The sequence below is a fragment of the Doryrhamphus excisus genome, chromosome 6, assembly GCF_030265055.1.
Source record: "Doryrhamphus excisus isolate RoL2022-K1 chromosome 6, RoL_Dexc_1.0, whole genome shotgun sequence".
Lineage (NCBI taxonomy): Eukaryota > Metazoa > Chordata > Actinopteri > Syngnathiformes > Syngnathidae > Doryrhamphus > Doryrhamphus excisus.
In genome coordinates, this window is record NC_080471.1 from 13163359 (window position 1) to 13735890 (window position 572532).

The 572532-nt window shown below is 41.4% G+C and overlaps 34 protein-coding genes, 1 long non-coding RNA gene, 1 other non-coding gene and 1 pseudogene across 78 annotated transcripts in view; 13 read left to right on the forward strand and 24 right to left on the reverse strand.

Annotated features, from left to right (window-relative positions):
* Positions 1-18902: 18902 nt before the first annotated feature.
* hbp1 (HMG-box transcription factor 1) lies at positions 18903-27681 on the reverse strand. The gene is made up of 11 exons (XM_058076415.1): positions 27605-27681; positions 25209-25355; positions 24972-25143; positions 24406-24526; positions 23964-24078; positions 23069-23193; positions 22794-22950; positions 22570-22714; positions 21467-21754; positions 19784-19925; positions 18903-19709 (listed from the first exon to the last, which is right to left on the reverse strand). The coding sequence occupies exons 2-11, from the start codon at positions 25279-25281 to the stop codon at positions 19692-19694; spliced, it is 1356 nt and encodes a 451-aa protein (XP_057932398.1). The 5' UTR covers positions 25282-25355; positions 27605-27681; the 3' UTR covers positions 18903-19691.
* A 2607-nt stretch (positions 27682-30288) lies between these two features.
* On the reverse strand, positions 30289-40156 carry LOC131131162 (cAMP-dependent protein kinase type II-beta regulatory subunit). Of its 2 annotated transcripts, XM_058075596.1 has the most exons (11): positions 39627-40156; positions 36734-36769; positions 36400-36452; positions 34900-34983; positions 34693-34799; positions 34448-34601; positions 33277-33378; positions 33126-33200; positions 32984-33052; positions 32754-32889; positions 30289-31759 (listed from the first exon to the last, which is right to left on the reverse strand). In XM_058075596.1, exons 1-11 carry the CDS (start codon positions 39895-39897, stop codon positions 31626-31628), a joined length of 1221 nt encoding a protein of 406 aa, XP_057931579.1. In that variant the 5' UTR covers positions 39898-40156; the 3' UTR covers positions 30289-31625. The 2 variants fall into 2 exon arrangements, with proteins under 2 accessions (XP_057931579.1, XP_057931581.1); XM_058075598.1 differs by lacking the exon at positions 36734-36769.
* Positions 40157-40580: 424 nt separating this feature from the next.
* Positions 40581-46466, reverse strand: hsp90b1 (heat shock protein 90, beta (grp94), member 1). The gene is made up of 18 exons (XM_058075595.1): positions 46297-46466; positions 45780-45882; positions 45443-45584; positions 45256-45372; positions 44851-45182; positions 44669-44780; positions 44093-44224; positions 43873-43989; positions 43625-43762; positions 43481-43558; positions 43338-43403; positions 42629-42898; positions 42303-42548; positions 42103-42239; positions 41942-42020; positions 41112-41267; positions 40914-41018; positions 40581-40828 (listed from the first exon to the last, which is right to left on the reverse strand). Exons 1-18 carry the CDS (start codon positions 46343-46345, stop codon positions 40802-40804), a joined length of 2406 nt encoding a protein of 801 aa, XP_057931578.1. The 5' UTR covers positions 46346-46466; the 3' UTR covers positions 40581-40801.
* A 954-nt stretch (positions 46467-47420) lies between these two features.
* Positions 47421-63041, forward strand: nt5dc3 (5'-nucleotidase domain containing 3). Of its 4 annotated transcripts, none has more exons than XM_058076098.1 (15): positions 47421-47779; positions 49381-49433; positions 50038-50222; positions 50398-50472; positions 50593-50648; positions 52374-52464; positions 52547-52684; positions 55533-55593; positions 55739-55841; positions 57160-57261; positions 57352-57433; positions 57500-57586; positions 59689-59829; positions 59917-59981; positions 61200-63038. In XM_058076098.1, exons 3-15 carry the CDS (start codon positions 50100-50102, stop codon positions 61438-61440), a joined length of 1365 nt encoding a protein of 454 aa, XP_057932081.1. In that variant the 5' UTR covers positions 47421-47779; positions 49381-49433; positions 50038-50099; the 3' UTR covers positions 61441-63038. The 4 variants fall into 4 exon arrangements, with proteins under 4 accessions (XP_057932081.1, XP_057932079.1, XP_057932080.1 ...); XM_058076096.1 differs by having other exon boundaries at positions 49201-49433; positions 61200-63037; XM_058076097.1 differs by lacking the exon at positions 49381-49433 and having other exon boundaries at positions 61200-63037.
* Positions 63042-63321: 280 nt separating this feature from the next.
* parietopsin lies at positions 63322-66574 on the forward strand. Its single transcript, XM_058076099.1, has 4 exons — positions 63322-64056; positions 64187-64515; positions 64596-64841; positions 65448-66574. Exons 1-4 carry the CDS (start codon positions 63741-63743, stop codon positions 65604-65606), a joined length of 1050 nt encoding a protein of 349 aa, XP_057932082.1. The 5' UTR covers positions 63322-63740; the 3' UTR covers positions 65607-66574.
* A 1766-nt stretch (positions 66575-68340) lies between these two features.
* Positions 68341-71680, forward strand: LOC131131437 (alpha-1A adrenergic receptor-like; annotated as a pseudogene).
* Positions 71681-75259: 3579 nt separating this feature from the next.
* LOC131130811 (potassium voltage-gated channel subfamily D member 2-like) lies at positions 75260-130616 on the reverse strand. Of its 4 annotated transcripts, none has more exons than XM_058074830.1 (6): positions 130237-130616; positions 128887-130004; positions 88123-88285; positions 86748-86846; positions 80904-81124; positions 75260-76089 (listed from the first exon to the last, which is right to left on the reverse strand). In XM_058074830.1, the coding sequence occupies exons 2-6, from the start codon at positions 129996-129998 to the stop codon at positions 75909-75911; spliced, it is 1776 nt and encodes a 591-aa protein (XP_057930813.1). In that variant the 5' UTR covers positions 129999-130004; positions 130237-130616; the 3' UTR covers positions 75260-75908. The 4 variants fall into 4 exon arrangements, with proteins under 4 accessions (XP_057930813.1, XP_057930811.1, XP_057930812.1 ...); XM_058074828.1 differs by having other exon boundaries at positions 128887-130063; XM_058074829.1 differs by having other exon boundaries at positions 128887-130126.
* On the forward strand, positions 77943-174670 carry LOC131130812 (uncharacterized). Its single transcript, XR_009130089.1, has 4 exons — positions 77943-78136; positions 122043-122130; positions 153833-153948; positions 174322-174670. It is a non-coding gene; the product is annotated as an uncharacterized LOC131130812 (long non-coding RNA).
* Positions 170841-204520, reverse strand: LOC131130810 (filamin-C-like). The gene is made up of 46 exons (XM_058074827.1): positions 203858-204520; positions 199903-200151; positions 197227-197324; positions 195745-195895; positions 195503-195621; positions 195356-195433; positions 195106-195268; positions 194387-194587; positions 193486-193623; positions 193206-193332; positions 192998-193134; positions 192742-192935; positions 192544-192657; positions 192082-192225; positions 191808-191931; positions 191456-191616; positions 191282-191372; positions 191030-191199; positions 190839-190956; positions 190377-190639; positions 189697-190294; positions 189290-189463; positions 186628-186790; positions 186234-186562; positions 186024-186147; positions 184756-184912; positions 184492-184681; positions 184190-184213; positions 183863-184104; positions 183696-183795; positions 183490-183630; positions 182986-183114; positions 182739-182912; positions 181997-182161; positions 181722-181925; positions 181493-181645; positions 181287-181409; positions 180049-180297; positions 179705-179974; positions 179501-179638; positions 179258-179373; positions 177033-177165; positions 175849-176025; positions 175512-175730; positions 174274-174498; positions 170841-171428 (listed from the first exon to the last, which is right to left on the reverse strand). Exons 1-46 carry the CDS (start codon positions 204225-204227, stop codon positions 171241-171243), a joined length of 8115 nt encoding a protein of 2704 aa, XP_057930810.1. The 5' UTR covers positions 204228-204520; the 3' UTR covers positions 170841-171240.
* Positions 204521-216165: 11645 nt separating this feature from the next.
* Positions 216166-262789, reverse strand: LOC131130995 (coiled-coil domain-containing protein 136-like). 6 transcript variants are annotated; one of them, XM_058075234.1, is made up of 11 exons: positions 262720-262789; positions 253719-253879; positions 251961-252092; positions 240139-240432; positions 229580-229654; positions 227892-228194; positions 226136-226253; positions 225362-225623; positions 225150-225281; positions 221432-221544; positions 216169-219678 (listed from the first exon to the last, which is right to left on the reverse strand). In XM_058075234.1, exons 3-11 carry the CDS (start codon positions 252010-252012, stop codon positions 219666-219668), a joined length of 1362 nt encoding a protein of 453 aa, XP_057931217.1. In that variant the 5' UTR covers positions 252013-252092; positions 253719-253879; positions 262720-262789; the 3' UTR covers positions 216169-219665. The 6 variants fall into 6 exon arrangements, 5 of the variants coding, with proteins under 5 accessions (XP_057931220.1, XP_057931218.1, XP_057931217.1 ...); XM_058075237.1 differs by lacking the exons at positions 251961-252092; positions 253719-253879; positions 262720-262789 and adding an exon at positions 251791-251843 and having other exon boundaries at positions 216166-219678; XM_058075235.1 differs by lacking the exons at positions 251961-252092; positions 253719-253879; positions 262720-262789 and adding an exon at positions 251690-251838 and having other exon boundaries at positions 216167-219678.
* A 985-nt stretch (positions 262790-263774) lies between these two features.
* LOC131131494 (transmembrane and coiled-coil domain protein 3-like) lies at positions 263775-282008 on the reverse strand. Its single transcript, XM_058076240.1, has 4 exons — positions 281766-282008; positions 267359-268305; positions 267083-267218; positions 263775-267008 (listed from the first exon to the last, which is right to left on the reverse strand). Exons 1-4 carry the CDS (start codon positions 281832-281834, stop codon positions 266706-266708), a joined length of 1455 nt encoding a protein of 484 aa, XP_057932223.1. The 5' UTR covers positions 281835-282008; the 3' UTR covers positions 263775-266705.
* Positions 282009-284685: 2677 nt separating this feature from the next.
* On the reverse strand, positions 284686-293548 carry nr2c1 (nuclear receptor subfamily 2, group C, member 1). Of its 2 annotated transcripts, none has more exons than XM_058075919.1 (14): positions 293405-293548; positions 292152-292288; positions 290540-290734; positions 290335-290413; positions 290063-290242; positions 289828-289978; positions 289639-289735; positions 289025-289212; positions 287575-287728; positions 287369-287490; positions 287138-287283; positions 286481-286618; positions 286302-286407; positions 284686-285570 (listed from the first exon to the last, which is right to left on the reverse strand). In XM_058075919.1, the coding sequence occupies exons 2-14, from the start codon at positions 292224-292226 to the stop codon at positions 285399-285401; spliced, it is 1803 nt and encodes a 600-aa protein (XP_057931902.1). In that variant the 5' UTR covers positions 292227-292288; positions 293405-293548; the 3' UTR covers positions 284686-285398. The 2 variants fall into 2 exon arrangements, with proteins under 2 accessions (XP_057931902.1, XP_057931903.1); XM_058075920.1 differs by lacking the exon at positions 293405-293548 and adding an exon at positions 293244-293398.
* A 539-nt stretch (positions 293549-294087) lies between these two features.
* LOC131131314 (FYVE, RhoGEF and PH domain-containing protein 6-like) lies at positions 294088-311025 on the reverse strand. The gene is made up of 21 exons (XM_058075918.1): positions 310787-311025; positions 307675-309289; positions 303873-304005; positions 303587-303648; positions 303468-303498; positions 300489-300640; positions 299854-300010; positions 299653-299740; positions 298925-298975; positions 298801-298859; positions 297730-297801; positions 297527-297595; positions 297187-297270; positions 297035-297114; positions 296848-296950; positions 296628-296774; positions 295881-295986; positions 295716-295810; positions 295510-295638; positions 295292-295431; positions 294088-294573 (listed from the first exon to the last, which is right to left on the reverse strand). The coding sequence occupies exons 1-21, from the start codon at positions 310794-310796 to the stop codon at positions 294537-294539; spliced, it is 3420 nt and encodes a 1139-aa protein (XP_057931901.1). The 5' UTR covers positions 310797-311025; the 3' UTR covers positions 294088-294536.
* Positions 311026-312517: 1492 nt separating this feature from the next.
* LOC131131282 (uncharacterized protein C3orf20-like) lies at positions 312518-323594 on the reverse strand. 4 transcript variants are annotated; one of them, XM_058075860.1, is made up of 17 exons: positions 323560-323594; positions 323213-323405; positions 323070-323146; positions 322068-322426; positions 320329-320484; positions 320157-320247; positions 319733-319945; positions 319483-319632; positions 319287-319407; positions 318198-318317; positions 316832-316976; positions 316444-316678; positions 315495-315569; positions 315042-315402; positions 314799-314915; positions 313216-313358; positions 312518-313132 (listed from the first exon to the last, which is right to left on the reverse strand). In XM_058075860.1, exons 2-17 carry the CDS (start codon positions 323261-323263, stop codon positions 312994-312996), a joined length of 2553 nt encoding a protein of 850 aa, XP_057931843.1. In that variant the 5' UTR covers positions 323264-323405; positions 323560-323594; the 3' UTR covers positions 312518-312993. The 4 variants fall into 4 exon arrangements, with proteins under 4 accessions (XP_057931843.1, XP_057931844.1, XP_057931845.1 ...); XM_058075861.1 differs by lacking the exon at positions 323560-323594 and having other exon boundaries at positions 313216-313283; positions 323213-323465; XM_058075862.1 differs by lacking the exons at positions 312518-313132; positions 323560-323594 and having other exon boundaries at positions 313244-313314; positions 323213-323465.
* A 1289-nt stretch (positions 323595-324883) lies between these two features.
* On the forward strand, positions 324884-333005 carry LOC131131106 (methionine aminopeptidase 2-like). 2 transcript variants are annotated; one of them, XM_058075482.1, is made up of 11 exons: positions 324884-325210; positions 325915-326037; positions 326119-326184; positions 327746-327848; positions 329498-329659; positions 329736-329917; positions 330422-330516; positions 331167-331263; positions 331337-331440; positions 332435-332550; positions 332637-333005. In XM_058075482.1, the coding sequence occupies exons 1-11, from the start codon at positions 324964-324966 to the stop codon at positions 332887-332889; spliced, it is 1548 nt and encodes a 515-aa protein (XP_057931465.1). In that variant the 5' UTR covers positions 324884-324963; the 3' UTR covers positions 332890-333005. The 2 variants fall into 2 exon arrangements, with proteins under 2 accessions (XP_057931465.1, XP_057931466.1); XM_058075483.1 differs by having other exon boundaries at positions 325918-326037.
* A 1122-nt stretch (positions 333006-334127) lies between these two features.
* On the forward strand, positions 334128-334215 carry trnay-gua (transfer RNA tyrosine (anticodon GUA)). Its single transcript is given in 2 exon segments — positions 334128-334164; positions 334180-334215. It is a non-coding gene; the product is annotated as a tRNA-Tyr (tRNA).
* Positions 334216-334859: 644 nt separating this feature from the next.
* Positions 334860-341272, reverse strand: hal (histidine ammonia-lyase). Its single transcript, XM_058074912.1, has 20 exons — positions 340942-341272; positions 340774-340834; positions 340290-340317; positions 340149-340223; positions 339991-340063; positions 339846-339912; positions 339739-339776; positions 339491-339616; positions 339283-339422; positions 339105-339152; positions 338098-338245; positions 337922-338017; positions 337739-337797; positions 337320-337400; positions 337164-337229; positions 336926-337091; positions 336722-336856; positions 335270-335378; positions 335091-335160; positions 334860-335019 (listed from the first exon to the last, which is right to left on the reverse strand). Exons 1-20 carry the CDS (start codon positions 341186-341188, stop codon positions 334888-334890), a joined length of 1965 nt encoding a protein of 654 aa, XP_057930895.1. The 5' UTR covers positions 341189-341272; the 3' UTR covers positions 334860-334887.
* Positions 341273-344517: 3245 nt separating this feature from the next.
* On the forward strand, positions 344518-355876 carry LOC131130852 (ETS domain-containing protein Elk-3-like). 3 transcript variants are annotated; one of them, XM_058074918.1, is made up of 5 exons: positions 344518-344824; positions 348532-348740; positions 350440-351240; positions 353251-353373; positions 355585-355876. In XM_058074918.1, exons 2-5 carry the CDS (start codon positions 348534-348536, stop codon positions 355630-355632), a joined length of 1179 nt encoding a protein of 392 aa, XP_057930901.1. In that variant the 5' UTR covers positions 344518-344824; positions 348532-348533; the 3' UTR covers positions 355633-355876. The 3 variants fall into 3 exon arrangements, with proteins under 3 accessions (XP_057930901.1, XP_057930902.1, XP_057930900.1); XM_058074919.1 differs by lacking the exon at positions 355585-355876 and adding an exon at positions 354861-355255; XM_058074917.1 differs by having other exon boundaries at positions 344519-344824; positions 355267-355876.
* Positions 355877-355886: 10 nt separating this feature from the next.
* On the reverse strand, positions 355887-383518 carry LOC131130851 (cyclin-dependent kinase 17-like). 3 transcript variants are annotated; one of them, XM_058074915.1, is made up of 17 exons: positions 383189-383517; positions 371619-371767; positions 368362-368526; positions 367858-367991; positions 363769-363894; positions 362919-362975; positions 362634-362748; positions 361687-361781; positions 361457-361519; positions 360154-360277; positions 358752-358872; positions 358523-358620; positions 358236-358341; positions 357167-357209; positions 356988-357078; positions 356796-356873; positions 355887-356723 (listed from the first exon to the last, which is right to left on the reverse strand). In XM_058074915.1, the coding sequence occupies exons 2-17, from the start codon at positions 371743-371745 to the stop codon at positions 356686-356688; spliced, it is 1581 nt and encodes a 526-aa protein (XP_057930898.1). In that variant the 5' UTR covers positions 371746-371767; positions 383189-383517; the 3' UTR covers positions 355887-356685. The 3 variants fall into 3 exon arrangements, with proteins under 3 accessions (XP_057930898.1, XP_057930897.1, XP_057930899.1); XM_058074914.1 differs by having other exon boundaries at positions 368362-368529; XM_058074916.1 differs by lacking the exon at positions 368362-368526 and having other exon boundaries at positions 383189-383518.
* Positions 383519-386390: 2872 nt separating this feature from the next.
* Positions 386391-390907, forward strand: ucmab (upper zone of growth plate and cartilage matrix associated b). The gene is made up of 5 exons (XM_058076475.1): positions 386391-386534; positions 386607-386669; positions 386740-386835; positions 388908-389006; positions 389088-390907. The coding sequence occupies exons 1-5, from the start codon at positions 386477-386479 to the stop codon at positions 389183-389185; spliced, it is 414 nt and encodes a 137-aa protein (XP_057932458.1). The 5' UTR covers positions 386391-386476; the 3' UTR covers positions 389186-390907.
* camk1db (calcium/calmodulin-dependent protein kinase 1Db) lies at positions 389266-413691 on the reverse strand. Its single transcript, XM_058076474.1, has 11 exons — positions 410000-413691; positions 400651-400782; positions 399547-399621; positions 397716-397854; positions 396288-396414; positions 396002-396077; positions 395426-395538; positions 395057-395135; positions 394567-394654; positions 394301-394469; positions 389266-391416 (listed from the first exon to the last, which is right to left on the reverse strand). Exons 1-11 carry the CDS (start codon positions 410092-410094, stop codon positions 391271-391273), a joined length of 1239 nt encoding a protein of 412 aa, XP_057932457.1. The 5' UTR covers positions 410095-413691; the 3' UTR covers positions 389266-391270.
* Positions 413692-413849: 158 nt separating this feature from the next.
* Positions 413850-423040, reverse strand: dhtkd1 (dehydrogenase E1 and transketolase domain containing 1). The gene is made up of 17 exons (XM_058076466.1): positions 422741-423040; positions 422404-422556; positions 420584-420795; positions 420314-420508; positions 419517-419786; positions 419272-419443; positions 418698-418896; positions 417939-418251; positions 417739-417823; positions 417535-417674; positions 417295-417445; positions 417115-417221; positions 415890-416054; positions 415739-415821; positions 415508-415671; positions 414582-414667; positions 413850-414449 (listed from the first exon to the last, which is right to left on the reverse strand). The coding sequence occupies exons 1-17, from the start codon at positions 422910-422912 to the stop codon at positions 414348-414350; spliced, it is 2769 nt and encodes a 922-aa protein (XP_057932449.1). The 5' UTR covers positions 422913-423040; the 3' UTR covers positions 413850-414347.
* An 880-nt stretch (positions 423041-423920) lies between these two features.
* On the reverse strand, positions 423921-460858 carry LOC131131618 (CUGBP Elav-like family member 2). Of its 8 annotated transcripts, XR_009130219.1 has the most exons (14): positions 460656-460858; positions 446381-446571; positions 440480-440562; positions 437801-437849; positions 437257-437391; positions 436304-436383; positions 435134-435295; positions 432820-432883; positions 431597-431731; positions 430658-430789; positions 430395-430571; positions 430152-430298; positions 428376-428571; positions 423921-427222 (listed from the first exon to the last, which is right to left on the reverse strand). XR_009130219.1 is itself a non-coding variant. In XM_058076470.1 (13 exons), the coding sequence occupies exons 1-13, from the start codon at positions 460751-460753 to the stop codon at positions 428444-428446; spliced, it is 1575 nt and encodes a 524-aa protein (XP_057932453.1). In that variant the 5' UTR covers positions 460754-460858; the 3' UTR covers positions 423921-428443. The 8 variants fall into 8 exon arrangements, 7 of the variants coding, with proteins under 7 accessions (XP_057932453.1, XP_057932452.1, XP_057932451.1 ...); XM_058076470.1 differs by having other exon boundaries at positions 423921-428571; positions 430152-430295; positions 430658-430786; XM_058076469.1 differs by having other exon boundaries at positions 423921-428571; positions 430658-430786.
* Positions 460859-463989: 3131 nt separating this feature from the next.
* Positions 463990-474501, reverse strand: taf3 (TAF3 RNA polymerase II, TATA box binding protein (TBP)-associated facto). Of its 2 annotated transcripts, none has more exons than XM_058076337.1 (7): positions 474352-474501; positions 472980-473222; positions 469556-471360; positions 469408-469490; positions 468426-468693; positions 468244-468350; positions 463990-465751 (listed from the first exon to the last, which is right to left on the reverse strand). In XM_058076337.1, the coding sequence occupies exons 2-7, from the start codon at positions 473005-473007 to the stop codon at positions 465637-465639; spliced, it is 2406 nt and encodes an 801-aa protein (XP_057932320.1). In that variant the 5' UTR covers positions 473008-473222; positions 474352-474501; the 3' UTR covers positions 463990-465636. The 2 variants fall into 2 exon arrangements, with proteins under 2 accessions (XP_057932320.1, XP_057932319.1); XM_058076336.1 differs by lacking the exon at positions 474352-474501 and adding an exon at positions 473448-474327 and having other exon boundaries at positions 463991-465751.
* An 892-nt stretch (positions 474502-475393) lies between these two features.
* tasor2 (transcription activation suppressor family member 2) lies at positions 475394-483819 on the reverse strand. The gene is made up of 18 exons (XM_058075228.1): positions 483499-483819; positions 483229-483373; positions 482881-483029; positions 482545-482640; positions 482395-482467; positions 481790-481881; positions 481580-481717; positions 481356-481492; positions 480736-480752; positions 479093-480658; positions 478372-479005; positions 477952-478297; positions 476862-477869; positions 476669-476791; positions 476441-476594; positions 476255-476360; positions 476008-476189; positions 475394-475926 (listed from the first exon to the last, which is right to left on the reverse strand). Exons 2-18 carry the CDS (start codon positions 483254-483256, stop codon positions 475832-475834), a joined length of 4944 nt encoding a protein of 1647 aa, XP_057931211.1. The 5' UTR covers positions 483257-483373; positions 483499-483819; the 3' UTR covers positions 475394-475831.
* A 329-nt stretch (positions 483820-484148) lies between these two features.
* Positions 484149-489115, forward strand: asb13b (ankyrin repeat and SOCS box containing 13b). The gene is made up of 6 exons (XM_058075230.1): positions 484149-484389; positions 485835-486034; positions 486102-486252; positions 486359-486493; positions 487361-487552; positions 488578-489115. Exons 1-6 carry the CDS (start codon positions 484347-484349, stop codon positions 488724-488726), a joined length of 870 nt encoding a protein of 289 aa, XP_057931213.1. The 5' UTR covers positions 484149-484346; the 3' UTR covers positions 488727-489115.
* On the reverse strand, positions 488215-495523 carry zgc:77752 (uncharacterized protein LOC393862 homolog). The gene is made up of 13 exons (XM_058075229.1): positions 494312-495523; positions 494010-494198; positions 493860-493940; positions 493673-493791; positions 492538-492675; positions 492188-492459; positions 491829-492125; positions 490645-490881; positions 490360-490476; positions 490193-490294; positions 490041-490124; positions 489786-489896; positions 488215-489703 (listed from the first exon to the last, which is right to left on the reverse strand). The coding sequence occupies exons 2-13, from the start codon at positions 494195-494197 to the stop codon at positions 489605-489607; spliced, it is 1845 nt and encodes a 614-aa protein (XP_057931212.1). The 5' UTR covers position 494198; positions 494312-495523; the 3' UTR covers positions 488215-489604.
* A 138-nt stretch (positions 495524-495661) lies between these two features.
* Positions 495662-501167, reverse strand: LOC131130993 (ADP-ribosylation factor 4-like). Its single transcript, XM_058075231.1, has 6 exons — positions 500964-501167; positions 500157-500237; positions 499926-500035; positions 498522-498593; positions 496562-496687; positions 495662-496484 (listed from the first exon to the last, which is right to left on the reverse strand). The coding sequence occupies exons 1-6, from the start codon at positions 501028-501030 to the stop codon at positions 496401-496403; spliced, it is 540 nt and encodes a 179-aa protein (XP_057931214.1). The 5' UTR covers positions 501031-501167; the 3' UTR covers positions 495662-496400.
* A 1930-nt stretch (positions 501168-503097) lies between these two features.
* On the forward strand, positions 503098-509012 carry si:dkey-30c15.2 (uncharacterized protein LOC558938 homolog). The gene is made up of 12 exons (XM_058076328.1): positions 503098-503239; positions 503320-503363; positions 503647-503710; positions 503779-503910; positions 505476-505580; positions 505654-505703; positions 505785-505910; positions 506026-506071; positions 506541-506612; positions 506693-506846; positions 506973-507055; positions 507122-509012. The coding sequence occupies exons 1-12, from the start codon at positions 503207-503209 to the stop codon at positions 507272-507274; spliced, it is 1062 nt and encodes a 353-aa protein (XP_057932311.1). The 5' UTR covers positions 503098-503206; the 3' UTR covers positions 507275-509012.
* On the reverse strand, positions 508246-516047 carry neto2b (neuropilin (NRP) and tolloid (TLL)-like 2b). 2 transcript variants are annotated; one of them, XM_058076327.1, is made up of 12 exons: positions 515652-516047; positions 514296-514352; positions 513894-514058; positions 512845-513093; positions 512727-512774; positions 512523-512650; positions 510645-510746; positions 510443-510569; positions 510205-510318; positions 509991-510121; positions 509819-509911; positions 508246-508915 (listed from the first exon to the last, which is right to left on the reverse strand). In XM_058076327.1, exons 1-12 carry the CDS (start codon positions 515659-515661, stop codon positions 508469-508471), a joined length of 1671 nt encoding a protein of 556 aa, XP_057932310.1. In that variant the 5' UTR covers positions 515662-516047; the 3' UTR covers positions 508246-508468. The 2 variants fall into 2 exon arrangements, with proteins under 2 accessions (XP_057932310.1, XP_057932309.1); XM_058076326.1 differs by having other exon boundaries at positions 508246-508918; positions 515652-516036.
* Positions 516048-523437: 7390 nt separating this feature from the next.
* LOC131131293 (magnetosome-associated protein MamJ-like) lies at positions 523438-528392 on the forward strand. Its single transcript, XM_058075887.1, has 4 exons — positions 523438-523731; positions 523801-523894; positions 524260-525246; positions 527333-528392. The coding sequence occupies exon 4, from the start codon at positions 527340-527342 to the stop codon at positions 527955-527957; it is 618 nt and encodes a 205-aa protein (XP_057931870.1). The 5' UTR covers positions 523438-523731; positions 523801-523894; positions 524260-525246; positions 527333-527339; the 3' UTR covers positions 527958-528392.
* terb1 (telomere repeat binding bouquet formation protein 1) lies at positions 525361-538779 on the reverse strand. 8 transcript variants are annotated; one of them, XR_009130169.1, is made up of 20 exons: positions 538056-538145; positions 537465-537521; positions 537020-537130; positions 536760-536891; positions 536391-536522; positions 536255-536315; positions 536057-536175; positions 534116-534244; positions 533892-534044; positions 533685-533816; positions 533031-533156; positions 532576-532936; positions 532385-532455; positions 532237-532311; positions 531903-532169; positions 531675-531746; positions 531508-531549; positions 529893-529935; positions 526878-526977; positions 525414-526587 (listed from the first exon to the last, which is right to left on the reverse strand). XR_009130169.1 is itself a non-coding variant. In XM_058075880.1 (18 exons), the coding sequence occupies exons 1-18, from the start codon at positions 538105-538107 to the stop codon at positions 530264-530266; spliced, it is 2100 nt and encodes a 699-aa protein (XP_057931863.1). In that variant the 5' UTR covers positions 538108-538145; the 3' UTR covers positions 529948-530263. The 8 variants fall into 8 exon arrangements, 1 of the variants encoding a protein (XP_057931863.1); XR_009130170.1 differs by having other exon boundaries at positions 525416-526587; positions 526878-526915; XR_009130173.1 differs by lacking the exon at positions 538056-538145 and adding an exon at positions 537780-537803 and having other exon boundaries at positions 525417-526587.
* On the forward strand, positions 538013-541942 carry pdp2 (putative pyruvate dehydrogenase phosphatase isoenzyme 2). 3 transcript variants are annotated; one of them, XM_058075882.1, is made up of 9 exons: positions 538013-538276; positions 538570-538692; positions 538763-538930; positions 539103-539222; positions 539295-539578; positions 539822-539927; positions 540326-540562; positions 540642-540941; positions 541213-541942. In XM_058075882.1, exons 2-9 carry the CDS (start codon positions 538621-538623, stop codon positions 541468-541470), a joined length of 1545 nt encoding a protein of 514 aa, XP_057931865.1. In that variant the 5' UTR covers positions 538013-538276; positions 538570-538620; the 3' UTR covers positions 541471-541942. The 3 variants fall into 3 exon arrangements, with proteins under 3 accessions (XP_057931865.1, XP_057931866.1, XP_057931864.1); XM_058075883.1 differs by lacking the exon at positions 538013-538276 and adding an exon at positions 538283-538460; XM_058075881.1 differs by lacking the exon at positions 538013-538276 and having other exon boundaries at positions 538469-538692.
* Positions 541943-542467: 525 nt separating this feature from the next.
* kti12 (KTI12 chromatin associated homolog) lies at positions 542468-546879 on the reverse strand. Of its 2 annotated transcripts, none has more exons than XM_058075885.1 (9): positions 546649-546879; positions 546308-546359; positions 546188-546240; positions 545725-545780; positions 545574-545653; positions 545333-545492; positions 545182-545244; positions 543223-543293; positions 542468-542705 (listed from the first exon to the last, which is right to left on the reverse strand). In XM_058075885.1, exons 1-9 carry the CDS (start codon positions 546797-546799, stop codon positions 542564-542566), a joined length of 828 nt encoding a protein of 275 aa, XP_057931868.1. In that variant the 5' UTR covers positions 546800-546879; the 3' UTR covers positions 542468-542563. The 2 variants fall into 2 exon arrangements, with proteins under 2 accessions (XP_057931868.1, XP_057931869.1); XM_058075886.1 differs by having other exon boundaries at positions 542557-542708; positions 543224-543293.
* Positions 546880-547926: 1047 nt separating this feature from the next.
* znf592 (zinc finger protein 592) lies at positions 547927-557876 on the reverse strand. Its single transcript, XM_058075760.1, has 9 exons — positions 557734-557876; positions 555317-557349; positions 554203-554381; positions 553961-554134; positions 553728-553887; positions 553194-553439; positions 551947-552059; positions 550298-550436; positions 547927-550225 (listed from the first exon to the last, which is right to left on the reverse strand). The coding sequence occupies exons 2-9, from the start codon at positions 557327-557329 to the stop codon at positions 549857-549859; spliced, it is 3393 nt and encodes a 1130-aa protein (XP_057931743.1). The 5' UTR covers positions 557330-557349; positions 557734-557876; the 3' UTR covers positions 547927-549856.
* An 886-nt stretch (positions 557877-558762) lies between these two features.
* On the forward strand, positions 558763-565927 carry slc28a1 (solute carrier family 28 member 1). Of its 2 annotated transcripts, XM_058075761.1 has the most exons (18): positions 558763-558894; positions 559016-559095; positions 559184-559260; positions 559441-559532; positions 559614-559803; positions 559875-560016; positions 560250-560363; positions 561634-561708; positions 561794-561874; positions 561948-562028; positions 562139-562264; positions 562632-562762; positions 562844-563012; positions 563082-563279; positions 563732-563813; positions 563902-564000; positions 564070-564175; positions 564630-565927. In XM_058075761.1, exons 1-18 carry the CDS (start codon positions 558891-558893, stop codon positions 564748-564750), a joined length of 1968 nt encoding a protein of 655 aa, XP_057931744.1. In that variant the 5' UTR covers positions 558763-558890; the 3' UTR covers positions 564751-565927. The 2 variants fall into 2 exon arrangements, 1 of the variants encoding a protein (XP_057931744.1); XR_009130164.1 differs by lacking the exon at positions 564630-565927 and having other exon boundaries at positions 563921-564000; positions 564070-564133.
* Positions 565305-572532, reverse strand: part of alpk3a (alpha-kinase 3a) — a 14612-nt gene continuing 7384 nt past the window's right edge. For both annotated transcript variants that reach the window (XM_058075759.1, XM_058075758.1), the window contains 9 exons: positions 570382-572532; positions 569410-569557; positions 568857-568984; positions 568750-568785; positions 568391-568665; positions 568214-568302; positions 567927-568144; positions 567004-567052; positions 565305-566920 (listed from right to left, as the gene is read on the reverse strand). The exon at positions 570382-572532 is cut by the window's right edge and continues 277 nt beyond it. In XM_058075759.1, the coding sequence (XP_057931742.1) occupies positions 566587-566920; positions 567004-567052; positions 567927-568144; positions 568214-568302; positions 568391-568665; positions 568750-568785; positions 568857-568984; positions 569410-569557; positions 570382-572532 (3428 nt within the window). In that variant the 3' untranslated portion in view covers positions 565305-566586. The remainder of the gene's footprint in view (positions 566921-567003; positions 567053-567926; positions 568145-568213; positions 568303-568390; positions 568666-568749; positions 568786-568856; positions 568985-569409; positions 569558-570381) is intronic.

Genomic DNA, 572532 nt, shown 5'->3' on the forward strand with positions numbered 1-572532 from the left:
GCTTATCCTCACAAGGGTCGCAGGGCACATATAGACAAACAACCATTCACACTCACATTCATACCTATGGACAATTTGGAGTCACCAATTAACCTAGCATGTTTTTAGAATGTGGGAGGAAACCGGAGTACCCGGAGAAAACCCACGCATGCACGGGGAGAACATGCAAACTCCACACAGAGATGGCCGAGGGTGGAATTGAACCCAAGTCCCCTAGCTGTGAGGTCTGCGCGCTAACCACACGACCGCCGTGCCGCCGCAGCAAGGAGATTATATATCTAAAATCTCCAATATTGGCACTCCAAGTAGCAGTCAATTCCAGACTCCGCCCCAGCACGTTTATACAGCGGTGAACAACTACATGTGCTAACGTGTTAAGCATGAATTGGGTGTCATGTGAGATGTGTGTATTTTTTGTTAAAGTCTGAAAAAGATCTTACAGTTGAGTACAAGTGGAAGTTTAATATGACAAAACTCATTGCGCATTTGAAGAAGGAATTTCGCAAAATCGTAGCTCCTTGAGACATCCACCACTAGCAATAACATGTCAGCCTCGTTGACTGTATTTTTAAAGCACCGCCTTCAGTATTACAAGCAGTTTTCCAACTAATTGTATATCACCAGCCAAACCACCCAAACCAAGCAGACGAAAAAAAAACACTCAGTGACTGATGCCCAATCGTGCCCGCTGTCTTGAAAAATTAGCTCAGTGGAGTTTAAGATTGCAAGGTGTATACTGGGAGTAATATTTTATGTATGGATCATGTGCTCCTCTGCAAGTGTATCTAATGTTGTGGCCAGTCGATGCAGGTTATATGTATTGAGTTGTTGTGTGTCTGCGGTTACGGAACGTTACGTTACGCACGTTACGGAACAAGTTTACCAAGTAGCTTTAGATACAAACCAAAATAGTGGCGAGTAAAAATGCTGAATGCAAACAGCATGTGACATTTGCAGGTACACTAAGTAGATAACATCGCTTATTAACTTTTTGGACTAAAGCGTAAGGTGGAAATGCAACAATGAATGAACATCATAAAAAGCTCAAAGGAGAGGAGGACAAACACCCACCAAAAATTGTCCGACCTTGTGTTCTTAACCATTCGCATGCCACAACAATTAAGGCTAAAAATCATATCCCTGAGCTCCTATGAAAGCCGCAGCAATAACTAAGCAGCGTAGTGCTCTTATTATCTTATTATTGAGATGCAAAGATTGCTTGTGCTTTGGCTGGAAGACCAAAATCAATATCCCAGTGAGCCTTATGTTGATTCAGGAGAAGGCTAAAATATTATTTTATTAGTTCTCCGGCCTTTTTTTTTTCTTACTTCTTCCTCCCAATAAGTCACAGAGATAAAAGTAAGGAATTCTTGTCCTGTTTTTAATACTGTTTTATTACTCTTATTTAATTTTGGTTTTATTATTGTATTTTACATGTCCTTCATATGTTGTGTGTACAGTGAGTGACTTATTTTTGTTATTGTTGTTGGATTTTTTTCAACTGTTTGTAAAATACCAGGATCAGACATCATACACACATAATATGAAGCACAGTGCAGACATCATACACACATAGTATGAAGCACAGTGGAGACATCATACACATATAGTATGAATGAAGCACAGGTCAGACATCATACACACATAGTATGAAGCACAGTGGAGACATCATACACACATAGTATGAAGCACAGTGGAGACATCATACACACATAGTATGAAGCACAGTGGAGGGTCCACACGCAGTCACTCACAGCCTGACATGGTTTTATAACTTCATTCTGACCTGAACACACACAGCAGTACAATTCCAACCATGTATACTGTATCTTTCTTCAACCAACACACATTTCTAGTAACTAATCCTTCTCATTCTTATTGCAAGAACACAAGATGCATTCAGCGACACCTCGAAAATCACAAAAATGTCTTAAAGGGGACCTATTATGCTCATTTGTATTGAATTGTTGACTCCTGTAGAGAAGCTACTCACAATAACCAGTACAGAAAGTGTTGTAGATCTTCCAGAATCTACACCTATTCAGCTGTATTTCTTTGGATTTTGTGGTTCCCGCGAAAACGCTCTGTTTTAATTTATTCCACCCACGGCCCACTTCCAGGCATGTCTATGCACACTGCTGTGGTTGGTCACACTCCTGAGTGCATAGAAAGTTTCTCAAGAAAAGAAGACGTCTCTTAGTAGTAAATAGCTTCAGTATTTTAACGTTAGGTTTTCAACAGCATCTCTCTGGTCCTTAATGGGTGAATTCAGATGTACAATTTGCTACGTTTAACTCTGCTGGAAATTACACTGACAAAAATTAAATATACCTTAAATTACGTGATGTCTGTGAACACAATCCTTCATCGCTCATAGTAAACACAGTTTAAAGTGTGATTCAAATGTTCTACTACTATTAAAGAGACTAGTGTTAGACAAATACACTTGTGTTTGATATACAGTATATATCATCATTTATCTTTCTATTCATTAAATACATAGTTGCAAACAGTGATTAATCATAATTAATTCGTTAAAGATTTGTGATTGATCTGTACTTAAAATGTTTAATTACATTTTTTTTAATTAGTAAAAGTACAGGACAGTCACAGGAAAGTCACACAGTAAAGTGTGGTGTCCAGTTTAACCGCACCTCCAATGTTAAAGAGCACCAAAATAATTTATCGGAGTGTTCATAAGTGTTCATAAGAATGGGCACACACCCATTCTTATGAACACTCCCATTTACCTTATTGTTGTAAGGTACCAAAAGGGAAGGCGATGCGACTATTAACATACCAAAACATAAAAATTAGCTTGTGAACTACTACAAGCTCAGCATTTTATGTGAATAGTCATGCTATGAAAAGCTGCCATGTCATTGCTGACACTCTTATGGGTTTTAAGTTTCTCTTCCACCTCCAGAGACAACACGTCTGACCTTTCTGCAGAGGCCAAAAGTGGCTACTTCCCAAAATACCAGCATCGGTGTGTTTTTGAATGTGATAATAGCAGCAAAGAGCGAATCAGATAACAAGGCGAGGTTCGCGTACAGTCTCCTCATCTGTCCCGTAGCCCTCGACGTTTTCCCGACACACTCCTCCCCAGAGGACCGCTATTATAGTTGGCCTGAGCTCACTTTATCTCTCTGCTGGGAAGATCTTCTTTCATGATCCTTTCTCCTCCTCCTCCTGAAGCTCTCAGTTTAATGTTGAAAGAGCTCTTATTAGTTCCGTTCTGGGACCCTGATGGTTTGTTTTAGTGTCAAAAGTTAGTTTGAAAACTTCCAATGTGACACAAATCCCAAGCTTGTCAAAACAATGACACTGCAGAAATAGGAAGAGCACAGGAGAATAAACACATTGATGCTGACATCATCACACATACCTTTTGTTTTCAGAAATATGTAGTCATTTTAGAGAGACAAAATGTTAAATATTGTGTCCATAGGTATGAATGTGAGTGTGAATGGTTGTTTGTCTATATGTGCCCTGTGATTGGCTGGCGACCAGTCCAGGGTGTACCCCGCCTCTTGCCTGAAGACAGCTGGGATAGGTTCCAGCACCCCCACAACCCTCGTGAGGAAAAAGCGGTAGAAAATGAATGAATGAATGATGCAAAAGGCTGCACGGCTGAGGAGTGGTTAGTGCGCATGCCACACAGCGAGGAGACTCGAGTTCAATTCCACGCTAGGCTATCTCTGTGTGGAGTTTGCATGTTCTCCCCGTGCATGCGTGGGTTTTCTCCGGGTACTCCGGTTTCCTCCCACATTCCAAAAACATGCTAGGTTAATTGGTGACTCCAAATTGTCCATAGGTATGAATGTGAGTGTGAATGGTTGTTTGTCTATATGTGCCCTGTGATTGGCTGGCAACCAGTCCAGGGTGTACCCTGCTTGTCGCCCGAAGACAGCTGGTATAGGCTCCAGCACCCCCGCGACCCTCTTGAGGATAAGCGGTAGAAAGCGAATAAATGATGCAATCAATAAAACTGGGAATTTACAAATATCAGACCTCAAATTGTTCAAATCAATAAAAAAAATCACTGTTGTAACCAGCTGAAAATCAACTCATGTAAGAACTTAATATTAAAGAAACATGCCCCCCAAATAGGTCTACACCTTTTAGTCCATGTTCATTTTGTGTGAGGATGAACGGCTTTCCCAGGTTTGCATGCATATTATGTGAAAATATCGCCAAAAAGTTAACACCAAACTGAAGGGATCCCAATAAAACACTTAAAAATAGCAAAAGGAGAAAATAAACATGCAAAATAGCAATCACAATGAGCATCTAAACATGGTGGGGTAGCCGTTAATTACCACCTCCACCCACAGGTACGATGCATACATAATGGCCAAGGGGAGAAGATGCCTGTCACACCAGCTCGTGCTGCGAGTTATCACCTGCAAATATTTCTGGAACGCAGCATGCAGCTTGCATTTTGCTGCACAGAGTGTGAGTGTGAAGGGAAACAAACATATGGAGGTCTCACCTTAGGCTACATTTTTGCAATATCTCACCTAAAATGAGGTTGTCTCACTACTGTGACTGGGGGATGGTACGATGGTTTAGTTTATTTAAAGCAGCAGTGTGTGTTCATTTCAACTTGAAGCTTCAAACATAAACATATAGATTGGGGTTGCTCACACTTTTTCTATTACTTTTAAAATGACAGATCTACCTTCTATTATTCATTCATTAATTTTCTATCGCTTATCCTCACGAGGATCGCGGGGATGCTGGAGTCTATCCCAGCTGTCTTCCGGCGAGAGGCGGGGTACACCCTGGACTGGTCGCCAGCCAATCACAGGGCACATATAGACAAACAACCATTCACACTCACATTCATACCTATGGACAATTTGGAAACCGGAGTACCCGGAGAAAACCCACGCATGCACATGCAAACACTACACAGAGATGGCCGAGCGTGGAATCGAACTCGGGTCTCCTAGCTGTGTGGCCTGCGCACTAACCACTTGTTCGCCATGCAGCCCTACTTTCTATTATAAATGTAGAAAATATATATTTACTATTTTTATAAATATGAGTAGCGCAGACCTCACAGCTTGGAGACCAGGGTTCAATTCCACCCTCGGCCATCTCTGTGTTGGAGTTTGCATGTTCTCCCCGTGCATGCGTGGGTTTTCTCTGGGTACTCCGGTTTCCTCCCACATTCCAAAAACATGCTAGGTTAATTGGTGACTCCAAATTGTCCATAGGTATGAATGTGAGTGTGAATGGTTGTTTGTCTATATGTGCCCTGTGATTGGCTGGCGACCAATCCACGGTGTACCCCGCCTCTCGCCCGAAGACAGCTGGGACAGGCTCCAGCACCCCCCGCGACCCTCGTGAGGAAAAGCGGTAGAAAATGAATGAATGAATGAATGAACATTATACATATATATCATCGCAGCACACTTTCTCAGCATGCAAGTTTCTTGTCAAAGTGATCTACCTCTTTCTATAAAACGCACATATAAAATCAAAACTGTAAACTTTGAAACACTATTCTCAATCAACGATTAGTATTTCACATTCAAAGTAATTAAAAATGTCATTGGATGTCATATTCAAAATGGCAATAAATATAATTACACATAATACACAATAATTGTGTACATAACGTGAGTATTGGCAATAGCGCTCATTAGTCGTCACAGTTCATGTATTACATCTAGAAAGCATTTGCTATCAAACATTATTGATGGAATTTAATGTCAGCTGACTGATATCATATGATATCAACAATGTAACTTTTACATGATCGACCCAAACTACCTTGGTAGCTCACAATCGATGTAATGGGTACCCCTGATATCATCTATGATGACTTGTCATGATCATGTTGTGCTTGTGCATGTCTGTGGTTGCAGCACGCCTCTGAGTGGCAGGGGAGGAGCTACCCGAGCACACCTGTAGCCAATTATCCCAGGACTACTTATGGTGTGCTGTTTGGATTACTCTTTGACAGACTGTCCTTTGTACCTCACCTGACTCCTGTTCCTCCCTGCCTTGTGGTTTAAACTATTGTGCTTTCTGGTCCACTCTAGTATTGTGTAGCAGCACTATTGTTGTGTTTTTTCCCTTTTAGGTCAGCAGGAGTTTTTGTTCTTGTGTATGTTTTTTGTCCTGCTGTTTATGTGTATAGCAGCGCATGTTTTTTTTACCATGGCTAGATCCCCGATTATTTCTTTATTTTTGCATCCTTGTGATAATAAAGTTTTACTCCACTGAACTCTTGCCTCTGCACCTTGGTATTGCATATCATCCTTGACAATATTAGATGCTATTGCCTTGCAATTTTGCATCTCTCCACTTGTGTGTTTTGTCTGATAGGTGAAAAAAAAGCTTGTTTGGCGTCACCTGTTGTTTGCAGCGCTCTTGACCTCAAATTAAAGACAACATTTTCAGACTTCTCTTGAAGGAAAAATTACAGTCTTGGGGCGTCACAATGAAAACGTGGCAATATGTCCCGTTTAGAAAGAACCTTTCTTGTTGAAACAGGTCAACCAGAGATCTATCAGACTGTATCTGTGGCATTACTACTACCCATGATAATATTTTATATGGATTAGGACTTGAACCACACATTAGGTATGCTACGCACACTATAAACCTTGCAATCTTCGGTGTTCCCAGCATCAAAGCAAATGGAGGCCATACACAGTATTGACTGTTATGACTTTGTGTTTGGCAGGTGCCATTTTTCTTAAGTTTTTTGTTTTGAAATTATTCTTGAAATGTTAGTCAGCTGGGATAGGCTCCAGCACCCCCCGCGACCCTCGTAAGGAAAAAGCACTAGAAAATGAATGAATGAATGAATGAATGAATGTTAGTCAGCTGGGATAGTAGCGGGGGTATGCTGGACTCCCAGCATACCCCCGCTACCCTAATGAGGATAAGCGGTATATAAAATGGATAGATGGATATAACATAAATATAAAACAGCCTCATAACTAAACAAAACCTACATTTTCCTGACACAAATTGAGTGAGATCCTGGTATGAGCACATATCAAGGATGTGTGAGGATTAGAGCTGCAGTCCGGAAGCTTTTCAGCAACGTCTCCTTGATTCAATAAAAGATAACACTCTCTCAGATCTGAATCTGTGTCTTGCTTCCTCTTTCGCTGTGTCCTTGGGAGCCAAATGATAGGATATGGCACTAGAATTAGGTCAGGCTTTTAGGAAAGGGGCCAATGTGTCTGTGTGCTCACAAAGTGTCAGTGCTCTTTCTATAGCCTTGGTTCCCAAAGTGGGGTATGTGTACCCCGAGGGATACGGATATTGTGATAGGGTGTATGTGAAGTCTTAAACCATAGCCATCGTGAGCAGACAAAAAAAAGTGAAGCTGAAATTGATTGCATTCATACGGAAATATGCCAACATCAGACAAAATATACAGGATATGTAGGATTAAAAAAAAGTTTTTTATTTCAAGTTGATTTACATAAATAAAAGATACACAAGTGTTACGTAAGTCAATTATGCATCAGGAATTGCATGAGCGCTGTTTTCCTTGGAATGTATTTTTGTCTTATTCCATGACGTCATCATAAAACAGGAGTACCACCGCTCTTGTCTAATTTGGCTGGTGAGCGAATGTAACTTGGAATACTTCAAGTACTGAACTTTTGATGGGCATGCCACCTGTGCTGTGAACCTCGGGCCCGGTGTCTGCTGTGCCACGCCGCCGAGCAATGCCGTGCGTACATTACATGAGAAATTTAGCAAAAAAAAGCAAACATGCTAACTGTTAGCATGCTAGCATCTAGCGAGATGTCACTCTATAGCAAAAGCGTCAAGGCGGTCCTACAATATCCCTGCATCACGCCATGTCTGTATTAGCCTTTTAGATGTGAGGAATACAGCTAAAATGTTAACATGCTAACAGATATCATGCTAGCACCAAAAGTGCAGAGAAAGCTTTCCCATATCATGCCATGTATATGTGGCCCTTTTAAACAGGAGTAAAATAGCCAAAATTCCAACATGCTAACAGTTAGCATGGTGACACCTAGCAAGATAGCGCTAAGTGGCGAAAGTGCCAAGGCAGTTCCATAGTGTCCCTACATAATGCCATGTGTGTATTTGCCTTTAGACATGAGTAAATTACCTTAAATGCTGACATGCTAGCAATTAGCATGATATTGACACCACAAGACGACAAGTGAGTGGCCCGAGGGTTGGGGCTGCTCATTTTGCAAATTGGTTGAGAAATGACCGCAAGAGGACGAGTCGAAAACATAGACAATTGAAGAGTTGGAGAAAAAAAAGATGGCGTCTTTAACATGGGAGTCAATGGGAGAATTGTTAAGCTTTTGTTGCTTCTAGGGGCCACAGAAGGCAATCCGTACATCTCTCAGCCATAAGTGGGACATTTTTGGAAAGGGGACAAATATCCCTATGTTTCCACCAAAAGAAATCAAGCTAGCTAAAACGGTGTGGCCAGGAGGAGGAGTTGTTTGCAAAAAAAAATGTTTCAGCCTCCTATGCTCTAGCGTTAGAGTGAGAGCCAAGGTGACTTTCGGCCCTGCGCACACCTCCTTATGGGCATGCTCTGCTATGCATGGCACCCATTGTGGGGGCCTGCATTGCAGTGCATGCCCATAATAATCCTGAATGACACATGGATAGTACTTTACTCACACAAATTGATGAATCAATAAATAAAATAAAGCGTCTTCTGATAAATACACACACAGTTGCATCCATCCATCCATTTTCTATGCCACTTGTGATCGCCAGCTGACTTGGGGCGAGAGGCGGGGCTACACCCTGGACTGGTTGCTAGCCAATCGCAAGCCATTTTCAAGCCCCACAGTTGCATTTCTCTCATAATACAAAAGCAATATCATCCTATTTAGAATGTGATGTGTCACGGTCCTAGTCCACTCCAAACACAACAGGGTCAGTGAAGTAGCACGATAATGTCTCTCACCGACAAGTGCTCGCACAGCATGAAGTGATCATAGCAGCACGACACACAACATGCTGCTGCCGTTGATGTGACAACCGCTGTTTCTTCTTCTTCTTCTCTCTAGTCATCAACCAGATCAGCCTCATAATGGCTTCTTTCGTTTACTGCAGCTCACTGTGGACAAACACTGGAGCTCCCGGGCAAACGAGGCAATAACCTTATACGAGAAAGCCGCAACGACCTAATTAACTTTTAATTCACGCTACACCGTCTCCCCATTCCCTGTGGATATCACACACAAACTATTGTTGAATTGTATAGAGAGTAGAATATGAACATATTATGGATTCATCTGTCCATCGCTTGTCTGTCTTGACGTCTCATTAGCTGCCAGCTTTGGGCTCATTAATCGCTCTTAATGATGTTATCAAAGCTTGAGTCCAGCAATGTGATAGTGTAAACACAGAAAATGAAGAGCTACGCTTGTTTGCTTTGCTAATTCCACATGATTTTGCTCCAAAAATCTTCATAAACTACAAACTAGGGATGAGCTAGTACACCACTATCTGTATTTGTATTGCTATTTGTATCCGTACTTGGAATGGGTGGAGCATGAACCAGAAGTGGGTGTGGTTAACTGGAAATGTGTGTGGCTTAAATGGGTACAATAGTCTGAAACTAACATGGATTTTTGAGAAGTTTATATTATTTTTCCGCTACATGTGTAAGTGATCTGTCAGACTCATGTTTTAGCACCAACTCTTCTACAACTTTCAGTTTTTTCTGAGTTACGAAAGACTTAAAGCTGGTTTTATTTGCGGATGATCCACAAACACAATACTGATTTAATAAATAGAACTAACATCTACAGAACCGTATACAAACACAATGAGGTTTTCTTTTATGGATACAGATAACTTACAGCTAGACTCATAATCAGCAAAAATGTATTATCTGTAATGGATACTCATTTAGAACGAATATACGGTTTATATGTACTATGAATCGGGAAACTGGAAAGGGCCAATCATATTATAAACTTAGCTACACAATGTCAATTTAAAGCAACAATATGTCACAATTTTGCCTCTGTGATGGTACACTGCCTGGCTCCGTGGTTTCCATAGCTACGTACCAAAAATCAGGCCGGTTTAGTTAAAACTATTTTTTCTTAGTATAGCTTTAAGTGTGCTTAGTTATATGTCAACATAAAATTCACATACAAGCGTAACTGTAGCAGACGATTCAACCATGAATGTGTTTTATTATTGTATTTTACGCTAGTGTAGAACTGCCCGTCATCATGCATAGAGCTGTTTTTTGTATTTTCTGGTACCATTATTAGCCAAACAAGATGGGGAAATAAATCAGAACTTGGAATCATTGCATTCATGCAGAAACTCTTACAACTCTTACAATGCCAGTCCTCAAATCCCACTTCTGGCACTAAATGTGAAAGCAATGTTTTCAATAAACTAATTTAAATCTGGAAAACATCAAAATGATTTGTTATTTGACTGATTTATTTTTTTAATTTAATTAAAGAAGCGTTGTGTTGTACTCTAGGGTACGTAAGCCAGGTTCCAGGTTTCTCTCACAAACATAAATTCTCTATTTATGCACAAATGGTTGCCTCAGACCATGTTAAAAACAAACAACATATAATCATGATAGCACTATTTCGCTTGTACTTCTGTATAAGTGACAAGAATAAAGGGCTACATCATTATCAGGACTGTCAATCAAATGGGAGCATAATTTGAAAGGCAACATGTTCAACGTCGCTCTTCTACTGTATATTGGATGTCATTAGCTCATTCAGGAGTACCAAATGTTGTGGCCGGTGAGTGTATATAATGTATTTTGTCTACAGTCGAAGAGATCTGATACTCTTAATGAGATCAGTGCATCTAACAGCCTCCTCACAAGGTTATTTTTGTCATTCCAAAACCAAACCGGGCCCATTTTTTTTGTCATGCACACTCGAAAGCAACATAATGCAAAATGACAAAATGTTGTTACCCGTCTTTAACTGCTTAATCAAGCGTCTCAGTAAGCAGTTGATTATAAAGGTCTCATGCTTTGATATAAAATCAGCCACCTGGGATGTGAGTCAACCAGGACCCAGGTGGTCTGTCTTCTGTCTCTGTCTTCATCCATGCACATTTTATGCGATGCAATGCAGGCCAGCATCTTTTATTCCACTCTCGTTTTCTTGCGTTGTCGAGCTGCCACACCAAAAATCCAAATTCAATCAGCAAGGGGATTTACTTCATTCGTTTTGCCGACGGCTCAAACCTTGGAAAAAAAAAAAAAAAAAACCTACAGAGAATTGGAAAGATTCTACCATGTTTTCTCCATTTTCACACCATCTAATTAAAGCTGATACGCACAGAGAAGAGGTTGTTTGCAGCATCACAATACACACAAATGCAATCACTTCATTATAATCATACTAGTCTGTACAGTAGAACCTACATTAACTATTAATATAGTGGAATTTCTATTCCACTATACTAGTGGTCAGCAACCCATGGCTACAGAGCCGCATGTGGCTCCATTGCAATGCTTGAATATTTTTTTTTAACACCCGAGTGGGGAAAGTGCACGTCTTTGTAATGAGTTTTAAAAAATCCAACTTTGTGTGAGACCATGAATGCATCCTGGCTGAGTTCTGACAGTGATTGGATGAGCATGATAACCCTACTAATTGGCATCCGTTACACATCTTTGAGTCTATAAGATGTTGTTTTAAATGTATGTTTAGCAGCTCCAGGCTATTTTTCTTTAGTGGGCAAGATGGGCAAAATGGCTAAAGGTTGCCGAGACCAATATACATGTACTAGACTCAGTATAGTTACTCTAGACTCCATTCACTGTGCAATATCTGATCAACCTCCACGTGCAATATTAAGGCTCTAAATGCAATATATTAAGTTCTATGTGAAGTATTTCTATAATGCCTCATATTAACTCACTAGCAAGATCTCAGTGTATAGACTGGTCATATACTGGTCGTATTTTGTTAATACTTGGGTTGTTCATTCATTCATTCATTCATTTTCTACTGCTTATCCTCACTAGCCTATCCCAGCTGTCTTTGGGCGAGAGGCGGGGTACACCCTGGACTGGTCGCCAGCCAATCACAGGGCACATATAGACAAACAACCATTCACACTCACATTCATACCTATGGACAATTTGGAGTCACCAATTAACCTAGCATGTTTTTGGAATGTGGGAGGAAACCGGAGTACCCGGAGTAAACCCTCGCTTGCACGGGGAGAACATGCAAACTCCACACAGACATGGCGGGTGGGGTCTGCACGCTAACCACTCGACCGCCGTGCCGCCCTGGGTTGTTTATATTGTTTATTTTTCTATATTGTGTATTTTGTACTGCTTAACTGATTCTGTACTCTTGCTGCTGTGCAATGCAAATTTCCCCACTGAGGGACGAATAAAGGCACATCTTATATTATCTTATACTCACTCACCATAAAGCATAATACTGATGCACATACTGATGAGGTGAAATACAAGAGCTGTATTCAAAAATATCCGTTTTAGGTCGGGTTTTTTGGAAAACGCCCCTGATTAAAATTTTAAGAACAGTTGAAAAAATGCAAGAATTTACATTTAGCATTGTTGGATTTTAAGGAGGTTCTAAGTAGAGCTTCAAAATACAAAAAGAAGAAATGGGAGTGACACAATAAAAAGTTTTGAGGAAGCAATTTATTGACCACAGCCTATAAAAGCCAAAATTGTAGCAAAAATGCGGATTTGTTGTAATGATCTCTTGATGGCAATGGCAAAAAAGCTTTCTCTCTTTGAACGCGGTTGGATTGCTGAACTGCATAACCAAGACCTTTCCCAGTGCGCCATTGTTGCTGAGGTTGGACAGTTGGTAGAAAGACAGCCATTCTTCAAATATCCTGAAGGTTATAGAGAAAAAAGACAAGTGGTAGATCCCACCCAAAAAAAATGTCACAGGCCCTCAGCTGGAGAATCCAATCAACCGTCTGTCAAGACACCGGACGATCATCGGCCCAAATGATGGTTGTTACCGGTGTAGAGTGCAGTCCAATAACCATCAGGTGGCATCTGCAAGAGAAGGTTTTTTTTTTTTAGCCATCCATTGTCTAAACCGCTTATCCTCATCAGGGGGTATGTTGGAGCCTACTCCAGCTGACTTCGGGCAAGAGGCGGGGTACCTCCTGTTCCTGTGTTGTTTAGTTTCCCCACTTTGACTTCAGGAGAAGGACCATCTATGCCAATCAGTTTCTTGTGGTGCTTTAAAGAGGCAGCAGCATAGTGTTTCCTGTTCATGAGTTCACCTTCGGCTATGATAACTTGTGAGCTCAATTCCAGACTCTTTATCCGAAAACCACCTTTGTCTCTGCATCTTGGGGTCCAACTTTTTAACTGATTGTGACACAAGCAAAAATTATCGTAATCCGCCCATTTTCTATACCGCTTGTCCTCATTAGGGTCACGGATGAGCTGGAGCCTATCCTTCTTACTCATTATGTAATCTGTACTTTTTAGTTGTGTTCTCATCCATCCATCTATTTCTATGCCGCTTACCCTCATTAGGGTCGTGAATGTGTCTTAATATAATAATAATAATAATAATCATTATTTTTCGAGCTAGTGCTACAAACCGGAGTACCCACAGAAAAGTCACCCACGTACGGGTAGAACTCCACACAGAGATGTCCAAGTGTAGAATCGATCTATTTTCTATGGACTGGTCGCCAGCCAATCACAGGGCACATATAGACAAACAACCATTCACACTCACATTCATACCTATGGACAATTTGGAGTCACCAATTAACCTAGCATGTTTTTGGAATGTGGGAGGAAACCGGAGTACCCGGATAAAACCCACCCATGCACGGGGAGAACATGCAAACTCCACACAGAGATGGCCGAGCAGGGAATCGAACCCAGATCTCCTGCACGCTAACCACTTGTCCACAGTGTGGCCAAAACAGATGAATTTCTACAGAAATTAACATATACAGGAACATTCATTCATTCATTTTCTACAGCTTTTTCCTCACGAGGGTCGCGGGGGTTGCTGGAGCCTATCCCAGCTGTCTTCGGGCGAGAGGCGAGGCACACCCCGAACTGGTGGCCAGCCAATCACAGGGCACATATAGACAAACAACCATTCACACTCGCATTCATACCTATGGACAATTTGGAGTCGCCAATTAACCTAGCATGTTTTTGGAATGTGGGAGGAAACCGGAGTACCGACATGCACGGGGAGAACTTGCAAACGCCACACACTGGAGGCTGGAACTGAACCCTGGTCTCCTAGCTGTGAGGTCTGCGCGCTAACCACTCAATCGCCATGCTGCCCTATACAGGAACATATAGATTCAGCTCGACTGTGTTTTTCTCAAGCCATCTGCAAACCTTGAGTGATTATTCCATTAATTTTAAATAACATTTAATACAAGACAGCCAAAATGTCATTTGGCCTCCAGACTGCCACAAAACATTGTGCACTGACCAAAGCGTACACACACACACACACACACACACATGTAGACACATTCTGAGGAAGAGCTGCTGTCTGCTGTCTCTTCTCCCTCATTGGCTTGCTCAATTACTGCTTAATTGGCCCTAATTAGGAAGCCTTGATTGAGGTTGCAGCATGTGATTTAGGAGGCAACCAACAGCTATGATCTCTCTGTGCTTTTGGTAGTCACATCTTCACTGATAATTGGCCTGGAGCTCCAACGCTAATGATGAGGAATTGTTCAAAAATATCCTCATTCAAATGACATTCTACAAACACATAGGATACACAATAACCCCACTAGTCTTTAAAAGTAATACCTGCCGCAAGATAGTTGAGGTTGCTTAGGTTGATGGTGAAATTACTGCTTTGCTTCATCAATTTTCAACCAACATTTTTCAAGTATTTATATTATTTCAGGTAGTCAGAGCAGCTTCTTCTTCTTTCCCTTCAGGGGTCGCCACAGCAAATCAATCTCCTCCATCCAACCCTGTCTTCTGCATCTGTCTCTCTCAAACCAACTACCCTCATGTCCTCCTTCATTACATCCATAAACCTCCTCTTTGGTCTTCCTCTATGCCTCCTACCTGGCAGCATCCTTCTACAAATAAATTCACTATCTCTTCTCTGGACATGTCCCAACCATCTCAGTCGGTTTCTCTGACTTTATTTCCAAGGTCTCACGTGTAATGGTCTCTGATGTACTTGTTCCTGATCCTATCCATCCTGGTCACTCCCAATGAGAACCATAATTATGAGTGAACTAAAGCCTTGTTTACACTTGCCTGCATTTTGGTGTGAAATTTTGCTTGCATGTGTAAATTGGTCATAAACAAGTGTGAAGTATGTATGTGTGCCAGGCTGTGTACAAGTGCATAAGAACATTTTGAAGTTCAGACGTACCTACAGTGTGCCTACATAATGCAGGTGGTGCGTAAAACGTGTGTCAATGTGTCACATTCACATGAGTGGAACTTTTCCACCACCACTTGGAGCAAGTCGGAGGGGGGGGGGGGTTCAATCATTTCTGCAGCCTCTTGATCTTCCTTGCGTTAGTAAGTGATCATAATATTTGAAGCCATGTCTTCTAGTCAGCAATTCCTTCTCCCACACTGTTTGTGACACCTTTTTTTGCCTCCATTCTGCTATTTGCCCATTTTCCTTTTGCAGCTGTGAAATAATATAAACTAGGGCTGGGTGATATATCAATATTGTTAAAATATCTATATTTTTTAAGCACAAAATCAAAAACTAACATAAGCCCAAGGATAGAAAAGAAGACCAAATGTGGTAGTCCCATGTGTGCAAAGAGACTCAGAACGATTTTCTCCGAACACAACATTTTATTTAAAATAACTAAATTAAAGGTGAAGCATTTTCAACAAACAAGAACAATCCGCTTGCCTCAACGCAACATCCTCCATGTTAATCAGTGCATGGACCACACAGAGTGTGCTCTGCCTTATTTTCCAGTTGAATGTTTAATTTTGATGATTGAACACAAAGGTCAAGTCAGTTTTACACAGTGGCGTGCACACAGTTCAATAAATGAAATTAGCAAAATGCCAGCATCATTTATTTGCCATGGGGGCTGAAAGAGTCTCATTACTGCATGGCTAATGAGAAGGGCAGCACAAATGCTAAATATAGTTTGCAGCATATTTACACACAGTCCAGTTAAGCAGGGACCCAAAATCAACAATCGTATCATGTAACTTTCATTCATTCATTTTCTACCGCTTTTTCCTCACAAGGGTTGCGGGGGTGCTGGAGCCTATCCCACCTGTCTTTGGGCGAGAGGCGGGGTACACCCTGGACTGGTCGCTAGCCAATCACAGGGCACATATAGACAAACAACCATTCACACTCACATTCATACTTATGGACAATTTGGAGTCGCCAATTAACCTAGCATGTTTTTGGAATGTGGGAGGAAACCGGAGTACCCGGAGAAAACCCACGCATGCACATGCAAACACCACACAGAGATGGCCGAGCGTGGAATCGAACTCGGGTCTCCTAGCTGTGTGGCCTGCGCGCTAACCACTTGTTCGCCGTTCAGCCCTACCTTCTATTATAAATGTAGAAAATATGTATTTACTATTTTTAGAAATATGAGTAGCGCAGACCTCACAGCTAGGAGACCAGGGTTCAATTCCACCCTTGGCCATCTCTGTGTTGAAGTTTGCATGTTCTCCCCGTGCATGCGTGGGTTTTCTCCTGGTACTCTGGTTTCCTCCCACATTCCAAAAACATGCTAGGTTAATTGGTGACTCCAAATTGTCCATAGGTATGAATGTGAGTGTGAATGGTTGTTTGTCTATATGTGCCCTGTGATTGGCTGGCGACCAATCCAGGGTGTAAACCGCCTCTCGCCCAAAGACAGCTGGGATAGGCTCCAGATTTGGAGTCGCCAATTAACCTAGCATGTTTTTGGAATGGAATGGAACCGGAGTACCCGGAGAAAACCCACGCATGCACGGGGAGAACATGCAAACTCCACACAGAGATGACCAAGGTTGGAATTGAACCCTGGTCTCCTAGCTGTGAGGTCTGCACGCTAACCACTTGACCACCATGTAACTTTCAAAGACATGTAAAATGTTGACAGTAAAAAAGAAGGTTGTTTCTTCCTGTTTCGTTACTGTTACTACGTGTACCGCAGTACCAGTACACGTTATTGCACCAGTTTTATCGCCAGGCCTCAATAGACATGTTGCTATTGCTTTTTCAGGCCCGGTGATTCGCTAAACAAATGTGTTTTCTTGGGTATGTACAGTATTGAATATGATTAGGTATTAATGACTTGGGAAATAGTTTGGCTTCCCAATGGTAATGACCAGGTTATCAGTTAAATTCCGCCAGCCTCAAATATGTACAGTACTGCCATAAAGTATTAAAGTGGGGTATAATTCGATATAGTGTTGTGTTTCAAATATGGGGGGCTATAATTAGATTTGTGTACTTGCTTACAGGGTGTTGATCATTATTTCATGAGGCAACATAAATCACACCCTGGCAGACAGTCGGCATCATGTTTCTATTTTCAGACAAGCAGGGAAAAGAAGGTGTGACAATAATAAGTTGATTTTTCAACTCAGAGGGGAAATCGGGAGGGAAACTGACGTTGTGGAGGTCACATGGAAACGAAGAAGAGTTCAGTGTACTGACATTGAGCGGGGACCTTTGTGGTCTGAGCCATCAGCTGGTACGCAGAAAAAGTATGAGGGGATTTCTGCACCTCTGTTTCACTTGGCAAGGAGGAAAGGAGTGGCTTCACCTTTCTCAATGAAGCCCTTACTGGAGCCAGCCGTGACATGCATCGGCATTGTGGGTCCTGGGTACACCCACGCCATGTCAGAGAGAACATCATGATCTCCTCTGCACCTGCCAGGTGCAGAAACCGTTCTCTGTGAGGTCATCTGCATCAGTTCCGAGCATTCAGTTACATTTTGGCTTTGTGGTGTCGTGGTTCGACTCCAGGATGCCGAGAGAAGGACCCAAAATACAAGTAAAATGCTAATTTTATTAGTAATGGCTGCTGGGCAGGCGCAGGATTCCAACAACGAGCTGTCATAGACAACGTAAGGAGCGTGCACCTGAACTAAATAGAAGCATTAACAGAAATTATGGAGAAAAAACTGAAGTACTATCAAAATAAGAGCATGAAACAGGCACATAGACATAATCGTGGAAAATCAACTGACACACACACACACTGAAACACAAGAGCATGACATAAAAATAACTAATAAACTATTCAAATCAGCTTACATGAATCACTTATTTGTTTTTATATTGCTGACAGCAATATAATAATACGTGCAATTAGTTTGTTTTTTTTATCGATAATTCAACAAAAATATTACAATTTCTACAAAGTTTAAAAAATGTGGAGATACAGGCTTTTTGTTGGACAGCAATGATGGTATTTTGTACATAACATTTATATTATATATTTGTAATGTATTATATACATATATGTATACACAATATATATAGATATACTATCTATAGCTTTAGTATATATACTGCAAATATTTTTTAAATGAATGACTAAAGATTTAAAAGTCCACACAATTATCATGAAAATACCTCATGTTAATTGTGATCATGTTAATTATGGGAATTATTTTGTTTGCAATTATGTTAATATTTTCTCTCATGTTCCCTCCCTTTTCATCTCCTCATGTAGAGGTCGTCTAAGGTGGATGCTGCTCGCACCTTTTTAGCATCCACTTTGTTTTTTAATGTCGCAGACAGCGGAGAATACAAAAAAAGACACTTTAAATGTGTAATTAGGTTGGATGCATTAGCCTTTAGTGGATTGCTCTTTTCGAAGCAATTTGCCCCAAACGGCATGTCCTCAAGGCCAAATTGTGGCTAACAATCATTAAACCGAGCGAATGAGAATGACATTAAAAAAAAGCACCATACACATAAGAAAAGATACAAGTTTTAAAAAATTATTTATAATATGATACAAGAATATTCTGTGCAATTATGGGCTGTGAAACCTGTACATTATGAACATTATTGCGACCTGAAAGCAGAACGTGGCAGTTTGAAGCAGCCACGACAAAAAACTTGACACACCAGCTGCGCTATAACACAAATGGTTTTCCACTAGAAATACAAAGGCTGTATAGTTAAAAGACTACATATTTATATCATAATATAAAGTGCAAGAGGAATGAGCACTACAGTGAAAAGGCCCGAAGTGCTCTGTGACTTGAGTGTAAACCACCACTGATCATTGTATGGCAAAATTGGCTACAGACCCCAGGGAGATTTTATATACTGAACATTATGCTAACTCATGAAAGTGTTACCAATCTGTGCAATAATATGAAAAATATCATCCACTTATGAGAAATGTCTGTGTAAAATCCCCTTTGATACAATTATAAATAGACATGTGTCTCTATAATGAAGCATAGCACCACAGGCAAATTTCATAGGAAATAAAAATGAGGAATACAAGGTTTTTTTTTTTTTGCATTGAAGAATATAGTAAGAAAATATATGCACTGTTAGTGACTACATGGCATGCTCTGTTTATAGTTCACCATTATCTCCTTCCCGGTGCATACAGTATCTATAAAAGGTCGGAGGTTACAAAAAAGCAAGGTGAAGTCAGCATCACAGTTGAGTGTCAAGAATACAGGAGAGCAGAAAGAGGCATCAAGCGGCACATATCCATGCCAAACAGCCTGGCATGAATTATTTTTAAGGCTGCTGGGAACCCTGTTGGAACATGACGTGACATTAGTATACACGCACTTGAACAATGATGCGTTGGGAGTCCATGGGCTGCTTACCGAGTTTGTTCTTTTACGTTTCCAGCAGTCTGGATTGAGGCGCTTCTGCTCCTCAGCCAGAGCCTTGGCCTCCATGGTGTATATCCTTCTCTCCTCGCTCTTCATCTTCTTCCACTTGTCACCCAGGATGACACTAATGGCTCTTCAGAGAAAAAAAAAGGTCAGTGAGACTTGAGAGGTGTGTTATGAAGCGTAACCGGGGATCGCTGGTGCTTGGAATGTGCACTCAGGCAAACACAACGAGCGTAAATAGAAAATGCTTGGTGAGTCTGAACATCTACGTGTTTTCATCTGACAAATATTAAGTAGCTTTGATCAAATGTAGAATCACTACAGTGTTTGCTTGGCGACTCAGAATGGAAAAACAGCCACACGCCACTTGCGGACGCTCGGAGCACAGAGGTAGGTTGGATGGCAAGATCTATAGTGTGCGTTAAACACTTATTGTGCACTTCCAATACTGCCTTACACACCGCCACTTCCTAAATTACATGTAATTTCACTCCTAGTAGCGATACTATAGTTTGTAATCTGGCTGCCCTTTTCTCCGGGTACTCCGGTTTCCTCCCACATTCCAAAAACATGCTAGGTTAATTGGCGACTCCAAATTTTCCATAGGTATGAATGTGAGTGTGAATGGTTGTTTGTCTATATGTGCCCTGTGATTGGCTGGCGCCCAGTCCAGGGTGTACCCTGCCTCTTGCCCGGAGACAGCTGGGATAGGCTCCAGCACCCCCCGCGACCCTCGTGAGGAAAAAGCGGTAGAAAATGAATGAATGAATATAAAATCCATCCATCCATTTTGTATGCCGCTTATCCTCACTAGGGTCGTAGCTAAGAAAAATCCTGTCTCCAAATATTGTGACTTTTTTTCTCAGTTTTATCCCAGAAAATGTCAAACATATTTGTGTGTTTTGGATGAAAATTAAATAATAAAAATGAGTGGGGATGCAGACTTCTTGTTTGATGCGTGATATAACTGTAATATTAATATTATATGTAGAGTTGTCCAATATTTACTTTTTTGCTCAAAACCGATCTGCCGATATTGTACAACTCTCAATTTCCGATGCCGATATGTGTAACATAACACATGTCCTGTGTTGGAATGAACACATATGTGTTGTATACAGCATTTTCTAAATATCGATTTTCATGACTGGGGAAAAATCCGATACCGATATCAAATCTTTATACCGATATCGGGCCAAACTTCCCTGATTATGTGTTCATACATTTTCTATAAATATCCCAGTTGAGGTTGGCTGAGAGGTACACCCTGGACTGGTCGCCAGTCAATTGCAGGGCACATATAGACAAAAAAATATTCCCACTATGGATAATTTAGAGTCCCCAATTAACCTAACATGTTTTTGGAATGTGGGAGGAAGCCGGAGTACCCGGAGAAAACCCACTCACAACATTCTACATGATGTTAAATTATTATACTGGTATGTTCTGATAATTTCCAGGACATGAGCCAGAATGAATAAATCAAGATTTAAAGGTCGATTCCTTCATAGATGACATTAAATTGTGTATTGCCTAAAAACCTCAACCAAAAAAGCATTTAGAAAAAAAATGTCTGTCCAATCAAAAGCCTCAAAAAAATTAGCACCCTAGCAATTAAAGCAATGCATCAAGTGGAGAATGTGAATACAAATTAATTAGTAGTAGAAGTACCTGTTGTCTTTCCCAGGATACATCTGCGTGTACTCCACTCGGTATTTCTTGGCAAAAAGCATGAAGGCATTCATTGGACGCTTGCATTTTGTAGGTGTGGCACCGCCGGCGCTCCCTGAGGCATGGCTCCTGCCCGACTTCCCACCTGACGACTGCAAGGAGCTGTAGCGCTCCAGTTTGTCGCAGTCCGGGCTGATGGCACCCCCGCTGGACAGGGAAGTCCTGCGCTGACGGGCCATGCTGCTGAGGACGTACACGGCAGAGGAATCCAGCGGGGTAAAGTCGTAACTGCAATGGAAAAGACACAAATTCTCACAATTCTCGTTTATGTAAGATTCAATACAGGCGTCACGGTTCAATATGCATGTGTTACAAGATTACAGTGTATAGACCAGAGGTAGGGAACCTATGGCTCAGGAGCCAGGTTGGGCTCTTTTGATGACTGTATCTGGCTCTCAAGCATTTCTTACCACAATAAAAATGTATTTTTGCTAACATTTTAAAGTAAACATCACAGAAATCACTGTTAAAAATAATATTAAAAATCAAAACTTTCTTATGCATTTTAATTCGTCCATCTATTTTCTACTGCAATATGGCCGACCATATCCATCTTTCCTGATGATATTTTCCAGGTCAAACACCAAAACTTGATTATTACTGGATAATGCGGTAGTCTACCTCGGTCATTGAGATGTCAACATGTAAATGTAAACTTTCCTCCTTTTAGTCAAATAGCTAAAGCTGCAGAAGCAAGCCTTCTGACGAAGATGGCCAAAAGAATAAAATATACGGAGTACGGTGCAAAACCATGCAGCAGCAGAAGTTGTATTAATGGCAACAAGTATTTGATTTATTATTAGACACTGCGCTGCTCACGAAAGTGTGCTGGCCACACCCCATTGGCGTGGGGTAGTGTGCCTGGTCTACGTAATTAGAGCCCATTATATCTAAAACTGTTGGTCTTACATAAACATGCACACATTTTATTGCATTCAATGTTTAAAAAAATGTATATGGCTCTCAGAGATACACATTTTAAAATATCTGGCCTTCATGGCTCTCGTAGCCAAAAAGGTTCCCGACCCCTGGTATAGACGTACCTTCTAAATGTATCAAAAACGACCGAATCGTCACATTTAATTGCATCTGGGTGGTTTGGTGGCAGGCATGTGTCGCCTAGCTGCATCTCATAGCAAGGGATACCATGATGCACCACGGTAAGGCTCGGATAAAAGGAGGACCATCCTGAGAACACACACGGCAAGCAAAATAAGGAAGGTTTGTGCATGACGCCATTTTGTCATTGAAGGAGTTATGTCCAAACCTTTATTTCTGACAAAAAAGGGGTGATCCAGTCTGCATTCAGCTGTTAACAGGCCATCATAGGGGGAGCCGGGGTCAAAGGTCAGTTTCAGAACCGCCTGCCCGAATGACAGAGTCTCTTCATGGCTTATCAACTTCAACCCCTCTGAACCAAATCTCTAAAAATTTGGAAAAAAATAAAACAGAAATGCAACTCAAACATCATAGTCTGTAGACTGCTGCCATCTTGTGGCCGTCCACTAATACAAAAACATCTAAACTAAAGTCGTCAACTACCTTGAGTGAGGAGGAGGTGGAGGACGGCATCATACTCTCATCATCTGAATCTTCATCGGAATCCCCCAGTTCGTCAGCCTCCTGCCACTCAACATTTGGACCACGATGGAAGCGAAGACGAGTTCCTATATTGGGCAACATTCACCATCATTTAAGTCACGGGACAGTTGAACGGCAAATGGCTAAAACATTGACATAATTCTCAGGGTCCCACAGTCAAGTATTGGAAGTGTGTTGTCCAAAATTTAGCCTTGATGCTGGATTTAGACCGTTTAAAAGTACTTTTCACAAGCCCTACTGCAATAGTGCTTACACTTTTTCAGCCTGCAAGCTACTTTTAAATTGATCAAGTATTTACCAGGGTGTGAAAAAGTGCTCAGATCATCAAATACATTTAAATATTAGTCAATGACAATACAAATGAACACAAAATGCATGTTTAAAATATATTTTTTTTTATTAAGGAACAAAAAATCCATACCTACACGGCCCTGTGTGAAAAAGGGCTTGCCCACTAAACCTAATGACTGGTTGGGCCGCTGTGGAGGAATTTTGGCCACTCATCTTTGCTGAATGTTTATGATTCATCCACAGTGCAGGGTTTTTAAGGTCATGCCACAGCATCTCATATGATACAGGTCAGACCCGACATCCACCAGGTTACGTTTATACGTAACAGCACTATCATAACTATGGACTAACAATGCAGTCGCATTTCAACTGCAACATCATGCTATGCTATTTACTTACATTTCCCACGACACACATAAACACGCTCATAGGCCATATTACTCCTAAAACATGACTACAAAGTTGATTTTAAATAATATGGGACTTTTTTAGACTGCTAATAAAACATATTGAACATTTTAGTTGAAGACATCCTTGTACCAACCTTTGAGGAAGCAGTGCCAGGCTGTGGAGGGCCACGAGTGAGACCAGGCCATGTCTTCATCGTCGGAAAAGGACGAGGACATGGAGAATACTCCAGACTCTGACTCGCTACTGGCCTGTTGGTACATACCAAAAGTAAAGACAAATGAAAGCTTTCGGCGACATGATGGATTTTGAGCGGGGTGTCCAAAAGTGTAGTACATAACCGCTTTTTCTGTTTGCCTATGCTAATCAAGCTGATATTAACTACTAAGAAACAAACAAAAAGTGTCATACATTAACACAATGGCTGTTTATAGTATATAGCTTGATATAGCTATGATGATTTTGACCTACAATGGATTGGCTTTAATGTGTTGAATACTCCGTCTGTCTATTCTGTATGTAGCCTTGTACAACCCCGAGTTAGATAAACATAAGCACATGAGTGGATGAAGCTTTACCCTGACACGTCTGCGCTCCCTGAGGTGACCTCTAGAGGGGTTGGGCGCGCTGCTGGCTAAAGGAGGACGGGCATAGGAATGTAAACTGTTGCTGTTGCCAAAAATGTGGACTGGAGATGATCTGGAAATAAAAAGAAAAACAGGCATGAAATTGAACATGGTATGGTAAATGAAATGATATATATTGGTTAATATACAGGTCAGTTATGTAAATAGAACATTGTTGCCGTTTTTTGAGGGTTTTTTTTCAAGGCTTTATAGTCGAAATAGGTGTGTACCATTACATAATTAGGGGTGTGATACTGCTATTTTGTGTGTATGCTACCGGACTTGCCTCCACCCACTGACAAAGAGACTGAAATTTATGCAGTGATGTGCAGCTATAGCTGCGGCTGCAGTGATTTATGCATTTTTATTTATCGTGTGACTAATTAATTTCTTATTGTCGTAGTGCCCAGAAATCATGAACATTGGTCTGTAATCCGTAAGTTCTTGTAGCTTATCGGATCATGCAGGTACCATCATACATAAAGTTGTGAGTGTGTCTTAATATGACGAACATGAACCTCTTATGTGGGGCGTCTTTCAGCAGTGGGCTCTGAGGACTGGTGGCAATGTTTGCCAGCTCGGCAAGCCAGTTGGTGTTGGTCTCCTGGTGAGACACTCCGGCTCCAACCTGGAGCAACAACCCCGGGGACCTCTGATCCTCTTCCACAGCCTGAAGCTCTGGCATGTCATCTGCGGAGACGGCAACAGTAATTGAGTGGCATGGAAATGTTCGCTTTTTATGTGACTTATTTTACCATAATCCATGTGGCAGCCGGGTGAGGAGGGCAGGTCTTCATTACACTTGAGGGGGTCGTACATCTCATCCATATTCTTTGTGACTTGTGTGGTGATTACTCTATACTTGGTTACGCACACTCCATTGTCATCGCCTGCCAAGTTAGCTGGTTGTAGTCAAAACAAACACACAAAATTAGAGACCATGTGACAACGTTTCCCGCATGACTGTATTTATTTGTTTGTGAAATCTAACTCTTCTATTCTTGACCCACTGCACACAAAACAGTGAAAATGTGTTAAAACTTGAACCCCTAAACCACAGTATGGAAAGCAGGAAGTGAACAAATGTAAGATTACTGATTGTAAAAGTACCAGATGGAGGGGTAGGATTTAATAAGCTTTGCTTCTTCCTACTCCTTTTGAACATGTGGAACTGTGAACTGATTATGTGATGCATTCAATTGTAATCCAATGCATGTTCAAATGAAATAAAATCATTACCATTACCATTAATGGCGCTGTAATTAAACACCCAATTTTGATCCCCTAAGTCAGATAACTTGAAATTTCTCACACAACTCTACCAAACATCCACTGTAATGTTTGGGTGTTTAGCCAAATCACCACACAATTTGGTACACACTGGGGAGGGATGGCTACTATTTGCCTTTAAATCATTGACCATCTGTCCAATGTTTATGCAACATTGAGGCTATCTGTATTACATGAGGGGGTCAAAACTAATGTGATTTTAGTGTAATACAAGGCTCGCTACACTTTTACAGCAATAATGACCACTTTTTATGGATACTAACAGAGAAATTGTGGCACGATTGTAGTTTACAGTACAGTAAAACTAATCATCATAATGGGAGCTGTTTCTGTTATTTTGGTTAACTTTGCGACAACATGAGGGGGGGGGGGGATATGACCAGTGCCATTTGACGCCACTGAAAACATCAATAACAACTCGTGTTCTTTTAATACTTAGAAAAGTGCTAAATGTCAGGGCTGTCCTTCCGGGGCCATTTGCAGCCCATCATTTTTTATTGACCTGCAGTACATTGTAGAATAAAAAAAAAACTCTTAAAAATTTGGGAGATCGGGAAGACCTGCGTTCGAATCTCCGTTTGGCATCTCTGTGTGGAGCGTCCACCCCCTCCTCAGGTTAGGACAAGTGTGATGCATTATGTTTCATGTGAATACAAATATGTATTCATATTTATGCATCTCTGACAGAGTTAATATTATCTTTGCAAAGGCAAGAAAATTTGATTCATTTTTTGTATTGACATTCTGTTGTGTAAGTGTATCTACAAAGGTATCTACAACATCTGTAGATTAAAGTGATACGTGATATATTTAACAAATATTTTATTAAGTTGCAGTAATCCAATAGAAACACCATGCAACACCTTTTTTTCGAGCCACTCAAACGCAAGTCTGTGGGTTTCTTCATTGTCTTGGTTTTAATTCCATTACTTATTTAGTGTTTAGACATCTACAGATTAAAATTACATTCAACGCGTTAAACAAATATTTTATTCAGTTACAGTGTCTCAGTAAATATGCAATCCTTTGTCTTCTCCATTAACGCTACAACGCCCACCCTTGGCTCTGGTCACGTGACCATCTGCGTGTAGGCCTTGTTTATAAACTTCGACGGACTCCGCGCATGCGCATGTGAGCTCATTCATTCTCAACTGCGCAGCTTTTAAGCAAAAGTGGCGTTGAAAATACATTGTTGTGCAAATTTTCGATATTACATAACCATGAATAAAATGGTTCGCTTTTAGAACAACGGTTTGTCACGTTCCGGGATAAAAATTTAATTGGACTTGAATGCTGTCGACCGTCAACTCTATCCACCTTGTTGTGTTCTAACGCGCGATTAACTGCACCAGGACGACGCTAATTCACCCAAAACATACATTTATCGTTTATCGTTAAAGTAATGCTGTGTAAATGTAATATTTGTCGCCCCTCGTCGAACATCAGCAATGTCCTCGGCTCAATCTTTTCCAGGCTTTCACTGTAAACAAAAGAATGTCAACAAGTTGAGGCATGACGCAACCTCTCCGTCCTGTTCGAAATGAATGACATCGATCACCGTGGTCATCTTCAAAGCACACTGACACACACATTAAACACGGTGGGAAGAGAATTATAATCGATTGGACGACTTTTATTGCCAAATTGAACTGGTGTCAGATTATGTTTAGCAGCAAAACAACAGGCGCCACAAACGAAAAAAAACATAACCGAACCATTCGACGGTAAATAACCGCTTGACAACCCCATCAAAACATCTCAATGGGTGTACAAACACGACGTCTACACATTTCCCACGCTAAAAATCACTTTCAAAATGTATCTCTTCTGGGGAAAAAAGTATTACAAAACACTCACTTACCAGACCTGTCGCCATCGAGAAACTCTCTGGCATTCACTCGAGGGGCTGGGAGGGAAGGTTCTCAATGGACGCTTTCTATTGGATAGTGAGAATGTCAATAAGACCAATGAAGACATTATATTGGCTATTGCTTTTGAGAAAAACATGAAGGGCGGGGCAGAGTTTGTTGATCGTCGTCTCATTGGATAAAAGTCCACGCCTGTTACCACCCAGGAACAGCTGATTGGCAATAACATGAACAATGCATTGTTATTTTCTTTATCTGTGCAATATGGGAACTACATGTTACTGCTGACACAGGTAGTGCATAATACTGTAATACATAGAGTACAATATATAATTCGTAATTTCCTTATTAACTCCTCATAATAAGTATTAGTATGGTATTATTAACTACACATACTGACATGCTACAACCTCCATCAGTATGTGGTGTAAAATTATGGAACTGATTGAACAGTCTAAGAAAAAGTACAAGCGAGGTTTGTTTTTTGTGTGTTTACCAGGTATATGGAAGAGAGCTAAATGCTGAGAACCACGGCATATAATTTAACAAAAAACACATTGTCTGATCCTAAATCCTTTCATTTACTGTTATTCAATAAAAATCAGGGATGTACTGTGTAGGTGCTGTGTACTGTGTTAGTTTTGCTTGCTTTGCTCGTTAGCTAGCGGCCTTACTAGTTCAACTACATTTCTCGGTTGAGTGATCGTAACATTGCTGCTTCCCACATCAAATATCTTGTCAGTAGTGAAGGGATTTTACTGATCAATCATTGCCTACACAGAAGCTACAATTCTCCAGGCATTTCTATATTATTATTATTATACATACTACATTAATATATGCAGCAGAGTTTCTGCTGGTGGAGTGGTAACCATGGTGATGACAGACGCTCCTTCACATGACATTCCGTACCAGTCCAGAAGAGAGAGAAGTGTAGAGCGACTTCATGTTGTCAATCTTGACAATGCCTGAATGAAAGTTGGAGGTGCAACAACTGAAGATTAAAGGAGACCTATTATGATTTTACCACTTTTATGACCTGTAAATGTATTTAGAATGTTGTATTCTTGTGTTAAACAATATCAACGTTTCAGAAGTCAGCCCTAAAAGACGTTTGGGATGGCTCAAAATGGAGTGGTAAAACTGTTCATTTGTGATGTCACAGAGGGACAGACTTCCTTATATGGTTCATAGTTAGCATGTGACCAATCACAGCAGTGTAGGCCTGGAAGGGGGTCATGGGTGGATACATTAAAACGGACAGTTTGGGCAGGAAGTACAAATCAAAGGAAATGCAGTTAGATTAGTGCAGAGTCTGCCAAAGATAAAAAAGTTTTTAATCAAAATTGAGTGGAAGCTGCCTTGCTAGGTTGTGCTTAAACATAACAGGAATGAACTACTGTGTCATTGTGGCATAAATAGTTAAATACACAGCTGCAAGTTTATCACAGTAAAAGTATCACAATGTATTTGTAATACAGGCACGTCAAATTACCCAGACAAAAAAAAAAGTTAATGATTCAACAAATAAATAAACAGGCAAAGATTTCAACCACCCCAGTGGTACACCCAAAGTTACCCCCCGGGCCCCAGGGTTCAGTACTGGGACAAAAGCTGTTCAATCCATGCACAAACAACATCTGCATAGCCACGGAAGACCTGAAGTTAATATTATTTGAAAATAATAATGAAAAAAAAAATATATCAGAAAAGCAGGAAGTGAACAAATGTAACAGTTACTGATTGTAAAAGTACCAGATGGAGGGATATGATTTATGTCATCATACTGTGCTTTGTGCAAATGAATTTCGCACATTTTGCAGCATTACCTGCAGACCTCTTCCTCATCCTTTTCCCTCCTGCAGCAACCTAGAAACAAGAGGACTGTGATGACTTTACTATGGTGTCTTTTTGCAGATCCCAAGACCTAGGTGCAGTCCTCTCCTGGATTTCATTCACTGTGGCTGCAGCGGCTGGGGTCCTGGGCTGGAGTTGGCTCCACTGGATGTGCGGTGTCACAAGCACCCATTTATGACACACTGCAGTCAGGAAAGATCTCAATCCAGATGACAAATGCATTGTAAGGTGATCGATCATGTTATGAAAGATGACCAGTGTCCAGCGACGTCATTCGCTTGGTGCTATAGGACCCTGTTACTTTGTCAAAACTGATTACATTAATTAAGGCAAGCAGAATGTGTTAAAATGGGTAAATTTGACCATTGACATAAAAGGAGGCATATGCATATACAATGTAAAGTGACAAGAAATATCCCAATATTGACTAAGGCAACACTCTCTATCCTCTTCACTGTTCTCTGGTTATCATACCACCATATCTGACTTCCCTCTGCACGATAAGGGAAAACCACTGATTGTTGCTCCAAAAAAAGATAAGATAATCCATAATGTGGATTATAGAGAACACACAAATCCCTTCTTCATAAAATGTAAAATATTAAAATTCACAAATTTGGTACAATTCAAACCTGTCAAAACAAATAGGCTATCCAATAACTTATGCATGTTGAATTGTGGTAGTGTAAACGTGATATTCTTGAACGTAGCCTTGTTAAATTTAACTGACCAAAATGTTACGATTTATTTATTTTTTCTTGATATATGTTATACTTTATTTAATAACATGAATATGAACAGGAATGAATTTGACTGCATGTTAAATACAAAAGTGTTTATTGACATGAAAAATGAAACATACAGTAACTTACTATGGACTAGTATAATGATTTTGCCAAAAAAAATAAAAATAAAAAATACCAGCGCTACCTACACAAGGGAGTGTAAAATCATGATTTTCAAATTGGATTGAAGATTGTTTTTTGTTGTAGCATTAAACCACAAAGACCTATTATTCGTTCATTGTATTTCATGGTGTAGTTTCCTCTTGAAAATCAACATTATTCCCAAAAAACAGTTGGCAGAGGTAGATTTCCATAATCATTAAATAAGCTTCAGTGACACAAGATGCTTTTATTTTGCACATAAATTCATGAAATATCAGCATATGTGTCAGAAAATGTCCAAGACTGTTGTGTTGATGCCATTTTTCAATGTGTAGGGGCCTCGTGCACTGTGAGTGCTCGCCCCAGGGGCCAAACAATCAAATCCTGTTTTGCTCAGAGCACAAGCGGAGACATTTTCTGCAGAGAATGACAACACAAATGCTCACAATGCGCTTTGCTTATGACCGTTTCGAGCTGAGAAGAACATCGCTGAGCTGCAGCAACCTCCCAACATCCGACCTGCCTCTTTTCAAACCTGTTTTGAAGGCATCAAGCTTGCCGTGTGGTAGATCCCGGAAGAACCCTTCCAGTAGTGCATGAAAAGTGGCACAAAAAAAAGTCTGACCAAGTGTGTTAGACTCCAGAGGGATAACTTTCGAATAGGAAAAGTTTGTAGTGTTGATGTTTTGTGACACCAGTCCTGGAACTTTTCTGACACATGTGGTACATTGCTTATAATGACCATAGTGGGGCAACTTAATGACTTGGAGCTGATCCTAAATACTGACTTCAAATTGTACAACACTGTGTTTGTATGGTCTTAAAAAACGATCCGCTATCTGGCTGAAGTTTTTTTTGCAAAAAGCATAGTAGTAGGCAAACAGCCACACGCACGTTTAACACAGAAATGTATGATGTAAAAAAATGTTGCGGTACCTGCATGTCTACATTCTCTGTGACAACGACAGTGTGAGGGACGTTCTTCAAACACAGAAATTGAGAAATAGTCCCCCCACGTCCAGTATTTTACCTCATGTTTTTATCGAGTGCCGGGGCGTGTGTTCAATACACAAACAAATGTCTACACGTAGGGACACGCAAGTGGGAGGATGCTAATGGAAAACGAGCTTCAAGCAACTTTGGCGTATGTTACTTTACTTCAAACACTCTGCGGCAAACTGTTAAGTCTCATCATGATCATCTTGTAAGAAAAGCTGTGTTAAATGGCTATGTTTTGGGGAGGGGGGGGACAACAAGTGGTGGTCCTTCTTCATGCACATTGCTGCTCAATCTCAGTGCTACTTCCAAACAGGGTCAGCAGTTGCTCCTCATAGTTTGCAATGTTCCTTTTCATGATATCCATGCATGGGCCCAGCAGCCGCTCAAAGGCTTGAACATCCATCACTGGAAAACACAACAATCCAAGACAAGACATGTACAAGAAAGTCATACAACTGCCATTATTCATCATAAAGGCAAATACAAAGTGTTTTCATCTCATATAAAACACTCAGAATGTCAATAATATACAATTATAATGGAAACACTTCACTTTAACACCCTGCATTGAGGTTGTTTAATGCACAAAGCTTCATTTTGTGCCACACGCCAACTCAACAAACATTAAAAAGTACTGCATGTTTTTTTTTTATTACTATATTTAGTCATTAACCAGGGTTAACTTTCTTTTTTACACTTGCGTGACAAGTAACAATATTAAAAGCAAGATTTTCAGGAGTGGTTAACAAATTTTTACACTGCATTGTGGATATTAGCCTCTTAGGATATTAGCCTTTTGAAATTCAGGATAAATGATATCAGACTATATAGTTTTCATTAAATAATAATAAATGAATTCAGGATAAATTATATCAGACATTGGTTTTAATTAATTAATAATGAATGAATGATAAAGGATATTAGACACTGCTTTTCATGAAATAATACATAGATTAATTCTAATTAAATGACAGCATTCTGCCTCTTCCATATACCAAAAATAAAATTTCTGTACATAAGTCACATATATATGATACTCAATTAATATCAGGGTTGAAAATTCAGGAATTTCACAGTATTTTTTTAATTCCATGTTATGAACACCCAGAATTTACCCCAGAAAACATTTATTTGTATATTATAGTACTTTAACATTAGTTGTTAGTTTTTTAAAATGGTTGTTGTGATTTTATCAGTATAGTGAGGCTTGTTGCATCCATTTCCACGGAAAAGCGACAGTATTTGTATCGGTATACTTATACAGTAGATCTAATAACATTAATGCCATTATACAGTATATACATTTTACATTTTAATGGAATGAAGTGTGCTACAACATTACAGTGAAGCCATTTCAAGCTAAAACAATTAACGCTCACGAATATGGTCCAACACTTACCCAAGCATTTGACACTTCCCACAGCGTAGGCGGAAGCAGCTCTGGGCTTGTTCGTGACAAGCGCCAGTTCCCCGAAATACTGGCCTCTGGAGCATGTAGCGATTTCCACTTCCTCTTCATCCGGCTCATTTTTCATCTGTAAAAAAGGAAACAAACACACACACACACACACACTATTGTATAAGACACCAACCAAGTCACTGTGTGAGTAAAACGTCAGTAACTCTTACCCTGCTCCTCTTTATGGTGATCCTAACATGGCCAGATTCCACAATGTAGAAACAATCTGCCAATTCTCCCTGTTATTTAAGCCAAGTCATATTTTAAAATCTACTCTATAGTATACATTTCTTTAAGTATACTGTATGTCACCTGTGCAATAATCTGCTGTGAGTCATAGTAGACTTTGGTGGATATGACATCCACGACCTTCATCCTCTCTGAGAGCTGTAGATGAAGAAAAAGACAAGATTGACAATAGCTTGATGTGTCATTGCATACCGCGGGCTCAAACAATACTGACCTCCAGTGATGTAAGCAAGGGTAGTGTTTCAATGAACGCCTCGTACAGCTTCCTCTTCTTGGCGTTGTTTTTGACGATGATCCTCCTGAACGTCAAACGATCCTGTGAGAGGGAAAACATGCTTCAGTCATATTTATAACTTTGATTTTTCTACTGCTTATCCTCACGAGGGTCGGTGGGTGCTGGAGCCTATCCCAGCTTTCTCTGGGCAAGAGGCGAGGTACACCCTGGACTGGTCGCCAGCCAATCACAGGTCACATACAGACAAACAACCATTCACACTCACATTCATATCTATGGACAATTTGGAGTCACCAATTAACCTAGCATGTTTTTGGAATGTGGGAGGAAACCGGAGTACCCGGAGAAAACCCACACATGCACGGGGAGAAAATACAAACTCCACATAGAGATGGCCGAAGGGGAATCGAACTCGGGTCTCCGAGCTGTGAAGCCTGCGTGCTAAACACTCCTCAACAGTACAGCCCATATTTATAACTTCATTCATTCATTCATTTTCTACTGCTTTTTCCTCACGAGGGTCGCGGGGGTGCTGGAGCCTATCCCAGCTGTCTTCGGGCGAGAGGCGGGGTACACCCTGGACTGGTCGCAAGCCAATCACAGGGCACATATAAACAAATTGGTGACAATTTGAAGTCACCAATTAGCCTAGCATGTTTTTGGAATGTGGGAGGAAACTGGAGTACCCGGAGAAAACCCACACATGCACAGGGAGAACACGCAAACTCCACACAGAGATGCCCGAGGGTGGAATTGAACCCTGGTTATTTATAACTTTCTCCATATAATATTTTTGTGTTTGTATGTTTGCATACAACTTCCTGTCTGGAGTTTATATACAATGTATGATGATAAACAACTACAATGTATCCCACAAGGCATAATTAAATCACATATCATCATTACATTTACATGTACTCCGGTTTCCTCCCACATTCCAAAAACATGCTAGGTTAATTGGCGACTCCAAATTGTCCATAGGTATGAATGTGAGTGTGAATGGTTGTTTGTCTATATGTGCCCTGTGATTGGCTGGCGACCAGTCCAGGGTATACCCCGCCTCTTGCCCTAAGACAGCTGGGATAGGTCGCACACCCGAGTGAGGATAAGCAGCATAATGGATGGATCTTTTTCTTGATGGTGGACTTACGAGGCACCACAGGGCTCCAGGCAAGGTGGCGATGATGGTGGCAGCCCTCGGAGTGTTGTACATCAGCGCCAATTCCCCAAAGCTGCCTCGGTTGTCGTAGCAGCCCACCAGCTTCTCTGCTCCGTCCACGTTGACAAAAATGCTGAAGGTCCCACTGAGACGAGTACAGAAAGGTGATAAATTGATTAGTGGAGTGTAGATGTAGTTGATGATATTTTTAAATGCAATACCGTGAATAAGATCACCTTTCAATAACATAGAAGTTGTCCCCATCATCATCTTGGTCAATTATGTGTTCTCCATCTGTGCAGAACTTCTCAAACATGGCATCCAACACCTGAGACATCTCTTCCTGTGTGGATCAACACAACATTAAAGAGTTAGGCTGTTGTTTTAGATTGTAGTATCATTAACAATAACTCATACATGATTCATTGTAATTGCTTACGCACAGGATCCAAATTCTTGAATAGAAGAATGTCCCTGCACGCTTCCTGTAGTCTCTGCCTCTGCTCATCTGTTTTGGGGTAGGTGACCTGCACATTTACGTTGTATTATTTTAATGCAGCAGTGTCAAACTGAAAGCCTGAGAAAGCCTAGCAATCATGCATGTCAAAATGTTTTACGTTGTGCAATTGTAGATTTTATTTTTTGGGTACTGTGAGTGGAATTCGGACAAATGACTGTTGTTGCCAGGCAGAGGTTTCACTCCACTGCATCTTAATGACTGTCGTTTGCACCACCAAAAAGTGAAACCAGTCTTGGTTGGGGATGAACCTCAACCTCAGTTTAGAGCTGTCCTATCTAATGTTTGAGCATGAACTATAAAGCCTGCTTGGATGAGAGGCAAAATGTCTTCTCACAGTCCAGTTGTGCCACACATTTAAGGTAAAGTTGCAGCACTCTGAGGAAAAACACAACTGTGATGTGGCCCACAGTTTGATCTCCCTGCTTCAATAGGGCCAAAAAAACAAAAAACAAAGAAAAAAACAGCAATTCATATGCAAAAATGTAAACAAAATATGTGTTGTTACACATGTGGATGAACAGGAAAAAAACCCCAGAATGTATATAGGTATTAACAAATAAACACAGTAAAATAAATACTAAAGTAGAATTTTTTAAACAGCAAAGAAAACAGAAAAAATAATTAAATGAAATGAAACAATAAAATAAAAAAAATGTTTGATGACAGCACATGACATTATATATATATATATATATATATATATATATATATATATATATATATATATATATATATATATATATATATATATATATATTTTTTTTTTTTTCTCTCTGAAAAGAGATTTTGGCTTAGAATTTACACCGGATGCCCTTCCTGATGCAACCCTGGATGGGAATCAAAGCTGTGACCTCTGTCATGCAAAGCAGACGCCACCACCAGGGATATCGTACAATTCATTCATTCATTCATTTTCTACCGCTTTTTCTTCACGAGGGTCGCGGGGGGTATTAGAGCCCATCCCAGCTGTCTTCGGGCGAGAGGCGGGGTACACCCTGGACTGGTCGCCAGCCAATCACAGGGCACATATAGACAAACAACCATTCACACTCACATTCATACCTATGGACAATTTGGAGTCGCCAATTAACCTAGCATGTTTTTGGAATGTGGGAGGAAACCGGAGTACCCGGAGAAAACCCACGCATGCACGGGGAGAACATGCAAACTCCACACACAGTGTGGAATTGAACCCTGGTCTCCTAGCTGTGAGGTCTGCGCGCTAACCACTCGACCGCCATGCCACCCAATTCAACTTTAATTAATTAAAAATAAAAATAAATACAAAAGGCCATATTTTGAGTGAGGTAGGTTACTACTGCAGTCAAATGTCATCACATTAATAAGACTAAAATAAAATATAAAAATATAAAATATTCCTATTTATAGCCTAGAAAAGCATTGCATATTGAAGCATGCTTACCCTTGGCTCTTTATCCTCCTCGTCTTCATCAGGGTTGAAGGCTTCAGCACACACTGTAACACAAAGAGCAGCATGTCAGTCACCGACATGACAAGACTCCAAGTTCAGCCAAAACACTTTCACTTTCATCCATCCTGAAGACAAATTCTTGGCCTAACTTTTCCACCAATTCATTGTCTAAACAACGAGACAGAGACAAAGTAGAAATACACTAGGTCATGTGCTTTGGACAGTGAGCAAAGACAGACGGAAAAAGACTGATATAATGATGTCAAACATCATTTATATATAATAATAATGCTGACACAGTCCAGGCAGCAACACTGAAACTCACCTGATGCTCGCCTGATGAATCTATTTATTACCGGCGCTAGAAAAAAAAACATAAAAGCACATTAAAGTCCATCTTTATGTAGGTTATCAAGACTGAGCATGCGTTTAAAGCAACAGAAAAAGCATGTTGACCTCATTTGGAATATTCAGTCTGAATGAGGACATCTTCTTTGAAGTGTCTCCTACTTGAATTACATTTAAATAACAATAAAATAAAAGTGTGCATCGAAAATTCATTAGGGACACCTGCGTAAGCCAAAGACATCCTGTGCAGGAAACCTGCCTTTAGAATGATAACACTCTGATAATTGTGGTTTGCAGTGGTGTACAACTGCAGTGCATCATACTGAGATGTGTTTTTAATATTTTGACACTTTTATTGATGTGACCAAAGCATGAGGAGCAGCTTTTAGCTATATGTAGTGCATCTGCATAGGAAAAATGTTGTAGAGGGCCCTGTTAAGCTTTTCCCACTTGCCTGACCTATAAATGTTGTATTCTCATGTTAAATGATGCCAGACCTTCAGATAATGAGGTTTGCGCATTTGGAAGTGAGCCCTGGAAATAGTTAGGGATGGCTCTGAATGCTCAGTTTCAGAGAGTTGTTGCTAACATCCCTTATAAGGAAGCCGGGCTTCCTTATATGACATTGTATTATATGACATTCATTGTTTTGTGAATATGGAAGAACATGGCTTTCCAACGTTACTTGGTCATGTTTTCTTTTTACTTCTTTATTTTTCTCTTTCTTTTCCTCTTTTCTTTCTCTTTTACCCTCTTTTTCTCTCTCTCTCTCTTTTCCTTCTTTTCTTTTTCTTTTTTTATCAAAATGCCAATATTTAAAGAAATGCTCCAAATGTTTGATAGACACAAAATATTGTGAGAAAATACATGTCACATACGCCAATTATGCAACTTTACAGAGTGACAGATGTAATTTTAAAGGACTTTTTTTTTTCATATAAAAATGCCAATATTTAAAGAAATGCTCCAAATGTTTGACAGACAGAACATATTACCTGTGGAAATTTTTTTTATATGCCAACTTTATGCTGCGGGCTGCATGGTGTATGAGTGGTTTGCGCGCAGGCCACACAGCTAGGAGACCCGAGTTCGATCCCACCCTCGGCCATCTCTGTGTGGAGTTTGCAATGCGTCCGGTTTCTCCCACATTCCAAAAACATGCTAGGTTAATTAGCGACTCCAAATTGTCCATAGGTATGAATGTGAGTGTGAATGGTTGTTTGTCTATATGTCCCCTGTGATTGGCTGGTTCGCCCGAGGACCGCTGGGATAGGCTCCAGCACCCCTCGCGAAGATAAGTGGCAGAAAATGAATGAATGAATGAATATACCGAATCAAGTCTGTCATCTACGTACTTCAAATAGCTTCTGTTTACTATGCTTCAACAGAGAGGTGCCACCCTGATGATGTCATCATTCCACATGAATCACGCCTGAGGTACTTTTAGCCCTCATAGACTCAATCTTTACAGTGCGCAAGCTCTAAGTAACATTTTATCAGTGTCCTAACTGTGTTTATTCTGTGTAAATAAGCGGCTGTCTGTGTAGCAATATAGAGTGTGCATACAAAGAGCGGGGCGCAAATTACATCGATGTCTGGAGTTACTAATAGCATTTTTTTGGTCTACTCATGTTTTTCTAAACACAGGTAGTCCTGTAAAAAAACATATGAAGAACACAGTTCTACTACCGATGTTTTAGAAAACCTACATTGCCACTCTTTGAGATCATACACAGTAAGTCAGGGGTCTCCAGCCAGTAGCTCCTAACCACTTTTCAATTAGCTCTCCAAAGGGTTATTCATTTATTATCAACTCCTATTCTGACAAAATAAAAAATTGGGGTTCGGCAGTAGTCTGGAACCCAGTAGTCATATTCCAGCTGCAATAGGTGCAGATTCTGGAAGATCTAGAAAGCTTTCTGTGCAGGTCAGTGTGTATAGCTGCTCTATAGGAATCCACAACTCAATACAAAGGGCCGGAAAATGAACATATTAGGACCCAATTGAAACTGATTTGTAATGCATCACTTGCACAGTACAGTTCATTAGCTCAAACACTAACATCCAAAGGCTAAAAAAACACAAACATCAAGATTATTTAAATGCAAAAGAATAAAATAGTAATGAGTGACACATGCACATTGTTAGGTGATCCACTGAATGAAAGCTGCCTTTACAATGAGAAGCGTTTTGACTATTTTGACTGTCTCATCTTAGATAACCAACACATTAGGAACAGCTATATACTCTAAGAAAGGTACCTTGAAACAAATATCTCCTGACAGCTCTAATAATGGACCTCATTGGATTGTGCAAGTGTACATATTGCTACTGCCAGTGTGCATTACATGGCAGATCTTAACCACTAACACTAAAAATCTGAAAAACACAAACATTGGTGGTATTTTAATGCAAAATAATAGCATAGTTAGCTTCATTATTGCATGCAGTATGCCCTTTTCCTGCAAGCCACCACTGGGGTGCATTGTCAGCTATCGTTGCTATATGCTACTACTCATCTAAATGACACAAATATGATTTAAATACACAACATTTGTATATTTCACGTTCGTTTGCATTTGTTTTGCAGCGTTGTTGTTAAATATTACGAAAGAAAATGCATGCAATGGAGGCCCTCACATGCCGCAGGCCTTGCTGCAGGATGATAGGCCATCTCTGATCAAATATGAGGTCATTCTGAGGATTTGTTGGGTTTTATTTTAATGCCTCCATTATAGTGCACCCGTGGATGTGAATGCGAAGTACAGCATCCACATCTGCCTCATTGCTACATGCATTACATCCACATCGCTCGTCCCCCCCCCCCCCCCCCCCCCCCCCAACATTCATTGAGAACGTTGGTCTTTTACCTTCAAAATCCTCGTCGTCGTCATCATCGTCGTCCTCCTCGCCGTTCTCCGAGTCAATCTGCATGGCCTCGTCGAGGAAATTGACGGCTTTTCCGGCTCTGGCGTTGGAGTGTGGCTCATTGCCGAACGAGGCCCCGGTGCTCTCCCTGTCCTTGAGTCGGGTGAAGTACTGCAGGGCGAACTCGAGCAGGTCTCCGGGCTGGTTCCTCAGCACTTCCACGGTAAAGCTCTGCAACAGCTCCGTCAGTCCCTCGGGGATTTCTATACTCATTCCTGTGATCAAGTTGCTCTACGGGGCGGAGGTACCAAAGCGGCAGCGAAATTTGTGCAGAAAAGAGGCGGGGGGGATGGGAGGTTGGATGGTGGCTCAACAATTATTAAAATCACAACATGGAAATATGGAGGAAAAAGGAAAAGCGTTCGATGTGGTGTCAGCAAGCCATCAAAGGATGCTCTTGAAAATGGCTCTTTGGTCCAAGCATCTTCTCTTGCTGCTGCTGCTGATGGCTATAGAGGAAAACCCACGCATGTGACCCAGGTTTCCATGGCAACCACCCATCCAATGATTGCGTAGGAACGGCAGCAGCAGCAAAAAACGGCACTCCTGTCACCTAACGCAAATGTATAGCTTTAGAAAACATACAATTTATGGTAATGCGTTATAGTGTAGCCTACAAAGGGTACACTTTAAGTGGTTTTTAAATCTGTTGCGACATACTTAAGTAGAAGGCCCTCCCCCCAATAAAATCCAATACCAAGTGTGTCCACTAGAGGGAAAAATACCAGCTGCAGGATTGTTCCACACGACAGGAAGCACACTATGATGTAAATTTTATATATTGTCAGACAAATGCCAACGTCTCGACATTTAAAAAAAGTATTAAATGCATTTAAGTCGTTTTTGTGGGTGTCAATGATATGAAAATTAAAAAAAAAGCACAACACCAGCGATCCTTTTTCAAGGAAACACATTTATTCAATCAAGAGACAGGATCCATCAATAGGTCACTTAAATATTAACAAATTTACAGTCGTGAGGAATGTAATAAAAAAAAATACAAAAAAAACAAAAGCTCTCCTTATAAAAACCCCGCCCAGACAACACCAACCACAGAGGGGAGCTAGAACAACTTCTCGTCTTCGTTATTGTTCCACGCGCTCTTCAATTGGACATTTCACAGTTCGTCTTTTTCTGTGTTCGCCTATGAGGAGAAAGAAGACTCATGAAGCCACAAAAGTATAAAATTCAACGTATTAATAGCGAGTGTGCCAGAATAGGATTCTCACCGTTTCATCCTCATCTTCATCAGCATCATCAATTTCATCAACTTCATCTCCCTCAGCATCGTCATCTGCTGACTCTTCGGGTTCCTCCTCTGGTTCTTCTTCAACCTGCACAAAATACAGCCACAAAATTAAATGCCGTCCCAATGCCTTTGCCCAGACAGCGGTGCCTATTACAACAAAAATTGTCACATCACTTGCCTCCTCATCCAGAGGGATGTTCATGCTGAGTCGCAGCATGCGTTCTATCCTGTCTCCATATGCTTTGGTGTCAGCTAGCTGGTAGCCTGAACGTAGGGTGGCCGTCTCAAAGAGGACAGTGGCCAGGTCAGTGGCTGTCTGGTCCTCAGGGTCATCCTTAAGACACCAAAAACAAAAAAATAAAGTTGGAAATTCATTTCATATTGACAAATTTTAAGTGAAGCCATATTATGTCATTCAAGTCGCCTTTACATGTCTCTAGGCACCAAACATGACAAAAATCCATCACCCTCAGTCCACTTTCAAAAAAAGGCACTCAAATGGTTGCCATTTTTTTGGCTTTTTACAAAAGGTAATGAAGGAAAAACCATCTTGAAATGATCTTGAATATGATCTGTACCAAGCCTGACGAATCCAGACCCTACTTCTAAGACATCTTCACCACATAGATATAAATGCATACCATACAATTCCTAGAGAGTTTCATGCAAGAACAATATCATGCGCCTCCAACTTTGAGAAGAGACGCTCAAAAGGGTTGTTTTATATTTGGGGTAGGCTTTGCTACACATTTTAAAACAAGTCTGGAACTCAACCATCAGTCATATACCAGCATGGGAGCTGTAGATTTGATCTTGTTTTTCCTTCAGCAAATGTGTTAGCCTCACATGTTAAAATGAGTGTAATGTTAGCATTGTAGCTCACATAGCTATTTGAGCATTGGTGTATGTTGTTTTTAAAAACAGACACTGGCATCAAGGGTGTGCAACACGTTTTTGGAGAACACTTTCAATACACTATTGTGGAACTTAAGATTCCTTGTTACTCACATTGATTCGTTTGAGCATCTGCTTGATGAGTGGGTGTTTGGGATTGATTTCTAACGTTTTCTTCTGGCTGGCGTAGTAGCTGAAAGAGGTGTGGCATTGTTAGTTGCTGTCTGACCACTTTTTAGGGTCTGAAAAGATACCAAAAAAAAAAAAACCCTCACTTTGTGGAAATATCTTTTCCGGTCTGGTAAGCCTGTGCCTTCATGATCCGCTCCATGTTGCCTGACCAACCGTACTGACTGGCTACCAAAGCGCATGGAGAGTTTGTGAGCCTCTGGGAGAGCACGGCCTTTTCAACCTGCCCCAAAGAAAGTTGAAATCAACAATCAAAGCTCTCGTGCTGGATAATAAATTTATTTACCTTGTCCTTGAGCGCCTTGTCCTTGAGCCATGTGGTCAGAGGCTCGTATTCTTTCTCCTGAGCCTCACGCTTCTCTTTGGCTTTGTCACTCTCGTCAAATTTGACGCCCTCCTTGGCCACGTTCTGGAAGCGCTTGCCATCGAACTCCGGTAGAGCCTGGATGCAGTACTCATCCACTGGCTCCGTCAGGTAGATCACTTCATAGCCTTTCTTCAGCAGCCTCTCAACAAAGGGAGATGCCTCAGCCTGCATGGACAAACTCAGATGATCATTCCTTGCTTGTTTGTTGCCAAATTACTGTATTTTATGTAGGAGCATCCCCTCACCTCCTTCCTGTTGGTGCCGGCCATGAAGTAGATCTTGTCCTGCTTCTCCTTCATGCGCTCTACATATTGCTCCAGACTGGCCAGCACTGTGTCACTGTTGGAGGTCTGGAAACGGAGCAGCTTGGCCAGGCGGGTCCTGTTGGAGTGGTCCTCAATGACGCCGAGCTTGATGTTTGTGCCAAACTCCTTCCAGAACTTGTCATTGTACTGCTCCTCAGCGATCTTCTTGATCATGTCTAATGTCTTGCGCACCAGCTTCTTACGGATAACCTGATCAAAGATGAAGACTATTAGCTGCCTGTACCCTTATTAGATGGCACAATATTCTGCACATTTTAGGAGTCACTGTCCACAGCTCATGTTTCATGTTCATATCCCCTCAATTTAGTGAGATCTAAGGTTTAGAACAGGGATATAATACCATATATATATATATATATACACACACACACACATATATACATATACATACATATATATATATATAGGGTATTATATATTATTTTGACAAAACAAGCCCCCCAGTTTATTTACAAATAATTGCTGCTGTGATAGCCACTTTTGTGGATGAAATGCCCCAGAATCTATATTTAATATGCTCAACGACTGCATAATCTGTTGTCACCATGGCCAATGATAAGAGAGACTATCCCCTACTGAAGTCAGTCTACTAACAGTTTAATTATTAGTAAATATATGGCAACTTCACCTTCAGTAGTTTGTGCTGCTGTAGAGTCTCTCGGGACACATTTAGGGGAAGATCATCAGAATCGACCTGATAATTAAAAGAGTCATTGGTGAAATGAAAAGGCCAACTCCACTCAGCAGCATTAAGCATTAATGATGACTCACCACTCCCTTGACAAAGTTGAGGTACTTGGGCATCATGTCGTTAAAGTCATCGGTGATGAAAACTCTCCTGACAAAGAGCTGGAACAAGAAGACATTTTAGATGCAGAACTAAATAATAATGTTCTAATTGTTTCAGGCGCTGACCTTGATGTAGTCGTTCTTCTTGGAGCCGTACTCGTCAAAGAGTCCGCGGGGAGCAGACGTGGGCACGAACAGAATGGACTTGAACGTGACCTCGCCCTCAGCAGTGAAGTGGATGTGTGCCAGAGGGTCGTCACTATCCTGTCAGAGCACATTTTTTTTAAAACCACTGAGCCCACAACATTAGGAAAGCACTGAATACGTGTGTATTGGATCTCAGTAGATTGCTTAAGTCTTGTTCGGTGTCTCACCTTTGAGAATGTCTTATAGAAAGCCTTGTACTCATCCTCCTCAACCTCCTTAGCTGGTCTCTGCCAGATGGGCTTGATATCGTTCATCAGCTCCCAGTCCCACACAGTCTTCTCAACCTTAGTATTACAAAAAAACAAACAAACACCAGATTACAGCCAATAGTGGCAAGTACTATAATTTCACAAAATTGTGGATAATTACATGTATTAATTTCCACACCTTTTTGGTCTTGGGCTTATCTTTGTCCTCTTCTTCCTCCTCTTCTACCTCAGCCTCATCTTCTGCAGCCTCCTTCTCCGGTTCCTCTGTTGCCTCTGCATCCTCCTCAATGGGCTCCTCTACAGTCTCAGTCTGTCATGTATAAAACGGAACAGAATTTAATGTGCATACAAATACACTTACATGTGATATAAAGATGTAATTTACACTTGGTCCAAGTTACTTATGATTTGTCAGAGCGGTTCAGACTTGTCTGCACCCTTAAATCACTGAACGTGTTCTATTTACATGCATTTTGCTGAGTGCACTTTACAAGAACCAGCAACTACCGTAACTTCATGAACACCACATTTAGAGAGGGCAAATTCGCATTATTTGTTAATAAAAAAAGTTTGTCCAGTTATTTTATTTCCATTGTACTTAAAATTATAAAACTCTTGTCTTGTTCTCATGGACCCAATCATGTTTCTTCTCCCAAGTCACTGTGTGCAACAGCATATACATTGGAAAGCTAATTCATTACGATATTGATTTTTAGTTCCACTCCTAGTATGTATAGAGTAAGTCTGTCATTACCTTGCTGGCCCAAACATAGATGGGGAAGTTGATGAACTGTGAATACTTCTTGACCAGGTTCTTGATGGTCTCCAGCTCCAAGTAGTCTGAAGCCTCCTCTTTCATTACCAGTCTGCAAGATTAATAAAAAAAGACAGTTATTAAACAGCAATGGGTGAAGGGAAAGCAGTGTTACAACATACGTGATGGTGGTGCCCCTGCCCAGCGTATCCCCACGGGGGTCCTCGATGACTGAGAACTGGTTGGAGTCTGACTCCCAGATGTGCTGGGTACCGTTGTTGTGTTTGGATGTCACGATGACCTTGTCTGCCACTAAGAAAGCCGAGTAGAAGCCCACACCAAACTGTCCGATCAGCTCTGAGGTGGACTGATCCTCCGACTGCATCTCAGTCATCTTGTTCAGGAACTCGCTGGTGCCCGACTTGGCGATGGTGCCCAAGTTCCTCACTAGCTCGTCTTTGGTCATGCCAATGCCTGTGTCCGTAATGTGGAGCATATTTTTCTCCTTGTCGGACTTGGGGAGAACAAAATGGGTTTAAAAATGAACACCAGTGGAAAGTCAGAACAAGTATCAACATTGTGCATACTTTGATTTTGATGGTCAGCTCTTCGTTGGAAGCCATTGCATCTTCATTGGTGAGTGACAACAGGCGGATCTTATCCAGGGCATCAGATGCGTTGGAAATCAGCTCCCTGAGGAATATCTGAAGCGAAAAGTGAGCATTTAGTGAGTGACTAGCATTGACCCCCCCACCATCTAACAACCCCACTTACCTCCTTATTCTTATACAGGGAGTTAATAATCAGCTTCATCATGCGGTTGACTTCAGCTTGAAATACATGCTTCTCTGACTTCTCCCTGAGTTCCTTAATCTGGGCTGCATTCAATCCATCCAGCTGGATAGCTTCCTCCTCTCTGAGAGTAATAAACAAATTATTCACAGGTGAGACAACACACACAACCAACCAATCATGTGAATGCAAATGAAGACGCTAAGATCCCGCAGAGTTGACCGTGTGCGCACAAGCTGAACACAGTTTCATAAACATGACAGTCTCAGCACAAGCTTGGTCATCTTAACCTTGTTTAAAGGACCAAAGTGACACTAACCTTTGAACCACCTCATCATCTGTCTTTGAGCCATCCCTGCTTTTACCCAGGTCCTCGTCCACTGTGCCGTCCACGTCAAGCTCATCCTCAGCTTTCACTGCAGCTACAATTCATTAAAGTGTTTAATTGTACAAGTGAATGCTTTAGCCTTAGTTTTGTCAACTTTATGGCTACAGTTACACTGACAATGACATGTATGTAACAAACCTGGACTTGACACTTAATTCAAATTCATGCCTTTAGGAGATTTCCAGATAGATAATGGAGTATATCACATCAGAAACTTCCAGAAAGCCAAATGGGTATAATTATTTACATCGTAAACGCTCCACTAAGATCCATAATAGCGGAAAAGAGACAAGACAATCTATCCTAATGTTAAATCAAGCAAGTTTTAAGCAAATTAGCAGACAAATGAGCAGATAACGACACATCAATGCAGTCAAATCTAGCATAGCGGCTAACCACACCAAGTTCCTGTATGTGAAGCCTACATTGACAAGGCAAAGCCACTCACCGAAGGTCAACAGTGCGACTAACAGACCGACAACCCACGCCCGCTTCATTTTGAGATTTTTAGCTGGATTGTGAGTGCGAAGCACCTCAGAGCCCCAAAACGTGAATCGGTGCACGTTTGCACTGTCTTTGGCGAAAGAGAGACTACAATGAACCGCCCTCAGCGAGGCAACCCCACTCTAATAAATCTACATTCAGCGACCAATGGCGGCGCACCACGCACTAACTTGGACCAATCAGACCAGATATTACGCTACACTGTTGACCAATCAGCGTCGTCTACATATGTCGATACCCTAAAATCGTGGCTTGCCACCATTGGTCAAGAAGGAATATTCAGCGCATCACTTCCCTAAAATTACACATCAATTTAAAACAGTAGAAAAAATGCTATCAAGTTGTAGCTTTGATTTTATGACGCAACAGGTGGTTCAAAGACATGTAATACACTTTATTACTAATGCGATTGTTTTTTTCTGTGTAAATATATTTGAAATTATATTGAAAGCTCAACTAGCTACCTAAAATTCTCCAATATTCATTCACAAAATACAGTCTCGAGTTGAGCACATCTGCTCTGCATTACATGCATTTCACCACAAGATGTCACTATTGTCTCAAGAGGTTGTTATGTGTTGTATTCGTTACATAAACCTATATATTATGTTATACACGTATATTTGTTATTTACAGAACTGTACTACTTTGTTATCAGGTGACAGGGAAGGGATGTTGCGATACTGTACTCCAGTGGCTGAATGAATTACAAAATGTTAATGTGAATATGATCACTATCAAGATTCTTAATAATACATGAAAAACACATACATTATTATTTCCACATAAAGTGCATAATGCAAACACACCTCCAAACAGTGAATACTGGGTTTTCAGTCCATAACTAATACATAGACCATAGTGCCATAAAGGTAATGGTAATGGTTTAATTTTATTTGAACATGCATCAAAGGAGTACATCACATAATTGAGTTCACAGTTCCACATGTAAGCTTTGCATGGACTACCCCCATCCGTTTCACATGTATTGCAGTACATTTATCCACTTCCTCGATTCATTCATTCATCTGTGATTTTTAATACATAAGGAATTCATAAGACAGTGTTTTCAGAGGGTGTTGCAAAACTGTTCCTTTGTGATGTCACAGAGGAGCGGGCTTCCTTATGAGCGTGGCTATGAACTTCTGTGTTTACTTTGCTGGCAATGGCTCGTAAAAAGTGTTTCTTTGGGGGTAAGGGATAGCCACATTTGTTTACAATTCCTAAAGACGCCATCATCAGGCACAAGTGGTTGGAGTTCCTGATGCCCTACCAACAAAATTTAATACCAACAAAATTTTAATATGTCACACTGGACTGTTTCATGAATATGGGCCAGTATACAGCTGGACGAGCCGACACACTTGCTGAAGCCTGACGCCTTTCCAACGTTACTTGGTTGTGTGGAAGAGTCAGAAGAGCAGGCAGTAAGTAACAGTTTGCCAGTGTCCTAACTGTTTATTTTGTGTATTTTGTGTTAATACTGTGCCTCTCGCCCGAAGTCATTTGGGATAGGCTCCAGCATACCTCGTGACCCTTATGAGGATTAGTTGCATAGAATGGATGAATGGATGGAATATGCACCATCAGTGCACACACCCACATGCTCATTTGAAATTGCTAACATGGCAGGACATACCCGGATAATCCAGGCTGAAAATAAATAGTAGTTTGTAAGGTCAGGTTTTGAGAAAATGCCTCATTAGCACTGATAACTAGATATGTAAGTAACCTATGCACCCTTTATGTTGGCTTTATGCCGGGATTGGAACATACAATATATTGTGGTTACCTTTTCAGGACAAAATGCAGACAACAGCTGGTGAATGTCTCTCTATATGGACATACATTTTTGAAAACTTCACTTGTGTGGATGTCGTTGGAGTCGGTGTAAATTTTTTGTGTGTGTCTGTTGTGTCTTGAAATGTCTACATTCCGATAATCTGCCTGTCAAAAGATTCACTATTTTACATCAACACAAAAACATCACAGTCTGTGAGATGTGTAACCTGGAAGAGTTTGCAGCTGTGGAATGGGCAGATTACACATTTTCCAACATAATTGGTGTAGTTAAAATGAAGATGTTTGACCATCTTATGCCTTCTTAATGTATTATTTTGTAAAGACATTTGTTCATATTTCTTTTCACTTGTAGAAAGGTATTGTATTACATTTTGGAGTAATAGGTAATTGTTAGTTTAATGCATTATTTTAGCTGCTGTTATTTTAGCAGCTGTTTAGCTGTATAAAATTGCTCTTATACTGTAGTTATTACCCCATATTGCTACACATTAAGTTATTGTAAAACCAGAGAACAATAAAGAGTGTGGAGTGATTTTGGTCAAGAACAAATTTAGCTTTATTCAATATTGAAGTATTTCTCGCCACCTTATGTTGTCTATTTTTGATATGAGTTTTCCAACAGAAATTTATTTTCAGTCTCCCGTTCAATGTCAAAACGTATACAAGTGGTTATATGTTCAGTGAGTAGCATTGAATATATTATTCACTGCAGTGTTCTAATCTTGACATACTGTAAATGTCACGTGAAACGCCTTCTCCATTTTTCTCTAATTTAATGTGTAATATTCTTGTATTTTAGTATTCTATACTAAAATAATTATCTTTAAAAACACACAAAATTATTATTTTTTTGTAAATACTGCCGGTATGCTCGTAACCGGAAGCGAGTCGCTGATTGGCTGTGGGCTTCCCACACGGAAGTGACGTCAAAGCAACGTTGATGGTATTGACAGTGGGAGATTGTCATCTTCGTCTGTCAACTAGCTTGAGTTTCAGCAATCATGGCGGCCTTGTCAGCGCATTTGACGTGTCTCCTTACCTATAGGGTCTCTCTTCAGAAAACCACGCGGCTTTGTTGTCACGTCCTCAAAGCTTCCAACCACAGGGCTTGTGTGTGGAAACGGAATTTTGGCGCGGTGTACGGTGGACTTTGTGAACTGTTATCACGACAAGCTAGCTCTCAGCTGAGGACCACCTACTCATCTTCATCAACTGTGTCCAACAGCTCTTCAGAGAGCTTGTGGTCTCTTTATAATGAGACCAAAAAGCACACTGAAGGTATGACGATTTGAAAGTTCTCTATTTGTGTTTGTGACATTCATTATTTTTAAACTCTTGTTTCCAACTGCACTGAATCACAGAGCTGTTGGTAATGTTTTGGTTACCTTATTTAGCTACACGGCAAAGGTAAACACACATGATAGGTAAAGCCTATAGTCACGACTGCATTATGTATGTTATTAACTTATTTCTCTTTTCTCATTTGTATTGTATTCATAACTCATTAACCATACAGTGTTGCAGCAGTTGACAACTCATACAATTATTTTTATATACCATATTGACCCAAACATTAGCCCCCCCACAAAAAATAGGCAGGTCAAGTTTGAGTCATTTTTTTAACATCCCTCTATTCTAACTATTCTCTTTATCTATCCTCTATCCTACTGTCTACTACCATTAATCTGATCGGTTGAGGCAGAAGGCCGCCCCACAGACCTCGGTTTCTTTCCTTTTTCTTTCCTTTTTGTGCTGGTTCATGTCAGGGTTCACTTGGTTTCCTGCAAAGTGCCCTGAGATAACTTGTATTGACTTGACTCAATTGCCTTGACAACCACAATAAAAAAAAACAACAACATTATTGATATTTCTCTCCTCTCAGATGCCATCCCGTCCATCACAAGCACCTCTGTCGACCCCAACACCATCTTCGCCAACAATGAGATGAGCCTCAGGGACATTGAGATCTATGGCTTCGACTATGACTACACTTTGGCTTTCTACTCCAGTCACCTCCACACCCTCATCTTCAACATAGCACGGGACATCCTCATCACTAAGCACAGGGTGTGTGTGTCCCTTCTAAAACTATTGCTTCTTTGTTTTTAAATCATGCATTATCCATTTTCTGTATGGTTTTAATTATTTCACCTAACATCAGCATCTAACATTAACATTGCATCATGCAGTTTGACTACATTTTGCTAAATTTGTAATTTCCGATTGATTTTCTTCAATCAAGTATCCAGAAGGCATAAAGAATTATGAGTATATCCCCGACTTTGCTGTGAGAGGACTTCACTATGATGTCCAGAAAGTAAGAACTCTTATTTTTTACACTTAATATTTAGCCAGAAAAGACTAATTGAGATGAATAACCTCAATCTTTTCCAACGGAGCACCATCCCTTTAGTGAACACTGACATTGTTGTGATAGGCACTGCTGATGAAGATTGATGCATTCCACTACATCCAGCTGGGAACCGTGTACAGGTATCAGCAATATGCACGCTCAGGTTAAGCTTGCTTCTGAAAAATTGTTAAAAGGCCCTAAATTTAATTTACATTCCCAACTGACTCTTTCAATGATTATCACTGTTGGAAAGTTAAATGTCTCATATTTTAAGTCAAGGTTTTATGAAAAAGAAATGTATATAATAATTTAAATATTAATTAAATGGAAAAATTGCCCCGATTGGCTGGCGACCGGTCCAGGGTGTACCCCGCCTCTCGCCCCAAGACAGCTGGGATAGGCTCCAGCACCCCGTGACCCTCGTGAGGAAAAAGCGGTAGAAAATGAATGAATGAATGAATGGCTGGCGACCAGTCCAGGGTGTACTCCACCCCTTGCCAAAGTCAGCTGGGATAGGCTCCAGCATACCCTCACTACCATAATGAGGATAAGCAGCATAAAAAATGGATGAGATGGAGAAATTGGATGCAATATAATACAAAATTATTTTTTTCCTTATCCTATGTTATTATGAAACAGAATTTATTTATTTATTAAAATGGGACCTATTATGCTTTTTCCACTTTTTTGACCTAAGAATGTAGTTAGAATGTTGAACAACAATGTTCTCATCTTCTCTGGAAAACAAACTCCAGGCCCCTTACCAAATGCGAGTCTGTATTTTGTGCTTTTAATGTGACGTTGTTGGAAGCTACTTTTCTGAGACCTTCGTTTGGTGTAGTCAGACAGAGCGTAACCTGCAGACCTTTTATTGTGAAGGCCAAATGTGTTATGAGTAGTCGTCATTTTTTCATGTTAGTATTTATAGTCTGGATTTTTTTGACTTAGCCTGTAAGCCCAGTTCTGATTGGATTTTGGTGAAGAGGAATATTGTGGAATATAGTGTTAGTTGCTGGGGCCACTTGAGTAAAGAGTTTGGCTCCTCAACACAATGCATTTTCAAAAGAGTAATACATTTGTATCACAAAAATGCCTCCTCAAAAATAATCAGACCTCACAAGTGGCTCGGCTACTTTCATTACTTTCTCTGCGTTTTTATCAATGTGCGCTATTGCCTGACCTTTTGTTGTGTGTTTGTGTGTGTGTGTCATAAAGAATGCTGCGCCTCTCGTATCTTCATCCCGCTGGGGAACATGTACAGAAATAAGATCTTCATCACAGACGCAAAATGGACAGGTGAAAGTGCATTGATAGGAACAGAGAGAACGCTGAGGGATTTGTGAGGTTTGATTTTTTTGAGGAGGCATTTTTGTGCTGCAAATATATTGCTCTTTTGAATGTGTATTGTTTTGAAAAGCCAAACTCTTGACTTAAAAGGGGACCTATTATGCTCAGTTTCCGACCCTTTGAATTGAGTTGTGGACTGCTATAGAGCAGCTACACTCAATAAACTGCACAAAAAACTTCCTATATCTTCCAGAATCTACACCTATTCCAGCCAAAACGGCTAATAATGATATACTATAATCTATTTAATAATAATAATAATTTATTCCACACCCAGTTGTGATTGGTCACACTCCCAAACTACTACTGCAAACAACACTTTCTATTTCAGTGGGTATAGGAAGTGATGATAAATGAAGTATTTGGAGAGCTGATTGAAAAGTGTTGAGGAGCTACTGCCAGTAACCATTCGTCCACCATGCAGCCTTGGCTCACAAAATATTTTTTTTAAGTGGATTTCGCAAGTGGATTACATTTCGCATTGTGTAATTAATACTCACGTTCTGCAAAATCCTAAGGGGTCTTCATGCAGTTCCCGACGAGGAAGTCATTGCCATGTATGAAGGCTGCCATGTCCCCCTTGAAATTATGAGTGACTTTTATGGCAAGGTGAGATCACTCCCACATCGATTGCATAGCTTGTGCAGACATAAAACGTTTGAATCAGCAGGTATTCTTTTCTCTACTGCAGAGTTCTCACGGCCACACCATGAAACAGTTCATGGACATCTTCTCCATGCCTGAGATGACCCTCTTGTCATGCGTCAACGACTTCTTCATGAAGCACAACATCGACTATGAGCCGGTGCACCTCTACAAAGATGTGAAGGTGAACTATCTTGATCACTTTGGTCAAATGTGCTGACATGATTGAGCCAGCGTGTGTTGACGCATACCAAACAAACTCATTCACACAACACTTGTTCCAGCTGTCTCCCTAATTTTAGCTGTTTGAGACCAATGTCTAATTATAACTCGGCATGCATTCCTTTGGACATCTGTGACTGTGCCCTCATGGCTGTCAGAAACCAACACTGTGTTCATCCATCGAGGAGGGCTGCTCTTTTTTCTGTGTGACACTAAATCATCTTTGATGGATCGCTGTCATTAAAAGCCCTCACACATACGCATACACACAAAACTAAAAAAAACAGACAGTGCTTCAATAGCACCGCTCATGACTTTTCAAGGACACATTTTTGATAGTTTCTTTATCCTAACTTATCCCTAACCAAATTGTTATTAAGCACCTACCATGCTAAGTATTGGGACGCGCTTCTTCATCAATCAAGTCGTGTCGTTCTTAATTATTCATGTTTGAGTAGTTGTATGCTTCCATCTTTGCTTGGATTAGTTTGGTGTGGACTGACTTGAGAGCCCTGGTCTCTGGCCCTGTCTCAGTGACCTCTGACCCAGTAGAGTAGCCACACCATATTTTCACTGTTGGTGTGAATTTCAACTGTCTAATACTTTTGTCGGGCGGTCGAGTGGTTAGTGCGCAGACCTCACAGCTAGGAGACCAGGGTTCAATTCCACCCTCGGCCATCTCTGTGTGGAGTTTGCATGTTCTCCCCGTGCATGCATGGGTTTTCTCCGGGTACTCCGGTTTCCTCCCACATTCCAAAAACATGCTAGGTTAATTGGTGACTCCAAATTGTCCATAGGTATGAATGTGAGTGTGAATGGTTGTTTGTCTATATGTGCCCTGTGATTGGCTGGCGACCAGTCCAGGGTGTACCCCGCCTCTCGCCCGAAGACAGCTCCAGCACCCCCGCGACCCTCGTGAGGAAAAGCGGTAGAAAATGAATGAATGAATGAAGATAATATTTATATTAGTATTAAAATTATTGCCAGATTAATCAGAAATTAACTCATTCAATTCCAGCCATTTTTCAAAAAAACATCCCCCTTGTTACCGTCCATTTTTGATGATCAATAGACTATTGTGTTCTTGGGCCATATAGACATGATATTCACCAAAACAAAGATTAGACTCTCATCTTCAGAAAAAGTTTCCACCCTTTTTCGTTCTTATGTACTTAGCAGTAGAACATAGGTAAGTTTCAGCAAAATACCAGTTCTCAACAAAAAAATATTTTTTTTTTGTGAAAAGATACATTTCAAGCATAACTTTAACTTGGACACATATTTAGCCATATATTGAGCCAAAATGTCTGAACAACTCTGCCACAACACAAACACCAAAAAATTGTTGTTTTACATGAAAATACATATTTTTGCAAATATAACGCCATGAACATGACAATTTTTACATTTGCAACTAAAATGTGAAAATTATGGGTGTGCGCACTAGAGGGGCTCCGATCGATCGGCCACAGATTGGTATCGGCTGATATGAGTGAAAAAGGACGGTATTGATATCAGCCAATACTTGCTTTAAAACGGCGATCCCCTCATATACATGTGTTCAAATTTCCCTTCAATGCAGAACCTCCTTCACGCAACAGGGGTCCAAGTCTTTTCACTTCACGGTTGCTGCATAGCACTCTTTTACAAGGCAAAGATGTAGGCAAGACAGGACGGGATTATATAGGTCAGTAATAATTTATAAATATGTGATAATAAAGTAATAACTACAATAATGAAAAAATAACTTGCTGCTAGGTGAACACAAACTAAGATATGATCATAAATTGTTACTGCACTTACAGAGCAGGCAAGCAGTGTGGATTATGTAGACGTGGCTTAGCGTACCACCTTTTCCAACAGCTAACTGCCACGATCCAGCGGACTGCAGAGCAGCGGAGCCATGTACCACCGCTAACCACTTTAGAAGGAGATGGGGCGGCCCCACAGCAGACATAAGCGCGTTTGTAGCGCTAGCATGATGACCAAGCTAAAGGCTAGGCCGTGAATCCGATTCCACCCATGACATTATCATTCATTAGTGGTGAGTACCTATACACTTTATAATTTAAAATGCGTTTAGTAAATGTGTGAGGCATATTGTGCTTTTATGCATTTAGCTTATTAAAACTTTCTCTAAAACGAGGTTCTAGAGCTGAATCGAATCTAATAATAAAGTCACTTTCATTGCAAATGTTGATAAGAAATTGGACGAGAACATCAGTGTCAAGCAAGTGGATCATATAGGGGCGAGTGAGCCTGCGTAGCATACTGTGGTGCAATCCAGGCTTCATTAGTCTCAAAAATAAATATTTTTATTGCCATCTTTATTACTCGCATTTATTTGCCTAGCGGGGCTCTACTGTCTACAGTATCTCCCATAACTTAGTAAACCCCTTATGTTTCAGTGACCGCTTTATTATTATCTTGTCAATACTACAATACCATAGAAATAAAACTTGGATATACTTTAGAGTAGTTGATAGTCACTTTACTATCTACTGAGCATGTTTTTATTTTCTAAATATCCTCATTTACTGCAATTAAAATGCTTAAAAGTGAAGGGTGTAATGCTTTTGCAAGATACTGTGTCTGTTATGGTTGCTCCTAAATGAGCAATGCTGGTGAAGAAAATCTCTTCATACCTTTTGGGATTATATTACAATAACTTTCAAGGAGCTGTCTTTCAAAGTCAGCTTTTTTCATTTGTAATTTGTATTCACACATGTACTTTCGAGTGTCGCTTATGCAGCTGAATGCTAAACACAACACCACCTTTGTTATGATGTCTCTGTAATTTTTCCTCACAGGAAGCCATCAGAGATGTTCACGTCAAGGGTATCATGTACCGAGCAGTGGAGGCCGATATTGGTAATTTTTCTCTTATTTTTTTTTAAACAAAACATTGCATACTAAAGAGATTCAGGCACATCTGAGCCCAGACATTGGTATAAAAAAACATACCTTGTTGTTATTATTACTTGAGTTAATACAGTATCTGTTTATTGTGTTCCAGGCAAATACATTTGCTACGGTGAGCAGAGCCAAGCTGTTCTGAAGAAGTTGTCGGAGCATGGGAAGAAGATGTTCCTCATCACAAACAGCCCCTTTGACTTTGTGTAAGTCAACAAAGTAACATACTTAAGGCTGTAATTAACACAATTAACCTAATCAGGATAGCTTGTTTTCATGACAGTGTAAACCAGTGTTGAACACAACACAGAGCAGGACTGTAGCTTGAAACTTGCATGTCAAAGGATGGTGCCAATAAAGGTGTCTCCACAGTCTACAGTAACCTGAATGAGATGAGAATACGCCAGACTTGACTTGAACAGCTTTAATATCAGCAGGTAGGGCTGATATTAGTGGTTTTAGTTGGCTTTTTGAATACAAAAAGCTCAAGAGCCTGCATACTATTTTCTGGCCCCCTCATACTTATCTGTCTTATTGACTGTTTATGTTCCTACCAGCTCACAGCTCCTTTTAACTGCGCCTCGGTCTAAACGTTAATCTCAGAATGATAGGGCCGTAGCTATTTGTTTGTTATTGTTTTTATTGATTTATTCATTTTTGTTGTATTGTTTTTATTGTTTATTATTAGTGTCATTACTCTACTACTCCGTTTTACTTTTAGCTGTACAACATTATTATGCATGTGTGCTTTTGTGTTTTATTGGCTGCTGTACAGCACTTTGGGCAGTTAACTGTTGGAAATGTGCTATGTAAATAAATTTGACCTTGACCTTGGCTCTCGGGATTGTCAAAAGACCGCCGTGTTTGGAGTGTAGGTTTCTAGACGGCGCATAGGGTACAACTAGGTCAACCAAATAGGAAGATGCCAATCCATGTAATATTTTGTAGGCAAGTAACAGAATCTTAAATGAACTGGGAGCCAGTGTAAGTTGGCTAGTACTGGAGAAATATGGTCAAATTTACACGTGCTGGTGAGTCGGGTGGAATAAGTCGTGCTGCGGCATTTTGTACTGACTGCGGGCTTTTCAAACTTGACTTTGGAAGACCGGAACGCAGCACATTACAGTAATCAAGGCGTGGCGTGACAAATGCAAGTGGATAGAATAGGCCATATCTCAGCGATGTTGAGAATATGAAAACATGCTGTTTTGGTAACATTCTTAATGTGCTTATGAAAGGATAGAGTCGAATCGAATATCACACCAAGACTCAGTGGTGTCCTTAAACAGGCAACTCTGTTTAGCTGGGCCAATCGGCATCTCAGTTTTGTCAGGGTTTAAGAGTAAAAAGTGACAAGACATCCATTGTTTGATATCAGTGAGACATGCCTCAAGATCTACATCCCATATCCGCCACTGACCCAGGCCTGTTGAACTTCATCAGTTTGCATGTCCCATTGGGATTATGTATAAAGGACATTATGCAGCCATAACAAGTAACAAACTTATTATTTGCCCCCCTCAGGGATCGAGGAATGAACTACATTGTAGGGAGGGACTGGAGGGACCTGTTTGATGTTGTGATAGTTCAGGCTGACAAGCCCAGTTTCTTCAATGACAGGAGAAAGTAAGTCTCTCTCTGTTTGTACAAGCCGTGGCCTAAATATGGAGTGCTTCATTCCTAAAAGTGAATAACGGTTCTTTCTATGTGTCGCAGGCCTTTCAGGCGTGTGACTGACAAAGATGCGTTGCTGTGGGATCGAATACACAGGTTGGAAAAAGGACAGATCTACAAACAGGTGCTACTAACACATATGAATGACATCTGGATGTGTGATTTAAAGAAGTGTATTTAATCTTCACAGGGAAACCTTTATGAGTTCCTAAGACTGACTGGATGGAGTGGCTCCAAAGTACTGTACTTTGGTGATCATATCTACAGCGACTTAGCAGTAAGCAGCACTCCAACACACAACCCAACACATTTTAGAACCGTGCATCATTGGATTAGAATAATGTAGCATTTCACAATCTATGACACATCTGGCTGAATGTACTTATCTTAAATAGGTATTTTCTAACTGTGAATGACATATGAAATGGGTAGAAGTTGTGCTGCAGATATTAATTAAACAAAAATTGACTTTTTCTGCCATTCTCAAGTATCCTGAGAATATACCTTACACTTAGGGTGTCACAAGATCTATCGCAATTAAAACCTGACAAGATTTCTCATTAAGAAAACAAAACCTTCTCGTGGGCATTAGGCCTGGGACGATAATGAATTAATCACACAATAAATGAAAATGAACTTGATCATTTTAAGCAAAAAATGTTTTTGTGCTGGCATCACTTTGTGATAGCTGCTTCCAATTCAATGAAATATGATCAATAGAGGCTGTACGGTGGATGTGTGGTTAGAATGTCGGTCACACAGTCAGGAGTTTGGGAACGACTGGATTCAAATGACTGGCATCTCTGTGTGGAGTTTGCATGTTTTTACCATGTGTGTGTGGGTTTTCCTCCCACAATCCGAGAACATGCATGATAGGTTAGTTAGCGACTCCAAACAAATTGTCCATAGGAATGATTGAATGATTGTCTGAAATGATTGTTTGCTTGCGACTAGTCCAGGGTGTACCCGTCTCTCACCCAAAGTCAGCTCTAGCATACATCTGCACGACCCTGGTGAGGTTAAGTGGCATAGAAAATTGATTGACAAATATATTCACTACATGATCAATGACAGTCCCATCAGTGTGACTTAAAAAACGAGCTTTCTGCTTCAGTGGAGCTTAGAGCCACTAGGGGGTGTACTATATCTGTGGATTGTTATAATATGCTATAGTCTTAACATCATATTTTATGTTTGGCAACCGCGTTTTTTTATATTCAAAGACATACTGTAGAGTAGTGGAGTGTTATGAGAGAGAATAGGAAGACCTGTGAAGTAGTGCTGCATTGGTTTGTTTGATGCCAGGCGCTTTAATGGGGGTCCCCTGGCATATATACAGTATGTACATGTAATTTACAGCCACTTTAATGAGAATCCCCAGGCATATAAGAAGCATACACAGCAAACACGTTCAAATTTACAGCCATTATTGTCATTGCGGCTTATCTAAACCTGCAGCCTGGCAAGAGGCCATCAGTTGTCTTTGAGCCTAAAGTGGCCATCATTAGTTTTGCAGCAACAACAGCATCATTAATATGCGAATGAGCGTCTGATCAGCTGTAAGTGATGTTAATGAAAGGCAGAGTTAACATCTCTGGCACAATGCCTCGCCTGGTGGCTGGTGGCCAGCTGTCAAACATGTCGCCTGGCTTATTTAGGAAGATGGAGCATCGTGTGTGTCTGCTTTTTTGCTGTGTGTAGTGTACACTGACGACAGGTCTCTGTTCTGAATGTATAGAGTGTTTTTGTGCCGAGGTCATTACTGCAAGTTTCTTCACATCACAAACTTCCTGGAGACAGATGCAAAAATGTTCCATTCCACCTTTTTTTGCAGGTTTATCAGTTCTTGTGATCCTTTTTTTCCCAGTACTTTTCCCTTTTGCACGGTGCTGGTGCTGTAGCTTTACTGCAGTTTGTATTGTTCTTATATTATTAAAACATGGACATTCCATTATTAATTTAGACAAGCTCTTTTGTCTTGTAATTTGTGACAGTGCCATAAGAAGTCATGGTAGCATGCCACTGCATCGCCAAAATTCCAAATAAAAACATCACAATATATCATAGCAATGCAGATAAACCCACTAGTGACTGTGAGCTGAAATGACTCGTTTTTTTTTGGTTCTGAATCACCCTCTTATTGGTCAGTGGTGGGCGCAAGAATGCAGGAAGAAGGTTTGCTCTTGGAGTTGTAAGTGAAACTATGTTAATAAACATGCAGCAAAGTGTGCTGTAGTTGTGAATAATAACATGGGCAATATAGAAGGGTACATTACACTGTGCATACACTTATTAGTATTTTTCACCACACACAGATATTGCTACACTATTATAGATAAACCCTCATGCATTCTTTAAGGCTTGTCTCGTCCTCATCAGGATCTAACCCTGAAGCATGGCTGGAGGACAGGAGCCATCATCCCCGAGCTGAGGAAAGAAATCAAGATCATGAACACAGAGCAGTATGCGCACATGATGAGCTGGATGCAGGCGTTGACTGGCCTCATTGAAGAGATGCAGGTCAGCAGATGTCACTTTCAGTCTGTTTGCCATATTTATATCTGCCATTTACATACAGTACATTTTCTACACTCTGCTGACACACAGGTATACAGAGATGCTGCCTCTCAGTCTGTGGTGGAGGAGTGGATACGAGAGCGAGAAGCCATGAGGTAACTACATTATTGCCTACATGCACTTGGGTTTGTTTGTGTATACAGGTGCATTTTAGTAAATTTGAAAAAAGAAGAATTTGTTTTCAGTTCAGACTAAGAGACCAGTAAAAGGTCCAGGAAGCCTTTGCAGTTTACATAGAACATAGAAAACCCGTTTGACATTCTAATAACAGTTTTTAATGTCCTGTAGCCATTACAAAACACCTGAGTAGTCACCTGTATACTAGTATTACATAAAATTGTAGATATGATAAGCAATAATAAGATGTAACTCAAGCACCTTGGAAGTTCCTTGCTGTAGTATCAGCCTATTATCCATCCTGAGTATGACAGTCGTCACTTGATTGATTTACAGGCCAGTCTAACAATCTACCATACATAGACATACACTTCAACGATACTGCTAGCTTTTTTTACTCCACATTGCACACTGCACAGCCTACGGAATCTATGAAGTGACACAAGAGGCAGCTGCCCCTTCAACTCTTAACTATCTACCAAGCTAACTACTTCACCTCCACTTTGTTTTTTTCTAAATTTAAGAATAGGTTTGAAACTAAGTGGGGAAGAAGGACAAAGTAGGAAGCTAAAAATATACCACTTCCACATCGAATGGGAGGATGACTTTTTTCACTATGTCAGGCCGGACTCATCCATAGCTGACTTTATGGCTAGTAGTGGCCAGAATACTACTTGATGACTTTCAATATTTTTGACTAATAAAATTTTAATCACGATGTAGCGATGGCCGACAGTACAGACTTAAATAAATTAATACATTACCGCTGCTGTGTGGGTTACTACGCCCAATTATTGGCCTTAACTAGGACTGTGCCTGTGGTTTTCCATATCCTCAGTATACTCCTCCGAGTGAAATCTCTGACCTAGCTTTTGTACCCAGCCTCTAAACCATGATGTTGAACAAGGGTCTCAAACTTATTAACCACAATAAATGAGGGACTGCTGTACTGCACAATAATACATGTTTGTAGTGGTGATATTTATAGACCTGGAAGCAAGAGCACCTATTACAGGAAGAGAGTATTAATCCACGTAAAACGGTTTCACCGTGCCTCAAATAGCAAGTGTCTTCACATCATTGATTTGTGTAATTTTGGGGTACTAAGAACCCAACCAAAAGATGTTGTTCATTGTTGAATTTTTTTGTATCCGAGCCAATACCCTTCCCTTGACCAGATGTGTTTGTCCTGCCAGGCCACACACCAAAGACATGTTCAATCCTCAGTTTGGGAGTCTCTTCCGCACCTACCATAACCCCACGTACTTCTCACGCCGCCTGTCACGCTTTGCCGACATCTATATGGCATCCATCAGCTGCCTGCTCAACTACGACTTCCAGCACACTTTTTTCCCCAGACGCACTCCCCTGCAGCACGAGTCTTCCATCTGTCCCGGACGAGCTCCATCTGGGCCGGACCGCTCCTCTAGCAGCTAAGAAGTTTCAAGTAAGAAACTTTAAGTACAGGCACAGGTTCCATGATGTCCATGCAAATGTAGTGCATGATCTTGTAGTTACTTTGCAACCATGTCATGACAGTGAATTTAGTGCATTTATTGCTTTTAGGTGCAAGACAATCAATGAGTGCATTGTAAATTGACAGAATGTAAGAACTGCACTGATTGTTGTTACTGACTGTTGTGTGTGTGTGTGTGTGTGTGTGTGTGTGTGTGTGTGTGTGCGTGTGCTTATAAAAGAGGACCTATTATGCCTTTTCCACTTATCTGACCTATAAATATTGTATTCTTGTGTTAAATGATGCCAACGTTTCAGTAATGAAGACGATAGGGATGGCTCTGTATACTTGGTTTCAGATAGTTTTTTCTAAAACTGGCTCGCTGTGACGTCACAAGGAGCCATGCTACCTTATATGGACATGTGCTCTAGGGCAGATACGCTCTCCCCACAGCTCAGCGTTGTTTATGGTTGTTGGCTATGGTTCCCAGTTAATCTTTCTATGAGGCAAGTTCAGGCAGAATCACACAAGACTGTTTTTGTGAGCATGAACATGAAATATCCTCCAAACTGTTACTGAAGCCAGAAGCAGCACCGGGAAACGTGAGTAAATGCGGACCTACCTTACCACTCTTTGAGTTCATACACCAGGGGTGTCAAACTCATGCCATGGGGGGCCGAGACACTACAGGTTTTTTTTTTCCAGCCGTTCACCAAAGCAGGTGATTTTAATGATTATCCTTACTTTGGTTAGAGGGACGGAGGTCAATTAAATCACCTGCTGGAGAAACTGGTTGGAAAGAAAACCTGCAGTGCTTATAGGCCCTCTGTCGACACGTGTGTCGTACTAAGTCAGACATTTCCAGCAAGTAGCTCATGAGCTACCAGTTGCTCCTTGCCATTTTTAATGTACGTAGCTCTCCAAAAGGTTTTAAAATGAGAAAGTGGGGATTGTAAGCAGTCAGGAAGTACAGTACTTAGGAGCACTTGGGAGTGGGACCAATCACAGCGGAGTGGGTGTGCTCGGAGGCGGAATAAATGAAAACAGACCGTTTTGGAAATCCAAGTAAATACAGTTGTCATAGGTGCAGATTCTGGAAGATCTAGAAACTTTTCTGTATGGGTATGATGTAGCTGCTCTAGGAGTCCACAACTCAATACAAAGGGCATAGAAATGGGCAAAATAGGTCCTCTTTTAAGGAAAGCTGTAGTTTCACAGTCTTAACAATAGGCGGTGCAACACATCTGGTGTCAACTCATGCTAGTGTTTTTATTTTCTGCCGCAAAGGGCATTCTTTTCTGTTCATATGTGACATTTACATTACAAAACAGCCTTAATCATCATTGTCAATAGCGTAATGATACGATATTTATTAGTAAGTCAGTGTAATGTGGTCCATATTTTGTAATTAAACGATGTACCATGCTGTGTTACTGACTACATTTCATGTAGCTGAATAACTGAACACCAACACTATGATGACTTGCGGAGGCAGCATAAATGAGGTTTGTCTTCATGAAAGTTAACTTTTGCATAAAGTATTTTAATGATATGTCATGTAAACATGCTGGAATTCGTTTTATTTTATTATTTGGGGGGGGAGGCAGAGTGGGTTTCTCAAGGCTTTTGTTTGTGCTACTGTAACTTTACTGTAGTTTTTAGTTTTTACTTCTTATGTGATTAAAACCTTGACATTTCAATGTTACTTTTCGGCAAGCTCCATGTGTCTTCTTTATAATCTGAACTGTTCCATCAGAAATTATGTTTAGAATGACGTTGCATAGCCAAAATGCCAGAGCAATGCTATGAATGACGATAATACTCACAGGATATCGTACCAGTGCCTACATCCTGTGCAGACAAGCCCCCGAATAGGTGTGAGTAGAAATTACACAAGTGCAATTCAATTGGATGCTTACGTGAATTTGTAAATTGAAGTATTTTCCATTTTTTCCAAAGGTGTGAAAGCATCCTGATTAGTCAACAGTGGTGACCCTGAACACAATAGCATGTTTTATGGATGGCATTCAGTTTCCACTCAGTGAACTACCATAATTACATTTATGCTTGTCAAAGATACGCACCCCACTTTCCAATTTTCATTTCAGCTGCAGGTTTATTTTTTTTAATCCCCCTTCAAATCCGGTTAGGATCCAATTTATTGTAATGCATCTATCAGGCAGATGCACTGTGGAGAAAAGCTTGGCTCACAAATGATAAGATCAAGCAGGCACACAGTATGTTCCCACTTCGGGCTCAGTAGTCACTGCATTCAGGCACCATGGACAGCAACAGCACGCTGTGGAGCTCCGAGAGACCACTTGCCATCTTCCCCCGTGTAGGCTACAGCATCATCTCTTTCCTCATGTTCATCAACACCATCCTGACGGTGTTCAACAACGGCCTGGTGATCACTGTGTCCCTGAAGAACCCATCTCTGCTGCACCCCATGAATGTGTTCATCCTGAGCTTGGCCGTGTCTGACATCATGATCGGCTTGTGTGGTTCACTGGTGGTCACCATAACAAACTATCACGGCTCCTTCTTCCTGGGACATGCCACCTGTGTCTTCCAAGGGTTTGCTGTAAACTACTTTGGTGAGTGGTGCTGCACACAACCACACTGGACATCTTATTGGACATCAGTGATGAATCCATGTGTCATTTCCAGCTAAACCTATACATATTGTTAAATGAATGTGAAAAATTATGTTGTTATTCTGGGCAGGTTTGGTGTCATTGTGCACATTGACCCTGCTGGCGTACGAGCGCTACAACGTGGTGTGCAAGCCTCAAGCCGGCTTCAAGCTGAAGATGAGGAGAAGCATAACGGGCCTTCTCTTTGTATGGGTATTCTGCTTGTTCTGGGCCGTGGGCCCCTTGTTAGGGTGGAGCGGCTACGGGCCAGAGGGGGTGCAGACGTCCTGTTCTCTGTCCTGGGAGGAGAGGTCTTGGAGCAACTACAGTTACCTCATTATGTATACACTCATGTGCTTCCTGCTCCCAGTGGCTGTCATCATCTACTGCTACGTCAGAGTGCTCACATCCATGAGAAAGGTTATCTCTCACATCACAAACTATGCAAACCTCTAATGACCATCTCATGGAAGGTAACGTTAAATGTGTGTTCTTCGCAGTTGAACAGGAGCGTGGAGGTGGAGTTGGGCTGTTCTTTGCAGAAAGAGAGCGATCATGCTACCATCATGGTCCTGGCTATGGTTGTGGCCTTCTTTGTGTGCTGGCTACCTTACACCGTGTTGTCTGTGGTGGTGGTTCTGAATCCACAACTCTACATCCCTCCGCTGGTGGCCACCATGCCCATGTACTTTGCTAAGACCAGCCCTGTGTACAACCCCATCATCTACTTCCTGTCCAACAAGCAGGTACCATCAAGACTCACAATAAAATTTTGCATTAATGTATGATATTACAGGGGTTTACGGCAGTTCTGGGGCCCATTTTTTGGAGGTTTAATGCTCACCACAGACAAACCATATAAAGTGAAGAAGTTAATTTAGCAGGATTACAAATATGTTTTCTTATTGTTATGTAAATCTGCCCTCCCTGTGAAGTCTTCATTTACAAAAATAATTATTTTAGTATACGGTATTTAGATATAAGGGGTGCTTCAATCGATCAGCCACTTGATTTATAACATTGATTGCCTGTGCTGATCAGTTCCAATCCCACAGCTCCATTCAGAACAAGCATGTCTGTCGTGTGTGGGACTTCCTGTCTTTGTGCGCGTGATGTAAGTTTTGCACCACGAGCACGAGGCAGGGTGTGGTCAGTTTTCCAATCTCGCAATGTGATCATCCGTTGGTCAGATCAGAAGTCTTAACCGGCTGACTAGCCTGGGGAACCTCACTCAATTCACTTGCGCTTGAACTCTCTCACTGCAGCCCGTTTAGTCATGCATATTACGGCATTTTGAGTCATATTTGGAAGATTGTTTAGTAACTTTTCTTCTATTGATCCTGTGCTGACAGTTTCGGGATGCAACACTGGAGATGTTGTCCTGCGGTCGCTACATTCCCCATGGTTCCTCCAGCGGTGTCAGCATCAGCATGACGCCCGTGACCCGGAGGAGCCAGATGGTCTCCTGTAGCAACAGGATCAACAGGAAAAGCAAGGTGTTGCCTCTGTGATATATTCACAAATGGTCGTGTGATGGCTTGTTAAGGACACAATGACAAGTCTGTGCAAGTTTTTTTTTTTTTCTTGTCCAAGTGGTACGGTGTGGTTGACAGCTGATGGACAGAAGGAGGACAAAGGAACCAATCGGAGGCCTTCTGGTACACACTCATGCTATCCAAGACAAACTGAGTGTTATTTTCCTCACTCTTTTCTCTGTGCCTGTTAGAATAGTGAAGATAAGTCCATTGCATTATACCCAATGGCCACTCTGTTAGGTGCACCTGTACGTTTAATCCAGGGCGCAATTTTCTTTATTTTTTAAAATCAGTTGAGTACCAAGTACTTTTTTGTTTTTACATATGCATGGCGTTTTAGAAGAATTACTTTAATCATACAACGTTTAGTACAAATCAAAAGTTTAGACACACTTGCTTTAGACATACTATTGAATGGGTGGATGTGTCAAAACCTTTGACTGTTACTATACACTATTTCTGTTCATGTCACTATTATATAGTAATTGCAATAGAATACTTGTTAAAAGTTTGGACACACTTTCCCATGTTCAATGCGAAGATGTGTTTAATCCTTTGACTTACAGTATAATGTATTTAGTCTAATATGTGGAGTGAGGGGAAAGAGGAGCTAAATAATACATATTGTGTTAATCTAATCCCAGATTTGGCATATGGTTCATCTTAATCTTACATTTGAAGCAAAGAGCATTTCACACTTTTATCACCAAACAGGATTACAAAATGTCACGCTGTAATCCGTCAGCATGGCTCCTTTTAGTACCTCAGTCCATTCTACCAGTCATCCTTCCATCTGTCGGCTTCATTTTATTTTGTTAACGTGAGTGCAGTTCGTATGGTATTACTCAAATAAGGCCCAGGCCGGAGCCTAGCCCAGTTGTCTGGGCAAGAGGCGGGGTACACCCTGGACTGGTCGCCAGCCAATCACAGGGCACATATAGACAAACAACCATTCACACTCATATTCATACCTATGGATAATTCGGAGTTGCCAATTAACCTAGCATGTTTTTGGAATGTGGGAGGAAACCGGAGAACCCGGAGAAAACCCACACATGCACGGGGAAAACATGCAAAGGCCACACAGAGTTGGCCGAGGGTGGAATTGAACCCTGGTCTCCTAGCTATGAGGTCTGCGCGCTAACCACTAGACCTCTGTGCAGTACTCCCAATTGTATACAATTTCATCATTCAGTCACTCAATACCATTCACTCCAATTACAATGCATTGGACCAGTGTTGTGCAAGATCATAGTTCAAAGTTCAGTTCGCACAGTTTAAATATAAATAGTTCACTTTCAAAGTTCACCATTTCAATTTTGAACTACAGATAGTTCAAAGTTCAGGTCATTTCAATTTTTGGGGGTGAAAAATGAGAAAAGTTGTGGTTCACTGTTTACAACTATGTATTGTCCTAGTGGAATTGTAGAACAGTATTGAATATAAAGTGGTTTTCTTTATTTGTGCTCTTTATCCTATGCATGTTTATTCCTTCACGCCCTGCAAACAAAAGCCACAACAAATGATGGTGTTGTTTCATGCAATGAAATCAATTCGTAAATGCAGAGCTCTGTATCTGTAAGTCCTTGGGAGTGCTTGGAAGTGTGACCAATCACAGCGGAGTGGGCGGACTTAGAGGAGGGCCAGGGATGAAGTAAACGAAACCAGTGTTTTTCAACCTTTTTTGAGCCATGGCATGTTTTTTACGTTGGAAAAAATTTGCGGCACACCAATAACCAACATTATTTGCTTCTTTCAGCTTTTTCCTGATTACGGACTCGCCACAGCAGATCCTTTTGATTTGCATACTAATTTAACCAACAATGTTACAAAATGTCACCACTACCTCTCACGTGCATCACTAAGTCTATTAGAGGAACGAGGCAATCAGCTGCGTGTTGCCACACGGACGAATATTACATTGCTCTGCTAGTCTTTACACCAATGACACGCAACAATGACATATTTGCAGAAAATTATTAATACATGTTATTGTAATTTAAATGTAATTTACATGTAATTTAAAAAGTGATATTGAACAATTCCTCACGGCACACGTTGTTGAAAATCACTGAACTAAACAGACCGTTTGGGTCAGAAGCAGGCAGCAGGCCCATCGCCCGCTGGTAAAATGTGGGCATGCAATACAATAATTTACTACGTTATGATGCACTCTGATAATATTACAATATGATTCACTACAATCACAATTCAATATGAGTCTACAATTTATTGTAGCTGTTGTAATGTAATGACTCATACATCACTAGAAAGCTCTGAGTCTGACTTCAGAAACCACTTGCATCATTTTCATCATTGTTCAAAATTCACATTGCAAAACCTATTGATGGCTATAGAAAAGGTTTAAAAATAATGATTTGGAAACATTAGGGATTAAAAGGCTTAATGGACTATTCCTGTATGTGACTCACAGGCCATAGTTTTCCCATCCCTGCAGTAGGGATGCAACTGCTTTACAATTAGCAACTTATTTTTTGCCTGTCTGTGAAATGTAATTAATGTGAACATAACTAGAGGTCCCGTGTGGCCTAGTGAAGCTGTAGGGGTGATAATGAAAAAAAAAAGGGGCGGACACATTGAGGTGAGCATCCTCCCCTCCTTGCTTTATTTATCTTCACATCGCAAAGAAAGAATGAATGTCATCGACGATGGATCATGCCATTAACATGCTGAAGCTTTGAATCCAGAAATGTGGATCCCTGAATTGAACCATGGGAACTGCACTGCGAGCGAAGACCACATCAAGACTGCCTTTCAGGTGGCAAATTGCTTGATCCTGTCCACTACTTCCGTTGTGGGTGTGGCGGCCAACGTCTTTGTCATCCTGGCCGTGTACAACCAGAAATCCCTACAGACGTGGAACAATGCCTTGGTGGTCAACCTGGCGGCCATTGATATTCTAAGATGTGCATCCGATTGTCCTGTGCTCTTGACCATAGTGCTGCACGCTCACGGACGAGGCGGCACTCACCTCTGTGATGCTCAGGTGGTCTCCTTTTCCTTCTGCTGCTGCGTCCAGCTCTTGACACTGGCTTGCATCAGTGCCGAGAGGTATCAGGCCATTGCTCAACCCTTCAAAACCACTGAGAGAAAGAAACGGATAGTGGTCTTGATCCCACTCACGTGGACTTTGGCCGTGCTGGTGGCTGCTATTTGCTTGAACTTTGTGAAGGACTCACCCGTGCATGTGAGGTGCAAAGGGTCAGCACATGGAGAAGCATCTTCTTATGACACCTTTGGGATTTACATCTTGTTCCCACTGTGGGCAGCTTGCTTTGGCGTCATCATTGGGTTCTATACTCGCATATTTGTCCTGGTTAGGGCGCATAATCGTAAAATATTCGACAAAGGCGTCTTTCCTGTTCGGAAAAATGAGGAGAAAGAACATGGAGAGACAACCCAGCACCAAAACAAGTCAGATTCCACTCCAACAAAAGCTCCAATGCATGTCTCAATCAGTCAGGGAAACAACGGAGGGTTAAAATCCGCAGAGTCGGGAGCAGAACCTCATCCTCCCGAGGTGCCGCCTCACAAAGCTGTTAAAGCCAAAGGCTTAAAGGCGGGTGTTGTGGAGGCTGCAGGAGCAGAACCACCTAATGGAGACGTGACGGCCAGTGTTAAGAGCTCAATCACAAAGCCGAATAAGCCGCCAGGCAATTGCAGCACTGAGCAGCAATCCTGCCAGAGGATGACAGTTGACAGAGCACCTTGGGAAGTGAAAGCAACAACCCTTCATGTCTGCTCCTCGCCCAAAGCTCCTCCATCCAAAGCTCCTCTCGGCCTGATTGAGAGCAGCGGTGTTGTCTGTGGAGAATCACTAGTTGCAGTGGAGCAAGCCTCCGTTCCACCTATGGACTTGAACAACAGCCCAGAAGAAGCCAGAATAGAAGGAGCCGTTTGCATGATGCCATCCAAGGCCAACAAGGAGAGAGCGAACAAGAGGAAGGAAAGCAAGATGGCCAAACGAGCAGGTTACATCATTCTGACCTTCCTCTTGTTCTGGCTGCCTTTAATCACCACCATCCTCATCAACTTTATGGTTCACAACAACTACAACACACAGGTATCCAAATGTTTTTTTCTTTCATCCCTCCATCCGTCCATCCATACGACTATACTATACAACTTCTATTCATCCATCCATCTGTCTATCTATACAACTATACTATACAACTTCTATTCATCCATCCATCTGGCCGTCCTTCCATCATCTGTTTATCCACCTCATTGTCATTTTGTTCATCTGTCAACATGTCAGTCCGTCTATCTTATCTATTCATCCATGCATGCCCATCATGCATCAATTGACACATTCATACATCCTTCAACCTGGCTATCCACACTGCAGTCTGCCTGTCCATCTATCATCCATCCATCCATCCATTGACACATTCATACATCCTTCAACCTGGCTATCCACACTCTGGTCTGTCTGTCCATCTATCATCCATCCATCCATCGACACATTCATACGTCCTTCAACCTGGCTATCCGCACTCCGATCTGCCTGTCTATCTATCTATCATCCATCCATCCATTGACACATTCTTACATCCTTCAACCTGGCTATCCACACTCTGGTCTGCCTGTCCATCTATCATCCATCCATCCATCCATCCATTGACACATTCATACATCCTTCAACCTGGCTATCCACACTGCGGTCTGTCTGTCCATCTATCATCCATCCATCCATCCATCTATCCATCGACACATTCATTCGTCCTTCAGTCTGGCCATCCGCACTCCGGTCTGCCTGTCCATCTATCATCCATCCATCCACCAGTTGTTTCTTCCATCCTGTAACATACATGTTCTCATGCATCCATCCATCCATTTGCCCATCCATACTTGTGTACATCCATCTATTCTTCCATCCACCCATCTATCTATCCATGCATTTCTTCCAACATCCATCCATCTTTCTATCTATCTTTCCATTATTCATTTATCCACCCATCCGTTGGTCCCTCAACATGTGTCCATCCATGTATTCTTCTGTTCATAAATCCAGTTGTCTAATTGTCCATCTGTTCATCCATCCAGCTTTGTTTCTATCCATCATCCTGTTTCCACTATCCATGTAATCCAGATTAGTGTCTACATATCATTATGTTGTTAATGTGTACCCACAAATATGAAATTAGATGTTTAAGCATTCATTCATTCATTTTCTACCGCTTATCCTCACGAGTTTTGCTGGAGCCTATCCCAGCTGACTTTGGGCAAGAGGCCTGGAATGGTCGCCAGCCAATCACAGGGCACATATAGACAAACAACCATTCACACTCACATTCATACCTATGGACAATTTGGAGTCACCAATTAACCTAGCATGTTTTTGGAATGTGGGAGGAAACCGGAGAAAACCCACACATGCACGAGGCATGCAAACTCCACACAGAAATGTCTGAGGGTGGAATTGATCTCGGGTCTCCTAGCTGTGAGGCCTGCATGCTAACCACTTGTTTGCCATGCAGCTATGTTTACGCATAAACAAAGATATACTGTAATTCAGCCATTTCTTTGCTTACACGCTGCCCCTATAGAAAAGGCTGCAACACATGAATAATGCAAATGTTTCATCTGAAATGAGTGTAAGCCAAACTATTGAGCTGTAACACTTTCATGCCCTCCTCCTTCTCCTCCTCCTCCTCCTCCTCCTTTCTCCAGGATGCAACAATGCAGGAAGTGGAGCTCCTGTCAGTGTCATTCGCCTGCGTCACATCACTCAGCAACCCAATAACCTACGCTGCAGTCAACCCTCACTTCAGCACAGAGTTTTATCGCCTCAAAAACAAGCTCAGATCCACGCTAGTCCGCCATTGACATCCCCCGTTTGTCCTCGCCGTCCATCAAATACAGGCTCAATTAGCCCCATGGCATTGTGAGTGGGAGGCTGTTTAATGTGATTTAATATGATGCTGCTGTGTTGTTAGACTGCGGAGAGGGAGAGGAGGTGTTCCATTGTGAGGGGAAAACATCACAATGCAACTCTGCAGGAGATGAAATCCCTGCAGACTCTGTAGCCAGGACCACCTGCTGGGATGCTCTGGTCCAAACTTGTCCGACAGCAGAACCTATTTATTAGAATCTCTTGTGTGCATTGTCTCATAAGCATTATGTAAGCTGCCTGGTTAAGTACAGCAAAGGAAAAAAAAAAGACATGGGTCATTTCATAGAGTTTCAGTAGAGCTACAGTATTTATTCTAGCCAAATGTGTCATTCTGTCCTCACTTCCCTTTAGCATATTTAGTCCATGACAGGGTTTGCTGAATTTTACATCAGAACACACACACACACACACGCACACGCACGTCTCCTTTTACAGACAAGCTGCCGACAGGAAGCAGAGACAAACTTTAATAGAACAGAATATTTTTTTTCAATGACAGCATGCAAATCCTTAATTCAACCAGTAAACAGACAGAAATAGAATGCCGAACGACAAATTGTCAAACTAAATCTAGAAATAAGAGGATCCCACTTCAAAATGCGCTCAATCAGTCAGCTTTGGGGAGATATTTACAGTATGAAAAAATGTACAAAATGTGGCCTTAAACACAGTGAAGCTCAATCTTTTTGTAAGTGTGGCCTTTTAGAACTCTGTCCAGGTCAATACAATGGAACCACATTTTATTATTACTATTAAAGGTTGCTTAGCACATTCACTTAATATTCTACCTTACGGCATACAGTATGTACAGCGGAACCTCCAAAGTCCAACCAAACACAGCAAATTTGGAGTTAAACCACAATTTGATGGGAAATAAAACCCTCCAAAAGCAGGAAGTACCACCTCAACATTTCTTTTACTGTGGAACTTCAGCATACCATCACAATTTAACTATAAATATGTGCCTTGTACTAGCAGGGGAGGTGAGTTACACCTTTTTTGTAATTTTGCCCATTATCCACAATCCTTATGTGAGATGTCATTCTCCTTTCTGTGCGTTCTAAAGATATCAAATCATAACAAAAGATACAGCTTTAATGCACGTAATGGTACAAACCTATACCGCGTACAAAGACTGCTATTAAAACACCTCCATCAACACCTCACAAGGTTTTATGATTTTATATCTATGCTGTCATTGTGTAGTAACGTGCATTCATTATAACATGTAATACTTCCCGTATTTTGCCGTATTTTGGTCATACTAACAAGCATTACTTCCTTACTGGGTGAAGAAAAAAAACTAGCATTAACTTTTCCAAACTCCAAAAACACAGCAGCGGGGGTGTGGTGAAGCTAGTTGCAGGCCAGCTAGTCGTAGTAGAAGTTCGATCTGCGTGACAATGTTAATAACAGCAATATAACTTAATATGCACCTCACATTATATGTAAATGAAGTATTGTTTTTGGAGTTCTTTTCAGAAGGCTTTATAGGCGGAATAAGTGTTTCCCATTATGTGCATTTTTCGCTAAGTCTTTTTTTTTTTTTTTAGCTGTTTTTATATCTCTAAAATGCACAGAAAAGAGAAAAATATGTGTTCACAATGGGCAATATTAAAAAAAAAAGTGCTGTTTTCTTTTAACTTTCACATTCAATTTCAGCAAATCTTCAGCTAATACATTTGTATTTGTATGATACATAAATATGTACTGTATATAGCATCCGACATACAGTGGAACCTGGGTTATGACTTCATTAATCCGTTCCTGAACGTCTGACTCTAACCTAAACATACAGTAATTCAATCAAATTTCCCTATGAGAAATAATGTCAATCCAATTATTCCATTCCAGAGAGCCAAAAATGAGAGATGTCCGGGACCAGGACAATATTTTACAACTTTTTTTATTGATCGAAGAATAGAGAATGAGCCTTCCTTTATGGCACAGTTAATTAACATCGTATTACTCACCTAAAGTCACTGCTTTTCTTTTGATCACGGCTGCAAAATAACCCAAAATGGAGTCAAAGAAAGTTACAAGTGCCAGTATTTTTTCTAAAGAAGATGGGAAATATTACTGAATTCAATAAATAAATCATAGCAAAATACAAAGGTCTCGTTGTGTTTACATTTCAATGTCAATCATGTTTTCAATGAAGGTAAAAGTAACCATAATTAACCATTCAATGTTCATTGCTTTAATTTAGTATCTCTCTGCATTTAGAATAGTTTTCTGTATGCAAAACTATAATTGTAAAACTATAAAAATGTATTCAGTGTTTTTGAGACTTGTGGAGTAATTGTGCTAGCTAGCAAAGACCTTGGGCTCTAATTTTTGTAGTGCAGGCACGGCGTTCCAATGGGATGTGGACAGTTCAGTGCAGCACAGCGCACCCACGCCTCATACTTTCAGCTGCCGTCTTTGATTTGATCTTGATCAGATGTGATGGGATAATTAATACAAAAATGTACATGTTATTCATTAAATAGTGGTTGCTGTGATTGTTCATTACAGTGAAATTTGCAGACAATCTGAAAAACCTGCCTGTGAGGTTTTGGTGACGTGTGTACACTGTGCGCCTGTCAGCCAATTTACCACTGCACTGGGTGCGCTTCACCTGCGCATGGTAAACCAGGTCGGCGCTAGCGAGCTTTCGGCGCACCTTTGGCGCGCTTGTTTGTCACAAAATTGTCACTGCACCCTTGGTGCGCCGCCACTCCCATCTCGGTGCATACCAGTTATCCAAATTACCAAATTGGCTGCACACAGTGGTGCGCTGGATGAAATTACCATTGCGTGGGCTGCGCCACATTCCAAAACCCTGCACCACTTTGCGCTTCACCACGAAATTACAACTCAGAGTGAATGACTAATGACATCATATACGGGCGACAAAGCTGACTTCCGGTTCCTGTTTTTATGTATTAGCAGCTTGGTAATCGGCTGCTAACAAGAACATTTTGTCATTAAAAACACTAACACTTGCATTCACGCAGTATATTAATAACGTGACAAGATACGCTACTCACATTTGTACTGTAATTATATTTTTTACTTATGTGTACCACTGCATGGAGCCTGCATACCACTGGTGGTACTTGTCCCACATTTAAGACTCTATGAGCTCTTTTTTTTGTTTGGCAGTGCACTTTTTAGCAGTACCTATAAAACGCTAATAAATGACATCATTGTTCTCCCATGGCTGCCAATAAAGAGTGAGGGTTTTTTTTGTATTGTTGTTGTATTTTACAGTGGTCTGCTTCGTCATGAATGTTGAACGGTCAATGACAATGACATTAGCGACACTACGGGTTGTGGTCAAAATCATTTGAAATACATGCTATCATGTAATACCCTGAAAGTTTATAATCATTAGAGAAATGGTCAGTGAGCTTTGGAACATTAGTTCAAAATTTTAGTACTCTAAAATGACATAATTTTGTGGTGATTCAGATTAACACTCTAAAGATAGAGTGGGTATTTTGTAGTGCTGTGTGACAAGTTCCTTGACATTGCATCACAGTCCCACCATGACTTTGTATTTGTCTAACAGTACGTGTAGCATGTTTTCCGAAAGTCCACAATTTTTAAAACAGCTTGAAAGACGGTGAAAGTTTAACCTTTCACTTTCCACGCAAAAAAAACAACCTGACAGAGTGTGTTTGACTTTGGAGGTTCCACCGCATGTTCTTATGTTGAACCATACATGTCAAATATGTAAGCTTTTTATTCTTTTTAGGACTTTTCACTTACTTGCACATTTCACAAAAAATGTCACGATGCGTCGCGTATTCATCAACAAGCGCAGTTCGTGGCTCACATCATGAATGTTCACAACAGTTCTGTCCATTCCAGGATGCACGTTTTGTGGATTTACATGAGTACGGCAAGGGGAGGAGGGGTTGTAAAACATAACAACAAACGAGGTGTTCTAATGTGGAAGCAGAGCGGATGGAATATTCACAGCAATGGTGTCTGTGGGAATGAACACGTGTGCTTTTGTCATCACAGGCCATCCAGGAAAAGAACAACGAACACTCCTTTGACTTTGACAGCTATATTGAAAAATAAAGTGTTTCTCAGTATGTTTAGGCAACGATGATTCCCTCCCAACACTTGCTCGCTGTGCTGTGCTTAATGGAACAAGATGTGCTGGTCGCTATCCTCTCCTTCCCCCCCAGACCCAAGGAGGCCTCCACTGTCCCCTCTTAAAAAACCATGCAGAGTTTGACATCAGATGAGATCACTGCTCGGGAGGAAGAAAAAAACACCCTCAATCATGTCATAATCCCCTCCAGGTTATGGCAGGTTCATGCTCAGCGTGGCCTCCCCATCTCTCCTCAGGGGTGTCTAGGCGTCTACAAGGCAGATACTCGCACAATGTTGCTCTGAGAGTACGCCGAGGCGGTGCTGGACGAGCCGTCGCCGTCCGATGAAGTCACCACCGGAGCGGAGAGGCTGACCATCGATGGGCTGATGTAAGCTTTGTCGCATTTCAACGGCACCGTCTCATCCAGTTTGGCATTCAGACTGGAGCGACTGGGAAAGCAGAAAAAAGCAGGACAAAAGATGGTGACAGTCCTTTGGTGTGTGAAATTCATCAACAGCAAATCACATGAGACTTCAGCTCCCCCAATTTTATTTTTTCACTTTTGCCAAAAAGGGTGGGAAAAAGGAGCAATTGTGATGATAACCGGAGAATTAAAAATGGAACTTACTGCGACATATAAAAAGAAACTCAACTCAACAATTCTAATTAATTTCAGCAAGCAGATGCTAATGTTGATAGACTCATTATACACACAATCCCAGCAATACCTATAAAAGACCACTAGGTGACACTAAAGTTAACTATAGTTACAACTAGGGGTGTCACACTACACTTGGTTTACAAGACAAGACAGGATTTTAACAGTAATTTTAAGAAAAGTACAATGAAAAATATATTGCAGTCTACTAATTTAATTTCCATTACGTTACACTCTTCTGCACTCTGTGTGTATGCTAGCGGCCCCGCCTGCACCCACTGAAAATAAGAGACTGTATAACTGACAAAAGAACTCACTCCATTCATTATTATTGTTATTCTATGGAACAAACATGACAAGGTCCTGAAACCAATTCCTGCCTGTTTTAGGAGCGAGACACACGTGCACATGGCAATATACGCATTGAGGCAGACAAAATTATGTATTTTTCCTTCATTGTGTGATGATTAATTCATTCATTTTCTACCGCTTATCCTCACGAGGGTTGTGGAGGATGCTGGAGCCTATCCCAGCTGTCTTCAGGTGAGAGAGAGGCGGGGTACACTCTGGACTGGTGGCCAGCCAATCACAGGGCACATAGTAGAGACAAACAACCATTCACACTCACATTCATACCTATGGACAAATTGTGGAGTCATTCCACAATTTGGAATGTGGGAGGAAACCGGAGTACCTGGAGAAAACCCATGCATGCACGGGGAGAACATGCAAACTCCACACAGAGATGGCCGAGGGTGGAATTGAACTCAGGTCTCCTAGCTGTGAGGCCTGTGCATTAACCACTCGTCAACCGTGCAGCCCCTTATTGTGTGATTAAATTTTTTTTTCTTTTCATGGGAAATCTTGTGACACATATAGTAACAAAGTCAAAAGTCAAATCCCCTCTGGTTGCACCTCATATTAAAGGCATTGTCGTGGGCTTTCCAGATATGCAAATGCCTCATATGATGACACAATGACACCAAAACATGTTTTTGTTGCTTGAAACTAGCATTAAAAGACCAAGTAAGTTCTTTGACATTGAACAAATCAAAACATCCAGGTTCATTTGTATGTATTGAAGATAGCTAAGAAGATGAATAAGTATTTCTCCTTGTAATTTTTTTTAACCGCATGCGGATTCAAGTTTGTCAAATTCAACTTGCTATCTTCACACGTTGGCATGAATGAGCGACTTCACACTGCAACTAATGGATCAGTTCAGACGGTCTGTGAAGGCAATTATCTCACTCACCCTTGAGTGTGCTATCAGGACATGCCTCACGTCTGCATGGAACATCATGGCAGCTCAATTACATTACACGTACAGTATACTTGATTTATTGGCTTATCATTCCGTATGGCGTTATGTTTTATCAATATTTATCTAGGAGAAAACGTAGTATGTTAGAATGAAAAAGTTTGTAAATTAAAGTAAAAAAATAGCCAGGGAAATTCAACTAGCTAACTAGAATCAAGTATAACGTGATATTATAATCCCCAAAACAGCAACAAAAAAGTAACAACAGTACCAAAATATGAAAAATATAATGAACCCCTTATTGAGCACTCCCGGAAATACTTGAAAAGACCTGGGTTCAATTCAGTGACCCTTAGCTCACACCGTAGTTTGAAGCACAGTGACTTTGTAGCCACAGGCTGGAACAAATATTGATGGGAAATTGAGAAAGAAAGGAGTATTTAGATTGGTAAAGTTAGCTTCAAAGCCTTGGCAGATAGCTCTTGCAGTAAGACCAAAGTTATTTGTATCTTCTGTCGCTGTGTTTGACTCACGGATTACTTCACGGATTTATTGCCAAGAGACTGGAGAAGTGCAGGTATGTTTTTATTGTCATATACAGTGCTAAGTGTGTAAGAGTGTCATATTTTTTACACCTCTCTGCTGATTTTTGCTTTGAACGGCCAGCTAAAATTGGAATTAGAGCTGCTATTGACGGGCTGTCAATGTGATGACCGTGGCTGAAGTCCAGTGTTAGCGATTTAGCATCGAACTACCACAATGATGCACATTAGCACTCAAAGTCATCAAATCTTACCTTTATGCATTCCCACATAGTATCAGCATTTGGGATTAATATGTGGTGAAAGAAAAAGGGTGGAAAAACATCCAAATACATCCCTCTGTGTATCGAAGAACGGTGCATCGGTGCGTTCAATGACCGTCAAAAGTGGGAGAAATCAAAAACTGGGGGGTTTCTAATTAATAGTTCCAGTATTGTAATAAAATCATATTTATTGTAATATAATGATGAATTTCTCTTAATGCGTTTTAAAAGAGAAATGAAATGACATTGGGTTTGCAATTTGGATGAAATGTTTTATGACTATTGCCCTGTGTTTTAGGTATTTGTACATTTCATGAAGGGAAAGTGCATTGAGGCAAATCTTTAATAATAATCCTCTCTAAATGTTCCTACATAGGCTTTTTTTTACTCACAAACATTTAGAATTTCAATCCAGTATCATAAATAAATAAATCTTATTTTGAGCTGACAATGTAATAAAAAAATCTAATTTTTTGTATGCTGAACGCTGGGTTTCAGAGTTATATGGCTCACTGTGAATTCCTTATATGGGCGTGCCTGGTTTGAAGATTCCCTGTGTAAGCACAGAGCTTCCAGGAAATAATTGTTCTGGTTTGAACTTGCCTAAAGAGGCAAACATTAGGCAGAAGTGGTTGAAGTTGCAGATTCCTGACAAGCGAGAGAAAAATATGGGACTGTTTTGTGAACTTGGGTGAGGCTTGACTATCTGCCCAACTGTTGCCGAAGCCCGATGCCTTTCCAACGTTACTTGGTCATGTTGAAGAGTCAGAAGTGCAAGCTGTAAGTAACAATTTCTTAGTGTTTATTTTGTGGAAGTCAGCGGTTGTCTGTGTAGCATTATAGAGTGTGCATACAGAAAGCGTTTTACCTGCATTACAAGCTAACCAATGTCTGGAAGTGCCTTTTACACAACAATTGGTGGGTTTACCCGCGTAATGGCCACATTTCCATGACCAATGTCATGCTAAGATTGCCTGCACTTAATAAACTTAGACCTACATTACCACTCTTTGAGTTCATAAACAGTACAGTAAGTCAGGGGTCTCCAACCAGTAGCTCATGAGCTACCAGTAGCTCCTAACCACTTTAATTTATTATCAACTCCTATATTGACAAAATTAGAAAGTGGGGTTCGGCAGTAGTCTGGAAGTCCTTGGGAGTTTGACAAATCACATCCGGAAGCAGGCCGTGGGTGGAATACATTAAAACAGTTTTGGAAAGCAAAGGAAATACATCTGGAATAGTTGCAAATTCTAGACGATGTACAAAGCTTTCTGTGTAGGTTATTGTGTGTGGCTGCTCTATAGGTCGGCTCTGTCGATCTCCTTATAGAACTGGCATGTTCATTCAAAATTAGGGAAGCTCAAATTAAGTTAACTTGTAAAGGTTATACAGTTGTACATTTTAGACTCACCCTGAAATGTATACCGATGTTCATCCTGAAATAGCATGCCTGTGCAGGCTATGAACAGGCTCTCATTAAGACTAAAACAAAACACATGCAATAAAACCTAACATTAAAAAGAAAATTACTCATATTCCCTATTTATAGCACATAGACTTCTGTAAATGTCTCACTGAACCTTTGGTAAGATTATCATATCAAAAGTTTTGTTGTTTTACTGTCCATAAAATATATTAGTAGGGAATAGAATGCCAGAAATGGACATTACGACACTAACAGTGAATCGGGCATACCACCAGATATGGCCAATTAATTTTTCATTTTGCAGGTTTACTCATTTTAATAAGTTCATCGCAAACAACACTTGCATCACTTGAGCTGAACTATTCAACCATAAAAGATTTAAGCTTGTCAGCTTACCAAGGTTATTTTGGAAGCTACAAACATAAATGTGGGCGTAAATGCTGCAGAAGGTCTGCTTTGTTGGGCTTTCAAAGGATGTTTCCAGAACTCCACTGATCTGATCAAATTCTGCAATGACACACTGATGTAAATGTAGATTGATCCTCACTGATTGGCTGGTTGACAATCACATGGTTGCCCTATAAAGGGTTAATATTGGTAAAGTATTGTTTCAACCTTTGTCTTAAAAAAGAAGATACGATATTAATAGCTTTATTTATATACATTTCTATCCATCCATCCATCCATCCATCCATCCGCTTATCCTCATTAGGTTCACGGGTATGCTGGAGCCTATTTCTGCCGACTGCCAATTTGTTGTGTGAGGCAGCGGACTCCTTTGCTCTGAGGAAACAGCATCGTAGCTTCCCTGACAATTTCTGCTAAGCAACAAGAACATGTGACATGAGTCTTGATAAAATGTTTCACCACTGGTTGTGTTTTTTGGCTTGGTAAGGGTAATTTTATTTCTTTCCACACTGAGAAACATCACATATTGACATTTCAGCGTGTCTGAAAAAAGTCAGAAGAAGCAGAACTTACTGTATTGCTGTTAAAGAAGAAAAGATGATGTAGTTTTCCTGCTCAGTAGTCCAGCAGAGTAGTTGTATACCCATTTTGTCCTATCAACCTCGGTAATGGCAGCCATAACACAAAAAGTGTGAATCGTACCTGTTGGCCATGGGCCTTTCTGGGATCTGTATGGTGCTCAGCTCCTGGTTGTTTGTGCTCGGCATGCTGAAGCTGTTCTTCTTCCTGTGGCGCCGAGAGCAGCACGAGCTGAATCCGTGCGGCGAGGAAGACAGCGAGGAAGCGCGGGAGCTGGACTTTTTTATCACAGAGATCTCCATACAGTTAGACTGGAACGTCTGCTCGTCCACAAACTCGTGATTCTGTGAGGGGGAAGATGGTGTTTATTTGGTGTATAAATTTGGTGTATGATTGCCGATAATGATATTAGTGCATGAGTGATGATGTTGTACTCCACACAGCAACAAGCTTGCTAGTTCAGTATGTCTGCCGTCTTTTTGCCTTCAAAGTTTTGCCTTAATTTGTAAATATGCAATGATTGTTAATGATGTGGGGATCCACACTGATATCAATACCTCCCTTACCCGATCTTTACACTTTAAAATTCATTAATTAATTCATTTTCTGCCACTTATCCTCACGAGAGTCGTGGGCGTGCTGGAGCCTATCCCAGCTGTCTTTGGGCAAGAGGCGGGGTACACCCTGGACTGGTCGCCAGCCAATCACAGGGCACATATAGACAAACAACCATTCACACATGCAACATGCAAACTCCACACAGAGATGGCCGAGGGTCAAATTGAACTCGGGTCTCCTAGCTGTGAGGCCTGTGCATTAACCACTCGTCAAACGTGCAGCCCCTTATTGTGTGATTAACTCCACACAGAGATGGCCGAGGGTGGAATCACTTTAAAATTAATTCTCCAAAATGTTGATACTGCAATGGTTTAAGGTAATGTTTATTATAAACAGGAGCATAGTGGAAAGTAACTGAATTATTAAGATCGGAAATTCTAAACTTCTGGCTAAGTAAGTGCCTAAGGCGTAAGTTCAGTGGCACAATGCTCAGTTGAAACAATGGTTGATGGTGATGAATTGTGGATTATGTGAATTGTGGATTTCTCTATTTGGGAATCACACACAGTTAGCATATCTGCAGCAAAATAAGTACAGAGATATCTGCTTAATAATATAATTTCACTGATTGTTTTCCCATGTTGCATACTTTGCACTTAACTTTGTTCTTATATGGATGCTTGTGCCACATAGAAATGTGCAGCTTTCCAAATTGTTATTTAAATAGTTTCTTATTTGTGAATTGAAGAGTGCCTTGCTTGCTGATATGAGGAAAATATATTAGTTGACTATTTTGTTGAGGCTAAATGTTTAAAATAAATATGCCACTTTGTCCATAACTCATATTGCAGTATTTGTCTTATTTGTTTATTTGTGAAATGCATCCAGTGGCATCACGTCAAAGAAGTATAATGCGTTCATTCATGACACAACAGACATACAACGTACCCGGTCATTAGCATAATACAAATGTGCAATATTTCCATCACTGCCTCTGTTACTACCTCAATCATATTTATTTATTTAACAACCCAATACAATACACTCATATGTGACTTTACTCATCTGTATACACCAGTCATTATTTGCACTATGACCCATTGATCATTGCACTAAAATTAATATATCTGCTCCTGCATATGCTCCTGTGCAATACTATGTGTATATTTTGGATATCTTCTATATATCTTGTATATATCTTGTTAAATTGTCTTTTTTACTCTACTTTATATACTTTTTTTAAACTTGACTACTTTACTGAAAGGAGAAGCTCTCCAATTTCGTTGTACATCTTGTATAATGACAATAAAGGCCATTCCATTCCACATGTGACCTGATATTAATTTGAGGTAGAAGCTGCTGCCTATACTGGAATCAGGAATTACGTACTGGTACATTAAATCAATATTGTCATGTGCAATATAAAATTTGGGTCGTGCCTTCGTCTGTATAGCGTTCCTATTTAAGCTCAAGTGAACCGCACCGCACCCAACCAGGGTTTGGAAAATCGTATTCACTCTTGACCAAACGATCCGTACTAACAGATCAAACGCACCCAAGTGGCTTTTAACGGAAGAAAACACAACAAGTGTGAACGCACCCTTAATGCTGAGAGTGAATCACTCTTTTATTACATCTAACTAAACGGTGAGTAAAGCTGTTTCCCAGCGAACGCTAAACAGCATTTGCAACCATATAGTTTAATAATTGGAAAATGAATCATCACGGGAGCAGAATTGTATTGGGCCAGATGTCCACATTAAATGCCATCTGTGCAAACATTCGCCACTGTTATCCCTGTGACAAATGAGCACGACTTGAAGGTCACGCTCGCAAATAAGCTTTCCAGCAGGGGGCAGCACAGCGCCATGAAGACCGGACAGGCTTCACACCTGCTCTGAACCATGGCGCACTTTCACACCAACTGACAGTTGTGCATTACATGTGCATTACAATGGTCTTATGGGAGCGTCCCCCCACGTAGAGGAGTGGGGTCATTAATAAGGAAGAACCGTGATTTACCTCCCCGGCCGGCTTTGTCGAGCAGGGCAAGTGTAAAACTCGTGTCACAGCCTCGCATTTTAAAGGCTTTTAGGCCTCTAAATTATACATTACGTAAAATCAAGTGTGCAGGTTTGTTTGGCGGGAGTAATGTTTCTGGCTGGCTGGAGCCATGTTATCTTAGCGTGGCGCTAAGGGGAGGTAGTGGAGGAGCGGAGGAGGGGAGGGAAAGATGCATGAATATTCCCCAGCCCCCCATTTGCTGGCTATTTTTAACTCCTGTCGCATATGAATAGATTCTACATTTAGCACACGGATGAAAAAACTCACTTTAGTTCTATTTGTGTGACGGGCAGCGGGTGCTACTGTTAATCCTTGCTGCATGATGGGATGCAACTTTGCATGGAAGGAACATTTTTTTTCTTTACAGTGAGCAGTTTGAAAGTCTGTGAAGTCTCTAACCTAGATAATACAAACAAAAGAGGAAAGAGGGATATTGGTTCACTGTCAGAAATCGGGTTGAGTCAATTTCTGTTCTTTAATGTACAGTGTTTGATATTCTTCACATTTTGTTCATTAAACAATCCAATTGATGTCAAGGCTAATAAGCTGATCAAGACAAAAGCATATTTTGTAATATTAGGCTTTTTCTTGTAAGTGGTACCCCGTTTTTTTTTTTATCGCAAATCCTTTCCAAAATATCTTGAGTCTTGAACCAGTCATGATGTGCTATACATATCACTATATTGACAGTTACTATTGTACCGATTATGTCATTGTATGGTCATATCACCTTGTATTTCAGTACGTGACAAAAATGAAATAAAAAATAAAAAAATAAAATATTTTTAATTTTATTTTTTTATTTTAATTAAATTTTAAAACAAAAAAATACAAAAACTTAAACTATATTAGGAAAGCAGGAAGTGAACAAATGTAACAGTTACTGATTGTAAACGTACCAGATGGAGGGGTAGGATTTAATAAGCTTTGCTTCTTCCTACTATGTGGAACTGTGAACTGATTATGGGATGCACTCAATTGTAATCTGATGCATGTTCAAATGAAATAAAACCATTACCATTACCAAAATGAAATAAAAAGAAGCCATTTTTTTTAACCCGTGCCAGACACCCAAGACTATTAACAAAAATAAATGTTATAAGTAAAATATACATTTTTACATGCAGAAAACAATGCACAATAATGATAAATGACGAACAGATGCACAATACCTATACATCCTGGTGAGATCAAATTCAACACTCTTGATTTTAATCTCACCTTGTTTATCAAATTGCTGGCAATGGCAACTGTCATAGGTCCCATGGTGGGTTATATAGAAGTCATACTCAATAGAGAATGCAAGGAAAGTGACTCAAGCAACGCTTAGGATGCATTATTTGGACACTGGAGTCCATGGAATCATACAGTCCAAAGTGCAAACTCGACCAAAAGAAATATTGTTGGAAAACTCAGGCAAAATTGTATGTAAACTGAATCATATGAAAACTAGGGTGTACAAAAACATATTTTTGACTGTATTTCCCTGATCAAAATGTTCGACAAAAGGCCCCTGAGATAGATTTTGGATAACACTTATCTAGATTAATGTAATACTAATAATGATGGGACTACTGTATGAACCTTGCAGTGTGAAAAATGTACTATTATTTTTCCAAACAGTACTTTGTACATTGCATTTGCATTTATAGAGTTCTATTCTACTATTAAGGTCAGTATTGTTACAAAACAGTCTTCTTTGCCGTGGGGGCCACAGCCTAAGCACAAAAGCTTCCATCTCTCCGGTGGACCCCAAGGCCCAGTCAGTTGAAAGACTTCTCCAACATGTGTTGAGGTAAGGGAGGTAGCGGCCCCCAATGCGCCTGGACTTGAGCTTCTCTAATTCGCTTGAGAATGCAGCCCAAAGCGGGTGGAAAGTTGAAAACAAGTTTGTCCAGAGCCACCTCATCTGGCTCCTCTCTATGCAGAGGAGCAGCCGTTCTACTCCGAATTACAATGCCTCCCACCTTCTCTCTATTCTCTTCTCAATGACGCTTTCCCCACTTTTCTGATCTATAGATGTAGTTAGAATGTTGTATTCTCATGTAAAACGATGCCTAAGTTTCATATAATGAGGTTTGTGCATTTGTGTGCCCTGAAAGAAGTTTGGGATGTCTCTGAGTGCTGGTTTTTTTCTAACACAACTGGCCTACATGCTAACCATTCGTCCACCTCGCGGCTGCGTGTAACACTTGTCGTATAACTCATCTGCGGTATTAATGCTGGCTCAGCACTTTGCTCCTTACCACTATTATAACATTGGTTCTGTTCCCGCAGTGTTGTGATATTCATTCATTCATTCATTCATTTTCCTCACGAGGGTCGCGGGCGTGCTGGAGCCTATCCAAGCTGTCTTCGGGCGAGAGGCGTGGTACACCCTGCACTGGTGGCCAGCCAATCACAGGGCACATATAGACAAACAACCATTCACACTCACATTCATACCTATGGACAATTTGGAGTCACCAATTAACCTAGCATGTTTTTGGAATGTGGGAGGAAACCGGAGTACCCGGAGAAAACCCACACATGCACGGGGAGAACATGCAAACTCCACACAGAGATGGCAGAGGGTGGGTTTTGTGATATATACGTATACTTGCTAATTTTAACTTTTTAACTTTCTCATGCACTCCAAGTAATTGTTCGAGTTAAAAACAATTAAGTATTATATATACATTTGGTGGCGGTTAGCACGCAGACCTCACAGCTAGGAGACCAGGGTTCAATTCCACCCTAGCCCTTCTCTGTGTGGAGTTTGCATGTTCTTCCCGTGCATGCGTGGGTTTTCTCCGGGTACTCCGGTTTCCTCCCACATTCCAAAAACATGCTAGGTTAATTGGTGACTCCAAATTGTCCATAGGTATGAATGTGAGTGTGAATGGTTGTTTGTCTATATGTGCCCTGTGATTGGCTGGCGACCAGTCCAGAGTGTACCCCGCCTCTCGCCCGAAGACAGCTAAGATAGGCTCCAGCACCTTTGCGACCCTCGTGAGGAAAAAGCGGTAGAAAATGAATGAATGAATGAATGAATGAATATACATTTGGGAAGGTCCCTCTCCAATTAGTACCTTGTTTTCTTTGCACAATAGCATCTCAGCTGTAATTTCAGCATTTATGGTACTTGAGCATCGAGAGCTAAGGAACCGCATTGGGTTAAGCTTACATTAGCCGGTCATTTCTAGCCATATATCCTCAAATGCTGTAATGGCACAAAAAGCTCAACCAATGAGCAACCAGCTCCAGTATATAGATCTAGTACAACCTTTATGGTATTAGCTCAGCATGTTTCCAGACAGTAAAACTATCACAAGTGCAAGAGCAGTAAAAAAGACAGGATTTTACCGTGGTCTTCTCGAGGCAGTGCAGCAGATGATGATGCTGGCTCTCGAACGGCGGGCTGGCAGACTTCCCCACCAGGGCTTGTCCTGCCTCCTTGGAGGCCTTGGAACACAAAAGTGGAAAAAAAGGACAGATGAGCGGGATGGGACTATGCAGTTGTAAGAGTTGATGCAATGATTGTCAGGCAACAGCTAGCTCAGTGATGTAGTGGAGAATACACAAAAGCATTGAGGCTCAAATGCTGATCTGTAGCACGGCAGCCAAATCTACTGCAACCCGGTGATGATGAGGATGCTCTGGAGATGCATGAAGACATTTTGTGGCCATTCTGATTTTCGGCGAGAGAGGACCGAGGGAAAGTCCAATAGCAAAACAGCAGAGGCGCACCTTAGACACAGATCGAACACACTGCACCAAACATAGCACAGAACCGCAACCACAACAACACCACACACACACTTTGGATGAAGCTCTGCGCAGCTTTGGGATGGAAGGTGTTAGTCTGCATTACAGCCTGGGAATGTTCTGGAAATAACATACAGCAGATCAGAAACAGAGTTTAGAGGAGATGCAGGCTGAGCAGACAGCCTCCAGAGGCCACCTACTATCCAGGAAGCCTTTCATTCCCTCCTTCCCCTCCAAACCCTGTTGGATAGACATGCAGAGCTGGGTCATGAGTCAGTGTGACTGGAATGGTTGTTCTCCGCCAGAAGGCGAGTGTGCCTGCCTGGCCCCGCCTGCTACATGGACAGAGAGAGACTGAAGCATGTCAATGCTGAGAGAGGTGTGATGCAAGAGAGGAGAGGACAATCACACGGAAGCACTGAAGATGAGTGTGGCGGCATGGCCCAAACCAACCCTGCCCCAACCCACGGCCCACCCTTTGTCCCAACCCCCGAGCCGAGTGGCATGCAAGCGTCAGCAAGGCCCCCCGAGCCGCCGCTTGGCCCCCCGTTACCTCCTCCAGCGAGTTGATCAGGAGCCCATTTTGTTTGTAGCGCATATAGGCATTAGTGCCCCGAATCTTCGCTGCACGGATTCTAGCAAGCCGAGTTTTCTGTTTGAACAAACAGACCTCGGTTTTAGCCTTTTTGCTGCCTCGCTAATTGGCTCTGTCTCTCAATGGCAGCCCCCCCAGTATTTAGCGAGGAGGAGCCATGCTTGAAGAAATTGTGCCTTAGCAAACACTTTCAGCAAGGGGAAACACACACTGACATTACTGCTCTTAAGATCATGCCCACTGAAATAAGATTCATACTCTTGGAAGATAGCTTTTGGTCTGTCACTGCTCTGTGTGGATAAGACAGCAACAGAGGGAGGAAAAAGGCAGATAGAAGCTAAATAAAAAGAGATAAGACAGCAGAGGGGGATTTAGTACCCTCTGGGCTCGTCGCTTCTCCGCCCTCTGGCTTTGATGGTAAATGCGGCTGAAGTTTGACACGATGACGGGCACGGGCAGGGCGATGACCAACACTCCGCTCAGGGAACATATGGAGCCGAACACCTTCCCTACGATGGTTTTGGGCACCATGTCACCATACCTGAAAGGCAGGGGAAAACGACAATGGGTTAAAACATGGAGTGTTAGCGCATTGGTCTCACACTCCAGAGATGTGGATTTGGCATCTCTGTGGAGTTACTCGGTGTAGGTTTACTCTGGCAGGGCTCGACAATAACGATGTACCGATGGCCCGGGGCAAGTTAAAACAAAATTCGGGCAAGTAAATCCAATCAGTGATATTCCCGTCGGGCAAGTGCACTTTGGCATTCCATACTGCCAAGAGTTTTTTTTTTTAAGCGGTTCTTGTTGGGTGTTGGTAAAACACGGACTGCGTAATTCCGGTGGTAATTTGCAAACCAATCCTTGCAAATCTTGAAATGGACCAATCAGAATCGTTTATTTAGACCGCGGTCCGCAGTCCGTGTTTTACCCACACCCATTCTTGTTCGCGATCAACCAATCAATGATTGTTTGACTACGAAAACACCTATCATGGCGTCCCTGCTAACAATGAAACACCACCCATTAGATCCAATACCAAGTGCTGATTTTGCACAAGCTACAAAATCTAGCGCTTCCATTTCTCTGTGTATTTTTCTCACCTTTGCTTCACAAATTATTGTTTAACCATTGAGCATTTTTTTGTGGATTAAAACACTTTACTAGTACACAAATGTGTCTATTCAATAATGTTTCATTGTGGTGCACAATTTATAAATATCACTGCTTACTACGACTACGATGTGTAAGGTAGTATTGGCATGCCATGTTAACATACATCTCCACAATTTTTCAGACATTCCTCCAAATACAATGCGTCAGTACTATTATCTGATGAATTATCAGCATATATTGATGCTAAATATATTAACCGCAAGAAATGATAATCATTTAATCTTTGAGATTCTCATGTGATGCCACAAAAATTAGATTATATCATTATGGCAGTCTTTTCATTTTACATGGGGCAAGTTTGGGCAAGTAGTTCTCACCTTAAGGATTCCCCATGGGCAAGTCATTTTTGTTTTTAATGTAGAGCCCTGTCTGGGTATTCTAGCATTCAAAAAATAAATAATGCCCCAAAATCTTCGAATATGGGGTGTTGAAGGTTCAAGAATGTCTGTTAACTTCCTCCTTGGTGATCATAATTGTATCTGGTAGTTTCTGTCCTGGTATTTCGGCTTCCTCCCACACCCCAAAATCAAAGCTACTACACATACATTATGGTACTGATGGTTACAGAATGCTTTTTAACTAACTAACCTTTAACTTTTTAACCTCTTCTTAGTGATCATGATTAACTGCAACTGGTAGTTTCTCTTCAGGTATTCTGGCTTCCTCTCATACTGAAAACAAAGCCTGACATATGTTCACGCAAAAATTTTAATAAGGCTACATGTACCAGGGGTGACCTCTTGGCAAAACCTCAGCTGGGGTAGGCTCCAGCTCACCAGCGACCCTAATGAGGACATGCTGTATAGAAAATGGATGGAAAGATGGTGCGAAAACTTTTTAAATATTCCAAACTGGTTGCTTGATCATACCAAGTTGTTGCATTCATTTCATGTTATTTTTTGATAGTCTTGAAATAGTTGCAGTGACCTCAGATTGCTTCAAAAAAGTTAGACATTTGAAGTAGCAGAGGAATAAATAGGACTTTTCTGAAGTGCTCTCTTCGCTGGCCTACTTTCCACGTGCCATTGTGATGTTCCACTTAAATCTCGTTTCATATATAATTACGTACCTGCTGGCTCGGGCTAATTCGTTCATGTCGTGACCAAACGTGCAGAGCAGCCCCTCGCGATCTCCGTAAGCCAAACACCATGCGAAAGGATACAGCGAGTCAGGGAGGTAAAAGCAAATGGGAGCGGCGGGCATGCTGAACCCTAGAGACATCTTTTGAGTTTGTAGAATCTTTTTGTGTTCTGCTTTTTTTTTGTTCTCTTTCATACTTTCAAGCAGATCTTGCATATTCAGTGGTGGCGTGTAGTGATACAAGAGAAAATATTCCTTCTCCTTGCATTATCAGTCAGAATATGGTACTGCACATACTGTAGTGCTTCATGTATATATTATCTCACAATAAATCAAATACTTTCACAATAAGAGCACAGAAAACCTCTTTACGACTTTCTAAAAATTAAAAAAACATTTTTAGAGCCCTCTAGACATGAAATAACACCCCTATAGTGACCTTTACACTTAGTTTGGAGCGAATTATGGCCAATTGTGAATATTATGTTAGTATTATTGTGCCTGTTGTGAGATAATTCAAACCTGCAAGAAAAGCCTCTTCTTTCTGCGATCAAGTCTGATGCTTGTGTGCCTCACTCAACATTACAAGAACATGAATGACACTACAGGACTACATATGCATTGAAGGGAAATTTTAACGCGTGCACACGCACACCCAGTTCAACCCCAAATGTAAACATTGTAAACAGTTGATGGTGTTATATTTGTAAATCATTTTCATGCAAAACAACCATTTTTTGTGTGTTAGTTAAGTTCTGGCATATTTGTTTAGATATTTTGGCTAAATATATAGAGCAAAATTTTGTGTCAAAGTAAAGGTTATGCTTGAAATGTACCTTTTCACAAATTGTTGTTTTTCTCTGTTGAGAACTATTTTCTTGAAACGTGCTGATTACTAAAGAACTGAAAAGAGATACAAACTTTTTTCCTGATGACTGATGAGAGTCTCATCTTTCTTTTGGTATGTACCACATTTATACAGCCATAGAACAAAATACTCTTAGTCAAAGTCATGAAAAATGGCCAGTACGGAGAGGGACGGCTTTTGATAAATGGCTGGGATTGAATGAGTTAACATGTGTTTGAAAAAACTCAATATTCAAACCACAATGTGGTGAGGATAAAAAAAGCTTTGCTTCTTCCTACTCCTTTTTGGACATGCAGACCTGTGATTTGTTTGTGAAGTGTTTAAGTGTAAATTGTGTGCATATTCAAAATGAATTATAACCAGACCAAGTATTTCCCTCCCAAATGTAGTCTTTTTATCTTATATATGGCCTGCCTTCTTTTTTGCAGTGCACTTGTGAAATACTGTACTATCAACAGGCTGATAAACATTACACAAATGTGGCTACAAGCAATCTAGAGCGCTCAATTACGCAAACAGACACTTTATTGGCATGTAGGAGGATCCTGCTATCACTGACATCAGCTACTTTGCCACCATATATGTCAGCGCTTGCATTCTCCTGACTTAATGAGACATTCTCATTGGAAAGGACTGTGTTTTACACCACTAGAGTCAACACGAAAAGATGCGCTATAAAGCTATTCACAGCAGCTAGCTAGGTTGGCAATGTTTCCCGGAATGACTGATGGAGGAAGGTAAGAATATATTTGGAAAATCACAGAAATATACATGTAAACGTGGAATAATGTTTGTTCTTCTGCAGTTGTTTTTGTTTTGCTAGCTTTGCATACCAGGATGCTAACAATGCAATTGTCAATTGTCCACTTGGTCAGGAACTTCATGATTAAACCATTTGAACTATTGAATAAAGCTATGTTCTGCCATCACAAGACAAGCCTACCTCGCATCAAATCAGCCATAAGTCATTCTAGGCTTTTTCTTTGATTTTTAAAAATGTTTCTTTTTAAAAAAATGTTTTTCTTTGACAACACAACGGTGATAAGAGAGAAAAGAAGGTACACAGGAAGTCATGTATTGAATTGTGGAATCCTATAGAGCAGCTACACACAATAGCCCGCACAGAATCTGCACCTATTCCAGCTGTATTTCCTTAGATTTATGCTTCCCGCCAAAATGGTCCATTTTAATTTATTGCACCCACGGCCCAACTCCAGGCACGGCCACTCCGTTGTGATTGGTCACTTTCCCCAAATATTTCCTAACTATGAATGAACCCCACTTTCTAATATATTGGTTATAGGAGTTGATAATAAATGAATAACGTCTTTGGAGAGCTAATTGAAAAGTGTTTAGGACCAACTGGCAGCTCATGAGCTACTGGTTGGAGACCCCCGAGTTACCGTGTATGAACTCAGAGTGGTAACGTAGGCGCCGCTGGTGGACGTATGGTGCTGCCTCCAACCTAGCCTGTCCGAGGAGGAGCACTCATTGTCGGACACACGTAGTCAGAGGAACCATTGTTGCCGTTGAACTCAGAAGCCAGAGGTGAGGGTGCCGTGTTGACTAACCGAAGACAATCGTGACATAACATCGCTAGTGGAAATGTGATCATGTTTTTTGCGGGACTACCAGATATCGGTGAGCACTGTGGTTCTCTCCACCTCCGTGGACGCACAGTGTGTCTGACATTAATGCAATTTTCCCGGCGAGAGTGCGCTGCTTCCGGCTTCAGCAACAGTTTGGCGGATATTTCACATTCATGCTCACAAAAACAGTCCCGTGTGACATGCCGTTGACAGATGAAAATATTGAACAAACCTCATTATCTGAAACTTTGGTATCGATGACAACATTCTAACTACATTTATACATTTATCGGTCAGAAAGTGGAAAAAGCACAATAAGTCCCCTTTAAGTTAAGAAGTGGCTAAATGTATTTTTACACTTTTCTTTGTTTTATAGCAAAATCTTCACCCCAGACTGAATTATTTCTATTCCCGTTATTTGCTATGGAAACAAACATGTGTTCCAATCAAAATCCCATCAAAACAAAACATACAAGGGAGTCCTTAATGTTTTCATATGCCTAAATAACTCCGTAGCACCCCCTATGGGTTGAAGTCAAAATGGAAAATATGCAAGCATTCTTGTTCTTCTTATTCGCATAGTTTTAGAATCATTAGACAAATGGCACAAGACAGAACACTACGATCACCGTGCCAACACAAAAATGACAGCACTACACCCACAGGGCAACTACAGGGTATAATTCATAATTAAGCCTAAAAATATAACTTTAGGACGTCATGCTGGTCGAGTTTGAGACCCTTGGCTAAAACAGGTCCATTTCAAGGATCATGGAGGTTCAACTGTATGGCAATTTCCTGTTCTGTAATGATCATTCCATGATCTGGAAATACAAAAGCGGTTCTTTTCAAAGAATGGTTCAAAATAAGTTTTGACTGCACCCCCACACCATGGTCTGTTTACAGTCCAAGGTAAGGTTCCAATTAAATTTATCTTTCTAATCTCTCTCCTCACATCTCCAGTGCCTCTTTTCCACCAATGAAACACACGCCGAACAAAGCAAAGCAAACACTGTGGCCTTCCTCTATTGCTGCACAGAGAGGTGATTATCATTCGCTATCATGACGCAATTAGAGAGCAAGCCTTGACTTCTCGGATGCAATTGACAAGTGCCAGGCCCGACCTTGCAGGTAATGACTACAAATCATTGGAACATAAGATGCATGTTGCTGAAAAGCCATCTGCAGAATGGCAACACTGGAGCTGAATGAATGATTCAGAGGTTTTTTTTCCCCACATCTAAACAAGCCCCTGAGATGAATGGTGGAAACCCAAATGTGTAAATGACCTAAGAAGACCATTACCTCCTGAGAGGAATACGTAAAGGTCATCAGCCTTGCTCAACGGCTGTGACAGGTGAATGTCTCTGAAGTGAAGCGGGCAAATATGAACGTATGGCTACACGGGAGGTTGACTATTTCATAAATGAACATGTCTAATGCCCACAGCCCGTCTGCTGCTTGAGCCATTAGCCCTCAGGTTTGCGGAGCTCGGGAGGGGAAAGACGTGGACATTTTAATATCACGCTTGACGGGCCTTCATGTCCGACAGTTTGCTTTCAAGATGAGTAATCTTGAAGATGTCATTAGTTTTACAGTTCATTACAGGTCAAGTCATTTTCTTATGTCATCACAAGCGTGAAAGCAGGTGTCAATTATGGATTGCAGAGAGGACAGTACAGAGAAATGTGACTTCACACGTGTTCAATTCCATATGCAAAAAACAAGCAGTCAACTGTAGAATACAATGTATTGCAGCTCTCCGGAAAAAAAGAGAGCACTCGCAGTGATGGATTGTTCATAGAAGGGGAAGAGAGCTGAGATCCACCAAGCCCTGCCTCCTCTCTTCACCGTGACGGGAGCAGGAATTAACAGCAGAGAGAGATTAAAACCATGTTCCAGCTCTGTTCTTGTTGTCTCCGGCTAGCAGGTACCAGCGTTTGCTACCCCCTCCGCTGACATGGAGGTTAGGCACCAAAAGATGGATGGCCAGATCGTTATCTGCCCCCGCAGCGGAAGGGGAGGCGTGTCGGGATGACGGAGTATCCATTTCCCCCCAATTCCACCCACCTAAAGTTGTGCCCCATTCTGCCTTTTTGAAAGTATGATAAAAAGATCTGTAGTATAGTCAGATGACAGTATTGCAGATTGAATCTCTGCACAGTTATTGAGAGTAAATGCATAGCGGGAGACTTTGTTTTTGAAGAATATGGAAAAAAAAATTACCTCCACCAGGGGCAAAAATGTGAGAGGTATTGTTAGCTTTGATTGGTAACAGATTTATTTTTTTTCACAAGAATATGAAAAGATGCTTTATGAGGTGATTTTTTACACTGATTGACGCATTGAGTTGTGGATTCCTATAGAGCAGCTACACATGATAACCAGCACAGAAAGCTCAATAGATCTTCCAGAATCTGCACCTATTTCAGCACTATTTCCTTGGCTTTCCAAAACGGTCTGTTTTAATTTATTCCACCAATGTCCTAACTCTGGGCATGCCCACTTCGCTGTGATTGGTCACACTCCTGAGGAAATGAACCGAAAATGCCGCCCACACAACAGTATTTCAGGGATTACATCACATGCAGCAGAGTTCACTAATGCTGGTCAATTTAATGGCCCACAATTTAACACTTTATAAAAAATTCCCATGACCTGGGAAAACAGGCAGTTGGTCTTTCTACAAATCTACTCTTTTTGCAGTTTTGGTGAATTAAAACATGAAATCTCCCCCTATGTCCAGAATACAAAATGGTACAGTTCTATAATCTTTGGTAATCTTCCCGGAAACCCAATTAATGATTTTTGCATTTGAATAGTGAGTTATTTATTTTAAATATAATTGAATATTAAATATAATAGATTGTTCTTTCAATTTTGCTTGAGGAATTTATCTCTTTCGCGATAAAATTGAATTAAAATACCAGTTCTGTCCACATAATAATACCATTTCACATTTACAAACCAAGAAGTCGACTGCTAATTTACAAATGGACAGTAAAGCAGAACAAACCAAAATACAGCGCTATATCTTAATGCAATTTATTTACCAAAACTGCAAAAAGGATTTTTAATTTTTTAATAATGACTTGGAATGCATGAGGAAGTGGAAAGGAAAACATAACCCTCATTAAGTATATTGCACACCACAGCGGCAACAGCACCAATGTTGAAATAGCAGTAAAGAGAAAAATACCACAGCTCATTGTAAACAACAGTATGTCAAGTGTAACCCATGAGTTTTAAAGCGCATGCAGAGGCGGCAAAAGCTGCTGGACCACTCATGATACTTCAAATGCAGCTATTGCCATCTTGTAATATAAAATACAAATATAATATAATAAAATATTGTGTTATTTATGTTGTTCAGTGTGTTGCAAGCTATGTAAAGCGTAGTGTTTATTTTGACAATGTTATGGTTTAATGCAGGGGTGGGCAAACTTTTTGACTCGCGGGCCGCATTGATTTAACAAAATTGATGAGGGCGCCATATTACATATTTTATATTATTATTACATTATTATATATTTGTGTCGTGCAATCTGCTATATGTGCTTGTGTCCCTTTTTTTCAGGAGCACTTTGTAAACAACAGAACACATCAAATAACCAAATTGATAAAACACCTACTTAAACCATCAAAAGGTCGTACCATGATGCCAGGTTGTATGTTAAGTTTCAATTAAATAATTTTGAAAGACCGGATGGGCCGTATTCAATCATTTGGCCGGCCGGATGTGGTCCCCGGGCCGCAGTTTGCCCACCCCTGGTTTCATGCCAAGATTTAAGCAGGACAACAGATATCCTGGTCTTGTGTGTGTTTGTGTGTGAAGTGTGGTTTCACAATAAATGCCATTCATTGCCATCACAAAGTATTCAAACAACACACAACACAAAACTATGGATTGTAATGTTAGCACTGACGCAAACCACTAACACAACACAAAAGGTGTCCGGCCTGGCGCATCAATACTATTGACCACTTAAGTAGATGCTGCGGGGTTACCATGACTATGTAAATTATGCTATTCTCCCTATTACAAGCCAGTGTGCAGTTGAAAATGATTTAATTTTAGACTCTAAAATGTAATGGAAATGTGCCACATATTATTGCTTCAATAGCAGTATGCAACGTATGCAATCAGAGTTTGCCCTATGAGGCACATTTATGTCACATGTGTGAGCATGTGTGTGTGTCTGTGTGTGTAAAAAGGCCTGTAATTTGACATCTAGTTAAACCAATCCCCCTTCCTAAAAAAGCAATCTTGTTGCTTGATTGTCTTCCAGAAGCCTGTGTCTGAAATCTGACTGCCATCTGGTTAGTGGGAAGCAAAAGGAAAGCGGGAAAAAAGGCAAATACGACTGTAGAGATACGTCATGTGTTTACTTCGCCTTTGAAAGACAGGGCCCCATCTTTATGTTGAAAATTAAATTCCTCAGATGGGATCAACGCCAATTGCAAAAGCATGACCTTTTCTGGTCTATTTGCTCTGTAACGCATGCATCAGACAAATACCCTCTTTAGATGTTTGGGGGTTTGGCAAAGCGAACGGGAGCGCTTATGTCCAAAGGCGTCTCAAGTGCACCCGGGCTTAAGGTTCTGGTGTAATCCAAATTCCTGGTATCCCATCAACTCGTACGCCAATCGAGATCATAGCCAAACAGCTTAGCAGTGTTGACAGTTCGGATGTGGATGGTGGCAGATCTTTCACAAATTGCTTTTTTTTCAACAGTATTAAAATCCAATCTATCATTTTCTCTTCTCTTTTTTTTTACTGAGATGCTCGAGAATATGCAGAAATAGTAAAAGTAAAAGGGAATGACAATAGTGTTCTCTCTCGTCTGATTAGTAAATCTATCAAGATATTGAAGTCGCTCGACTGTAAGGTGCCATCCTATTAAATGAGATAAAGACGTTAAAACTCCATTTGATCCACAGCGCTTTGAAATCACAATGAGTCGCAGCGCAATGCAGCTAATTTGATTAGTAAATTAGGCATTTTGATTCATCAAGTGATTATAATCAAGAAGTAAGCACATACAGTAAGTTCTATCAGAAGCGGCATCTATCCCAGTTGTTTCATGTGAATAATTACTGAGATGAACCTCTAATTAATTTCAATGTCACTTTTTTTTCCATGAGATTAGTTCAACTGGGGGTTTTGTCTCTTATCATCTGCAAGCGACGAAATCTCATCTTGAAAAGTCCATTGTCATTTGCTGTGCATGTTGAGTGACCGTAGCTGTGTGAAAAATAATAATAAGAAAAATATACTTTTTTTGTAGGTCACATATCACAACCTAATTTTGCATGAACATATAGCGTTTTTTTAAATGGTCATAGTAGACATGCTCTTCGAGATGCCATCTCAGAATGAGTTAGACAGTGAAACAGTGGCACTTTTATAGTATCAGGTTATTATCTAAGCCTAATTTACTATGATGATCTAGCTACATTAAAAGAGTACCTTTGTAGTACAAGCCTGTATTTAGACTCAACAGACTCTAGACCAGCTATGTTGTTTGGTCTAGAGACAGTGCAACTGGTAGGTAGCAGAGATGATGCTGAAATTCTCATTGGGAGTGACCAGGATGGATAGGATCAGGAACGAGTACATCAGAGGGACATTACATGTTAGAGGCCTTGGCGATAAAGTCAGAGAGGCCAGACTGAGATGGTTCGGACATGTCAAGAGGAGAGATAGTGAATATATTGGTAGAATGATGCTGCGTTTAGAGCTGCCAGGTAGGAGGTGTAAAGGAAGACCAAAGAGGAGGTTTATGGATGTAGTGAAGGAGGACATGAGGGTAGTTGGTGTGAGACAGACAGATGCAGAAGATGGTTGGATGGAGGAGATAGATGTGCTGTGGCGACCCCTGAAGGGAAAAGCCCAAAGAGAAAGAAGAAGAAGACTCAACTTGAGCAAATAGTTTAGTACAAATCAATGTGTTGCTTGATATTTGAGTTTATGAGAACCCAGGTGAAGAGGGACCAGGGACACATTGGCTGTTCATCTTCAAGTTATCATAGGGCAGCAGGGACAGGAGAGGCTGGCTGAGGTGTGTGGAGCCCCCGCCAAATGCAAGCAAGTGAAACCCAGCATTATGCCGTTTGTCCAACCAACTACAAACTTCAGTGTTCTTTTACTCAACACAAAACTGACCAGAAGTGCACAGTTTTGCTCTTGACTATCTTCAAACACATGCTGAGCTCCCTGTCAGGCCATTCACTCGCTCACTTACACCGTTTTTTTATAGCCACCATTCAACGTACACACACCCAATGAAACCAACACCAAAACACATCATTCATTCATTCATTTTCTACCGCTTTTTCCTCACGAGGGTCGCGGGGGGTGCTGGAGCCTATCCCAGCTGTTTTCAGGCGAGAGGCGGGGTACACCCTGGACTGGTCGCCAGCCAATCACAGGGCACATATAGACAAACAACCATTCACACTCACATTCATACAATTTGACAATTTGGAGTTAACCTAGCATGTTTTTGGAATGTGGGAGGAAACCGGAGTACCCGGAGAAAACCCACGCATGCACGGGGAGAACATGCACACTCCACACAGAGATGGCAGAGGGTGGGATTGAACTCGGGTCTCCTAGCTGTGAGGTCTGCGCGCTAACCACTAGATCGCCGTGCCGCCCTCAAAACACATCAATGACCTTGAATATGGATGAAGTTAAGAGTCAAGAAGACACGATACTAGCAAGGTCGGAGTCGGAGTATCTCCATCTCCCGTGGGCTTGACGTGTAATGTGAAATGGAGTAAGAGTCAACAAAACATTCAAAAATCTCAGACATGACATCGGTGTGATGAAGCTGCACACTGATCGACCGAGAGAGGCTGTTTTATTTCATACAAGTCATGACAAGGAGCAAATGGAGGAATGTGGTTCTCCCCCCAAGTGGAAGGAGCACAGTATTCATCCTTGCTGACAGCTAAATAATAGATGTACCAAAAAAACGCAATTTTCCTGCTCAACTCCATCATACTCGTGCGGCTATGAATTCGGAATCTCAAGAAAATGGATTATACTGCCTATGTGTCAGAAAGGCGCGATAACATGAGTGAAATGAGATATTCAGTTTGCAGGATAGATTTATGGAGTACTGCAGAAAAGGTCTTAAAGAAGGTTACGGCACATTAAGAGCACTCATAAAACATTTATTTTAAAGAGAGAAATGACCACACATGTGATTGTGCTTGGCTATGCCTCTGTTTAACTAAAAAAATAACGCAGCACACAGACGGTGCTGCATTTGCTGATAAACAAAGCGAGTGCTTGCTGAACAAAAGCAGCCGCTCTCTGGTGTATGATACATTTAGATTATTGATGAAACAAATGTAAATCTAATGTTTTTTTTTTGGTGAGTGATGAAATATTAAGCACAATCTGTATTTATGCATCCCCCACAAGGATCATACTGTTAAAGATTACCAAAACAATAATACTAGTATAAACACTCGTCATGCATCATACAGTGCGGTGTCACAACCACAGTGAAATACAACACAATGTTCCCTCAAACACAAGCACAACAAATGAACATGATCCCGGACATGATCCCTAAACACCACACATCATTTCTGGCGTTATGCACTACTGCACAGGCCACAGCCCAGGATCACGCCATCCAAAAAAAAAGCTCCCTCGTGTTTGGATACCAAAAGACAGATGGGATTAGGAGTGTGTGGGCTGATAGGACTCTGCTCTGATGCTATCCCTCAGATATACATCATTATTGAGGATGGGGAATCCCATGGGCATCGGGATTAGCCCGCTAGATTTTCACCACAGGTGATAAGGGAGGGAAGGGAAGGCTGGGAGTCGCTACACAACATAATGGGAGATAGCAGAGCACAGATAGTAGGGGAAGGCAGAAAACCGCACTGTTGGTGTGGCAGCAACAACATAGCAAGGCTGCAAACAATGGGGGTGGGGGGGTAGTTTAAGTGTTCTGTACTGATGTTGATGTTAATCATAGACCCAAAGACCATAGACGCAGAAATGAATCTTACTGCAATGTAGGAAGGGTCAGGCTTTTACAGACACGGTTAAAATGAGCCAAATTTGGCAGTACACTAAGGGAGCAAAATGCTGCTTGGCTTTTGTATTACGGGCTTTATTGATTTTTTTTAAATGAAACATAGAAAACTGCAAACGGATGGCAGGTAATTTTCCAATAAATACAATACCCAAAAAAGGAAAGTGTAACAATGCGGACAAGGGCACCAGTTTCGTTAATTCATTCATTTTCTACCGCTTATCCTCACGAGGGTCGCGGGGGGTGCTGGAGCCTATCCCAGCTGTCTTCTGCAAAAGGCGGCGTACACCCTGGACTGGTCGCCAGCCAATCACAGGGCACATATAGACAAACAACCATTCACACTCACATTCATACCTATGGACAATTTGGAGTCACCGATTAACCTAGCATGTTTTTGGAATGTGGGAGGAAACCCACACATGCACGGTGAGACCATGCAAACTCCACATAGAGATGGAATTGAACTTGGGTCTCCTAGCTGTGTGACCTGTGCGCTAACCACTTGAACGCCGTGCAGCCCCTGTTATTATTTTCATTCATTCATTTTCTACCGCTTTTCCTCGCGAGGGTCGCGGGGGTTGCTGGAGTCTATCCTAGCTGTCTTCGGGCGAGAGGCGGGGTTCACCCTGGACTTGTCGCCAGCCAATCACAGGGCACATATAGACAAACAACCATTCACACTCACATTCATACCTATGGACAATTTGGAGTGGCCAATTAACCTAGCATGTTTTTTGGAATGTGGGAGGAAACCGGAGTACCCGGAGAAAACCCACGCATGCACGGGGAGAACATGCAAACTCCACACAGAGATGGCCGAGGGTGGAATTGAACCCTGGTCTCCTAGCTGTGAGGTCTGCGCGCTAACCACTTGACCGCCCTACTTTAAACATCTGATGTGTAAATAAAGGCTTCATGATGTTAACAGTTTGAACCTGTATTGCCTTGTACTTCAAAACAACATTGTGTAAGCAACCACTTAGCGTGTAAACAAGTTTTTTTTTCATGCCTTCCACAATCCAGCTGAGCGAGGAAGCGAAAGGTTAGCATGTAAAGTTCAAGAAGACAAGGTAATACAAGCATACATCGCTGCACAACAGTCGTGATTGTACATGAAGCGTTGCGCTGGTGTCAATGTGGCCTTGATCCTCCAGTTCAACATCCACCATGGAGTCACAGCAACTACAAAAAGTCAATATAGGCCTGGACTATTCTTCTCTTTTGTCCATGCAGACACAGATAAATCAAATGGATTAATCCCTCACATACAGTTCCAAAGGCAAAGGCACCTCAACACTCCCCTCGCTCACATATCAAACATGTATTCCCCTAGCCCTCCAAATCCCAGCTTAACCCTCACCCCGCTAAACCAGGCGGCTAGTTATCATGGGCGGCTTTGACATTAGCATGCACGCTCTTCTCATTTGCGAGATCTTCTTAAGCGAAGGTGATAAAAAGCTTTCTTTCTTCCATTCCTGACTTTGACTCACCCTTCTTCTTGCGGGACCTGCCTCATCCGCTTTCTCTTCCTTCTCCTTTCTCCATTATCATGCAGTGTTAGAACAGGCCAGCTTGACATTTTTCTTTTCTTCCAAGCTCCTCCACCCTTTCAGTCGACACCTGCTGACACTTGAGAAACAACTGCTGTCCTATGCGAAAAATAAACGTCTCCGTTTTGCAGCCATTATATGCCCCGTCACCTCTAAAGGCAGCAGTGATGATGACCTATTCCTGATGGCTGTTTTTTTTTAATTACTAGACAACTAACTGCTAACTGCTCTGTATTAATACAAGTTTTACTGCGGTTAAGTGTCCACACAAAGCCATAAAATAGCAAACATGCAAATGTGACAATAACAATTTGTAGCCGTCAGAGGGAGGTCTTATTCCTCCATCAGTCTTGCCCTGATGAAACCTTATTTGAGCGACTCAAAGACCCATTTGTCATGTCTTCCCATCCTCCAATTCGGCTTCCAGCATTTATTTGGAAAGCCAGAGGCTATAAATAAATTTGCATCACGTCAGTGTAATACTTGCATAATGCAATTACACTGCTTTGTGGTTGAACAGAGATGTGTTGGGAGGAAATAAGGGGTGCTCTCGATTATACAAGAGCGTGATGATAAAGTTAAATCATCAGGCACTCAAGTGATTGTGCTAATGAGGTCATTCCGTATCCGACATTATTTGAAAAGTCGTGATATTTTTTTTTTTGGAATGCTTTGATTCGCCATTAAAGAAGTTACCACCAGCTGAGGCCTTCATGGGTAGGAGGTCAACACCAAGGATGGGGATGACAAATTAAAATGTTAAATTGATAGTGTTAGTAATTGCAGCATTAATTGCACGTAATGAGAATATCGAGGACAAACTGACCTCCAATGGAAAAACACTTACACGTGTCCCCTGCGACCTCTGATGTGCATTCAGGTGAAGGAGGGGGGGAAAAAACCCCCGAAAGGTCCCATAGATTAGTGCCTTCATGTCGTAAAAAAAGGGAGCCTCATCACAGTGACAGCAGATTAGTGCTCTGCAGCGACAGAGCAGACGGTGCAAGATTAACTTTGATCTGCAATTTCTCTCTGAGCAGCCACTGGAAATCAGCTTCCTCCAACAAATGGCCCGAAACGCCTAGTTTGCAGGCATGAGCACAAGACAGTTACTAAAGAGTGTAACCTGTGTTTTGGGGCCCCTGGATTCATGCTCCCGGTAATACGATGATTTAATCTTTTAAATAACCACCGTGCGCTAAATTATTCATTTGCTGCAGCCAGTCATTAGTTTTATTGCTGGCTTTATAATTGCAAGACGTTCAGATATTAGATGTGAAAAATTATTCACAAAGACTTTCACGGTCCAATGAGCTGAAAATAAATATTCAGACCAAACATTTAAATTATTCCAATTATTTAAAATAACAAAAATCCTGAATATTTTAGAGCTATATCACATTTTATAATTGAGGAATACATTCAATGCCAGAGAATAAATTACAGTTGGTCTTTGGGTTAGAAGTCGACTTTTGATGCAAGTCAGACCGTATACTTAAATGAACTCCTAAGTCACTCACATATACGCAGAACACGCAAGGGCACAAAATATAGCAATAAAACACTAAATACAGCAATAAATATTAGTGGACGAGTGCTTAGCGTGCAGGCCACACAGCTAAAAGCCCTGGGTTCGAGGATGCTAACCATCGCACCAAAGGCTTGGACTTCTGGACATGCAGAAAGAATACAGACGTTATGCGGCTGTAGGTCGCCATTACAGAATAAATTATTCTTTGGTTCGAGAAGGACTGCAACAGGAGGAATACTGTTTTAACAAGGATACAAAAACGCTACAGCACAGCTAGGATGAAAATAATTACATACAAAGCTGTATAAAGTATATATACTGTATACAACTACAGCATTTGCAAAACTATGAACAACAATGATGAGACTTTTGTTATAATTTCTGGTAATAATCTGTGTTAATATGAGTTAACAGTAATAACTACTTTTAATATAAATGTATTGATGGTAAAATGTTTGGGCAACCTCTGGAGGCCATGCCGCAGCCAATATCGAGGAGATATTGTATTTTATTTTTTGCAAAATAAATCAAAATAAAGTTTTTAATTACACTGTAAACAATTACAGTTAATTTACGGCCAATTTCTAACAGTAATATACTGTATTCACGGAATACAGTTTTTTACTGTAGTTTGCAATGCATTGTGGGTTGTTCAAGGTGAAGCAACAGCACATGGGCTGTCAACAGTATCCTACTGTTAGAAATTACAGTAAACTACAGTATTTTTTTTAATTTGGTGTGTCCCAAACTCGCGAGGTTTTAGTTTTTTAATTATTCTTATTATATTTTACAGTAACCGTATTTATGTTGACACTGCCCGTTTAAATAAACATTGATTTATATGTAATTATATGTAAATTATCTGTAATTTAACAGGAAAATTGTTAGTGTAATTTTACAGTAGTAAGTTGTTAACTGAGAATAATGTAGGAGCTGTAAAAAACAGTATATTACTGTAATGTTTATATTCTCTACAGCACAGTACTGTAATACTTTTACAGTAATATACTGTTGTTGTCGATCATAGTAGCACACTGTAAAATCCGTTTGAAGCTGGCAATTCGAGCAGCCATTATTGTACTGTAATTTAACAGCAAAATTTGTTACAGTTTAATTTATGAGAGGACATACATTACTTAAAAATGAAATAATGTTACAGGAGGACCACCGGGATATTTCTTACTTTACTGTAAATACAGAATAAATGAGTGTTTCAACCTTTTTGGAGCCACGGCACGTTTTTTTTACATTGGAAAAATAATGAGGCACACCACTAACCAAAAATGTTACAAAATGACACTCTGTACAGTATATTTAATTACAATATAATTTGTCAATTTATTTATAATCACTCAGTGTGAACCCTGGGCTTGCAGATATTCTGGCAGGAATAGAAGAAAGTGATATTGGATAATTCCTCACGGCATATCTGACGATTTCTAGTGTGCCGCGGCACAGTGGTTGAAAATCACTGGAATAAATAAATGCAGTGGAATGGAAAATGTATGTAAAGCACAGGTTCCCAATTTGGATCAGCAACAATACCTCTTCATTAATACCTGACTTTGGACTTTTGGACTTTGGAACATGTCTCTGTCCTGCTATTTAAACAAGAACAGAAAAACTTTTCCAAACTTTTTCCACACCCTGATCGAGATCCGCACCAATGTTGAAAAGTCTGATAGAAATGCTTTTGTCTAATTCACCTAACTGACAAGAAAAATTCAACAGTCTCTTTAATGTAAAAATACACAGCACATTTAGTTGTCTGTGCATTTCACAAAGCACAGCGAGACATTGCCATAAAGGTTTGTGCGATAATTAGACGTATGACAAGATCCAGCCTTTTATTCTTCCGTCTTGAAAATAAACATGAAGGTAGAAAAAAGAGCTGCGACTTCAAAGGGACATTTCAACATCTCTAATAGAGGATGCCACACAAGTGGCAAAAGAAATGGCAAAGCATAAAAATGTACTTAGAAACCGGGGACGGTAGCCAGGTCGATGCCAGCAGGCAGACAACGTCAGGATACCCTGGCGAGAGTTCTCCATCAGGGGGATGGAGAACTGGGGAGGAAATGAAACCCTTCCAGCAGCTGCAGAACAGATCACTGGGGAAAGAGAAGAGCTGCTGCCATATTCTGGCTGATATTTCCCTGTCTTCTTACTCCACACGCATTAGGGAACATCATTACTTTTTCCATTTCATTCCACGAGAGTTCTCTTGTCAAATCAAAACATGACATGAGGAATAATAACTCAGGGTTGTGGGCGGAACGTCAACATGGCTGAAAGGTCATTTTGCTGATAAAAAATTGTTCACGCAGCCACACAATATATCAGTCGTCAGTGGCTTTACTGTCTTTGCTTTCACAACCACGATACTTGAAGCCTGAATCGAGCTGACCCGGGCCACAAGGAGAACGTATGTGTAATTAATGACACAACTCCCGATTATTTATAACTCAGGCATCTTCTCAGCTGCAGAGGACAGGACTCCTGATGAATAATAATGTAAATGCTGCCTAAAGAATGGCAGAGTAAAGGCACTGCTTTGGCTTCGGATTTGAATCCAGCGTTAACAATCGTGACTGAATGAAGGTTATTCATTTTAATCACACTACAGCACCTCCCTCCCTCACACTATCCCTGGGGGCTTGCTATATTTAAGCACTTTTTTCATTTCTTGTCCTTTTTTTGGTCTTGGCTGATAGCAAGGCAATTGCTTTGTGGGACGTCTGCCCTTGAAGAATCAGACAACAGAAGGAGATATTTATACATACTGTAGATGTGAAGTTGGAGGGAGCTGAATCAAATTCAACGCCTACTTCTTTGACTGTGTCGCGTTAACAAATCAAATCATAGGCTTCCCTCCCTTACACCCGCTCGTGAGCTTTTACTTCTCTTTTGTCGTTAATGTTTCTCTTCTGACAGAAAGGCGATGTTGGTTTTGTACCTTCTCTCCAAGACTAGATGTCTCTCCACGGGGGGAAAAGCAGACTAGATTATTCGCCTCCAATTTGTTCATTCTAATTTGGGGTCTACTAATTGTCTTTTGGGAATGCTGTGGCTAAAACATTCAATGAAACACTCATAGATCAGGGACGGTCTACTTGGAGCGCTGCCATGGCGCTGAACCAGAGGTCGTTGTGCTGTGAATAAGTCACATTCACAGTGCATGCTGAACCCTGGCATGAAGCAACCTCCATTGACTATGTTATGGAAAAAAATTCTATCATCCTAAGTAGGATAGAGAATGCCTGAAATAAATACATAACTCTGGCAGTTTTTTATTACCTTTGCAAAACAAAGGGGTCAGACAACACACAGTATGCATGGCGGTCTGTAAGTGTCTGGCCAAGAGTGGTCTCTTGGCGGGAACTTTTATAACTCCATAGCATGCAAATGAATTACATTACAAGAGAAAGGAGACATTCTTGTCACTCCCCCGATGGGGGTTAGCCTACACACCCCTTCTTCTGGCACGGTTTGTCGCACCCATGCGAGGTAACCTCCTAAGGGTCAACCATTTGGTGGAACCTCTTGATATCCCCTGTCCCTTGTTGAGCTTTGATCAAAGAATGACCTCCTCCGACACTGCCCCTAACCCCAGGTTACAGATAGCCTCCTGCTGTGCCACCATCCTTGAAGGGACAGCAGGATGTTACAAATTTCCCCACTGAGGGACGAATAAAGGCATATCTAAATGTGCTCGCATGCAAATGTTGAAGCTCTACAAAAGGCCGTAAAGTAATTCACACAATGTGTAACCTATGTTATCAGAATCAGAAAAGGTTTATTGCCAGGTATGATCAAACACATACTAGGAATTTGTTTTGGTATAGTAGGTGCAGACACATCTATTAAAAAAGAATGAAAAATACAAAATATACAGAATAACAGTATAAATATATGTACACAGTCTGTTTTTTGTTGTTATTCCGGATTTGCAGTCTGATTGTTTTTCCTAAAAGTCCAAACTGGGCGTTAATGTAACGCATATAATGAAAGTGTCAAAGTGGCAGAATGAGGCAGACGTGGGGTGTGAAGAGTATCAGGTGGGGTTCCGGGCCTTGTTGATGAGGCTGACAGCAGACGGGAAGAAACTGTTCTTGTGGCGTGAGGTTTTGGTCCTGATGGACCGCAGCCTCCTGCCAGAAATATAAATACAGTAAACCTCGGATATATCGGACTCTGATATATTGGAAATTCGCTCACAACGGACAGATAAAAAAGAACCGATTTTTCTGTAATGCATTTCCAATAAAAATTCATTGCATATATCGGATTTTTTATAACGGATTTCGCCTATTTCGGACAAAATCTTCAGTCCTGTTCCAATGCATTTCCATTAAATTTCCCTCGCATATATCGGATGGCCGCATCGTGGCGCTCCGATTCGCCGAATCGTGACAGGCCGCTATACGACGTCATTTGCAGCATTTGCAGCGTTGCCTGCGCGTCCAGGTACATTGGAAACATAGTCAAGGAAGTGCCTTTTTATAACCGATAAAATCGGATTTACGCATATACCGGATATAAATCCGATATATGCGTAAAACGGACATTTTCCGGTATACGTATATAACGGATTTCGCTTATATCGGACAAAACCAGTGGGAACAATTGAATCCGATATATCCGAGGTTTACTGTATAAATATAAATTTTTCCAGGCACGGTGGTCGAGTGGTTAGCGCGCAGACCTCACAGCTAGAAGACCAGGGTTCAATTCCACCCTCGGCCAACTCTGTGTGGAGTTTGCATGTTCTTCCCGTGCATGCGTGGGTTTTCTCCGGGTACTCCGGTTTCCTCCCACATTCCAAAAACATGCTAGGTTAATTGGCGACTCCAAATTGTCCATAGGTATGAATGTGAGTGTGAATGGTTGTTTGTCTATATGTCCCCTGTGATTGGCTGGCGACCAGTCCAGGGTGTACCCCGCCTCTCGCCCCAAGACAGCTGGGATAGGCTCCAGCACCTCCGCGACCCTCGTGAGGAAAAAGTGGTACAAAATGAATGAATGAATGAATACATTTTTCCATCACAACTATTAGAACAATGAATGGACCCTGTAGCAGATTTCACAGGATGACATTGGTGACAGGTGCCTGAGTCTAAATATCCTCAGTATTGACTGATTGTTGCGAGGGGCTTTAATAAATATCTCTGCGGTCCCCAAAGACGTGGGGGAAAAAACAGATGCCATTTTCCAACTGTCAGGATCTCATCCAATTTTTGCTCCGAGCTGTTAATGATATGGGAAATTGTGTTCTTTGTGCTTGTCACTCTTTACATCCCATTGACTGGGAGTTGAACACTCGGGAGCGAGCAGTGGAATGTGCGACAGTGTATTTGTGGTGATGATTACAGCCCATTAACTTTGATGGATGCAGTTTCTTAGAAAAGGCGACGTGTGCTGCGACAACGACGCCGCAGCTTGTTTACTCACAAGCAGATGTCGTCACAAAATTACAACGAGACTAAACTTGGGGCGTAAGTCCATAGGAGATTGATTTTGCATCTAGACATGGGCACTTTTGGAGGTAATTGCATGTGGCGTTAAGGAGGAAATGTCGGCCACCATTCCTCCAGGATCTCCAGAGAACGGCAATGACCAAAAGATCAAATGCCACGCTGAATGTGACCAGCAGATCCACCAGCAATTTAAATGATGTCACGTGCACTTCCACGCATACAAGAACACGTCTGTACGTGCAAGTGAATGAGACAAAGCCGGCTGTGAAATTGATTGCCACGTCCACTTTTATTAATGCTAATGTCTCGCTGGCTTTTCTCCTCGGCTCGACTCCCTTTCTTCTCTTTTAGCTCCAATGTGAGATTTGCTCCAAACGAGACACATTCCATTTGTCTGTGTCCGCGGAAAAAAAGGCCACACAAGGTAGAAATATAACTCTTTAAGCTCATCCGCAGGGATTAGGGACAATTGGCTGAGGGGAAAAATCCAAATAATAATCATCTGTTTATGGTTTTCCACTAATACCTTAAAAAATCCCCACATAGAAAATAGTCCTTAAGCCGCTGCGGCACACTGGAGATGAACAGAAGTGGGAAAATCACAGTGGAAACTGAACGCTTGCTTCAATGACACCTATTGACAAAGAGTCTAAATAGTTACCGTACTATCTTTCTAAATATAGATGATGAATTATTGTCTGTTTAAGTAAAGTACTGTTCTTTAAATCAGTGAACTCCATTGAAAGATCCCCAACCTATTTTGAAAGGTATCTGATTTACTGCACCATCCTCGGCCATCTCTGTGTGGAGTTTGCATGTTCTCCCCGTGCATGCGTGGGTTTTCCTGGTACTCCGGTTTCCTCCCACATTCCAAAAACATGCTAGGTTAATTGGTGACTCCAAATTGTCCATAGGTATGAATGTGAGTGTGAATGGTTTTTGTCTCCGTATATGTGCCTTGTGATTGGCTGGCGACCAGTCCAGGGTGTACCCCGCCTCTCGCCCGAAGACAGCTGGGATAGGCTCCAGCACCCCCGTGACCCTCGTGAGGATAAGCGGTAGAAAAAGAGTGAATGAATGATTTACTGCACTGCAAAATGCACACTATAAGTTCACATGTAGCCCAATATACCGATATTGTCTCACATTTCATTTCCGATACTGATATCAACAGATATAGGCAGCAGCTCTTCCCTCAAACTAATGTCAGGTCACATAAAACACTGTTTGAGAGAAATAAGACAAATACTGTAACGTGCATTCATTTGAAACATTTTGTCTCAACTAAAATAACATGTTCTCCTACTATAAACCACTAAGACTGGTTAGTCTTAAAGTGGACCTTTTCTGACCTATAAGGGTTGTTTCAATATTGTATTTGTTTGAATGTTTCAGATAATGAAGGATGACTCTGACCGCTTGGTTTCAGTGTTTTTTCTAACACCGGCTCTTTGTGACATCACAGTGTGCTGACAATGAGCACAAACTGTAGGCCTCGTCCCCCACCAAAACACAGGTTGTCCCGCAAAAAACATGTAATGACCACATTTCTACTAGCAGTGTTGTCTACTAGCAAGGTTGTCTGTAGTACATTACCACTCTTTTGAGTCATACGTGATACGTCAGGGGACTGCCACCAGTAGCTCCTTACCACTTTTCAAGTAGCTCTACAAAGGGTTTATTCATTTATTATCAACTCCTATACCGACAAAATTAGAAAATGGGTTTCGGCAGTAGTCCAGAAGTCCTTGTGTTCTTCAGGAGTCCACAACTGATGGCTAGAAAATGAGCATTGTAAATCTCCTTTAATACTAAATAGTACTGGCACCCTCCAATTTGGAAAGTTGCACATTTCTATGTGGCACAAACATCTGTATAAGAAATGGCTCGGGAGGTAGAGCAGGTCATCCAGAAACTGGAAACCAGTCACTGTTGGTGGGTAAGACACTTCACCCACCGTGACTCCAGTGATGCTCCCATTGGTGTAGGAATGTGAATGCATGTTTGGAGGTGGTCAAAGAGGCAGCCGCCATGTTTCCGTTAGACGACTGACTACAGATGTAGATTGCCATCACTTTGTGTGACTGAGGAGTGAATGAATTATGGGTTGAACTCATTGTGAAGCGCTTTGCGTGCCTTGAAAAGCATTAAATAAAGTCAAATCCATTATTTTGTTTACATGCAAAATATGAAACTCTGGACTAATTAATATAATTATTAAATCATTAATTCATTTTCTACCACTTATCCCCACAAGGGTCGCGGGGGTGCTGGAGCCTATCCCAGCTGTCTTCAGGCGAGAGGCGTGGTACACCCTGGACTGGTCGCCAGCCAATCACAAGGCACATATAGACAAACAACCATTCACACTCACATTCATACCTATGGACAATTTGGAGTCACCAATTAACCTTTTTGGAATGTGGGGGGGAAACTACCCAGAGAAAACCCACGCATGCACGGGGAGAACATGCAAACTCCACACAGAGATGGCCGAGGGTGGAATTGAACTCTGGTCTCCTAGCTGTGTGGCCTGTGTACTAACCACTCGATTGCCGTGCAGCCCTTAATATAATCAGTGACATTGAAAACTGGGCTCATTTAGCATTTCACACATGAACGCAGCATTAGATTACAAGAGAAAAAGAAAGATGCCTTACTCTCCCCCCTTGCATAACCAGCGCTTTCATTACAAACTGCATATTCACAAGCCAAAGATTAATTCCAAACATACTGAGATAGGAAACTTGTTGCTGTGTGCATCATGTCGCCACTTGCATGCCGATATAATTATCAACATAAAAAACTGATACCGATATGAGCCGACATCTCATTTCTATGCCATCTCTATTTACGTGTCTGTTTTTTGTCAACATGCTACCCTATTTGTCTTGCAATTTTCCAACTGATTTTCCCCACTGCGTAGAAATAATAACTTTCCCAAAGATGAAACATCGTCCTCTGCAGTAGTCATCTAGTTTTTCAGCCTCAATCCGACTGACATGTTTGTTGTAATTGCTCCTATCAAGGCGATCTATTGAAATGTTGGTATCGCACATCGAGAAGGAGCAATCGATATGCACAAAATGGATAAAAGTAGGTGGAACTGAAGATAGAAAACTCCTTTTATTGTGGAATGCTGAGTTTCTCTCCGCTCATATTCTTCCAATCTCCTCCAAGCATGCCTTTATAGACTTTTATAGACGGTTCCCACAAAAGCATAGGTGGTCCAGAGTGTTGAGAATTCCGTTTTCAAGGGCATTTAATTTCTCCACAATTTCTCCAAAAAGTACATAAAATACTCTTAAAACAATAACTATTGTACTCTATAATGACTTTGTAAATAAATCAAATCTACCTTGTCCCCAATGGAAACAATGTCGATATTTATTGACCTAAGTATTTGGAGTTGTTGCAGCGAAAACCCAACTAACGCATGGTTTTGTGATTACTCTTCACAGAAGCTAATGTATTGTCAGGCCTATTCCGCAGACGAAGCAAAAGTGTGGCATTTTTTAAAAACAGATTATTCAGGAGGGATGAATAATTAGTTTCCAGGGTGCATACTGAGACGGACTACTTGTGAACTGATCGAAACTTCATGACTTATTCAACCGGGAAGCCATCAAGGGAGTCAGCGTAGAACTTTCCTTGATTATCAACCATAAAGTTGGGAATTAGCTTGGACGCACAGAAGAGTGTTTATGCAGAAATCTTAAAGCATCGCTGCCTGCTTAAGCCGTGGTGGTGGCTATAATTCATGCTGACAAACAGAAGAACGAAAAGACACATGCTGATATCTACTTTCCTGGCGCCTGTCATGTGACTCATGTGAATTTACAAGGTTTTAGGTGCAATAAACGCATCATCACCATTTTTGCTGCTGCAAAGATTTATCGCTCAATCCGCTAAGAGAGCGGCGGTAAAGTGTTGATTTACAGCTGTGCTAATGTTTTAAGGCCGGAGGTCGTTGATTTTTGTTGGATTTGATTTCCTCATTGTCTTTGCATGTGATTGGATAGTTTGACTCCAAGAGTTACATTCATTAGCTCTATTGTGTTTAATGCAAGGACATCAAGTGGCATCTTTGTGTTGACCGTTGGCATATTAAAGGGTCTGGTGCTTCTCTTTATCGCATGATAGATAGCATAATATTAACACAATATTTATCATCTTCATTTATAAAATAACTTGCATTACATCAGTTGAGGTTGTCTGAAGGGCTGCCGTTGACAGGAAATAATGGTAACTATACGATCGCTATTACTGCGCCATCAATCCACCGCGGGCATACGGACACGGTCAAAGGAGGCGGACATTGAGACTGTGACGGTGACACTGACACACCTGTTCAAAAGATATCAGTCAGAGGTGGAGAGGGAATAGCATACCCCCGAGCTGTGCAGACACCCTTTTTTTGTGTCTGTTTGACCAAATGGCCTACATTAGGTGATGTATTTCGCTATTTATAGCAGCTGGGGCACACAGGAAACAGCTGCCATGCGTCAGGGTGACAAGCTGACATCCTTCATCACAGCAGGACCTTCCTGCCAGGCAGACAGGAGTAAGCTCTTTAAAGGCAAACTAAAATGAGGACAGAGGTTCTTATCATTCTGCCGTTGCGCACAGAAACAAATAATCTATGGGAGCCTGCGGTAAACACTTAACAATGACCGTGGCCAGCACGGGCAAGTCTGATCTTCCTTTACAGTCCCATTCAAGCGGGATATTTATCACAAAGTGCTTTTATTGTGGTCTGCTGGCGCCGCAAACTGGCACATGATCCCACATAGGATCTGGGAAAAGTGAAACAGTGGGTGAAGAGCGAGCCTTTAAGCCGTCAAAGAGGCCGCGATGTTACCCGCGTCTGCGCCACAAAGCGACTCCTTTAGGTGTTGTGAATGGGGCCGTAAACCAAAAAGAAGAGTCGGCTAATGTGTTACCATCAAAGTTTTAGCGCGCTCTCTGAAGGTGATGGCAAGCCGAGGCTTCTGTTAATCTGTTACATAAAAGTCTACATTGATTGCGATGCGCTCTGAGCATGAAAGATAGTTAGTGATGAGGAACATTACACGCTATGCTCTGCAGCATTTGCATGCAGGTGCAGTAATAGGTCTCATGTCTTGCCTTTTAATATATGAACCAATTTGAATGGCTTTCAAATGCAATCTTCAAAAGTGAAACCTCTTTCACGTATTTTTGCAGGATCAATTGCGACCATGATGCAACCTGTTTTGGTGAGTAATTTGCCCCAAAAAGGTCAGAAAACCGAGGCAGTTTTCCATTGGAAAACACATAAATCAAAATAATCTGTTCCACCCAAAAATTCATTCATTCATTTTCTACCGCTTTTCCTCATGAGGGTCGCGGGGGGTGCTGGAGCCTATCCCAGCTGTCTTCGGGCGAGAGGCGGGGTACACCCTGGACTGGTCGCCAGCCAATCACAGGGCACATATAGACAAACAACCATTCACACTCACATTCATACCTATGGACAATTTGGAGTGGCCAATTAACCTAGCATGTTTTTGGAATGTGGGAGGAAACCGGAGTACCCGGAGAAAACCCACGCATGCACGGGGAGAACATGCAAACTCCACACAGAGATAGCCGAGGGTGGGATTGAACTCGGGTCTCCTAGCTGTGAGGTCTGCGCGCTAACCACTCGACCGCCATGCAGCCCCTACCCAAAAATTCATTAATTCATTCATTCATTTTCTACCGCTTATCCTCACGAGGGTCACAGAGGGGTGCTGGAGCCTATCCCAGCTGTCTTCGGGCGAGAGGCAGGGTACACCCTGGACTGGTCGCCAGCCAATCACAGGGCACATATAGACAAACAACCATTCACACTCACATTCATACCTATGGACAATTTGGAGTCACCAATTAACCTAGCACGGAGAGAACATGCAAACTCCACACAGAGATGGCCGAGGGTGGGATTGAACTCGGGTCTCCTAGCTGTGAGGTCTGTGCGCTAACCACTCGACCACCGTGCAGCCCCCACCCAAAAATTATTAAGAAAAAAAAAAATTTCAATAAGAGTTTTGAATTTAAATGCTGTAATCATGATCAACACCATTAGCAACTATGTATGAAATATGCCCATGTTTATTGTGTTGAATTGACTGCTGAATGAGGAGCAGTAGTCAATGTACACAATGTACTTGCAAACTTGAACTTCGCACACACACACCTCCCCTGCCTTGCCCTTGCGACCAGGCTGCGTGGAAGTTTGAATGCACGCAGAAAATAATTTGTGTTCCAATTTTGTTTTGACCCCGCCTCTCGCCCAAAGACAGCTGGGATAGGCTCCAGCACCCCACGACTCTTGTGAGGAAAAAGCGGTTGAAAAGCCGCATGGGCCACGTATGTACGTGTCTCTTGTGATTTTCCCTAATTTTGCACATAGCCAGTACATAGGAGCATGGACGTCAGGATGGAACTCCCCCTTTAGGGGTCAGGCTAAGGAACGGAAATATTCAATAGGCCGTTCCATTCAACAAAGGCCTCCCCTCTGTAGTTTGTGTCCTCCAAACGGGGTACTTCTTTGTTTTTTAATAGTTCGCTGGCTATGTCCTGGTTCATGGAGAATGCCCAACAAATAACTGCTGTTATTGTTATTCTGGAATGTATATAATTTATGGAAATCTGCATTGCGTTTTTTGTTACGTCTTTGTAACTGTAATGTGTCCTCCCATTTACTGTTTTACTGTCTGTGAAAAAGGTCATGAAGACAACAAAGTAAGTGGTGTTAGACGTTTACACAGTGTTGTAAATTCTGTTCTGGCTTTGTATAGCACTGTTTGTTGAAGATTGTACCAATAATCCAGTCCCCCCCCACCTCAAATGAGGCCAAAGTAGCCTATTTTCTTGTTTACTGCACACATCACACCAACCTTTACTGACCACAGACATTTGCCTGTTAGCTGAGAGGCTTTTTTTTTGTGATAAAGAGGCGACTGTCAGGGGGGAGGAATGCTCACGCTCTGGCATTATAAAGGCTGGAAATGTTTCAACATATTGTGTTTGCTATGCTATCCCATGCGCCTGAGAAAAGTAATCGCCACAAAGACCGGACCCCCTCCCGGTGATGACTTTGGGACTGTCATCACCTTCGGCTGGATTCTTGCTCCGGCGTCTGTGCTGCAAATCGCTCTTCAAAGGCTTCAGGAGGCGCAATCTAATGAATGCTAGTTCAATGTTTGCCACAGTGACTTCTAAAATAAAAAACTCCCCCCTAGCAGCCATTATTGCATGCCACGGCAGGGAGCGGTTGTAATGATCAGACAGGCCTTGAGGTACATTAAAAATGTTGCGAGTGCATACGCCACAGCTAGCACATTGTATGCTCATTAGCGGCACAATTACACAAAAGTAACAAGTGCAAGGCCGGTGACTTTCCACATGTTTAATGCCACAATTTATTACTCGGACTATTTTCCATTGTGATTATGTGACCACGAGGGGCGTTTCTCACACATTCATTTCTCAGTTATTTCAATAATTTAGTCCCGCTCATTGCATGCTAATTAGTTTTCTGACCTTGCGGTGAAGTCCTCCGCGGAAGTGTAACACACTTCTTAAACAATGACTGGAATCCACACAATTTGCACCAAGTGCAAAAATACTTCAAGAAACAATATACTGCAACCGCTAAGCTCTCAACAACTTCTTGATATGTTCCTCAAATATCTTGCTGTCATACATACATTGGTTAGACATATATTAGTCAGCTTTATTACCAGAAATATAAATCTTTAAGTGTTGTACGACACTTTACTGTATTTAAAATGTTTAAATGTTCCCTATTATGAAAATTGTTAGTATTTAATCTGAATAATCACTGCTTTCAAATCAATGAGTCATGATTAATGTCTGATATGTGACCATTTTTACTGCATTTTATTCACAGAAGCATAAGTGCCAGGACATACTACATGTCTGAAAATCTATTTACTTATAATCTCTTTAATAGTAGCAGAACTTTTGAATCATACTTTAACTGTGTTATAAGTAATTTTGAGTGTATTTTGTGGGATTTTTTTAGCATACTCAAAAGGAGCAAATTGTACCTACTCATTAGGAGTTACAAGCGAGTGATAACAATATCAACCTATTGTTTTTCTTTCAATTTATTTGGACCACACATAGACACATAATCATGATCAGTGTGTAATTGAAATTCTCCTGTTGAGGAATGAATGATTCATTGAGCATGAAGTAACTTTTTTAAATCTAGACATGTTTTCCATCTACAGTACATTTCCATATCTTGTATAGTTTTGTCACATATTTGCCACAATGGAAACATAATGACTGCACAGATCCAATACTGATTGTTGCTGCTTGGAATCGACGTGCCATTCCGTTGCGCGTTCCAACAAAGTGATGAGGAGGCATTATGTGCGTCTGCATACTAATCTCCGTGACCACACCAGCCATTTTCATCTCTGTGTAAATGCTGAGTATGTAGATACGCCATGCGGCACTAGAAGAGGAGAATATGTGATTTTTACACTGGGATTTATCATTTGGGTATTATTTGATCCACTGATCACTTGCCGCATGCTTTCAGTCTAGTATCTTTTACATCAACGGCGAAGATAGGAGGCAGCCACTCACAGAGGCAATACCTGTATATCTATCTGGCTTGCATCCATTCATTCAGGCTGGGTCAGGCTTTTTGGAGCTGTTAGATTGGATGGAAGTGAAGCCCCGGATGAGAAAATGCTTTCTAACAACAGCGAAATTGAGGTGACGTGTTTTCTCACACAGCGCCTTATTTCCTAATGCAGTAATGCCACCTTCATTCCAGGTTACTTTAATCTTGTTCCAGAAAATTCCATTAATCTTTGACGTTGCTTGCCATCGTGAAGAAGTGGATGAAAATGCTGAGCAGGGGCAAAAAAAAAACCAACAAAAAAAAAACACTGATTTGTATATTTTACATACTCACACTACGTTAGACTTAACCACCCCCACCCCCCCCCCCCCCAACCCAAGTGTCACTGGCAGTGCCCCCGAAGATGAGTTGTGAAAGAAATCGAATCAAATGGAAGGACAACCATTCTGTCCTTGCCATATAGATTATTTATCAATCTGGTCATCCGCAGTGACGCATGGCTGCTTTTACAGTCCCTACACACACATTCTCACACACACACACACACACACATAGTGTCCCACATCAGTCTAGCTTGCCATAATCTAGTTTTCACTTCAGGGGTGAGTGACCACAAACACATTGTATTATTCAATAGAAAATGAGTATATGTAATATTAATGTGCCAAAGACCTTGCTACGTCTCACTATGGTATAATAGTCACTCATTTCAATCCAACTCAGAATATTACAAATTACACCCTAAATATATATTCAAATTCCTCTTTGCACTTATAAATATGTTGAATGGTATATTCAACGACTAACAGAGTGAAACCTCAAGTTGGTCACGTAGTCGCTTTGTCGTGGGGGAAGGTGGTGTTGATAGCATGCACACAAAGCAAAAGAGTGGTGTTACAAGGTAACGTGAGGGAATAAGATACGTGCTAACACAGCCCCCGTGGGGGAATATTAATAATGATCATATTATTAATGCGCAAGATGAGGCCATCAACACGAATGAGCCAGTATGCTGAATTTAGTATTTAAAAGTGCTACAAAACCAACATTCATTCATTTTCTACCGCTTTTCCTCACAAGGGTCGCAGGGGGTGCTGGAGCCTATCTCAGCTGTCTTTGTGCGAGAGGCGGGGTACACCCTGGACTGGTCGCCAGCCAATCACAGGGCACATATAGACAAACAACCATTCACACTCACATTCATACCTATGGACAATTTGGAGTCACCAATTAACCTAGCATGTTTTTGGAATGTGGGAGGAAACCGGAGTACCCGGAGAAAACCCACGCATGCACAGGGAGAACATGCAAACTCCACACAGAGATGACCGAGGGTGCAGCCCACAAAACCAACTAGCCCACCTCAAACATATCCACCCGATCCAGTTTTCTCATCTGGGAAAAAAAAACTACACATGAGCCTCTCCGTCCATCTAGTATTTTCTATACCGCTTATCCTCAGGAGGGTCGCGGGTATGCTGGAGTTTAACCCAGCTGTCTTCGGCCAAGAGGCGGGGTGCATTCTGTAGTGGTCGCCAGCCAATCACAGGGCACATATAGACAAACAACCATTCACACTCACATTCATACCTATGGACAATTTGGAGTGGCCAATTAACCTAGCATGTTTTTGGAATGTACCTGGAGAAAACCCACACATGCACGGGGAGAACATGCAAACTCCACACAGAGATGCCCGAGGGTGGAATTGAACCCTGGTCTCCTAGCTGTGAGGTCTGTGTGCTAACCACTAGACCACCGTGCCACCCTTAAAGTGCCTATTGTTTTGTTATTCTTACTTTCACTTTGTCTGTTGCAGCAAATTGGAAGACAAATCAGCCTTGCATATATTCAGTTCAGCAAAACATGGACTTAAACCTCTTCTTTTTTTTTTAATAATCTTCATCTCGGATGGCTTCTCTCAACTCTACTCCCCCTCCACCATTTCACGATGATTTGCAGAACCAAGCTCTTGCCGAGCACATTTCACCACTAGGCTCGTCTCATTAAGTCACCTGTCACTTTAGGTCCATTATACCCGCCTGATATTAGCGTCACCTCTCGTGCCCAATAAAGCACCTGCTGGGAGGCTGGGAGCTAATGGCGGCCTACGCGGCTCACACTAGCTACTTGTGCTTCACGCAGTCGTACACGGGATTGCCCGTAATGGCTCGCTCATTTTCATAATGCGCATAACATATACAATGCCAAGTGGTTTAATGTATTCTACTGAAGACTAAAATGACACCCATTGGAGTGTATAATCAAAACCACTAAATATCTCACTGGAGAAGGAAAAAAAAGTAAAAATTTTCATCATAACCTGCAACTCATGATTGCCATCACATCAAAAATACATTTGTTATCTCCTGGGTGCAGATAGTGTAAGAGTCCCCCCAAGAAAATTTCATGTACATTTCATTTTATATCTCGCTCTCGGTACAGCGAGCCGTGACGTTTGCATGTAGGCCGTGATTACAGCAAGGGTCGTGGTGTCAAACGAGCGTGCATGATAATGGTAAGACTTTATGGGCCCTACAGTGACCCTCTTGTCTGTTGACCTTGCCTTTGCCGTCATATAAATCCTGCTCCAAGAGCTTTATATGGCACACTCATCAAGCCTTTCCAGTCATATTTGGTGGGTGGAGCTGCAGCGCAGACAAACCGGAGGGCGATAAATTGCGTGGAGTGACTGTGCAACATACAGTGTAGTGTGTCTTTGCTGCATATTGTAAATGCAACAACCAAAGGGACTATGATCATACATCTCTATAGCCATGTATACATGAACCCAAATATTCCAACTCCATTGGGTTATTTGCTCAATGCCAATCCGAATGAATATATAATCGGATTTACAGGGGTAGAATATTCCTTTCCCCAATCCAATTGAGGTATCTTGCACCCGCTCAAACGGAAAGTTGTAAGACTGTGTTCTTCTTTGTGGTGTTTTTCTTCTTCTGTTGTTTATTGGCGGTTGGCAAGCAGCTTTCGTGTGCCATCTGTGGAACCGAATCTAAACCAGGGGTCTCAAACTCAATTTACCTGGGGGCCACTGGAGCTAGGGTGTGGGTGAGGCTGGGCCGCATCAGGTTTTCCAAAAAAACACAAAAAAACGCATTTATTAAAAACAGAAAAATGAATAAACTTTGCTGTGGTTCCGATTTTCTACAAGAAAAGCTCTGATAAAACATTCCACTGTTCTCTAATATCTTCATTTTTATTTTTCTACACAAAATAACATCAAAAATAAAGAAAATCAATCAATCAGTAATACATATAGTAATAATAAAATGGCAAATAATAAAAACTTAAGAAACCACATATAGTTGGTGGGTAGACAAATTATTTTTTTCAGATTAAAATTAACAAAGCATTATTAGAGCCCCGTAGACATGACAAAACACGACTATAGTCACATTTATACTCTTTTTTTATTTACAACATATTGCGCAACTGCAGGGTCTTGAGACACATGCTAACTCGCAAACTAGAGCGCTAGCGACCTAAACGGTAGCCTTCAAGTTATTGCCTTTAAACTTAAATAGCCAAAAACTTACCACTTCCACACGGATAGGGAGGATAACTATTAACAGTTATTTAACCTTTAACATGAACATTAATCAAATGTAATAATTTTTTCTGGGTACATGATACCATACAGCATCCATATTAAACTTGCGCGGGCCGCACTAACATTAAACTTTCATATCAAGGCGGGGGCCTCAAACTAGTGTCCTCTGGGTCCGCATGTTTGAGACCCCTGATCTAAACCCTTCTATACGCCATTCACAAGTCCAGTTTTATTTAAAAAGAAAATATATATGTGCCGAGCTTAATTATAAAATATTAGCAAGATTGAACTTTATCTTTTCCTGTTCCCGGGTGCGTTCTTTCAGCGAATGCTGAGATATGATATGAGATATGTAACACACAGCTCGAGACGTTCTTCGATTTTAAAAAAAATGGAGGCGAGCAATCGGCACTGGACTGCTGCGGAAAGTTTGTTGTTGATTCAAACTACATTTCAAGACTGGACAAACGAAAAACTGGCAATACGGAGTTATTCCAACAAAGAAAGAAAAACTCAAGGAAGTCGGTATCACATGATGTTGGTGTTTACGCTTTACTGCGCATGCACCATTGACTATTCTGGTTGATTATAGCGGCGCATGTAGACACGCGATTGGAATATTCCCTTCCATGTACACATTCGAAAAGGTCATTCGGAAAGAGAAAAACTCCTCATGTAAACGTGACTTATGATATTGGTGTTGGGCATGTGAAGACTTTTCCCAGTTTTATTGATTTACAATATCCATCCATCCACAGGATCGCAGGAAACTGGCCACCTCTTCCAGTTCCATCAGGCAGACACCAAGGTGTTCACAGGCCAGCTGAGAGACCTAATCCATCCAGGGTAGGTGTTGGCAACCTTTACCATCAAAACTTCCATTTTGCCTCCTCTTCCAGTAAACAAAAATAGCCTGGAGCTCCATAAACATTACACAGCTTATAAACTTCTAAATGCTACCTGTTACAACAACAATATTTAAACAGAAGTGCCCCATGCATTTGTAGGCACTACTCTGAAATAATTCTATACTGTATACCAGGGGTGCTCATTAAGTCGATCGCGAGCTACCGGTCGATCGCGGAGGTGGTACTGGTCGATCGCTGGTCGATCGCGGCGTGACATTAAAAAAATATCCCAGCATCAATGCCGTCACTTGATTGATATACAGGGCAGCCATTCAGATGACAACTGAATGTTGCCCTTCGGGCGACCAATCAAATCAAACGACGTCTCTAAGTGCAGCAGAACTTACGATGTCAGCCTATCATCCATCCTCGTTACTTGATTGACATACAGGACAACCAGTCAGATGACAACTGAATTTTGACCTTTAGGTCACCGCTCATGCGTAAACAACGATGCAAAGTGCTAAGCTAGTCGGCGAATTGCGAGATTTTAAGCCCTCGCTAAAGTTTATGGTCACTAAAATGAGTGAAGGAGCTGGACCAAGTAAAAAGGCAAAAACTGGACCAAGTAAAAAGGCAAAAAACATATCACTTCCATACGGATATGGAATATTATACGGATATTATGATACGGATATTATCCATGACTGATAAACATTTGGAAGTGTGCTTGAGGCTGGCTATCAGCAGCTACTGTCCGGACTATGCATCCCTGGCTGGTTCAATTCAGTGCAAGTCATCAAAGTAAACTCAGGTAATTACAAAAAATTTTAATAGTTAATTATGTGTGTTTTGCAATATTGGCTCATTTTGTTATGTAAGGTACATCAACATACATTGTACGTACAAATAATCCTCAATACATTTGAAAATAAATAGATGTTTTGCATTTTTGTAGTGGGTAGATCATTTTGACTCGGTCATTTTAAAAGTAGCTTGCATGCTGAAAAAGTGTGAGCACCCCTGCTGTATACACTATATATTTTAATTATGAACAAGACTATTTCTTTATTACTTCAAATGTCGCATGCTACACGATGCAATTTCAATTCCTTACCGTCTACTGCAACTTCCGGAGGGAGCAGCTGATAAAGTTGTATTGAGAACGAGAGCAAAGTGTACATGTCGACTTTTAAAAGTACTTGTGTGTGTGTGTCCGTGAGTGTTTCCACGCCAGACTACAGCCAGTTCTCCCCGCTCCTCCTCCCTGGTGGGTTGCGCTTGATTTCCGCTGTTTTCACAGCTGCTCTCAGCAGTGCACTCCATTACACCTTAAATCACTTAAAAGATCCGAGGCACCAAAAACTCCCTCTGCAGCTAATTCACCGAGACTGTGTGGACCATGAAGAGAAAAACAAGCAAACACTGCAACATCTGATTCCACTGTCATATATAAAAGCCCACCATGAATTTTATATATCGGGATCTTTTTCTGCCTCTGAAGCCGTAAAAGCTCACAGTTCAAAGGTCTTTGCCGAAGCACAGGCGGAAAGACTTGAATTGATATATTCAAATTGACAAAAAAAAAGCTAGGATTCCTCTTTGCCCCACATTATGCTCAGTAAATAAGGAGGATAAGAGGGTGTTGTCCGGTGTTTGGTGGCTCGGAGCGGTAGACACGGAGGCGTGACACGCAGCTGCACAGCGCTATTGATTCTCCGCTGGTCCTTTTCATCTAGGCTGCCTGCCAAGTGCCTCCGAACAGAAACCCCTGCTCTCCCAACGTCTGCACGTCTGCTTAAGCACAATCAATGGGCCATCAGCAGGGGGAAGAGAATGCATGCCACTGTCTTAACTTCCACGGGGTGTGAGTCAGGGAAATTGAAAGTATATGTAGTGGAAAGGCATCATGATAGCGGGCGGCTACAAAGCATCATTGACTATCAGACTTACGGTGAAAAGGTTTCAAAAAGTTCCGACTGGCGAACTCCTGCCAAATAGGACACCCCCCCCACACGCTACATTATATACCACTATTGATTCATTGAATAAATAGTATCCATTTGACCAAAGAATCCATTTTCTATACCACTTATCCTCACAAGGTATGCTGGAGCCTATCCCAGCTGTCTTTGGGCGAGAGGCAGGGTACACCCTGGACTGGTCGCCAGCCAATCACAGGGCACATATAGACAAACAACCATTCACACTCACATTCATACCTATGTTGCCAAATAGACATAGAATTCCTTTATTGTCATTGCACAATAACACAGCAGTGAAATTGCCAACGAAATGTTGTTGCCTGGCTCCCGTATAATAATAAATAATAATTATTTAATAATAATGTGGATAATAAATAGATGACATCAAATATGAACAACAATGTGCAGCGTAAAAAGTAAATTGCACAAATAATTTAAATAATTTTGAATGAATAATAATAACATGCAGGGGCGGCACGGCGGTCGAGTGGTTAGTGCGCAGACCTCACAGCTAGGAGACCAGGGTTCAATTCCACCCTCGGCCATCTCTGTGTGGAGTTTGCATGTTCTCCCCGTGCATGTGTGGGTTTTCTCCGGGTACTCCGGTTTCCTCCCACATTCCAAAAACATGCTAGGTTAATTGGCAACTCCAAATTGTCCATAGGTATGAATGTGAGTGTGAATGGTTGTTTGTCTATATGTGCCCTGTGATTGGCTGGCGACCAGTCCAGGGTGTACCCCGCCTCTTGCCCGAAGACAGCTGGGATAGGCTCCAGCACCCCCGTGACCCTTGTGAGGAAAAAGCGGTAGAAAATGAATGAATGAATAATAACATGCATGTTTTTGGAATGTGAAATGTGAAACCCACGCACGGGGAAAACGGAGAATCGAACCCTTGTCACCTGACAATTTGGAGTCACTAATTAACATACAAAACCCCACACAGAGTCTCCTAGCTTTTGCGCTAACCACTCGTTCACCGTGCAGCCTATAACCCATCAATCCACAATCAAATTAGTTACCACTATCATAAAATATTCAGGGTGTAATGGTACATGTATTCGTTATCAGATTTTTAATTCATTTTACGCTACAGAGGTTTTCGGAGTTCCAACACATTAAGTGAGGGACAGGAAATGTAACTTGATCGAAAATGTCTCTTTTGTCGTTATCGTTTCCTGTTTGGGAATACTTGGCATTCCTGTTGAAATATGTAAACTGGCAAAGACAAGTGCATAAGACAAAAGCATTGTGGTACAACTAATAATGCTGAACTTTATGCAATAAGGACATTTAACCACCTAAAAATAAATGTAAAATGTTCGGAGTGTTACTGTCTGCATCATTGTACTTTCCTAAAAGGAAATGTGGTGAACTACTAGTTCCTCCTTAGTACCTTAGTACCTCCTATAGCCTTTACAGCAGCTTGCTTGGCAAGTCCGTATAGCTCACAGCGCAGTGACACAAACATCCCCATTACGTTTTAGTTTAGGAGGAATATATTTGTCAAACGCCTCTTCCGAAACACAAAGAGGTGAGCGTGGCAATATCTACTTTACACCCCATCGATAAGTACTCCCTTAGACACAATTCATCTTTTTTTATCTGTGCACTGACTCGTGGTGCTGAGCTGAGCTGAACAGTGTTGAGCTGGAGGTGGCAGTCCCTGGATCCGAGCCCTGGATCGAGCATATCACTAATTATGCTCCAGATGTCATTTTTGAGCCGGGAGAGTAGGAAGTTTGACTGGTGTTGAGTTCAACGGTAGCTTTACACGGCAGTAAGAACTCTAAATAATCTCACATTTTATTTTGAGATTGCCAGATCTTGTGTCAACGGTGACAAGATTTCTCCTTCAATAAGAAAAAAAAAACTGTCTTGCGATAATAAATAAATAAGTGACTCTTCATAGAAAAACAGTGTTCCATAGAACAACGTCTTGACGCCTTGTCAGTCGTGCAGTCACAGTCACTTTGTCTGGCGGATGTGGGTGGGGTGGGGATGGATTAGGGGGGGAAAAAAGATGATTGCAAAGCCAATTCGACTGCTCCTGTGTCGGAATGAGCAAGAAGCTCACCGACATGAACGAGCCAGTATAAAAGGCAACACCTCAAACATATCAACCCAACCCAGTTTACCCATGTGGGGAAAAAAAAACTACACACTGAGATGTCTGATCGGCAATGTACATATACAAAAACAGCACACAAACAATGTTGATCATGATATTTTTTGGCAGAAAATCTATGGAAGAATATTTCAAAATGCACCTGCATTGTTTTGTAGATAAAACAGTTTGTCCATTCAGTTCTGTTCTTAAATTGAACGTTAAAAGTAGGCTGTCGAGTGGTTAGCGTGCAGACCTCACAGCTAGGAGACCTGAGTTCAATCCCACCCTCGGCCATCTCTGTGTGGAGTTTGCATGTTCTCCGGTTTTCCTCCCACATTTCCTCCCACATTCCAAAAACATGCTAGGTTAATGGGTGACTTTCAGGTGCTGTCCTTGGTGCTGAATCCACACAAAGGGTTGCTGAAAGACGGGTGACTCCAAATTGTCCATAGGTATGAATGTGAGTGTGAATGGTTGTTTGTCTATATGTGCCCTGTGATTGGCTGGTCACCAGTCCAGTCCAGGGTGTACCCCGCCTCTCGCCCGAAGACAGCTGGGATAGGCTCCAGCACCCTTGTTAGGATAAGCGGTAGAAAATGAATGAATGAACATTAAAAGTCTCTTTCTCGTGAACACCCCTAATATTTAGCTACATTGAAGATATGAGTTATTAGAAATGGATGTGATTAGATTATGTGGGGTACCTAATGATGTGTCCAGTGAATATGTTTTTTAAATAGAAAGACTCAAACAAAACCTATGTCATTTAAACTAATCATAGAGACTGCACAATGTCTCTAGATGTGTTTGATCTGGTATAAAATGCGAGTCAACATACACAAGTCATTTTGCATTGTTCATCATGTGACCACACTCACACTTTTTCATCAAACCTAGATGAGCACTGGATGCAGTTATTCAACCAAACCAACTGAGATATTTTAAAACATTTATTTTTCAAACAACGGCCTGATTATTATTATTCCCCCACTGCATAACTAGCAAATCCCGCCCGAGGCAGCCAAACCCCACGTTCTGGTTTATCGTTCCCAGAAGGTAAAAACAAAGAAAAAAAAGCAGATGGCAGCCTGTCGGATCACTGACGCAACTTTTCAGCACTTCACACCGCACCCAGAAGGCTTGAGCAGTGCTGAATGATGGCAATGTAACACACACCAGTATAATCATCATGTGAATAATAATAACAATATTAGAAACCCACACAGGGCCACTGCCTGAGTACACGCGTCAATACATACACTAATTAATTTTTAACCGACTACGATGTAATCATCTTCGTGTACTTTAATTATTTTGCGCCACAATAGAGGAGCTGACACTGTACCTGTGAGTCGAACTTTTTTTTGTCTATAATGTAATGCAGCGGAATGTGTTGATTGTCCATGCAGTACAGTATTGTGCAGTGCTTATCAACAGGCAGAGCATGATCCTCACCAAGCCTTCTAATTGGCTGAGGAACACAAAAGACAATTAAAAAAATCCCTCCACCATGCTCACCTGTATGTGCATCAAAACCAATGCTCAACTCTACATATGTATGATTATATTATTATTACACGTGACGATATGATTGCAGTAATCGTAAAAAAAACCAGACTGGTTTAATTTTTAAACTCGTACTATACATGACATCGACAACATAAATAATGTACATTTTGTAACTCATTTCACTGCTGACTTTTTTTTCAGCTGCAACAGCATTGCACTCTTTTTTCCTGCTCATCACACTTGTTGCTAGGCAGAGTTCATACAGGTGCATCGCAATAAATTTTGTTATAGAGTTTGAGGACTTGAGTTTAACTTTTTGAATTGAACTACTGAAATAAATCAACTTTTGAAAGATATAGTAATTTATTGAGATGCCCTGCATGAACTAGTCATAATACTTGCATGGGCCAGTTAAAATCAGTCATGCCCACTATGAACTATACCTGACACCACTACAAGGATTGTATTTATACTTATATTAAACTTTTATTAAACTTATATTAAACGGGTCCTACCATATCTACACATTTTTTGTGCAAAATACCACTCAGAATTAAGGAAGTTAAGGTACTACTTAAGGTACTACCTCAACGAGTTACTACTTTAGTGGGATAGGTTCCGACCTTAGGTATTTAATACAAAGAGGAATCTCTGCTACTCTGTATTACATATAAACAATATTTCCTTAGTTGCTCCAGCTAATAACTTCCATTGGACTCACACCCAGTGAAAATCAGTCATGCCCACTATGAACTACCTGACACCACTACAAGGATTGTATTTACACTTATGGATATCTACACACTTTTTGTGCAAAATACCACTCAGATTTAAGGAAGTTAAGGTACTACTTAAGGTACTACCTCAAAGAGTTACTACCTTAATGGGATAGGTTCCGATCTTAAGTATTTAATACAAAGAGGAATCTCTGCTGCTCTGTATTACATATAAACTATATTTACTGAGTCGCTTCGGCTAATAACATCCATTGGACTCACACCTGTTGCTCTGTATTAAATAGAAACGGCCTCAAGGAAAGAGGAAATCTGCGCCATCTGCTGGATATGACGAGGCACAGCCCCTCATAATGAGTGACCACTAATTGGTAGACTTTATCATCATTATGATTTCAAGGGCGTGGTTGACCTACCCCAGCGTTGTCATGGTGACGATGGTGTACCAAAAGGCTGCAGGGATGCTGGTGAACTTGCTGGCAGTGGAGCCCTTCTCCGCATAGAACATGACCGTGGCGAAGATGATGATGGCCATGGTGAGCGAGAAGAGCAGGAAGCCCAGCTCGGAGGCGCAGCTCTTGAGCGTGTAGCCCAGGATACGCAGGCCCGCCGAGTGCCGGGAGAACTTGAAAATCCTGAAGACCCGGAAGACGCGCAGCGTGACGAAGGCGCCGCTCACCTGGTCGTTGTCGGTCATGACCAGGCCGATGTAGTAAGGCATGATGGCCACCACGTCGATGACGCTCATGACGCTCTTCATGAACTTGTACCTGCTCGGTGCCGCGATGAGGCGCAGGAGGTACTCGACCGTGAAGATCATAACGCACGCCGTGTCCAAGCAGAAGAAGGCCAGCGCGTAGCGGTCCCCGCAGGAGACCTCCTTGGACCTGTTGGGCAGCGTCCCGCACGGCACCGTCTCCACCACGTTGGCCATGACCGAGATAGCAATGAAGAAGCCGGTGACGTAGTAGAAGACCAACGCCAGGGTGCTGGTGTGCGGGTTCTCGAACGCTCGCCACAGGTACTCCCGAGCTGTCAGGTTGACAGGCGTGACGTCGTTGGTCATGTCCATCTCCTCGTCGTCCTGGAGGCGCTCGGCGTTCTCGCGCCTCCTGTCCTTGTACTCCTCGTAGCAGCAGTCCCCGATAATCTCTGGGATGATCCCGAAAAAGGCCAACTCCTCATCGTAGGCCGAGATGCACTCTTGACGCGGGTAGTGTAGTTTCCCGGTTCGGTAGAAATTGAGAATGTGCCGAAATATGTCCGGGTCGCGATCGAAAAAGTACTCGTTGCTCTCCTCGTGGAAGAAGAAGTCCTTCTCGGTGCTGCCCAGCAGAGTGTCCGGGTAGCGTTCCAGCGTGGTCCGCCACGTCTGGAACTTGGTGCCGCTCACGTTGAGAATAATGAGACCGTCCTGAGCTTTGCGCTTGTCCTGCGGCGGGACGGGCATCGGCGTGCTCGCCACGGGCATCCACCCGATGGCTGCCGCCCGGGCGAAGGGGAGCCACGCCGCCACACCTGCTGCCATGCTGACCTGGAAGAAGTGTTGCGCTCCGGTTATCACAGTGTAAAGGCGCCGGGGGTGAAGAGCATCTGCGGGGTTGAATAGGACAGGGACGGTCGGGCTTATGAATCACCCTTCTGGCTCAAGAGAACCTGGAGAACAATTTAGACGCATTCCAATTCCTGCGCATAGGGAATCACTTTGCGGCAAACTGATTTTGTCTATCTTTTGTTTCCTCAAAGCCAAAGAAAATAGCACCCACCTTGGGGAAGGCTGCTCCTTAAACTGCCTCTACGGGGAGTTTAATCAAATCCTCGCAGGAGACTACTTTCCATATCGCTTCCCATCTATCTGTACTGCAGACACACACATACACACACACGCGCGCACACCCACACACACACACACACAGCAAAATAAAACAGCACAATAACGTCGCATCAACAAGTTAAACAAAGCAGCCGGCAGCCTCTCAGCAGCACAAAGTGGCTATTTGCTTCAGCGCGCTATTTTGCTCCCCCTCCTTCCTCTTTGCAACAACCATCCGCAACGCAAGGCGATGGGTTTTTTTCTCCCCCTACCATTGCAGCTCCTCCTCAATAAAGTCCTGTTCCTTTCCGTCGACTGCAAGACCACCCTCCCCCTTCTTTCTCACCAGCAAGCCCAAAGAGGACTGGAGTAGAGAGAGACACAGAGAGAGAGGGAGAGAGAGAGGGAGAGAGAGAGAGAGGAGTGGTCCAATCTGCACCCAGAAATTCCTTTGCTGCTTCACAGCCAAGGGAAGTCATCATTGTGTTGTCATAGCAGAGGCGGCATCTCCAAAATCCCCCAGGGATGTTGCACAATAACAACCCTCGCAGCGGTGAACCAATCCCAATATTATTTATTTACTATAACTGCTAAAATGATGGAAATTGAGGTGGGGATTGTTGTCTCCCCTGTGAGTATTTGCTTTATATGCCATGAAGTGCTATTCATTTATATTTAATATGTTGACTTAATGTGACTGTGGAACTGCGTCTAATATTTTGATGTTATTGAATTACATTAGAGGCCCAAAATATTCAACCTCTCTTAACCTAATGCATAGCAGAGTGCATGTGTTTCTAATATTTTGACCCTGTGCATTCCATTCATTTACTATGCTGCTTAATTCCCAATAGGGTCGTGGGGGTATGCTGGAGCCTATCCCAGCTGACTTTGGGCGAGAGGCAGGGAACACCCTGGACCGGTCACCAGCCAATCACAGGGCACATATAGACAAACAACCATTCACACTCACATTCATAGCTATGGAAAATATGAAGACAATTGATTGACAATAGGCGGCACGGCGGACGAGTGGTTAGCGCGCAGACCTCACAGCTAGGAGACCAGGGTTCAATTTCACCCTCGGTCATCTCTGTGTGGAGTTTGCATGTTCTCCCCGTGCATGCGTGGGTTTTCTCCGGGTACTCCGGTTTCCTCCCACATTCCAAAAACATATAGGCTCCCCACGACCATCGTGAGGAAAAACGGTAGAAAATGAATGAATGAATGAATGATTGACAATAAAAACTAAACTTTGTTGTCATCCTAAAGTGAATTTTCGCCAACGCAAGTCAAGACTTTGCTATACATATTATTTCCCCCCGACTTTTGTTCCGCATTTTGAATTTCCGAGCCACAGCGATGAACACCGATCAATACCATCTCTGAGCTGCATCGTTCTGATGCAGCTCAACAGATTTACACGGTTCACAAAGGTCAACATCGTCGCGGGGGCAAGCGCCGCTCACTACGCTGACATTTTCCCCAAATAAGCATAATCGATGAAATGTCTCTTGTATTCCATAACACTGCGCAGACATCTCCAGGGGGGATTTCAAGACAGCTGCGTCCACTGTGAAGCAAGTGTTGCACCGACAAACTCTATTTCACTTCATGTCCGAGCTGTTGGGACATGAGGGATACTAAAGAGCGAGCTTTTATGGGACTCTTGTCTTTCAAACCCCGTCTTTCAGCACCCCTTTGTGTGGATTCAGCACCAAGGACAGCACCTGAGCTTGCAGAAGCTTGTCCGGCATCCACTGCAGTCACTTTGCTGTGGATGTTTTCCCGTCTGAGCTGAGCTCACAGGGCTTCAGTCATGCTTAAGTACACACACATCTGCTGAGCTTCCAGAAAACTGATGGTCTTGCTGACCATGAGCTCCAAACAGAAATGAGGTGCATGTGTCTTTCTTTCTCCGTCTCTGTAAAATGCACTGCAGCTCTCAGTCCAAACACTGTCAGTTTGCAACAAGTGTGCAAGCTGGCTGAGTGTCTTGCTCAAGGGCAGTTCAACAAAGGGGGTGGGGGTGGGAGGTGTTGGGGGGATAAGTGCGTGCCGACAGACACATTAGATGATGCGTCAGTCAGACCTGTGGCCTCTTGCTTTTTGTAGTTCTCATAGCCCAGCATTCAAACCACACAGTCTCTGGTCCCCTCTGGCACTGAGCCACGTTTCTTTCTTCCTTTTTTTTGTAGGATGAATGCACAGGAGTGTCAGTAGTCCCATTAGTGTATGCCGAGCACACTCAGCGTTCAGTGGGAGCAGTCAGGCCCGGGGGCGATGTATTCATCAGGGCATTTAAATATTCTAGCAGTTGCCAAATGGCACCAAATACAGGCACCCCGGTGGAGCAGCAAGCCAGACGAGCTGCAAGCCTGTCAGATAGCCACAGTGTTCTCATGTAAATTATAACAAAGTGCTTGTTTAGCATTTACATCAGCTCGAAGCAATGCAAAGCAATCTTAGTAAAAGAATGAAATAAAGCTATTTGCTTTTGATGTTTTTACTTGAATTGGAAAAAGAGCGTGAGGCAGTGGGAATACGATGGCTTTCGGTCCCCATTGCATTGTCATAGCAGCTTCTATTGCTCTGTGAAAAGTTACTTTTGCAGTATATCGTCTTTAGACAACATTTTGAAAATTAAAGTTTGTTATACTTTAGAGTAGTCAGTGTACAGCTCTATAGATGTAGCACTCAAAATGACTCAACACATAGCCGCTATTGCTGATGTAAATCTCATGGCGCCAAACGTGCATGAGTGCTGTCAGCACTGGGAAGATACGGTTCATTGAGGGCAAACGTGAATTCCCACACGTACAGCAGTATAGTGAAGCAAACAACCATTCACACTCACATTCATACATACCTATGGACAATTTGGAGTCACCCGTCTTTCAGCACTCCTTTGTGTGGATTCAGCACCAAGGACAGCTCCTGAGAGCATGATTGCCTACCTTAGGGAACTGGTTTTGCAACATGACGAGAAAGCCAAACACACTTCTGAAGGACAGGGTTGGTGTCTACAGACCTGAACTGTTTGAATTCCATGTACAAGAGGCAGTGCTAGATAACAATGGTGATCATACTAAATACACACTTTGGACATGTTCACTATGAGGGGATATAATGTGGTCACTTATTTGCAGAAGACAGTAACCAATCTGATTTCTATGGATTGTATTCTATAGATTTCTATATGATTTCTATATTGTCTCTTGGGAAGATGATCAGCAAAAATAATGCGAACTATAACATTTTCCTGGTCAGGTTTGTAAACTAGGGCGGCACGGTGGTCGAGTGGTTAGCGCGTAGACCTCACAGCTAGGAGACCAGGGTTCAATTCTACCCTCGGCCATTTCTGTGTGGAGTTTGCATGTTCTCCCCGTGCATGGGTGGGTTTTCTCCGGGTACTCCGGTTTCCTCCCACATTCCAAAAACATGCTAGGTTAATTGGTGACTCCAAATTGTCCATCGGTATGAATGTGAGTGTGAATGGTTGTTTGTCAATATGTGCCCTGTGATTGGCTGGCGACCAGTCTAGGTTGTACCCCGCCTCTTGCCCGCAGTCAGCTGGGATAGGCTCCAGCACCCCCGCGACCTTCGTGAGGAAAAAGCGGTAGAAAATGAATGAATGAAAAGTTTGTAAACATTTTGCACTGCACTCCTTCAACTGTTCCCACAAAGATGGAAGCAATTAATTTTCCAAAAATGTTATGATTAAGACTAAGCGGTCCAACAATACCTGCAATTGAGCAATTAACAGATTGAGTTTCTATGTCCTGGTACTCCTAATACTCCTATGCCCTGATGTCGATACTGAAAAATGGAAAGTAATATAATCCAGTATGCGGTACACTTTTATGTACGCGTTCTATTTAAAGAAGTTCCAAGGTCATTTGAGATTATTAGTGTTGACTCAGACCTGTGCAGCCTATTTAATTAATTGCCTCTACGTTTATGGATTTACACATGGATCAAGTAATTACACCAAAGTGTCCTTAACAAGGTTGAACAATTCATCTTGGCATTTTTGCTGGTATTTTCCATGAAGAAATCATTCAAGGATATCAGGGTATTAAACACAGTACGGTTGTTTCTGTAGCAACATTTTTGACACAATGAGGGGTTCAAAGCATGCCAATACCATGGTTTGGGAAATATTAGAAATATCAGAAATGTCAGTTTTTTATCAGAAATGTCAGTTTTAAGGTTGATTTCGGTACAGACAAGCAACAAATGCAAAACATGAATCTGCTTTGCTTTTGTGTAATTCTCCATTAAATCCATCCATCTATTTTCTATGCCACTTATCCTCACGAGGGTCACAGGTATGCTGGAGCCTATCCCAGTTGTCTTTGGGCGAGAGGCGGGGTACACCCTGGACTGGTGGCCAGCCAATCACAGGGCACATATAGACAAACAACCATTCACACTCACATTCATACCTATGGACAATTTGGAGTCACCAATTAACCTAGCATGTTTTTGGAATGTGGGAGGAAATGAAAAACAAATACTTCCTGTTGAGTGGAGGTGCTTTGATTTCGCCTGTCTGTTTTGTCTTGCGGTGCACTGCTGGTCTTGCAGGGGCGGAGCCACCTACACACGCCTGAAAGCAATCATAATCAGTCTTAAACCATGCTGGGAGATTCACTTGTTGCCAGATTGTTACATGGCTTTCACTCCTTGTTCAACCATTACATTGTATTGTGCCATTACATTTCTGGTCGCTTACTCTTCTCGCATTCGCTTTTTCCAGCATCTCTTTTTAGTACTTGCTACAGTATTAGCTTTTCTTATCCGCTTGTCTGTACATATTTCACTGGGAACGCCGGTTATGCTGTAGCCTATCCCATCCGACTTTAGGCAAGAGGCAGTGTACACTCCGGACGACTTGCCAGCCAATTGCAGTATTAGAGTTTTCAAAGCCAGGCTAAAATTAACTGGTGTGATCTTTTCTACCAAATACAGCGCTTAACGATTTATGGGATAAACATCTTCTGAGAACAGGTTTAGGGACAAGGGGTTTCCAGTAATTACATAATCTGGTTCCCCCTGTCCTGCCAAATTGTGTTTGCTGACATTTTGAACCGCTATGTAAGTAAAATGATGCTGGAGTCTTTGGGATTAAATTGTGCAATGGGATGAATTTTGTAAACAGGGTCCTTAAGGGGGCTTACTGCGGTTAATCAGTCCCTCCAGGATTTCACAGGCTTTTTTTATGATTATAGTTGTCTAAAATGCTTGATTTTGTGGCATCTTTTTTGAAAAGTAGAAGCAGAAGTTTTGACATTTTGAGGCTTTTATTTGGTCACATTTTGTCAATGTTTTAGGTGTTCTTTGTAACCGTAACCCAAAAGGTACATTATTCCAACCAAATGTTTTATTTACACATTAAACTCAAGTTTAGATCATACTTTTGAACAGCCATAACAAAATACATCTGTATTTCTGTAAGGAAAATAATAAGAAAGGTAGCTCAGCCTTCACATACTGTAAGAAACACAATGCAAATACTCTCAAGGGACATTACTATAAAAATGACACTTTCCATAATGCTCAAAAGTATAGCCAAGCTTCATTGCTAGTTCCCTTGAAATTGGAATCCCTTGAAACATTTTCTTGAAAAGATGCACTGTAGTAAAAATGGTTGAGAGGAAAACTCACTGTTGTGAGATACCATATATACTATATATGCACACACTCCTCTATATATTCTTTATTCATAACCTATGTATCTTCAGGCTTTGTGTATTTACCTACATCTCTTAACCTACATACCTACAATGTGTTTTGTCTGGGGTGGGTGCATGAACTGTCTTGGGGGGAGGGAGGGGGCTGTGTGAGGCAAGGAGTACTTTCAATGTTAGTGCAGACTTGCCAACATTTTATAAAATTTTTTGCAATTTGACTCTTGAATAGGCTTGTCTGCTTCAAAGCTCTCCATTGCATTTTTCTGGTTTCAGTTTTAATTTCAGTCTGTACAGTACAGATAAATAGATGTCAATTTCTCAATAATATCTCTAATTGGGGGAGGGGGCATGAGAACCACTTGTGTAATCACCTGACCACCACACACAGACTTTGAATACAGAACACATAATTTTTGTAATTCAGTTTTATTTGCGGGCCGCACAGTAGATAAGTGGTTAGCATTTTGGCCCCACAGTCAGGAGATCAGGAAGACCAGGGTTTGATTCTCCGCTTTGTGTGGAGTTTGCATGTTCTCCCCGTGCATGCGTGGGTTTTCTCCGGGTACTCCGGTTTCCTCCCACATTCCAAAAACATGCTAGGTTAATTGGTGACTCCAAATTGTCCATAGGTATGAATGTGAGTGTGAATGGTTGTTTGTCTATATGTGCCCTGTGATTGGCTGGCGACCAGTCCAGGGTGTACTCCGCCTCTCGCCTGGAGACAGCTGGGATAGGCTCCAGCACCCGCCGCGACCCTCGTGAGGAAAAAGCGGTAGAAAATGAATGAATGAATGAATGAGTTTTATTTGCGAGCCGCACAGTGGTTGAGTGATTAGCATTTTGGCCACACAGTCAGGAGATCAGGAAGACCAGGGTTTGATTCTCCGCTTTGTGTGGAGTTTGCATGTTCTCCCCGTGCATTCGTGGGTTTTTTCTGGGTACTCCGGTTTCCTCCCACATTCCAAAAACATGCTAGGTTAATTGGTGACTCCAAATTGTCCATAGGTATGAATGTGAGTGTGAATGGATGTTTGTCTATATGTGCCCTGTGATTGGCTGGCGACCAGTCCAGGGTGTACCCCGCCTCTCGTTCGCAGTCAGCTGGGATAGGCTCCAGCATGTCCCTGCGACATAGAAAATGGATAGCTTGATTCCATTCTGGTTTCAACAGAAAAAAGAAGACCAAAATTAATAATATTTTGCAGTTCAAATGTGGAGTATATATTTGTTTCATTGAAGATGTGGTAGTAAAACCTATACATTCATGTCGTCAATGATTTTTTTTTGCCTGCTTTGCATTTAGCACAATACAGGCCCCTGGTTAATGCCCAGGCAATCAACCAAAACAAACACACACTTGAGACAGTCATCCAAGCATAAACACTAAAGCATCTTTTTCATCTGATCTGTCATCACTAAAGCCTATCAGTGTTGGTCACGTTCTGCCTTCTGTGTTCTATTTTTAGTCCCACTGAGTGATAGAGATGATGAAACAGATGTTTCCCCTTCACTGGAGAAGTGCTGGAGCTTGTTAACGGCAAAGGGTTCAACCGCTATTACATTCGGGTCATACATAATGAAATTTTAAACATTTTAAAGCCTGAAATGAGTGAACAATGATAAATATTTGCTTCAACCCTTCCACCTTTGCAAAGCAATAATACGCGTTGCACTGGCCCACTAGACGGTGGACTTGTTTAACCTTATAATAAACATTTTTTTATGAGGCGTTTCAGCAAAATGCATGGGAAATGATAAAAGGATAATAAATAAAAAGCCAATAGGATGAACAGTAAAGAAAAGAGGCGGCTAAAGCAGGCATATTCCACAGGACCGTAGGGCCTGGAAACACCTGGGTATGTTTTATGACATGGCGCTAATGAAGTCATGAATCGTCTTCATGACCTCCGGGCACCACGACATGCTGATATCCTCAGGTGAAGATACTGCAGTCGACCGGCCCCCCTTTGCACGCCGCGTCATCGCTCAGCTGCCTCCGCCCTCCCCCGGCTCTAATGAGTTATTGACCCCCTGCGGATGTGTAAAAAAAGAGGAGATCTCCTTGGTTCTTTATTGCATGTGGCAGCTGGTGTGTTTGTGTGAGTCGCTCTCTCTCTCTCTCGAACTGTGTGTATATTGACCTGCAATAATGTGTGAAGCTATTTCACATGTTCATGTTTTAGTCATGCTGAGGATAAGCGGTATAGAAAATGATGGATGTTTTAGCGATGCTGCGGGAAAGGAGTCAGACCGGTATATTTGGATTACTATGTTAATCTGTAATCAACAGTTTTTTTTGTGTGTTAAAAATACTACAAATATTACTGGGCGACATTCGCAGCACTCAAGATGCTTCTTGGGCTTCTCATTGCATTTAAATTAGATTTATGTAGCGTCGCTCCCGGCGATGGAGACAAAACCTCTCTTGTGCCATTAGAGACTGAACAAAAACACCAAACTGCTATTTCGATGTAAAAAAATATGGAAAAAAGAAAAACGCTGTAGCGTATGTTTAATTGATTTTCACTGAGCTCATTCTGACTCGGTCCATAGGGAAAATATCTGTTGTCATCTATCTTGTGGAGCGCTGCACAAGAAAGGATTAAATCAGAGGGGAGGGGATGTATCAGTGAATGGTTTCTCACCGATAGCTGTGGCTGCACAACACTCTGAGAACACCTTGAGTACAGTACATCACTGCACAGTCAGCCACATGCCCCCGCAACAACCGCTGCAGAAGGACACATGACCGGCAAAAATATAAAAAACGGCCGTGAAACAAAGCCCAGCCACACTTTCCCTCACCTTACCTTGTCAGTTTCAAACTTGCAGTATTTCATCTGGCCTTCAGTAGAGCACACTGAAGTACTTTATGTGTGTGTGTGTATCTCACGCGGGCAATTAAAACCCGACTCTGTTGCAATTTCTTTCTCCGTGAAATAGGGATTCCTCTTCAAGGTCGTGGCATCCATAGAGCACTTTGCCCATTGCAGAAGGCATTGAGCTGCTCCTGTGTAAAAGATTTTGAAAAACAATCATTTATCGTGTCGGTACTGCAAACAACCTTCACTGCAGCTGCGCCTGATGCATTCATGTCATAAAGCTAAGAAAGGACAGAGATTAGACACAGTCTTTTCACTTTGGCTATGGAAAAATAAACATTTTGTCCCGCACTGCTGCTGAGAAAATTAAGAAAAAGCAAACACACCACGGTAATGGGTTTTTTTTTTTAAATCTCAGAAGCAAGCAGGCAATCAGAGGTACTTTTAGAAAAGGTCATTCAAGGTCAAGTTTGTACATGCAGACACAGGTAGAGTTACTACACACTTTTTGCTACACTAACAAAAGCATAAATAAAAGAAGGTACATCAAAACATAGCAAATAAGGCATGCATCTATAAAGAAGTCATTTTAGCCAATGGATTTTGTCCAGAAAATAATCAGTACAGAGAATGCTGCTGCATAATTTAATGGCTAATTAAGCCACCCAATTTCGACTTGTGCGGATCAATTCATTGGGCTAAGTGGCGCTAACCAAGTAATGATAGGTGATTGGCTCTTGAAAAAGACATACTTGATAGCGGCCAATGAAGATATTCCATCCAAAACCACAATATAATACAACATGATTTCATTCAGAGAGACCATTGAAAAGTCAAAATGGTTCTCGGGTGGATTTATAGAGCTGTCAATAGACAGCACCATAGCTGTTTTGGTAATAGCTGATGGGGCCATGTTGGTGTTCCAGAGTCGGAAGGGTTTTAGACACTATGACAAAGCTCAAATGACATACCACAAAGTCACTGCAGTTATAGGTTTATGTCGTTTTATCATTGCTACGGGTATAACAGTACATTTTTAATCTGATTTTTCAGTAGGGACATTCCGTGCGGTACTGAGGCATACCGAACAAACTCCAGAAACAAATCGTGTGTAAAGTCGGCATCATAGTACGTTAAAAAGCCATAGCATTTCAGTATGTGGAATCAAACTATGGAATGGATTGAGTAAGGACCTCAAACAATGCACAACGATGAGCCAATTCAAGAAACAATACAAGCAGTTGATGTTTGCTAAATACAAGATGAAGAGTCTTGAACCAGTCATGATGTGCTATATATATCACTATATTGACAGTTACTATGGTACCCATTATGTCATTGTATGGTCATATCACCTCGTACTTCGGTACGAGGTGCATTATTTAAAAACAAAAAAAACACCTTAAACTGTATTATGGAAAGCAGGAAGTGAACAAATGTTGCTGATTGTAAAAGTACCAGATTTGGGGGCAGGATTTAATAAGCTTTGCTTCTTCCTACTCCTTTTGGGCATGTGGAACTGTGAACTGATTATGTGATGCATTCAATTGCAATCTGATGCATGTTCAAATGAAATAAAACCATTACCATTACTTTCAGCTTCCATCAGGTTGAGTTCCCATGTTTCAGATGTGATGGGACAATTAATACAAAATGTCCCTGCTAGTTCAGATACTTACATTAAATAATGTTTTTTTTTTTATAATTGTTTTTTCCACTGAAATGTGCGCGTGCACTGTGCACCTGTCAGCCAATTTACCGCTGCGCTTTGCCTGCGCTTCACCTGCACTTCGCCTGCGCCCCCAAATAGACAAGGTCGGAGCTGGTGAGCTTCCTCCACACCTTTGGCACACTCTTTTGTCACAAAATTGTCACTGCACTTAGCTGAAATTGTAGAAGTGTTTATAGTAGTGTAGTGTTGTCAGTAGTGTTTCACACATCAATAACCCAAAATTGAGCCAAAAAAGATTGCAAGTGCCAGCATTTTGACAAAGAAAGTAAGAAACTTTAATTAAAAAACACTAACTCCTGGGAAAACAGAAAGTTGGTGGTTGTATATCCGTCTGCCACATGGTGCTTTTGAAAAGTCACATTTTCAATGAGGTAAAAGCAACCTTATATTTTGATTCATCCCTCACATCCGTCATTTATATGGATTTAGACTTTTTTATGCATGTGAAAATACCTTTGTCAACTGGTGCGATGCAAACCATCTGCACCTCAACACCACCGAGACCAGGGAAATGGTGGTGGACTTTAGCAGAAACAGGACACACCCAGAGCCTGTTCTCATTAAAGGTGACCAAGTAGAAGTAGTTAACACTTATAAATACCTGGGAGTGCATCTGGATGATAAACTGGATTGGACGGCCAACATAGATGTTCTGTACAGGAAAGGGCAGAGCCATCTGTACTTCCTCAGAAGGTTGGCGTCCTTCAACGTATGCAAGAAGCTGCTACAGCACTTCTACCAGACCGTGGTAGATAGTGCCCTCCTGTATGGGGTGGTGTGCTAGGGGAACAACTTCAAAAACAAGGAAGCTACACGCTTGGAAAAACTGGTGAGGAAGGCAAGCTCTGCCATTGGCATTGAGCCTGACATCTGTGGCAGAGCAAAGACACTGAGGAGGCTGCTTTCCGTTGTAGACAACCAGCATCATTCAATGCAGTTTCAGTGGCAGATTACTATCACTGCCCTGCTCCACTGAAAGACACACAGCCCACAGTGTGACTGATCTTTCTGTGTGGAGATTGCATGTTCTCCCCCTGCTTCCGTGGGGACTCCAGTTTCCTCCCACATTTCAAAAACATGCATGTTCAGTTAAATGGTGACTCTTAAATGTGAGTGTGAATGGTTGTTTGTCTATATGTGCCCTGTCTCTCTCGTCATATAGCAAGCTGTGATAGGCTCCAGCATACCCATGACCCTAGTGAGGATAAGCAGAATAGATAATGGAAGGATAAATCTGAAGTGATCCGTTCCATATTTATTCATTGGTATTCAATTTTCTTTATCTGATTAAGAACTAAATTAAGTTAATGTTAAATTAACTTAATTATGCCACTGCTAGAAATATAAATTCTTTATTAATCTCTTGGTGATTAATAAAGTATTTCTCTGTCAATGAAAATGTATTTTTTGAGAGCCCATAACTGATGATCATAGACGGCCGATTTAACGTAGCTGACGTCCGGCTCCATTTTATTAGCAAGCTAACAGGATGCTACAAAAAAATACATTAAAAAACATGCATTAGAAAGACATCTGGAGTCACACAGTTTATTAATAATATGAGAAGACACGCTAACCAAATAATGCTCACAAACAAGCCAAAATTGTGGCGTAAATATACATTAACTAAAAAAGAAGCTAACCAGGGCGAATGTATATATTTTCACGTCATTTTTATTTTTTTACACGACAATTCCTAGAAGTTCCAAGAAATGTCCAACACCAGGAGCTTTCTCGGTGAGCCGATCAATAATGGGCTGATTGATTATCATTAATTACGGTAATTAAAATCCTGGGTTGGCATAGGAACGTACCACTGCAAAGACAACACAACATAGTTGGGACAGGCCACATCTCCCAACTCACGAAACAACCGTTGTGCATAAGAACCTACAGTACGATCCATCGGGCGGTGGGGGGAAAGGCATTTTTGTCACATGTGCATGCAGCTTCAAGTCAGTCTGAGGCTCTGTCACCAATTAGGGAAAAGAATTCGCAAAATTCACCCACTCTGCTGTCAATCTTTTTTTTACTGTAATGGAACATGCTGCCCCCTGTCAAGACAGAAGGTGCAGGTTTGATCCCAACTCTGGGCATGGTGTTTTATATAAACAAGAGGATACTCATAATGGGCAGTTGGGTAGATCCAGTTGAAACCAAAAAGTCCAGGGCTGACTTTCTGTCCCAGTGCACTAACCCATGAAGTTGGTGACCGTACTGCCTCAGAATGAAATCATACCGGTGCATCCAGAGGTCATCATCGAGTGATGATTACATCTAGGTTCGCTTGCATCCAAGAATGAAAAAAAATATATATAATCTCATCTCTTTCACTATTGAAATCACATTTATTTGGCAGATGTCAGGTTCATTTTCAGTGGATTCTGTTCAAAATGTCATTGGCATTGCCAATGATTGATCTTCATTCAGGCTGGCTTAATATAGTTGGCATGGGTGGAGACATTTGATCTTTTCTTTTGGATGTGCTCCCTGTGTATTGTCGTGGATGACCCTGAGGACTTAGAGACATAAATGTACACAAATTTAGCCCCTCGGTGCTGCGTCAGCAATCTTACTCTTGTTTTTAGACATTCAGCTCATCTCCAGAGGGAAAGTCACTGAATGCTATATAAGGACAAAGATTAATACCTTGATTTATTTATAACAAGCAGTGGAAAGAAAGCAAGTGTCATGAGCTTCTGGATCTTATGGAACGTGGTTGTTTATCCGGGCATTGCCTGACGTCATTTGTTAGGCCTTGGCACTGGTTGGCTTGACCGCTGACATTTGCTCTCTCACCATGTGGCTTCTGTACTTTGGGACCAGATGGCAGATGGTGCCTCCAAAACAGACAATACACAAACACTATAGCACATCCGCATGTACACTTTTTGTGATTTTTTTTTTTTTTTTTAGCACACCGTCACAACAACTTTCCCTTCCCTCAGCACAAAAGGGGTACAAAGCAACAGATCGATTTATCACCCAAAAATAATTCATGAAGTGCTGATCGAATGCCAGAAAGTGAACTTGGGACGGAAAAAGTGGATGCATTACAGTTGGAGCCGAGGAGATTGATGCTTCACCCTCTCTGTGGGGCCCCGTGTGGTTGCTCAGGGTGAAACGTTTCCATGAAGACATGCGGTGCTTCTCTTTCACCTCACCTTAGTCTGGCTAAATCTGTCTCTGTCTCATGGCCCTCAGTGTTTTTCCGTTTTATCCATGTTCTTATCTCATCTGTGAACTTGAATTTGTCATTGAACTACATCTGTGTGTGTGTGTGTGTGTGTGTGTGTCAGGGGGGTTGGTAGGGGCTGCACAGTGACTTAGTGGTTAGTGCTGCTGCGTCACTGTAATACGGTTCTGCCTTTGAATCTGTGCCTACTTAGAAAACTGTAAATTACAGTACCAGACAAAATGAATCAATGCACCATTTGTTGATATGTGTCTTGTTATTGACTGATCAGTCCAGTGTGTACAAAAACCTCCACTGAAAGTCAGTCCATGTGACAATATGTACAAAATGCGGTATAGAAAATAGATGAATGGATGGAGAATGAGAGACCCGAGAGACTTGAAGAGATTGAAAAAGTGGGAAGACGCTTGGGATTACAAATGTAGCATTTCCAGCCTTGTAATGCCACTAACACAACAGACTGGAGGGAAGGATCAGGTATTGGTTTCTGTAATTGTCCCCCTTGACAATTTTCTTAGCCCTTACCCCAAGGTAAACAATTGGTGCTCCAATTCTCCTTAAAGGGGACATTGTGTTTTTTCCACTTGTCTGACCTATAAATGTAGTTAGAATGTTGTATTCTCCTGTTAAACGATCCCAAACTTTCAGATAATGAGGTTTGCTTATTTGGAAGTGAGCCGTGGAAGAATTTAGGTGATGGCTCTGAACGCTGGGTTTCAGAGAGTTTTTTTTCGAACCAGCTCTATAAGGTTACAGCGTGCCAATAGTAAGCACAAGCTGTGGGCCCTGCCCCCACCGAAACACCCACTGTTACCCTGCTCCCATCTACACAGCGTTGTTGATTTCCCAGTCTTAGCAAGGAGCATTGGCATTGGAAAACCTGAACATGTGTGTTCAGGTTTGAGGGACAGATAAATTGCCCAAAGCGTCAAGTATCAGGCAGAAGTAGTTGGAGTTGATTATTCTGAGCCAGCAAGAGAAAAATATGGGACTGTTTTGTGGACATGGGCAAAGCTGGACTATCCACTAAACTAAAAGTCTGATGGCTTTCCAATATTATTTTGTCGTGTGGAAGAGTCAGAAGTGCAAGCTGGAAGTCTAATTTAGTCTTAATTTAGACAATTTAGTCTCTTCTGTAAGTAATCATTGAGCGGGGTGGGATGTCCGGAGTTGCTAATATGTAGGGATGAGCCGGGATTCGGACCAGTCAGATACGGAAAATGCTTTTATGCTAATTTACATTTATGAAACGAGTACAGCTATCAATTATCCATATCCATGAAGAATTCACATTATGTTTGTATACTGTTCTGTAGTTGTTTGCAGTAAAGTTTATAAAAAAACAAAACAAAACATTGGTTAATGTATTCACTGTTTACTCTCCACGCTCTGTGATTGACCAGTCACACACAGGATGCGACATCACACTTTTAGTGAAGGAGGAACTTTTGTTGCATGCGGGCAGGCGGTCATTTGTGGAGACTATGTTCTCAGATGAATACACTATACTGGATCGTTGCCGGAAAGACACTACCGGAAAGACTCTGACCTAAGCACACTCATTTGCTAAAAATACTTGTTTTCATTTGTATGCATCGTAACTTTGCTCCGGATTACTCCGGACGCTTGGGAGCGTGACCATTCACGGCGGAGTGGGCATACCTGGAGGGAATAAACAGACCGTTTGGAAATCCAAGAAAATACAGCTGGAATAGATGCAGATTCTGGAAGTTCGAGAAAGCTTTCTTCATAACTCAATACAAAGGGATGAAAACTTAGCATAATAGGACCACTTTAAAGCAAGGGGTAAGAATTAAGTGCTCAGGGGAACACAGCCCTTGAAAACTACGTGAAGCGACAACACTTGATGAGAAGACGGAAGTGCGGAGACAGAAAGAAACATATAAATGTAAGGAATTACACATAATTATTGAGTTCCACAGCAACGTCACTCATGTTTTATTATATATTCAATCATTTGCTACTCCACGTAAATATTCTCCATGTTTTGAATTGTTGGTTGTCACGAGTCACACCACTGTAATCTACTGCATTGATGAGAAAATCACTAGATGGACATAGTGGCCACATTAGCTTGTATATTAAAGTCACTAGCTAGCAAGGGGAATCAACATTACTAAACTATCCGAGAGAGTGCCATGTTTGTGTCCGACTGAAACACTCCCTTTGTTGCCATGACAGGTGGCTATCGCTGCTCTATGCTCTGGTTCTGCAGAGTTCCATGGCAGGGCGGACGCGGACAACAAACATAACTAAAGCTTGTGTCTGGCTTATGGTGTTGGACCTGGAGGATGGCGGGATTTAATGCTCGCAACATATTTGCGACCTCAAGGCAGCCGTGTAACCAGACACAGACTTGGTGCTAATCATTCATTCATTCATTTTCAACCGCTTTTTACTTACGAGGGTCGCAGGGGTGCTGGAGCCTATCCCAGCTGTCTTTGGGCGAGAGGCGGGGTACACCCTGGACTGGTCGCCAGCCAATCACAGGGCACATATAGACAAACAACCATTCACACTCACATTCATACCTATGGACAATTTGGAGTCGCCAATTAACCTAGCATGTTTTTGAAAAAACCCATGCATGCACGGGGAGAACATGCAAACTCCACACAGAGATGGCCGAGGGTGGAATCGAACCCTGTGAGGTGAGGTGAGCTGTGAGGTCTGCACGCTAACCACTCGACCACCGCGCCGCCCAGTAGGGAAGCAAATCAAATAAAAGTCAAAATAACGGGGAAACCGGGCAGCACGGCGGTCTAGTGGTTAGTGCGCAGACCTCACAGCTAGGAGACCAGGGTTCAAGTCCACCCTCGGCCATCTCTGTGTGGAGTTTGCATGTTCTCCCTATGCATGCGTGGTTTCCTCCCACATTCCCAAAACATGCTAGGTTAATTGGCGACTCCAAATAGGTATGAATGTGAGTGTGAATGGTTGTTTGTCTATATGTGCCCTGTGATTGGCTGGCAACCAGTCCAGAGTGTACCCCGCCTCTCGCCCGAAGACAGCTGGGATAGGCTCCAGCACCCCCGCGACCCTCGTGAGGAAAAAGCGGTAGAAAATGAATGAATGAATAACAGGGAACACACTTTCTTATACAATCTCAGTTGACTTTGCTAAAAACCAGAAAGCATTTTAACGCAAATCAGTTTTGCTAGATGACTTCACCCATCAAGAGTACCTAAGATTAAAGGAAAACAGAGTAGGACTTTCTCTAAATACATCATACCTTTGATAACGCTAAAGCTCCTTCAAACTGCTTCTTAAGAAGACTTTCTGGATAGCAAAGCATGATGGACCCTGAAGAAATCTCACATAAGCTTCTTCACTTATTCATGACTTTCATTTTCGGTTCCAACGAGTAACTAAGTCATCATAGCTGAGCAATTGTCTTTATGGAAAGTCAAGCCCAATAAATCCTCACATGCAGGAAAGCCGTCGGATACTACCGGATTGGTTTAGTCAGGAATAGTCCGGCAATTTAGCAAATACAGTCTTTTTGCTTTCTGGCACCGATTTTCAATCAGAAGATTAAGACACATCTGTCCATTAAATGTAGGCCAGTTAGCTCAACATAAGGAGAACGAACACACTAGCGCACATGTAACACTCGCTAATCAACTCACTGTGTGTTATTTGCTTAATTGGTGTGAAAAGCAACGTGTTGAAAATGTGAAATCACAGCTGCACCATGGCTTATGTCTGGGAGCAACAACTTCCTGTAGTCTTCACTGGTTGCCTGGCAACAGCTCAGAGCCAATAAATGACCCGCTACATACAGTAAAAAAAAAAAAAAATGAAATATCATCTTATGATTCAGTGTAATTGCATATAACCTTAATTAGCTAGCTTTTGAAGTGCCGCTTTTGAGATGATTTTATTGCAGTTTCAGAGATACTCCACATTAGCTTCGTGCTAAGCTAAAAGAAGTGGATTTTTATCATTGATATTTTCATTTCAAATGTATTTCTCAAAACTTCAGTAGTCTCTATTACACTTTATTCTGCCATGTAAAAGGAACTTGGAATGGATTTCATAAAGAATGTGAACGCACAGAAAGGGCATATGTCATAAACTCAATTGTCTTAACCTTTTAAGAAAATCTTTGCATGGTAGAGCTTTATATGAAGATAATGATGTATTCCGGTCTTGCAGAAAGAGCAATATAGCAAATGAATGAGTGAGCTGCGAGGAATTAAGCGATAACCTGCCTATTAAAGATAACGGTAAGGTGTTGAGGTCATCAGCTCAGCGGCGACGGCTTCTGCCGTTAACGGCACTTCGATTGGAGAGGGAGGGGGTGGGGGTGGAGCATCCTTTGAGAGTTTTGTAATTAATCAAAGTCTCTCTTTAAAGCTAACTATTTCACGTTCAATTTTATCTGATGGTCTCCCTCATGCAAAGCCCCCCCCGTGTGATGTGAGCCCATATCTTAATTACTCTCAGATCACTGATACCCCTGCACACACACTCCTGCTATTTCTTGAAGAGACAGAAAATCATTTTACAGCTGAGCAGATAAGTCCCCGTGCTCCTTTTAACAGCTCCACCACCACCCGCACCTCCCCACAAGCCAAGGCTCATCTGACGCTGTTCTAATGACAGACAGGCAGCGTAGGTCCTTGTTCCTCTAAATCCGCAGCCATAGGGCGGGAGGAATTAGGCACCCCTCCCCACCCATCTGTCTCCCCCGCAATACATCCATGATGGATACTAAATTGAGCTTCTGCAGCAATATTACCCTTAAAGTGGACATGCATGGATCATTTTCTGTCATTGCATTGATTTCATATAGAAAAATGCTGGAAGACCCTTTTTCAAAGCTGTGAGGCCACTTTTCAGGGATTATGGTAAATTATTATTAAGTAATTCATTCATTCATTTTTTGAGTCACCAATTAACCTAGCATGTTTTTGGAATGTGGGAGGAAACCGGAGTACCCGGAGAAAACCCACGCATGCACGGGGAGAACATGCAAACTCCACACAGAGATGTGCGAGGGTGGAATTGAACTCTGGTCTCCTAGCTGTGACGTCTGCGCGCTAACCATTATTATTAAACTATTTTAAGTCTGAAATTGACATAGATTGATCAGAAGTTGCTATATTTGTTGTTTTTTATTCAGCTATATGTGTGCTGTGTATGTATGTAAGTGGTCTGTAAGAATTAGCTTTTAGTATCAACTCTTCTACAAATTTCAGTTTTTTCTTATTTACTTGCTACTTTTCTTTTAATGTTTCCAGTTTTATTCATTCATTTTATACCGCTTATCGGGTCGCGGGTGTGCTGGAGCCTATCCCAGCGGTCTTCAATGTACTGTTCACAGACCCATAAATATGTGCTCCATAAATGGCCCACGGGCCGGACGTTGGACAGACATGGTTTACATATTTCACAGGGAGTGGGGAGAGTTAAAACATGAGTATGTCCATGCTGTGTTTTTGCAGCACAATCACTAAATTACCCCGCTATAAGCAAAGGTTGGATACAGGCTTCCACAGCAGTGCACACACACAGGGTTGAGACGGTGCGCTTCGGCGGCAAATCTCTCGTGAGGATTACACAGTAAATTCATGACGAAGAAACACTTTGATGAGCACGGTGTGGGAATTCTGAGCATCTTTTAGCGTATAAGTGGGACAGAGAGTAGTCATCTTTCCTGCAAGACTCCAGTATCCATTTGGTAACATATGTGTGGGTTTTCTCCAGGTACTCCGGTTTCCTCCCACATTCCAAAAAGGTTAATTGCCGACTCCAAATTGTCAATATTGTGAGTGTGAAGGGTTGTTTGTCTATATGTGCCCTGTGATTGGCTGGCGACCAGTCCAGGGTGTACCCCGCCTCTCGCCTGAAGACAGCTGGGATAGGCTCCAGCACATAAGTGAGGATAAGCGGTAGAAAATGAAGGAATGAACTACATTTATAGGTCAGAAAAGTGGAAAGAAAGCCTTTTGGGTGCTGATATCAGAAACAAAGAGGGCCAGGTATTTGTTTCTGTGTTGTACACGAAAAAGCTTGTGTATGCAACCTAGCGTTTCCTCAGAATGTTGATGAAGCAACCACACAAAACATGTAAAAAATAAAAACGTGGATACAGTAACAACACATCCAGCAAGAAAAAAAAAACATCTTGCAAGCAAGAAAGTAAACAATGCTCCAGGTTGGAAGACTGAGAATGTATTTTTATGTACTTTTTTTTTTTTTTTGCTTGTTACTGTTGAAACAAACAAAGACTAATGTTGCAATTTCAGGAAATTTAGATTGGGTAAAAGTTATATTAAAGTCAAAATGTAATATTTTATATATAATATAGACAAAACGAAAACAGAGATAGTACTGCCCTTCCCCAGTTAGAGGTTGGAAGACTGAGAATGTATTTTTATGTACTTTTTTTTTTGCTTGTTACTGTTGAAACAAACAAAGACTAATTTTGCAATTTCAGGAAATTTAGATAGGGTAAAAGTTATAATGAAGTCAAAATATAATATTTTATATATAATATGGACAAAACGAAAGCAGAGATAGTACTGCCTTCCCCAGTTAGACTGAATGGGCTTATTATTTGGGTGGTTTGGTGGTATAAATGAAAACCTTGCGTTCCTATTGATCATTGCTCTAGGAACTTTCAGAACGTATTTTCTACTAATTAAGGTAAAACTAATTTTGAAGGATATTATCTAACACACGCTGTATCGTAAATACAGTAAATATTAATATATGTAATGAATATATATAAATGTAAATATACCTGATGTAGCTGAGGTCTAATTTGGACTGACGATCCAAGATGGCTGTATTCAGTAACTCCAAGACAATACAATCATGCAGAGAAAATATTTACAATATACAGTACATATGTGTTCATCCGCACTACATTGACAACGCACTGACAACTGCAATGGTTTCGTAGTTTTCTAAGTGCTTTTGATCACAGCTGTGCACAGTTTTGTGCTTGTGCAAGCGTTTACTGATAATGTGTCATGCTTTATTACCGATGCATCAGTTGATGGCTGGCTGGAAACAGCACAGTGTGGCACTCTGCAGTATAAAACCAAGTATCCTAGATGTCATATTGAGCTTTTTCTTGGCTTGTGCTGCTGTGAGGCATCAACCTCCCTTTAAAATGAATCTCCTATGTAAGTTTTATGAGTGATTAAATATTCGTGTACCTACAGGAGGAAAAACTGCAGTCGATGCCAAAAGTGAAGGCGTAGGTATACAGTATGTACATAGAATAACTTTTGACGGCCAAGATTACTGTAAAATCACATCATAGTCAACATTGCGCTCTTTACCTGAAAGCTGTCACCGTACGTATATGATGCATGTTAGCAAGCATGTTAAGCTTCACAGTGAATTGCTGTGTCTTTTGATGTGAAAGTACTTTTCTAGAAATACTTTCTATAAATAAAGCTGCCACATTAAATAGCAATCTTTTCATGCACTAAGTTCCGTGTTTTGTCGGGCGCTAAGGAATAAAATGCCAGAGGGCCACGTGGCGGCTTTGAGTGTAGCTCAGGGGTGACGCTGTCAAATAAGCCGGGGCAAGTGACCTGATCTGAACTGCTGATATTTAGCAGGTTGTGACTACAATGCCGCCATGTTTATAGTAAAACCACCCCACTGCCTTAATTCGCTCATTAAGATAACCATTGTCAGACCGTGCAATGCAACATGTATTCACCTGTGGCGTTTTGTTTCTCCCGCTAGCAGATGACTCAGCAAGGCGTCTAATCAGCCTCTTTTACTCTTTCAGCTTGTTACCGCCTAATCATGCTCATTTAAAAATGACTCACATGAGTAATTACTGCCGTCAAGCGGTCCCGAGCCGAACAGGTCAGCTTGCTTCGAGGGGCCTGGGCCCATTACGGAGAAGTTATGATCATAGCTGTGGGCCTGCTGTGGTGATACAACCCGCGGGAACACGCGTCAGCCCTCCACAATGGGGAAATGAAGTGTTTGTTTAACATGAAAGAGGCGGGCATAAAGACGCTCCCATTAGCATAAGTAGTGACCGTTAGTCATTTGCGGCTTGTCGGTGGCAGCTGTTTTGCAGCCTGACCGCTTCAGCCACACGGCGGTGTTGACTTTGTTCTTCTGTTCTTCTTCTTCTTCCATTCATTTTCCAGACCACTGTTCCTCACCAGGGTGAACATGTGTGCTAGCACCTATCTTCAAACATTTTGCCTCATCCAGCATCACACATTAACACATATAGACCGTTTGGAGCAGGGGTCTCCAACTTGTATCATATTTTTTAGCTCCCTACTTAACAAATGAATGAATAGCCTATCACTAGTGATGAGCATGTACACCACTATCAGTATCTGTTCACCCATCTAAATGATCTGTATCCGTACTCCGAGTGGGCGGGGCATAAATCAGACGTGGGCGTGACTTAAACAAAAATGTGTGGGGCTTACATCTGTACATTTTTTTAAGTCTGAAATAGACATGGATTCATGAAATGTTGCTATAGTCATAATTATTCTGCTATATGTGTACTGTGTATGTACAGTATACTTATTAAGTTATTGTTTTAATGCTGGAGCCTATCCCAGCTGTCTTCGGGGCGAGAGGCGGGGTACACCCTGAACTGGTCGCCAGCCAATCACAGGGCACATATAGACAAACAACCATTCACACTCACATTCATACCTATGGACAATTTGGAGTCACCAATTAACCTAGCATGTTTTTGGAATGTGGGAGGAAACCACATTATTCTGCTATAAGTGTACTGTGTATGTACAGTATACTTATTAAGTTATTGTTTTAATGATCTGTGTGGGGTTGCTGATTCATGCAGATGTAAAACTGTAAACAATATTGTGTATATCACAAAATTCACAACCATTCATTAAAAATGGTGGCACTTTAATCATTAATAATCATAACCCTGTCTGTTTAAAATAACACCTTAAAGAGGCATAAGACAGTTAAAAGTCATCATTTTAACTACTGCAAAGCATGCTGGGATATATGTAATTTGCCCATTCCACAGCTGCAAACCTTTACAGGTTACACATATCATGGATGGTGAAGTTTTTGTGTTGACATAAAATACATTCAGAGAACAGGGACATTAAACATTCAGAGAATGTCCTCCAAAAATCACAAAATCACAACCAAGCCAAATGTCAAGTTCGGCTCACAACCTAAAGTAGGCTTTGGGTTTGACACCCCTGCCTTAAATAATCATTCACAATCCTCTGTGCGTTATAACAACAGAAAACGAATTAGCATGACCAAGCTAACAATGGACATAGCGGGACCTACTTATTTTGATGCTGAAGCCCGAACTAAAAAAAACCTCCACAAAACTAGCAGGGGGGTTCCGTTTGTACAAGTGACTTATATATTAACCAAGCGACAGTGATATTGTTATTGTAGCTGCTAACGTGAAAAACTTTAAAATTTATCTGGTGGAGTAATGCCTCAGTAGCTAGTCTCAGCGTCACTCACAGAGTGGCTACCTAGCTGTCAATTTCACTATGAATACTCAACAAGGTGCTAGTTTGGTGTCAGCATGGTAAATGTCATTCATGTTTCTATGCTGTTGTTGTTGACAACCCATTCACCCGTTTTCTATGCCGCTTATCCTCATTAAGGTTTGGGTGAGAGGCGGGGTACACCGCCAGCTAATCACAGGTCACATATAGACATCAACACTCATGTTCATACCTATGGACAATTTGGAGTTGTTAATATGTTTGTCTTTCTAAGTACGTTTTGGTTTGTGTCGGTGGTACCGACTGACACTAACCAAGGTTCTATTGTTCCTTTCTTTTCCTTTCCTCCATACATAAGCTGTCCATGTTGAAAGCTAATGATGGCAGGAAGCTCATGCATTTTTCTTTTTTTTTTTAACTAGTGGGTTGGGGGGGGGGGGGGGGGGGGGTACTGCTTAAGGGTTGGACTTTGGAAGTCTCTCGGCGTACCTTTACAAAGACACTTCCTACTTGGGATGCAGAGAGCGCGGTGACACTTTAGGGGATTAGCAGCACCATTTTTCCATAGAGCAAAAGCCCTCTCAGGATACCTTTAAGTCTCACTTTCTTTCTTCCTCTCCCTTGTAGTTCACTTCATTGCCACACTCCCAGCAGCAGAGAACAAAAAGAAGAAGCGCCTCATTGATGAAAGACATGAAGGACGAGAGTTGAGGAAAAAAGGTGCGGATACACAAATATATAAGGTATGATTGGAACCTATGAAGTTGAATATTTTTTGTCTGTAGTTTATTTGTATATTTATATATATTATTGTATGTTATTTACACATATTATACTATTATGTCAGTACACATATTGTACTGACAAGCCAGGCCCCAGTTGCATGCAGTAAGTCTCGTTTCTAGTTCTATGGTCATCATCACACTTTTACTTTTTGCAATCAGTGGTAAAGGGGTCGAGGAGTGGTTAGTGCGCAGGCCTCACAGCAAGGAGACCCGAGTTCAATTCCGCCCTCAGCCATCTTTGTGTGGTTTGCATTTTCTCCCCATGCATGTGTGGATTTTCTCTGGGTACTCCGGTTTCCACCCACATTCCAAAAACATGCTAGGTTAATTGGTGACTCCAAATTGTCCATAGGTATGAATGTGAGTGTGAATGGTTGTTTGTCTATATGTGCCCTGTGATTGGCTGGCGACCGGTCCAGAGTGTACCCCGTCTCTCGTCCTGAAGACAGCTGGGATAGGCTCCAGCACGCCTGTGACCCTCGTGAGAATAAGCGGTAGAAAATGAATGAATGAATGAATGGTAAAGGGGTACAAAACACACCCTCAAAAAACGAAGAAAAAGCAAAATCCACTTGTGGAAGCATACTTAGCTTTAGTTTCACATGATGGTTTGAAATCCAAGATTTTGGTGTGTGTGTGTGTGTGTGTGTGTGAGACAACAGCAAGATTCCTTCAGGCTTTAAAGTGTTAGAGAAGCGAGGATACACCTGCAACTGGATATAAGCCGTATTATGTCTGCTTTATGGGCTGTGACCATCCAATCAAAGCTCTAATTAAAAAAAAAAAGGGGGGCTGCATGAGTATGTTTGAGAGAGTTGTGAGTGCAGCGCCTCATATCCCCCCCTGCCGATCTATTGTTGTTTACAAGAGTGGAAAATAAATAAATAAATAAACGACGACCACGCAATGCGGCTGCCTCTGCGTCGTGTTGACACGGCTGCGCTGTTGTTGTTATGAGCAAATACGCTTTCTCCTCGGCTTAAAAAAAGAGGCTCGGCGAGGTAGACCCAGGAGGCTGTGCTTTCTATTTCACTTCCATTTGAGGAACAGTGTGGCGGAAATGACAAATGTGGAAGGCCTGATGAGGAGCCTTCGGGGCAGCAATGGAAATAACAGATATTAATCCTCCTTTTCCCAAGCACGTGCATAGTGTGTGCGCAGTTCAGACATTGTCCTTTGAGCGTGAAGAGGTGCTTGAAAATCTGCAATGGAGTAGGCACGCATATGTGCGTGTGTTTGTGTGTGTTTGTGGGTGTTTTTTTTTTTTCCTCTGGCGCCACCAGCTACTCTTAGCTGACAGCAAATAGTTAAAGCAGAAGCAATTTGAGCTTGTTTTGCAGCCCAGGTTGATATACACGCCAACATAAGCCAGTAGTAACCCAGTGGAAGCAGCGGCGACAGCTGTGCCGCACACAAACAAAGGGAAAGATGATAATTACAATGTGTCAATTCAAACTTTATCAGCATCATGGGAAGAAGTGTGGAGGCCAGGCACATCTCGTTGCCGGTCTAATCGCATCCAGGGAAACTAATTTGCAGATTGGAAAAATACGACCTGACAATCGATCCGCCATTTGTAGGCACAATTAATGGACAATTCCCTCTGATGGGAACAACACACAAAATAAAAGACAGATATTGCTCTTCCACATCTCATAAATGCCACAATTAAAAGCAACGAGAAATATCTCCCAGGGGGCAGCTTGACATTTGGACAAACATGACGAGCTTTCTCTCCGTGAAAAAACAAAGATAAGATGTATCATTGGCAGCGCTCGGAGCTTGCGCATTGCAGCTCCTATTTGTTCGCTTACAATAATAAAGCGAGGCTGCACACGCATTCATAGCAGTCACAGCCACCAATGCAGGCTTTGTCATTGACAGCAATCTATACATAGAGCTGATCTGGGCTGAAGTGATGCTGGTGGAGGAGCACACACCAGCTGTCAGTGCCAGGAACGAGGAGAAAATAGCTTTCATGGCAGAAGGGAGGCGACTGTCAGGCCACGGGGAGGCTGAAGCTGAATCAGTCATACGGTTTCAAATAAATTCACATGGGTAAACTGGAATGCGAATGGATGCGGCAAGTACGTACTCATACTTGCAGAAAATCCGATGCAGGTGAGAGGAAAACAAAAAAAAATTCTGATTTTCAGCTCACGCAATTTCAGGTCTGAGCCTGATTAACTGGAGCATGGCGAGTCATAGTGGGGACTCCTGGTAATGTTATACAGTGGAACCCTATGAAGTTGGTCCCTCTTATGTTGACAAGTCATATATGTTGAACAACTCATCAAGTCCCGATCCAACTGGTTGTTCTTATTACGAAAAACTGCAAGCTTCAGTGTCATTATACATTGTTGAGACTCCACAGCATCATTTCCATTTCTAATTGTTTATGTTGCCATGTGTTGTTCATTCATTCATTCATTTTATACTCGCTGGGGTGCTGGAGCCTATCCCAGCTGTCTTCGGGCGAGAGACGGGGTACATCCTGGACTGGTCGCCAGCCGATCACAGGGCACATATAGACAAACAACCATTCACACTCACATTCATACCTATGGGCAATTTAGAGTCACCAATTAGCCTAGCATGTTTTTGGAATGTGGGAGGAAACCGGAGTACCCGGAGAAAACCCACGCATGCACAGGGAGAACATGCAAACTCCACACAGAGATGGCCGAGGGTGGAATTGAACCCTGGTCTCCTAGCTGTGAGGTCTGCGCGCTAACCACTCGCCCGCCATGTGTTGTAATATCGTCAATTTCATTAAATTTGGGCTCAAAATGCTTTGTTTCAGAAGCCGTGGTAAAATTGCTCCCTTTGTGATGTCACAAGAAGCGGACTTCCTTATATGGGTGTGGCAGTAAGCCTGATAAGTTCTCTGCCCTCCCCCAATGTCTGCTACTTTGTTTACAAAACAAACTCAGGCAGAAATTATGATATTTGGTGATTCCCAGCAAGAGAAAACAGCATTTCACACGGGACTGTTTTTGTGAACGTGACATATCTGCCAAACTGTTGCTGTCGCCAGAAGCAATAATTTGGACATGTTGTGTGTCGACCAGCATAACCTCATAACCGGCTTCTGTCGTGTGACCAATCACATCGGACTGGGCGTACTCGGAGGAGTGCCATGGCTGTTTTGGCGGGAAGCACAAATCCAAAGAAATACAGCTGAATAGGTGCAGATTCTGGAAGATTGAGAAAGTTTTCTTTGGGGGTTATTGTGTGTAGCTGCTCAGTTCACAACTCAATACCCTTTAATGTAGTCAAAACATACAAGCAAATTAGCACAGCAGTGTGTCAAAAGAATCAAAATAAAAATATGCACAAATGAGAAAAACGTAGTCAACAAGCTAGTGATAAAAAATCCTTATTGGCCATTCTCCTTATGTCTCTGGTGAAAGTTGTAAGTAAATGTGCAAGCAATGGTGTGTTTCGGTTTCAATTTCGGTTATGTCAACAACCAACAGCCCCCCTTGGCCTGTCTCACAAACGTCCACAAAGATGGTTAGTGGAATTGGAAGTGACTGAATCACTGCCTCATCCTGAATCACCGCAAGTGCGTTAGCATAAGCACCGCCTTGTCGCTTAACTTATTGTTGATGGACAAAATTACAGGATTTGACTAAGAGGATTAAAATGACAGCGGTTAATGAGACACAGCTGGGACTGGATCACAGCAAACAACAGTGTAATAACCCCCCCACCCCCCACCCCCATATCCCTTGGAGTTATAAATCCATAAACTCATAAACAGACATGCACACACGGGCATCCACATGTGCTCTATTTCCCACCCCCACCCAGTCCCCGCTTTAAGGTGAGCCTTGAGGCCAGGCGGCAAGCTGCCACTCACTTGTATGCTATTAAATGCACTTTATCAAGCTATTCAAATGAACCTAATTCATTCACGTCTTTTCATCTGGATTTGAAGTATTTAGCCCCAACAAGACACGGCGGGAATAATAGTATAATTGTAATCTCCCCCTCTCGTGTCAAGTGGGGAAACTGTGCCTTTAAATGCGGGTTAAGGTGGCTATGGGTGTTATAGTCGCTAATGAGGCTTCTGATGGAGTAAATTAATTTCAGGGTTCCTGTCACATTACTGCGTTGAGGATGTGGATTTTTACCTTTTGGTTACAAGATGAATAGGCGTATGTTTCACTGCAAAAAAAAAAAAAGCAAAGAAATGACAGCATCTTATCTGTAGTCTGACATTGATTTATCGCAGATGCTTCAAGCAGTTTTTATCGACTGCGTTGGCCATTGGAATAACCTGTATGCATTATGTATAATTTATCAGGCAAACAGATAGCGATTTACACATCCAGTAAACAGAGGAAAAATGTTGGCAATCATGTGTTTTAGACTTCCCGTTGAATCCAATAGTTACTTTAAACTTGATTACCTCGGACTGCAGGACATCCTCTTTGTTCTCCATCACCGATTATGTTGCTAACTTGCTTTATGTCCACCCTATGCCACAAATATATGGATAGGATATGCTCATAAGTGAATATAAAATGAATATAATGAATATAAAATACAGGGGTGTGCAGTCAGCACTAACCACTACCAGAGGCATGCACTGACCTGCAGTTACAGCATCCGTCCATCCAGTTTCTATGTATGTCGCTTGTCCTCAGTTTGGTCGTGAAGGTATGCTGGAGCTTATCCCAGCTGACTTTGGCCAAAAGGCAGGACCTGTCGTCAGTCAATGGCAGCATTTACAACATAATTTCCAGTTTTGTTTAATGACATTGCATTCATTTATTCCCAAAAGTATTATCTTTTTTGTCTCTTGCTACATATGTATCTACTATATTGGTGTAATATGGGGCCACACAGTGGACCAGTGGTTAGCATGTAGGCCACACAGTCAGGAGATTGGGAAGACCTGTGTGGAGTTTGAGTATGTTCCTCCCATGCATGGGTTTTCTCCGGGTTCTCCGGTTTCCTCCCGCATTCCAAAAACATGCTAGGTTAATTGGTGACTCCAAATTGTCCATAGGTATGAATGTGAGTGTGAATGGTTGTTTGTCTATATATTGGCCAGAGACCAGTCCAGATTGTACCACACTTCTCCCTGGGATAGGCTCCAGCATACTCCCTCACAAGGATAAGCAGTATAGGAAACAGATGGGTGGATGGTTCAGTTTGGTTCACTATGGCAGTTTAATGGGGGTTCCATCATCAAAAGTTCATTAATTCATTCATTCACTGGAGCCTATCCCAGCTGTCTATCCCACATCTCACTCAAAGACAGCTGGGATAGGCTCCAGCATACCCCTGCAACCCTAGGTCGCAGCATAGGATAAGTGGCATAGAAAATGAATGGGTGGGTATTCATTCATTCATTTCCTACCGCTTATCCTCACGAGGGTCGCAGGGGTGCTGGAGCCTATCCCAGCTGTCTTCGGGCGAGAGGCGGGATACACCCTGGACTGGTCGCCAGCCAATCACAAGGCACATATAGACAAACAACCATTCACACTCACATTCATACCTATGGACAATTTGGAGTTGCCAATTAACCTAGCATGTTTTTGGAATGTGGGAGGAAACCGGAGTACCCGGAGAAAACCCACGCATGCACAGGGAGAACATGCAAACTCCACACAGAGATGGCCGAGGGTGGAATTGAACCCTGGTCTCCCTTGTTATTGTATGTCTAAAGGACTCTAATAATATTTGAAAACATAAACATGATTTCTATGCTCTAACTACTAACATATTTGATTTATAAATAAGGAATCCTACTTTGAGGTATTGCTGTATGTACTGTATTTTATATACTGTATGTCAGCCTGGGAAAATGTTTATTCTCCACTTCCACTGGAATCTTCCAGACCAGTGCTTACAAGTGAGTGGTGAAGATGATGCATTTTAGTTCATTTTTTACTTTTGTGCCATATTATTAGATATATATTCATTCTGAACTGCTCCAGATGATGTAGTATAGAGTTTGGCGTTGTTTAGATATGATGTATTGGAAGATAAAGGGTTGGCTGGGTTTGTTACTTTGGTTGTGTTTTTTTTTGTTGCATTTTTATGTTGGGATTCTTCTCCCCTGCCTGGCCCTACTTCTGCATGCGCTGCCCCCCCCCCCCCCCATTTTGTGAACTCTGAGCATCAGTAAGCTCCCTGATCTCAGGGAGATTCTGAGATATGATTTTGAAATATGATTGCGGTCAAAGAAGTTGTGTTCTTCCTTCTCCTTCTCATGCTCTCCAAATTATTATTAATTATTATTATTTTATATTTTACTTATGCTGACAAATAACAGCCCACTCTTATTACCCACTACTTATTGTAGGCTTAAATTAAGCACACTATCTTCTTTACAATTTTGGTAAATAAAGGCCTCAGGTAAAATGTACAGCATTTACAGTTTATTAATATGGAAAGCAAATATAGTGTAGGTTTAATGCTAAGGCTACATGTACATTTCCAGAGGCGTAATGTGTCGTGTTCTCTTTGTAAATGTTATTTTCAGCACAGCCTATAGACAACCACTGGCTTTCATTAACTGTTCTTGAAATAGTATCCTGCAGTAATGAAAACAATGATTATTTCTGTCAGCAAATAGACTCTGCCCTCCAGTTTTTCCCAATAAGCCAGTCCTTCCGTCTTTTCCCTCTACTGTATATTTATATTTATATATTACCATTTATATGTATACTCTATATATATATATATTTGCAGCCCCCAGTAATGATGCACTGTTTGCATACACCAATGCAAGATATCTAATGCATATTTCACGTTAATGACACGCCTGGATGGGACATCCTCGTGCAATGCCTGCAGTAAAATGCATACCTCCGCACACACAGACAACATGCTAGATGAAAGTCCCAGCGCGTGTGATGCAAGCCCATGTGCTGCTAATGTGGCATCGATGTACAATGTGAATGCAATATGAATGTTAATAAAGAGGCAACCTGTTGCAAGTCTAAATAATATAAGCAACACATTATTAATGGCAAGGGGTGTATAGAGAGAATCAAATCAACTTTATTTGTATAGCACTTTTCCTGCAAAGACATGCAACACAAAGTGCTTTACAGAATTAAAAACAATTACCACAATTAAAAGGAAAAACAATTACTAAGAAAGCCCCTCCCTCCCACCCTCCATACTAGACACACACACACACATGCAATCACACAATCACACACAGTAGGGAGACTCCTCATGGCACTGAGGATCAAGGAAACGCCACCTTTGGGGCCGTCCACACTGGGAGGAGCCGCAGGCCGTGCCATCGGGGGACCAGCACCCGGGCCCCCCGACTCCGATAGACGGGCGGACCCCCATATTAAAGGGAGGAACCCCCAGCCGGCCGGGTCAAAGGGACCCAAAGATGGCACCCCCTCAGCAGACCTGACACAGCGCCCAGTGTGGAGGACCCCCCTGGAGTTAAAAGCTAAAAACTAAAAGCAAAAAAATAGTACTAAAAAGATCTTTTTCATCTTTTTCTTTCTTTCTTTCTTTTCTTAATTTATTTCAGACATGCATACTATGTTACATTATTCTTTCTCACATATACACTTACAATACAATACACTTACAATATCTATTTATATATATATATATATACACATATACATACACACATATATACATACACACATATATACATATATGTATATAGATATATATATATATATACACACATACATACACATACATGCACACACAACACCACATTACTACACATGTCTGAAAAGGAGCAGGAAGAAGCAAAGCTTATTAAATCCTACCCCTTCTCCATGCCATAGCAGTTACCAATTCAATATGTGATTTTTTTCCCCACACGTATAATCACAGAATCTTACATAAGACAAAACAACAAAAGAAGAGTTTAAAAATATGAGTTAAAAGCCTGATTTAAAAGGTGTGTCTTTAATTATTATATTAATATTTTTTTTAAAAGAGAAGGCCAAGTGGCGGCAAGGTGTGCGGCACAATGCTACAGTATCTCAAAACATCTGGATGTATTGCATCGGTGTGGGGGGTGTGTGATGTCCGTGTCCGGTGTTAATCAATGCACACCTCAATAATACAATGATACATTGCATTAAAGTGACATTGCAGGTGTCATTCTGCACTGATGCATTGATTGACTACACTGGCATCTCTAAACACAAGTCGTAGCGGGCAATGCTAAACCTCTAATGAGTTGTGTTGGACTTGCATGAAAATATTCATACTACATTCATTCATCTCCAGGGTGGTTGGATGCTGTGAGCTTTGGCTACTTGGTGCAATGCAGCTTGGAGCTATAAGCTGTCAAAATCAGGAGGATAAAGCATCTGTGTGTGTGTGTGTGTGTGTTTGCATGTTTTCCGATGGTCAGGCCTTCAAATCCCCACCATGGCACTCCGTGCCTGCTGGTGGAAACCCAACAGTTGAGTGGAGTACTTGTTTTGACTGTAAATGATCGATCTGCTCAAATATTTGGAAACACTTTGGTCCCTTCCCAGCTCAAGGGACATGTATTTAGCATAGCCTGCTGCTGAGATGAATTAGTGAATTTTTTTCGGGTGTGCTCTGAATTCCATTCCAGAAATATCAACAGACGGCCCATCTGCAGCGAGAATCAAATGAGATGTATTCCTGTCCAGCTAGTAGTACCAGGTGGTGCACAGATACAACCACCTGTGCACGATAATTAAGATATATTTCTTCCTAAGAACTCACTGAGATGTTAAAAAGAAACAAAAAAAAAGATAAAAAACAATGGATAATCTCTTTTGTCAAAGCGGATGCAGTGACATTGAATCCCAACAGGGATCAAAATAAGTTATGCTTCCATTTCAAAACAGCCAAGAGTCTCAGCTCCCACACAGGACACGCTTCAGTGGTCTGAGAAATTACAGGATACCACCCTTTCCAATTTCCCCATCAGTGGACCAGGCTGTTGCAGCCCTTTTTGAAACGATTAGCCCAAGGGGACCATGGTAACCTTGTTTATAGCTCATTGAGCAGCCACAGCTCCTGATAAACACAGGTAATTACAACCGTCTTATTTCCACCTAAATCTTCCACCAAAATTGGTGTCTTAGCATGACCACATCAGCCAATCACGGCGTCAGCATGCCATGACATCTCCCGGATGAACTGTACATATGTCAGTCATACAGTCGGTATATTTAAATAAATGAAATAGTTTGTTGTCTCTATTTTAGTGAAGTCCCAGTTTACATGCACAGTAAACTTATCAGACTTAGCATGACGACGTCAGCCAATCACGGCGTCAGCATGCCACGACATCTCCCGGATGAACTGTACATATGTCAGTCATATAGTCGGTATATTTAAATAAACAAAATAGTTTGTTGTCTCTATTTTAGTGGAGTCCCAGTTTACATGCACAGTAAACTTAGCAGACTTTTAAAACAACCTCTAAGAAGGAAATTAGAAAAGTTGTGTTATATTCTACTTTGGAGGTCAGAAAGAGGCCTGCCTTTTGTTGTCCAATACTCTCAGCTCATATTTAAAACAACACAATTCACAACTCATTATAAAACAACTCAAGAGTCAACTACAGTGTGTGTGTGTGTGTGTATTTTGGGTGGGGAGGGCATTTTTGTGTATAAGCGTCCAGAATTTATTGCTTCACCCCAGCTTATTAATTACTAATGAAATACAAATGTGTGATTTTCATCTTTGGAAGTCAATCCCGAATACAAATGAAAGTTTTAGTGTTAAAATTCAACTGTTTGATACATTTCTACCCAAAAGGGATGTGCTTACACATCATATCACGTATTAAAATTGGCTTCCCTCGGCCGCTTATTAAAGAGGTAGGTTTTTATGATATCCATATAAAGTCAAAGGTCGGTTTTGTGTCTCGGTTTTTGTTCACTGTCGCTGTTTTCATATGATATTACACTTAATGAACTAATCCATTTGAACTGTACTGTATTGTTCTGGGAAATCGAATGCCCAAACCAAGCACCGAACATGTTTTTATTGAATGTGCCTGATAAAGAACCTAACGTGATGCCAAAGAAAGTTGAAAGGGCTATTAATATGATTTTATGTCCACAACAATAAGTTCTGTTTGTTATTTATAATTATTTTTGCATTGTTTTCTGCATGTAAAATTAGAATTGTTCTCTATAATGTTAATTTTTGTGAATATTTTTGTATGTCTTGAATTGATTAATTAGATTTACATTATTTCTTATGGGGAGAAATTGTCTCAATGTCTCAAATTGTCTCAATGTTTTGGTGTGTCTAACACTGTACCACTGTACTTAAAAAAAATACTGACTTATTTCAGCTTCTGCAGCTTTAATTCGTCTCTTTGATGGTGTAAACATTGCCTTCCTCCCTCTGGCTTCTTCCTGTTAATAAATGTTAAGAGCGGTGCCATGATCCTCCACAGAGACTGTCACATGTGCAGAACGCTCACTCAGTCAAAGTGTATAGATGCATGAAGGAACTGGTTTCCAATTACATAATTTTCTTACATAATATTCTGATCGTTCATAAGTTGAACACGATCTGATTAAGGTGTTTACAAGCGTTTTAAAAAGCCGGTTTCAACTGAATATTTTTTTTTTATGTAAACTAACTGATTGACCCATCATGGCCCCCTCGCCTGGAACACATCAGTCACAATATTGCCCAACTGTCACCCAGGTCCAACCCTCTACTTCAAACCACTACTGGTGACTCTCCTTGAAAAGTCCCCCCCCCCCCCCCCCCCCCACATGAAGAGGACAAACAAGCCCTCTGATTTGCCTCTAATCTGCAGTCCACCCTCAGCGTGGGCCAACGCTACATCAAGGACGAGCTCTCAGCAGGGGGGGGGGGCCCCATCCATTAGCACAGCAACCTGCCTTCGCCGTAGTGTGATGGGTGCCGGGGCAGAGCGATATGCTCTAATTAGAGACAACGACACTGAGACTTTGGCCCCAGACACGTCCCCGCTGCTCCGCGTACGGGATCAGGAGCAAAGGCTCCTTCGGTCACAAGGAAAAATCCTGGCTTGTCATTCCTGCTCCCTCAGGCTGTCCTATTCATTGCTACTCATGGAGCCAAGCCATTTCCATCATGCTGCTCTTCATGAATGTGAGCCTAGGAGCGTGAATGACTGGTCAAGATTATGTGGCTGCGTCTTTGGGGAAATATGTTTGTGAGCTTCTGTATGTGTGTGTTTGCTTGCTTTCACCTTTGCCTCCGAGAGAAAACGTTTTCTCGACCTTTTGATATGCACTTCTCACCCGAGCCACACAAATCCATCTATCTTGAAAGCAGATACACTGCACAGACAAAAGTAAGACATGTATTCATACCAATTGGTGTAGTAGTACTCTTTTCAGAGACCTGTTTGGCAATTTATTAATGAAACATTATTACTCCCTGCGCTGGGTTTCGAAAACAGTGTTTGACATGCTCTGTTCCGCTCTAAAGCTGGCCGTCATGGGCTATTTTGGTAGGCTACAATTTATTCTGACCCCAAAAAAAGCAGATTGTCCTTTGTTCCTTTTGTTGTTTACTATGAAATGCTTTGATGATGCTGGATAGTTGAGAGATGTTCCATGAGATTAGGATAAGGATTGAACACATACTGTAACTTGCACTTCTCTAACAAATTTTCCCGAGAGTGAGTAACCACAGTTCTTGTTGACTAATTAGTTTCCTGTGTACTATTAGTGGCGCATAATTAATTATTTTTTTAAATGTTACATCGTTGCCGTTACCAATGAAATGTGGTACCTAGTTATGCACTGGTTTGTGATCTGGATGTTGTTTCTGTCACCTTTGTTCACTACTACTACTACTACTATGCAACAAGCTAAATAGCTCTAAAAACGACCCCCTTGGGTTTTGGTAGAGAACTGCAAGTCATGAGCTCGGCCCTCAGCCATAATCTCTCCACGGTCAAATCCAAATATTTTTTCATATTTGAATGTTTTTCAAAAAACTCATGACACTTATGAAGGAGTCATTAAATTACCTTTTGGAAAAGTACCAAGTAACTATGAATAATTACTTTTTTAAACTTATTTGCCCAAAATTGGTCAAAGATCCTCTGAATGACAGAATCGCCTACTGTAAAAAAAACACAAGTCAAAGAATCTCTGCATGCCAGAAGAGTTTTAAAAAAATGTCTGTACATTTAGATCAATCAAAAACCTGAAAAGCAACCACATATCTTGCATATGTTCATCATTGTAGTGGTATAATAAATGTACAATGACATGTACATTATGTTTAAAATTAACACAAACATACTCAGAGTTAACAGCAATGCGATAAGGTGCATGAAAACCAACACCGGTAAATCGCGCGTCTACCGCTGCTCAAAATGAAACTAAAACCCTCAAGTCAGTAACTTAACAACCAATTATATAACAAATTAATAACCAATTACCAATATATAACCAATAACAATTACCTAAAAATGTAATCCAATACTTCTCTAAAAGAGAGGAGAAATATGATCTCAGGGAAGAACTACATTTGAAACACTTATATGTGGAATCAAACTATGGAATGAATTGTGTAAGACCCTCAAACAATGCACAACGATGAGCCAATTCAAGAAACAATACAAGCAGTTGATGTTTGCTAAGTACAAGGATGAAGAGTCTTGAACCAGTCATGATATGCTTTATATATCACTATATTGACACTTACTATGGTACCCATTATGTCATTGGATTGTCATATCGCCTCGTACTTTGGTATGTGAGAAAAATAAAATTAACACACAAAACAACAACCAAAAAAAACTTAAACTACATTAGGAAAGCAGGAAGTGAACAAATGTAACAGTTACCGATTGTAAAAGTACCAGACGGAGGGGTAGGATTTAATAAGCTTTGCTTCTTCCTACTCCTTTTGGACATGTGGAACTGTGAACTGATTATGTGATGCATTCAATTGTAATCTGATGCATGTTCAAATGAAATAAAACCATTACCATAACAAAATGACACAAACCTGAAAGCTCATTTTTACTCATCCACACACAAACATTGAAACCGGAGTTTATGGAAATCTTAACCCTGGCCGATTTTTTAAAAAAGTTCAGTTTTTCAGTCCAAAAAAACTTGTTTGTGTGTAGACACAAGCCCAAAACGCATTAAAATATGTATTTGTACAATATCCATACTTGTGTGGAAAGCCCCAAGCATGTCTTTATGGACCTTGCTTGCATGTCTAAGATGCAGAATTAAGATTCAAAGTGTGATCTAAGGCCTAGTCAAGCCCTGATAGATTTGCAAATTGATTAGGAGGTGTGTCCCATGACATTTTTCCATAGTGTAGGTTGGACCAGCTTCATGCTTCAAGTGTCCGCATGCAATCTGCTGACTCCCACTGGGAACTCCGTCTATCCATTTGCATTGTTTTCTTTACGCTCCTGTGCGAAGGTAACCAATTTGCAGCCGTCACCGCTGTTTGCTTGATTCTTAATCAGGATTTGTGCGCATACAAGAGAGCTGAGCTGTGCTGAGCTACACAACCACGAAAAAAAAAATCATTCACAACTCCACTCTGTTATGAATATTTAATCGTTGTTCTATATGAATAAAACACAACATGACCCTGATTCCGCCACAGGACAGCATACCTTTCCCTGCGTCCCATGTGTATGAGGACGGATGAGGGCTCAGTGTGCTCGTCTATTAAAAGATGCCACACTGCACCATTGGCCTGTAAATGTAAGTGCATTGATCTACATAAACACTGAGAAAATCTAGCGTATTTGCTTGATTATAGGCTGTATCAAGTATGCATGAAGCAATTACATAGCAGGCCCGAGGGCGGCAAATGAATGAATTCCTACAACAATCCCCTCTCTCCGCTCTTTCAACACGTCCATTCATTAATCCAGTCAGGCAGCCATTTGTTTTAGCTGTTTGTTTGCCCACGCACTCAGGCATGGAAGTTTTGCCTACTCAGAGAGAGGTCGGCGTCTTGTAAAACTCTCTTTAGGGATTTCCATTTGTGCTGAAGAGAGTGGCTGCATTGACGAATAAAGGTCAGTAGCAGATGCTACCGCTGCTGCTGGGATGGAGAAGGGAAGGTGCTTAGGAGTGAGACAATGGAAATAAAGCAGTGATCGGCATTTAGAGAGGGTGTGTGTGTGTGTGTGTGTGTGTGTGTGAGTGCGAATGACAAAGATGTTAGAGAGAGCAAGGCAGCCAACCCCCACCCCGACATCGATCCCCCGTAGTGCAGCATTAATAACGCCATCACCCGTTGCACCAACATGTGTGATTGCTTTGAAGGTTAAATTGCACACTGCGTTAGCATGCTTTCATTGCATGCCGAGCTGTAATGACTTCATACAGTATGCACTGGCGGTTTTTTACGCATTCTTCCATCTGAATTCTTTTAATTCGAGTCCCTCTCAAGTTCACCTTTCTCCCTCTCGTCCTCCTCCTTTTGCCCTTGTTTTTACCTTAACATTTTTACTTCTCCAAATGGCTCATTTTGAGGTGAATGGAAACACAAACAATGGGTTTGTACTGGTCAAAGATCCTCTATGTGATCAGAGTGCACTCTTGTTTACAGAGACTTTTCATTCATTCATTCATTCATTTTCTTCTGCTTATCCTCACGAGGGTCGCGGGGGTGCTGGAGCCTATCCCAGCTGTCTTCAGCTGTCTTCAGCTGTCGCCATCCAATCACAGGGCACATATAGACAAACAACCATTCACACTCACATTCATACCTATGGACAATTTGGAGTCACCAATTAACCTAGCATGTTTTTGGAATGTGGGAGGAAACCGGAGTACCCGGAGAAAACCCACACATACACATGAAGAACATGCAAACTCCACACAGAGACGGCCGAGGGTGGAACTGAACACAGGTCTCCTATAGCTGTCCTGCGCGCTAACCACTCGACCGCCGTGCAGCATTTACAGAAACCGATTACAACAAAATAAATAAAACTCTAATCAAAGATCCTGTATTTGACAAAAGTGCTTTACGATGTTTTAGAATCTCTTGCAAAAGCGCTTGTCAAAGATCCTCTATATGACAGGAGCACTCTGTTGTTTTTAAGAACCTACTGCAAAAAATCGAGGCAAAGATCTTCTATTCTTAAGGACCTAAAAAACTGTAGTCAAAAGGTCATATATGACAATGCTCCTGTTGTTTTTGCTGCTGACACAATGTTCCCAAGTTTTGAAGTGAAATCAAGGTCAGTCTAATGTCATCTCTGGTCCAGATTTGGCCCGCAGGCCCATTCTTGAAGAACACAATCTTTGTTGTAGTTAATCAGCACCAACATTACAGCAGTAATGTATTGTTTTTAACCCATTTGTCCACCAGGATTCTTTTAAGACTAATTGACCTTTCTGTTCCTCCCACACTGTCTTCCCTCTGGTTGCCCCCATTTTTAGACCCCCACCCCACAGCCACGCACACGTCATGCCAGAAACTGCATCCTTCCACACTGTTTTTTAATTCACTTGGCAACATTTTGGGATAAACATGTTGTGGTGGACAGACGCCCGAGTCCCCGGACTGCAGGAGCAGGACGGTCGAGGACAGACTGACGTGGGCGGGTTGTGCTCTGGCCCAAACGTCATCAGTGGGTCTGCGCCAGCCCATTTAGCCAGATGGTCCTAAGAGTGGAACTCTCGCCACTGCTCATCTTGCCTCGTAATGGCCCCCAGCATCATATCACAGTGGAACCGGGGAAAATTAGCACCTAATTATAGGCTCCTCTCCATGAAGAATGGGGCTGGGTGCTCGATGCTGTGTGTCAGCATGGCTAAGGCTGGACTCCTCGGCCAGAAGACCGGGCAAAGGATGTTCATAGAGCAGCGACACATGTGAGCAATGCTGCAGATATACGCAAAGGACCACACAGTCAAAGGCTGAATCGTCCTTCTTTGTGGTGCAGCACCTTGAGGATGCAACAATGGAGGAACAACCACCCCCTTCCATTACACACCCAACAGGATTAATTATACACACAATAGAAGGTGACTCCTCCTGTTTTCTCTGGTCTGCAGGTTCCTTTTCATGAAAGGTGGTGTACTTCATCTTCATTGGGGAACAATGGACACTTGCCTCTTGTATGTAGATATGGAAGACAGCTTGACTATGCTGCCATCTTGTGATTGCATTTAGACAAGTACAAGATGTAAATGAGACACTGCAGTAGTCACGCTCCGTTCCTGTCACGTTCCTCTGAGGACCCTCTCCTCATGAACACTGAGTCGGAGTCTATTTGGAAAACTGCTCTAGGCATCTCTTATTAAAAGAAAACTGCATTGGGAGAAAAACCCCGCAATGGTTATAAATCACTGCACAGCTTCATTCATACATCCATTTTTCTATAACACTTGTCCTCATTAGAGTCTCAGGTGAGCTGAGGCCTATCCCAGCTGACTTCTGGGCGAAGTGGAGTACACCCTGGACTGGTGATCAGTCACCTTTAGACAAACAACCACTCACATTCATGCTTATGAACAATTTAGGATATACAGTTATCCTATGATGCATGTTTTGGGGATGTGGGAGGAAGCCGGAGTACTCTGAGAGAAGATGCTGTCAGCCTATAAAAACATAAGTTTGTGGGAAGTTATCATTCATTTTCCACCGCTTTTTCCTCATGAGGGTCGCGGGGGTTGCTGGAGCCTATCCCAGCTGTCTTCGGGCGAGAGGCGGGGTACACCCTGGACTGGTCGCCAGCCAATCACAGGGCACATATAGACAAACAACCATTCACACTCACATTCATACCTATGGACAATTTGGAGTCGCCAATTAACCTAGCATGTTTTTTGGAATGTGGGAGGAAACCGGAGTACCCGGAGAAAAACCCACGCGTGCACGGGGACAACAGGAAGTTATCATTTTAATCTTTATTAGGTCTGCAAAAATAGGTTAATATAACAAAAAAAAGGCAATCGTTCCTTCTTAAATCATACAAAAACCACTTTGTGCCACACACACACTTCAATACTGTCGATTACATGAATTATTATCTATAAACATTCACAGATGACACCTACATGACAGGAGGAGAACAAGGCAGGAACAAACATATTCAATCATAAACCACGCTGTTGCCTTCACATCCCTATGCTATGTTATGCTTACAGAATTTGGCACACATAAACTTTAGTGCAGTAATTTGTAATCAGTCAAAAGTAGAGGAGCAGTGCCTTTAACATGGCGGTGGGAAGGAGGTAAGGGGGTAAGGAGGGAGTGGTTGGTGGAGGTGAGTGAATGGGCGGAGCACTGCTTTCAGGGTGCAGCCACTTTGTAGGGGCTCCCAGGGACGTTGTCATCACCCCATTTGACGATGAGGGTGTAGCTGCCCTTGTCCTTGACGGTGTAGGTGACGTTGTAGAGCTTGTTGCCCATGTGCTTGACGTACACCTCCTCACATGGAGCTTGAGGGCCGTGCACGCCCACCATCAGCATGTTGCTACCTGTGCAAAACAAGCAGGATTGAGGGGAGTTAAGATAATGCTTTGCCATGGTGGATCAGGCTTAGTGTATGTTTACATGACATTTTGCTTGGAAAGTACTGTGATCAGCTATTGTTGTTATTGGCTGTCACATACTCATAGTACATGCTCATACTGAACACTAATATTGCATTTCCAATTCCCTCTTTTGGAATGGTAGTATCCCTCCTTGTCTCCAAATGACAGAAGACACCATAAGTTGGCTTATGCTACCAATACTGGTTTCAGAGAACCGATGTCTATATTCTTCACAATTATGCGTTAAGAGAGTTGTCGTTTGGCCCGAAAAGGGAGCGTGGCCTTCAAGGAAAATGCTATTTATTATTATTGACATAAATAATGTTACGCCGAAGAAGTAAGTGGCTAGCTATTAGCCAGCTAACATAGCTGCTAGCTAACCCACTTGCCTGCATACACTGGAGATGCCACCACTGCTGCTTTGTTTTTTTCAGTTTGGAAAAATTAACATTCATTCATTTTCTACCGCTTTTCCTCACGAGGGTCGCGGTGGGTGCTGGAGCCTATCCCAGCTGTCTTCGGGCGTGAGGCGGGGTACACCCTGGACTGGTCGCCAGCCAATCACAGGGCACATATAGACAAACAACCATTCACACTCACATTCATACCTTTGGACAATTTGGAGTCACCAATTAACCTAGCATGTTTTTGGAATGTGGGAGGAAACCGGAGTACCCGGAGAAAACCCACGCGGGGAGAACCCAGAGATGGCCGAGGGTGGAATTGAACCCTGGTCTCCTAGCTATGAGGTCTGCGCACTAACCACTAGACCGCCGAAAAGAGATATAAGCCAAAACAGATTTTTCCAGAAATGCTTAAAATGACCATATATATACTGTAAGTATTATATGCTATCATAAATATGGCTGTTACTACATGGTTACAGCATGTATATAAAATATGCATATCGTTGGATATGTTTTAATAGCAGGCTTTGTAGGTGAAATAGGTGTGTCCCCTTATGTGCATTAATTGTCTGCTCTTTTTAGCTGTTTTTATAGCTTTAAAATTCCAGTGCAGTTTTCCTTTAATGGCTGTCACTCTTGTAGCATGTGCTCATCACATGCCGCCCGTATTGTACATGCACACACAAATACATACATACATGCAGTCTCAGAAAAGCTATCGACAATTAGTCATGACTGAGCAAGAAGAAGGGGGGTAGTACGTTCCAACAGCAGCACCGCCATTGCAGTAACTAACCATGACAGATAGCACCTTTAAGTAAAAAAAATACAGTTTGTTTTACTGACTTATGTCGTGTGTAAAAGTATCAGGCAACACTTGGGATTCTACTCACAAATGGGCCTCATTCACCATCAGTTATAGATACAACTTAAATTTTTACTGTATTGTTATTTGTAATTTTATATAACGTTGTTCTTATTTTCAGCACTCCCCTCTCCCATCAAAGTGCTTTTGCTCTTTGTTCAGGCTGCATTTGTAAATAAGAATTTGTTCTTAAATTGCTTGCCTGGGTAAATAAAGGTAAAATAAAAAATAAATCAATCAATCAACAACTTTTAAATCATTTCTACATGTTTTTTTTCAAGAAAACGTTTGTGGTATTCAATAATATTTGCATATTTGCATATATTCGCACATTTAAATTGCAGATTTTGATGACTGTAATAGTACTGTAATAGTACTGTCATTCACCAATATAATAACCGAAATAATCTCAACTTTTCACGACAAAGACTGTGGTATTGACTGTTTCCAGTCATAGCTAAGAAGAAATCCTATAAACAATCAAATATAAAGTGTCAACGTTTCTTACATTCAGACAAATATTTAATGTAATGTATATAATGTATATTAGATGGATTTTTTTGGTTTCAACTGTCAAGGTAAAAAAAAAAAATCCTCCATCTGATATACTGTAGAACAAACCGAACCTACATTCAATAAGAATACAAACAAGCCTATTTGAGCTGCCAACTTTGAACACTAAGAGGCAACATTCATACTAATGCTAATGTGCATCAAAAACATTTTCGGCTTCAAACTCAGTTGGCAGAACAAAAAAGTGTGTTTCCTCCAGGACAAATGTTCTTATTTCCTCCAGCAATATGTGTACCAAAAAAAAAATTGGGAACTTATAAACAAGCCTTAAAACAAGTCCCAAGTCCGCAGCTCCTTTTCTCGTGGAACACAACAACAAATCATAAATTGTTAAAAGATAATCCTGAGTTTTTTCTTTTTCCAGCTTTGGATTATTTTAAACAGGTAAAGAATATCAATGTAGGCCCTGTAGCCTTCATTTTTTCAGGTCAAGCACTATGGGGAATTTCCTGATTGATTTCTTCTATCCGTGGATTGCTATAATAGACTGTTAATGTTCAAACATTCCCAAGGAGGGAAAGGTCATTTCCAGTTTGTTAAATTATGAATCCTCACCCCACAGCAAAACGTTTTTTCAATACCACCAAGATTTTGGGTAATGTTTACCTGGACTAATTACTAACAGCTTGCAAGAAGAATCATTTTCAAACAAATTGTGGTGCCGACTTCTCTTACGAACAAATTCAGTAGATTAATGATGCTCGATGAGCTCATCTTTGCTCATCTGCTTCCTCGCTTTGTTTGCGTTCAAGGACCTGAACGTGCTGTTCACTAACAATGCCCGTCATAAACTTGCTTCCATCTGTAGCAGACAGCTGTTTTCATAAAAAAAAAAAACACACACACACACTGGAGCAAATGAGCCAAACGTAAGTGCCTTCTGAAATTTTGACTTCTTGATGTGTGAGTACAAGATCCGCGCCTGTGTAGGTGATGACCTCACCTGCTTTGCTGCAGTCGACTGTGAAATTGTTTTTCTGTCCCACTGCAGCCTTGCTCAGACCCATTCCGCGACAAACCACCTTGCTGGCGTCTGATGTCAGCTTGGACGTAGAAGAGGATGTGGAGGTGGTGCTGTAGGCTCCGCCCACTTTGGAGGATTTGGTAACGGTTTCAACCAGGACAGATGATGTCTCGTGGAGGCTGTGCCCACCTGAGAGTCGGGCGCCTGCAAGACAGAGAGAACAAGGTCACCAAATCAAATGTCATTACGGGTCGGCGCAGATGTTACGTAACCATGAGACAGGCAAGGTGCAGCTGATCCTGGAAAGTGTTTCCCTAATTCCTTTTGCCAGGAACTATTGAAACTTAAAACTAACTCTAATTTCTAACCCCCTAACCTTTACCTTTATTCTATGATGTATGAATAAAAAAGTATAGTACAAATTGCTGTTCAACAAATAATTTTTTGACTTAGCAACATTGAAACACTTCATCCTCAGGACTGCGGAGACTGTTGATATTTAAAAAAAAAAAAAAGATTAAAGATGCACCTTTTTAATCAGGCTTTTAACTAATATTTTTAAACTTTTCTTATGTTTTTATCTTTTTTGTCCTATTTTATGCTCTTAGTCTTCAGCTTTTAACTCCAGTGTTTTGTTTTTATCTTTTTAGTCATATTTTTTGCTCTTAGTCTTCAGCTTTCAACTCCAGTGTTATGTTTTTATCTTGTTAGTCCTATTTTATGCTCTTAGCTTTCAGCTTCTAACTCCAGTGTTTCCTCAGGGGGGGTCCTCCACACTGGGGGCTGTTCGGGTCTGCTGAGGGGGTGCCATCCTTAGGTCCCTTCGACCCGGCCGGCTGGGGGTTCCTCCCTTTAATGTGGGGGTCCGCCCGTCTGTCGGAGTCGGGGGGCCCGGGTTGCTGGTCCTCCGATGGCACGGCCTGCAGCTCCTCCCAGTGTGGACGGCCCCAAAGGTGGCGTTTCCTTGTTCCTCAGTGCCATGCCATGTCTCCCTACTGTGTGTGATTGTGTGATTGCGTGTGTGTGTGCGTGTGTGGGTCTAGTATGGAGGGTGGGAAGGAGGGGCTTTCTTTTGTTTCTTTGTTTTTTCCTTTTAATTGTGGTAATTGTTTTTAATTCTGTAAAGCACTTTGTGTTGCATTTCTTTGCAGGAAAAGTGCTATACAAATAAAGTTGATTTGATTTGATTTGATCCGCAGACGAGCTGCTAAACGAACCTGAGACTTTAGCTTTGAAAGGGCTGCCGACAATGTGCTGCGGTCCGCCATATTTGATGGTGATGAGATAGTTGCCGGGTGCCATGGGGATGTAGGTGATTTTGTAGCCTTCCGGACACTCGCAGCAGTCCATCTTCACCTTGGACGGGCCGTCGATGTTGACCGATAAGGTGCCAGGGCCGGCGTTGCAGGTGTTCACTATAAACTCGGAGGGTACGCCTAGATAAACAACACAGAGATTATTGCCTACCTGCTCAAAAGCCGTGAATTTCTCTTGGATAAAGTATCGATCTATCACTGAACATCTTGGTCACATTCTGTGGCTGGTTGTACCCACCTGTAGTTCCGCCCAGCAGGCCGGGGCCGTGTGCAGTTACCATGCCTGGATCTCCAATCAGCCCCGGGTCTCCCACGCGCACATTGAACGGACTACCGGGAATGTGGCATCCGTTGAACTTCACGTCTATTGAGTGAACGCCGTTCTCCCGTGGAATGAAGCGGATTGAGGTTTTATCTGGAAGAACCAACGAACAAAAATGTCAGATTGCTGATTGTGTGATTAGCACTTGGCTTGTAGTGCTTGGCTACAGCCAGCAGAGGCACTGTTATTTCCTATGATGAAGAACATGACGTAAACGATGGGAAGATGAGCTATGTTCACGCTATGGAACAATTCACACGACAGCAATCTTACTTGTCAAAACCCAAGTTGTCTAAACGTTGTATATCCTAAATGTTGTACAATCATTAGATGAATGGTCAATGACTTATGGCCAATTAGTTGCAAAGTCTTGTCCATGTTGGTTTATGTCGGCCATGTTTTTCCACCAATCTATCTCATATTTTGCAGACATGTGCTTGTGAATCCTCTATAAGAGTGTACCAAATTTTGTGGTTGTTTGGCTAAACACTTGAAAGTTACAGTGTGTTTTGTAGAGTACATTGAGCTGTATGAGAAACTTCAAGGAAACTTCAAGGTTTAACAACAGCACTACCAGTCAGAAAAGTAATAGCGCAGGCAACACTGCAGAGATGCATGACAAGTTTTCCACCCTTTGAGTTGCACCATGCAACCAGCAAAGCTTCAGCTAGACCAAATGGGGAAAACGATGACCTGCAGTGTCTCTTGTTGTGACTTCCATTTCTGGTGCTCAATAAATGTAAGCAAGAATATACATGTAAATCTGATGCAGGTGCTAATTTGGCATTGGGAAGTTGACCACACAGCTTGGAGACCCTAAGTTTAATTCCACCCTCGGCCATCTCTGTGTGGAGTTTGCATGTTCTACTCGTGCATGCGTGGGTTTTCTCCGGGGACTCCGGTTTCCTCCCACATTCCATTGGCAATTCAAAATTGTCCATATGTGAGTGTGGAATGAATGGTTGTGTGTCTATATGTGCCCTGTGATTGGCTGGCGACCAGTCCAGGGTGTACCCCGCAACCCTTGAGAGGACAAGCGGTAGAAAATGAATGAATGAAAGTTGAAAAAGCTGGAATTGTGCTTTGCTTGTTGTTCTTACCACCATCAAGCTCAGTGACATAACACTCCTCGGAGCAGCCGGAGGGGGTGTGCACTTTGGCGTCCACCACGCCGCGAGCCCCATTGCGTTGCACCATAAAGGACGCTTCTTGGTTTACCTTCAAATCCTTCTCCTAAAAAAAGACAGGTAAAAATGTGATCATATTATATGTGTGTATGAGTGCGTGGCCCTCGGGGACACACCGAGTGTGTGATTCATCACAACCGGACGAGAATAGATCAAGCAGTTGGGCGTGAGAGGCAGAAAAGGTCAGAGTTTATAGTGAGGCGTTTAGTGTTTGTGCCCTGCGGGCGGACGAGCGGCCGTAGCAGACATGAGAGGTTGCCTGACATTTGAAATGCTAGTCTGATATTGCGCTTCACCCGGCATGTATTGGCTGCAGTGGCGTTTTCTTTCGAGTTGCAAAAAAAAAAAGAGTATTTTAATATTGCTGGCAGTGGGAAAGTGTGAAAGCAAAAATAAAATGACCATCTGTGAAGTGAGTGGAGCAATATGGTGAGTCACAGGGACCTTTAAAGATCACTCACACTAGTTTTTTCTAGACATTTGCTATCTTTACATGGACATTGGTATTCCCCCGCCATACTAAAACCCTGCAAACTACAACTACAATAATAAACATATTGTTAGATTTTTTTACAAAGTTACTGTATTGTATTGTAGAGATGGAATAGTACATCTGTTTGGAAATTGATTTTTCAATTTAGAACATCCGGTAAGGCAGAGAGGCATACACATTTCCTACACGATACACATTGAAAACGGTATAGGAAGTGTAACTGCCATGCAATATAGTATTCACAGGAAGCCACAGCTTGAAAACTCTCTTCCTTTGTTAAATTTTTCCTGGCAAAATATATAAACAGTCAAATTATGGCATATGCCGTATGCCACCACTGTTCATGAACCGAACCGTGACCTTGAAACTGAGGTACGTAACGAACCATGATTATACTGTGCAGCAGATACGGAAACCAGTGTTGGCCAAATCCATTTTCAAAAGTAATGATTTATAGTGGCGGCACGGCGATCGAGTGGTTAGCGCACAGACCTCATAGCTAAGACACCAAGGTTCAATTCCACCCTCGGCCATCTCTGTGTGGAGTTTGCATGTTCTCCCCGGTTTCCTCCCAGATTCCAAAAACATACTAGGTTAATTGGCGACTCCAAATTGTCCATAGGTATGAATGTGAGTGTGAATGGTTGTTTGTCTATATGTGCCCTGTGATTGGCTGGTGACCAGTCCAGAGTGTACCCCGCCTCTCGCCCAAAGACAGTTGGAATAGGCTCTAGCACCCCCCGCGACCCTACCCCCCGGGACCCTCGTGAGGATAAGCGGTAGAAAATGAATGAATGAATGATTTATAGTTACTAGCTACCCCCCAAAAGTTATTCTTTACAAAAGGAATTAGTTCTTCATAAATGTAATTAGTTAAAAAAAAAAAAAACTTCAAATATGTCGGATTTCGCTTTGTAGTGTCGTTTGACGAGAGATATTTGAAGAGATTAGAGTTGCTCACAATGGACACAGACAACAATTGGCTCTGGGACATAATACACACTTCACTTATATGGCTTAGAGATGTGATATTCACACACAATTTGAGTATTTTAAACGATGAGAACAAATTTACAGATAATAAAATAAGATATCGGTTCTTATCAGTCACTTAAAACTCCTTAAACGTATTGAACTTAAATATCTCTATGAGCGAGCCGGTGTCCTATGGATATCAGTGCAATATAACTTACCACGATGCACACCAGTAATCTAATTCTAACATTAATTAATTCCAGTACCTGGTAGTAAACCAGTAACGCCATTATTCCCAACAGGTATTACAGTTAGGTTATAATCATAGACAAATGATGAAATGCTTTATAGCACCACAATCTGAATAAGGTTGTGTTATTGTTGTCCTTGTATCTATTGACTGGATACAGACAGTCCACACATAACACAGCCACCGCTGCGGTGCTGCTCCACTTGGCCAAGGCACAGTTAATCCTGACCTTCATTATTGGCCAGCTTCATCGTATTCCACTGGTAGGCTCCAGTTCATTACCACTTCAAGGGCAAAAGCAGGAGCTAAAGCCCTTCACGCAGTGTTTTACACGCCTTTGTCAATCCCTGACACTTTTTCTTTTCTTATATTTTGAGCCACAAATTAAAATTCTCCATGTGGATGTGTCGAAGTTCTCACCTGCAGGCTTGTGAATGTGAGCCTGCGGGCTTCGTCTGACAGCGTCGCGATGGGAACAATGAAGGGGCTGTCAGGGATGTGTTCGTTGTTGAACTTAATTGACACTTCATAGTCACCTGAGGGGAACAGATGGCTTATTAGCTTTCACTACCAAGTAAAAGTGGAGCAGATTAAAGACAAAGAGGCCACACTTGGATTAAAAAAAAAAGTCAAAATAAGGACCATTTAACAAGCAAGTTCTACCTGGTTCTTTCACAATGTACGAGACACCACAGGAACCGTCCTTCCTGTCCTCAAAAGAGATTTCTGCTTTGCTGGGCCCCTCGACGGCAATGGAAAGCCCTCCAGCACCGGCCTCTCTGGTCCAGATGCTAAATTCAGCTGGAAAGACAAAAAAACAATGAATTACAACTCTTGCCATTGGTCGGGCTCCACAATGTGACTTACATGGTGCTCCAGCCACGCCTCTTTCCAGACCAGGGCCTCCGGCTCGGACCTTATGTGGCCCTCCCTCCCCCATTGGGCCCACAGTAAATTGGAAAGGGCTCCCAGGGACATGCTGGCCCCTGTACTTGACATTGACAGTGTGCGCTCCCATTTCCTGGGGGATGAAGCGCACGCTATAGGTGCTGTTTCCTCCATCCACAATGTCGGCATCCACTGTCTTCCCGCTGGGGCTGGTCACCTGGGCTGTCATGGCCTGTGAGCCCCCCTCAGCTGGAAAGGTGGAACAAGATTAGAATATAGTTCGAAGATGTGTAAGGATGGAAAAGAACGGTGGGGTGTCTCACCTTCAGGTCTGGCAGTGATGCCGGCGAAGCTGCTGAGGCTCTCTCGGCCCAGGAAGTCTCCAAACACATCTCTGAAGGGGCTTCCCCCTCCACCCACCTGGGTGCTCTCCTCCACCCGAACCTCCCGCTTGGTCTCGCCGCCGCGGGTTTTGCTGATCTCTGTGCGTTCGGTGCGGGTGTACGTGTGGCTGCTGCGGGTGAACGTCCTTGTTAGCCTCTCCTGGGCTGACACCATCTGGAACCAGTTTCCTACAACAATGTGAAAGTTGTAAGAAGACTGGTTTGCAGTGCAGTTCGCTACAGCTCTGTACTCTATATATTTTTTCTGCATTTTCACTTTCTCACATTGGTAGGGTACGAATATAACACATTTGTACCCCACACTGTTGTACTGCAGTGAAAAGGACCCAGAATCAGTCCAGTCGTCATCTCAATCAACTGACTAATGCATGTTTCCACCAACTGGTTCAGTTTGGACTGCACGGTTGCCAAGTGGTTAGCATGTCAGGACATCTGTAAGACCTGGGTTCAAATCTCAGTTTGGGCTTCTATGTGTTGAATTTGCATGTTCTCCCCATGTGTGGGTTTTCTCCAGGTACTCCGGTTTCCTCCCACATTCCAAAAACATGCTAGGTTAATTGGCGACTCCAAATTGTCCATAGGTATGAATGTGAGTGTGAATGGTTGTCTGTCCATATATTGGCCGGTCCAGATTGTACCACACCTTTCCCTGGGATAGGCTCCAGCATACTCCCTCATGAGGATAAGCAGTATATGGTGGATGGTTCAGTTTGGTTCACTATGGCAGTTTAATGGGGGTTCCATCATCAAAAGTTAATTCATTCATTCACTGGAGCCTATCCCAGCTGTCTTTGGGTGAGAGGCAGTGGACTGGTCGCCAGCCAATCACAGGGCACATATAAACAAACAACCATTCACACTCACATTAATACCTATGAACAATTTGGAGTCGCCAATTAACCTAGCATGTTTTTGGAATGTGGGAGGAAACTGGAGTACCCGGAGAAAACCCACACATGGGGTGAACATGCAAATTCCACACACAGATGCCCGAGGATGGAATCTAACCCTTGGAATGCGATTCCACTCATCCACCATGCAGTCTGTTGTGGTAACAAATAAAACAAATAAACAGTTTCATACTTGACCCTATCCCTTATGTTCCCTAACCCATGAGTATCAACGGGAGTGGCAAAGAAAGAATCCACCCTGCTGACCTGGAATCTTGAGGTTGAGTCCACAAGTGCTTCCCACTGAAGCGATAGAAGATGCTTGCCTCTTCCTGGTTATGCTCTCCTTGATCCTTCCTTCACCAGTTACCTTCACTGTGAATGGACTTCCTGGAAGGACATCATTTAGTGTTTTTAAGGGCTTATTAGTCTTTTCCAGTGAAATATTTGGCAAGCACCAGACTCTATTTTACCTGGGATGTGCTTTTCGGCAAACTTGATGTTAACGGTGTAATTTCCAGGCTCTGTCGGACAGTAGGTCACTCTGCACGTCCCATCCTCCATATCTTCACAGTTGATATCCACTTTGCTAGGACCCTCTATTGACAATGCAAGTCCACCATAACCTAAAAGGACAAGATACTCATAAAGCATTTTTCCAGACTTGTGTTGCTGTTTGAATGACAGATGTGGGGCACATACCAGCGTTCCTTGTGTCCACAAAGAACTCTGCCATCTCAAAGGTGTGCGCCTCCACCAGGCCTTTCCCAAAAGCCTTGACCCGGCTGGCTTCTCCAATCTCTGACTGTCCAACCATGATTTTGAAAGGGCTGTTGGCTACGTGCACACCGTTCTTTCTCACGCTCACTTCATGCTCGCCAACCTCTTTAGGGGTAAAAGAGATACCTAAAAGAGAAAAGCAGAACAAAAGTCAAGCATATGCACAAAGCTAGGTTGTGACAGCAAATGTTTCTCACCAAGATGTCTGTTGGGCAGCCTTTTGAGCAGGCAGGGTTCCTCGTTGCCCGATGGCGCCCTGATACTGGCGCTGAGAGAGCTCAGGTCCGTTTCAGCAATTTTAAGCGACACATCGGCAGCTGTGCCGACATTTAGCTGGGACGTCCTGGTAATGGAGTCATCCCCTTGACAAGACCAAAAATGTTTTGTTTAGATGTTTTCCAGATTTGGAACAACAGCTATACAGAAGATCTTCTATTTCTGTGAGGGTTGCAATCCTGGACCACCGAAGAGTGATTGATACACTTAAAAAAATACTTTTTTGACACACCGCTAGCTAAAAATGTGTGCTTTCTAACAGTGCTTACATTTTAAACATGATATCACTTGTTTATATATTATTACCAACTTATTATTACATGTTATTACCAACTTATGGTGAATAAGGTAAAACTTACGTGTATATATAATACATACATATAACAACATATATATATGTACAGGTGTGATACGCCATTAAAGACATAAATAAGGCTTGTGCTTTTATTTGTTTCAATAAAAGTCTTCTGTATGTCTGGACAGGAAGTGACACCAGCAATTCAGAGTTGAGTTTTGGTAGGAGTACGACCACAACAGTACCCCGTGTTATTACTATGATTATGATTATGGCGCCTATTATGTTATTATAGTGCCTGTTTTGTGCTTAATATGCATATATTTTAGCTAATAATAGGCTGAAGTCAATCACGAAAGTTCCCTCACCGGTAATCTTGGCAGTGAAGGGGCTGCCGGGAATGTGCTTGTTGTCAAACTTGACAATGATGTTGTAGTCTCCGGGCGCTGTGGGTAGGTAGGACACGGTGCAGGTGCCGTCTTTGTTGTCCTTGCAGGTGATCTCTGCCTTAGACGGACCTTCCACTGCTAGCGACAGACCACCTGACAGAGAAAATAACCAGTTTCTTACATGCACTTTCACTTTAACTACTTTGAATCCTCTATTCATTTGTACCTTCTCCTGCGTTCTTGGTGACCACCGTGAAGGTGGCTGCTCTGTTGACCATGCCATAACTCAGACCTGGACCATAGGCTGACACCACTCCGCTGTTCACAGCGTCCACATAGAACTGCAGCGGGCTTCCTGTAAGCAAAAAATGAAAGCGAAGCAGTTTAGAATGACTCTAATTGTCATTTGTTAATGAGCAATAAGTTCATTATTGTTTACTAATGTCTCGTGTAATCATGTTGACAAATGAAATTGTTTGTGACGCTACGTTAGACAGTTAATTAAAACAATATTATTACCGAGGTAACAGTTGTTTTATCTCATGCTAAAAACATTTCATGCTGATGACTGTGATGCAGAAACCAAATTGTATTTTAGATCTAAAGTTTTCACCCTATTGCCCCAAAATCTGACTGCAATGTCTGACCTCGTACATCAAAACCAGCCAAAAATAACCTCCTCCCTGGCGTAGATAATCACATTTCCCGTGACTTTATAGCTTTTGCTGACCTGGAATGTGGTTGCCGTCATATTTGATGTCCATCTCGTGCAGTCCTCGCTCTGTAGGCTGGTATTTGATTGTGATGGTGCCGTCTTTATTGTCGGTGATGTGTGGACAGGCAGTCTTGCCTGAGGGCATCCGCACCTCACCTAAAAATGGCAGTTTGGTGAGTACGAGTGTGAGGTTTAATTTTCAAGCGAGGTAATTTTCACACCTGATATCTCTCCTTGCTGGGGCGTGAAGGGCACGAGGAAGTTAACAGGTCTGAAGAGAGGATCCACAGTGTCCCGTGGGGCCACTGGCTCATTCGAGGCCTTTCAAAGAGAAGAATATTGTGTGAAATTATATCGTCTTACAAAATATTCAGTAATTTGCACCCACCACCACATTGAAGGGGCTCTTGGGGATGTTCTGGCCTCCAAAGCGAATTGTGATGACATATTTGCCAGGTTCAGGGGCTGTGTAGTAGATGTCGAAGGTGCCGTCGTGATTCTCCACCACGTCCATGTCCAGCTCCATCCCTTGTGGGGTCAGTACCTTGCAGGTTACCTTGCCCTTGCCAGCAGACTTGGCGTCCACTGTGATTACTGTATCCTCTAAGGTCTGCAGCTTCTGAAGGCCCGCTGTTAAAAAAAAGAAAGAAGACGTGTTAATGCAAAAAAAAGTTTTTTTTTTAGAGAAACCACAGTAAAAACAAAGGCTACTTACATACACCATGTCCTCCTATTGACACTGCAAAGAAAAAGGTCATGGTAGTAAGTAATCATTGTATTCCATAATGGGATACAGAATATTCATAGTTGTCAGTTTTGGTGAGATCATGTAAAAATGTTTGTAAGTATACTCAATTTTGGCCAAAATGTTCACTTTCTCTTCAATTTTAGCAAATTATGCAATTCAGTTCCTCTCATTTGAGCTGATATGGCCCACATGCAATGTCATAAAGTACTCGAAGATGCCCAGTGGCATACATTGTGGTCGTTTGGTTTGTGATGAATCAATGCACTCACCCGTGAGTCGACACTTGCTGGCGTCTCCAGTGGGAAGCGACTGAATCCGATAAGGGGAGTAAGGAATCTCATCCCCTCCATATTTAATGGTGATGGTGTATGGGCCAATAGAGTCTGGTACATAGGACACGGTGTAGGTGCCATCCCTGTTGTCCTGGATGGTTGCATTCTTTGGCTTGCCTTCTGGATCCTGCCAGTAGATGATGTTGGGTGATTTAGGGATTTTTTTTGTTTCTATACTAGATTGTGTTTAGTTTGACTGACCAGAATCTGCACAGTGAGCAAGCCCTGTCCGGCATCGCGAGCATCGATGGTGAACTCAACGGGAAGACTGGCTGATACACCTTTGCTGTCCAGACCAGGACCACTGGCACGGACTTTACTGGCGTCATGCCCAGGCTGAGACATTACCTTGAATGGACTGTTGAAGGCAGAGATAATATGGAGGGAGATTAATAAACACAACACGTCTGGGTGGCCGAGCACAGACTACAAGCTTGGAAGGCTGCTGCTGATGATGATGAAAAAAATTAAATTAAAGTAGAAATAAGGAACAAAGGACAGACTTGAGACTCTGGATGTATTTTACATGTATTCTACTGTGTTAAAGTAAGCAAAAGTGAACTTTTAATGATAATAAAATGTTTATGCCTTGTTTACGCCACTTTTGAGTGAAAAGATGCTAAAATGATCGCTTTTGGAGTAGCTGACTTTCATAACGTTATACAGGAAAAAGGTCATGGACGTAATGCAACCTGACCTGGCTAGCTAAATGACCCTGACATATGTATATGGACACTTCTTCGCAGAGGACAGCTTTGTAAAAAAGCAGGTTTTGCTACACGTCTTTAAAAAAAAAAAGCCCAGAGCTCTGCCATCTATCCATCATCAACAGATGTGATAGCTATAATCATGATCATTTTAATTTCTTCAGTGCATAATAATATTCACACTGTGCAATGGTTTCAGCAGCTTTCAACATGAATGGAGGGAGCCTTTTTGCCAGTCATACAGTCCTTGTCTTGGTGGGTGGAGGCGGGGCCAGTGACATACACACAGAGTGCAGAAGAGTCTAACATACTAGAAGTTGAATTAGTATATTGCAATATATTGTCATATATTTTTAAATATTTTTTCATTGTGTTTTTCTTAAAAGTACAGTTAAAATCTCTTCTTTTTTCATTCTCGGAGACCCAATCGCGTGTGTCGTCTCAAGCATCTTGTGACAGATTTTGTGACGGTTGCTATTAATGTCCTCTTATCCCACTCCCATGTTACGTTGTTAGCATTGTATGGCATCTATTACCTCGGACAAGTTCAGAGTTCTGTTGTACGCAGTTCCGCAAATTCATAGATTTTTGTTTAAAAAAAAAAAAAGATCTAGAAAGATCTTTTCTTTTCCGCAGAAAAGGCATCTAATTCAACCAAAGTGTGTAAAAGTATATAAATATGTGATAATATGTCGGACATTTCTGACTTTGTTTGGTGGTCACTGAACGCACCATAGTACATTTTTTAGTATATATGCATACCTATGTGGGACCTCCTGTTCTGCATATTTGACTGCAACAGTGTACGGTCCATCTTGGGCTGGTGTGTAGTGAACTGTGTAGGTTCCGTCGCCATTGTTTTTCACACCGACTGGCTCCATTGTACCTTTGAAGTAAATAGCTACATTGTTAGAGGTGCAAATATGAAGTATGAAATATGAAGTATCATGAATTGGTGTGTTCTTCCATTACCTGTTGGCCCATAGAGTTTGACATCCAGCGGTGCCTGTCCAGCCTGAGTGCAGTCCACTGTGAAGGTTTGAGGGATGTGGGCTCTTACTCCAGAGCCCAAACCGGGTCCAGAGCATTTCACCTTGCTGGGATCCACAGGGTCCCTGACTGGCACTTTGAAGGGACTACCGGGGATGGGATGTCCTCCGTAGTTAATGTTGACGTCATAGTCGCCGGGTGTATAGGGAACGTACTCCACACTGCAGCTCCCATCTTTGTTGTCTTTGCAGGATATTTGGGCCTCAGATGCGCCCTCTATAGTCAGGCCCAAACCTCCAGTGCCGGCTCCCCTGTAAATAATCAAAATGATTCACTGAACCCAAAGACACCACTGATGAATGAATGTTGTAGCTACCTGGTCTCTACTGTGAAACAGTTGGGTTTGTTGGTTATCCCTCCTTCCAGACCCGGTCCATAGGCTCTCACCCGGGTTGGATCACATCCCTCCACCACTGACACTCTGAAGGGACTCTTGGGAACAGGCGCATCATCGTACAGCACCTCAATCAGATGCATGCCTGCACGCGAACACATAATCAGTCTAAAAAAAATATATCTGCTATTAGCGTGAGTGAAACAGTGAAAATATTCCCTTTGAGGTAAGACAGACATCTGTTGATTTACAGAAATGCGTCAGAGCTTGTGGTGAAAGGCGTCAATCGTGTTCATTATTATTCTGTTACAACATCTTCCTTTTCGCTCCATAGGCCTGGGAGAAGAGAGCGTCATCTCTTTATAGATCTCTATTAATAAACCGTGTCATCCCCTGACTTTAGAGCTGGTGTGCTAGCAGCCTTCAGCACACATACCTGCCTGCTTGAGAGCTTCTGTTCCAGAATAGACTATTTATAAATCAGAGCCTGTCTGGCTGCCTGCTCTCTGGCCCTCACATCATTGCACCACTGCATCATTCGGTATTTATACCCTCCCCCAAATCTCTCTCCCTTTCTCCTCATACTGACTTTTCCCACTCTCCGATGACGTACAATACGAACACCTGTTAGTGATTGAAGTCGTAAAGTTTTATTGTAAACATTGGCCACGTATTGATAAATGTAATGATCAATTCAGGTTTTATTGGCTAATAATTTAACAATAATGTTACTTCAGGGGCGGCACGGCGGGCTAGTGGTTAGCGCGCAGACCTCACAGCCAGGGTTCAATTCCACCCTCGGCCATCTCTGTGTGGAGTTTGCATGTTCTCCCTGTGTATGCGTGGGTTTTCTCCGGGTACTCCGGTTTCCTCCCACATTCCAAAAACATGCTAGGTTAATTGGTGACTCCAAATTGTCCATAGGTATGAATGTGAGTGTGAATGGTTTGTCTATATGTGCCCTGTGATCGGCTGGCAACCAGTCCAGGGTGTACCCCGCCTCTCGCCCGCAGTCAGCTGGGATAGGCTTCAGCACCCCCACGACCCGAAAAAGCAGTAGAAAATGAATGAATGAATGAATGACTTCAGTTCATACTTCAGTTGAATATATTTCTTGAAACAGAAATATTCAATATTCTAAGATCATTTGGCCAAACAGTTCAGCACAACACCATAGCTCATTAATTTTCCAGAAACGTTTCGTTCATGCTTCAAAGCTAATTCCTTTCCCATATAAATAGTCAGTGCTACCAAAATGCAACGATTCTTCTCAATTGCTTTGGCTCATTTCCTGAAACAGACTAGACTTTCTATACTCTTCTTCTTTTAGCTAAAACATGTGGATGGTTAAACACAATATGGTTTAGCTCTCTAAAAACACTTCACTAGTGTCTAAACCAAACTTCTTTCCCATATAAATTGCCAGCGCCCCCAAAATGTATCACCTTTTGTCACTGTATAATCAATGCACTGTGAAAATGTTTGGATGTTTTGTCACCATGGCAGAGGACCATTCCTCATGTCCACCTCTCAGTCTTAGTACAGTCCTTCATTGTCAATGTTTACTGTACTGTTTTTGTTGTTGTATGGTTAATATAATACAATTGCCTCTAAAACGGAACTACCATCCTCATCCTTATGGGCATCCTCACACCGCTGTCTGTCTGGTCACAAATCCACATCACAGTTCACACTTTGACTTTGGACTGTCAAACAATCAATTTATCAAATGATCCAAGAGAGGGGCAGGCTCACTTTTTGACTCGTGGGGTGCACTGAGTTAACAAAATTGACCAGGGACCAGACTATATATTTCACACATATATAATCCCATCTGTAAAAGTGTCGTACAATCTGCTATATGTGTTTGCGTCCCTTTTTTCAGGAGCACTTTAAACATCAGATCACATAAAATCACAAAATGCATGTTCTCCCCGTGCATGCGTGCGTTTTCTCTGGGTACTTTGGTTTCCACATTCCAACACATGCTAGTTTATTTGGTGACTCCAAATTGTCCATAGGTATGAATGTGAGTGTGAATGGTTGTTTGTCTATATGTGCCCTGTGATTGGCTGGCGACCAGTCCAATCCCAGACAGCTGGGATAGGCTCCAGCATGCCCGAGACCCTCGTGAGGATAAGCAGTATAGAAAATACTACTATACAATACGGCTAAACTGTGCGTCATAAGTCATAGGCCACCATTAGATGTGTTGTTGTTACAATGCTATAATGACCAAATATATGATAACAATAATGACCATAAAATATTCCACCTTTATCCAGATCATCACTATTATTTAGTTTAATTATTTTCATTTCCCCCCAACAACTGCAAACTCCAATACTGTGCAAAAAACATTAGATCTATTGGTTTAGCGATACTATAATTAGAATATACATACGTATATAGTAAAAACCATGAAATAGCCATAAATATGGTCATAAAATAATGTAGCTACACTTTTATCCAGATCCTCGCCAATATTTTCTGCAAAGTTAACTGCAAACTATTACGATGACTGCATATAAGTATAATGATCCTTACCAAAAATATAATAGTTCCCCCCTCCAGAAAGTTCTGTCCTAGCTATGTAATGATTTACTGTGTCAAAATGTGAAAAGGGTCATTGACTGCGTCCTACCATCCTCAAACGGTGTGTACTCCACTCTGTAGGTGCCGTCGCCCTTGTCGGTGATGTAGGCGTCAGTGCTGGTACCCGAGGGGTTGGCAATGTGAGCCTTCACGTGAGTTCCTCCAACCTTGTTGAGGGCCCTTGCATCCACAATGAAGTGGGTTGTGACTTCTCTGAGGACGCCTGTAAACAAAACAAAAGGACCCCTTAAGGTGATTTGCCGCAAAGCCATTGTTTATCTTCTAAGTGCTGTCCTCAGCACTTAAAAGGTGACATCCGAGGGTAGTACGTCAATATCCTAATCTGCTGAGATGCCAATTATTTTTCCTGATCAATTAATCATATAACCACAGTCAGCCTAAAAAGATAATGTTGTGCTAATTTAAACAAAGCAGCTATTCTTTGTCTGTTGTTACCTCTTGGCTCCACTCCTGGCCCATAGACGTGCACCCCACTCGTGTCCACAGATGGGTCCACCTGTAGGACTTTTGGGAAGTGGGGGATCATGTGACCTCCGTACTTGATGGTAATGGTGTGTGCACCGTGGAATGGTGGGATGTACGTGACGGAGAAGGTTCCCTCTGCTGTTTTCTGGATGTGAACCTCGGCCTTAGCACCATTTTCTGAAATAATCTCAATGGTGAGCTCTGCGTCGCCGGCGCGTGTGCAGTCCACGGTAAAGGTCGCAGCTTCCCCCGCCTTGGCTCTCTCCAGACCGGGACCGCTGGCTGTGACCTTGCTGGGGTCGAACGCAGGGCGAACTGCTGCCTTGAAGGGAGAGCCTGGAATGTGCTGCTCGGCAAACAAAATGTTGATGGCGTATTCTCCGGCCTCGGTGGGAAGGTAAGCTACTGAGCATGTGCCGTCACCGTTGTCTTGGCACTCAATTTTGGCCTCGCAGGGACCCTCTACCGTCAGGCCCAGCCCACCGGCACCAGCACCCTTTGTGTCAATAGTGAACGGAGCTGGTTTACCCACTGTGCCTCCTTGAAGACCAGGGCCAAAGGCTCGGACCTGCAATATAAAAAATATCCTTTTAGATGATGTGTTAGTGTCACATCACTTTACATATTTCCTTGCATACATGTCCATTTACCTTTGAGGGATCAGCAGGCATTACCGCCTCCACCCCAAAGGGGCTTCCCATGACAGGGTTGCCGTCATAGCTGACATCCACCTTGTACTGACCCTCCTCCGGGGGAATGTACTTCACATTATGAACACCTTTGGCTTTGTCCGACTCCATCTTGCAGGGGATTGGTCGGCCTGTGGGTGATGTCATCTTCACACCTACGTTACCCTGACCACCTGCACCCTTTGTGTTCACAGTGAACTCTTGGTCCCTTCCTACTTCTACCTCTGCAAAAAGGGGGAAATATTGCAAATTTTAAATTTCATTCAAATTCCTTGTAAAACAGCACAAAAAAAGTATGTATGGCCATTTGTTGGTTACTTAGCAAAAACTGATGTGTGTGTTACCACCTACAGGTCTAGCATTGAACAGTAATGATTTTGGATTGTTTGGCCTCGGCAAAGGTCTTCTTATTTTTGTACTTACTCGTATCCAATCCCTCCACTTTCACTTTTCCGATATCAAGGGCTGGTGCCACTGTGATGTGGAAGGGGCTCTTCGGAATGAGATCACCTCCATGGGTCACTTTGATTGCCATATTTCCCTACAACCAGAAACATAACAAAATGAGTCATCTCTGTATCCAGATCTAACACAAATGGACTTGAAGGCTCTACCTGTTGAAGAGCGGTGTATTTGACTGTGTAGGAGTAATCGTGGTTATCGATGATTTCAAAGTCACGGACCGCCTCTCCTGGGCCCGAGGCTGCAAATTGCACCTCTGGCTTGGCCTTGCCTGCTCCCTTTGTGTAGATGGTAAAGTGGGTTGGCGTTCCCACCTCCACTCCTGTAACGCACATATTGTTTTTTTTTTCAGTCCAACCATCAGTTCTATGACCATGCTACTAATAGCCTGCTCATAACCTCACCTGTCTTGTTGAGTCCGGGGCCCTCTGCTCTCACCTTGCCAGCATCATGGGAGGGGTCAACTTTGACTTTGAATGGACTGATGGGAATTTCCTGACAAGGTAAATCATGAGAAAATTCATTAGTAATCAAAAAAAGAACCTCTCCAGAGGTGATGTTGCATAAGCTCATCTTACCTGGTCAGCAAACAGCACCATGATGGTGTAGCGGCCCGGGCCTGGGGGAGTGTACTTGACAGTAAAGGTGTCATTGTCATTCTTGATGATGTCAAAGTCGATGTCTGCCTCGGCAGGGCCAACCACCCCCGTGGCGCATTTGATTCCAATGCTGATGTCTCCTATTAGGACATAGTAGTGAGAATAAACAAGGAAGGTTGTTGCAAATCAGATGCTATGAATAAAGAGCACATTGCTTTAGTTTAGTCGTCGCAATTAAATCAATCTTTTGTCAGCATTCATTCTGTTTTCATTAAGTTTCGCCTGCGCTGTGAAGGGTTTTTATCACCATCATCTTCTTGTACACACTCACCTTGACCAGCCTCACTGCAGTCCACAGTGAAGTATGTTGGCTCGTTAGCCTTGAGGCCCGTCTTCTCCACTCCGGGCCCATAGACCTTGACCCTGTCTGGATGAGAACCCTCTCCGACCAGCACCTAATGAATTCACAGTGTACTTGAGGCTAGGGCAGTTAGCTAAAGTAGGACTGGCATAGTCCTTTTGTTAATACCATTTAATTCTAAGAGTGCAACACAGTGCGTGTGTGTGTGTGTGTGTGTGTGTGTGTAGACGGCCATGCGTCTTACCCTGAAGGGGCTGTTGGGCACGTTTACACCACCCCAGGCTATGATGATGGTATGTTTAATGGGCTTGGTGGGAGTGTACAGGCACAGATATGTACCATCGCCCTTGTCGGTGGTTTTGATGTTGATGGTACAGCCTTCGGCATCCTAAATTGATGCAAAAGTATGTCAACATCACAAACAATAAACATAAATATATACAGAGGAACCACTAACGTCCAATTCAGAAAAACTAAGGCTTTTTTCCTGTGAAGGCAAAAAGGAAAAAAGCAATGACAACCATAGAAAAAAAAAGATGTCTCTGTCCTGGCTGCTCAGTATAATATGCCTATAATCTACAGTAAGTCAACAATAACAAAAGATGGAATTATTCTATTTCTATTTTTATTTCTGTGTTATGAGAAAAATAAGGTTCCAATGTCCAAAATTCCGGTCAATATTAAATAGATATGAAGTTATCCTTACCTGGGCATAGATGGTGAGCTGACCTTTTCCAGCCATGCGGGCATCAATTGTGAAATCGGTAGGTTTGTTGACTGTAACGCCAGTTGGCTGCAAGCCTGGTCCATAGGCTTTAACCTGTGTTTGTATGTATTTATGAATAACGTGAATGTGTTGTGTCATGCATTACACATGCATTATCCGTGATGTAGGAATGATTACCTTCTCGGGGAAAATGTCATTGGCTGCTGGGAGGATGTGCGCCATGAAGGGGCTGTCCTTGATGTCTTCATCGTCGCAAATGACGTGAACGGCGTAGTCGCCGGGTTCGGTGGGCCAGTAGCGGACGTCGCAGGAACCGTCACCCTTGTCATCGCACTCGATCCTAGCCTGGGAGGGGCCTTCGATGGAGAAGCCTTCACAAAAAGAAGGAATATATTCAAGTATGATATTTGCATTGTTTTGATGACAGACTTACCCAAAGTCCCGACATCAGTGCCTATGGCTTCTACTACAAAGTCGGCAGATTTTCCCACCATTCCCGTCTTCAGGCCAGGACCCCAGGCCCTCACCTTCTGGAAGCCTGCCTCCTCACCCACCTCCACTTCAAAGGGGCTAAAATAATAATGCAGCGTGAGCTTTATTGTATTATTTACAACTTCCAAAACACAACAGTAAGCCCTTACCTGCGTGGGATGGCTTGTCCTCCCCATGTGATGCTGACTATATATTTACCAGGCTTAAGGGGGTAATACTCGCACTCATACACGCCGTTCCCCACATCTCGCACTTTCACTTGCTCCTGCGCTCCAGCTGGGGACAAACAATGCAATATGGATTCTCATCAAGACAACAGTTATTTTATGCATTTATGCATTTGCTCGGCATGAGCTTCTTGCAGCACCTGCTGCCAGAAAGAGAGCGAAGCAATCCAGAAATGCAAGATGAGAAAGCTGTCTGACTCACTTGGTCCTTTGACCGAGACGTTCAGCGCTCCACTGCCAGCTCCCTTGGTAAAAACTTTGAAGTCTGCAACCTCCTTTACTCTCACGCCTTTAGGCTGAAGGCCTCTGCCTGTAGCTCTGCAGGCGTTGGGATTCATGGCTGAAAGGAATATCAACGAGGATGAGTAAGATGGTATTTAGTAACTGTGAGAAGACCAGAGTTGGCAGCGATGTTAGTAGCAAGATACGCGTATACAGCTGGAGTTCCTTACAGCTTGACTGACAAAACCTGCAACTACGCTAACCTGTAATGATGCCTGTTTGCAATTACATAACGATACACATTGGAGACATACTGAGTGACAATTTGACAACAGTTCAGTCTGTCAATCAGAAGTGTTTGCAGGCTGATGGATGCAATGTATGAGTGATTCAAGCAAACAGAGCAAGCTAAGAACAAAGTGGAAAAAAGGGAGACAGAAGGATGCAGAACATTGCATCTCAATTCTTTTTAAAAGCTTGCAGGCTGCAAGAAGTTGGATCAAACACTGCTGTGCACCGTGCACCCCCACCATAGAGAAAGCATGGCACAGACGGTTTTGGGGGGGGAATTTTAGGCTGAGCAATGATCAAAGTCTCATCCCAGCATCCCAGTGGGCCATACTAACTTTGGCGGACAGGTTTTTTATGGGGGGGGGCCGTCATTCCAGGAGGAGTGCGCACTGACTGAGGGATTATCTGCAATGGCGCTCCCGTGGGAGGAAGAACGGGAGGTGCTAGAAATGACAGATAAGAAGGGTTATCGTTGAAACTTGGAGGCTGCTCCTGGGGAAACATAACCGTGATGGAATGGATCACCCCACCAGCCCGGTAAAAAATGTGATTGTCTCAAAGAAAAATAGCCAGTATAACACATTGCTCACCCTCGGCGATGTTGACAGCGAAGGGGCTCTTTGGGATCTCCTGGCCTCCAAACAGGACATGGATGCTGTGAGGACCCTCTATCACGGGGCGATAAGTGCATCGGAACACGCTGTCACCCTTGTTCTCCAGGATGAGCTCCACGGTGTCCTTTTTCCCCTGAGGATCAACAATGACCACGCTCACGTCGCCATTGCCAGCGCCTAGAGGGTTGACAACATAAAAGACAGTAAGCCTCTTTTACACGAGCCTTTTGCACAGAACTCATTGAAGCAAGGTATAAGCAAGCGCTCATACTGCAGTCCAACAGCACACAATTATATAATTAAATGAGTGACAATGTACATGGCAGTCGGTTTGATGAATAAAGTACTTGTCACAACAGTTGGGTGTTGCACTTCACAGGCTCGTTCTGGCATGGCAGAATTCCCTTCCACACAGGTATAATCCCACCTGTGACACAGCTCTGATCCTACCTCAAAAGGCGGACAGTTGCTGAGTTCACTTTTTGTCCATGTCGGTGCCATTTACGCATAACGTAGACACAGAAAAATGAAAAACCTTTGTTGCCTAAGGTGCTACTGTTTTCCGTCCTCAAGATGCTCAAACAAATATATGTTCCAGCCATGTATCTCACTATTGCCCAAGTGGAACAAAGGGGCCTTGAGGCCTTTTCATTCCTCAACCTCTCATGCTCTGTATTCATATGTAACATTCTTACCGGCTGTGTAGATGTCAAAGTAAGTGGGTTTGTTGGCCACATTCCCTGTGCGCTCCAACCCGGGTCCTCGGGCGTGGACTTTGCTGGGGTCACCCATGTCCTTTGCCACATTTACTGCATAGGGGCTCTTGTCAGTGTCTTGGCCTGCAAACAACACCTTCACCTGATAGTTCAAGTGGGAAAAAAACACCATGTAAGCAAGATATTTTTAAAAAGATGTTATAAATACAAAAAAACAGCTCGGTCTAACCTTGTGGAGACCCTCAACTTTAGGAACGTAGGTGACGGTGTAAGTTCTGTTTTTGTCCTTGTTGGGTTTGACTTTAGCCTGTAGCCAAATGAACAAATGATGATGAGAGTTGTGAACTGCAGTCTTCCATCTTTATGTGTAACTTACCTCTTCTTTGTGTCCTTCTGGATCCTCAACATAGACTAAGACCTCCCCACTGCCTGCTTCCAGAGTATCCACGGTGAACACAGCAGGGTGCAGCACCTTGTTACCATGAGGCTCAATACCTGCCAACGGAAACAAAAGTACCACTCACATGTCTTGATTCAGGCTGATGGAAAACAAAGTGACACGAAACCCATGGATGATTGCTGTATTAACTGTGATCTCATCCCAGGCGAACTACCCACCAGGTCCATAGGCTTTGACTTTGTGTGGGAAAAGCTGCTTGGCTTTGAGAGGGGCTCCTGGTTTGAGTTTGGCTTTAGGGAACTGAGACAGGTAAGTCATCACTGAGTGCTCGTCCACATCTGGGTCCACTATCTCCTCAGGAGCGATCACCTAAAGAAGAAATGGATAAAACGGCTTAATAATAATAATAATCATAATTTCTGTCCTTTATGGGGGGCATGACAGAAAATTGAGAAGCCCTGGTCTAACCTAACTTTCAACACTGTCTATTGTCTTTTGCTATCACATGAAGAGCAAACAGATAAAACACGATACTGAACCAGAGAGTATTTACAGTCAGCTAAAATAACAGATACCATTTGGAATAAGTTGTTGGTTGACCCTTTTAAGACCCCTCTCTGATAACCATAGTGCAATGGGATTTAGCAAGAAATAAACATATCTATTAGCACCACTACTGAGTCTTCTCGTCCCTCTAGCACTTTGTCTGTCAATCATTTGCCGGCACAAAGCTGTGCCCCAAGCTGGTTATATTTAACCCCAGTCCTGTGAGGTTAAGGATTGTTGCCTTCAATAAGCCAGCCAGGGGGATTTATACTTAGATACTTAGCTAGACCCTCTCCCACATCTCCTTAACACCCCACCCCACCCCAACAACACCACGAGCCGTCAGGCCCATGACATACAGCCTCCAGCTATCTGGCCAATGCGTATCCTGCATGACGATTAGTTCGCTTGCCATTTCACCAAACAACTACAGTAAACAACACAAGGATGGAGCATAGAAAAAGAACTGCATGGAAGAATGCACTCTTGATCTGTTTACATCGTTATTCCAAGGAACACCGACATATTTACACCTTTTGTTTTAGAGGCCGGCTCTTGAAGGTGTTTAAAGGGCTCACATTTCTGAAAGAAGCAAAATAAAACTCCTACACGCTCACTACTACACATCACCATAAAGCATCCTCTACTTGTAAAAATTTCCCATTTTAAAACTGTCTCCAGGATTAAACAGTTTAGGGATGACTGCTGCTCTTTTAATTATAGCAACAGGCTGTAAAATATAGTGCTTTGCAAAAGTATTGGGCCACATTTAGCTGTGTTGCTTTCATGAACTTTATTCACATGAGTTAGAATGAACAGACATCTTTTTCTCCTAAAATATTCACACCTTTTGAGGCCTGCAAAACTAGGACTTCACTACCTCAGGTGCCATGTATTCTTCCCTCCACTGAGGGTTGGGATTCTGTTCAGACTTTCAATACTCTGTTTGAATGCTTGCTCAATCATTGGGCATTATCAAAGTTTCCTCACTGCCTGCATGTCGTTGTATTCAAATTTAGCGACTTGGAGTAAATTGAATGTGCTAAAATCCCAACTTCAATACTGTCTGAAAGTGTGTTGCCAGTTAGAAAACTAATGAAAATATCTCACATTTCCATCAGTCAAATGAAAGTTGTCTATATTATGCATCTTACCTGAGGCACTCCCAGCCAGTCGTCAGCCTGTTGCATGGCTTCCCTGGCATTCTGAACAGGCTGGTTTGGGTCCCACTCGGCCCAATCAGGACACAAACCTAACAGAATGCAAAGAAGCCATTAGTCGAAGGCCACTGCACACACACACACACACACACACACATCTGTGGACTGGCTTCCACCACCACCGCCATAATGAGGCCCCACTTGGGCTGTCGCCGCTATCTCTACAACACCTCCAGCTACAAGGTCCTATGACCTTACGCGCGCATTGCTTTGCTGCGGCACAGTTCAATATGTGCGACAATGAAGGTGTCTCTTCGCTCGACAAAAGAAAACAACCTCGACAGGCGTGCTGAAGCTAACTTGCCCCTGTGCTGCTAATAACTAAATTGGATTAGTGTTTACGATGGAGAGGGCCTCTCACTTAAAGGCCACTGCAACCTCAGAATACTGTTATCAATTATTATAGACACAAGAACAGAGTATTATGACTGCTGACTTGCATGTTTTGAGAGGTGGCAAGGTGTAGAAAAAGGTGTAAAAGCAATGGAATTAACTGTATGAAAAAGCCATAGGGTTTTACTAAAACAAGTCTCCAATATTGATTTTATCTCAGTGAAGACGATTTAAGATGTTTTGCACATCTGACTGTAAAGCTTCTGCATGTTGTGTCTCGGCTTCACAGCAGGGTCTCAGCACGAGGAAGGCTGATGAGACAACACGACCTTGTATGGGCAACGTTGCAGTGCTGAAAGATGCGTCTCCTCGCCTCTCATGTAAACAGAGTTAAACAAGGTGTTCTGCTTGCCTGCGGCTACCCGTCTGCCTTTCAAAGGGGGGAGGGGGATGATTCGGCCTCCTATCTCTGTGTCATATCCATGCCTGGCCAAGCATCCTTTCAGCATAGAAGGACAAGGAGAATGGTGGCCAAATTTGGGGGTGTACTACAGGCAGTAAAGTCAGACGTGGGCCTCACTCAGGCCGGATGACAGCTTCAGTCATTGTGGGACAGCTGGCAGAGACGTGGTCCAGCCATCAGCAACCCTCTCTGGTAGCCACTGACACTACCTGGTCTCCCAGGATTGATCACACAGGCTGATGTCTCAATGTGGTGTTCGTGGTGGCAAAAGAGATGCCAAGGAGGCAAATTCTCTTTGAAGGTGATAACGTTCTAATCTACTGATGGATGCATGCTTGGCCCTGCCTCCATAGCAACCAAATAAAACTAATACTGTCACACTTCACACTGTAACATGCCGCTCGGATAGCGTTCACACAGGTATTTTTGTCATGGGACCAAAGGATGTGTGCAAGAACATTTGCACATAAGTATTTAACCGGGCAGCTTTGTGACATATTACGTTATGTAATTCAAATATTACAAAACAAAATGTGATCTACTTGGTTGAATGTTATTTTTATTATTTTTTTATTTTACCACTTTAAATTTCACAAAAGCTTCTAAAATATACTTTTAAAGAGATATCACTTCCAGCACTTTTTCTCTGATATACTTGTCATTGTTCATGCTTTTTGACACCGGTCCGTGTAGCATTCACATCTGTGCTCAAGTGAACCAAAAACACTTGAGAGTGGACCAAGACTCATCTCGGGCGATCATGGTTCGAATGATCTATGAATGATATACTACCACAACAAACCTGCAAAACACCTATGAGTAGGAGAGTCATGAGACATCCCACTAATGAGACAAGATGAGATTTTAACATTAATTTCAAGAAAAGTACAATGGAAATATATCCATATATCGATGCCAGTGTGTTTGATCACTCCCTTACCAAACCTGTTGCTGTTCGACTATTCTTGCATCTTTGTTTACACACTATGTCTGGCTGTCACTAGCTGTAATGGTCATCAAGGAAATCAGGCACAGGACCCCTTGGTTATGGACCACCACATCATCCACAGCTGCCTCTGTTTATGATTGTGGCTGTAGAGAGCTGTTTCTACTATTTTCTCCTTGTCCCTGTAGAGTGAACATTCATTCATTCATTTTCTACCGCTTATCCTCACGAGGGTTGCAGGGTTGCTGGAGCCTATCCCAGCTGTCATTGGGCGAGAGACGGCCAATCACAGGGCACATCTAGACAAACAACCATTCACACTCACATTCATACCTATGGACAATTTGGAGTCGCCAATTAACCTAGCATGTTTTTGGAATGTGGGAGGAAACCGGAGTACCCGGAGAAAACCCATGCATGCACGGGGAGAACATGCAAACTCCACACAGAGATGTCCGAGGGTGGAATTGAACTCGGATCTCCTAGCTGTGAGGCCTGCGTGCTAACCACTCGGCTGTAGAGTGAACAAAATATTATAAATGGATGCCTAAGGGTGAAACGTTTCTGATACATGACTATACATTTTGTAGGATGTCTAGCTGGGAAATAACGGAATTGAATGTTCAACTCAATTTACAATAAATGTGTTTTTGAACCAGATTATGCTGCAAGATGTTTTTCTCCACAAAATGTAAGTTACCTGTTGTAAATGTTAAAAAAACATGGTCAATAAGAGCTATAGTCTAATGCATACCTCCTGACAGTGGGAATCACAATTGAGTAGTATTATCTTTTGTATTGTATTTGACTGTGCAGCTCTAGCTATGGAAGTAAACACTGCATCTCTTTCTCTCTCTTGCTCTCTCACCTGGAGCACAGTTGTCCACCAAAGCTCCGAGGGCTTTGCCATCCCTCCAGTCTCGGTTGAAGTTATTGATGGGCAGCTGCGGCACTTTGTTCTGTATCCAGCCCAGCAGGCGCTGCTTGGGCGTCATCTTCTTTGTCTCCTCATCGTCCTCGTCGTCCCACATGGGCATGGATATGGAGTAGTGTAGGATGAGAGTCCAGATAAGACCCAGGATCAGCTTTAGATTGCCATCAACAATGGCCTTGCTGTCTGTGGAGTGAGAACACAAGTGTAAATTATTACTCACAGCACTTGAAAGTTCTTTTTTTTTTTTTTTGCTTTTCAGCTGAAAAACAAGCTATTGAGATTTAATAGCTACACTGGGCATGTTTTATCAGTTTAGCACAGCAGAGCTGACCAGGCTATTCTGAGTAGGTATATAAACAACCATGATTGACTGCTGAGGGGACAGCAATCTAATGCGTCTACACTGCCCACCCCCCCCCCCCCCCACCCCCCTTGGCCCGTGAGCTCCTTTCTTCCAGACAGCTGTCTGGCAGAGGACCCCTAACAATCTGTCATGCGGTCACAATGCTACACTGAAGACAGTGACAGCTGAGGATATGTGGAAGTGGATCCCTCTCTGCATAAATACCACTTGGATTTCAATTACCTCCCAAAGTGGGAGCGCCGGTGTGCGATAAATCAAAGGGGTGGAGATTGCTCACATCAATGGCAAAGTAGTGCACTTTATTTCCTCCTAAAGTTGCCTGGAGGGAAAGTTTGCGGAATGAGACGCTTTAAATTAGGGATGCCATCATTTAACCTCAGAGAAGTGATTGCCTTTTTTTTATGTGGTCAGCAGAGAATTGCCGGTTGATTAAGTCAGCCAAGAATGCTATATATTTTTTTATGGCCTTTTGCGTGTTAATTAGACTTATTAGGTAAAGCTACTTTATTGGTTGATTTCCATGATACTTTACAGAGGGTGGCGTATGGAACAAGGAACATTCAGTTTATCAGGATTGCATGTGTTAAGAATCTGTGTGGAGTGGTGGCCATGAGCCTAACAGGAACCTGTAAAATATTGGTGAGGATAAGAATAAAGGTTTGAATACAATATTTGATTTTTACTTCCACCTGTAGTTCTTGTGCAATGGGGTCAAGTGCATTAACCACTGAAATCCCACACCATGTCATTTTTGCAAATAAGCTATGAACAAATGTACAGGTGTTTTCTCTAAGTGTGATTTAAATTTAGTATGAAATTCTGTGGCTAAGCAGCTGCTTTTTGTGATCTTTTCATGTGTTGGATTCTAGAGGCTGCTTGAGTGACACGGTCAGGTGTAGCAAAAGTGGCACAGCGTGACTCGGCGGCCAACTGTGAGCACACACAGGCGCATATGTGCGACTGGAGGCTTGTGCCTTTTTACTGCCTCTGATAGTATGTGCACGGATGAACAGGGCATTAGGTCAAACAATTCCATGAGCTTTGTCGTCCAGAAGCCCCACCAGACCTTTCTGTGGGTCTGCGCAACACACATGAACATGATCCAGTACATTATCCTCGAAGCCTTTTGAGCTGCTGTTGTGACCTTTGCCCTGATCTACTGGGACACACCCATGTAGAGTCGATGTGGCCTTCACAGTCAACCAAGCAAAGCTTCAGTCATGCTGGGAATTCAGCTGAAATATGGCCTCATTAATCACCAAAATATACTTTTAGATCAAGTTATCTTTGTAATGTTACTTATGTAATCTGCCAGTGAGTTCAGGCTGGTTTGTTTCTTTGTTAGCTACAGTCATGTCCAAATATTATATATGATTGTTATCAAAATGCTATGAAAGACACGCCAGCATCCATGTAATACAAATATGTGCCAATGCAAAAATATTTTGATTGATGGCGGCCATGCTTTTCACCCAATTTTGCTCAAATTTTAGATGTGTGCTTGTCCGTCCTCTGTGCGTGTGTGTGTTCCAAATTTCATGGTGGACGGGCTAACTAACCTCATATAAGGTAAGTTAGTGTGTCAATCCAACTTTGGGGGGCAAACAGCACCACCATGGGGTGCATTTGCCAGAAAATGTTCTTTTATTTAAATGTGTCACTTGTAAAAACTAACATCATACATTTTTAATTGAAAATCCATATTTACTGGGAAAGTTAAATAATAATCAAATGCTGACTGTCTGAGACTAACTACACATAACTTAAAAAATGCTAAATGGTTTATTCCACCTGGCAGAACTGGTGAGTAAAGGTAAATGTTCCTTTAAGGGTTGCCATAGCAGTCCATTGCTAAGCGACTCATTGTACACAGTGATCTGCATCATGTTCCCACAAAGGCAAAATCAGGCTGCCAGAAGAGAAAGGCGAGACGGGAGTGGGAACAGAGGCTAAAAGTGGGAAGCCAAGTGTTTTGTTTTGTTTTTTCAAAGAAATGTTAGTTAATAATGTCAGAGCACCTTATGAATGATGAAATAGCATGGTTTTAATTACATTACCCTACTTTCATGATACTTGGGAGTGTGGGTGCGTTTGTGGCCAGTTTGTTTGTTACTGCTCATCCTGTTCTCTTATTCGCTGTTGTTTATTATGCAAAAACAGAGATCTAACAATGAAACCTGTTTATCTTTTAAAGTAAAATCTTTTGAGACAATTTTGTTTCGACACATGCGGAATGTTAATATGTGCAAAGGTGTACAAGTTGGTGCTGATTGTGTTTTTGGCAACTACAGGGCTGTTAGAACGCTATAATATCATAATACGATGATAATAATAATTTGATAAGTTGCTCCAAGTACAAATTCCTAAAGGGCCACACAAGTGAAACCCACCATTTTTAATAACACATTTCTAAATCCAATTCTGAAGCTCCAAGGTATACATTTGACCCCTGACCTTACAGAATACATGCATCCGGGCTGTGTTTGACCTGCTTGCACAAAGTTGTGTCAGGCTCATTAGCACGACCTCAGTGAATTTGCAGCCTGTGACGGAGCGAAGCGTCAAGGAGACTTGCGGTGGTGCTGTTCCGCCCTGCTGACCTCAGTGACAACCCGGCGGTAACTTTCCAGGCCCCGCCTCCCTTCGTCAGTCATGTCTCCCCGTAATATATGTTTGTTTATGGGAGGTGGCTTGAAGAATCACCACTTATGTGGTCATTATTAGTGAATAACAGATATATACAGAACCAGATAAACCTTTGTTATTGGTTCCCATTCTGCAGCCATACCTAATATTCTGACCTATGACTATATGACTATATATTTACAAAAAGGTCTTTGCTTCTTCCTGCTCCTTTTCAGACGTGTAGTAATGAGGTGTTGTGTATGTATGTATGTGTGTATATATATATGTGTATGTATATGCATGTATGCTGCATGTATATATGTGTATGTGTGTGTGTATATATATGTAAGTATATAAATAGATATGGTAAGTGTATTGTATTGTAAGCGTATATGTGAGATACATTAATGTAACATAGTATGCATGTCTGAAATAAATTAAGAAGAAGAAAAGGTACAGTATTTGTGTCCTTGAGGTACCATAACATCTACTCTAATTTGGCTAATTACTGGATTCCAGTGATTGTTTGTACCTATTTCAGGGCCCAAATGGTACAGACATGTTTTCTTGTCGCTTAAATTCAATACAACATTTATTTATTATAATGTAATTGCAAGTTAATCATTGTAAAGTACAATTTGATGGTAATCTACCTCCGGTTAGCTTGCACCTGAAGGAACAGGAATAGATTCGGACTGTACCAACGGAGTAGCATGGCGGGGTTTTTAATTACACGATATTTAATCATATTTCACCATATTAAAAAAAAAGTTTGTACACACCTGATAGGTCAATGTTTTTCGTTAAAAAAGCAAACCAAAAAACACTAAAGGCTGAAACCCGCAACACCATGGACCATTTTAGGTCCCCCCCACACCCAACCCCCCCTGTGGAACTCACCAATGGAGACCAGTTTGATATGCTCCCTGTCCAGGAACTCCAGGGCGACGGAGACGTTCTCCAGCTTCATCTGCCGGAAGTTGGGCCTGTTGTGATGTTTCCTGTACATCTTCTTCTGGCTCAACACCTCCAGCAGCGATATTAGCTTGAGACCGTCGCTGAAATCTCTCTGCAGGTCACCGATGGTCTTATTGACGCACTTGAGGTGCTCGTTGCACCACCTAGTGAACGTGTTCTGCTGGATCTTCTTCCACGGCGCGTCTTCGGCCAGGTCCTTCTCCGTGGCCGGCATTTCTTCGTCCTCCTCCTCGCCGAACTCGGCGGCGGCCTGGTAGTACTGCGGATCCTCGTTGTAGCTGTTGCTCATCATGGTGGAACTTGGTTTTATTTGATACCTCGCTCACACTTATGTGTTGAATGGTGCGCAAAAAAAAAGTTTAGCGCGTACTCGGAAAAGTTTGGAACTCGCGAAGAGAAGAGTGGTGTCAGGACGCTGATGGATGCAAAAAAAAATTCCGATTTCGGACGTCTCCTTGATTCAATTGGCACCTTCTTGACAAGTCGTTGTGCAACACCGGTGGCCCCTGCTAGCAGCGTGTTTAACTTGAATGTCCACAGAGATAACTGGCGCTTTTATATAGACCCCACCACCACCACCACCCGGGACACGTCATTCAGACCCTGCGATCATGGTCTATGTGCTCATCCAGAAGGCGACCGAGGGTCCGGCTCGGTTTACTGGGCTTGGGGGGGGGGGGGGGGGGGGGGTGATTGGTCCGAGGACAGCAGTCAAAGCATGCAGGTTATTTTTAGACGCCCCCGTTTGGGAGTCTAGTGTGTGTGTGTGTGTGTGTGTTGGGGGGGTTGATTGTTGATAATGTCTGTTCCTTCCAGCCCCCCAAGAGGCTGAACAACCAAGCTCAGAAAAGAAAGTGAGATACCTACTATACACCCACATGTCACTTTATTAGGCACACCTACACATTCTAATGAGATCCAAGTGTGTGCTTTACTTAAAGGTGATGTATATGTCTCATATGTATTCATTCATTCATTCATTCATTTTCTACCGCTTTTTCCTCACAGGGGTTGCGGGGGTGCTGGAGCCTATCCCAGCTGTCTTTGGGCGAGAGGCGGGGTACACCCTGGACTGGTCGCCAGCCAATCACAGGGCACATATAGACAAACAACCATTCACACTCACATTCATACCTATGGACAATTTGGAGTCACCAATTAACCTAGCATGTTTTTGGAATGTGGGAGGAAACCGGAGTACCCGGAGAAAACCCACGCATGCACGGGGAGAACATGCAAACTCCACACAGAGATGGCCAAGGGTGGAATTGAACCCTGGTCCTCCTAGCTGTGAGGTCTTTGTGCTAACCACACCACCGCCGTGCCGCCTGTCTCATATGTATATTTTCCACAATTTCAATTTGAACTATTAAAGTATTTGGCCCGAATAAGAACAACAATTGGTGACGTGTGTGTGTGTGTTTGTTTGTTATAGTGTTATAGTTACATTGGTCATAGCTTACATACTCGAAACAGGAAGAGGGAACTCTCCTTTGAGATAAGAAACATATCATTTTTATGGAGGGATGTTCCCATCAGGATTTTATGCTGAGTGAAATCATCCGATACCAATGCCGATCAAATATGTAGATTCAGTTTAAATGTTTCGATGTACTACTAGCTATATTGGGTCACCAAGGTTTCAAGCCAAACAAAGCCAATATGATTGTTTTACCAAAACATGAGTGTGAATGGTTGTTTGTCTATATGTGCCCTGTGATTGGCTGGCGGTTGGGGTATACCCCGCCTCTCGCCCGAAGACAGCTGGGATAAGCTCCAGCATGGATGAACAAAATGCTAGTATCCAAAACTCGCCTTTTCTATGTCACAATGCATTTATTTCTAGTCATTATTAACTAAAAACCTGAATGAAAAGCAGGTTTATCCACCTCTACTGGGTCCCTCCAGCCACATCCGCTGCCTTATGAGGCGCAGATGTAGCCGACTCCCTCTTCTGTACCCGGACTGTAATTCCAAAGTGTATTTTTAGTAGTAGTAGTAGTAGTACCATTTCAACTTTTTGCTCTTTTTTCAAAATGTTCTGCTGTTTTCATCTTTAATGTGCTTACTAAATAAGGAGCAGAGCTTCTCATGAATAAAAAAAAAAGTAGATACAGTATCATCAAATGTTTTTTGGTGTCTGTGTTACAGGTGGCACGAGTGCTCATATTGGTGCAGTGACTCAGGACAGCGCATGAATGCCTGCATACATATCCATGAAGGTAAGAATAACTGTAACGTTCTTACATAGGCATTTTTTTAGCATACATATTTTCAGGGCACCTCCAGGTCACCATGTGTATGTGACAATATACACATACTATATTCATATGCAAATATCCTCTTCTGCTTCCTGGTGTTTTTTCTGTCCACAAACTACGGAGAATGCTGAAATGTGTCTGTGCTGGAGTCCTCCATAGTAATGAGTGTCGAACCTTAATAACTATTTCTCACTTTTCTCTCTAAAAGGTGTAAAAACCGAAAGATTCATATTCATAGTCAATATTCTGCATTTATTTACACATTATGCAATGTTATCTGTTTGTTTATTTAGAAAATGCTAATTAATACACTCATTAACTTTAATAACTAAGGACAGATAAGTGAAAACAAAAATATTAAATTGTATATTTAGTATTTTCAGACTTTCTTCTTGTCTCAGAGGGGATTTAATTGAAGTTAATACACATAAAATAGAACCAGACAGTGGTACATGTGCCTACATGTTAAACAGCGAAAAAGCACGGGTGTCCAAAATATGGTGCTGTAGAAATAAAACAGCAAAATGGGAAAAATAGTACAAAAATGCACAATGTAAAGGAAAAAATGCTGAAATGTGTTTACTAATAAATTATAATAAGTTAGTATTTAAGTTTGAAGTTTGATTTTTCTATATTTTCCCCTGTTAAAAAAAAAAGCTGTGAGCGCTGTGAGGCTGCCCTGGTTCTTGCCAAATAGTGAACCCAACTTTTGCCCTACTTATTTTTCATGGTATTAATGGGAAGACAACTAATCAGTCTTTCAAAATTAGCATTATAATCAGGCTTTTTGACAATTAAAATATAACTACAATGTTTCAAAGTACCTTTGATCTTGCCAAATAGTGCTCCTACAGTTAAGTAATTATTCACTAACACATGTCTATGTTAGTTTAATGAAAGCCTTATTACTATATCCTTCTATCTCCTATCTTGGTAGTGTATTACAGACAGTATATATATTTTTTATTCATTGCTTAGTTTATGAAATGAAATATTGACATTGACATTTCCACTGGTACGTGTCATAACTCTTGAAGAGAATGAGACAGACTTCATTTGTACCACCAGGCACCGATTCAGCTCTGGTTCATGTAGCAAAACTTCATAATGATTATACCTCCTGCTACTTTTGGACAATTAGCGTCTCTCTTAGTCAAGCCTGAACCATGACAGTGAATGTACCACTTCCCGGCCCCCGTGTTTTTCAGCTTATGTCACATCCCCACAGTGAAGGTTATTAATATCTACACAAGCCACGTAACGTGATGCCGGCAACGACAGTTCACACTCAGCTGGTAACTTCATGAATGGGATTATGCGACATCTAAACCTCCATGAGCGTCCCCTAGAAAAGCCAGTCAGTGCTCAGACATCATGAGGGCACATGTTATATTTATTTTCCCAAGTCATTGACAGTAAAAATGGACCATCAGGTAACAAATATGTCAAAAACAAGTTGGTGAACCTCTTCACTTATGGATCAAACATACAGGGGAGCTTCTAATGTTTAAACACACCTCCAATTTTGAAACCTTTTTTCCCCATACAAAGTCATGGAATAGGAGTCATCTTTTACAGGTTGAAACTGTCACCATACTGAATAAAGCAGATCCCTACTACCGGATGGGGAAACAGTCGAGGCGCTCATGGTATCATGATTGATAGAATCATTTTGAAGCAGTTTTATTCTGCCGTTTTTGGATGCTTCTCAGGCCTCTGTTGAGCGTGTGTGAGGTTTCCTCTGTTTTTTTGACCAGAAAAGTGCATTAAAAGCAAGTTGGAAAAAAAAGACACGCAAACCCCTTCTGATTTTTGTCAAAAATCACCGCCCTCAAAAACCACAATTTTATGACGTTTTTGGATGCTTCTCAGGCCTCTTTTGAGCGTGTGTGAGGTTCCCTCTGTTTTTTGGACCAGAAAAGTGCATTAGAAGCAAGTTGAAAAAAAAAAAAAAAACACATGCTAACCCCTTATGATTTTTGTCAAAAATCACCGCCCTCAAAAATCACAATTTTCTGCCATTTTTGGGTGCTTCTCAGGCCTCTGTTGAGCGTGTGTGAGGTTCCCTCTGTTTTTTGGACCAGAAAAGTGCATTAGAAGCAAGTTGAAAAAATAAAACAAACAATAAAAACGACATGCTAACCTCTTATGATTTTTGTCAAAAATAACCGCCCCCAGAAATAACAATTTTCTGCCGTTTTTGGGTGCTTCTCAGGCCTCTGTTGAGCGTGTGTGAGGTTCCCTCTGTTTTTTTTACTAGAAAAGTGCATTAGAAGCAAGTTGAAAAAAAACAAACAAAAAAAAACGACATGCTTTTTGTCAAAAATCACCACCCTCAGAAATCACAATTTTCTGCCGTTTTTGGGTGCTTCTCAGGCCTCTGTTGAGCGTGTGTGTGGTTCCCTCTGTTTTTTTGACCAGAAAAGTGCATTAAAAGCAAGTTGAAAAAAAAGACATGCTAACCCCTTATGATTTTTGTCAAAAATAACCGCCCCCAGAAATAACAATTTTCTGCCGTTTTTGGGTGCTTCTCAGGCCTCTGTTGAGCGTGTGTGAGGTTCCCTCTGTTTTTTTTTGACTAGAAAAGTGCATTAGAAGCAAGTTGAAAAAAAACAAAAAAAAACGACATGCTTTTTGTCAAGAATCACCACCCTCAGAAATCACAATTTTCTGCCGTTTTTGGGTGCTTCTCAGGCCTCTGTTGAGCGTGTGTGTGGTTCCCTCTGTTTTTTTGACCAGAAAAGTGCATTAAAAGCAAGTTGAAAAAAAAGACATGCTAACCCCTTATGATTTTTGTCAAAAATCACCGCCCTCAAAATCACAATTTTCGGACGTTTTTGGGTGCTTCTCAGGCCTCTGTTGAGCGTGTGTGAGGTTCCCTCTGTTTTTTTGACCAGAAAAGTGCATTAGAAGCAAGTTGAAAAGAAAACAAACAAAAAAAAACGACATACTAACCCCTTACGTTCTTTGTCAAAAATCACCAAATTCTAACACTGGCATTTTATGCCGTTTTTGGGTGCTTCTGGGGCCCCTTTTGAGGGTGTGTGAGGTTTGCCCCGTTTTTTTAAGCATGAAAGTGCTTTAAAAGCAAGTTGAAAAAAATAGAAAAAAACGACATACTAACCCCTTACAATTTTTGTAAAAAATCACTGCCCCCAAACTCTGCCATTTTATGCCGTTTTTGGGTACTTCTGGGGCCCCTTTTCAGTGTGTATGAGGTTTCCCTCGTTTTTTTAAGCATAAAAGTGCTTTAGAAGCAAGTTGAAAAAAAAAAAAAAACGACATACTAACCCCTTACGTTTTTTGTCATAAATCACCAAATTCAAACACTGGCATTTTATGCCGTTTTTGGGTGCTTCTGGGGCCCCTTTTCAGTGTGTGTGAGGTTTCCCCCGTTTTTTTAAGCATAAAAGTGCTTTAAAAGCAAGATGAAAAAAACAGAAAAAACGACATACCCTTACGTTTTTTGTCAAAAATCACTGCCCCCAAACTCTGGCATTTTATGCCATTTTTGGGTGCTTCTGGGGCCCCTTTTGAGTGTGTGTGAGGTTTCCCCCATTTTTTTAAGCATAAAAGTGCTTTAGAAGCAAGTTGAAAGAAACAGAAAAAAACGACATACTAACCCCTTATGTTTTTTGTCAAAAATCACCGCCCCCAAACTCTGGCATTTTATGCCGTTTTTGGGTGCTTCTGGGGCCCCTTTTGAGTGTGTGTGAGGTTTACCCCGTTTTTTTAAGCATAAAAGTGCTTTAGAAGCAAGTTGAAAAAAACAGAAAAAAACGACATACTAACCCCTTACGTTTTTTGTCAAAAATCACCAATTTCAAACACTGGCATTTTATGCCATTTTTGGGTACTTCTGGTGCCCCTGTTGAGTGTGTGTGAGATTTCCCTCGTTTTTTTTAAGCATAAAAGTGCTTTAGAAGCAAGTTGAAAAAAGCAGAAAAAAACTACATACTAACCCCTTACGTTTTTTGTCAAAAATCACCGCCCCCAAACACTGGCATTTTATGCTATTTTTGGGTACTTCTGGGGCCCCTTTTGAGTGTGTGTGTGAGGTTTCACCCGTTTTTTTAAGCGTAAAAGTGCTTTAGAAGCAAGTTGAAAAAAAACAGAAAAAAACCACATACTAACCCCTTACGTTTTTTGTCAAAAATCACCGCCCCCAAACTCTGGCATTTTATGCCATTTTTGGGTGCTTCTGGGGCCCCTTTTGAGTGTGTGTGAGGTTTCCCCCGTTTTTTAAAGCATAAAAGTGCTTTAGAAGCAAGTTGAAAAAAACAGAAAAAAACGACATACTAACCCCTTACGTTTTTTGTCAAAAATCACCAATTTCAAACACTGGCATTTTATGCCATTTTTGGGTACTTCTGGTGCCCCTGTTGAGTGTGTGTGAGATTTCCCTCGTTTTTTTTAAGCATAAAAGTGCTTTAGAAGCAAGTTGAAAAAAGCAGAAAAAAACTACATACTAACCCCTTACGTTTTTTGTCAAAAATCACCGCCCCCAAACTCTGGCATTTTATGCCATTTTTGGGTGCTTCTGGGGCCCCTTTTGAGTGTGTGTGAGGTTTCCCCCGTTTTTTAAAGCATAAAAGTGCTTTAGAAGCAAGTTGAAAAAAAAACAGAAAAAACGACATACTAACCCCTTACGTTTTTTGTCAAAAATCACCAAATTCAAACACTGGCATTTTATGCCGTTTTTGGGTGCTTCTGGGGCCCCTTTAAGTGTGTGTGAGGTTTACCCTGTTTTTTTAAGCATAAAAGTGCTTTAGAAGCAAGTTGAAAAAAACAGAAAAAAACTACATACTAACCCCTTACGTTTTTTGTCATAAATCACCAAATTCAAACACTGGCATTTTATGCCGTTTTTGGGTGCTCCTGGGGCCCCTTTTCAGTGTGTGTGAGGTTTCCCCCGTTTTTTTAAGCATAAAAGTGCTTTAAAAGCAAGTTGAAAAAAACAGAAAAAACGACATACCCTTACGTTTTTTGTCAAAAATCACTGCCCCCAAACTCTGGCATTTTATGCCATTTTTGGGTGCTTCTGGGGCCCCTTTTGAGTGTGTGTGAGGTTTTCCCCGTTTTTTTAAGCATAAAAGTGCATTAGAAGCAAGTTGAAAAAAACAGAAAAAACGACATACTAACCCCTTACGTTTTTTGTCAAAAATCACCGCCCCCAAACTCTGGCATTTTATGCCGTTTTTGGGTGCTTCTGGGGCCCCTTTTGAGTGTGTGTGAGGTTTACCCCGTTTTTTTAAGCATAAAAGTGCTTTAGAAGCAAGTTGAAAAAAGCAGAAAAAAACTACATACTAACCCCTTACGTTTTTTGTCAAAAATCACCAATTTCAAACACTGGCATTTTATGCTATTTTTGGGTACTTCTGGGGCCCCTTTTGAGTGTGTGTGTGAGGTTTCACCCGTTTTTTTAAGCGTAAAAGTGCTTTAGAAGCAAGTTGAAAAAAAACAGAAAAAAACCACATACTAACCCCTTACGTTTTTTGTCAAAAATCACCGCCCCCAAACTCTGGCATTTTATGCCATTTTTGGGTGCTTCTGGGGCCCCTTTTGAGTGTGTGTGAGGTTTCCCCCGTTTTTTAAAGCATAAAAGTGCTTTAGAAGCAAGTTGAAAAAAACAGAAAAAAACGACATACTAACCCCTTACGTTTTTTGTCAAAAATCACCAATTTCAAACACTGGCATTTTTTGCCATTTTTGGGTACTTCTGGTGCCCCTGTTGAGTGTGTGTGAGATTTCCCTCGTTTTTTTTAAGCATAAAAGTGCTTTAGAAGCAAGTTGAAAAAAAACAGAAAAAACGACATACTAACCCCTTACGTTTTTTGTCAAAAATCACCAAATTCAAACACTGGCATTTTATGCCGTTTTTGGGTGCTTCTGGGGCCCCTTTAAGTGTGTGTGAGGTTTACCCTGTTTTTTTAAGCATAAAAGTGCTTTAGAAGCAAGTTGAAAAAAACAGAAAAAAACTACATACTAACCCCTTACGTTTTTTGTCATAAATCACCAAATTCAAACACTGGCATTTTATGCCGTTTTTGGGTGCTCCTGGGGCCCCTTTTCAGTGTGTGTGAGGTTTCCCCCGTTTTTTTAAGCATAAAAGTGCTTTAAAAGCAAGTTGAAAAAAACAGAAAAAACGACATACCCTTACGTTTTTTGTCAAAAATCACTGCCCCCAAACTCTGGCATTTTATGCCATTTTTGGGTGCTTCTGGGGCCCCTTTTGAGTGTGTGTGAGGTTTTCCCCGTTTTTTTAAGCATAAAAGTGCATTAGAAGCAAGTTGAAAAAAACAGAAAAAACGACATACTAACCCCTTATGTTTTTTGTCAAAAATCACCGCCCCCAAACTCTGGCATTTTATGCCGTTTTTGGGTGCTTCTGGGGCCCCTTTTGAGTGTGTGTGAGGTTTACCCCGTTTTTTTAAGCATAAAAGTGCTTTAGAAGCAAGTTGAAAAAAACAGAAAAAAACGACATACTAACCCCTTACGTTTTTTGTCAAAAATCACCAATTTCAAACACTGGCATTTTATGCCATTTTTGGGTACTTCTGGTGCCCCTGTTGAGTGTGTGTGAGATTTCCCTCGTTTTTTTTAAGCATAAAAGTGCTTTAGAAGCAAGTTGAAAAAAGCAGAAAAAAACTACATACTAACCCCTTACGTTTTTTGTCAAAAATCACCAATTTCAAACACTGGCATTTTATGCTATTTTTGGGTACTTCTGGGGCCCCTTTTGAGTGTGTGTGTGAGGTTTCACCCGTTTTTTTAAGCGTAAAAGTGCTTTAGAAGCAAGTTGAAAAAAAACAGAAAAAAACCACATACTAACCCCTTACGTTTTTTGTCAAAAATCACCGCCCCCAAACTCTGGCATTTTATGCCATTTTTGGGTGCTTCTGGGGCCCCTTTTGAGTGTGTGTGAGGTTTCCCCCGTTTTTTAAAGCATAAAAGTGCTTTAGAAGCAAGTTGAAAAAAACAGAAAAAAACGACATACTAACCCCTTACGTTTTTTGTCAAAAATCACCGCCCCCAAACTCTGGCATTTTATGCCGTTTTTGGGTGCTTCTGGGGCCCCTTTTGAGTGTGTGTGAGGTTTACCCCGTTTTTTTAAGCATAAAAGTGCTTTAGAAGCAAGTTGAAAAAACAGAAAAAAACGACATACTAACCCCTTACGTTTTTTGTCAAAAATCACCAATTTCAAACACTGGCATTTTTTGCCATTTTTGGGTACTTCTGGTGCCCCTATTGAGTGTGTGTGAGATTTCCCTCGTTTTTTTTAAGCATAAAAGTGCTTTAGAAGCAAGTTGAAAAAAGCAGAAAAAAACTACATACTAACCCCTTACGTTTTTTGTCAAAAATCACCGCCCCCAAACTCTGGCATTTTATGCCATTTTTGGGTGCTTCTGGGGCCCCTTTTGAGTGTGTGTGAGGTTTTCCCCGTTTTTTTAAGCATAAAAGTGCATTAGAAGCAAGTTGAAAAAAACAGAAAAAACGACATACTAACCCCTTATGTTTTTTGTCAAAAATCACCGCCCCCAAACTCTGGCATTTTATGCCGTTTTTGGGTGCTTCTGGGGCCCCTTTTGAGTGTGTGTGAGGTTTACCCCGTTTTTTTAAGCATAAAAGTGCTTTAGAAGCAAGTTGAAAAAAACAGAAAAAAACGACATACTAACCCCTTACGTTTTTTGTCAAAAATCACCAATTTCAAACACTGGCATTTTATGCCATTTTTGGGTACTTCTGGTGCCCCTGTTGAGTGTGTGTGAGATTTCCCTCGTTTTTTTTAAGCATAAAAGTGCTTTAGAAGCAAGTTGAAAAAAGCAGAAAAAAACTACATACTAACCCCTTACGTTTTTTGTCAAAAATCACCAATTTCAAACACTGGCATTTTATGCTAATTTTGGGTGCTTCTGGGGCCCCTTTTGAGTTTGTGTGAGGTTTACCCCGTTTTTTTAAGCATAAAAGTGCTTTAGAAGCAAGTTGAAAAAAACAGAAAAAAACGACATACTAACCCCTTACGTTTTTTGTCAAAAATCACCAATTTCAAACACTGGCATTTTATGCCATTTTTGGGTACTTCTGGTGCCCCTGTTGAGTGTGTGTGAGATTTCCCTCGTTTTTTTTAAGCATAAAAGTGCTTTAGAAGCAAGTTGAAAAAAGCAGAAAAAAACTACATACTAACCCCTTACGTTTTTTGTCAAAAATCACCGCCCCCAAACTCTGGCATTTTATGCCATTTTTGGGTGCTTCTGGGGCCCCTTTTGAGTGTGTGTGAGGTTTCCCCCGTTTTTTAAAGCATAAAAGTGCTTTAGAAGCAAGTTGAAAAAAACAGAAAAAACGACATACTAACCCCTTACGTTTTTTGTCAAAAATCACCAAATTCAAACACTGGCATTTTATGCCGTTTTTGGGTGCTTCTGGGGCCCCTTTTGAGTGTGTGTGAGGTTTCCTCCGTTTTGTTAAGCATAAAAGTGCTTTAAAAGCAAGTTAAAAAAAACTGAAAAAAACGACATACGAACCCCTTACGTTTTTTGTCATAAAATCACTGCCCCAAACTCTGGCATTTTATGCCGTTTTTGGGTGCTTCTGGGGCCCCTTTTGAGTGTGTGTGAGGTTTCCCCCATTTTTTTAAGCATAAAAGTGCTTTAAAAAGAAGTTGAAAAAAACGACTTACGTTTTTTGTTAAAAATCACTGCCCCCAAACTCTGGCATTTTATGCCGTTTTTGGGTGCTTCTGGGGCCCCTGTTGAGTGTGTGTGAGGTTTCCCCCGTTTTTTAAGCATAAAAGTGCTTTAGAAGCAAGTTGAAAAAAACAGAATAAAACGACATACTAACCCCTTACGTTTTTTGTCAAAAATCACCAAATTCAAACACTGGCATTTTATGCCGTTTTTGGGTGCTTCTGGGGCCCCTTTTGAGTGTGTGTGAGGTTTCCTCCATTTTGTTAAGCATAAAAGTGCTTTAAAAGCAAGTTGAAAAAAACAGAATAAAACGACATACTAACCCCTTACGTTTTTTGTCAAAAATCACCAAATTCAAACACTGGCATTTTATGCCGTTTTTGGGTGCTTCTGGGGCCCCTTTTGAGTGTGTGTGAGGTTTCCTCCATTTTGTTAAGCATAAAAGTGCTTTAAAAGCAAGTTGAAAAAAACAGAATAAAACGACATACTAACCCCTTACGTTTTTTGTCAAAAATCACCGCCCCCAAACTCTGGCATTTTATTCCATTTTTGGGTGCTTCTGGGGCCCCTTTTGAGTGTGTGTGAGGTTTCCCCCTTGTTTTAAGCATAAAAGTGCTTTAAAAGCAAGTTGAAAAAAACAGAAAAAAACGACTTACGTTTTTTGTTAAAAATCACTGCCCCCAAACTCTGGCATTTTATGCCGTTTTTGGGTGCTTCTGGGGCCCCTGTTGAGTGTGTGTGAGGTTTCCCCCGTTTTTTAAGCATAAAAGTGCTTTAGAAGCAAGTTGAAAAAAACAGAAAAAACTACATACTAACCCCTTACGTTTTTTGTCAAAAATCACCAAATTCAAACACTGGCATTTTATGCCATTTTTGGGTACTTCTGGGGCCCCTTTTGAGTGTGTGTGAGGTCTCACCCGTTTTTTTAAGCATAAAAGTGCTTTAGAAGCAAGTTGAAAAAAACGACATACTAACCCCTTACGTTTTTTGTCAAAAATCACCAATTTCAAACACTGGCATTTTCTGCCATTTTTGGGTGCTTCTGGGGCCCCTTTTGAGTGTGTGTGAGGTTTCCACTATTTTTTTGACCAGAAAAGTACATTAGAAGCAAGTTGAAAAAAAAAAAAAAAACACATGCTAACCCCTTATGATTTTTGTCAAAAATCACCGCCCTCAAAAATCAAAATTTTCTGCCGTTTTTGGGTGCTTCTCAGGCCTCTGTTGAGCATGTGTGAGGTTTCCTCTGTTTTTTACCAGAAAAGTGCATTAGAAGCAAGTTGAAAAAAAAATAAAAAACACATGCTAACCCCTTGTGATTTTGGTTAAAAATCACCGCGCTCAAACACCGCCATTTTATGCCGTTTTTGGGTGCTTCTGGGGCCCCTGTTGAGTGTATGTGAGGTGTTTTTTGACCAGAAAAGTGCATTAGAAGCAAGTTGAACCCTCCCCCAAAAAAACGACATGCTAACCGCTTATCATTTTTGTCAAAAATCACCATTTTCTGACGGTGTACAATTTAAACTAACAAATCAACAAAAAGCTAAAGAAAAACAAAACAGACATCTGTGTTCTATTGCAGTCAATGGCATGTTTAATTCAGAGCTGATCAGTTTAAATACAATATTCCGTTACGACGTCGTCTTTTCCTAGCTCATCAACACATTTCATGACAAACAATTTGAATACAGTTTGCAGAATTGAACAGGCAAGACATGGAGTCATATTGCTGGCATCTAAAGTTCAAATCTCAATGCATGCAGCCACAACATACAAACGTATTATTATGTAGTATTATTCTTTGAAACAAAAAGTCACCATAAATAGACATTTTACATCGGACTATATCAAATATATGATGCTCTTTTCAAAATAGAACTTTCTACAAAGCCAGTACAAATGGAATTTAGGAAATAACTCTCCCATATATAGTAGTACCGTATGTCTTATTTACAGGAAATATAGAAAGTGACATCATCATGACCTGACATGAATTCTACTTTACCACCCCGTATGGTTGGACTTGAGCATGCTTAAAAGAAGATTCACACATGTTTAGGGCTGGAAGGGGACAGAATCCTATTTTTCGGTGCAGAACAGAAACAGGAAGTGTAACTGCTTTGCCATGTCGTCAACACAGTGCAGCCTTTAGCGGGGAGGAGTCATAGATAGCAGTTATGCCAAGGAGAAGCAAGACCTCGAAAGCACTATTCTGTCATTAAATGAGCCTTGCGATACATAATAAATGAGTAAGATGAAAGCTGCGTGCAGGAATTGGTCAGTAAAGACGGGGAACATTCCTGTATGCAAAATGACCTTAAAACCGAGCTATACGTATCGAACCGTGATTGTGGTGTACCGCTAACATGTGGATTTTTAGCATCTTCAATGCACAAAATGTATAAAAGTTAAATTTTCTTGTCAGGGGAAAAGAATGTTCCAAAACGCCAGTAAACAGTAGCCTTCCACAGAAGAACAATATGTCCACCTTTATGGAAGTGTAATACAGATCTATCTGGTTTGTTTGTCTAAAGCAGCTTTTTTTTTTTTTTTTTTTTTTTTTAAAACGCTGAGTCGCCACTAAACAAGTGAATGCAGACTTTCAGCATTCTCCCCAGTTATGTACCTGCAATAATTACAATTGTTAACAACGACACAGCACACTTAAGCGAGCCATTTAACCCCTACTTGCTCTGTCAGAACTTTGTCAAGCGTGAAATTAGAGCCCGGAGTAAGAGAAGTCTTAATAGTTGGTGCAAGGCATTAAAAGCTTCCATCGGGCCACAGAGTTGCTGAGATATATATATATATTTTTTTTGCACACATATATACACACACAAAATATTGTGCCCAGAGAGCAGACAAAATTCATCAAAGAACATCATGCTGATTTTGGGACGGTTGATCAGTGACAATTATTTTTGGGATTGGGAGTTGAAGATGAGACAATAATGGCAAGAAGGAAGTGGAACAGCCTGGAGCTAAAGTGAAACATCCTCACACATACGAGTACTGGGGTGTAACGGTACATTTAGATGTAACCAGCAAGTCATTCAGAAGATCCAATGGAAAAGAGCTTTAGGAGAGACCTAAAGAGGAGTACCTCGTGATAGGAACATCACCTGCCTGATGGTGAAGGAGCCTGACAAGGTGTCAAAAGTTGAGAAGTTCCGACAATGTCTCATCTGAACTTCTCAACTCATCTCAACCGACAGTTTAGACTCGAGTTTAGACTCAAAGCCGGGGCCAAGGCGTTGACGGTGTCCAGTCTGGGGGACTTAGGATCTCATGGGGTCTCATTAAGCTGGAACCGTCAAGGTTTGTGAGTTTGAAGCTTCCAGCATGAGATGAGTGAGACTCAGCAACTCCAAATCTGAGGTTATGGTAGTCAGCTGGAAAAGTGTAGATTGCACCCTTCCAGTTAGGAGTAGTGGTCTTGACACCAGGTGGAGGAGTTCAAGTATCAGAGGGGGAATCAGTGTAGCGTCTAAGCTAATGTGGTCACTCTACCGGACTGTCATGGTGAAGACCGAGCAGAGCCAGAAGGCAAAGCTCCTACCGTCACCTATGGTCATGAGAACATGGATACAATTTCCTCTGCAGGGTGGTTCATCCAGGAGGAGCTCAGATTAAAGCCCCTGCTCCTCGACATTTGAGGTGGTTCGGACATCCAGTCCAGATACCTCCTGGATACCTCCCTGCTGTCCCCTCGAAACTGGACCCAGATAAGCGTAAAAAAATGGATGGATTGAATAGAAGAAATTAATGTCAACAAACTGCAAAAAAAATATCCTGTCTATTTGTGTTGCGTTTAGGTTCCCTACCTGTACTGAAAATTAACTGAACCATGACATTAAACATCTCTGTGTGGAGTTTGCATGCGTGGGTTTTCTCCGGGTACTCCGGTTTCCTCCCACATTCCAAAAACATGCTAGGTTAATTGGTGACTCCAAATTGTCCATAGGTATGAATGTGAGTGTGAATGGTTGTTTGTCTATATGTGCCCTGTGATTGGCTGGCGACCAGTCCAGGGTGTACCCCGCCTCGCCCAAAGACAGCTGGTATAGGCTCCAGCACCCCCGCGACCCTCGTGAGGAAAAAGCGGTAGAAAATGAATGAATGAATGAATGACATTAAACCTCAGTGATTATGGTGGACCGTTACACCCCTAATACATACATCTACATCATGCAGAGTTGGGTGTTTTGTTCGCCTCATCATCTCTGACAATTACAACATTATTATATAGAGCAGAGCTGGTGATGGGTAAAGTCTGCCGTCTTTTGCATTTATTGCATTTTGGGGCAAAAAAAAACAAAACATGTTTACGATCCATCAAAGAATATGTACATTTCAGTGCATTAAATGCATGTATATTTTCTCACAATAGTTAACCAAGCAAATCAATAAATAACGATTAAAATTTAAAAAAATCTGGTGCACACAAAAGGCTAAAATAGAGATACTATTCACATAGGAGGAGTGGCAGTGTCCTCATGTCCTCAGCCCGTCGTCATGGCAGCATCCTCAGCCTCCTCGCTGTGTGTGTGTGTGCACGCGTCATGTCGTACCTCCCCCAGGCCTCTTAACACTTGGGGCTCCATCACATTGAGAAGATTCCAGTTGAGTCAACAGACAAGGACGGGAGACAAGCTCTCAGGCTGACGTCCGTCTCTTTTTAAAAGTGGCCGCCCCACCCCAGTCAACATCGGACGAGCGCCCTCAACAAGCTAGTCATCATTAGCAGCACGGCGGCGGCTGCAGTGACGGTCAAGATGGAGTTCCAACCTAGCTCACTCCCCTGGGGGAAGACAGGGAAAGAACCGTTTAAGTGACATAAAGAACACTGTTGATGTTTTTCTCCTAAACAATCAAATCCATTTGTACAATTTTAGCGTTTTAACGTTAAACTCAGTTTTGAATGACATCATTATTGAAGTATTCAATCAACAATATGTTTAATATTATGGTCTTTGCTGTAGTGTACAACCACACTGCATCAAAGGGGTACCGCTACCCCAAACATTTTTTGGGAATTCAGACTTCAACCAATATTTTCAGCACAAACTTGAAACTTTAATAGCAATTTTCTTTAGCTTTTGTGTTTTTGTTTGTGATGCCAACAAAAAGGGTACCAGTGCTGGCTAACAAAAAAACAAAAATAATGTGATGGTAACCATAGACCCAGAAATTGAACTTGATAACTTGAAATGCGGGCTCAATGTATCCAACACTTTTTACAACAGCGCTTTCTGTTTCCCAGCATGCTTTGCTGTACTGTTGTTGGAAATGGTTGTAGGTCACATGTTTAGAGTTATCATAGTTGTTATTGTTTTGTTAGTTGTTACCAACTTAATATATTGCTCTGTGATGTTTTAGCATTTTCTTTAAAGGGGACCTATTATGCTCATTTTTCAACCCTTTGTATTGAGTTACGGACTCCTGTAGAGCAGCTACACACAATAACCCGCACAGAAAACTTTCTAGATCTTCCAGAATATGGTGGATGTGGTCTGCCGTCGTTTTCAAACGGGAATCCACAAACCTCTCAATGGTCGAGAGGAATCATAATCTGATTTTCTGTTATGGTATAAAAGTTCCCATATGGTACACATTAAGTGAGGGACAGGAAGTGAGCTCAGCTCTGTAAATAAAAGCAGCTTTGGCATCATTTAACATGACAATACAACATTGTAACGACATGTATAGGTCAGAAAAGTGGAAAAAGCAAAATAGGTCCCCTTTAAACCAAATAAAGTCTACTTATTTTTAAAATGTTAGCGCCCTCAAGTAACCCATGCAAACTTTTATAAGGAACAGAATTGAGAATTGTTAGGACCGGAATCATTCCAATTGAAATTGAAACGATGCATAGAAGATGACCAAAAACTGAACTAAACAAAATATGGACTTTTGTACATCGAGGACAAAACATTGGAAAAAATGAGTGATAGCTACACCAAAGGTGTAGAAGCTCTCAGAAGTGTGGAGGTAAAAGTCCCTCATTTCTGGTGCAGCACTTTGAGGAGTGAAAGTTCTTTACCAAAATCCGTATATTAGAAAGAACCCTCAGTGTGAGTTGTACACCACTGCAAGTTCCAACCACAATAACAACATTACCAGTATTAATACCACTCATAAAAACTGTCTTGACAGCAGCATTTTTATTGTTTAATATATTCCATTTCATTTGTATGCAGACTACAAAACAGGGCTGATCACTGATAACAAGCGCATTCTTTTAAAAAATCAATAAGGTTCTCGCTTTGACAAAATGAAAAAAGGTTGTGTTGTGCTTTGACAAACTGCCCACCCGGTCCTTATCCCGCTTCCTTTTAGACCCCACCCACCCCAAATACAAACAGATACATAATAAATAAACAAAAGAAGATGATTCTTACTTTCAGTGGCATCAAACCATGCAGATAACTGAAAATAAATCCATCCTTTTGGGATCAATAAAGCCAATGCTGAAGTAGAAGTGCATGGCAGAGTACCCCTGGAAGCAATCCTTCTAATGTACGTGTCTGCATGGAGATAAGCTCCTCCCATACCTTGCTCTCTGGGACGCCAGCTCCGACAACCAGCACCAGACCACAGCCACTATTACAATCATTCCTATGAAGGGGATGGAGAGAACAGGGTGCTCAGACGGATGGATGAATCTCTGAGGAGGGAATAAAACAAACACAAGGACCATGGAGATGATGGGAATGAGTGCATGGATGAAATGATGCAAATAATAAATAAAAAAAATGAAGACACAAATAGGTGTGAGGACCACAATGGGACTTAAATCCCAATGTCAAAACATAATGTCAGAAAACAGAAATAAACGGGGTTGGGTGTTATGGAGCCACTGATTAAAATATACATTGAGGTTGCCAGAAAAGCCTCTATCCTCATTGCTAAAATTATTAATAATAATCCCTCCCCCTGGCTGAGCGGTCATGGACATTCATAGAATAAGGACAGCAGCTGAGACAGGTACGGGTAGACAGTTTGACACAACACAAAAGACATCTCGTCACAGATGTTGCAGACAAAACACACCTATGGAACATAGCTTGAACCCCTTTATCCCATACAGCCATCAGCTAAAAACACAGACAAAAGCATCGACCCACTGAATGGATGTGGTATGTTGCCATTATTCAATGACTCAAGTGAAGCAAAATCCATCTTGAAGTTTGCGTCTAAATGCTGACAACGCAAAGACAGTGACCTTGAACTGTGCAGGTCTGTGAGTGAAAACGCAAATAAAACCATGTTCTCATATTTTCCAGATTTATATTAGGTTATAATCTCACTCTAAATATGAGTTACAATGTTTTGCATCGAGGGTGTGATGTTACTATGTCAAATTTCAATATCATCTTTGTTATGATACATTGCTACAGTTCATATTGTTTTGTTGCTTGTCACTTACTGGTAATAGTATGGTTTATGTCATATTGTTTGGTTTTTTTTTACTTTATAATACCACATAATAATGTGCAGAGGTGGAAACAAGTCTCAAGTCTTTAATCGCAAGTCAAGTCTCAAGTAAAGATGACAAAGTCCAAGTCAGGTCTCAAGTCAAGTCACAAGCTTGCCATTTTCCAGTCTTTATAAGTCATAAAAGTAAAATAAAATTTTAACAATATAACAATCTATAAGATTTTATTAATACAATTTGAATTGCATTCAATCACATATTAATGATGACAATAGTTGAATATTTGAATGGGCACATATTTGACTCAACACATTGGCTGAAAATCTCTATTGTATTCTCTTATAGTATTGAAGTCATCAAGGTAAGAGTATACTTATAGAGCACAATTCGTACACAAGCTAATAACAGGTGCTTTACATAAAAAAAGGTAAACATGATAGGAATCATGCTATGAAACATAAAATCATAGTAGTCCTGACTCTTACTTAGTCAGGACTACTTATATTTAAAACACGGATATTCGTTTCTAACAAGTATCCGACTCAAGCTGCAGCATTGTGGGTGCACTGCAGCTGTTTTACTGTTTACTAGCCTGCTGGGGACAACAGTATGGATTATTCTCTCTAAATCTGGTTTAGACACTGTTTTTTGGCAATGTTTTTTTCGGTGGTAAAAAGCTGATGGTGTTATTGATTTTACGTTGCTGGTAAAGTTCAGATCTGACTCCAATATTAATCCTAGATTTCTAACCTGATGGTTAGGTTTTAAATAAAGAGTCCCAAGGTGACTAATAACACTTTCTCTTTGTTTCTGTGGGCCACAGAGGATGATTTCAGTTTTGTGAGTTTAGCAGAAGAAAGATGTTTTGCATCTACACACTGATCTGCTTGATGGCGTCACAAAGTAAATCCGCAGGACCACGTTCACCTGCCGAAAGTGACATGTACAGTACATGTGAGTGTCATCTGCATAGCTGTAGTAGGACACATTGCAGCTGCATATTAGCCGGCCTAAAGGGAGCATGTACAGATTGAACAATAAGGGTCCAAGGATTGACTCCTGAGGAACCCCACAGGTCAGAGCCATTTGGTCTGATACACAGTTACCAATTCCAACAAAGTAGTAGAAGTCCAGAGTCACTGATGTCAAAGTTCAAGTTGAGTCCAAAGTCATCAAAATTGTGACTCGAGTCCAAGGTGGGAGACTCGAGTCCACACCTCTGCCAATGTGGTTAATGTGTCACTCTTTATTGTGTCCCCTTTCCATTCCATTGTGTTGCTATGTTACATTACATTGCATTACATGGTTAAATCACATCTTATACTACATTTTTATGTTGTAGTGTAAACTGCTTCTCCTCACATTAACGTTTTTTTGTCCACAAGCAATATTGAGCTAGCACAATATTCTAAAAACAGTGTTATTTTATAGCAGATTCTAATGTTGCCAGTTGAATCTCATACTTTCAATGGGCTGATGATTTAATTTGGGACACAAATAAGTTAAATGATGCAGAAATAACAGTGAATTTAATATTATGGCTTAGTGTTAATATTTGTGTCCAATATAATGCACATCTAAAACTTATTGTTCTGGAAAAACAGTGCAGCAGTATTGATACTCTTTTCGGCAAGCTCGGTTAATTAACACAACAAATTATCCTTGCATAATTGTAAAGCATGACGATGCATTGCAATTGTTTCTACTGGAGCCAACATAAGCCCACATTGGCACAGCACACACCCCTTTGTTAATGTTCTACTGAAGATTTAATGTTTATTGTGCAGTGTGTTCTAAAGCGTTGCTGTCTTATAGAGATTAGAACACAGACACAACGGTGGTCGTAAGGCATGTCCCTGTTATAAAAAGTCACAGCAGGCCACGCCGGTTAGAAACATCAACCACCACCACAGCATGAAACACACACACACAACAGACAGGAGATACAGTAGGTGTGATGTAGATTTGTTAGTTGACGGGTAGTAAAGAAATTCATTTTAAGACAGAAAAATGTAAAGACAAAACACAGCTTGTTGCTAGGCAGAATTTAAGCCCAACTGGCTTATAGTTGAATGGCGTGAATGCGCCTTGTCCATTGACGGTCAGGAACAGGAAGTCAGACAGGCACACACTAAGGCAATGACTGCGTGGTTTCAACATGCTACAGTCAACTTGTTTCATTCACTTCATTTGATCCCAATATTAGCCTTAATATTAGCCTTAATACTAATAATTGTCAGCATGTTCAGTTACAGTATGATTTTTCTCTTGTTGTGTTGTTAGCCTTACATTGTTTGTAAACTACAATCTGTTGCAATGTTGTTATATAACATTATTACTTTAGGTTTGTACTTAATATCGTTATTGTTACCTTCATGTACCTATGTTAGTTAATCATGTCTACATGCAACACTGTAAAGCGTGTATGTTGGGTTTGTACTTCCTGGATATTATGTTACTTTGTTTGTGTTACGTTACAGTAAGATTATTAAATCCAATTTGAATACTCCATACTAATGGAGTTGCATTACATTATGTTTGTACTGTATATTATGTTATGTTGTGCCATTGTGTTGAGTTACATTACCTCACGTTACTTTATTACATCACATTTTTGTATTGCATTCTAATCTTGCTGTTGTTACGTTACATTAAGTGTGTATTTTACTTTCTTACTTTGTTACATTGCATTACACCGTGTTGTGTAAAATGCTTTTACTCCCAAAAACATAATTTGCATGTAAACAAGAGACACTTTTATGCGCTAGGATCAGTTTTAATAACAATGGTTTATCACTCAGGGATTGGACCGAGCGTGACCGAACGTGGCTTACCTGAGCCCCACCAGACAACTTCTCCAGTTCTTCCTTGCAGCGTTGAAGCTCCTCCTCCAGCTCGTTCCTCTCCCTCTGACTTATGTCATACAGCTCTTGCAGCTGCTGGAGCTCCTGCTTCAGTCCGTCACACTGGAGCAAAACACAAGTTGGCCTTGACCACCACTGCTCCAAGTTAGTCAGAATGTACGTATATATGTATGTTGCCTCACCTCTCTCTGAACCTGCGAGGCCTTCTCCTCCGCCTGCTTCAGCTGGTCCCTCAGTGAGAAGACCTCACCGATGCCGCCGTTCCAGCCGGTTGGCGTCATGGGCTTGCCATCGAAGGAGATGTTCTTCTGAATGGAGGCATCCACCAAGCGGCAGTTCTCTGACTGGGCCATGGTCATGTAGCTCTCCGTCATGATGTCGTCTGTGCCGGTCTCAGTGCCCTCTCCAGCATCCTCCTCTTTCAGTGACAAGTACACACTGGAGCTGTGTGGACAGCGCCAAAGAGTTGGCTTCAATTTGGTGCAAAATTTAATATTACGTTTATTGTACCATATTTTGCTGCCTTGGAGTATGAACTGTGTGGTATGGTACACAATGGAGAAAATGTGAGTCTTCAAGCTTATAAATAATGGCATCTTGTGAAGAGATTAGCCTGGGTGTTGCTATTGCATCGTTTTCATGTGACATATCTGTTATTTGACTGCTAGCTAATGAATGTGACACACTCACACCCAACTGCCTCCAATCAAGTACCCGTTCCTATTGACTCTTCGGTGCAGAAACTCAGTATTGATGTATGTATGTAACCCTACTCATTGGTTCTATCTGTTCTTTCAAACCATGCTAGGTCTTCAGCACCAATGCTCAATCCCTGACCTAGTGTTACGACAACATCACAACAGGTGGCCGGTGTCGAGGGTCTCCAGTATCCTGGCTAAGCACAGCTGACGAGTGAGGCGGGCGGGCGGGCGGGTAAGCGGTCGTTGACCTCTCACCATGTTCTCTGTCTCCAAAGCAGCTGCAGCTTCTCTGAGAGACGCTGGTTGTCCTCCTTCAGGCTCTGGCACTCATCCCTCAGTGTGCGGCACTCCTCCTTCAGCAGGTCCACGTCACCTGGTCGAGGGAGGACAGAAGAAGTCAAAGTGGAAGGGTTCTTTACACCAAAGTTAGAAACCCGCTGTTGATGTTTTCATGGATTAAACAAGATTTAAGTGTATTCCCTCAGTGTCCACCCTTGAGCCCAGTGGTGACATCATGTCATATAAACACACTCAACTTCCTCCCCCCCTCTTGACTTAATGGGCCTGCTATCTTAATTGTGCACACTCCCTTGACACAGCAATCACACTTACTTATTAAACAACCTAAATGATTTATGTAACGTTGGGATGCTAATTCGACGTGACGACCTGCTTTTAAACCTTCACAGCAGCAATAGCGGTTTTGTGTTTCCTTTAGCAGACTATAGTTGTTTTTTTTTTTTACATCAGTCCAATGTGTATTGGAAGTGTGTGCTCCAAAATAGAGAGTCTAAAGGTGCTTTTAGTCAACCCAATTGGGAACACACCATTTTGTGTCTGTAGCTTATGTTGTGCCACTGAGGAAAAAACAGGAAGCAGAACTGGAGGTAGCAGAGATGAGGATGCTGAGGTTCTCAATGGGAGTGACCGGGATGGATAGGATCAGGAACGAGTACATCAGAGGGACATTACATGTTAGAGGCCTTGGAGATAAAGTCAGAGAGACCAGACTGAGATGGTTTGTGTCTAGAGAAGAGATAGTGAATATATTGGTAGAAGGATGCTGCCCGGTAGGAGGCGTAGAGGAAGACCAAAGAGGAGGTTTATGGATGTAGTAAAGGAGGACATGAGGGTAGTTGGTGTGAGATAGACAGGGTTGGATGCAGGACATTGATTTGCTGTGGCGACCCCTGAAGGGAAAAGCCCAAAGAGAAATAAGAAGAAGAAGCTTTAATGTTAATGAGCTGTGTTTGTCCATGTCTGTTTCAAGAAATGTGCACTTTATCCACCTTTTACATATACACTGTAACTCTTGCACTTGTGTAATAGTTGCCATATACATATCTCATAAAACAAGGAGTGGGACAGGAAGACACAAATAAGCAACTATAGCATAGCTTTGTGAGCTGCAGTGCTAACATTATAGGTACATTTTAACAGCGAGGTTAGCTGAAGAAAAACAAAATGATCAAATACAAGTCCCTTATATGAAGGATATTTAGCAGAGCTTTATTTTAAGACGTGTGGCAAAGCCTGTTTTTTTTTACAAAGTGGTGGACAAAGGCTCACCTAGCTCGGGTTTTGTCAGAGGCGCTATCATATCTCCAACAAAGGAGAGTTTTCCTTTATGATGTTGTGGAAACATGAACTTCTGTTCCTCAAAAGCGACCATATGAGTGCCTCTTCTCTCAAAAAACTGGAGCAACCAAGTGAGGGAGATAAAAGATTTTTTTATGTTCGGATCTAAGGGGAAATATTGCATTACTGATCATTGTAAAAGTCGATTTTGCATAATAGGGAACCTTTAATGTGTATATTCTGGTTTTCTCTAAATTGTCCAAAGGTGTGAATGCAAGTGTGAAGGGTTGTTTATTTACATATTCCCTGTAATTGACTGGTGACCAGTCCAGGGTGTACCCCATTTCTCACCTAAAAGTCAGCTGGGATAGGCTCCAGCTCAAGTTCATGTGTGCAGTACAGACAGAGCTCCAAGCAATGTCCTCCTCCTCACCTTCCCTCCTCTCGGCCTCCCTGCGCTGGCTCTTCATGCTGATCTCTGCCCTTAGCGTGGTGATCTCCAGCTCGTATTCCTGCGTCTCCTCACTGAGGCGCTGCAACTCAGCCCGCCGCCGGCATAGCTCCTCTTGCAGGGAGGCAATGTCGTTCTCCCGCTCAGCTGCCGCCTCCTCGGCGGCCTGCTGGAGCAGGAGCACCTCCTCCTGGGCCACTCGCAGCTCCTCCTGCGCCTCGGCCAGCTCGCTCTCCTTTTCCTCCTCCAGGCTGTCCATCTCCTCCTGCACTGAGCGCAGCTGGGCTGTAGGGTGTACAAAAAATGCATGCACTGTAAGTATGTGTGTACTAGTTTCAATATAATAGTACTAATATCAATATTGAATATTTTCTATCAAGTACAATAATAGCAAGACAGTACAATACAAATGCAGCAGCACTGACTGTTTGGCATCAGTTCCTGCAGATGTGTCAACCTCAGTTCGTCAGCTAACATCCTGCAGCCTTTTTTTCAGCACGTAACAATTCATGCATCTCTCATACTTTATTACTATAGTAAAACAGCCACTATAGCTTGGAAAAATTGCCAAAATCCATGGACTGTCAACACGCTCATGCAAACCATCCAAGTACAACATCTTACTGCCAAAGAGATGATCAATTTTGACAATTTAATAGAAAATTCTACAAACTGTTTGTACTATTTTATGTATGGTCTTGAAGAATTTATTCCTTTTCAAAATAAATACTTCATTTAAATCATTCATCAGGTAAGAACATGGCTTGTTGTCCGTATGCAGTAGGCCTCATAATATTTAAAACGTCTTTAGAATGGTGTCATCACTATAATGTCCAATGATAAACATTTATGTTGTTGTTGTTACATATTTAATTATAATTTTTTGCATTTTTTAATTTACATATCTATAGACAGTTGATATCTTACAAACAAAATAGCAAAAAAGAGGAGAAAATGTCATTTAAATATTGAAAAATGCAATTATTCAAATGAGTCATATGGTGTTGTTTTTCTATGATGTGTTCTTATTAAAACTGTAACTTGATTAATTAAATTTCTATCAATATTTATTTTGGATGGATAGTGTAAAACTACTGCCAGTATAAATTTTCAATTAAAAAAATGAATATTTTTTTCACGCTGAATACAACAAGTATCAATCATTCATTCATTTTCTACCGCTTTTCCTCACGAGGGTCGCGGGGGGTGCTGGAGCCTATCCCAGCTGTCTTCGGGCGAGAGGCGGGGTACACCTTGGACTGGTCGCCAGCCAATCACAGGGCACATATAGACAAACAACCATTCACACTCACATTCATACCTATGGACAATTTGGAGTCACCAATTAACCTAGCATGTTTTTGGAATGTGGGAGGAAACCGGAGTACCCGGAGAAAAACCACGCATGCACGGGGAGAACATGCAAACTCCACACAGAGATGGCCGAGGGTGGGAATTGAACCCTGGTCTCCTAGCTGTGAGGTCTGCGCACTAACCACCAGACCGCCGTGCCGCCAAGTATCAATCAATCAAATCAATTTGAAAAAATAAATAACAATACAATAAAAGTAAGAAGCCCAGGAGCAAATGATGTTGTAATGTGTCAGAAGTACTGAATTTCAGTAGTTTTCTGTAAATGTTTATTTTTATTGAGACATTGGTTATGCTACCTTGTAGATTCTGGATCTGACGCGTGAAAGCTTCGGCCTGATGGGCGCTGACCAGACGTTCATCCTCCAACAATCCTGCATGGTGGAGAAGAGGAGGGGAAGTGGGAGAGGGGAGATTTGGGAAATAGAGAGAGATAAGAGGAACATGTCAATTCAGCAGACAGATTGGAAGATGACAACTCGATAAGCTGTTCGCCCTTGAAGCAAAACCGAATGACACAAGCAACTTTTGTGACTCTCTCTCTCTCTCTTTGTGTGTGTATCCATTGATAGAACTGTTACACAACCTGTCCTTTCCCATGAGGATCAATACCACTGTTTGCTGTATGTTAAAGCTAATACAACATTGTTGTTGTTTTTCTAGTCATACAATATATCCAACACATGATGTACTAGTAATAGAAAAGACAATTGACATATAAGTGATCATATTTAATTGTAATTATGACAAATAATTACTTAATTACCCTTGTTATTTTCTTTCAGGGGCGGCACGGCGGTCTAGTGGTTAGCACGCAGACCTCACAGCTAGGAGACCAGGGTTCAATTCCACCCTCGGCCATCTCTGTGTTTTCTCCGGATACTCCGGTTTCCTCCCACATTCAAAAACATGCTAGGTTAATTGGCGACTCCAAATTGTCCATAGGTATGAATGTGAGTGTGAATGGTTGTTTGTCTATATGTGCCCTGTGATTGGCTGGCGACCAGTCCAGGGTGTACCTCGCCTCTTGCCCAAAGACAGCTGGGATAGGCTCCTGCACCCTCGTGAGGAAAAAGCGGTAGAAAGTGAATGAATGAATTAATTTTCTTTCAGAGTCGCACTATGCCGACTGCGCCTCCATACTTGAAGCGTCATTGGGGCTTTAACCCCCCCATAGCCGGGATAGCTGTCACCTGCATGCAACATGCATCCGATAACATACATGTCCTCCCCATCCCCGAGGAAGCCCAACAGTTGTCAACAGGGAACAGCTGAAGCCCACAGTGGGACGTCTGGAAGCTTCTCTGGAGTTGCACACAGTTGTCTTGAGGAATGCACTTCACTGCAGGCCAGATATAAACAACTGAGCTCAGCACGTCAGAACGCCTTGTCTGTTAGCATGACGCATAGAACTCACGCTGATATCACCGCCAAACACCCAAAAGGCCTTGCCCACTTATAGCTTCCGCCAATACTCATCACCTAAATACAGTCAATGATGTCATGGACAACGTACTGTATATATGTTTATTTACTCTAATGTCTACATTTGTGTTGAAGAATTGTTGCACACAATTATACACAAAAGATGTGTTTTTATGTGGGGAATTTATGGAGCGTCGCCCACTTAAGTGAAATGATCATTCCCATTAGCAAATGTAGACCAATATGCTGAAAGTTTTTTCCATGGTCGAATCTCGTGATTGCATGGATACTTGTTGCTAGGCAGAATTCATGTGCGCTGTAACAATAGGCCAACAAAAATTGCATACATGCTAGTTTGGATGACAAATCAGGAACTGACAATTGCACACTTATGGCTGCAAATATTAAATTCTATATTTTCTGATGGAATTGATGAGAATACATACAAAAAATGTTACATTTCTGGTTAGCCAGTAATTGTGATATAAAAAAGGAAGTAAAATACACAATCGTGCATAATCTTGGTTTTCTATCAACACATTTATACACATTTTGTTGGCTATAATGGGATGCATTGAGCATCTCATGCACACTAAAAACAAACAAACAGCACCATCTTGTGGGCCACTGCCCCTGGATACCGTATAGAAGTGGACCCTCCAAAGTCAATTGTAATTTCAAACCAATTACTCCATTGAATATTATGTGTACATATATTGTATGTACATACTGTATGTACATATATTGTATGAACTGTATATTTCATTCCCCGCTCGAGCATCTCTGTGTGGAGTTTGCATGTTCTCCTCGGGTACTCCGGTTTCCTCCCACATTCCAAAAACATGTGTAACCCACATAGAAGTTAGGCATCCTTGGAAAATAATGAAAATATATTTTATAATAAAATTATTAAACATTTATATAATATAAAAATATTCCCCGGTCTTTTATAACGTCTGTGAATGCAACCCAGTCACATGACGGAAGACGTTCCGTCTTCCGCTTGCGCTGCGTCTCAGCCAATCAGGTTCGCCCGGGCCGCAATCAAATACACCGGTGCGCTCTCCCTCACACACACTGGGGAGGAGACGCTGCTAACACGGTTAGTCTCGAACAAACTACTTCAACTTATATATATATTGTTGATCGTTCTCTAAAACTTTGTGCATTATAAAACTTGTAGAAGCCGCGTACCGTCGCTGCAGACATCTGGGTTCTAGCGGGGACTGAATTACGAGGGGAATTGGTGAGTCTGAATGCTATTGTTGTGTGTGTGGTTAGCTTATGTAGCGTTAGCATATCAATGCGATCGGCAACAACCTTCGCCGCTGTAATGCGATTCATTGTTATGCTAACCCCCAAAACGATAATCAAACTTTTTAACTTGATTTGGCCAAATAGAATTAACTGTTTAAATAGTGAGCCACTGCTTTTGATTACTGTGTCTTCTGTGATATTACTGCACCTCAACCTCCCTAGAGCCGAGCATAGATCTTCTGAGCTAGTCCATACTTCTATTTAATTAATCTTTACCTTTTCTTGCATTTCTCATATGTGCTACATAGAGAAAAAAGTGGCGAGCTAGCCAGGAGGTTTTGGTACAGTAAATATTGTTGCATTCAGTCTCACCAACCAAACGAACAATATGGACATCTTTGAGTCGTTGGGAATTAAAATACCAAATGCAGTTTTAGTGGGTGGTGATCCAGAAATAGCTGTTGAGGAAGTTGAAGATTTTTTGCATCAGTATGGTGATTTAGGTGAAAGTGTCACATTAAGCTTACCCGGGAGCGAATATCATAAAATGATTGCAGTTGAATTTAAATCCGGTTCTGCGTTCGAGTTATTAGGTCCCATGTTGCCATACACATTTAAACCTGGTGATAATAAGTATTTAATTCAAAACTTGTCTAAAGTTTATGCCCAGAGTGTTGGGTCCAATAAAACCAAAACTTATTTGGAAGACTTAAAACAAGTGGCTAAATTATCTGGACAAGATCTTGCAGAAGTTTTGAAGGAACTTATGGTCCAAATTAGTAGTGCTGTAACAGAATTACACCCCACAAAAACTGAAGGCTTCGCCGAGGAACAAGAAAACCCACCTGAACACAAAATGGCCGACCATCCACCATCCCACAATATGGCTTCTGCTTCAACTCCATTTACCACCAATCAACCTCCACCCAATATACGTCTATCTGCTGCAGATGTAAACCCACCTGAAGCACATCGATATGTGGTTGAACATGTTTGGAAAAGTGACGACAATTTTCGATTATCTCACCGATTAAGGATGTTTTCTGGGAGAGTTCCTCGTCCACCACACGAAGTGGATTTTGAAACATGGCGTTCTGCAGTGGACCTCATTCTCAAAGACCCAGCTATTTTCGAACTTCAGCGGTCAAGACAGATCTTGGACAGTCTGCTGCCTCCTGCTGCAGATGTGGTGAAACACCTGAGCACAGACCTGCCAGCTGAAGTTTTTATCCAGCATCTGGAATCAGCTTTTGGAACAGTTCAAGATGGGGAGGAACTGTTCATGAAATTCATGGACACTCTACAAGACGCGGGTGAGAAGCCGTCCACTTACTTACAGCGACTTCAAGTGGCCCTCACATTGGCTGTAAAACGTGGCGGAGCCAAACCCAGTGAAATGAACAGACACCTGCTAAGCCAGTTTTGTCGAGGTTGCTGGGATAATACCCTCATTACAGAGCTCCAGCTAAAACAATGCAAAGTCAACCCACCTTCTTTTGCAGAACTGCTGCTTTTATTAAGAACTGAAGAAGATCGCGAGGCCAGTAAAACTCAGCGGATGAAACACCATCTCGGAACATCCAAGCAGAGAGTTTCGGCTCAAGCACAGTTTGCAGCCGAAGAGGAAAAGGGGGTTAGCACTGCATTAGCTGCTCTCACGAAGCAGATGGCTGCAATGCAGCAGCAATTGGATGCTCTTACTGCCTCCCAGCTTCATCAGTCCAGTGCTCAAAGAGTCCCACCTGTTCATAAGCCTTTCCAGAAATCCCGAACATCCCCAACTTCCAGCCCAAAGCCTGGATTTTGCTATCGCTGCGGGGAAGATGGCCATATTCGACCCCAGTGCCACAATGCTCCCAACCAGACATTGGTAAACACGAAGCGCAAACAGTTCAACGAACGGAAAGAAAAGTGGCAGAGACGTTACCCTTCCTCTCAACCCCCTTTAAACTAAGCTCAGTTCCTGTTGGGGGACACACAGGAACTGCGCAGGACCCACACTGTCCCGCAGAGAAGAGGAAGAGGAGAAACGTTCATTGTGCAGACCTACAGACCAGTCCAGGGCCAACAACAAAGCTGCCCTGTGGGCTGATTGGATCGAAGTGCACAGCGGAAGTAGACATTGAAGGGCATACCCACCAGTGCTTGCTTGATACCGGGTCGCAGGTAACCACAATTCCTGTGTCCGTTTATAATGCTTACCTTCATGAACAACAAATCCAGCCAATTAATGATTTACTGCATGTTGAAGGTGCCGCTGGTCAAGACGTCCCTTACCTGGGCTATGTGAAGATTTCTGTCAAGTTCCCCAAATAATTCATTGGCTATGACATGAACATTGAAACGCTCGCTCTCGTGGTCCCAGATCCTCATCAAAATGTTCCAGCAACTGTCCTCATTGGGATGAACACCTTAGAGCCACTCTACGAACAGTACATTGGCGAACACTCCAGTTTCCAGCCAAGTGCACATGGCTATCGAGCCGTTCTGAAGACACTGCAGTTGTCACATCAGCAGAAAGACCATGGCAACATTGGAGTTGTAAGACTTCTTAGCAAGACACCCGTGCGTGTTCCGGCCGGCCGCACAGTTGTAATCGAGGGCTCTGCTAAAGGTTCCACTCCACCCCACTGCCAAAGTGTCCTTTTACAACACCCTGTTTCCACTCTCCCTGGTGGTCTCTGTGTCAGCAGCTGTTTAATAACACTTCCAGCTCGTCCTCCATATAAAGTGCCCGTCGTCATCACTAATGACTCAGAGCAAGACACTTTTATTCCACCTTTCAGTGTTATTGCAGAGCTGGAGTCCTACCATGCCATTCTGTCAGAACATCATGTGACTCAGCCATCCGTTCAGAAACCGTCATCCACCCTGAATCTCAACTTTGGCGATTCTCCACTTACGTCTGAGTGGAAGAAGCGGGTCACAGACAAGCTCAATGGTATTTCGGAGGTTTTCTCACAACATGACCTCGATTTTGGCTGCACCTCTGCTGTCAAGCACACCATACCACTCCATGACCATACGCCATTCAAGCAAAGAGCCCGGCCAATCCACCCACAGGATTACGAAGCTGTACGCCGCCATCTACGTGAGCTTCTGGAGGCCGGGGTAATCCAGGAATCGTCATCTCCCTTTGCTTCTCCTGTTGTGGTTGTTCGTAAAAAGAACGGAGACATCAGATTGTGCATAGACTATCGGAAGCTAAATCTTCAAACAATAAAAGATGCATACCCACTGCCAAATCTCGAAGAATCATTTTCAGCTCTTTCCGGTTCCAGATGGTTCTCAGTTCTCGACTTGAAGTCCGGTTATTATCAGATCGAAATGGCTGATGCAGACAAACCGAAGACTGCCTTTGTAACTCCCCTGGGCTTTTGGGAGTTTAGCCGGATGCCCCAAGGTGTAACAAACGCGCCGAGCACGTTCCAACGCCTAATGGAACGCTGCATGGGTGATCTTCATCTTCGAGAAGTGTTGGTTTTCTTGGATGATTTGATCATATTCTCTGACACCTTGGAGGAACACGAGCGCCGACTTCTGAGAGTGCTGCACCGGTTAAAAGAATATGGGCTGAAGCTATCCCCTGAAAAATGTCGATTCTTCCAGAAATCTGTACGCTACCTGGGCCACATTGTATCTGAGAGCGGTGTTCAAACAGACCCAGAGAAAGTCGAGACCCTAAAAACCTGGCCAATTCCCACTACACTGAAACAGCTTCGCTCATTCCTGGGTTTCGCGGGATATTACCGCAGATTCATCAAGAACTACTCTGTTATAGCCAAACCACTCAACGACCTCACAAGAGGATATGCACCTGTACGTAAAGCCAAAGCGCCACGAACCGGTAAACCGCCAGTCTACAGTCCGACTCAACCATTCGGAGAGAGATGGTCCACTCACTGCCAGACTGCTTTTGAAACGCTGATCAAGAAACTAACCACTGCTCCAGTGCTCGGGTTCGCCGATCCCTCACATCCATACATCCTTCACATTGATGCGAGCGTGACGGGACTCGGAGCTGCCCTGTACCAGGAACAAGAAGGCCAATTGCGGGTCATTGCCTACGCGAGCCGTGGACTTTCTCAAAGTGAGAGTCACTACCCAGCCCACAAGCTTGAGTTTCTCGCCCTCAAATGGAGCGTCACGGAGAAATTCCACGATTACTTGTATGGAGGGGAGTTCACAGTGGTTACCGACAGCAACCCGCTGACCTACATCCTTACCTCAGCAAAGTTGGATGCAGCTGGGCATCGCTGGTTGGCTGCCTTGTCCACGTATTCATTCAAACTCCTATACCGGGCTGGCCGACAAAACATCGACGCCGATGCGCTGTCTCGTCGACCACATCTCTGCACCAGCAACGATTTCCCGAAAGATCAGGAACTTGTCCAGCAGTTCGTTTCTCGCCACACCACTGAATCTGACACAGTTCCAGAGGAAGTCATTAGAGCCATCTGCCAAAATCATCTGGTAAAAACCACCCATCCAGATGACAGCGGTCAGGTGGGCTTCACTCTTGCTGAGTCCCTGTCAATGACACCTGAAACACTTCCTGAACCCTACAGCTCGGAAGGCCACCACCAACTGCCCATCATTCCTCCTCTCGATGTAAAGGAAAAGCAGCATGCTGACCCCTGCATACGAGAATTAATCTATCAGCTTGAGACTGGAGAAAAGGTTCCGCCGACCGCAAGAGCAGAGCTTTCGGAATTACCGCTGCTGCTCCGGGAGTGGTCAAAGCTGGAGGTCCGGGATGGAATCTTGTACCGGAGGAGGCGAGACAACGGAAATCTCTCGTATCAGTTAATTCTTCCGGAAGAACTGCGTCCACTCGTACTAAAGCATCTTCATGACGACATGGGCCACATGGGGATTGAACGCACCCTCGATCTCGTTCGTACAAGATTTTTCTGGCCAAAGATGGCAGTCGACGTGGAGCAGAAAATCAAAACCTGTGGCCGCTGTGTTCGACGAAAGGCATTGCCTGAGAGAGCTGCACCGCTCGTCAGTATCAGAACATCTCGTCCATTAGAGCTTATCTGCATGGATTTCCTAAGTCTAGAACCTGACTCCAGCAACACACGGGATATTCTGGTCCTAACAGATCATTTCACAAAATTCGCCGTCGCCGTTCCAACACCGAACCAAAAGGCCAAAACAGTTGCCAAAGCGCTCTGGGAAAACTTCATTATTTTCTATGGAATTCCTGAAAGGATTCATACTGATCAAGGTCAGGATTTCGAGTCCAAGCTGATAAAGGAACTATGTGACGTTGCTGGAATACAGAAAAGCAGAACGACACCGTACCATCCGAGGGGGAATCCGGTAGAGAGGTTTAACCGGACGCTGCTGGCGATGCTGGGAACCTTGGAGCAAAAACAGAAAAGCAAATGGAAGGAACATGTCAAGCCGCTAGTTCATGCATATAATTGCACTAAAAATGAGGTCACAGGGTTCAGCCCCTATGAGCTAATGTTTGGTCGGACACCACGGTTACCTGTAGACCTTGCTTTTAATCTCCCTGTGCGTGAAACTCAGAACACAAACCATTCAAACTATGTCAAAGCGCTGAAATCAAGGTTGGGAGAGAGTTTTCGGATTGCTTCTAAAAATGCTGAGAAAACTGCTGACCGGAACAAGGCCCGGTTCGATCGCCGTATTATCCCTTCTGCACTCGAACCTGGGGACAGGGTACTTGTGAGGAATGTCCGTCTTCGGGGAAAACACAAATTATCCGACAAATGGGAACCAGAAGTCCACGTTGTTGTCCATCGAGCTGGTAATCTCCCAGTTTATAAAATCAAACCCGAGAGCGGTAACGGACCAACAAGGACACTCCATCGGGACCTTCTACTCCCCTGCGGGTTCCTGAATGACAATGATTCCCAGTCTGCTGACAACTCACCTATCCGAAGGCCCAGAACTCGGCAGCAGAGCCACAATCTCGATAATTCCACCGAACCTGCTGAAGAAGACTATGAGAATATGGTTTCTTACATTCAGTGCCCACCTCCTGTGCGTTTTACTGTGGAGGGAGAATATCAACTTCCTATTCCCGTTCAATCCGCAGAGAAGGAAACTGAATGTACATCCTTGCCTGATTGTCCAGATGAACCTGGGAACCGAACAGAACAGACACCTTCTCCATCCAACAGTTCACTTCCAGTAAGTGAGCCGGGCGGTGAAGACTCTGAATTCCATGAAGACTTACCTGAACCTACTGCAAATGTTGAACCTGCTGACGTTGAACCTGCTGAAACTGAAAATGAAAATCTTAATGACTTACCTGATCTATCTACTAACCTACCAATAACTGAATCTGAAATATTTATCGAAGATCCTTCTGAAGCCGCATCCATTACTGTTGAACCCTCGAATGGCTTAGACGTTGCTGACCCTGTTAGACGTTCACAACGCCAGAGAGTACCACCAAAAAGGCTCACTTATCCCACTCGTGGTAATCCCGTAATTGCTATGGTCCAAACTATGTTACAAAGTTTATCTGACAGTTTGTTACCCAGTCATTATTAACCGTTGTCCATAAATTTATCATGCATCGGGACGTGCACGAATTAAGGCGGGGAGGATGTAACCCACATAGAAGTTAGGCATCCTTGGAAAATAATGAAAATATATTTTATAATAAAATTATTAAACATTTATATAATATAAAAATATTCCCCGGTCTTTTATAACGTCTGTGAATGCAACCCAGTCACATGACGGAAGACGTTCCGTCTTCCGCTTGCGCTGCGTCTCAGCCAATCAGGTTCGCCCGGGCCGCAATCAAATACACCGGTGCGCTCTCCCTCACACACACTGGGGAGGAGACGCTGCTAACACGGTTAGTCTCGAACAAACTACTTCAACTTATATATATATTGTTGATCGTTCTCTAAAACTTTGTGCATTATAAAACTTGTAGAAGCCGCGTACCGTCGCTGCAGACATCTGGGTTCTAGCGGGGACTGAATTACGAGGGGAATTGGTGAGTCTGAATGCTATTGTTGTGTGTGTGGTTAGCTTATGTAGCGTTAGCATATCAATGCGATCGGCAACAACCTTCGCCGCTGTAATGCGATTCATTGTTATGCTAACCCCCAAAACGATAATCAAACTTTTTAACTTGATTTGGCCAAATAGAATTAACTGTTTAAATAGTGAGCCACTGCTTTTGATTACTGTGTCTTCTGTGATATTACTGCACCTCAACCTCCCTAGAGCCGAGCATAGATCTTCTGAGCTAGTCCATACTTCTATTTAATTAATCTTTACCTTTTCTTGCATTTCTCATATGTGCTACACATGCTAGGTTAATTGGTGACTCCAAATTGTCCATAGGTATGAATGTGAGTGTGAATGGTGTGTTTGTCTATACGTGCCCTGTGATTGGCTGGCGACCAGTCCAGAGTGTACCCTGCCTCTCGCCTGAAGACAGCTGGGATAGGCTCCAGCATGCCCACGACCCACGTGAGGATAAGCGGTACAGAAAACGGATGGATGTATATTGAATTGATCCGTTCCAGGGTCAAGCTGTGGCTGTCATAAACCATCCATCTATTTTCTATGCCACTTATTCTCACTAGGGTTGCTGGGGCCTATCCCAGGTGATTTTGGGCGAGAGGCAGAGTAGAACCTGGACTGAGGTCATAAATTGTGCATTAAATGCACAGACATTCTTAATAGCAACATACAAGTGTAAAAAGTAACATAAACTGAAAAAATGTTGACATCTTGTGTGACATGCAGACGCCACGCATTATTGAATTTTGTTCAAGGGGTATTATCACAAAAAAATGGGGTTGGACCACAAATGTTACCAGTTTTAAGGCAATACAATCCATTGTTGGAAAGGAAATGCTTCTCCCATTGAAATGAATGCATATTGCATTGATCTGTTCCAGGGTCAAGCCGTGGCCATCTTAAGATGTTGATTAATTATACATGCAATTTTTAACAGATATTTTGACTCCAACTTACTAGCTTTACTAGCATTCAAGAAAACATTTGTCCAGTTGAAATGAATGTTAGCAAACTGTAATGTTTTCAGTAACATTTAACCTCTCATACAAGCTTGAATGCACTAGAGCTCGAGGGTCCACTGTCAAACGCTTAGAAAGATAAACAGCGCCATCTAGACTGGATGTTGTGTATAACATGCATGGCGTCTCACCTTGAAGCTCCAAAAAGCTCTCCTGATGCTTGCTGGACGTCTCCTTGGCGTCCTCCAACTCCAGCAGCAGCTGCAGCACCTGGCCCTTCAGTTCCTCCAGCTCCTGCTCTTCCGTCAGCTTCTTCTCTTCATCTTCGACTCCTTCTTCCTTCAGCTTCTTCTCCTCTTCCTCATCCCGAGCTCTCTCCTGCTCCATGTCCTCCTTCTCGTTGTTCTCTTCCAGGACGCCTCGTTCCTTGGCGGTGATGTGCTCCAAGTCGGGGCCGCTGTCTGCTTTCAGCTCGCTTAGATCATCTGAAGAGCACATGAAAGTGATGAGCGTCTGATGGAGGGAGAGCTCACAGGTGACAGAGCCTCCTTTCATTCAGTCCAGCTTTGGATTCAGCCCCCATTGTCTTGCTTCTTCTTTTTAAATCAATAGCACCCTCTTGTGATTAAAGACACTTTTGTGCTGAGGCCTAGATTTGAATATTCAAAGTGGTTGCCACCTTTTCATCATTTGGCTGGAGCGGAGATGTTTGACAGAATGGAGCCGAGAAGGATGCAGCAAAGACAACTTTGTTGTGAGTCATTGGTATACACAGACACACGTTATTTTAATAGCTAGAGAACTAAGACTTTTTACCCCCTCATTACCCAAACTCCCCTCTGCAGCCTGAGTCATAATATTAGCCCAGCAGGTGGTGTAAGTGAGCTGACAATGCAGAGAAAGGGAGAGGGGGTGCAGAGTTGACTGTGAGTCACCATTCAGCAATGCATCTCTCAGTGAATAATAACACATGCCTCCATTCATAGACCACATATGACAAACACAACCAAAATGTAGATGCATGAAGACGATTCAATCGAACGTAACATCACAAGCCGCTAAGGAAAAACAAAAGGTAAAGACCTGATTTTCAGCCAGGGGGAAAGAGCTTGCATCAGTAGGCATTGAATTAGAAGCAACAAGAGTGTCATTTAAAAGGAGAATATATTGTGTGTTGGCTGCCAGGGGCAACAAAGTTTCCAACCACAACAATTAGCAATCAAGCTAGACTCATATATAGCCAGTGGTGGTTGTAAATTGTTGTGTTTACAAATGTTTGGGGTTTTTTTTCAGTTAAAAAACTGCAGTTGTCCTTCATTACATTGAAGTTTGAACATCACGTCCACATCGTGATTTTCCAAACACAAATTAACAAATGATCGCTGTTTCATGGTTGACAACAGCCTATTATTAGTATTATTAGCAAATATTTGTTCAAATTAAATTAATTTAATTTAATTAATTAACATTTTCAAGCATAAAAATAGCTAAAGGAACCAAAATACAAATACAATATTAGCCATTAAGACCACCAACTTGTGGATGTAGTATTCCACAGTGGTCACTCGGTGTCATTAATTATTCGGTGAGACCACCACCGAAGCACCAACCAGCTTTTATTGCAGGTATAACTTATCTCACAACAGGCACAATAATAATAACATCATAACAATACCCATAATAATCCCCGTAATAATAAGCTACTGTTATGACCATATGCCACAACAAGGAAAAACTCAACTCTGATACTAATTTAAAATGTAAATGTGAATATATAGGTGTTATTTTATGTCTTGGGGGCTCTAATAGTGTAAAAAAAAAACATATTTAGAAGATCTTAAATGGGTTTTCTAAACCGATATATAACTATAACTATGAGAATATCCCCTTTAAAAAGAAGAAAACATACTTTGCAACTAGAATATTCCCGAGGAAATTTTGATGGGCATGCAACCTGTGCTGTGAACCTCAAAAGGGCCCGGTGTCTGTGACACGCCGCCGAGCAATGCCATGCGAACATTACATGAGGAATTTAGCAAAAAAGCAAAGATGATGCACATGATGTCATGTGTTGTTTTACAATTGCATGCAGCACTTGCCTTGTCATGCCGTACTAAAGGGCAGAGAGGTAGTGAGGTGCGGGTCGATACCAAACTATGACAGCTTAATGCTGTATGATATATTCCATGAAAATGTTATTTTGATACTCCAGTCATTTGAGGTGACTGCAGTCACTGTACTTCATTAGAAAGGTAGAACTGTTAAAATCTCCCAGATGAGATGTATGAGATGTATGGTATCAGCTGGGAAGGGAATCATTGTAATCGCACATTTCTTCTACACACAGCCGGAGAAAATGTGTAAACTCCATTCTACTGCAGCAGGTGGTGGCCATATTGACAATGAATGAGCACAAATCACTGAAAAGCCTGAATGCCTCATGTTGAACAGACGCTTCTTACGGCCAAACGATTCGAGATATTGACACCACAAGACGACCGTGAGTGGCCCGAGGTTTGGGGCTTCGCATAGATCTGCTTGTTTTGCAAATCAGTTGATAAATGACCGCAAGAGGACGAGTCAAAAACATAAACGACAGCGTCTTTAACATGGCAGTCAATGGGAGAATTTTTTTACTTTTGTCACTTCTAGGGGCCACAGAAGGCAATCCGTACATCTCTCAGCCATAAGTGGGATATTTTTGGAAGGGGATGAAGATTCCTACGTTTCCACCAAAAGAAGTCAAGCTAGCTGTGGCCATGAGGAAGAGTTGTTTGCAAAAAAAAGTGATTTTTCAACCTCCTATGCTCTAGCGTTAGAGTGAGAGCCGAGATGGATTGCGTTTTTTCTCTGGCATGTGGTGTTTCTAAAAATAGAACAGGTGTACCTAATCTAGTGGCCATATATTTTTGAACGTTTTCATTAATGGTGTCGCCATGGTTACACAAAACTTTCCAAAAATGCCGACGTAGTCCCTAATGTCAGGATTTCGGCGGTATTACATGTGTGGGCGTCCTTCTTGCGGTTGGGCCGCATTATGCGCACAAAATCTGGAAGATTAACATATAAAAATAGCTGTTAATAACAGGAGGAAAATTAAGATGGGCTGCTCAGCTATGCAGAGCCCCCATTGACTGCTGCTTGGTAGCTGTCAGTAGGGGCCTGCATTGCATAATAAAGGAGACATCACTGTGTATACAGTGATACATTTAAAAAAGCACTACTTTCGGAAGAAAATACACAATTAGGATTGTCAGAGTTAACACGCACAGTTTCACCCTCGGCTGACGCCATAATTCAGGAAGCAGCTACAAGCACGGGCAAATATGGAGCACAAATGGAGAGCGAAAACTGTATTTTGATTGGTACATTTAGTTTCAAAGACCCGACAGATGGCTCTCACAACAAGACCAAAGACTTGCCAGAGAGAAGCAGGAAGGTACTGAAGCACTCATTCATTCATTCATTTTCTACCGCTTATCCTCACGAGGGGTGCTGGAGCCTATCCCAGCTGTCTTCGGGCGAGAGGCGGGGTACACCCTTGGACTGGTCACCAGCCAATCACAGGGCACATATAGACAAACAACCATTCACACTCACATTCATACCTATGGACAATTTGGAGTCACCAATTAACCTAGCATGTTTTTGGAATGTGGGAGGAAATCGGAGTACCCGGAGAAAATCCATGCAATGCACGCGCTAACCTCTCAGCTGCCCCCCCCCACCTCCACCCCCTTTACATACAGTTTGATGTGTGTAATTATCGTTGTAGTTGTGTATTGAATTGTTTGCCACAAAGAGATTTATATTCCTACCTATTATAGATTAAATTTTTTTGCACCTGCGATTAAATGGGATTAATTATTAGTTAACTACGGAACAAAATGCGATCAATCAGCCCTAAAGCCTATATAAGGATGAATAATGCTGTAAAAGGTGCAAAATATAACAGAATAAGTATAAATAAACATATACTACAAAATAAATCACAAAAAACTGTTTAGCACAACAACGAAAGGGCATTCCACAATCTTTCAAATAAAACAGCTCTCTGTTTCATTAGCTGTAACCAATTTTGTGACCAGGGATGTCTTTATCTCTCACATATTCCCTCAGCTTGCTGAGAGACTGGAAATAGAAAAAGATGTGAGGAAAGTAAAGTGCAGCAGGGGACCTTGCAGAGGATTAACTAAAAATCTGCCTAATTAAAAGTGAGTCTCACCGATGTAATCTTGGCTCAGGGGATTCTTGTCTTTCTTGCCATAATTATTTTTCTACCTTATTGCCCCCACCCCCCTCTTTGCAAGATGTAACTTACTTCCATCACAATTACGCTCCATATTTGCTACACATCTTTTGCAGCCTTTCCTTTCTTCCAATTGCATAACCATCTTCATTAAACAATGCAGCCGTGGAGAGGCCATGTGAGGGCTTTCATGGGCACTGGGCTATTTTGTCATTAAATTTTCATGCTGGTGTAATGACTTTGTCATAAAAAAAAAAAGTAAGCCATGTGAAGGATGGTGAGCCAGAGCTGCTTATACAGCCAGCGGCAGCTAAGAGCCATCAAGATACCGGTGATGAGCTTCCCACTGACTGATGCTCACTTGCCAAGAAAACTTCAAATTTCAGCTAAGGGATCATCAAATTCTCCATTGTCGCATTGGACAAAATAGCTTCACTTTTTAACCTCTTTTCACCATTAAGCTTGTAACTAGCTACCAAACATGAACATAGAGTAGCATACAAATGTATTAGACAACCACTGTTGGAGTTCTTTATAATGAACTATGTCAACATAGTATAACAGTTAGTAATGGGACACTCAGCATCCATCCATCCATTGTCCTCTGCTTATCTGGGTCCGGGTCATGGGGCAAGTTGGCTCAGGACTTTCAGTTCCGCCTGGACAAAAACAAGGTGTTACCAGGCCAGTTGTGAGACTTAGTCCCTCCAGCGTGTCCTAGGTCTGCCCCAGGGCCTTCTCCTTGCTGGGGGTGCCTGGAACACCTCACCAGGGAGGCATCCGGACTGGATGGCTACCTCAACTGGCTCCTCTTGATGTGAAGGAGCAGCGGCTCTACTCTGAGTCCCTTCCGGATGACTGAGCTCCTCATTCTATGAGCTACCCTACAGGGGAAAGTCATTTCATCCGCTTGTATCCACAATCTCGTTCTTTCGGTCACGACCCAAAGCTCATGAGGGTGGGAACATAGACAGACCAGAAAATTAAAAGCGTTGCCTTCCGGCTCAGCTCTCTTGTCACCACAATGGCTCAGTACAGCAACCAAATTACTCCTGATGCTGCGCTGATCCACCTGTTGACCTCACAGTCCAACCTTCCCTCACTCGTGTACAAGACCCGGAGATATTTGAACTCCTCCAGCTGGGGCAGGACCTCATTCATAAACCGCAGGTGCAATCCACCCTTTCCGACTGAGAAACATGGCCTCGGATGCGGAGGTCCTGAGTGTCACCCCAGAAGTTTCACACTTAGTTGCAAACTGTCCCAGGCCATGATGAAGCCAACAGGACCACATCGTCAGCAAATATCAGAGACGAGATCCTAAGGCCCCCAAAATGGACTCTATTGAATAGGCTTAACACAAAAAAATTGGTGACCAAGGGCAGCTTTGGGGGAGGCCAATGTTCACCAAAAAGAGGCTCGACTTACTGCTGGCATTGCAAGCCAAGGACCGAATGGCACGTAGTAGCGCTCCACCAATCCCATACTACCGGAGCACAACCCACAGGACACCACAAGGGGCATGGTCAAATGCCTTTTCACATGTAGACCAGTCGGTCAAACTCCCATGTACCCTCCAGCACCCTTGTAAGGGCGGAAGGTTTGTCAGAACCTCTTCGAGGATGGCCGAAAGTGGTACTCCATTGCTTCACAGAACTCTCTCTCTGTTTTTGCCGCATCCAGCTTAGCCTGGCGGTTCCTGTCAGCTGCTCCAGGAGTCCCACAAGCCTAACACGCTCAATAGGACTACTTCTTCAGAAAGTCAAAAAAAGAACCCACCATGTACAAGCCTTCTGTGGTGGCACACAACCGTGCTAAACTGCTTTTTTCACCAGTGCACCATCTGCTGGATGTGGTGAGCCATTGCCACATTTGCACCTCCACCAAAATCATGTCAAAAACCATAGCCAAACACATTGTCACTGCTGCAGGAGGCAGCATTCTTTGTCAAGCTCTCTCTCAATTGTTGCCTCAGATTAAATTCAGATATCAATGAGGCCATAGTTATGTATATGTTCATGTCATTTGCACCATTGTATCTATGAAGAAATATACACAGGTTATATGTAAGAGTTGTTTACCGAATTATACCATGACAATAGATTGTGCAGGTGTACCTAATGAAGTGTCCTGTGATTGTGGTTATGCACGAACCCTTGTGTAATACAGTGACCTAGTATTTTAATGAGCCTGTCCAGAGTGCAGTGCACAGTGTATGATGTACACTGTGTATTCCTTGTGTAGGAGGTCATGAATAATGCACCCCACACCTTTGAAGCCTGCACACTAGTGATGGAGCTGCACACTGGCACACACTTTCACAGCAACACATTATACGCAGTATTTGGGTGGGGGAGCAAAAAGCAAAAACGGGGAGAGAGGGTGGGAATCGAATAGCAAGAGAATGAAGTCATAGTTTGGATGCTTCATCTGCTGCTCATAAAAATAAGTGGCAAGGTGAAGTCATATCGGTCGCCGTGGTGACGTGCATGCAGGGACAAGAGTGGAAAGTCACAATGGTGAAAGGTTCTCTTGTTGTTGGCTTCTAATTCATGAGGTAATTTATGTATTTATGTAGAGGCACATCATGTCTTGTTTGAGCCAAAAAAATGAAATGTAGAATTACAGAAAGGAAGCGATCTTCCCCAGTGGAGAATCCATATTTGCACTTCTAACAAAAAATTGGGTCAACGGCATAAAGATGCATGCTATCATTTGGCCTCATTAGATGAGAACGCAAACATAAACACATGTATTGGTACATAATGTTATTCATCTCTTTTAGTGCATTCTAGCCCTTCCTGATGCGATGTTATTCCGTGGAGATATACGTATATGAATAGCAAGAGAACAAAGCTGGGAGACAAGCCATGCGCTAATAATCCATTTGATCGCAAATCAGCGCCTCCCACCTGACACCAATCTCTTTTTGAAGCTTTTACGTCACCTGTGTGAAACACAAGGACGACATGGCTCGACTTTAGCATGTCAAATCCTCAAGGGGAAAATGACACAAATGGAAGAATTCATAGTATTTAACGTGTTTCATATTTTTTACATTTCACTGAATCACTCTGAGAGCTCTTTCTATTAGAGTGGGACCTTTAGATTAGGGTTGGGGTTAGAATGATGGGTTGGGGTTAGAACAGGGGTCTCAAACTCAATTTACTTGGGGGCCACTGGAGCTCGGGTCTGGGTGAGACTGGGCCGCATCAGGTTTTCCAAAAAAAAAAAAACGCATTTATTAAAAACATTTTTTTTTTTAAAACTTCACTTTAGTTCCAATTTTCTACAAGAAAAGCTCTGATAAAACATTCCACTGTTCTCAAATATCTTACTTTTTATTTTTCTACACAAAATGAGATGAAAAATAAATAAACAAATCAAGAATAAAGAAAATCAATCAATCAGTAATAAATAAATACATATAATAATAATAATAAAACGGCAAATAATAAAAACTTAAGAAACCACATATAGTTGGTGGGTAGACAAATTATTTTTGTCAGATTAAAATTAACAAAGCATTATTAGAGCCCTGTAGACATGACAAAACACGACTATAGTCACATTTATACTCTTTTTATTTACAACATATTGCGCAACTGCAGGGTCTTGAGACACATGCTAACTCGCAAACTAGAGAGCTAGCAACCTAAACGGTAGCCTTCAAGTTATTTCCTTTAAACTTAAATAGCCAAAAACTTACCACTTCCACACAGATAGGGAGGATAACTAAAACATTAATCAAACGTAATAATTTTTTCTGGGTACATGATACCATACAGCATCCATATCAAACTTGCGCGGGCCGCACTAACATTCACTTTCATATCAAGGCGGGGGCCTCAAACTAGTGTCCTGCGGGCCACATCTGGCCCGCGGGCCGCGTGTTTAACTTATTTTTACACTTGTATGACAGCTAAGACTGTTAAAACCTGCAATTCAAGATGCTGACTGCTTTCGGTAGAGGTTTTCGGTCCTTTCTTAAACACTGTGCTTTGTGTGGTCGTAGTAAACTTCTTTTTACACTTGAGTGACTGTTAGTTAGAAAAGGCCTTGTACAGTTACATTGGTCATTAGACCAAAGGTGGACACGTGTTCTGCAACGCAACTTTGAAATTTACCATACTTTTGATGGAGCTTTTGGCTTAGCTCTCAAGACAAAAAAAAGGAATGAAAAGCCCTGGGGCCTTGAAGGTTTATTTTCACTTGAGCTTCCCTCCATGAGAATCTCACAGCACTGATGTTTTTACAGATTTGTGCTGCTCCCACAGCTCCAAAGTTTGTTCATCGAGTGTACCAATTCTGCTGCTGCTTATTAGTTCCAGAGCGCTGAAAGAAATTCTGTGTATGTGTGCGTGTGCAGCCTCTGGGGATGTCAGCGATGACACGAGTCTGTGAGGCTCCACTGCATGATGGCACATTGGAGAGGAGAGGATGGAAAGAGGAGGCCAGGAGAGGAACAACAATGTGGGCTGAGGCAGGTGAAAAGGTTGGCGTGAACTGCGATTGGATTATGTTTGCGTGTACATGTGCGTGTGTGTGTGTGTGTGGGCGCTGTGGAGAGATGCTCAGTGGGAAAGCAGGGAGCTGCATGGTCGCTGGCTCATACACGTAGGAGGTGCAATATGGTGGCTGAGAGCTGTGAAACACAACAAACAGCTTGTAAAAGTCAAATCACCACGTTGGCAAGCAGTTCCCAAATAGATCCAGAAGATGGTGCTGTTTAATTTTATTTTATTGTGATGGTACATACATTATATAAATAAACATAATCCTTACAGTGCTCTTACTGTAGTAATGTGTATCCCATAATAGCCATTATTGACTCAAAATTCTTATTCTTCAGACTGAGAAACTGTTTGAAACTGAATCGGCAGCACCTCTACTCTGTTTTGCTCCAAAGGGGACATATTATGCTTTTTCCTGTTTTCTGACCTATCAATGTAGTTAGAATGTTGTATTATTGTCTTAAACGATGCCAACGTTTCAATGAGGTTTGCGCATTTGGAAGTGATCCCTGAAAGAAGTTTGGGATGGCTCTGAACGCTACGTTTCAGGGAGCACTGTTTCACTGCTCTGATTTGACCGTGTTAGCACAGAGCAATGGATTCCAGGAAATATTTTCTCAGGTTTTAAGGACAGCTAACTTACGTAAAGAGGCGACCGGAAATGGTTGGAGTTATAGATTCCAGGTAAAGCAAAAAATATGTATACGGCCACTTCTTTGTTTAAAAAAAAGGCAGGCTTTGCTACACATCTTAAAAAATAAAAGCCTAAAAAAATCTAAACTATTAGATTTCTTCAGGATATACGCTAACCTAGCATTATTGTGGTATGTAATGTTAGCACCGGAGCTCATATGCTAGTAGTGGTAACTTAAATGCCAGGGTGTCCAAAATGTGGTCCTGGGGCTATTTGCAGTTTGTGGCTTGTTTTTTATTGGCCTGCAATACATTGTAGGAATAAAATGTAAACCAAAAACCCACCAAAAACAGGAAAAAGTGGAAATAACACAAAGCTTTGTGTTTAAATGTACAGTACATAAAGGCTTATTTTAGCCTTTTTAATTAATTAATCCGTTTGTTTTCTATGCCACTTGTCCTCATTAGGGTCGCAGGGGTATGCTGGGGTATATCCCAGCTAACTTCGGGCAAGATGCAGGGTACACTCTGGACTGGTTGCCAGCCAATTGCAGGGCTTATTACGAAATTACATTAAAATATCAAAGTCGCCCACTGCATCCTTTGATTGTCAGTATGCAGCCCTTGTGGCAGGACTGTACAGTGGTTGAGTGGTTAGCATGTAGACCACACAAGCAGGAGCTTGGGAAGACCTGGGTTTGATTCTCCGCTTGGGAATCTCTGTGTGGCGTTTGCATGTTGGAGGACTGTAGCATGTATGGAATAAATCGAGTGGTTCGTGGACAAACGCTTTTTTTTTTTTCATTTAAAAACACCACTGCAAATTCGGTAAACCAAAGTGACCACATATATATATATTTTCCTTTCCTGGCATTTCTTCCACTGGTTCAATCCAAAAACAAAAAACCCAGCATGCACTTCTGTTTGGCTGCACATCTCTTCTTGTTATGTCACTCACTTAAACGTCACACTGCATTAAACCAGACATTTGCCACATCTCATAAAGTTACATCTGGAAAAAAAAAAAACCTTGGGCTTAGACTGAAAGAGGTGCCCTGGGAGTTGGGATAGGGATAACAACATGAAGCTTCTCTGAAGCAAAGAATTTCTCCTCAGCGTTATAAAAATCACAATGGAAATAAAGCAATTAGCTCCAGCACAACACAGCATGCTTGCAACAAGTTCACTTATAGGACACCAGTCCAACACAGGAAGAGGAAGCCACATACTGGACACTGGTCAGAAGGTTATTAACCTGTGAGGGTTTTTTTCCCTCTTGGTCCCCTACACATACACACTAATAAACATCCTGCTGACACACACACTCGCATAAACACAAACTCTGTATGGCTATTAAAACCAGATACAGTTAGAGCAGTTCTTCATTCACATGGGCCAAACACAACAACATAGTATGCATTCTTAAGTTATCTGTTTATCTGTTGCAAGCACACAAACACACACACAAACATAGTTCAAACTTTATGGGACACAAATATGAAGCATTTACAGTAAATATTGCAACAGAGTCACATCAATCAAATTTAACAGCCAAAAATATGGAAATGAATCATTTGGATGAGTACCTTCATGGGTAAACACTGCCTGTATATGCTGGAATTTTGTTGTTAGGATTTTTTCATGGTAGGATTCATGTCATTTTTGTGTGACCCTGATACCAAACAAAGATGGATGGAAACATTTCCAAAAAAGTACAAAAATGCACACAATGCCACTTTAGATTACATTCAGATTAGCACTGTTTATTTTGGATATTTTGTATTTTTAATAGATGTGCCTGCACCTACTATACCAAAACAAATTCCTTGTATGTGTTTGCTCATACCTGGCAATAAACCCCTTTTCTGATTCTGATTTCTGATTCTGATTCTGATTTTTTATGGACTCAACCTTCACATGAAATCAAGTAATTTGTGTGTAACCTCCCTACCAAACAAACAAACATTACCAACAAAATACCAATAAAGCACCCAAACGCACACAATAACACTCCAAGACAAAACAAATTCCCAGATTAAAACCAAATTTGAATATTCTTTATTCATCTGTGCCCCTGCCCTACTCGACTTGACTCATTTCTGTGTAACCATGCTAGCAAACAAACAAACAAACACCTATGAAAACACTAGCAAATAAGTATACCTATATAACACTTAAATACTCTGCATATTAAACAACAATTCAAGCATATTTCAATATGTGTCACCTGTAATGCATAAGGTTCAATTACCTGAATTGTTTTTGTGTGGCCCTGCTACCAAAGCAAAAAACGGCTAAATGAATACCCTAAAAGTAGCTCCCTGCTACATGCAATTTCTGCCTTACCTGCTAGTGTGTTGCCTCCATCAATCATATATCAAACATGTCCCAGCCAGCCAGTCAACTAGTCTACATCTCCTCATACACTTTCTCTATAATCTCCCCACCTCCTGAACTCCTCATCTTCCTTCCTCCTCCTCCTCCACCATCCTCTCTACACCATCCATCCGTCACTCTCCAACAGCAACACTCGGGTGCTAAAAATAGCCAGCGCAATATCACACCGCACACAAACACACACACACACACACACACACGGTGACGAAGCGGTACAGACCTGTAGAGTCCAAAGCCTCCTCGATGAGTGGAGGTAAACGCAATCCATCCATAGCCCGCTTCAAAACAAACGAGCGTGTGGGCGGCAGAGAGGGTCAGGAGCACTACGACCGCCACCACACGCCCACCACAGCTGCAAGGGAGGGAGAGAGGGACAAATAGGAGGTGCTAAGCATCAAGTACTCTCTCACACACACACACACACACACAGTTCCATAGGCTGCACCTCCTGAGAAATGGGGAGGGATCTTAGGAGCTAAAGCGTGGGAGCGATGCCGAGAGGGGGCGGGAGGGGAGGAGCGGAGTGGCGGGAAAAGATGCTGTTTTCCAGACGGCAAGCTCCTCCGTCTTCCTGCTCTCTCTCTCTCTCTCTCTTTCTCTCTCTCATACACACTCACACACTCCCTCCCTTGCAGCATTCTATTTTTTCCCCTCCTTCTTTTCAGTCCATTTTCTTGCTGTTTCCTATTTTAACCACCTGGTGTCTGGGCACTACATTGCTATTTATAAGATGCAACATGACAAAGCATTTTACGTTAAAGCTATTATTTATTATTTCAATTGCTGACATACAGTAGCTAATACATACATTGTGACAACAATCACACTATGGTTTGTCACAATGTATTTTTAGTGAGTTTTTTTACAGGCAATAATACAGACAAATTCATTCATTCATTCATTTTGTGCTGGAGCCTATCCCAGCTGTCGGGGTACACCCTGGACTGGTCGCCAGCCAATCACAGGGCACATATAGACAAACAACCATTCACACTCACATTCATACCTATGGACAATTTGGAGTCACCAATTAACCTAGCATGTTTTTGGAATGTGTGAGGAAACCGGAGTACCCGGAGAAAATGCATGGGGAGAACATGCAAACTCCACACAGAGCTGGCCGAGGGTGGAATTGAACCCTGGTCTCCTAGCTGTGAGGTCTGCGTGCTAACCACTCGTCCTCTGTGCAGCCCGCAGACATAAATTAGAGAGTTTAATTACTTTGGTAATGCATCTTAACATAAGACGAGTCCAGAAGTCATTGATTATTTATCTAACAATTATAAAAGTTTGGGATATCTGTTTTTACATTTATGCTAGCATACCTTCCAAAACATTTTGACCATCACAATCCATAGGGGACAAATGACAAATGTTATTTACCCCATGGGGTCACAACTGTTTCATGTAACACAATTTGTTTGTGTAAAATATATCTTCCAATCCTCTACAAAAGGGTGAAAGTTTGTCAAAACATACACCCCTACTGTGATGCCTGTACTTGTATTTTTCAGACAAATACACCATACACTGGCGCTGTTATTACACCCCAAAGTTGGGCCCCCATAAGTCAGATGGACTTGAAATTCTGTAGTAGCTAAGCAGTTTCAGCAAAATCCACGTGTCTCGTGCCAAAAACCATTGGGTACCCCAAATTTAGGAGCTGTTTTTCAACCAATCTTGTGATTGTCAGTCCCCTAAAAGTGTGTACCATTTTTTGTAGACCGGACTGTACATGACTGTTTTTGATATGGCGTAGGAAGCAAAGAACCCACACAAGGCCCCTGAAACATTAAATGACAGGTTGATGTCTTACTGTGGCCACCATCTTTGATTGCCTGAACACACAAAGAGAACCTACAAGCCAAAATGACTTTAGAACAATAATGACTTCCACAGCAGACTGGCAGTAGTAGAAAACCACAACATCAGCCTGAACTCCATTCATCCCTGAACTTCTTCTGCTTGCTTCTCTCACCTCGTTCCTGCTTTGAAGCTCTGCTCTCCCACCCTTCTTTCACTCTCACATCTGGACATTTCTCATGAAGGACGGAGGATTTTTAGCGCCGTAGTACAGAGGAGATTCATACCACAGCAACAGTCAGACAGCAGGAAGTGCTGTATCAACACGTACGACATCTGAAAGAGGAAATGTAAAAAAAAAAAGAAGTGTGACACTTGGCTTGTACCTGAGGTGAAAGCATTGCGTCTAAATATTCCACTCTTTTGCATTAGAAGCTGACAAGCACATTGCTGACAAGGTGTTGATAATCAGCTGACAACAAGTGGCTCCATTGCTGAAGATTAACAGTAGAGGAATGCAGATATCATCACAACCAAGGGCCAACCTTCTTACTATCAACTCACTATTTAAAGCTGCACTAGATTGTTCGCAGACAATGTACTTGCACTGGGACATATCATATTTCATCAGCTAGTAGGTGCCATTATGACAACACTAACTAACAACAAAAGCAGTTTATAATAATACAACTACTTAACTGAAGTCTTAATACTGTAAGAATAAAGTAGCTAATTTTACATTTTGCTATGATTAAACCCCAATGGCTACCGCTGATGTGTCCTCACAGATTGTTGTGGCTTAAGTGTGGATCCCGTTACCATTGAGGACCAGAGAGGATTTTTTAATAAAAAAAAAAGGCAACTGCTTTCCAGAAAACTTTTTAGATCTTCCAGTATCTTCACCTATTCCAGCTGTATTTCCTTGGATTTGTGCTTCATGCCAATGCCGTGTCTGTTTTAATTTACTCCACCAACAGCCCACTCCGCTGTGATTGGTCACACACCCAAAAGTGCATTCTATCTATGAATGACCACTACTTTCTAATATAGTGTATATAGGAATTAATAAGCTAATTGAAAAGTGATTAGGAGCGAATGGAAACTCATGAGCTAGTGGCTGGAGACCCCTGACTTACCGTGTAAGAGTGGTAAGGTAGGCACTGCTGGTGCTGTTGAGCTCAGGAGAAGCCGAATGTGTGGGCACACCTCCAACCTCGACTGCCTTAGGAGGAGCACTCATTGTCGGAGACACTTTGTCAGAGGCACTGTTGGTGGGGTGGAGCTCAGAAGCTGGACATGAGGACACCGCATGGACACACAGTGTGTCCGACATTATTGCAACTTTTCCGGAGAGAGCGGGCTGCTTCTGGCTTCAACGAGAGTTTGGCGGATATTTTACGTTCATGTTCACAAAAACAGTACCGTGTGAAATGCTGTTGACAGAGGAAAATATTTTTCTCTTGCTCAATAACTTCAGCCTGAAATTGCCTCGTAGCAGAGTAAACAGAGTAGCAGAGCTTAGTAGCGGAGATTGTATCTGGCCTAAAGCCACGCCCATAAGAAGCCCATTCCTTAGTGACATCACAAAAGAACAGTTTTGCAACGCCCTCTGAAACCCAGCGTTTTGAGTCATTCCAAACTTCTTTCAGGGCTCACTTCCAAATGTGCAAACCTCATTATCTAAAACTTTGGCATCGATTAACACGAGAATACAACATTCTAACTACATTTATGGGTCAGAAAAATGGAAAAAGCAAAATAGGTTGCCTTAAAAACTGTTAGAAACTCACACTGTTGCACAAATAAAGCTGTAATGGTTCTAGAATGTACTTATAATGGTGTGAGAAAAAAAGTTGTACATTTCCCAAAAATATACAATAAATTCACAAAGGTACACGCAAACGTAAAAAGTCATAATGTTCCAATAGTAAACATACAATTATACAAGAAGTTGGAATGGTACTTTTTAGTGGTAAAGTTGCAGCTTTATTTCTTTTTTCACATAATGGTACAACTTCACTCCCATTACATTATGACTTTTTGTTGCCAAGAAAACACATTATTATTGTAAATTTACAAAGAATGCTTTTCTTTTCTCTCTCTTTCTCTTTGCCATTTTTTGGTGCAGTCGTTGGCAGTGGCATTAAAGATGTTTGGGAAGCAACATGGAGTCATCCAGCACAATATGAGGTCATTCTCTCCTCTTCACTCATACTAGTGTCTTTGTTTTGTCCACATTGTCGAAGTCATAGCCCCGGCGCCTACAGCTCTTCAGTGTTAGCCTCAGGAATGTGAGCGTGTAACACAAACGCTTACATTAATACACAAACAGAAAATGTCTGCTTTGCCATTCAACATCCGGCCCCCAGTCACACATATACACATAAACCACTAAATGCTCCCCCAAACCCTCTGTGAAGTTTTGGTTCGTATGCTAGTGTTTGGACATGGTTGAAGTTAAATATGTCTTTGTTATACTGCGATTATGTGAGGAATTCTAGAAATGTCCTGGGGGAGTTTTCCTCATTCTTCTCATCGCTTTAGTATGACTGTGACTTGTGTTGAAAGTTGACAGTTTCAATTTTATTGTATTATTATCATAAATACTATAATGAATGCATCTATTCCATTCACCACTGTTTCATTTTGTTGCCAGGTATGCGGTATACAAAAACAAACCCTCTTAAAAAAGCTTATAGTACCAATATCTCTGCCGAGCCTTTTCTGACTTGGTTTGGCACGGCCTTCCGACCAAAACCATGCAGATGGTCTGAGCCTTTGTCACCGTGCTGACCAAATGACTCATATTTTTTAATTGGAAAATTCAACCTCCTTCACATGGCAAGTGACTAAGGGAGGTGTTACTCTCCATTAAGCTAGAAATGCTTCCATTTTCCCTCAATGGCTACATGAGTGCATTTGAGAGGACGTGGAGACCTCTTTTGAATCATATTGAATTTTTGGACGCTCTACCTGGCTGGGACAAGTGAGTTTATTTTTTTTAGCTTTTATATTATTATTGTTATTATAATTTTGGTGTGATTATGATTTATTTTTATGGACAGACTCTTTAACTTGTAATGTTTATAGATCTGATAACAAGTAAATAGGGCCAGCTCTGGCTTTCAAGCAGTGATGGTGCAAAGAAAACAATGAAAATGTCAATGCATCTTCTTATACAGTAAACCTCGGATATATCGGATTCAATTGTTCCCACTGGTTTTGTCCGATATAAGCGAAATCCGTTATATGCGTATACCGGAAAATGTCCGTTTTATGTAAATCGGATTTTATCCGTTATAAAAAGGCACTTCCTTGACTATGTTTCCAATGTACCTGGACTGGGCAATGAAAAGAGACGTAAGGTAATGAGAATTTAACTTTATTGGACTCTGAGCATAACAAATTGTTAATTAAGCTAGGCCCTGTTACGCCCGTCAGGCCTACGTTATTTCCAATAGTGAGGTTAAGATCTCATTCACTGCTGTGCTAGTATTATTGACGTCACTCACTTTTATATTTGTCCTAAATCTGGAGCCAGGAGAAAGACAATAGCCAGTGACATCAACAAGATTAGCATAACGATGCGGCCATCCGATATATGCGAGGGAAATTTAATGGAAATGCATTGGAACGGGACTTGAGATTTTGTCCGAAATAGGCGAAATCCGTTATAAAAAATCCGATATATGCAATGAATTTTTATTGGAAATGCATTATGGAAAAATCGGTTCTTTTTTATCTGTCCATTGTGAGGGAATTTCCGATATATCCGAGTCCGATATATCCGAGGTTTACTGTATTTACAACTAAAATACATTAGAAATCAGTCGTTTCTTTCTATAGGATGTGAATAATTAACCATCTGATATTTGCACTGTTTATAAAAATATATATACAGTATATCGTATCTTCTTCTTTCTCTGTGGGCTTTTCCCTTCAGGGGTCGCCACAGCAAATCAATCTCCTCCATCCAACCCTGTCTTCTGCATCTGTCTCTCTCACACCAACTACCCTCATGTCCTCCTTCACGACATCCATAAACCTCCTCTTTGGTCTTCCTCTACGCCTCCTACCTGGCAGCTCTAAACGTAGCATCCTTCTACCAATATACGTATGTACAAGTTCGAACCATCTCAGTCTGGCCTCTCTGACTTTATCTCCAAGGCCTCTAACATGTAATGTCCCTCTGATGTAATCTTTCCTGATCCTATCCATCCTGGTCACTCCCAATGAGAACCTCAGCATCCTCATCTCTGCTACCTCCAGTTCTGCTTCCTGTCTTTTCCTCAGTGGTACTGTCTGTAGGCCAAACAACATGGCTGGTCTCACCAGTTTTGTAAAAAAAATAAAATAAATAAAAATTACAAAAAAATTGCCACAAATTGCCAACACAAATATGTAAATGAAAATTAAAAAAATTATATACAGTATGAATAAAAAAATTGTCCAGTCTATTTTATTTAAATCTCTCGTTAGCTGTGCTACAGCATTATTCAAGTAGGCTGACGACACTATGAAGTCATTGAGATGATGCACCACCCTGTATAATTACTCTGCAGTGGCAGTGTATCATTGCCACTGTCAGCTGGCCATGTAATGGAACCTCAGAGCCATAAAAGACAGTGATTCATCCCGCCATCCCATTCACACGCCAGCCAGCCAGCCAGCCAGCAACTCTAAACAGCATCACTGTGGCGCACTTCGGTTGCCTAGCAACTAAAATAAATCGCAGGTGCTTTTTTATAAAAGGTGATTTATTTTTTAGGTGATTTATAACGCATTTATAAATCTTGACATTTAGTTCATCGCTGAAATGTTGCACAGAATCAGAGAGGTATTACTCGGACTCATTTTGAATGCACCACAGTTTTATATAGTGGTGGAGGAGGGGAATATGGCCAATTGCCATGGCACCATAAACAGGAAGTAGGGAGAGAGGAGTCTGTAAATCAGACTGGAAGTTGCCGGAAGGGGTCAGAACATTCCCATAATATCCTTTAATATACAGTAGTCCTAAACAAACACACATATAAAAATAGTTAAATTGTGTTGAAGGGAAGAGTGGGAGGCCCCGTTATGGTGGTATGCTCCACCATCCATCCCTCTATAGTCACCATGCCAACCTGGGTGAGGAGGAGGCTCCAAAGAGACTGGATGAGGTCCTGGGATAATTAGTAGCTCATCAAGACGCACATTAAAATGGTGCTCCCTGAGCCACAGAGGAAAAGATCAAAAACACTTTTTACTGTGTGGAATAGAACAGTGAGGAGGCACAAAGTAGGCTAAATTAACACATCTACGGTTATAACAAGATAATTAATGTTCACACTGCTTTTTTTGTCATGTGACAAAAGGCTGCACAGTAAACAACATACTTTAAGTATAGCATAAAGTAAGGACTTGATTGGACAGCCTTCATGACATAATATATGACATAATTCAGATATTCCAACCAACATGCCTTCTGCTGGGTTGAATATGTGGCTTATTTTTATATTCTGTCTCATATCTTAGAACTCAGAGGTTCCCAAAGTGGTGTACGCATACCCCCAGGGGTACACCTATTGTCATACAGGGTAAATGAATAAGAATAAAATCAATAAATACCAAACCCTCACAATTATGACTGTGCCTTAATGTCTCAAAATGCAAGAAGTGATTTCCACCCCCCGAAAATTAGGCTTTATCACTAGTATTTTTGTACTTCAGATAGCACTTCAGCATCATCGTTACACTTTTCCCTTGATGCCAACATCAGACTGGAATAAAAGATACACAGGATGATTACTTATCGATTTATGAGACCATGTGAGACTTGTGACCATGCAAAATATAACTTTAACACGGGGTTATTATAACATTAATTAACAATTAATTCTGTTCAATATTTCAAGTTAATTATGATAAAAAAGGTTTCTATTTTTTAAGTCTGAGTAGGGGCTACATGGCTTCAGATTAAATGTATGAAGAGTACGTAACTGTAAACAGTTTGAGAACCACTGTTATAGCTTATATACTTATCTTACCATCGTTTGCAAGGAAGGTAACAACCTAAATAGTCAAGAATGCTCACATTACACCCTCAACACTGATCAAGAGCTTCCAAAGTGCAGCATCGGGGACATTTGCAGCCCATGGCTTGTTTATTATTGGCAAAAATGTGTAAAATAGAGTAAAAGGCATAATGTAGAAAGAAAAAGCTGAACTGTTGATGATAACTAATAACACAAAGTTTTGTATTCATTCATTCATTTTCTACCGCTTTTCCTCACGAGGGTCGCGGGGGTGCTGGAGCCTATCCCAGCTGTCTTCGGGCGTAAGGCGGGGTACACCCTAGACTGGTCGCCAGCCAATCACAGGGCACACACAGACAAACAACCATTCACACTCACATTCATACCTATGGACAATTTGGAGTCGCCAATTAACCTAGCATGTTTTTGGAATGTGGGAGGAAACCGGAGTACCCGGAGAAAACCCACGCATGCACGGGGAGAACATGCAAACTCCACACAGAGATGCCCGAGGGTGGAATTGAACCCTGGTCTCCTAGCTGTGAGGTCTGTGCGCTAACCCCTAGACCACCGTGCCGCCCGTTTTGTATTCAAATATATTATTTTATTATATTAAAAAATATATAGCAATATCGACGTAGTTTACAATGTTTACAATTTGGTGACAGCAACTCATACAGAGGTTTGTACAAGTAAAAAATATTATCAGGTTGTCAATAGGATTTCAAATGAGCCCGGCATGATTTTTTTTTCCCTCACCTAGCAGGTGCATGACAGAAAATAATTGAGAACAAGTGCTTTTAACCAACGCAAACATGCCAATTGTGAACACACCCTGTATATCTCACCTTCCCTGTGTATCTTTTTCTATGTGTGTGGGTGGCTGTGTGTGTGTGTGTGTGTGTGTGTGTGTCTCAACATCACACCAATCTGGGTGGTTTTCTCTCCCAAGAGATCTTCACAGCAAAAAATCCTGCCTCCCACACACACATACACACACACACACTCTTCGGGACTGTGTGACATATTGTGTGCATGATAGCAAAGCTTGCATAAAGCTTGGAAACACAGTGTGATGGCAGATCCCCAGTTAATTTGTCTATCAGATAGTCACACAGTGAAAAAGAACACATGATTCTCTATCACCAGATGACCCATGAATATTGAAAACTTCAATGCTGTGATGGAAATTCCATCTCTTTTTAGAAAACCCATTCTTTTGGAATAAATACAGTCAATTCAATTGTCGCCAATTAACCTAGCATGTTTTTGGAATGTGGGAGGAAACCGGAGTACCCGGAGAAAACCCACACATGCACGGGGAGAACATGCAAACTCCACACAGAGATGGCCGATGGTGGAATTGAACCCTGGTCTCCTAGCTGTGAGGTCTGCGCGCTAACCACTACAACACCGTGCTCTAATATATTATAAAATACAAAATTCAAGATCCATTTCAATAAAGGTCAAATGTCAGTATGCAAATTTCTAACCATTTACAATAACACAACAGTGTCAACAAGATTGGCTGATCCTGTTTCTACAGTCTGTTATATTGTGAAGTGAGTTAAAACACCTGAAGTTTTGAACCACAAATAACTTTGGTTCTTGGTTGTTCATTTAAAATTGACCCTCACTTCATCAAAATAAAATAATTTTAATATTTTATCTGTGCCAGCGCCTCTCAAAGTATCCAGCCTCCACCCTTTATCTTGTGGTTAGGACTACTTGTTGGACTGATCACACAACATGCCATCATCACACATTCTGACACAGTTACGGGTAAGTGGAGCTTGAGTGCAAAGAGTAATAATTTAATGAAGACACATTTACGTTTAAAATCCTGGCATGTGATCCACCCCGGCAGCAACATGCTTCGCGGTTGTGTGATTCATGGATGCGTAGAGCTCTACTATGCTCTCAGTGTGCCGCGGAAGCTGACTGTACACTGCCTGCTTGTGCCTAGTAAGACCAATAAGAACACAAGCTCAGAAGAATACTATACGTTCACTTTTAAGTCCCCAAATACCAAAAAACTCCGCAAGACGCCAGATTTGTCGCTAGTCGCTTTTGAGAAAATACGTATGTCACCAAGAGGGTTTGGAATGTCAACAGATTTAACGACAAAGTCACCATGTTGGAAACACTGGGACTGTGTGTATTTAACCTCGTCCCTCCGATGCTGAGCGTGAACACATAGACACCATCACACATCTTGACCAATGACTTGCCTTTAACAGAAAACAAGACAAGGAAAAAAAACAGACTAGGTCCCTGTTATGGAAGCCGGCTTCTGTTCTTCAGCTCTTAAGAGATGATCCGTTCGTGACCGACACATCACTACTTCGATGTGTGACCGTAAAGTGTGATAGTTCCTGCGTATTTGCAAGCTTTATGATGTGTGATCTGGAGGTGAATGTTCACCTGTATTCCTGTGGTGTTGGTGACTCATCACCGGTCGTTGTTTTTCTTGTTGTGGTGGCTGTCACAGGTGGATGACGCTGTTGCTAAACCGTTACAAAGGAGGAAATGTAATAAAATATTCTAACACATTCGTGTGGATGACGATTCAGTCTAATGCACAGAGCTAAACTGAAAAGTCCACCTTTATAAAAACAGTGGCAATAAAAACATGAAACAGTGGTGTACTATGATATTACTGGTAATATTTGGACCTTCTAGTGTCGCTAAATGAGATAACTATTACAAACAGCTCTCGCTATGATGCAGTGCAGTTGTCGACTACTGCAAAGTACTAGCACAAGAATTATATTTGCTTTAACATTATTTTACTAATTATAATAAACTTGCAGTGACCTCCCAACTTCCTGTTAAATGGGTCAAATGTGCTAAAGACCATTTCAACACTCGCTGTCATTTCATTGGAAAATTCAAAAATGTTTTTAACATTTATGCAAAACTTACACAGTATATTGACAGTAAATCTACCTGATTCATTAATACATACAGTACGTAACTTGTATGCACTGATGTTTTGGTTAAAAAGGAGTGAGGTGTAGCTAACACAACCTGTTTACACACGGCTAGCCTATTTCATTGTGGGCAGCTAACAGGTGAATTTCCACGACACAGCCTGGCTATGTTACAAAACAACAGGTCACACGTTGATACCCTTTTCGTTTGCCCCTCTTCTCTCACCTTTCTTTCTTTCTTTCTTTCTTTCTTTTCTTTTTTGACTCCGAGACCGCTTGACACTGGCAGGCTAGCTCCACTTATCACTGCCGCAGGTGCGGAGTGACAGGCAAAGAGGTGGGCGGATCGATCCAAATATCAATTATATCGATCCTAACGTTGGAATCAATATCGATCGATACCAAAGTAAAATGATCGATACTTAAGCTTAAACTGGTTTCCTGTCCAACTTAACTGATGAATAATCTAAAAAGCAAATCACAAAAAATGTCATACAAATTCATTTTTACACGTAGATTGAATGAGATCGATGATGCAGCCAACTTAATTCTTTCGGTATCGGTATTAGCCGATACTAAATCTGTCGGTATCGCACACCACTACAAAACGCTGCATCTGTGAAGCAAAATGAATGTCGTAGTGGACCAAACCATTATATAGACCTATAGGGGGGTGATGGGTCAATATGTTCGTTTATTTATGGTCAGTGTGGATATCTTTCCACCAAATACAAGAGATTATTTTAATCATTTGCTGACTACAGGTTTTTTAAAACATCACAAATGGACTCGAAAGTATTTTTAATACTGTCCTCACTTTTGGCTTTTATACGACGCCCAGTTGTGTTAATGAGAATTGATCCGCTCACTCAGTGTATTTTTAAAGTACAACCTTACCGCCGGTAGAGGGTGCCACTATGCCACATGTGGCACTGAAGTGTTTAGTGATACATATATACTGTAAACTGTGTATTTTTTACTCTACTCTTGTTTATTACGGTAATAGTATTGCCATGGTTCAGCCTACAGGTTTCATATGTTTTATAGTGTATTATGCCAGGGTAATGGCAGAAAATAACATTTATGATGCGTTCACGTCTGCCTCGTGAGGATGCAACACGTGCGCGCTCTAGTGGACAGTGGAGGCGAACCATGATGGCGTTTTTGACGTCATAGTGGCCTCTGGGGTGTTGCGTTCAAGGCTACGGTACTCATCCATGATTGAATAAAACTGGAATCAACAGTAAACCCCCAAAATAACAAATACACAATTTACACTGATTAAAAATATTTAATTTAAACATCACAAGACAAAGGCACGTAAAGTCAGTGGAAATACGAATGTGATCGTTTCACAGTGCACCAGTGGTGAAAGGTTAAATGTAAACCTGGTACTCACACTTACTGGACACTTCATTAGGTGTACCTCATTGTTACTGTAACAATACAGCATGTTGTTGTGGTTGTAGTGGTGGATTTTAGTGACTTTTTCTAATATTTTGTGTACATTATCAGTAGATCAAAATATTAGGAACAGCTCTCAGTATCATACCATGTAGTTCAATATCATTACAATCCATAACCAGTGCAGTATACTGTTGAATGAATACCTCTAAGACCTTATGTTTTATAAAGGCAGTGTGTTTCATACACAGCTTGTGTATTGGATCTCATTGGACTGCACTGGTGAACCAAATGCTGTGGTCATCAAGTGTGGTTCTAAAGGCAAAACATGACAAAAAATAAAGATTCAGTCAGTAAACCAACATGTACGATATTAAAATACTTATTATGACAGACACGTTCAAAGTAAACATCAACTTGTCCAAAATCTCAATTATTATTATGGTTTAATCGCTAAGATTCCGGAATGTTCATTCAGTGGAGTACAAGATGGTTCTTTTTAAACACAAAGAAGAATAAAAATAATCACAGTTGAAACTATCACCTCTAAGTCACACAGTTGTTTAAAAAAAAAAACAGTGTTGAGTACGGCTTTGCCATTTATGGAGAGTATTGACTTTTTTTTTTGCCCTCATAGACAGGATGGGGTCTTATCAGAGAGGAGCAGAAGCTTCAAATGGTGATACATCTCTGACGCCAGGCACTTCCTCCCTCCAGCACCGTGTCTCATACACACTCTTTTAAGAATGCATGGAAAATATATATATATTGCACTTCTAAACATGAGGAAATAAACTTCTGAAGAACCATTTAAAAACAGAAACTTGCCTTCTTTGTGTGAAAAAAAAAACATTTTTGAAGAATGATGGTGATATTCTGTGCAGCGCTTTGCATTTAAATATGTGCAAGTGTGACAAAGGAAATACACTCGTTGAATGCTTCATCAGGCACACCTGCACAATCACACAAGAATCAAGCCTAGCTGGATGATAAGGTTCCTTTACAAATTACAACCCCATAATAAATAAAGTATTGTATGAATATCTAATAGAATAATAATGCAAATACATAAGATTGTTATCTTTAATCCAGCTCTTGTATTGGATGGCATTCGATTATGCAGGTGTACCTAGTGAAGTACCGTGTGAGTGTATATAAAACAGTGAAATTCAAACATAAAAACACATTTGAGCTCTCCATTTCTTCCTGTTTCAAGTCTTGAGGTTAGTTTGGCAGACTTGTTGGTGACTTCCTGTTATTTTTCTCATTTTATTTATTATTTATTTATTATTTTTTTATTTCTCATTAATTGCTTAATTGTTGTTGTGATTTTAGAGACAACGACAAGAGACAGGAAGCAAAACTGGAGGTAGCAGAGATGAGGATGTTGAGGTTCTCAATGGGAGTGACCAGGATGGATAGGATCAGGAACGAGTACATCAGAGGGACATTACATGTTAGAGGCCTTGGAGATAAAGTCAGAGAGGCCAGACTGAGATGGTTCGGACATGTCCGGAGGAGAGATAGTAAATTTATTGGTAGAAGGATGCTGTATTTAGTGCTGTCAGGTAGGAGGAGTAGAGGAAGACCAAAGAGGAGGTCTATGGATGTAGTGAAGGAGGACATGAGGGCAGTTGGTGTGAGACAGATGCGGACAGATGTGGCGGCCTCTGAAGGTTAAAGTCCAAGGAGGATGTGATTTTAGGCGAAATAAAAGACTGTGTATTTTAGTCGTTCAGATACTCAAATCCACTCTTGCATCTATTTCATATCAATAATCGGAATGATGAGAAGCCTATCTTCATAAAGGCAGTATTTTATAATATCGCCATTGTATTGGATGCCAATTGATTGTGCAGTTACTTAGTAAAGTGGCCTGTGAGTGAATCGAAAATAATGAACTTCATAGTGCAATATTGTACACAACTAAGCTTGTTGTTTCTTCTCATTTCAAGTCTTTAAAATGGGTTTTAGCCGACACGTCTTTGTGGCATTCAATTGTGCATGTGTACCATCGTCAAGTGTCATGTATGTATGTAAAATAGTCAACTTCAAATATAAACACACAAGTGAGCTGTTTCTTCCAGTTTTAAGCCTTTAAAGTACACTACCAAAACCCACATTTTCTATCTTCCTGTTGTTTATTGCCTTTTTCTTGCTATCTCTGTAGCAACACCTTACTTACTGCAGCACATTACTATTGAGTGTACAGTGTGTTCCTTTTATGCAAATAGGGAAGGAAATATAAGTACTCCAGGATACGTGGAACAACCGTAGGTATTAGTAGCACCAACACTCAAGGCTTGATCAACCTCCATTTCTTAAATTGTTGACCCATTTTGTGTCCCTGAAAAAGTCCTTTTTGTATCATTTGGAAATATACATTGTATTTCAATTGACCTTTATTTTAACCTCTGGCATTTCACCACTTAACTCCAATTTAGCACCAATTCAAGTTATTCATTGAACAACTTGAATTGTAATAACTGGAAAAATGTAGGTGCTCTAAAACTTAGTTGCTGGCAAAGTCATGTTATTATTGATATAGTTATATTTCATTTGAAACTTTGCCTGTGAAATTAAGACTTTGTTAGTTTTTCTTCAGTGGGTGGGGGGCGAGGGTACCTTCTTGAGCTGGTTAAATCCAGTCTTTCCTCGTTTCCGTAGCAATAATTGGGAGTTTAAATAAAATGTTATAAAGACAGAAAAGTAAAATCAACTTTTCAGTTCAATTAATAAAGCAGAGATGAAGAGGGATGTAAGACAATTGTACAACCAATCCCTTTACAGCGTCCATGACGACGTCTTTCACGCAGGCACCAGCACCCTGTCTATGGCGTACTGTAAACGCTCCCAGTTCCTCCAGAACACGGTTAAGAAGAAGACCCCCAGGAAGGTGGCGACCACGTGGTGGCGGCTCCTCATTAGCGGGGCGGCGAATTTAGCGGCGGTGGATACGCACACGAGGATGACGGTGATGATGGCCAGCATGATGTTGATGCTCCGCCCCAGCAGGACTCTGGCATCACCGCTCTCCAGCTGCACCGTCTGCTGCTGCTGCTGCTGAAGCTCCAGCTTGGACACTCTTGTCTGACACGACTCTAAAGCTTCCTGGGAAACATGGAGGGCAGATTTTGGAGCATGTTTAAAGGGGCTCTTCACAAGCCAACGACATCGGGGTCTACCTGAATGTCACGGGCTCTCTCCTGGGCCTGGTAGGCCACTCTTTCCTCAATACTGGCCAGCTCTTGCTTCAGGTCAGCCATCTCATGTTGGTGAAGTTCAGTCAGGTCATTTAGTTGGTCCTCTAAACGCTCATACCTGAGACACATCCATATTTTTTATGTGCAGATGATAGACAGTGGACTTAATGATGTTCTAAGAGCAACATGTGTCCCTGAAGAAAAAAAATTCTCCCTCACTTTTGACTTGCTCCACTTTGATATAGACACAACACTGACCTGTATCGCTCCTCCTGCAGTGCTTGGTTGATGACTCCAAACTCCCTCTTGAACTGGGTTTTAACCTCCTCCATGTCCTCCTCCAGTTGGTTCTGGGCTTCTTTAATCTCCCTCACCTCCTCCAGGCTCATCATCAGTCTGCTGTGGGCCTCGCCCCCCGCCTGCTGGCTCTGACCCCGCATCCCCGCCGAGAGCCCATTACTGTCTGCTGAGTTGGAGGCGCTCCCAGAGGAACACTCATCGTCACTGGGGTACTTGGGCTTTCCAGCCAAGGAGGTGCTGTTACTCAGGGACTTTCCCGCTGTCTCGGCGGGCAGCGGCGTGGAAGCGTCCATGGAGGTCTTGAGGTGGGCAATGTTGTCAGCGCTGCCAAACTTGTTCCTGATGAGGTTGGCAAACTCTCTGGGTTTGCTGAAGAAGAAAGGAGGTGAGAGAGAAACGCCGGGCCCGATGGTCTTGATCTTGTCCATGGTAGGGTGTCTCCCGCTGCCGGTCATGTCCCTCAGCAGCTCCCTGCGGGACTCCCTGGGTATGGTGCTGTGCTTGCCGCTGGACGGGTGAGGTGAAAGGTGCAGCTCGCTGTCCTTCATCTTGCGGTGATACTGCTCCAGCTTCTTCTGCATTTGGGCGATATTCTGCGCCGACTTCTGGTTCTTCTTCTCAAAGACCTGCTTGATGCGGCCCACCTGTAGCTTGTCGGCGCTGTTCACCAACTTCAGGTACTCGGCCACGTTTTCGTCCCGTGCCGTCTGCTCGATCTTCAGCTGTTCTGTCACTTTCAGGATCTTCTGCTGGAGGTTGTCTACAGAGGAGCGGCTCCGGAAGAACTCTGAGCCCAGAGAAGGGGAAGTAGCACCATCGCTCAGGTCCAGATCCAGATTGTTCTCAGAGGATCCTCGACGCATGGAGGCAGGAAGGCTCAGAAAACTGCCATCAGAACTCCGATCCTGCAAGGGAGGGACAAACATTACATAGTGTCAAGAATATAAGAATATTTTATAGTTACGACCAGTCCAGGGTGTACCCCGCCTCTCGCCCAAAAACAGCTGGGATAGGCTCCAGCATACTACCTGCAACCCTAGTGAGGATAAGCGGTATAGAAAATGGATGGATGGATTGATTTTATATTATATATATTATATATATATATATATTATATATTTTATATTATTTTTATATTATTATGCTATTTTATGTGTATTTTTTTTAATTATATATTTCATTAATTCATTCATTTATTTTCTACTGCTTATCCTCCCGAGGGTCATGGGTGTGCTGGAGCCTATCCCAGCTGTCTTCGGGCGAGAGGTGGGGTACACCCTGGACTGGTCACCAGCCAATCACAGGGCACATATAGACAAACAACCATTCACACTCACATTCATACCTATGGACACCAATGGAGTTGCCAATTAACCTAGCATGTTTTTGGTATGTGGGAGGAAACCGCAGTACCCGTAGAAAACCCACGCACAGGGAGAACGTTCAAACCCCACACAGATGTATTATATATTTCCACCAAAATGATAAAAATTTTGATTTTGATTACATAAAATTCATTCAAGTCCTTAGGCTTTTTGATCCCAAAGCGCTCCTGTTCCCCAAAACGTATTCTCTTGAGTGTGTAAACAATATAAGAACATATAAATATAACAATATTGATATCTAACAATATGAAAGACACAACTATAAAGCAAAGATATTTGTGAAAATAAACATAGAAGTCAAAATAACAATCTCATAATGCCAGTATCGATCTGATACTGATACTACCTTTAATATCAATACTATCCATATTTGGTGCAACTCAGGTGGCTCTACTGGTCAGATTTCACAGATTGCAGAAATAACTACTTGAAACACAAAGACGGCAGAAGTATTTTTGTGTAATTTCTGTCTAGTTTGTCTTGCATTGTCAACGTTAAGTCCTTATCTTCACCGTATTCAATCAGATAAAAGTGACAAGCTTGATTGCAGTGACACTTGTATATAGAGATTCTCATTCATGTCCATGCAGCAAGACTATCTGAGTTGATAAAGTTGTATTTCACAACAACAACTACATGTTAGCTTCAAAGCTTTTGGACATTTTCCTCACAAATGTGTGTGTGTTTTAGCATATACAATCAGACGGGTAATAACCTAAAAAGTATTTCCTTATCATGACCTCATCTTTACTTCCTGAGAGACCATTAGGGTGACTAAGACTGTTCTTACTGGACACATCTGTCAAGGTCGGCATCAAATCCCGTATGCTTACAATACTCTACAATGATGACAACATTTCAGATAACGAAGATTATTAATTTGTGTGAACCAAATAGAGCGTACACATCTTATGTAGGTCAGCCATCATGTTAATACTGCTTGTGAAATCCCTTTGCCAGACAACGTCCTGCTTGACGGTAAACCCGTATGTGTTAATGCAGTTGACCAGGACAAAGGGATGGAGGAAGTGAAAGCAGATATATTTAAGCCCAGTAAGCAAGTCTGGCTGAGAATGGAATGAAGTAAAACAGGAAGCAGAGAGAATTTAATGAAGGGTCATGTATGCATCTGTCCAAGCATGGGTGCCACTTGAGGGCACAGTAACAGACGTCTCATGGACGCTTACCAGTGTAACAAATATGTCGATCTAATCTGATAGAGAAATGTTGTACAACAAAAAGCCTCACACAAAGCTGTCATAATCTTCAACAATTGTGCTGTTAGTGCCAACCACTCTTTGGTACTTAAAGGGGAACTGCACTTTTTTTCACTTTATCTGGAATAGGTACATATTCTGAAAGGTCTAGAACAGGGGTCTCAAACTCAATTTACTTGGGGGCCACTGGAGCTAGGGTCTGGGCAAGGCTGGGCCGCATCAGGTTTTCAAAAACAAAAACAAAAACGCATTCATTAAAAACAGAAAAATGAATAAACTTTGCTTTGGTTTCGATTTTCTACAAGAAAAGCATTCCACTGTTCTCAAATATATTACTTTTTATTTTTCTACACAAAATAAGATGAAAAATAAATAAACAAATCAAGAATAAAGAAAATCAATCAATCAGTAATAAATAAATAAATATAATAATAACAATAAAACGGCAAATAATAAAAACTTAAGAAACCACATATAGTTGGTGGGCAGACAAATTTTTTTTTCAGATTAAAATTAACAAAGCATTATTAGAGCCCTGTAGACATGACAAAACACGACTATAGTCACATTTATACTCTTTTTATTTACAACATATTGCGCAACTGCAGGGTCTTGAGACACATGCTAACTCACAAACTAGAGCGCTAGCGACCTAAACAGTAGCCTTCAAGTTATTTCCTTTAAACTTAAATAGCCAAAAACCTACCACTTCCACACGGATAGGGAGGATAACTATTAACAGTTATTTAACCTTTAACATGAACATTAATCAAACATCATCATCATCATCATCATAATTTTTTCTGGGTACATGATACCATACAGCATCCATATCAAACTTGCGAGGGCCGCACTAACATTAAACTTTCAGATCAAGGCGGGGGCCTCAAACTAGTGTCCTGCGGGCCACATTTGGCCCGCGGGCCGCGTGTTTGGGACCACTGGTCAAGCAAGTTTTCTGAGCAATTTATTGTGTATAACTGCTCATAGGAGTCCACAACTCAATACAAAGCAAAATACATTTATAGACATCTTTGGAAGTCAATGTTTTTTCTTTTTGAAAAGACGTCCACAGATGTGTTCGGCAGTCAATGAGTTAATGGGGTGGATTTGGCCCATAGACCACCAGTTAAATATGCCTGGTATCCATGAATGAACATAACAGATTACATTTACACAAAGGTAAAGGTCATTGTAAGTACAAGCAAAAGGGGACGATTGTTATGAAGTTTGGCGATCCAATTATAACTTCCTGTGTTTAGTTGACAACATCCTTACACTTTCACAACAACTGGCCAAACTTGTTGTGGTGTGATGTTTGGCCTTAAACGCCCGTTCTCTTACGTTGTCCTCCTGGCCTTCCTTTCACACAAATATGCATATCTACTAGCTGATCCACTGCATACTTTTGTTACTGGGACTTTCTTCAAGCATGCCTCAGGGATTTCAGCCTCTATCTCCATCCCACAGCCCCACCTCTCCTTCTAGAACACTCAGCTCTTTCTCCTGCTTAGCAGGGAGACAAAAGGCCCACTTTGTCATATTCCACCTCTGACCAACAGCTAAGCTCTCACAAGAGCAGTGATGTCATGCAGACAAAGCACCACATTGGCCAATCAGCAGCCGTTTCCTTCCAGCCTGCACAGACCAGCACTGGTCCAGAAAATCAGGTTCAGCCATTTAAAGTTCCTTTTTGTCAAACCGGTTTGGTCACGTCTCACATGAGAGCTCGTGTCTCCCTTCTCTGTCAAAGCCTGCTCATCTCATCTTATAAGTTTACAATTTTATACAAGTTTTTGGAGGTACCGAAATCAGAAATACACAACCTAATTACACATACTTGATCAAGACTGTACTGTTTTTTGGAACTCTTCCTTTAAAGAGGTGTACTGCACGAGAGTTGATAACATACTGCTTTTGCTGTAGTACAGTACCTAAAACTGGAACCAAATTAAGTCATTTGTACCATACCAGCTTTTGGCAACCTTCAATAGGGTACCAAATGCATTATTGCGGTACCTAAACGGTTGTGAGGAGTACCAAATTTACTGACTGGCTTTTTGGCACAATTCAATACGCGTACAACAATATCTATTTGGGTTGTAGCAGGTACCAGATGCATTGTTCCGTACCATAGCCCCTTTGGCATACTTCAACAGAGCACCAAATATATGAGTACAAGGTACACGGTAATTCACTGATTTGTACCAAAACATTTTTGGTACACTGACACTGGAGTAGTAAACAACAGTACAATGGTACATAAAAGGTTTGAAGGGTACCAAATTCACAGATTTTTGTGCCGCTACTACGTTTGACCACTTTTACTGGGGTCCAGTATATACAGGGTTGTTAAAAGTACTAAATGTACTGATTGGTACTGTTCCACTTTAAAAGGGTACTAAATACTGTAGCACGCTGCTTTAAGGGTATGGAAACCAACACCTGAGGGGTAACAAAGAAATTGTGTCATAGGGCTTCAAAAATCTGTACCATACGACTTTTGGCTGTCTCTGCTGGGTACTAAACACAGTAGTATTGCTTCTGAAGAGTTGTGAAGGTTACCAAAAGAACTGATCAGCATTGTACCGCTTTATTCAAACCCTTGCATTAGGGTGCCAAACACAGTTTACAATAGTTAAGAGAGAACCAAATCACTACAGGTTGGCAAAATCTTTACTGTACCACTTTTTTTGTACAGTAAAGATATGTGGGTTGTCGTGGAGATTGGACAACATGTTATTTGTACTGCAGTAGCACTACAGGGTCTCCTCAGGCTCTCACTTCTGAAGAGCTCCATATTGCTCTGGAGAGGAACTGTGGTGTGTAAACTCATTGCTGTGAGCGTTTTATAACACGGATACGAAAGGATGGGCATGAAAAGAAATCAAACCGTGAAGTGGCATCAAATGGTGTTTCTCTGTGAGGGTCTCAAGGTTGAGAGCATGTGTGGGAGAGGCTTGAGAAAAATGTATATACGTATAATGTATATATGTATAGTGATGCAACCTGAACTAGTGAATATGGGAGTCTCACATCTCTTTGGGAGGATTTGTAGGAAAAACAACATATCAGCAGCACACATAACACAATCCAGATGTGGTGTAAGTGATTCTCTAGTGCAGGGGTCTCAAACACGTGGCCCGCAGGACACTAGTTTGAGGCCCCCGCCTTGATCTGAAAGTTTAATGTTAGTGCGGCCCGCGCAAGTTTGATATGGATGCTGTATGGTATCATGTACCCAGAAAAAATTATTACGTTTGATTAATGTTCATGTTAAAGGTTAAATAACTGTTAATAGTTATCCTCCCTATCCGTGTGGAAGTGGTAGGTTTTTGGCTATTTAAGTTTAAAGGAAATAACTTGAAGGCTACCGTTTAGGTCGCTAGCACTCTAGTTTGCGAGTTAGCATGTGTCTAAAGACCCTGGAGTTGCGCAATATGTTGTAAATAAAAAGAGTATAAATGTGACTATAGTCGTGTTTTGTCATGTCTACAGGGCTCTAATAGCACTTTGTTAATTTTAATCTGAAAAAAAATAATTTGTCTACCCACCAAATATATGTGCTTTCGTTTTCTTTTTATTATTTGCCGTTTTATGATTATTATTATTATATTTATTACTGATTGATTGGTTTTCTTTATTCTTGACTTGTTTATTTATTTCCATCGTATTTTTGTGCAGAAAAATAAAAATTAAGATATTTGAGAACAGTGGAATGTTTTATCAGAGCTTTTATTGTAGAAAATCAGAACCCAAGCACTGAAAAAGTTTGTATATTTTTCTGTTTTTAATAAATGCGTTTTTGTTTTTTTTTTGGAAAACCTGATGCGGCCCAGCCTTGCCCAGACCCTAGCTCCAGTGGCCCCCAGGTAAATTGAGTTTGAGACCCCTGCTCTAGTGTATATTAGCTTCTTTTTAGTAGAGGTGTAATAGTACGCCATAATCACGGTTAGTTTCTCTTGTCCAACAGTAGCAGTTTGGATAGTGTATTTTCTATTTAGTAAATGCAAGTCCCCTATTGGCTGAAGTGCAGCCGAAGGGGATATCCACACTGAAACATTTTCAGTTCAAAACAGCAAAAATGTTATCATTTCAGCTTCTCATCCACACGTTTCCGTAAGTAAAGGCAAGTAATCCTTTTTAAAACGATTATATCAGCAACCCATTGCTGTCACATGACCAGAAGTGAGCTTTGACGACAAGCCAACATAATATGTAAATATTTTGAGTGACGTGACTCACAGCAGTTGACATTCTCCTGTTTTTTTTGTCTTATACATCCAAAATGATGCACATATAATTCCACTTTGATAGAAAAGCCTTGGAAAGAGCAGGATGACGGACTTGCATTCTTATTTTCTGCTTTCTTTCTTCTGTGTGTCCGTTTACAGTGCCACACGTACGTTGGTGTGCCTTGTGTATGACATTGTTTTGATTTAGTAATCCGCTCCCGTCTGGATGCAACTATTTTGTAATCCGGCACAGTGTGGATGCATTCCCATGCGGACAGGGCGGCCTACGTAGTTCCAGCTTGTAACCTCGTTCTCCATCTCTACCGAGCAATAATAGCAAACTGCTTTCTGCTTATCTATTTGTCTTGGTTGGTTTGCGTCTTTCACACAAAAAGGAACACTCCTCATGGCTATTGCTAGACATGGGGAGACGCGTGACTGTACCGCAAGGCAGTTAGGCTTCCTGTCCCTCACAAAAACTCTTATCACAAATACATGTACCGTTACTTACCGCTACTTCATAGCCATCCTGATTGATTGTTTAAGCTCAATGCGAGGGTCTCTGCTTGGGGCAGACCTTGATAAATCAATTAGCTGCCCTACTTTTTTCATTCTCACTATTCCCCAGGGGAGGCTAAGGATTGGAGGGTGGGGGCATGAAGGGGCGGGTACTGGGCAGAGGATTAAGAGGTCTTTGGGGAAGGTTGGAGACGGCAGAAGGGGATGAAAACTGAGCGACTAGACTGGAGGACAGTAAGCAGATGGCAGTTAGCAGCAGTCTGAGATGGAGTGTTTGGGCCAGCAGTTAATGAGTGCAGCTGTACTGCAGATGTAAATAAGTGGGTTTGCATACAATTTGAACAGTTTTACATGATTTTAATAATCCATCCATTTTCTATGCTGCTTATCCTGACTAGGTTCACGGGTATGCTGGAACCTATCCTAGTTGTCTTTGGGCGAGAGGCGGGGTACACCCTGCACTGGTCGCCAGTCAATCACAGGGCACATATAGACAAACAACCATTCACACTCACATTCATACCTATGGGCAATTTGGAGTCGCCAATTAACCTAGCATGTTTTTGGAATGTGGGAGGAAACCGGAGAAAACCCATGCACACACGGGGAGTACATGAAAACTCCACACAGATGTCCAAGCAAAGAATCGAATGCAGGTCTTCCCGGTCTCCTGACTGTGTGGCCTACATGCGGCTGATTTTAATCAAATAAAAATTCTATTAAGCCACACATTATTCACACCTTACCCAATTTAGTGATTCTATAATTTTTAATAGGCTGGAAATGACAAAATATTTGCAAAAATAAATATATATATTAATGAAAAATATTTTTTTAGCACCTCATAGAGCCTTCAGCTGTTGGCACTATACTTGACATACAAAATATTTAAACACATTTTTGTGTCATTTAGACAGATTTTTACTTGGGATGTCCTGATCCAATCTTCAGGATCAGCTCGGACGATCCTGTGTATTCTGGAAGATCGGATAATATCAGCTTCCGACACGAGATCGAGCCGATGTGGTTGCCATATCTCGTTCGCAACTCTGGGCCGCTTTCCCTGAGGGAATCTCAAAGGGATTAATAAAGTATTCTGTCTGTCTGTCTGTCTGTCCACACACCAACATGCTAGGTGAGGCAATTTGCCTCAAAGCTGGTTTACACTCGACTCCCACCATCCGTCTGTAACACTACAGACCATCAATAAATAACTATTGCATTGAAGTCACATATTCTAAATCACACAACAAATTGAACTATGAATTACTGGGCAAAATTGAACAATGTTAAATGATTGGCCCGACACCGAAAAGTATTAAAAGTATTTTGGCAAGGTGTTTTTTTTCCAATTTTACCTTTTATTGGATGAAAATACTTTGAGAAACACAAATTCAAAATCTTGGACAATGTCTTTCCAGAACAGATCTTTCATTTCCTGCATTGGTTTAATGGAACAATGATTAATTCTGCTTCTTAAGCATTTTTAATTGGCATAATAGAAGTTAAAAAGACATGCTAATAAAAAAAAAATACTCATACAAGTCATGTGCATGTCTGTGTTAATATTCTAGCAGAGTAACTCTCTCTAGTGAAATGAAAACAAGGCTGGCACAGAACAAAACAGAAGATACTCCCCAAACACATCATCTCCACCACTGGGCGGTTTTACAGAGGGGACTGTGGGGGACCTCCCTCATCCCTGTACAAGCCCCCAACAGTCCCCCACACTGCCCTACATAGCCCTCAGCGTCTGTCCGCCAACACTGTGACCCATTTAGTGCAATCTGCAAGGCGGGAATAACATGAGAGAGTCCAACTGCATCAGCCTCAACGGTGAAAACAAACCATGAGACTCAAAACTGCTATCTTGCATGCAAAGTCAGAGATAGCTGTAAAAAACCACTGGGGATGCTGATTATCTTCACAGCATGGATCACTAACGATCAACGGCATGAATGAGTCCACGGCTTAAATGAATGCAGTATCATGAAGGGGAATGAAGTGAAAGCCCCCCTGCCGTCGAGTGTGCACAGAATGTGTGTTAAAATTTGGGGAGTCAATATTTGCAGAAGCTAACAAAATAAGCAGGAACGCTTTCTTGCTCAACTTGCTGTACGACCTTTAGAGGAACCAGAAGACATCAACATGCACATTGACAGGAAGGCCAAGAAGCGGAAGTGGAAGAGCTTGTCGGCGTTGCATACATTACATCAATCAATTGCCACGCTGCATTAAGGTCAGAGAGTCGGTGCAACACTTAACACGGGATATGGCCCTGGTTTTCTTTCTAGAAAACTTCCAAAAGGTACTGTACTTTCCGGTGTATGAGCTGCTCCTTTTTTCCTCTCACTTTCAATTCTGTGGCCTGTACAGTGATGCAGCTAATTTACGGCTGAAAACTACATTTCCCATGATGCATATTGTGCAGCTTCAGGATGTAGTGACGGCAATATCATGTTTTGAAAGTCTGCTAACCCACTAATGACAAGAGAAAAAAATTACATCAACTAAATGACTGCCCAATAACATTTCTCATTATGTACGTTCATACAGTACACTTTATTTTTCTGCGTTGTAGCATGATTTCCATATTAAAACTCTCCTGCATCAACATTTGCACTTATTTGAATAAACCGGATCCAAACTGCAGGCTTGGCACCGTCGCAAAGATGGAACAAACCAAGCCGTTCAGGCAGAGAACAAGAACCACAGCGGGGTCTAAAGCTCCACCATGCTTATTGGTATTCCCTCCGGCTGACAGTCTCCTGCTAGGAAGACAGGAACCAGAAAAGAGAAACAATAGGGAGCCGAATGTCTTCAGTAAGAATTGGCCCGACAACTGCTCTCAACAGCTGGACTGCAGTGTGATTGCAAAACCTCTCTTTTTGGAGGACAAAAAGACAGCATTATCTCATAGACAAGATCAATCAATAGCCCATTAACACTATCATTGTCCCTGTGGACTGATGGGGATTCAATTAGGAGGTCAGTCACAGCATGGAGACAGAAAACTAGAGGTGTCTGATAATGGTCAACTATTCAGCGATTCAGATTTGACTATCAATCTTGCCGTTAAATGATATTAAAATGTCATGTGATCACAGCTGTACCATTCTGACTACATAGGGGGTGTCCACGGCTGCTTTACATTATTACAAGGAATGACTTTGTTTCTGTTATGAATTAACAGAAGATCTATACTTCCCATGCAATAAGAACATCACCCGCTTCGGTGGCACAAACCAAAGGTGAAAAGTATGGTTATGGACTTATTAGCCCATAATGGCTACTAAAAATCCTCTTAAGTGAGGACGTATTTTGAATAGGTTACAGATGACTCCAGATAGTCAAGGCAATTTGTGTCAGAAGCCTTGTACATATCACACGACAACAACTGACATCGTATCATATAAAGCGGGTAAGGCTGTGACGCCAACTCCATTTTAAGCCCCAACGGGCAAGAAATTAGGCTGCTGCTTTGAGAGTTTTGGTAAGTTGTTTTCTATGGCATGTGGTGTGGTGGTCTTGTTCATCTTGCTTTTGTTATCACTAATTAAATCAGGGTACTGTTGTTGCACACCTTTAAAAAAAGACACATATGAGATCCCTTTATTGGTTGGGATCACCATAAGTTCTGTTCTTTAAAGAAAACAAAGCAATATTGGTCTACTAATATTCAAAAGAATGAAAATCCTTAGTTGAAGACAGCCTTACAGAAAACAAAGTGATTGGTGCCCAAAACAACGTCATAGATCATCTCTCAAAAAACAGATAATGGTTGGAGTGTAAAGGTAAATCATGGTAAACGCAAACAGGAGACTTTAACAACAAAGGTTTCCAAGTTCTGGCAAGTTACACTGCCTGTCCCTCACTTAATGTGCACCATGTGGGAAAATCTAATACATGTTAGGGTTCATGTCAGAGCAAAGGTGCCTCTGGGAATCATGATGGCAGATGGGCAATCTAAAACCCAACTGCTTTTAAAGAACATTTGAGTGTACTCGAGGGCAAAACATAACAACCCATCATTAAACTGTCTTCATTAGAGAGGCAAACTCATTCGTTAATACCTCCGCCAAGTGCAAACACTAAAATCTTTAAGTACTCTGTATTAGTCTGCAAAAATATGCAAATAGAGTTTAACCCTATATGACTAAACTGTAGAAGGATGGGGCATTTGACTTATAAGTTTTTATTCAATTTGGTGCATAGAGTTTCTTTCCAACACCGGGTTTTGTGACATCAGTGTGATCCAGACTTCCTTTTGTGGGCATGCTCTAGGCCTGCCCTCCCCTCAGCTTTGCTTTGCTTTGTTCTGTTTACGGTGTTAGTAATGGCTCCCAGGAAATGTTTCTTCGGGCGTTAGGGTGTATGAGGCAAGCATCAGGCAGATTGAGGTGGACAAAAATATTTTTGAAGGTTCCATGTTTTTTTTTTACATTTCTCACTATAGCTCTCACTGTGGTCTGCTGGAGTCCCAAAACTGTAACCTTTTCCAGACTGATAGATCTCGATTAATGAAAACTATTTTTGAGGTTACCTGTTACCTGCATGCATGGCAATTACAAGCTCACTGATGTCTGGAGTTGCTAATAGCCTTTCTCCCCCAATGTACTCACATGAAATCAAGAGTTAGTAGCATAGCATTGTATGTCCACAGTGGCTCAGGAATCCTCTTCATCTCGATACAAATAACAAAAAATAAACAAAAAATTAATATCTTTAACAAATGTTTATTTTTCTCATTGCCAAGTTGCATTTTACTGATTTTTATGTAGCACTAAACAGAAACAGTGATGCAAAACTATTCCATTCATACCAACAAGGTCACTTCATATCTTCCAAAGCCATACAGAAATATAGAAATAATAAAATACACTCTTACCATAATTTTTTACAAACAATAATTTTGCATTCACAGGTCCAAATGTGCACCAAAAATGTCGGTGTTCCTGTGTGTCAACCCTCTGCCAAGTGGAAATCAATTTCACTTTTATTTTTTTTTCCTCCTACCTACGGAATATAAAACAAAAGTCATCATGACTCATGATTCAAGTCAACACATCACGTAGACTGATAACCATAGTTGCAAAAAGTGCATCCGTCAATGTAATCTTGGTGAATGACACAATGTGATCAAGCCTTGCTAACAACCTGTTGTGTGATCATTTAAGACTGGAGACACAAAGTTAGGGCGATTCCACTGCTGACTTTGGCGCGTGTGACTAATAATATTTTCATGTCACTTTAACAGGGACCTATTATGCTATTTTTTTGTATTGAGTTGTGGACTCCTACAGAGCAGCTATACACATGATAACCAGCAGAGAAAGCTTTCTAGATCTTCCAGAATCTGCACCTATTCCAGCTGGATTTCTTTGGATTTTGTGCTTCCCACGAAAACGGTCTGTTTTAATTCATACCCCCCAGAGCCTGCCTCCAGTTGTGTTGTCATTGAGTAATATTCAAAAGGAGTTTGATGATCAAACACATTTAAGTATGACAAAAAAATATATTAAGAAATCAGGAAGGGATCAAACACTTCTTCACACCACTGTATATAACATTAACAGGTTCAGTTGGCAAAGAAAGTGCTTAAAGCTATCAGAGTAAGTAACCAAAACTCCTCCGGTAAAATCTACTTGGGCGTTTTGATTTGAAATAATATTGTATATCGCCTGAAATTCACAACTATTCTTAATAAGGGTACCAGATTTAGACGAAAAATAATTTGATTTGTGACGTGACTAAAAACAGCAACACTTTATCTATTACACCCTGTCAGTACAAAATAACACCTTAAAAAATGCACAAGACAGTCAAAAGTGATCATTTTAACTACAGTAAAACATGCTGGGAAATGCATCATCTGCCCATGCCACAGCTACAAACTCCTCATAGATTGTGTTTTTTTTTTAATAATGTAGCTTTTACCCAGTCATTGACAGAATGATGGAAGAGGTGGTGGAGCAGCAATCACTTTATTGAAACCAACAACTAGGCCAAAGCATCCATAGTCATATCTATATCTATATGAAAGTAGAAATTTCAAGGTTTCAAGCAGGCATGAATGAAATTTGTGTGTGTGTTTTTAAAGTAAATGATGATAATTTGGCATCCCGTGATGAAAAATGATACACACATAGAATAAAGGGCACAAGATTAATAAAATAAAGCAAAAATGAGCATATCTTAATATTGCATTTAGCTGTGGGTGTATTTGTACTGACTTCATCATTCCTAATATTTGGCTATCCAAATCAGTAACATGGTTAACAATTTTAGACACAGCTCCAGGTATGATGCAGTGCAGCACCACAAAAAATACCAGATAAAAAATGCAATAAAAAAATAAAATAAAAATCATTTGTTTCCACAGATTACTTTTCTAAAATTATAAAACAACAAAGCATTGTACGTTGTAGTATTCCATTCATTTGATATATACATTATTATGTGTATTGTGTTAAGGTCCTATATAAAAAAAAATCCTATGCTATATATCCCATTCAAATTTCCGCTGTACAATGAAATAGTTTATGTTGTATGTTTTTGTTTAAAAATGAACACCTGAACACATTTTTTGTACTTTTAATCTCAAAGAAACTTCATTTTTATCACTTAAAGCACCAAATTTGTAGGTATAAACAGAAAAATGTATGTATCTAAAACAAAAACAATGCATTGTGCTCTCAAAACGTAAAGAGATATGTATAAACAAAGTAAATAATTTTAAAGAGTATGTCTTGGTCGAAATAAACGCTTTAAAAAACATATGTAGTCTTAATTTGTTATTAAGAAAGAGCAAACCTTCATTCAGTGACACAATTTTTACACCTCAAACAACGTTCCTCTACTTCCCTTGATGTTGCATTATTAGTTGAAAGTTGAACTTTGTGTAACGTCAATTATGTCACAAAAGGAGACTTTTAACTAATAACTTACCTGATAAGTGTGGAGTGTAGTTGTGTGTTGTGTTGTGGGTCAAAACATAAAAGTCACTCACCATCCTGCTGCCGCTGAGGTGTTTCTCCACTTCGGATAAACTCCGCACGGACACGGTGGCGCTGGGCATAGTACAGTAGTACCGTAATAACAATTCCCACAGCGCCCTTTCGTCAAATGGACACCAATTTACAAGTTAGTCGTCACATGTCGTCCATGTTTGCTCCCATTTGCTTGCACCTCTTCCTTTTCTGTCTCCTTCTGTGTCTAACACTAACTAGCAAACACTGCTACACACTAGGGGTGGGCGGGTCGAGCCAAATGTCGATAGTGTCGATACCAATTTGGTGACAAATGTTGGGAGTTACCATTTTGGCATTGATCCGATACTAAGTAAAAAAAAAACAAAGTAAATAACTTTAGATTTAAACACAGATATTTGAGAAAACAAACACGAGAGCTTAATACAAATCAATATCGTCACAATATTCTGATAAAACCCTTGGTGTGGATACTATCAATACTACCCCTACGTTCATACTTACTCATACCCGATGATATTGTTAGTTATCGTCAATTTTTGTATGAATTATTTTGTTTATATTGTTACTCTATGTTATAGTATTGTTTATATATTTGTTAAATTGTTCACCATTAAATTTGTTGATTTAGAAAAAAAAAATGATTCCTCACATAGCATCTTTGCCCTATGTTTTATTCTCATTATATCAAAGGTCAATAAACTATAGGCAAAAAATGTAAAAAATCATTCAACGGTCATTCAAAGAATCGGCATCAGTATCGACAATACTGGTACTGTATTTAGTGTCGAGTCGATACCAGAATCTGCAGTATCACCCACCACGATGGACAACTAGCATGTGTTAAACAAACCCTGCCTTTGTGTGTGTTAGTGTAGGAGGGTTTAACGCTTTCAAAACAATGTATGTACAGTGAGTGTTCATCATGACGTCATCTTTTTTTTTTAGTGAAGTCATGCTTAGCTTTGAAGGCATCATCTTGTTTACATGCAAATTAGCATACATACAGACCTGATCAAAAATGTTAACGTTTACACATTTGGATCTTAATGAGGGTTTTAAGTAGAGCTACATTATGCAAAAGCAAGAAGGGGGAGTGTGACAAAAAGTAATTTGAAAAAGTAATGTATTGAAAATAATAAAGTGAAATAGGCTGTCTAACAGCTGATCAAAGGTAAGACTATCACTCAAAAAATTACAAAAAAAACTCCAAAATAGAACAAAAACATTTCTCAGTAGGCCTCAGTAATGAGTAGCTCCACTGTTCTTGTTAAACACTTCAAAAATTGGTTTTCCAGGAGGAACATTGCTCCAAGATGGCTTCACCAAGAGCATCAACTGTCTGGAACTGATGGCCATTTTTTATAAACTTCCCTTGCCATCCATCCCCAAATGTTCTATATGGGATTTAAATCAGGGGAACATGCGGGATGGTCCAAAAGAGTGATGCTATTCTCCCTGAAGAAGTCCTTAGTCAAGCCAGCATTGAACATAACCAGTCTGCACGTAACCATCCACCATTTGACGACCCTGAACCACTTGAAGCTCAATGGAAAAGTACTCCAGATCATGATCGATCCCCCCCCCCTCTGGTGGAAACCATCTCAGGTGGGATCTCCTTGTCATACTAGTAACATTGGAAGCCATCTGGATTTTGGCTTTTATAGCTTGTGACCACCTTTGTTTATTTTATTTAGTCCAAAATGTTTTTTTTTTATCTCACTTAAAACCTCATTAAAGGTCCAAATGTGCAAAATGCATCGTCTAGAAATTTTTCAACTGGTCTTTAATATTTGATCAAGTAGTAACATCAAAACTTCAAATCAAAAGGTGCTTTCCCTACCAAAAAGCAGAACCTCAAAGTCAACTTTGGTTAGAGATGGAGTCGGATTTAGGCAGTGGTGGTCTGGCTATGGATAGGGGCAATTGCCCAAGGCGGCATTCTCCAGGGGGCGCCTTTGTCATTTGGATTTAAGTAAAATTGGACTTCCTGATGAAAGATGCACAGGGAAGATCGCTGGGCAAATTGCTGCCCATCATAGATGCCAGCCACCCTCTGCAGACCTAAAAACGTCTTTGTTTCCTGTGCTATCGAACTCTATAATGCCTTGCTACACTAAAAAAAGTAAACAAGGGCATTTGTTTAATTGATAAAATGTAAATATGTTCATTGTAAATTACTTTAATGTGTTTATACACACATAACATGTCTGAATGAGATTCTAAGAAAAACATTTTTGCTTTTAAATAATATAACACACTTACGTGGAACCTGTTGACAAAATGAATTGAATTACATTTCTGAGTGTAGGAGGGAGGAGAAGGAAAGAGCGGGTTATGGAGGGAAGACTGAAGATTATACATAATTACCTACATACATACCTTTTTACTGTGTGTTGTGTTGCTGATACCTGAACCTTCATTTCGGCAAGGGCACACGTCCAGGGCATTGATAAAGTTCTATATCCTGATCTCTAATGTATTTCACAGTACATTTGTTCCTGTAACGTTCCCTACAACAAAAATATATACTGTGCATAAAATAAAGAAGTTGCTTGTGTAATCATTACATAGGAGATATTAGACCTGCTTATTAAAGCTGCAGCTTTTGTCGCTTTGTTTTGCAAATCCTCCAGTTTTGAATCAATTAAGCCCAAATCCCTCGTGGCCGTGGGAACACAGCACCTGACTCTTTGCTCCAACGTTCACTCAAACAGGAATCAGATAATCCACTGAGTCCAATCCACTGAATCCATGAAAGCATCGCATTACATCACAGACTTGCACAAACCTTTACATTTTTAAGTCAGTGCAGTCAGTTTAGCCTGAAACGCAACAATGAAATGTATGATGACTCAAAAGTATAGGAAGAACCTCACACTGCACATGCAAATGTCACTTGAAGGTAAATACTTGTGCGAATAATTTAACAGCAACACGTAAACAATCAGCTGCCTTTATTGGAGCATGACCTGTCATTATTTGGGTTTTTTCAAACTTTCAGCTTTTATTGGTTTCTGGACCAGACCCAAAGTGTAAGAATTTGATTTAATGTAATATGTGGCGATGATGCAACATCAATGAGATCATTCTCACCTGAACATAAAATGTAAAAATACAACATAGAATTTATTTTTATTTTCAAATGACAAGACCGTTATAGATATATTTTTTTGTCCAAAAGACAGGATGTGATCATCACAGAGTGCTCCCCACTAAACCCTCTTCCTTGTTACATTCTATTTACACACTTTACTTATCATCCACAGTGGAAAAAAAGCATTGTTGGTCCTATCCTTTGGATTGGCAAACAAATACAGAATAAAGGTTATAACCTTTTAGAACAGCATTTCACACAATTATTTCACGTTTAAAAAAAAAAACAAAACAGCATGACCATATAAGGAAATGGTGAAAGAAAAAACCGTGAAGAGCAAAGGCCATAAAATACTACTTTATGTACACTAAAATGCACTCTACTCTTGCAATGGTTCAGTCCTGATTGTGCACACGTTGGCAGGCTAAAGGGTCATGCTCTACTGACCTGATGAAGAGGATCCACATAAATAAGAAGCTGCAGTAACCACGCGGTGGTCGGAGATTCACTGTTGACAGTCTTTAATAGTCCCAATATTCCGAGCACTACAGAAGTGTCACACCCCAGGGACAGACTGGCTGTTGTAGTCGCTGGAGTCCATCTTGAGGATGTAAGGGATGATGCTGTCGATCTGCACATTGCCGATGAGGCCAGCGAAGAAGAGCTCCTCTGTGACAGCTGCACTGATCAGCCGCAGGGCGGGTAGACGCAGCAACAACTTGGACAACCTGGAGCAACACAGAAACATATGTTTATTACACATCAAGGAGTTTGAGCCTTGTTTGCAGACAATGCTAATGTCTATTGAATATACCTGGGCGATATTTAAATATTGATATTTAAAAATATTGATATTTCTTTTAAGCATGATATCAAAAACAAGCATATCTATATAGACTGGATTTGATGTGGAACATCTTTTTAGCTGTTTTCATACAGTATCTTTAGAATGCAGAGAAAAGAGATAGACATACGTGTTCACATCTGACATAAGGATTATGTATGAAAATTTTATTTTGCAATTTTCCTTTAGGAAAGGCTTTCAAACAGAGTTGGGAATAAGGACAGTAAAAGCAAAAAACTTACCATTTCTTTCCACTATGTCATGTCGGAAATGTAATGGCTTACTCGATGATTATATGATGTCTCATCAATGTAACATTACTAATGCCTAGTGGCTAGAATACAAGACAAAGTTGTATTTCAATATTTTTTTTTATATTAACAATAACCCACAGTCAACCACGAAAGAGCGGTCATTAATTCCCCCAAAAACGTGATAAGGGTGAGGGAGTAATGTTCGAAAGACATGCAGAGTTAGATATCCGTGCAGAGTATTCAGACTAAATGCACTTTGAAGTTTCATCCCATTGCTGTTGTCCACATGTACAGTATAGACATTTTATGTTCAGTATAATCCAGTGTTTGCAAATCATGTGAACAGGTGAAAAAGACTAACCTATAAGTGTCCTCTGGGTATGTCCTTGTTACATAGTCCTGCAGCTCCATGTAGGCCTTCTCCTGGAACCTCTCTATCTGTGGAGTATTGTCTATGCCAGGGTGATCTGATACAAACAAAAAACGTAAACAAGTCAGCTCATCTGTCTTTGTAACACTGCTCCATTATATAAAACTCACCAGGGCTGAAGAGAACAATGGCTTTGAGGAAGGCATATTCGTAAGCATCTGGAGATAGCTTGGACATGCTGTTACAGAACTCTTGCAACCTCCAGATGTGCTCCATTACTATCTTTACCCGCTCCTGGGATAACTTGTCTGTTGGACACCATGAGAGAGAAAACAAACATGGCGACATGAAAACATCCATCTGTACATTTTTATCTTTAATACTGATTTGGAACACATGAAAAAGTGAAAAGCAAATAATAGCTTGGGCATTTATTCATTGTTTAACAAATATAAATCAGCAATACAACCAACACGGAAATAGCAATAAGAAGCAAACGGCTTAGCCAGCATTAATACTGCTGACGAGCTCCTTGCAAACAACAGTATGGCAATTGTTTCACACCAACAGCCATTTTTAAGCGTCTACAGAAGTAGATAAAGTCTTGGATGTTGACCACTCGTGATTCTTGTGGAGTGAATAAAAGAACATCAACAACAGCCCTGAACAGCCACATATGTTAATGTCTAGGTTCTGTTAATGAGCCGGTGACTATAGGACTCTGCAATAATTATCTGTAGCACTTTAAAATGCGTACATTCTAAATAATGTAAGACTGTTGAACAACAAATAGCTGGAGGTATGTTATTTAAGAAGATGTCTTATACCTTCCTGCAGGCTGTTCTGCAGATGACTGATGATGGCACTTAGAATGGTACCGACGTTCATAACGTTGGAACACTGGGCAAGACCCAAAGCAAACAACTCGTTCCAGCAGGCTTTCATCAGGTTGATGTCATTGTCATCTTGACTGCTGTAAAACACACACACACAACAAGGTGAGTAGTCACAACAAGTGCTCTGGAAGATGCTGTGGAAAAGGAGCATCTATGACTTACCCCAAGGCTTGGAATGCAGGTATTGAGCGTGCCCAGTGCATAGAGAGAAAAAGAAGGCGTGAAGCTGACTCACAGATGTAGTTGACGTTGAGGTACTCTGGCACAGGCACGGGCATCATAAGCTGTAGAAGCCAGGTAAAAAATGAGCACACCAGTGTGACACAAGGGAAGAACTATTCATTTCAGTGATGATGCCTTCACTGTACCTTGAAGGGAATATGACTGTCGGACAGCAGCGAGCCTTCCAGCTCCAACACAGGGCCAGACTGATCTCCTGACATTAGCTGCATGGTGGCCTCCAGGTTGGTTCCTGAGGAGCCATCTCCAGCATGTAGGACTTTTGCCAGGGTGTCAAAAGCTCTGAACAACACACAGGATATTATCTTTAGAACATTATATGGTGAGAAATATTGTTGTGTTGTGTTTTTAGTTAGCAAGATTAGGCAAAAAAATACACTGCCAATTTCTATTAAACTTTCTGGGTGTACCATACCATTACATTTTGGTGCAAGTGGAAAATCAAGTTAATATAGAAAAGGTCCCCCCACCCCAGAATGCAAAGGGTAGAGTCCATTTGTCTTTTTTATGTCATCATCGGGAAGTAGATAGCTACTAACTAAACCGTTCTGCGGCCCTACGTCTGCGACTGATGCATAATTGCCAGTGCTCCACGTTTTTATTTTAAGATGTGTAACAAAGCCTCGTATTAAACTGTCCTACAAGAAGTGTTCGGCTCATATAAAAGGTCAGCTCAACTCGCTAGCTTGTCATTTCCGTCACAGTGGAAGCTCCCACCTGCACCACAACAAAAAATGAAATGGGGCTGTTGTCTGACATCCCGAGTTCAATCACACCCTCGGCCATCTCTGTGTGGAGTTTGCATGTTCTCCCCGTGCATGCGTGGGTTTTCTCCGGGTACTCCGGCTTCCTCCCACATTCCAAAAACATGCTAGGTTAATTGGCGACTCCAAATTGTCCATAGGTATGAATGTGAGGGTGAATGGTTGTTTGTCTATATGTGCCCTGTGATTGGCTGGTGACCAGTCCAGGGTGTACCCCGCCTCTTGCCCAAAGACAGCTGGGATAGGCTCCAGCAACCCCCGCAATAAAAAATGAATGAATGCTGTCTGAAATCAAGGGTGTTCAAAGTGTGGCCCACCAAAACACTCAGCAAAAATGGGCAAAATACACCAAAAAGGCCAAATGTAAATAGAACAAACTGAAATGTTGATACTAAGTATTGAACAAGTTATATATATATATATATATATATATATATATATATATATATATATATATATATATAAATAACTATCAATGTGGCCCCAGTCACACCCTCATCTTAAATCATCCAGTATGAACCAGCAAGTAGCTTGCTAACATGGATCAAACCTTGTTGGAGGTCTGCTGAGTGCCATTTTAGTTTAAAAACAAACTCCTTCATATGCCTCAGCACAGTAGAGCCCCTTGACGTGGTCCAAGATAGGTTTATTTTTAGTAAATTTCATGAAGTCCTTAAGCACGAGACCACATGGCCCTGCAGAAAATCTTATTACCCAATGACAAAGACAAATGAGCCTCGAGATTTCTTCCTCATGCTCCTGTGCATTTCCATTATATGCCACAAACCAGACGCTTTCAAACCGCTTAACTCACCGCGTGATATCGCTGGCTGTCTGGTCATCTTCCTGCATGTCCGTCATGGAGCTGTCACCATTGCTGAGTGTCTCCACGCCAATGAGGTCGTTGCTGCCGTCGCTGGCTTCTCTTGTCTTGTTGAGGTGGGCAAGGGACGTCACCACGTTAGCCAGCGTGCCAAGGTCACCTTGGGAAGGGTCGTCATGCTGAGGAGGACACAGAAAAATTTGACAGCAGCAAAAGTCTGAAGAATAATTACACTATTAGATTAAAATCAGTCACAGGTACACAATCTCATTCCATCTAATACAAGAACTCTAGCAAAAATTCTGCCTTTATAATAACAATGCTCAATTTTTGATTGCTACATTTAACAATCATTTTATTATTATGGGTGTGTTTTGATCCCTTTCTTTAGCTACGTGAAGGTCAAAATATTAGAAACACCTCACTACAATGACAAATGATATTATTAAGGTATTAAATGAATAACTCCCTGACTGTCAATCAAAACTGAGGAATATCTTTGCAAAAGCAGCTCTTCTAAGAGAGTCTCATTAGCGCTCATTTGGGTGTGCCCAAATTGATTGTGTGAATATAATCATTTATAACATAATATACAATATAATTACATTGTCTGGGGAGGCTGGAATCAAGATGGTATTTTCCAACTTAGGGAACGGCTGTTGGATGTTGAGCAACATGCTGGACTCCAGCAAATTGGTAGACCTGTTTGTATAGAGATTTAACACATCCAAAATTACTTGATCATTAAAAAATATTTTAAGATAAACATGATTTAAAGTCGAGGCTGGAAGTACCTGGAGGTATCTTTTTCAGTCACAAACGTCGGCGTGGCTGCCAAAGGGCTGCACAAATTCTTGCGGATGTAGATCTTCTCTGTGGAGGCTGCACAGTTGACAGATTTCTCTCTGGTGGGCACATCCATAGGCTTCCTTTCACACTGCACAGCTACAAGGCAGTACAAGAACATCAGTCCTTCTTGTCACATTACAAGAGACATTTGACTGTTGATTATACATTGAGGTGTCATACAATCCTGTTTCATGCCCAGTGCGATGCAGCGTTGCAGCCGACAGTACTGGCAGCGGTTTCGGTGAACCTTATTGATGGCACACTCTCCGGAGCCCCTGCATGTATACACCAGGTTCTTCCTGATGCTGCGTTTGAAGAAGCCCTTGCAACCCTCACAGCTGACAGCTCCATAATGGCGCCCTACCAGAGGGGCATGAAAACAACATCAGTGAGATGTTTGTCAGTAAAAAAAATAAGCATTAAAATAAGCATTCATCAAAGTGAATTCCAACCTGAGGCCTTGTCCCCACAGACAACACAATATTCCACAACTGGCTTGGAAATAGACTGGTCTGAGCCCTCGGTTACAAACTGACAAACAAACAGAATGCTGTTATTCAATCTCGACCAACGACTTGTTATTGACAAGACATGGCTGACCATGAGTCATAAGCCCTTAGCCATAAATCTGGATCCATTGGCATCCCTGAGCAATACCTGAATCTGCTGTCCAGACAGCTCGGGGGAGGCAAACAACAGCTGGTTGACCCCGGAGCTGTCCGGAGTGGTGAGGATGACCTTGTTGGGGGAGCCATCCTGCCGGGCCAGGATGAACTGCTGCTTTACGGGAGAAGCTGGCTCAAGTGCTGTGACAATCTGGATCTTCTGGCCTGTCTGTGGATCGGTCACGATCTGAAAAGATTAGATTGCAAATTTTAACTGAAGCAAATAAGTCATTAGTCATGAGCACTTTTTTCCATAACAGTCCAATATACTACTAGGTGTTCTTTGACCCTTTGATCTCAATTCATTAACCCTATTATGCTCAGGTTTTGGTCCTTTGTATTGGGTTGTGGATTCCTATAGAGCAGCTGCACATAACCCACACAAAAATCTGTCTAGATCTTCCAGAATCTGAACCTATTCCGGCTTTATTTCCTTGACTTTCCAAAACGGTCTGTTTTAATTTATTCTACCCACGGCCACCACTCTGGTGTGATTGGTCACACTCCCAAGCGCTCTTGAAGACTTTGGGATTATTGAAGAACCCCGCTTTTTCATTTTGTCGGTATAGGAGCTGATAATAAATCAATAAACTTGCTACCTACAGCTGGCACTTTTGACTCTTCAACATACCATGTAATGTTGGAAGGTCATCGGACTTCAGCAACATTTTGGCGGATAGTCCAGCTTCGCCCATGTTCAAAAACAGTCCATATCTTGTTACCTCACACCACTTTTGCCCGATGTATCACTCTAGGCAATTTTGCTGTCCCTCAAACACACAAACACGATAATACAACATTCTAGCAACAGTTATAGGTTAGAAAAGTGGAAAAAGCATAATAGGTACGCTTTAACTGAAGTACAATCTATGAAGTCGAATGCCTTTACAGGAAAAAGTTTACTTTACAGGAAAAAGTGCTGTCGCCGTTTAAAGTGTTTAACTTCTTTTTAAACTTGTAAAACAATTAAGAAATAGGATTGGGCGATATGGATCTTAGCATATAGCATGATATTTTTGGGATGTATCACAATATGCGGATATAAAACAATATTTTTTTTAAATTCAACTGAGTCTTGCATAAAAAGCTACAAACCTTAAGCCTTAATGTAATTAAATACACTTGTCTCAAATTGTTAAGCACCTGTATTTATAGGTAACAAACTGACTAACTTTTCTAATGAGATGTTAGCCTCGGCACAAACTACTACTAAATTTTCAACAAACTGTAATGCCTGTGCTTGTGATTAAGGAATAAGTAGTCACCCATGCAATATGGAAGATATTTTTATGACACTCCCGTTTTCTTTATGCAGACATGGGGCAAACTGTGCTCTTATTTTGAAGGACAGCCACAGTGTGTCCCGTGTGTTTGCCTGAAATGCACATCAATATACGTATAAAATATTTGATACTTATATCCTATATATTTGTGGATTTTGTAACTCTTTTAAGTGAAAATCAATCAAGACACACATATAAATTCAGCAGAAGTCACCCTTACAAAAAAAAAGTTTGAACTTGACCTTCTTGGTGGGGTTGCCCCACCTGCGTTAATTATATTAACAGTGGCGAAGTTAACTCTCCACTTGAATGTTACCTTACCTGGATTCGATGTCCCAAGGACATGTTTTTGTCTGCTGTTGACACAAGTTGGATCCTTTGGGTCTGCCCATCCATGCTGGTACCGCACACATCAACTTACGGCCCTGACTCACCTCTCTGCCCCATTAAGTGCACACCTGGGGAGGAAATAGTTAGCCTTCATATCTAGTTTTGACCATTTGCGGTTTTTAGTCAAAAATAATCTGGTTTGTCTTTGTAGAAGCATGTGGACATTACTACAATTATATAATTGCATTATTCACAGTGTGCAAACAGTCAATTATTGACAACGAAAACACAAAAATGCACCACATCAATACCAAAATGTGTGTACTTTGTTCATGATTCTGTTTTTACGTATGTTGTCAAAATGCCATATCCTTCCCCTTTTCTCTTCCTCTGGCGACAACATTCTGAGCACAATTTAGCCTCTATTAATACAGGATTTTTTTAATGTAATCTCGGTCACAATTTGAACAGCTTAATCCTCTCTGTGAAATATTTAGGCTGCATTAACTGTAACCAACTAATGTCTGTGGCCTATGTTAGCAATTCGGATGGGGGCTAGTGCAAAACAGACAATTAAATGCAGATTATGTCGTCAGCTAAATGGCATCAAATAACGGGGATGAGTGTCGTAGCAACGCATACAGAAACGACCCTGTCTGTTTTCCCAAAAATCGATACGGAAGATAAAGTATTTCTTTTCCTGTGGGTGAAAGGTCAACATTGAAGGGTTAAAGCATGCTAGGGCTGCAGAGGCCCGTAGAAGCGGAAACATAACGTTGACAACGACGGTGGTCGCATTTTATTTTACTTTATATATTCTGCCGCAGAACATCAAAAATAGGATTATAATTATTCAGCAGCGACTTTTGCGTCAGATGGTGTTACATTCCCATTCTGGCTCGTTGCTGTTTGGAAACTAGCAAGCAAAGCTAACATGGCAGCTAACGTCAGCTAGCTAACCAGCCAACTAGCGCGGCTACATAGCTAATAGATTGCAGGGGGGCAAATATAACATAACCATTACCGATGTGTGTAAAGTAAAGCTAGGTAACCAACCTACTGGTTGTGCGGTTATATACTTACTTAGTGCCGTTGCAGGGCGCGGGGGACAAGAACGCTAACGGTGCTAGCGGCGAACCAATGGCAGCGTCTGAGTTACTGAGTTCTCCTTCGCCTTTGATGTGGCCGGACAGTGGTGTCGCTAGCCAAGCTTCTCAGCATACACATTATTAAAAATTCCTTACCTGTCTAGAAGTTTGTTTCGTGTCAAATATCCGTGAAATTAATATATATATATATATTATCCGCTTTGCTGTGCTTGGTGGGAGGGTCAGAGTTCGTGACCTTTTTTCTTCTTCGGGAAAACAATCTGGCGCATGCGCAGTTTTGTTATGATGTTATTAGGCCTAAGAGTGTAACAAGGAGTTATTTTTATGCTTTAGCTTTGATTTTAGTAGTACGTTGATGACAATATATTAACTTAACTGCAATTGGCAATTTTTGAGAATTTTTTAAGTTAAAAAGGTGTTAAATGTATTCTGATTACATTCATTATCAATTTTCTATACTGCTGGTCCCTCATTGGTCTGGGGTGTGCTGGACCCAATTTCAGTTGACATTTAGGCGAGAGGTGGGATATATCCTGGACTTTTCACCACTCACTGTACACAAACAACCATTCACATTCACACATGGACATTTTAGTCTCCACTTAATGCATGTTTTTGGATATGGGAAGAAGCCTGTGAAAACCCATGCAAGCATGGAGGAAAATATACAAACTGCACACAGAGACATTCGAACCTGGATCTTCAGAGTGTTTGGCTGCCATTCTAACCACGAATCCACAGTTCAGCCATCACTAAAGTAATTAGTGATGGCTGATGGTGTTAAAACGATATTACAACAAGATTTCAACTGTAGAAAGTGATTTCATGCACATTTTATTTAATGACACGTTCTTTGTGATAATCATCATTTACACAACACACGGTGGGCTTGAAACTATATACATTTGTCGTGAACTAAGTGCAGACCATGAAAAAAACACCATTTGACACCCGTTTTATCTACTAAAAAAATTATTACAAAAATAATAATTTAAGGTGAAAGTTTGATCAAGTGAAAAGGGAGGTTGATAAAAACTAAATCACAAATAGTGCTACAAAATTATCAAGAAAATAGACTATAAAAACACTAATGTCTATACAACTGACTAAAAGATGTAGATGATACTACATGCATACATTTTAAAAACAATTTCAGTAAATGGGAAGGGGCACCATTAAAATAATTCAACTCTAACATGACAAATATGGTGGGGAAACTTGAAGCACTGAGGTAAGAGGTCAAAGTTGAAATGTCACACGTCCAATACTAAAGCACTGCTGATTCTGTGAATGTGTCGATCCACCTGGTAAAAGCAAAATTTAAGTTAGTATTTTTAAAAGAATGTTACTATAAATGTGCAACATAGAACAAATACAGAAAGTAGACAAATAGACCATCTGGGGTCTCCCTAAAGCAGGGATGTCCATAGTGGGGCAATTTTTGTTCCTCATCTCGTTTTTTATTGGCCTTCGGAAAATTTAAAAAGTCAAATTAATTCAGTATTAATAAGAAATTATTAGATCTTAAACTAATTTGCTTTGTCACCGATAAGACAACATTAAAATGTGGATGTTTTGTCCAAACAGTTTAGCATACATTAACCCTCACTGGCTCGGTTTTAGCATTTTTAATGCACAAAAGGTGTTTAATCGCTATTTACTTGAGACATAGATATAGACAATTATTCTGTTGTCCCCCCTCACTTGTGAATCTGCTTATGCAAAAACACAAGCGATAATGATACAGTTAATAATACAACACATGTTGATATAAACGTTTTTCTAAGAAGAGCTTTCATGGAAAAAAAACCTTTCTGTGTCTCAAATTCGACGTTGACAAGTGTTAAGCGGGCACTTTTTAGTAATAAGAACACGGTCGACCAGGACTAAATGACCGATTTCCATAAACAGGGTCAAATTAAACAGGTTTCAGTGTAAATCAGTTAAACCTTAACTTATATTTTTTTTATTTAAAGGGGGTGTGTTTACTTTCGATATCCAGTATTGAGTTTTATTTGTTACCTCTGTGCCGTCTGGGCATCATCTGCTTTAAAGTTGTAGTACAGAGTGTTTTTGTGGTAAAGCTTGAACTGTAACTGTTGAGATGAGTCCACTTTTACGACAAACCCTAAAAGAGGTTGACTCTCCAATGCAGCAACATCCTGCACAGAGACATAAAAGGGGTGGGATTAATTTGATTTGACAGTTGATGGGATTCAAACACTAACACTGTTGCCTACCTCACTTGCAGCGTAGGTGTACAGAACCTTATCTTTAACCACAAACCACAACCTCTTCCCCTGCTTCCTTTTGCCCTTGAATCTTTGCAAATAGCCACTCATGGAGGAGTTGCCCGTGCTGGCTGACACCTGAGGAAGTCAAATGCATCAGAACAGAAAGCTTCCCACTTCCCATAATAATCAATTGTGAACATGCTCTCAGTCACCTCTTTGAGGGCTGCTGGTATCTTCTTATGTTTGCGAGAGAACGCAAAGGAGGCTTTGTTACCAGGTGATGCTGCTGCCGAGAGGGCTTGTTCACCTAAGGAATACACATCACTCTGGATTAGCTTTATGAACCATAAAAGAGATAGGTGGGTGATGTTTCCTACTTTTTTGCTCCTGCAGTACAAGGTAACACTGGTCACAAACTCTTGCCAGCTGGTTCTTGAGGTACACAAGACAGTGCTTGTTGGAGGAACATGACTGGCACACCACCTAATGGAGCAGCAAACATCATGTAGACAACAGTTTATATGTCAAATCTCCATCGTAATGCAGGATCATCCAACAAGGGGCAGTAACGGTTATACACTGTAAATGCACCAATGAATACCGTCATTCTATTACAGTAACCACTTAGTGTCCTATAGTCACTGGTGTGTGTCGTCTACAAAAGCAGGGTCTCAAAGCAACATGTTTAGAATGGGTTTAACCGACTCAAACATCTGTGTACATTGCGTAAGTAGTACTGCGAAGCATAAGTAACAATTTACAACTGTAAGTACAACTGTAATTAATTTATCAGTGTCCTAACTATGTTTATTTTGTGCAAGTAAGAGGTTGTCTGTGTAGCATTATAGAGTGTTCATACAGGAAGAGTCTTATCTGTATGCATGCTAATTACAAGCTCACCGATGTCTGGAGTTACCAATAACCTTTCCATCTGCCTGACTGTAAATCATGCAGTGGAAAAATTCATCGGCAAACCCACGCGCGTATCGGCCGATACCGATACAAGGAAAAAACGCAAATATCGGCCCGATATATCGGCCGGTGGATGTATCGGTCGATCCTTAGTTATGATTCTATTACGGAAACACCTATGTTCATTTTAGTCTTTGTGCAACCAGGCTCACCTTTCCACAGGCTCGACAGTGGTGTCGCCTCCACGTCAGAGTAAACTCACAGGTACAGATCATGCACATGGTGGCACGTGGGTCTGGGATCCATATGGGAGCTTTGGAGCCTAAAGGACCACCATCACCAGCATCGCTTAGCTGTACCTGAATGTTGGAGAACACACGCATTCGTTTTTACACTTTAAACAAAAGGTATGAGTTGTGGTGGTTCTATTACCTCGTCTGACGTCTTTCCAGATATGAAAGTGATCTTCTTCTTGGTGTACTCATTGATTGCTGTGGAAATGGCCTCAAGCCATTCGTCTCGCTCTGATGCAGAACTACAATCAGAGGAAAAACAAATTACACACACCTGATCAGGAAACAAATGTGCTCGATACAGTAAATGAACCTTTCATGGTTACCTTGCAGAGAGTATGAAAGATCGCTCCACACTCTCGATGGTCAACTCGTTCTGGTAGGCCTCTTGGCTCGGCTTACTGACCTGTCGTCATTGACATCATTAGCATTGATGGTGGCAATGATTAGATGGTTGTGAAATGATGAAGTTTGTCACCTTCATCCCAGCCAGAGACAGCATGTTGTTAAACTTGTACTGGCCGGACTGAACGGGAGTGGTGTACAGCAGTGTATCATTAAACTGAAGGAGGGAAAACGATGTTGGTGTATTTATAGTCAGACTTTTTGGTATGAAACATTCAGAGCGGTATCAAGACATCAATAAAATACCTTTGCAATATAACTTTCAATATGATGTTGCTGAAGTGTGCAGCTTTAAGTTAAAAGGCTTCACAACATTTCATAAAACATCCATTGTTTTTGCAGCGAATAATTTACATTGCATTCTCAGTGTGGTTTAAAGAATCTTGGCAATTAAAAAGAAGCATTCATTGTACCAGGAAGAACATTCTGGGCTGCATGATTTTCCTGGACAGCTTGTTAAGGGTACCTTCCTTCAGGAATATCTAGGACATACAAAAAGTTTAATTCATTAAACACAATTGTTTCATGTATTTCTGATTATATTCTAATACCTTAACTAATAATATATCTATATTCTAATTCACTAATAGTCATTAGTGCGATTAGTGTGTCTTACCCTTCCTGGCTGGACTATTTCGTGATGGCCATTCAAGCTGCACTGCACTTGAATCAGCTTTTGGAAGTTATCCTAAAACATAGGCATCATTACTTGTATGTTGCATTACTTTATCAAAGAATCCATTCATATTCCCAGAAATTCACAGCTTTTTGGTCCAAAAAATCTTTAAAAAGATTCAAAAATATAATACATTTGCATGTTTCAATGGTTTTTATTTCTCAGAAAGTAGGCTAGGTATTTTTTTCGCAGAAGACACCTCATTCACCTTTAAAGTTCTTTAATAATTTGTAAATATGTCATAATCAAGCTTTGTTTCATTCATTCATTCATTTTCTACCGCTTTTTCCTCATGAGGGTCGCAGGGGTGCTGGAGCCTATCCCAGCTGTCTTCGGGCGAGAGGCAGGGTACACCCTGGACTGGTCGCCAGCCAATCACAGGTCAAGCTTTGTTTGTTTTTCTTTTTTTACAGTATACATTCAGCATAACGACGTGACATCAGTGCAAGATGGTGGTGTCCTCCGATGTTCTATCGATCATCTTACATTCATTCATTAGTGGTGTGTATATATATATATATATATATATATATATATATATATATATATATATATATATACACACTTTAGAATGTAAAATATGTTTAATAAGTGTGTGGGGCATATTTAGGGCATGAAGCTGAATTGTGCTTCTACAGTAGCCACTTAGTACTAGTTAGCTTCTTTGGTTGTGAGTGAACAATGGCAATTTAAGAGAGACGGGAGACAGACTAGACCTGAATCAAATTCTAATAATTCCCTTATAAGTCAGTTTTGTTGCAAATGTTGATCTGAAATCGGAGAACATCATCACCAAGCCAGCAGAAGGTTTTTCGGAGGGGGAGGAGTGTATCAAAAACATTTTTATGAGCGCATCAAATATGTAATTATCAACGATCTCGGTACGTAACGCCTGCAAAGAGCAAAAATGTAAAAATGCTCCAATTAATACCTATATTCAATTAAAGGCGGTTAAGCACACCAGCTACGATTACAGCATTGACAGTTGTTAAAAATGTAACTGGTTCTTACCCCTTGTTTCATGATGTCATTAGCATGGTTCGCTACTTCTTTAACAATAGCAAGCGCAGCTGAATGGAAGAAAACATCAAAGTTACATTACACAATTGCCTAAAAGAAGGGATTCTTTATTTACCTTGTGTATCCTTGTAATCAGCTGAATCTTTGGACAGGTGTTTTAAATAGTCTGAAAAACAAGCAATTCAGCATCTCGGTCAACATTTGGCTCAACACTGTTAAGAGCTAAGTGTTGTGTAGTAAATTCTTGGCACATAATCTTGCATATTAAGCCCAGACAGAAAAAAAGCTTCTCAGGCTGCTTATGTGGTAATAGAACAGAAACATTCTTTAGATTTTTTTTTACTTTGTGAAAAAATAAGCTTGTGTTATGTCATCAAATCTGATTTGTACACAGCATTGTAAACAGTGGCTGTCAAATGAATGAGTGTTTTTTTGCTTTCTATCTTGTACAGTGGTTAACTTCTTTTTATACATAGATGTGACTCAAATGTGTGTTTGTGTTATATTTTCATACTAATGATTGACTTATTTTTACATTTGTATGGAAGTTACGAATGTTTAAATGTTGAATAAGAGTTGTCTGGTGCCATTTATAACGTGTTGTATGGACACAGTTTGGCCATGGAGTGGATTATTTATATGCTGTTATTTCTTATTTCTTCAACAACCAGCATCTAAGACTGGACTGTGTTTGAGTGAGAAGCCATGAATCCAATGCTACAGCATGTTTGCTTTTATTGACACTAGAGGGCAGCATTGTGGAAGAGGTGAGCCAGCAGCTACTTAAGTTTTATGCCTCAATAATCAATCAATAATGTCAATAATTGAGTTTAAAAGGGTCACCTCTGAGCAGGAGTTGGTACTGTGGAATCCTTTGAATGGGCTTTAGAAGATAGTGCTTCAAAGCTAAGTTGGCACAACGTGGACTGGCCTGGGATAAACAAATAACAGATTTTTTTAAGAAACAAAAGAAATACAAAACTTGATGTTGACATATAAAACAAGCTCACAAAACAAGGAAACAGGTCAGGCGAGTCTTGTCACCTCAAATTCACGTACGACGGCACCGAATGCTGGATTCTTCTTGCTCTGCTCTTCCAGAAGGGCCACATTCTTGTCAAACTCACGGATATATGTGGAGTACATCTTTAAATAGGGACCTTTCTTTAGGAAGATGTCCGCCACCTGCTCGTTTTCATCCCTGTTCAAGAACACACAGAACACAGCCACGGACAACTTATATGTTTATATAGTGTCTTATATACAGTATACTATATGTAAGAGACAGAAGGGAAGATGACGTCCATAATCTTTGTGCATAGGCATTTCAATAGTCTTCTTTAAATGTTTTTTTTAGGACCACTTCCACAAGGAACCTAACTAAGTTGGAAGATGGTAAAATGTAATTCAGCTGATAACACAAACATATCACATTCCAGCTTCCAGATTGGCAGTTTGTATTTCTTTAATTACACTTAATTAGCCTGTATTCAATAGGGTGAGTCATTTTGGCCTGCATTAAATATGCTGACTCATTCTAGCTTGTAGTGAGGACATATGCACTTTTAAATCAACTTTTTAATTCTCGGGGGGCAAGTGTTGTCAAATGTAAATGAGTATTTACCACAGTTTTCATTTGCTGATAAAAATGAAAGAAAGCAATTGGATGTGCTCTGTACCACATTGCCAGTCTGTTCTGCAGTTCTTGCAGCAGGTCCTGGTTGAGCTCATAGAGCTGAGGGAGATAGTACAGGATCTGGTTGAGCTGACGATCCTCAATCACAGGTTTGCCACTTTGAAGAGAAGCTCTGGCTACAGCCTCACGAAAGTCCTGCAGGTCAAATAATCAGAGAGGGAGGTAATACTGTCACAAAAATACAAAAATAGAACTGTGTCCTATTGTCTTATTACTATTAAATGTAGCAAAAAAGTGACATGATTTCAAAGTTGCAGAGAAGCAGAGAAACCATTGATGGCTGATTAGATAGTAGAGCAAAAATGTATGACTTACTGCCACTTATGATGTAAGAATCAATTTCATTACAGTGGAAGTCTAGATCCAGGTATCATTCCAGGATTAAAATTTATTTATTTATTATGTTGCATTTTTTTTAAACTCTAAGTCCAAGATATTCAAATACAGGACAATAGATCGGTATATTGAAGGTTTTGATCCAAATTAGGAAAGGTGGAGGTGTGCTTCTGTTGTACCGTACCTTAGAATTATCATTCAAGCACTTGGAAAGTCTGTCTGGGTGCCATGACGAGATGGAGCCTAAACAAATACCATCCGCATTCTTTCAGACCTAGTATGACTGTGTGTCATCACCGGACTCCATTCCTGCACAGTTTAATACTTCCTGTCTGTGACATCTGCTCATATGATCATATTTTTTTTTAATGAAAAAAAAAAAATCAAGCAAAAGGAAACAAAACGGTTCGTCATATAAGAGTTTATGCTGTATGCAAAGCTGGTAACACCACAAATTTTCACCTGTACAGTATGTTTTTTAAATTACTACACCTGTTTTATATTGTATACATGCTAATTTCCAATAGATGTATTGTAAATTCCTGTTGTGAATTTACTCATTTTATTTCGCAGTTATCCAACAGTTTGTAATGCACACCAGCGCCACAAACAGGACTGGAGAGCAACAAATCTATCTAGTGCATTTATTTAATCTATTTCAACAACTTCGAAGCAAATTTCAATATTGTGCCAGTTTGTAATGCACATTACTGCCACCCACTGGACTGGTTCTTGTTCTGTAGGCTCTGCTCCCATGATAATAATCAAGCATAGGAAATAAAATAGTTAATCAGAGCTTATGTTTTATGCAAAGCATCATATATTGGCAAGCCAAGGGTTTTAAAAGCTTGACTGAAACCTTGCATAGCTACTCCCCTCTCACCTTGCTATGAAAAAATTAATTAGCCCTTAAGCTTGAATGAATCAGCACGGTGGCTGAACGTGGAGGTTAAAATGCCCTTAAGATTAAGCCACTTAATCATCAGCTGCCTTTGTTTCCCTCTGAGAGGTCATCAGTTCAAAAACTTGCATGTCAGGGCTCTGCTACCTCCTATTTACTGGATGTAGTGCACCTTTTATATTACAGTGACCAAGCCGGAGAGGAGGAGCTGCATATGCAGGATTAAAGAGTCAACCCTTTAGGGAAGTTGTTCCTAAACTTTCAGACATTTTACCTGAAGCCATGTACCCCCATGTACAATTAGAAAACATAAACCTTTTTAACTTAATTCACTTTAGATATTCAACATAATTGATTGGTTCACTTATTTTATAGTAACTCTGGGTGGAAAAATGTGTATTTTATGGTGACATTTGGATAAAGTTTGACATGAGCACTGATAAATAGATATAATCATCCTACATATCTTTTATTCCACTATGATGCTGGCATCCTTCCATTTGAATGCTTTCAGCTTCACTTTTTGGTCTACTCACTATGGCTTTAATTCTGCATATTAATATCATATCATATCAAATTGAAGGAGGAAGTTTAAATAATTAAATAATGACAAAGCAGTATCTGTCCCAACGGACATGTGGTAACATTAGAACAACAAGTGGTTGTTTTTGTATTTCTAGGTGCTCGTGAATGCAGCGGCAATGCAGGCAGAGGAGTTACGTGATTACACTGAAAGCACCATTCTGAAAAAGCTACATCAGCACAGATAGCAGTTTGATAGTTTTAAGCCTGCTTGTTGAGTATGAAGTGTCCATTATCTGACTGGAATCTTTTCCATGATGTCCCAAATCTTAAAGAACCACTTCCCCCTTAAAAGTATCCAAAATTCAAAAATTCAATGATAAAGCCTAATTTTCAGGTAAATCTGCACTCACAGGGATTAATTGGAATACTAATATAAATGAAATCTTCAAGATAAAAAAAACTCTTAATGCACAAAATAATAATTCAACACTACTTATTTGTTGATATGATGCACACAGAGCATTGAATAACTTGAGCCTCTGTCTTCTTCCTGCTCTGATGTCCTTTCAGGTGCACTCCTAATTGTGAGTAATTATTAATTTTTATTCACGTACCCCCACGACAATTGGCGCACCCCACTTTGGGAACCTAGGCTTGAGGGTGCTTTCACACTCAAGAATGAAGAGTAATTTGGCTGCTTTTACTTAGGCGCCCCTTTCGGTCCTATCCACACTAAAACGATGGATGGATAATATTGGCCAATCCGGTTGCTGTATAACTTGCAACTCTAGGCCACACTCCAACATGGTAGGTGCGGTAATGCTCCTCAAAGTTGGTTGCCACTCGACTCCCGCAAAAGAGGAAAACACAACACCACCATGCAGACATGTCGGCGTAGTTAGTTTCATGTTGAACGTTGGACATTCGGCTCCGTAGGTAGTGGTAGTTCCCCCTCACTGTGCCCGGGGGGGTGTGTCTTTATGTGGGGTGCTTGCACAGAAGTGCTGTACTAACTGCTGGTTGTTTATAGTAAGAACCATTTATTGCGTTGAAAAGACTTTGTTAAAAAAACAGTTATATATTCTAAATCATACCACATATTTAGCTATAACCATGTCAAATTACCCAAAATTGTCCATTAGGACATCCTTACTTATTAGTGCTCAATGTAGCTGTAACACAAGAATAATGTGTACTTACAACATGGAGCAGCTTTAGGACATCCACAAACCTAAGAAGAAATCCATAAACTACATGTTAGTTACTATCATGTCAGTTAAATCACTTTATAATTATAATATTGGAAAGAAAGGTCTTACACTTTCTCAGAGGTCATAATTTCAGTGGCAATGTGATGGATCTTGGTCTTTTTGGGGCCGTTCTGAATATATATTACAAATAAAAACAATGAATATAACACATCCTCATATCCTCAAATAAATGGCAAGGCACATGCCAACACAGCATCGCCATCCAAAATAATGAAAATGAGGGTTTTTAACATGAATCATGTGTAAAAACAGTACTGTATCTCATGTACAATCAATTTAGCACTATTTTTATTAGTAACACTGAAATAATGACTGAAGCCATGCATGTCCTCACCACACTTTCCTCCTGCTGCTCAGGGTCGTCTTTACTTGAGAGGGAGCTGTCATCTTCCCCGTCCTCCTCTTCATCCGATGAAAGAGGCATTAAGTCATCATCTGAGACGATATCATCCACCTCTGCAGAGCTTCTATAAGAAAAACAAAGTTGGCATTTTGGGGTCAAAGGTGAAAGTGTTTCCTTTAAAATGCGAAAGTTCACAAATGAGGGTGTTATATATGGAAGAGGGACAGACAGTGTTTTCTATTAAAAACCTCTCAACTCAGCTGATATTTCCAACTGCATTTTAACATTTCCTGCAGCGACCGCAGCAGATTCCTGACACAGCTGGAAAAACAACAACAATTAACGATAATAATCAGCTGTGTCACACAGCATAACACAAACCTGAGTTCATTTATACAGTGGAGACAACTGCAAACTGTTTTCATTCAGGTTCTCAAATACTTTATTGTCTTTTTTGAGGTATAAGGTGAAAAGCCTATTACTTTGGGGAGGATCTGGATAAATGTGCAATGACAGATTGCTAGCAATTTGTTTTACATTTTACAAAATACCTCAGCATGTAATGCATTCATACTGAATGATAATGTCTCCCTGGCGAGTCCATCGTTTCCAGCTAGTTTTTAAAGGTGTTTTTTTTTCCCACTGTTGCATAGGGGATCTTATATTAGCAATGAGGTTGCTTTTCATTTCATGAGGAACGCAACATTAGCACAGCAGACTTCACACATATTTGTCAAACTGGGAGTTTGTGCCAGGTTTCAAGGTGGTGAAAATTATGTTTTTAATGCTCCGGGTTCCAAGTACCTCCATATTACTGAGTTACTGCCTATCCCTTGCTGACTTCTTCCACCACAGACGCGGTAGCCTGGCAGCTTCAAGCAAGCCTCCGGGCTCACAAAGACTGTAAGTCCCACACATGGCACACATGCTTCTTCTGAATGTGGTAGTGTGGGCGGAGCCTATCAACGAAGTGGATCGGCGTTTTAAAGCAGGTATTGGCCGATGTCGATACCATCCTTTTTCATTGATATCGTCCGATACCGATCGGCACACCCCTAATATGTATCTATATAGCATATGCAGTATATACATTCATACAATATATTGCTTAACATTGTTCATTCATTCATTTTCTACTGCTTATCCTCACGAGGGTCGAGGGCGTGCTGGAGCCAAACCCAGCTGTGGGATCCCACCCTGGACTGGTTGCCAGCCAATCACAGGGCACATATAGACAAACTCATATTCATACCTATGGACAATTGGCAGTCGCCAATTAACCTAGCATGTTTTTGGAATGTGGGAGGAAACCGGAGTACCTGGAGAAAACCCACGCATGCACAGGGAGAACATGCAAAATCCACACAGAGATGCTCGAGTGGGGAATTGGACCCGGTCTCCTAGCTGTGTGGCTAACCACTCGTACACCTTGCGGCCTACTTAAAATTGTTTTCAAGTAAATTTTTAAGGTGCATAAAAATAGCTTAAAAACAAACAGAAGTGTTGCATGAGCCCCATTCTAGTTGTGTGTAACATTTATGAGGCTACACTAAATTCAAATAAATGCATTAACGCCTTTTACAAAAAATAATACTGTCCCTCTGAAACTAAAGCACTAAAATCAGATCCACACACACACCAACATGTTTACAATAGCTGTGAGTCATTTCTGTTTCTGAGCCGCCTAACGTGTTTCATAGCATGTGACTGTTGATCACTTTGAAGTGCCCACCCACACCCACACATGGCAGGCACACACACAGTTGAGCTAAGATGTGGGACGGAGTGTACAGTTTTAAAAAACATAATCCTGCTCCTTTCAAGCCGACTGACTCGGAATCACCCATTATTCACAACAACAACACAGTCACCTTGCATGAAAGTATAAATACCAAGATGCTCAACTTGCAACTTCATTGGTTCAAGCTAAATGGACAGTTGAAATTATGAAGACTAATTTCCGAATCGTGCATATAAACACCATAAATTCTATAATTGTAATCAGAAGTTGGGAAAGAAGTTGTGTATTGTGTAGCACAGACATAACCAAATGGATCTCGGCCCGGATCCTGTGCACTCATCCTCATGTGCACTGAAACTGTAGCGCTCAGTATTAAAAATCTACGAGAGTCGTAGCACATATTTACAGCAAAGCACACACTTATTCAATTATTATTTAATATTTTTTTCAGAGAAACCGGTGCAGTTTTATTTCACGTAAAAATAAGCCTCTTCTGTTCATTCATTGTTTGTCCAGTCAAACATTTTATTAATTATGTGAAATTTGGTCCGGTTTTCTTTTATATGCAATTTAGGTGCCAAAATAAGTGTTGTAGGGAAGTGTTTCTCAATTACTTTCTGTCAGAAATATTGAAATACTATGGAGAAACTTATAATATCTATTTATTTATCTGTAATGTGCAAACTGAGGTTTATGCCACAGCATGTCAGTAGGATTCAGGTCAGAACTTTACCTAGCCTACTCTAAAGTTTTCATTTTATTTTTCTTCGGCTTATCAGCGGTGGACTTGGTGGACTTGGGCTAGTGTGTTTTGGATCATTGTCCTGCTACAGAACCAAAGTTTGCCTGAGGTCACAAACAGATGGCCGGACATTGTCCTTCAGGATATTTTGATAGACAGCAGAATTCATGGTTCCATTCATCACAGCAAACAGCAAAACAGCCCCAGACCATCACACTACCACCACTGTATTTTACTGTTGGTGTTATGTTTTTTTTTCCTGAAATATGACGTTACTTCTACATCAACTGTAATGGGACACACACCTTCTAAGAAGTTCAACTTTTGTCTCATACCACAAAATATTTTCCCAAAGGTCTTGGGGATCATTAAGAAGTTTTCTGGCAAATGTTCTTAATGTTCTTTTTGTTCAGCAGTGGTTTTGGTATTGGAACTCTGCCATCCTGGCTGTTTTTGCCCATTGTCTTATGGTGGAGTCATGAACTCTGACCTTAAAGAGTCACTGACATGATTTATCAACTTTGCCTTATATATTGTTTTTAATTGTGTTCTACATTGTTGACATATGTATCCGAGTTCTGTTCTTAGTAGGGCTGTCCATATTTAAATATTTGATTGTGATTAATCGCATTGTGGGTCGCACGGCCATTTGAGAGTCAAGTGATGATTTAGTGGGCTGAAAAGCTAAAGAAAAATGGCACTGGCCACTACACTAGATACACATGCACCATCAAAAAACAAGTAGTGTCCAAAATCAATAATGCTAAGTTTGAATTTGTTTTCATTCAATATCAATACTTTATGTCTATTATTGTGGAGGCAGTTTACAGTGGTCGAGAACTACGCTGGATCAGAGAGCGGCTTCTAACTATTTTGGTTAGCTGATGGGAACAAAATATTGCAAACTACAAGCACAATAATAAAACAAATATTGTTATTTAAACACATTTTTTGATGTGTAAAAAAAAACAAGTCAGCACTTTTGGCAAGTATTTTTGATACAGATCTATAAAATCTCAAGGTTCCAAGTAATTGCCTCTGAACACGCTTTGGAGGTTTACAATTAAAATGTCATTAGTGGGTCCACCCACTGAGTGTCCACACCTGAATGACAAACATGCCAAACTCCCCAAACAGGAATCAAAACAGACTGCAATGTGGCAACATGCTACACAAATTAGGGTCAATCTAGGTTCCATTCAGATTCATAGTTGGAGAAAGTCACCAATGTTGTCCACCGTGACTTAGTAAAAAAAAAAAAAAATCATATTTTTATCACATGGGCAGAAATCATAAAAGTGGTCACTTACCTGTCATATTCAGCGTTTTTATCCAAATACACCTCTGGTTCTTCGTAAATGCCTTCATCACTGTACATATAACTCTGCCAAGCCACATTAGAACCCTCCGAGCCGCCGAAGTAGATGTTCTCATAGTCTGGTATCTCCTCATAGAGGCCAATGTTCTCATAGTTGACATCTTGCTCGCTGATGGAGCAGAATGCGTCTCCGTCCACGCTTTGCTCCATTCTGATACGTTCAGCACTGAAAGCGTGAAGATGATGGGTTTTGTCCTGGCCATTGGTGGATGACTCTGGCGGCGTCTGGGATCCTTTATTGCTGATAAGCTTGGGCAGCATCATGACGGAGAGTTTCAGATCCAGCAGCTTCCTGAAAGAGTTCCTCCGCTGTCCTTCAGAACGGACGCGGTCTGTACCTGAAAAGGACCTGGGTCTCTGCTTGACCGAGGTTCTGGTCGTCTTTTCAGGAGGCCAAAGTCCGTTTATTCCCAATTTCATCTCATCAGGTGATTCAGTCCTTTTCATCCAAGCCATCGGGCTGTTGTTCCTCTGCACCTTCTTCGGAGGTACCTTGATCACCTTCTCCTGATTCTCTAGACGACTGTTGGAACGAGAAGCATCCACCTGGTCTTTTTTGGCAGCCTCCTGTCCAGTAAAACTTCCTTCTCTCTCCTCCACATCATCATCCTCCTTGTCGACAGATAACTCCATATCATGGACAATGTCCCAGCCCAGGTCTTCTTCTTCTACATTGTTCTGGAGCATTGACAGAGCAGGACTTGGTGCCTTCTCAAGTCCTGTGAGATCATGCTTCTTCCTGAGTGGAGGGACAGGCCGCGAGACAAGCCTTGGAGAGGATGCACTGGCCTTCCCTTCAAAGGACACTTTCAAGTCTTCCACGGTCCTTCCTTCCTGGTTCTCCTCCCTTGTCGCCTCCAAATTTTCCTGGTGGACAAGAAAGGTGCTCTTGGGTTTCCGTGGCATCGGGACAGGGAAGGGCTTCCTGGGGTTTTTCTCATTTTCCTGTGGATCCTGCCCGTGCTCACCAACATTACCATTCACATCATTGCTCCACGGGGAAGACCGGATTTTCAACTGAGGACTGGAGATGTTTTTGTTGAGATTCTCGCCCAAAGTGGGTGCAGTCTGTTGAGGAGGTTTATGATGTGGCAAGTGGCCATTAGCAAAAGATACATTGGTTTCTCTGGTTTTTACATTGTTCGTCTTTATTTCAGTGGAGTTTGTCTTTTTATCGATTTCCAAGTCCTTCTCTGTTTTATCCATGTGACTGTTCCTGATACACATGCAGTTTTTCTGGCTACAAAGACAAATAGGTATAATATAATCCCAGTTTGGCTTCTTGTTCTCGTGCTGTATTCCATTTTGGGTGTTAAGGAGACCAAGGATCCGCTGGGTTTCGGCGACAGGTGGTTGAACCTTCAGAGGGACGGATTTAGACTCGAGTTTGGAGAAGCTGGGCTTGGGGGCCAGCTTCGGCTTTATCTTCCTAGGCAGACCGAGAGATTGGTGCAAAAGGGCATCTTTACTGGGGGTGGAGGGAGACAGCTCAGCCTTCTGGAGTTGTGCTAGCTTGGGTTTAGGGGCCAGAGGTGGCTTGTGCATGCCTAAGAGAACACAAGCAGAAGTTAGATAATCAGATAGGAGATTAACATCCGAAATGGAATGGAATGGAATGGCCTTTATTGTCATTATACAAGATGTACAACGAAATTGGAGAGCTTCTCCTTTTTGGTGCAGTGGTCAAGTTTAAAAAACAAAAAAAGTATATAAAGTAGAGTAAAAAAGACAATTTAACAAAATATATACAAGATATATACAAGATATCCAAAATATACACATAGTATTGCACAGGAGCATATGCAGGATCAGATATATTAATTTTAGTGCAATGATCAATGGGTCATAGTGCAAATAATGACTGGTGTATACAGATGAGTAAAGTCACATATGAGTGTATTGTATTGGGTTGTTAAATAAATATGATTGACGTAGTAACAGAGGCAGTGATGGAAATATTGCACATTTGCATTATGCTAATGACCGGGTACGTTGTATGCGTAGAAACTCAGTAGAAAGTCCAATGACGTAAATGTTGGAAATCAACCAAAATTTTCTGGATGAATATAACTCTAAAATTGTAACTAACATCAGCAAATGACACATTTTATCTTAGCAGGCATCTGATCAGTTAACCAGTCTCCTGTAAGTAGAGTGAGTGGTTTACAAAGCAAATAACCAACCGGGGTCTCTCATTCCCACCAAGTCAAATAGCATCAGCGGTATGGCATTTGCCCCTGCTATTACAACACTGCTTCTGTGGCTGCTGTAGTGGGCAATACATGTGTTAATAAATGACAATGTAGTCAAATAGAGCTATTTTCTCATTTCAACTTTCTCATGCACTTTAAATGATGATAAGGTACTGTATAAAAAAAATGACAATTTCATATCAGAGCATTTATACAGAAAGGCAAACCAGACATAAATACATGTTAATCCTGACTTGAACAGCTTGATTTTTTTATCATTACTTTATAACAGCCAGAGTGCATTTTTCAATGCATGTCAGATGGATACCAGATGCTGTCCTTATGGGAAACCACCAGTTTTAACTGTTTAAAGCTGCTTTCCAACACTGATCCGGACCTGTAGTGCTGTAGGCAGCTTACTGTAGAATGTGCTATAATATCACATGGCTTTTATGTGGCATCCAATGCAAAGTAATCCCACTAATGGTTCATGTCAGCAGGGGAGAAGTTGAGGATGATTTTTGAGGGGATTGGGGGACCAGAGATTTGGGAAATGAGTCATGCAAAGTGGTAGAACTACAGTAATGTCCTCAACATTTAAAATGCACTATTTTTTACATGTTATGGTGGATATTGTTATTATTGTTGATGCTTCTTAGCCGTGGCGCAATTCTCTTTACATTCGAAGAAGGTCTTGTTTAATTACCAGCATCGAACAAGGAAAACAGTGAGGAGACATTTTATTTATAATATATACAACAACTAAATGAACGGCCTATTCCTCACTTGCTAATGCGGTCAGGTGAGTTGTGAGGAACAACAGATCAACAAACGAGTTGTGTTGTTTCTTACCTGACTTCATCACTGTAACCGCTTCAGTCCGTCAATATTTAGGAAAGCAAAGAACAGTAAAATCCGTCATGTCCGAATATTCTTCATAAGCCAGCAAAGGTTTTTTTAAGCGGAGGTAAAAAATAAGAAAGGTGCAACAATCAAATGGAAGCTGTCGTCGGCTGGCTGAGCCTCTCCACTTCTATGGCTCCTAGCTTCACTGATTTGTACACCGCTCAGCTTCCTGCTTGTAATGACAGAGAATACACGCTAGGGGCACCCGAGAGAACCCAACAGTGGGAGGGCGGGACCATATGAATAAACATACATACATACAGAGTACAGTAATGTCACTATCTGACAACCATTCAAAATGAATGATTCCAAAAAATGTTAAAAACAGACAAAAAAATGAAATAGAAAATAGTTTTGTCAGTAACTACATTAAATTTAAACATTACTAATTTTGGAAATGTTGGCAATCTACAATCTACATTTAAACATTACTAATTTTGGAAATGTTGGCAATCTACAAAGATATAGTATATGAACTGGAATGAAATGGGCATTTTCCCTGATTTCATTCACTTTTAGTTGAATTTCTTTCTTTTTTTCTTAATTTATTTCAGACATGCATACTATGTTACATTATTCTTTCTCACATATACACTTGCAATAAAATACACTTACAATCTCTCTCTCTCTCTCTCTCTCTCTCTCTCTCTCTCTCTCTCTCTATATATATATATATATATATATATATATATATATATATATATATATATATATATATATACATACATAAACATACACACATATCTATATATATATATACACATACATACACACATACATGCACACATATCTATATATATATATACACATACATACACACATACATGCACACACACAACACCTCATTACTACACATGTCTGAAAAGGAGCAGGAAGAAGTAAAGCTTATTAAATCCTACCCCTTCTCCACGCCATAGCAGTTACCAATCGAATAAGTGATTTTTTCCACACATATAATCACAGAATCTTACATAAGACAAAACAACAAAAGAAGAGTGGGGACATCGGACACCCCAGCAAAACCCCAGGACATTGCTCAAGTTACTTAACCAGCTGCATCACAAACAAACAGTGTTATTTTACACAAGGACTCACCCTGCACTGTCGTTGGTATGGTGGACGATAGTACTTCCTCCTCGATCTGCCCGTCCTCTAGCAAATTGTGTGGCTCCACCACCCTGGCTGGCAAGGTGCTCTGGCTATCATTCATCAGCTCACAGGATTAGCAATTGCATTAATGAACTGACTTGTCTTTATTACATGCATGGGTGTATTGTGCATTATATTGTCTTTCCGTTCATTTCTATGAAATCAGCCTTCTATGAAGCATGACAGGACGACCATTGGACATTTGTTTAAGGCAGAACAGGACAATAAGGAGTCTAAGAATAATGATGATGATAATAATAAAGTGGGATTTATTAAAATCTAAAGCACATGACCCTGAACGTCTGTGTGTGCATGTGGAAAAAATCATCCCAAATAATCACAATATCACTTCTAAGCATGAATATCGTAATTGAATAAATTATGCCAGCTCTGTCATCAATTCCCATTCATGCTTACATTCTCATACATTTTCATATTTACCAGAACCCCCCCCCCCCCCCCTTTGCAACGTGTGTTACAATCAATGACAAATACATACTATTTATTCCCACTGGGATTATTCACCCTAACAAAAATACACACACATATGTACATCCCATTTGCTATTTTTAACCCCATTTAAAAAGACGACAAATGTGGCTCATCTACATTTGAAGCAGAGTGAGGAAGTAAAACTCAGACACTACCCACAACAATGACTGCGGTGGCGCTTTCACGGTGCTATCAGTCATCAGGGAAGTTTAATGGAGAACAGAAAGTAAAATATTATAATGACGCCAAACAAACTAGAATGTTATGTCCCACTTCTCACCACTCACTTTTACCAGTAGCATATCTTTCTAAAGCTGTTAAATCGGAAATCTATATTCAAATAGATTCAATGCGCCAGTTTCTTTAGAAGCGGTTTACAGGTCATTCCCATGCCACGTTTGTGCTTCCACTCTGCAGACAGCTATGATAATTATGATGCAGGTTCACAACACAACAGGATATACAACAGGATTATGTAACCACATTTTTGACAGGATATCAACTCATCTTATTCAGTCACATGTCTCATTGAGACATTCTTTTTCTCCGGAATGAGTCAACGTGGTGTCATTCTTTCCCGTCAGTGGTGGACCTTCTGCCTTATTTGCATCTGGGGCATCAGTGGGAGCCATGGTCACCTTTGGCCTTTCGCTACAACACAAAGACATGATTGTTATGCTATTATTGATTGTGTGGTTTTCGTTAAATTAAATATTTATTTATTGCCATCCTACCTGAATTTGTAATCCGGTGGGAGGCTCACACCCGATCGGTAGTCTTCCCTGGTTCTTAATATTTGCTTCTGAAGGTCCATGATGGAAAAGCTATTACCGCTGGATACGTAGTCCAAAAACATCAGCGTCCCTCGGATGTACATCTATCTCATACATGGAGATGATCTAATGACTATTGCATTCTAACATTCATTCATTCATTTTCTACCGCTTTTTCCTCACGAGGTGCTGGAGCCTATCCCAGCTGTCTTTGGGTGAGAGGCGGGGTGCACCCTGGACTGGTCGCCAGCCAATCACAGGGCACATATAGACAAACTCACATTCATACCTATGGACAATTTGGAGTCACCAATTAACCTAGCATGTTTTTGGAATGTGGGAGGAAACCGGAGTACCCGGAGAAAACCCACGCATGCACGGGGAGAACATGCAAACTCCACACAGAGATGGAATTGAACCCTGGTCTCCTAGCTGTGAGGTCTGCGAGCTAACCACTCCTCCACCGCCGCATTCTAACATATTAAGTTCTATTCTTTTATCCATGCATCCTCATGAGTGTCACGAGTGAGCTGGAGCCTATCCCAGCTGACCTGAATTGGTCACCGGCCAATCACAGGATATAGACAAAATCTTTCATACTCACATTCATACCTATGGACAATTTAGAGTCTGCAGTTCATTTTGGAAGGTGAGAAGAATGTACTGACATACAATGGTCCCTCACCACATCACTATTCACTCTTATCACATTTTTTCATTTTATATATTTCTTTGTTTAAATGAAGACTTTTGAAGCATAAAAATGACAAAATGAACTAAAATACAAATGTAAGGCATTACACATTCAAATTATGATGCTACTCTACACTGGTCATTTGGTGAAACATACAAGCGCATACAACATACTTGATCGCCGGAACAACAGGCTCTTATTGCAGGTTTGAATTAATTCACAACAGGCACTCATAAGGCAGGCAATAATAATAGTGTGTAATAATACTCATCATCAGCATCATGACAACACAGGCTACTATTGTGGTCATAATCCAGTTAAAACTAAACTCTGAAACCCAGAGTTTCATGTCTCAATGTTAAAACTGTATTTTGAAGGTCATAAAGAAGTTTGTTATGCTGTAACTATGAAAATATTCAATTTATAAAAAATACATGATACTTAATTGTCTATATGTGCCCTGTGATTGGCTGGCCAAACAGTCCAGGGTATACCCTGCCTCTCGCCCGAAGACAGCTGGGATAGGCTCCAGCACCCCCGCGACCCTTGTGAGGATAAGCGGAAGAAAATGAATGAATGAATGAACATGAAACTTCACAGAAATTAACTTATTATGGTTGGGTCTGGAACCAATTAACTGTGATAAACGAGGGATTGTATTGTGTAATATATGTGTTGATGAGATTATTATTTAATCTTATATCATTTTATATTACTATGTGGATTTTTTTAGAAGCCACTGCTGCTTGATTTTTTCTTGTTGGTCACATCTGGCTTATTTATTACGGTTTTACCTTGGATATACATGAAACAGTATTCTTTATTCTTGATGCTGTGAGTGTATACTGACCAGAATCATGCCAGAAGCAACATTGTGTCGATGCTGCAGCAGGATGTTGTCTACTGGACAGCCCAGCGCCCCTGTTGACACCTCGTACCTCACCAGGCGAAAGGAATCCATCTGGCACTGAACAAGAAATAAATAGGATAATGTATTGTATTAAATTACACTGCATTATCTTCATCTTTGATACAGCTATTGAATAGGTTCTACGTGTACCTAATAAAGTGTCCAGTGATGCAGCATCATCACCTGAGTGCATGGCATCGTTCTATTCCTGTTAGTCCTCCGGTAAAGCCGCTGCATGGCATCCTTCTCCATTGTTTCTTCCCACTTGACGGGCAGCGTCACGTACACAACCAGGATCTGACGACTGTACTTGGGCTGCCCCATGATGAAGGCATCGTACTCCGCATCTGTCAGCACAGGCATGAACACGGTGCTGCAGCAACATCGCCTGGTGGGCCCTTGCTCCTTGAGGTCCTTGAGCAGGGTAGCCCTCAGCAGCGGGGGGCACACAGTGAGGGGGACCGAGGAGGGGAGACAAGACTGGGCAGGGTAGGGGGGTAAAGTGGCGAGGCGAGGATCTGGAACGCCTGGAATTATCACTGACCTGGGAAGATTGAGTAAGTTCAAGGTTAACATGCACATATAACATTGCAACACACATCAATTTAGTTGTGTTTAGAAAACAAAAAATCTTACTCTTGTTTGATGTTTCCATGGATACGAAGAGGCCCGACTTGTGTGACGTGATATTCCCTTGCTTGCTTTAGTGGCCTGAGAGATTCAGAAATAATGCATATTACAGTTACAATGACACTTATTGACTGAATGAATAGAGGACAATCCCAATTTGGTTTAAATTGTACACCTTTACAGAAACAAATATACATAAAAAACAAGTATTTAAACAAGAAAATGTACATTTACATATTTATAAAAAAAGGCTAATAATTTTCAGTTCAGTTCAGAAAGTAAACAATAGCATTCATTCATTCATTCATTTTCTACCGCTTTTTCCTCACAAGGGTCGCGGGGGTGCTGGAGCCTATCCCAGCTGTCATCGGGCGAGAGGACAAACAACCATTCACACTCACATTCATACCTATGGACAATTTGGAGTCGCCAATTAACCTAGCATGTTTTTGGAATGTGGGAGGAAACCGGAGTACCCGGAGAAAACCCACGCATGCACGGGGAGAACATGCAAACTCTACACAGAGATGGCCGAGGGTGGAAAACAATAGCATATATTTACAAAATATAAATACATTTACTAACAACAGTGTGGTATTATATAAAATGTAAGTATTTTAGTAAGAGTAGTAGTAAATTAAATTACATTCCATTAGATTAAATTATGTGGTATTAAATTACGTAAATGCAAATGTTAAATGCAACTACATTAAATTAAAAGCAAAGAGAGTAAAGCAAGCAAAAATAAATAAATACATGAATGAATAAATGAGCGACTGAACAATGCCCTCCACTTTTGTTGACATTACATGTTAACATAAGAGGAGGGTCTGCCTTTTTATCCAGATTTGCACCAACGGCTCTTTAAATTGTGATGCAAACATAAATAAAACAACAACAACAATACAACATTGTTAATACACTGCCTGAAGGTGTATTTCACATGAAAGCGCACCTTACGTTTTTGGCTGGAGATTCTCGAATTTTTGGTTTTGGTTTTAGTTTGGACGTAAGTTTAGTTTTTGGTTTTGGTATGGGCACCACTTGTTGCTCATGAATAACCTCTTTGGGAGGGGCGGGTTTTTTCTTCACAGATGATTTCTTTGCAGGCGCTGAAGATGAACGTTTACGTTTCTTGTGCTTGGTCTTTGATGAGGACTTTGGCTTTTTTTTTTTACGACGCTTGATACCTGCAAGATGAAACACCCATACTCACAACATTAGGTACATTTACCACATACAGTGACGCAATTTATTGTGAAATACTGAATTCCGTGGCTGTCTTGTAGCCACTGGGTGTACCTAATGAAGTATGTATGTGAAGCATCATGAGTGACAATTACCTGTGGCCACGAGATAAAAGTCCAGCCAAGCGTCGAGAATGTCTTGTGCTTTCAGTTGAATTTTCTTCAGCTCGGCCATGTCAACACTTCCTTTCCTCCACCGTCCTGGCATCCCTTCCCCATCCAGTAGCGACAGGCCTGACTCCTGGAACACAGTCAGCTTCCATACATCATCACAGCCTGCTACATGTAAAAATATTATTACAGGTACAAATGAGACCCAATTAAAATACCATACAATTTTTTTTTTCGAAATGGCGCCGCCGTGAGTGGCTGCCTTTCAATCAGCCCTGTGTGGGAAGTATATTCTTTCCTATGCATATGGACTCATCAGTTTTACCAGTTTACTAATTGTAAAGTAAAGAAGCCATATCGATATCACAGCTTAGCATTGTGGCTAGGAAGTGAAGATGCTTCAGTATCCTCTATCATCATGGGAAATCATGAATTCACTACCGAACAAGATCGACAAGCTGGCAGAGATATCCGACATTTGTGCTTCGACAGCTAGCATCCCAGATGCGCATGGCGCAAAGGAGGTGGGCTTGCACTGAATGTGAACAAATGGTGGTGTCATCCTGGGCATGTCAACATGAAAATGTCCATCTGTAGTAGGGACATTGAACATTCTGACTGTTGGCCTACATCCCTACATGCCTCCACTTTTTCTGTATATGACCCTGATCTTTACACTATGTAAAGAATGCATTTTTGATATAGATAACCTTTGTACCAAATTAAATGGAGGGGAACTGTACACTGGTGCAAAATAAGGTGCCACATTCTGACAACCAAATGACTCATTCTGTCAAAATAATATAAAAATATAAAATTTAACTCATTAATTCATTCATTTTCTACCGCTTTTTCCTCACGAGGGTCGCGGGGGTGCTGGAGCCTATCCCAGCTGTCTTCGGGCGAGAGGCGGGGTACACCCTGGACTGGTCGCCAGCCAATCACAGGGCACATATAGACAAACAACCATTCACACTCACATTCATACCTATGGACAATTTGGAGTCACCAATTAACCTAGCATGTTTTTGGAATGTGGGAGGAAACCGGAGTACCCGGAGAAAACCCACGCATGCACAGGGAGAACATGCAAACTCCACATAGAGAGATGGCCAAGGGTGGAATTGAACCCTGGTCTCCTAGCTGTATGGCCTGCATGCTAACCACCCCACCACCGTGCAGCCCTATTAAATTATGTATGTATATTTATTTTTGAACCAATGTTAAGGTAATATGTAATTTCTCCCAGCTGTGAGGTCTGCGCGCTAAACACTCGACCGCCGTGCCGCCCTATAATCAAACCAAATATAAAATAATAATTCAAATCAGACACATTAGTAATGATTCTCACCGGTTCCTTGGACAAGTAAGGTACAGCAGAAAGCGGGATCTGAACTTTCTGCGTGTCACACTTGAAGCAGAGTAGAGCAGACGTGCCGCTGTGCAGTCGCACTGAGATGCCCTTTGACAACTGGAGGACACAGAGTGACATTTAAACGATGGAGAAGTAGGTTGCAAAATGGCAAAAATCGTATGGAAAGAAGCTGGCACTGATATGTGATTTACAGCTCCTGTCAAGAGCCATCATAAGTGCCTCAGCTTGTCATGTGACAAGCTTGTGCCAGATTTCCAGTCATTGAAACTGACCCTGTCACATATCATATCTTCCTATAAGCTGACGTACACGACATCGGACACTAACACAGTTTCATCGCATGCAAAGCTAAGAGGAGATAAGTCACATTTCTAGTTCAATATCTAATGACTGCTGTGTCTGATGACACTAATGCCTCATATGGTCATTTTCTTTATGTATGTCAGTCCTATGTTTTTCTGACCTATTGTGCTGATGTAACTGAGCCCTGTCAATCGTACCAAAACAAGTGGAAAAGATGTTAAGCACAGCTCAAAAAAAGTTACAGCGTTTTATAATAAATCCTGCATGATTCATTCATTCATTCATTTTCTATTGACTGGTCGCCAATCAATCACAGGGCACATATAGACAAAACAACCATTCACACTCACATTCATACCTATGGACAATTTGGAGTCACCAATTAACCTAGCATGTTTTTGGAATGTGGGAGAAAACCCACGCATGCACGGGGAGAACATGCACACACTCCACACAGAGATAGCCGAGGGTGGAATTGAACTCGGGTCTCCTAGCTGTGTGGCCTGTGTGCTAACCACTCAAACCCTGTGCAGCCATCCTGCATAATTGTTGCAGTAAGAATAAATGACGTTGTTAACTAATATAAGCTATTATAACTTTAATGGAAACCAAGCAACAAAAACGTAACATCAGAGTTCCTTTCGATCGGCTCCAGTATACCCCTACGGCCCTAATGACGATAAGTTCCTTTCGCCCCACTCACCATCACTCCTTGTGGCACACAGTGGTATGATAATCTTATGATGTGGTACCTAACATCACCTTTACAATAATCTTCTCCTGAACTTCTTCCTCTATGTTCCAGCTCCACTCCTTCTTCATATTGCCATCACGGTCACACATGAATCCACCATGCTGGTCCCACACTGCTGTAACAACAGAACTTTAAGGGGAAAAAACAACAAGACATAAGATATATATAATAGATAGCTCATATAATAACATACAGTGGACCCACCTGCCAGGGTGTATTACATAGCCATGGCCATACATGGTGATAGTAGCCAGGATGATGGGTGTAGGGTTGTCAGTGAAAACGTTGGTGTAAAATCCTCCAGAGGGCAGACCCGAGTGGCTGTGACACACTGCCATGTGGCTCGACGGGTAGCTGAGGGGGGCAGGGTCAAGGGCAACAGCAGCAATCATATAATAAAGGCTCCCCTAACTAGAAATCGACATGTTTTTGTGCTCCGTGTGAGAAAGGATACTATATGAATGAGGTCCCATTGTTGGTTCTGTAATGAAATTTCCTCAGTGAAGTATCCCGCTGACTCACTTCTGGTATCCGAGGAAACTCACTAGCGACACACTGTGTGTCGGTTTCGTTCGTCTCTTTATTTTCCTCCACTTCAGGTGCTTCATCCAAATAGTGACAAAGGATGGGAGATTTGTTTAACTCCTGCTCGTCTGCTTGCGGGTTTCTATGAGAGGATGAAGACACTTTGACAAGCTAAATAATAATGATCATTACAAATAAATAAAAGAAATATAATGTAATTTATAAACTAAAACAAAAGATATACAATTGTAAAATGTAGAAAATGACAATAAAAATGAAATGCAAAAATAAGTGTGGACTAAATGTGATTTGGATTAAATGCATAAATGCCATAAGACCAGTCAAAAACATACTGTGGACTTCTTGTGGCCTGCAGTCGCTCCACCACCCATTGACACGTCTCTATCGAAGGAGTTTCCTCACTCAAAAGGGGGATAAAACAACCTGGACACATAAAAAAAATCAAGGCAATGGAGGCTTAACATTAAAGCCAAATTCCAACGAATGGTTCAGTCAACAACTCACTTTCACCCGGTTCTTCTTCAATGGTGCTGGATGCAGTGGTCTGGTTGGGAATGTCGGGCATCGTGGGACTAGTGGGGGGGTCGGTGGGTTGGTTGACTTGTTCTTGAACAGACGCTATACACTCAGCAGACACTTCATCAGGTACGTCTGCACATTCTAGAAGAAAAAAAATACAAATGTTAGGTGTCTTCACACCAGTACCCAATTACAAGTGTGAATGCAGCCATTATTTTTTTTTTTGCCAATCATCCACAATCCGTTTTTCCCTTTTGTGTGTATTCTAAAGAGAAAAGAACAGTCAGCATGTGGTAGCTAACAAAGCACATCATGTGACCCACCTATTTTGACAATAAAAAACTAACAAAAAAACTTTGTTTTATGGTTTAATATACATACATGCTCTGACCATGTAGTAACAGGTACAGTCACAATTATACGTAATACTTAAGAGTATTTTGATCATTTTAAACATCATCTGAACTTCTTTCCTGTGCGCATTGATTTCACAGAGCCCATAGATAGGAACTAGTGCAAAAACTTTGTAGCAGATGGGGGGAAAGTCATACACCAACATGGCTTGGTGGTGTGAAAATGGCATTTACCAAGCCATGCCAACAGAAATGGAATGTTTCTGAGTGGCATACAGTATTATAATCGATGGAAAGGCTTTGTGTATATGGCGAGGAGGACATTGCTCCAAGACATTGCATCACAATAAGTCTCCTCCAGGCTGGATTATTGTAATGCACTCCTCATCGGGATCCCTAGCAAGAGCATTCACAAGCTCCAATACATCCAGAACAGCACTGCTAGGATCCTGAAGAGGGTGCGAAAATACGATCATATCACCCCTATCCTGGAATCACTGCAGTGGCTCCCTGTGGAACTGAGGATTCAATATAAGATCGCCCTCCTCACCCACCAGTGTGTACACGGTGACGCTCAAGCCTACCTAAAGGAACTCCTCCTCCCCCAGACCTCCTCACGCACCCTCCGCTCTAGCACAGCCAACCTCCTCAGGTTCCCCAGAACCAAGCTGCACAGCATGGGCGATCGAGCCTTCTGCTCAGCTGTTCCCAGTCTGTGGAATGCTCTTCCCTACCATCTGAGAACGCCACGGACTGTGGATTCCTTTAAACGGAGCCTAAAGACTTACCTTTTTATAAAGGCTTTTTCTTAGCCTTTTTTTAAATATATATATAACTTTTGTTGTGTTGTTTTATTGCTTCACTGTAGGTTTTATGCTTTCTTTGTAGCACTTTGAGATTTCTGTAATGTAAAGTGCAATATAAATAAAATTTATTATTATTATTATTATTATTAAGTGAAGAATTGTTAGCGAAGAAATCCCACAGGGATAGAAATGTTTTTCCACCTGCCCAAAATAAACTGGTAAAGACAGCCCAGACCAGCTGGACCAGAAGGACAACTGTCCATTGAGTAAGTCACCATGATATATTGATTCTGATGGAGCACATAGCACATGATATCACAACACAGTCCATCTAGCCGTGTATAAACAGAACATGGAATGTCTGCTAATACTTTGGAGATCATTTGGTTGTCCATTTGTAGTTGTTCATATGCTCAAAATAGGTGTGTCTCTCACATGCTAGCTGCTTTTGTTTCTTTAAAAGACACAAAAAAGAGAAAGATATGTGTGGATCTTTGATGAAAATACATTGGTTTTCCTTGAAAGCAGGATTAAACACATGAATATGATCCAAACACTGACTTACCTGCTACTTCGCTTGCTTTTGGCTCTTTCTTCTGTGACTTTTTCTTCCTCCCAGATGACTTCTGCTTATCGTTACGAATCGTCTTGTCTGCGCTTCTGAGTTCTGCCCAGGTGTAGTTCAGAATATCTCCAACTTGTGACCGTGTCCACTTGTGTTGGGACATTGAACAACCCAGTTCATTCAACAAATGAGGGGCGTCCCGCTTGAGGCAGGACAAGGGGTCCTGGGTCTCTGACATGGAGGCGTCCTCGACTTCTTCTGTGGATTCCTCCTCACATGATTCATCCTGTGGTTGTGTGTCTGGAAGCTCATCACTTTGTGCTTTTTTGCTGATTTTTCCTTGTTTGCCATTTTCTGTCCTGTTAAATACAGCAATTAGGTACAGCAGTTCAATCTGATCAAACCCACACAAGTACTTGGGACATCATTTTCTACCGCTTTTTCCTCACGAGGGTCGCGGGGGTGCTGGAGCCTATCCCAGCTGTCTTCGGGCGAGAGGCAGGGTACACCCTGGACTGGTCGCCAGCCAATCACAGGGCACATATAGACAAACAACCAATCACACTCACATTCATATGGACAATTTGGAGTCGCCAATTAACCTAGCATGTTTTTGGAATGTGGGAGGAAACCGGAGTACCCGGAGAAAACCCACGCATGCACGGGGAGAACATGCAAACTCTACACAGAGATGGCCGAGGGTGGAATTGAACCCTGGTCTCGTAGCTGTGAGGTCTGCATGCTTCCCACTTGTTCGCCGTGCAGCCTTTTTAATTGCATTGTTTCATTTTGTATATCGTAATATTTTGCCCTATTTTCCATACGCATCCCATAAATTTCAAATATTTAAACTTGCATTTTAAAAAAAACCCTCTCAGGTAGGCCTATTGCAGGTAACAATGGTGAGGGTGTGCATTGGCAGTGGCAGACGAGTTTTGAATTCCTGGCAAGACCACAAAATGCCCCTTATTTTCAAATCCCAATGTTAACAGGTATGCATACCTTTTTTCTTTCGGCTCCTCTTTATTTTTATCCACCTGTACAACTTTCACCTTTTTTATTTTCGGCGGCCTTGCGGGCTGCAAAAGACACACATTTCATTAAAGTCAAGTTTAATAATGTCTGAGTTTACATGCATAGCCCACCTGGTCAAAGAAATACAAAGGCTGAGGGAAGAATTCGTTCAACGAAGTCATGTGGAGGAGTAAAGTGCCCTATTTTATTCACATTTCACTCCCGCACCTTCTTTTGGGTTGAAATGGAGCCAGGCTACGTCAGAAAGCGACACAAAGCAACGATCGTCGAGGCATTTTTCACTGCAAACGTCCCCTGAATAGCCTGGAAAACACACAGGAAGTCGTTTAAATGCATATCACCGTCATAAATATGCCCACTTATTATATCGTCGGGTCGAATAACACCCCCGAACTTTCAGTATACTTCCGATACGCCCTGGTTGCTAGGATACTAAATTGCAATGGTGACGCCTCACCTGACGTTTTTTCACCATGGCCATTTGATAGCCACTATATTCTCCAGAGAGCACCTTTTTAAAAAGCTAACGCGCTAATAAGCTAACGACCTAAGCCCTTCGCTTAGCAACATGCTATGAGCAATGTTGCTTCACTTGATAGCTGGTTATAATTTCATTTCATTCATCATTTCTATTTGTGTCATTTCTAACATGGCGGTTGAAGAGAAACTAGAAATAGCATAAACTCTTCTATGTATTATATTATGGGATATACAAAATATTAGATTAGGTTTATTATATGGTCTTCAATTTTGAGTCAAAATTTATTGTTTACTAGAGTTAATTGCACTTAATATGAGCCCCATTTCATAAAAATGTTAAACAATTGTTGCATAGAAATTACATATTACCTTAACATTGGTTCAAAAATAAATATTCATATTTAGTTTAATAGGGCTGCATGGTGGTGGGGTGCTTAGCATGCAGGCCACACAGCTAGGAGACCAGGGTTCAATTCCACCCTCAGCCATCTCTCTGTGTGCAGTTTGCATGTTCTCCCCGTGGGTTTTCTCCGGGTACTCCAGTTTCCTCCCACATTCCAAAAACATGCTAAGTTAATTGGTGACTCTAAATTGTCCATAGGTATGAATGTGAGTGTGAATGGTTGTTTGTCTATATGTGCCCTGTGATTGGCTGGCGACCAGTCCAGGGTGTACCCCGCCGCTTGCCCAAAGACAGCTGGGATAGGCTCCAGCACCCCCGTGACCCTTGTGAGGAAAAGCGGTAGAAAATGAATGAATGAATGAATGAGGCTGCACGGTAGAGGGGTGGTTAGCATGCAGGCCACACAGCTACGAGACCTGGGTTTGATCTGTGTGGAGTTTGCATGTTCTCCCCATTCCAAAAACATGTTAGGTTAATTGGAGACTCCAAATTGTCCATAGATTTGATATTAGATTACATATACCTTTATTCATCTCTCAGCCGGGAAATTTACAAGGTATGAATGTGAGTGTGAATGGTTGTTTGTCTATATGTGCCCTGTGATTGGCTGGCGACCAGTCCAGACAACTGGGATACGCTCCAGCATGCCTGCGACTCTAGTGAGGATAAGCTGTATAGAAAATGGACAGATGAAATTATGATTGATAATTAAAAGAAAATCATTATAATTTAATGTAGGTTGTAAAAAAAACATGATTATGTGTAATTTATGATTGAATGGGTTCTGTGGTTATCATCACCACCTCTTATGCCATCCTTATACAGTACAAAGCCACTAGAGGGCATAATCACAAAGTAAATAGATTTGCTGTGATGTGCTAACTGGCACATACCCCCATACAGTTTTTCTTTTGCACTTTTAATCTTACAGCAATATCCCAGCATGCATATGATATATTTTGACAGTTCCAGTTGAAGATGGGTAGTAGTACAGCTCAAGCCTGTTACATACATTCTTATTGGCTGCAGCTGCTCTATGCCACATTGTCACCGCTTAGTGACTTGCATTCCAGCAGCTGTCTCTACTCTCTGCGCCACTTCAGCGCTCAGCCGCCGACCATGGAGGATCTGCAACTTGTCATCGGGGAGCATCTGGACTCAGCCGAAGCGCTGAAGAAAAGGAAGAGAAAAAAGAAGAAGAACAAGGCTATGACGGCACCTTCAGGTGAGTATGTTAAATGAGCACCTCCAGAATACATTATGACAGAGTAGGAGACTTTTAAACTTATGAGACAGTACTTTAGGTACACCTGTACAAGCTAATTAGAAGCAATACAAAGAGTGTGTATTTTATTTTTATTGTGGTTTGTAGTAGTGTAGAGTTGTATTGCATCCTGCTTAATGGTGTTTATGTTGTCTGTTCACCACTGTGAACTACAATAATAATCATAAATATTTGTACTGTATTAGAAATGATGCAGAGTCTCCCATGAGAATAGATCATATTGCAACATTCACTAAAAATGTGTCATCATAACCAAAAGTGTCCACTTTTAAATGCACATTTTAAATGCGTTTGACTCCAAAATAACTACACTAGACAATGTAAAATGATATACATTCATGCAAGGCAAAAACATTTTTCAAAGAAATAAACAAAACTGCAGCCGGGACAAGAAGATCAAACTAATGACGTTGTTGAACACGCTCCAATTGGCCAGCTGTTCATAATGCTGCAAGGTATACTATACATACTGTATGCCCTTGAGGATATTGAGCCATAGGTATTATGCACATCCCTTGCCAAGTTCCAAGTGAATGCAGTTGCTCAAAAAGCCCAAATCATGAATCACTTGCATGTGTGTTAATGTATGTGTGTGTATGTTTACCTGCAACATGCATCTGTGGTGGGGTGATGTGACTTTGCAGCAGTGGGGGCACACAAGGCCGAGGGGGAGGATGGAGAAGCCGGAGGTGTTGGTGAAGTGACAGAACAGCTGGAGAGGCAAACGCTGGAGGACAAAGAGAGGGAGGACGAGGATGGTGAAGAAGGTAAAATGTGCCATCATCTTTTATATACATGTTTTTGAAAGTATCGGTACTATAGCCTGAAATGAGTGATATACTTGCTAGGGGATGGCGACGACGGGGAGAACTCAACCGCAAAGAGGAAGAAGAAGAAGAAAAAGAAGAAAGGATGTGAGTTGGACTCACACCTCTCTTGTCCTACTTAGTCTCTGTAATACTTTTACTGTCTTATCTTGCTAAATAAGGGAACCAAGCAACTCTCAGTATAAAGTAGTGTGCGTCAACACCACTGCAAACTACTATTGTACAATATACTACAGTGGAACTTTCAAGTTGTTCTACATCCAAAATAATTTGCCTGTCGGAATGAATAGGAATGTAAATGATCAGTACCAGGGTCAAACAGCCACCATCATAAAATGAAAAGTATTAATCTTGCGGCAATGTTTTACCTGTCATACAAGTGTAAGATAAGTTAACTACTCTCTGATGACTAAATCAGGGGTCTCAAACTCAATTTACTTGGGGGCCACTGGAGCTAGGGTCTGGGTGAGACTGGGCCGCATCAGGTTTTCCAAAAAAAAAACAACGCATTTATTAAAAACAAAAAAATGTAAAAAACTTCACTTTGGCCATTAGTATAGCGAATAGCAAATTAAAAACAGAAAAATGAATAAACTTTGCTTTGGTTTTGATTTTCTACAAGAAAAGCTCTGATAAAACATTCCACTGTTCTCAATTATCTTCTACACACAATAAGATTAAAACTAAATAAACAAATCAAGAATAAAGAAAATCAATCAATCAGTAATAAATAAATAAATATAATAATAACAATAAAACGGCAAATAATAAAAACTTAAGAAACCACATATAGTTGGTGGGTAGACAAATTATTTTTTTCAGATTAAAATTAACAAAGCATTATTAGAGCCCTGTAGACATGACAAAACACGACTATAGTCACATTTATGCTCTTTTTATTTACAACATATTGCGCAACTGCAGGGTCTTGAGACACATGCTAACTCACAAACTAGAGAGCTAGCAACCTAAACGGTAGCCTTCAAGTTATTTCCTTTAAACTTAAATAGCCAAAAACTTACCACTTCCACACGGATAGGGAGGATAACTATTAACAGTTATTTAACCTGTAACATGAACATTAATCAAACGTAATAATTTTTTCTGGGTACATGATACCATACAGCATCCATATCAAACTTGCGCGGGCCGCACTAACATTAAACTTTCATATCAAGGCGGGGGCCTCAAACTAGTGTCCTGCGTGCCAAATTTGGCCCGCGGGGCACATATTTGAGACCCCTGGACTAAATACAAGTAATATAGTAGAACTATGCACCTGCTAAACAAGGAAAAGGTTTGTTTGGTAATTTCCATTCTAGTCAATTGGGGGGGTGATGATGATAAAAATGGGACACAAGAAAACATCATTTTGGGGATTGTTTATTTGTTGGGGGGAGCGCCCTTGCTGGTCTTTAGCCTTTATGCTTTCAGCTGCATGCATGCAACTCCAAATTGTCTGACTTTTGTCTACATTTGCACAAATGCTGCAGTGCTTCTAATCATTCTGACAAGCTATAAAGGTAATTTATACATTATGCACTTATTAGTTATTAGTTACAGGGTAACAAAATACATCTCAACACATTACTTCTTTCTTTTATTTGTCTAATATCTAATGTACTCTCCTTGTCTATGTGGGCCACAGTGAAGGGACAGACTGACCCACCAACAGTTCCCATTTGCGAGCTTTACCCCAATGGAGAATTCCCAAGAGGAGAGGAGTGCGAATACCCGCCCTCAAAAGATGGGTGGGTGACCTCTACATGCTCGCTTTTTATGCTGTAGTTTTCAAACTTAGGAACTTAGTGCATTCACACTCTTGGCAAGGGAGGAACTAACTTGACTAACTCATTTCATTTCATTTTCTACCGCTTTTCCTCACGAGGGTCGCGGGGGTTGCTGGAGCCTATCCCAGCTGTCTTCGGGCGAGAGGCGGGGTACACTCTGGCCAGCCAATCACAGGGCACTTATAGACAGACAACCATTCACACTCACATTCATACCTATGGACGTTCAAACCTTAGCATGTTTTTGGAATGTGGGAGGAAACCGGAGTACCCAGAGAAAACCCACGCATGCACGGGGAGAACATGCAAACTCCACACAGAGATGGCTGAGGGTGGAATTGAACCCACTCGACCGCCGTGCCGCCCCACTTGAGAAATTGCGATGCACAATTTAAAAAAGAGAGCTGAAGAAGAGGAATAGGATAAATATTGCATTTACAATGATTATACAACAACAATAACCAATTTAGGACAGCACTACTCGGTAAAAATGTGTGCCTTCAGGAACTAAGTACACACTCTACTAAATACACACAGTATTATACATACTGAAGCGTACTCACGAAAGTATTGACTTTGAGACATAGCTGTAGGCTGCCTTCACACTTGTGGTTCAGCACTCTGGTCAAGACCAAAAAAACAAACAATAAGACAGTTGATATGTACCTTTGTACAGTTGGTTTACGGTTCACACTGGTATTTTTGTTAAGGGACCAAAGGCTGCACAATAAAGAACATATGCATTATATTCCAAATCAGAATGTTGTCTGCTGGTTGGAATATCTAGATCTTCTTCTTTCTCTTTGGGCTTTTCCCTTCAGGGGTCGCCACAGCAAATCAATCTCCTCCATCCAACCCTGTCTTCTGCATCTGTCTCTCTCACACCAACTACCCTCATGTCCTCCTTCACTACATCCATAAACCTCCTCTTTGGTCTTCCTCTACGCCTCCTACCTGGCAGCTCTAAACGCAGCATCCTTCTACAAATATATTCACTATCTCTCCTCTGGACATGTCCGAATCATCTCAGTCTGGCCTCTCTGACTTTATATCCAAGGCCTCTAACATGTAATGTCCCTCTGATGTACTCATTCCTGATCCTATCTATCCTGGTCACTCCCAATGAGAACCTCAGCATCCTCATCTCTGCTACCTCCAGTCTTTTCCTCAGTGGCACTGTCTCTAGACCAAACATCATGTCTGGTCTCACCACAGTTTTGTATACTTTTCCTTTCATTTTAGCTGAAATGTAGATACAGTAGATATTTAATGTAGATATATAATGTAGATAGTTACAGTAATGTCTGCTATATTTACCACAAAGACAAAGAGCAAAACAGAAAGACCACTCTTCCCGAAATACTTTCCCTTACATATTTTCATTTTAACACTGGTCCATGTCTTGGGTCCATGTAGCTTTCAAGTAATTCACACTTGAAGTGGACTGAGATCCAACACATCAAACTTTGGATGATCGCATTCACACTTGACCAACCAAAACCGAGTTGCTTTTAACTGAACTAAACATGACCAGTGCGGTCTCATCACGGCCATTACTGTATTTATTTAGCAACATGACAGCGTGTGGCCGCTATGTCCTTCCACTATAGACGCAGTGCAGCATGGAGGACGTCCAGTGAGGAGAAACGAGCTCTCGACTCGGCCAATGAGGAGATGTGGAGCGACTTCAGGCAGGCAGCCGAGGCCCACCGTCAAGTCCGCTCCTACGTGAGGAGCTGGATCAAGCCGGGCATGACAATGATTGACATCTGGTGCGTCAAATCCCCTGCCAAATCACTAACTGCTTTCAAGACTGTTGATGTATATGTTCTTTGTTCTTCCTGTCAGTGAGAAGCTTGAGGGCTGCTCTAGGAGGCTAATTAAGGAAAATGGGCTAAAGGCAGGCTTGGCCTTCCCCACTGGCTGTTCCATCAACCACTGCGCCGCCCACTACACACCAAATGCAGGGGACCCCACAGTGCTGCACTATGACGACGTCTGCAAAATAGACTTTGGAACTCACATCAACGGTGAGTAGTTATGGATGCCACACACTGAATATATAATGATAGGGCGATTATTGCGTGTCACTGTCCGATATTTGTGCGTTTCATTGATAGACCAATGAGCAGACAAGATGCTAATCAGTACGCAATACTTGCCGTGTCAGATTTCCCGGAGCTATTTGACATTATATGACTAAATGATGACGTTAATTTCCTACATGGTAAATTTTGTCAAATGTCCATGCTAAATATTTACTACAATGAAAATGTGTCATCTTTTAATTCATTTTTGTGTCGGTATATGAGACTGTGAATTCTGCCTAACAACAAGTGTCACTACAATTACTGACAGATTACTGATCTACTTTGAAGTTTCTACTATATATTTTGTAATGTTTGTGCAATTTATAGCATTAAACTGGGTGAAGTATGGTGCCACAGTATTTTTTCATTCTCATATAAAAACTACTTATACATAATATTGTTTTTATACGACATCAACTCCAATATGTTGTTTCCTTCCCTCAGGTCGGATAATAGACTGCGCCTTCACTGTCACTTTCAATCCCAAATATGACAGACTGCTGGAGGCTGTAAGGGATGCAACTAACACTGGTATTAAGGTAATTTATATTCAAATGACCACAATATACACTCTCTGTATGACACAGTGCAATAAAATATTATTTTTACTTTGTCTGTTGACGTTCAGGTTTGTTTGTTTATGTACAACCTTTTGCTTACCATTTCTGATATTGAATATCAGTAAAAGGTTTGGAGACCCTTTCTCATACTATTGAATATTTTCAGTATTTGTTTTGCCATCATATAATAGCATTGCCTTTTTAACTTTTGCTAAAATTATATTATTCAATAGAACCTTGTTTACCGTCATTAATTTTTTCCAAGTGGTTAGCCCACAGGCCTCACAGCTAGGAGACCGGAGTTCAATTCCACCCTCGGTCATCTCTGTGTGGAGTTTGCATGTTCTCCCCGTGCATACGTGGGTTTTCTCCGGGTACTCCAGTTTCCTCCCACATTCCAAAAACATGCTAGGTTAATTGGTGACTCCAAATTGTCCATAGGTATGAATGTGAGTGTGAATGGTTGTTTGTCTATATGTGCCCTGTGATTGGCTGGCAACCCGAAGACAGCCTCGCAAACTCTAGTCCGGATAAGCGGTAGAAAATGAATGAATGAATGTCTACATTCCATTAAGTAACAACCATTAGAGAAAAATGCCTACTTGAATGATGCGACGTGTGTGCTCCAGTTTGCAGGTATCGACGTACGCTTGTGTGACATTGGCGAGACCATCCAGGAGGTCATGGAGTCTTATGAAGTGGAGATAGATGGCAAAACATATCAAGGTGATACCAGGCCATTTATGTACATGCACATACATATACAATATTTGTGCTTATTAACTTTGTTTTGTCGCAGTGAAGCCAATCAGGAACCTCAACGGCCACTCTATTGGACAATACAGGATACACTCAGGGAAAACTGTCCCTATTGTAAAAGGTGGAGAGGCTACACGGATGGAGGTGTGTGCATGACCTTGGGTCTTAATAAATCTGGAGCGCAATTAGGAGAAAATGTGTCTCGTTAGGGTTACGGCAGGGTGCAGGGAAGCGTTCCATTTCACTGCACTGACAGCTTCTCGCTTGTCAGCACTTGAATTACACCTTTAATGGAATTAGAAGCCGCATCGGGTAGCAACACCTGTTCAAAACCTTCATTTTGCTCTTCAATGCCATGAATTGTGTTGCGTTCGCTGACAGGGAGGAACAATGTCCTTGCATGGCTCCTAGCTGCCATGTAAGCGACTGTAGGTCACTCTATCTGGACACAAATTAGTATTTTAATTGGCAAGCTGCAACGTCAAGCTTTTTATTTCAAGTGTGAGTCCACCAAGGATGCTGATGTGGCAGCTTTGCATCTTGGCCTATTTAGTTAAGTGTGTGTGTGTGTGTGTGTGTGTGTGTGTCTGTGTGAGCAGATTGCCTGGTTGACTTTGTGGGTAGGGTGTGCCACAGGGCTGCAAGCACTTTGATTATCAGTGTTGCCCTGTTATCAACAAGAGCCACACTCTGATAGAGACCAACCGCTTGATACGATGCTGCTTTGAGGGTTATTCTTTTTTTCATTATAGTTTTTTTTTGGTATTATTCAAGCCTTTTTGTTCATTTAGCCATTGTTGTTTGTGTACTATTGCAATGTTTGAATGTAATTCATGATTTGGTTGTTGGTTTGTGTTGTGTGAGTATGGATGTAAACATCAATTGATTGCAAATAGAAGCAAAGCAAATTGAAGTTAGATGGGTTTTCTATCAGTAAACAGCCAAATCATGGAGATTATAAACACAAATTGGCATGTTTTCCCACAAATAAATACATTCCTAAAAAAGTATAACTAGTTAGTTACTGAATTGCAAATATATGGGGATCCACTATAGTTTACTTACTTTGTAGTTACATATGGTTCCCTTATTGTTTTCAAGGCCGTCTGTATAGTTATCCATAAGTTTGTTTTCCTAGGAAGGTGAAACCTATGCCATTGAGACTTTTGGCAGCACAGGACGAGGTGCGGTCTACGATGACATGGAGTGCTCTCATTACATGAAGAACTTCAATGTCGGCCACGTGCCAATAAGGTTTGATTTGGTGCAAATGTTCACAAAATATCCATGATCCGTCCTTGTCAGTCAGATTTCACATCTTCATATTGTACATCATGCAGACTTCCAAGGGCCAAGCACCTTCTGAATGTGATCAATGAAAATTTCGGCACCTTGGCTTTCTGCCGCCGCTGGCTGGACCGGCTGGGCGAGAGCAAGTACCTGATGGCGCTGAAGAACCTGTGTGACCTGGGTATTGTGGACCCTTACCCTCCTCTGTGTGACATCAAAGGCAGCTACACAGCCCAGTATGAACACACCATCCTCCTCAGGCCTACCTGCAAGGAGGTGGTCAGTCGTGGAGATGACTATTAGCGCACATGTTAAACAGTCAGTTGTTTCAAAAGTTGGAAACTTTACATGGAAATAAATGGGGATTAATAACAATATATGATGATTTTATGGAATGAAGTGGAATACGATGTGCAAAATATCAGGTTTTCCTATTAAAGGAACGTCTTCTTAAAAATAAATCTTGCAGGATATTCTTTAAGCATATACATGTGTCATCCATCAAATTAAAGTTAACGCAAATACATTTTAAAAATATACTTATTAGTTTGCATGCATATCTGCCTTCAACAAAAACAAAAAGCCCATTATTATGGATGGGTATCTTACAGTTTAAATCCCATTCATTCCTAAATCCTAAGTCTTGACTTGCTCATGTGTGCGTGGATGGATTTAGACAACAAAATGAAGGAAAACGTAAGTATCGACAGAACTAAAAGTTGAAAGAAAATGTCTATGATATATTACCATATGCTGAAGTCTGACAATGCTATCAGGTAAAAACCTTACAATGCAAAGAGCATTAATATAATAATAGTGACCCCTTGTGGTGCATTTATGTAAGTCGGATTTCCACTCACTTGTCCAATTCACCTAGTGAAGTTCTCTTCTTCAGCCAGAGGAGGGAGACACTTCTGCATAAAAAAAAACACATTTCAATTTGTCTTTTCTGTGGAGTGTTGAAAAAGTCACAATCAATACAATAAATGCACATCAACATGGAAACTTTGACTTGAAATTTGACTTTACCAAAACACTGTTCTGTGGAGGTTTTTGCCCATTCATTCAGAGAAACATTTATAAGGTCAGAGGTCAATGCATATTAATGGACATCAACAACCACTGTTGTTGACAATATGCTATATTATAGCACAACTGCAAGTTGGACAGTCCCGTTGCAATATGAGACGCTGATTGGTTGCTTCGGTTCGTGTTATGTTACAGTGGTGTTTTCAATAAAGTTGAATCTAAACGTTGATACTTCAGTTCGAATCCTGTTTAAAGCAGATATAGTCGGTGTTGAGGCACACATAAATATATCACAATCCGTTTCGTCCCTTCTTTCCCCTATTTATTTCTTTCGTAGACGTGTTTGCTAATTTGTGTTAGCAAGCTAAGCAATGCGTATTCTTTACCCGACGAGGCCACAATTTGACTGTTTTGCGAATTTTAACATTAATTTGATCAATTTTGACAATTACAACTGACTGACATCGACATACGTACATACATAAAGTATAAGTGTGGGCTCTATCTGTGTACCTTCGATAGCTCAGTTGGTAGAGCGGAGGACTGTAGAGGCGAAATGCTGAAATCCTTAGGTCGCTGGTTCAAATCCGGCTCGAAGGACATTTTTTGGAAAGAAATGTATGCAGGAAGTTTTTAGGTTTTTGTTAATCGTTTTTTGTTAGTATTACAGTAAACTTTTTTTTTAATGTGTGATAAACCTGTACCATGTAGTATTACAATCAATATTTAAGTATGATAAACCTCTATCATGCAATCTGATGACCCCTATGTTGCTAACAGCCATTTTCTTTTGTGGCAATTAATAACGATTCTCCTCCAAAATATGAAACCTCATCTGTACGTGATGAATTTGCAATGGAAACAAAATATTTAAAAAAAGAGTCAGCTATGTAGTGTTGTAGTCTGCTGAAAGCAAAGCGTTGATAACGAGCAAATGACACAGAAAGGTACCTCGTAAAAGTTATAATCCAAGTTGTATTGATGACTGTATTACAAGTCAATATAATTATCCTCCGAAACACAATTAAAATTATTTTGATTGGCAGGACAATGGCTGAGGTAGTTGTGAGGCAAATAAACTAAGTCAGTCACATTTTAAATACATCTTTTGAGGCACAGTGGGCAGGATACAAACAAATTCTTATCAATTATGTGTGAATGTGGTATGCCAACTTGTACTGTTATACTTTTGTAATGTAATATCACGGTTCCGTGTGTGAATGTAGTTTTTAAACGGGTTGTGATTGCGGATTGTATTCATATTTTATTGCTTCACTCATGACGACAACGCTTTCGAGGTGAGGGCGGCGATTCCAGGGAGAAGGCGGTTGGAGAGATGGGGCGGGACTCCGGGATGTACTCCATCTGATATTTGTCAATGTAAGGCTTGGCCACTGTCCACACCTGAGAGTTAAAATATGTTAAAACTTACTTTTCATGACTTTCATCTTAGTTGCATTTGACTCATGACTTGCCTTCTGGTCCAGCAGGAGACGGTGGACCGCCTCAATGTCTGGCGACATGAATCTGTCTTTAATCCACGGCCTGCTCTCGGCACAAGAAGTGGAACAGCGGTTAAAATATTAACCATTCTGGACCTCTCTTACACAGTAGTGACAGCTTTTGTACCTTGGTCACATCATGTTTGACTTACTTGACCACGCTGCGCACAAGGTCATAGACCTTCTCCAGCGGCGTGGTGGTGCGGAGTGGACGCAGAAACTCGATGCCCTGACAGGCCGCCAACAGCTCAATGGCGAGGACTGAGTCAAGGATAGAAGAAAGAAAAACACATATTTAAAGTCTAGCTTAACATGCTTTTGTTAAGCAGGTACATTTTATCCAAAAGGAGACTGAGGGCAGGAAGAAAAGTGGCGTCTATGAAGTATTTTGATTGGCTGGCAACCAGTCCAGGGTGTACACCCGAAGTCTCCAGCCTATCTGAGACCCGAGTGAGGATAAGTGGCATAGAAAATGGATACATGTACTGTAGTATGGTCGGTTTTGAACTTGCGGTTTTTCATTAAGGAAAATTAATGTGAAATATGGCATCTATTACAACGATCAAGTTCATAAAAAGTGAATAAAGTCACACACTCTGTGGCCTACAGACATGGACAAACAAAGCTCATTAGCATTAAAGCTACAGACTTCCAGCATCAAGTTTATACCTCGGCGGTCTCAAACATGCGGCCCGCGGGCCAAATGTGGCCCGCAGGACACTAGTTTGAGGCCCCCGCCTTGATATGAAAGTTTAATGTTAGTGCGGCCCTCGCAAGTTTGATATGGATGCTGTATGGTATCATGTACCCAGAAAAAATTATTATGTTTGATTAATGTTCATGTTAAAGGTTAAATAACTGTTAATAGTTATCCTCCCTATCCGTGTGGAAGTGGTAAGTTTTTGGCTATTTAAGTTTAAAGGAAATAACTTGAAGGCTACCGTTTAGGTCGCTAGCGCTCTAGTTTGCGACTTAGCATGTGTCTCAAGACCCTGCAGTTGTGCAATAAGTTGGAAATAAAAAGAGTATAAATGTGACTATAGTCGTGTTTTGTCATGTCTACAGGGCTCTAATAATGCTTTGTTAATTTTAATCTGAAAAAATAATTTGTCTACCCACCAACTATATGTGGTTTCTTAAGTTTTTATTATTTGCCGTTTTATTGTTATTATTATATTTCTTTATTTATTACTGATTGATTTTCTTTTTTCTTGATTTGTTTATTTATTTTTCATCTTATTTTGTGAAGAAAAATAAAAAGTAAGATATTTGAGAACAGTGGAATGTTTTATCAGAGCTTTTCTTGTAGAAAATTGGAACCAAAGTGACGTTTTTAATTTTTCTTTATTTTTTAATAAATGCCTTTTTTTTTTGTTTTTTTTTTTTGGAAAACCTGATGCAGCCCAGTCTCACCCAGACCCGAGCTCCAGTGGCCCCCAAGTAAATTGAGTTTGAGACCCCTGCTATACATTGACAGTACATACACAGTAAAAGTCTATTTGGTGTTGATGCAGTTCCACATTGACCCAGAGTCTCTTGACTGTGTGCTATTGTGGTTGTACTTTTGCACCTTATGGGAATACTGCATCAGAAAGTGACCTTACCTTGCTCCACATGCTCCACCACTCTCAATGCCTTCCTGGCAGCCCATCCCCCCATGGACACGTGGTCCTCTGTGGCAGCACTGGTGGACAATGAGTCCACAGAGGATGGATGGCATAAGACTTTATTCTCAGAAACTGTGCACACAAAGCTAACGGTCAGTCGTGTATGCGCCATGAGTTAAATGAGACCAAACAGTCGCCTACCTAATGCAGCAGCAGTGCAGTGAGCGATCATGAAGCCAGAGTTGAGACCCCCCTCATTGACCAGGAAGGCCGGTAGCTCACTCAGGGAGGGGTTGCACAACCTCTCGATCCTCCTCTCGCTGATGGATGCCAGTTCATGGACAGCTATGGCTAAAAAGTCAAGAGCCTGATAGAAAAAAAACACAGCCAATGTTGAGAAGGGAGTAAAACCCAAAGATTTACGCAGTGTTGTACGTACCTTGGCTGGGTACTCTCCATGAAAATTCCCACCTGAAATAGTCTCACCTCTTTCGGCAAAAACCATCTTATCCAGCCAATAGGAAAATCAAAAGAGTTCTTGCTGAATGATTGAATGTCCCAATATGGAAGTTAATGCAATCACAGAAAAGGATACAGGGTTGTCGGTGGCGCTGTTGATTTCTGTGTTGATGATGTTCAGGACAAATTGGATGGTGTCATTGGCAACACCGTGGACCTACGATGGCAAACAAGAACAAAAACATAACTGCCACCTTTTATAATAAATTGAAAGCCTGGAAATGAGCCACAAAGTTAGAAACATTGTAGTAATAAATAAAATAGTGTGGTTAGTGTGAGTGCAGGCTTGCAGGGGAACAACAGGTTATTAAGTTATTAATGGTAACATTCAAAATATGCCACAAAGTAAGGAATCTAGCTGTGATTCAACATTACATAATGAAAGCAGATACAACGAGATCAAAGCTCAAATGCTGTAGATCAGTGTGAGTGCAGGCCTCCGACATTAATATAAGGTTTGGTGATGGATGATTTTAATAATTGACTTGAGTTTACCTGAGGACAGCAGCGCATAGTGTAGGCATCCTGGACTCTATCGCAGAAGCGATGGCTCTCTGAATACAGGTACATTACACAGAACATAGTACAGATATAGAATATACAGGAGAACATTATTATGGAAAAACATTCCTGTTGTGTTCCTCCCGTTTCCAAAGTTTGGTTCAACATTTCACCCACCTGCAATCTGCGATGGATGGTGATCAGAGTCCAGCAGTGAGCGGAAGCGTTGGGCCACCTCAATTTGTCCAGGGTGGGGTCTCAGTGAGTGGATGTCTGCATATTTGGAAGGGGGGTAAAGGGGGACTCATGACGGAAGATTGGGCGTCTGGGAAAACAAATGGGTTGTTGCTCACCGCTGTCAAAGGCCTTGGTGGTTCCCTTCAGCACTTCCAGGGTGAGCGCGGCGATGATGTCCGCCTGGCGAGCGATGGCCTGGGCTCGCTCCACGGCCTCCGCCCCCAACGAGGTGATCATCTGGGTGCCATTGATCAGAGCCAGGCCCTGCCAGGAGAACATAGAGTACGAGCTCACAAAAAAATGTAATTTCATTCATTTTCTACCACTTATCCTCACGAGGGTCACGGGGGGTGCTGGAGCCTATCCCAGCTCTCTTCGGGCGAGAGGCGGGGTACACCCTGGACTGGTCACCAGCCAATCACAGGGCACATATAGACAAACAACCATTGACACTCACATTCATACCTATGGACAATTTGGAGTCGCCAATTAACCTAGCATGTTTTTGGAATGTGGGAGGAAACCGGAGTACCAGGAGAAAACCCACGCATGCACGGGGAGAACATGCAAACTCGAAATTCAACTCAAAACGTGCTAACCACTCGTCCACGATGCAGCCCATAAATATTCATATTATACAAAATGTTAAACCTATATTTTGTTTGTATCCTGCCCAGTGTGCTTTGCTTTTTCTTCAGGTTTTTGCGGCTTTTTATGGTGAGACTTAATCCAAAAGAAGGAGCAACCTCAACAAGGGGTGTCAAGAACTTCAGAAGACCACTTTAAATTTCACCTGTTGTCAGATTCAACATTTGTTGTTTTTAAGGTGGCTCACTTCTTTTTACACTTTGCTTGGCAGTTATGGATGTCAACAGATATTAAATATACACACAAGTAGATCCTAAATATTATAATAATTCATTCATAATTCATTTATACACATTAATTCTGCAGTTGAGTCACTACTCTGTATGAAATAGAAAATCCAGCTTCTGGTGCACTGTCTATTTACGCTCTGTACGTGGGATTAATGATGCAATTCTGTCCCATTGAACTCTGACTGCTTTTCTTTTGTGCAAACAAATCAAAATAGGAATGGAAGACAGTTGTTTTTAAACAGTACCTCTTTGGGCTTCAGCGATATTGGCTTTAGACCGTGGGCCTCCAGGACCTGGTGACCACAGATGAAAAAAAAAAGTCAACAGTTAAGGGTCAGCAAACTCAAACATGTTTTCCTTGTTGGACCTTGCATCCTTTTTGCCAGCTTGTCATCATTGTACAAGCAGCAGGTGAGATCTTACATATTTGGCATCAGCCCACCCGCTCTTAGGGGACCACATTTTACCCTCGCCCATTAGCCCCAGAGCCAAGTGTGAAAGCGGCGCCAGGTCTCCGCTGGCCCCCACTGTGCCCTTCTCGGGGACGAACGAGAGGCAGGAAGCTGCAATGTAGCATAACATGTAAACTTAGATACAAAAAGTACAGGAAGTTGAAGCTGATGGAGCTCACCGTTAAAGGCCTGGATCATGGCATGAAGGGTCTCCAGAGAGATGCCACTGTGCCCTTTGGCCAGAACGTTGATCCTCAGTGCCAACAGCATGCGAGTCCTCTCCGGGCTTAGTGGGTTTCCCACGCCTGCACACCACAGACAGCCACAATGTACCCTCATGGGCATCTTCCACTATTATGATACTGTAATATGTGCATCTATGTGCAATCATGTGTATTATGGTTGTAGTTCGCTGTGGCGTTTATACCTGCTGAGTGTGAACGCACCAGGTTCTCCTGCAGCTCCCTTTGCAGCACATAAAAGGGTTTCACTCAAAGAACAGTTAAGGAAATGCTTATTGAATATCGTTTTTACTTGAGTTTGCTGACAGGTATGACAGTCCGAGCAAATTTGCCAAATCCGGTCGTGATCCCGTAAACAACTGCAAAGGAAACACAAAACACGGGTTAATGGTTTTCAATTGCCAGAATACTGGAGCAGTTTGTTGACAAAATAAAACCTTTGTTTTCCTTCACAATGGTGTCCAGAAGCTCCCTGGATTGCACAACTTTCATCTCGGCCTCAGCAGTCAGCTGAAAGGTGGGGATGAGGGGGTCGGCGAGATGCCAAAAAGTGAGTCAAAGATTAGTTACTAACTAATCAAAAGTGGATCATTACCTTTATCTTGTACAGGCCTCTGCCTAAGTCGACCAGGTCTGTCGATGTCAGACTGTTGCCATCCAAACAAATATACTGCAGGAAATAAAACGGTATAGTGAGAATGGCAAAAAAATAATACTCATGAATGTGTCAACTTACATCTCCAGGCTCTCGGTAGGCCGCTGTGCTATGTTTGCGTGATGCGTTTAAGGAGAACAGTGATTATGGTGTTGGGACATGTAAGAATTTACTTTTTTTTACTACGTGTTTTAACCTTAAAAAGACGATGTATGGTTAAGGTTATGGTTGAATTTATTTCCAACATGTTCTTCATATTCATGTTAGAATTCACAGTTCCAAATTATCCAAAAAGGAGCTTCTTTATTTCACATTTATTCACTTCCTGTATTGAACATGTACTATTTATGTTATTCTTCCATATAATACAAGTTATTTGTTAAAAAAAATGTATTTCTTTGTTTCTTGTATTATATGGCACTATACCATACTGCTATCTTTCAGACATGTTGCATTGTAGTTAATTAATACTGTATAGTTTTATGTTTTCAGGTCATACATACCATGTACCACCAGTAGTACTGCTACCAATCATATATGTAATATCAATATTTCAAAAGGATACAGATGGGAAACTCCAGGTTGACATGGTATGAAGTCAGGGGACACTGTGTCTCCTTCAATGGCTGTGAGAACACCAAAAAGAAGACCCCTCCATGGTTAATAAGACTTATTTTCATGTGAGTCAACAAGAAATAATCTTATAATTAATCTTAATCTTTTTCCAACCCACCCAGTTCGACAAAGTCATTATCCTCCAGGACATCATCGATGGTGTCCTCGGCGTCTAGCAGACCCAAACCCTGACACCTGCGCGCCACAAAGCGGATGTCCTTCAACGCCTGGATGCCTCCGTTATCCGGCTTGTTCTTCATATAGCGTTTGAGGGCTTCGTGTCCAAGCCATCGGATGGTGTTGGAGGTGTCCCGGCAGGGCACTGCCAGCCACTCATCTCGGACGTGGACGGTAAAACGAGGCATTTTCGAATCTTATAGCGGAACTCTCCCAGAACCGTACACTGGAGTGAGCGCCGGTGGTCACGGCTCTCCAAAAGGTAGCAGTAACTGTGAGGACCAATCAGAAGTGGCGGCTTAGAGCCACGCCTCAACGGTAACGATGACTGACCTCCGAGGGTCGGTTGGACTCACACACACACATTGGGACATAGTGACCGAAAAACACTTTTGGAATAGAAATGCTTATAGCATGTTTCAATCTGAGTCAATTTGTTTTTAAAAATAACAAATCATGGCCAAAACTTCCATCAATTCCTGATGCTGTCTTCACTTGCAATCAGATATTCAAAAGATCTGAAGCATAGCCTATGGAGTTGGTGGAGACAGGCAAGAACAAAATAGACCAGTCATTCATTTTCTATACCGCTTATCCTTGCGAGGGTTGCAGGAATGCTTGAGCCTATCCCAACTGTCGCCAGCCAATCACAGGGCACATATAGGCAAACAACCATTCACACTCACATTCATACCTATGGACAATTTGGAGTCACCAATTAACCTAGCATGTGGGAGCTAAGCCGGAGTATCCGGAGAAAACCCACACATGCACGGGGAGAACATGCAATATCCACACAGAGATGCCGGAGGGTGGGATCGAACTCAGGTCTCCTAAATGTGAGGCCTGCGTGCTTACCACTTATCGCCGTGCAGCCTTTTTAATTGCAATTGTCCCAAAAAATATTTAGGTGATTTAGATTATTTTGAGTGCAAACTAACAGAATTAAAAAAAAAACTGTTTGGGGCTGTGATCGAACATACTCCCAAAATGCAGCAGCTGTCCCATTACACCACCAGCAGGGGCAGACTGGAGGCCACCACATGTCTCATATACGTAAGCTGTTTTTTTAAATATATTTTTTATATTACTGTTTCCTTAAAACAGTATCAAAATACGTAATCTCCATGATTGTTTCGACTCTTCCCGCTCCGTTCTCATGGAATGTGCTGTTCCAGGTTACTGTGCACATTGAGTCCGGAAAATGGGAGCAAAACAAACTTGTTGGTGCGGTTTGAAGAAAACCGAATGTTTGCTTCATTTGTTTCTGTTTTCATTTCAGTTTGATTTTCAATTGAATGTCAGATGCCTTGACTGCTCAGTGCACAGTGGTTCACGTTCGGAATACCTGGAAAAAACCCTGCACGCACGAGGAGAACATGCAAACTACACCTGTGTTCAATTCCCGGCTCGGGTATCTAGCTGAGTGGCCTGGACGCGAACCACTGTGCACTGAGCAGTCAAGGCATCTGACATTCAATTGAAAATCAAACTGAAATGAAAACAGAAACAAATGAAGCAAACATTCGGTTTTCTTCAAACCGCACCAACAAGTTTGTTTTGCTCCCATTTTCCGGACTCAATGTGCACAGTAACCTGGAACAGCACATTCCATGAGAACGGAGCGGGAAGAGTCGAAACAATCATGGAGATTACGTATTTTGATACTGTTTTAAGGAAACAGTAATATAAAAAATATATAAAAAAACAGCTTACGTATATGAGACATGTGGTGGCCTCCAGTCTGCCCCTGCTGGTGGTGTAATGGGACAGCTGCTGCATTTTGGGAGTATGTTCGATCACAGCCCCAAACAGTTTTTTTTTGTATTCTGTTAGTTTGCACTCAAAATAATCTAAATCACCTAAATATTTTTTTGGGACAATTGCAATTAAAAAGGCTGCACGGCGATAAGTGGTAAGCACGCAGGCCTCACATTTAGGAGACCTGAGTTCGATCCCACCCTCCGGCATCTCTGTGTGGATATTGCATGTTCTCCCCGTGCATGTGTGGGTTTTCTCCGGATACTCCGGCTTAGCTCCCACATTCCAAAAACATGCTAGGTTAATTGGTGACTCCAAATTGTCCATAGGTATGAATGTGAGTGTGAATGGTTGTTTGTCTATATGTGCCCTGTGATTGGCTGGCGACCAGTCCAGGGTGTACCCCGCCTCTCGCCTGAAGACAGCTGGGATAGGCTCCAGCACCCGCCATGACCTTCGTGAGGATAAGTGGTAGAAAATGAATGAATGAATGAAGGACAGGGTAAGACGTTACCTGGTGAAGAGTTGGCTTGGATGGCTTGGGATGGCGTGACCTGGAAGACCTAAGCGTTGGAAACATTTAGCAGAGTTCATCCTGTTCATCGAGTCTTCAACCCACACACACGACAGAAGATAATCCAAATGGGCCCTATTTCGTGTCTCCATTGCAAAAGGAACTGTGGTGACAAGGTGGTCGGTGCCCTGAAATTATAGGTGCAGCCAAGGCATTGGGGGGTGTCCAGTATGGGGGTCTTAGAATCTCATCTGCTGATATGGTCCTGATGGTCTCATCAAGCTGTGATCATTTACATGGGTGGTGTGCAGCTGAATGTGAAACTTCAAGGCTGAGACTCAGCAACTCCAAATCTGAGGCCATGGTTCTCAGGTGGAAAAGGGTGGATTGCACCCTTCTGGTTGGGGAGTGAGGTCTTTCCCCAGGTGCAGGAGTTCAAGCATATTTAGAATCTTGTTCACAAGTAAGGGTAGGCTGGATTTTCAGATGGAAAGGCAGATCATGAGCTTTGTCTTCTGGTGACCTCAGCATCACAGCACGGACCTGGATGAGGTAGCTTGAGAATGGAAAGTCTGGGCTTCCTGACTGAGACTGAGATAAGGATAAGCAGAAGAAAATGAATGGACAAAAAGACAACCATGAACATTTCCTTGTTATTTTGTAGGAAGTCCTACTGAAGGCATCATGCTGGCAACATAGCTAATGATGTAAGTGTAGAAAAATGTGTATGAAAGTAAAATTAAATATGAAATGTATATTATTTTTAATAACACTGCATATGCTTTGGTTTAACTCTTTATAATGGCAGTAGAACTTTGTCCATTTTTTTACACGACCTGAACTACTGAAGTCATCATCAAAAGTCAATTTAAATCATTATATATATATCACGTATATCATCATATCGTATATCGTATATCATATATATATGTTGTGGCACGAGTGCAGAAAAGTGTAGTTTTTGGATTAACCAGGCACTCTGGAAGGTGTACAGTGTACATTCAGGGGCATTGTGAAAGTTGCGGATTAAGTACCATAGTAAGCTAATATACGTGTAATATACATTAAATAATATTATGTGTGTTTTACACGTAGTACAGAAAACGATAGACCACCTAAAGACGAGTAAACAAGAGAAATATTATCGTGATTGTGGAAGAAACTCTAATCGACAAGATGCTCCTGAATGCAGCATTACAGCCACAGAAGCAATGATGTCAGTACAGGGGCTGTCGGATTTTTTTTTTTTTTTTTGGCTAGCCATGTGTGCCGACTGCCGTCCGTCAGCGGGTAGGCAGAGGCGAAGAGGAGGGGAGGAAAAGTGTGTTTACACAGACGGCAGAGCGCCTGGGGAATCGTCGGCGAGAGGAAGTGAGCCGGCTCTGCGTCTGCCTGCTTCTGACTTCCTGCTCCGAAAAAGAAAAAGCTCAGGATCCGATTTCAAGAGCAGCACAAGCCGTGTTGTAGCAAGCATGGAGACACAGGGAATCTCACTAACGTCGCGCTAAAGTTCCTCGAAGGGGAAGAAAGGCCAAAGAAGTGAACGCAGGTAAGATTTTGTTTTATAACTTAAAAAAAATATTTTAGCTTCTTTTTCGCGACGAGTTAGTTGTTTGTTTGGAATCATCCGTGTCGATCTTAAAGGCAGTGAACGCAACACGAAGAATAGCTTTCAGTGAAAACGACTAACATAACTACAGAATCTCTAAAAAAAACAAATGGAAAAACACACAACAAAGAAGAAATCACATTGAAAAAGACATGGACTTTTTTCCGCGCTGTGTGAGAACAGGAAGAGAGCGAGATGTGGTCATGACCAAGTAATGTCTGCACACGACGTCTAATCTCATTAAGAGTTTCCGTTGGGCCAACACACTGCATGGCTTTGTGCGTCCACGGGGGACATGTCAGCCCGAGCATCCTGGCCCACAATGCCCGCAATCATCCTGTGACTCACCCGGGAAGAGCTTGTGTTTATCCGTCTCCGAGCAGTGGCGTAGCAGAGCTTGTCAAGAGCCTCAGGGGCAAGGAAAGTGTTGGGTCACCCCAACCAGAAAACCATTACTACTCTCTTCCGCTAGTCCACCCCTTGTGTTTGTCTCTCTATTTTTAATATATTTGATATATATTAAGTATAATATAATCACTCTGTTTCAACATGATCTTTTTAAAAAACATAATTTCAATAGCATGTATTTTGAGTGAGCATTTTTTCCGTATATATGTATATTTTTTATTTTTATGCCGTCACTGCATTTAATTACAATTTTTAAATGTTTTTTTATACTAAAATGTCAATTTTATATATGTTTTTACATTAAAAATCTACATTTATATACACATATTTGGGATTTTAAAAACATTCATTCATTCATTTTCTACCGCTTTTCCTCACGAGGGTCGCGGGGGTTGCTGGAGCCTATCCCAGCTGTCTTCGGGCTCTAGGCGGGGTACACCCGGGACTGGTAGCCAGCCAATCACAGGGCACATATAGACAAACAACCATTCACACTCACATTCATACCTATGGACAATTTGGAATCGCTAATTAACCTAGCATGTTTTAAAAACAATGAACCGTTATTTTCAGAGAATAAGAATGAACTGCATTTAATGCTACTTTGGTATTTTTTAACATAAAATTTGTATATGAAAATGTAAAAACATTTGCATATTTTATTTTTTGTATTTTTTTTGCATGCAATTTATTTCACAAACGAAAGGCATCACCACTACCTGTAGTAGTACTATAGAAACTATACTAAAAAAAATGTCTGCTATTATTGCCAGTTTTTGGACCATTTGCATAGCTACAATGGAATGTTTTTATTAATTTTCTTAATATTTTGCACCCCTGTACTCCCTCCTATCATGTAATGGCACCCGTCTAACGCACTACATGTCCATATTGATCCATATTGATTGTACAGTACTACTTTGAGGGCTTCAATTCTTGAGTGACAGCTGACGTTTTCTCTCACATCCTGTTCCGCTGTGCCGCCTTCAACCTGTACATCTGCCCTGACGGCTTGATGACGGGGGGGTGGAGCAGGGTGTTTATGAAAGGGGACAATGATTTGACGGTTTGAACCCCTTCCTTTCCTTTTCCCGCTCCCTCTGTGGCGTTGCTGTATAGGAAGTGTGGCAGGACTAGGGAAGCGCTCCCCTGCTGTGGGATCCCCTCTGCTGGCCATTTGTCCTTGCAAGCAGAATAGCAGGAAGTCCTGACTTTGACAGCTTTGTAGTTTCACATGGCAGCGGATGGCATGTGTCGGAAATGAGTTCAACTCGGCGACGCCACCCTCCCTCCGGTCTGGACAGACACGTTGTTACCTAGCAGCACTCACCTGTCAACAATACACAGGCGTGACGGGAAAAACGTGAGCACTATGACAAAGATGTCTGCTACGTCAGTTGTTGTGGTCAGACGTGGAAACGCGTTCACTTTGCTTCTCTGAGAAGTAGCCATACTTATTTCAGTTAGACCAGGGGTCTCAAACTCAATTTACTTGGGGGCCACTGGAGCTCGGGTCTGGGTGAGACTGGGCAGCATCAGGTTTTCCAAAAAAAACAGCAAAAAAACGCATTTATTAAAAACAAAATTTTTCTTAAAAACTTCGCTTTGGTTCCAATTTTCTACAAGAAAAGCTCTGATAAAACATTCCACTGTTCTCAGATATCTTACTTTTTATTTTTGTACACAAAATAAGATGAAAAATAAATAAACAAATCAAGAATAAAGAAAATCAATCAGTAATAAATAAAGAAATATAATACTAATAATAAAACGGCAAATAATAAAAACTTAAGAAACCACATATAGTTGGTGGGTAGACAAATTATTTTTTTCAGATTAAAATTAACAAAGCATTATTAGAGCCCTGTAGACATGACAAAACATGACTATAGTCACATTTATACTCTTTTTATTTACAACTTATTGCGCAACTGCAGGGTCTTGAGACACATGCTAACTCGCAAACTAGAGCGCTAGCGACCTAAACGGTAGCCTTAAAGTTATTTCCTTTAAACTTAAATAGCTAAAAACTTACCACTTCCACACGGATAGGGAGGATAACTATTAACAGTTATTTAACCTTTAACATGAACATGAATCAAACGTAAGAATTTCTTCGGGGTACATGATACCATACAGCATCCATATCAAACTTGCGAGGGCCGCACTAACATTAAACTTTCATATCAAGGTGGGGGCCTCAAACTAGTGTCCTGCGGGCCACATTTGGCCGGCGGGCCGCGTGTTTGAGAAATGCATGTGAATGTTTTGAACAGTACTTTTCATGTAGGCACAATAAAAGGTGATTCAAAGATTCAGATTTTGACATGACAGAATTTAGAATGACAGTCGTCGCACAAAAATCTTCAGATGTATGATGTTTAGGCTACAGGAGTAGTTTGACATTGGAACAGATCTATTCTATTTCGATTAATCCCTAGGAGTCCAACTTTTAAATTCTATATGACATTAAGGTGACATAACATACATCAGCAACATCATGCTAGGTTAGCCTAAATGCTAAATACAAACAAACTCCAGGCTTACTTTATTTTTTTTTTTAAAGATGTGTAGCGAAGCCTGTTTGGGTGGGTGTGTTCATGAGGTGGGCTCACCTAGCGAGGAGTGAGTCAGACTCAAACGTGGTATCATATCCATGAGGAAGAAGGTTTTTCTTTCCTGTCAGGAGGAGCCGCAACTTCAAAAGCGAGTGCTTGAACGCCTTCTCCTGTGAAGTGAAGCAAACATGTGAGGGAGATGATGGATTCTTGTCACGTTTGGTGCTCATAAAGAGGTTCTAGGGACACAATACTGATAGAACATCATTTCAAAGTCACTTTTGCACAATGGCGAAGATGGAAAATCTGCTTCCCGTCTGTGATGCCGACACGTTCCGCATCTTGCCAACTGAAGCAATGCATCGAGTGTCTGAGCACACATTCCACTATGAAAGGAATAACCCACTCCCCGCGCCCGTCTCACTTCCTGTGGAGAGAGAGAGAGTGGGCCAGGTTGAACCGCAAGCATACTTCTGGCTTGAGCTGTTGTTCCTCCTCGTGTGTTTTTCCTCTTCTCCTCGCGCCGCCACATTACACACACACACACACGTCTATTCATCATCCTCGCAGCACATGGTCCAGCTCAAACAGGACCCTCCCTCTATGCCTAGCAACTAAATTTGCTCCAAGTGTAGACACACCAGGGGATCCTGAATTCAAACTAATTGTCTCCTGTTGCAGCCATGGATAGTGCCATCACCCTATGGCAGTTCCTGCTGCAGCTGCTGCTGGACCAGAGCCACAAGCACCTCATCTGCTGGACGTCCACCGACGGCGAATTCAAGCTCCTCAAGTCAGAGGAAGTGGCCAAGCTGTGGGGGCTACGCAAGAACAAGACCAACATGAACTATGACAAGCTGAGCCGAGCCCTGCGCTACTACTACGACAAAGTAAACACTTCTGCCATCTTCTTTTGGTGCTGCTTTCCACTTCCTCTTATGTGTTTGATGCAGAAGTAATGCTGTAGTGCTGTGTGGAACGTTGCCTTCACTGACCGTATAGGTGTTCCACCACTTTATACACTTCCTGGGCTCCTCAATACTCAGTTGATTGGCAGTGTCTGAATGCTGAAAGACAAGTACTCACATCCATGCTGTTGCGTATCAACATAAAATTGTAAATGCTGAGAGATGAGCATTCATTCACAGCTGCATTAATAAATAGTTGGTAATAATAATAATAATAATCAGGGGTCTCAAACTCAATTTACCTGGGGGCCACTGGAGCTAGGGTCTGGGCGAGGCTGGGCCGCATCAGGTTTTCCAAAAAAAACTCCAAAAAAACGCATTTATTAAAAACAGAAAAATTAATAAACTTTACTTTGGTTCTGATTTTCTACAAGAAAAACTCTGATAAAACATTCCACTGTTCTCAAATATCTTAATTTTTATTTTTCTATACAAAATAAGATGAAAAATAAATAAACAAATCAAGAATAAAGAAAATCAATCAATCAGTAATAAATAAATAAATATAATAATAATAAAACGGCAAATAATAAAAACTTAAGAAACCACATATAGTTGGTGGGTAGACAAATTTTTTTTTTCAGATTAAAATTAACAAAGCATTATTAGAGCCCTGTAGACATGACAAAACACGACTATAGTCACATTTATACTCTTTTTATTTACAACATATTGCGCAACTGCAGGGTCTTGTGACACATGCTAACTCGCAAACTAGAGAGCTAGCAACCTAAACAGTAGTCTCCAAGTTATTTCCTTTAAACTTAAAAAGCCAAAAACTTACCACTTCCACACGGATAGGGAGGATAACTATTAACAGTTATTTAACCTTTAACATGAACATTAATCAAACGTAATAATTTTTTCTGGGTAAATGATACCATACAGCATCCATATCAAACTTGCACGGGCCGCACTAACATTAAACTTTCATATCAAGGCGGGGGCCTCAAACTAGTGTCCTGCGGGCCACATTTGGCTCGCGGGCCACGTGTTTGAGACCCCTGGTTTAAATGCTGAAAGACACGCATCCACATCTGTAATGCTGTGAAACAAGCATACACAATAATGCTATTATGCACCAAAAATTAACAATGCTGAGAAACAGGCATTCACACTAATGGTTTAGTCCAAAATATTAAGTAGATGCTAAAAGACAAGCATTCTATAGGTGTGATGCTATTGCATCCGAAATGGATTTCGTGCTGAGATATAAGCATTCGCAATGATGCGATTGCTGCATCAAAACATTGTTTTAATGCTGTGACACAAGCAACATACAAAAGTATCACACGTTCAAAAAGTGTGATGCTGATAAAGAAGCAATCACGCTAATGCTATTGTGCATCAAAAATTGATGCTGTGCCGAGAGACAAGCATTCGCCTTAATGCATTCACTTAAATTGTCAATGCTGGGAGATGGACACTCTGATGCTTTTGTGCATTAAATATGGAGTGAATACTGAGAGACAAGCAAATAGGAACTTTGAAGCAGCAAAAAGTGTAATGCTAAGAAATAATAATAATATATATTATTGTATGGATGCTAAAAGACAAGCATTCATGCAGGTATGCTATACGATCTGAGTTAGCTAATTAAACGGCTTCTTCTACTTGACAGAATATCATCAAGAAGGTGATTGGCCAGAAGTTTGTCTACAAGTTTGTGTCCTTCCCCGAGATCCTGAAGATGGACCCCCAGATGGTGGAGATGGGTTTGGCTTCAGGAAGGTTCCCCCTCCAGGAAGGAGAGGCCCCTGAGCTTGATGTGGAGGAGGAAGGGGAGGAAGAAGAGGGGGAGGAGGTGCAGAGGAGGACCCTGGCAGCACTGGGGATGCAGCAGAACCGAAATGACTACCTCCGCTCGGGGCTCTACTCCTCCTTCAGCATCGCCTCCCTCCACAACCAGCCGGAGCTGCTGCGAGCGCTGCGGGGGGAGCGCCAGGAGGAGCCGCGCTCCGTAATCCGATTTGGGACCAATGACGGGAGCTCTACCAAAGCTGAATCGTACACCTCCACCAGACCGCGTATGCAGCCTCCTCACTCTCACTCCCCCACCTCCTCTATTAAGCAGACCATCCATGATGATGATGATGATGATGATAATGAGGAGGAGCAGGAGGAGGACTCTGAGCAGGGTGCCCAGCCCCTTAACCTCTCCTCTGGGCACAGGGAGCGAGCCCGCCATGCTCCTGAAAAGAGGAGCAGCACCAGTGGAGGAGGAGGCAGAAGCAGTGGCTGCTCCTCCTCCATTAGTTGTAGTAACCTAGGAGATGGACTCCCGCCTAAGAGCAAAAAACCCAAAGCTTTGGAGATCTCCGCCCCCTCCTTGCTGCTGGCAGGGAGCGACATCGGCTCCATCGCCCTTAACAGTCCGGCGCTGCCATCTGGATCGCTCACTCCCGCCTTCTTCACCACACAGGTGAGCTGACACTACTAACGCTACCATGCGACAAAAGACGCCAAGTGGTACAGTCCACTTTTCAGAGGAGCTACTATACAGTATATACTAGTTGTAGTACTTGCCGTGCTGATACCATATGTAGTTGCTCATTTTACCAATGAAAGATAATGACAATACAATAATGCAGGGGTCTCAAACTCAATTTACTTGGGGGCCACTGGAGCTAGGGTCTGGGTGAGACTGGGCTGCATCAGGTTTTCCAAAAAAACAAAAAAACGCATTTATTAAAAAAAAAAAAAAAAAACTTCGCTTTGGTTCTGATTTTCTACAAGAAAAGCTCTGATAAAACATTCCACTGTTCTCAAATATCTTACTTTTTATTTTTCTTCACAAAATAAGATGAAAAATAAATAAACAAATCAAGAATAAAGAAAATCAATCAATCAGTAATAAATAAATATAATACTAATAATAAAACGGCAAATAATAAAAACTTAAGAAACCACATATAGTTGGTGGGTAGAGAAATGATTTTTTTCAGATTAAAATTAACAAAGCATTATTAGAGCCCTGTAGACATGACAAAACACGACTATAGTCACATTTATACTCTTTTTATTTACAACATAATGCGCAACTGCAGGGTCTTGAGACACATGCTAACTCGCAAACTAGAGCGCTAGCGACCTAAACGGTAGCCTTCAAGTTATTTCCTTTAAACTTAAATAGCTAAAAACTTACCACTTCCACACGGATAGAGAGGATAACTATTAACAGTTATTTAACCTTTAACATGAACATTAATCAAACGTAATAATTTTTTCTGGGTACATGATACCATACAGCATCCATATCAAACTTGCGCGGGCCACACTAACATTAAACTTTCATATCAAGGCGGGGGCCTCAAACTAGTGTCCTGCGGGCCACATTTGGCCCACGGGCCACGTGTTTGAGACCACTGCAATAATGCTATATATATATATATATTTTTCTCTCTCTTTATAGTCTGTTTTGTTTTTTCACTGCCCTCAGTCTCCTCTTGGATAAAAGCAGTGCCTTTACTATGGTCATGAAGTAAATATAGCCAACACTCATTTTCCTCCATTGTTGTTTGACAGCATGTCTCATTCCGAATGATGCGTTCAATGCAGCATGTTTTTTGCAGTTTCATGCAGTAACATTTTGAAGTGGGGGAACAAACAACTACCAAGGGCACCTGAGTTAAGTATAAATACTGGGGGTGTTTGACCCCAAAAATTAGCCTTGTTTTTACACTGATAAGAACGACAACAGCAATAATAAACCTGCCTTGAATGGCCCCTTTCAATGGGATGCTCCAATACTTGAAGGCATCTCGTGATTGCTTTGTGGACCCAGAGGGCTGTGTCTCCACAACACACTCGTTATTTAACAATCCACCAGCAGTTAGTCACTTGTCAAATATTTGTTAGCCCATCTCTGGGAAACGGCCACTGTATTAATTGCAAGAGTGCAAATAAAACATTTTTTAATAAAAGGTGCGGTGACGAGGGGGGGTTAAAAACAAGACGTTAACACGCACCATGCTCAAAAAAATGTGTGCGAGTGGAGTCGGTGAGAGAAGGGAAGAGGCCCTTAAGTGATGCCATATGCTCCAATAATTCCATTAATAATGGGAGCAGGGCTGCAACACTGGCTTGCTTCTCTGAGGTGACACAGGGGGAAGCTGGGAGGAGGGTGGAGAAGACCCAGAGAGAAAAAAGAGAGAAATTGATTTCATATGTTTTCTCTCCAGTTGCCCCCCCCCCCCCCCCATCAACAACAACCCCCCCTCTACGTCACCTCTGTATTCCAGAGGAGAAACCGCAGACTTCCTTCCTGCGCCGCCAGTTTGTTTTTCCAAAGGCCAAAAAAAAAAAAACGAAAAAAAAAAAAAAAGCTGGTCCATTTTGCATTTCAGCATGTTTTACATTACCCAAAAGCCCTCAGAGCTTTTCTCTGTGCACTCTGACGCCTCCTTCTTCTCCATGACTCCCTCTTTTACAGACTGCCTCTGGTCTGCTGCTGGCCCACAGTCCACTCTTGTCTGGCATCCACTTCTGGAGCAGTCTCAGCCCCGTGGCCCCACTCAGCCCCGCCCGGCTGCAGGGCCACGGATCCTTGTTCCAGGTGAGGCTCGCACGCACGCACGCACACACACACACACGTAACAGGTGGCAGCGGTGCAGGAAGGAAGCACGTAGGGACAAAAATAGACAACAACAAAAAAAAGGCGTTGTTTACTGGTATTTTGAAAAGCCCAAGCAGGAAGTGAGTTGGGCGTCTGGGGGAGGAGGAGGAGGAAGAGGAGGGCGGGGACTGACGATAAACCAACAGTGGAACCTCTGAAGTTGAACACAATTCATTTTGGGACGCCCAATTTCTGTTTTAGGAACCATAAAATATATCACAGCTTATTACTAAATAAAACCAAAATAAAACTACTCACCATTGGTGAGTTGGTAGTCGACTTCATGCACCACACTTAACTGGCATGCAAGTGTAAGAAGGTACTGTAGGTAGGAAGGTACTGCCGCGAGTTTGAGACCCCTGCTTTAAAGTGATTACATTGTAATATTATTCTGTCATACAATTGTAAAAAGAAGTTAACCGTATAAGAGTTGATGCAACAAAATTACTGCTGCCACGGATGCAAGTCTCTAAACATGAAGACAGCGATGTTCCGTAATTGTCACTTCAAAACCGAGAGCAAGGTTATCATTACATTCTCTGCCAGCTGTAGTATCACAGCAAAAAAAGCCAAATAAAAAGCAAAATACAGCAGCCAACATCACGTGTTAAACTTAACGTACAAGTTAACCGAGTCGACTTTGTAAACTCACTGCTAACTGATGAAGACAGCAATGTTGTCACATAGGAAAGACGTTAACCCAGCTTTTCTAAGTTGCATTTCCTGTTCTACGGCTATCATCACACATTTTCCTTGATGTCACTGGTACGCTACTTTGGTGGCATTACATTCATTCATTTTCTACAGTATACTATTTAACCTCCCGAGGGTCGCAAGGGTGCTGGAGTCTATCCCAGCTGTCTTCAGGCGAGAGGCGGAGTACACCCTGGACTGGTCGCCAGCCAATCACAGGGCACATATAGACAAACAACCATTCACACTCACATTCATACCTATGGACAATTTGGAGTCGCCAATTAACCTAACACGCAAAACTAGAGAGCTAGCGACCTAAACGGTAGCCTTCAAGTTATTTCCTTTAAACTTAAATAGCCAAAAACTTACCACTTCCACACGGATAGGGAGGATAACTATTAACAGTTATTTAACCTTTAACATGAACATTAATCAAACGTAATAATTTTTTCTGGGTACATGATACCATACAGCATCCATATCTATATCTATATATAGATATCCATATCTATATATATTAAACTTTCATATCAAGGCGGGGGCCTCAAACTAGTGTCCTGCGGGCCATGTGTTTGAGACCCCTGTTTTAGATGTTCGCTCAGATGGAGGTGTGACGCATATTGTTGGTCAAATTTTCGGGGCATTCCAATTTAGAGTTAGCACAGTTTTTGCTCACATGAATATTCATCACCAGCAAACAGGGACAAAAGATGTTTTTGTGTTGCCACAGTTGTGCGACTAATCAGACCTAGTGAGCGGGTCCAGCAGGGGGGTGTCCGGTTTCAGCGCAGCAGAGCGAGAGAGGAAATCCTGTGAATACTTCCTGTTTGAGCCCAGGGGAGCCGACCAGCCCGAACAGGGTGAACTGGTTTGAGAGCGGCTCACTCACTCGTCACATACACTCATACAGTTTGACACCACGCCCCAATACCGGATTCTTAGCGCACAAACAGTTGACAAGCGTGGCGGAGGTGCAAGGGGACAGAGACGAACAGGAAGAGGCACAATGAACAAATAACAGGAAGCCCAAAGCAGCGACAATGCAGCGGTTCCTCACCGGAAAGCGGCCTTTCACAGAGCTTCCGCCCCCCCCCCCTCCATGCTAACTCTCAGCCCACCTTTCTTTTCCTGTGCAGTTCCCCAGCTTAATCAACGGACACATGCCTGTCCCCCTGCCAAACCTGGAAGGAACACCCTCCTCCTCTTCGCTCCTGTCACCCAGCTCCCACAAATCCTGATCCGGAAAGTTGCCCGTCTTGAATCGACTTTTGGACAAGTCCTCTTGAGACTGTTTGTGACCTCATTTTGTTTTGTTTTTGCACTTGGGTTGCTTCAGGTTGCAGCGTTTGGAAAAAAGCACTCGGTTTAAAGCCATATTTGTGGAGGCATTGCTAGCTGCTGAACTCTAGCTAGACGTAGCTCATTCATAACCTATCACTTCTTTTTTCTTCCAGGTCAGCACAAGTGATGCGTGCTTCACTTATCAGGCCTTTTCTATGTAATGTATGCACTATGCTTCTCACATAGTACCGGCTGTGCCTTATTTTTGTGTCTTCTATCCTTCTTCCCCTCCTATGCCCACTTCAAAAACAAGATTTCTAATAACGAAAACCCCTTTTTTAGTACTTGTAATTTCCTCTTTTTTTATACTGGACGTGGTATACAGTATGTATTCTGTATAATTTTGTATTGTGATGAATGTCATTCATTTTCAATAAAAGCATCGAATGCATTTTTCACAAGAAAGTGTGCAAACTTTCTGTTTAAATTTTAGATTTAATCTTTGCTCTGGAAAAAAAAAACTCATAGGAGGGCATCTGCATTGAAAACCCACACTGGTAACAATGACCCACAAATAAACATTAAAGAATATCATACAAAAAACACTGTTAAATAGACTGAAGGGGTGGAGTTCACAAAAGGGGGTGGGGCTCCCTGAATTAGGAGTTGAGTAGCTTGTACTTCTTCCTTGTAACATGGCAGCCATGCAGTTTTTTTTTTAAAGTAAATTAAAAAAAAAAAAGTCTAGAGAAGCTTTGTAACAGACAAACATCACATGTGACAGTAACATGTTGGCTTAAATATTTCAACTGTGAGAATAACCATGGAGGTGTACCTCTGAGTATTTAATGCCCTGCTAGGCGTGTGACCCTGGAATGATACGCCAACATCTGTCAAGACTGAAGCTTCTCCTGCGAACAAAAAGTCCAAACCTTTTTCAAGCTGCAAGGAAAAAAAATCTGTGTTTAAAAAAAAAAAGAAAACACTAAAAAAAAAAGTCACCACGTCAAAAGATTACAAATCTACAGTATACACATTGCATGTTCTTATTAAAGTGACTGAGCCAGTTAGAATTCTAAAACAGTAGTCATATCTTAGCAGCACATTCTCTCTTCTTAATAAATAGAGCATGTTGGCCATGTTTAGGCCAAACCTTGTGTAAGGGGGGTTAGAAGGGCTGATGATGGTGATGAAGATGCTCCATCTCAAGGTCACTGATCCAGCGATAACACTGTACAGCTCAAATGTAAAAAAAAAAAAAATGTCCAAAGAATTTAAAACAGCATGCTTTGTCTTCGGCTCTTCCCGTTACCTGCAAAAAAAAAAATGTTAATTAAGCACTAAGAATGAATCAATTAGAAGGTGATATTACTGATAGCGTTACCTGACTCGGGATAGGAGGAGTTCCTGCAGCCGGGGTCTCTCTGCAGCTGGACCTCCTTCAGCGTGAAGATGGATATGTCTGCCAGAGACGCAGTGGGTCAGAGCGAGCATGATGGAAGCGTATGTGTACGGTTGCTCCATGTTGTACGTGTCCCCAAGCCTGCCAAATCCGCAAAACCATTTTATTACTCACTCTCTGGCAGTGTGCGCACGCGAGGCCCGAGGCTCCTGAAGTACGCCTGTCTCATTGCTTCGTCAGCAGAGATCCTCTTTTTGGACTCGTACTGGGAGCACATGGACAGAACAAAAGGGTGATGAGTACGACGATTGGAACGTAAACAAAAACACTGCGCTGATTTTGGTGAGACTTACTTTGAGGAACGATGTGAGCAGGTCGATGCCGTCAATGTCCAATCTGCAGAAGAGGAAGCGAGATTGGGGGGTAAGTAGATGAGGTGCGTCATGAACACTGGCACATTCAAGGAAGGAAACACAGTCAACTCTTCCATGGGATTTCCTTACAGGAAGTGACACACGCAGCACACATCTAACTAGACACCAGCAATACTAGTTATACCAGGGGTCTCAAACACGCCAAATGTGGCCCGCAGGACACTAGTTTGAGGCCCCCGCCTTGATATGAAAGTTTAATGTTAGTGTGGCCCGCGCAAGTTTGATATGGATGCTGTATGGTATCATGTACCCAGAAAAAATTATTACGTTTGATTAATGTTCATGTTAAAGGTTAAATAACTGTTAATAGTTATCCTCCCTATTCGTGTGGAAGTGGTAAGTTTTTGGCTATTTAAGTTTAAAGTAAATAACTTGAAGGCTACCGTTTAGGTTGCTAGCTCTCTAGTTTGCGAGTTAGCATGTGTCTCAAGACCCTGCAGTTGCACAATATGTTGTAAATAAAAAAAGAGTATAAATGTGACTATAGTCGTGGCTCTAATAATGCTTTGTTCATTTTAATCTGAAAAAAATAATTTGTCTACCCACCAACTATATGTGGTTTCTTAAGTTTTTATTATTTGCCGTTTTATTATTATTATTATTATTATTATTATTATTATATTTATTTATTTAGTACTGATTTTCTTTATTCTTGATTTGTTTATTTATTTTTCATCTTATTTTGTGTAGAAAAATAAAAAGTAAGATATTTGAGAACAGTGGAATGTTTTATCAGAGCTTTTCTTGTAGAAAGTTTAATTTTTTTTTGTTTTTAATAAATGCGTTTTTTTTTAAAACCTGATGTGGCCCAGTCTCACCCAGACCCAAGCTCCACTCATGTATCCTTCATATACCGCTCATGTACTCTCTCATGTCCTGCTTGGTTATTTGTAATATCACCCTATGGTACCAAAAAGATGGATGCTAACTATAGAAGAGTGAAGTACACTCACAAAACAAAGCTACACATGATACAAAATGGCCTCACCTGGGGGCGTGGTTAATAAGCGGCTGTGTCTTGTACTTTGGGAACTTGTGGGACTTAAACTCCTCTATAGAGTAAATTCCAGGCCAGCTATCCTCTGTGGGAGTGCCTGTAAAGGGAGACACGGAGGGAATCAGGCCAGTTAAGAGGTCGGCTTTACTGGCGGAGGCAGCTTGGGAGCTTCTCCTCTTCTCCCACAGGGGACAACATGCTGTTGTGTTCATGCGATTACAGAAGAAGGAAAAAAAGCTAGAGTGCTCCCTTGCCAGGCAGCAGGGGGCAGCACTAACCTAGCAGCCTAAAAATGAGGTGCAGCTCATCCTCCACTGTGGAGCCTGGGAAGAGGGGCCTACCCGCAGCCATCTCGTAGAATATGCAGCCCACGCCCCTGACAGAGAGGACACAAGGAGGTGGGATTAGCTCACCGTGTGTCATTTCCACTTATTTATATGCCTGTCAATGGATGTCTTCAGTCTTCCAGCTGAAGGATAACGAGTCGGTGGGGGGGGGGGCACTCACCACATGTCTATCTGTGTGGAGTACTCAGATGAACCCAGTAGCACGTCGGGGGGCCGGTACCACAGCGTGACCACTTCATTGGAGTAAGTTTTGGTGGGCACTGACTTGGCCCTTGCCAGGCCTACAGAGCAGGAAATACCAGCAGATGATCAGTCCAAATATAATTTATAACAACCATATAGTTTATTTACAGGATGCTTAAAGTTACCTAGCAGTTCATCACATGTACACAATTCTACATGTCTTGAAAAGGAGATGTAAGAAGCCGAGTTTTGCTACCCTGTCCAAACATTTACTGATTTTTTCCCCCTATTTCTTGAGTGTAACATGTATGAGGTTACCATTTTTTAAATATTAAACAGTGAAAGAAAGTTGTGTAATAGCAAGGTAAATAATGAGCGAATGTAAAAGAGTAAAAGAACTGACAAACTGCATAATGAATTGATAGATACGGAGTATATTACAGTTCAAACTGACATTGTACATTAAGCATGTTGGCCACACAGTCAGGAGACCAGGAAGATTTGGGTTCGAATCTCCTCGTGGAGTTTGCATGTTCTCCCCGTGCATGCGTGGGTTTTCTCCGGTTTCCTCCCACATTCCAAAAACATGCTAGGTTAATTGCCGACTCCAAATTGTCCATAGGTATGAATGTGAGTGTGAATGGTTGTTTGTCTATATGTGCCCTGTGATTGGCTGGCGACCAGTCCAGGGTGTACCCCACCTCTCGCCCCAAGACAGCTGGGATAGGCTCCAGCCCCCCCCCCCCCCCGCGACCCTGGTGAGGAAAAAGCGGTAGAAAATGAATAAATGAATGAATGATTTTTAAAAAGGTCATACAAATTTCCCCACTGAGGGACGAATAAAGGCATATCTTAATTTGAACTTTTATATTTTATATATGTGCCCAGTCGGGTGTGCCCCGCCTCTCGCCCAAAGATCAGCTGGGATAGGCTCCTGCACCCCCGCGACCCTGGTGAGGATAAGCGGTAGAAAATGAATGAATGAATAAATGAATGATATGAATGATGAATGAATGATGACACCGTGGTTCTTCAACTGTTTCTTAAACCGGCTCATATTCGGACACTCTCAATCTGTTCCAGATGCAGATATGCTGTATGCTATGCTACGTTTTTATCGTAGGGCCCACATACAAATGTTTTACATAATTTTTTCCCATAAGGTCGTATTCCTCCGCTTTTGTTGAAAATTATTGCAGGGCACATTGTTGTTTCTTTTGTACATAATTATATCTGTTTGAAAATGAATCAGTATTTTTCAATGAATGAACAGAGGACTTGTTTGTTCACCATAACTAAGTATTATGGTTACTATTATTATGCTAAGTGCCTAACTAACTATCCTCATGACATACTGTAAATGTTGCTTATGTGTTTACCAAAATCAGCCAGTTTGAGCTCCCCTCTGTCATTGATGAGCAGATTTTGAGGCTTCAGGTCTCGATGGAGAACTTTCCGCCGGTGACAGTAGGCCAAGCCTCTCAGGATCTGGAAGAGGAAAATCTGGAGGAGAAAAAAACAGTTTGGGATGAGTGATTATGAAAGCACATCATTGACCAAAACATTGATCTTTTCAGATGTCAATATTAATTGTAGAGGATGCTATAATGCAGGTGGTCAAACCTATTCCACTGAGGCCTACAGAAAAAGTATGCAGGGGTCATTGTGACCAACCACAGCAGAGTGGGCATGACTGGAGGCGGGCCATGGGTGGAATTAATTAAAACACAGCATTTTCATGGGGAAGTACGAAATCCAAAGCAATACGGCTGTATAGGTGCAGATTCTAGCCAAGTGGTTAGCGTGCAGGCCACACAGCTAGAAGACCTGAGTTCAATACCACCATCAGGCATCTCTGTATGGAGTTTGCATGTTCTCTCCGTGTGTGCGTGGGTTTTCCCCCGGGTTCTCCGGTTTCCTCCCACATTCCAAAAACATGCTAGGTTAATTGGCGACTCCAAATTGTCCATAGGTATGAATGTGAATGTGAATGGTTGTTCGTCTATATGTGCCCTGTGATTGGCTGGCGACCAGTCCAGGGTGTAGGATAGGATAGGATAGGCTCCTGCGACCCCGCAACTCTCATGAGGATAAGGGGTATAGAAAAAGGATGGACGGAGGTCCCCTTTGAGAATTTCTTCTTTAGATCATGTATCTCCTGTCTTGGTGATAATAACTGTATTGTGTTTTTTGTGGCAGGTTATTATTGTCTGCTTCATGCATAATTTAGCAGTTTCAAAGTTTACCAGGTCAACAAAAAAAAAACCTGAATTTTTTTCTTCAGGTTGAAAAAGATATATAAATATGTTTTTGGTAGCGAATGAGTTAATAATAAATATTTCCATTTAAAAACCTAAAACAATAAAGTCATGTGAAGCTATTAAGAACTCATGATCATGCAATAGCACAAAATGAATCTACAGAAATAACAAGATAACCTCACTAGCAGAGCTCATGCCAAAGATGCCAATGTTTTTGGCCATGGCTTTATAAATTAGGCTGATGTGGTTGTATTCCATACAGGCGTTGGTCACTGGCGTCTTTGGTATGCCAATATTTTTGGTCATGACTGTACAGAGACATCTTGCCACTGTCCTCTCCCCACCAGCAGGGGTCTCACACACACACTGTTTGCTACCAGTTCAGTCACTTCTTGACAGTAGAATTAAGTTGGTGGCTCACCTTGACATTTTGCATGCTCAGGATGTTCCCACAGTCATCCATGTATTGCTTGAGGTCTTTGTCCTGCACCACAGAAAGAGAGAGAATTAGTGGACGAGAACAAAGGCAAAGGACACACAAGCTGCAACAGTTGAACTGTAAAACACATCAGACTGCTGATGAATAATAATGTGCAATATATTTATTTTAACAGCAAGTAATGTGAATCACAGACGTTGTGCCGGCCTCACCAGGTACTCGAAGACCAATGTGAGCGATTTCTCTGTGTGCACGATGTCATGGAGCGTCACAATGTTGGCGTGCTTCAGGTCCTTCAGCAGCGACACTGCAAGAGGCAGAGGGGGTAAAGAGGAAGGTCAGTTTGGAACTTGCGCTCACACAAGCAAGCCTAGTTTATTTCAACATATTGTTTAGTAAAGGTCATGTTGACAATATGAGTAATCCGCAAAGTGACAAAACAAAAGATTGAAAAGGAAGCGAAAGACAAGGACAAATGATAGCACTACTGTAGTATCATCATACAAAAAGGCTTGGCAGGTTTCATGAATTAGATTTTCACACTTTTTTGCAATACTAAATTTGTGGTAAACTATCAAGTAACCGTATCCACATAAAATAGTTATTTTACTTAGCAGTTGGGAGACCAACTGAGCCATTTATCCCAGCTACAGAAAAGGTAGTATATTATTATGGCCGCACAAGACATAAGAATACCATCATAATTACAAGAAAAAGGTAGTTCACTTAAAAAATGTCAAATATAATATAAAAGTTCAAATATGACCTTTTTAAAAATCATTTTACATTATTTAAGTCATATAATGATGAGAAATAACGTGGTGAACCAGCAAAAGTGAGCATCACACTTGAGGATACACCATAAAATAATGTAATTTTCACAAGATTATTTTCATATTTTCTAGTGTGGCTCTAATACATGTTTAAGAAATTCTAAAGGAACGCAATTTATGACACTGTTTATGCTTATAATGTGTTTATTTTATTCTATCTTTATTCTATCTATGGGAACACTGATGTTATGTATGCACTCTCTGCAAGGAGGCATAAAAAGTGGGTGTTTGTTTATGAAACAGCTAAGTTGAAATGTATTCAAGCGTCCTCTTCCTCTAACGGGGGGATGGGGAGGTGCCCTGGAATGCCCGAATGTCTTAAATACCTTCTCGTATAGCTGTGCATGGCGCCCCCTCCTCATGCTCCAACCTGATTTCCTTGAGTGCCACAAGGTTGTCTGTCAGCTTGCTCCGCCCCTTGAAAACCGTAGCGTAGGTACCCTGGAGGTAAAAAAAAAAAAAAAGAGGAGGCAGGGGGAGCGAAAGAATCAACCAATGGTTTGTCGAATATGTTAAAATTAAAGCCTGCAACTGTCTGCTGGTGAGAGTTATCTCTTCCTGTGGGAGTGTTAGCACCTGGGTAGAAGTCGAGGAGTAAAACTCTTACATACCTCTCCTAGTTTGTCCAGTTTTATGTACGTCTCCAACTTCCCAAAGCCGATCTCGGACTACGAGAGATATAAGTATACATGGAATTAATTAATGAGCACTGTGTTCTTATTAATGGTGACAAGCAAACAGACAACACGACGAATCCTTCTGACGGCCTTGCTGCAGCCCTGAGGGGTCGGAGGAAGTAACAGCATCATGACTAACCTCTTGTGACAAATAATTGTTGGCTTCTGTAATGAGTTGATGCATGGGAAAAGACAATAAATCCTTATTATTTACAACATTCACTTATTTTTAAAATCACGTAATCACTATAATGCTTTTGAAGCAAAAATGGTTATTGGATTTGCGGGAAAAAATAAAGTATGTCCATAGATTCAAAACATAACATAAAACATAACATAAAAGATGATGCTGTTATTCAATGAGGTCAGAAAACAACATTAGGTAGACTAGCACACCTGACACACTTCTTGCATTGTTCGATTCTGTCGGTGTACATCATGTTCTGACTTAACAGTATATTGGTTTGTTGTGTGCTGCATTGCAGAAGATCTTGTGTAAAAGCGACAATAGAGCACAGTAATTGCACATTTGTCAGTGTTCTGCGCACAAAAACCACAAACGGAAAAAGCAGGTCGTTTTGCGAGGATGAGGTGCACATCATTACTGTGCTTCCTCTTTCTCGCTAACATCAATTATTGTACAATTGTACTGGAGCACCTGCACATTACATCTACAGGAAGGGAAGACTTTCGACAAGATTCAGATATGAAACTCTGAAGAAAAGTTATGACCCTGCTCAATTTGTGCTGAGAATTTTCCCTCCACATTCTCAATCCGTCTCACCAGTGATGCCCGTCGGGAGCGTCGGCTCAGCGGCTGATCAAAGGGCGGGCTGCTCAGCTGCAATTTCTCCAAATAGCCGTCAGGTATCCTGATGTCGGCTGGCAGGGACAGGCGCTTGTTCAGGTCCTGCACATGGACACAAGCGGCAGTTACAAAATGTGGTTAAACGGCAGCACAAACATGCAGAAAAAGTGACGATGACTGACAAGTAAATAAAGCCAGAATAAACACAGAGCTGAGAGTAGAAGTTAGACAGACAGACACACACACGGGAACCCTGAGGAATTCAAGGTAAAATCTTTTCCCAGAACCACAGAGTACAAAAGCATTATCGTCACAATTTGTTACATAAAAGGCATACACACACTTCAAATAGAATTTCTACATTCTTACCATCATGGATTTCCTCTCTTTGTTAAGAGTACTGTTAATCCGGCCTCTTGCTAGAAGCTTTTTAAATCTACTTCCCACCCCCTCCCCACCCAACGGTAACTTTATCAGAAAAAATACAGCGGAACACAATCTCTTCCAGGATGCTGGTAGACCTCAATTTCAAAGACAATTCTTCCCATTGGAAATAGTGGGCATTGAATTAATACGTTGCAGGGTCAAAATATTTGTTAACAATACATCCATACAAGTTATCTCTGTAACATCAATATGCTAAAAACAATAAAAACAGTGGCGTCTCTCACTTCCTTTACAATTAGCGCTACTTTGATAAAAATAAAAGGAAATGTGAGCGCCCAGTTTTAGTTAAATGAGGGAGGGTATGATCATTGCTTTTAAACGTTTTTCAACATTTACTGTTGCACTAGTGGAAAAGTTAAAACAGCAAACCAGGCAAGGACATGTAAATCAGATAACCAGTTTAACTATTTAGGAAAGGGCGAGTGCTGAAAGCTAATGTCTACAGCAGGGGTCTCAAACACGTGGCCCGCAGGACACTAGTTTGAGGCCCCCGCCTTGATATGAAAGTTTAATGTTAGTGCGGCCCGCGCAAGTTTGATATGGATGCTGTATGGTATCATGTACCCAGAAAAAATTATTATGTTTGATTAATGTTCATGTTAAAGGTTAAATAACTGTTAATAGTTATCCTCCCTATCCATGTGGAAGTGGTAAGTTTTTTGCTTTTTAAGTTTAAAGGAAATAACTTGAAGGCTACCGTTTAGGTTGCTAGCGTTCTAGCTTGCGAGTTAGCATGTGTCTCAAGACCCTGCAGTTGCGCAATATGTTGTCAATAAAAAGAGTATAAATGGGACTATAGTCGCGTTATGTCATGTCTACAGGGCTCTAATAATGCTTTGTTAATTTTAATCTGAAAAAAATAATTTGTCTACCCACCAACTATATGTGGTTTCTTAAGTTTTTATTATTTGCCGTTTTATTATTATTATTATTATATTTATTTATTTATTACTGATTAATTGATTTTCTTTATTCTTGATTTGTTTATTTATTTTTCATCTTATTTTGTGTAGAAAAATAAAAAGTAAGATATTTGAGAACAGTGGAATGTTTTATCAGAGCTTTTCTTGTAGAGAATCGGAACCAAAACAAAGTTTATTTATTTTTCTGTTTTTAATAAATGCGTGTTTGTTTGGGTTTTTTTTTTGGAAAACCTGCTGCGGCCCAGCCTCACCCAGACCCTAGCTCCAGTGGCCCCCAGGTAAATTGAGTTTGAGACCCCTGGTCTACAGTCTCTTCAGTCGCTCCAGCTTGACATCAACCAGTGAACCTGTGCGTCACACTAGCAGCTAAAGTTTGCAGTGGTACTGAACGGATATAGCTCTCTTCAGCTAATCTGTCATCAAAACCATAACAATGTCTTTCTAGGAGTCAACTGTGCAGTATCCCGTTAAGTGGTGTCCCAAAATGTTTGGCCATCTACTGTAACACTGGACATCTTCCTGTCTGATACACAACATGCAAATTTGAACCGCCCACATTTCAACATCAGTCTGAGTAATGTATAACCATAACCATGGTTGGTGGTGGTCAAGCTTTCTGGTCACCTGTGGAGGTGACTTTTGACATGAATGGGCTGTGATCATCATTGATAACATGAATGACAATGCAGTCTCATTTTGATGGTGGCCTTTGCATTCCTGCTGTGTCACCACATGGAAGTGATGGCATCCATCACATGACCTTTGCACCTCATGCCACTACTCCCTGCCGTTGTCCAATCAAGCCGCCCTAATCTGTTACAACACGGGCCCATCTGGGCCGTATTAGAGTAATCCCTGTGATGTAATTCCAAAACAGCAAAACAGTTTCCACCCCTACCTGACTGCTGTTGGAAGGATTTCCTCATCCTGACAATTGTTGTCAAACAGACACAGGAAGTTTTTAATTGGAGGAGTAATGCATCCTTCTTAGCATCACATCATCAGTGTGCAGCTTTGGACACTGCATTATTTACATACCCATTGTGATATTATTTGCTTCAACATATTCAGGTCACCAAATATTGCCTATATGGTATGGCCAGCCAGAGCCCATTTTACTGAAATTCTACTTACTGTATCTTTACTAACACATGCCCGCCGTACATCCTTAAATCCTATTAGGAACCATTAAGATGGATTGAAGTGGCTTTGCTGAAAAGACACAACAAAACACACAACAACTGGAGCCTGTTTAAAAAGGTAGCAACTCAATTAACAGTTCTAAGGCCAACAAAATAAAATCACAATGCGAAAATGCTAATGCAAGCTCTGGATCAAACAACATAGTCACAGCATAAAGTGGTGATTTAACCACCAGAGCAGTCGCATCACAATCTGCCACCAGTAAGTGTGTGTGTGGGGGTGTGTGAAAGGGGAGGGAAAAGGAGGAAGTCGTGTGGGTGGGTGGAGGAAAACTGCACAGTGAAACCTTTTTTTTCCCTTTAAACAGTATGTTGTACATCACAGTAGGTGGAGAGTGTATTTGTCCGTCTGACCTTACGTAGGCTGTTAAGAAACCTCTGTGCCTACCCAGCTTAATGCACTTCTTACTTTGTCGCATGGAACAATTTACATTAAAACAGATGTCAGTCAAAACGAGACATTCCTTCAAACAACAAGAATGATGAAGAATGGCAACAAGACCGAGGACAGCAATAAAATGTAGTGAAGTGAAGCGCAGCAAAGTCCATTAATGTCCATCCAATCAACACATCAATGTCCAGAGCTCAGGCTAAAGTTAGCACATGTGTTTACTTTTGTCATTTCCATCCTGGTATCCAGCTTACATTATTAATATGGTATCCTGGCTAACTATTACTGAAAATAGTACCTCACAGTCCCATACATTTACCAATGGAAATGCGGCTGCACAGCGACCGAGTGGTTAGCACCTCACAGCTGGGAGACCGGAGTTCAATTCCACCCTTGTCCATCTCTGTGTGGACGAGGGTGGACGGTCATTTTCTACCGCTTTTCCTCACGAGGATCGTGGGGGGTGCTGGAGCCTATCCCAGCTGTCTTTGGGCGAGAGGCGGGGTACACCCTGGACTGGTCGCCAGCCAATCACAGGGCACATATAGACAAACAACCATTCACACTGACATTCATACCTATGGACAATTCGGAGTCACCAATTAACCTAACATGTTTTTGGAATGTGGGAGGAAACCGGAGAACCCGGAGAAAATCCACGCATGCACGGGGAGAACATGCAAACTCCACACAGAGATGGCCGAGGGTGGAACTGAACCCTGGTCTCCTAGCTGTGAGGTCTGCGCGCTAACCACTCGACCATCGTGCCGCCCTATTCCAAAAACATGTTAGGTTAATTGGCGACTCCAAATTGTCCATAGGTATGAATGTGAGTGTGAATGGTTGTTTGTCTATATGTGCCCTGTGATTGGCTGACGACCAGTCCGGGGTGTACCCAGCCTCTCGCCCGAAGACAGCTGGGATAGGCTCCGGCACACCCCGTGACCATTGTGAGGATAAGCGGTAGAAAATGAATGAATGAATGAAATGTAGCAATAACTAGGCTGTTTGACAAAAAATACACAGAATTTTCATTTGTTCACTAGCAGGCTACTTCCATGTTGGCATTACAAATGGAATGGAAGGCACTATTGTCTTTCACCTCTGCAGAGATGCGGCGGTTCCCTCTGTTCCTCAAGCAGACACCGGAGGGTGACTGCACCTCATCTGAGGATGTCCCAGAGGCTTGATCGCTCTCTCCATCCGACCCCATCTTCAGGTTCTCGTGGACAATATCTGCAATGGAAGAAAACCAGGATGCAGTGTGAGAAAAGAAAAAGGAGCAGCACGATTTCAATGATACATTGTGGGGCATTATAGAGAATATCAATATATCATCTTGAAAGCTGCACATAATAAAACAAACTTAGGAGAGTTGACTTTTGACCAAAAATGAAGGCTGTGGGCTTGATGCAACTGTTCAATGTTATCAGTCAGACTTGCAGTTCTAAACAAACATCTTCACGTAGGAGCTCAAATGTATCCTTTTGTTCATTTTCAATTCATCTTCATGTGTGCTCAAGTGGAGAAAAATTAAGTAACTCTTCCTATTTGACTATAATGTTTAACTTCACATGTGGCAAGTGAGATCATGTGTCATCCTCACCAAGGCGACTGCCGTTGCGAGGCATCACCATGAGTGAGCCAAGGCCCCCGCCAATGACGCTCTGAGGCCGTCGGAGGGGCGGCTTTTTGAAGGACCCCGTGTATTGGTGCAGGAAGGAGTGGACGCTGTGGGCCGATGGCGGGCGGCCATTCTTCACGATGGGCTCTGCTGGAGCGAAAATGCAAAAACTCAAAATTCAAAAACAAAACCCAGAACTATATGTGAGTGTTCCTGAATTATTCTTTAACTCCTCCCTGTTCCAACAGACGGCCATCTCTTGCTGTCATGTTGGGTTTAAGTACTAGTTTGGGCATCGTTAAGCATCAGCAACACTTCAAGTAATAAGCCAACAAACCATTATATATTTCTGGGAGATGGAGGGGGCACCACAGGAGACAGAAGCAGGGTTGTGGCGGTCACTTGACAAACAGGTTAAAGGCGAGACTCTGATCTTTTCTCCTAGCGATGATCTTTGATTATCATTCATTAGTGACAAAAAAAAAAATCCTACAAATTTACATTTAATGGTGACTCAAAGTCAAAAGGCAAAATCGGTTTCACACTTAACCAAACTTCTATGGACATATTTGTATGTAATTTATAGAATTATATATTTTTTTAAACCACACATTTAAATGAAAAATTAGTTTCTATGTCATAAAGGGAAAAAAATCTAAACGCATTCTGACTAGAAATCTATTTCCGCTTCCTATAGAGGAGTTCCATATCAACAAATGAACGGCAGATTGCATAGAATCCTGTTGCATAACAGGTTTTATCCCTATAATGCCATATATATACAGTACATGTAATTGCCGTGACATGAGAATATAGTCAGCTGCATGTAGGCAAGTATACTATTTTCTACATGGTACAAGCTTATGAGCAACGTGAATGTTAACAAGGCAAGAGCACATTACCATAATGACACTCTTATCAGAGTATTGCAATTTTTCCATAAAAAAAAAGACTGAACAAATTTACTGCAAAGGCTCCAAAGGGACAGAACATGCCGACTCATGCTCTTACAGGCAGGAAGTGTAGATAAGAAAAAAAATTACAGTTACATGTTTAGTATGTGCTTGTTACATGGGCTTCTACACTGCCTATAATAATAGATAATAAATAAATCCACTTATGTGAGCTTTGAGGGGGGACATTATGGTTATTATCATCCTCTTCGTCCAAACCAACCCACTGGCGTTCCGTTGCTTTCAATCTTTCTGTACATTTTTAAAACTGAAATCAGAATGTATTAAGCCCACATGGTTGAGGCTGCAGTTCTTTGCATGATTCAGAACACGGTGGGCGTTCACAGATTTCACAAAGCAGACATCAACAATTTTGACTGCATGATGTTCTACCATACATTTATTATAGCTTGAATTAAAAAAAAACTTTGTAGAATTCAAATCAACAAATATATAAATATTCCATATGTAATATTGAGGTCCTAATACCACCTCTGCCTTATCTCTGGGCAGATGCTGTTGCCGCTGGAGTTATGACTCTTACATAATCGGATCAGCACCAGAACGCGTTCCCTTAACCACAGAGTTCAGATCGCATCTCATCTCATCTCCTCCTGCCTCCTCGGGAGCCTACTTATTGGCACACAGGCTGCAAATGTGTCCCCTCACACAAACCTGATGTTAATCACTAAACAAAAAGAGGCTTTACAAACGTCCAGTTAGTTCTCCAGAGACAGAAGGCGAGAGGGGATGGACTTGGACCATGAATTCAGGACAAAAGTGGGTAGACCTTGATGGAAGGCCTGGGAGCAGTTCAGGGGAAGAAAGCTGAACCGGGTAGGCACTGAATAAGATTTTTAAAAAGGGTCGAAAGAAGAATGGCTGGCTCGTTGCACACCATGGCAATGTCATGGAAACTTTGGAGAATTCTTTCAGACCCTGAGTGCCATGGCAACAATGTGGCAGTACACTCCTCTCCTGCACTCCCTGTAGATTTCGTGAAAATCGTTAACCTGCTTTTATTTCGGCTCCTTCAAGGCCAAAGGGGGGAAGAGTGTTTTTCTATGCCGAAGTCTATATTGCTTGACAGAACAAGCACATTTGAACATCACCACAAGCAATCAATTCAGTCAAAATTGTTCAAAGTATGCAAAGAAACTGAATCAGGTGGCACCAAAACGGATTGTTCAGCACATCATTACCAATACCGATATCAATATTGGCAGGATCCCTTCCCTCAAAATACTATCAGGTCACATCTTGTATAATGAATGAACACATTCTGTTTCTTTTACTGGGATGTCACTGGATAAATAAATAACAAATAAATACTGTTTGTACGAAATGAGAGAATTACTGCAATATGCAATGAAAGTTGTAGAAAAAGTAGCATGTTTTAAAGTCATTAAAAAAAATCATAACCAATTAAAGGAAGATGCCTCACGTCCACCTTGCATAACTAGTGCTTTCATTGCAAATTGGATTTTTTTGAGACCCTTATTTTGTTAAATGCAGTCTAACAGGATGTAACACGCAACATTTTTATAGTCAAGGCTGGAAGTATGCAGTTTTGTCTTTGGCTCTGGACAGCTGCGTGGTTTGACTGTGAGATAGACAAATAGATACTTTCTTCATTGGATACTTTCTTCATTTCTAAGAGATTAGCTACAGACTAAATAAAAGTGCCCCCTAAGCTTCATGATTGCCATTGTCATGATGAGTTTGCATGAGGTCAGCTTCAGTCAGGTAGTCTTATTAGGACTCTGGAGTAAACATACAATCCAAAGGCCAAATATTAAATAATTCCATACTGCGGACAAACTGAGCTAGCATGTGTTGATGCTGTGTGGCGCATCACTTGCTCAATAGCAATGGCAGGAACCGATATCTCATGTTTATATTGGACTTTCCGACCAAAAACTGTTAAAATTATAGTCTGTACGTATAAAAAGAAAGACAGAATTTGCAGGGAAATCAATTAGACCTCAGAGTGACCATACCATTGATGCTAATAGGCAGGAGTAAATGAGGAAAAAATACTGAGCAGGCACATTCTGGGTCAGAGTTAGATAATTTTTTTCAGATTTGGCTTTGGCGACAGAACAAATCCCATCCATTAATATTCGGGCCACTAAATCCCATTTCCAACACGCACTTGGCAGGCATCCCTGCGTGTCGGAGTGATGTTTGACAAAAAAAACTCGGGTAACACTTAAATGAAATAGTCATGACAGACTTCGCTAATGGGGATTTTCAGGACATTTAAGAACATGCTTTGAAACTTACCGTTGTCCTTCAGACCATTCTCCTCAATTGTCATCTGCTCGGCCAGTTCTGACAGCGACTCGTCGATGGTGTGGCTGCCTCTTAACGTCTGAGAGAGACGCCGTTTGAACCGCTTCATTTTCTCCATGGAGCTCTCGGGAAGGGGAGGCCTGGGTTTGACAAAAAGGAATAAAGTCTACATGTTATGGAGGTTAATGCCACAAAGTGGAGATGGATAAAAAGTTTTGGTCCCACTATCTGTTGACCAAAGTCCTTGACGTATGCCTGACAGAACTCTGTGATGTAAACTATGCTAAACGTCTTGCCTTGCAGTCATGTTTCACAAACCCACAGCAAGAGTCAAAAAAAGTTCTCCTGGATGATTGACTGGTGAAGAAGGACATGAGCCAAGCAGCGCCGTGGCGTTAATTGTGACTCTCATCCTTTCAGGCACATTACGAGACATTCCTCCTGCTCGGAAAACATAGCGAGTCAGTGAGAGATTCTTTCTGAAAGAGTTTGGAGAGCGGATCAAGGCTGAAAAAGCAACTTTTAAACTGGGTTGGGGGAGGACTTCTGCTGAATGGAGGTCGTCCCACAGTCTCACATTCCCTCGCTGGTGGTCAGAAGGACACTGCATCGACAAGCATCCTGTTCAGAGATTCACTACTACGACAGATCCAGAACATGCAAAGTTGAGGAGCAAAAGCTGACATAGAAACACAACCTCCCAAATATCACACACACACATCATGAACTCTGCCTGACACCAAACATTTAGGGTTGAGACAACCACTGACTTTATGCCAACTGCTCACGAAGGGCCGCAACACGAGCCACAACAAAGTGCAAGTTGATGTGGCAGCAGCTTCTGATGATGCGTTTAACTCACAATAACGTTCTCCACTTGTTTTTTGTTCAGAGCTAAAAAGCCGCAGACTCACAAAGAAAGTGATTCATTCGTTGCTTTGTTACTTGAAAGTTCCTCGTAGATATGTTGACTGCTCTTTGAAGAGGTAGAGAGCTCTTGTGTGTGTCCTTCGTGATTTTATTTAGTTCAGCCAAACATTATGTTTGTTCAAAAGGTGGGTGAACAAAATGACAGATGACAGCTACAGGCGATCAGCGAAGGGACGGGATGCTGTCAAACAAAATAACGCTCAAACATGGACAGTACTCTTGATCGGAACGATGATTTAAAGGTTCCCTATTATGAAAAATGGACTTCGCTTGAATGATACTGAAAAAGCATTTATGAGCACCAAATGTGAGAAATAGCTATCATATCCCTGAGGCAGTTGCCTAAATTTGGGAACCCTTGTTTTATTGATTTTAATATAATTAGCACTAAATATTGGAACACAACATTTGTTTGGTAAACTCACAGACCCTTGGTCAGAAGTGAAGCCAATCACGAGAAAGTTGTTAAGTTGCAAGTTGTTCTCCTCTTTGCATCTTCTCTGAAGAGTAGCACCATAGTAGCCTCAAAACAACTGTCAAATGACCTTAGAGTAAGGTTTATTCAACATCATGGTCTAGAGGCAGGATACAAACGGTAGGTCAGAGTGAGGAAATGGAAAATCACAGGCACAGTCCTAGTTAAGGCCCAAAAATCTCGGATAAGCAGAGGTGAAGGATGGTGAGAACAGTCAAACCAACAGCCCACCTCCAAAGACCTACCACATGATCTTGCTGCAGATGGCGTCACTGTGCAGTCGATTGAGGTGTGCTAGAGCACATTTGGACTGGCCAGCTTCATTTTGGAATAAGGTGCTGTAGACTGAACACAGTAACATTTGGTGGTGGTTCCATCATGCTGTTGGGCTGTGTGGTCAGTGCTGGTACTGGCGATCTTGTTCGAGTAGAAGGTCACATGGATTCCAGTCAGTATCAGCAGATTCTTGCCAACAGTATTCAAGTTGCGCCTAAACATTGCTCAAATTCTACTAAGGCATTCATGCAGCTTTCCAGAACTGCCATTTCAATATTATTGAAAATCTGTGGTGTGAAACTATAATTTTAAACATTTTTGGGTGTCTAGAACAGATTTATTGGAATTGTATTCATTTTGGTTCGTATAAGTGTAGGTTTTGAACATGACCTTCTGGAACAGACGAATGAAGTTTCCACGTATTTCTGTACTTTGTACTGCATTTTATACACTCTTATGGCACTTCTAGATGAGTTCATAAGCTATGTTTTGATACACCATTGCCCCGTCTATCCAAGCTTTCCTTTTTCTTGACATTCCACTGACTAACATGCCCGCTGTGTTTTCAGGCTATCATACGTTCTAATTATTCCTGGGACCGAGGCGAAGCGGAATGTCAGCTCAACTGTCATAACAGCTGCACATCAGTCGATTCCGCCCGGCGACACATCGGCTACAGAAAATGCACGCAGTCTGTCACTTCTGCAAACACACTGCTTGCAACGTACACGATCTTTAAAAGTTGTGGCACAAATTGCTTTGCAGAGTTTTGAAAAATTAAAAAAAAAATAACTAGACGTTTTATCTATTATATTAACTTCCCCCCAAAATACCAACTTTCTGAATCACAATCAGTGTACAGAAATGTATGAAATGTTATCACTCCGACACTGTAGTTGACAGCAGCCCTAATTCTGACAACATTCTGGACAACCAAAACACCAAATGTGTTTACAATATGTGCGATAAGCTCCAAAATCAGGATTATCTGCTGCCAAACTGGCTGCAACTGCCACTTCTCTGTAGCTGTCTCTTCACTTTTATCAGGTATACACAATCTTATAAATCTAACATGAGCCATTTTTTTAAATGTCATTAAAAAAAGCAAGCAAAACCAAAGCAAAAGCTTGGGGTGACATCTATTGAGACACCAGTGGCCGCTGGCCCACGTTCCTGCAATGGGATCGAGTTTGGAGCTTTGGACATGATGCCTGATCCCTGCTAAGTAGGCCGGCCTGAGATCTGAGCCCCAAAGCCACTGGGACTCAGCCAGAGGTGGGGACAGAGAGAAAACAGGGTGGAGCGGGTCCGAGTATGCAAAGATTCTGGATTTGTCACCATAGCAACCTTGCTTTTTTTTCCATTTTTAAAATGCAGGAGCAGACGGCTGCATGCATACTGATTTTCCATCCCCTGCATCTAAGCTCCTGACTGCTGACACCCCCGCCCTCGCTACGCCATGACTGCATCTGCATTATATTCCCTAAATTAAGCACCAAAAGTCACGGGAAATCTTCAGTTTTGTATGTCCAAGAGAGACACAAAGACACAGCGTCACATTTGCCAAATGCTTTATGTGGTGGAAGTCGTTTCTTGCTGTAGTATGAAATGTACCACCAGACATCCCCGCTATGAGCCAGCAGCAGCAGCTCACCCACTGGTGTCAAAGAGGAGCTGCGAGCATCAATGAAGACCTCAAGCATGTGCTACTGTTGCTCCAGCCACATTTTTACTGCTGTCTGGGCCACCCACAGAAATGTAAGGTCACAACCTCGATGTGACTCTGTAAAGCTACAAAAATTGGTGCCTTCATTGGTTCCTGCATCACCCTGTCATGCTACGTCACTCACAAAGGGAAACACATAGCCAGTGTAATGGCTGACTGGTGCATGATTCACAGGTGAACTCGGCATCGCTTCTCTAACGGGTGGTCGACACCAAGGGGGGTGGGGCCTTATACCGTATATAAGCGGTCCCTGTGCACAGGGACCAGGGGGACTTTAGAGACGCAAGGAGGAAACGAGGAGGAGTTTGTGTACCCACATGGCTGCAGAGCATGTTTTTGAAATTACTCCAGACACCAGTGTTCTAACTGTATATGGATTCAAATCAGGAGTTTTTGTACTTTCGGTACAGTACCAAGGCGAACCACACACAGGAAGTATAACCCCCTGTAATCACTCTCTTTAATTGACTTGCCAATTTTCTGTTCATAGCTTGTTACTTGCTACCGTATGACAGTTCCAGCTGGACTTGTAGCTATTGTTTCGTTGTTTTGCTACTTTGCATTCAAGCTGTAGTGAGGCCCAATGTGCTGAATTACGCATTTAAACCCGTCATTACTCACTAGAATTATGGCGCTGACACTTTTCTGTTTTAGCTAATTATGTTTTGCCATCACATAAGAGTTTTTCCAGTGTGACACTGCTTCAAATGCCCCATGAAGTTGGTCATATTACTCTTCCCTGATTCACATCACTTATAATTCTTGCTATGTTTTTAGTGTGGCAGCGGGTGGATTTGATGTAAGCGGTATGCCAGCTTTTACCTTGGATTTTGTGCTCCCTTACGATACTGAAAATGAACTGAACTGTGACCTTAAAAACAAGGTACAGACCGAATCGTGTTTATGGCGTACCGTTACACTACTAGATTGTTGTGAACTGGCTGTCAAGCATGTCACCTGTTGGGCTGAAAAGACAGGTGGGTCTTGGTGATGCACTTGTGTGTTGGCAAACAGGCCAAGGGAATCCAGGCAGACCATGACGCATGGCCACAAATCTCCCGGGCAAGAAGATTCAAAGGCGGCTGATTAACACCGCTGCTATGGTTACGGCGGCTTAAATGACAGGCTCGCTTCCTCTCTAAGCTCGCTCCTGTGACCCAACATGACCGAACAGTCAGACCGCAGACAAGAAGGTCAAACAGGATGCTAAGTGGCAGCGCTATCCAGGTAAAATGTTGAGAGAAACAGGTGTGTGAGAAAACATGTTAGGGAAGCTAAGGGCTAATTTAAATACTATTTTATTTTGTATGGCAATTACGACTTCTAAAGCAGCAGGTTTAGGCAGCAAAGGCCAAAATAAACTGCAACCTGCTGCCACATAACAGGATGACTTGTGTCAATTTGACCTCAATAAACCAATGGCAGGAATGGTGTAAATCAGGGGTCTCAAACATGCGGCCCGCGGGTCAAATGTGGCCCGCAGGACACTAGTTTGAGGCCCCCGCCTTGATATGAAAGTTTAATGTTTGATATGGATGCTGTATGGTATCATGTACCCAGAAAAAAATTATTACGTTTGATTAATGTTCATGTTAAAGGTTAAATAACTGTTAATAGTTAACCTCCCTATCCATGTGGAAGTGGTAAGTTTTGGGCTATTTAAGTTTAAAGGAAATAACTTGAAGGCTACCGTTTAGGTCGCTAGCTCTCTAGTTTGCGAGTTAGCATGTGTCTCAAGACCCTGCAGTTGCGCAATATGTTGTCAATAAAAAAAGTAAATGTGACTATAGTCGTGTTTTGTCATGTCTACAGGGCTCTAATAATGCTTTGTTAATTTTAATCTGAAAAAAATAATTTGTCTACCCACCAACTATATGTGGTTTCTTAAGTTTTTATTATTTGCCGTTTTATTATTATTATTATATTTCATTTATTACTGAATGATTGATATTCTTTATTCTTGATTTGTTTATTTATTTTTCATCTTATTTTGTGCAGAACAATAAAAATTAAGATATTTGAGAACAGTGGAATGTTTTATCAGATCTTTTATTGTAGAAAATCGAAACCAAAGCAAAGTTTATTCATTTTTCTGTTTTTTAATAAATGCGTTTTTTTTTGGAAAACCTGATGCGGCCCAGCCTCGCCCAGACCCTCGCTCCAGTGGCCCCCCAAGTAAATTGAGTTTGAGACCTCTGGTGTAAATAAAGTAGAGCTGATGGATGAGATGGTGTGAAGGCAGACTTGATCATTCTCGTGGACACAGCAGGACTCAATGCGAGTTGCACCACCAACACTGCCCATCCATTTTTCTTAATGATCATTTGTATCCAGTTCATTAAAAAATGAAGGGGAGTAGCAGAGTGTGTTATGCCTGTACTCATTAAACACAGAACTGCGAAAGGCCTCCAAAAATCTGTGTAATGATTTAGTGCTAATCTCTTACGCAAAGATTGCATAACATTGTAGTAAAAGTGACGACACAATGATCAGTTTGTTTGCAAAGACTTGGAGCATTCAGCTCATGTTGAATGTGTTCTAAAGAGATTTTACATCGAGAGTCCACCAAGTGACTACAAGTAGCATTCTTTAGTGGCTGCGGGATTATCCCTCCATCCATTTTCTTATCCTCACAAGGGTCGTGGGTATGCTGGAGCCTATCCCAGCTGTCTTGGGGCCAATCACAGGGCACATATAGACAAACAACCATTCACACTCACATTCATACCTATGGACAATATGGAGTCGCCAATTAACCTAGCATGTTTTTGGAATGTGGGAGGAAACCGGAGTATCTGGAGAAAACCCACACACAGGGAGAACACAGAGATACCCAAGTGGGGAATCGAACCCAGGTCTTCCCGATCTCCTGAGTGTGTGGCCTACAGCTAATCACTCAACCACCATGCGGCCTCTGCAGGATGATCACAGATACAAAAACAATGATCTTGGATGCCCGCGTTAACGATGCAACTCTTTCAAGCTCAACTCAACAACAGTGCTGCTGAGATGAAAATTAAACCCACTCACTGGGTTAGCACTGGGCTTCCTCTAGTCCGAGTTTAGGTAATATGCTGCCCCACTGGTTGGGATTTTGAATGAATGAAAATTGTGGAATTAAAACAGACACTGTGGTGCTAATCGCTCAGGCATGGGTGACGTACATCCGAGTCAAATCAGCTGAGCAGAACAGAACATTAGTATTGGACAGAATGACCATTATGACCCCCCCACCCCACCGCCCTTCTGTATGCGCGCAGCAGACTCAGCAGGTCCTCGCTGCCTTTCGTCACTTTTAAAAAGGGAACAAAGAGGCAGGCCGATGTAGTTAGTGAGAGTGAGGCTGTGCTGCAAGAAGGATTTATTATATCAGTCACTAGAGTATATGATATAAAGATCAAACATAAACAGAGCCTTTGCAGTCATTGTGGGAACCGCGTGCTGATCTTCATCTGTGTACATTTATGTAAAAAAGGCCACCAACTATTCTATCTTAAAAACCTGATATCAGGTTGGGGTTAACGCTGCTGTCAATCAGCCTGCAAACGGTCATAATATATTTCAAATATTACTACACATCATATGTCGTCCTTCTTTTATTATTCATGTTAACTTATTGTACTGAGCAGCCAGGACAGGGACACTTTTAACTGCTACTGCTATATGGAAATAGTAAGTTCCATTTACAATTTTATGGTTGGCAACAAAGTTTTCCTCCATTACTGGTACTAATAATAAAACCACACACGCAAAACTAAATCACAACACACAAAAATACTAGTGGAGTTAACTCTTTAGATCTGAGTCACTCACTCTTTTTAATTATTTTTTCATGTTAATACAGTTTGTCTATTAAAAGGATAAACAAAAAAGTGTGGTTAAAAAAAAAAAGATCCAAATCCAAATGTTTTCAGGTACTTGAAACATTAAAACATGTGGGCCGTACGGTGGATGAGTAATGCCCAGCTAGGAGACCTGGGTTTGATTCCCCGCTCGGGCATCTCTGTGTGAAGTTTGCATGTTCTCCCCGTGTGTGGGTTTTCTCCGAGTACTCCGGTTTCCTCCCACATTCCAAAAACATGCTAGGTTAATTGGTGACTCCAAATTGTCCATAGGTATGAATGTGAGTGTGAATGGTTGTTTGTCTATATGTGCCGCCTCTCGCCCGAAGACAGCTGGGATAAGCTCCAGCATGCCCGCGACCCTCGTGAGGATAAGCGGTAGAAAATGAATGAATGAATAAACATATATTGAATGCAATTGAGAGCGCAGACCTCACAGCTAGGAGACCAGGGTTCAATTCCACCCTCGGCCATCTCTGTGTGGAGTTTGCATGTTCTCCCCGTGCATGCGTGGGTTTTCTCCGGGTACTCCGGTTTCCTCCCACATTCCAAAAACATGCTAGGTTAATTGGTGACTCCAAATTGTCCATAGGTATGAATGTGAGTGTGAATGGTTGTTTGTCTATATGTCCCCTGCGACCAGTCAAGGGTGTACCCCGCCTCTCGCCCGGAGACAGTTGGGATAGGCTCCAAGTGGTAGAAAATGAATGAATGAATGCAATTGAAACAAAAACGGTGGCTTTGACTCTGTGGAAGGAAGTCAGTGACAAATACCTTTCAGCTCACACACGCCTCCACCCCGTCAGGATGCATTGGTACTACACGTGCCTTCCGTATGACATTTCTATCTATTTTTTGTCTGATTAACAAAAATGATATCACACTTTAAAGACATTACACAGGCTGTAGAAAGGCATGCGTATAATATATGTTTGCTTTCTTAATGCCTCATTATAAAGAGCTACAGGGGGAAGAAGAGGATTTCTTAGATGTTTTTGATCATTTTCATTTTTTTTTTGTGCAGCGGTTCAGTAGTAGGAAGAGCTACACAATGCACTGTACATTATGACTACTTCACACAATGTGAAATATGTAAAACCAATCCTTCCAAATAGAGATGGCGTGAGTGCTCAAAGAGTGACGGGAAAGAGGCGATATTAGCCTGTCAGCTGTTTCAGACATTCACAGTGCAGATGACAAGCCCAATACATGGTTATTAGGCTTAGTCCGGGCCAGCTGACCAAGGCGGGGATGAGTTGGGGTGCTGGAGGGAACTTCAGCCCTATAGAGACACTCTCTAATCCAAACAGAGAATCAGGGTGTGGAAGCGGTCAAACTTGTCAAGCATTTGTCCGAAAGGGAGGAGGGGAAGCTGGGACGAATGCATGCCGGTGCTGGAGCTGTTGGGGTAATGCGGCAGAGAGCAGAAAGTTTGTATTCATGGCTACTATCTATAGACCGGAGTGGTGCCTGTGACATGGCAGCTGCTCCCTGGAGAGCTGTGACACATTAACCTTCAACCAGCTGTCTTGGCCAGACGCTTCAACACGAGCGGAACTTTGCAGAACACAGCTTCGGACAAACCAGCACTATATTACATATATATATATTTTACGATGTGTTAAACTGTTCAGGAAAAGAAGATTAAAAGTTCTGGGAAAGATGTGTGTCCCCCATTATACGGAATACTGGCCCATCATCTGATCCCGGGCGGAACACATGGGGGATCAGCTTGTGCATGGCTACAGCTGTTTCGATGCAGGTCAGGTTACCCGGGCCACCACCGGCCCGGCCCCAAGGCCCTCACCAAGGAAACGACCCCACGTCAAAACAACACGGGCGGGGTGATGGTGCACACTCCCCTGAAACTCAGTGGCTTCCTGCTGAGTGAAACAAACGCAACCTCACACCACCCACCTATACACCTGAAATAGGGAATTTCCTCCATTTAGTACATCATTCGGAACTCTTGCACCAGCTCTATGGCAAGAACGGCATTCTGCCTTTACAAAGATGATAAATCGCAAGTTCTGTGTGGGACTGCGTAACACACACAGACATTTACCCATACTGCACAAATATATTCATCAGTATAGCTCAGCATTGGAGTCGCAACAATCTGACTGGATACTTGGAAATGATGCCATGACATCATTGCTACATCATTAGCACACTTGCGCAAGTGCAGAAGTTGAGACACAGTAAGACACTGTGTTGTTACAAACACAAATACTATCACAGCGCTATGATCCAGGCTAGCATTTTTAGTTTTTTTATAGCGATGGCGGTCATTATGTCACCAGCAAAAACATTGACTTTTGAGACCTGAAGTGATTGCATTTGATGGGTCCAAGACACCATTGTTCTGTAGACAAACGACCATAACGAAGCTCTGTTTCTGTGAAAAAGTGTCGTATTAAAACCCCAGAGATAGCACTGCATTGAAACATGATTCAAAGAATGGGGAACAGGTGTGTCCAAAGTGCGGACTGAGGGCCATTTACAGCAAAAATGTCTCAATGTAAAGACAAAAAGATGAAATGTTGAAATAATAACCCTGCTAGCAGGACAGCACAGGTTCACTTCAACAACGAAATCAGTCTCTCTACCAGCTTGTTTTAATGATGTGTAAAATATTAAACATAGGTTAAAAGCTTCACTTCAACAAAAGTCGTTGATTACTTTTATTTTGATTTGTGCAGAAAAAAAACTGTCATGGGCACTAGGTCTTGGACGATAATAAATTAATCAATCTATCACACATTATAGGAATATGAACTCAATCATTTCACCAGCCACAGTATATTACCATCTACATGAGTGTCTGAAGAGAGTTCTAATTGTCCATTGCTTTCACCACCATGGAGCATTTGTGAGATAGAACAACGGCATGAACAGAGTGAGCCTTTTTATCAGCCAGTCTCATTTTCTTGGTGGGTGGAAGCGGGGCTGCTAAGCATACGCTGAGTGCAAAAAAGTAACATAATAGAAATTAAATTTGTTGACTGCAATATATTATACAGGGGCGGCACGGCGGTCGAGTGGTTAGCGCGCAGACCTCACAGCTAGGAGACCAGGGTTTGATTCCACCCTCGGCCATCTCTGTGTGGAGTTTGCATGTTCTCCCCCGTGCATGCGTGGGTTTTCTCCGGGTACTCCGATTTCCTCCCACATTCCAAAAACATGCTAGGTTAATTGGTGACTCCAGATTGTCCATAGGTATGAATGTGAGTGTGAATGGTTGTTTGTCTATATGTGCCCTGTGATTGGCTGGCGACCAGTCCAGGGTGTACCCCGCCTCTCGCCCGAAGACAGCTGGGAAAGGCTCCAGCACCCCCGTGAAAATGAATGAATATATTATACATGTCGTTATTGTTCTTTTTTTAAATGTAAAGTTAAAGTCTTGTCTCTTTGTCATATTTATCCGATCTTGTGTATCGTCCCATTTTGTAACAACCCCACTCATAAATGGTATGCCCTTTTTGACACGCAATCAATTAGCGTAGAGGCATATGATCAGTTTGCAATGGCATGACTTTCAAAGCTGACAATGACAATTTCGGTTGTTCAAAGGCAAAAAAAAAGTTGGACAGTGAGGAATGGCAATCAAATAAGCATGTGTGTCTTTGCAAAGCAGTGACAGTCCGTCATTACTTCATAAAAAGTCCATAGTGATGTGAATAACGTTTACAACATCCCAGACCCAAGTTGACAGTTTTCCTAACCTGGCAGCAGTACCGTGATAACGATTCACGCAGGTACACAAAGTTCCTGGCCATTTTTCTGTGCTCAAAAATGCATAGAAAACTTAGAGAATCTTCTAGCAACTGTTGCCACTGTTGTCTAAAACAGCTGAGAGGGCTTACAGCAGCTAATACAGCCTATATTCTGTATGTGTGTGACGGGTGTGTGTGTGTGTGTGTGTGTGTGTGTGTGTGTGTGTGTGTGTGTGTGTGCGCGCGCGCTTTCAACCTTTTTAGCACTGTGTTGCAGGTGAGGATTCTTCCAAAATGTGGGTCAGGCAGGGAATGAAAGTAAAACAAGACGACGCATGCCGATAAGCAAAGACAGGAGACCCCACTCTGTCGTTTTTAACAACTCAAGTTAAACAGCAATGCTGGCGTACTGACGATAAAGTCGCTAGCACTGTTTGTTTTCAACACAGCCATTGACAACAGCGCTATTATTCACACATAGTGTTACAGTAAACACATTTTCTGCATTGTTGCGTGTCACAAACAGCGGTGTCAGTTGCTACAAGCGCCGTTTATTGAATCTTTTTTTTAAATCGATATTTCAAGTAAAGACTCACCAGAAACGATGAGGGTTGCTCCGACCGGATTCCCCGACCTCGGAGCTTCTCCTCGGGCCGGACGCCGTCTTTCCTTGCCTACTGCTGGCGTGGTTATAACCGCCGGGTGCCTCTTCTTCTTCTTTAGTTTGTGGTTTATTTTGCTTTAGTCTAATAAACAACCCCAATTCGCTTCCAACATGGCTGGCTTTTAGGTTTTAAATCTGTGGCTGAAAAATGTGACGCGTTCCAGCCGTCGTTTTTTCGTGCAGGGACCATGATAGTGAGGGATCCGACGATTAGTGCCTGCTGCTTGCCTGGCAGAGGCTCGTCCTGTCCGACTGCCTACCGGGAAACAGCGTCCCTTGGTGGCCAATAAGGAAGACACAGGCGGGAAGCGGGTGAGTTTGGTCCTACAGTGTCCTCTACTGGTAGAAATGTGGCATAAGTCTAACTCTATATATATATACACTGACATGTTGGACAAAAGTATAGAGCAGGGGTCTCAAACTCAATTTACCTGGGGGCCACTGGAGCTAGGGTCTGGGCAAAGCTGGGCCGCATCAGGTTTTCCACCCAAAACCCCGCATTTATTAAAAACAGAAAAATATACAAACTTTTTCAGTGCTTTGGTTCCGATTTTCTACAATAAAAGCTCTGATAAAACATTCCACTGTTCTCAAATATCTTAATTTTTATTTTTCTGCACAAAATATGATGAAAAAATAAATAAACAAATCAAGAATAAAGAAAATCAATCAATCAGTAATACATAAATATAATAATAATAAAACGGCAAATAATAAAAACTTAAGAAACCACATATAGTTAGTGGGTAGACAAATTATTTTTTTCAGATTAAAATTAACAAAGCATTATTAGAGCCCTGTAGACATGACAAAACACGACTATAGTCACATTTATACTCTTTTTACTTACAACATATTGCGCAACTGCAGGGTCTTGAGACACATGCTAACTCGCAAACTAGAGAGCTAGCGACCTAAACAGTAGCCTTCGAGTTATTTCCTTTAAACTTAAATAGCCAAAAACGTACCACTTCCACACGGATAGGGAGGATAACTATTAACAGTTATTTAACCTTTAACATGAACATTAATCAAACGTAATATTTTTTTCTGGGTACATGATACCATACAGCATCCATATCAAACTTGCGCGGGCCGCGCTAACATTAAACTTTCATATGAAGGCGGGGGCCTCAAACTAGTGTCCTGCGGGCTACATTTGGCCCGCGGGCCGCGTGTTTGAGACCCCTGGTATAGAGACACCTGACCAAATACTTTTGTCCACATCGCATGTTTAATCTCTAGTTGTTGTTTGCGGTTATTGTTGCAATAGTTGCAAAGTACAATAGTAAATACAGAAGAAGAAGAATATTACTATACACATTCACCAACCAAGCCACAATATATTGTGCTGCTGGATCATTTCCTATTCTAATGTACAGTCCATGACTGGAATATTGCCAAATGAATGCCTGTTTATTTTGCTGCAGTTTTGTAGCCACTTTCAAGGCAGAGGAAACAGAGCCCCATTCTTGTTCCATCCCACTTTCCTGGGCACCAGCTCGTCCACATGCTAAAGACAGTTTCAACATTCACACTTTTTTTCCGCAAGGGCCTAAATTCAGGTGAGAAAAAGTCCCACAGCAAACATAAGTCTGCATACTTTCCTGCAGAACTTGATGTGGTAGCAGAGAAAGAGCGTCCTTATTGAGGGCCTCATTTCGGAAGTTCCTACAGAGCCTTGCTTGTTTTCTCACACCTCAGTGTTGTTGTTTTTGTCTGTCATCCATCAGCTTCTGGTAAAGATGTACTTTAATCATTTGGATTTAAAAATAAAAGTCTACATTAAATATCCTGTGTGATTCCTGTAGTTGTAAATAAATACATCTATAGTGTACTGATAATACTACACAACGTCACAACATAACACTGGCTACAGATCTTCTATATGACATTTGTTGTCAGGACCTACTGCAGAAACACTATTCAAAGATCCTCTATATGACAGGAGCATTCTGCTATTTTTTTTTTAGGAACAACTACAAAAATGTCAAAGATCCTCTGTATGACAGGAGTGTTCTGCAGTTTGTTGTCAGGACCTACTGCAAAACACTATTCAAAGATCCTCTATATGACAGGAGCATTCTGTTATTTTTTTAGGAACAACTACAAAAATGTCAAAGATCCTCTGTATGACAGGAGTGTTCTGCAGTTTGTTGTCAGGACGTACTGCAAAAACACTATTCAAAGATCCTCTATATGACAGGAGCATTCTGCTATTTTTTTTTCAGGAGCAACTATAAAAATGTCAAAGATCCTCTGTGTGACAGGAGTGTTCTGCAGTTTGTTGTCAGGACCTACTGCAAAAACACTATTCAAAGATCCTCTATATGACAGGAGCATTCTGCTAATTTTTTTTAAAGGAACAACTACAAAAATGTCAAAGATCCTCTATATGGCAGGAGTGTTCTGCAGTTTGTTGTCAGGACCTACTGCAAAAAAACTATTCAAAGATCCTCTATATGACAGGAGCATTCTGCTATTTTTTTAAGGAACAACTACAAAAATGTCAAAGATCCTCTGTATGACAGGAGTGTTCTGCAGTTTGTTGTCAGGACCTACTGCAAAAACACTATTCAAAGATCCTCTATATGACAGGAGCATTCTGCTATTTTTTTTTTAAAGGAACAACTACAAAAATGTCAAAGATCCTCTATATGGCAGGAGTGTTCTGCAGTTTGTTGTCAGGACCTACTGCAAAAAAACTATTCAAAGATCCTCTATATGACAGGAGCATTCTGCTATTTTTTTTAAGGAAAAACTATAAAAATGTCAAAGATCCTCTGTATTACAGGAGTGTTCTGCAGTTTGTTGTCAGGACCTACGGCAAAAACACTATTCAAAGATCCTCTATATGACAGGAGCATTCTATTTTTTTTAGGAACAACTACAAAAATGTCAAAGATCCTCTGTATGACAGGAGTGTTCTGCAGTTTGTTGTCAGGACCTACTGCAAAAACACTATTCAAAGATCCTCTATATGACATGAGATGTAGACGTAGTGATGTGCATGCAATCACAAACAAAGCAAAGACACACAATGCCTTTCTGCATGAATCAGTGTATTCCTTGGCACCGCGTTAAATCTGGCTTATTATCATATCCGAGTGGTCACTCCCTTCTTTTGACAAACAGTCCAGCTTTGACCCACCTCTCACATACTCACCTCTCCCTCCTACTCCTCTCTTCATCAGTGTCCACTTTGGATGAAGAAGTGAACATGTCGTACACTTATTGGACCTTTCTGGTGCTCCTCACTGTGCTCCTTGCACTCTCCCGTGAGTCTCATGCAGGGAGACGATTATAATAATTTTGGATACAGTATGTCAGCATCATGTTTTTGTGCTCAGTGTCTCCACAGGCTGACTCTGCAGCTGTACCCGGCAGCCAGGATGTTGCTAAGGAGCCACAAGGTGATGCATCAGACGGCTAACAATGTTTGAGTTTGTACTGAGTCTCATCTTCCTCCCACATGTATCGTAGGTCCGCTGAGGAGGATCTTCATGAAAGAGGCCGACGCATCGACCTTCTTCAGGAGGCGCAGCAGGCGGGCGGTGAAGTCACCCGATGAGCTGAATGGTGAGATCAGGCACATCCTTCTGTATTTGATCTCAGCTTTGAGTGTTTGGATGTTAGGATAAAGGGTTGATACAATACAAAATATTGATGCAAAATCCTTATTTACATGAAACAAAATTATTTTAGTTTTAACTTATTAAAATGTCATTAATTTTAATAAATGAAGGGAAATAACATTTTCATTATACATTTAAAATTTTTTATTTATTTGTAATGTTATATTTTTATTTTATTGTTTTTTTATATAAATTATGTTTTCAAAATACATGCAGTGTAAGTCAATTAAAAAAAATTTGTTGTATGTTTTTATTCACACATATTACCCGAGCCCAAACACCTTAAATGAATTTGAAGTGATAAATTAACAATGAAACACCTCACCAAATGGACATTATACATTTTAAAAATTTATTTATTTGTAGTATTATATTTTTTATTTTATAGTTTTTTGTATAAATTATTTTTTCAAAATATATGCAGTGTAAGTCAATTTTTAAAAATATTTTTGTATGTTTTTTTTCACACATATTACCCAAGCCCAGACACCTTAAATGAATTTGAAGTGATAAATTAACGATGAAACACCTCACCAAATGGACACACAGTCAACATGTTTTTCCCTAATGAGTACTTCTACTGCTGCTGTTGTTTGCACCCTCAGTATGTGCAGCAGGGCCCAGGGGGCAACCCGGAGTTCCAAGACACACACTAACACACACACACACACACACACACACACACGGGTGTGACTATTCCTCGTTGTGAAAATTCACAGAATCTCGGATGTTTGACGTTCCCAAATGATGTAACGACTGCCGATGGGGTGGTGAGAGAACACGACGGGAGCAGGGTTTTTTTTCCCCCTTTTGAATTGGACTCCTGGTGAAAAGACTGATTGAGTGAGTGACAAGTGAGTGGGCGAGTGCGATGTGCTTATGATGAAGAGGCTTCTCCTGCCACATTAGAGAAAAATATCAAGCTTGAAGTTTGCAAGTGAAAAAAAAACATGGACAATTAAGCAGACTCTGTATTATATATGATTTCAATCAACTGAATTCATGAATTCAAGACAACTGTCAATCTCGGCAGGATAAAAGTTGTTTGACTGACAAGGGCGGAAGTCAAACCACAAAAAAACACATTGTATTACGTCACAGTGGCTTGCATTATCAGGGTTTACAAATTCCAGCAGGGATTCGTTACGAACACAAGTAAAGACCCGCACAAGGATTCTTTGGGTAGGTCAAAGGTCGTGACTCCACTGTATTCCTCTGGGCTAATGTGACTGCAGGAATATAAGACAAACCTGCCAGTGCAAACAGCAGCAGTAGAAGTACTCATTAGGGAAAAACATGTTGACTGTGGGGCGGCACGGTGGTCTAGTGGTTAGCGCGCAGACCTCACAGCTAGGAGACCAGGGTTCAATTCCACCCTCGGCCATGTTCTCCCCGTGCATGCGTGGGTTTTCTTCGGGTACTCCGGTTGAATGTGAGTGTGAATGGTTGTTTGTCTATATGTGCCCTGTGATTGGCTGGCGACCAGTCCAGGGTGGGCGAGTCCCGCCTCTCGCCCGAAGACAGCCGCGACCCTCGTGAGGAAAAAGCGGTAGAAAATGAATGAATGAATGTTGACTGTGTGTCCATTTGGTGAGGTGTTTCATCGTTAATTTATCACTTCAAATTAATTTAAGGTGTTTGGGCTCGGGTAATATGTGTGAATAAAAATATACAAAAATATTTTTTTAAATTGACTTACACTGCATGTATTTTGAAAACATAATTTATATAAAAAAAACAAAAAATAAAACTCTAATATTACAAATAAATACAATTTTAAAATGTATAATGAAAATGTTATTTCCCTTCATTTATTAAAGAGTAGGGTGTCACATGTCACGGAATCATTGATGTAGGTATGATGTATTATATCCTGTTTATATACGATACTTATCTATAGTATTAATGGGACTTCCTGTCTTCCCACACCACATACAGCATGCCTTTGTGGCGATTGCATTGTGCAAGACACGAAATAAGCTGACCCAATACTTTTGGTCATGTGGTTGCTTTCAGCTGAGCAGAGGCAGGTTCTGGCTGCAGACGAGCGCAGGAGAGAGTTCCATGAGGAGAAAAGGAATGAGTTTGAGAGCCACGCTGAAGAGGACAATGACGGTAAATCCAGCTTATTTCTTTTCTTTTAGCCCCATAAATCACTCTTGTATTGAAATGATGGGTTCGGTTCTCACCAAACAGAACAAAACGAGAGGACTCGAGAGAGCACGGAGCAGTGGAGGGAGTTCCACTACGACGGGATGCATCCTCCTTATGAATACAACCGTCAGAGCAACTGAGGGTGTGGATAAATTGGATTCAATCAGTTAGTCTTGCTTGTAACTCCCTTGTAGTTTTTGGTCAAAGACGCAAAGACACGTACAAACAAGCTTTTTTTTTTAATACATAACATTTGTGCATCAACATGCAACACATGCATTAGGAGGACTTCTGTTTTGTCCTATATTTTGGTGCTTTGTGAAGGAAGACGACAACATTGATAAAAAAGAAGCATTCAAGACTCCAGTAAACTTTTCAGATTTGTATTTACAGCAAACTCAGGCTCAGTCTTATTTATTTAGTCATCATTAATCTGTTTTGTACCATAAATAACTACACTTAATTTCAAAATATTAGTCTGCGTTCACACTTGTGGTTGGGTACTCATATTCATTCATTCATTTTCTACCGCTTTTTCCTCACGAGAGTCGCAGGGGATGCTGGAGCCTATCCCAGCTGTCTATGGGCGAGAGGCGGGGTACACCCTGGACTGGTCGCCAGCCAATCACAGGGCACATATAGACAAACAACCATTCACACTCACATTCATACCTATGGACAATTTGGAGTCACCAATTAACCTAGCATGTTTTTGGAATGTGGGAGGAAACCGGAGTACCCGGAGAAAACCCACGCATGCACGGGGAGAACATGCAAACTCCACACAGAGATGGCCGAGGGTGGAATTGAACCCTGGTCTCCTGGCTGTGAGGTCTGCACGCTAACCACTAGACCGCCGTGCCGCCCGTGGACATATTACTTTAGCAAAATGTCATCTGCGGGGTTGAATATGTAGGTTTATAGTCTAGCAGTACACGCTTCAATTTCATAAAAAAACTTCTAAAATAGACTTTTAAACAGCAGCATTGTTACATACACACAGGGAGACAACACATCCAATACATTGTCAGTTACATATTTGTCTTTTTAGTATCTTTTTAACACTGGTCAGAGCCTCTGATTTGCATTGGAGCACATGGGAACCAAACGGAACCACAGTTAACTTACAAGTGGACCGAGACCCGTCTTTTAAGTGGTTACGGCTCACTTGCTTAGTGGATGACCACGTTCCCACTTGACAAAACAAACCATAATCCCAGCAGAGCAAACATACCAGAGTTCCTTTTACCCAAACCAAACATGGCAAGTGTGAACGCACCAGCATAAGTTCTTACTCTCATGATGGAGAGAAAAAACAAAAACGAAAAAAAAAAACGAGTCTTTCTGCTAAATTCAACAGGCCGGTATGAAGGCAAAAGCAAACAAGTATCAGAAGCGGAGAACGACTTGTACAATCAACGCTTCTTCTTTGTTTTTTGCAGACATGTATTCACAATTCAAATACTTTGCAACTATAATTCCAAGTTTTAAAGGGAAACAAGTTATCCAGCACAAGTTACAGCAAGATACAGATAGTAACATTGTTTGTTTACACAAAGAAAGCATGGTGAAATCTATTGGCACATTAGAGTAATATGCAGTTACACAGTGTAGGTTGTACAAGGGTTGGGGTTTGGTTTGCTTCAAGCACATCCCTGAGAAGTCATGGCCTTCAAAGTCTTTTACATCAAAATAAAACTTGATTCGCTCTTTATCGTTCGCTGCAGTAGTGTTTCCGTTGGAAAATAAATAATCCCACAGTTGAGGTTGTGTTTCACTTTTACAGCAAAGCGCACACAGAAAAAAAAAAATATGTCGGGACCCTGTGAGCCACCGTAGCAAAAAGCGAAGATGATAGAGGCGTAAGCAGGCGATTTTACAACAAGTCACCACTCCGGGTGGAGTATTTACACAAGGCATACATCGGAGCATCAGATTGGACGACGCCGACAGCAGCTTGGATAAAAAGTTCCCTTTTAAGTGTGACGTTTCCTGCACTTCCTGCTTCAGGAACAACATTCAGTGTAGTCTACGCCCCTCTGTTCTTCCATGTCTGTAGGACAGTGGATGGGAAGCGCGAGGGGCTTCTCAAATTCCTTCTCCCCCCAAATTGCAGACACCGACGGGAGGCGGCGGGATAGGCGAACCGGGTAACCACTTGTCAGGGATTGTGCCCCATCTTAAAGCTCTGTGGTCTCCCAGCTCACCTCCCGCGGAACCTGGCGTCATTTAGTCCCAGTGTGGATGACCGTAACAGTGGAGGGGCGTGGCCTGGCCTGTTCCGCCACCAACTGCGATTCCTCCAGAACGGCAGAGGACGTGTCCTGATTGAAGGCCTTAGCAGCGGATGGCAGGGGGGATATTGGAGGAACTGTGGGTGAATACCAAACACTAAAATCAATGAATAAAATAACAATCATCCATGAGTGAGACCATGTGATATCAATATTTATCACATACTACAGTATTAATTGTCCCTGTACCCTAGAAACCGCCCATGAATGATACGGGAAAAGGCCGAAATGATACTGTGTCAAAGCCCAGGGCAGTGATACTGATAAAATATAGACTTTAACCATGTACAGTATCAGCCCCCGTAGCTGTCCACTGGTATCGTGCCCATGAAACAACCAATCAGAGAACAGCGCATGAGCGTGAACACACAGCGTTTGTTTTTCTGCCGTCTGTGCTCTGTCAACATGTCAGCGGTTGACACCCGGCGAAAGACAAATAGCAAACAGAATATTAGAAATGGAACGTTTTATCACCATTAATGAGGAGGACACTCTGATAAGATAAGATATTATTGTTGAAATATTTTTGCAATTGTTGTGTTTACACTGTTTAGATATAATACATGTAATAAACTGAACATTTTCTGGAAACAAAATGGTCTTTTGATTAAATAGTACGTGATAATAAGCTCATGATTAAATAGTATGTGATAATAAGATCTTCACATGGTTTGTCTGGTATCAGGCCCAGTATCATGCCCCCCCGCGTGCCAGTATCAGCCCGAGACCATGATACCTGGTCTGATACCAGACAAACCATGTGATAACCTATAACAGTCACACAGCACATTTTTAAATGTACTTATGAGCGCTATTGGCCAGGAGCGCCATATAGTTAGAACAATTCCAAGGGTCACGACTCCCAGGGCCCAAAAATAGGTAATTATCCAAAAAATTAAAAACGTGATTTTTTCCCATGGGGCTCAGCATTTCTGGCTGCATCACTGCTATTGGTTATATGATCTGAAAAAAGGAACCATAAAATCAACTTAATTTAGACAAAACAATTTTTTTATTTACTTACTCAAGAGAACATAGGGGATATAACTCATGAAACCTACACAGGACGAAACCTCTTTAAGGAGACTTTAGATTAGATTTTGCAATACTTTCAAAAATATGACTTCTGGCCTGCATGACATCATCAGCGAACCTTACAACATTTTGTTTCAGCCACTGCCACAAAAAGCTTTTTGACAATTTTTACTACTTTATTTGCATATATTGCTTTTTATCTGAGTTGAACAGTTAGAAATCACACATTTTTTGCATTTTTATTGCAAGTGGAGTCTTGTTCCACTGTTGTTCAATGTCATTGAACCAACTTTCTAACTTTTTTCCACGCTGTATTGATGGACTACTATACCTCCTCATATTTGGCCCCAAATGCGGATACTGTGAGAATAAAAAAGGGAAAGATTTGATGACCTTAGTGAGTGCTAATGTACATTGTTTGATTGGGTTAGAGCAAGGGTGCCCATTATGTTAATCACAAGCTACCGGTAGATTGCCTTATACTGTCTGTGTGTGAGCATCACAAAAGTAGCTTTCACAGTTTGCTTTTTTTGTAGCTCTTTTAGCAGCACTTATTACTAAAAAATAGGCTGCCGACATGCATGACATCACATGAGGCGCCAACATACCTCACAAGACCTCAGTTTAGCAAGCGTCCAAGGGTTACAACACTGATTTCAATAGAACAAAAGGAAGAAACAGAGGAAATTAACTTAAAGCGAGCAAACATTCAAAAGTAGGACGTTCCCCATTGCCAACCAAGTCTGTGACGCATTATCACACAGTTAAGGTAAATACGTGTCTGTGTGACTATGCAACTCCCCCGAGTGTTTGCCCTCTATTGCTTAAAGAGTGCTCTATTGTTTTGATGCGACTCCATGTTAACTATTTTTAGATTCATGTGCTAAACAAATGTTAGGTTGCCCTTTGTGCAGTGATGAGCTTGTATTAGAGACACTATACAGATACGTATACCAGTCGAGAAATCAGTCCCTGAAGTTGACTAAAGTCAGCGAGCAATAAAAGTAGACACCGTGCTGCAGAACCGTCGCCATGACAACAACCAAGCAACACGACATCAGCAGAAGTGGGGACTGCAAAAGTGAATAAGAGTGATAAAGCGGGTCCATTATTCATATCAGCGATCAAGACTATTGCTGCATATTACAGTGAGATGATGTGAAAATGGTGCATGATTTAATAGAAGCATTTAGATGGACTCTAATGATTACACTATAATCTATTAACCCCACAATTTAACATATAAATTATTTCTTTTGGTTAACAAGTGCCCTACTATTAAAGGGGACCTATGATACTTTTTGCACTTTTTTGCCCTAAAAATGTAGTTAGAATGTTGTATTCTCATGTTAAACGATGCCAAAGTTTCAGATAATTAGGTTTTATCATTTGGAAGTGAGCCCTGAAAGATGTTTAGGATGGCACTGAATGCCCTGTTTCAGAGAGCTTTTTCTAACACGTCACAGGGCCCTTTTATGGGCATGCACTGTAGGCCAGATACACTCTAGGACTGCCCTCACCACAGCTCTGCTTTGCTCCGTTTACGGTTGTTAGCTATGGCTCCCTAGAAATGTTTCATCGAAACATGCTCAGGCAGAAGCGGTTTGAATTGGTGATTCCCAGCGAGAAAAAACATTTTCAATATTTTCCATGGCATTTCACGCAGGGCTGTTTTAGTGAACATTAACCTGAAATATCCACTAAGGCCAGAAGAAGCCCGGGAAAGGTGCATTAATGTCGGACATGCTCGAATAGGTGCAGATTCTGGAGGATCAAGAAAGTTTTCTCTGCGGGTTATTGTGTGTAACTGCTCTATGAGTCCACAACTCAATACAAAGGGCCAAAAAATTAGCATAATCGGTCCCCTTTAAAATCAACATAGTATCAGGTTTTACTTTCATAGTGAGCATGCAAAGGAGAACTCACAGTTGTCGATGCCGAGTGGCGCACAGTCCACGGACTGACTTTTGGCTGGTGCTCGGCCAGCAGGGTTGGGCGCGGCCAAGGCGGTGGTGCTGTGGATACTGCTCCCAAAGCTGGTGCCCAGCTGTAGGCGCCTCATGTGGCGGATCACAGCGGTTGCGTTAAAGGCTTGCTGCATGCCCAAAAGAAAATGTTTTAATATCTACTGTATCTCCCAAACATGAGTAGACATCACATTTCTAGTGAGGCAGGTTTAGTGCGCTGCTTACCCTCCACTTGCTTTTGGCAAAGTTTTTCCGCATCTGTCGACTGACGGATTCGTGAATGTTCTTGCAGAGAGCCGTGTCTCCTGCAATCCTGAACAAAAAAAGACACTGTAAATCCCCTCATGCATAAACACAACAAAAGTATTGAGTCATAAAGCGAACAGGAAGTTACAATGGAAAAACACACAATACCACAAGAGGGCATATGTTCACTGTACCTGGGGTATTCTATGATCTGCAGTGATAAATTCCTTATACATACACACACACACAGAAGGCACACCACCTATGTGCTTGAAAAGGGACCAAGAGGAAAAAAAAGGAGGGCTAGCAAGCAGAAGTGGGCTCACAGCTGGGAGCCATGGCGACAACAGGGGTGACACGCTCTCCTTTATGAAAGATCTGCGTCATGCTGTTGTTTAACCACACAGATGTGTGGGGGTGTGTGAGTGGGCGCTGCAAGGTGCAAGGAGGGGGGTGGCCAGTTCCTCACCAGGGGTGCTCGAGAGCCTGGTCGCACGTAAACCTCTTTTCTGGATCCTTCTCCATGAGACAGCTGATAAAGTCTTTGGCTGTGGAAGAAAATACAATTTTTTTTACATTTTTATTCCTCACTTTTTATAACTAAAAAGGTGGTTTATATTGTACTTTTTAGTCATGTTCAAGATGCGATTTTCATAATACATGCTATTGTGGTTGTCATGGGATGCGGTAAAAGCAGGTAAACAAGTTGTGTGAGTTTATGTGTAACAAAGTGTTTTTTTTTTACTTTTATCAAGCTGTGAACAGTAGTTGTGTAACATTACCTTCCTTAATTGGTTATCTTAGCTTAAAAACAAAGTTCTTTACATTCTTCTCTCACCAGAATCTGATATGTCGTCCCAGTAGGGTGCGTCAAACTCGTAGTCGGCCTTGAGGATCTGCTCAAAGAGCTTGGAATCATTCTCGTCGTAGAAAGGAGGGTAACCACAAAGCCTGTCAAGATGGACAACACCACATATGTGTGTGTGTGTGTGTGTGTGTGAGAGAGAGAGAGAATGAGAGAGAGTGAGAGGTCATCCATTTGATGTTAAAAAGGATTTGCTGTGTTCTAATCGCATCCACTGGCACTTTGATATTTTTCATACAGCACGCAAAAGGAGACAGTTTAGACAGATTATAGAGACTACATTAATATTAAGAGGGAAAAAGTGGAATGAAACAGTGCATGGTAATCTGGAAAAATCCAGTGGAGTGTTTTGGATTATGAAACGGTTTCCAGTATTCCATAACCACCACAAAGAGGTGAACTATATTTAATGGATTATCTTCATTTCATTCTAAGATTCTCCTTTAGCCTAATGAGCTCTTTTAGGTAATTGGCTTGGGTGCTTCCTGTGACACTTTCCTCAAAAAGCTACATGGGTGCCAACGGATAAGAACAGTGTTGAGTACTTACAGAATATAAGCAATGACCCCGATAGACCAGCAGTCCACAGCTTTACTGTAGGGCTTCTGCGCTAACACCTCAGGTGCTGCAAGAAAGCAAAATATATTCATATTCACCTGGCCAAACAATGCCATTACTGTATGCAACGATGGCTGCCGTCATGCATGCGACAGATGGTTAAGATTAACCTACTGCTGGATTAGATTAGGTCATGTTGTCGGCAGGCAGGACATTTAGCCAACTCAGCGCTAACACGCTTCCTTCACAACACAAGAGCTCAGAGGGCAAGCCTCACCCACGTATCCCGGAGTCCCGCAGGCGGTGGCCATTACGTCACCAGTTCCCTCCATCTTGGACAGGCCGAAGTCGCTGATCATGATCTTTGACTCGTCGTGCGGGCTAAAGTAGAGAAGGTTCTCTGGCTGGACATTAAGACAGAAAAGAGTCAAGTGCGGATTCACTGTGCAGATTCATTTCTGAGATGTGCTCAGTATGCAAAAAATAGTTTTGATTTTAATCTGTTATGCAGACAAGTTAAACCAATGAACTCTGATCCTGTACATCCCATTACTCCTAATTTGGTAATGGTCAGTGGTGTCTAGATATCACAATAAATGAGGACCAATATAGTTGACCTCATGTTTCTCCAAGTATTTAACATTAATTCATTCATTCATTCATTTTCTACCGCTTTTTCCTCACAAGGGTTGCGGGGGTGCTGGAGCCTATCCCAGCTGTCTTTGGGCGAGAGGCGGGGTACACCCTTGACTGGTCGCCAGCCAATCACAGGGCACATATAGACAAACAACCATTCACACTCACATTCATACCTATGGACAATTTGGAGTCACCAATTAACCTAGCATGTTTTTGGAATGTGGGAGGAAACCGGAGTACCCGTAGAAAACCCACGCATGCACGGGGAGAACATGCTAACTCCACACAGAGATGGCCAAGGGTGGAATTGAACCCTGGTCTCCTAGCTGTGAGGTCAGTATTTAACATTTTTAATTTAATTATTTTCAAATGGCATATTAAACTGAACAACTAAAACTAAAACAACAAAAAATGTCATTTACTAGACAATATTATTATAAAAATAAAAAATTATGAAAAAAAATTATATTGTTAGTTTTAGGTTTTCTATGAAATTCATATATTTTTAAATAAATTGAACAATACAATATTTTATTTAATACATTTTGTTGTATATTATTTTATTTATTAGTACTAATTTATTATACACATTTTATACACATTAATTTAGCCACTGAATCATTAAGTATGTAAGTATGATTACTGTAATGTGCTGCTTTCTGGTCTTCCAAAGTCTTGTTTGAAAAGCCTGCCCCCTTGTTGGAGGGATGGACCAGCAGAGGTTGCTGCTGTCTGGAACTCATCCCAAGAACCGCGGCTGACCAACACTCCTGATGTCACTACATCTATGAACTTGACTACTATGTTATTTGAGTTCACTTTGTATATACTTAGTATATTGTGTTTTATGTTGCCCACTCGATTCTCCCCTTCTGAGGTCCCTTCTCAAGGTTTTGAGTTTTTCCTTGCCTGGATGGGGGTCCAGATCAGGGGATGTCGCCCATCGTTTATTGTCGCCTATTGTTGTCTGCTTCTAAAGCCCTCTGAGGCGCTTTTGTAATTAAGGGTTACATAAATAAACTTGACTTGACTTTGTATTAACTATTGAGTAACGTGTTAACTATACCTTCAGGTCTCTGTGCACGATACCCATGGAGTGGAGGTAGTTGACGGCATCCAAAACTTGCCGGATGAGCCGACTGGCATCCATCTCAGTGTAGAAGCCCTTCTCTACAATGCGGTCAAAAAGTTCACCCCCAGACACCCTGTCAACACAGCCATGACACATACATATATGTGTCAGAATGTGCTTGTTTGCATGCCAATCATCAACCACTCCCAATGACCATTTTGACAAGCTGTGTTTGGGGCGTCATTTCCAAACCTTTTAGAGGTGCAGGAAACCAGGCCAAAAGACTGCTTTGCTAGTGCATTAGTCATAAACAAATAATTGTAATTGTATGTGAGGGATGGAGGGGGTTGAGAAGGTTGCAAAAGGTCAACACAACACAATGTGTACTTATCCAAAGTACTGTCGAGGATACCACATGGAATAAAATGCATACAAGACACTACTAGTTTCCTAGTTGCCATTAAAATGGATCATCGCTGACATTTGAAGCTGTTCAATGAGCACTTCAAAGTCATTTTGCACAAAGAAGTGACATGATAAATGGAAAATGTACATCATTTGAAAATGCACTACAATGCATTACAATGCACTAAACCAGGGGTCGCAAACACGCGGCCCGCGGGCCAAATGTGGCCCACAGGACACTAGTTTGAGGCCCCTGCCTTGATATGAAAGTTTAATGTTAGTGCGGCCCTCGCAAGTTTGATATGGATGCTGTATGGTATCATGTACCCAGAAAAAATTATTACGTTTAATTAATGTTCATGTTAAAGGTTAAATAACTGTTAATAGTTATCCTCCCTATCCGTGTGGAAGTGGTAAGTTTTTGGCTATTTAAGTTTAAAGGAAATAACCTGAAGGCTACCGTTTAGGTCGCTAGCTCTCTAGTTTGCGAGTTAACATGTGTCTCAAGACCCTGCAGTTGCGCAATATGTTGTAAATAAAAAAAAAAGTATAAATGTGACTATAGTTGTGTTTTGTCATGTCTACAGGGCTCTAATAATGCTTTGTTAATTTTAATCTGAAAAAATAATTTGTCTACCCACCAACTATATGTGGTTTCTTAAGTTTTTATTATTTGCCGTTTTATTATTATTATTATTATTATATTTATTTATTACTGATTGATTTTCTTTATTCTTGATTTGTTTATTCATTTTTCATCGTATTTTTGTGAAGAAAAATAAAAATTAAGATATTTGAGAACAGTGGAATGTTTTATCAGAGCTTTTCTTGTAGAAAATCGGAACCAAAGCACTGAAAAAGTTTGTGTATTTTTCTGTTTTTAATAAATGCGTTTTGTTTGTTTTTTTGGAAAACCTGATGCGGCCCAGCCTTGCCCAGACCCTAGCTCCAGTGGCCCCAGGTAAATTGAGTTTGAGACCCCTGCACTAAACTATTCAGATAATTTATTTAAAAGTACAATTTGACTAGTAACACTTATATTACCGTTTATATTAATTCTTTTATTTTTTTTCTGGACATGTCATATATTCATACGGCTCAATCATGATAGCTGCCAGGAATGGGGTAGTCTCCAAAGACAGCATTGCAATCCTCCCTCTGAGCGAGTGTGGAGTCATTTTCTGCTTTGAATTTGATCTCGTTGGAACTTTTCTGTTACTTTAGACAAGTTTTGCTGTGTATTAAATACAAAATGCATATGTGCAATAAAGACCAACAGTACTAAAATGAACTGAAACACAACCACACTGACATGTGATGTCAGAATTATGAATGACTACAAGATGAATGCCCTTTGAGTTGTTTGACACGTAGGTAATGAAAACATTCCATCAAGAAAGAATGAAACCTGTGTACTTACAGCTGCATTATGAGGTACAGGTGGTTGGAGCTCTCATAAATGTCCTCCAGAGCAACAATATTCTCATGCTTTATCCTGCGGAAACACAAACGGCACTGATGATATTCAATTATCTCCTTGCTTTTGTTAACAACATGCCCTTCTAATTGGGAATGAATCATTAGCAGCCTTTAAAGCATTTGTGAAGAGGATGTATTTTGTGAATGATGCATCACGGAGGAGGAGGAGGAGGGGGCAGCATGGAGGAGGGAGTGGAGAGAGGCGGAGGGACTAATCAATGAGCCATGAAGCGGCAACCCCCCCCATCAGCGAGTAACAAAGACCTTCTGAGTCTGCGTCCACACAACCTGCAATGACTAGGTGTTGAGTAGAAGGAAACGAGCGAGGATGGATGAACGGGGTTCTCAAAAGGACTTTGTCGTTTTAGTCATTAAGTTACAATGAGGGCCCACTTTAATTAAAGGCTGTCAGACGACCAGAAGACATTTTCAACATGACAAAGGAGGAGTAGAGGATGGGGATGAGAGAATAATAAAAAGCAGCATAAGCAGGAGGTTGGCAACTGTAACCAGGCAACTAGAATCAATGCTTCAAGAGTAGTGACTGATCAGTCAGCTCCTCGTAGGGAGGGGGGGGGGATTTACCCATCACGCTATGGAGGAGGACCCAGTCACCTGGTGGCAATGTCGTGTGTGTGTGTGTGTGTGGGCGCAGTATTGAAACACGACTGAAAAATGTCATGCACGAGCACCAAACTTGTTAAAGCTGTATACATTAACAAGGAGCTGCAAACCAACTAAAAAGATTGCAGCATTTTTGCTCTTGGAACCTTGTTGTATAAACGACCAAGCAGCACAGCTTTTATTCGTTTTTAGAATTGAAGGCTGAATTGGCGATGAACTCTGGAGAAAGGTGGCTGAATCTCCTCTTGCAGAGCGTGACTGGAAGCTAGCAGGGGTTAGCTTGTGTGGTTGTGTGTGAGCGATATTTTGTTGCAATCCTACTGTTGGTTACCGCCAAGTATTGTACTACGTTTTGCCTCAGTTGCCTCTGTTTCTAAAAGGAAGTAGGCGCAAAGAAGTGGCGTTGTGACACTATACCTACTTCCTAAGAACAGCAATCTCATTCTCCAGACTGGTCTCCTTCCCCTTTAGAGCCTTTTTGGGGATGCATTTGATGGCGACCATCTTTCCCGTGGCCTTCTCCCGAGCCATCACCACCTCGGAGAATGCACCACTGCAGCAGACAGACAAGAAAGAAAGAAAAAAAAGACAAGAAAGTGACATATGAGCCTGCTTCACATGCACTCGGACAATATTGACACAGAAAAGCCAAAGCAGATATTGGACATTCAGGGTCAAAGTACACAAACAGTAATTTGTGAGCCAGCAAGGACTCTGACAAGGACCCACTAGCCATGCAGTCTTTTAGAAAAAAAGAGAGAGAGTGCCTCATGCATGGAACATCCGCGTCCATCCACCTTCAAACACAAATTAAGGCAATATTTGCTCAGGCAATCAGTGTGTGTTGCTATGATACCACATTCAAGGCTTTCATACATTTTGCTGAGCAGGCTTTTCTTACTTACACCTCCTCCTTCCTCTTGTGTTATGACCTCAGCAAGACCAATGTAAAGAAAAGGTTGGTGATCTGATTCCCATTGATTCTTATGGTGTGATAGACTGGACTTTTTTTTGCCAAACAACAAGCATATACAGCAGACTAGACGTGTTTCTTGCATGTGACTCGACTATTTGGCTTATTTCACTTCATAAATTCTTGATAAACTGAAACTTATTAGGTTTGCATGCAAGATTATGCAAATGTTGCATTGGCCATTGCAAGAATATGAGCAACAGCTGCAACAACAGAAAAGACATTTCATGTCTGATTCAGCTGCTAATTACAGTCCACATAAATCCATTTGGCCTTTGATCACTACGAAGTCCAAATCTGAGCCCAAAGGGAGGTCTTCAAATTTAGTCCACAGCTGTCATGAATTACTATAAACATATTATTATATTATGATCTTTTATTAAACTGCTGGAATTGTGATTAGTCTCACGGATGAATGAAGTTACTACTAACCAGCTACCTATGCGTGAAAGGAAATAGTGCTCATATGCTAGCATGCTAATTGTTGAGATAACATTGAATAGCGGCAGTGAAGCTGAAATTTACAACTGTTTGGTGAGTCTTAATTTAGAAAATAATTTAATTTTATAATAATTTAATAATTTCCCCTCCTAACAATAGTAAATATAGACACCATCTGGATTGTTTCACTTAGAAATTTAAATAATAAATAAATAAAAAGTCAATACTGCATAGTGGCTAACATGGGAGATTCCATTATGTTCTCAGCGTGTAATCAGTCCCTCCCTGCAGGCTCTAAACTGGCTGCACTAAGTCCCACCGTGGTCATCAAATCCACGCTAATCCCGCACTCCATCCACCCACTTGTGGTACTGGGGGTGGGTTGGTCGATGCACCACACACACACACACACAAACAAAAAAAAATACACTGGGACTGAGGAGGTGGGAATAAATAAAAGCAAACAATCGTTGGGTTGTATGTTCGGTATGTTCACATTGGACGCCTCGGTCAGAAAGGGACACGCTAGGAGGAGGAGCATGTGACACATTTGATCATATAACTTCATGTCAAAAATACTGGGTGCAAGAAAAGAAACTCAGGATTTTCTCACCGCCAACGCTCTGTGCCAATACAAGGGGTTAAAACAGTGTAAACCAGGGGTCTCAACACGCAGCCTGTGGGCCAAATGTGGCCCACAGGACACTAGTTTGAGGCCCCCGCCTTGATATGAAAGTTTAATGTTAGTTTGATTAGTTAGATGTTAGTTTGAGTTTGATATGGATGCTGTATGGTATCATGTACCCAGAAAAAATATATTACGTTTGATTAATGTTCATGTTAAAGGTTAAATAACTGTTAATAGTTATCCTCCCTATCTGTCTGGAAGTGGTAAGTTTTTGGCTATTTAAGTTTAAAGGAAATAACTTGAAGGCGACTGTTTAGGTCGCTAGTGCTCTAGTTTGCGAGTTAGCATGTGTCTCAAGACCCTGCAGTTGCGCAATAAGTTGTAAATAAAAAGAGTATAAATATGACTATAGTCGTGTTTTTTTAATGTCTACAGGGCTCTAATAATGCTTTGTTAATTTTAATCTGAAAAAAATAATTTGTCTACCCACCAACTATATGTGGTTTAAGTTTTATTATTTTCCGTATTATTATTATTATTATTATATTTATTTATTTATTACTGATTGATTGATTTTCTTTATTCTTGATTTGTTTATTTATTTTCATCTTATTTTGTGAAGAAAAATAAAAAATAAGATATTTGAGAACAGTGGAATGTTTTATCAGAGCTTTTATTGTAGAAAATTGGAACCAAAGCAAAGTTTTTAAATTTTTTTTGTTTTTAATAAATGCATTTTTCTTTTTTTTGGAAAACCTGATGCGGCCCAGTCTCACCCAGACCCGAGCTCCAGTGGCCCCCAAGTAAATTGAGTTTGAGACCCCTGGTGTAAACACACACACACAAGTGAGCTTATCCCTACTAAACCAAACTAACCCAGCTAGCTTACATTCACGCTCCAAAGGAGTTTTTACACAGACTTTCGCCGGATTTTCAGGCCATTGTTTCAAAATTGTAGTGTTTGTGATGAGATTCCACCACGATTGAGTGGTCCCACCAGGGAAATACTACAAATGTTACTTGTCCTCACAATGACAGCATTTCATTCACATTGTTAATTTCTGTGATATTATGCTTTTAACTGTAGATTCCATTGTTATTGGCACATTCCATGATTCTGTCCACAATTCCATTAACATGGAAATCATTGGGCCCGACAATTACTTCCAACACAATATTGTTGCAGAAGTGTTGCATATAGAGGATACTACCACAAAGGGGAAAAAGGCTAGAATCTCCATCAAAGTCATGGCTATCTGCTTTACACAGTCAGTAATGTGGTACAAGCCACACTAAAGTATGCCATAGGTTTCAGGTGACTTCCCCTATTCCAGAACCACAAAAAGTTGGTCCTCTAGATTGAAAATATACAACAATCTACTTTAGAGTGGTAATATCAATGTTCTTAAAAAAACCTGAATGGTGGCAGTGTGTTTGTGACCCAGTGTTGCAGCAACCATGTCTGCATGCTGACTCACTTGGCCTGCATAACAACGGTCCAATTTCAAGTTCCTCTCCCTGAGCAACAGAGCTCCCTCTTCATGGCTGTTCGATGACAGTGTATGTGTAAATGTGAGCGTGGGCAGCACTGTGTGTGTGTGTGTGTGAGACGCTACATATGCAAAGTAAGCTCCCTTTTATCAAATAATCACCCAGAAAATGGTCTTAGCTAGTCCTCTGTGGATATAAAACTCAGAGCACTTTTGATGGGATTTTTTTTTTTTTTTTTTTTTAATGGAAAGGGGGCGTCGGGCTTGTCGAGACACATTAACAGGCAGTGCACGTACTGCGGTGCTGCTGAGTAACAACACTGAATCATCTTGTGTAAGACGCATTACAGCGGTAGCACCGTTACGCAACATATGTCAGATCCTGCTCATCCAAGCAGACCTGTCACCACTGTAACTGACTGGAGTCACCTTTAAAAAAAAAAAAAAATCTGTTCCAAAACAACTTAATGATGATGATGATGATGATGGTGATGGTAGTGGAGGAATGCAGTTAAGGAAGGGAGTTATGGTGTAAAAATAAATCCTTTAGAGACAGATAAAAGATGTCCAATCGGTTCATCTTTGATTCCTGACACATTCTTTGTGTGCTGCTGAGCTGACAATGTGGGCATCAAAACTATTTATTTTTAAAAACAGACATCACGACACTGTCTGCCTATCTGTGATTGGCTGCTCCGTCCCTACACAACTTTTACAGAGGATGACCCTTTCAAAAGCATACAGGAAAATGTTTTAGCACACCTTTAATGCAGCCGCCATGAACCAGGAAGTAGCCTGCTAATGAACAAACAAGCTATTTCTCTATCTATATAGCTTTTAACAATTATAAATAAGTCTCAGAGTTCCGGCAATAGTGTGTTGGAAGTTTGTATAGCCTTAATGCGGAAATGTACATTTATTAGTGACATCTATTGGGAACACGCCGTTTTGTGAGTCTGTCACTTTCATGCTAATGAATGTTTGTTCGCCTGTCTCTATTATTCATTTTGGTGAATGATATGACTGTCAATCATGGTGACAAAGTGTGGAGGACAAGAGGTGGTGGGATGTGGTATGTGGCATCATGTTCAGAGGTAGCCAGCAAGGACTTCTATCATCCTTGTTGCCTAGCTGCCAGTTTTTTTTTCTTCTCTCTATTCAGGCTACTTCCAAGGACCGGTATTCTTTACATAAGATGTGTCACAGGACTTATGGGTTTTTCATCCTGAAGACTATTTACCTCTTCTGGTCACTCAGATTGCTATATAGCCATATGAAGAGGAGTATATTAGTCTACCAGATTGGCGTTGTCAGCTCTTTACTCAATAATGACTGTGTGTGGAATCATTTTCAGGGAATAATAAATGTATATTTCTATCCAAGCTGTACACTAACTACTCTACAGGAGGGTTCGCTAACCACTGGGCTGTGGCTTGGTACTGGTCCATGGGTCGGGCTGAACAGGGCCGTGGAAAACAATGATTTCCGCTTTCCTAAGCTATAAATGTAGTATATCAGTGTTAAACAATGCCAAAGTTTCAAATAATGAGGTTTGCGCATTTGGAAGTGAGCCCTGAAAAAAGGTTGGGATGGCTCAAAACGCTCGGTTTCAGAAGGCATGGTAAAACTGCCCCTTTGTGATGTCACAGAGGAGCGGACTTCCATATATGGGCATGGCTGTAAGCCAGATAAGCTATCTGCCCTCCCCCAAATTCTGTCCCCCCTCTGTTTACGTTGCTAGCAATGTCTTGTCGGGTAAAGCCACATTTGTTTACAATTCCTAAAGACGCCACAATCAGGCACAAGTGGTTGGAGTTCCTGATTCCCTACCAGCAAAATAAATGTATTTTAAAATCGGTCAATAGCATTTCACACTGGACTGTTTTGTGAACATAGGCCAGTATGCGGCTGGATGAGCCGACAAACATTTTCAACATTATTTGGTTGTGTCGAAGAGACAGAAGAGCAAGCAGTAAGTAACAGTTTGTCAGTATTTAGCGTAAATCATGGAGCAAAAGTGCTTGTCTGTGTAGCATTATAGAGTGCGCATACAGGGAACGGGGTTGCTAATAGCCATTTCCCACCACAGTTAGTGGCTCTACCCTAGTTTTTTTTAACCACTAGTAGTCCTGCATACCACTGGTACTACTGGTAGTTTTTGCATATTTGTCATTGTTTTCATTATGTTTAGCTGAGCATGTATTCCCAGTGGTCCTTCGCACCTCGACATGTGGTTGCATAAAAGTGAGCTTTGATGACATTATCATGTGTGTTGAGTGCCAGTGTTCATATTTTGTTTGTTGTCAAGTTAATTCATACTAGCACACTGCCTGTACCCACGCATCAAACAACAATGTGATAATCTTCTCTGTGGAAAATAAACTCCAGGCTCGTACCTATGGTGAGTCGAGGTGACAATACCAGCACTATCAGAGGAAGACATGCTTTGACGCCGAGTCATTCCAGCTCGTGTCACCTGAGATCTGAGTGAGTGCTCCTGGTGGGGTGACTTAATTTGCTTCCACTGAGTATGAGCGGCTTAGGGGGCTGAATTTAGCACTGCGGGGCAAGCGGCCAGACCAGCACATCAGATGCATTTGATTTCAATACTTTTGTAAAACTCCATTGTGTCATGACATTGTGTAAAGAATCCCCAGGTCTCAAGTCTTAAGGGTGCTTAAGGTTCCAGAATGCTGCTTCTTAACTACTTTAGATGACTCAATCTACTGTATAATAATCTTATTTATTGAGCACAACATCTCTGCTAAGTTGGTTGGTGAGGTCTTAAAAATAGGGGTGCGATGGTCGATTATATTGCACAATGGTATTTAATAAGATAGAGAGTATTGATCTTTGCATAAGGAGCATTAAACATTTTTCCATGCTGCACAGAGACTACTATACTGTACTGTATTATTCTTTGGGTTTATTCATATTTGCTTCCAAATGCTGCTACGATGTGGGAATGCATAAAAGTAAGCTTTGATGACATCATTGTTGGCGCACAACCTCAAGTTAATTCATTCTAGCACACTGCCTTTCACCATACACATCAAATAGCAATGTAATAATCTTCAGGCGGAGATTTGTTGGAACATTTGTTGGATCCTGTCCGTGGGTTAAAAAGGTTTGGGTACCACTGTGATAGACCACTCTCTCGAGTCACTCGAGTCTTGTCAACAAAAACTCACATGACTCATCCCGTTTTTGCCATCAAAAGGATGTGTTTAGCTCATCACTGTCTTGTTTTCATCATGAAAAAAGGGTTGTCAATTAAATAATAGTCATTGTTGAGAGAAACATACCGCATTTATAGCTTCTGTATTTCATATTTGTATACAATAAAATAAACATAATTCATAGAGAAAAGAATAATTCATAAATCATAATGCTGTACATATATGCTCTCACACATTCACACTCACATTCATACCTATTTGGAATCTCCAATTAACCTAACATGTTTTTGGAATGTGAGAGGAAACCTGGAGAAAACCCATGCATACACAGGGAGAACGTGCAAACTCCACACAGAGATGCCTGAACGCGGAATTTGTCAATGAGGTCAGACGCATTCATCTTAAATAACGAACATATACATTACACAATTTGATCCTAATTAGAATTGTTGCTTAGTGGAGGACTGGCCTGTTCTCCTTTGCAAAATGGTTAAGCGGGGGACTATTTTGAATGAATGCTGGAAAGAAAAACTGTCCCTGATCCCTTCTGCCCACTAATGGGGAAACCTGAAGCTGAAAAAGGTAGAGGTGGAGATAATATATATTGCTCCCAAGCGACCACAACCCTTCCTTGTTCAATAGTAATCCTCAGGCAAGGCTGCTGGGCACCTCAACTACACACGCTCTCTTCATTAGGACAAGCATGGACAAGGGAATGAGAGTTCTAGTCAATTGGGGCAGATAGTACATTCAGTCTGTTTGCATAACATTAGGGAACAATTAGGAATGGCGCTAGTGTGACCAAATGAAACAGCCTTCCTTTTTCATGGGCGGGTCAAAACATTGCATCATTGTTTCACCTTTGATTTGCTTCAAGATACTGCAAATATTACATGTTATCATTAGTATATGTGTTAATGTGTTTTTCGCCTGGAACAACCAGGTTTAGAGACAGCTACTTCCCCCTGGCCATCAGACTGCTCAATGCCAAATAAGCCTCTACCTGCCCACACGCACAACCAAAACTTTAAATTATTGTTATTTATTCTAAATTATTTAAATTATTTGTACAAATTACTGTTTACGCTGTACATTGCTGTTCATATTTGATGTAATCTATCTATTCTCCACATTATTTATTATTACACGGGAGCCAGGCAACAACATTTCGTTGGCAATTTCACTGCTGTGTTATTGTGCAATGACAATAAAGAAAGTCTATGTCTATGTCTAATGCATGATGATAGCATGTACAGTATATCAAATGATGCAACATTGGTAGAGGTTTTTTTTTTGTTTTTTTTTTTTTAAGAGGGCATAGTAGAAATAGGTGTGTCCCAATGACGTCCATTGTTAGCTAGCTCATAGCTTGTTTTTTCATGTTATAATGCACAGAAAAGGGAAATAAATATGTGTTCTTGTTTCACATAACGATTGGGGGAAAAAAAGTGCAATTCCCCTTTGACAGAGTGGGATGCCACATGTGTGGAAGTGTATTTGACCATGCTGGGACCATGGTTTGTGCAACAATGCAGTCACCTGTATGTTAACATAATAGTAAAACATCACAATTTTTTTTACTAGACCCATAAGCCTCTTTCACATTTACTGCAAAAGGCCGCACTGTGTCGTGTAAATGGCACAGAATATGAGCGTTGCAGCCATTTTCCACATTAGGAGGAAGTATCACAGTTGTAACAAAGGCAGGACATTGCCTGTGTGAAAGTGTTTTCTCCAAAGCCAGGACAGGAATGTGAACAATCCAGAATCATGTCTGACAATTCTTATCTGATTTCCATCATAGCACACCAAATTGTGGCTTCATTGAGTTCTGCATAAAAAACACTGGTGGATCTTCTTTTAGAACTGATAAACTGAAACAGGTAAACCTGCACAATAGGATAACACAATGTCAAACGTGTTCCAGCTTGTGGGCGATGATGGAAGGTGTGTTTGGACAAACCGTCCACCAATTGGCCAGAAAATCAGAATGATTCACTGGTGGTAGGAGGGGGGCAACGGTTGGGGGGCTGTTCACACATAAGAGAAAGCCTTGGGGAAATCATCACAGCAAACAGCCTCCAGGTAGGAGCGTTTAAGTTTCTTTGTTTGTGTTTTTAGCTCAAGCATCACCAATCTCTACAGGAGAACATTGTGAGCACCCGTCGTACCTCATGAGATGATTAACATAGCTAAAGACTGCACACATAAGGAGGGGCAACTCCATATTTTCACTTCCTGTCTGTGCAATTACTGATCAGGTGTATCAGTATCACGTGTCCCAATACTTTGAAATAAGAAGAGACACTGTGTACTACATCAGTGACTGCTCGTAATTTATAAATAGCATGGAATGTTGCCTTCCGGTCTTTTACATTGGAAATATCCCACTTGGATCTCAGGGAAAAAAAACATGGCTGACAATCCCACAGGAAGTTAGCATTAGCTTGGTTTGTTAACAGAACATTCAAATATCAAACTTTTTGGGTGTTTAAATTTCAATATCTCAACAGATTTCATTTGGCGTTTTAATATTTTTTTGTTTTTTTATTGCCAGTTTTTTTTTACGTTTTCCCTAACAAAAAACACTGACACCTCAGTTAGCATCCACCCTGGTTAGCGTATTTTTCAGTTAATGTTGAAAATTTACACTACAATTTTGCCTTGGTTTGCGCGCATTGTCGTGTTAATACACACTGTGAATCCAACTATGATTGTAAAGATGGAAAAACTTGTTTTGTGTTAACATTTTTTTACTTTCTAGAACAGCTTAATTGAATTTACAATATTTCTTTTGAAAAAAATATTGATTCAGTTAGAGTTGGACATTCTTGTAATAATGATGTAACCAAGGTTCCAGTGTATCATATTCTGCTGTGAGCTTATTGTTGGCAAAATAATATATGATAATATTGTACAGATGGCAGAGGGAGACAAATCACGTGGCCAGTCAATTTACACCAATGTTCAACAGCTGTTTGTGTATGCATGTGAATGTGTTGTCAAAGTTTCCCGCTGAAAAGCATGTGATGTGTTGTGATGCTAACATGCTTACTTACGTGCCCAGCACTTCCTTAAAGTCGAAAACACTCTTGATGTCATCGACTTGTTTTTTCCACGACCCATCGCCGGACTCGCCGTTCTCTTTCGCCATGTCTTGCCGCGCGGGGAGGGGACGAGGAGGGTGGAGGAGGATGAAGAGTGGGTGTCCAAGCTAGCTGGAGAACAAGCTAACAAACAAAATGACGGAACGGGCAGAAAAGTATTGAAATGTTCCGTGATGCTGTGAAGAGCTTCGTGGACTAATCCGTGTGGTTCGGCTCTGCGTGACCGGGAAACACTACCGTCTCCCCCCCTCCTGCCTTTTTCTCGTCGCGTGTCTCCTCCCCCGCCCCGGGCGAGTGAGGGATTCAGGCGGTTATGAGATAAGGGAAGCTCGGCTTGTGGAGGACGCCGTGACGCCCTGTGGCTCTCACCACCACCACGGAGAAAGACAAGAGGAAGAACGGAGCCAGGGGTTGTCCGTGGATGTCAGCGTGGTTCATATAAGTGTGCCACGCGCATTGCACCAAATCACTGGAAGTCCCCGTCTAGTGGACCCCATCAAAGTCCTGGTCAAAGGCAGTCGGAAGCGTCAAGTATCATGAATACATCAACCAAGCAGGGGCGTAGCTTTTTGGCTTAGGGACTCAGGCGCTGCAGGTGCATCCTTAAAGACACCTCCCTGCCCCCCCCCCCCCCTTTTTTTTTACATTTTTTAAAAAGTTCAAAATGAAACCAAAATGCTCAAAATTCAACTTTGACGGTGGTGTTTCAATGCGGCTACTTGTTGCTAGGCAGAATTCATAGCCCTTAATCATAACTGCCACTTAAGTCTACAGCATCACAAAAACTGAACAACAAATCCTTGCACAAATGAAAACACAACACATCCACAGCAAGTTCACGCATGGCATAAATCTACTACTAAGTGGGTGATACGCAACAAAACACTAAACATTACACCTAACTTAAAACTGTGATTTCAAAATGCCATGAACTGTGAAAAATAAAACATTGGATATCAAGAGTATATTAACTCCTCTTTATTTACTTCTCTCATGCCCACTTTAACATATTTTGTAATTAAGCAAAAATGTGACAATCACAGCAAAATGCCGTGAGAAAGAGTAAAACAAGCTGCCCAGCATACCTTGCGGCGGGATTTTTTTTTTTTTGGCATGGGTATTGCAGATCGCAGTTTGTAACCATTTTAAACACAAGACGTGAACAGCAAGTACCTCTTGATGATGGAGAGAGGGTGCTAATGCCCAGAGCAGGTCAGCTCACTAAGTGCAGCTGAAGGCCACATAATTTAGAATTTATTTCTTTTCATGTCTGCAGTTTACCACAAACATGAGTCATGCGGGCGGTTGACATGGCAGGCCAGCTGCTTCTGAAACCAGGGACCCACAAAAGACATTCTGACTCCAGATGAATTCTGCAAGGTTTTTTTTTTTTTCAAAATTGTACTTACTCAAAGTCAAACTACAATCAGCAAGGACTTTTGTTCTTTGTTTAGCAGCATGAACTTACCTCTATATATTCATATATAAATATGTAAGCATTAGAGATAATATATTTAATACCTTATGAAAGGTATAGTTTTATTAAATCTAGTTAATGTTTCAACAGCTTACACCCACACGCTACTGTAGTATATGTGGTTTGTTTCCTCCCAGCATTTCCTGCCATTGCTTAAAGGTTGCTTGCAAACAAAATTACTGGGGGTGTCACAAGATTTTTTTTGTTCAGTCTCGTGGGCACAAGACTTGGGACAAAAAAATATATATAATAATAATAATCACACAATACAACCTCCACGTGCAATATTAAGGCTCTAAATGTAATATATTAAGTTCTATGTGAAGTATTTCTAAAATGCCTCATATTAACTCTCTAACAAGATCTCAGTGTATAGACTGGTCATATATCTCATCTCGTTTCATATTATCTGCATACTGTATTTGTATAGAACTCTGGGTAAAACTGTTGATTTTGTTAATACTTGGGTTGTTTATTTTTCTATATTGTGTATTTTGTGCTGCTTAACTGATTCTGTAGTCTTGCTGATGTGCAATGCAAATTTCCCCACTGAGGGACAAATAAAGGCACATCTTAATCTTATCTTAATACATAAAATGAACTGGGTAATTTTTTCCGGCCTCAATATACTGTATTACCATGTGCTTGTTGGTTTTCTTCATCTCCCTCCTAAAATAGACAGGAAGAGGGTTCACTCTGTGTATTGGTTTCATCACCTTGGTGTATTAGGTCCACAGAACAACGGCATGAACGGACTGGGCCCATTTGTCAGGCAGGGCCGGTACACTCTTAAAATAACCCAGCATTTTTAAGAGTGTAGCAGAAGTGTGTAGCCTCGTTAGGTATAATGGAATGTAATGTAGTAGAAACTAAATGAGTAGATTGCAATACATTACCGTACTGTACTTTTCTTAAGAGTAATGCATCTTGTGACAACCCTCATTACTACATTTTATATTTTAATTAATGTCATTCATAAAGTCTGATTACTAAACCAAAAACTCGAGAGTCAGTCTTGAACCAGTCATGATGTGCTATATATATCACTATATTGACAGTTACTATGGTACCCATTATGTCATTGTATGGTCATATCACCTTGTACTTCGGTACAAGGTGCATTATTTAAAAAAAAAAACCTTAAACTGTATGGAAAGCAGGAAGTGAACAAATGTAACAGTTACTGATTGTAAAAATACCAGATGGAGGGCTAGGATTTAATAAGCTTTGCTTCTTCCTACTCCTTTTGGACATGTGGAACTGTGAACTGATTATGGGATGCACTCGATTGTAATCTGATGCATGTTCAAATCAAATAAAACCATTACCAAAAATTCAACAACAAAAAAATAAAACCCCGCCTTTCGTCCGAAGACAGCTGGGATAGGCTCCGCGACCCTTGTGACGATAAGTGGCATAGAAAATGAATGGATGGAAATTATTTGGCTTTTAGTTAATGTGTGTTTTTTATGGCTGGTAACTGATTGCAAAACCAATCTTGTTACAATAAACTTGTATACATAACCAACCTTTAACATTGGGATACTTCTTGAGTTCCGTCAGTAGAGCATCCAGAGGGAAAGGGCAGAGCTCCTCCAAGCGAACTGTGTCTTGCTGGCCTGCAGCATCCTTCTGCTGCAGCAAGGCATAGTGTTGTTTCCCTGAACACAGCACCACCTTCTGGACACTACGTACAATCACAAATACAGTTGATGACTGGGTTAATCTGAGATGACCGAGGTATCCCAGGTTCCTGGTGCCATTTTGCTCTGACTGCATGCAGCCCCCTTTTAGGGAAACAGTAAGTCATGTCAATGTCAAATAAAAATCTATGAAAAACTAATGATGGACTTCTCGAAAACCTGATCAACACAACTGAACACCAAATGCAGTTTTGAAATTAAATTTAAGGGAGAAAAAAAATCCAAACCTACATCACCTGATAAAATGTGCCTATATTCTACAGTTATAATTCATACAGTATGGCGTGTCAACACACTGTGAGTGCAACTATATTCTTAATGTATTTTTTTTATCAAAGCACCAGAAGCTCACCTTGCCCATGTCCAGCTAAGGTGTGGCCCCCAATTTTGTTGTTCCTCTTCTGAACCACTCTTTGTCTGGCCCGGTTTACCTTGGGAGACCCTACCAGGGACACATGGCCCCAGACAGAATAGCTCAGAGGAGCACCAGGGTACACTAACCCCTCCACCATAGTAAGGTGGTGATTCACGGAGGGTCTGGAGGTTGTGGGACTGTTTTGGTTGACATAGCGTCAACATTGCATGGAAGTCGGGAACAATACCTCAGGATTGCTTGGTGATATAAATGCAAAGGTTTTTTAATCAAAGGTTAAAATACCAAATTTAATTTCACCAAAAGAATCTATTTGAGAAAGACAGAATTTGGATGGCATACCGATGCTGTTTGGTGCATTCATCAGCGTCGTGAAGATGAGGATAGATGTATTCTCGCCCTCATTTTGAATACCCTGATAGTGTGGATCTGCATTAGCCCTTTAACACCATGATTATCCAAGGGTCTGTTAAATAATAAAACAATCAAGTACCTCTCCACTGGGTCAAGACATGTTAAACGTTACATAACATGGCCAAACATTCAATACACTCAGTGGTAACAATTCTATAAAGCTCAGAAATTTTTTCATTGACATCATTCATGATGCTTAGCACCAAATTCATATATAAACATATAGCAGGGTGTGACGATTCAATGGAGTAAACCTTGATTTATGTTTTAAAATCAAGTTACATCTTGGTTTTTCCCAATCGTGTCTGCGGGGAGGTCACAGCTGGTTCGGTCCTAAGAGAAGGTGGCGTCGAGAAGGGCCTCTTGCTGCTGATGATGGAGGGAGCCGATACCCACGGCGGGGGCGGGCAGAGCAGGACGGCTCACTAACCGTAGCTGAAGACCACAGAATTTATTCATTTATTTATTTTCATTTTGCGGTTGAACACAAACATTCCTGTGACCCTATTGAGGATAAGCGGAACCCAAACAAACATGAGTGATAAACAAGGGGGGGGGGGGGCTCACCTTGCAGGCCAACTGCTTCTCAAACCTGGGGCCCACAAAAGACCAGGGGCCCATGTTCTGGGGCTCCTCCTGACTCCAGATGAACTCTGCAAGGGTTATTTCAATCACCAAGTCAGAATGAAATGAAACTTTTTGTTTACTAGGACGAACATACCGCCAAATAGTCATATTTAAACATGTTTATTGGCATATTCTGAATAATACTGTATGAAAAGTATAGTTTTATTAAATCTAGTTAGACCCACACACTACTGCAGAACATATGTGGTCTGTTTCCTCCAAGCATTTCCTGCCATAGCTTAAAGGTCGCTTGCAAACAAAATTACAGTTGTTACATGTATTTTTTTACGATTTTATTTGAACTCTTGAGATATTCTATTTCATATTGTTGAACCTTTTTTATAGTTCCACTTTGAAAAATATTTTAGGATTTTATTTCTCGAGAAATGCACAAGGATGAGCGAATTCAAGAAACAGTTTAAGCAGTTGATGTTTGCAAAATACAAGGAAGAAGGGTCATCAACGAATCATGTTGTCTTTATTTGTTATTGTATATATATATCACTATTTTGATAGTATCTATGATCATTATTGTTATGGCTGTAAAGACATCGCCATTATGCCACTGTATGGTTACATCACCTTATACTTCTGGATGTGTTGGGGGGGGAATCAGAAACTTAAAAAAGAAAAAAAAAGAAAAAAAACATATATATATATATATATATATATATATATATATATGAAATTTAAGAAACTTAAAAAAAATATATATATATAAAATATATTTTTTAAATAAATTTTTTCTTCTTAAATTATTTTTTTTAATTTTTTAAAATTCATATATATAATTTATTTTTTCTTTTTTTAAGTCTCTGATTGGAATAAACCAATCTTGTTACAATAAAGTTGTATACATGACCCACCTTTAGCATTGGGGTACTTCTTGAGTTCCATCTGTAGAGCATCCAGAGGGAAAGGGCAGAGCTCCTCCAAGCGAACTAACGCCGTGTCTTGCTTAGCTGCAGCATCCCTCTGCTTCAGCAAGGCATAGTAGTGTTTCCCTGAACACAGCACCACCTTCTGGACACTACGTAGAAAAATACAATTGATGACCGGAATAATCAGAGATGACAAAATTCATTGCCGTCTTGTACCTTTCTGCTGGGACTGACGTATCCCCCAACACTGGTCTGAAAGAGGTTCCTGGTGCCATTTCGCTCAGACTGGATGCAGCCCCCTTTTAGAGAAACAGTAAGTCATGTCAATGTCAAATATAAATCTATGAAAAACTACTGATGGACTTACCGAAAACCTGAGCAGCATCTTGGGTCCGACTACGATGAGAGGTTTGCGGAAGTTTCGGATCATCTGCCGCCTTAGTAGGTGGAAGTACTGGGCCGAGGTGGTGGGGTTGACTACGGCCATGTTGACGTTGTCACCATCAACGCCCTCCTCCTTGCTGTCGCACATCTAAGACGAGGAAGACAAGGATCGGTTAAAGCGTCATATCTCACTGATATAGCCATACATCCATTTTCTATGCAGCTAACTAGGGTCACGGGTAGGCTGGAGCCTATCCCAGCTGACTTCGGGCAAGGAGACTAGTCGCCAGTCATGATGTAACCATTCCTGCCGTCAGCATCCCATCCATCCATTACAAACATCTTACATCATATTCCATGAACCAGGAAGTAGCTTGCAAATTCTTGCAAAAAACAAACAATCCACAATTTTTTTACGCTCTGATGATAGAACCTCTTCCACCTTGGCAGTGATTTATTGTGAATAATTCACACTTCAGGTTAATATGTCAATAAAGATCGTTACACAATTCTATTAATTGATTTAATAGCATTTCAACCAGATTACATAGCATCCATTATACACACTGCATGTTCTACTACTGGTTAGCATGGAGTTTACTAACCACTAAAGATACAATAGAGACAATTATTTAAAAAAAAATACGGACAAAATAAGCATAATAAGGACTTAAGCCAATGACACCATTCGTAATTTAGTCACGCAATAACAAATTGAACAAGTAAATTAGAAAATCTAATTTCCGCAACAAAGTTATTGGCACGATCGGCGCAATCAAACAACTTTTCCCACACAATGGCAATTGTGAAAGGTGTGTGCATTTTACCGCATAGTAGTTTTATGCTCGCCACAGCAGCAACTAGTGGTTGCTTTCACGTTGGGATTTCATTGTTGCCGCACAGTGGCGACGTCTAATCAGAATGGGAACGCTATTGTGATAAGTCAGTGCTGCATCACAACGGATACACGTCTGTTTTTGTAGGGTTTTTTTCCTTCTCTTTCATTGCTTTGTCGCAAATACTTTTTGTAATCAAGGCACTTATTATATAATTATTGCAGCCCTAAGTAATACTAATAACAGACTTCACCTGCAGCACAAAGCCAACAGGGTGTTTTCACTTTAAATATACATTTGCGTGTTCAGTTCATAGATCAATTGAATTTGAATGGCTTCATAGCATTTGCATGTAGATAATGGTGATTTTACCTGCAGAAAACGCTCCATGCGGCACGAAGAATGTTCCGGTCCGGCTCCGTCATAACCGTGAGGTAGCAGGATCACCATCCCGCACTGGAGCAGCCACTTGGCCTCACCTGTAGAAAAAAAGGTTTGACATCTGAAGGTCGTAATGGCCAATAGTGAAGTGTAGTCTCTGTTGTGCTTTACCTCCTGAGATAAAAGTGTCAAAGATGATCTGAGCACCATTAAAGAAATCTCCAAACTGAGCCTCCCAAATGGGCAGCAGGTTGGGCTGGGCGATGCTCATACCGTACTCAAACCCAAGCACGGCCTCCTCGGACAGCGGGCTGTTACACACCTTCAAAGTAATAACAATTACCACCACACTATGCCTTGTGGTGATGTACTGTAGGTGTTTTTTTTTGTTTTTTTTTGTTTTTTTTTTACCTCAAGGAGACCCTTCTGTTGAGGGCTGATGTGATTTAGAGGAATAAACATGTCATTGCTGTCTTGGCAGACCACCATGGCGTGCCGTTGACTGAAGGTACCACGACCCACATCCTGTCCACTGATGCGGATGTTAAAGCCTGGAAAAAAAAAACATTTTTTGGAGATGTCGAGAAATAGTTTTAATCATAGATGTTTACTGACCTTGGCAAAGGAGCGAACCAAAGGCCAAGGCCTCTGCTGTAGACCAGTCTAGTTTGGAACCCTCTTCTAGCTTTTGCAGTCGAGCCTGAGAACACAAAACAATTACCAAAAGTATCAAAGTATGGCTACTATATTTTTTAAATGTGTGCATGCTTTGTGTGCTAAACAGTCATAACAACTTGATGACTGTTTCTCCATACCTGTGCATGGGTCTTGTCTAGATGCCCGTGCAAATGTATGTACTCTGGGATGTCTACAGACTTGGCTCCAACATACTGCAACAGCGGGACAGGGACGCCAGTATCCCAACTGGTGACCCGGGCCTGCGGCTCCACCAGATCCCCCCAGCGGCCCTGCAGGTTGGTGGGCGGCGGACTGTAGAGAGTCATGTTGGCCAGCTTGTCATTGAGAGAGCTGTAGTATTTGGACTTCATCTGGTCGTGCTCGCTCTCTGTCATCAAGCCCTCGGAGATGAGTTTCTCTGAGTAGGAGTCGGGGACGCTTTTACGGGACCTGCCAGGAAGTAACAAGGTGATGGTTCCTTTAGATTACATTAGATACTTTAGGGTTCAATTCCACCCTCGGCCATCTCTGTGTGGAGTTTGCATGTTCTCCCCGTGCATGCGTGGGTTTTCTCCGGGTACTCCGGTTTCCTCCCACATTCCAAAAACATGCTAGGTTAATTGGTGACTCCAAACTGTCCATAGGTATGAATGTGAGTGTGAATGGTTGTTTGTCTATATGTGCCCTGTGATTGGCTGGCGACCAGTCCAGGGTGTACAGACAGCTGGGATAGGCTCCAGCACCCCCGCGACCCTCGTAAGGAAAAGCGGTAGAAAATGAATGAATGAAGATACTGATCCAGACAGTAAAGGTAACAATGACAGCTTATGGTGTTGGCTTTGTGTGCATTTCAAGGTATTTAAAAAACAAAACAAAACAGTGATGCTTTGACTGACCGGATTATCTTGTACATGGCCGGGTTGGTGAAAAAAGGCTCGTCCAGTTCATTGTGGCCCCACTGGCGGTAGCAAATGAGGTCCAGGATGACGTCTTTCCTGAAGCGCCGCTGGTATTCCACAGCCAGTCGACTGGCCCGCAGGACTTCCTCTGCGTCATCTCCGTTTACATGGATCACAGCGCAGTTCACCATCTTGCCTAACATCAATACATAACATGGGTGTCACATTGCATGTGTTCATTATCACTTTTTTATATTCTGCAAGCAGGTTTAATAGGAAGTCAGTAACATGCTGAATTTACATTTTGTCTATTCTACATCATAAGACACTCTCCGACACAAACAGTTTCATTGTTTTTTCAAACATTTATGTTCAAGTTCAATGGTTTGATATTTATATAATAGTTGAAAATAGCCATAGTAAATTAATTCATAAAAACGTCAAAAAAATCATGGAGATTAATTGGTTAGGAACGAGAATCAAAACCAGGAATCGGTTTCGCTCAAACTGAAAACCCTTTTACTGACTGAAAGGTAGCAAAAAACTTGCAAAGACATTTTGGAGGACTGACCAACATCACTGCAGTACAAAGAGGATCTCCCCCTCTCTGATGGAGTGGTATATCCCACTTGGTTGTTCACAATGAGGTGGATGCTACCTCCTACTCTATAGTGAGGGAGGTTAGACAGAGTCAGAGTTTCTGGAACAATCCCCTGCCCGGTGAAAGAGCCGTCACCGTGGACCTGCACGAAGAATCTTTTAAAAGTCAATTCGCCAGCTCACAACATGCGTGCATTCTCGGTCCTGATTCCAAACCTGCAGGCAGACCACTTGGTCCCCAGGCCGGGCGTCCTCATCAAGAGAGTAGTCTCCCTCTTTTCGAAGCTGCTGCCTGGCCCGCGTCTTGCCCTGAGCCACGGGGTTGATGGCCTCTAGGTGTGAAGGGTTGGGCAGCATGGTCACATGAAGAGGGTGCCCGGCTCCAAAGTCCAACTCCACAGAGGACGTGAGGTGGGAGAGGACGTCACCGATGGCCGGCGACGTGTCAGGGAACTCGCTCAAGCCACGCATTTTACGGAACATCAGCTAAAGAATGTTTGAAGATGGGAAAAGTGGATGTAAGCCATGACATTAGTAGGTCAAAGTGCTTGGTAAGACATTCTAGCATACATGTAGGCAGGGGACAGGTATGAGAATCTGTCTTTGGGCGAGATGTAGGGTACACCCTGGACTGGTCGCCAGCCAATCACAGGGCACATATAGACAAACAACCATTCACACTCACATTCATACCTATGGACAATTTGGAGTCAGCAATTAACCTAGCATGTGGGAATGTAGGAGGAAACCGGAATGGGAGAACATGGGGAAAACATGCAAACTCCACACATAGCGGAGAATCTAACCCAGGTTTTCCCGATCTCCTGACTGTGTGGCCTACATGCTAACTAGTGTTTGCTATGGTGGAATAATAAATGGCACTTCTTGGCAACAATCAGCAGAGGACACAATGAATTCAGTGGGCTGCCATGCAATTCAAAACAAAAAAATTATAAACAAAAATAGTGTAAAGTGTGGTGAAGGCATTTGTCTGCTGATACGTCCAGTCTTACTTCAGGGGGGAACTTGAGCAGACCCGTCAGGAGGTTGAGTCGGCCTCTGTGCGGCATACCGATGATGATATCAGTGACTCCGCTATGCGCCAACTGGTGGAAAAGCTCGTGGAAGAAGCCCATCATGCTCTCTGCTCCTTCTCCTCCGTACCGTTTCACTGTAGAAAATTTGGTGGCTAGGAAGTGGTCAAATTCCTAAACATTGGAAGACATACTGTAACAGAGGAACATAAACATTTAAGGACCTTCATCTTTTATCGCCAACTCTACCTGGGACTCCAGCATGATCTTTGCAAGATTCCTTCTCTCCTCTGTGGAGAAAGTGGTCTTCTTCAGCTCCTCAAAACGGTCGGCAAACCATTCCTTCTCTTCCAGGCTGCTCAGCTGGCTGGTCTCTACCGACAGGTGGCCGCAGTAGGCCTCCTCCAAGTAGGCCTGCACCTCCTCGACTGAAGCCTCTGCCTTGCCGAAATGCCGTAATCCTGCAGAATCACATGGAATGAGTTGAGGTAAGAACATCAAATGCAGATATTTAATGGTGCCTGAAGGCAAAAATGAGGGACGAGGAGCACAAAAGGACAATGTTGTTAGGTAAACTACCTGCATGATGCACAATACAGACAATCATAAATATATTGTCAAAATATGAATCAAAATGGAGCATTATCATCTTTGTTTGCAGTAATAGACCAGTTAGTCAACTAAATTGTTCTGAGGTTGTATTTTAACAAAGATAAGAATAGGTGGAGAGAGAGGGGCAAAACGGGGCCATAACTATTATTATTTTGTGTTCATTATGTGTCAAGCAAAGCTCTGTCATATCTTCACATTTTTACCTTACCAAATGGCTAATAAAGTCAAAGATCTTGTGTTATTGAGCTAAGGCATATATTTTACATTTGAAAATTCTATATTATATACTATATTAGTATATAATTATTTCAGAGGGTGTACAGCCCCACCTGTGCAAACACCTTCTGCAATTTCAGATCAACATCTGCAATAACAATCATTGTTTTCAACACATCAGCGCCAAAATCACTCCTATATATGCCATTGTTCACTCACAACAAAGGAAGCTAACAAGCTAAGTAGTCAACAAGAGTTGGGGTTCGAACACTTGAACTGACTCACCAAAAAAAAAAAAAAACACTTCCCCTAGTTTTCCAGCAGAGAAGTGCACGTCACACACGCAACCCTGAAGAGCCCATAGTACTTAAGAATGCTACGTTTTAGTCTTCAATAACACCAGAAAAAGTTGCTAGCTTTGTCGCTAGTATTTATTGTTAGCAATTTATTCAAATTTTATTATTCTACTTTCTCTTTTGGATTTTCCATTCAGGGGTCGCCACAACAAATCAATCTCCTCCATCCAACCCTGTCTTCCGCATCTGTCTCTCTCACACCAACTACCCTCATGTCCTCCTTCACTACATCCATAAACCTCCTCTTTGGTCTTCCTACCTGGCAACTCTAAACGCAGCATCCTTCTATCACTATCTCTCCTCTTTCCTCTCAACCATCTCAGTCTGCCCTCTAGGACTTTATCTCCAAGGCCTGCAACATGTAATGTCCCTCTGACGTACTCCTTCCTGATCCTATCGATCTTGGTCACTCCCAATGAGAACCTCAGCATCATCATCTCTGCTACCTCCAGTTCTGCTTCCTGTCTTTTACTCAGTGGCACCGCATCTAGACCAAAGAATTTAAGTTTTGAACATTTTTGTTTCTTCCTTCCATGCGATACCGTTGTTTTCTAAATTCCTTTTACTTGTTTGCCTTTCATTACACAGAAAATGAACATACCTTAAATTAGAAAATGTAAGCAAGTGTCAGCATGTAAAACATTTATCAGTTATGAATTGTGCAAATGTAACCACGTGCTATTCCTTAAAATAAACTTAGAATCTAGGGAGGTATACATATGCATTAAAATATAGCAAGAAAGACACTAAATTGGAAATGCAGCACAGTGATTGAGTATCACTGCTCCATATGACAGCAGCGCTAATTTGCTCATATGGGGGAGGGGGGGGGGGTATCGGGTGAGCAGACCTTGTGTAAATAGACTAATGTAACTTGTCATTGACCTGAAGTGTTGAGCTGTCCCCTGAGGCTGTCCGATAGCATGCTGATCTCCGGTACACTATCAGCAACAGGCATTTGTGGCAGTAAAGGGTTAATTTTGGCCGCCTTGTGTCCATGTGACCGGTATGCCTCCACCAGACGGGCCAGACCATGATCTGAAAACATTAACAATGACAGGTAGCAAAATACCAAGCTCGCTGTCAGTCATACTTGAACGATTCAGTTTGCCACAAGTTACATCAATGTGGATATGGCTTTCACAAGTTGTTTATATTGTTTGAGACCACATATTTATTGTGTTAATGTGCAACTATAAAGTAGTCCGCGGCGCACGCTGACCTTGGTTTAAAGTAGCGATGCTGTCGCTCAGGGACTTGTCCTCGCTGGGAGTCTTCTTCGGCCGATAGCCATAAACGCCTCTCTCGGTGTGATAACAGCAGCAGGCACCCTGACTGAGAAACCCAAGAGGAAGTCTCCGCACAGAGCTTCTCAGAAAAAGCAAGGCGGACATCTTATAAGTGAGGAACTCTGAAAAAGAATAGTGTTACAATGGTCCTAATGCACTGTAAGCCAGACAGCCGCCATACTGTCCATTGCCACGCTCTGTGGGAGGAGACAAAACGTTGACGCTGATTGGCCGGGAACACTTCCTGTAGTGTTTCATAAGCCTTCGAGTTAGGTCGTACTTTTTACTATTTATGAAGCGCAATACACACATTTCAAGACGTGTGCTAAACATATCTAACTATTAAAATCATGTATTCTCATTATTTAATGTAGTAAAACACTCAAAACACTTTGAAAGTGCTCCACAGGCGTGGCCTTACGAGCTCAACAAGCCTGACTGTGATGCTTTCAAGTACAGCATGGAAAGTCGTAATTTTGTGAAATTGGAACGAAGAATCAATCATGTACATATAATTTGACTGAGATGAGAAAATGGCGTTTGTTTACGTAAGTCATATTGTTTGCATTTTAATCAAACAAGTTTTTTAAGGACTCGTTTATGCTTATTCTACATAGTAAGCGTGTTAAAGGTTTTAAAATGCATGCATGAAAACGGAAAACTCAAACATACTCTGAATTCTCTGCTTGACCAATGCTGTATTGAATGTCTTTGGGCAATATGACTTGCAGAACAAAAATATTGATATACTTATTGACTTGACACAAAGGCTGGTTTGTTGATTTCTAAATGCCTCATTGGACTTTCCTTGTGTTCTGGCCGTTTAAATCTTATATTGGGTATTTGTTGTCATGTAAAGCAGACTTTATATGGTATTAGTACTGAAAAATTCTGAGCATTTACTGGTATTAATGATTAAAGGTATGTTTAAAATTCAGAAAAATATCACTATTACTTGATGCACCTGATGCTCACATCAACAAACAAATCTATACTAAGAATAAAAGCAAATAAGCACAGCGAGACATGACAAAAAACACACACAAAGGGTGAGGGGGTCATTTTGTAAAATGTTTGTACGCCACTCAACAAACGCCACGCACAGAGACGCCGTCCATATTAGGGGAAATGGTTTAATTTGGAGACAGAGGCAAAGAAACACACCACATATGAACAAACATCGACCAAAAGAAGAACAGAGTCTTTTGTCTACACACTCTGCTATGATGGAGGGAGGAGAAAAAAAAACAGAAAATTCTACACAGTTAAAAAACAAAACAAAATAAAAAGCAAGGCTCAAACTAAACAATTAGTTAACTCTTAAACTAAGACAATTATTCACACACGTCAAAAATCCAGATGACGGCACAAATACTAACATGAAACTTACCACCACTTTAGAGGATCCCAACCCCCTCCCCGACACAAATTAACTAACCGAGGAACACGTCGGGGTAAGTCAAAATCAGGCATTGTTTTTTTTTTTTTTACACTAAATAATAGTAACAATATATAGCTTGACAGCAACAGGAGGCCAAAGCAAAGACCTGGTCAAGGCAAGGCCACATTGAGAGGCCAGACAATTTAGATTTCTTTTCTTTTAATTTGTCCAATATAAAAAGCGTCACTGGTACAAAATACATTATGAACAACCAGTTGTAGAAATCGGGGGAGGGGGGAAGCCTGTTTTTTTTCTTTTCTCTCCTTATTTCAAATCCCACCCTCTTCTAAAATGAACAGAACAACACATCGAGATGCACCCACTTTGGCTTTCATCAAGACACAAAAAGAGAGACTATAGGAAATCATATCTTATGTCTTATCTGATCAGATAATATCTAAAGATGCAAAGCTACTACACTGTAAAAAAAAAAAGCACTTCAGAATTTAAAAAAAAAAAAAAGAGGAAGAATTTATCAAGGGTGATTGTTGGGAGCTGGAATTTGGTGATGGAAGCCCCTGAAGTGAGAGGACTTGACTGTACATTGTGCTTTCTTTTATTCCATTTTTTTTCTTCTTCAAATTAAATTCAACACTGGTAACACTTCACCACATACACACACACACAAACAGAACAAAGTGGTTCTTAAACTCCAAATAAATCCACACACATTTGTGTCGCAAAGTGTTCCAGTGCATGGGCTCACACTTTAAAGACAGGTTTTAAACCTTCAAGTAATAATTCTATAGGAAAAGTTTATTGGGAGTTTTTAATCTACAAATTCTTGACGTCACAATACATTGTTGCTATGTTACAGCTGAGTTTAGGGGGGGCGGGGAGGAGAGAAGCATAAAGGTGACACCACAAAAAAAAAAGGCTAAGTGCAGCAATCTAACCAAGGCCTGATAAGGATGTGTAGGCAGTTTTCTAGATGTGTATATATGGCACTTTCATTATTATTATTATTACTGTATTGCATTTAGATAGAAAAAACACACTGTAAAAAGCACATGCTCGTTTTTAAGGGGGGAAAAAAGTGGGGGCAGGGGGGGTATACAACACATACACACATGACTTTTTGCAAAAGCTTCCACAATTGTGCTTGTTGTGCCTTACAATACAATATTTGTGCACTTTCAAATTTGGTGGTGTTTTTGTTCATTATGTTAGGGGTGTGCAAACCTCTTCCACTGAGGGCCACAAATGTATATTTTTATATATTATGTGCATTAAAGATGCTCAAACCAATCCAGTGTAGCTCAATATATAATAAACAAACGATATTCGCTTTGTGTAATAAGATGACAAAGCAAATTAGTGTCACATCTAATATCTCTTTCAAAATAAATGTTATTTTTAGAATATGAAGAGGGCTAATAATAAAGCGGCTCCTCTAGGGCGCGGTTTGAACACCTCTGTTCTGGGGGTGTGAGACAAAAATGATAACCCCCCCCAAAAAAGTGAAAGCTGTACATTTGTGTGTCCCCCCTCCTCCCACACACACACACAAAGTAAAAGACCCTGAGTGCAATCAATCTTTTCAGAAGGGCGGTTGTTTTTGCCACAGGGTATCTCAAACAAAAATATATAAAAATCACAATTTTTTTTTTTTTTTTGCAAGTGTAAACTTTTGTGCTGCTGAAAAGTGGAATGTATTTGTAAACCAACACCGCCATGAGGGACTTTGTCACTGGTTAGAAAAAAATGGTACAAAAAAAAAATAGTGATCTCTTCTTCAGGGGCTCCCAAAGAATGTGTGTGTAAAGAAAGAGTGAAATGTTGTAGGAAAGAAAGTTGTGTAAATCCCCCCTCCCTCCCCAAAAAATTTGACACATGGGCACTTTGACATTGAAACAAAACAAAAAACATTGTCTGGCATCTGTATGATTAACAAACATTGTAAATAACATGAAGCATTCAACAGTGAATACAATTAATGAAAAAAAAATCACAGAAAATCAACAAAGCGTACCATTTTTTTCCTCAACACAGGAGCAGGGGGGGAGAAAAAAAAAGTTCTCATGCTTTATTCTAAAATTATAATGTAGAGGATTTTTTTTTACTTCAAGTGTGGTTTTAATTTAGTAGAAATGACTGATTTTTTTCCTCTTTAAAAATGCAACATACTGAAGACTACTACTCCCCCATATGAGACACAGATGACATTACAACATAAATCTACAAAAGAAACCCAACATTTTTGCCTGGGTTCTGTTAGTTAGACCTCTATAGATTCAATGGTATAAAATATAGGTAATCTAAGTGTGCATTTAAACCACAGATTGTCTATTTGTGAATCAGTTCTAAAAAAGTTTGACTCATGTAGGTAGTCATTTCTCCAAACTGAGCAAATGTACCTTTTATTGTGCCATTGGTAGTTTAAAAAGAAAGAAAAAAAATAGCAAATACACTAGGAGTAAATGAAAAACTAGGTTTAAATAGCCTTGATGAAACATCTTCACACGCCACAAAAAAATAACAGAGGGACTAAGTGTTGCAAAAGTGGTTTTGAAGCATTTTTTTCTTAAAGAAGCCACCAAACATATTGCTAATGGCACCAAAGAGCACAGCTGCGTGCCAATCCCTGTATTTCAAGTGAACCATACTGAGAGAGGTAATTGAAAAGAAAAGAAAAAAAAACAATGTTAAAATAAGAAATCCCACAGGTTTTTAAAACAAAAATCGAACGTAGGTACATTTTCACATTAATTCGCTTGACCTCTCTCCCAACTGTCACATTTCAACAACAAAAACAATGAACACACATGCAGAAAAAAAACTCAGGTTGAGCTAAGGTCAAAGGTCAGTGGGTGGCCAGGTATTGGTCAAGAAGGGGTGAGGGAGGGGGGCGAGCTTAGAGAGACATCACAGACACAATGGTGGTGATGATGAGGCCAGGAAGAGTGTGGCTTGGCTTTCAACATCATGAAGACATGCTAGGCTAATGATGAGCAAACAGGCATGGAGATTTGTTCTATAAAAAAAATAGGGACAAAAACACAAAGAGAAAGAGGACAAAAGTAGAGAGAGAGAGAGAGAGAGAGAGAGAGAGGAGAAAGTTAGGGGCACGGCACAAGAATCCTTTCAAAGCCATGAGGCACAAAAACAATCACCACATAGAGCAGGGGGGTCCAAACTATTTTAGCAGATTGGTGCCACTTATCTTTACTAAAACAAGCTAGAAACAATCCAATCTAGGTCAAAGCATGCCAAGCAGTGGAATAGATTGAAAGACAAAAACAATTCCCATTCCTCATAATTCATTATATTGGTAATGGAAAATCACTAATTCTTTTTTATTCGTAATTAAAATGTGTGGCCATTAGATTTCTTTTTTTTTAATCTGCAATTGATTTATTTTTAAACTAACTTCAGTCAAATAGATAGCTGAATTTTGTTCTAGTCAATGAAAAGCAATTACAATTCTTAGTTCTCCCTGGTAACTTCAAAGTTGTGTTAATGTTAGATAGAATGCTGCATGCCAATAAATTAAAATAAATTGAGCTGCCGGCCACAAATGGACCTCCAAAGCCAGATTTTGGACACCCCTGACATAGAGTAACAGTAATGTATACACATCGACCCCCCCTCCCTGTTCTCCTTTGCTGACACACAAAACAACACGCAGACTTGACAAATGGACTCCCAACATGCATGTACTTGGCACCTAAAGATCCATCTGGAGTCCTGATGGATGGAATGACTGCAAGGGGAAGGGGGGGGTTAATACAGAAGAAAGACAGCCTAGCATCACATGGCTCAGATAGACGATAAGAACGAGCGATGAGACAAGACCGTATACGACAAAGCACACTAATGTCGTAGCTTTGGCCCTTTAAACCCAAGTGACCCTTAGTCAACCTGTCTAAAATTTAAGACGAAGGCAGTGAGAAAGGCATGGATAAAAATAAAAATAAAAAAACAACTACCTCCAGCGACTCCAGTGATAGTCATAAATAATTATACATTAAAATATTTAACTATGACATGATCAAAACAGCAGGAATGAAATACAGTAGATGTGAAAAGATCATTGCAAACATTTTTTTTCTTTAAGGAAAAGGCTCCTTCTCCTTTCTCCCCCTCCCCCTTGCCCCCACTCCGAGTGAGTCTCTGGCCGAACTTACCCTAGCATTGCTAGCATTAGAGCTGGGGAGGAAGTAGGGTGGAGGGGGGGAGGAAATGGTGACTAGGATCAGTAGGGCTTGCTGTCGTTCTTGGAACGCTTCAGCTGAACCTTCAGCCGCTTCATTCCAATCTGGAAGCCGTTCATGGCCTGGATGGCAGCCTGCGCCGACACGGGATTGTCGTAGCTGACGAACCCTGAGGAGACAGCGGGACAAAGTCAGATGAAAAGTCCAGCTCCTCTTAAAAGATGCGGTCCAATGACAGTTTGAGTCGACGTCCAACATTCCAGCAATTAGTGGAGCAGATAAGCAGAAAAATACCTCAAACATGCAACCAGCATATGCCAAGAAATGCCTTTCAAATGTGATCACAAAAAACAATCCCATTTTTTCTAAATTGTGCATAGAAAGTTTCTAACAGTCATTCCAAGAGAACTAGTACATTACATTTTTTTTCCTGTGCCTTCTGTATCCGGAAACACAATGTTTAAGGTTTCTGGGGACCATCTTTGTTTGTATAGTAGGCTTTTTGAAATATTAAACACATCCATTCCTTGTTGACGCTGCCATAAAAGCCAAAACAAAACTGCATTAACAAATGATTACAGACATGCAAAACCTATGATGATAACTGTGACTGGCAGCCATCTTGAAAAAATGGCAGCCATCTTGAAATTTTGAGTAGACGCCTAGTCATTGGCTTATGGAGAAGATGTCAAATCACCAAGGGAAGTGTTTTCGTGAAAAAAAAAAATGACTATTTTATGAGAGAAGGGCTGGGTGATGTATTAAAATTTCAATATTTCTTTTAATCACGATATTGAAAACAAATATATCATTCATATCAATGTACACTGGATTTGTGAGGTTGCCCCGCCCCCCTCAGTGCAAAATCTGCCGCCAATTCAAACCCTCCAAGATATATTTTCTCAAATGCAACGGGCGACAAATAAATACTTTTTCTGGCAAGAGTTTTCTGGCATTTGGAAACTAAAGAACTTATAGTGCATCTATTAATGGGCTCTCAAACATAAATGTTTCTTAATCTTAACTAAGTGCTTAACAAACTAAAACTTAAGCTTATTTGTAGTCTTAAATGTAACTCTTTATTTTTGTCTCTCAATGATACTGTTCCAAAGTAAAATATTTCAGTTGCTGCTGACATTTAAAAATGTCCTCTTAAATATTTCATATTTTGTTCTTTTGGTATTAGCTGAGGATGTGAGCATAGCTAAAGGTTTCTTATAAAGACGACTGTCACCAATTTGTGTTTTATTTATGACTTGCAACATTTTAATGTTGCTGTCACTGCTTTATTTATCAAGCAGACCTAGTGGGTCAGATCTAAAGGGTGAAATATTTTTTCACCCCTGTGTTCGTGGCACCATCATAAGGCCGGACACACTGTGTGTTCACTAAACAACGACACACAAATAGTGTTATGAGGACAAGACTATTAGTGACAACAAGAGAGCTAAATTTGTAGCTATCCCTGTGGGACAAAAACGAGCTCCGAACTAACTGCATTGCCTGTTTTAAAACAAAATGTCACTTTGGTCAAAAGTCACATTTGGGGTCCTAAGATTGATAATGCTCCCTAGTATGTCACAGTCAGGCAAAGAAACAAAGATCGATCAGAGCATCGACAGTAATGCATACGTACTAGCTTGATGTTGCTTTTAAGAGCCTTTTCTGTCAAAGCCAGCCCATCAGTGTCCTCTAGGGGGCGTTCAATCATCAGTGTTGCTACACACACACACACAAACACACACTCACCAAAGCACTTGCTCAGATTGGTCTGTTTGTCGATGAACACTTTGGCAGACACGACGTTCCCAAAGGGCATGAACATCTGCAGAAGGTCCTGGTCCCCAAACTCCTGGGGCAGGTGATAGATGAAGAGGTTGGCGCCCTCTGGCCCTACTCCATTTGGTAAAAGAAATTCCAGAATCTCAAGTTAGTTACACAAGACTGTTGTGTGGCAATGCAAATACAGGGAGAACTTGTGGGTATACTCACCTTCCTTCTGGCTGCCGGCAATGGTCTGCTGCAGGAGAGATTGGCCATAGAGGGAGGGCAGGGCCGAGGCCGTGTACTGCTGCATCCCTGAGTAGGCCTGGGTCAGAGCATCCATGGAACTGGCTGCTGAGCCGTTAGCCATTGAGGCTCCCAGGCCTCCATTCATGGCCCCCATTCCTGCACACAAATGAATACTTTAGGTTTTAATTCCAGGCCCTTGACAACTGACTTGCAACTGACAATGCTATGAGGGACAATCTCACCAGCGACGCTGCTGGTGAGCGCATTAAGGTTATTGAGGCCAACAGAGGCCCCGGTGAGACCCTGCAGAGTGCCCAGAGATGCCAACGTGTTCATGGCGGCACCGGCACTGGACCCTGCTGTGGAACCGGCTGCTGTGGGACAAAACGGGACATATGGAATGAGCGTGGGGGTGATGCCTCCGAAAGCACTCAAAAATTAGGTTAGCTACATATTGCAGCTATTGAATATTTTAGTAAACGGGCATTCATTCATTCATTTTCTACAGCTTATCCACACGAGGGTCGCGGGTGTGCTGGAGCCTATCCCAGCTGTCTACACCCTAAACTGGTCGCCAGCCAATCACAGGGCACATATAGACAAACAACCATTCACACTCACATTCATACCTATGGACAATGTGGAGTCACCAATTAACCTAGCATGTTATTGGAATGTGGGAGGAAACCGGAGTCCTCGGAGAAAACCCACGCATGCACGGGGAGAGCATGCAAACTCCACACAGAGATGGCCGAGGGTGGAATTGAACTCGGGTCTCATAGCTGTGAGGCCCGCACGCTAACCAATCATCTACCGTGCAGCCGTAAATCGAGCATTCTACCCAATATTCCTTTGACTCCAGATTGTCCATAGGTATGAATGTGAGTGTGAATGGTTGTTTGTCTATATGTGCCCTGTGATTGGCTGGCGACCAGTCCAGGGTGTACCCCGCCTCTCGCCCAAAGACAGCTGGGATAGGCTCCAGCAGGCCGGTGACCCTCGTGAGGATAAGAGGTAGAAAATGAATGAATGAATGGAAGTTTAATACTAATACTCAGAACATTCATTTGAATGGCTGATTGAAAAGATGAGCGATGTTTGGTGCATATTGTGCTTGAAAGAAATAGGAATATTTTAATAATATCAATCTTTCGCCCAGCCCGAGTTATATCAGAAATTACCTGGACCGGCCAGAGCTCCCAGTGCGCTGCTGCTGGCTGTCAGACCGCTGGTGGAGGTCGGGCTGGCAGAACTCTGGGCTGCGGCGGCTGCAGCCGCCAGTGTGGCCAGGTTCTGCAGCTGAAGTGGATTCACTCCTAGAACATACACAACTCATTTGAGCAAAATCTACACACTGTTTCACCTCCTTTTGGTATACAGTAATCACTCCTATGTGGGTTCCAGACTCGACTGTAATGAGTGAATTTCCGTCATGTAGAATTCCTTATTTATACATGTAATATTTTCGTAGAGCATAGAAAACCGGTTTACAACCTTCTAATTCATAAATCATATTACCCAATATAGTAGACATATGAGTCAATTTAAAAATGGCAGACAACTGTTGGAGGGGGTTCAGAGTTGACTTTCATCTTTGGGTTCTTGGTTACATGTTTTATTAGGGATTATTGTGCCTGTTGAGAGATAATTCAAATCTGCAAAAAAAAAAAAAAATTCAAGTCTGGTGATTGTGTGTGACACCTGTGTAGAATATTACGTCAACAGGCTTTTTGAAATCCTAATATTTGTATTTGAGTTCATTTAGCCATTTTTATGCTGGTTAATGCTTCATTTTAAGCAAAACATACATACCATTTGCTTCAATGTGCATATGTTTTGACTAACAGGTAATCATCAACCAAGAAACAGCATGATTTATTAATACATGTATTTTTTGAAGCTGTGCAATTCAAAACGCAAAAGTGACGAGACTCTTTGTTCAGACATGCTTCACGGATTACACTGAGGAACATGACGTTGACACATAAGTCAACAATTTTCACAAGTTGACACATAGTTGTCATTTAAAGTGTTGACTTCCTGCGTACAACTGTCACCAGTTTCTCACAGGGATGGTAAAGTATAGAGAATGTCTAGGGATAGATTGACAGCTTTTGCAGTGATAAGTTCATTTAAATAAGAATTAATAAAATAAATCATTTTTTTTCAAGTAGAGAGATTAAAGATGATTGCAATTCATTGCAGTGAACTGCAGCATTAAAAACAAGCTTTCACAGAAACACACTGGAACCTTGAAACAATTTCCACCCCCTTATCTGAATGTCATGTGATGAGCCGCAGAGAACCCGCGTGGGCGTAGATAGGACAATGCATCACAAGGCTGGTTCCTGAAATTCTGTATCTATCTCAATGAAAACTTATCTCAACAGGAAGGTGAACTCACCTCCTAGCCTCTGCATACTATTGAAACTGCTCTGGTTGCTTGTTGAGGCGGCCTGCTGCAACAGCTGTGGAGAACACAATGTTGGTTTTAATAACTATGGCACAAGCAGCAGACGGATAGCTCAACTGTTCATTTTATGCCCATGTTAAGAGTTCGCTAGATGAGGATGAAAGGTATCTCATAGAGGTTATGCAATAGCACCAGGCACTGAATTTAAGGTCAATTTTCAATTTTTGAGACATTATGTTTATTCCGATAATCCAATGTGCTAAGCATTTTACTCTGAAAATCTAGAGTGAATTGATTTATGAGAGAGCACCCTAGAGCTGCAACAATTAATCAATGGTTAATACATTTCCCAATCAATCAACTATATTGGTAACTGGCTAATTTTTTTATTTAAATGTACATATCTTCTGAATTCAGCCTGTGAAATGTGAATATTTGTACATTTCCTTCTTCATCCAAGGAGGCAGAACTATTATCTTTTTGTTTTAGCCAAAATGAGATATTCACACACATCAGCTTTTACTTTGGAAAACCTTTGTAAGTGTTTGCTTCAAATGAATTTTGTTCATCTATGGCCTAACCAATTACTCTATTATTTTAAACAACAAGCCTAAGAAAATGACTATGATTGTATTTGATGTACATTTATTGTTTTACTGACACTGCGATTGCCTGGTGACCAGTCCAGGGCGTACCCAGCCTCTCGCCCAAAGTCAGCTGGGATAGGCTCCAGCATAACCCCGCATCCCTAATGAGGATAAGCGGCATAGAAAACGGATGGCTGATGGATGGATGTCTGACAAACATTTAGACTTAATATTCTTTAACATTATTTTAACAGAACATGCAACTTGACATACTAGTGTTTGTGCAATTATTTGCTCAGCTCAAATGTTCCATTTCTGAATAGAGGCAAAAAAGTGTTTTTTAAAAATCTGATTGAAATCCACTGAAAAATGATCAACAATAATCAGTTATTAAAATAATCGTTGGTCACAGCGCTAGCTTAAGCACTTTCCCTCCTGCAAATAGCGCCATCAAACCGCTTTCTATTTAATTTTTTCTTATTTATTAATTCTTATTTACTATTTAAAGCGGAGAAAAGTGGAAGTGCGGTATCAACCACTTATTGTGAGTGCAACTTCGTGTGGACACAATTTCGTCCTTGAAAGATTATTGTGCAAGACACTACTCAACAATAATAATTGGGGGGAGGAACCGTCACATTAACATTAGGACAAACCTAAAATGCAAGCGTGTATATGCACAATCAAAAGTATCACTATTTAGATTTCAGAATGGACTTTAGAGCATGAAAGAGCTGGTATCAAAGTATCAATATTTCAATATCGAACAGCCAATTACTACCGCGTCCTCCTTAACGCGTTAGTGGCAATTTCAAAGATATTGTGCAATGGGAGCTGTGTAGGAGATTAAGAAAAAAAAGACAACTTTCTGTTGTGTCTGTTCCATGGTGCGTGTGGGTGGAAGGAGTAGTGAGACAATTACAAGAACTGCTTTGCTAACACCTTTTAAAAACAATTTGCGGATGAGAATAACTTTTGCCTGCATTGTTAAGTACCTTTGAAGTCTCAATACACGTCTGGCAATGACGTATAGGTCGGATATATGCGACCTGATGGTTCACACTGCAGTTACATCACATACATATCAGATTTATATCCACATACGAATGAGGCCTGAGTGGCATTTGAAAAAAATCTGAATTGTCTGCTTATCTAGCACTGGCCTGAACCCCCATATTATTATTGAAAGATTTGTACATAGATTGCACATTGGTTGGAATAAATTTAGTACAGCAATGTGGATTTACTTACTGAAACTCAGACTGACTGCAAGACAGGCTAGAAGATGAGTGATAGTTCCATGTTTACCTAATAATTCACTTCGAGGACACTTTCCGGGCGGCAACCCAGTTCAAACAAACACAGCCATGAACGCACACAAAGAAAGTAATATATTCTCAAAAATAACATTCGCTGATATTGTGTTGTGATGAGTATATGATGTTTCACTGGCAGCTCTATGCACACTGCACAGAGCTTTGATTATACAACTCCTCTTGGTCGGACACTCTTGATGATAAATTGTGCCACGTCCACCTCTTCCAGGGAGGTGTACAGGACTTGAGTGCATATAGGTGCACTTTCTTTGGTCTAATGAACTGGACTTCAAGTGTGAATCGTGCCCAAGCTTAGCTACCCTGTGTTAGTGCACCCAAAGTTAACAACAGTCTGCAGAAACTATAACTGTTGCCTGAGATCACATGTGGATTGACACTTACAGCCAGGTACTGAGGGGTGAGGGTGCCCAACCCAGCCAGGTTCCCCCAGGTGGAGGCGCTGTTGAGCTGCTGAATCTGTTGCACAAGTTGCTGCTGCAGGCGACGTTGCTCCTTATCCCGCTGTGTGTCGGCAAACTTCACCACGAGAGGTGAGGAGCAGCCCTGCAGCAATAGCAATATTTGAACCGTTTCAGAAGCAAACAAACAAGGCTGATCAATTGAGAGGAATTTGCAAAAAGAAGAGGGGAGGGGGTCAAGGGGGTGTAATTATCTATGCCTCAAGGCTGTTTTCAAGGCTGCTGCATTCGTATGAAAGCTAACACACAGAGGACATGTGCCATGCATAGCTGAGCCAGGCCACATTCCAGAGAGGGCACGGGACGATGCAGCAGACAGTGAAGCTTTTTAGGATCTGAATGGACTCCACAGATGACACATGGCAGACAGCGATTACAAAAAAAAAACAAAACAAAAACAGGCATATGTCAGCAGACGTCAACAGGGAGAGTGCATTACAATACACAGTCTCACAAACAGACAGGCACATACTGCTTGGACAAACGCATGAGGACAAACGGCATGCGGTGCAAAGTATTTTGAGAGTCGAGAGAGCTAGACAGGGACCACAGTGGACAGGGAGAATGGCTTCTGCACCAGCTGCACCTCCTGCTGCTGCTGCTGCTGAGGAGGCCGCGATTTTGAGGGGGGGCTAATTTTAAAGTTGTAGGAGGAGTCTGTTTGCTGGGGCCGATGATTGAACTCGCTCTGTTGCTTCACTGGGGAAGCGTCCGATTTACTCGTTTTAATTATTGCAGGTCCACTTCAAGACTTTTGGCAATGCAAGGACAAGGAAATGGAGGCCGCTTTAAACTTGCAATGGTATGGACTAAAGCTAGACGATCAAATATACCAGGAGCTATAAATAGCAGAACTTGTCTCAAAACATTTTTTCATCTGGCTCACAGTTTAGCTTTGGATGTGCAGGGCCACTTTGTGACCTATTTTCGGATATGACTACGTAATCTAATAACTTTCTAGATCTGTCTGCACTCTGATGAACGGATGCATCTGCTTAGACTTGTTCTTCTTTCCAACACATGGGCGCAGCAGAGAGTATGTGAGGGGGTGGGAGGGTAGGGTTGGAGAAATAGGTGCTGAGGGATACAGTACCTCCATAGTCTGAGAGTGATGCATGGTTTTGATTGCATTCTGTGCCATTGACCTGGTAGCAAATGTGACAAACGCACAGCCTGTAGGAGGAGGAGGAGGAGGAGGGGGGAACAATGGGGGAAGGAGGGGAAGAGTGGGGTAGGGAGGGACAAGAAAAAAACAAAAACAAGACAAAAAAAAGGTTTGGACAACTCGTTATGAACCCCCCAAAAAACACATTACAGTAACAGAGAATGCACACAGAACCACCCTGACTGGTTAGCACATAGAGAAAGAAAGACAACATAACAGTAACACGGGTCACATGAGCACAGTGACTTGACAGATTCAAACTGCCACCCCAGAGAGGCTGGACTGTGTGGTCATGGTGAAAACACTGATTATATATATAGATATATATACATATACACACACATAATGCACACAGATACACACCCATTTATGACTATCATAAGAGCTGCAAACATAAAAAAAAAGGGGGGAAGGTTTTAGGGTCCGGTTTAATGGCTTATAAAAACGTGGGATTGGTGTCTGCTCTATCGACACACAAGCTCCGGCTCTCCGGCGAGATTTAATGCGTCAGAGAGCCTGTACGTGACATGACGACAGGCTAATTCCAGCCTTTAAGTGTGCGATGGAGGCGTTACAAGAGGAGCCGAGGCGCCTGCCAGCTGAGCCCGCGAACGCAGGCAGCCAGCAGTTGCCAAGGCGACGGGGGCCCATTGTCCCGGGCAGCGAGTGGCGCAGCGGCCGCCCTTCATAATGCTGCGTGGGGGCCGAGTGCCACAGTAATGTGAGGGGGCAAGGCTACGAGTGGGTTGAAAAGCGCTTGATTCGGGTAGGGGGCGGAGAGAGGTCTGAGATGATGACAAAAAGGGGAGGGGCTTGTGTAAATTCGGGACGTGGCTTCGTTGAGGGTGGCGATCTGGGCAGCCGGAGGAGAGGACACCTACCTCTGCTCTGACCGTCCGGTCCCCGCAGGATTCGGCACTCTTCGATTTGCCCGAAAGACGAGAACATCATCCTGACCTCGTTCTCGCCGTATTTCTTTGAAACCATACCGATGAAGAGTTTTCTGTCTTCTACCGCTGCGGAGAAAGGGAAAAAAATATTATGGTGCGATAAAAAAAAAATCTCACACCTCTTTTCATTTTTTTTCCTCCCTCTTCTCTTGTTCACACCGCCGCCGCCTTGTCACACTGCCACATTCTCTGCCTCCAACTACTCAGCGCCAGAACAAATCTGTACAACTTGCAGCTTTGTTCCTCTGTGTCTGCTTTTCCACGCTGAGCATGATGTTGTATCATCCATTTTTGTGCCTCCCTCCTCCCCCCATTCCCGGGTCCTGTACCTGCGCTTCATTCTCCCTCGGTGCCCTTTTAAAGCCTTTAATCCTCCTAACCCTCGATTGTGTATGGAAATTATCTAGCACTGCCATTACCTGAACTGGAAAACCTCGGCCATTTTTTAAAAGCTGCAACCCAAAAACCCACTTACCACTCGTTTTCTCACTGTCAGCGGGTTTCATCTGGATAGGATGATGCATCTGTGGAAGGGAAAAAAAGGGGGGAATTTTATTTAATTGGTCCGAGTGAAAGCAGTCACAGTTATCCGTGAACCGTGTAGGCGCCCGGGCTCGTTATCTCGCATCTCTCTCTCTCTTCACACTCCTCCGAGCATCTCTCTGTGCCTCTTGCTGCCTCCCTCGCTGTGCCGACACCCTCCCTTCCCCTGCCGCCACATTTAGGAGTGATTCGGTTAATAGCAGAGGATCAAGTTCTCCACTATATAAATTTCACTTCTCAGTGGCTGTTCGTCTTCACCGATATTTAAATTCCACATGGCTGGAGACGTACAGTAAGATATTGTGAGAGCTTTTTAGAGTGGTATATGACATAGAAAAACTACATGAGCATAACCTTTAGGAACAGACCACAAGTAGGGATGTAACGATTCATGGATTAAGCAGATTTTTTCAATACAGTACAGTGGCGTTCCAAGCTCTCATATGGAACACATTTAGCGAGGGACAGGAAGCATAAACACACGCGATACACTCATACAGCTACTCAGTAACCGAATACAGTGCAGCCCAGCCTCGGTCTTACAATAGTGCCAAAAAGAAGCCAGAGCTCGGAAATCCTGTTCCTTTGTTAAATTCTTTTGTTTGGGAATACTTGGTCTTCCAAATAAAATACATAAGCCCAAAGCAATGAGCCATGCTGCACTTTAGCCAGTGCGAAACCTTTCTTTACTAAAAGTGAAATAATGAGTAAGATTGTGTAAACCAGGGGTCTCAAACACGCGGACACTACACTTAGGTCGCTAGCCCTCTAGTTTACGAGTTAGCATGCGTCTCAAGACCCTGCAGTTGCGCAATATGTTGTAAATAAAAAGAGTATAAATGTGACTATAGTTGTGTTTTGTCATGTCTACAGGGCTCTAATAATGCTTTGTTAATTTTAATCTGAAAAAAATAATTTGTCTACCCACCAACTATATATGGTTTCTTAATTTTTAATTATTTGCCGTTTTATTATTATTATATTTATTTATTACTGATTGATTAATTTTTTTTATTCTTGATCTTATTTTGTGTAGAAAAATAAAAATGAAGATATTTGAGAACAGTGGAATGTTTTATCACACCTTTTCTTGCAGAAAATCAGAACCAAAGCAAAGTTTATTCATTTTTCCGTTTTTAATAAATGCATTTTTTTTTTTTTTTTTTTTTAAACCTGATGCAGCCCAGCCTCGCCCAGACCCTAGCTCCAGTGGCCCCCAGGTAAATTGAGTTTGAGACCCCTGGTGTAAACTGATACGGTTACGCTTTCCTAAAAAGAAATGTAAACTATTGTTTCAAATTAAAATTAATTAAAGCAATTCATGCAAAAAAAATATTTTTCTCCAACTGTACCGAAAATTAACTGAACCGTGATCTTAAAAAAGGAATACCAAATCGTCATTATGTCATATTGTTACAGTCCTATCTGGGACAGTGTGTGTGTGTCAAAATTCTTGTACCCCGCACTACGGATGCTTGTGTGCAAGATCATCAGTTTTACTGCATTATTAACAAGAAATCTTGACATTATGATACATCTTAGTGTGCAAACACTGTGTATTAAAAAAAATAGCAAGAGTGTGCAGAGTCCGAGCTGTACAACATCTAGTCTCTGAACATTGCACTCTTCATAAAAGTGAGTGGGCTGCAGAACGACCACTGAAGGAGCTGCCATTTCTTTGCCACCACTTAAATGATTTTTTTTTCTAAACGTCTGTCCTCGCACAACTTCATCACAGTCACTTTTAGCCAATTTTTACCTGCCATGTGGCACCAAAGAATAAATAACACCCACGAGAGGCACAAGCAGATTGTACTGCTCGTGAAAAAGTGGAGGGTTTGTTTTTGACAAGCACTAAAGAGAAGCAGACAGATGGCCCGCTCGGTATGGCTACTGGCTAGCATCACTGACCAAGGATGGAGAGAAACCTGGAACAGGCTTACAAAGCCTTGGTTTTTTCTATTTTTTTTCCCTTTCCTCCATACGGTCATGCCGTCCAAACTCAGTCACCTGCAACCGGTGCCAGTGATGCTGTTACGCCATACTTTTTTTGAAATGTCTGCCTGACTGATCACACCCTCCCGGTGCGGAGAGCCAGTTCATTTTTCAGCCGCCTTCAATATTTACATGCACGCCTCAATGGCAGTACCTCTTTTTCCAGTAGACTAAGATATTGATTGAATTGACGAGCGTTGTCGTTTTGTATAGATTAAGTCACTGCCAGAGTGGTCTGTTGGTTAGGAGAATAAAGGGGATATTTATTGAGTTTAAAAGGTCTGTGATCTGGTTTCATGAATCAGCTTTTGAGTACAGCAGACGTTACAGCTGGAGACAAAAAATGGAAATAAAAAATGTGCATCAATGATTCAGGAGGACATGCATGAATAATTTGTTTCACTTGGAGGTAAACTGGTGCTCACTGTGCCTGAACAAACAAACCTCCTTTGCCAAGACAATTTCAGTCCATACCTTTACAATTTTGCAGACCGGGTTTTTTTTTTGTTTTGTTTTACTGAGGCCAGGCACTCATTTGGGAAAGTTGAGAGCAGTATACATGGAGGTGGCTATATAAAATCACTACATTGGGTGTGAAAAATCTGTGCTTACTCACCCCACTTAAGGTCTTTATGTTGTGTAGGGCATTCTGGGCATCCAGTGCAGCCTTTCTTGTATAAAAAGTTACAAAACAGCATCCTGCAGATGGAGAGAGAACAAAGGAGGGGAGAAGCAGAAGTGAACGAGCAGCACACAGAAACCTACAACAAAAAAGCTAAAAAAAAAAAAAATGGGGGGGGGGGGTGGTGGGTTGGGGAATAAAAGCATTTTCATATCAGGTTAAGAACATGTGACAGGGTATTCTTGGGGTGAGCGCAGACATTTTCAAAAACCCATATTTTTTTCTCTCCCGTGTTGGAAAAAAAAAATCTCTAAACAGCACCAGCGCCCTTTAAAAAAAAAAGTCCCTTTCCTCATAAAAACACATTCACTCGTCTTCATGCAGAGCTGCCAACATTTGGTGTTCAAATCCAATTCAGTACGTTCCTATAATTTGTTCAGCCTGACGTTGGCACAGCTGCTGATGGTGCCAACTGCCGAGCTAGCTAGAAATTGATGCTGTATGCTTGCTAGCTGTGTTGTGCACTCTAAGGAGACACAGGGAATGTAGCTTTTGGTTGTCTTCAAAACCGCTTAGATCGCAAACTTAAGGACAACCTATTGTGCTTTTTCCACTTTTCTGAGCTATAAATGTTGTAAGAATGTTGTATTCTTATGTGGAATTATGCCAAATTTTCAGATAATGAAGTTTGTACATTTGGTAGTGAACCATGAAGGAAGTTTGGGATTGCTCTGAATGCTCGGTTTCATAGACTTTTTTTTTCTAAAACTCACTCTCTGTGATGTCACAAGGAGCTGGTTTTCTATATGGACAATGTGCTCTAGACTAGACACACTCTAGGACTGCCCTCCCCACAGCTCTCTTTTGCTCCGTTTACAGTTCTATGGCTCCCGGGAAACCTTTATACGAGGCAAGCTGAGACTGAAGTGGTTGGAGTTGGTGATTCCCAGCAAGAGAATTATCTGTCAACGGCGTTTCACACGGGACTGCTTTGTAAACACGAATGTGAAATATCCACCAAACTTTTGCTGAAGCCAGTAATTAATGTTGGACATACCATGTCTTCAATCAGTAAACGCGAACCTACGTTACTATTCTTGAGTTCATACTAGGGATGATCAAGTACATATGTGTATCTGTATCTATTCACTCATCTAAATTATCTGTACCTGTAATACTCTGAGTGGGTGGGGCATAAACCGGAAGTGAGTGTTGAGTGGGTGGGGCTTAAAAATGTACATTATTTGAAGTCTAAAATTGACACGGATTGATCAGAAGTTGCTCTTTGTATTGTTGATTATTCAGCTATATGTGTACTATGTATGTGATCCTTGACACTTTATTCTTTATTTTTAATGACTTGAAGTTGGTGATTCATGCAAACACGGAAATAATCTGTCAGCCTTATTGACTGTATTTTTCTCAAAAGCATTGCGTTCAGAACTACAAGCAGTTTTCCAACTGACAAGCAGACGGAAAGAAAAAAAAACCACCATCAGTGACTGATGCACGACCGTGCCTGATGTCCTGTGAAATGCAATGTACGTTATAAAATAAGTTTAAGATTTGCAGTAGTTGTAGCTAGTGGGTAACAAAATTCTTATATCATAGGTAGCACAGCTGTGATAGCTTTTGAACTCCGCCATGAGTGAGTGATGCTGGGAACAGTGGAGTGCAGGGAGGATTGTAAGAATTGTCGCACTCCTAGTTCCAATCGTGCCTTGCCGCACCTCTATATTACATGTTTTATCATTCACAGTCGCAATAGCCAACAGACTGACAAGACTTCTGGCTGCTCTCCACTTGCGTGACATCTTTTCTCTAAACAAGAATGTTTAAAGAGATCTCGTGACAGACCGACTTCACACAATTTTACTCCATTTATAAGTGAATTGGGTGAGGCAAGTGTGAACGCCGACCGCACCAACACACCAAAACACTGGATATGCCACCAAATTTGAGCAAAGCTAGGCGATGCTTAGCAACTCCCAACAGAAAGCCTCGTCAAAATCCCAAAACAAATATATGCCCACAAATGTAAATACAGATGTTAAACATACTCTTTCTGACAAAGGGGTTGCGTGTTGTTCTGTGAAGTTGTCATGTTGTTTTGGACTGTTTTTTTACTACTACAAGTGTGAATACACCCTCAAAAGTTAAGGGTTTTTTTGCTCTTATTTTCTCATACACAATCAAAAGCCAGTGTTTTTCAAAATCATCATCCTGACCATAGTTAATAATCATTGAGGGGAGTGGGGGGGGGGGGGGGGTTACATGGCTGTCAGAGGAGACCCACATGTCAAGACTGTCGGTACTGTCGATTCAAACTCTAACGTACAAGCAGGAGCCTCAAATTGCATGGAAAAAAGCAGGAGAGCTCGGGTGGGAGGAAAAAGAGGTGGTGGGGGAAGGGGGCGGAAGAAAAGAGCAAGGGGGGGGGGGGGTTAGGATGGGAAAAAAGCCTATCATCCTTCCATCCCAGCAGACCGCCGGTGGCGTTCCAGCCTGTCAGTTTCACTAGCATGTGGAAGTGGAGCACTGCAGCGTCTCTGACCTACATAGTGTGTATTATGCCGTTACTGGAGCTCCCCGTGCCGCGGGGAGGGGGGGCTGTCGAACCCGAATACTCAACGAGACGCTTTCTCTCCTCCTCGCCCACCAGCCCTCTACGTCTTCGATGCCGCTTACGGAGCATTGAGATGATTTTTTTATGACCTGCGTTTGACACAGGCTGAAAACACTCAGTTTAACCAAATAATCACACAAACCGATTACCTACGAGAGATGGCTGTATTATCTGTATTACCCCCCACTTCTCACACTGGGGAGAGATGGAGTGAGATGGATGAGTTAGGGAGAGGTTTTGGGTGGGTGGGGGTGTTGGGTATGCAGACATGGCAGGATATTCACCTCACACAGACAGCTGTGATTGGGCCAGATTAGCTATTAGAATACATTAACATGTCAATAGGCCATCACAGCTGAAACTCCACATAGAACCAAGAGGAAGAAGAGGCGGTGGAAGTGTAGGGGAGGGGGTGGAGGCTGAAAATAAGGGGTCTTTGAACTCCCACTCAGTGAACACAAGGAGGAAGGACAGCCGAGATCTAGTGCAGCTTTGTCCTGTACAACCAGACATAGATTAGACTGCACGATTGCACTTTAGTACCATTTACAAGGTTTCTAAACAGTCTGCAGACTGTTGAGTCACAATAACGGTCCGATACACAAAATCGCCTTACCTGGAGCATCAAACATCAGGACTATACTTTAAAAATCACTGTGTGAGCAACAGCCTTTAGGTTTGGAAACAAAAACCTCTATAACCTGTGTATAGGAAGAAGTCTTTTTCATACATTTACTAGGGCAGCCATCACCAAATAGTGGTGGTGATAGTGGTCCAGATACGGATCTAGTGATGGTGCTTTAAAGAGGACAGCCAAGAGCCCATGACCAATCAAAGTGAATGGAACCTAAAACACTACCTCTCGCCCGAAGACAGCTGGGATAGGCTCCAGCATACCCCCGCAACCCTAGTGAGGATAGGCGGCAAAAAAATGGATGGATGGATAGGAACTATAACAATGAAATTGTATGTAATGTATGTAAAATGTAAAAACGTATTGCAGTGGCAGATTTTGGGCGTAATGACTTCAATTATTACAGTTACATGAAGGCAAACGTGGTGACATCACTCATAATGAGCCAATGAAATTGTTTACTTCCCAAGCTGTGAAAGAGAGAACCATGGCTTGCTAAATGGATGGACCGATATAATGTCCATTCTCCCAGAATTGAGTGCCAAACCGCTGTGTCTCATATGCTCAACTATAGCGCTGGTCAAAAGCGGGAATGTGACGCACCATTATGAGACAAAAACACAGATCATTCAAGGGAAAGTATTGTACGAGAGGGCCAGAGTCATAACATATTCATTTACACCACGTCAACATGCAAGTTCACTAAGGATTGTGTGGATATTGGGACACAACAAACCGGCACGGTTGCAAATTTTATTTATTGTATTTGTTACATTGTTTGTACAGTTGAACTTCTTATTATTTATGTGACATTTGCTTCTGTTGTCTTTTAAACTCAAAGAACAGTAGGTGCCAAGTTAATTGTGTTGTATTGAAACCATAGGAAACATTCCTGTCCGTTGGGGGGTTGAGAGACATGACAGAAAATAACTCAGAATCACTTTACTAGGCAAACAAACACACCGTTGTGTATTTGTGTCAATAAGGTGCATGTTAATATCCAGGGGCTCCTTACACACAACCATTCTCAATTGGCAATTTGGTTTGTTTAGATGATAAAACATTCTACCATTATGGTTTCTGTCTAAACACTGAAAACCTGCAAAAAAAGAGGACGTTCATATGCGTGTTTGATAGGGCTTCTCCCGTAAAGTGTACATTAACTTTGACCAGTGAAGACAAATTACTGCCATGATTGAAGAGTCTCAACCCTAATATAGCGCAGTAAAAATAGGCTTTTGCTTAAGCTGGGAGGTTTTCCTTTTTGTCGCATGGCATGCAAATAAATAACACTGACAGTTTTGACAATGCCTCCAAAAAAACAAAAAAACGTTCTTTTCTAAACAAGCCCTGTCTGTGGACCTCGGCCTTCTTTCAAAGCATCGGCTGAACCGTGCCAGCAATTTAGGACATGCCACACACAACAACTCTACAATGAGCCAGAGACTGTAAAGTCACTGCTCACAATTTCGACATGGGAGTCCAGAACTAACCTGGTCTGACCACCACCAACACCACATATACAACTCAAGGATGGATAATTGCCTTCGACCTGACAGGGCAACTCAAGCATCCAGCAAATTTAAACCTAGGCGAACCAACCGACACAGTTGTTGGAGTTTGTCCACCTGCCGCTAGTTAAAGGAGACAGAATGCTTCCAGTGGCACTTTGCAGTCTGGCAGACAAGCAGGCTTCCACTTCACCGTCTCCATAGACTCATTTCCACCATGCAGGGAGTTGGGGTTGCATTTGTTGACATTGTCACAAGATGAGTGGTGTACCCAAAATAACTGTCCCTTATTGTAAAATATTTTGGCACGCTCCCCCTATGGTTCCAACAAGGGTCATACAGCACGTTATACCAGTTTTACAACTTTTCAAACATGTTGCATTGAGCAAGTTTAAACATGTGACGTACTGCTGTTTTGCATATTTGAAATGACATACATCAAAAAGTATTGCATTGAGATTACATACAAAATTAGAATAATAGTAAAAAGGAGAACTCATCTTCAGTTAGCTGCTTGAAAATTTGCCCCGCCGGACAATTTAGTTCATAAGACGTGCAGTACGGATCTGTGATATATAAGCTATCTGGCTAGTGTGGTATGACATCACACCATTTGTTAGTTATTGTCATCCTGCCTACACGTTCCAGAATGGAAACACCAGCCTGGATTTCTGATCTAGAACACAATGAAAACTGTACATTAGTGCTATATTGCAATCTGAACTCAAACATACATGCAAAGGAAGTGTCCACAGATGCAACGAGTAACCTTGCTTTTTAGTCAACGCTGCTCTTAAAGCCCAGCACAGTCAAGTAAAAGTAGAAAGGAAATCTTTCTCTAATGCGGCTTATGGAAATGGGTTTTAAGACTTGCTGAATGCTGTCATCTGGAAGCACAAACATGGCTGTGCTGCAAGAGCAGACAAGCAATGTTGTTCATTGCCCGAGGGGGATTGTGCAGAAATGTGACTGAGGGTGATAGATGGCAACGAGCGGGTTCACGCTGCGTTTCAGCAAGACACAAAAGACACATTCAAGACACCACTGTCTTTTGTACCATGTACATGTTCTCCTGGACATTTTCTAGCCGTGTTAAGGGAGAACTATCACTGCAGGAATCCTACCTTTGCTCTGAGGGGGGTTCTGGGTGCGATCGCGGAGAATGTTGATCTGGTGAACGGCTCCGAAAGGTTCAAAAAGCTCTTTGAGTTCTGTCTCTGACCAGGAGCGAGGGATCTGTCCAACAAACATCTTGATGGAGTCTGGGTCTGGCTGATCCAAGTGTTCCAATGACCCATTCATCTTGCTGCCGTTGCTGGAAAAAGGAACAGAGAGGGGAAATTGTGTTTGTGAATTCTGGCATTAAAATCATTCCTTAGAACTGTAGCACTAAACTGTTATATGGGTATTTTAGTGGACAATTTCAAACCTATTATAATCCCTACAAGTTTCTGCTAAATGATGATGTTCACTATCCAGTCTTCGAGAGGATCAGTGGGTGGAAAGATGTATAATTTTCTGAAGGACTTTCAAAATAAGGGGGGTGAGATGCAGGTGATATTCAGCACCCTTTAAAATAGCTATCACCAGACTATAGCCCTTCAGCTCATGTTTATCAAGAAAGCACTGGAAACATCAATAATGCAAAGAATGACTGGATGACTCAAGACCTTGACATCAAGCTCGGGTCTTACATGAATTCTGAGAGAGACGCATTGAATTTGATCAGATGGTACTTATCATACCATTTTTTTAAAGTGTTGAAAACAACGGAAAGGCCATGTTTTACCGCTTGTTTTAGTCTTTCATTTAATTAATGAAAGCATTGCTCGGGTACATAATGTTGTGTTCTCAAATGTATTTGCAGTGACATGAATAAGCCGCCACCACATTTTAATTGACGTCAGAAAAATGGCCTTACTGCACACTTAAATGGATGTGTCATTAGGAAACATTTAGGGCACGACATTTAGCATTTAAAGGGATAGCAACCTCAGAATCGACACGTCAGTACCAGGGGCTCAAGTATTTTGTAACGCTTCTGTTGGAGGCAAAATGATCAGTACGGAATGTTAGCCATGGCGGCTTTTCCCCATTTGATCAGTCATCCATATGGGTACTCCATAACCAGGCTTCTCTATGCAGCAATGACGATGTGATTTGAGAGTAGAAGAGCGGTAATGGAAGGGACTAAAATGGTAACTTGTGCCATTTTCCTCGAGGGGAAAGCCTTTGTGACAGAGAGTCCAAACTACCGCATCTCTCTTGCAAGGAAAATAAACCACACAGCCAAAGAGTGGTGGTTACAGAGAAAGAGGCCGGAACTAAATCTATCCACTTGACAGAGAAAAACAGTGTTTGGCGTTTAGCACCAACACACAATGAGGATTAAGTCGTACCAAGTACAATACAAAAAAAATTATGCCATAGATCACTGGCATTCAACTTGCGGCCCACGGGCATAATTCTACCCATTAATTACTTTAGACTGCCCCACAAGTTCAGTTGAAAAGCACCTAACATTTTTGTAGTAGGTCCTGGAAAAACAGCATTGACAAAATCTACAAAATAATAACAGAGAATTCCAGTTCCTGTGTTCTTATGCTTATTATATAATACAGCATGTACCACAGAACAAATGACTTGAATAGCCTTGCCATAGATACTCTATGTCAAACGTGAGAACAAAATAAGGAAGCATATAAAATATCTATTTTGCACACCGACCTTTGGACGCGAGCCATCCATCTCTTACAAATGGAGCCTAGACGTTCAGCAGAAACACCAAACTCCTTGAGGGATTTAAATGACATTCTAACAAATAACGCTTCCGCTCACTCGCCTCCCTGAAATCCAACTCCACGCTTGGCTATGAAAGCTTTTATTCCCACAGCACTGTCAACATAGCCGAATGACTTAGGAACAGTCGGGCCTCCAGCCCCCTCCCCGAGCCACTAAGCAGGCACCGCAAAGCTTTAAAAGCTCCACGAATCGCTGGTTCGTGAGACTTTTGCGCCGCATTTCCTTTCCTCAGGGCGCTGAGGCGATGGTACAGGGAGTAACCTACAGCTTCTTCTGCACAGCAGGGGAACAATTGCATATTGTTCCCCATGCCGTCGAACACTATTCACCACTCTGCAACAAGCACAATGGGCCAACTCAGGGGGCCGCTGCGGAATACATGGAGGGCTACGTCTGTTGAGGCATTGGTGTGTGACAACCGCTCTCCAGTTGTGCCTTCAGTGTGCCGTCACCATTTTGCTTTGAGAGAAATCTGACTAAAAAAATATTTTATATAAAAAATGAATACAGAAAAAAAAAATCCTAGTTCATTCGATTTGAGCCATTATCCTATTTTACACAGCGGCATGTGGTTGCATCTGAATTGGGCATGGTGGGAGAAGCAGTCGCATTCATGAAACGGCAATGGCTGCCATATATAAACTAGTGAGGCTATGCTGCTAGCATTTTTTTCCTCTGTCGCTGTTTTGCATAAACAGCACCAACATGGAAATGGGGGTCAGGGATTTTGATCCACAAGATGAAAATCATCATAGATGTTTTCTTTATTTTTTATTTGTATTGTTTATGCAATAGTTACGGCAGGCTCAAACACCAAAAGGCATTGCTTCAAAGCACTTCTAAAGAATCTAAAATTGAGCTGAGCATCACTATTCTGACCATTTGCATGCCGCCCAAGGAGTTCTAGAATATGGTGTAATGTTCCTTACTAGCACTGCAGTTCATCTCTTTCTTTGTCATAACATAAAGCCCAAGTCAAAGTAGCTTGGCTGAGGACACAACAGCGTGCTTCTTTTGCTGACGAGCCACAAACAGGCGCAGGGCGTTGATGTCTGTAGGCAGCTGACAAGCCACCAGCCACGACAGTTGTGCACGTCCTACCACACCGGTCGTAAAAAGCAAGTGATTTATCTGGACCATGTGTCTGTCCGGCTGCTGAGCTCTGACCGGGCAAGCATGCCAGTGCTACTTCTTTGCTCAGCCCTGTGATAGAAAGGCAGACAATTGGGCAGTGTGACGACACATTATTCTGAAAGAACAGCATTGCGTTGCCCAATAGTTGAACCAAGAAAAGATCTTAATGTTACTCTTTTAGTTTGACACTTACTGTACTGTATTGACTTGAAAGTAAGTGCACGCAATTGCCTTGCATGAGGTTACAAGATACATCAGACCTCAGTTCAGCCAAAACCACCTGTCAGTCGGATCACCGGAAAAGATGCCATCTCCACATAGCACAAGACCATATTCAGTGCGTCCCACTGTGATGCGGTTTTGATGGAGTTCAACTTGTGACTGCAGGTGGTTGATGTTCAGCTTTGTTTGGTGTTAAAACAATCAGTCAGTCATGTCTCCATCATACTTGTGGGTAAACAGTACAAGTCTAACTATCTAGAATAGTTTGGTTCATCCATCACAGGCCTAGTGTGCTGTGTGTGGGGAGAAGTTTGATTCAATTTAAAAAGAATTATCCAGAACTTTCCACAGTGAGGATGTTGCTATCCTCATCCAATTACCTGCATCAAGATGGAGGGGAAAAACACAACGTGCCTGTCACTCACGCACATCAAACACCACTATTATCATCCCCATGGTAAACAAACTGCAGGCTTGCGCCAATGGGGAGTTAGCGTTCATTTTGGGTTTTGGACAGCATTTTCATTTGATATATATTTTACTGTTTGTAACATGGGTTAGGGACTGTGCGATATGGACCAAAACTCATATCAGATCGCTCGGCGTAGCGAAGGGATACTCAAAGCTAACAGCTGCTCCCGAGTGTAAACAATGGCGCAAGAGGCAAGCTACAAACGTAATAAGATCCAACCCCCCCCCAAGACAGAAACAATCCGGTCGGTGGGCTCGAAGAAGATGGGGACCACAAATTTGACTGCCCTAATACTATCCAGAATGGCTAATGTAGATCATTAAAATGCATCTAAAGCACATATCTCAGGACATCAACCACTATTTAGGTGTTCACTGGAGCCTGCAACATAACTTATATTACTGCGGTGTTGTTCTAATTAAAACATTGATCAACAAGCTCTTGTAGTAAGGGCACTGTTCCAATTAAAAATGTAGTGTTTCCTACTATTGTAACCAAATGTTGCCCAGTTGCCTCAGGCTGTGGCAACGAGCCGCACGTCGCTGCTGTTATGCTTTATGTGGTATTTGACACGCAGACGCAAGCTGCTGAGGAAAAGATGAAAATCAGCCAAACAGCTGCTTGCTCGCCATTCCCTCAAGTACATAACGAGTTGTTCTTCAACGGCCATATAAAAACTTAAGAGTGGCTATAACAGCTTGGTTAGAGAGAGAGAGAGAAAAAAAAAAACATACATACGTATATAAGTTGCAACTTAAAAAGCTACTTGCATAAGTTAATTTAATGAGAGTGATTCTGCAGATGTCCAGAATTTGGCATTAATTAATGTGAGGTCCCATTCCTTCCCAGCTGCCAATGACTCCCAATCATCTGAGCGCGGCCGGCCTTCATTATTGCATCTCAATCAGAGGACAGATGCCTTTGTATTATATTAGTGTTCCACTTGGCCCATGCGTTAATAAACTGGCAGAACTGGCCTCAACAATGGGGCTCAAAAGACATTGTAAAATGTTTCTTACATTAAAGCCGTTAAACACAACATGGTGAAAATCCACTCAATGAGCCCCGGCATTCAAAACTAAGCTAACCCCTACTAGCCTCCATTCAGTCGACTTTTGTCTGCGTTTATCACCATTTCAACCTGATTAGGTCAGGAGGGCATTGTTCAGTGCTTCTAATGATTTTGTGCCATGATTGATCTGTCCGCGGAGTAAATACTTACCCACGCGAACATTCCTTCTCCTCACGATGACAGCATTTGATTAATCTTATATATCCGCCACGGGGCGCAGTCATCAACTCGGCTTGTTTACATTACGTTTGGGATGGCTGTATCTTCCAGCAAAGGACTTCTCAGTTAAAAATGCTGACCGCAAACAAGCATCTTGTTGAGTCTTAGAAGCAAAATTGAGAACTAGGTATCCACTCTTCTGTCTTTGAGTGACGCAGCGACTGAGGCGTTGTGTTAGTCCGCCAAATATAGTTTGTGTTAGCTGCTACAATAACAATATCACTCTAGCTCAGTTAACATAGAAGGCGGTTATGTATGGAAATAGAACAGAAGTGAAATAAATGATTCTGTTTCACATAAGGATTGTGAATGATGGACAAAATTTCCCCCCAAAAGTGCAGTTTTCCTTTAACACTTGTGGCCGAGAAGGGAAACACTGTTGTTTGCAAAAGTTGTAAACAAACCGCTGAAAGATGGCACATGTTGCTTTTCAAATAATTGTGCACATGTTCAAAATTTCACCTCAATGCACAAAATCCTGTGGTCTACTTTGATCACGGCCTAATTTTCCATGCTGGCAATGACTCCCGTTCATCTGAGCACGGCCTGATTTCATTGTTGCGTTTCCCCTGTGTGAGGACAGACGCCTTCAATCAATCAGGCTTTCATTTGGCCCATATGCTAACAGACTGGCAGCATCTGATGACGATGACGCCCGAGCCATTAACTCCATAATGACACCAGGGGTCCCCGGAGGTCGCAGATGATGATGCTAAAGTAAAGCCGGTGGTTAACTATCAATGTGTGCATCTCAAATGGGGCAGAAAAAAGGAGGGCAATTACACCTTCACTTTACAGCTTCAGGGGCTTGTCTAAAATCATCCCAATTCTCTTATTTGTGTTCAAGAGGAATGTTTGAGTGCTGCAATGAGGACAACTAGGACACCAAATGAATAGCAGACACTAAATATAGTACACATACTGCCTGTGACTGCACACACACACATACACATACACACATATCCAACAGGGAAGAGCGCCATTTCCGCCTCATATGGACTGCAACTTCAAAAAGACACTTGCCGGAAAGATGTATTATTTCAAATAAAAGGACATTATTTAGACATGACTTCAGCTCATTTTTAACAACTCAACGACCACATCATTCTGGCGAGTGAACTGTGTGTGCTTCTGGTGTTATGCAACGCTTCGCCACATTTTCTTTTGTTTGTGAATCTTGCCACATCATTTGCACAGCTCCTATCTCGCTATCCCATAACGCCGACATGGAGGGAGTGATTAGATGATAACGACTGTGTGCTTGCATAGTCAAAGTAGTCCTACAAAAGGCAGTCTTAAGCCCCTTTCACACAGCTGGTCGGGGCCCTTTTCTCCAGTGATGCTGTTCTCAAAGACAGTGCGGGGGACAAAGATGATCTGGCAATTTTCCAGCTTCGGAGTTTGTATCAGAGCCCAAACAGTGCCTGTGTAAAAGTGGATCCCACAATGCCAATTGTCACTCATACAAGGTCTCCCTAGTCATGCAACTAATTTTTTGATTGCAGATGTCATGTCGCCATGTAAAAGTGCTCATGGATACAGGAAAGTGGTTCTCTCTAAAAGGCACAGGACAATAAAAGAATGTTACCGTTACGGCTATTTTAACAGATCACTGTGTGAAAGAGGCCATAGTGTAAAGTGTTGCAGGCCTCTAGGTTCCTCCATTTCAGAATTCCAACAAAATGTCATCTAAACTCACTGAAAAGATAAAAGTTCAAAGTACAATCATGTGTATAGCCAATAAAGGATTACTGAATTTTGCTTATTCCTTGTCTTTTCTGTGACACTTGATGGATCTCGCACTACTGTGCTGCATACTACGTGTCCAAAAAGAAAGACGATCACTTTGATGTTTAACTTAGTGACACACTGCAGCTCCTCTATGGCTGCCATGGGAATCACACTTAAGCCCCAACAGTAACTCTCTCCTGTCAACAATCAGATGGATAAATCAATCTTAAGTACAACTGCTGCCAAATATACCCTAAATCCCCGATATGATCTAGAAGAGAGCAGCTCGCTTCTGTTACAAAACCTTGGTTCACAGTGCATGGTATGACGCACAATTTGGATTATTAAATCAGTTTTGTTCATGTGGTTGGTCACATTACCAAAGAAATGCGACATTGTTAATATGATTTAAAGTGTCTGTAGCTTTTTTTTTGTATGGACCTTATAAGACGGTGCGACTTATGTATAAAGAGGGACTGCACTTTTTGGGGGGAATTTTGTCCATTAACCACAATCCTTATGTGAAACATGAACACGTTTCTTTCCCTTTTCTGTGCATTATAAATGAGAAAACAAGTTAATATGAACTAGCTAACAAGCCCTCTAAAACAACAATAATGTTGCATTGTTTGATATACACGCTGTGATAATGATTGTTCATACTTAAGTCGCATTATATACATATAGGCTTTATATCTACATACAAGGCTTGAGTCGCTTGACATGAAAAAAAAATCAAGAAACAGGTCACACACACAAAAAAAAAATCGGAATTGCCCTACAGTTTGCTGGCAGTTGAATAGCCTAGTTTTCAAACTAGGTTAAAAGGGACAAACTCATTACTCTACAAGATACTTGGTGTGCTCTTGAGTGCGGTCTCGTTTACGTTCACACATGTATTTTATCAGCGGACCAGAGGCACTAAGTTATGCTTAAAGCCACTCCTCAATTGGGACTGTATGCGACATTTATATTGTGCGACCAGTCACATGTACAAAACATGACATCTTTCAGGTCACATACTAATTTATCTTTCTCCTTGGTGGGGTTTTTACTGGCTGAAATTTTACCATCTGAGACGCCGTCACTGAATTGACCCCTTTTGTTTAACTAGGTATGTTTAGCTATTATATTTAGACTTCTGGGCCTACTTGTCGATTATATTCACTCAGCTTTCTGTTTTGTCTTACTAATCATCACCTGGTTTTGCTCGTACTTAATGACATCATATCCAGTGTTTTGGTTTACTGGTGTAGTCACAGTCCACACTTGCCTCACTCTAGAGTCGCTTGCATGTAGATTGCGAAACATCTCATGTGGTCTCGTGGTGGATCCACTCTTGTCGTTTTTGTTCTAGTTAAAACTGTAGTCTGTTTGCTCTGCTAGTACAGTTCAGTTCGTGTGGTCAAGTGTGAAAAGACTCATACACAAAAGCAGTCTCTGAGATGTGGTAATTTGCTGTCATTAGTAATGTATAGGTTAATGATAGTTGCTAAACTTTGCCAAATTGCTACTATGAGCGGACAATAAAATCTAATGCTTACGTGCTCAGAACAGGAAGATGAATAGATATAATACATGAAGCATATTTAAAAGTTAGAACCCTGTAGGCAACCACATAACCTTCTGTATGTAAGCCCGGAAGCATGAATACAATCATTAAACATACATTGAACAAACATTGAAAAAAATATTTTCAAATGGTTTGCTGAAGTTGTCAGCCATCTTTATGTAAATCATATCCTCTTTGTTACATCTCTGCTTGTAAAATATCATATTTTTTTTTAAATAGGAAAATCCTACTAGTCCATGTGACCTGGAAGACGTGTTCTTATAGATGTGACGTCAATCAAAGCACGACTTAACCAATAAAATGCTCAAAATTAGAGCATTATTTGGTTCCTAATAACATACAGGCGTGAACGCAAACCACACCACATAAATGACCAAGTGTCCTTTTTTAAACAATTTTTGCCCGGACCTGGGCACCAGAATAGAAATGTTAGTGCACCTTCAGGTGGTCTTAGTCCACCTGTTTGGTCTGGTCCTGGGTTCAGTGGACTGTGTTCCCACTTGACCAAACGGACGACAGCGTTGACAGGATCTAAACTGCCAAGTGTTAACGCACTCTAAAAAGTGCATTGTAAACCTATTTGCATGGAGTGTGTGTCTTTCCCGGTGTTGTTTACATGTTTGGTCACAAGATCTCAATTTGTGACTCAATAAGAATGTAATAAAACGGCGTGGGTTACATATTTGGGTAAGCCTCCATTACGGACCGGAGAACAGCTAACTGGCTAAGTTAGCTAGCGAGCAGAAAAAAACGGGAAGAGGCATAGCATGCTAAAACGGCACCATTAATGTCGATTCAACAATACAAGACAACAATGTCACTATAAAATAATATTATTAAACTTCACTTGACACACTTCCCTTTACTGTTGGCAATTGAGCGAGATGCAATTCGAACCGCGACCGTTTGCTACACTACACGACGGTGAAAAACTACTTTGCCACGATGGTGGCTAACTTGTCTGTATGACTTAACGTTAAATTATATTTAAAACAAAATAAATACTTATTAATCGCTTATCAAGGCAACCTTAAATAAACATGCGTTCTCCGGAAGCACATGTCCATTGACTGATGTCGCGCGCTTGGTAGCTATTGCTAGCAACCCTCGCGCTCCATTTTGTGTGTATTTAAACACTAAACGCCAGCTTTGTTGTGTCTGTCACACAAATGCGACTTCTGTGTACCGCAGTTATTCAGTATAACATGCAGATGTTTTATATAACCTCGACGCTAGTGGACGAACCGTCGCGGTTTTGTGGGTTAGCATGCTAAAGCTTGCTAGCGAGTGTTTCATCACCAAAGCTACAACTTAACAACAAAAAGAAAAAGAAAAGCGAACATCAAATCAAAAACAACACAAACACTTTACTTACATTGTGTCGCCTGACGCCATTAACCGGCTATCAGTCAGGGGCAGGAAATCCAAGTTATAAGCCGTAGTCATACTCTTCTTTAAAACAAAAACACACACATACACAGCACAGCACGCCGCGTCTAGTCTAACAATGAGGAGAAGTGCACGTCCGCACACACTCGCATGGAGGAAGAAGCTCCAACAGACAAGCAAGAACAGGTGCAAAGAGTCGGGGGGCACTGAGGGCGTCTCCTACTTCCAAAACGCATGTGAACACAGATATTGCACCGGTGTCCGCCTTGCTCCGTACTCCTCATACAAGTATGTGTACCGTGCACGGACTGAGCAGACCGGTGGGGCTGTCACACTGCACGCAGAGAGAGAGAAGCTGCCTGCAGCAAAGCAGAGGCGTGGTCTCCGTCTGCTAAAAGTCTCCAAACTCCCTGCTGCTACACAAAAATGAGGCTTAAAAAAAGCATATTTCGCCTTTATGTAGATTAGTAACGACATGCATGGACTTGCATCGTGCAAATACGACTTAAATGTGTTACATATACGGTTTGTTTTGGAGTGCAGTCAATGATGAACGGAATATATGTATTTTTGGTATATCATGAGGGAGCCCTACAGGTTGTTTTGTGTACTGTAGCTACTAAGTACACTAACACACATACTGTATTCCTTCTTCTAGGAAGAATAATGTTCATTCATTCACTTTTCCTCAAAAGGGTCGCGGGGGTGCTGGAGCCTATCCCAGCTGTCTTCGGGCAATAGGCGGGGTCCACCCTGGACTGGTGGCCAGCCAATCACAGGGCACATATAGACAAACAACCATTCACACTCACATTCATACCTATGGACAATTTGGAGTCGCCAATTAACCTAGCATGTTTTTGGAATGTGGGAGGAAACCGGAGTACCCAGAGAAAACCCACACATGCACGGGGAGAACATGCAAACTCCACACAGAGATGGCCGAGGGTGGGGAAGAAGAATGTATTAGTGGAAAATACTATCAAAAATAATAAAAAAAAAAATTAAAATAAATGCTACAGAAACAGGGGAAGACCCAGGATTCGTTGGAGAGACTATGTCTCTCAACTGGCCTTGGCATCTGCCGGTACGAGCTGCACAAAGTATCAGGGAAACAGGAAGTCTGCTTAGGCTGCTGCACATTGATGCTCAGAAAACGGATGGATGGATGCTATGGCAACAAACTTCCGAATCCTTTCTTCTTCACTGCAAACGAATTGAGACTGAGCCAACAGCGCCAAGTAGTGCACCCCATTTCACCTCCAGTACAGTGAGTCACCATGCAACCGCTATTCAACCTTCACAGCCCCACAAATGTGCAGATTTTTGGTTTGGAAAAAAAAGTATTCAGTACAGTCAGTAATAATATATAAAATACAGGTAAAATGTATACATTTACCACGGTTTAAAAACACAAAAACACCTTTTTACATGTTTGTATTTTGCTTCATTGATAATGTTTGTCAGGATGTGTGTTACAAAAATAATATATTCTTATTTCCCAATTAAACCTGTATGTAGCTGTGTAAACTGTACTGAATGACTGAATCAACAGCACCACTGCTGGTCACAAACAAGCAGTGCACTTCTTTTTCAAAATCCAAACACTGCTATTTCACCCGAGGGAGTGGGGTCTGACCACTAGTCTTACGGTATCGTGGACTTGCTGGGGAAAATTCCGCCATTATGAGGCTATATAGGTAGACTGTGTGTTTATATTGTTGTATACAGTATATGTAACACATGCTAGTTGTAGCAAAGTGCAGGGTTTCCGCTATATGGAACTAATCGTGGCAACTGGCGACAGCTTAAAAATGTACTTGAAAACAATACAATATAAATACATATACTGCATATGTTGTACAGAGCACATATTGACTACAATTCATTTGAAAACTATAATATAATTTAAATGTTTTACTTGGCTTTATTTTGAAAAACATGCACCGGAATCGCCTGCTGTATTGGCACTTGCTAGCATCACGGGACTCTGCTTCGCTAGCATTTTATGTCGTCACTGTGTTCCTTATTATCGTGTTAATAAAAACAATCCGTAAAATGTTTATCAGTTGACGACAGCTTGTCACATGCTATACATGCCTTTGTGTGTTATCGCTGACGTTTTCAAACTCATTCGACTTTCTGACGTCTCTTAACCCTTTCAGGCCGTGCTAGGTCACGGGCGAGCTAAAAGTGGCTACGACATTCATGCTAACCGAATTTTTAAAGTGACACTTCACAATTTTGCTCGCTTGTAATCATTATAATACTATTGGTTTGTCTTCAAAACACTAGATGTTTGTGTGTCTTTAAGACAGTGATACTGTCACGGTCATTGCTAGCTGTAGCTGACCAGCTGATGTTGAGTAGTTTACCATGAATAAATAACTAAATAAAATAACTCAACTAAATAAAATAACTAAATAACTTCAGTAAACCTTACCCCCTCTCCAATTTAGACAAGTGAGTTCAAGCTCAGGTTTTTAGCCTGTTGGTCACGCAGCTCAAATTTCATTTAGTGGGGATCAGTGGACCTGGTATCAAGGCTTGTGCCAGATTGCCACACCACATATATATCATTCATTCATTCATTTTCTACCGCTTTTCCTCACAAGGGTCGCGGGGGGTGCTGGAGCCTATCCCAGCTGTCTTCGGGCGAGAGGCGGGGTACACCCTGGACTGGTGGCCAGCCAATCACAGGGCACATATAGACAAACAACCATTCACACTCACATTCATACCTATGGACAATTTGGAGTCACCAATTAACCTAGCATGTTTTTGGAATGTGGGAGGAAACCGGAGTACCCAGAGAAAACCCACGCATGCACAGGGAGAACATGCAAACTCCTGAGGGTGGAATTGAACCCTGGTCTCCTAGCTGTGAGGTCTGCGCGCTAACCACTCGCCACTGTGCCGCCACATATATATCAAATATATATAAAATTAGCATATATAAAATATATATAACATGTATAAAAGAGGATTTAATCCTTCCATCCGTAGCAATTTCAAGGCCCCTGTGCGGAATGCGCTCTATTAAACAGTGCCTAAACCAGGTTTGTATGCATAATGCGATGAGCGACCTATTTCCCACCCCCCGACCAATACATGCAGCCTACTTTGCGATGTGCATTAGCATCAAGCTCCAGGGGAATCTATAAAAAGGTAAAGCTCTCTGGAGAATGTGGTTTTTGGGAAATAAAGATGCAGAAATACAGCAGCATGCGTTTATTTTCTTTGACTCGCAGAAACTGTGTTCCTTTCTAGTGTAGTTACAAACATTTATTGCAAATGTTTGGTCTGTGTCATGGAAAATAAACAGCAAATATTCTGTATTTTGTTGCCACGACATCTGCAAGAGTTTTATATGTGAAACATCCAAATTATGTATTATTTTTTTAAATAGCACTACAAGCTAGGGATGTGCGACTATGGTGGGAACAATGATGCATTCAGAAATTGTTATTTTTATATTCATTTTTTTGGGGGCGGCACGGTGGTCTAGTGGTTAGCGCGCAGACCTCACAGCTCCACCCTCGGGCCATCTCTGTGTGGAGTTTGCATGTTCTCCCCGTGCATGTGTGGGTTTTCTCCGGGTACTCCAAAAACATTCCAAAAACATGCTAGGTTAATTGGCGACTCCAAATTGTCCATAGGTATGAATGTGAGTGTGAATGGTTGTTTGTCTATATGTGCCCTGTGATTGGCTGGCGACCAGTCCAGGGTACCCCGCCTCTCGCCCGAAGACAGCTGGGATACTCCAGATACCCCCGCGACCCTCATGAGGAAAAAGCGGTAGAAAATGAATGAATATTCATTTTTTAAAATATAACGGAAAGTTCTCCGGCCCATAAAAAAGCGTTGAGGGTGAGCCAACAGTGCCACAGCTGGTTATAACAAAGTAGTGCACTCAACTGAATTAATCACGTATGCAAATTGATATGTATGGAAATTAAATTATATATTAATATGGTCAGTTTTATTATTGTAATGACTGATAAACTGTGTATCTGAATGTTTGGTGTCTCTTGATGCCTTCCAACACTACAGCGTCCTTTTCTTAATCTCACATGATTACTCCTGTAATCCCATCATAATCCCCACACACATACCATGCTTTTGTTGTTTGAATCTAATCATGTTTTTTTCCCCACCCATGTCATATTCGAAAGCATGGTCCACAGCCATTGTGACAAATTGTAAAAGGAATGTAATCTTTGAATGTTGTCGCCTTTGAACCTGAAGGCTCTTACTTTTTTTGTTTCTTGACTTTTTGTTAACTGGAAGTGTTTTTTTTTTTTTTTTTGCAGAATGGCGACCAGGCCTAAAGAGCTCTCAAAATGGAGAGAGGAGAGAAGGGCGGGAACTTCATGTTATCGAGGAGGAAAGAGAAGAAAAACAAAAACAGTTGCACAAAGATGCACAATGAAAACATGATAGCTTTATCATGGCCTTTGTCTTTTTTTTTTTTTTACTTGTGTTGTGCAGCAAGGTGTATGGTAATATGGTAATGTACTGATCACATTGAACTCAGCATTTGTCAATACAATGCACAGATGTCCTTTTTACCACACAAAATAATCAAATGTCATTTTCTTCCTGATTCATCTATTGTTGTTATTAAAACAGCCGGGACTGTTAATGGAAGTAAAGATATAAAATAAAACCACAATAAGGGACAACGGCTCAGCAGCCAGCCCAGACAAAAGACTCCAACATAAGCTAGCCTGTATTTTTTTTTTTTTTGCACAATAACAAGGGGGGGTGCAACCCCAAACATACCTCAAAGGCAGGTCCTCGGTCCTGACAGATGGGGGGCAGCGCATGCTGTTAGCATACAGACTCTGCACCAGGGCCAGCTCTGAAGAGTGCTCCAACATGGGTGCTCTGGAAAAAGATCCACCTGGAGGAAATACAGGAAACGCTCTCCTTGTTTTTTTGCCGTTTGCCGGCCACCACCACTTACTTTTGTCTCTCTCCCTATCCCCCCCCCCCCCCCCCCCCCCCCACTCACTGACTCTCTTCCTCTTCACTTGGCCCACCCCCCCTTTTTGCTGTGGCGTGGCTGAAATAATCCCCTCTGACAGCTCATCGTGCGCTAATGCATTGTGCTGCCTGCGGCAAGCCCGGTTTGCTGGCTGGAAAAGCGGTTGCCCTCGCTGGCACCCTGGCACTAATTGACATCCGTATTAGGGGAAAACTTCAGGAAAATCATAGACATGGTTGATTTATTCCCATGAGCGTTGACACAGTTGCCACATTTCCTGCTTTTTTGTGTGGTCTCTTATTTCTGAATGTATCTGAGGCTCATTAAAATTGATCCCTGCACTCATACAGTAAGTGAATTATCCTACTTACTGATAGGTATTTTAAGGCACCACTCACTTCCTGCCAAGTCCTGTCACACATGGAGGGATACTAGGAGTCCATTTATGTCCATAAGGATCATTGTAACTTTTTTCTGAGCCTGGTATGTACTTTAGTTTTAACTCTTAGAAGTCTTGGGTGGCAACTCTGTGTGGGTTTAGGTCCATAAGTGTGAATGATTGGACGGTGAATGTACTTTATCTTTGCATTGGACAATGTGTTCCTGTAGAAAATTGGGTAACATTGGGTAACAAGGAGACCAAGGTTCAATTCCACCCTCGGCCATCTCTGTGTGGAGTTTGCATGTTCTCCCCATGCATGCATGGGTTTTCTCCGGGTACTCCGGTTTCCTCCCACATTCCAAAAACATGCTAGGTTAATTGGTAACTCCAAATTATCCATAGGTATGAATGTGAGTGTGAATGGTTGTTTGTCTATATGTGCCCTGTGATTGGCTGGCGACCAGTCCAGGGTGTACCCCGCCTTTCGCCCGAAGACAGCTGGGATAGGCTCCAGCACCCCCCGCGACCCTTGTGAGGAAAAGCGGTAGAAAATGAATGAATTAATGGGTAACAAGGCACAAACAACATGAAAGTGACTACAGTGAGTACCACATACTAACCCACTTAAATGTCCTCATGTCAGAGGATCACATTTTTTTTGTGACAATATTCTGCACCACCCAAAAAAAAAAAAAAGAAACCCCAGAAGAAATTAAACCTCGGCCTCCTGTGTGTGAGTATAACACGACATGAATTCATTAGAAATAAGGTCACGAGCAACAGCACCATGCAATACTGCTGCTGCTGCTCCACTTCCTCTGATCATTGAGCAAAAAAAAAAAAATCCCTCCCTCCTTTTTTTTTTTTTGCTGACATGAATATTTTAAAAGACTGATGTTGAAATCTAGTTGCTTGCCGCTGCTTCGTATGAACATCAGGCTTGGGCTTTCTTTCCTGCTGGAAGGAAGTGTTTTAGATGCACGTCATCATTGCTGGTGTGGTGGACCAACATTTGCTTGAAATCTTATGGATGGATTCTTGCGGCAATAACATAAAGCAAATTTAATCCTCTTGAAGCTGAAACTTAATACAGCAGTAGAGCATAGATACTTCCTGTTTTGTAACGTGACAGTGGGGTTGCAGTGGTGGAAAGAAATAATAAAAACCGGTGTTAGCCTGTGATGAACAAAATAGAGTGGAACTATGACGGTCAATTAGTAGGAAAAGATAAACATTATTAGTCTTTATGAGGCCTGGCTGGGCTGCACGGTGGAGAGTGGTTAGCATGCAGGCCTCACAGCTAGAAAACCCATGTTCAATTCCATCCTCGGCCATTGTTTGTGTGGGGTTTCTCCGGGTACTCCGGTTTCCTCCCACATTCCAAAAACATGCTAGGTTAATTGGTGACTCCAAATTGTCCATAGGTATGAATGTGAGTGTGAATGGTTGTTTGTCTATATGTGCCCTGTGATTGGCTGGCCACCAGTCCAGGGTGTACCCCGCCTCTCGCCCGAAGACAGCTGGGATAGGTTCCAGCACCCACGCGACCCTTGTGAGGAAAAGAAAATGAATGAATGAATGAAATTTAAAAATATATGAATTTCATAGAAAACTTAAAACTAACAATATATATTTTTTTATAATTTATAATCTTTTATAATAATTCTTATAATAATATTGTCTAGTAAATGAATTTTGTTGTTGTTTTAGTTTTAGTTGTTCAGTTTAATATGCCATTGAAAATAATTAAATTAAAAATGTTAATTACTGACCTCACAGCTAGAAGACCAGGGTTCAATTCCACCCTTGGCCATCTCTGTGTGGAGTTTGCATGTTCTCGCCGTGCATGCGTGGGTTTTCTCCGGGTACTCCGGTTTCCTCCCACATTCCAAAAACATGCTAGGTTAATTGGTGACTCCAAATTGTCCATAGGTATGAATGTGAGTGTGAATGGTTGTTTGTCTATATGTGCCCCGTGATTGGCTGGCAACCAGTCCAGGGTGTACCCCGCTTCTCGCCCGAAGTCAGCTGGGATGCCTGCGACCTTCGTGAGACTAAGCGGTATAGAAAATGAATGAATGATATATTATGATATCAGATTATTTTTAGTTAAAAAAAATTAGTACATTTTCAAACAGCTAAAATAATGTATAAAGTGAACAATAACCTGTTACCCCAAAATGTCTACAAGAGAGGAGATATGAGCTCAGGGAAAAACTAAACTTGAAACACAATGCTAACCCCCACGAGCATTTCAGTATCCATTCTTTTTCTATGCTGCATATCCTGACTAGGGTCGGGGGTATGCTGGAGCCTATCCCAGCTGTCTTCGGGCGAGAGGCAGGGTACACCCTGGACTGGTCGGTGTTTCAGAATTTAAATATTAGGCAATGATAACACAGCTCAACACAACATGCAGTATTGTTTTGCACCACTTAAAGGATTTAGGTGAATGTATGGACAGCATATCATTAGTTTGGGGCCGTGGGAGGAACTTGGAGTCCCGGAAGAGAAACTAACAATCACAGTCAACAATGATTACTAACAGGAAGTTAAAACGCTTGGCCTTAATAGGTAAAAAAAAAAAAATAAAGCGAATATATGAATATTTTTATTTAAGAGATGTGTGAGGAGGCCAGATTAGACAAAACTGTTGGTTGCAGTTGATTACAATCACTGAAAGTTATTCAGGCTTGGCCTTATCAAGATAAAAATTCAAAAAGCTTCAACATTACGTAAGAATTGAAGTGAATGTATGTACAGTGGTGTGATAAAGTATTTATCCCCTTCCTCATTTTTTGCATATTTTTCCATCCATTTTCTACACCGCTTATTCTCATAAAGGGGTCACAGGGGTTTACTGGAGCCTATCCCAGCTGACTTCAGACAAGAGGCGGCATACACCCTGGACTGGTCGTTGTTTCAGATCATCAAACTAATTTAAATATTAGGCAATGATAACACAGCTGATTACAAAATGCAGTTTTTATTATTAAGCGATAAAAAAATCCAGACCTACACGGCCCTGTGTGAAAAAGTGATTGCCCCCTAAATCTAATGACTAGGTGGGCCACCATTAGCGACAACAAATACAATCAAGCGTTTGGGATAACTTGCAATGAGTCTGTGGAGGAATTTTGGAGCCACATTGGAGGGTTTTTGCAGGATGAACCCCCCTTTTTAAGGTCATGCCAAAGCATTTCTATAGAAATCTGGTCAGGACTTGGACATACCAATGTATATATTTGCTATGAGGAAGCCAGAGTACCATAAGAGAAACTATCAACTGCAGTCAATCATGATCACTAACAAGAACTTAATAGGGTTTGGCCTTATGAAGAATAGAATAAAACCGTCAGCACCACTAAGATTTGGGGGTCATATTTTGGTTTTTAGGATGTAAGCTGTAACGACAATTATTGAATGAGAAGTTAATATGCCTTTTTCCTCATCCTGGTAAAAAAAAAAAAAAAAGTACCACTTCCACGTGGGATGATGACGGACTATGCCCAGAGAAAATCTACACAAGCATGAGGAGAACAGGGAGTGTCAAACTCCATCAAGAAATAATATTGTGTTGAAATAAACAATTTCTGAAGCATGGTTTGTCAAAATCATTTCAATTTTTTTGTGTAAAGCAAATACAAAGAATAAAAAAAAGAGCTGAATGGAGGGAAGTGTATAATCAGATGAGTGAAAATCAGTAAAATTGTGATGGTGATGATGATGTATGTCTTAAAGTCTGTGTGAGTGCACAGACTGTTTTCACCTTTAATATTGAAACATCACTGAAATGAATTACATCACAAGTACAACTACAGTATGACTCCAGGACAAAAAAAAACAACAAAAAAAAAACAACAAAAAAATGGGGGTGGGTTAGGACTGGAGAAATAAAATACAAACTTTAAATTTAAAAAAATGTACAGAAATTACAGAGGCTTAATTTTGAGTTAAAAATTTTTGATTTAGCAAGTAATTTCCTAAGAACAAAATGCACTTGGCTTGGTAGTAGTTGGTATTTACACATTTATACACTTAGGGTGCCGTCATAATTATGTACATTACATTGAAGGAAGGCATGAAAGTTCGAGAGCAGAAAAGAAGACGTGGATGTTCGTTGTCATCTTTCACATAAGCGGCCATGATCACCTACAACGGGATATGTCAGCATTCAGCAAGCAAAGCCTTTCGTCTCTCGCCAGTTTGCCTTGTGGTCCACGCTGACATCATTAAAAATCATCACAAGTTGCTGTCAGCCATGTTGTTTTTCTTCTTTTTATGTTACAGCAGTGCCAAATGGTGTCCAACAAATGTCCCCACCTACACACACACGCATACACACACACACACGCACGCACTCAAAATGTGCTGTTTTCTGCTGTTGCATAGTCTCAATGCAGTTTGTGTTTCCTCTTCTTGTGTTTTTTGTCTTTCTTCTTGCTGGAACATTTGACACAAAACCACTGCTGGTCTGCAGGGGGCGCTGTGAGGATGCCGACACAAAGCCTAAGTGGAGAACATAAGAGAACATCACGATCCCTGTCAAAATGTGTTATATTTTGGTCCGGAACACTTTTTAAAGTAGGTCCTGTCACATCTTTGACAAGTAGGTCCTTAAAAATGCCAGTGGACTCTTGTCATACAGGAGATCTTGGGACTTCGTTTTTGTAGCATGTCCTTAAAAATGGCAGCATATTCCTGACTTACAAAGCCTAGGTTCCCAACGTAGGGTATGCACATACGGATATGAATATATAAGCATCAAACTCTGGGATTTATGTAATACATTCTAACGCCTCATGTACAGCCACAAAGTAGTACAGTGCAAAAGAAAGGGAACAGCATGAAGTTGTTCATTGTTGTGTGTGTGTGTTAGATAAACAAATAAGTAAGTTTGATGATGACATGCATTCAAAGTTTTTTCAAGATAATTTACATGAAATGGTCTTACATGGTACTGTGACTAATGAGTGTGTTTTCTGAGCTGTATGAGTCTGCAATTTGTTAACTGGAAGCAATGACTATGTTAGAAAGCCTATAATTTTGCACATGTAAGTAAATTTATGCTTTCACTAATAATGTGTCTTCTTCGGGCATTGTGGCCACTTTGTTTGACGGTCCTTGACCGCACCATGTGTGATGCAGATTGAGACTTGTGTATGAAATTCTCAAGACGATGCAGACATTTTCTATTCTTCCTTTCACCCCATCCTTCTTCACAAATGTTAATGCTGTGTGTAAATGCACAGAAGTGAGGTTTAATGTTAGCTCTGTGCTGCTGTACATGTTTGTTTTGTGCATAATTTCATGCTTTATGTACTCATATGAGTAATAAGCCTCATATTGAATTATTTCCTTATTGACTTGTGTACATTGTGTGCCTTTGTTTTCATAATTATTTGTAATGATTCCATTACATGTAAGGGTAGTTGTGTTGTACTGACTATTTAGTTACTGAGATCACAGTTCACCACACTTTACCACAACTTGTTATAGTATATAATAACAATAATAGTCAATAATATACAGTAAATAAATTCACCAAACAGACGACAAACCTGCCAGGAGATATCTTACCTCTCTAAAAGCCCATCAGTTTTAAATTAGTAGCCAACATGTGCAGTTGAAAAATAAGACACATTATTTTACATTATTTTTAATATATAATGTCATAATATAAAATATTTAATAATATATCAAAGATGTTTCATTGTATGGTTTGTTTTTCAGTGTGCAAGAGTAGGGAGTACATGGCTTCCAGTCAAATGACTGAAGGGGTACACCCCTATAAAAAGTGTGGGAACCACTGATACAGGGGATCTTTGACTTGTGTTTTTGCCATAGGTACTTCAAACCAGCAGCGTTCCTTTCACACAGAAGAGCGTTCCCCAACCACTAGTTTAGTCCCGTCCACAAGCCAGAACTGGGCCATGAAAGATTTTAAGCAGCAATGATAAAAAAAAAACAGTGCTCCCGTCATAATAAGAATCATTTTGCTGTTAGTCCTTAAAGACTGTAAAGCACATGTGTCGTAGAAGGAGCTTTGAATACTCGATCCTTAGAAACAAGAGTGCTTGTCTAATCTTTGATTAGCGTTTTTTGCTGTCAGTCTGCAAAGCTCTCCTGTTATATGAAGGACCTTTGACAGCAACATCCTTAAAAACAGCAGGGTGCTCATGTCATATAGAGAGGTTCTTTGACTAGCCTTTTGCAGTGGTCCTAAAATCATCAAAGTGCCCCCCAACGGTCTATGTATGGGGTCGAACTGGGCCGCTGGATGCTTTCAGATGCAATTATTGAAAAATAAATAAAAAAAAATACATTTGTAGATAATTACATAAAATTTTATCTATCTAAATTTTATACATTTTGGAAATATGGGCCGTCGTTTTATTTAAAAAATAAATCCTATAATTTTTTATGTTTATGCTGTCTGTTGACAGTTTGACGGTCCTTCAATGCACCATTGTGCCTGTGCTTTCCCCCATGCTACACAGATAGACTATACTATAAACTATACTGTATTTGTACCATTTTTCTTTCAATGCTTATTTGGTCCCAAATGCTGACACTATGTGGAAATACATAAAGGTAAGTTTTGAGGATGTTACGCAGTGATAATGTGCATACGGTAGTTGTTGGTGCACAACCTAACATTAATTCATGCTAGCACACGGCCTTTTACTACACACGTCAAATAGCGACGTAATAGTCTTCTCTCTGGAAAAACTCCAGGCTTGTACTGGTGGATGGTGTGTCTGTATTCATTTTGTGCTTTTAATGTGACGTTGTTACTGTCTTAGTTTTATAGAACACATAAGTAAGCCACAATAGATTCCCCCCCACATGACTTTAGTGTAAGCCGCACCATCCCAAAAACACTTTTGCAAAGAACATGGGAGTAGAAGTAACATGGTGTGCTATATTGTTAGCAGTCAATTAACGGAGGTGAGTAGGATGTAATAGGTGTTAATAGGATGTAGTAAAAACGTCCTTACCAGTGATACCAGTCATCACAGTCGTCACATCCTATCATGGGGCTGCCGTCGTCTGGTTTGTCGCATCCAGGACAGATCCAGATCTGATTGCCCCATTCATCACGAATCTCATGTGGACGACACGCAATACTAACACGCAGTCTCTTTGCACCGTCATTGACATCTTTGAAGTGTGCACTCACCACATACGTGCTGACCGTCTCGGTGACGACGCTGCGAACGGGCGTTTTGAGGGAAGCGGCGGGAGACAGTAGAGGGGCCGGCGGGAGCAACGATGGGACAGGAGTTGGAGGCAACGGTGAGGGAGGTGGAGGCAGAGAAGGTATGACTGGGGAAAGGATAGGAGGTGGAGGAGGCGACCGAGGGCGATTGCTGGGTGTGGACTTGGTAGCAGGGGGCTTGGGCACTGGTGTTTTTGGCTCCGAGTTTGGAACCACTTTGCTGATAACACTAGGTGGAGACAGAGAGAGAGTACACCATGATCAACTATTACATGTAATGAACAGTTAATTAATGTACATATATTTTAAAAAAAAACTGCACATTTGATCAGTTTTTTCTCAGCGAGTAGGCTAACCTAGCATGAGGTTGAAATGTGAATGTCATGTTAGCACTGTGGTTGACAGTGCTAAAATAGTGTTGCGTTTGTGTCCTTCCATTCCTCTCCTTAATGTTACGTTGCTGTGTGTCGTATACGGCTACTATTATATTGCTCAAATGTAGAGTTAAAGTGTAAAAAGTGGCAAAAATGCATAATAGCGCTCCCTGGAGCCACAAAATCTGCAGGCATACACAAACAAAGCTCAGCTCATGGACACAAAGCACCATTCCCAGTAGGGCTTAGTAGAAGCAATTCTAAACTGTCTAAATTCCTGTATCAAGGTTAAATGTTAGACATTACACTTCCAAAAAAAAACATATGGTAATGATGGAATTGCGCCTGTATGAGCACATAAGCATCCACATCTCTAATCAATGTGCATTTCCCCCCACCAGTTATCAAAAACTGTCACTTTGCACTATAGAGATAAACACAAGGACTCAAAGCAACCTAGCAAATTTAAGTCCTGGGTATTTGCTTGATTTGCTATATTACATATATGGCTATGCAATCATAGCTTATGCTAGTTATAGAAGAGATGATGGAATGATGTAAACGCTTACATTTTGTCTTGCCCTGCTCCCACTCGAAGCGTCAATCTGGGAATGACAGGAGAAGGAACCACGACTGGAGTGTCCACCTTTACCTGTGAAAACAACCGTTACGTGTACCGCAAAACACACAATTAGATAAAATCCCAACAAAACATACCTTTTCCAATCGAATCCTCTCCTTCTCTTTCTCCTTTTCCTTCTCCCGTTTTTCTTTCTCTCTCTCCTTTTCCTTTCTCTTTTCCTCCTTCTCCCGCTCCTTTTCCTTGGCCTTCTCTCGCTCCTTGTCCTTCTCCTTGTCTTTCTTCTTCTTTTTCTCCTTCTTGTCTTTCTTCTTGTCTTTCTCCTTGCTCTTCCCATCCTTGCTATCCTGGAGGATAGGGACCATGGGGGGAAGACGCAGGCAGGAGGAGGGGCTAAAGAGGGCGGAGACCTCCCCCAAAGCGATGGGGTCCAGGGCAGCTTGTTTCTGCCTGTCGTCCTTGCTCTTGTCTTTGCCCTTGTCTTTCTTCTCCTTGTCCTTCTTACTCTTTTCCTTGTCCTTCTTTTTGTCCTTGTGTTTCTCCTTCTCTTTCTTCGGGCCTTCTCCCTCTCTGGATTTGATCTTGATGGAGCCCTCAGGCAGACTGAAGTCTCGCTGACTCAAGTGCTCGTCATCCTTCATACCAAACTCCTTCCACAGAAGATTGCCATCCTTGGAAAAGTCCTTGTTCTTCTCCCTGTTCTTGTCCTTGTTCTTTTCTTTCAGCTTGCTCTTGTCCTTCTCCCGCTCCTTGTCTTTGGGTTTGTCCTTCTCCTTTTTCTTCTGTTTCGTCTTGAGCTCTTTCTTCAGCTTCTTCTTGACGTCCACCGGTGACACAAATATGCTTTTCTCCTCAAAAACCTTCAGCAGAGGTTCAGGCGTCGGAGGCGAAGCCGACCCGGACGAGACATATTCTTCGTGATTGGGCGGCTGGTGCACCTTTCGGATCACCTCGTTGATCGAGTCATCCATGGTCCACTTTCCCTGGCCGGGGTGAAGCTGCATATGAAGCGGTGTCGATATATCTCTGGCGGAAATGCCGGCAGCTCCCATCGGCGCTTTGGGTGTCATCGGCTCCATAATGGTCAGTCTCCTGGGGCTGGAGAAGCTGTTGCTGTCAGAATCAGAGCCCGAGGAGAAGGCAAAGGGATCTGGATCTCGCTCGGAACATGCTCTGGCAATCACAGCGCTGATTGAATCATCGATGGCTGCGTTATCAGGCTCCATTTTAAGGAAGGAGCCCTCAGCCAACTCCTTGTCCTCCACATTCTGCCGCATGTGGATGTTCTCTTTCCCCATCCTCTCACTCAGCACAGATAACGGCAGCTTGTGCATGCTGTCTACCTTACCCTGAGGTGGAGGTGCTTTGCCCGGAACCATCTTGGGACTCTTGGGACTTTTAGGACTCTTTGTCCGACCTGGAGATTTTTTCCTCTCCTTAGAATGTTTGGGAGAGTGGATGGGACTGCCACCCCCTGAGGTAGCAATGAACCCTTTAGGGGACTTAGTCCTTTGTCTACCAGGTGATGAGACTTTGGGTTTTTTCCCAGGGGTGGCGAGGGCCTTCTGATCAGGATATTTTGGTATCATAGGCTGAGGTCTGAAGGAGGGCATGGCTCCTGAAGGTGCTTCAGGTGACATGGGGTCAAGGCTATCGTGAGAGGGCATTATGCCAGGAGGTACACGCTGAGGGTTGAGGGATGTTAGGGGCTCCCTAGGTTCCACACCCCATTCTGGGCTCAGGCCAGGAACCATTCTCGGCCGCTTGGATGTAGGCATCATGCCCATATCCGCATTGGGGCTGTCCAGGGACCTCTTCAGCGGGTGGTTCTCATCATTGACAGTCTCATCGTCTTCGAATTCCTCCTCGTCCTCCTCCAGCGCCACCTGCATAGCTTCGGCAGAGGTACCCATGTCGGGAAGGACCTCTTCCTCCTCCTCTTCTGAAAATGTAATGACACAAACACATAAGAATTAACTTGACTTCATGAACTGTAAGAAAACTTACTGATTACATTTATATGACTGTATGTATTTTCTCCTTCTACTCCAGAACCGCTGCACACAAAGGGGCCAAAGTGTGTCAAAACATGCACCCAACTGCGGTGTTGGGGTAATATGTAATATTTAAATAAACCACATTCTAGTGCTATTATCAAATTCAGGGTTCTAACTTCAGTATGGAAAGTAAGGACAAGTACGGAGAAGAAAAGAAATGGATAGATCTGTTTTTTCTGCAGCTAAGAAGTTTGTGTGAGAACACGCATCCCCGAAAACATTTGGGAACGGCCACACCTCAGTTCTTATTCCCGATGAGCTACATTATCAAGCTATAATCTTCTGGAAATTATGATGACATCATGGCATTTATATTCAGAATAATGAAAACCAACCATTAATTATTTACATAATACTAGAGCTGCAACTAACTAACTATTTTCTTAATCAACTAATCTAAAGTTTATTGTTTCAGTTTACAGAGTAATCGGTTAGGTCCTAGAAGGACGGACTAAATCATAGGAACCAAACACAGTTAGTGGTTTGATCACCGTTTTCCTAAGTCAAAGTTGATGTCTGTGAATATCGTTTTTTCTAGAACACTAAGATGGCTTAGGAAATTAAAAAATATTCACATTTGAGAAGCTGAAATCAGATGATATTTACATTTTTAAATCAAAAGATGATTAATTGAGTACCAAAATAGATGTAGATTAATTGATTAATAGATTCATCATTGATTCATCGATCGATTGCTGCATCTCGATTTACTGAGAATGGGAAAAGTGTGGAATGTTGAAATGTGAAATCCGTAAGAACCCTGTGAACGCCAAATTTTGTCCCCCAAGAGACGGGCTGATTTGAAATTTCTCATCCATCTCAATGTGTTCTACAAAACTCCCACTGTTACATTAGGGTATTTAGCCGAATCACAACGAAATTTTGTATACATCTTTAGGGGACTGACAAGCACATGTCTATGAAATTTGGGCAAGATCCGTAAAAAAAAAAAGAAAAAAGAAAGAAAACCACGGCCGCCTTCAAGCAACATGTCTCTGCAGGGATACGGACAGGATTTAGCAACTAATTAGACATAAGTCATTGACCATTTGTGTAATACAGAAGAGTTGACCTAACGGATAGTAGATCTCCTTTCCATTTGTGTTTCTGTATTCACAACCCTGTAGGATTTTGTTTTTGTTTTTTTATGGTAACTTCGATAGAAAATGATTGAAAGAGCTGTGTATGTACGCTATGTATGCTGCTAGCATGTCTTCCAAAGCATTTTAAAAAATGTCATTTACAGAAAAACATTTTTAACAGGAAATATTGAACTCCTGTTTTTATGCAAGTATTGTATTGATAATAATGACATAGTGGAACTCTCATGTTGTATTTGTGGTGTATTCCATACTATTGGAAAGTAGAAAACAAGCTCCTAATGCCCAACCTTCAAGAGTTCCAGTTGAATGTAAACAAAAAGGATTCGGCCGGAGTTGCCTTAAAGTGGACGGATATGTTGTACCTTATTTTCCCATCAACATGACAAGCACAAACAACTCACCTTCTTGTAAAGAGACCAGGGGTGGCATGTAATCTGGAATATAGTCCTTTCTTTCTTCCACGTCAAAAGCGCCGGGCAGAGGAAATTGCAGGACATTGTTCTTGCTGACAGGAAAGGTTGGCAACTGATTGGGGAAGGCCACAGGTTCCAGGTTGTTGACATAGTCATCCAGTTCAGTCAGACTCACTCCCAGCAGCCTGAAAGCCTGGCTCACATCTTCCAGGACGGGATCTGTCCTCCCGTCTGAGAAGAAAACAGGGGCAACATACACAACACACATTAGACAACTGTTTAATTTGACTTTAATGTAGAATTGGTGTAGTTATGGGGTAACATAGCACATGCTGTGCTCCTACTGTATTTTTATTCAAATTCAGCTAGGGGCGCTGGTCTGCAGACAACAACGTGATCGTCTACTCAAGTAAACGAGCAAAACATGTAATCGGGGAATATATGAGATGCACTTACAGAGCTCAGAGTATCGATGACACACTCTGCCCATTTGCTGAATGTATCGATGCAGCACATCGGACAGCAGATCACAAGCAGTGAGTTGAACCGCATCCCAGCCCAGAGCCTGGCAGATCTGCGCCACCGAAACACGCAGCAGCGAGCGGGCATAGCTCTCGCACATCTCGCTGACTTATTTACGGTCTGAAATCCCGGTCAATCCCGTCTCCAATGCATGCTCCAGATCTTCATGTTCGACCAAACCCCCAGCGGGGCGTGAGGTAACCCGCTAAGGAGGTTAATTTTGCTCATCTACTTCAGTAAGTGTATTGGCGGTTTTGCCAGAGTCGCCATCTTGATTCATTCGATAGACCGATCCCCGAAATGCTCACTGCGCATGCTCATGGGCCCTGCGTCGACCCCTGCGCAGTACTGCTGGGTTTGTGTCATGTTGCGTTCCATTAAAACTGGGAAGCCAGATATTTCATAGCAAAAAGTTCCCAAACCACTAAACAAATCGATACAATCTACACAATAAAGCTTTGTTGTCAAGACTGCAGCATTGACTCTTTAATGAACAAATGCTATCTTATCGTGGTTGTCAGCCATGCTTTTTTAAAAGACTTTCGACAGAACACTTTGAGGTCGTACCTCGTAATAAGTGAGATGATACTTGCTCTTTAAAACAATAAATGTTATCTCTATAGTTCCTACCACCCCTTCATTCCATATCTAGTACTACTATCTTTTCCGACACTACTCCACGGAGGCATCCATCTTGGTTTCAACTTGCTGTGACGTATCATTACTGAGGTAACTTGAACGCAGCATAAAAATCACGTGATAACAAACGGCCACAAAATGAATGCGCTGCGATGTACTATACTTCGTTTTCGTATTAATGGTCGAAAAAATAACGCACCAAACCGTAAAGTAGTCACTGCCGTTTTGATGAACGAGGAGTAAAAACTGCCAACTTTTATGTGATGTAACACTAATCGTCGTCCATTTTTCACTTCTCACCCGTCACCGAGTGACGTCAAGGCAACCGTCAGTGATTTGGGTGAACCCGGAAACAACGTTGTGCTCACCAAAGTATGTCAAAGTAAAATAGAAAATAAAAAAACAAATACTACTACTACTATACTACATACTATACTACAACAATTACAACAATAATAATACTAATAATAGTCCGGTTTCCTCCCACATTCCAAAAACATGCATGTTAGCGACTCCAAATTGTCCATTAGTATGAATGTGAATATAAGTAACCGAGGTAAAGATTGCCTCTAATATTGTAGGAGTGCAGTGGGAACAAAAACACAGGAGAAGGAATGCAGGAGACACGTGTATTCTAGCCGCTCGTTGCTCTACTCATTTCTATCAGGCGACCTGAATACACACATTTCCGGCCCTCAAAGTAACAACACATCCTGTGGAGGTACAAAATAAGAGCGTCAGAAAAATAACTTATATGTGAATAGTTGTCTGTCTATATGTGCCCTGTGATTGGCTGGCGACTAGTCCAGGGTGTACCCCATCCCTTCCCCAAAGACAGCTGGGATAGGCTCCAGCATACCTGAGATCCTAGTGAGGATGAGCGGCATAGAATATATATATATATATATATATATATATATATATACAGCGGGGAAAATAAGTATTGAACACGTCAACATTTCTCTCAAAAAACATATTTCTAATCGAGCTATTGACATGAAATTGTCACCAGATGTCGGCATCAACCCAAGTAATGCACACATACAAAGAAATCCAAACATTTATGTCCATAAATTAAGTTATGTGTAATAAAGTGAAATGGCACATATATATATATATATATATATATATATATATATATATATATATATATATATGTATATATATATATATATATATATATATATATATATATATCCGAGAAAACAAAAATACTTTTTCACACCACTGTGTATTCTGGGTGGGGTGGGTGGTGGGGTTAGAATTTGCGTAGGTTCATGGCCAAGACCATGGCCTTCATACAGAATATTGTGAATGAAAATGTGACTCATTTACTTAACTGCATTACATGGTTTATTTTTTTAACACCACTGTCATTTCATTTAAACAAATATAGCATATATAGATGGTTTTAAATTAGCGACCAACCAACAGTAATAAAAATATGAAACATCTTTAACAAACCATCCAGTATAAAACCGTATTCAGATATATCAACACAGCTGCACTTCTGTATTATTGTTAACTTACTGCTTTGGTTCTAAAAATGAAGGACAACAGATGTAACATGACAGCATGACAACATTCTCTCCCGGCCTATAATGGCTCTTGAAACTTGATATTGTAATAACGGAGGTGGATTTGTTTTGTGTTTTGTCGCGTGGCATCACCGACTGAGGTCAGACTGTATGGGTATCACATAGAAAACTCATCAGAAAAGAGTCTACAGTTGTTGTCAGAATCCCGCTCTCCTCAAACTCACTGCTTCTTGTATCTGTAAGAAATAAACATAATTAATTTGTGCTGTTTATTCAGTTTTCTCCAAATGTACAATTCCGTGCAGTAGTTATCTTACCAGTTACAAAGACAGGAAAACGGGATGATATATTCTGGACCTGCAAGTGGACCATACATGCACGATAGTCAGGTTGATCTCTTGACTTGACGTCACAATCATGGTAAGGCAAGACCGTTGCCAAGCCTGCTTCCTCTGACCATCTTAAGAAGTTCTTCTTCTCCTCTGCATCAGTGCTGAACCTGGAGATGGGAGTAGTATCAGTTGAATTAATTAACCTTTCAACATTGAAGAAGTGGACGCCTACCTTGCATTCTCTTTGAATCGCCGACTGTCTCTGTAGTGTAAGAACCATTTCCATTTCCCTGTTTTGTTAAGACCTTGTAAGATTTCCAAGAATCTTCTCAACTTGTCTAAATATTAAGCAGAGTTGACACAGTGAATTAGATTGAAATATGTTCTAATACTGTGTTTCCATTATAGAATCACATACACAGGCTGAGGGATTCCAACGTTTCTGTATCAAACATCACAAAGCCCCCATTGACAAAGAGCTCCTGATAGGTGCGATTCATCACGTCGTTTGGTTCGTCGATTCCACAAAACTGCACTTCCGGTGACTTTTTCAGCTCAAGTAGGTATGGCACCTGAGATTACACGGGTCACATGGTGTGAAAAGCGTCCTGGTTATACACAAAACATCCGTTCATTGACCGCTTACCTCACAAATGCGCGCTGCTATATCTTCATTCCTGATGACAATCAGCAGAGATGCACATCCCTCACCCAAGAGGAAGAACTGGAATGGCTGCACAGCTGTATGGCCTTCTGCTTCTAACTGGGCCTTTCAAAGTTGAAATAAAGCTGTTATTTTTCCATAGACATTTTTTCCCCAACAGTGGACATTTGCTTACCTTTGTTTCCTCATAGAAGGAATCATCTGACGTTTGTAATATGTAGAATCTATATTTTGTCTTTGGACCATTCCTTGAATGCATCTTGTCCATTTGAAAGTCACTTTGATGACATTTAAACAATGTGTCCGTGCTCATTGTTGCACTTTCTGCAATCACAATTTTGCTGGTTCTTTGAGATAATATTTCGTCTTCACTTCTGTCAGACGTGTCTTCGGAGATTGATCCATCCACGTTATTCACCTGTGTTTTACTTTTTTGCATTAGTCCCACTGAATCCTCTGAAGAGTGAGATGATGGTGGATTTGAGGTAAATGCTGCCTGAACTGTCTCTGCATTCGCGTCGCCTCTTGCGCAGCTGGGGCCCGGCAAAGTGGTGGGATACATGCTTGATTCCGACGGTTGATCAAGAGTGTTTCTCACATCGGTTGTCTCAACATCACAGGATTCATCAGCCGTGCTTACAATTGGGAGGACATTCTCTCTTCTTTGTAGAACCCTTAAACTTGTTGAAATGGCGATATCATTCTTGACAAAATAACAATCCCTGTCATCTTGAAGTTTCTCAGGTTGCACCTCTTCAGGTTGAGTCGTTGCTAATGGTCTTCCAGTCACCAAAAGACTTCCTTTGCAGAATGTTTGTGATTCTTTGTCATCTTCTATATGAAGAACGGGATCATTCAAGTCTTTGTCGACCTCCTTTTCCGCAACAGAGGAATCTATTCCATGTTTTATCATCATGTCTCCTGAATTATTTTCAGAGCCACCATTCAAATTTATCTTGTCCCGATTGGATCCATGCAACTCATGATCAGTTCTGACAATACCATGATTCTCATGATTCTCCATTGGTCCTTGTAGGTGATTCTCAGTTACATCTTCGTGTTGAAAATGTTCACCAGTGCCATTCAGGGAGCCATCTTCTTGCAAGTGTGTCCAACCGCACTTCCTGCCGACAGTATTGACTTCACTTGACATTTCTACAGGGAGAATCATCGTTTGAAAACTCTGGAAAAACAGAGAAGAATGACGGTAATATACAAGCATCAGAAATATGCTATCTGAAAACATCTGTAACATTAGAACCAACCTCTGATGTTTGGGGGCTGGAAGTAACAATCTCTACATTGGGGCTCCTCAGAGACAAGTCCAGAATATCACATTCTTCATCCAACGAGGGCCCCTTTTTGTTGAGGTCCAAAGTGTTAGATATTGAAGGTTCTGTAGTCTCTGCCACACTGTGTGGAAACCGATTTCCCTTGAGCTCGGACTGAGCCGTTGTTTCCAAATAATCACTCTCTTCCAAGCATGGGTTCGCTAGGTCCGAGCTAACATCAAAGAACCTCGCTGTTGAGCGGCTATAAAAGAGACCAATCCACATGTGGACAATAAGCTGCACATCTTTGTTGGTGTCCTGAATAGAGTGATCCCATGGGCTGTGAAAAAAATACAATTATTATTATTTTAAAAATAATAACAGTCAATCTCAATCAATCTCGACATTGCATACCCATGTAAAGCTCGTATGACGCTTCTGTTCTTTGACCCGACTGAAAACCTGCTGTCTCGATTGAAGTCATACTTCTCTTTCCATCGCCGTGTCACTTCGACAGATCCACCCCGGTCAACAAAACTGCGGTAGCGTTTGAACATTTTCATATGTTTCTTCATGCACCTATTTTCATCGTGGTCATCAGAAAAGCCTGTTTGAACACCATACATTGTCTGATGGTGGTGCAGCAGTCCAGTAGAACCACTCAAAGGAGATACCTGGAAGGGTGTGACTGGTAAACCCACAAAGGGATACAATGAGTAAGCATGTTCTTTACACAACAAACTGACCAACTCCAAATCTTCTGCAAGAGTGCTTGACTCAAGAGGCTGTGTGGGTTTACAGAAAGTCTGCTGTAGAAGAGCATGAAGAAGTGAAACTTGACTAGCACTTGCAACATTGGCATCGTCACATATCAGTTCTTGGCCTGGTTGCGGAGCAACTTGCTCATTCGTGGCGCCCAGTGCCAAATCAGCTAGTAGATTCAAAGCATCTGTAGATGTGTTCGAGGTGTGTATTTTCTTCTGGGCGGTGTTATCCTTTGCGCTATGTTTGTAAGCGTCATCAGATGGGGTTTGAAAGTGCAACCGCCCTGTGAAGACAACAAGAAGTCAAATTAACATTAATAGTGACAATAAGTTGAGGAAGATTAAGTCATTTTTTTTAAAAAAAGGCTTACATTTCTTTTTAACGTGTAGCTTGGAGATGTCTTGGTGCTTTTTGAGCTTTCGCATCTGCTTCCACAATGGGAAAATTGACGGGGGCTTACGTTTGATAGTCGCTTCCTGTGTTGAGTTTGGAGTATCCTGTGTCTCGCTTTCTTTAATCGCAGATGCCGTTTCATGAGAAGTCTGCATAGAGTCTTCTTCGAGGTCTGTTCTGGTGTCAGGTGCATTTGTCTTTGTGTTGTCGTAACTTTTGCCTTTCTTCAAAGGAGGTTCTGTCTCAGTAGTTGGATCTGAATCGGTTTCATGTAAACTGAGGTAGTGTTTTGTTTGATTTCTCTTTGACACGATGCTTTTCGGTTCATCTTTTGTGACACACTGATCAGACGTGGTACTACTGTGTTCCGGTGGAAGCGTGTCTTCACCGTCTTTAGACTCTTGCATTGTGCTTTGCTCCGGATCAACGTCAATTTGAGGACAATTTCCTCCAGTCTTGGAGCCGATCAATTCAGTCCCACCTGTTGTTGATCCAGGAGCGGTGTTGGAATGCTGCTCTTTTCCGACTGCATCAGATGCTGTTGTAGGACGACTCGGGAACTGATGTTGGTCGTTCATAGACGTCATCAGTTGAGTCGTATTCCTCCATGAGCCATGAGGAACTAAGATTCTTCCACATTCACTGATGATTGGCCTCAAGTTCCAACGCTCACATTTCGGACCTTCCCGGTCCATTACGGTGGTCCCTATTGTTGGTATTTCTGCATCTATTACTGATTCAACAATAATAGGTCTGATTTTATTTCTTGATGCACAGTTGCTAACAGTATGCCCTTCCAAGGGCTCACAATCTTTATTTGATATTGTGTTTTGTTGTGATTGGGTAACTGATTCAGGTTCCTGGTCAGACTGCTTATTAACCATCTCATCTTCTGATGGTATGTGAAGCTTTTCCAATTCAGGAGTTTCAAAAGATGCTCTTGTTGTCTTTTTGTGACCTTTGGAGGAATGTTGCCGATTTCTTTGTTGCTTTACTGTGTGATTAACCATCTCTGGACAATCCGAATCCCTCCTGTGTTCGTCAGACAAAGGCTTTCTTGTTGACAAAGGACTGATTGGACTCTTCTCAGTTACAGATTGCTCAGAGGTGAAGCTCACAATCAGCTCGGCAGGAACGTTATCAGATGTCGAAGGAGTCGAAAGGTTTAACAGCTCAGGATCGTCGGGTTTGTTCGGCACTCGCACATCATTTCGAGAATGAGTCTGAGGGAAGTCTGTTACACCAATTTCGCTATCACACTCCTTGTCATGGTTTAGCTGGTTTTCTGATCCCATTTGTGAAGGACTGGCAAGTGCTTGCTTAGGAGGGGATACAGCGACATATCGAATCCCAGGTCCTACAGAAGGACATGCTTGCAGGACAGGATTTAGCACAACTGTATATGTCTGAAGGGGGTGTGCCACTACATTATAAAGTCCCTTGTTCGGATCAGTGTTTTTTTTCTCAACCTCACCTCCTGCATAGTTTAGGACTGGCAGAATTCTGAAAATTTTAGATGAGATGAGATCACGAGGTTGCCTGCCTGTGATCAACAAAGAAAAGGGCTTGATTAAATGTCCAGATGAGAATCCATTGTGCTTTTAATTTCAAATGTCTTACCAAGTTGTGTCTCCACTCTGAAAAAGTAAAAAAAAACAAAAAAACATTTATCTAAATTATAGCGGGTGTCTTGTACAGTGGAACCTCTAAAATTGAACAAATTCAAGTTTAACCAATAATTGCTGGAAATGTACATTTCTAAAATCAAATAAAACCCATTGTTGCAACAGGCCTTGTAATTCCGAAACATATGCACACGTTTTGTGAGACCTCAGCAAATATTCCAAGACTTCAACACATATTGTGACAGCATTGAAGAAATAGACTCCAAAAGAGCTTTTTCGTGATTTTATAGTGATGTCACAGATGTCTCTTTGTCTTGGCTGCTCAGGATAATGTGACTACATCAACAATAATATTCATAAAATAATGTACACCAGAATGTGAGCACTGACATTAAGGTTGTTTTTACGTTTTAATATTATCAGTGCTTTGCTTCTTTTTTACACTGTCTTGACTTGAATGTTAAAATGTTTGCCTCACCGATAAATAATAATCAAAATTCCATTTGAGAAAATTCGATTTTAAATTTTAATAAGAATGACCAGCGCTTTCGGGCAGATTTTAGAGGTTCCGCTGTGTTGCATAATAAAGTATATTCAGATTTGCTGTTTATTCACCTTTTTGCCAATGGAGTCCAACGTCTTTTCCTTCCTTTGTTTGTGTATGAAAATGCCACAATAGCAAAAGGGCAAGTGAAGCTGGGAGAAGGCTCTGTTCGATTGCTTCCGTCGTTGAGCAGCTCATAAATGTAACACTGCAGAACGGAAACAAGGCAATCCCTTATTTAATACAATCACTGAATCAAACAGAAGTAATGTGGCTATCACACTTAGATCATTACTTGGGTTCTCTCAAACGCCAGACGAAAGCTGGTTCGGGGCGACACAGAGGCCAAGTTTTGAGACACGTGACAGTCAAATCCCTCAGTCGGTGGTGTTACATCTTGGCTGTGGTTCTCTGAAACTCTTCTAACTCTTCCCTGTGGGACGGAGAATCACTCAATGTATTTATATTTTTATAAATGCATTCTAAACACTGGCCACTTTATTACCGTTGTCAGCCTGATGATGGCGATGTAGCCTGATTTGCGATCATGCAAGCCCTCTGGTTCCAAACAGTCGGAGTACATTGATATGTAAACACCTGAACACATACAAAAAAGTGGTAAAGAAGTAGATGGTGGTGATGTATTCCTTTCATAAACTGAGTAATGTCTTTCATGTGTATCTGACTGCCTCCTGAATTTTGCCTAGCAACAGGAAGCTGGACAAACTAGTCAATACAGGAGGTCCTCAGGTTCCGAACATCTTCCGTTACTATACTGTGATTATTAACTTGAGTCAGTCACACTGTACACAACACATGAATGACGTGTACACTACTGCTACATTATACTACTTTGTAGTATATTAACACAGGTGAATCTGGAAGGATAACCTTTTCTTTTGTTCTATCTCCATGTAACAGTGCACAGAATCCATGACCTCTCTGGCATTCAATAATCTTTATCCTTTATAATGGCTAAGACAGTTAGGCGTTTCGGACCAAAGAGTAGCAAATATTGGTGGGTGTGTTGCGTTTATGTTATTGACTACACACAAACAAACTGGAATTATTACATTTCATACACACATGAATCAAAATAATTCAATTTACCCTTCAACGGATCTCCCAAACTTGAACAGGTGCTTGTCCCGGTGAGCACTCCCGTCCGCCCGAGTGCATTAGCCTTTAAAAAAGAAACAGAAAATAATTAAAAGTGACTAATTCCAGTAGCTTCATCTCAGATGTGTCCTGTTTCTCTACCTTGTTGATGTCATCAAACAGCAAAAATCCATACGTTTCCTCCAGATCCTCTTCTGTATACCCTGCTTGTTTTTTCTTTTCTCGAAAGGCAGCATACTGGTTTAACAAACAAAAAGACATTAAAATGTGTGACATTGCAGCACATGCTGTATTTGACACTACCACATTTGTTTGTACATGTCTATAGAAGTTTTTCAAAGTGTAAAGTGAGCCTACCCATCAGATAATACATAGGACCACCATTTTTTTTTCTGCTCAGCTGACTCTGTTTAAATCCCTGTTCTATGGTGTCCACTTTGTTAATGGAAAATGAACAAACTCAAAAAGTATACTAACCTTTTTCTCCAATGCTGGATTCTTAACGAGGACAGCAAATTGATATTTGAAAGCCTCCTTTGACTCTTCATACAAGTACGCACTTTGGATTGGAAGCAAAATTTTCTTTTTGAAATCATTTGAATTTTCACACACCGGTATTAAAACACCTAAAATGGCAACACAGAAAACGAGAATGACGAGTTTAGTATTAGTAGACGGTATTGTTGACTAAATGTTCGCAAGTTTATACAAAATTATGCAACAAGGTGAGCAAATCGGTCGTTGTTGCGGTGAAATGAAGAAGGAAACACATTTAAAAGCATAATTGAACAGAAAGACGAAAGTGAAAGCAGGGCGTCTCGTCACCTAAACTCCGATCGCTTCCACTTTCCATTTCCGGGCGTATCAAATATCTTGTGTCCAAACTCCGAGACAAATAGCTCCTTTTTCAAACATGATGTCAAAACGTGTGACTGAAATAAATCCCCCCGACTTCTTTCACTTTCTTCACCTAGAAGATTAAGAAGGAAAAAAACACAAACGTTGGTCTCACAACCAGGAAGTCACAAATCGAGGCCACGTAGCACATAAACAACACAAATCGATACTAAAATGTATAAAAGCCACTTTTTTTACACGTCATTCCGATGAAAGTAGTAGTGAGTCCGGTAAAGGTATCCGACGACGCTTCACACTTGAGCAGTGGACGACTTGGGAAAAGAAAGAGAAACTAAACGAGGAGCCATCATCCATCTTGAAAGTTTTAAAATCCAAAGTACGACGTCGAGTTCGACGGGAGTTGCACAATATATTTCGCCAGAGGGCTTGACTCTCCCACCTCTGCTCTCATTCTGACTTCCACTCCAAAATATACACTTGTACAACATCCGTGTACAATTATTCATCGGCGTAAACAATGCGAGTGTAACGTGGACACACTGAATGTACTGGTTACTTAACGTCATGTGACTTATTGTGCTAAGAAAAACATTTATTTAATTAAGCTTTGCAATCAAGCTCTAAATAATGCATAATTATTTAAAAAACATACCGTGTATACGTATAATAAATGCAAAATAGCTTTAATTAGAAAAAACTGACCCGACTAGTATAAAAATGCCTTTATACTTACCCAACATCATATTTAACTTAATATTTTAACACTATATATTTTAACACTACTATTATGTGTTCTACTTGAAAACACGTGTGACATAATATCACTGTGTTTCAAATCCGGCAGTAGAATATGTTTGAATCACTCACGAAAGTTGGCATTGTATTCACGTCGACTACATTTCCCACTATCACTTGCGGTCGTGTCGCTATGTGAGCTGTTTTCGCTCTCTGAGCACTTCTTTACCTTTAACTGACTTAGATTGTGTTTTGGAGTGATGCCGCGCGGCATCGCTTGGCTCAAAATGAGTTTTATACTTTGTTAATTATTGCTTTTGTCAACATTACAAGGCGCCGGTTCAGATGAAATGGAGATAACGCGTAGCAGACCGTCTTTGTATGGAGACATAGGTAAGTGGCTTAAATGCTCCGTGACTAATTGCAGCGCGAAATAACGATTTATGACAGCTTTAGTGCGATAATAGTGAGGTGGTTTTGTCTAGCTAATAATATTTCTATGTCTCAAATGCATAGTTAGAGTAATGCTAGCATGCTAGCAAGCGAACCAATCATTAAGCTTGTTAAGGCTGAAAAGTATGCTGCAGCTAGCGTCTTGATCTTGTTAAAGTATGCTCTTTGGCGGGGGCTGAGCTTGTGACGTGCAATTCTTTATCAAAACAGTAGGGGGCGTGTTTTCCCAGAGAGTCACCAACCATAACTCTTGTTGACGAGCGATTTGGCCTCCTGTGCATTAGTATTGAACAATGTCAGGAAGCTCGGTGGATTGGTTCACACCATTACACCAGTTTTAAAGTCGCTACATTGGCTCCCCGTCCGCTTCAGGATCCATTTTAAGATTCTCTTACTGGTTTTTAAATGTCTCAACGGCCTTGCCCCTTCTTATTTATCTGATCTGCATTTACCATATCAACCCCCGCGGACCCTGCGGTCCTCTGGCACTGGCCTTTTAACTACACCAAAACCCAGAACGAAAACCCACGGTGAGGCAGAATTTAGCCACTATGGCCCCCACCTGTGGAACAGCCTGCCAGAGAGCCTCAGGACTGCGGAGACTGTTGATATTTTTTAAAAAAGATTGAAGACACACCTTTTTAATCAGGCTTTTAACTAATATTTTTAAACTGTTTTTATCTTTTTAGTCCTATTTTATGGTCTTAGTCTTTAGCTTTTAACTCCAGTGTTTCCGCAGGGTGGGGGTCCTCCACACTGGGGGCTGTGTCGGGTCTGCTGAGGGGGCACCATCCTTGGGTCCCTTCGACCCAGCTGGCTGGGGGTTCCTCCCTTTAATGTGGGGGTCCGCCCGTCTGCACGGCCTGCGGCTCCTCCCAGTGTGGACGGCCCCAAAGGTGGCGTTTCCTTGATCCTCAGTGCCATGCCATGTCTCCCTACTGTGTGTGATTGTGTGTGTGTGTGTGTGTGTGTGTCTAGTATGGAGGGTGGGAAGGAGGGGCTTTCTTTTGTTTCCTTTGTTTTTCCTTTTAATTGTGGTAATTGTTTTTAATTCTGTAAAGCACTTTGTGTTGCATGTCTTTGCAGGAAAAGTGCTATACAAATAAAGTTGATTTGATTTTGACAACCAAGTGTGAAGTGCCTGGGATGAGAATCAGCACCTCCAAATATGAGTCCATGGTTCTCGCCTGGAAAAGGGTGGGGTGTCATCTCCAGGTCGGGGATGAGACTCTTCCCCGAGTATCTGGGGGTCATGTTCACGACTGAGGGAAAGATAGAATACGAGATCGACAAGCAGATTGGTGTCTCCTGTGTACTTAATGGTTTGGGCCATGGGGTCAAATTTCTGTATGTTTTAATGACTAAATAGTCTTGCATATTTGTAGCTCATGGTCTTGGGTTCTGGACGGACCGGACTGCGGTCCATGAAGCGGCCGCGCAAGGAAGGGCGGTCCAGCTGCAGCAGCTCATTGAAAATGGTGCGACTGTGAACATGGTGGCAGTCGACTCCATCACACCGTTACACGAAGCGTGCATACAGGGCCACACCCAGTGCGTCAGATTACTGCTGGGTGCCGGGGCACAGGTAAGACTCTTGACGTGGGGTAACCTTATTTGTCATGCTCTTATTATATGCTCTGTGCTCCCGATAGGTGGATGCTCGTAACATAGACGGAAGCACGCCGCTGTGTGATGCCTGTGCTGCAGGCAGTTTGGAGTGTGTCAAGCTGCTGCTAGAGTACGGAGCAACTGTCAATCCCCCGCTGTTTACCTTCTCACCGCTTCATGAGGCATGCATGGGAGGTGGGTCTTATATATACTGCTGTGAAAAAGACACAGGGCCATGTAGGATCTCATTACATTGTGCACTTAATGTGTACCTAATATTTTGGCTTGTATGTGTCCGCAGGCAATTCCGATTGTGTCCAGCTAATGATCGACCAAGGAGCCTACATGGAGGCTCATGACTGCCATTACGGCACGCCACTCCATGTCGCCTGTGCCAGGCAACATTACGCCTGCGCTAAAGTTCTTCTCAATTCTGGCAAGTGGTTATTTTAGCCATATTGTCATTGTGTCATGTGGGGCGGCACGGTGGTAGAGTGGTTAGCATGCAGACCTCACAGCTAGGAGGACCAGGGTTCGATTCCACCCTCGAGTTTGCATGTTCTCCCCGTGCATGCATGGGTTTTCTCCGGATACTCCGGTTTCCTCCCACATTCCAAAAACATGCTAGGTTAATTGGCGACTCCAAATTGTCCATAGGTATGAATGTGAGTGTGAATGGTTGTTTGTCTATATGTGCCCTGTGATTGGCTGGCGACCAGTCCAGGGTGTACCCCGCCTTTCGCCCGAAGACAGCTGGGATAGGCTCCAGCACCCCCGCGACCCTCATGAGGAAAAAGCGGTAGAAAATGAATGAATGAATGTCATTTCTGTGCATGTTGTCCACATGCCATTTTCACAGGAAGTACGAAATCTATACATACTACTGGAATAGGTGCAGATTCTGGAAGATCTCAGGGCTGAAAAATGAGCATATCTTTAAACATTTGATCAGTTGATGAACTGCCTATTTTGGTTTAATGGTGGTTGTTTTTTTGGATTGCCGCCATTTCTTCTTTTTGTATTTTGATGCTCTGCTTGAACCTTAAGCTCCAACAATCCAAAATGCTAATTATTGGAATTTTTTAACTTTAAATCATCTCACATCTTAAGAGGAAATAACAGCTTTTCTTCAATTATCACCCGGTTCCAATTAAACCCCTTCGTCTTTGGGATTTATCAACATTTTGGATTTACCGAGAGCACTGTTGAAAGGAATAATCAATAATACATGTGCATTGACATCTATGTAAAGCTGCTATGATGATTTTTATTGAACTTAAGATTTCCTCTGTCCTCTACCAAGGTGCAAACGTGAATGCCGCCAAGCTGCATGAGACAGCCCTCCATCATGCGACCAAAGCAAGGAACGTCCATTTGATTGAGCTGCTTGTGGAGTTTGGCGCCAACTTGTACGCCAGAGACAACCTGAACAAGAAGCCCATCCAGTACACCAGTTTAGGATCGCCTTCCTACCTTTGCTGTCAGTTTTATGAAAGTAAGTTTACATCACGGGGGAGTCCAACCTTTCCCACTGGAGGCGACGTTTACAAAAATGTAAGGGTGTGGGGACACTTTAGATGCTCAAATCAATCAAAATCTAACTAAAGGGACTAGGACATGATCCCCTAAACCAGCTCAGTAGCCATCAATGTTTTTGGGCAATGGCACCAAGAACGAGTATTGCATGAAGGGGACAAACATGATGTCTAATGGGGAGTACGCAGGTTTTTGAATGGCATAGATTGCTAATTGTGTTCACCTGCCGAACAGCCACAAACCTGACATACAGTGAAAACAGGAACCAGGGAATCACCAAAATAAGAGCATGTCAACATTCATTCATTCATTCATTCATTTTCTACTGCTTATCCTCACGAGGGTTGTGGGGGGTGCTGGAGCCTATCCCAACTGTCTGGGATTGGACTGGTCGCCAGCCAATCACATGGCACATATAGACAAACAACCATTCACACTCACATTCATACCTATGGACAATTTGGAGTCGCCAATTAACCTAGCATGTTTTTGGAATGTGGGAGGAAAATGGAGTACCCGGAGAAAACCCACGCATGCACGGGGAGAACACGCAAACTCCACACAGAGATGGGTGGAATTGAACTCGGGTCTCCTAGCTATGAGGCCTGCGCGCTAACCACACCACCACTGTGCAGCCCACTATAGAACAATAAATGAGTAAATAGAACTAGGATTTAGGACATACGAACACATAGAACTAGAATAAATAGAACCTGAACACATAGCACAGAATACGGAAAGAGACCTATCCAACTAGAACACATCCACCTAGAACTTACCAAATAGAATGTGGACACGTAGAACCTATACGTAGATACAGAACTAGAACTGTGTATGCATTGAACCCTGGTCTCTTAGCTGTGAGGTCTGTGCGCTAACCACTCGACCGCCATGCAGCCCAGCATGTCAACATATAAACCTTAATAGTTAGTATATGAGATGATAGATTGAAGGTATTGATTGTGGTTGTTTCCTCTTCCTCAGACACACCCCTCAGTCTCCAGCAGATTAGCCGGCTGGCTTTGAGGAGGATCCTGGGCGTGAGGGCGCTGGATGTTTTCTCCAAGTTAGGTCTGCCCAATCTCATCATTAGTTTTCTATCATACATGCCGCCTCCCGTTTTTGAAATGTAATCAATTGGTCTGAGAGGTGACGATGGCAACACGTTTAGTGTATGACTACTGTATATACAGTATGCTTGATTGTACATTTGTAAATTCTCTATGTAACTTGTGTAAATAAACAGACCTTCTACAGGATGGTTATTATAAAGATTTACTTATTTGTGTCCTAAACTGCATAAATGGAAAGAAATACAATTACTGCCAATCTCTGCTTTATAAAGGGCAACAATTCTCTAAAGCAGTGGTCACCAACCTTTTGGAGGCCAAGATCCCTGGTCTCGTGGGTGAACCTGTGCAAGAACTACCTCTGCACTCTCCACCCAGTACACAAGCTAGTAACCAAGCATTTTGGCTTTACAGTGTGTAACAAAAACTGCATTTTCACGATGGATGGATGGACGGACGGACAGAAATTGCCAACAAAATGTTGTTGCCTGGCTCCTGTATAATAATAAATAATAATAATGTGGAGAATAAATAGCTTTACAGTGTGTAACAAAAACTGCATTTTCACGATGGATGATGGATGGATGGATGGACGGACGGATAGAAATTGCCAACAAAATGTTGTTGCCTGGCTCCCGTATAATAATAAATAATAATGTGGAGAATAAATAGATGACATCAACTATGAACAACAATGTACAGCATAAACAGTAAATTGCACAAATAATGTTGAATAAATAATAATAATAATAATAACTATTATATGAGTGTTATTTTAGCCTTTGTTTTGCTAACGTAGATCATTAGTACATCACTCAAAGCAGCGCCTGTCTTTTTTTCTTCTGTAGGAAAATAATCATTGTTTGTTGGCAGCCATGTTTGTTTCCAACCACTGTTTATTAGCATTCAGAGGCTGCGTTCACATTTGTAGCATTATGCCTTCAGGCCCATGCCAGGTAACTGTCGTGAAATGTTTTCCTCAAGTTGGACCTCAGAATCTTCACTAAACTTGCAAGGTTGTCTATGTCCTCTTGAGGCCTCTGTTGAGGCAAATGTTGCTTGTTATTATTAACTCACTATCTAGATTCTTGGAAGAGCACACAGTCCAATGTCTCCTCTTACCTTTGTCAGCGATTGTATCAGCCGCTGCAACACCGCATCTTCTCTGTGTGGACATAGGCGGGTGACTGTGCTCACACAGGTCAACAGACAATAAACAGTGTGTCTCTGTGACTGAAAAGATATGAATACAAACAGAAATGTGCGATAATAATGTGCAATAATCAAACTCTTCATTGACTCAACTTGCGATGTCCCATATTATCGGTCATCTCTTGTCACAACATTAATACAAAAATTCTACAGATCTTTCTTTACCTTCTTGAGGACACCAAAAGGCTTGTTGTTGTTGTTTCCTGCACAACAAAGCTTTGCTATATCATCAGCACTAAGAACAGGCTCCTGTGTAAACATTGAAGCAGCATTGGTTAGGCTAACATGTAAACATTGCCATGACGGCGTCCATTGACCTTTAGCTTCTCCAGCCAGGACCACAGCAGACACGTGAGAACATGAGGATCTGATTCAGTCACCATGAGAGCCCAGCCACATTCACTACTGTTCAGCTCCTCCTATTGGGAACAAAATATCTTAAATATGACACAGAAGGTTCGAGTATCTATTAGACGAGTTGCACCTGAAGCAGAGATGATCGCTGCAGGACCGCTTCTCCCGGTGGACCTTGGTGGGCCATTGCCTTGGCGATGACACGAGCCACAGAGATTGAGCCCGCATCATGTGACGTCCTGCACAGCTGTTAAAGAATCCTGTTTTAGGGCATTGTTTAGAGGCCTGTCACGATAATTGATAAATCAATTAACTGAATTATTAAAAACAAAAAAAGGTGCTAATTTTGCCGGTCTCGATAAATTGTTTGTTTTCCTCGTCTCTCAACAAAACAAAACATGCAGGTATCCTTTACCTCAATGTTGGAGCTGTGCTTGGATAGAGCTTTTTTAACTGTGCACTTTGACCTCTTGGCAGAGTGGCTGCTTGGTTGCATATTGCATGGATAAGGTTGGTCCTTGTTGATCAGATCTGGTGAAAGTGGGGCAGTCTTGGAGATAAATGGCCTCAGATCAGGTCCTATCACATCTTGTTCACACGACAGACCCTCTTTCCCAAATATAGGAGCACTGTATGGACTCATCTCCAGATCCTGAGGGACAAAATACAACGAAAAAACACTAAAAACAAAAAGTAAAAACAATCTTAATTTAGCTATAGCATTGTAACATTCTAGCCAATGTATCATTTACTGGGAATTTGGGAATGCAGTTCAAGCCCCGGCCAGCAGTGGTGCAAACAGTGGGTATGTACGAGTATGTGTGGGTATGTATTTAACAACTGTTTGCAAATCCCATCCATTTTTTATGCTGGAGCCTATCCCAGCTGCAGTACAGCGGTACAGAAAATGGATGGATGGTCTAGAATGTAGCTACGTTATGTCAATGGGTGCTGTAATATGTAATAAGTCTTATATTTAATAAGTCCAATATAAATAAGTAAAAAAAAGATTTATGCAAATAGGCTCCAGCATACCCCCGTGACTATAGTGAGGACAAGCGGCATTGAAAATGGACGGAAGGATGGGGGTTGCGTTAGACTAGTGTCCTATTTTTTTATCTGCATCAAGTTCCACTTCCAGACCAAGGTTCAATTCCACCCTTGGCCATCTCTGTGTGGAGTTTGCATGTTCTCCCCGTGCATGCGTGGGTTTTCTCCTCCCACATTCCAAAAACATGCTAGGTTAATTGGCGACTCCAAATTGTCCATAGGTATGAATGTGAGTGTGAATGGTTGTTTGTCTATATGTGCCCTGTGATTGGCTGGCGACCAGTCCAGGGTGTACCCTGCCTCTTGCCCGAAGACAGCTGGGATAGGCTCCAGCACCCCCGCAACCCTTGTGAGGATAAGCGGTAGAAAATGAATTCCACTTCCTCTATGGTTGTCATCACATTTTCATTTCACAGTGACTCTCCTGTGATGGCATTTGGAATCAAGCACCAAAAAGGACCCATTTGTGGAGTTAATCTTTATATGCTCACTAAACCGTGGTCACGACTGATGAAAGTCCTCAGTTAGTAGATTTTTGTATGCATTTACCGTCATCTTGCTAAGGTCAGAGTCACTGTAGCATCGTTTGTCCAGCAGCAGACCTCTCTTCCTCTCCAAGAATCCCAACGGCTCATCCCAGGAGGACACTGAGCCCGAGTCCCCCCCCTGTGGCATCTGGTGATGTTCCTTCAGCAAGGGCAAGTACTGTTTGGACACAAGTGTTTCCCTCACGGTCCTGCTCAAGATCCTCAGGGCTGACCTCTTCTCCAATTCAGCATTGATAACTGGAGCTGCGGGGAGACCCAGAGCCATGCAGAAGAGACGCATGCACAGCAGGTATACCACCTAATAACAAGAGGATAGGTGAGTGACATTCAGTGGCACAGACGATAAATGGAAGTCCTGACCTTGGGTGTGTATCTGAGGGTGCGTGCCTCCTGGCCATGTAGCAGTAGAGCCTGGCGGTTGAGATGGTGCTGTAAGGTCACAGGGGCTCCATGTCTCAAGGTGAGGTCTGGGTACTGGACTAGTTGTGTACCGAGTAGACGAGCAAAGTCAAACACTTGACTGATTTGGGCTCGCGTTTGGATGGAGCGCGGCCTCTTGATGCGGACATATTGAACGGCCTCGCTGGGACTGAGCCGCACCGTGTAGATTAAGTAGCAGGCTATTAGGACACCTGTGGGGCAAAGATGTGTATTTATTATGTATCAATACCACACAATGCAACACTAGCGATGCAGTCTGAACCCCGAACCTGTTCTGCCGAGGCCTGCGTGGCAATGCACAGCGACTCTTCCCTCCCCCACAGCAAAGGCCAACACTTTCACTCCATCTATTATGCCAACGAGGGACGACACACCGAAATCTGGCATCCCAAAGTTGTAGAAGTAAACTGGAAATGTTCACACAAAGAACATGAAATCATGAAATCATTCATTTTCTACCGCTTTTTCCTCACGAGGGTCGCGGCGGGTGCTGGAGCCTATCTTCGGGCGAGAGGCGGGGTACACCCTGGACTGGTCGCCAGCCAATCACAGGGCACATATAGACAAACAACCATTCACACTCACATTCATACCTATGGACAATTTGGAGTGGCCAATGGAGTGGGTTTTCTCTGGGTATTCCGGTTTCCTCCCACATTCCAAAAACATGCTAGGTTAATTGGCGACTCCAAATTGTCCATAGGTATGAATGTGAGTGTGAATGGTTGTTTGTCTATATGTGCCCTGTGATTGGCTGGCGACCAGTCCAGGGTGTACCCCGCCTCTCGCCTGAAGACAGCTGGGATAGGCTCCAGCACCGCCGCGACCCTTGTGAGGAAAAGCGGTAGAAAATGAATGAATGAATGAATATTTTCATATGGCATATAAATCCTATTTACAACCTTTTAATAATGTTTTTTGACATATTTGAGTCCATATAAGGAAGTCAGAGGAAGTACATACAATTTTTTTAATTATCTATTTTCTGTACTGCTTATCCTCACTTGGGTCATGGGTATGCTGGAGCCTATCCCAGCTGTCTTTGGGCGAGAGGTGGCGTTTACTCTGGTTGAAATATAATATGAATACCACAAAAATAAAAATAAAAATAAAAATAAAAATAAAAATAAAAATAAAAATAAAAATAAAAATAAAAATAAAAATAAAAATAAAAATAAAAATAAAAATAAAAATAAAAATAAAAATAAAAATAAAAATAAAAATAAAAATAAAAATAAAAATAAAAATAAAAATAAAAATAAAAATAAAAATAAAAATAAAAAGTTAACTAATCATGATTAATCATCATTTGCAGATGGAGGGCCACTTGGATAAAGCTGAGTGAAATGTTCAGTGGGTGAATGTTCTGGTAGAACGTCTGTTTTGGTACATCAAATGTCTCACTGTCATTCTCCATGAAGATCTGAGGCGAATATGTGAAGCCACTTTGAGAGTCCAAGGGGGGTCCACAGTGAGCATGCTCGCCTGGTACTTGCATGTTTATGATGGATCTTATATTCAATCTGGAGAAAGAAGAAAACATGTGTACTGTCGGCATACTTGACATAAATAAATATTCAAGGAACCATACCTTTGAAATTGTTCTATAATGTTGAACTTCTCGATCAAGCCTTTGGACGGTCGTGCCATGGCGATGATATCATCAGTCACCCTGAGATTTATCGGTACAAGTAGTTCACTTGATGCGTGACAGCATTGCCAAAACTACAAATAGTCTTACCAAGAGGAGAAAACACCTCGAATGACCTGCTGGTTTGCTTTCCAACATTGTGGTCCTTCATAACGACAGTCTACTCCCCCGCAGGCCAGCAAACACAGCAGTTTGGGCGGGATGGCTTTGACCAGGTTCTCCCTGGCTTGGGAATAAGCGGGCCTCGGAATGGGGACATGCTGGGTCAAGTTCTGCATCCTGCATCAGGAAAATATCAAGCAACATCAGCCGGTTCTCCCGTCTAAATGTGAATTTGACTAGTTTTGACATAACCATATTGTTTAAGTCAGTCAAATAAACTCAACACTTACCTTTCTCATTAATTTGCCAAAATATCTTACAATTCCCATGAATTGCATATAGTCAAATCCAAGATGGTGGAAAAAAAAAGCAAAGAAAAGTGATGTGTAGTACATGTGTTCAATGATGATCGATGGACAGTGAAGTGTATACACACACGAGGGGTGACCCAGCTTCGCTAAGCCTGATTAGCTGTCATAAATGCATTAGACCAATTAAATAGGGCTTATACCTCCTCTTGTGTATCCATGGCCTAATTATCAGGACACTTCATTCGGTAAACATTCTTTTTTAGTTTGATGTTGTTTTTAAAAAAATATTTTATCTACCAACATGAGACAATCAATGTATGATTTCCTTATATAGGCTCAAGTCATGTAAAAAAACATTTAGAAGGTTGTAAATAATAACTAGCGACTGATGGCGTAAGGAACAAGGTTTCCTTATATGGACATGCACTCTAGGCCAATCATATCCAATTTACATGCTTAACAATAAATAGATGCACAAAAAATGTATCCAATACCCTTGCCTCAAAATAAAAATCATGTAAAAAAAAAAAAATTTGCCTGAAATTTTGAATGGGCCTGCTATCAGTCGCTAACATCTGATCCATAACACCCCAAATGTCAGTGCTAACAATGTTGATAGCCAGAATGCTAACAGCTAGCAAGAGTCACAAGGAATTATCAATGAAGTTTGTGGTACTATAACAACACTAATAAATGATTACATTACAATTTGAACTATTCAAGCTGTTGAGCCACCCTCGGCTGCAACAACTGCAATCAAGTGTTTGCAATAACTTGCGATTCATTTCTTACAGCGCAGTGACGGAATTTTGGCATCTTTACAGAATTGTTGTAATTCAGCCACACTGGAGGTTTTTTTTTTTTACAGCATAGGCCACTCCAAAGTCTTTGTTTTGTTTTTCTTCAGCCATTCTGAGGTGGACTTGCTGGTGTGTTTTGGATCATTGTCCTGCTGCACAACCCAAGATTATTTCAGCTTGAGGTCATAAACAGATGTCCTTACACTCTCCTTCTGGATTCTTTGGTAGACAGCAATGTGTTACACGTGGAACACACATGCAACAATGGCTAGGCATTGTCGTGATATGAACAGAGAGGAAATGACAGAATAACTGAGTTCTGACTTTTTGGTTAGCAACGGTTTTGTGGTGCAAATGTGTTTAGAGAAGCCAAACTAAGTGACTCCAGCAACTAATAGCAACTATGTTCCTCCTCACCGAAATACGCCCCAAACTATCTGGGATCTATCATCTCTATTCAGTGTCTTAGATTGTACATACTGAGATAAAATACCCTAACATAAAACAATTTAAAAAACTATACTGCAGGTAAATGAAATATTTTTCCATCTTTATTGTCAATGTTTTTGAAAAGCACATTTATATCAATGACTAACTTTCCAGGTCTGCAAGCACGATGGAATGTAAATCCCCAAGAATGTAGTTTTTTCAAGACTGTAGACAGTAATTAAGTAAAGTATTTGCTATCAAACTCCTCCATATAAGACAAAACCCCCAAATGCTACTTCACTATGCCATGTTAGGATGTTCCTTCTGTTAACAATTGTTTGTTAGACTAGACAAACATGAATGTCAGTTTTTTTTAGGTCAAACTAACTTGCTACAACAGATTTAGTCAGGCTTGTATAAGAGAAGAGTGGGGGGCCAGAAGGCACAATGTTTCTTTTTGGATCCAACCACTATGGTTCAAGAACACGTCACACAGTCAAATCACTAAAGTATTGGTCCACACTTCAGTCGATCACAACTTCACAGAAAGAACCAAAGTGGAACAACTCAACTGGTCAAGAATACAAATTGCATTGCTGGTCATACAATGGATTGCAAGGTACTATTCGTTGCCAGTTTAAAAAGATGGTAATAATGGAATACGCTTCAAAACACAAGTTGGAGATATAGCAATACCCCCCGCCCCCATCCCTCAGTCCCACCCACCCCAATCAAAAAACACCATTATACTGGTCTCCTGCACTGTCTGCAGCTAGAAGACCTAATGTTTCCTGATTGAATGTCCGTGAAAAGGTCACCCTCTCTTCCATCCAGTCAGTCTACTTGCAGAGCTCTGTGGAAAGCCAGTCCAGTCCTTCATAGAGCCCGGTGCCCTGGGTGGCGCAGGTTGACTCAACGTGCCACTGTGGGGATGCAAATAGGAAATCAAAAGAAGGATGGATACACCTTGTTGCTGCATTGGGAGTCTTGGGTGACTTACCTTTTTGTTGCGAAGATCGTGGAGATTCAGTTCGTTTGTGACCTCGCTGACTGACAGGGCGTTGGGAAGGTCCTGTTTGTTGGCAAACACCAGCAAGATGGCGTCTTTCAGTTCTTGCTCCTGTAACTGCAAGCACAGGCACAGGAAATGACACCGACCGTCACACCAGACGTCGCTGAGCATCTAATAGTGACTGGCGAATGTCATGGTGCTGTCTGAAGGTGTGCTCTGAGTGTAGTCGAGTAAAACCATTCCCATCATTTTTCAGGATCTGTGGGAAAACTGACTCTAGTGTTACAATACTCATAGAGTTACTCTAGAGCAGGGGTCTCAAACTCGCGGCCCGCGAGACACTAGTTTGAGGCCCCCACCTTGATACCAAAGTTTAATGTTGAAATGACAGCTTAAAGCTGTGTGCACACCGGACACAATTAACATGATTTTGCCCCGCCCATACTGTTACCCTACCCTGTTACCCCGCCCTGTTTTGCTTTGGATTAGCAATGAAGCTAAAGGCTTATGACGCTGGGTACAAATAAATGCAGGAAATGATTTGGAATAAAAGGGAAAATACACGTCAAGATAAAGCATCTCATCAAACATGTTGTTAAAGTCACGACGCTGCTCCCAGATGGAACTGAGTACGATGCTAACTTGCTAATTGGGTAAAATTATTAAGTTTGATTAATGTTCATGTTAAAGGTTAAATAACTGTTAATACTGTACATTTGAATCTGAAAAAAATAATTTCTCTACCAACTGTATGTGGTTGCTTACGTTTTTCCTCTTTGCTGTTTTATTATTATTTTACTTATTTATTACTTACTGATTGATTTATTGTCTTTATTCTTAATTTGTTTATTCATTTTTTTATCTTATTTTGTGTATAGAAAAATAAAAATTAAGATATTTGAGAACAGTGGAATGTTTTATCAGATATTTTGGTGTGGAAAACCGGAACCAAAGTACTGAAAAAGTGTAGGGTATAGCAGAAGCAAAATCATTGAAGATAGTTTTTTTATTGATTTTTTCCCCCAGTTTTTAATAAATGTTTTGGGTTTTTTTTGAAAACCTGATGCGGCCCGGCTTCACCCAGAACCTAGCTCCGGTGGCCCCCAGGTAAATTGAGTTTGAGACCCCTGCTCTAGAGTTTGTTTTACTGTGATTAACTTCTTTTTGGAGAATGTTCATGTTACAAGGATGTTCGGATTTGTTTTTCGGGCTAAAACGCCAAAATAAATGGTCAACATGAAGCCATCATTGAACCTTTTGGAGTAGACACATTTTTGGGCTCGTCTCAAAGCCATCAAGCTAAAAAAGCAACAGGGTCAGAATGTGTCTAAATGGTAGTGACAGAGAAATAAGAGTTGGGATACACTGAAAATAAGTTTGTCTATATTTTTTTCCAGAGACGCACCCTCAAAATACCTATTGTAGTTTGTTGGTACGGACTGGAAAACACAATAAGACCATAGCCTGAGTCCTTTCCAATTTCAAATTTGACAATGATACTACAAAATTGAGTATTTTACACACGTTTTTCTCAAGTTAGGATCAGGCGGTGCGTGCAAAGGTGGGGAATTTGGTAACCTTTTGTCACACTTGGTCAAAGTCTTCACTAATTCCATGCATTCAGATGTCCATGGCATTGTCTTTCAAGAATGGTTGCCATGGTTGTTTGGAAAATAAACTGAAAACTTAAAAGGCACAATGTTTTCCTTTTTCCATTACGCATGACTTACTCTTATGACAAAAGACCAACCATTAACCAGCATATTGGTGTTTTCACCATTTAACTGGCTATTTAATGTGCCCATCATCATGAAGATTCAATGTAAATGGTAACTAATTAATTAGGTTAGATGAGATTTTTAGGTATTTAGGTTAACAATGTTTTATTATTAGGCCGAGTGGTTAGCGCACAGGCCGTTTTATTATTATTATTATTATTCAGATGTACCATCTTTGAGAGCTCATCTGCAGCCTCTGCCACTCTTTCTCTGTCATTGCTGTCCACTACAAAGATGAGGCCCTGCAAGATAAAAGCACATTCACAGTTCAGCATTCACAGCCCCGGCAAATTTACTGATTTTTATTCCCCCCAAAATACAGAGTAATATCTCATAATTTATAAATACTTGGTTTAAAAAAAAGCATTGTATGACAATTCTTATGAAGATTATGATGTTACAAATGGACAATACAAATATGAGGCAAAATTGACTTGTTTGACACCTATAACATGAATTATAGGTGGTTGTACAGAGTAAACAATTGACAGACTTAGTAAATTGATTAAAAAAAGACACGACTACTCAAATGATTGAAACCAGATAAGACCGAAGCGACCACTGGTATGTTTACAACTATGCAACTTGGTTTCCTTGTTGATTCAAAGTTGATCAATCTTGCCTGACAAACCTTTGCTAGAAATACTTTAAGTGTGAAATACAGCTAAACTAAATCTACGGGCGTTGAGTTGATAAAGCGCCGTCTTCAATCTTCTCAGCCTTTTCCAATAGGCTGACTTAAGTCCAAAACAAATGACAACCTGACAGATGTTATGAGACGCAAAGGTGTATGCATCTTACTGGTAAGTTATTTATACAGAATTCTAATAAGGGTGATAAATGTTGTTCTTGTGTGCTGCTTGATTTGTCGTGAACTGCCAGCCAAAACATTGCTTGCACCTGGGCGACAGCGAATTGGGAGTGGCCTTCCCATCAGCTGACTGAAGTCATGACGTGGTTACATAAATATCACAAACTTTCATCTTGGCTGGCTGCGAAAACACACCAAGCAGCACAAATGCATGTTAACAAGTCGGGCGAATGCAAACCAAGGCAAATTTGAGCATAAATTTGGGATGTTAACTGAAAAAAACACACTAACTGGGGCAGGTGTTAACCGAGGTACCACTGTATTTGTTTTAATGTCCTTTATTACATCCTGTTCCTTCGGAATAGTTAATCTCTTCTTGAATTTTAGTAACTCTTAGTTGAAAACATTTCTTTAATTTTCTGAACCTTCCCCTTCTCCCTTGAATGATGCAGTTTGGGTAATAAGCTCTTCAGGAGGCCTCATCTACCAAGTAGAATATGTTACAATATGAGCTTTATCCTTAATGATGGTCCAAGCATATCTAGTGAAAGATGTGCACATAATCATTTCAAAACTTGAAATGCGCAATAGGCTAGCTGCACACGCTTACAGGGATAAAGTGTTTTGAACATGAATGCTATAAAAGACTTGTAAGTGATACAAAACCACGACTATTCATAGGATATGACAACATCACAGCTGTGTGTTACAGTAATAGCTCCAAAGCGCTGTGGTTTCACTTGGGCTTGATAAACCCTCATACCTGTGTGTTCTGGAAATAATGTCTCCACAGGGGTCTGATCTTGTCCTGACCACCCACATCCCACACTGTGAAACTGATATTCTTGTACTCAACGGTCTCCACATTGAAACCTGGAGGAAGGAGCAAAACAGGAATGATGCACTTTAAAAAAATAAAACAGGTAAAACAGGTTGTTCAATGTAATAAGCACCATTAATTATCACTGAGGTGAATACAGTTAACATATCTTACCTATAGTGGGGATGGTAGTTACAATTTCGCCAAGCTTCAGCTTGTATAAGATGGTTGTTTTCCCTGCAGCATCCAGTCCGACTAAGGGAGGAGAGTGTTGATAAATGACAAGTTACAGCTTGCAGGATGACAAGATGTCAGATATTACATAAACACAACAAGACAGCTGGCTTTTTCAGATCAGGGATTTCCAAAGTTTCATACAGTGAGAGTCCGATCAGATAATATGTAATATTAGTTGTGGCTTCATCGAGTCCCTGAAACAAGTTTTTGTTAAGTAGGAAATAAAAATACATTCATTTTGCCTTTGAAAATGATGTTTTTCCTTTATTGTTCCTTCAAATGCAACGCTGCCTCCCACGCACTTGAAAAAAACGAGTTTTAGATCAATTGGGAAATAGCTAAAATGACTCACACTGCATGGGCGTGAGTGCAACATGGCATTACACAACTTTTTACAAATGAGACAGAAGTTTAATATAAGGACTAGACATATTTATGTAAATGAATATCCTTATAGCGTAAAGTTATGCCACTTCCGTGCGGCAGCCGAAAAAAACACGTCACAGCTGCCTTCACGAATAACATATTTGTTTCGAAACACTCAATGAACTTTACTGCCATTTTATCACTTTTACACCACTAAAGTAAGTTCTCATTCGTCGTATTTCAATTTTGCGCCTTTACAATATACTTCTTGCCTAATTTCAACCTTTGAAAACGATGAAGTTAAAGCTCCCTGTGAAGCAAGCTAGCAGTGTGGCTAAGCTAGCCGTCAGCCGAACACTCCTTGTTTTGTTTACTCACCCATTAAAATCCTCATTTGTTTTTTGCCAAAAAGTCGTCCGAAGACTGACGATAAGGTCAGCCCCATGACTGGAGTGTGATGTTTGATTGTTTGGGAAAAGCAAATGAAATCACCCCCCCCCAAAAAAGAGGCACAATTGTTGCTTGACGTTGAGATTGCTTCAAAAGGACTACAGCAGACTGCCACGTCCGGGCCAACGTGGAACACGTGACGTCACCGCTTTGAATGAACTTTATCGACAACAACAAAAGAGCAGATAGTGCAACACAATGTTTATAGACGTTTGTATGTTACCACGTCAAAATAACACATCATTACGACTAATATAAGTAGTCAAATACAGTACTTACAGTAAATTGTAGGTACAAGTTGTTACATCGAACACAATGCAGTTACAATTCCTACCACTTGATGTCACCATTTCCAATAGTGTCCGGTTGTCCTGCAATTATGAGCCATCCTGTTGGTAGCGTAAAATACAACTTTGTTATTGCAGTAGTTCACCGGTCACATGCTTATTATGAATAATACAAATAATACAAAATAATACAAAAATGATCTTATTTTGTGAAGTCATTACGCTACGTATTACAAATTACAAATACCACAACCAGCCACAAAAATAAACACCCCTGATCGTTATTGACTTTGTGAAGGATTGTGTACTATTATTCCAAATACAAGTACAATTTAAAATAGTCATTTTGCCTCCTCTTTCAGTAAAAACAATAGTCTTGTCCTTACACAGATTATTAACTTGTCAAAGTGGTAATCTTTTTTTAAATGTTACCTGTTAGAACAACAAAATGTAACAAATAAAAGTGCAGCGAGAATGGAGGCCTACACTGAACTCTTGTCAGCTTTTTTTTTAGGGGTGCCAAATATATTTGTTTAAAACAAAAACAAACTGCAGCCAACATTAACATAAAAAAGATCATTGTGTCATGATTTGCCGCCCCATTGTCTCTTTTCTGTCCTGCAGCAGACTCCTGCCTTGTTCTCCTGGTCTGCACACTTGTTGCCCATCAGCCACTCCACTTCCATTGTTCCATTGCTATGCACTTGTTAATTATTCATTCATTCATTCATTTTCTACCGCTTTTCCTCACGAGGGTCGCGGGGGTGCTGGAGCCTATCCCAGCTGTCTTTGGGCGAGAGGCGGGGTACACCCTGGACTGGTCGCCAGCCAATCAGAGGACACATATAGACAAACAACCATTCACACTCACATTCATACCTATGGACAATTTGGAGTCGCCAATTAACCTAGCATGTTTTTGGAATGTGGGAGGAAACCGGAGTACCCGGAGAAAACCCACGCATGCATAGGGAGAACATGCAAACTCCACACAGAGATGGCCGAGGGTGGAATTGAACCCTGGTCTCCTAGCTGTGAGGTTTGTGTGCTAACCACTAGACCACCATGCCGCCCACTTGTTAATTATATACCGTATTTTCTGGACTTTAAGTCGCACAAGGCCAAAAATGCATAATTAGGTGGAAAAAAACATACATAAGTCGCACTGGAGTATAAGTTGCATTTTTTGCAGGTAATTTATTTTACAAACAACTTGACCAAAACAGACATTACGTCCTCTTGGAAGGCAAGTTCTAACAATAACAATAAGAATAGAGAACAGGCTGAATAGGTGTAAATATGCTAACACGATGGTTATTCAGCTAACAAAAAATAAACATGAACAGAAAAGTCGCTCTGGAGTATAAGTCGCAGGAAAAGCCAACCTATGCAAAAAAGTGCGACTTATAGTCCGAAAAATACGGTAGTTTATTGCACTGTGCAGTAACTTGCTTCAGACTCAACACCAAACTCCCTTACCTTTATTCTCTCCGGTGAGATTCACTGCATACACTAGCCTCGCTCTCCTTCCCTTGCTCATCCAATCAGCAGTCAGAAGCAGTCGGTGAGTGGGATATTTCGCATTCCTTTAGAAAATGCACATCCTTGGATGAACAAGGAGGTTGAAGAGTAACATGGGGCACAGGAGCCACAGGTTGCCAACCCCTGGTTAAATGAATTGCATTGGTCTTAACACACACACACACACACTTTCCGGGGCAGGCGCAGTGAAAGCATCATGTGACTTATTTTCACTCTGACTTTTTTGTGCAGGTGTTCTTTGCCAGGAGCGCACATTTCTCATAAAAGCCACCATGAAGGAAGTCTGTTCAGTCTCTGTGAACCAACTGAAACGCGACTTTTGGGTTGACTGATTTCTTAACCATGGATCTCAATGGTACCCTGAGTGCCTATCAGGTAAGACTACTCGATCCTAGTTGTTTTAGAATAAACAATATTAGTGTGACATTTCCTCAGATGTCTTATTTCCTTCCCAGATTGATGTTCTCTCTACAGTGTATCTGCTCTCACTGACTCCCAGGTAATCATCATTTACTGAATCAAACTTGGTATGGTATACAGTATGTATTTTTTGTACTGTATAAATAAACATGAGTATCTATCACTATACACACTGGAGTTCCCAAGACTTGAAAATGTGGTGAATAGATAAGATGGGTGATATTTGAACAGCTTTTGACTGACGTCCATGTGTCTGAGCAATGAAACTCTGGGTTGAGCTCCTGTGCTGAGCTGGTGCCAAAGTACCTTCAACTGTGTATGTTATGTCATTTATATGATATGATCATTTATATGATCTGCAGTGTGATTGGGAGCTTTTCTGTTCTGGTGGTTTCCACGGTGAGATGGAGGTATCTGAAAGAACAGGTTTGTGCCAACTTTGTGATGCCAGTGGAATGAATGATGGCGCTAAAGTCTGGTGTTTATGATTACAGGTGCACCTGTTGGTCCAACTCGCCTTGGCGGACCTTGTGGCTGCTCTCATCCTGATGTTCACGAGCGCCATGAATAAAGTCAGCAACGACAACAGCATCGCCATCTGTCAGTACAGCTTGCCTCTGTCACTGGTGAGGAACAAATTGCAACCAAAAATTAAACAAAACCTTTTTTTTTGGCACAATTATAAAAATCTAAGACATAGAAATTTGTGTCATAATCATCAATTGTTTTATACAGTAAAATTAAACATATACACATACTAAATAAACATACAAACCAACTGTATTTTAGCTGAAATCCATTCCACAGTGTTACTTTCAAAACTATTTACACAGTGATAATGGAATGTGTGAGTCCATTCAGGTGCTTTGAAAATACAAATATGAAAAGTATTCACAAGATCAATAAAATTCTAATATTTGCATAGGAAACAGTGAGCCAGTATACAAGATAAGTGCATCATATACTGCAGGAGGGTACTAACTAAATTTAAAAGGGACAGTTTTGTGTTACGTCTTTGTGTTACGTGTTTTGTATTTAAAGTGATACAACGCCAGAGAAAATATTTGGGAGGTCTGATTTTTTTAAGTAGGCATTTTTGTGATACAAATGTATTATGCTTTTGAATGCATATTGTTTTGGAGAAGTCAAACTCTTTACTTAACTGTCCTCAGCAACTAGCTGGAACTATTTTCCTCAGCGCCGAAATCTGTCATCCAACTTCATGTCAGAAAATTTGAACTATGCCTTTAAAGGCAACACACAATTTGTAGAGCAGCTATTTTGGTTTTTGCAAAACTTCAGAATTGCTTCTTTTTCTTTTGCTCCCTGGCCCATGCCTCTAGTTTGTAAGCTACAACTTAACACTTAGGCTACTACAATAAGTACTGCAGCGTGGTAAATGCTTTTTTGACAATAACATTTTATGTCAGAGTTTTACAGTATTGTACTTCGTTACATAATACAATTGCATAAGATGTAAAACGTGTATAATAAATCTCAGGAACGTGAGTGAGCCATAGGAACACCAAAAAAATGACATAATTGTCACGGGATGGGCTACCTTTTGTTTTTATTGGGCTTGTAACAACTGACACACACACACACACACCACAATAATTACCTCATGAGCCAATAAAGTTACAATAGAAAAAGCTTTTACAGTTTCAGTTAGAGCAAATGTCAATTACTTTAAATCAACATTTTTTTTATTAATTCTCGATGGCAAAAAATAAGAGGAATGCCACTTTGGGCTTTGAATTTCGCGATCACGTTTTTTTTATTAATAAGTTATCGCAGCTGCACAGTGGTCGAGTAGATAGCATGCAGGCCACACAGTTAGGAGACCCAAGTTCGATTCCACCTTTCGGCATCTCTGTGTGGAGTTTGCATGTTCTCCGGTTTTCCTCCCACATTCCAAAAAACATGCTAGGTTAATTGGCGACTCCAAATTGTCCATAGGTATGAATGTGAGTGTGAATGGTTGTTTGTCTATATGTGCCCTGTGATTGGCTGGCGACCAGCTGGGATAGGCTCCAGCACCCCAGCGACCCACTTGAGGATAACCAGTATTCCTTGATACTTCTTTAACATATCTTAACAGCTAATATACTTTCCACTGTAAATCAGCTGTACATTTTTACCAGTTGCTCTCTAACGCCATTTCTTTTTGTATTTGTCCATTTGTTTGCAGACATTCTATTTCATCTCATTTCTGCTGGTAGTGGTCTACGCATGGAAATCCAAGAACGCAATCCAAGGGTGGAGAGCAACACCAGCTGAGGACGAGTTAAAATGGGTGAGATTCTGCAGATGATCACATTTTCAACATTACATCATGTAAATTCACCTTTTACCTGTTTCACATGCAGAGTCCTTGCAGAAGTAAACTAGTCACGGTACCTGTGTACTTGATAGTATGGTGAGTGTGACGTGACCTTTTTGAAGCTTTGCTGGAAAGCTTGCTGGAAATGCTATTAAAGTGTAATGTATGACATCACAGGTTGATCCCGACTGCGGTGTACTTAGCATATGTCCTCACGCCTTTCATCAAAGCAACTTTACTGATTCCAGACCCCGATGCCTCACTCAGCATCACCATCCAGAATGATGCCAAATACTGCACCAGGTAACCAGTTAATTTGACAAAGTTCAATCACAGTTCGATATGTACCTTGGTTTTAAGGTCATTTTCTGTACAGTAAGGGAAGAAAATCACTTATTTTGTTGACTTTTCTCCTCAGTTGTATTTTGTTCTTGCACGTCTGGATGGATTCCTGCTCAGATGCTGTGAGTTGAAAAATCAACAGTTAATCATTTATTTTATCGCACAGTAGGCCTTTTCAGTAAATGCTGTATTTATAGCTTTAAAAAAATAATTCTGGTGTTTTTTTTTTTTTTAACTACATTAGATGATACAGCCACAGCTCTTCATATATATATATATTTTTTTTTCACCACGGCCCTTTTTTGTATACTGCACAGCGGCTATAAGAAACTGCAGTCAATAGAAAAGAGCATTAACTGCATCATCTACATACAGTGTACTGTACATAAACAAATGATTACAAAAACAAAATCAAAATGCTGTTTTGTCAAGAAAGTGTGCCCCAACTTACAGCATTTTTCACTGATATCTGTGTCCCATTTTGGAAAACCCGGCACTAAATCACTGACAGCCAATATGAGCTATACTGATACACGGACATCCGCATTTAGTAGTACCTTCTCAGCTCTGTTTCTTTTCTTTTCTTGCTAGGAAGTAATCCATGACACTTTCATGCGTGTGTTTCTTGTACTTGTGGTGATTCCTGTGATGTTGTCTTGCTCAGTAAGTCAGCACATTTTATGAACACACAGCAGCAGTTTGAATGGATGTGTTATTAACATTGTTTTCTTATGTAATGTAAGGTTATTTACTATAAGGTTGGTTGGTGGTATGAACACCACAAACAGGAGGCGCTTTTCCCTGTGGAACGAGATGGACGCTCAAGCAGGCGATTTAAAAGTGTGTTCTCCACAGCCAGGAGCATGGTGATGGTCATCCTGTTCTGCTGGATACCAGGTGTGTGTGTGTATAGGGTTTTGGTTAAGGTTTTGCGTAGGGCTAGGATTGGAGTTAGGGTTTTTAGTTAGGAGCTGGCTTGAGGTGTTGTGTTGGGACTCATGCTAATTTGCAGCATTGTTGCAGCCCTCCTGGTCATTCTGCTGTCTACCTTGATGGCATGGACCCGTGTTGAACAGCACAGCCTGTTTCCTGCTTACCTGATACAGGTGGGTTACCATGTATTCAACGAATAAGTCAATGATTGATGAGGTTACTGTATGTTTTCAAGTCAGGCTGCCAGTGTGTCCCTGCAAGGCTTCCTCAACAGTATGGTGTACGCATGGAGGCGGCCCAACTTTACAGAAGCCGTCCGCGGGGAGAACACTCCCCTGGTGGCCTACAAGTACATGGCTTTCTTTGACGAATCACTAAGGAGTTCTCCTTGAGTCTCGACAGTGCTCAGGCATGAAAAGACTCTCAATGAAAGATACAGTACAAAGGATGCACAAAGGACCGTAGTATTGCAGCCAATGAGCTGTATGATGACATTTATTTCTATTTTTAATATAAGGTGCTTTTCCATGAGGGAATATTCTGGACACAATGAAGAAAATTAATTTTAAGGAATTTTAAAAAGTTTATTTTCTAAAAAAAAAGTTGTACATTTGAAAATATTTATTTGTATATATTTATGAATAAATTATGGAGAAGAAAATATATATTTAGCAAGAAAAATAACTCAGGATGAAGCCTTAGAATTAAAAAATTATACTTTTTGAGAAAAATCGGGTATGTTTCCAGGAAAAAAAAATAACAGCAGTCACAATCTTACAAGAAATAAGTCAATTTATTTTCATGAAAAAAGTTATAATATATTGAAAACAGTCTTTAGTGATACAATAATAGACTTGATGAAATAACATTGAGGATTTTATTCTTATATGTTTGGGGTTCATTTTTGTAGTATTTTATTGTGGCCCTAAGACGCTTATCCAGTAATGTTGACTTCTTATCAACAGCGCTCTCAAAGGCTCCGCCCTCCATTGTACACTGTGGTCACGCTATACTATCAGTGTTCACTTGTGTGTGTGTGTGTGTAGAATGCGTGCACACACGTATATTGCACATTTTATATGGAACACGTTTCCCGTGTCATGTCTTAAACCTGCTACCGTTGTGTCATAAAGTGTACATACGTGTAACTGAGGCTGCTGCATGAGGCATGTCTGCTAGTCAGGAGATATTGGACCCTGTATGAACCAGCAGCGTTCTCAGTTTTGTATTATGTTCTGATGTCCTACATACATTTGATTCATGTAAATATTTGGGATGTTGTCATAAAAATAATAGTTAGAATACCTTTGGGTCAATACTCCTCTCACTCTCACTCCATGGGGACTATAAAGTCAGCCAAAAATAAAATTTGCTGGCGTTTATTCTATCAAATCCAAAGTATTTTCCATTGCAGGCTGTGTCCAAAACATTTTTACAACCATTTTCTTGTCTTTACAATTAAAGAAACCAAGCACAATGGTCACACTTACAATAAGAACACATTTGATTAATCCTATGTATAAAAAGCCAACACTTACTTTGTGACTTTGTTCCAGCTGTGGCACAAATGCTGCATTTCTGTTTTTTTAAAAATCCATGGATAAAGATCTTTGCTGGGCCATCTCATACTTCCCTCTTCTGTTCCCAGCTCTGCGCACATAGACATCATAGCTCCCATCCTCCTCGTCTTCCTCCTCCTCCATCACTCTGTCCTGCCGCCTCACTGATCGCTCCGCCAGGCTGTATTGGCCCTGCATGGCGGTGACGGCCTTTACGCTGGGCCAGCTCTTCTTCCGCAGACTGCTGTTGGAGTCCCGCAGAGGAGGCAAGGATCTCTGGAGCTCGCCTCTAAATGCGGGAAGGTCCAGGGATCCACGTCCCATTCCATGAGTGCCCTGACCGGCTTTGATGGAGTTGAGGGAGGCCTGAGAGCCGCAGTGGTGCTCGTGGACGCAGCGTGAGCCCGACGAGGACCTCCGGAGGGCCTGCAAGGACTGGAGTTCCTCTGAGAGCTCTCCAAGGTCCGCAGACAGCTTCTGGAAAAAAATGAAGATTCATGAAAGTGGCCAATTTGTTAAGTAGCCTTTTTATTTGCAGAATTGGTACCTTTTATCTAGAAATGACACAAGAAAGGTCAAATAAGTTGTATTAGCAATACTAATTACATGTTATTTTCATACTGTAGATGATTGTTTTTACATTTGGTAAATTCTTTATATCCCTTATCATAGTAGACAATTTTTAGGTACATTTTGAAAAGTGTAATTGTCTTCCAATTATTTTTTTTCACATTATGACAAAAAGTAAGCACAAGATTATTCAGTCACACACACACACTTAATACAAGCATTACCAAAATCCAAATTTTCTATGGATGAAATGGGAACAACGTGCTCAATGCCACTGTGGAAAGGTTCCTTTTAATCTTAATAGAAAAGACAAAATAACCAACTTCTCTGAACACACAAACAGTTTTGTTTGGCTTTGGTTTATGTGCACCCGACTTTGATGTCAGTGTAAAATACATTTGTATATTATTTATCAAATAATATAAATAACTATTTCTGAAATTGATACGCATTTACAAAAAAATTATATAGTTATTCACAAAAAGTACATTTATTTTTGCTTTCAAAAGTGGTCCATGGTCAGGAACCCCTACTCCAGATGCTGCTAGAAGTCACCAGAAACATAACATCAGGGCCATAAATTATTTTACTTTATATTTATTATATTATATTTATATTTATTATATATTGTCATTTTTCAATCAGTGAAGTAACAAATTAAACAAAAGGGGAATATTTGTCATTGCTATCTCTTAACATAATTTCTTAGTTTTTTGCCACATATTGTGCAATTTCCAGTTATAATATACTAACCGCATCAAAATACAGTAAGTATCTTAACATTTTCCCAAGTACTACTAAACTAACCTTTTCTCTGAGAGTGAGTAGTTCATAATGTGGAGGCTCAAATGTCTCCTGGAAGTCTCCACGATGGAACAAGTTATTCTTACGTACCAACACCTTACAGATAAAACACATTACTTATATGAGCATTGGGGTTGTTGTTGTTTTGCAGAAAAGAACATTGTGTCGTTATGACCTTTTTGCGTGGCTGCTTGATTTGCACCAGGATGGAGATGATGAGCAGCAGCAGCACCACTCCGGTGGACACGCAGATGACTGTGCCATGGGTCTTTGTGATATGGTGGAAAATACCTTTTTGCTTCTTCTCTGCATCGACACCAGCACAAAGATACTGCGAGTGTACACATACCCAAATGGTACATTGAACATGATACATATCCAAGTAGTACCTTTGCAGTTGCTTTCGTCCCAGGGAAAGACACAGTTTTGTACACCGTTGCACACCAGAGAGTTGTTGATACACATGTTGCTGTGGCAGAAGAAAGCACTGCCTATGCAGGGGGCTGCAACACAAATGTATGACCAATTAGATAGTAGATATGCAATGACCACTAGTGGGTGTGGTTTCACATATCAATCAATGAGAAGAGACAAAGAGCAATGTGGATTTTTAAAAAAGGAGCTCACGATCTGCAAAAGATGTGAAGAGCATCCGAAAGCGGCTGAGGCGGCTGGTCTCATCTGCCCACATCCTCACCACGCCCACGCCTGTGTCCAGCATGATGTCGTTGGCCACTGTGCTACAAAACTTTGCCTATTGCGGATAGATGTTTTAGTTATATGAATCTCATAGTACCAAAAGAGTGTAAGACAAATAATAAATGACTACCTTAAGGTCCTCAATGGCATTACTGCCATCATAAACAGCCACAAAGTTCTTCTTACATTCATTGGAGTTCTCCATCTGATATTCTAAGAATCGCAGGTAAATCTAGAAGAAGCAATGAGAATTCAAAGTATGTTATATTAGTAATGTAAGCCACTTTGCTAAAATGTTCAGCTGAATTGTCGGTTCTACTTGAGCACATTTCACGTGACAAACAAGACAGCGCTGTATATTTTGTGCTGGAGTCAATAAAAGTGCATCTTACAGGAAGTGCAAGCGTAAGGTAAGTTTTCCATGACGACCTTGGTTGGTTCCTGTGAAATTGTCTCATTATGTTGACGTTGACTTCAGTTGTGAAGTGTGATTCGGCACATAAATGTTTTTCATATTGGAAGCTCAGTCTGCAGCAGCACGAGTGAGCATGTGATCCAAGGAGTCTATAGAGTTAAAAGCAAATGCTGATTTGAGTACAATTCCGTATTATGATTATGATTGGAAGCAGAATCCAGAAACTATGCATTGAAAACATGTCCTCGGCATACGACTCAGATAGTAATTGCTCCAGACGGCCCAAAAGGGCAAAGGTTGTCAGCACAATGTGCTCACAATGTTATCACAAATGCTTGCTTGCAGTTGTTGCTGCTCAGGGTAGCCCAATCACTTTTCACACAAGGCCATGTTGGTTTGGATTTTTTTCTCTCTTAAGAAAAAATGTTTCATTCAAAAACTGCATTTTGTGTTCACTTGTGCTTTAATTGACAAATATTGAAATTTGCTTGATGATCTGAAACATTCAAGTAAAATTAAGGAGGGGGCAAACAATTTATGACCCCACTCTATATTTATGAAATACATAAAATAAATAAGGAAAAATAAAATAAATAACATAAAATAAAGCACACACGCAAACACTGTGGTCGCTCCCGACATCAGGAAGCTTCATTGTGTCACCCTGAGCAGGAAACCCAAAGCACAGACGCCCAAACCCAGATTCTGAGCTGCAGAGAATGTGGACCACTAGGTAGCATGAAAACACCAGGTCATCACTCTCCCTCCACCACAATGGCAGGACGAACCCAGCAAGACGGGCAGAGGAACAGACGAGCAGCTAAAGCTTTTCAAACCACCACCCTGTTGAGAAATTTTTGAGGCATGTTTGGCAGAGGGGGCGGCACGGCGGTGGAGTGGTTAGCACGCAGACCTCACAGCTAGGAGACCAGGGTTCAATTCCACCCTCGGCCATCTCTGTGTGGAGTTTGCATGTTCTCCCCGTGCATGCGTGGGTTTTCTCCGGGTACTCCGGTTTCCTCCCACATTCCAAAAACATGCTAGGTTAATTGGCGACTCCAAATTGTCCATAGGTATGAATGTGAGTGTGAATGGTTGTTTGTCTATATGCACCCTGTGATTGGCTGGCGACCAGTCCAGGGTGTACCCCGCCTCTCACCCGAAGACAGCTGGGATAGGCTCCAGCACCCCCGCGACCCTCGTGAGGAAAAAGCGATAGAAAATGAATGAATGAATGAATGTTTGGCAGGGTGCAAAATTTATATCACAAAGACAGGAAGTCCCACACACAGCAAACATGCTTGTTCTGGGTGCTACAGTGGGGGGCAGAGCTGATCGGTGGAGGGGATCGCCGTTTTAAGAATTGGCCGATATCAATATCGTTCTTTTTCAGTGATCTCGGCCGATATCAATCGGTGGCCCATCGATGGTAGCATCGCTAATTTGAATTATTAAAGTCCCTTTACCTTGTAAATGTTCAGGATTTAAATATTCTTTTAAGATAAGCATTTTTCTCATCACCGGCTAAGCTTGGGCTTCTTGTATATGTGATGTCTAAGCAACAAAAATAAATATGCTGGAGCTTCCAGGTACCTTGTTTTTGGATGGGGCACGTATGGTCCAGATGCAGTCCACGGCCTGGTCTGGCTTCACCTTGTACTCCTCCTCAACCTGGCTGGACCGGATCAGGCCGTCAGCACCAGTCAGCTCAAACTGGCAATCTTGAGAAGAGGATGGGAAACTGCTGAGTTTGAACATCAATTTTGAATGTAAAGAGGAGCTGTGTTGTTTCACTACCTGGGATGGGGTTTAAAAGTCCTCCCACATGAAGATGGAATTCTGGGTCTTTTGATGGAGATATTTAGTTATATATTGTAAACTATTAGAGGACTACCTGACGAATAAAAGCAACCACCTGCCGTGTAGCTGTAGTGGACCTGGAAGCCGATGCCTTCCAGCTCCTCGTCACTGAAGAAGCGAATCCACATGAAGCGGCCGCTGGAGAGGACCAGTCCCGGACAGGTGGCGCCACAGAAGCGATTAATGAGTGGTGAGAAGCTGAAGGGGCCGTCGCGCACCTCGATGTGGTCGAAACGACACTCAAAGGATGCCTCAATGTAGAAAGCCTTGTCGAACAGCAGCTCGACCCTCTGCCGGGGCAGCGCTAGGGAGAGTTAGCGAGTTACTGTTATTGCCACCTAATGGTAATGGTTTCATTTATTTGAACATGCATACAAGTCACATTGGAATACATCACATAATACAATTCACAGTTTCACGTGTCCAAAAGGAGTAGGAAGAAGAAAAGTTTATTTAATCCTACCCCCAATGTTCACTTCTGTATTCCAAATGTACTTTTTACAAATTAAAAAACAGGGAAAATGAAATGTTAATGTAAAAATGTGATAAAATAGTTGTCAAAGTTGTTGTCACAGTAAAAAAATCATATAAGAGTCATAATAAGAAGTATGAAATAGATATAACAGAACATAGTTGGAAAATGGGTGAGTACTGACTAATGAACTCACTAGAATGACGAGGTAGTAATGAGTGTAGAGTAGTGTTTAGACACAGTGGTTCAGTACTTTTCTCCCTTGTATTTTAATCACCTATGTGATTAAAAAAATCTGACTAAAGTTTCCTTTCATGTTTATGAAATCAAGAAAAAAAACAACAACGATGTGTAATAAAAATCTATGGCACACTGTGTTGTAACAACTGCAGCCTTGGTGTTGCCATGGCAACCCCGCATCACCTCTTTCAGTAGTGCCACAATGTTGGTGGACCAGCCAGGACACACCTCTCATGTTGTCTTAGCACTAGCATCAATGCTATCATGACTACTAAAATTTGATTCCATGCATGCACAACAATAGCAGGAACCCAAGCACAAAAGCAACAATTATGCCTGACTGTTGATTTCATCCCAACAATGAAATGCAAAACCCCCTTTTTTTTATTTACCTTCCAGCACGTACAAACACTCCTTGTTAGGAGGGTAAGTGTTGGGGTAGTTAGGAGAGCTGAATGTGCCGCCGTCTGCGTGTCTTATCCAGTTCCCACAGTGACGAGAATATGCCGGCCTCTGTGAAGGCGACGGTTTCACCACTTTGGACACAGCACCTTGCTCTGCACAACACAAAACGTAATAAAACCTGTGATATGCTGCAAAGCTCATGAAAGTCTAAATTCAAGTTCTGTCTCACCAAATATCAGTATCATTATAGAAATACAATAGGTTTGTGGAAAAGATGCAGAATTTTGCAGGTACGCGTGAATGGAGGTTACACCATGTCATTAAAAAATGGAATGTGTGTAACGTTCTGTTTCCCTTTTCAACAATGCAAGAGTGGATCCCAATCTTACCTGCAGTCTTTTGAGCCCGAGCAAATCCCTCCTCAATGAAAAGGAGAAGTATCCAGACTGTAAAGGAAGGCGACAGACAAACAGTGAGTGAGTGTGAGGACAAACAAGGAATAAAGAAGCCAAACAGAGCTTAGTGGGATTTGTGTGTCTATAACTTGCTGTCTTTGGCCCTGAATGTATATGACAGGCTGGGATCCGGCGGGAAGAATAAACACACAACTCTTCCCCCTTCTGCTTGCTGAAATCTCACTCCCACTTCCCCCAAACTCCCTTTTTTTCCTCAATACAGCTCCTGAGTTGCATGCCACTTTGGACAAGCATCAGTGTGTCACGATAATGTGCAAAGACAGCAAAAACATCAAACATGTCGGAGCCAAGTCATCACATGTGTGCATTACGTAAAAAAATGACCCAAATAGAGCAACCGAATCCTGAGGGCACTGCAATTTGCCGTGACTTTCCACCAAAGTGGTGTGTGTGTGTGTGTGTGTGAGGTGCTGCAACAAAAAATGCATCAGAAATTTTCAAGAAAATATCAGTGATGTTATTCCATGTTCACATGCGCTCTCTCCAGTGTTATGCTCCACATTATTTACAGTCTGTGCTTACAATATGCACAATACAACAAGATTCTGAAAATCCAACATTTTATTATTGCAGTTTGGAAGTGTTTCATTCATTTTCTATCGCTTTTTCCTCACGAGGGTCGTGTTTCAGATTTTTTAAATTATTCTATGACAGAATAATTAAAATATCTGAAACACTTCCAAAGATAGAATTTAGACAGATCGATGATAGATAGAATGTATATGTGACTAAATCAGGCTTGCAGTGATGATGCAGTGTAGTGCTAGCCACTGTAAACAACAGCCATAATACTAAACAAATTAACAAACTGAAATTATTAGCTTTAAGGCAGACATTTGACACAGTTCTTATATTACAGTCCAACAACGGACGCATACAGAAGAATTTTGGAATGCATTGGCCACTTTGATCCTTTTTTTGGATTAAAGATGCTAAAACCAATCATGCATGCTAAGGTATCGTTATTTTATGGGCGACTATGGCGAGGGACAACTAAAAAACAATTGCGGGCAGAAAATTAAACATGGCATTCCTTTGGTTGTTAAGAAACACTCAAAAATGTTGCATTTAATCAATATTTTCTTTTTACACAATTCTACACAGCTGTGTTTTGTTAATATTGTGGTGGTAACTGGCAAATAATTAACTTGTGTTGGCTAAATGCTAAAAATGACTATAAAAGAATATAAAATGCGCGAGATTACGATAAACCAAATATTGTAAAGTAAATCAATTAGAGTGAAAATAAAAAAATTGCGTCTTGCTTACCAACGTTCATCCTCTCTGTTGGACTTCTGTTGGCTTTACTTCGAAACTCGACCGACAAACGTGTCTCCTCACGTGCTCCTTCTACATGTTGACGTCAGTCAATTGATGGTCGCTGATTGACAAAGACAACTTTCATCCTAGTTCACCCCTTGTTGGAACTAACGGAAGAAAAGTCATCACTCCGCTGCCATGGAACAGACATCAGCAAGTTGTGATGATGAAGCAGTAGTCAGTGAAGTGTACAGGAGGAGGAGGAGGAGGAGGAGGAGCAGGAGGAGAAGGAGGACGAAGAGTAGGGTGGATTTAAGACTAGACCCAGTGGGCGGAAGGGAGGGGAAGATTACTGCGCATGCGCTAACGCTAACGCCAACACCACTTTTAAAACATAACTGCGCAGTCGTTCACAATATAATTGCTGTTATGTCCCACAGTGTTTGTAATTAAAGGAAATAAATAACAATGAAATATTGTATGGGGATAATACACTCATAACATACACAAAAACGAAAAACTACATTGATAAAAATATATTTTAGCTTATACAATATACAATACAATATACAATACTTATATAATACATATGTGCTATTCTAATATTATCTGAAAATACAAAAATCTGAAAATGTCACTACTTTTTTTGGCTGTTTGAATTTGTTTTTGGCTCACAAAATTAAAATATTCAACACTAGTGGACATTGAGATAATTTTATTCAAACTCATATTATCACCAGTAACTTTATAACGGTACACCTGAATACCATCACATTCCCCTATACAAAAGAAAGTAATTGAGTTGTATCAGTCTGGAAAAGGTTATATAGCCATTTCTAAAGCTTTGGGATTCCAGCGAACAACGGCAAAAAAACGTGGAACAGTGGTGAACATTCCCAGGAGTGGCCGGCCAACCAAAAATACCCCAACAACTCATCAAGAGGTCACAAAAGACACCCCAACAAACATCCAAAGAACCGCAGGTCTCACTTGCCTCAGTTAAGGTCAGTGTTCATGACTCCATCATAAGAAAGCCACTGGCCTGCATGGCAGAGTTCCAAGACCAAAAACCACTGCTGAACAAGCAGAGCATTCAGGCTCATCTCAATTTTGAGAAAACATCTTGAAAATACTCTGTGGTCTAACAAGACAGAAGTTGAACTTTTTGGAATGTGTGTGTCCCATTACATCTGGTGTATAAGCAATGTCACTTATCAGAAAAACAACATCATACCAACAGTAAAATATGGTGGTGGTAGTGTGATGATCTTGGGCTGTTATGCTGCTTCAGACTTGCTGTGATCAAAAGAACCATGAATTCTGCCATCTACTTAAAATATCCTGAAGGAGAATGCCACCCGGCCACCTGTTGGTGGCCTCAAGCTGAAATCAACTTGGGTTCTGTAGCAGGACAATGATCCAAAACACACTAGCAAGTCCACTTCTGAATGGATGAAGAAAAACAAAACATACTTTGAAGTGGCAAAATACTAGTGAAAGTCCTCACGATACTCACCCTCACTACACGTTTAATCACCACAGGTCTAATCCAACTGATCACCAGGACTACAAAGTCGATCATAGACCTGCGGGATTGGGTGCACTCACGGACAGCACCCCTGATGGACTCTAAGAAGCCTGGGTACTCTGAACTTCCGTTTGACGTATACGTACAAACGACAATCAGGACCCTCATTACACCTGAGAACATATTTTCCCTCTATTTTGAAGGATTTGTTTTAATTTAAATAAAGTTTAATAGAATTAACCTTAAAACTGAACGGTAATGAGCATTATTATTTTTGTCTTCTGCAACAGCAGACTGTTTGCTGAAGCTGTTTTGCTGGATCTTATTATGAATTAAGCGCTCTGCAGTGGTGCCTGGTTATAAAGTGTGTGACATTAAAGTCGCTGAGACTTGTGAGTTTCTATGAACACCAGCTGTTACACTCCAGCTGCCACAGTGGGTGATCCACTGTTGTTTTTTTGTTGTTTCTAGAATGTTGCAAAAGCGTCTTAGCACCCCTCCCTTCAACTTGAAGCATGAAAATCTGCAGCATGGTTGTCACGGTAACACCAGCCGTGTCTTGCCTGCATCACGTGATGAAATCAGGTGCCTAGAAAGCAGAGAGGGTTGATGGGTTGAGAAATCAAAGTAACAGAAAATCCTTCCTCCTGCTCGCTTGCTTCCTGCTATGTGTAATTGTCACCTAAAGGGACAAGACACTTTGTTTGAACCCCTCCCCATGAGTGAATGCAACAGAAAGGAAGCAACCGCGACACTGAGCAGGCCTTCAAGTCTGCCTACAAGGACTATTGAGAAAGCTTATGTTCTTCAAAATGTTGATTTTTTTCAAGATAATGTTGATCAACAGAATTACTGAACTTGTGTGTTTCCTGGTAATATTTGTGCAGCCACTTGCTGCAAGGCAGAATTCATAGGGTTCAATCTTTAACTGCCCCACGGGCCAATGAAAAAGCAATTACCATTTGCCAGGAGCACCCACTAGGTTGTTTGAATAGCAAACTAGGACACTGTATAAAGCACTGTAAGAATTATGAGCCAAGTATTCTAAGACCAGAATTTTACAATGGAATAACTGCTCTCTATTAAATACTGAATAATTAACCTGCCATTGCTCTAAAGTTGCTACTGCTTATCGAAAATTTCTTGCTGTCATGTCATAACCTTTTCGGACAAGCTAGCATGTTAACAATGCTAACATTAGCATGCAAAACCTAGACAACCTCTGACAATATTAACACAAAGAAAAATGGCTATAAAGATATTACTATGCTAATGTTAGCATGCTAGCAATGCTAACTTGGTAACTTTAGCATGCTAACAATTAGCATGATAGCACTAAGTGTTTCTGTAAGTTCATTCATTCATTGATTTCCGCGGGGGTTGCTGGAGCCTATCCCAGCTGTCTTCAGGCTAGAAGAGGTACAGGTAGGTACACCCTGGACTGCCAATCAGAGGGCACATATAGACAAACAACCATTCACACTCACATTCATACCTATGGACAATTTGGAGTGGCCAATTAACCTAGCATGTTTTTGGAATGTGGGAGGAAACCGGAGTACCCGGAGAAAACCCACGCATGCACAGGGAGAACATGCAAACTCCACACAGAGATGGCTGAGGATGGAATTGAACCCTGGTCTCCTAGCTGTGAGGTCTGCGCGCTAACCACTCGACCGCCGTGCAGCCGTTTCTGGAAGTTTATATTTATAAAAACGGCTAAAAAGGATACTATGCTAACATTAGCATGCAACACTAAGTTATTAATGCAGACACTAAGCGCTAAGTGACAGCATATGGCAGTGGTTCTCAATTGCAATGCTAGCAATGCTCAGATGCTAACTGCTACCATGCTAACACTATGCATAGAGCAATAATACATTTTTATTTGTGTAGCGCTTTTCAAGGTACTCAAAGACGCTTTATGGTAAGATAAAAACAGAATAAAACAAATAATAAACAGAGCAGAGAGGCACAATTAAAATACAACAACCAGAACTAAAAACAAAGCATAGCAGTAATGTGTAGAAAGTTAGACACATTAAAAAACCAATTGAATAGGTGGGTTTTGAGTTGTTTTTTTTAAGGTGGGAAGGTCAGAGCAAGCACGGAGTGGATAGGGCAAGGGCAGCAATGGAGAAAGCTCTGTCTCCCCAGGTTTGGAGCTTGGTCCTACAGGGAAATGCCAGGAGGTTGGAGTCTGAGGAGCCAATTGGACGTGAGGGATTGTGTGGATGGAGCAGGTCTGTGAGGTATGGAGGCATGAGATTGTGGAGAGCTTTGAAGGTAATCAGAAGGACTTTGAAATGGATACTTTGAGGGACAGGAAGCCAGTGAAGGTTTTGAAGGACAGGGGTAATGTGTTCACTGGAGTGGGTGGAGGTGAGGAGGCGGACAGCGGAGTTATAGAATATACTGTAATCTGTTGAGGATTTTGTATGTACCAGGAATGCTAAATGTCCTTATTGAGTTGTGGATCTTGACTTTGGGATGGTTTAAATTGCCTGAGAAATGTGGAAGCAGTAACAATTATGTTTTTAGAGAAAAGTGGGAATTTTGCATGAAGTGAAAATTTTTGTGATATGAAAAATAGGTTGCCTAAATGTCCTGAACGTGTTGAACAGTGTGATGTTGGAATGGCTTGAATAGTTTAAGTAAGGTGGTAGTCGAAATCAACTGATATGGTTTTACGGAAAACGACAATTTTGTGTAAAATGAAAAATAATGTCATCTGAAAAACAAGTAGCCTGAAAGTCCTGAACATGTTGAACATTATGATGTTTAATTAATAACTGCCGTCAAGTAGCATATTCTTAATTATTCTTAATTAGTGAATTAACGTCTCATTTAGACTAAGTTCTTTATTGTTGGTAAAAACAAGGTCAAAGCAGCTGACTGCAGGGCACATGGAGGTTAATAGGTCTCAAGGCTTTTTTCTACTCTTCCCTGAATGCAGTGACTGGCGTTTGAATCCGAGCCAGAGTTGCTTGCTGCGCTTTGCCATATTAAAACCCAACAGACTGTCCAATCAGACTCCCGGAGAAAATCATCAGGAAGGACGCACCAGAAGGAAATCCCTGCAGGCTTTTGGCCTATTACTGCTGATGAATTTGAGTGCTGATTCTCATTTATCTGGACATTGATTTGATTTCGTGTCGCATTACATCACAGCTGATTATTTGGATGCCCTAAGTCATGCAGTTAGTTGACTTTTGCTGTCTGAACTTTGCACCATCAGTAACATTTCAGATTGGATTTTTTAAATTTTGTTTGGACGAGTGGTTAGCCACACAGTCAGGAGATGGGGGTTCGATTCCCCGCTCAGGCATCTCTGTGTGGAGTTTGCATGTTCTCCCCGTGCATGCGTGGTTTTCTCCGCGGACTCCGGTTTCCTCCCACATTCCAAAAACATGCTAGGTTAATTGGTGACTCCAAATTGTCCATAGGTATGAATGTGAGTGTGAATGGTTGTTTGTCTATATGTGCCCTATGATTGGCTGACCAGTCCAAGGTGTACCCTGCCTCTTGCCCGAAGACTGCTGGGATAGACTCCAGCATACCCGCGACCCTCGTGAGGATAAGTGGTACAGAAAATGGATGGATGGACTTTATTATTGCATCTATGTCTTTTCTATACCTCTTTTTCCTCTGAAATTATGATTTTTTTCTTGTAATATTCCAACTATATTTTCCTAAAACTAGTTTAGCTATAATATATATATATATATATATATATATATATATATATATATATATATATATATATATATATATATATATATATATATATATATATAATATATAAAATAACTATTATTTGCTCATAACATTGCATTCTCGTCATATTGCAATTTTAGTCTGATAAAAGTCTTAACATTGATGCTATTTTACTATTTTTTTATCCCTTATCATGCCTTTGTAGTTAAAGACACCTCCTTCGGATGTTTACTTGAATGTTTTTTCAATCATCCCCATGATGCTGAAGGGTCGGCTTAACTGTACCATGAGTCCCATAAGAGTAAACAAATTCTGCTGCGTAGATTTATACATATGTAATGTCATAGGGCAAGAAGATACCGTGCCATAGCATCCAGTCTGACCCCAATAACAGCTGATCAGGTATAGTAATAATCCACAATGGTATTGCTTATCAAAGGGTCACTTATATGTGTCACTTTCAGCCTATATATAAATATTTTCTCGGGTTAAATCTCCATAATCACATGCTGTTGATTTGTATTCAATCCAATAGAAAACAATCAGCTCTATTTCCTGTAGTGGGAGAAAGTTTAGAGTTAGATTCGACTTTGGTGCTTTAACTAAAGGCATATGGGAACGGACTACTTAATTTCGTCATATGTCAAGACCTTTTTGTAGGTGTTTTCGATGCTGTTGTACTGGGAAGGGAAAGTGCAAATGATACCACAATCTTTCCACACTCAAGGGCTTCTTTTCCACGACTGACGGAGACTCCTCATTTAATTTAAATCACGCCGGTCTTCCTAAATCTGTCTCTCTAGCACCATATGGCCAATCACCAGCGTTTGTAGGCCAGATGGCCAATGGTAGAGACCCTTAATCAAAAGCGGACTTAAGCCCAAGAAGACGACCATGAAGATTAGTCTGCTTGTCACCGGTTTGTAAAAACCTGGCAATAGAAAACGTAACCAGGAAGCTGTGGATGTTTAGATTAAGTGAAAGTGATTCTTTGTTTGACCTCTCCGGTTCAACTAAGGTCACCTTACCATGCCTCTATAGAAGGTACATCTCCCTGCATTGACATAGTATGACCATACTCAGGAGATCAAATCAATAAGAACGCAAACTACTGTACTGATGATCTCATGTCACTAGATTTACAATATTTTTTTCTATCATGTTTGACCCACAAATTCAAAAGTAAGGAGTGGGGGGAAAAACAGTGACAAGCTTTTCCCTAGTGGAAAAAAACAGAAATCTTCTTAGTCCAGAGCCTGATCTGTGGATGTGGCAGCAAGCCTGGAGGAGGATGAGCAGTCCTGCAACGCTTTGACTGTATAGCTTCATCAAAGTTGTACAACATTTATGTATCATTATAACTAGTCGCACTTTATTCATTGCAATTATTAGTGTTTTGTAGAAAATGTTAGCCATGCCAGGAAAAGGATTGATAATATGAATATGGATTTTTACATGACACCAATTCAGTCATTAGATTCCGTCCAAAGTCCACCCGCCTCGAGAGCATTAAAGGGACCCAGTGGACACCCCCTCCTCCCCCCCTTTTTTAGTCCCTCTAATTTAGTCCAATATACAAAGCTGGTCTTTGCAATCAAGGCATAAGTAAGCACTTGTATGAAGCAAGGGGCTTTAACGGTGTAATTAAAAGGTCTGAATGAGAGCCGGGTTGGCTTTGGGTACAAAGTCATAGTCTGAGATACAAGTGTCATATTAAAAAAAGGACAGTGAAGACAAATAAAAATGATATAGTGTATATATATCAGCTTGAATAACCAAGGCTCATTCATTCATTCATTTTCTACCGCTTATCCTCACGAGGGTCGCGGGGGTGCAGGAGCCTATCCCAGCTGTCTCCGGGCAAGAGGTGGTGTAATCCCTGGATTGGTCGCCAGCCAATCACAGGGCACATATAGACAAACAACCATTCACACTCACATTCATACCTATGGACAATTTGGAGTCGCCAATTAACATCCATGTTAAGCATGTTTTTGGAATGTGGGAGGAAACCAGAGTCCCCGGAGGATGGAATCAAACTCCGGTCTCCTAGGTGTGTGGCCTGTGCGTTGACCACTCGCCCCGCCATGCAGGTAACCAAGGCTCATTAATTGGTAATAAAATGTAAAATCTGAGGAAATTTATTTACATTAGAGTTAGGGAAGTGAGTGTCAAAAATGAGAGAAATATCCATATGGAAGCAAAGCCTTCCGTAAATATTGACAGGCAGCAGTAACAGAAGGCTATGTGCGTGTGTGTGTGTGAAAGATGTGACTTTGGCTGATCAGACTTTCGCAGTTCTTCAGTTTTAATTACACTAGTGATTGCAACACCCAGATTAAACCCAGCAATGACAAACTTGGGTGAGTGGGAATGTGCCGTGTGCATGTATACTTACTTTTTATATACCGTAAATTTCATCAAAAAGGCTCAAACTGTATTGTTGAATTTTTTCAAGCAGGTGATATTTTGAAACAGGGATTTTGGAGAAGTGATGAATTGTACGTTAATTGTGATTGATGCCCTACAAAACCCAAGAGACTCTTGCCCTCAATGCGATGTTTGTCCGCTGAGTGGCGCTAGACCAGCGACCAACACAACATTGGTCACGTGACTTGCCATGGTTTGCCCCGTCATGGCTGCCGACAGACGCATAGCTTAACTCTTTTTGACACAAAAACATCAACCGAAGCCCTATAAACAACACATTGAGCCACTGGGACAACCTAAAGAAGCCAACATGTCGGAGCGACGCCGTGCTTTGCCGTCGTGGATGTCAAAACATGACGAGGGAGTTAATAAGAAGCAGCCCTTGAAGACCACCAGGAAGAAGAAAGCCACACGGTAGCTTGAAGTTACACAAGTCTGCATTACCGCTTGTTTTAATTTTAACTGTTAATATTTTTTATCCAGGTTTGTTTTGTACTGTATGAACGAAAAAGAGATGGTGGAAGCTGCTGTCGCCTATCTGGGACACCAAAATGTGACTCACCTATCCGGCCAGCAGGTGGTGTAGTTTTCTCTTTTCTTGTATTGCTTTTGTTTCCGGAAGTTGTGAGCTGATACGCATACATACATTCTTTGTATACATTCTTCAATTGTACATAAATGAGCTGTGTCAAAAATTCTACACAAATAAATGAGTAGCTCTTGGCACATGAATTTATATATATATATGTATATATATATATATATATATGTATATATATATGTATATATATATATATATATATATATATATATATATATATATGACTGTTTTGTATTTGCTAGTGTTTCTGCACCTCTCAGTATGAAGCATACACCACAACCTCACTAATAAAGAAATGTTATTCATTTTGTGAATGACACTTACCAGACCTTCTCATACAGATTGAAGACAAAATGGAGGATGCAGCCGGTAAGAAGCGTGGGAAAACGGCTTCCTTGTTGAAAAGGCGAGTGAAGCCAGTCACAGAGGCTGTAGAGGACGCCTGTGAAGATGTGTCCTGTACGTCAGAGACAGACCTGGACATCACCAAGATGGAGACATTGCCTTACGCCACAAGCACACAGGAGCAGGAAGAACGTGAGGGTCAGATGTCACCAGCAGCAGTCGGTTGTCTCTGGAAGGATGGACAGCAGAGGGAGAAGGAGCATTTGACTGATAGTAAAGACAAGGACGACGCCATGTGTCTTGTTCGAGAAATTTTTTTCTCTTGATAATGGACGCTGTAACTTGTATTGTTCTAAAAGTTGTCTATGTATCTTTTTCTGATTAAGAATGATCCTGTTATTTACCCTCTATTGGAAATGTATTTTATCCACTGTTTACATGCAGCATACCCCACATAAATACACACAAAATGTGAAATTCCACGTTGAGGGGCATCTCTCCACAAAAATGTCTGTTTTGGTGTGTCGTAGGTTTTGAACTGATTCACTTATAGCCTTAACTGTATCATATTATTTTATTTGTAGTTTGCAGTGATTAAACCTGCACTTCTAAGTAAAATAAGCCAAACAATAGTGTCATCCCAGTATGATACAAAGCAGAGCGAGGTGAAGCGAGGTGTATGCAAAGACCGAACCTTCGTGAACTCAGCACTCGTCATCAAACGATATCAGTCAGCTGATCGGCATTTACTTCTGGTGAATGAACTTCAGTAACAGTTTTAATCAAAATTAAAACTAATATTTACACGAACACCTTCTGACTTGGGTAAATAGAAGATTCGACAAGACTTAAGTCCTTGGGAGCGCGCGTTAGGAAGAGGGAGGCCCGCCCCTGAGGAGGGTGCGCTTTTTGTTTTTGGACTCACACGCGCGACAGAGGGAGTCCGTGTCTTCACCATCGTCGGGCTGCAAGCGTCCTTCAAGGTGGGTCACACACGTGGGAGACTGATGTATCTTTACTTAACATAACGTCATATCACCACGTTGTAATGCAGAGTTAATTTTTTAAGTTGAAAGAGAGGTCTGGGCTGTGCCACTTCACTGTGTTTGTTTTTCAACTCATGAATGCGTTTGTATTGTCTTTGAATATTTTTTAGTGTTGTGGTGATATGTTGTGTTGAGCTGCATGACAACAATGCGGTTATTGTTGGTTCTGTAGTTTGTATTGTAAGAAATATATACCTTGCTGCTTGTTTTTTGGCCTTTTCTATTGAGTTGTGGACTCCTATAGAGCAGCTACACACAATAACCCGCACAGAAAACTTTCTAGGTGTAACAGAATCTGCACCTATTCCAGCTGTATTTCCTAGTTTTTCCAAAACAGTCTGTTTTGGAAAGAAACTATTCCACCCATGGCCCACTTCCAAGTGGAAATTCATTTCTGTGCCATCTTCACATTTTTTATTTTTGGATAACTCCTCAATTGCATCTGTCAGTGCCCCACTAGGTACAACGCATGCAGATCTTGAGGGATTGTCTTGGTTGACACGTCTCTTCAACATTGTGTGGAAGTGGAGAACAGTATCTCTGGATTGGAAGACCAAGGTGGTCCCCCTTTTCAAGAGGGGTGACTGAAAGTTGTGTTCCAAATGAAGGGGATCACACTCCTCACTCTCCCTGGGAAAGTCTATTCCAGAGTCCTGGAGACAAGGGTTAGTCAAATTGTGGCTATAATTGTGGAATACTGGACCAGTTCTGTACTACTGGAGGGTAGAGCAAGAGACTGGTTTGCATTGCCAGCAGTAAGTAGAGCATGTTCCTGGTAAACGTTGGCCTCTGCCAAAACTGTCCTTCATTACGATTCTGTTCATCTGTTTTACGGACAGAATTTCTAGGCACAGGCAAGCTGTCGAGGGGGCCCGGTTTGAGGGCCTTAAAATTTCATCTCTTCTATTTGCAGACAATGTGGTCCTGATGGCCTCATCAGGCTGTGACCTTCTGCATTTACTGGGGTGGTTTGCATGCGAGTGTGAAGCTTCCAAGATGAGACTTTGTCCAAATCTGTGGCCATGGTTCTCAGTCAGTTGCACCCTCCGAGTTGGGTGTGAAGTCTTGCCCAAGGTGGAGGGGTTCAATTATCTTTGGATCTTGTTTATGAGTAAAAGAAGATTGGAATGCAAGGTCAACAGGCAGATTGGCGCAGCATCTACAGTAATGCTGTAGGCTTGGGAGGACCATAGTGTTCTTCTGGTGGAACTGCAAGAGATGGCCGGGGACCGGGAAGTCTGTCCTTGCCTACTGAGACTGCTGTTCCTCTAGCACGAACTGGATGGATGGAATTAAATCCAAATTGTTGCTGACATCTTACCATGGTGTTTAATGTTGGGCAGAAGGCAGTTAGCAAATTTCACTTAAACGTCAAATGTGAGCATTACTGAAAACCATAATTTTTTTTTTGGATGAGACAGTTTTCTTTGTGAGGCTAGTAAAAAGTACAGTACAGTTGGGGAGGCACTAATCACTTACATAGGCAACATACAAGACTAAGAACAGTACACTAAATGGTTATAATTATCTAATATGATTAACATGAACACAACAGAAGTCACACCTACTTTTTTCTCAGCAACGTGGGGTATATGGCTTTGCTGCACTGCACAGCAGAGAAAGACAGGGAGAAACATCAGGAGTACACCCAAGACAACATTTGATGCCCTGAAAATTACAAAAAGCACAATATGAAGTAAATGTAAACATTGAAACAGGTTTTTGCTTCCTCACTATGTGGCTAGGACAAATTTTATCCAAGGGGAGACTTAGAGCAGCAACAAAATGGAGTGCTACAGCAAAATGGAGACTGTAGAATATAATACTGCCCAGTCGAGACCTATGACACTGTCAAAACCAATAGTAGCTGGTTTTGACAATATAAAAATGTCAATAGTGAGTATGTACAGCGCAGGGGGAATGTGGCATAGGTTGTTCTTTTAGTTTATAAGGTGGACTGGATTCAACTTTGATCATTTTTGGTCTGAAGATGTCAAAAACCACCTTTTTTTTCTCTCCACAGATTCATCATGGGAAACAAGTTTATCCGGAAGCGAGAGTCTCCAGTCGGCAGTGTTGGTCCAGTCCAGAAGCCAGCGGAGGACCAAAAGACGACACAAATGGGAGCTTCTGATGTGACGCCAGCTCAGGAGACGATGCCAGCAGAGAAACTGGATGTGGTGGTTGGGAAGGAAGTAGCAGAGGAGCCATGTCTGTCTGATGAAAAGTGTGTCTCCAAGCTAGAAGCAACCCCAGAACCGTATTCTGAACCCAATCCAGAGGCGTGTGTTGTTGATCCGGCACCAGTCACAGAGGGAAAGAATGATCTATCATCAGTGTCTTCATCCCCTTCCATTGAGCTGAACACCCCGGATGGCACTCCCAATCCATACCAAACTCCCACAGAGGTCCTAGTGAACAACGGATCTCAAGACGATGCAGCAGCTACTTTGGAACCGGAAAAGCCTGAAGAGGAACCAGAGCCAGCTGTAGATCCAGTCGAGGTTGTGGGTGCAGGGGATATGAAGCAGCGAGAGGAAAGCATCGGTGAATCCCTGAAGAAGTTGTCTCTGAACGCAGGAGCCGAGCTAGACCTCATTGATGACACTCCCATAGACACAAGCAGCAACACCATTCCGGTTATGTGAACCCCTTTGTTTGGTTCTTTCCTCTTTTTCCTCATTTCGGAGTTGCCACAGCTGAAGATCTGCATACTGATTTTTACCTTATTGGCCTTAATCCTCAAGGACACTAATATTGTTGTTGGTTTTATGTCACTACAAAGGTAAATCACTTCAACTTGTGTTTTCTATGCTGGTATTGGGGAGTGCAAATTTGGATAGAAAAGAGATGGGCAATGTAACCAAGTCACCATATTTTCCATAAAGACACTGTAAGGTCTTGTGGATTTCCAATCGAAATAAAAGTATTATTCACTCTATGTGCTTTTGTGGCAAAGGATGTCCATGATGAGAGGAAAGTGCGTGTGGATGACTACAATGTGCATGGCTGAGCGTGAAGATTGCACATGTGGAAATGAAATTCCAGCGCAGATCATGTAAGAGGCAGTGCCTTCTCACAGTCACAGGGGATGGGGGGGAAAGGGGGAGGGAGGCACATTCTTTCCAGCGGAAGTAGGGTTTTTGGGGGGCCTGTGGGTCAAAAGTCCTCAAGTTTGATTGTCTTGGCCCATGAGAAACCCACTGCCTCGCAGACCAGTTTAACAAATTAGTCACTGGCTGCGTATGAGCAGCCACCATCATCTCAGACTAAGCTTGACGGGAATGAAAAAGTCCCCTTCAGTCGTGCAACCAAAGTGTATGGCTTGCGTCACTTCTTTGTTCCACTTTTCCACCCAAGAAAACACGCACCTATATCCCCAGTTACACCCACAGCTAATTGCAACGTCATCCAGTCTCTTCAGACTGGGAGAGACTCATTTCATCAATCAAAAATTCAAAATTGTAATGTGTTCTTAGGAGATGCTCGCCAAGAACTCACAAGCAGCATGAGTAATGTTTCCAAGTTGTGATTCCTGCCATTGCACAGTTCCACAAACACAACCTCTGGACTTGTGCCCTTAATGTCTTGTTGATTTCCTGCCTCTTGTCTGTGGCCAGAGAGAAAACAGCATGCTTGCATTTAACATTTTTGCATACACAAATGTAAATGCTGAACTATTATTAAACATTAATAAACAGTATACCTTCAATGGATGAACATTACTCAACCCACAGCCATTATTTTACTGTATTTTATAGTCATTTTCTGTGGCTTGTAAATCTGTACTGCAATACGAACTATACTATACACTGGCCACCATTAACTACACCAAAGATTCGTATGCATGATAACCCGCACAGAAGGCTTTCTAGATCTTCCAGAATCTGCACCTATTCCAGCTGTATTTCTTTGGATTTCGTGCTTCCCCCCAAAACCGTCTGTTTTAATTTATTCCAACCACAGCCCGTCTCCAGGAACGCTCACTCCGCTACGGTTGGTCGCACTCCCAAGTGCCCCAAGGATTCCCAAGGACTTCCGGTGTTGTGCCGATAGCTGCCAAACCCAACTTCATAGGAGTTGATAAACGGTGTAGGAGTTGATAGTAAACGGCAATTAATCTTTTTAAAATGTCCACTTTTAACAAACAACCATGTGCATTATAGCTTTAGGCTTTCTACAGCATCCGTAACGTGTCTTGTGGTCATTACATACTTTTTTGCGGGACTACCAGTGTTTAAACAAACTCTGGTAGACCCACTGATTGTGGTGGGAAAGAGTTTGGAGGGCAGAGAGCTTATCTGGCTTACAGCTACACCCATATAAGGAAGTCACAAGGAATCACAAAGAGGCAGTTTTACCATGCCTTCTGAAACCGAGCATTTCAAGCCATTCCAAACTTGTTTCAGGGCTCACTTCCAAATGACCAAACCTTGTTATCTGAAACTTTGGCAACTACATTTTAAGCTCAGAAAAGTGTAAAAAAAACACAATAGGTCTCCTTTCAGACATTGTGGTGATTTCTTTAAACTATTCAAACACAGAACTGTGACGACTTACTGAAAGTTTACTATCAGACCTACCCAAAATGTGGTACTGTTGGTCCTCACAAAAAGTCCAAGGTTTCTGGGAAAGATATCAACAGTTACTTCATATAGTCCCCAATATTAAAGAGGCATCACATGAATACCTCAAATGTGGGTGTTAACACGTTTAAACACTGAGGACCCAAAGCTCAGTTTTATTATTGAAAACAAACACTATCAACAGTGACTGCCCAATTAAAAAGTGCAGCAGAACAAGTTTTTACACTGTACCTCACAACCAAATACTATAACAGCACAAGTATAGAACTGAAGGCCTTGTAGTTAAACAGTGAATATTAAGGCTGAGAAAAAGGATAGAATGAGATTGTTGGCCCTGGACTGTACACCACCAGCAGCATCCTGTGGCTTTACTTGTCTAAAGGCAGAAAAAACAAGGGAATTAGTTGCACATCTATGAATGCGGTCATCAAAATAATTTGTAGCCTAAGTATCTTTGTAGGTTATCTGTGATACCATACAGTGTTGGAAGACATGCAGACATTTACCAGTCGGTGTAGCATGCATTGCAAACAAAGATTTTTGTAAAATAGGCTTGAGTTTCGCAATCCTGCTCAACTGTTGTTGGGAGAAGAGGAAGGTTTTCACAAAACAGGAGGTGGGCAAATTGGAACTTGTTTGATGAGGAGGGATACTGAAATCACTTTTGAAACCTTTTATGCCCACTGGATGAGCTGCGACATGGCCTTCATGATCTAATCAAGGGCAAACTGTTCTCAATTTCCTCCCCGGCCTCTTTGTAGGGTAGAAAGAACGCAACTGTCTTGCATATACTGTATGTGTCATTTGGCTGCACAAAGAGTGGAAAAATATACACAGCGCAAGTAAATGTATAACATATAGTATAACATATATAAGAGTATAACATCAAGTGTGGGAATAATCTGCAAAGTATTTGAAAGTACAAATAACATTTAATCTCAGAAGAACCCAGTAAGCATGCTGTGGCACCATTTGAATCAGCAAATCTGGCACAGAATGTGGAGTTAAAGCAAATAATGACACATACGGTATATCAGTAGGCACAACTGCGGTGCCCCCCCACCCACACACAATGACTCTCACAGGAAAAAAACACAAATTGGTAAAGGGCTACAGTGATAGTTGACTTTCTGGAGCTTATTCCCATCTCCCCACTGCATCTCTGGAGCTGAACCACAGTGATCGTTGGGTTCTTCTGTACCTCTCTCACCAATGCTCTTCTCCCATGATTGCTCAGTTTGGCTAGACAGCCAGGTTTAGGAATAGTTCTGGTTGCCCTGAATGTGTAACAGTAAAGTCTTTCATACAACTGTGCAGCTCTGAACCAGCACTGGCCTGTATTGTGACAACACTGGCTGCAGTTCAAACATTCTTTCTTGCTGTTTGGTTTTTACTTTGTCTGCTCCCAGCAAACACACACACACATTAATCTATCCAATGGGAATATACACATACTGTACACTGAGGAGCTTCTCATGCAAGCCAAGCTGAGATTGTGGAGTGGTACATTAAATAATAAAGGCTCCTTATGTTGTGCAATATGTTTGTACTATTTGGTTGGCGAGTGTGCACTGGATACACTGTGACATTAATAAGGCTGCTAAATACGTACCCATCCTGCTCAAGTTTCTTCTTATTGGCGTCAATGTAATCCCTATAAGGGTAACATTTAGGACCCACAAATTAAATATTTGCAGAATAACGGACAATCTTAGTGACTAATGGTTTCAACACTACACATTGTGGTAATCAATCACTCACTTTCTGTGTAATTCTTACCGTTATACCTCTTCCAGCCGCATCTTGGCAGCGAGTACTTGGCTCCTCTGTAGGTGGGAGTCAGGCTGATATCTTGTTAAAATGGGGAGAAAGCAGAATTAAAGAAGACAGGAATGTGCATTTCTAGGGACAAAGTGAATGTGTGGTGCATGGATGGAAGAATACATGATGCATTTTGGTCCAGATGTGGATACATGAACAAGGAATAATGCATGAATGATGATTTACTTTCAATAAAGTTCAAACAAGAAATCTTCCCTGGCCCCCGGTTTGCACGGCTCTCCAGTGTTACTGGCTCTCTCTCAGGTTTTAGGTCAGTCGGATCCACTATGTCGTTTTTGTTGTTCTGTCTCCCAGACAGAGAGCTGTGGTGATTGGCCCTGAAGCGCTCTGTGGCCTTGAGGAGAGCCCTGTGCATGTCACAGTTTTGATGGCAGGACAACAGGAGGGACGAAAAATTACGACTGGTTACTCTCTCAAAAGGTAGCACACAACCTGCCAGTGAAGAGAGAAACATTGAATTACCTTTGAAAAATATGTATACATGTATACGTTTTCTTACCTGCGCATCTTTCATTACAGCGGGTTTGTTCTTCCTCTGGGAGTTCCTTCCCAAGCCTGTCACTGTCCTGCAACTCTTGAGATTACAAATATGTCATTTAAAAAAAACTCAGCAAATCTTAACATTATGTATAATACAAATGTCTTACTTTCTCCATCACTGCATTTAACTGTTCCTGCTACATTTTGTTCTTGGGACGCTGCATGTTTCAATGGATGACTAAAACAAAAAAAAAGAACATAAATGTCATTTCCCAACTGTGTAAATCAAAACTGAGTAGAAGTATTTTTGTAACAGATTAGATTAGATTGGTGAAGTTAATGAAGAGTCTTGCCTAACCTGTTTTCTGCATCTACATCTCTGTCTCCCTCCTGTGGCCGTCCACGGGAAGGCACGAGGGATCCAGTTCCCTTGCACACTGAGCACTGAATTTCCACTTTGCTTGTTTCAGCCTTTTCTTTTGTAGTTCTTACACAGAAACTCACACTCTTCATTTTAATGCCTTCTTCCTCCTTCATAGCATTCACGCCATTCAGCATTTTTAAAACACCAAAAGTGGGAGGAAATGGTGTAAAATGGTCTGCATGCTGCAATCGTGTGGCTGGAGGGGGAGAAAGATGGTCCAACTCTTCTTCTGTGACAACCTGGTCATCTTTTTGTTGTTGTTGCGCTGTCCCACCAGGCATTCCCAAGGACATGACTACATGGATAGACAAACAGATCTCACTCGTCAACAATTAATTAATTTAATACCAATATGACTATACAGTAAGAATATGACAATTTCGACTTACTGGCCTGTTTGCAGGTCTGCAATATGAACGTTGCAGCCTTCCTGACCTCCTCACTGGTGTTTTCTGCAAGAAGAGTGATGATGAGAGGCAGGCCTCCGCACTGCACCAACTGAGACTGGTGCTCCTCTGTGAACAAGCAAAGAAACAAGTCCATTTGCAGCGCTCTGTTACAAGCAGAAAACGACCAATCTTGTTTAGGTTTTGAAAACAAACCCACAAAGCACCCTTACATAAACCATGAAAACTGTAATATGTATATCAGGGCACTATGGTGACGTCCCTGAATTTTACACACAGAAAAAAAGGCAGAAGGTTGATGGTTGATGAAATGGTTGCTGAAAAAAATTGTGGCCTATAGTCAATGTCCTGACCTGAATGACGAAAGGCGGTTCATGCTCGAAAACCCTCCAATGTGTCTGAATTACAACAATTGTGCCAAATGACACACAGCCCTTGTCTACCTGAATCTTATACACAATAGTTGTTAATAGTTGTTAGTAATCCCTATATATGGGTTTAAATAAAACATATACAAACATAAGTAATGCTGGATTCAGTCCTGATACAGCAAATGCATTGCTGGAGAAGCATTATTAGCAGTGTGCTTCTTTTGCATGACTAAAATACGTAATGCAGATTTTCAGATGTTCCTACCAGAAGCCTCGGTGCAGTGACCCAGCATGACGAGTACCGTGAGCCTGTCTTCGCAGTCCAGGTTTGGGACAGCCAGCAGGGTGAAGAGATGACATACTACACCATACTGGGCCAAACCTGAAGCCAGGGTTGCTGCAAGAAATAGTGGAGTATCAGACAGCTTTCAGGGGAAATGTAAGTGAATGTACAAGGGAGGTAAATACTCACAGTTATCAGCAACACAAGCCGAGAGGGTCTTGGCTATCGTTACTGAAAGGTGAAAAGACGAAGTGCTTGTTTCGGATTCAGAGGTCAGTTGGATCAGTGCGTAAATGAGAGTTTCCAACACCCCAGAAGTGGCAAAATGTTCCTGAACATATGCTACAAACACAAAGGACACAGTGGAAAGTAAATAAAATTATGGATCCTGTTAAATGACATCTTCTATTTACCATTGTTAGCAACTGTCATTGCAATGAAGGAGCAAAGGTGGTGAAAGACCTCAGCGCAGGGCAAAGAGATCAGATGAAGCCACTTTTTTATGTCGGGAAAGGACGACACGCAGATACTCTGGGCTAGGTCTGAAATTTGTGAACAGTTAGAAGCTGTTAGTTCACATTAACAAAAAGCGATAACGCTTTTCAGTCAAGCAGAATGACATTAGCCCAGGGGTGGGCAAACTACGGCCCGGGGGCCACATGCGGCCCACCAAGCGTTTGAATCCGGCCCGCCAGTTGCTTTCTAAGTAACGTCAACTTTTAACATACAAACTGGCAACATGACTTGCAAGTCGGATGTCTGATTTAATAAAAAAATAAACAACAAAACTGTAAAATTAAATGACATAGTTTGATGTGGTGTGATGTTTAAAGTGCTCCTAAAAAAGGGACATACAACTGATATAGGATAACACTTTTACAGATAAAATTAGACAAATAATTCAAGGAAAATGATAAGCATAAAATAGTGTGTGTGTGTTAAATATATGTTCTGGCCCCCCAGACAATTTTGTTAACTCAATGCGGCCCTCGAGTCCAAATATTTGCCCACCCCTGCATTAGCCTATGCATCTTTATGCATGCCCTGCAAACAAAAGTCACAACAAATTATAGTGTTGTTTTATGCAATGAAACACGGAACTACATATCCGGAAGTCCTCGGAAGCGTTTGGGAATGTGACCAATCACAGCACAGTGGGCAGAATCTGGAAGAGCTAGAAAGCAACGCAATAAAAAGCACAGAAAATCAGCATAATAGGTCCCTTTTAATCAGGGGTCTCAAACACGCGGCCCGCGGGCCAAATGTGGTCCGCAGGACACTAGTTTGAGGGCCCCGCCGTGATATGAAAGTTTAATGTTAGTGCGGCCAGCGCAAGGTTGATATGGATGCTGTATCGTATCATGTACCCAGAAAAAATTATTACGTTTGATTAATGTTCATGTTAAAGGTTAAATAACTTTTAATAGTTACCCTCCCTATCCGTGTGGAAGTGGTAAGTTTTTAAGTTCTATTTAAGTTTAAAGGAAATGACTTGAAGGCTACCGTTTAGGTCGCTAGCTCTCTAGTTTGCGAGTTAGCGTGTGTCTCAAGACCCTGCAGTTGCGCAATGTGTTGTAAATAAAAAGAGTATAAATGTGACTACAGTCGTGTTTTGTCATGTCTACAGGGCTCTAATAATGCTTTGTTAATTTTAATCTGAACAAAATAATTTGTCTACCCACCAACTATATGTGGTTTCTTAAGTTTTTATTATTTGCCGTTTTATTATTATTATATTTATTTATTACTGATTGATTGATTTTCTTTCTTGATTTGTTCATTTATTTTTCATCTCATTTTGTGCAGAAAAATAAAAATTAAGATATTTGAGAACAGTGGAATGTTTTATCAGAGCTTTTATTGTCGAAAATCGAAACCAAAGCACTGAAAAAGTTTGTATATTTTTCTGTTTTTCATAAATGCGTTTTTTTGTTTTTTTTTGGAAAACCTGATGCGGCCCAGTCTTGCCCAGACCCTAGCTCCAGTGGCCCCCAGGTAAATTGAGTTTGAGACCCCTGCCTTTAATAATTGCTGTTTTGTTACGCTGGTGTATGAAATACTTTGTAGGTAATACAGTGTGAAGCAAGTCAAGTACTCCATGTGTCCTGACGCCCGTGAGTAAAAATTTGGACAGTGACAACTGGACCTAAACAGTGATGCTAATTCTCACATAATCTGAACGAGTTCTTTTTTGTTCAACATTCTTAGAAAAATGAACATATTCTTTTGAACTCGTTTAATAGAGTGATGTAAAAACTACTCATATTGTTTACAAAGGAAACTATGTCATGAAACTACTATGTCATAGTAAGTTTGATGGTGTTTGAGGTTCCGCTGTATTTTGCTAGCATTACCATTCTGAGGGTTGTTGACACATCCACAGAGGGCACTTGACACTGACACCCATAAACGTAGGTTGTGTGCAGTGTTGACGTCTCTTGGAGAGTCTTGGTTTGAGACAGGGAACGTGGAGCTGCAGAGATATAAACTAAAAGACTTACTTATCTGCAAAACACTGTGGTACTAGTGGTTCTTTGTGCAGATGCAAATACCTGAAGAGGTCCAGTAGAATTTCTATACATCCAGTGGTTTGGGCTAAAGTCTGTCCTGCTTCTACAGGACACACTGTCATTTATGAGGCTGCGAATGACTTGACAATGAATAGTGAGCGAACTGCCTTGCTCTTACTGTTGCTGGCTACCAACACGGACAGAAGATAGATAGATACACTCTTTTGTTTCAGTGAGGTGTTTTCTTCCATTATGTATCCGCCAAGGTCCATGAACGTCTCTTTTCGACACAGAAAGTTCTTGCAGTACACTTCCAGATGAAGAAGATGGCAGATGACATCATTACAAGACAATAAATAGATAACATTTTGGAAGACCCACTAGTTGTGGTCAAGTAAAAACAAACAAAACAGGAAACTGTTTATGAAAATTATCATGATTAAAACAAGAGAGGAAAGTGGAAATCATCTGCATTGGAGATTATTTCACTGTTTGGTGATATAAAATACTTCCACAAATGTGGAAACAGTAAACATGTAGTACGCACCATTGGCTTCTGCTAGTGTGCCCAGTGTAAAAAGCGCCATCACCCTCACATCTGAATGAATTATACCGGATTTGGAGAGGCTGTACAAAAATGCCACACCTCCAATTTCTCTCAGCAGGTCCACATTGTCCTCTGAAATCATAGAAATGTTAAATATAAGAGAATCATTTAAAAGCAATGGACTATGTGATTGATGCGGGAGATGTTTGAGGATGCATATTTGTACTACTGTATACCTGCCAATTATGCTTTATTCTCACCTCTCTTCTCACATATGGAGTTAATGGTGATAAGAGCTTGCTTCTGCAAATCAGGACAATTCATCTGGAACTTGACACACTCCAGTAGCAAACTGAGATCTGTTTTTGTGGCTGAAATGAAAAGCATAAAATCAAGGAGTTGTACCTTCAAGACACATAAGCAGAGGTGGGGCGTGCCAACAGGCAAACCAAGCATTTGCCTTGGGCCCCAAGTTTAGGGGGCCCCTGAAGGACCTGGTATACAAATGATTTGTACAATGATACAATGATTTGTATACAAAGTATACAAATCAAATGTCCCAGAAATTGTGTGCAAAAAATGTTTTTGTTCGGTGTGCATGGATGGGGTGGGGGGCCACATGAATTTCTTGCTTTCAGTCCCCCCAAGTACCCTTGCCCCCGCCAATGCAGATAAGCAGCTGCTTATTGTTCACATTTTACTCACCATTGCGGTTGTTGGTGTCCATTTCTTCCAGTAGTTTGAACTCCCACAGACAAGGCACTGTCATTATTGACAAAAGTTAATTCAAGTCAATGAAGCACTGCTAGCAAGACAGCTAAAGCAAAGCCAGTTAAGTGGACATAACAAGTGTACAAGTACCAGTTATTGACATAATGATATAATTATCCACGGTATAAATACGGTATAAATAGCCACAAGTTGCTATTTAAATAAAAAAAAACAATTAAAGTATGTCAATCAATACTATAACTGTCAAACATCTACAATGCTAAAGTCACTATAGCATAGCTAGCTAACCTGAAGGGCACGGAATAAACTGGGGAAGATGTTTACTTTAAAACAGTCCAAACGTTAAACTTAACTTCATTATCACTGTTTCTGTTAAACTAGAAGGCCAAGTTCTAAATGTAATTATTAACCTTGCACTGGAGTGTAGTTGCGCCACCGCCAGAGTAAAAAACCTTAGTGGTCATTTGATTTCAATCACTGACACACAGTGCACTAGGAAATAAAGGCCGTCCTTCTTTCGGGGCTGTTTGACTTTTTTTACATTGACAAGTTAACTCTTATTACTTTTTTTTAATATCCACTCATTGATTAAAGCAAAAATTGCTCTGGTATCCATTATTCCGACGAATTACAGTACAGTAATTGAAAAACAAAGATCGTCTATTCCAACATGTCAGGAAATGCAACGACCTACCTCCTGATTAGCTTCGTCACCGCTGACGCCGCGTGAAACGTCATTGACATGAGCCCATCTTTGATTTTAGCCCATTCAATACTTTATTAAGGTTGGGTAATAACTTGTCTTGTAGTTGTCTTTTTATTCAGGTATACATTACGCGATCGCCATAATAGCAGCGTGTACTGTTATTACGCTCTTGTTGTGTTTACAAATAACTAATTTCACGGTTACATCGGGGCTAGCCAGCTAGCATCGTGACGTTAGCTCATACGAGATAGCGGCTTGCCAATGTAAACATCATTTAACCTTTCCTCTATTTACGTAAACTTGCTTAAATAAACATAGCGCTGGTGACCTAGTCTCCTCACTTATGCCATTGTTTGGATTCTCTGTCCACAGGTGTACAAGTGGATAGATCAGTTAAAAAAATAGTTAGACGTTATTATAGAAATGTGGAGGCGTTTGTACGCCAGCATCCTTCAACGAGCGTCCAAAGGCACCGACTTCTTCAATGCACCACAGGTTATTGTTTTGTCTTTTTGGCTTCATTTAAGTAGAATAGTAAAGAAAGTTGTATATTTGTGTTTCTCAGTGTCCCCCCCTTGAAGTATTCCATCCTTCGCCTCACCTGCAACCTGGACAGCAGCTTCACACACACACGTTGGGAATCCAACCTGGACGCTGTCTCTCAACACATCAGGATTTTGACTTTCAACTCAGCAGAATTCAGATTAACAGCATTCTGCGATCAAATGAGCAGGTAATACACTGTGTCCCACTGCTAATGTACTCTGTCAAAAATACTACAGTATAATATAATTGATAAAGGTAAAACCACAGTTTGCAATTTAGAGCATTGGTGCAAATGTACACTCAGACCACATAATTGGATTATCCAGTGCATCTACTACTACATGTATCATCTGTTGCAGAGTGTAAGTATACCTGAATTTGATGGAAGGGGCGTAAGGCTGGTGAAAAAGTTTGAGAGCAACCACTTAGCTGCCAACACCCCTAATGAGGATCGACGCAGCGCAGCCATCTGTTTGCAGGTATTTATGAATTTCATCCATGGCAAATGCCATCTTCCTGTCGTTTTCTCAGTGTAAATCTTCTCTTCCCAGGCGAAAGGCATGCTCTTCGGCGTGTTCGACGGCCACGGTGGCTGGGCGTGTGCGCAGGCTGTCAGCGAGCGCTTGCTGTACTACATCACCATCGCCATGATGCCCAAGAGCAGCCTGGAGGAGCTGGAGGTGTGCATGGAGCATGGCAGGCCCGTTCCACCGATACTGCAGTGGTATAAACACCATGCAGATTTTAACTACCGGGACTCTGCGTCACTCTACATTGATCATCTCAGAGTATTCTGGCAGGAGTTGCTAAACGAGGAACACGGGGAAGGCATGTGGTATGTGGTCAGCATCTCTTTAATACGGGCATTTATGTGGCGGTTACCCACCCCCATCCAACAGATATTATGAAATTTGTGGCAATTGGCATCCACTTTGCAATGCCATCACTTCATGATATACTACCTTTTCAGTTATGTTTGTGAACTTTGTGATATACCTCTTATAGATTGTCAATTTGTCCCAGCCGAAGTCTCTAGTGAGTATACTGTATAGTGCAATGTTTTTTTTCCCCCCCCCAGTCCTTCAGATGCCATGCATTACGCCTTCAGACGTCTTGATGCTGACATCTCCTTAGAGGCTCAGGTTCCTTTGTCCTGTGACCTGATGAGAAGCACAGCCATACAGGTATCATAATAATGTCTATGTTTTTGTCCAGTGACCAGCTGGATCACAATAACGACCGTCTCGACTAATTTTAAGTGCATAGTAAATCTATACTATTACAAAAGCTCTATACTGACTACTGTCAGTGAAAATATATTTTTTTCGGTGGGTGGAAGCGGGGCTGGTAGCATACACAAAGAGTACAGATGAGTGTAACGCAGAACAAATTAAATGAGCGGATTGTCATATTTTTTTTCCATTGCATTTTTCTTAAATGTGATGTTAAAATCATCTTGCCTCATAGACTCTTGTGTCGTCTTGTAACACCCGTGCTAACTAATCTAAAGTTTCATGTCCGAGTTTTGTTCCTTGAGGATAAAAACTGATCGCTTGTTCAAATGTGTGATTTTTGTCTCCAGGTTGCGTTTGCTGGCTCCACAGCCTGTGTGGCTCACATTGGGCCGGATGGGATCCACGTGGCGAATGCCGGTGACTGCAGAGCTGTTTTAGGTGTTCAGGAGGCTGACGGCTCGTGGAGTGCCATGCCCCTTTCCCAAGACCACAACTTCCAGAACCGGGCTGAAGTAGAGCGGATCAGGGGCCAACACCCATCCTCAGAGAGGGACACCGTAATCACAGATGAGAGACTTCTTGGAGTGAGTGGATGTCCGAGCAGTGTGATGTATACAGCATGTACATATACAGCATGTCAAGATTGTTATTTTGTGTCTTCAGGTTTTGATGCCCTTGCGTGCATTTGGTGATGTGAGGTTCAAGTGGAGCCACGAGTTGCAACAGAGCATCTTAGATGGCCTGGAATCCAGAGTGGACCTGGAATCACTCAACTTGTACCACTACACTCTGCCCAATTATTTAACGCCACCCTATCTTGATGCGGTCCCGGAGGTCACGTATCACAAAGTGAGACCACAGGACCGTTTCCTTATCCTCGGGACGGATGGCCTGTGGGATGAACTGGGGAATGATGAGGCTGTGAGGCTCATTGGCGAGCACCTGAGCGGCATTCATGTAAAGGTGGGGTTCCAGCATGTCAACAAATCAGCCAAAAGACAAACCAACAGCTAAAAACACCCAATACTAAGATGACATTTTCGTGATACAATGTCATTGATACACTAACTGTGTCAACATGGGGAACCACAAGTTTGGCCTTGGATGAATTGCTGGTTGCTTTCATATATTACAATCCATTAATCATCTGTTGCTTCATAACAGCAAGCACCAGAACCTATCCTCATTTAGATGATGTTCAAATCCAACACGTCCTCCCTTCTTTTCACCCCAGGCGCCGGTCTCTCAGTTGGAGCGGCAGCTGAAACTCGGTCAGATGCACGAACTCCTGCTCAAACGTCAGGCCCGCGCCTCACCCGCCACAGACTCCAATGCCGCCACACACCTCATCAGACATGCGCTGGGCACAGGCGAGTACGGCGAACTGTGCCAAGAGAGATTGGCGTCCATGCTCGCCCTGCCGGAGGACCTGGCCCGCATGTACCGTGATGATATCACAGCCACTGTGGTGTACCTGAATCATCACAGCTAGCAAAATCTACTACTTATATATATATTTAATTATACATGTCAGTATTTCTCTGTTTACAAGCTTGTATTGTTAAGTTTACACATGCCTACTCCTTATAGTAGCGTGTGTCAGGTCAAATACGGATAAAGTGGTCAGATTGCATAAACTCTCAAAGCACATTCCTGTCTATTTAGAGCACTTTTTCCCCATGTCTAACGTGGTTCTAGAATAACGCACACATTGTTTTGTTCTTATTTACATCTACAGTTTGTCTTTGCTGTTGACAATCCCTGTTTCTGAATTTAAATGTTGTGTTTGTGTCATGGTACAATTTTTAAAAGAACTACATGAAGGGAAAAAATATAAATACAGTATATATATATAAATATAATTTGAGTTGTGCTTGTTCACAGTTGGTTTCTGTTGAATAAAAGCACACATTTGCTAAATAAACTGAGTCGCTCTGATCCTGATGTGTTTTGTCTAATAAAAGAATATTGAATGTACAGTAGATCCCCGCTTATTCCCCGCATTCCCACTCATTTTTTTTGCTTTATACATGCATCCATTCATTTTCTACCGCTTCGCTTCACGAGGGTCGCGGGCGTTCTGGAGCCCATCCCAGCTGTCTTTGGGCAAGAGACGGGGTACACCCTGGACTGGTCGCCATGCAGCCAATCACAGGGCACATATAGACAACCATTCACACTCACATTCATACCTATGGACAATTTGGAGTCGCCAATTAACCTAGCATGTTTTTGGAATTTGGGAGGAAACCGGAGTACCCGGAGAAAACCCACGCATGCACGGGGAGAACATGCAAACTCCACACAGAGATGGCCGAGGGCGGAATCGAACTCGAGTCGCCTAGCTGTGTGGCTAACCGCTCTTCTCAGCTTTAATTTGTATATAATATGTGCAATTTTTTAAATCTACAGTAATTTTTTAAAAAACAGGGATATACTGTATATGTATTTTTAGATACATTTAATAAAACATGCAGTATGCTTTTAAAAATGAAACAAAGGTTTTCATAACTAAAGATGGGCATCAACATGCTGAAATAAAAATACAATAATTGTAATGAAAAACTGAAAAAGGCAATGAAGCTTTAATGAAGGCTCTTATTTAAATACTGTACAAACATATTGCAAATGTGTCCAGTGTTCTCTGTTGGATGCATTTTGGTGTAGCTGATGAACTGCCGCCGGAATTTGCGCAGCTCGGCCATGTTGATGCTTCTGGTCAGCTCAATGTTTAACATAGAGTGAAGGAATTTTTGGGAAGAATGGTTTCTGGTTTTCTGTGTTCCCTTTGCAGAACTGAATGTACTAGGGAGTCACTCTGTGCCTGCTACACTGTGTTCAAACAGTGAAAATGAAAGTGTTCCTTACAGTCATATGTGGAGCTTTGTTTGTTTCTTTCGGCTTTTTCCCTGATTATAGTGTCGCCACAGCAGATGTTTTGACCCAAATACTGATTTTTGACTTTATATTCCAAATGCCCTTCCTGGTGAATACCAATGATACTTACTAGTGGAGAATCGAACCCCGGGGCGTTTGCGCCAAAGTCCAGGATGCTAACCACTACACCAAAGCTGCTCCTGACAGTCATATGTGGAGCTGCTGCCCATAAAAATCCACTCGCCTCTGTCATTTGTCATAATTCTTCTGTAAAAGACCTCTAGCTGTAGTCAATTCATGACACAGTGTGACAATGACAGATGACATGGGTGATAATCTCATGCATTCAAGCGAGTACTTCAAGGATATTTTTTCTGTCGTCCCAGGAACTGAAACAAGATCCCCAGGAACACTTGACTTCTGTGCATTGAAAATTGCCTAAAAGGAGACCAAAAAAAAACAAAAAACACATCAGAATACATACATACAGTTAGTAATATTTTTAGACAGACACAGCATAGGCAGAATTATTCTATTAATACCCAAACAAAACCACACAATTTCTTCAAAATGAGAAGTAGGGCAAACAAGCAAACTAGTGACGTGCATTAGCAGGCACGTCAATCAATAAGTAGGCAAATAATTACAAAAGGTGAAGAGTTGCTTGTTTTGTAGACAAGGGTCCTTTATGAGGCACTCGCACACTGTGAGAGTTAATGACTGACATTAACCGCCGTTAGTCAATGCTTTGTGCGAGAACATGTCACTCAGGACTCATAATTTACGTTTGTTGTGAAACACTCTCACAATCAATTAAACAGTCGGTAGTACATAGGAGCTCAAACGTGACACTTCAGCGCCAACAACTTACTTGAATTGACAAAAGGTTGCAATTAAGTAGGAAGCAAAAATCATATACCTGCCACCCAGTTTATGTGTGTCATTACTACATTATTTAACATTGATTACTGAACCTGTTCTAACGCTGCATCTTAAATGAAGACTTTTCTCTTTGTCATTACTAACTAGTAGGAGGGGCGATCACATTCATTACATCAGTGTTTTTCAACCTTTTTTGAGCCACGGCACGTTTTTTACATTGGAAAAATCTTGTGGAACACCACTAACCAAAAATGTTACAAAATGTCACCACGACCTCACACGTGCATCAATAAGTCTATCGGAGGAACAAGGTAGGTGTTGCCACACGGACCAATATTACATTGCTATGCCAGTCTTTACACCACAGACACTCCACAGTAGCCACGGTTTTACATGACGACTTTTTCTCTTTCCGAATGACCTTTCGGGAAACAATGGTATCCATGGAAAGGAATATTCCAATCTCTTGTCTACATGCGCCGTGAAAATCAAACAGATTAGTCAATAGGGCATGCCCAGTAAAACGTAAACATCAACATCACGTGATACCGGCTTCCCCGAGTTTTTGTTTCACTTGTTTGAGTCACTCCGTATTGCCAGTTTTTCATCTGTCAAGTCTTGAAATTTAGTTAGAATCAAAACCAAACTTTGCTTAGTCCAGGGCCAATTGCTGGCCTCCATTTTTAAAACTGAAGAACGTCTGGATCTGCGTGTTATGTCATATCTGAGCATGCGCTGAAAGAACGCACCCGGGATAAATTTAAACAGGAAAAGATCAAATTCAATCTTGCTAATATTTTATAATTAAACTCAGGACATGTTTTATATAGATATATATTTTCTTTTTTAATAAAACTGCACTTCTGAATAAAGTATAGAAGGGTTTAGATTCTGTTCCACAGATGGCGGTAATGCACATGAAAGCTGCTTGCCAACCGCCAATAAACAGAAGAACACCAGGAAGAAGAAGGCACCCTGACAACTTTCTGTTTGAGTGGGTACAAGATATTCCATCCCTGTTCAATTCTTTCCGTTTGAGCAAATGAACCAAATGCAATTGGAATATTTGGGTCCATGTATACTATTGACATAATGGCTATTGACATAATATTTGCAAATGATGATTAATAAATGTTCATTATAAAAAGTGATAATTCCTCATGGCACACCTGACGGTTTCTCAAGGTACACTAGTGTGCCGCAGCACAGTGGTTGAAAATCACTGCATTACATGACACAAGCCTTGTGCACAAGTGTACCATTAGGTTTTGAGGATTGTTCTGGGTCTTTGTATTTAATTCTCCTGTGCAACTGGCGGGAGGAGACATTTATATGACCCGCTTCCATGATCATGAAATTATTATGTAATTCTGCCACATCTAGTGTCCTGCTTTTATGTTTGGCAGAGGTAAAAAAATTAGGAGAAAAGTAAAAAAAAACGTACCATTAACACATCTTGCGTGATCTTGTCCAACTCGTACAGGAAGTTTGCAGATGACAGTGGTTGCTACACAGACAAAGACAGCATGACTCAGTTCATATAAAATGTACTGTATCGATAAAAGTTAATGGGCAGTTTTGTGCGTGCGCCTTACACTTTGTGTGGACTGATTGGGCGGTGGAGCTTTTCTTTTGAAAATAGCGTCGGCTATGGCCTCAAATTGAAGGTCATCATCTTGGAGGATGGTGAAAAGTGGGCTGTCCCACCGGTTTCTGGAGTCTGGCGGTTCAAATCTCAAAACTAATGCGTCAAAGCTACAAAAGACAAGACCGGAGTCAGGCATTTATGTTGATAAGCACTATTTGTAGTTTCTACTGTATTTTGTGTTCACTCACATGTCCTGCGTATACTGTGCCTCTGGATCTCTGCTAGCGTTCCATGCTGAGCTCACATCATCTGATGTCAAACAGTACACCTTTACAAAATTAAAACAATGATTTTTACCTGTCAAATGCTCTATAGCTGTTACTTTTTAAAGGTACTTACCAAACAGTGTGGTGTCTGTGCATGCTTTATGAGACAAAAAAGCTCATAGCGGTAGCCTGTAAGAAAAAACATGTTAATAATAAGGATTCAACGATTTGTTTTAATAATGATTCGATTCAAATCATGCTTTGTGTTTGCCAGTACAATGTCATTGGTTAATTTAGGATATCATCTGAAAAAAAATCCTTTTTAGTCAAAAATTCAACCACTCTGACTGAGAAATAAAATGCATTGACACTCGACAGTGCAGGTAAAGTTTCCTTGATTCCCATTGTTTTTGTAAGACAATCAGGTATACATTAATAAAGGATATAAATAAACAAGTAATCAACATTTAATGGCAAATGCATTCACATTTTATTTGATTCCAGTGCAACACTTAAGGCTGAATTAACCGGTTGAATTAAATATTTCATCTGCAGATAGATATTACTTGGATATATTACTATGACGAATGATTTACCTTTAATATAATTTAATGAATCCAGTATCACAATGTCATCCTTGTTGACTTTCCTAAAAACAACAAATTCAGACATTAATTAAGAAGATTAACACAATAATACATGACAAGCACACAAACCTTTCCACTTCAGCTTTCAGTGCAGCTCTGACCTGTTTTTCCTTTTGAGAATCTAAAACATATCCAACAACGTTTACAAATACAAGTGTGTTCATTTTGTATTGAGGGACAAAAAGCACATTAATTATAGTTTCATACCCCAAAAATATTGACGAAGACAAAACTACCATAGAGCAGCAACCGACTTCCATTTCAATTTTACTAAATCTAAATATGATATTTGATAATGTAATTTTGTGGGTGTCAACTCGCAGAGATACATAACTTAATAAACAAGTCGTAGATAAGTTAAGTCTTATATATGAGTTTAAACGAGTTTAGCCGCGGCTAGCTTAACTTGCCTGCATACACGTCGTTCTTCTCAACGACCAGAACTGAATCCGCCAAAACGTGAACCTTTCTGTTCGTGTTTTGTTCAAAATAAGCTTTTAATTCTTCCGTTCTTCTCGTTTTGCCACTACATGGATAACCACACATGATTATTAAAGGCATGGCTACTTATTTATGAGCTAGTAACGCAAGGAAAGTAAAAAAATAGTAGCATGTTTTAACTTTGACCCGGATGTGATTTTTAAAACTAATTTCATCTGACTACAGGGGGCGCTAAAGATAAAGTAAAATAAAAAACTACCACCTATCTTTTGACATAAATCTTAATTGATACAGTAAATACAATTTTAATTCAATATATAAAGACAGTCCTGAAACGGAATCATTTGAGAGAGATCTTTATTTATACAGTGAATACCATTTTAATTAATGTTCCACAAATGATAACTAGTCCCACTGTGACACAGGTACATATGTATACAGAAGAATACATTTTTGTTCTATCTATGGCGAGAAAGGATGCTGGACATGTTCTTCAAGCAGGGTGTCTCTTCTTTAAATGTAAAAAAATAATAATAATTAGTCATAATGTGTATGACAACAACCATAATCATACTAGCTACTAACCGACGTGTTCTGTGTCCATGGGTCATCATGCTGACTTATTTTTGGCCTTTTGCTCACGAGGACCTGCAGATGTTTCATCTTGTGCATGGAACCATTACTTGCTCCAATTTCATAAGGACAATCCACTTGTGCAGTGTCCGCCACACTTTTCTTGCCCATAAAATGACCTGAATGGACACAATATCCTAATTTTCAATGTTCAAAAGCATAAACACGAAACATTCTGACCTTTCTTACCTGTTGCCCACAATACTCCTCTAGGAAACAGCTTCATCCTTGAACTTTTGTGTCTCATTTCAGTTAGATCAAGCGTCCTGGAAGACGTCATGGCAACAAAGGATACAAGGATGGCAGATGACAGCAACCCTGCTCTCCAAAATGAGAAGCCCTTCATTCCTCTGGGATTTGTGGTTAACTGAGATGTCTTTACTTCTCTGCTGCAAGGTTGGATGGGGGGGGGGGGGGCACAAGTAATTGTATACTGAGAAAGGATGGGCTTAATATTCTAATGCATGCAGTCATCATTGTGGGGTTTCCTTCTTATTGGATACTGTATGCACCACTGCAAAATACCATAATAATTAAGTCAATGTTCATGCATGTACTACATCCAAAACAGAAAGCGAGAAATAGTATTAAATGCAATTTATTTGTATGTACTTTAGGTAAACATGACAGCAAGGCACATGGGCCACTGCATGCTAGATAGATGTTATAGCTTCAAAAATGCACTGCTCGTAGGTATACAAGTTGTGACTGTACAGGCTATCAAAAGTAGAAATATTCTTCAGAATGAGCACAATGCACCAAACCATGCATGTTGGCTGAGGATGTAAAGTAGAAAATGAAGATCTTGTGTAGCACAAAAAAGATCACTTTCCAGTTAAGTCAATATGACTTGATATGCGTCAATATCATTCCTGACCATAATTTATAAAATTCAATAACATAGGATAATGCACATTCTGCATTGTACTGTGAAGCCTCTGTACATTGAACAATCACTGCCATTTACCAGAGGTAGTTACTGTCACACTATCAAGGCAAAAAAGTGCAACTTTACAAGTCTAGTCCCTTAAACTTGCCTCCTTTGTATAAAACATTCATTCATTCATTTTCTACCGTTTATCCTCACGAGGGTCGCCATACCTAAGGACAGTTTGGAGTCGCCAATTAACCTAGCATGTTTTTGGAATGTGGGAGGAAGCCGGAGTACCCGGAGAAAACCCACACATGCACAGGGAGAACATGCAAACTCCACACAAGAGATGCCCGAGGGGGGACTCGAACTCTGGTCTCCTAGCTGTAAAACATCCATTTCCCAAGCCCAGCATGCTTAACCAAAACTACCTCGATTTGACGCAACAAAAAAAAACGTGCTTGCCTCAAAAAATACTACTAGTTTGAGGTATTATCAACACTGCTCACTTTCAACAACTGACTGTTCGCCCTTAACTGCAGCCTACCTTTCGTAGGCTTAAAGAACTGTTTTAAATGAATATTGTGTTAAAAAAAACACAGCATCTCGAATCCCATTCATGGGATATTGCATGACATGAACACAAAACTGAAGGTCCCAGTTATTGACAATCCGTATCTGCATATTTGCGTTACCCTCCTCAGCATGGATGAAATAGTTGTAAAAACAAGACTAAAACATCTTCACTAATATGAGTGCCACAATTATATTAGAAAGGCACAATGAATACAATACCTGACATGCAAAGTTAAATAAAATCAAACAAGAAACATGAAAATACTGCTGTTTTTCATTAAACCTATAAGTCATGTACATGCAGAGCATCAAGCAATGTGCTACAGAACAAAAATATAAACACCCTTGTTTTTGCTCCCATTTTTGATGAGATAAGTCAAAGACCTAAAACATTTTCTATGTGCAACAAAGGCCATCAAAAATCCATTAGTGAGCATTCATGTTTCATAATCTATCCACCTCTCAGGTGTGGCATACCAAGATGCTGATGAGACAGTATGATTGTAGCACAGGCACGCCTTAGGTTGGCCACAATAAAAGGCCACTCCAAAATGTTACGTTTATTGTGAGTCATCCAAGAGGTCTGAAAGCAAGTCTTTGCCTTAAATACCATATACGCCGGTGCAGAGCACACAAAACATGCTTGCTGTCTTCAAAATGGTATTGATAAAATTAGACATTTTAGTATGTGCATTGCCAGCATACTCAAGCAACATGTCACCTACTGGGCCATTGAGTTTGGGATGCTCTGAATTGGTGTATATAGTGGCATATACGGTGTATATGACGGTCAAGGCAGATACCGACTGGTTTTCAGACACCTCAGGACCACCCTCAATGCAGTTAAACAGCACATTTTTGGAGTGATGTTTTATTGTGGCCAACCTAATGCACTCCTGTGCAATAATCAGCATCTTACTGTGTCACATCTGTGAGGTGGACTGGTAATGAATCCGCACCAACACCGATTAAGAACACAGATTTGTGAACAATATTTTTTGTACACAGAATTTTTTTTTGTTCAGCTGATGACAAATGGGAACAAAAACAAGTGTTGCGTTCTACGAGAAAAGCAGCAAGGATGGATTTCACTGCCTTCATGTCTGAGAGGGATTTAAATCCTCACAGTTCTCACAGTGAAGACGCTCCTTTGTCTGTTTGTCAGCTTCAAGCTGATTATCCCGCTCCTCCTGTTCCTCGGGATCTTTGACCTTGTGAACGATGAACAAATGTCTGCTGAGGGACAACGGCGACGTGAAACCCAGGCCGCAGTGAAGGCACTGAGGAGTGTTATCGTCACTTTTATGTTGAGCTATGTGCTCACGGAACGCCATGTTGTCGTCTGTGGAGAAACCACACTTGGAACAGCGGAATTGTGTTTTCACACGCTTGGCGGAAGGAGCCTCCACAGAAGCTGACGCGTCCCCATCCGCCTCTGGAGGGACAGCTATTGATGGTCCACGATCCTGTCATTAAAATATGATTGAATACACCGACAGTAATTGTTAAATATTTGTGTTAGAAATATATTTTCCTACCTTGTTCGCAGTACTCCTGCAGTCCTGGGGGGAGATTTCCGGCATTTGGCCAAGGTCGGGATTTTTGATTCCATGCATTAGACTGATGTGGTTCTTCAGCAACACACTGCTGGTGAACGTCTTTTTGTCTGTGCAATACCTAAGAGGGGCGAGCCAATAAATAGGGTTGTAAATTGAAAGTGAATGCAGTGGAACCTCCTAAATCAAATATGCGTGAACAATCAAACCGTCATGTGACAGATGAGTAAAACTTGCAAGAGAAATATGGAAGATCTCAACAGATGTCAGCTCCGTGAGCAAATTAAATGTGCTTTGCTTCTTATTTGATGTACCAGCTCCTCGTACAACGCGCATAGCTACAGGACCTGCTAACATTGAAGAAATATTAGGAGCACCCCCAAAACTTTTTATTTCAGGGTGCTCTCTTTTACTTTGGAAGAAATGCTAAAAAAAGTGATACATATAAAGAAACCTTTGTGTTACTATTACTTATTAATAGCAATATTTCATTCTCCTTACATTATGGCTTTTGCCCCTGGGCCACACTTTGGACACCTGTGCTTTTGTAGTCGTTTGTTAGGGTTGGGCACATGACGTCGCCTCTATTTGGTCGGTTATCTTTCCGTCACAAGTGAATGATGCTAATTGAAGAGAGAACAGGAGTATTATTGCATACTAACGGTCAGTGTTGCTGCAGCTTGAGGATTTTTTTTTTTTTGGAGGTGCACGTCAAGCTCTGCCGGAGTATTTTGAGGGGGAAGATCAGGAACCGTAGCAGGAACACAGTAGCATATTTTAGCCTTCAACAAGGAAACTGAAACCAGTCAAATGCAACAAAATACGTGCCTTTGAGCAAAAATGCATACATGTTGGCAGGACTGCTTTTGTTCTTTTTTGTTAATGTCACTTCCAGTGTGCATTCTAACCAATGCAATGTAAAGAATTGTTCTCTGAAAAAAAAAAATACAATTTCATTAAATATTTGTTCGATTAAACCTTTTTATTACAGTATTTCCTATGTCAATGTGATCTGTGTACAGTGTGAGTGAATTTAAGTCCCGCCTTCACCTAAAAACGGACTTCCAACACGAATGGAAACAGAGGGCTTTCTCTATGGCTAAAATGGTAATAAAAAATGAAACTGGTAGCGCGCTCAATTTTTACTGCACAGCAGGTGATTTATATTTATACTTGTATGACAGACAGAATATTAAAAGCAAAAATGCACAAATTTGACTACCCTTCAGCAATCCACCTCACTTCCACATACACTATGCCTGTATCACACATTAATGCAGTGTTTATAATCAGTTTTTCACTGATGTGGCATGGATCAGGTGGTTACGGGAAGGTTACGGGTTTGATCTTCCGTCCTCCCGTGATCATGTCAGAGTATCCTTGGGCAAGATACTGAACCCTGAGTTTCTCCTAATGCTGTGTCATCATTAGGTAAATGTGCTAACGGTGTCAAAGTGTATTAAATGCCTTGGAGGTGAAAAAGCCCTATACAAGTGAAAGACCAATCACTTAAAAATATAGTAAAAATTTGTGAATGAATAACTGCTTTTGCCATTTCCTATGATAATATAAGTGTTCCAGAACAGATTGGGTTCCAGTGTACAATAAAAATGTCTTCAAACTTATCTTACCAGCAAGTGTAGATTTTCTTTTTCCCATCGTGGTCACTGCGAATGTGTCGTCTTAAACTCGTGCTGGAATTGAACGACTGGTCACACTGTCGACAGAGGAAGCGCTTCAGGGACTGAGAGAGAGAAAGTTGAACAAAGTATGCATGAATGTTAAGAGTCATTTATTTGGCCTGGGCATTCTATCGATGGCTGTAAGGAAATCATTTCTATTTAATGACTTTATTGCTTGTACACATTCAGTATTTTTATTGCAGGTGGGTGTGAGCTTATATTAACTGGTTTAGAAATGACGTGTCTGAGCTATATAAATATTATTACTAGCTACTGAAGATTAGATAATGCTTTACTGAGGAACATTTGATTAAACACCTCATAAAAAACAACTCAATGTGAACACATACAAACCTAAATATGATTTAAAACACAAAAGAATGTATTGAATGTATAATAACACTATTGTAGTTCTGTTTTAGGACTAGGTGGATCAATCCCCGAATGAACATGGAAACCTGGGGCATGAAGGTTAACGACATATGCATTACAATATATATTGCCCTATAGTTCAGTTCCAAGGCTGGGATGTTAGTTGAGTTTTGGTGTAAGTTGGATACCTAAATTAACTAATTAACCTAAATTAACTAAAGTCCCTCACACTGTACACACAAGTAATACAGAATCCAGTAATAAAACACTAAGTACAAGAATTAAATGAAATCGTACTTTAAAAAAACTAAAAGACAAAGCACTAGCAACCTGTCCATGTCAATAAGACCACCAAAGTTCTTAATTGTTACTGTCGCTTTCATCGGAGCAGATCCTTTAACATGCTCAAGGATATTGGAGTGACCGAGTAGCTATGTGTAGTGTGGAAGAGTTTTGTGACCGTCTGTGAATGTCACAGCCTGAGTCTTATTGACCACCATCATCCTTACATCCTTGATGATGGTGGGCAGAATTACATTTTCAATAAATTCAGGGGAACGCAAAAGTAACCACAAAATGCCAAAACCCAAGGACCACCTGTATTCTAATCAACAAGCAGATGAAAGCTAATATGGCGCAGTTCTGCAAACTCGTAGTAAATTATGGTTTCATCATCCCCTCCCACAAGAAAATGTTTACAGGTGATCCAAACACTTCTTTTTTTCTCCAAATATACTGCTAAAAAGACACAATAAAAACATCTGCAGCAGTGGAAGAGGTAAACTTCCACAACGCCAGTAAATGATTGAAAAAAACCTCTTCACCTTTCCGTGCTTGGACTTCAAATGTGAAATGTAGAGGTCTCGCTCAGGGAACCACTGAAGACACTCCCCGCATGTCCAGCCAGAGGACTTGACACGAGGACAGCCATCCTTCTCCGCCTTCTTTCGGAGACCGTCAGTCCGTTTCACATGGCCGTGGATGGAAGCAGCATCTTGTTGCAAATCACTCTTTTTTGTGTTTTTATTGTTCACCTCTGACTCTGGCCTCAAATCTCCTCCATGCATGCTCTACAAAAACAAACAGACAAAGAATATACGGCATGATAATTGTACTTGATACTTATATACCTGTACAAGAGGTAAGCAATTTTAGGCACCACATATTAAAACCACAAATTACTCTACAAAGCTCCAGGGAGTGACACTTATCTTTGGTTAAATTGCAGAACACAGCTGTTTTTTTTCTCTTTTTGTTTAATGATTAAAGGGCAAAACAACCCCGGTATTACATTCCACCCAGGCATATTTTGCACTTACAAAGATTCAAATGAGACCAGCTCATAATCACTGTATTACCTTGAAATGTTGCATTAGCAGCTGCTTTCGTGAGAAAACAGAGTTGCATTCTGGACACTTAAACACACAAGTAAGACGCTTGTTGGCATCCTGATGGAAATGTTGAAAAAGCAATGACTTCTTCTGGAAAATGCTCCCACATGAGCACTTATAGTTGAACCTGTAAAGTGAAGAGAGACATTTGGTTCACAAGAAGACGTTAAAATGATGCCGTCATACAGGTCACAACTTACTGAGGGGGTAGTTTGCTAGCGCTGTGTTTATTCTTTAAATGGGCTTCATAACTGATGGAGGTTTTGAAGGCCACCGGACAGGCAGAGCACTTGTGTAGGACCACACAGTGTTTCTCCTCAATGTGAGTCTTTTGTCCTTGAAGGGTCTTGAAAACCACCTCACAGTGAAGACATCTGCAGTAAAGAACAGTTACATTAACCAACCCCCAAGTCACATATCAAGGAAAGTGACGGTCACTCACTTGTACCAGGCTTTGCGTGCATAATGGAGACAGTTTTCCCTCACGTGCTTCTGAATGTCGGCGGAGCGACTCATGGCGCCACACTCGGGGCAGCAGTAAGGGGACTTGTGTGTGTGGATGCGCTGGTGGGCCCTCAGGCTGCACTTGTTAGGTAGCAACATTGAACAAAGTTTGCAAATCTGTAGGAGAAGAACACAAGGGAAAGGTATAATGTAATACAAACCTTTGATGCGTAATATTGTACAATAACAGACGGCGTAGGAGCACTAAGCCAAAATTTTGGATAATATTCATATAAAACCCAATAATCCAAACACAGTGGTGTTTGGATTAACAGAGGTCTGGTAGTAGTGAACTGTCCAAAGGAGTCGTGCCATAGCGAGGTCTGTCATGCTGCTTTCCTTAAACAGCAAGCTCTGAGAGACTGAATCATCAGTGCCAACAATCAATGCCACACAACGGTTCAATTTTTAGCCTATCCTGAGACAGAAAATTACCCTAAAACTGACATTATTCAGCAGAATTATTATCATTATCAATTATGTCATTAGCATAATGCAAATGTGCAATATTTCCATCACTGCCTCTGTTACTACCTCAATCATATTTATTTAACAACCCAATACAATACACTCATATGTGACTTTACTCATCTGTATATACCAGTCATTATTTGCACTATGACCCACTGATCATTGCACTAAAATTTATATATCATGTCATTAGCATAATGCAAATGTGCAATATTTCCATCACTGCCTCTGTTACTACCTCAATCATATTTATTTATTTAACAACCCGATACAATACACTCATATGTGACTTTACTCATCTGTATACACCAGTCATTATTTGCACTATGACCCATTGATCATTGCACTAAAATTAATATATCTGCTCCTGCATATGCTCCTGTGCAATACTATGTGTATATTTTGGATATCTTGTTAAATTGTCTTTTTTACTCTACTTTATATACTTTTTTGTTTTTTAAACTTGACTACTGCACTGAAAGGAGAAGGTCTCCAATTTTGTTGTACATCTTGTATAATGACAATAAAGGCCATTCCATCCATCATTATCATTTGATATTTCAAATAAGAAGTCTACTCACAAACGCTTTCTTATCTTCTGACAGAGACTGATAATGGCCGGCCAGGGCTCTTTGGTCCACCATAGGCTTGTTACACTCCAAGCAGCGTTGTCTATAATGGCTGACATTGTCTGGATAGAGCGGCATGACGGGATGGTTCTTAAGGGGGCTGGATGGTGATGATCGAGAGTCCCATTTGACCAGTTCTGTACTGAGAGGTGCAAACATGTGTGCCTCTGCAATAGGTTTCATGTGGAGCTGTGTGCACTGCATGACCGTGCCGTTGCTTTTGTGCTTGCGTGCATGCGCCAGCAAGGAACACTTGTTGAAGAACACCATTGTCTTGGCGCACAGCGTGCACCCCACCTCGATGTGGACACTCTTGCGACTGTAATGATAGGAAAGGCTGCGCTCTAGCCCGAAAGAGTCCCCACACTCCAGACAGGTGTAGCCCCGTGGCGGAAGGCGGATGTCGCTCCCTGGTGGGGGGTTCAGGTCAGGCACGTATGTAGGCACGGGGTTGGAGTCTTTCAGCAGCCGGTTCAAGGTCCCTGCTGCTGTATTGGGGACAGACGTTTGGGGGCAGGTTTTGATCTGATGCACCAAAGGGACGGTGCTGTAGACCGTTGAGGAGAGCGTGTGCTGACTGGGTTGATGCGAGGCGGTGCGGGCTGTCACGGAGGCGGCGACACTGTGAGGAACAAGGTTGAGACTGGCTAGGTGCACGGCTTTGGGGAGAAAGTTTGCACTGGCTGCGTGTTTAGCAGAAGATGTTCTCTTTTGCTTGTGTGTCCGAACTGCAGCTGATCTTTTGAAATGTGAATTAGGAAACGCTACTGCAGATTCTGTCACCTCTAACCTCTTTTCCTCCTTGCTGTGTAGGTTCTGGGGGGAATAAGTGCCATCCTCGCTCATTAAACTCTGCGACGGAGAGGACTCGTAGGGGGAGTGAACGTCGTCCGTTTCAGAATCAGGTAGCACGCTGGTAACGGTGCGCTTCACCTGCCCACTGGTGGTCTTGATGGTCTTTATCCTGACCTTGGGTATGACAGGAGGCGACCCTGAAGTGACTGCAGGGGACGCCTTGCCACTGCTGTCGCTGCAGATGCTTATGGGGCTGTCGGGCGGCTTCATGAGGCGCTTCACCGCTTCTAGAGGGCTCATAGGACTACGTGGGGATATGGGCACCTTGGGGCTGTACTTTGTGCAGTCGTTGTGGATTGCTGGCGATTCTGTGGGATTAGTTTGCTCGCTGGGTTCCCTCCTAGCATTGAGAGCCACCAGAGCCTCAAGGCAAGATTTAGATGTGTATGGTTTGATGTGTGAAAAGGAACCCACTGATGTTTCCACTTTGCAGTTGGACCTGCTATTGCTAAGTGGAGGAAGTCCAATGTGTGTTCTTATCATTTTATGACAAGCACCACTGTCATGTGTTTCCTCACTTCTTGGAGAGTCGTTATCCTTCTGGAAATCATCAAAAACACAAAGATTAGTCTTTTTTGGATTGTCTGCAAATGGAGACTCCACCATAATCGAAGCTTCTGGCAAACATGATTGCTCTTGTTTTGGGTGCATAATGTCTCTCCTTGATAAACCGTCTTCACACCCAGGACTTGATGTGGGACTGGAGTGGGAGAGCGACTGAGAAAACGTTGGCGTTGCATCAGGTTTGTGTTGTATCGGCGCCTTTCCCAGAAACTCGCTAGAAAACTCCCCATTTACAGAGGAAACAAATGATTTGGGAAAGCCACCGTTAGACATGTCGCCAGATCCCTGTGCATTAAATCCATTATGCAAAGCTGGCAAAGATGAGTGAAGTCCATTGCCGAAACCTTCAGATGGCTCCTGATGATGTGTGTTTTTCACAATCACACTCACAGTAGGAATATCTGCTTGATTACTCAATAAAGTGTCGTTGGGGTGTTTGTCATCATTTCCCTCTTGGATGGGCTCCTTGGCATCCAAGCCTGTAGCATCTGGGATGTCAAAGGCAGCCAGGAGATCATCAAAATCAGGGGTTTTCATGTCACCCATGGTTGCACACACTCATGAACCTGCAAACGGACACAGGAAACGTTAGTCTAATAACATATCTGCCAAACATAACTACACACAGCAGAGACGTTGTAACATAACTTGACTTAACAGCTGGGTGTCATTAACTTCGCTAAGATTCAGCCTTGCGACCAAGCAAAACGGAGATGCTAATAAATAAAAGTGCGTAACAGTGGCATAAAAACACAACCCACGTTGATATTTAACACATACCACAACTGCCATAGCGTTGCGTAATAGTACGCCGTGCAAATACCAGAATACCGAGGCTAACTTAGCAGATTCCGGAATGCTAACGTAGCCACGAAGCTAACAAACATGCTAGCCGTGGAGGTGAGCGCGTAAACACAGCACACTACTAATAAACTTAGGAAAGAGCTTACCATTTGACGAGGCTATGGCAAAAACAATCTATACGATTACTAGGCTGCTAAGAATTTAAACCGTGAAGGGGGTAGTTGATGTCAAAGCTAGGTAGCTAGTCAGTGTTGCTAATTTCGACTTATTTCAGATGACTCCCTCAGCGCTGTCTTGCAGGCAAAAGAAGAGGCGGTACCTTAACGCTTAACCTCAATGAAAGTGTGCAATATCCTACAGAGTTCTCATTTTCTTTCTTTCTTTTATATGCAGTATTTTTTCTTCAATGGAAATAGTATGCTAAATAATATTAATGTCAGAAGATGTATCCTTTTATTATATTCATGCAATGCCTTTTGTAGTGGACAATGGTATAATAATGTCAAAAAGACAAAAAGAGGACATTTTTATTAAAATATAAAATTACAGTAGAATCTCAGTTGATCTATTCGAAAATTGAATACATGAAAGATGTCCGATACAATAAAAAATTCCATTGTTACCACAGGTTGCAGAGGGAAAGGTTGAAGTGAAAACTCATAATGATTGCTGTAAAGCGTGTGATCATCATCACTAGTAAAAACTCTCGCTTGTGGACCATGGACCAGCTCCTTTCACATGAGTTGTTTTTGGGTGTGACAAGATCACATTTGCAGTGAGGACATGAACAAAGTTCGGCCATTAAAACTGATAATAAATCATCACCTTGAAATAAAAGGAAATAAAAATCTAGATTGCACCTCATTACTGTTCATAATGGAGCTTAATATGGATGGCATCTGATAAACAAGATACACAATGACATAAATAAATAAATACTTTCTTTATTTGTAAATAATCAACATATATTAATGATACGTTTATGCCTGTGTGATGCTTCCCCTGCTTTCAAAATACACAATTTGAGTTCAAATGTATTGTGTGTGGGCTTTAAAACAGTGATACATCAATTGCTGTGTGTTTAAACAAGTTTGTAATATAATGTGATCAATCTCATTTGAATATTTTTGGTTTACTATTTCTCTCACACCTTGTCCCGTACTTCCCCTGCACAGGTGGGACCAGCACGTAATGTGTCTGTCAATTAATGATAAGGTGAAAAGGTCTGGAGGGGCAGGCTGTATTTCCCTGCAGTGTATTGGACAAGCACACCATAGGGCAGCTGAGTTGAGGAGCACACACAATGAGTAAGCTATTTTGCTGTGCTTTTTGGTCTTGCATTTGCTAAAACAAGCCTGAATTAGGACTAATTCTCGGTGCAGCATGTTTGCACAGGACTGAGTACTGTGTTTTTTTTCCTGTGTGCAGGGGAGAACAACAATATTCAACTCAAGAATGGAAACCTGGCCAATGGGAACGGCGTGTGCAACCAGGCGTTTGAAATAGAGGTACTGTATATGTGTGGCTGTTGTTAATGGTTTTGGAAGGGAGAATAATAAAGAATAAAATAAAATAAAATAACCAGGATTCTCCCAGGAGGACTACATTGAGGATACTGGCAGCAAGAAAAAGCAAGCCGAACCATCTAGAAAGAGACTGGGCTCATATTTAAGGTGTGTTTGATGGACTGTACATGGTTGTTTTTTTGTGTTTAGGATGCAGGATATGCAATGCACATTGGTTGCCAATCTATGTTTAGTTGGCACTTGAATGCATACTGTATGAATCAATAATCTGCAATTCAACTAAGTGTTATATATGAATGCACAATGGTGGATTTCTGTGTTCTTCAGTCAAATTTCCAGGCCGATTATTGCCACCGAGGATTACCTGAAAGCTCACTCCCAAACCTTTAAGTACACAGTCTTGGGCATACTTGGAGGAGGTACAATCAAGTATTTCAAAGTAAAATGTCGCATTTGAAAGTCATTCTGTGAATTTAAATGTGTGTTTTCTCATTCTATAGGATATGTGGCGTACTTTGTTACAGCCTGTGTTTTGGATTTCCAGAGGGCCACAGCCCTGGTGGTCCTCACATGTTTGGCAGTTTTGTCTAAATCCTATGACCTAGTGAAGAAGTACAAAGGGGATAGTATCAGTCGTTGTTTCAGACCTGCATTGAAATGCTTCAAATCCAATTTAAAGTGGATTAAATGGTGAGTGGATACGTATATTGAAGGCTGTGTTAGATTAGAAGGATTTTGACTAGAGGTTGTGTGTCTTTCAGGGTCTTCATCGTCATTGTGGTGCTGCTTCTTGTGCTGTGGCTGGTCCTAGACACAAGCCAACGCCCTGAGCAGCTTATCTCTTTTGGAGGCGTATGCATGTTCATCCTGCTCGTGTTCGCCTGCTCGGCACACAGGACAGCGGTGAGTTCTGGTACGGACGGGATAGTTATCTACTGTAAGTTATCTACGCACTTATCTCTCATGTGTTCCTTCCTGAGACTTTGGATAGCGTTTGGTCTCGTGTCATCTTATGGGTTTTTTTCCAGAGTTGCTTCCTTGCAAAAACACAACGTTTTATAGCGGCTTCCTGACAGATAGTGTTACACCCCAGAGGTCAAAGTGTGTTGTTGTTGTTGACGTGTATTGACTTCCAGGTGACATGGAGACCAGTGTTTTGGGGTCTTGGCTTGCAGTTCTGTATTGGACTTTTTGTCATCAGGACACATCCTGGACTCATTGCTTTCCAATGGCTTGGGCGACAAGTACAGGTGCTTTAGTCTTTATAATATCTAATTGTAATTTCGTTTGGCACTTTGATTTAGCAATTTTGATATTGTGCAATATTTTGACAACAGAATTGTGACACAGTTTAATGAGCTGCACCCTCAAGCCATTCATTTCCTCTTATGAAGACATTATGGGCAATTTTTCTTCCTGATTCCTGGTGGAAAAAACAAGGTCCTTAAAGGCATGCTTTAATGTGCAAACAAACATATTTTCATTTTCCATATGCATAATGAATGGCCAATTGTCACAATATTGTCCCCATTTTGAGAAATTATAGCTCAGTCTTTCACAACCTTATATTTAGTGCATGCCATAATCGTCTATCATCAATTAAATAATACAACAGTCTGCATACTTCACGGAAACTTTACATGTCTGCAATCATATTCTTCACATGCTTATCTTTAAGGCTCTGCTTGATACTGCTTGTGCTTGGGTCATGCAAGGGTAGAATCTAATGATAATCTTTAAGTTCACTCTATTTATCTTCTAAGTTGCTATCCCTGGCTCACCATTGTTGAGTCTACTGTAAATATAGGGGGTTGTGATTATTTCACTTTTGTTCATTATGTAAGGAAAAAACAAAACATTACTATTAGTAATACTGATAATACTACTATAGTATAATACTATAGTGTAGTATTAATAAAGTATGGTGTAATATATAGTGTAATATAGTATACTACTACTAATACTAATAATCACACAAAATGGAGCATGTGAAAAAGGAATAATAATAATAATAATAATAATAATAATAATAAATAAAAGCAACCCAAATAAATACTCAATAATTTGAGCATGTAAGAAATTCCCAAAATAACATTATTTATATTCACAACATTAAAACAAAGAATTACTAAATTGCACTTATGAGGAAAAACATAATAACATAATAATAGTAAAAACAAAAAACAGAAAAATATGTGACAATTTGAGAGTGCAATGATAATAATAAGAAATGGCTGCCGACCAATTCAAGGTGAATCCCACCTATCACCTGAAGGCAGCTGAAAACATTTTTATTTAAAATTAGCTTTATTTTATTTTATTATTTAAAAAAAACAGACACTCCTGTATTTACAGGTTAAATTCTAATTATTTATTTTATTTTTGTATATTTACAGGTTGGATTGTTATTGTACTATAACTCTGTACTCACATTAAATTCGAGCTGATTAATATCTCCACCAAATGCAAAATATGAGTGCAAATAGATTATGTAACCTATATTTGTCTCATATGTTTCAGATCTTCCTGGACTACACCAAAGAAGGTTCCTCATTTGTTTTCGGAGATTTGATCGCAGGAATCTTTGCCTTTCAAGTCAGTCGGCATACAGACGATAGAATGTAGTTTACACAGTCAAAACGTACATATAATATAAGATATTAACTGCCCTCTCCCTCAGGCTCTGCCTATCGTTGTGTTCTTCAGCAGCGTGATGTCAGTGCTTTACTTTCTGGGCATAATGCAGTGGCTCATTCTAAAGGTACATGCTGCATTAATACAAGTTTGCATGTCACTGGATGCCTGAGTTTAACCTTGTGTTTTTTTCGATGTAGATCTCATGGGTTATGCAGGTAACGATGGGGACCTCTCCTACAGAGACCTTGAGCATTGCAGGCAATATATTTGTCGGCCAGGTAAAGTAAGCTCCTCAAGTGACCTCTGACCTCACAAATGTCCCCACAGACACGCTCCAAAATCTTGTCGCATTGTTTTTACAATCATCCATTCAATTTTTGTTCTTCAGACAGAGGCCCCGCTGCTGATTCGGCCCTACTTAAAGGACATGACCAAGTCTGAGATCCATGCTGTCATGACGGGAGGATTTGCCACCATTGCCGGAAGCGTCATGGGCGCATTCATATCATTTGGGGTAAAGTGAAACAGTTACACTCATACATTAACGAGCTTCGTCACCTACACACAAAACTAATATGTTGATTGGCTTGGCTTTTATCATTTTTTTAATGTATGCTAGGTTAATTGGTGACTCCAAATTGTCCATAGGTATGAATGTGAGTGTGAATGGTTGTTTGTCTATATGTGCCCTGTGATTGGCTGGCAACCAGTCAAGGGTTCTAACTACATTTATAGGTCAGAAAAGTGGAAAATGCAATATAGGTTAATATGAAAGAACTGCTTTCGTAGTACTGTATGAAAAATTGCATGGAGATATATTGTTATTATGAAAAAACATCACAAATTCACCTGTGAATCTAGGATCTCCTTCTATGTTGCAGATTGATGCGTCCTCCTTGATATCAGCTTCTGTTATGGCTGCTCCATGTGCGTTGGCCATGTCCAAGCTGTCTTACCCAGAGACAGAAGAGAGCTCCTTCAAGTCAGAGAAGAATATCAAAGTAGCTTGTGGGTGTGTATATATTATTTACAGTAGATAGTAATTTAAATTAAAGTCTTCATGGTTCACATTATACCCATCAACACTCCATAGAGATGAGCAGAACATCCTGGAGGCAGCCAGCAGTGGAGCATCTGCATCCATAGGCCTGGTTGCCAACATTGCAGCAAACCTCATCGCCTTTCTCGCTATCCTTGCCTTCATTAATCAAGCTCTGAGCTGGCTCGGAGGGATGGTGGGGTATCCTGATGTCACATTTCAGGTATTGGGTCCACCGAAATGTCCTGATGTGTCACATGCATACACCATTCCGTGTCTTCTTACTTTGTAGTTATTTTGCTCATACATCTTCATGCCCGTGGCATTCATGATGGGAGTCCCGTACGAGGAGAGCTTTACCATTGCAGAGTTGATTGGCATCAAGCTTTTCCTCAACGAGTTTGTGGCCTACGAGAAGTTATCTGCATTGAAGAGCAACAGACTCAACGGGCTGGATGCAGTTGTTGGCGGGCAAAGACAATGGGTTTCAGTAAGTGTAAAACTAAAGTAAAACTACTCACTGTTTGTAATAGACAGTACAGAACAGTAAGGTGTTTGCAAAGTGTTACTGTCATCTTGTGGTAATTGTAAGAATAGATATAAATATATCACTAAATAAAACCAAACTAAAGTCAAACTACTCACCATTTGGCCGAGCCTGAAATTCGTCATATTCAGTTTCATATTTAGCCATTAAATTTGTGTATACAGCATCCATATCAAACTTGCGCGGGCCGCACTAACATTAAACTTTCATATCAAGGCGGGGGCCTAAATTAGCATCCTGCGGGCCACATTTTGTTGAGTGTCAGTAGGTTTCATTTGTGGTTCTGTTGTTATTATCACACTTTGTCTTTTATTTCACTGGTAGTAGATTGATACTACCTTCTGTAGTAGCATCCAAACAATTGCTGATGCTGATTCATAATCTTACTGTTCCAGGTGCGGTCAGAAATAATCACCACTTTTGCTCTGTGTGGCTTTGCCAACTTTAGCTCCCTCGGCATCATGATTGGTGGCCTCTGTAAGTAACACCCCGCTACGCCTTGTACGATATTGTATTTTTTTTCCCTCTAATGATGTTTGACGCAGACCATTTTCTCTTACCAAAGCCTCTATATGCCCATCTAGAAGAGGTGATGTCTCAGGTCTGGTGTTGCGATCCATGATCACGGGCACGTGTGTGTCGCTTGTCAATGCTTGCATCGCAGGTACTTGTGCTTGTTTTGCTGGATCTTGATCTTCATGTGGCGCTTAATTTTTTTTTGTTTTCTCCTCAGGAATTCTTTTTGTCCCTCCTCTCGACTGTGTGAACTTGTTCAGGGAATCTGTTTTTAATGGAACAGATGCTAATATACAAACCTGCTGCAACGACCTCTTTGCCAGGTAGGTCTGTTAAATTGATTTAAATGAGAGGCTGCACGGTGTTCGAGTGGTTAGCGCGCAGGTTAGGAGACTCCACCCTCGGCCATGTCTGTGTGGAGTTTGCATGTTTCTCTGGGTACTCCGGTTTCCTCCCACATTCCAAAAACATGCTAGGTTAATTGGCGACTCCAAATTGTCCATAGGTATGAATGTGAGTGTGAATGGTTGTTTGTATATATGTGCCCTGTGATTGGCTGGCCACCAGTCCATGATGTACCCCGCCTCTCGGCCAAAGACAGCTGGGATAGGCTCCAGCATGCCCACGACCCTCGTGAGGATAAGCAGTAAATGAACGAATTATCTAATTGTTTACCTACACTGGGTAACAGCTATTGTAGCCGTATATAGCTGTAAATACACTGATGGCTGATGGGGATACTTTTTGTTTTGACTCGTCATGTGACTTCTCTTCCAGCGCTGTCAACAACGGGACCATCTCATTTGAAGGCTCATGGAGCACAGTCGCAAACGCCACTGTGTTTTTGTCCAAGTGCTGCCAGTGCTGCGGCCTTTCTCAAGATGTGCTTTGTATGTAGAGGAAGCAAACATCTATATCCTTCTCACCAGTTCAGTTACACTGGTTTCCACTTCCGATACTTATGACATACAGTATGTAGAAATGTAGATTATGCACACATAAAACACACATTTTAACTTAAGTTTACCTTCTGGCATTTTATATAAGACACAATCACTAAACTAAGGCAATTTATCGTTTTAAGCATATTAAATAGGATAGTGTCTTATATTACATTTTCAACTTTAGACTACAAATAACAAAAGAAATATACTTTTAAAGATTTTCCTATCTTTTATAGTGTATTACAAACAGTAGTATGTCTTAATATAAATGTGCATCTTTCATGTATTATATTGTAAATTTGGATTTTTTTTTAAAAGACCTCAGGAAACATTTGATGAATGTAAATATGAATGTAAAATCCTGAATGTTTAGTCATTTCACATTGTTCAAAGAATCAATTATGAAGTGTATAGTTGTACTTTGTGGAAAAAATAAACAAAAAAGACCAAATGAATCCTACTCATAAAACAAAAGGTTTTACATTTTTATTAAAAATATAATGACTTTGACATGGTGTAACATAGTAAACATTAAATAGGCACATTTACACTTCTTTATCTCTCACCCACTTGCTCCAGCGCACATTTTTTCCCACACTAAATACAATATTAAGCCCTTTTTTGTGTTTAATGTACAGCTACACCATCCAAGCATTTGAAACAACAGTGTTTTTTCATTTTTATTCGATTTTTTTCATGCAAGTGAATATTGTTTGAAACAATGTGAGTGGCTCATTTGACGATTCCTGTTAGTTATTAACCAAGAATCTATTCCACACATTTCCGACGCTTTGATGTATGCTATGTGCGGAATTTAAAAACCAAACTCTTCCTGCCTTTGGAAAACACGTGGTAACTGCTACAAGAGATAAGAAATGCTCAAGTATGTGTGGTGTTGCTATAAATATGTGTCGTATTGTGCTGACTGCTATGGGTAACGTACATGAGGGGCTTTGCATAGCCAAATCCGTGTGAAAAATCCTGAGTCTGCTGTTTTTAATGCTACTTTGCCCAGTGTGTTCATGGGTCAGGTCCAGATAACAGCGTTGGAACAAACTCAGCAGCTTTTTAGCTGCCAACATACTCCATATAAACGAGCTGCATCATAGCATAGTTGATCTATAAGCACCTTACTTTGGCTTGGGGGGGGGGGACTGTAATAGGTGGTTAAAACAAGCAAAACTGCAGTGGTGTAGAACTGTACTGTTTAATTTTTCGCACCTAATATGAGAACAACAACAATAATCATATTGTTAACTTAATACCCTCTGTGATATTCGAAGCGTATCTGTAAAAAGGCATATTTTTGTGTAGTTGTGTACCAAGTGTATACTTGCAGTGTACCTTTTTAAAGCTAAAGATGCCCTTTACATCACAGATGAACGTGCAGTGGGTAACAGGGCCATTTCATGATGTGCAAATGAAAACAAAACACAAAAAAAATTACTCTTGTTTTTTTTTTTAAAGCAAGTCTTTAAGATTACAGCCATTGTTGATCTTCTGCTGTGACAAAGCTGGCTCAGAGAGTTCACTTATAAAGCTGATAAGACTCTGACGCACGTGTTTGTGATGATTCAGTAATGTAGAGTCAATTCTCATGAGACCCAGTGTGGAAGAGTTAAAAAAAACACTGGTAAAAATTTTCCCTTTGAAATATTTTATATTCTAGTCAACGATCTAGCAAGGAGACAGATGGCTTGATAGTTATTCACAGTCATTGTACGTTGTGAGAAATTTTGTTGTTGTTTTTAATTATGGCCTGTAACTAAAGAGAAACCGCTAATAATTTCCTACCTCATTTCAAGAACATCAGTGGTTTCAGCAACTTTCACTTTGCCGTTTGAATCACTCTCCTCCGTCTTTCTCGTCACCTTTGGGCTCGAGTTAGCCTTTCGGACCATCTGAGGGCTGTGTCCTTTACGCTGCAATTGCGGGCTGCCGGAGCCTGGAGTCAACTTGCGGTTAAGCAAAGGACTCCTGGAGCTCTTTGTCTTGGCAGGCTGCTGCAGATCTAAAGTCTTGAGTGGGCGCAGGCCGAGAAGTCCACAATAGTAGTTGCACTGGTGGACAGTCAGGAAGTTCTCAAATACATCCGGGGAGCTGCTGTCTGTCAAGCCTTGGTATCTGAAACACAAAGGGGTTACTTATAATGCAGAAGCAAAAACAATAAATCTTAAATATCAGTTGATAGCAATCATAATACAAACCCTTTAGTCTTGGTTACAACTCGAACATTTGTAATCTTTGTTTCAACACCTGCAAAAATCACAGCATCATTAGAAGAGAAGCTATGTGTGGAGTTTGCATTTTCCCCCATGCATGGGTTTTCTCCAGGTACTCCGGTTTCCTCCCACATTCCAGACACATGTATGTTAGGTTCATAGGTGCCTCTAAAAAATTGTCCATAGGTATGAATGTGAGTGTGAATGGTTGTTTGTCTATATGTGCCCTGTGATTGGCTGGCGACCAGTCCAGGGTATACCCCGACTCTTGCCTGAGGACAGCTGGGATAGGCTCCAGCATGCCTGTGACTGACATGAGGATAAGCGATATAGCAAATGGATGGATGGATGGATATCAGGAGGAAAAACTACCCAATGTTATCTTTTTTCATGGTTACATTTTGACAATTGAGAGTTGCCAACTCACCTAAGATGCATGTTCTTGGACTGTGAGAGCGAACCCACACAAGTAGGAGATGGCATGCAAACGCCACACAAGATTAAAATATTCAATACATCATGGTCATTTTCAACCATGCATTTGTCGTTCATTGTAGTTTAATTTCAGCTTATATGTGTGACTGCTGAGCTGCACGTTGTCAAGTGGTTAGCGTGCAGACCTCACAGCTAGGAGACCTAGGAGGAGCTAGGAGGAGTTTGCATGTTCTCCCTGTACATGCGTGGGTTTTCTCCGGGTACTCCGGTTTCCTCCCACATTCCAAGAACATGCTAGGTTAATTGGCGACTCCAAATTGTCCATAGGTATGAATGTGAGTGTGAATGGTTGTTTGTCTATATGTGCCCTGTGATTGGCTGGTGAACCAGTGTGTACCCCGCCCTTCGCCCCGACCCTCGTGAGGTTAAGCGGTAGAAAATGAATGAATGAATGTGTGACTGCCTGGTCGTACCTTCCATGCGAGTGACCAGTAAGTTGCCATGTGTCCACTGATGAATCCAGTGCTGAAAGGTACAACATTTCTGTTCCATCTCAGAGACACTCTGTGCAATTAGTTTGCCTTTAGGATCAGTCAGGCAGTACTTGAGGAAGACCCCATTGAGGTCAGCCTCCGCTGTGGCATATGGCACAGAGTTGGCGGGGCGGTACATTAGGTACTGAGGAATGACTCTGTAGGTACAGCAGACAAATCATACCATTAATGATAGCAACTTTTCTATTAGAAGTTGTGTGACTTACTCTAGGGAAAAGCCAAAGTTTTCAATCACTCTTGCTTCAGCTGCAAAGATTTTACAATATTCTCGGATCGTGTTCTGGATTTTGCATTCCTAGCAGAAACAAAAAGTCAAATTTGTGTCATTTAAATGATTTTTATAAGCAGCAATTGAATCAAAATATGCATCTTTTCTTCCTCACTTGTTTTGTAAGCTCCATATTTCTGTCTGTAAGGTTACTCTCCTGCTTGGTCCCGTAGGCGATGGGGTTCTGAACCTTTATGATACAAGTGCTTCCTGACTCAAAGACAGGATTAAGGCCATAGATGACCTTCACTCTGCTGGTTTTATGGCCACAACCCTCGCCAATGTTCGCCATCTCGGTCATGATGCGGCCAAAGTACTTATCACCCCAGCAACCTGAGTTGGCAAGACCTTTGCTGAACATCAGCGGCGTCATCTCTATCTCCTCTCCAACTAAAGGAAATAATATAATCATTATTATTATCATAATAACATTTACAGGTGGAATAAATAAATAAAACATAAATAAATAGTTACCTTCAAAATCCTCTCTGAGAAGTATATCAGACAGAACTGAAAAAAAAGCAATCATAAAATCAGAATTTATTAGGTGAGCTAGAAGGTCCAAACTTCACACTTCTTACTGTCTACGCTGAGGAGGAAGTCGGTGGTGTCGGTGCCATACTCGTTGTTTATCGTGCAGCCGTACACACCGCAGTCGTGGCTTGAGGCCAGCACAACAGCCAATGCTACCTGGCTTTCATCCCCTGCACTTGAAACCAAATACAAAACAGCAACGAGGAACGCAGACAGAGTCAGTGATCAAAGTACTTCACAAGGTGTCGCTGCAACACTGTGACATGTGACCCCAGACTGCTGATTCGGCAAAGCACACACATGTGCACACACACATACGCATATATATATATAGACTGTGAAGATGGGAAAAATATTGTGTCACATTACAGTTCCTGTGTCTAGCCAGTTTCCGTGTTGGTTCACAGTCACATGAGACAAGAATATGAGAATGACAGAAGGCCACCGGGTGCTCTCTAAATAAATAAATCCTTCTAATCCTTGTAGCATCATTTGTTTTATAACAGTACCAGTTTATTACCTGCGAATATCCCCTGATCGTGGCACACAAATGCCATTCTGCCAACAACTTGGCTGCAGTGATGTGTGGCGTCCATTTACCTTCGTTTGACCTCCAGAATTTCCTCTTCATCCTTGAACCATTTAATGGTGGAGTCGGACAGGATGTTAAAAAACTGGCACCAAAGCTTCAGGTGTCCAGAGGCATCTGGGAAAGGTTCCCCTCTGATCTTACGGATGACCTGTGGAGCTGTTGGCACATGACCAAGCAGGTGCGGAGCAAGCATTAGTATGTATGTAGATATACATGGAGGCAAAAACCAGCTCTAATGTTTCCATTCATTCATTTTCTACTGCTTATCCTCACGAGGGTCGTGGGCGTGCTGGAGCCTATCCCAGCTATCAATCACAGGGCACATATCGACAAACAACCATTTACATTCACATTCATACCTATGGACAATTTGGAGTCACCAATTAAACTAGCATGTTTTTGGAATGTGGGAGGAAACCGGAAAAAACCCACGCATGCACAGGGAGAACATGCAAACTCCACACAGAGATGTCCGAGAGTGGAATCAAACTCGGGTCTCCTAGCTGTGTGGCCTGTATGCTAACCACTCAACACTCTGCAGCCTAATAATATTCATATACAGCAGTAGACCAAGACAGTGATGGGAAATTACAGCTTATCCACTTTAATTAAACCCTCTCAATCACAGTGCCCTTTTAAAAGAACACTGTTCTGTGTGAAAAGCACTGACACAGAACGGGGAGAGACAACCTCCAATATTCTCGTTTGGGAGGTAGTATCAGAGCTAGAACAGATGCGAAAGGGCCAACTGTGTGAAAGGGTATTTGAAACACCCAACACACACCTCTCTGACCGTGTTGTGGTGAAACCAATTGGTTTTGACTTTGACATGAATCTCATTATTCTGTGTCTCTCTGTAAAAGTGCTCAAAATTATGGCAAGGTTCCATTTTACTGGTTTCTGTGTGAAAGGCTAAGGTGAATAAATGTCAGATTGCACATGATATTATCTTGTTCTCACAGGCTACATCTGAACTTTACCTTTCAGAGGGTCGTACTTCTTTTCAGCAACTTTCTCCTCCTTTATTGTCTTCGCCGGCTCCTCTTTGGCTGGCTCCTCCACAACTTTGGGTACCTCCAGTGTGGCCTTCCTGCGACTCAGTGGAGAGCGCCTCTCCATCGGTGGGGTATTTTGTCCAACAGGAGCTTGGAGCAATGCTGCTCTGCGTGCCTGGCTCGGGGACATATAAGGGGTGTCCTTCTTGTTTTGAGCTTCCAGTGACCCAGAAACTCCATCGGTATCCTCTTTAGCCTTGGGCATGAAGATCTTACGGCGGGCTCCCGAGGCCAACTCCTCAGGCGTGGCGGAGCGTATGAGTGACAGACTGTCCCTTCGTTTCAACCTCGGGCTGCTCTCGCAGGACAGTGATGAGGTTGGTGTTGATGACGTTGGCGTCGATGCACCACTTAGATCCTCGTCCGTCCTGTCATTCTGGTGGTCGTCCACTGTGATGACAGGGACTGCCATTCCAGCATCGATGTCCAGCTCCTGAGCAGCCTTGGTCATAAATTTGCGAATACTACCGGGGCTCAGTGATGGGTGAGTTGGGGGTTTGTGTGCGAGTCTTTCAGTGGAGGTCCTGCTTCTGAGGAGGTCCTCAACAGTCACAGAATTTTCTATCTTTGCCTCTTTTAAGGGTTTTGCTTTGAGTATTTCAGGGTAAATGTTGTCTTCTGTAGTTTTATGCACAGACAGTACTTTGTCATTCACCCGTTGTACCACACTTGGGATTGTGAAAGTGCTCTCAGTGAAGCTCCCCTTGACTTCTTGAGGTTTTTCAGACTTGGCTGTCATGTTACTACCAGCACCATGTAGCGTAACAGTGGGTGTAACTCTTGTGAGCACTGAGGTTTCAGTTTCTGTCCACGCACTCTGAGTGGGCTTCCTTAGTTCACTCTCATTCTCGTGACAAGTGACAGAAATTGGCGGCACCACAAACAATGGCGCAGTAGGCTTTCCACAGGGCGGTAGGGAATCCGAAACACAGGTGTTTACCAATTTATGATCCTCCTTATCATCACTGCATGAAACATTTATTTGGGGAATGGATGTGTAGTCCACCTGAGGGAGCTGCTCACTTGCTTTCATGCTTGCCTGCCCTTGCTCAGATATTTTTGTCTTGTTATCCAATTGCTCCAGTTCTTTCGTTTTATCTGTGGGTGAAAGGTTATCATCACCATGCAGAGCTTTCTGCTTTGGCAACACACCGGATGAATCAACAACATCGTGGACTATTGCCTCCGGTTTTGTGTGTTTTTCTAAAATACGTGGCTCTGATTCTATCCTCTTGAGCGCTAATATAGTCAGCGGAAGAGTGGACTGCTTGACATCAGGCTCTATTATTTCAACCTTTGGGATAGCAAAGTGCTCATTTGGGCTTAAATCTGACACAGGTTCTTTGAAATCTGTTGTGTTTTCAATACACAAAGATGCAAGTGGAACTTTTTCTGGGGGACTTTGTCGTTTCTCATGACTGTCTTGATGCAGCATATTTTGCTCCACAACACTAAGTTCATCTTGCTTGTTTTGTGCAACCGTAAAGATCTTCGAGTCTTCCTCCATGTTGTTTGCATCAGTTGGCTGTTTCGTTCCTGTAGCCTCAACCTTTACTTCAATCATTTCTCCTAAAATCTCTTGTTTTTTCAAACTGTTAAATGATTGATCTTCTACATCTTTGAGTATAGCATCATTTATTTCATCCTTCATTTCACCTTCCGTCTCGCTCTTTCTAAAACCTGACTCTGAACTCTGTCGTACTCTGTGTTTTAACTCCTCTTCTGCCAAAGGTGGTGTGTATTCAGGCCGCATTTTTAGGTCAGCCACCTTTGAGGCGTCAGAGGGTGAAAACCCTACATTAATTTCCTGTGTCGTTGTAGCATGCTCTCTCTGTGAATGGCTTGCCTCCATATTAGAATGAGGGGCAACGGTCTGCTGATTGGGTGTTTTATTTTCCATTGTCTCGATTGTCTCTTTCTGCAAATGCAGCGTTAATTCAGTTTCATTTAGTCTGTTTATATCTGAACCAGGCAGGTCATTTGATTTGACTTGAGTTTTCTCTTCCACGTCTAACTGCTTAATAGGGTCCTTCATCTCTTTGTCAGGTTCACCTTCTTTGTCCATCTTATCAACAT

What these genes read in the sequence shown, in the direction of transcription:
- hbp1 (XM_058076415.1), bottom strand. Translation starts at nt 25,281, where the DNA reads ATGGATGAGATGTACGACCCCCTCAAGTGTAATGAAGACCTGCCCTCC. An exon ending in GGGAGCGCAGACGTGTCAGG is followed by an intron (nt 24,079 to 24,405) that starts GTAAAGCTTCAT and finishes ATGTACCAACAG; the next exon opens with GCCAGTAGCGAGTCAGAGTC. An exon ending in TATCCTGGGAAAGACAACAG is followed by an intron (nt 19,926 to 21,466) that starts GTACTTCTACTA and finishes TTTTCTCTGAAG; the next exon opens with AGCCATTAGTGTCATCCTGG.
- LOC131131162 (XM_058075596.1), bottom strand. Translation starts at nt 39,897, where the DNA reads ATGAGTATAGAAATCCCCGAGGGACTGACGGAGCTGTTGCAGAGCTTT. An exon ending in CGACGACGAGGATTTTGAAG is followed by an intron (nt 36,770 to 39,626) that starts GTAAAAGACCAA and finishes TTTTTTTTCTAG; the next exon opens with CGCCGGTAATAAATAGATTC. An exon ending in AACTTCTATGTTATTGAAAG is followed by an intron (nt 34,602 to 34,692) that starts GTGATCTTATTC and finishes TACTCGTCTCAG; the next exon opens with TGGGACCTTCAGCATTTTTG.
- hsp90b1 (XM_058075595.1), bottom strand. Translation starts at nt 46,345, where the DNA reads ATGAAGCGGGCGTGGGTTGTCGGTCTGTTAGTCGCACTGTTGACCTTC. An exon ending in TCAACTTTGTCAAGGGAGTG is followed by an intron (nt 43,404 to 43,480) that starts GTGAGTCATCAT and finishes TTTAATTATCAG; the next exon opens with GTCGATTCTGATGATCTTCC. An exon ending in ACATCCCTCTGGATGAGGAG is followed by an intron (nt 41,019 to 41,111) that starts GCAAGTGATGTG and finishes TATTTTGTGCAG; the next exon opens with GTTGAAGAAGAACCAGAGGA.
- nt5dc3 (XM_058076095.1), top strand. Translation starts at nt 49,157, where the DNA reads ATGGCGGCCTTGTCAGCGCATTTGACGTGTCTCCTTACCTATAGGGTC. An exon ending in AGCAGTGGAGGCCGATATTG is followed by an intron (nt 55,594 to 55,738) that starts GTAATTTTTCTC and finishes ATTGTGTTCCAG; the next exon opens with GCAAATACATTTGCTACGGT. An exon ending in CGAGAGCGAGAAGCCATGAG is followed by an intron (nt 59,982 to 61,199) that starts GTAACTACATTA and finishes TTGTCCTGCCAG; the next exon opens with GCCACACACCAAAGACATGT.
- parietopsin (XM_058076099.1), top strand. Translation starts at nt 63,741, where the DNA reads ATGGACAGCAACAGCACGCTGTGGAGCTCCGAGAGACCACTTGCCATC. An exon ending in TGCTCACATCCATGAGAAAG is followed by an intron (nt 64,516 to 64,595) that starts GTTATCTCTCAC and finishes TGTTCTTCGCAG; the next exon opens with TTGAACAGGAGCGTGGAGGT. An exon ending in ACTTCCTGTCCAACAAGCAG is followed by an intron (nt 64,842 to 65,447) that starts GTACCATCAAGA and finishes CTGTGCTGACAG; the next exon opens with TTTCGGGATGCAACACTGGA.
- LOC131130811 (XM_058074831.1), bottom strand. Translation starts at nt 129,998, where the DNA reads ATGGCAGCAGGTGTGGCGGCGTGGCTCCCCTTCGCCCGGGCGGCAGCC. An exon ending in AGAAGCGACGAGCCCAGAGG is followed by an intron (nt 87,802 to 88,122) that starts GTACTAAATCCC and finishes TTGTTCAAACAG; the next exon opens with AAAACTCGGCTTGCTAGAAT. An exon ending in TGATCAACTCGCTGGAGGAG is followed by an intron (nt 86,847 to 87,702) that starts GTAACGGGGGGC and finishes TTGTGTTCCAAG; the next exon opens with GCCTCCAAGGAGGCAGGACA.
- LOC131130810 (XM_058074827.1), bottom strand. Translation starts at nt 204,227, where the DNA reads ATGATGAGCAACAGCTACAACGAGGATCCGCAGTACTACCAGGCCGCC. An exon ending in TGTTTCACAGTAGAGACCAG is followed by an intron (nt 186,563 to 186,627) that starts GTAGCTACAACA and finishes GATTATTTACAG; the next exon opens with GGGAGCCGGCACTGGAGGTT. An exon ending in CCTGCTGGGCGGAACTACAG is followed by an intron (nt 175,731 to 175,848) that starts GTGGGTACAACC and finishes TTGTTTATCTAG; the next exon opens with GCGTACCCTCCGAGTTTATA.
- LOC131130995 (XM_058075234.1), bottom strand. Translation starts at nt 252,012, where the DNA reads ATGGATGGATTGCGTTTACCTCCACTCATCGAGGAGGCTTTGGACTCT. An exon ending in GGAGGCCGAGAGGAGGGAAG is followed by an intron (nt 226,254 to 227,891) that starts GTGAGGAGGAGG and finishes TCCCTCGACCAG; the next exon opens with GTGACGTGGACCTGCTGAAG. An exon ending in CTTTGGAGACAGAGAACATG is followed by an intron (nt 225,624 to 226,135) that starts GTGAGAGGTCAA and finishes CTGTCCACACAG; the next exon opens with CTCCAGTGTGTACTTGTCAC.
- LOC131131494 (XM_058076240.1), bottom strand. Translation starts at nt 281,834, where the DNA reads ATGCCCAGCGCCACCGTGTCCGTGCGGAGTTTATCCGAAGTGGAGAAA. An exon ending in CTGCAGGAGGAGCGATACAG is followed by an intron (nt 267,219 to 267,358) that starts GTCAGTGTTGTG and finishes GATGTGTCTCAG; the next exon opens with GTATGAGCGTTTAGAGGACC. An exon ending in AGAGAGCCCGTGACATTCAG is followed by an intron (nt 267,009 to 267,082) that starts GTAGACCCCGAT and finishes CATGTTTCCCAG; the next exon opens with GAAGCTTTAGAGTCGTGTCA.
- nr2c1 (XM_058075919.1), bottom strand. Translation starts at nt 292,226, where the DNA reads ATGGATGGGCAGACCCAAAGGATCCAACTTGTGTCAACAGCAGACAAA. An exon ending in ACTGGGCATGAAACAGGATT is followed by an intron (nt 289,979 to 290,062) that starts GTATGACACCTC and finishes ACTGCCTTGTAG; the next exon opens with CTGTGCAGTGTGAAAGGAAG. An exon ending in ACTGAAAAAGATACCTCCAG is followed by an intron (nt 289,736 to 289,827) that starts GTACTTCCAGCC and finishes CTATACAAACAG; the next exon opens with GTCTACCAATTTGCTGGAGT.
- LOC131131314 (XM_058075918.1), bottom strand. An exon ending in CCGTCGTACGTGAATTTGAG is followed by an intron (nt 299,741 to 299,853) that starts GTGACAAGACTC and finishes TGTTTATCCCAG; the next exon opens with GCCAGTCCACGTTGTGCCAA. An exon ending in ACACCTACGCTGCAAGTGAG is followed by an intron (nt 295,432 to 295,509) that starts GTAGGCAACAGT and finishes GTCTCTGTGCAG; the next exon opens with GATGTTGCTGCATTGGAGAG.
- LOC131131282 (XM_058075860.1), bottom strand. Translation starts at nt 323,263, where the DNA reads ATGACTTCGTTGAACGAATTCTTCCCTCAGCCTTTGTATTTCTTTGAC. An exon ending in TGAAGAAGAACCGGGTGAAA is followed by an intron (nt 320,248 to 320,328) that starts GTGAGTTGTTGA and finishes TTATGTGTCCAG; the next exon opens with GTTGTTTTATCCCCCTTTTG. An exon ending in CCACCGGATTACAAATTCAG is followed by an intron (nt 313,133 to 313,215) that starts GTAGGATGGCAA and finishes TTTGTGTTGTAG; the next exon opens with CGAAAGGCCAAAGGTGACCA.
- LOC131131106 (XM_058075482.1), top strand. Translation starts at nt 324,964, where the DNA reads ATGGGTAGTAGTACAGCTCAAGCCTGTTACATACATTCTTATTGGCTG. An exon ending in GAAGAAAAAGAAGAAAGGAT is followed by an intron (nt 326,185 to 327,745) that starts GTGAGTTGGACT and finishes TGTGGGCCACAG; the next exon opens with TGAAGGGACAGACTGACCCA. An exon ending in CTTTGGAACTCACATCAACG is followed by an intron (nt 329,918 to 330,421) that starts GTGAGTAGTTAT and finishes TCCTTCCCTCAG; the next exon opens with GTCGGATAATAGACTGCGCC.
- hal (XM_058074912.1), bottom strand. Translation starts at nt 341,188, where the DNA reads ATGCCTCGTTTTACCGTCCACGTCCGAGATGAGTGGCTGGCAGTGCCC. An exon ending in ATACCTGTCAGCAAACTCAA is followed by an intron (nt 339,777 to 339,845) that starts GTAAAAACGATA and finishes TGTGCTGCAAAG; the next exon opens with GGAGCTGCAGGAGAACCTGG. An exon ending in CTTGTGCGCAGCGTGGTCAA is followed by an intron (nt 335,161 to 335,269) that starts GTAAGTCAAACA and finishes TGCCGAGAGCAG; the next exon opens with GCCGTGGATTAAAGACAGAT.
- LOC131130852 (XM_058074917.1), top strand. Translation starts at nt 348,534, where the DNA reads ATGGATAGTGCCATCACCCTATGGCAGTTCCTGCTGCAGCTGCTGCTG. An exon ending in CCGCCTTCTTCACCACACAG is followed by an intron (nt 351,241 to 353,250) that starts GTGAGCTGACAC and finishes CCTCTTTTACAG; the next exon opens with ACTGCCTCTGGTCTGCTGCT. An exon ending in GCCACGGATCCTTGTTCCAG is followed by an intron (nt 353,374 to 355,266) that starts GTGAGGCTCGCA and finishes TTTCCTGTGCAG; the next exon opens with TTCCCCAGCTTAATCAACGG.
- LOC131130851 (XM_058074914.1), bottom strand. Translation starts at nt 371,745, where the DNA reads ATGGAGAAAATGAAGCGGTTCAAACGGCGTCTCTCTCAGACGTTAAGA. An exon ending in GCTCAAACTGGCTGATTTTG is followed by an intron (nt 358,873 to 360,153) that starts GTAAACACATAA and finishes CCTGCTCTGTAG; the next exon opens with GCCTGGCAAGGGCCAAGTCA. An exon ending in CCTCATTTTTAGGCTGCTAG is followed by an intron (nt 358,342 to 358,522) that starts GTTAGTGCTGCC and finishes CTCCCTTTACAG; the next exon opens with GCACTCCCACAGAGGATAGC.
- ucmab (XM_058076475.1), top strand. Translation starts at nt 386,477, where the DNA reads ATGTCGTACACTTATTGGACCTTTCTGGTGCTCCTCACTGTGCTCCTT. An exon ending in TGTGCTCCTTGCACTCTCCC is followed by an intron (nt 386,535 to 386,606) that starts GTGAGTCTCATG and finishes TTTTGTGCTCAG; the next exon opens with TGTCTCCACAGGCTGACTCT. An exon ending in GTCACCCGATGAGCTGAATG is followed by an intron (nt 386,836 to 388,907) that starts GTGAGATCAGGC and finishes GGTTGCTTTCAG; the next exon opens with CTGAGCAGAGGCAGGTTCTG.
- camk1db (XM_058076474.1), bottom strand. Translation starts at nt 410,094, where the DNA reads ATGGCGAAAGAGAACGGCGAGTCCGGCGATGGGTCGTGGAAAAAACAA. An exon ending in TTTAAGGAAGTGCTGGGCAC is followed by an intron (nt 400,783 to 409,999) that starts GTAAGTAAGCAT and finishes TGTCTGCTGCAG; the next exon opens with TGGTGCATTCTCCGAGGTGG. An exon ending in TCGTGCACAGAGACCTGAAG is followed by an intron (nt 396,415 to 397,715) that starts GTATAGTTAACA and finishes CTTAATGTCCAG; the next exon opens with CCAGAGAACCTTCTCTACTT.
- dhtkd1 (XM_058076466.1), bottom strand. Translation starts at nt 422,912, where the DNA reads ATGTCCGCCTTGCTTTTTCTGAGAAGCTCTGTGCGGAGACTTCCTCTT. An exon ending in GGGACAGCTCAACACTTCAG is followed by an intron (nt 420,796 to 422,403) that starts GTCAATGACAAG and finishes GTGATTCTGCAG; the next exon opens with GATTACGGCATTTCGGCAAG. An exon ending in TTTGTACTGCAGTGATGTTG is followed by an intron (nt 418,897 to 419,271) that starts GTCAGTCCTCCA and finishes TATTGATGTTAG; the next exon opens with GCAAGATGGTGAACTGCGCT.
- LOC131131618 (XM_058076467.1), bottom strand. Translation starts at nt 460,753, where the DNA reads ATGTTGGAGCACTCTTCAGAGCTGGCCCTGGTGCAGAGTCTGTATGCT. An exon ending in TGACAGTGAGAAAACGAGTG is followed by an intron (nt 437,392 to 437,800) that starts GTAAGTGGGTTT and finishes CTTTCTCCGCAG; the next exon opens with CGGTAGAAGACAGAAAACTC. An exon ending in TGCCGGCAGCCAGAAGGAAG is followed by an intron (nt 430,299 to 430,394) that starts GTGAGTATACCC and finishes TACCAAATGGAG; the next exon opens with TAGGGCCAGAGGGCGCCAAC.
- taf3 (XM_058076336.1), bottom strand. Translation starts at nt 473,613, where the DNA reads ATGTGCGAGAGCTATGCCCGCTCGCTGCTGCGTGTTTCGGTGGCGCAG. An exon ending in CCTGGTCTCTTTACAAGAAG is followed by an intron (nt 471,361 to 472,979) that starts GTGAGTTGTTTG and finishes TTACATTTTCAG; the next exon opens with AAGAGGAGGAGGAAGAGGTC. An exon ending in GGAGCAGGGCAAGACAAAAT is followed by an intron (nt 468,694 to 469,407) that starts GTAAGCGTTTAC and finishes GTCTCCACCTAG; the next exon opens with TGTTATCAGCAAAGTGGTTC.
- tasor2 (XM_058075228.1), bottom strand. Translation starts at nt 483,256, where the DNA reads ATGGAAAGTGGAAGCGATCGGAGTTTAG. An exon ending in TGGCGTTTGAGAGAACCCAA is followed by an intron (nt 481,493 to 481,579) that starts GTAATGATCTAA and finishes TCCGTTCTGCAG; the next exon opens with TGTTACATTTATGAGCTGCT. An exon ending in GTCATACGAGCTTTACATGG is followed by an intron (nt 478,298 to 478,371) that starts GTATGCAATGTC and finishes TTTTTTTCACAG; the next exon opens with CCCATGGGATCACTCTATTC.
- asb13b (XM_058075230.1), top strand. Translation starts at nt 484,347, where the DNA reads ATGGAGATAACGCGTAGCAGACCGTCTTTGTATGGAGACATAG. An exon ending in GTCTTTGTATGGAGACATAG is followed by an intron (nt 484,390 to 485,834) that starts GTAAGTGGCTTA and finishes GCATATTTGTAG; the next exon opens with CTCATGGTCTTGGGTTCTGG. An exon ending in TAAAGTTCTTCTCAATTCTG is followed by an intron (nt 486,494 to 487,360) that starts GCAAGTGGTTAT and finishes TCCTCTACCAAG; the next exon opens with GTGCAAACGTGAATGCCGCC.
- zgc:77752 (XM_058075229.1), bottom strand. Translation starts at nt 494,197, where the DNA reads ATGCAGAACTTGACCCAGCATGTCCCCATTCCGAGGCCCGCTTATTCC. An exon ending in CGAGGTGTTTTCTCCTCTTG is followed by an intron (nt 493,941 to 494,009) that starts GTAAGACTATTT and finishes GATAAATCTCAG; the next exon opens with GGTGACTGATGATATCATCG. An exon ending in CCTGGCTGGAGAAGCTAAAG is followed by an intron (nt 490,125 to 490,192) that starts GTCAATGGACGC and finishes ATGTTTACACAG; the next exon opens with GAGCCTGTTCTTAGTGCTGA.
- LOC131130993 (XM_058075231.1), bottom strand. Translation starts at nt 501,030, where the DNA reads ATGGGGCTGACCTTATCGTCAGTCTTCGGACGACTTTTTGGCAAAAAA. An exon ending in AACTACCATCCCCACTATAG is followed by an intron (nt 500,036 to 500,156) that starts GTAAGATATGTT and finishes TCCTTCCTCCAG; the next exon opens with GTTTCAATGTGGAGACCGTT. An exon ending in ATTATTTCCAGAACACACAG is followed by an intron (nt 498,594 to 499,925) that starts GTATGAGGGTTT and finishes TTTATCTTGCAG; the next exon opens with GGCCTCATCTTTGTAGTGGA.
- si:dkey-30c15.2 (XM_058076328.1), top strand. Translation starts at nt 503,207, where the DNA reads ATGGATCTCAATGGTACCCTGAGTGCCTATCAG. An exon ending in GTACCCTGAGTGCCTATCAG is followed by an intron (nt 503,240 to 503,319) that starts GTAAGACTACTC and finishes TTTCCTTCCCAG; the next exon opens with ATTGATGTTCTCTCTACAGT. An exon ending in TGGATTCCTGCTCAGATGCT is followed by an intron (nt 506,072 to 506,540) that starts GTGAGTTGAAAA and finishes TTTTCTTGCTAG; the next exon opens with GAAGTAATCCATGACACTTT.
- neto2b (XM_058076326.1), bottom strand. An exon ending in CCACTACAGCTACACGGCAG is followed by an intron (nt 512,775 to 512,844) that starts GTGGTTGCTTTT and finishes CTCCATCAAAAG; the next exon opens with ACCCAGAATTCCATCTTCAT. An exon ending in TCAAGCAGCCACGCAAAAAG is followed by an intron (nt 509,912 to 509,990) that starts GTCATAACGACA and finishes TTTATCTGTAAG; the next exon opens with GTGTTGGTACGTAAGAATAA.
- LOC131131293 (XM_058075887.1), top strand. Translation starts at nt 527,340, where the DNA reads ATGGGAAACAAGTTTATCCGGAAGCGAGAGTCTCCAGTCGGCAGTGTT.
- terb1 (XM_058075880.1), bottom strand. Translation starts at nt 538,107, where the DNA reads ATGGATACCAGAGCAATTTTTGCTTTAATCAATGAGTGGATATTAAAA. An exon ending in CGTGTTGGTAGCCAGCAACA is followed by an intron (nt 536,316 to 536,390) that starts GTAAGAGCAAGG and finishes TGTGTCCTGTAG; the next exon opens with AAGCAGGACAGACTTTAGCC. An exon ending in GATGTAGATGCAGAAAACAG is followed by an intron (nt 532,456 to 532,575) that starts GTTAGGCAAGAC and finishes TTTTTGTTTTAG; the next exon opens with TCATCCATTGAAACATGCAG.
- pdp2 (XM_058075882.1), top strand. Translation starts at nt 538,621, where the DNA reads ATGTGGAGGCGTTTGTACGCCAGCATCCTTCAACGAGCGTCCAAAGGC. An exon ending in GAACACGGGGAAGGCATGTG is followed by an intron (nt 539,579 to 539,821) that starts GTATGTGGTCAG and finishes TCCCCCCCCCAG; the next exon opens with TCCTTCAGATGCCATGCATT. An exon ending in TGAGCGGCATTCATGTAAAG is followed by an intron (nt 540,942 to 541,212) that starts GTGGGGTTCCAG and finishes TTTTCACCCCAG; the next exon opens with GCGCCGGTCTCTCAGTTGGA.
- kti12 (XM_058075885.1), bottom strand. Translation starts at nt 546,799, where the DNA reads ATGCCTTTAATAATCATGTGTGGTTATCCATGTAGTGGCAAAACGAGA. An exon ending in GAAGAACGACGTGTATGCAG is followed by an intron (nt 546,360 to 546,648) that starts GCAAGTTAAGCT and finishes GATATGTTTTAG; the next exon opens with ATTCTCAAAAGGAAAAACAG. An exon ending in CACAGACACCACACTGTTTG is followed by an intron (nt 545,654 to 545,724) that starts GTAAGTACCTTT and finishes AATTTTGTAAAG; the next exon opens with GTGTACTGTTTGACATCAGA.
- znf592 (XM_058075760.1), bottom strand. Translation starts at nt 557,329, where the DNA reads ATGGGTGACATGAAAACCCCTGATTTTGATGATCTCCTGGCTGCCTTT. An exon ending in GCACGCAAAGCCTGGTACAA is followed by an intron (nt 554,135 to 554,202) that starts GTGAGTGACCGT and finishes TCTTTACTGCAG; the next exon opens with ATGTCTTCACTGTGAGGTGG. An exon ending in GCTAGCAAACTACCCCCTCA is followed by an intron (nt 553,888 to 553,960) that starts GTAAGTTGTGAC and finishes TTCACTTTACAG; the next exon opens with GTTCAACTATAAGTGCTCAT.
- slc28a1 (XM_058075761.1), top strand. An exon ending in GCTCGGCACACAGGACAGCG is followed by an intron (nt 560,017 to 560,249) that starts GTGAGTTCTGGT and finishes ATTGACTTCCAG; the next exon opens with GTGACATGGAGACCAGTGTT. An exon ending in GGCTTGGGCGACAAGTACAG is followed by an intron (nt 560,364 to 561,633) that starts GTGCTTTAGTCT and finishes CATATGTTTCAG; the next exon opens with ATCTTCCTGGACTACACCAA.